The sequence below is a fragment of the Podarcis liolepis genome (genome assembly GCF_965112155.1).
Source record: "Podarcis liolepis genome assembly, chromosome: 16".
NCBI classification, from domain to species: domain Eukaryota; kingdom Metazoa; phylum Chordata; class Lepidosauria; order Squamata; family Lacertidae; genus Podarcis; species Podarcis liolepis.
Window position 1 is genome coordinate 3,889,925 of NC_139567.1, and position 515,571 is coordinate 4,405,495.

At 43.4% G+C, this 515,571-nt stretch overlaps 4 protein-coding genes across 11 annotated transcripts; 2 read left to right on the forward strand and 2 right to left on the reverse strand.

The window, feature by feature from the left end:
• Positions 1-106,827: 106,827 nt before the first annotated feature.
• LOC310695891 (claudin-34-like) lies at positions 106,828-108,745 on the reverse strand. Of its 2 annotated transcripts, none has more exons than XM_083480829.1 (2): positions 108,617-108,745; positions 106,828-107,968 (listed from the first exon to the last, which is right to left on the reverse strand). In XM_083480829.1, exon 2 carries the CDS (start codon positions 107,965-107,967, stop codon positions 107,035-107,037), a length of 933 nt encoding a protein of 310 aa, XP_083336955.1. In that variant the 5' UTR covers position 107,968; positions 108,617-108,745; the 3' UTR covers positions 106,828-107,034. The 2 variants fall into 2 exon arrangements, with proteins under 2 accessions (XP_083336955.1, XP_083336954.1); XM_083480828.1 differs by having other exon boundaries at positions 108,613-108,736.
• An 8,221-nt stretch (positions 108,746-116,966) lies between these two features.
• Positions 116,967-369,058, reverse strand: EBF2 (EBF transcription factor 2). Of its 2 annotated transcripts, XM_083480544.1 has the most exons (17): positions 368,338-369,058; positions 362,057-362,213; positions 360,554-360,617; positions 358,414-358,469; positions 358,023-358,096; positions 348,572-348,640; positions 195,038-195,119; positions 175,458-175,575; positions 170,285-170,415; positions 168,050-168,176; positions 156,025-156,113; positions 154,859-154,924; positions 152,335-152,509; positions 146,069-146,254; positions 133,707-133,874; positions 129,095-129,158; positions 116,967-118,983 (listed from the first exon to the last, which is right to left on the reverse strand). In XM_083480544.1, exons 1-16 carry the CDS (start codon positions 368,466-368,468, stop codon positions 129,127-129,129), a joined length of 1,725 nt encoding a protein of 574 aa, XP_083336670.1. In that variant the 5' UTR covers positions 368,469-369,058; the 3' UTR covers positions 116,967-118,983; positions 129,095-129,126. The 2 variants fall into 2 exon arrangements, with proteins under 2 accessions (XP_083336670.1, XP_083336669.1); XM_083480543.1 differs by lacking the exon at positions 129,095-129,158.
• A 37,637-nt stretch (positions 369,059-406,695) lies between these two features.
• On the forward strand, positions 406,696-470,699 carry PPP2R2A (protein phosphatase 2 regulatory subunit Balpha). Of its 5 annotated transcripts, none has more exons than XM_083480572.1 (10): positions 406,696-406,952; positions 409,551-409,628; positions 448,533-448,630; positions 455,957-456,122; positions 457,842-457,954; positions 459,292-459,469; positions 460,011-460,175; positions 461,195-461,364; positions 461,684-461,775; positions 469,768-470,699. In XM_083480572.1, the coding sequence occupies exons 1-10, from the start codon at positions 406,946-406,948 to the stop codon at positions 470,045-470,047; spliced, it is 1,347 nt and encodes a 448-aa protein (XP_083336698.1). In that variant the 5' UTR covers positions 406,696-406,945; the 3' UTR covers positions 470,048-470,699. The 5 variants fall into 5 exon arrangements, with proteins under 5 accessions (XP_083336698.1, XP_083336699.1, XP_083336696.1 ...); XM_083480573.1 differs by having other exon boundaries at positions 406,725-406,952; positions 448,536-448,630; XM_083480570.1 differs by lacking the exon at positions 406,696-406,952 and adding an exon at positions 408,786-408,837.
• A 3,131-nt stretch (positions 470,700-473,830) lies between these two features.
• Positions 473,831-488,514, forward strand: BNIP3L (BCL2 interacting protein 3 like). Of its 2 annotated transcripts, none has more exons than XM_083480736.1 (6): positions 473,831-474,156; positions 479,407-479,587; positions 482,236-482,308; positions 483,956-484,059; positions 485,002-485,151; positions 485,921-488,514. In XM_083480736.1, the coding sequence occupies exons 1-6, from the start codon at positions 473,919-473,921 to the stop codon at positions 485,967-485,969; spliced, it is 795 nt and encodes a 264-aa protein (XP_083336862.1). In that variant the 5' UTR covers positions 473,831-473,918; the 3' UTR covers positions 485,970-488,514. The 2 variants fall into 2 exon arrangements, with proteins under 2 accessions (XP_083336862.1, XP_083336863.1); XM_083480737.1 differs by lacking the exon at positions 473,831-474,156 and adding an exon at positions 476,462-476,652.
• The last annotated feature ends 27,057 nt before the right edge of the window (positions 488,515-515,571 follow it).

Here is a 515,571-nt window from a genome sequence, read left to right on the forward strand (position 1 = left end):
GACAGGTGGTTCTCGTAAAGAGGCGATCTTTTACAGCAAAGTCTTGCAATGTCAAAGCTGTATGTCTCAGCGGAAATATAGCTATAATGCAGGTGATTGCGCCATTTCTTCTGTTCTTTCTCATAGACTTTCAAAATCTCCAGTCCAAGCCTAGGACTTTAGGAGGAGCAAAGGATTAAGGGGGGTTCTCCACCCTTGATTTCTGCAAGACACAGGTTTGTTTTTTTGCAGAGCCAAAACAGAATTTGCAAAGTAATTCAGGTTTGTAAATTTGCACTTTTGATATTAAAATAAAAGAGGGAAATGCAGTTTTGGAATGGCACTTGAACAATTGATCTTTTCTTCACCATTCTATTTTAGTTTTAATTTTTTACTAACTGTGGCAAGTATTCAAACGAAAATCCAGAAACTTGAATTGCAATATGCAAAACAAGTTTTTTGTCAGTCACATGCAATAAGTGATGTACATGAGTGATTAATTATCCAGAGACTGATGTGTGTTTAATATGCCCGCAACTTTATTGTTTACAGTTAGTGATGGACAAATTTGCCAATTTCAGTTTCTCCCAGCTTCTCATTTTTCCAATCTGAAGTTCAGTTTGCCACATTTCTGCAGGAAATTGCAGTAAACATAACTATGCATGAGTGCTAGTTAGTGCATGGAGGTGTTAAGACCACAGAGCTGTGTTCCTGGACTCAGTTATGTCATGCCCCCTCACCTCCAGTGATGGAGGAAGTGAAACTTCTTTCCTTTCTTTTCCTTTCCTCACCATCTCAATCTAAAACCAGTCTGCATGTTTGAAACCATCTTTCTTCATTTTGTATCTAAGAGTATTCTACCTGAGTTTTCCTGGCTGCTGCATTGAATAACAGATGAATCAGACCTTTGGATTTTGTAAGCAAAGCATTCTAAACTTAACAGTGTGTGGTTTGTTCATTGCCAGGGGTTAGAGAGAGGGACAAGAGCTGTAAGTGGATTAAATGGATAGGAAACTATGAAAAGGGTTCTAACAATTTATATTCCTATGCTGTACTGCAGCTTAACTCTGTGACTGTTTTAAACTTTGCTGGGGGCTCTCTCCTGCTGCGTTTAAAGCCATGAGTTTTGAATCTGGGTGTCCCGCTGGTTCTTTTGCTAATTAATCCACATGTGGGTTCAGATTTATCCCCCCACAACTTCTGCATCCATTTTTTAAAATCCACACTTCTCTCTCTCTCTCTCTCCGTGTGTGTGTGTGTGTGTGTGTATCTATATAATCCATATCTATATCTAAATCTATCTAGCAATTTCTCCTAATATAATGCATTTTTGTATATTATTTAGACTAATGCACTCTTTCTGACACAATATGAACAACTGAAACACAGTCATCTTTTGTAGTGAGGTAAAGTGTGCATTAAAATGCATCTATTCATGAAAATAATGTACTGTTCCAGCGGAAATTAGTTTGCAAAGAATGTGTATATGAGCCAAAATTGCATAACCACATGTGTATATTGGGATAAATTTGTTGATGAATTTGCATGGGAACGTCAATCCGCCCCCCATTCATGTGGAAATGTGGCAGTCTGAACTTAAGACTGAAAAGGTAAGAAAATGAAATGGACAGATCTTGCTATCCTTGGCTGGAAGTAAGTCTCATTGAAATCAATAGAATTTACTTCTGAGTAGACTTGGTTAGGATGGTGCTGTAAGTTTCATTTTAAGCTGATATTTGATTTTTATTTCAGTTTCTACTCTGACCATTGGATTCTACTCTGACCAAACATTTGAACTCCCATATGATTTACTGTAGCCCTTTTAATGTTTTTCTGTCTTTTTGAGGCTGCATTTATTTTATTCTATCTGATATCTTATTGTATTATTTGATTTGTGTTTTCACTTTGTGGCTAAATTGTTGTTCATTGACTAGACAACTAGGCCAATGGCCCCATAAATGTAAAAATAAGTTTAAAACCAGTTTTATGATTCTATGATTGTGGTTACATTGTCCTATCTCCTGCTAGCTGCAGCACCCGCCCCCTTTTCATGCGTTGGGATTGTGGCATTTCACTCAGGAATGGGTGAATCTATCAATTTCAGGTTCTCTCAGGTTCTCCTTTCTTGAGCCTTAAATAAATTCATTTCTCCACATTTTCCAAGTTTTTCCAAGTTTCTGAATTTCTTTTTTTAAGTCCTCATGAAGATTCACCACCATTTTGTGTGCAGGTGTCTCCCACTGCACATCTTTGCATGCAATTTTACTTATATACATAGTTTTGCAGATCTATTTTCCATGAGATAATACATTTTTGTATGTTATTGTATGCTAACATATGCACATTTTACCTCAGTATATGCAATTTTCTACACCAGGGGTCAGCAAACTTTTTCAGCAGGGGGCCGGTCCACTGTCCCACAGAACTTGTGGGGGGCCGGATTATATTTTGGGGGAAAAAATAATGAATGAATTCCTATGCCCCACAAATAACCCAGAGATGCATTTTAAATAAAAGCACACATTCTACTCATGTAAAAACACACTGATTCCTGGACCATCCGCGGGCCGGATTTAGAAGGCAATTGGGCCAGATCCGGCCCCCGGGCATGAATTTGCCTACCCATGTTCTACACCTTACCTCACTGAATTTAAAAGGATGGCTGTGTTTCAGTTTGCATAGTGTTTTGGAAAGTGTGAATTACCAAGTTCAGCTTTAAATGTGAACTGAAATCAAAGTTCTCTCCCGTCTCTAGTTGGGCATGCAGGCCTGGTCCACAGAGGCATCAAACTGTTGCTGTCGCTAGCTGAGTTGACAGTAGCTCTTCTGAGACCTCCATGGGTGCACAGAATGCCTGGAGAAGAGGAGGAGCAGGATCATGGTGTTGCTTCCACTCCTGTCATGTGACATACACTGCTGGCCTGGCCCTTGGATGTACATGTACACGCATGCATTGTGGCATCTGCAAAGAGGTGCCGCATTGGCCCGAATACAAGCCGCACCTTTAAAAGTGGAGGGGGCTGTAGAAAAAATACCCAAATATGAACTGCTCCCTTCCTCGCTCTCTCCCTTCCCAGCCTTGGGGAAGAGGACGGGGAACTACGCACGGGGCGGGCACCACTATCCTGCGCTCCTGGCGCTGTTTGCCCCACGCTCCTGGCTGCATACCATAAGGTTGCGACTATAAGCTGCACTTTTCACAGTCAGAATTTGGGGGGAACGTCAGGCTTATATTCAGGCCAATACAGTACTTTTGCACACACCTGTACATGGTTCAGTGCACCTTTGCAGATCTCCTGCTAAATAATCAACAGATGCAGGGCCAGTGTGGCACAGTTCCACTTTCACTCGTTCATATGTTTAGGAGGGATGCAATCAGATGCGGGGAAGATTGCGTACGTTTTTCTTATTATAATGCTAGTGCTTTTGTCCCATTTGCTAACATTACTTCCACACTGCAGCAAAGTTTAAAAGTCACAGTTATGGAACTGTGACTTTTTGACCGATATTCTGGCACTTTGTGCTAAATTTCCTTCACAGCAGTGGGCGTGTCGTGTCACAATAAACATAATTGAACAATGTTGCTGCCCCCCCATACATGCATGCTTCTGTTCCCTCATGATTCACCCATGAAAATGGCAGGAAATAACTATATGCTTGTATACCACCTCAAATGTTGTTACTTTACTTACACGATTTTTGGGGTTAATGGGGCTGAAACATATTTTTTCCCTGGAAGCAATGGAAATGGAAATGAGAGCTAAACTTCCGCTATCTTTCACTAGATTTCTGGAAAGCTAAAATATAATGTGGCAATTAACCAGTTGGGGCAGGGAAAGGGAATAACCTGCCATTTCAGTTCTGCCTAGGGATGGAGAAGAAATTCAGTTCACGTGTCCCAAAATAACCTGCAGATCGAAATGGAGCTTTCCTCTGAATTTCCAGGTTCTCCAGATTTGATTAAACAGTTCACAAACCAAATATGATTTGCTGCTCACAACTGCAATATGAAGATCTGCAACTTGAAGAACTCCACCTTGAGCTTCTTCCCCCCCCCCTTCTCTTTTCCTCATTTGTAACGTCTTGTTATGATTTTAGCAAGACACTCTGAGATCCCTTTTGGCTAAAGGGTGGGATATAAATGAATGAATGAGTTTATGAATGAATGAATGAATGAATGAATGATAAGGTTGTTTAGGGTAGCCAAAGTCCCAGGAAATATGTTTCGTAAACACTTTCAAATAGGATGCTGGCAGCTGATTCCGATGGTGTCAATTCTAGCCAGAGCTAAAACCTTGAACATTTGTCTCTTCATTGTGATTGCTTGAGTGGGGGATAATCATAAGGGGTTTTTCCTTCCCAACAAGTTTTTGTGCTACTCCCAAACCCAATTCAAATTTCTCCTGGTGGTGGTGTTTGCAAAACTTTTATATGTTTTTGCCTTCCCATACCAAAGACATGCATACCAGCCAAACTTTAAATCATGGTCATCCAAATATAAAATAGATGCATTTTCCAATACAATCCATTATTTTAACCAACAGAAGCAAGCTGCCTCATAAGTCTGGCAGAGCAAAGCCTCCTCTTTATTTTTTTAATCAATCAAAATTTTATATTTAATCCTTGGCTTTCCCCCCTGCCAGATAAATTTAGAAATATATTTTTTTCAATTCTCTGAGGCAGCTTAAGTTGTTGACAAATCAGATTGATTGGAATAAAAACATCTTAGATAATACATTCATTTTAATGGCTGAAATTCTGCCTAATAGGGAAGGCTTCATTCTTCCCCATATCTCCATCTCTTTTAAAATCTCTTTTTACAGTTTAATATAATTATCTTGAAATATGTTGAGATTTCTCATTGTCAGCTAAATTCTCAAATGTTTCACTTTTTTTCTATTTTTATGCTAGACAACCTTTCTAATATCTCTTTTGACTGCTCATCCATGTTTTTAACCAACATTTTAGTTTTTTCTACATTTCTTTTAAAACCTGCCACTTCTCCAAACTCTTTAATTTCCTCTAAAACCTTGGGAACACTTACTTTAGGTTGTTCCACTGTTAGAACCACATCATCCGCAAAAGCCTTTAATTTATAAGTTCTTTACCCTACTTCTATACCTTTCCTATCCTTGTTTTCCCTTATATTCTGCAATAGTATTTCCAACGTCGTAAGAAAACAATAATGGGGATAGAGGGCAACCTTGTCTAGTTCCCTTTCTTATTTGTCATTGGTCTGAGAGATTATTATTTACTAATATTCATGCAAACTGCTCGGTATATATTGCTTTAATTCCTGCTAAGAAAGCAGTACCTATCTCCATCTTTTCTAATACCTTGATCATAAATGACCAAGAAATATTATCAAAAGCTTTCTCAATAGCCAGAAAAATTAGAACTGCTTGTTTCTCATTTCTTACTTCTAGATATTCAATCAAATTAATTATATTCCTTATATTATCTTTCATTTGTTGACCTGGTAGAAACCTCACTTGGTCCCTATGAGTAGACTCACACAAAACTTTTTTCAATCTGTTAGCTAAAATTGCGGCAAATAGTTTATAATCACAATTAAGTAATGAAATTGGCCTGTAATTCTTAAATCACAGTCTTGTTTAGGAATCAGGGTAATAAATGTGTCTTTCCATGAACCTGGAACCATTCTGGCCTTCAAAATACTGTTCATAATGTCCTTGAGTAGTTCAATCAGTGCATTTTGAAACTTTTTATAATATATTGCAGTATTTCCATCTGGTCCTGGTGCCTTACCCATCTTCATCTGGTTTATCGCCAACTGAATCTCCAACAAAGACATAGGTGTATTTAAGGTCTTCTGTTTTTCTTCAGGTACTTTAAATATAGTAGAGTCCTTTAGATAGGATTCCATTTTCTCATGGAATAGACAATGGCTACATACAGAGATCTGTTGGAATTTACAGGGAGTGAACCTAGACTGAAACCAATGGAAGAAGTAAGGAGCCAAACTCTGAATGGGTTACAGGATCATCAAATATTTGATATGTTTAAATTAGATTTAAAAAATGGGTTTCCAGATCAAAGCTCACAGTTTGAAAGAGAATTATTATGGAATAGGGATAAATTATTGTCAAAAATGTATAACTTATTATTAGAATGGGAAACGAAAGACGAGTTAGTCAAAGCTTCAGTGATACACTGGGCAATGGATATAGGGCATAACATAGACCTAAACCTCCGGGAGAAACTCTGGGAGAATGATTTGAAATTTACCACATGTTATACTTTGAAAGAGAATTATATGAAAATGATACATAGATGGTATTTAACCCTGAGTAGGTTGGTCAAGATGTACAAAGTTGGATCAGATCTGTGTAGGAAATGCAGAGAAACAGAAGGAATATTTTTTTCACACATGATGGACATGTAAAAAGATTAAAGGCTATTGGGAAATGATCTACAATGAGTTTTTAAAAATGTTTAAAACAACATTCCCCCCAAAACCTGAGGCCTTTTTGTTAGGAATACTTCAGTCTGAAGTTTCCAGTTGTCAGAAAACAATATTTATGTATGCAACCACGGCGGCTCGAATTTTGCTAGCCCAAAGATGGAAATTGAACAAGCTCGAACATTGTCAACTTAAGATGACAGAATTTGCAGAAGCAGCAAGTTTAACTTACTGAATAAGTGAGCAAGAAGAATCTTTATTCAAAGTGGAGTGGAAGATTTTTGCTGAATATTTAGAAAATAATTGTGTACAATTGAAAATGCTGGTAGTATTGAGATAAATTCAACAGTATGGTAAATATTTGAAGGATGTAAAATGGAGAAACAATTAGATTGGCTATAGTAAAATATGCAGGAATGATAGATAAGTAAAATGAACTATGAAAGGGGAAGGAGGGAAGTCAATTGTTACATGGTATTAAGTAAAAAGTTTATTTTGATATGTATAAATGGAAAAAATAAATTATTTTTTTTAAAAAAAACACATAGAACATTTGTTGTACTCTCCTAAACTTTTGATTCTGGCTCGCAGGCATTTGCAAAGTTTTCTCAGCCTTAGTGGATGGGAGCTGCACAGGACATATGCCATTTCCTACTTTCATTGTGACTCTGTTGCTAAACAGATAAGTCTATGAAAACATTTGGTGTGAATTAGCCCTAATCTGCCATTGATTTGTGCTGAGTCTTGTCTTACAATTGGCCTTTGGAAGGTGATTTCAGGCTCCACCTCCCCACAGCCTCTTGCATGATTACTGTCTTATGATGCCTTTGCAAATAAAAATCACTGACAAATGGATTTTAAAAAATCTTTTCTACCGGCTTACATCTTTTTCTTCCTAATTGTAATCTTATTGTTTTCAGAACAAATTTTAGCTCCGTTTCACAATTAAAGAAACCTTCAATCAATCAATTATTTTTATGAATTTTGATTTGATCTGCATCTGAATGGAAGAACTGTTCTGAAGGGAACAAGTGTGCAATTTGTAACAGAACCTTTTAAGTGCTTGAGATGCTTTCGTTCAGCCTTCCACAATGTGGTGCCCTTCCGATGCTTTGGACTCCAACTGCTATCAACCCCATAGCCAAAGGGCAGGGATGATGGGAGTTGTAGTTCAATGACATATCAAGGATACTAGGTTGGTAAAGGCTGGTCCAAGGGCACTGAAACAGACAAAAGGAATTAGACCTTCGCACTATGCAAAATAAACTCTGCAGTTCCCAGTTACGAGATGGCCACTAACTTAGGTCACAACCACACCAAGCATTTTGGACACTCACATACCCTCAGGCAGAAGATGCTCATGGACAATGGATCAGTTTTTTGGATATTTCTCCCGAGCCCTCAGCCATTCCCTCTCCTGGGTCCCCTAATCTGGCTTGCTGTCTCGTGTGTGCTCATATTGAAATAAGACATTTGCTGGCAGCCAGGTCGGGTTCTGCATGTTGGTCTGGGAGGGGGTGGTCTTCTTGCCCTTCACATTAGGTGGCAAAGGGTTTTGGGCAGATCCTGGGCACACGGACTCACTCTGGACATGCTGGCCTTACACAGATGCATGCTGTGTTGTGATGGAAGATGTAGATGCCATGTGCCAGATGTTTTCTAATTTCAGGGGTCCTTAAGCATCCTCTATGACTTACATTTGTCGCAGATGTGGGACGAACTCAGTTATTTTGACCACAGTAGAACTTTGGGAACATTTTGGCAGAGCCCGTTTGGTCTCAGGATATGATGTGAAGGACCGTGAAGCTAAGCAGGTCTAAGTCTGGTCAGTGCTTGGATGAGAGACTGCCTGGGAACCGTGGTTGAGATAAAAGTATGATGTATGTGAATGAAAGAAAATAGAACAGAAAAATAAGAAAAGAACAGAAAACGAGAGAGAGAGAGAGAGAGAGAGAGAGAGAGAGGTTCATGTTATGGAACAAAGGTGAGAGACCTGCCCATATGGTTTGGATTTCTAAGATCGAAAGTGTAGCTTTGGCATTCCTTTCCTCCAAGCCCAGACATGTGGAGTGCTCTGCTCAGAGTCGTCCAACGCTGACCCAGGGGCTGAAAAAGACCAGTGTGGGAGTGGCATGGTCTGTGTGGTCGGGACAGCTGGCTTCCATCAGTGAGTGCGATAGTGTTCCAGGGTCAATGTTCCTGCCTCTCTGGGGACACGGCCCACACTCCCAAGTAATACGCTGGAGCTCAACTATGCATGCAGGAAGAACATGTGACACAGCTGTCCTGGGTCTGCTCCACTGTTCAAATTACACGGGGAGCGGGAGGAGGGCAGAATGAGCCCCACCTTTGTCAATGGCCTCTTTAACTACTGTTTATAGGCTGTCTAGGAGAAGTACACAGGACACCGCCTTCTTCTGAGTCAGACCATTGGGCCATCTATGACCCAGCTCAGCATTGCTTACACTGGCTGACAGGGGCTCTCCAGTGTTTCAGGCAAGGGAGATTCCCTGTCTTACCTGCAGGTGACAGAGATGGAATCTGGGGTCTTACGTAAAAAGGAGGTGCTCAGCCACTGTGACCCACCCTCAGTTTCTCCAAAAGGGGGGAAACAGGGTTTTGCTGATTTCACAAAAGACCCCTTTTCCCCCACCTCAGGCTACACATTACGAAACACACACCAAACACTTGTGTGCCATGAACTAGCATCTTAGGAGGAAAGCTTGGCAATAGCTGTTTATTTTATAGAGAAAAAGATTTGTGCAAAGGCAGCTATTGCATATGCAGTCCCTCACCTGCATTCTGAATTGGTCCTGTCTTCTTCTTCCTATACTTATTTATATCCTGCCTTTTTCCCTGACTGGGACTCAAAGGGGCTTACAGCTAAAATAGAAGCATAGGAAGTTCTAGAAACCTATTTGGCACTAACCTGAAGTCCTGTTTTCCAATCGCTCATGTTTTGGCCAGTATTTATTGTGGTTTGTGACGTTTCAGTTGGCAACATAGAACAGGTAGTGCATTGCAACCATGAGGACTAGAAACTTGGAAATGGAAATTGTCATTAAATTCACGCTGCAATGCACAGGAAAAAGAGCCAGATGCAACCCCAGTCCAGTTTCTGCTTGTATCAAAAGTGGCTTTCCTATGCATCTTTTTAAAAAATAGTGATGCACCCTACCCAAAGAAATATGAAGGATCCTCATAATGTAGGCTATCTCTCTCAGTTACTCCCCCTTTGTTTTGGCTTTACATGGGGGCCTGGGGAGCAAAAGGAACAGTGTGCCTTTGAAATGTTGTTTGCCGAAGACAGTATATAGAGTCTCGGTTATTAACAGCCTCTCACAAGACAGTTATTTTTGGAGTGGCCTCCAAGGAGCCAACCTCTTGGAATCGAACTCATTTATTCTGCGTTTCACTGTCCTGCCATTTCCTGCAGAGAGAGGGGAAAAGTGAAACCACATGTTTTGAAGAGCGAGCGTAGGAAACCCCACCGAAGACAAATGACTGCTCCTCTCCCCTGGCAATTAGTCAAAGCTGGGCTGCGTGCCAGGCCAGGTGTTCCTGACGGTGTATAAATTTGCCAAGGAACAATGAAAATAGCAGTTGATCGTGCTGACAGACTCTGTGGGTCATTTCCTGTTGCTTTGGCATCTTCAGAGACTTTCCCACAATTACCGCTGCTGATGAAGTCCGGGGCCCTCCAAACTGGACAGCTTGACCTGGACGTAAAGCCCATGATGTGCCTGCGCGCACAAGTGTCCGTGTGCACATGGAAGCCTTTGTGTTCCCACCCCCAAACCCAGATTCCCAGATGTTTGACTTGAATCCCCTTTTGCAAAATTCATATTTTAATGAGCCAGAATTGGAAAACTATTTGCACCTGCATCAGCTAAAGTTTCTTGGCAGCACACAGAAAGGGCTTTTTCTGCCAGGATGCATGGCTCATACATACTTGCGCTCTCTGTATCCTGGAACTTAGAGACTTCTCTTTGCATCTCTTACAGTATCTTCTCATGTGGCAGCAGCCAACTGGCAGCTCATGGACAGCAGCTGGAGCCTGCCCTCACTTTCGTATGGTTCTTCCCAGCCCTTCCCTGTGAGAAGTCAGAGCTTGCCCAGAGTTGCAGTCACAAACACTTAATTTCATACATGGGAGATGCTAGGAGGTGGAGCCAGGCCAGCAGCCAGTGGTTGGAGCATAGAAGAAACAAGGTATGGTTACATATGAAATGTAAGAAACTACCTTATACCTGGTCAGGCCATTGGTCCATGTAGCTCAGTATCATCTACAATGAAAGTCGATAACCTCAGGTCTAGAGGCGAAAGGCAGCCCTCCAGGACTCTCTAATTGACCCTTGGAATTTTTCCCAGGCCTCACCTCTCACTCACCTTTCATACTAGACTGGAAAGTGTTCTTGAACTCTGAGAGTGCTTCTTGCTTGTCCAGATGGAGGGTAGAGGAGAATGTGTGAGTGTGAGTGAGGCTACTGTGCAAAAATAACATTCACATTTGTTGCCTGACCCACTTTTGCCTCTGTCCCACCCACCGCTGATATGCTGCCCATGGAAGATGGCACAAAATGGAATGTGTTCCTCATACTAAGCAAGTTCCCCACCCTGACTCTAGGACATTGGGCATGAAAAGTGAAACCAAGTCCAAGGGTCTGTGAAGCCTCTTGCACAAGGGGAAGTATGAGAACAGCTATAGATCCTGCCCATGCTATGCTGAAATCTGCTCTCCAGTTTCTCAAATGTTTCTTCTCCTACAAAAGAAGCTTTTGTTTTCTTCCTTGAAATTTTAGTGGGTGTGGAGCTTACTTTGTTCTTACAGGGTGGCTGTGAGTAGTATATGTGTTTTCCTCCAGTAGACAGTTTATCACTACCCTGCAGCCTCGCCAGCTGCCTGCACTTCTTGGTCGGGAAAAGCCCCATTGGGAGGAGTTATTTCATATTCCCCATGGCTCTTAACTGAAGAAAGGGAAGCCAGGAAGGCTGCAAAATGCAGAGTACAGACCACCAGTGAAATGATTTGTTGGATAAAATAAGGGCACTAAAAAGTGCTCCCCAAGACACCCCTGAGAATTTCACCAACATTTTCACTCTTTGTCTGTTTTTGAATGCAATTTCTCTCCCCATAATTATTTATTCAATTCCATTTATGAACCACTTCCTATCAGATATCTCAAAGTAATTTAACAGTAAAAACACCAACATTAAAAACAATTAGAAAAACATTATATACGAAAACAATACTAAAAAAAGTCATATGTAAAAATAAATCGAATACACAACTAGCATTTTTTTTAAAAAAAATCCCACCTTGTCTTTGCTAGGTGCTGAAAAGACAAGTGAGATGGCACTTGCCTGATATGTAATGGAAGGGAGTTCCAAAGGGCAGATGCCTTTGTCCTACACAGTATAGAACCAGGGTTGCCATACATCCGGTTTCTCCCAGACAAGTCCTCTTTTTCAGGGATGAAATTTCAGTCCAAGCAGATTTTTTGAATTTGCCAAAATGTCCAGGTTTTTGCAAACAGAGCCAGGAAGTGTGCATGTGAGTATCACTATTTACTTTTTCCTATCTTTATGGGTGTGCCTGCTTTCTGTACAAAGACTTGCGTTGCAAGCAGAGCCAGGATGTGTTCATGCGAGGATCACTCTTAACCTTTTCCTATATGGTGTGCTCACATGGTGGAAGTTCGGATAAGGCTCATCATTGAATGGCAGATTGAACAACTGCTACCTCTCTGAGCCATGCTGGTGCCCAGTAAGCAGGAAAGACTCCCTGAGGGGGTCTCTGCTGGCACTTCCCTTAGCAGATCTCTCTCTGTGTCTCCCCTTCCTTGCTTTAAGGTCTCCCGTATAATCTATGTACCTCAATGCCAGGATCCCCACCTCACCCTAGTACATTTTCCATTGATTGGAATTAAGCTGACTCTACAGTGGTGCCCCGCAAGACGAATGCCTCGCAAGACGGAAAACCCGCTAGACGAAAGGGTTTTCCGTTTTTGAGCTGCTTCGCAAGACGAATTTCCCTATGGGCTTGCTTCGCAGGATGAAAACGTCTTGCGAGTGTTCCGATTCCCCCCCTTTTTCTAAGATGCTAAGCCGCTAATAGCCTTTTAGCCGCTAAGCCTTTAATAGCCGCTAATCCGCTAAGCCGCTAATAGTGCTAATCCGCTAAGCCGCTAATAGGGTTGCTTCGCAAGACGAAAAAACCGCTAGACAAAGAGACTCGCAGAACGGATTATTTTCTTTTTTAAAAAAATAAATATTTTATTAAGTTTTCACAATAAAAGACAAAGAAAATACAAAATCACAAAAAAACAATACAATACAAAAATACAGACATTAAACACGTCAAAAGAAAAAGAAAAAAGAGATAAAAACACATATAATAACAAAAAACAAAAATTCCCTCTTTCTTAGTTTTTCATCTTCAATTAGCTTATTTTCCGGACTTCCTCACATCTCCTGTTCTTGTATCCCTTTTTTAAAAATTAATTCAGCAAATTCATATCCTATTTATTTATCTGTTGTTAATCCAATCTTACATTTTACTTTGTTGCTAAAACCCCTGCGATTCATTTCAATGTCCTTAACATTCATAAATTTTGCAATATTTCTGCAAATAAATTTTAAATTTCTTCCAATTTTCCTCCACCGTCTCCTCTCCCTGGTCTCGGATTCTGCCAGTCATTTCCGCCATTTCCATGTAGTCCATTAGTTGCATCTGCCAATCTTCCAAGGTGGGTAGATCTTGTGTCTTCCAATGCTTTGCGATGAGAATTCTTGCTGCTGCTGTAGCATACGCAGAACGGATTATTTTCGTCTTGCAAGGCACCACTGTATTTTATAATATTAGTAACATCTAAGAAAAGAAAGAGAGAGCTTGCTAGTAAAGCGGAGCCACCACCCCCCAGCTCTCTCAGTTCTAATTACAAGTTCTTTTTTAAAGGCCAATGGGCATTTGGATAGCCAGTGTGGAGATTAACCAAATCACAAGCCTGGTAAGCAGTTCTTCGGCATGGGAGCAGCAGCTTGGAGAACAGCGCTGGCATGGGAGCAGATCAGTTGGAGAACAGCGCTGGGCAGATATAATGCAAGTTCTTTCACAAGTATTTGCAAATTGAGGCTAATAACTGACTACTTTCCATTGGTTATAGGTTGTTGCTTTTTTTAAAAAAATCAAACAGGATTCCTGTCTCATACTGAGTCAGGCCGTTGGTCTATCCATCTCAATATTGTCTATGCTGACTGGCTGTGACTCTCCCTGTATGCAGTCAATGATCTTACCTGGAGCTGCCTAGGAATGAGCCAGGAATCTTCTGCATGACAAGCTGACGCTCTACCGCTGAGAAATGGCCCTTCTCCATCTTGGCTACATGTTGATGGGATGATTTCAGTGTGGCTACGATGGGGTGGGATTAGCAGCAATGCAAATACCCTTTTGAACACTTTCTCATTTTGCATTGGGAGCTTGGGCAGTGCCCTTCTCTGGAAGACTCCGCTTGGAAAACGCAGCACTGGTGGAGTGTCCCCCAGAGAGCTCAGTGAGATGGTGCCAGGTCAGAAGCGACAGTTCATGTGCTGGTTTTGAGGGCAGCATCCTTGTCCCACTGACCAAGGTCACCCAAGGAATGACCCACAGCTAAAAGAACTGCCAGGCCATCTGCTTTCAATCTGATTTGGTGGGCAAAAAGGAGGGGTCGGGCCAATCAGCACCAGGGCAGGATCCAGCTGTAGTCCATGGGCTGCAAATGGGCATCCCTGGAGAAAGATATAAATCTCAAATGCAAGAAAATAATCTTCAGATGTATTTCTTTGGCTGGCAGAAGATCAGATTTCCTGCTGCAAGTCTCTCCAGCATCCAGCTATGTTGCCAAGCATATAAGAGGGATAGACCGATCAGCCTGTTTCTGTTCTGTGTCAGTTTTGCATGTGTTCATTCATAAGACTGTTTTGCCCAACTTTCACATCAAGCTGTGACTTAAAAAAAGAAACACTGGCTGGGAATTCACACAATTTTAACTTGTTTCTCCCCCCCGACCACAAAATATGCATTTTGTATACTTTTCACCCTGAAATGCTCACTTTTGAATACATTTTACCTTACAACCAAGATTTGTATTACAAAATTCAGAGAGGTGCAGAAACTGAAAGATAATTTATATATTATTCCAGGAAATGTGAATCAGGTCAGTTGGCTTAAAAGTGCAGGAAAACAGAGGGAACCCTCCAGCATCCCTAGCATATGCCGTGGCCTGGGGTCAGATTCAGGAGACCTAAATTTAAATCCCCACTCGGCTGTGAAGCTCACTTGGTAGTTCCTGGCCCGCCCCCTCCTGAACCCCTGCCTCACAGGTGGAGGATGATAACAACAACAACAACAACAACAACAACAACAATTTATTTGTACCTTGCCCATCATCATAACAACAACAACAACAAAACAACAACAACAACAATACCCCACCACTCTGGGTGGCTTCCAACAGAGATTAAAAATACATTAAAGAATAAAGTGAAAATAAAGTGTGCATGTTTGTGTGTGTGTGTGTGCTTGTGACAAATCCAGCTCTAAGGAGGTAGTGATTTCCATCCCGTTCTGGCTTCATCACAATCAGTGTTGGTTCAATTCCATTACCTTTCAGCCTCTGCTAAAAGCTAAGCTACTTGTCTCATCACCCACTATGGCTGAAACTTATGTAATTTGTTATTGTAATGCATTTCAATGGGAAGGAAATGTCAAAAATGATATAAAAAATAACTTAATTATTTCCATAACATTGGCAGAGTAAAAAACAAAAACAAAGGTAGTGAATACTGCTTGCACTCCTGAGCTCCTACGAATATGCAAATTGTATGAATTTCTGCTTCCATTTCCATTTCTGATGAAATTCTCTGACATTCTAGTGAAGACTCATGAATACTGCCTTGAGATCCTTAATGTAAAAATATATTTTGGGAGGAGAGAGCTATTGTTAGTGACCTTCGGTTTTAAAAATAAAACAGGTGAAAGTGGGGGTCGCAATGTTTAAAATTTATTTTTTACTACTGCTGCTAACTCTACTACTACTAATATGAACACAATCCAATATATTTTTTAGAAAGCGTATTTCCAAATACTTTAGGGCTGCTACACTATGTTAATTAATCCATGACAGGCATTTTATATGTGCTGGAGGCTGCCCCAGAGTGGCGGGGAATTGCTGTTGTTGCTGTTGTTTGTTGTTGTTGTTGTTATGACTAATAGATACCCTGATTAATCAATTGCAAAGTTTTAATATTATTAAAAATATATATTATGAATATAAGTACTTATAAGTCAAATACTGGGAAAATTATGCCCTCTAGATATTCTTAGTCTACAGCTTCCACCATCCCTGACCATCAGCCATACTGGCTGGGTCTAATGAGAGCTGGAGTCAAACAATATCTAGAGATAACAGTTTTCCCATCCTTGAATTATTCACTGAAAACATATACAGTGACTAAGATGATCTTAATTAGGTGACAGGCTAACTTTAACCCAGTTTTGTTTAAACAACCTGTGTTTATCTCAATGGCAATTTCAAGGCTCCATGGATGTGATATCTTTTTGGGCTGTGCACAGGCCCCAAGAGTCACCTTATACTGTATCTCCATCAGTGCATTTTTAAAATTCTGATCTGTTTCCAAATCATTCAGTGCTTTCTCTATGCCAGTTTGTGTTTTGGGTGTTTGAAGTATTGTGTGTCCCCATTTACTATATGGGGAGTATGAAAATGGGTTTAACTCTTTCCCCTTTAGGCCAAAGTGTATGAAAATTACAGATAGAACAGATAATTAAGCCTGCCAGATGGTAAACATATAGGTCCAGGGGCTTTCTGTGGGGCAAGGAAAAAGTATTCACTTTTGCCTATAATCCCTTATTGCGGAGCTTGAAGTTTTTAATTTTACACACACAACCCTCTGATGTTGTGTTTTCACAAAGAAGAATCCAGAGCACTTTAGTGCTTTACAGGTAACATTTTCGACAGCCCCATGGACCCAGCGAACATAGCCTGTTGAGTTTCAAGAAAGCCACAACATTGAACTGGGCTACCTGAGAAGTTCTTAATTCTGTTTGGGATCAACCTGATTCAAGCTTTTCTTTCAAAGTGTCATGTCTTTTGCAGTGACTACAGCTGGCAAATGCTATGTGATGCATAGTCTGTTGCGTTCAGAACAAGCCACGCTATTGGGACAGGGCACCTGAGATGCTCCTCTTGAGCCCCTGAACTTGCCTGTTCCTTACATTATCCCTACAAAAGGGGAGGACAGAAAGTGTGTGAGTCTTTTCTGTAAGATGCCTCCTACGCACATCTGCTTCTAGTTAAGGGAGGCAAGAATTGCTTGCGAGAACACACATTTCAGTGACAAATCTGTTCATTTTTTAATTGAAAACTTTCCATAGCTCATCCATTTATGTATGCAATAGAACAATGCCTCTCTTCCAGTTCTTCCCTCCTATCACTTCCCACCATCTTTCCTCTTTTTCTATCTGTAAAGAGGAGGGGAAAGAATAAGGGAAGGATGAGGGAAGGAAGCCTGCAGAAAGCTGACTATTGTCTTATAAAAGTTCTAGGGCTCCAAGTTGGACAAAAATTTGGAGACTTTATAAATACCCTGCAACATCTGTTCTTGATTTATTTTCACTTTTAAAAAAATATCCCACCCTTCCTCCAAGGAGCTGAGGGACTGCATTTGATTCATCTCCACAACAACCCCAGAAGGTAGGTTAGCTTGAAGAAAGTGATTGGTCCAGAGCTTTATGGCTGAATGGAGTCTGAACCTGTCCCCTGGACTGGCACTTTTGCCACTACCATATATCACGTTGCAACATCATATACCTGTTTTTCAGTACCTGGTGTGTGTGAATATATGAACTTTCCCTTCCATTTAGATGTAGGAGAGAAAATCAATTTTGTTTGCACTTTTATGAAAATTATTTAATGAACCAATACCCAAACCGAAACAGAGATATCCTTCAAAATTTGCCATGCTCTGAATTTTGTTATTCAGTTCTCCAACCAAATAATATGTACAAAAGTGCAAACATTATCGAAAAGTATGCATAAAAATGTATGTATTCCTGAAAATAACAAAACATGACTTATATTTGTCATGTTAAAAATGCTTATTAGTAAAAATTAACATCAAGACGCTCCTGAATTTTCAGGATATTTTTTTTTCTAATGCAAATTGCTGCAGAAATAGGGAGACCTGAATTTAAGGTTGGGAAAATTAGAAACTAAGAACAACTGAAACTGACAGATTTGTTCATCTCTACTTCCATGGTTATAAAAGCTCATCATTCTGGACTGTGTTTATAGAAACAGGTTATAACTCTGTGGTAGAACACATGGCCAATTGGGGGCCCTAGGAAAGCTTACTTTCCCAGGATCCCTGATGCCTTCTCATTCCAAGTCTTCCCAGTGCCTCCACCACTGCAGCCACCTGAGGTTTGGCTGGCTTGGGGAAGAGATGGAGGCTCTTAGGAGGGGGTGCATGAAGAACATATGGGGACTTACGGGGGATTGTAGGAGGGATTCCTGTCCATTGTGTTGACTCAAAGCATGACAAAGTCCAATAATTGGACTTGGAAAGAACTGAGCTGTTCTTTTTATTTTTAATGAAAACAACCCAGTTAGCCAAAAACCAGTTCTAACTCACACGTTGTATGCTTCTTACTAAGTTCTAGCTGTTTCCTTTAATTATTGAGGTCTTAGTAGCTTCTCCACAAGAAATGTTTCAAAGGTGGAAGGTATTAGAATGGGCTTTCTAAAAGCTCTAACGATAACTAGAAATTTTCATTTCAAAACAGAAAAAACCCTGAACTGGGTTTCAAAAGTGGGGTTCCATCAGCAAGAATGTGTCTATGACCTTCCTTTTGGCATCACCAAAAATATTAGCGCGGCTTGTTTCTCATTTCTAACCTTCAGGTATTCAATTATATCAATTATATTTTTTACATTGTCCTTCATTTGACTATCTGGAAGAAAACCAGCTTGGTCCTCATGAATTAAATCCTTCAAAATATTTTAAAGCCGATTCACTAATATTGATGCATAGAGTTAACAGTCATTATTTAAGAGGGAGATTAGGGACGCGGGTGGCGCTGTGGTCTAAACCACTGAGCCTAGGGCTTGCTGATCGGAAGGTCGGCGGTTCAAATCCCCGTGACGGGGTGAGCTCCTGTTGCTCAGTCCCAGCTCCTGCCAACCTAGCAGTTTGAAAGCACATCAAAGTGCAAGTAGATAAATAGGTACTGCTCCGGCAGGAAGGTAAACAGCATTTCCATGTGCTTCTCTGGTTTGCCAGAAGTTGCTTAGTCATGCTAACCACATGACCTGGAAAAACTGTCTGTGGACAAACATCGGCTCCCTTGGCCAGTAAAGCGAGATGAGCGCCGCAACCCCAGAGTCATCCGCGACTGGAACTAATGATCAGGGGTCCTTTACCTTTACCTTAAGAGGGAGATTGGCTTATAATTTTTCACTAAAGTCAAATCACTCAGTGTTATATATGCATTCTTCCATGTATCTGGTATGTTTCCAGTTTTTAATATCCTACTCATGGTATCTTTTAACGGTTGTATTAAACAGTCCTGATACTTTGCTGGTAATCCATCCTGACCTTGTGTTTTACCTAATTTCATCTGGTTGATCACTTGTTGTAATTCCATCATTGTTACAGGTCTATTTAGGCTGAATTCCACCCCCCCCCTTGGAATCTTAAATAAAGTTACTTCCTTTAAATATTTTTTCCATTTCTTCTATATTTCCTTGTTTTGATCAATGCAGTTCTGTATAAAAGCTTACAAATTGGTCTCTTATTTCTTTTGAATTATCTGTCATCTTTCTGTCAATATTCATTTGTTTATTATACTCGTCTCTTGCTGTTTCTTTAGTTGCACAGTTAGTAATTTTCTAGCTTTATTTGCAAATTTTAATTGTTTTTGCTTCAAGATTTTAATTTTCCATTCTCTTTCCTGATTTCTGTTTTACTGATTCTTACTTTGGACTCTTCACTAATCCTCACTCATTTTTAACCAGTTCAGTCATTATTTCTAATTTTTTTTGCTCTCTTCTCTTCTTCTGATAAGCATTTTGCTGAATAAAGAAACCTCTCATTACTGATTTACTTGCACCGCATATACCATTTAAGTCTGTTTCTTGATTTAATTTTATATCAAAACAATCCTTTAATACTTCTGCACCTTTATTTAATATTTCTTGGTCGTCTAGCAAACATTCATTCAGTCTCCATCTGAAAGAGAACATTTTTCCTCCTCTAATTTCCAGCAATATTGAGTTATGATCCTAGATAGTTCTCAGCTGAATTTCTATTTTTTAAACTTTTACAGACAGTTCTTTTGACATGCACTTCAGCTTGCTGAGTCGTTAGTGTTTGAATAAAGGAAAATTCTATGTCCAGTGGGTGCTTGGCCCTCCATATATCAATCAAATCTATTTTTTCCACCATTTGAAATAGTAACTATTCGAAGGTACCCTTTGAACTGACTCTGAGGTAAAGATAAAGAACCTTAATAAGGACAAAGCCCATCAATAGCAACTGGATTACAGACTGAGCAGGCACAGGACAGCTGGTCAGTCTTTTCTACAATGGAGGGATGCTTTGCAGGTTCATTTAAATGATGACTATTATGCCTAATTAGCACATGTAAGACTTATGCAAATCTGACTCCTTTCTTTTCCCAAGGCATTTCCTCATTTTGGGAAAGGGTTCAGGTGGACATAGAATTTGGAGGAGGAAGACAGGATGTAGGATGGTTGAAGTCTTGCAAAGAACCTCTGGAAAAGTATGGGCAAAAGTTCAGCTTCTGAGCATGCCTTCCAGCCCTTGATCAGAGTTTAGAACACTCTCTGTATCCTTTATACTCATTTATACTGTCTAATCATTTGACTACATATTATTTGTAATAAATAACACATATTATCTTTGTTAAGATCATTGTTATCATATTGCCAGACAGTTCCAAGGCATCATCGACCTGGTAGGCATTACTGAAACTGGTGGGATAAGACTCATGACTGGAATGTAGGAATTGAAGGGTATAACCTGTTCAAAAGGAATAGACCAAACAGGAAAGGAGGAGGAGTGTGTGTGTGTGTGTGTGTGTGTGTCTATCAATTCAATAAATAAAATAATAAAAATAATAAAATGTGTACACTTGTGAAGAAATCCATGACCTGGAGCATGGAAAGCAGATTGAGAGTATATGGGTAAAAAATGTAGGAGAGGGAAACAACAGTGACCTTACTGTGTTGTTGTTGTTTAGTCGTTTAGTCGTGTCTGACTCTTCGTGACCCCACGGACCAGAGCATGCCAGGCACTCCTGTCTTCCACTGTTTCCCCCAGTTTGGTGAAACTCACCTTACTGTAGGTGTCTGCTATAGACTGCCAAGCCAGACTGAAGACTTGGATGATGCCTTACTAGAGCAGATTACCAAACATTCAAAGAGGAGAGAAATAGTAATCATGGTAAGTTCAATGGACCTTACTCCCAGGGAACTATGGAGAGGTGGTTATGCTGATAATAATAAATTTGGTATTATGCTATGCGTTGTGTATGTGTATAACAATGTATCAACACACCACACTGTATATTGGGGCCTCTACTAGGGGGCATGGCTGGGGGGGGGTGTATTTTGAAGAGCTCTTGCACATCAAAGTTTCCCACTACATCACTGCTTGTTAAAATTGCATTGATGAAACTGTGGATGGGATTGTACTTACAGCTGTATCAATTTCCTTTCTTGTGTAGTGTTTTACTAATATGAATTTGCAAGCCTACATGGTGGTAAAACACCATACAAAAAGAATCGAGATGCAACCATATACACAAGCACATTACCTTTTTAGAAATGTGTTTTATCATTGCGCATGAAGGACACATGCACATCAGTAAATACTGTGAGCAAGCTTGATACTGTCATGTGTACAATTACATCAGGATTGCTGCTTTTTGCACTGATTTATCAATACACATTGGTAATACTGAATGAAGGAACTAAACCACTCTCCATGCTGCTCTGTCCCATCTGGAGCAGCCGGGGAATTATGTGAGGCTGCTGTTTGTGGATTTTAGCTCTGCTTTTAACACTATCCTCCCCCATAGACTGGTGTCCAAGCTAGAGACGATTGGACTCCCCAACTCCACCTGTCTCTGGGTTTTGGATTTTTTGTCAGAACGTTCTCAGAGGGTTAGAGTAGGGTCACATGTGTCCACAGCCCTTAGCCTTAACACCGGCTCACCACAGGGTTGCGTGTTGAGTCCCCTGCTCTATGCTCTCTATACGTATGACTGTACAGCCAGCTACTCCAGCAACAAAATCATCAAGTTTGCTGATGATACTACGGTGGTGGGGCTCATTTCAGGAGGGGAGGAGTCCGCCTATCGGGACGAGGTGGAGCGGCTCTGTGTTTGGTGTGGAGAGAACAATCTGGCTCTTAATACGGCTAAGACCAAGGAATTGGTGGTGGATTACAGGGGAAAAAAGGCGGACATTCAGCCCTTGTATATCAACAGGGAATGGGTGGAAAGGGTGGCGGAATTCAGGTTTTTGGGAGTGACTATGGATCAGGGCATGACTTGGAGCGCAAATACCACTGCTCTGGTGAAGAAGGCCCAGCAGAGAATTTATTTCCTCAGACTTTTAAAAAAGAACAATCTGAGTGAGAGACTGCTGGTGTCCTTCTACCGAGGCTCCATAGAGAGCATACTTACATACTGTATTTGTGCTTGGTTCTCCAGTTGTACAGCTAGGGAGAGGAAGGTGCTCCAGAAGGTCATAACCACAGCCCAAAGGATTATTGGTCACCCTCTCCCACCTTTGGAAGAACTGTACGGTTCCCGTTGCCTTAGGAAAGCAAACAACATCCTGCAGGATCCATCTCACCCGGGATACAGTCTGTTTGCACTACTGCCTTCTGGCAGGAGGTATAGAAACATCAAGTCAAGGACAAATAGACTGAAAAACAGTTTCTATCCAAGAGCTGTGGCCTTTTTGAATGCTGTAACTCGATAGTGAGACCTGGGAGTTTGATGGGTGTGGGTGTGGGTGTGGTTGGAAGGTGGTTTGTTTGGTTGTTGCTGTTGTTTTGCTTTTGTTGTTTTTAAGGGATGGTATCCAATTTCGTTGCACTTGTGCAATGTTGCACTAGTGTAATGACAATAAAGAATCTATCTATCTATCTAAACGAATTCCATGTTTCACTCTCCCCAGAATATAAGGTTAAGGGGAATGGAACTGTGGAAATTCTGAATGCATCAACTCCACTTTGGAAGCAAGGCCAGATAATTCAGAATTCCAAAATCTGTTTGGGAAATACAAATAAGGAGAATCATGAAAGTATCTCTAATTACAATGACACTATAGAAAAGTGTGTAGTGGAAACTTCGCTAGCCTGATGCCCTCTGAAGGTTGATGGACTCCAACTCCCATCATCCCTGATCACTGGCCGTGGGTTGCTGGGAGTTGGAGTCTGAACTATCTGGAGCAGGGTGGTCCAACACATGGTCCAAGGGCCACATGCAACCCTCAGGTTTTTTGGATGGCCCTTGGCAACATTTGACATGCCCCTCCCCAGCTCTCATGCTGCCTTCCCAAAGCCAGGTGCTCAGCTTTGGGAAGGAGGTGTGGGGGCTCTAACAGGGTCCTAGAGTCCTCCTTTCTCCTTCCAAAAGCCTAGCTAGAGCATTCCCGGTTTGGGCAAGGAGGAAGGAGCGCTTTAGCACCCTGCCAGAGCCTTGTGTCTCCTTCCCAAAGCCCGGTGCCTCACTCGGCCATCTCTGGGAAGGCCGTGTGAGGGCTTTGTGCATCTTGGTGCACCTTGCCCTGTGTGACAAGGCAGTGTGGGGCCTGCAGGTTCCATGGTGCGGCCCACTCTTGTGGCCCACTTGGTATGAAAAGTTGAACTGCCGTGGTCTGGGAAAGGCTGATATAGCGGCATAACCCGAAGTGCAGGAGCTCAGCTTGATGGCCGTACTCCCAAGTGGGCAGCAATATTGATCTATTATATGTAACATACACATGCACAGCACCCACCTAAAGAGCAGCATTATATAGTACCACTGCACCAATCGCTATTTAAAATAGTCCTGACATTTTGTGAGTTTCTTTTCAGCTCTGCTATTTTGCAGTCTTAGTTTTTGATGCTATCTGGTGGGTGGTGCAGTCAAGGAGTTATTGCTGTCTGATTTAAATAGCTTTTGTACTTCATTATGCTTTGAAAGTGATGCTGTTTCATTGGTGGATGCGGTGACAACATGGCACCCAGAGACTGTGAGAACAATCTGTTTTCCCTGGTGGAATCAACGCTCTTGTGTTAACGTGATATTTTTATTCTCTCTTCTTTTTCTTCAGCCACCATTTTTCAGTGACTCCTGATGGATTTGATCTAGAGAATTAGCAACACTTTCCCAGATGCTTCTATGCTGGGAGTTTTGCACTCATTCAGCACACCCAAACCTCATATGCCACACAACAGCCAGGTACAGCTTGCATAAATCCAACCCAAATGGCAGGGAAGGGGAGATCTAAGTTGGGATGGTGGTGGAGTTTGCCCAAGTCAGGGTCAGAAGTGAAGTTCAGGGGCCCACCTAAAAATGAGGTCATCTTTTAAACTCCCCAAACTCTTCATTGGCTCAGATTAAAATTTGACCTGGAGAAGAATTCCTGCCCCCCTCCATCTTTGTCAGCCTTCACCTCCCGCAAAGCTCCCAGCCTTCAATTCACCCCTACCATTGCATTTTCTGCCCTTTCAAGCAGCAGGGCTGGCTGGACCAACAACAATAGCCTATCAGGATATGGCAGGAGGAAGGTTCCTTCTGCATCACCTTAATGTACTGATTAACATAAACCAGGGGGGCATGGGAAATGTAGTTTTACCATGGGCCTCCTGGGAATTTAGTGCCCTGGCATGCTGTTAGTCAGGGCAACAGAGACAGGTGTGTAAGTGTGTGTGTGTTTCTGAATCCTTGAAAATTTGGGGAAATTATCTGAGATCTTTTAAGGGTCAGCACAGTGTAGTGTTGGGGCACAGTTATGGAGTGGTTCCGCTCCTTCCTCCTGGACCGTGTCCAGAAAGTACTGTTGGGGGATGAGTGTTCAGGCCCCTGGGCTCTCACTTGTGGGGTGCCTCATAGCTCTGTCCTCTCTCCCATGCTTTTCAACATCTATATGAAGCTGCTGGGAGAGATCATCAGGGGGTTTGGGTGGATGATACCCAGCTCTACCTCACTTAAATCGGAACCAGTGAAGGCAGTGAAAGCCCTGTGTGAGTGTCTGGGGGCGGTTGGCGGATGGATGGCGACTAACAGATTGAGACTGAATCCTCACAAGACAGAAACACTGTTTTGGGGGGATGGGGCGAGCGGGTGTGGGGGACTTCCTGGTCCTGAATGGGGTAACCGTGCCCCTGAAGGACCAGGTGGGCAGCCTGGGAATCATTTTGGACTCCCAGCTGTCCATGGAGGTGCAGTTCAATTCTGTGTCCAGGGCAGCTGTCTACCAGCTCCACCTGGCACACTGGCTGAGACCCTACCTGCCCATAGACTATCTTGCTCCAATTATCTCCCACTTGGACTACTGCAATGAGCTCTATGTGGGGCTACATCGGGCTATGTGGGACTCAGAAACTACAACTAATCCAGAATGCAGCAGCTAGACTGATGACTAGGAGCAGCCGCTGGGACCATATAACACTGGTCCTACAGGATCATCACTGGCTCCCAGTACATTTCTGAGCACAATTCAAAGTGTTGGTGCTGACCTTTAAAGCTCTAAATGGCCTCAACCCAATATACCTGAAAGAGTATCTCTACTCCTATCGTTCAGCCCGGACACTGAGGTCCTCCTCCGAGGGCCTTCTGGCAGTTCCCTCACTGCAAGAAGCGAAGTTACAGGGAACCAGGCAGAGGGCCTTCTCGGTAGTGGTGCCCGTCCTGTGAAACATCCTTTCATTAGATGTCAAGGAGATAAAGAACTACACAACTTTTAGAAGACATTTAAAAGGCAATTCTGCAGCATGGGGAAGTTTTTAATGTTTGTTGTTTCATTATGGAAAGCTCTTTGACCTTTTACAGACTTCTTTAATGGAAGCAGGGAAAGGCTACTTTTGTTGATTCCCCATTTTCTTAGAAACCCCCCTCTCCCCAAAAGCTGAGAGACCCTCTGCAACAGGGTGGAAGGTGGTGTGTTTGTTGGCTGCAGGGGAAAGGAGGAATTTACAAAAAACTGCATCCCTCCCACTTCTGTTTACAGAAACTTCTGCTGAAAAGAAGAGGCTTCTAAAAAGGAGTCACTATACTGAATATAAGCTACAATTGTTCTGTACCTGGTTTAATGAAATGTTCCATCACTAGTTTTATGGATTACTCATACTTTCAAAGCAAGCTGATGGGTGAAATTATGCATTCAGTTAAAGGCATGATTGCATTTAAGGCATTTGGCATGTTTGTGTGCTTTTTTAATATATCAGCTACTAGAGAAGGCCTTCAGAACTGGAGCTATGGTATGCTGGGAAGTAGTTCTAACAGCTTACAGCAACTTGGAGTTGGTGGTGGGGTTAGCTGGGACTGCATGCTGCTGTGAACCCAATCCTGATCCTCCCTACAACTGCTATTTAACAACACACACACACACACACTATATACTATATACTATATACTATATAAAGGTAAAGGTACCCCTGCCCGAACGGGCCAGTCTTGACAGACTCTGGGGTTTGTGCGCCCATCTCACATCTATAGGCCGGGGGCCAGCGCTGTCCGCAGACACTTCCGGGTCACGTGGCCAGCGTGACAAAGCTGCATCTGGCGAGCCAGCGCAGCACACGGAACGCCGTTTACCTTCCCGCTGGTAAGCGGTACCTATTTATCTACTTGCACCCGGGGGTGCTTTCGAACTGCTAGGTTGGCAGGCGCTGGGACCGAGCAGCGGATATACTATATATACTATATACTATATACTATATACTATATACTATATACTATATATATATATGTATATATATGACCTAACATTTAATATAACATACAGGTTGGCCCAGCTGATGGTATGTGAAGGAGTTACTGCAAAAAAATTATATCCCCCCCCCCCACTTTTTGTTTGGTCTTGAAGCCAGCAAATGTTTTGGCATAGCCGGTCTCTTAGAAACAAATAAAAGATCAGATATTTTCCATGTTTTGAGGGGTAGTTAAAAATTGGCCAGGCCTTCCAGCAAGAATTTCTGGATTTTAGTTATGAAAAACAGCTTTGGTTACTTAGGAAATGTTTAAACACACACACATCTTTTAACTTTATCTTTAATTCATTTCTCTCCCGTTAAGTTCTCCTCCATCTTGCTTTGGCCAGCTGGTTTTAATCATCCCAGGGAGAAATGCTATTTATTATGTGTGTGTCTGGGTCAGTGTCAAAACCTTCAGCTCCTAACCATTCTCTATGGCACAAAGGTACATAGAAACCCAGGTGGGCTTTGAATTGCTCCAGAAAGTAGGTAAGCGAGAATCTATTTCTTACTTACTTGTAGTTCGTCACAGAGGAGATCATCAATTAATATTGGAAACTGACAATATTTGGCAACTTTCACCAACTGCAAGATTAGGAAAGCCGTAATAAGGAGGGATGGGTGGGGGCAGAATTCAAGTGAAGTAACCAAGGTTAGGCTACTTTTTGTAAAATATAAATGTCTGGAATAAGTTATAGAGCACAAGCTGCTATACTGCGCTCTCCCTTTGCTCTTCCTCTTTCTCTCGCTGCCCCCATCTAACTTATTTAAAATCTGGGTAAAAGGAGTGTCTTCTTTCGGCTGTGTACAATGCAGGTGCTTTGACATCGGGGTAGTCAATGTGATGCTTTCCACATGTTGTTGGACTACATCCTCTGTTAGCCACAGCCATCATCGCCAATGATCAGGAATGATGGGAGTTGTACTCTCACATTATCTGGAAGGTCCCATGCTGGCTACCTTTGACTACCAGTAATTGAGTCTTAGTCCCCCCCTTGACCCCTCTAATGGATCCTGCAAACCTGAGGAAGAAACATCATTATGGTCACCATTCAAGTGATGGAGTTCCCATTGCCAAGGGTGGTAATGGATTCCCCCCCCCCCTTTTCCCAAGCAGTTTAGCTACAATGGTATATTCAGGGAGGGGATGCTCCTTGCATCTGCAGCTGCTGCAGCCGCTGCCTTCATTGCTTGGGACGAGTGCTGGCTCATCCTCCCTGAGTTTGGCGTTGGTGCACTAATGGGGGAAATCGCAACACTCCAGGATCAAATTGGGAGCCAGGATGGCTTTCATCATTTTCTGGAAAACAGGGACACACTTGGAGGGTGTGCTGGTCCTGATTCAGAGCTCTTCCTCCCACACTCCCATGGCTGCTCTTTCTAAACAAAAAGCAAGCATGTGATTCACATATCTTCTAAGAACATAAGAAAAGCCAGTATTCTGTTTGCATGGCACCATATTCCTTACTTACCACACAGTATGTGTGCAGCAACCTCTAGTGTTGTGAGGTCACTGGTACCACACTGCCCAATGACTGCATCATCTTCCGGGGGGTGACTCTTACTACGCATAGGCCAACCAAATGCCTACAGGATGCCTTAAAGCAGCTTCAGCACTCTCTACAACTGCACTTCCCATCAACTGGTATTCAGAGGCTTACTGAATCCTACAGTGGAAGTTCCATACAGCCATCATGGCTAATAGCCACTAATGGCTTTACCCTCCATGAATTAGTTTAATCCTCAAAAGCAGCAGTTCTCAACCTGTGGGTCCCCAGATGTTGTTGGACTACAACTCCCATCATCCCTGAGCTCTGGCCTTGCTAGCTAGGGGTGATGGGAGTTGTAGTTCAACAAGGCTGCTCAAAAGCTATCCAAGTTGGTGGTTATCACTACTTCTTGTGTGAGTGAGTTTAACCATGAACAGTATGAAGAATCACCTCCTTTTGACTATCCCAAATCTTCCAACCTTCAACTTCATTGGATGTCCTTGTGTTCTAGTGCTATTATGAGAGAAGATGTTTTCTCTATGGAATTCTCTCCCACAATATGTAGTTATGGCCACCAACTTGGGTAGCTTTGAAAAGAGGATTAGATAAATCCACGGAGGGAAAGCTGTTAAACACTAGGTTCTCTCTTCACTGTTAGTTTGAAGCATGCATATGAATACCAGTCACTGGGAATTGTAAGTGGGGAGAGCATTGATGCTCTCAGGCAGCGGCAGAGCATGAGTTCCTGATGCCCAGGGTGGGCAGACATGAGTGTGCATGCCAGGGGAGGGTGGGCACACACACCGGGAGGTGCGGTGCAGAGGGTGAAGGAGCCTGCCACGGCACCCCAACCCTCGCCATCCGCACTGCTGGAGTGAGCGCCCACACCAGAACCAAGAAGGCCATGCTGCAATGCTTGCTCACCCAAACGCACAGAGGGGAGCCGAACTAGATGAATCTTTGGCCTGTGCTATGCCCTGCTGGATGAGGCCAAAGATTTATCTAGTCCAGCATCCTGTTCTCACAGTGGCCAACAAGATGCCCATGGGACACAGATAAAATTATTCCAAACGTGCATAGTTTGCAAAGTGGCATAACAAACAATATACAGTACATCTATAGGTGACTAGTGGCTATTACGAACCATGTGCTCTCACATCCCTGCCTTATTAATCACACGTGGTCTGAAAACCACCCTAGAAGCAGAGGCACAACTCCATCTTCTGAACTGGGGCTCCTGCCAAACTGTTTGTTTGGAGGTTTAAGGTCTGTCACATTTCATGTTTTCTGTTCTCTCCTCATCCTGCAACATTGCTTTCTGCTTTGTGTCATTTTCCTACTCTGTACTTCAGTGGAATCCCCGGGAGAGACTTTGGATTGCACCAGTTTTCCAATCTGGTGTGTGTTGTGTGTGGGTGGGGGAGAGTGTGTGGTCCAGAAAACAACTTCAAAATGGTCAAGAAGGCACAGAAGATGGTATTGTTCACATTTCTAGGAACTTGTTTTTCACACAACAGGAGGTATTCAATGCTAATCCTACTCAGGGTAGAGAAGGGTGACAGACCACCAGCTCTCCATGCAGAAGGTCCCAGAAGGAACCGCCAGTGTCTCCTACAATGTTTTGACTCACTATGAGGGAGCTTCCTTTGTTCCCCGTGTATTGATATATATATAATTATTGATAAATAATATCTGAGTGGTTTCCAGCAATTGTACATAACATACATAATTACATAATTTTATTTGTATGCTGCCTTTCCTCAGTTCAAGTCCTGCTCAATGCAGCTTCCAACATGAAAAACACATAACTACAACATAACAAACGTAGGCATAAGCAAAACATTAAAAAACACACCACCAAACTGAACAATTTCCACACAAGTCACATCAAGATCTAAAATAAAGAGTACAAAAAACATCACAGACTGGATGGTTAGAGCTTGGTGAAGCTGATAAGGCCAAGGTTGCAGGTTCGATCCCCGTAAGGGACAGTTGCGTATCCCTGCATTGCAGGGGGCTGGACTAGATGACTCTCAGGGTCCCTTCACTGTCCTTTGAAAGAAACAGCAGCGACACCCCTCAGCATAAAATATATAATAATAGCAATAAAAAGTTAAAATCAGCTAGAAGGATGTACCAGTTGCTTGCATAAGCATGGTGGAACAGAAAGGTTTTCAGCAGGTGTTCAAAAGTCAAATCTATCTGCCAAGTGTTGGGACTGCAAAGTGGGCAACTCTTTCCACATGGGGTGAGAAAGAGCTCAGTCAACCAAGTGTTATGGGAAAGAAAACTCCAGGATGTCTCCACTGTAGTGCAATGACTTATTCCTTTGGGCCCTGGGTTGGCTTTGATGTCCATATCCCCTGTTGTATAAAGATCTAATCTTGTTCTTACTTAGCATTAGAGGGACCACATACATTTTACTCTACATGGGAGGTGGACAGAATCTGGCCATTAGCTGTGGCAGAGAAGGTGACAGGCACAACAGACAGCCTAGAGCAGTGTTTCCCAACCTTTTTTGGGCAAAGGCACACTTGTTTGATGAAAAAAATCTCGTGGCACACCACCATTACAGCCCCGTGACGTCAGCGCGCAGCATCACGCCGGGAGGGACGCACGAAAGTGAAAGTTTTCAAATTTTTTCCCTCCCCCTTGCCGGGGAACCTCCAAGCTTTGGGGGTGGGGGGGGGGAGGCAGCAGAGCGAGGGACTGAGGGACGGCGGCAGCTGAGGCGGCGGCGGCTGTTGTGGTGGTGGCGGCGATAGCGGGCGGAGGAGGGGGCGGCGGCGGGGCCGAGGTGGCCGGCGGCGGCGGGGGAGGCGGCGGCGGGTGGAGCAGGAGGGCGGCCGAGGCCGGTGAGGGAGTAGGGTTGCCCGGGGCTTGAGGAGCCGTCGCCGGGAGTTGCTGCTGCTGTTGTTGCTGCTGCTGCCCGGACATGCCGGCCTCCTCCTCGTCCGCTGTCTCGCGCTCCTCCCTTTTGCACGCGCTGCCCCGCCGCCGCCCCATTGGCTGGGTCCTGTCAGCTGATCCTGTGTTATTTCCTGTGTGTGTGTGTGTGAGGGGAGAATGGAGAGAGAAACCTCGGCACCACCACCGCGGAGCCGCCCCCGGCTCGACGCGGATCCTCGCCGCCGCCGCCTCTCACCGCCCGACTCGCCCGCCTCCCTCCCACGGCACACCAGCCAACGTCTCACGGCACACTAGTGTGCCGCGGAACACCGGTTGGGAAACAGTGGCCTAGAGGAGCTAAAATGCAGAAATCTTTCTCCATTACCTGATACTCCTTTCATTGTTTATATTAACAAACAAGATGGTAAATTGCTTCCTCTGATTCTCCAGTCAGATGCAATTCCTAAGCATTTCTGATCATGGGTTGGATAAGAACACAACCCATGCCTGCTTTATTTTACCTTGCATTGCACATTCTGTCTCAGCTGTGAGAGTTTATGATATTGGATGTCATATCTGTACCAAGTATTGAAAATAATAATTAAAAGGGATTGTGAAGAAAAAGTTGAAACAGAAGGCGCCTGCTGAATCCTCTTTTATTTCTGGCAGGGTGTTCCAGAGGACATGGAAGGCTCAGTTTCTTGTTGTTGTCAGATGAGAATCAGCAACTCGGGGAATGACACCAGTCACGTTCCTGCAGATGATCTCCGTGCGATATAAGGTGGCCCCTCAGGTATGCTAGAGCGAAGGTGCTCAGGGCTTTGTAAATTAACAAATGGCACCTGACTCAGTCATAGAGTAAACCCACTGAAGTGAATAGACATAACTAAGTTAGGTTCATTAATTTCTATGGGTTTGCTCAGAGCAGGACTTAGCTGAATACACTTTTTTCACACTACAAGTATTTCCCCTTCCCAGTTTCACCAATTTATCATTAATCCATTTAAACATGCAGCTCTCTCTCTCCCTCTCTAAAGGAAACAGACAGAAAACATCTGCATATTGAGTAATATTAGGTAGAGTTTGGGTCTCAAGTGAGACTAACTGACAACCCTCATTTATTACAAATGTGTCAGCATAATTGGTTTGACGTATGATTTGGACTTTGGAGGGGGAGGAGTAGCTTTGGGAACTTCACGAGTGAGTGAGGGGACTATAAAAAGAAGGAGCAGAAATAGAGGGAGGCACAAATATTGATGTTAAAGGAACACGGAAGACCTGTTTTAATAGAGTAGCTTAAATTGAGTATTAGCTATTAAGCCATATGGTTTATATTACAGTCCTCATCTTTTGTTTCGTGCTTATGCTGTCAAGCCTTAATGTGATTGTTTTGATTCTTAATGCCTTAATGCAGCCCTCCTCTCTGTGCATTAGGCTAATAACTTGGGCCTTCTTAAGGGCAGAGTCATCATCCATTACTCTTCATGATTTGCTTGACCAGAAATAATGAAATATATGATGCTTTTAAAAAAAAAATATATTCACACAATCCCCTGATTATGAGGCCCAAACACTGAAGTTACAAATATCTCTGGAATGTGAAAATGATGCCCCTGTTTCACATTCAGGAGTAAAGAAGAATGGCGTGCAATCTTAGAATGGTGCGCATTTTGGTCCATCTACTATTGGATGGTATTCCCTGTTTTGCCCTTCCCCAACCTGGTGCCCCCCATATGTGAGCATGCCCCCATCCAGACTTAAGTACCCTTACCTGATACGGCATGTGCAAGCAACCTGCAACATCTTCTAAATGGAAGTTGCAGCTGTGCCTGCCTCTTTGAGCCCCTCCGGGTCCTTGGAAACAGTGGGGAAGGTTATGTTGGGGACTCTGTTGGCCCACCCCTCTCAGAAACAGTCTCTTCCTCTTCTTCTGACACATTGTGGACTTCCCTCCCTTCTCCAACTGCTTGGACTCTTCCCCTTCCTCCAGCCTTGACTCCTGACTAGTGGGTTTCACAAAATCCCATAAATGCTGATCCCTTCCCCTGGATTAACTTCTGCCTGCCCCCCCCCCGGTCACACACTCCCCAAAGCCCTGTCAGTCCCCGGCATAAGCAGTGGCGTAGCGTGGGTTGTCAGCACCCGGGGCAAGGCAAGTAATTTGTGCCCCCTAACTGAGAGAGAGTGAGTGAGCCAGGTAGGGGCAGAGAGCTGTGAGTGCGAGCGCACCCCCCCAGATGTTGCGCCCGGTGCGGCCGGCCCCCCCTGCACCCCCCACGCTACGCCACTGGGCATAAGCCCTGGTAGTTGGTCATGATGAGAAGGACTGATGGGAATTTTAATCCATAGCAACTGATGAGCATCAAGCTAGGAAAGGCTGATCTTCTTTTATTGATAGACAATATTGCAAGAGGTAGATAGATGAGCTGTCTGTATCATAATGTTATATCTAGATATAACAAAGCTGTTCTGAATACAAACTTAGATATGGGCATCATGGAATCCTGAGGATAGCAAATGGAGAGTCTAGCAGTACTTGACTTTGCTGCAGTCAGAATGCTGAGTTGAGCTAGGCTTTTGAAGTTTACTGTGTTGGTTCTACATGACATTATTATTATTTATTGCATCTATTCACTGCATACTACAAACATGTCTCAAAGCAACTTACAATTATAGAAACATACATGAAACAACATTTAATATAGATTAAAAATTCAAAAAGCTTTCTCCTGATCTGATCTATGATCTTGATCTGGAACCCCCTTATCAGGCCAGCCTGGAGACAACCCACCTGTCCCAAATGCAGTCCTGAATTAGGTCGAGGCAGGGCTAATGTTGTCATGGACTGGCTGGACGCAGAAGAGTGGTGGGAGGCACCAGCTAGGGAACTCCCAAGGGAAGAAGACTCAGAGCCAGGGAATTGGTGGTGGAGCAAAGATGACTGGTCAGAGGAAGAAGACGAAGAAGACTGGGAGGTGGAGGTGTCAGAAGCTGAGGAGGTAACAAGGTTTAGTGAGCAGGAAGAATCTGTGACAGAGAGCAGTCCAGAATTAGAGTCAGAAGCGGAGGCTGGAGAGGAAGGGGACCAAGAGGCAGTGATGAGTCAGACTGGTGAGGAAGCCAGGCTGTCTCTGCCTCCTGCACTGACCAGCTTCCTTCCTCCCTGGTCTCCCAGAAGCCAAAAAGTTATGCAGAATGCAGAGCAAAGACAGGCAAGATGAAGGAGCCTCAAATTGCTTGGGAACCAGGGGAGGAGAGGACTTGGAGAGCAGTGGGAAGGTGGGAACCATCAGTCCTCGCAAATGCCTCATTGGGGCAAGAGCTACCAGGAAGACTTGTTGTGCTCACTAGGACTGGTGTCCTGAGCTATTTATTTCTTTGAATAAGAATTAGCACTATTGACGAAGTGTGAGTTACTTTCCTGCTCCTGGCTCCCACCCCTGACAAATATTTAATTAGGGCATTTTAAAAAATGTATAGTGGTGTAGAGTAACAAAAAGACACAACAGATAAAAACAGACAAAATGATCTCCAAAGAGAAATCTAATATTGCCCGAGAGTCAATATAACCACCATTCTTTGCAAACAGAGTTATTAGCAGGGTGGTGTTCTGGATATAACAGTACATCAGAGCAGAGATGGGCAAATATCTCGATATTGGTTTTCTTTCCGTTTCTCCCAGTTTTAAGTTCAGTTCCCCACATTTTCACATCAGTTTACAATTTCCTTTTCCTTTCTTTTTTTTTAAAAAAGTCCCCATGAAAATTTGTCAACATTTTTGTGCAAAGTTCTCCTGAGAATACACTTTTTTCCTATGCAATATTTAATAATATAATGCATTTTTGTACGTTATTTTCAGCAATATGTATACATTTCTATGCACAATTTGCACAATGTATACATTTCTATGCACAATTTATGTGCATTTTTGTATGTATTACTTGGATGGAGAACAACATTGCAAGATTACTGTGTTTTTGTTTATACGCTGTTGGACAGATTTATGTAAACAGCTGCACCAACAGGAGATATTGAGTCCTGCTAGGGCAACAGGACTGTCCCCCTTCCCTTTCCTTCCCCTTTGCCCCAAAATTGGCCTTGAAGCATTAGCAGAGGTCCCAGAACAGTGCACAGGGGAAGAAGAGGGGAGATTGTTCTGTCTGGCAAGCAGAAATGTTTGCACTGACAGAATGATCATAATAACATGACACTGAATTCCTCCACGTTTCAGGAAGTGCAAATTACTTAGGTTCACCTTTAAATAGGAATTGAATCATATTTTCCTTCAGTCTGTATGCCAGAGGTAACATTTACAAGGTTTGTCATTCTTTGCACCAAGAAAACCAGAAAGTATTGATCTCTGATTTTTTTTTCCAGCAGGGGAACACACACGCACAAACGAACTATCTGGTTGGAATAACATCTGCAAATTTGCATACATCTGGTTAATTTGCAACACTGGTTTTGATGGCATTATTGATTATCCTATTTGGAATATTTTGACAGGGAAAGAGGAGGTAGTTCTGTGCTACAATGGAAACAGTAGTATGGAACTCAGGGTGGAGAGATGAACTGAAACATCACTTCCAAAATGTCCAGAAGTCCAGCACAGAGCCCATCTCTATAGCCCATCTCCAATGCCAGGTTGTTTTGTGTGCTAGGCGAGGCTAACTACATGCACCCCCCAATTTCAATTTTTATTTTTTGCTAACTTATAAAAACAGGTGTCTTGTAGAAAAAAATGAAAAGCACAAAATTTTAACTGCTAAATTTATTTTAAATTGCAATTATAAGTAATACAAGAATCTTTGATTGTCTTTCTCAAATACAAAAGAAAACGCTTTAGCACACAAATAATTTTGAATAATCGTGTGAATTGTGATGTTAAAATGTAAGTCTCTTAAAAATTCCAGTTTCAGGCACATCAACATCTCATTGGCTGAGTTTGCATGTGCTAAAATTTTCTGCATTATAGCACTTGCTAGAAGCTGCGTAAATTCATTTTGGCTATCTTTCCTAGGTAGTCATGAATATTGTTTTTCTTGCCTAATTTTCTGCTGGTTAACATCATCAATTGATTTTCATGTTCTTCCCAGGTCTGATAGTTTTCTAAGTGGTCAACACCCCCCCATGTGAAGTCAGAATTGCTCCAGTGTTCTCCCAATCTTTTGAATCTGTTTCTTGTTGGGTTGATTCACTATTCTTTTTGCTGAACAATTTACAGCAAAAATAAAAATGCATCTTTTGAGGCTGAATATATCAACCATTGATGGCACACTCCATCATTTGCTTGTCTCCTCTTGTACTGTGCAGGAGAAGATCTTCTGGTTTTTGGAATCTTTGAGAAAATCATATGATACAAACTGCTGTGGTCCATGTTGTGTTATAAGATGTTGCAAATTATCGCTGCAATAGTTCGGCTAGTTTGCAGGGTCACTGCAATCAGGCACAATACCACCATCTTTTGCAGACTTTGGAGTACTCTCACTTTTCTTGACATCCTTTTTTTACCTCTGTGTGTTTTCTAGAAATATCTCAAGACTGTTAGGACTCTATGGAGCAGTGGGGCCACCACTGCGACTTGCAACCCTAGGCATCTGGTGGCCAGAGTCAAACATGGAGGTGAAGAGGCAGCTTGGAGCTTTCCACTGCCTGCCACTGGTGAGTATCCTTCCAGCATCACTTCTGCCTGCTTTCACCAGTGGTGGGCAGAAGGGGCAGCTCTGTGCCCCAGGAGGGATGTTGGCATTATTCCACAGGCAAGCAGCCAGCAGGACACCAATGGAAGCCAGCAAGGCTGGGTGGAGGCATATGTCCACCCAATGCAAACTCCAGCTTGCCTTTAGATTGCTCTGTTAGTCTTCTGTGGGATTCAAAATGCAAAAATGACACATGTTGGCTTAGAACAGCCAGATTTAGCTTAGGGCTGTCTGGCTGTAGTTTCTCTTGCTGTTTGAATGTGTCTCCAAGTGCTTGGAGGGCCAGGTGTTCCCTTTGTAGCAGCAAGACAAAAGGAGCACAACATTTTGCAGGCTGCTTGGGATGCAAAGTAGGATGTGAATTCAAGATGATTGTTACTCTCTGGTCACTTCAGTTTTATACAGTTGGAAATAACAACAAGAAGAACATCGGCAGCCTGGTGGCAGGCAGCTGAAAGGTGTGACGAGTCGTTCTCAACATTAAAATGACCAACGGCCACCAGGGAGTAGGAGATGAGATTGCATTTGAGAAAGTGTCAATATCTACTGTGAGAAAATGACTTCAGAATATAATTTATCCTGAAACATTTGTTATGAAGGCTGGGCCTGAAAATGTCTCTGATGCTTCCTATGGAAAAGTCTAATCCTGCACTCTTGAGCATTCTTGCAAAGGAGTCAATCAATGGAGTTTATGGGATCTAAGACTGAGATCCTAACCATGTTTACCTGGAAGCACATCCCACTGAAATTGATGGCATTTATGGGATGTAAGGCCCCCCCTTCTAAATAGGGAGGTGACTCCAACACTGCCAAAAAGAGTCACAGTTCAGAATAGTATTTGCATATGCTAATTTTTATGGCTAGATGCAACTTGAGAAATAATTACTCTAAACAGAAATACAATACTTCTAGCCATGGGTCATATATCATGACCAGTTAATCTGTTCTCTCAGGTGCAAGCTGTTCACAAAAGTCACATATTTATTGTCAGCAAGCCCTGGCTGAAACAGTAATAACAGAATGATTCTTTCTTGTATGTTCACATGGACATATCTGATTTTGTAATGGGATTATCTAATTGTGACTCTCAAGTACTGCTGAAGGAAGCACATTCAGTCATGCACTCAAGAAGTCTCTTCTACCTAAACAATGCGAGAGACACAGATGACTTGACTGAAATTTGGTATCCTCTTAGAAAATATTGAAATGATAATACTGAAGAATGGGATCCATCAGAATCACCAACTAGACTTTGGCAAAAATTTAATAGGCTGAACTTCCTAGGGGAGGAAGAGGAGCATGTTGGAATGGGGGGGGGGGACTCTGTAATTGTGATTCTACACTGGAAATCAATAAAACTTCTATATTTTGGGTATGACAAATGATAATGCTTATAAACCTATTTATGATAGGAGAAGGGAGACAACCTACTAATTGGTTTATTGAAAAAATGAAGGCCCTTTATTGGTACTACTGTTACCAAATACAAGATAATGCTGAACTATATATTCTGTTAGGAACTTTGTAGCTATATTTTAGGGTTATAATAAGTCTGAAAATTATTAGTTACAGCTCACTGTTTATTGCACCATGCTCATTACTGTTACCATTATTACCATTATATAGGTGTATTTTTATATTCTATTCTAACTGTATATTCATTCTTATACAGTTGTACCTTGGATCCCAAACGCCCTGAACTTGGACGTTTTGGATCCCGAAAGCTGCAAACTCGGAAGTGGTGGTTCTGGTTTGTGAAGGTTCTTTTTGAACCCCAACATCTGATGGAGCTTCCTGCAGCCCATCAGAAACCATGATTTGGTTTTCGGACATTTTGGAAGTCGAACGGACTTTTGGAACGGATTCTGTTCAACTTCCAAGGTACGACTGTATAGGGGTTGGAGTAGATGACCTTTTGGTTCCTTTCCAACATTAAAATACTTCTCACTAGGGATGGAAAGGTCTGTAAGTTTTGGTTCTTCTATTTTCTCATTTTCCCAGATTTAAATTCAATTCAGTTAACCCAGGGGGATGATATTTTCTATTAAAACATGAAAGCTGATATACCAAATTCTGCATAGAATACCAAATTCCTAAGGCTGCATGCCTAAGGCTGCACACACTCTTATGCAACCTTGTTAGGGAAATAAATCTCATGAAAATTACTGGCACTCACATCCATGCCAATTTATTGTGCAAATCTACTTTTGGAAGCTTTGTTTTTAAAATGAGTATTGTTTGATTGGATATTAAAACATGCTCTGTGACAGTAACAACAACTTAATGGCAACTAGTCATTGAAGTATGTTGCACCAATTTGGGACAGGAAGCACTAAATTAAAGCTGCAGAAAATAGCTCGCTATTCTCCCCTGCCACCAATGTTTTAAAACAGACTGGAACCTTTCACTGTGTTCCTGTGTAATATTTTATGCATTTGCAAATTATCTGATTTGTTGATTAGCGAGCACAGAACTAAGTTCTTATGAAAAACAGAATTTATCAGATCCTTTTTCAGCATTGGACATGCTTCAGATATTGTCCCATCCTCATTATGCCCTTTCCTGGGAGCTGATGTAGTAGAATGACTAATAGCCTAAGCCTGATTGCATTGAACACATCCTTAGGTATCACAGGGAGCACCTTCGCATACAGCATTGCTCCAAGGTGGTCAGGTGACAGATGTATATTTTATTTTACTTTATTACTAGCTGCACCCCTCACTACTGAAAAGGATCTGACTATTGTTATACACGCTTTGGTTACATTTGAGGGGGAAACAATGTGGTGGGACTAGGGAGGAGAAAGACATTTCATGCAATTTACATTAAAAGGTAAAGAAACCTAATTCACACTAGCCAAAAAAACAGGTAAACTGAAACACAGACATCATTAGAATTCACACGTCACCAGATTTTGTAGTGCAGTTCTCCAGCCAAACACTTTGCACAAGAGACATATGTTGGGGTAAAGTATATAGTAAAATGCACGTTTTAGTGAAAATAACATACAGAATGCATTATATTGGGGGCAATTGCTCTGCTGAATATTTTAGGTAAAACTGTATAAAAAATAAGTATATTAGGTTAAATTTACACTAAAATGCTGGTGAATTTCCATGTGCATTTAAAATAAATAAATTTGAAAACTTAATTTAAGATTTCAAAAATGAGAAACTGACAGATACCCAAACTGACAGATTCGCCTGTCCCTAGCTGGGACCTTACAATCTAAGCTTGTCATGAAACTCTTCCTGTTCTTGTCACTTGTCTATTTTCCTTTTTTACTTCCAGTTACAAATATCCTTAGTGCATCATGGGCAAATGATACAACATGGTTTGTCTTTATACAACATCTCTTTAAATTCACGCTAATGCACACACACACACACACAGAGAGAGAGAGAGAGAGAGAGAGAGAGAGAGAGAGAGAGAGAGGGAGTCTCCAACAGAATTATCCATTCCTCTCCAAGTTTTCTTCCATTTACATCAAGTAATGCTTGAACGCTTTCCCTATAGCAATTCAAAGTGAGGACAATCCCCCTTGGAGCCCAATACACAAAACCTATTAATAAGAAAATGGAAAGAGCTGGCGTATGTTCCTCGTTGTTTAATTCCTCAGTCACCAGAGGACTGTTTCCCTTCAGGGTCCCATCTACACGTGTGGCCTCAAAGTATGGGAGATTACTTAACGCTAGGCGCTTTTAGTGTCTGAGCAGGAAGCGAAAATTCATGCCCTGTGAGGAGTGACAGAACAAGGGCAGGAAAGGAACATCGGGGCCTTGATGTGATAAGATACAAGCTTGCATATCGCGCAGGATCAGGGATGAGGGACTTGCTCACCACCCAGGGCCAGAGCGCAGGCCTAGCAGAAGCCGGGAGGCGGCTGCCTCATTTGCATCTCTCCGTTAATGTAATTGGGAAAGTGTGACAATTATCATGCTGGGAAATGTGACAACTCTCCCGCCGCCAGCTGAGTCTTCTAGCTCAGGTAACTGAGCAGCTTTCAGTGGCTAACTTCAACTTGTCAGAAATTGTATGTGCAGCTCCAGGGGATCGTGACTAGGGGGGTCAAACCCCAAAGGAACTCTTTCAGATTTCAGTGTGGGTTGGGGGGGGGGGAAGAAGAATAAGGGTTGGTAGGTCCAGAGGCCCATGCTAGGATATAATTCAAGGTTATGCTGTAAAAAAAGAGCAGTGTGTTATATTAAAAAAATAATAAGGGACCTTAATTTACGTAAGTTCACATAAATATTATTATACTGTTGTAAAACTAGAGAAGAGGCAGGGAACCTTTTTCAGCACAAAGCACCACATGTCCTTCTATGCAACATTCTGAGGGCCACATGTTATTAGTGGGCGGGGCCAGAAGCAAAAGTGGGAGGAGCAGCAAATATAAATTTTACCTTTGTGCAGTAGATTAGTTTCTACACAGACTCACACACCCCTCTCTATCCTCCTTCCAGGTAAGCCAGAGGCATTCTCACAGTTCAAGGCCACATTTCAGTCAGGCAAAACAACAACAACAACAACAAACTCGAGGGTGTAGAGACCTGGAGGGGTGCATTTGGCCCCCAGGCCTGAGGGTCCTCATTCCTGATCTAGAGTAACAACAATCACCATCTAAATTAGTATTACTAGTATTTATTAAAAGAATGCATAAACTATTTTATTTCAAGAAGAAATGTCAAGATGATTCACAAACAAATAAAAGCCAGCAGCAAAACAGTGAGAAAAAGACCAACTGTAATAACCTGTAGTTAAAATACAAAGGAAAATAACTACATTAAAACATCCTTCGCTAAAGCTAATTAAAACAGCATCAAATTTTAAACCACAAAGCAGGAGAGCCAAGTCAGGAGTTTAGGGAAATGCTTGTATGCCATCAAGACCCATTGGAGTGCCAATACCAAGCCCCCGCCCCCCATATTTCAGCAGGGAGACCATTCCACAATGCAGGTGCCAACAGTGAAAAAGCCTACCTCTGAGCTACCAGAAGCTGGTGTTCAGCTGGCTGGGAATCATAACAGTCACACACTTGTATATATACTTTCCCTTGCCTTTACATAGAGATTTGTGCCTTTGATATGCATGCCAATTTACAAGGCTTAGAATTCTTGAGCATGTGTGAACCTGCCTGGCTGCATTTGCCCACTGGTCCATTTCCAGTCAAACACTGCGACTGGCAGTGACTCTCCTATGACTGCATGCATGCATGCAAAATGACTGCATTTATACTATGCACTATGGCCCCACAGAAGCTCTCCAAGCTCCAAAGCAGAAGAGTTTCCCAGTCCAGCTACCTGAGATGCTTTAGTAGGAGGCAACAGGCACTAAACCTGGAACCATCTACACACAAAGTGTATGTTCCATCATTGTGTTTCAGCCTCTCCTTGAGGGCAAGCAGGGTTCACTTTGCTGGGGGTGGAGAGAGATGTCTTATGAGACTAAATATTTATTCAGTTCATTAAATTCATTAAATGTTGGCCCTCTTTAAGGGAAATAGGTTGTTTTGACCAGGATCAAGAATTGTTGTTAGGGGCAACATTGTTAGGGGGTGCAAAATTTCAACACCCAGTACTCAATACAGCTGTGCGCTTCCGTTGCTGGGCTCCACTGAAAACAGCTTCTCCATGCAAACCAGGAAGTGGCCTCACCAGACAACGGAATGCCTCTTCTTTTCTTATCCCTGAAGCTGGGATCTCCTGGGTGATGTGGATGACATTAGAATGTTGAATGTCCTCCATTTGTTTCCCTCCCTTCCGCACACCCCTCTGTGTAGCTCCGAGTGGTGGCAACTCATGCTACACCATTGCTACCCAGACATTTTACTCATGAATTAATCCAGTGCCAGAGCAGTACTGCACTGACCAGTCATGCCCTCAATGTAATGTGCACTGACTGTCCTAACCCTACTACCTGCTGTTGCACAACCAGCATGCACATTCATTGCACACACAAAGCCTTCCAGGCAATCTGGAACCCTGACCACACAGAAGAATGGAAGCCTTTATGCATGTGCCCAGTTGTACATATGAAAATTCAATTCTTGCAGACATTTTTGCACATGTACATGCAATAAGGTGTGTCTAGCCCATGTGGGTGCTTCCCAGACAGAGGTTGATGGGCCACAGCATCTCAAAACATGGTAATATTGGAGGGGTCTCTCTGATATGATATATGTCATAGGGGCAGTCCTTACCTATTAAGGGCAGTTAACCCTGCCAATTAATCAACCAGGAAGGGGTGGTTGATTCAGGATACACACCCGATTCCTATGCTGAAACCTGCTGACATCTGTAGCCAATAAAGCTGTGCTCTGCTTAAATCCCAGTTGGTTGGCCTTTGTTTCTTGCAGCTATATCATGCCTTGACCCTTCTGCCTGAGGCTCCACTGTGCCTGGGTCCGCAAGTGTGGATTTTGAAGAATTGCTGTGTTTTGGTTTGCATGTTGTTTTGGGAAGTGGGACTTAGATAGTGGGACTTTAAAGTGTGAACTGCCCACACTGAAAAGCATTGGCATTCCAGAGTTTCAGCTAAGGTTCTTTTTTTAAAAAAAATATTTTCTATTAAGAATTTAAACAAAACATATTGTCTTAATACATATCATCCTTGATTCCCCCCCCCATTCCTCCCCCCATAAAATAACCCACCCTCCCCTCCCCCCTGACTTCCCTCAGCTCCAATCTCTGGTTTTCTACAGATGCTGTTCTCTGCATTTATCTGACTGGTTATTGTCAATAAAAAAATTGTGACTGTTTATTCAAAACCTGCCAAGGAGTCCAGTTCACTTTGTTGTTTCTTTAAATACTTTGTAAAAGGTTCCCATTCATCTTTAAAGTCACAGTTATCCTTGTCCCGTAGTTTATGAGTCAATTTTGCCAATTCTGCGTCGTCCATCAGTTTCTCTTGCCATAGTTCTTTAGTCGGGGTTTCTTCCGTCTTCCATCCTTGTGCTATTAAAACTCTCGCCGCCGTTGTCACAGACATGAAGATATTTTTCCGCTTCCTACACCTTAGTTTCAGGTAAGGTTCTATCCCAGTTCAAACCTGAGTCCTTCTGCATGTCAAGCAGGTGCTCTGCCCCTGAGTTGGGTCCCTTCCCCTTTGCAGTACATTAGCAGTCCTCTGGCCATTAAGATCAGTGACCTTCAATGACTTCTTTGCATCCACCCTCCCTGTTTGTTGTGTGCTCACCCACTCTCAGCTCTTCATGGCTGTGTTTTCCTTGAGGGCTGCAGTGGGCCTTCCGGGGGCTTCCCAAATGTATGCTGGCCACATGGTGTCTTATTGTTTTCACCGAGTCCTTTTCACCAAAGCAGCCCCATGCAACAAAGCAGAGGAAAACCCAATGAGTTAATTAAGGGTGAATTGTCTATGATTTCCTTTTACCTTGCATGCCTTCCCTCTCTCCCACATCAGTCTATGCAGCGCAGCTGCCTCTTGCCCTCTTGTGCCAAAATGATTAATGGGGGGACCACAATGAGGTCAATTAGCTGGGGTCGGCTGGAAGCTGAAAGGTGGAGTGTGTTGCTTTATTGAACACTGCGTTTGCACTCCAAACCATGACCTGGGCTATGGTGATTTATTACCAAGACGGCGGTCTGATCACTCTACCTTCAGCCCTTTACCTTGGTTTCAGCAATCAGACTCTCGCTGTCAATTAAAGTCTAGGGAGAGGAAGGAGGGGAAACACCCTGGAATGTATGGCCAGCCGCAAGCTGATGGGGAGGGGGAGTGGCTGACATTATTATTATTATTATTATTATTATTATTATTATTATTATTATTACAAAGGGACTCTCTCTCTCTCTCTCTCTCATGTGCATCTTAGCTGCCAACATATTGCAATATTTTATCAGAGGGAAACAAAGATCATTACATAAATTGGGAAGTCATAGGGTTAAAGGAAGGACATAGTGTCTGATGTAAACAGCCCTGTGATCCTTGGAGGAAAGCTGGTATATAAATTTAATTTAATAATAATAATAATAATAATAATAATAATAATAATATCTGTTTCAGAAAGAAAAGGGGCAAAGGAATTACTATAAATTTTAACTTGTGCATAGCTCATGCATTGCACACTTCAAAACGACCTTGACAGATTGGAGAACTGGGCCAAAACAAACAAGATGAATTTTAACAGGGAGAAATGTAAAGTATTGCACTTGGGCAAAAAAAATGAGAGGCACAAATACAAGATGGGTGACACCTGGCTTGAGAGCAGTACATGTGAAAAGGATCTAGGAGTCTTGGTTGACCACAAACTTGACATGAGCCAACAGTGTGATGCGGCAGCTAAAAAAGCCAATGCAATTCTGGGCTGGATCAATAGGAGCATAGCATCTAGATCAAGGGAAGTAATAGTGCCACTGTATTCTGCTCTGGTCAGACCTCACCTGGAGTACTGTGTCCAGTTCTGGGCACCACAGTTCGAGAAGGACACTGACAAACTGGAACGTGTCCAGAGGAGGGCAACCAAAATGGTCAAAGGCCTGGAAACGATGCCTGATGAGGAACGGCTAAGGGAGCTGGGCATGTTTAGCCTGGAGAAGAGGAGGTTAAGGGGTGATATGATAGCCATGTTCAAATATATAAAAGGATGTCATATAGAGGAGGGAGAAAGGTTGTTTTCTGCTGCTCCAGAGAAGCGGACATGGAGCAATGGATCTAAACTACAAGAAAGAAGATTCCAGCTAAACATTAGGAAGAACTTCCTGACAGTAAGAGCTGTTCGACAGTGGAATTTGCTGCCAAGGAGTGTGGTGGAGTCTCCTTGTTTGGAGGTCTTTAAGCAGAGGCGTGACAACCATATGTCAGGAGTGCTCTGATGGTGTTTCCTGCTTGGCAGGGGGTTGGACTCGATGGCCCTTGTGGTCTCTTCCAACTCTATGATTCTATGATTCTATGAGCTCTAATGGTTTTGGGGGGCTTGAATTTCAATAGAGACAAATCTAAGGTTCTGCACTTAGGCAGGAAAAACCAGATGCACAAATATAGGATGAGGGACACCTGGCTTACCAGCAGGAAGTTGAATGGATCTGGAATCTGAATGGATTCCATTCAACTTCTGAGGTACATCTGTATAGTGTCCAGATCAAGGGAAGCAATAGCACCACTCTATTCTGCCTTATTGAGACCACACTTGGAATACTGTGTTCAATTTTGGGCACCACAATTTAAGAAGGATGTTGACAAGCTGGAAGGTGTGCGGAGGACGGCAACCAAGATGATCAAGGATCTGGAAACTAACCTTACAAGGAACGCTTGAAGGAGCTGGGTATGTTTAGCCTGGAAAAGAAGAGACTGAGAGGAGATATGATAGCCCTCTTCAAATATCTGAAGGGCTGTCACATGGAAGAGGAAGCAAGCTTGTTTTCTCCTGCTCTGGAGGGTAAGACTTGAACTGATGGCTTCAACTTGCAAGAAAGGAGATTCCGACTAAACATCAGGAAGATCTTTCTGCCAGTAAGAGCTGTTCTGCAGTGGAACAGATTCCCACGAGAGGTGGTGGGCTCTCCTTCCTTGGATGTTCTCAAGCAGAGGCTGGATGGCCACCTGTGATGGATGCTTTGGCTGAGATTTCTGCATTGCAGGGGGCTGGACTAGATGACCCTCAGGTCCCTTCCAACTCTAAGATTCTATTCTATGATTCTTTGTATTTTTGTTTTGTATTACTGATGATGCAGTAGCTATAGTGAGATATTAAAAGTGCACATTAACAAATGCTTTTTGAAAACCACTATTTCTTTGCAATTTAATCTTGAATGTATCCAAGCACGGGCCTTGCCAGGAATCTTTCCCCATGCTACTGGAATCCCTTTGTCACCCTGCCCTCACTGAAATGCTGTCTCCACTACTAATTTCTAAACTGTTTTTCTATTCTTTAGTTTACACCAGTAGACACTGGAACTGGGGGTGGAAAATACCTATTAGCGCAGCCAAATCGGTCCCCTGCCATTGTGGGATTATTCCCACTAGAATATTCTCCAGTGCTTCTGTCCAGGGTTTTTTTTTATTCCTTTTGTGTAACAGCTGAAATGGTGGGCTTTTTCCTCCTTCCCTGGGGAAGCTACTCCTCCAAATGCTAATAACGCTCTCCATTTGAGTGGCACATGGGTGTATTCCTACCACATGGAAAAGGCTCTCCATAGCTGGATGTTTATTGCAATGCAGAACCTGTCAATATCAGCATGGCTCATTATGAGAACAATAAATTTCTCACTGGAAAAGGGAACATGACTTGATTCTCAGACACCTCAACCTTACTGCTGCATAATCACTTCCTATTTTATTAGGAGACTTTTTATCTATCTATCTATCATCTATCTATCTATCTATCTATCTATCTATCTATCTATCTATCTATCATCTATCTATCTATCTATCTATCTATCTATCATCTATCTATCTATCTATCTATCATCTATCTGTCTATCATCTATCTATCTATCTATCTATCTATCTATCTATCTATCTATCTATCTATCATCTACCTCTACTGCCATTTCATATAAAATATCACAATGCAGTATACGAAAATCTTTTTAAAAACATCAGAAAAATTAAATAAATTAAAAATAAAAATGTCAGGCATATAACTAAAAGCTGCTTTGCAAAGAATCCCAGGTTCAGAAGATATCTAAAATGAGCAGTGGTGACTCCTAGTGAACCTCTGCTGGCAATGAGTTCCACAGGGCAGGGCCTGCTACCCTAAAATCCCAGCTCCCAATAAAGGCCAGAGCATGTGCCCATCAGAAGAGCTCAGCAACCGAGGCAGAACATAAGGAATCAGGAGGTCCTTAAGATACTTTGGACCCAACGTGTTTGGGGCTTTGTGAATTAACACATTAAACTTCAAACCTGTCCTGGTAGCAGGTTGGCAACAGAGTCTTATTAGGGCATGCTCATGCTACTGCTCTCATTCATTGCTGAGATTTCACGCTGCCTATTTCTGGTATGTATAACCTGCCTATAATACAGCTGAAGCTAACAAACACTGATAAACCATGCTCTACAATAAAAATGGGAAATCTTAACAGGACAACCAGTAGATGCTACACTGACATGCTCCAGCACTCCAGGTTTTCAAGCGGGGCTTCTTCAAAAGCTCCACCTGGAGATGCTGGGGACTGAACCTGGGACCCTCTGGAAGCAAAGCAAGTGTTCTATCACTGAGCCACAGCCAACTATCACCATTATCTTTAGCATAGGCTATTTCCATTCATTTACCCTGCAGTAGCGAGGGACGTGGGTGGCGCTGTGGGTCGGCTGTATGGTCGGCGGTTCGAATCCCTGCAGCGGGGTGAGCTCCCGTCATTCAGTCCCAGCTCCTGCCCACCTAGCAGTTCAAAAGCACCCCTAAGTGCAAGTAGATAAATAGGTACCGCTTTATAGCGGGAAGGTAATCTGCGTTTCCATGTGCTGCGCTGGTGCTGGCTCGCCAGAGCAGCTTCATCACGCTGGCCATGTGACCTGGAAGTGTCTGCAGACAGCGCTGGCCCCCGGCCTCTTAAGCGAGATGGGCGCGCAACCCCAGAGTCGGTCATGACTGGCCCATATGGGCAGGGGTACCTTTACCTTTACCTTTACCCTGCAGTAGCAGGTTCTCCACTGACTTTTAGTTCTTTTGGTTAGAGATATACCTGGAAAACACCACTGCCCTACAATTTTGTTATTAAAATAAAATGAGATATAACAATATTAACTATAAACTTCTAACCAGCCTTTCAAACAACACTGATCTCATGAGACAATTACCAAAAGCTAAAACACACAGCAACAAAAAACACAGCAGCAATTAAGTGCTTTTAAACAACATATTGCATTAAAATGGATTAGACACAGACTAGATTGGAATATCTTTTAGGGCACTCTTCAACCCTGGCAATTATATACCTATAAATGTTGTTGCATTTTATTTTGCTTTATCTCATTGCTTGTATTTTTAATGAATGTTTATCACTTTGGGAGCCTTTTGGATGGAAGGTGGTATACAAATAAGCAGTGGCAGTGTTAGCCGTTCAATATACAGTGGTGCCCCGCAAGACGAATGCCTCGCAAGACGGAAAACTCGCTAGACGAAAGAGTTTTCCGTTTTGGAGGTGCTTCGCAAAACGAATCTCCTATGAGCTTGCTTCGCAAGACGACAATGTCTTGCGAGTTCCTGCTGGTTTTTCCCCCCCTCCCCCCTTTTTCTAAGCTGTTAAGCCACTTATCAGCTGATCCGATCAGCAGATAAGTCGCTAAAAGCCGCTAATAGCGCTAATAGCGCTAAGCCGCTTATCAGCTGATCCGATCAGCAGATAAGCCGCTAAAAGCCTCTAAAAACCGCTAATAGCGCTAATAGCGCTAATCCGCTAATCCTTCAATGGGCTTGCTTCGCAAGACGAAAAAAACCGCTAGACGAAGAGAATCACAGAACGGATTCTTTTCGTCTTGCGAGGCACCACTGTATTTTTCAGCAGCAGCTGTGTAGAGAAATGGCAGTATGCATGCTCCAATCCTATTCAAACTTTATGTGGCCCTCAGACTAATTTCATGCATGCACATGTTGTGTTTCAAGGCCCTGGGACCACCCTGTTCCCCAAGGTGCAAATAACAAGACAACACACACAGCATATTGGTTTGGGATCAAATATGGCCACAACTTTATTGGTTACAGATGTAAGGTTTGGCTAATTGTGCATGTCATTCCCACCCATATGCTGGGAGTGTTTCTAAGGGTGAATTTGGCAGTGGGGTGCCCTATGATCTACGTCAAATTGGGGCATCCCCCAAGCGGTCCATGTTGGAGGAGTGGTATGGCCCTAGCCTCTGTCATTGGACAGGAGCCACTCCTCCCAGATCCTTTTAACAGGATACCCATGGAGGGGCAGTCAGAGGCTACAGCCTCCCCTCCAACCAAGAGTAGGCTTACCCACTGGCGCAGTGAGACAGAGGCCGAAAGGCCCCGTAGTCCAGACATTTAAACTTTCCCTGGGTGTGGCGCCAAGGGTCGCAATTGGTCGGTTGGCCCCGCACCCAGGAGAATGCCAGCTAATTCTTGCCGCCATTGACCCATTTGGTGGCAAGAAGATGATCTGGCCTGAGATAGGCGAGTTTGCTAGGGAGGCCTGGAGCCCACCCGCAAAACTGCCCACCCGATAAGGGGGCGAACGGAGCTCTGAAGAGCATATGCCATCTACCCTCTACTCACAAATGTAACTTCTAGAGACCCCATGGAGGGAACTGGACTTGAGAAGGTGCTGCTACTGGCTCCACCGCTGATGAGAACCTGACTTCTCAAGTTTCACCTTCCTGAAGAGAGATTGCAGCTCAGTCCTCAATTAACCTGAATGGAAACACCCACATTTTCCTGTTGCATGCAAACCTCTCTTTGCAAATCCAAACCTTTATATAAGTTTCTTTTTAACTTAAATAAGCGTAACATTTTATGCATCTTAACCTTATATCTTGAACACCTTTTTAGCTGTGGTGATCAGCTTGTGAAGCTCCCTGACCCAGGTGACCTGAGTGGCCCATTTTTCTTGGCATTTCAGTATGCTGTTGGTTTCACCTTTCACTACTGGATTTAGTTTGCTTCTTTTGTCTAATTGTACTATTATGATCTTACAAAGCTCCTATAATTTTCAAAGTGCTGTCTTATTAAAAGATAACATGGTCCTAACCGATGAACTCACAATCCAATAGATGTGTTACAAAAGGAAAAGGAAATGTAAGTTTTAAGGTTTTTTATGGTAAGATAAGGTTAAACTAGATCAAGGTAATTTAATGACAGAATATTGTGAAAGATGGAAAGGATTTGCTGAGATAATTAATAACTAGAATACAAAAAAGGGAGGTGTGAGGAGGCCGATGAAATAAGTTAATGAAAGTTAAGGATTTGGGAATATTGGATTTGGTTTTAAATTTGTTGTATATTTTTGTTTTTTGATTGTGTTGCATTGTGTGTTTTGTTTTTTGTTTTTGATTTTGGTTTGTATTGATTTGTATTGTTTAATTGTTATTTTTATCTATTCTTTTCTTTCTTTTTCTCTCTTTCATATTTTTTCTTTCTTTTTTCTTTGTAACTTTAAAATGCTCAATAAATATCTTTTAAAAAAAACAAAAGAAAAAGGAAATGGAGGTGGAAGAGGAAAGTGAGTACTGGCCTGACCACTTCTTCTCTGGCTGGGAACAGGTTCATCTCCCCATTGCTATGATGCTCTTCCTGGGAGGTGGGGCTGTCGCTTCTGAGTGGCCTTAGGTTTCCTTACAAGTGGCAGAGGCATTGTATGCCTCACTTATTCACTTCCACCCCATATTGTATATTGTCTTAAATGATGTTTCTGAGCTGCTTTGGAGTTCTGTAATGGCTATAAATTGTTAAGCAAACAGGCAGATAATCCCATGTGCATTTACTTGCACGGAGACCCCACTGAGTGCAATAGGCCTTACCTCTGAATAAATGTGCATAGTTTTACACTTGCAGGTGTTTATACTGTTGACTCAAGGAAGTGCGCAACTCCCGCTATGTTGCATGAGCAGGAGCAACAAAATGGCTACCAGACATGGTGGCTATGTTCCACCCCCAGAGGGGATCAGAAGTGGGCAGAGGGTTTTTGCCCTCAGATCCTCCTTGTGGGCTTCCCTTAGGCATCTGGTTGGCCACTGTGAGAACAGGATGATGGACTAGATGGGCCTGTGGCATCCAGGGGACTCTTCTGAAATGGAGTGTATACTCCACAGCACCCCTAAGCCACAGAGCAGCCTTCTTGTTATTTTCCAGCTCTTAGAGATCATGCACACTTTCACTTGGCCCATATTTTGATTATATCATGCACCAATTAATTCCCCTGAGTCAAGAACTTTTCTTGTTGTTCCATGGCTGTTCCATGCCTCGCAAAAACCTGATCTTACTGTATGTACTGAATTGGATCTTATCAGATGAGTGGAACAACAATTCTCTCTTCCTGAAATTCTGCAAATTGTGGACAAATGCAATTATTAAAATGATATATATATATATTGCTTCCTTTCTTCTCCTTTTTTCTTTTTGGTTTTCCTTTCCATCTGCCAACGATGAGGAGGGGTGGGGTGGAATCTGCTTCTTATTAGCATGTGGAAGCCTCTTGGTTTTTTTCTCTCCACTCATTATAATTCCGCACTGAAAGTGATAACATTATCACATCTTTTATGTGGGTGACTTTCATGCAAGTGTAAACATATTCACGCTGCAAATATGTTTTGTGATATATGAATATCACTTGGCAGGGAAGCAAGCTGTGATGGGAGACAGCTCTCCAGAGCAGACAGGAATATGCCTGTGTGTGTGTGTGTGTGTGTGTGTGTGTGTGTGTATACATGTGTGCATATACGCTTCACAGACCTACATAGCGATTAGCACCCTAGCACTCCAATCCTAGCACTCCAAATTGCTTCGGTGGGAAACTGTATAAGCAGCAACACACCCCTTTTCTTTTTTCAGGAGATATGTGATCATTCTTCAAGAACACCACATCTCTGGTTCATTACTAAGTGCTCTATAATATGATTTGTTATAAAAAGAAATCACAACAAAAGGCAATTCCATTTTTCATGTCTTCTTCTATGTGTTTTGCAGGTAAGTTGAAGGGCCGAGCTCCAGGTTTGAGAGACCCCTTCTCAAACTTGCCCCCTTGCCAGCGATAGGCTGGACTATGAGGAGTGGTGGCAGGTGCCAGCTGGGGAACCCCCAAGGGAAATCCCAGAGGAGGAAGGCTCAGAGCCTGGGGATTGGTGGTGGGCCACTGAGGAGAGGTCAGAGGGGGGAGTTTGGGAGGATGTACTTGATGTTGAAGGGACAACAGGGTTTAGTGAGCAGGAGGAGCCTGTGACAGGGAGCAGTTCAGACTCCAAAGCTGAAGCAAAGGAGGAAGGTCAAGACACTGCTGAGGAATCCCAGGAGTCTCCCTTTCCTGCTGAGACAAGCTCCCCTCCCCCTGGTCTACAATACTTTTTTTCAGGGGGTGCTCAGGGGTATGCAGTACTGGCACCTCTCTTTTGTTGTTAAAAAGTGTGGCACTTACTGTAACAACTTCATGGTGAGTACTGGCACTGCTCAGAGTAATGAGGAGAGAGGAACAGAGGTCAGAAGTGGGCAGACACAGTTTGAGGCTGCTTGGGAAACATCTGGGAGAGGAGGAGCCTTAGAAAGGGTAGAAGGCAGGGATCTTCAGTCTTGGCAACTGTTCTAGGGGCAAGACCTGCTGGGAAGTGTTGCTGAGTTGTGTGCCATTTCCTTGAATAAAGAGTTAACTTCAGTTTCTCACAATGCCCCCAGAATAATGCTCAATTGGGGGAACTGAGGGAAATTAAAACAGCAGCTACAAAACCCAATTTAGTTTTTTGTGTGTATCTCATTATTCCAAAGTAGGACTTCTCTGAAGCAACTGTAGTTCTGAGGAAGAAATGGATCCACACCCTAGTCCAGGGGTCAGCAAACTTTTTCAGCAGGGGACTGGTCTACTGTCCCTCAGACCTTGTGGGGGGCCGGACTATTTTTTTTTGGGGGGGGGAATGAATAAATTCCTATGCCCCACAAATAACCCAGAGATGCATTTTAAATAAAAGGACACATTCTACTCATGTAAAAACATGCTGATTGCCAGACTGCGCGCTGGATTTAGAAGGTGATCAGGCCGGATCTGGCCCCCTGGCCTTAGTTTGCCTACCCATGCCCTAGTCCATCTTGTGTGGGACCACAAGCACTGAACCCCAACTCCCCTCCTCTGAATCCTGAAGCCACACATCTACCCCCACACCCTTGGAGTCTGGTGGTCCTTGGAGAATCAAGATAGCCCCAAGGTGAGAACCCCATAGCTGAAAACTCCATTACCTCAAAGGAATCAATGGCTGCAGAAGGCAGTGGTCTTTAACTGGTCAAGAGGCATCATGAAGGGCCAGTGACTGCCTAAACTAAGCCAGGTTCTCCAGAACCTTGCTGAGATGTTTGTCCTCAGTTGCAATTCAGGGTATGGAAGCCACCCTTTGCTCTCTGTCCAAGGTGCTGACTTTGGGCAAACAGGCCAAGCCATGACCTGTTTGGTGCCCCGGACAGAGCTCAGGCTGGAGGGCTTCTCAAGAGCTGCTGCAACTAGAACTTGGGGTCTTTGGTTCAGTGTGCAGCTTTCAAATGGGGGCAGCCCATGAGCTTGGGACATCATCCTGGTGGGGGCAGCTGGTGTTGAGTGGTGGCATGATGCATCTGGCCTTCTGTCAGCTGCATTGCTGTGCTTGCCAAGAAGGGGAAGCAGGGGTGGGTGGCACATTGCAGGTGCAGTGGCAGGACTGAATTGACATTACCACTGTGGGCACAGGGTGCTGACTTCATCTCCTTCTAGCTCAGTGCAGTGATGCGGCTGCTGGGAGACCAGGTCTGTCCCTCTCTGCCAGCAACTCCCCTTCCCAAGTTTCCTAGCAGTGGAATTGTCTATGAAGTGAACTTGCCCATCCAAGATGGGCACTGCGCCCTTCTGTGCAGGAACACGTTTAACAATGCCTGAGCATTTCTTGTCTCTGTTGCCCCAGTGAGGAAGACCAGTGTTAAAATGGCAAGGAAGCAGATTTCAGCAGAACATTGGGGAGAGATTCCTAAAGGTTGTTGGCATTTGTCTGTGAAACGACAAATGCTTTGGGAGGTGGTGGGCTCTCCTTCACCAGTGGCACTGAAGCAGCGGCTGAGCAGGTGATATTGGGGGTGCTGCAGTTGCATCTTGAATTCTAGAGCCTGTCTTAAGTGGGGGCATGGTGGACTAAATGACCTCCAAGCTCCTAGAGGAATGACTGTATCGTTCCTGGCTTATCCATAATCGTTGGTGGTGGTCACATCCACACCACCCACCAAGCACATGGCTTCCCTCAAGGACTCATGGGAACTGTATTTTGTTCAGGATGCTGGGAATTATAGCTCTGTGCGTGGTCAACTATGGTTCTCATGATTCTTTGAGGGAATTCATGTGTTTTAAATTGGTGATGTGGATGTAGCCCCAGTCTCATCAGAGTTCAATTCCCCTTACTTGTGTCATTAAAACAAGAAGAAGCTAGCTCCAGCCCCTGTGTTAGGTATGAACAGGGCAGACACATGAATAAATATGGCTTTTTTTGTTTGTCACCTAATAAGTCTCTCAGTGCCTTGCAGTCAAGTTCTGAACCTTTTCAAATGCCTGGGCAAAGAGAACAATCTTAATCTGGTGCTAAAAACATCTCAGTGTAGGTGCCACGTAGAGACGGGAGGTTTCTGTCAGTTTCAGCTTTCTATTTCTCATTTTCCCATCTTAAATCTAGTTCTTCACATTTCTGCAGCAATTTGAATTTAAAAACCGAAAAACTCAAAAAGCATCTTTCATCATTTTAGTGAAAATTTCTCCCCATAAACACTTTTAGTATGCAATTTTAACTTCCGTACACATTTTCGCAATCAATTTCTCATAATGTAATGCATGTTTGTGTATTATTTTCAATAGTCTATTCATCTTTATGCTCTAATATATGCATCTGTCTTGGAAACATTGATTGGTTGGAGACCTGCATCACAAAATCTGGATAAGTGAGGATTTTAAAGGATGGCTATGGTTTGGTTCTCATATTGATTCGGAAAGAACAGATTTAATGAATTTTGCTTTAAATGTGATCTGAACCTAATTTCCCTCCTATCTCTAGTATCAGATGGGACTCTATTGGATGAACATTCCCCATGTCGAGGGACCACAGTGGAAATGGCCATAATCCTTTTTACCATCCTCCAAGTCTCTCTCAGAGGGGGCACACAGAGAAGGGCCTCAAATGATGCTTAGAATATCCAGGTATATTCTTTTCAGAAGAGGTAGTGAAACAGCACGCAGACCTAGTGGTGGGAGGAAAAAATCCTTAAATAAGAGACATGGGGGAATGATTAATGGACTTCAATGTCTGTACACTAATGCGCAAAGCATGGGAAATAAACAAGATGAGCTTGAGCTCTTGGTACAGCAAACTAAATATGACATAATAGGCATCACTGAAACCTGGTGGGATAAGTCCCACGATTGGAATGTAATAATGGGGGGATACAATCTATTTCGGAGAAACAGACCAGACAAGAAAGGAGGAGGAGTGGTGTTATATGTCAGGGATGTGTATACCTGTGAAGAGATCCAAGATTTAGAACCTCAAAGCCAAAGTGAGAGCATTTGGGTCAAAATTAAGGGAGAGAAGAATAACAGAGACCTCATTGTGGGAGTTTACTATAAATCCCCAAGCCAAACGGAGGACATAGATGATGCCTTCCTGGAACAGATGGCCAAGCATGAAAAAGGAAGGGAGATAGTAGTAATGGGGGACTTCAATTACCCGGATATTTGTTGGATGTCAAACTCAGCCAAGAGCATAAGGTCAAACAGATTCCTCACTGGCCTTGCAGACAACTTCATTGTCCAGAAAGTGGGAGAAGCAACAAGAGGAACAGCCATTTTAGATCTGGTCCTAACCAATGTTGATGAGCTGGTTAGTGGAGTAGAAGTGGAAGGATCATTAGGCGCGAGTGATCATGCTCTTCTGAAGTTTACTATACAGCGGAAAGGAGCAGCCAAGCATACTAGGACTCAATTTCTTGACTTTAAGAAAGCCGACTTCATAAAACTTAGGGAAGTGCTGGGTGAGATCCCATGGACAGTAATACTAAAAGGAAAGGGAGTTCATGATGGCTGGGAGTTTGTTAAGAGGGAGATAGTAAAAGCACAACGTCAGGCAATACCAATGAGACGGAAACATGGAAGGTGCCTAAAGAAGCCAGGGTGGCTATCTAAAGAACTTTTAACTGAGTTAAGATTAAAAAAGGATGTGTACAAAAAATGGAAAAGGGGGGAAACCACCAAAGAGGAATTCAAACAAATAGCCAGCACGTGTAGACACAAAGTCAGAAAAGCTAAAGCACAGAATGAACTCAGGCTTGCTAGAGACGTTAAAAGCAACAAAAAAGGCTTTTATGGGTATGTTCGTAGCAAAAGGAAGAACAAAGAAACAGTGGGGTCACTCAGAGGAGAAGATGGTGAAATGCAAACAGGGGACACAGAAAGGGCTGAACTCCTCAATGCCTTCTTTGCCTCAGTCTTCTCCGATAAAGAAAACAATGCCCGACCTGAAGAATTTGGAGCAAATGATTCAGCAAAGGAAACACAGCCCAGAATAACTAAGGAGATAGTACAAGAATACTTGGCTAGTTTAGATGTATTCAAGTCTCCAGGGCCAGATGAACTGCATCCAAGAGTATTAAAAGAACTGGCAGATGTGATCTCAGAACCACTGGCAGTCATCTTTGAGAATTCCTGGAGAACAGGCGAAGTCCCGGCAGACTGGAGGAGGGCAAATGTTGTCCCTATTTTCAAAAAGGGGAAAAGAGAGGACCCAAATAATTACCGCCCAGTCAGTCTGACATCAATACCAGGGAAGATTCTGGAGCAGATCATTAAGCAAACAGTCTGTGAGCACCTAGAAAGGAATGCTGTGATCACCAATAGTCAGCATGGATTTCTGAAAAATAAGTCATGTCAGACTAACCTGATCTCGTTTTTTGACAGAATTACAAGCCTGGTAGATGACGGGAACGCAGTGGATATAGCCTACCTTGATTTCAGTAAGGCATTTGACAAGGTGCCCCATGATATTCTTGTAAAGAAGCTGGTAAAATGTGGTCTTGACTATGCTACCACTCAGTGGATTTGTAACTGGCTGACTGACCGAACCCAAAGGGTGCTCATCAATGGTTCCTCTTCATCCTGGAGAAGAGTGACTAGTGGGGTGCCACAGGGTTCTGTCTTGGGCCCGGTCTTATTCAACATCTTTATCAACGACTTGGATGATGGACTCAAGGGCATCCTGATCAAATTTGCAGATGACACCAAACTGGGAGGGGTGGCTAACACCCCAGAGGACAGGATCACACTTCAAAACGACCTTGACAGATTAGAGAACTGGGCAAAAACAAACAAGATGAATTTTAACAGGGAGAAATGTAAAGTATTGCACTTGGGCAAAAAAAATGAGAGGCACAAATACAAGATGGGGGACACCTGGCTTGAGAGCAGTACATGTGAAAAGGATCTAGGAGTCTTGGTTGACCACAAACTTGACATGAGCCAACAGTGTGACGCGGCAGCTAAAAAAGCCAATGCAATCCTGGGCTGCATCAATAGGAGTATAGCATCTAGATCAAGGGAAGTAATAGTGCCACTGTATTCTGCTCTGGTCAGACCTCACCTGGAGTACTGTGTCCAGTTCTGGGCACCACAATTCAAGAAGGACACTGACAAACTGGAACGTGTCCAGAGGAGGGCAACCAAAATGGTCAAAGGCCTGGAAACGATGCCTTATGAGGAACGGCTAAGGGAGCTGGGCATGTTTAGCCTGGAGAAGAGGAGGTTAAGGGGTGATATGATAGCCATGTTCAAATATATAAAAGGATGTCACATAGAGGAGGGAGAAAGGTTGTTTTCTGCTGCTCCAGAGAAGCGGACACGGAGCAATGGATCCAAACTACAAGAAAGAAGATTCCACCTAAACATTAGGAAGAACTTCCTGACAGTAAGAGCTGTTTGACAGTGGAATTTGCTGCCAAGGAGTGTGGTGGAGTCTCCTCCTTTGGAGGTCTTTAAGCAGAGGCTTGACAACCATATGTCAGGAGTGCTCTGATGGTGTTTCCTGCTTTGGCAGGGGGTTGGACTCGATGGCCCTTGTGGTCTCTTCCAACTCTATGATTCTATGATTCTATGATTCTATGAATCAGAAATTGAGGCCCTGAGCCATATAGGTTTTAAAAAACCAGCATCTTGAAATGCATAGGCAGTTGTGCTAATACTGGTGTTTTATTTTCAGACTGCCTAGCCTCCATCCGAAGACTTGCTTCTGCACATGGTACCAGCTACAGTTTCTAAACTGTATTCTCAGCTAGTATGGTCCAGCTCTCAGCCTTAAATTATCTCAGAGTTTTGCTGAGCACTGGTGTGGTCTTCTGGTTAGAGTATTCGACTAGATTCTGGGTTCAAATCCCCACTCAGTCATGCAGTGAAGTTCGCTCTCAGCCTGCCCTACCTTACAGAGTTGTTGTGAGCATAAAGTGGGGAGGATGAGTCCTAGGTACACCACCTTGAGCTCCTTAGAAGAAAGGTGGGGTATAAATATAATCAATCAATCAATCAATCAATCAATCAATCAATAATAAAATTGAAGTATTCTTCATGTGCTGCTAGCGTCCTACTTTACAAAGGACAGTCCTACGTTTGAAGGTATGATTTAAAGATAAAGAACCTTACCTGGCAAGGTTAACAACTGGATAGCGGACTGAGAAGGCACCGAGGTTATCTCAGGGCCAACCCAGGATATTTTGCTGCTTGAGATGGACATTAGCAAAGTCAACTGGATTGGAGGTAGGCTGAATTGAGCCAGATTCAGCCAAATGTCAAACCGAAGTGGGTCAATTTAGGGGGATTTGGGTTTAGTCTGAGCTAGGTCACGGCAGCCCCAAATCACCTTGAGTTGTGTATTGCAAAGAATACCAGTTTGCTAGTTTTCTCTAGGTGTTTGATTTTGCAAAACAAAACATAGAATCATAGAGTTGGAATAGACCACAAGGGCCATCGAGTCCAACCCCCTGCCAAGCAGGAAACACCATCAGAGCACTCCTGACATATGGTTGTCAAGCCTCTGCTTAAAGACCTCCAAAGAAGGAGACTCCACCACACTCCTTGGCAGCAAATTCCACTGTCGAACAGCTCTTACTATCAGGAAGTTCTTCCTAATGTTTAGGTGGAATCTTCTTTCTTGTAGTTTGGATTCATTGCTCCGTGTCCGCTTCTCTGGAGCAGCAGAAAACAACCTTTCTCCCTCCTCTATGTGACATCCTTTTATATATTTGAACATGGCTATCATATCACCCCTTAACCTCCTCTTCTCCAGGCTAAACATGTTTTTTAGTTTTTTAAAAAGTATTTTAAATAACTATATTTGGTGTGATGTATCTATTTACCATACTGCACTGAAAAAAGAAAGTTTTCCTTGGAAAAAAATCTGCTATTGAAAACAAAGTGTCGTCAGCTATTTCCTCTCTTTTCTGCTTTTGCAAGTGTGTGTTGCTGATAGCTGATAGCCACATCAGTTGTGAAGAGTATCTGCTTTTAAACAAAGTGATTAAAACAAGCAGAGCACACAGATTGTTTCCAATACACATTGTAATCACGTCAGATCTGACTGGGAACCACAAAATTAATGAAGCTAGTTGAGCCGAATTGTAAGCTTAAGCACAGAGATCAGACCAGTGATGAGAATTTCAAGATGGAAAGGGTATCTTGAGATCCGTATCAGACTGCTTAAGAACTCCTGTGTGTGAGGTTGGAGACCAGTTTGTGGGTGATCTTGTGAGCTTTGCAAGCTCTGTTGCTCTCTCTTAATGAACTTGGTCTTATCCTTAGTCCTCAGCTCTTTGGATTAGGGGGGGGCAGAGAAGAGGTCTGGAGAGGAAGCTCTTTTGAGTTTGACCAGCACTGAATTCAGTGAATTTCCAACACTGCATTTTGGATGAATATAAAAATCTCCTGCAGAAAGGCTTTTTATGCCTTATTAAATGTGTTAGGCACACACAATAACTTCAATAGATCCCTGATGGTTTGTTCCCTCTTAAAATTCTATAGCACAATCTCAAAGGGCTATGCAAACACCTTTATTTAAAAGCAGCAAGAGCATTTAGGGCAAGATCACATGTGGCAAGGTATTGCATTTCAGTCTATTCATTATCCGGGGAACAAGCCCTCATCTGGTGGAAAGTAACAGGACATATGATGGAAACAGGGATGGTGGTTCTACTGGTCTCCAACCACACGCCTCTTTCCTTACCTATAGTTAAATTAATGAAATTTTAAAAAACCAAAGAAGAGCAGCATATATGTAAATGTGTAAAGTGTTGCTATGATTTCTGGAAGGTCATTTCAAAAGCCTTAAATTCTGCTCATGTATATCATCAAAACAATGACAAATGGAAGTTGGAACAACATGAATTTTAAATAACAGCAAGGCAAGATGGCTCTGTTTTAAGGCCGTGTATACATTTAGCCTTTGAAATGCACAGGGCTCATTCTTTCACAGTGTGCTTTTGTACATATCAAGGTGCAATTGTACAAAACTTTGCATGATGCCATCATCTAAAGTGGTAGCTACTCTCTGTGTTGTCTACACTCACAGGTGGACAGAGAAGTTGCCAAGTCTTATAAAGCCCGCTGACCACTACCACTTCCTTCTGATTTATGTGGGTGCAAATAATACTGCCACACACATGAGACACTGGGCAGGGAGCTGAAGAGACTTGGGGCACAGGTAGTCTTTTCATCTCTCCTTCCTATTGATGGTCATGGACCAAGAAGAGAGAGGAAAATACTTGAGGTAAACCACTGGCTGCACAGATGTCAGGAAGGATTTGGCTTCTTGGATTATGGTCTCCGCTTCCTTAAGGTAGGACTTCAGCAGTTGGCAAGAATGTGTTTGCCAAGAGTCTTGAGAATCTCATCAGGAGAGCTTTAAACTAGATCTTGAGGGGGAGGGAGACACATTACAAACGACAGAAGAGCACCTGGCACTGGGGATAATAGCTTCATTGAGGCACAGGAAACTGAGCTCGTGTTCCAGAAACCTGCTAAAGGGCAAGAAACTACAGGAAGGAAGCAGCTGGAGGGAACGACCCATGGTTTCAGTTGTCTCTACACAAATGCACAGAGTATGGGAAACGAGCAAGATGAATTGAAGCTTTTAATACAGGGTGGCAAATACGACCTGGTAGGCATTACTGAAACCTGGTGGGATGAGACTCATGACTGGAATGTAGGAATTGAGGGATATAACCAGTTCAAAAGGAATAAACCAAACAGGAAGGGAGGAGGAGTAGCATTATATGTAAAGGATGTGTACACTTGTGAAGAAATCCATGAAAAGCAGATCGAGAGTATATGGGTAAAAACTGTAGGCGCGAGAAACAACAGTGACCTTATTGTGGGTGTCTGCTACAGACTGCCAAGCCAGACTGAAGACTTGGATGATGCCTTACTAGAGCAGATTACTAAACATTCGAAAAGGAGAGAAATAGTAATCATGGGGGACTTCTCCAATATCTGTTGGGACTCAAACCCTGCCAAGAATGTAAGGTCAGACAAATTCTTCCTTTGCCTCACTGACAATTTCATTTCCCAGAAGGTAGAAGAACCAACAAGAGGATCATTTATCTTGGACCCGGTCCTCACCAATAAGGAACAACTGATCAATAAAGTGGATGTACTCGGAAGCTTGGGAGGAAGTGATCGTGTTCTCCTGAGTTTCAGGATACGAGGCACAGCTGAGTGTAGTCAGACACACACACTCAACTTTAAGAAGGCCAATTTCAAAAAGCTGAAGGAGCTACTGGGTGTGATCTCCTGGTCAGAAATACTCAAAGAGAAGGGAGTCCAAGAAGGATGGGAGTTTCTAATAGGAGAAATATTGAAGGCCCAAATGCAGACAATACCAACAAGGAAGAAAAATGGGAGGCATCTAAGGAAACCACTGTGGCTGCATAAGGAACTTACAGATGAGGTGAGACTTAAGAAGGGCATATATAAGAAATGGAAGAAAGGAGAAATCACAAAGGAGGAGAGCACACAAGCAGCCAACAGTTGCAGGGTTGAAGGTCAGGCCGGCTAAAACTCAGATGAGCTCAGGCTTCCAAGAGAGGTTAAAAATAATTTTTAAAAAGGTTTCTGTTATGTACTGAGTTGAATAGGATCCAAATTGCAGCAGTCTGATTGGCCCTAGAACAATAGGATCCAAAATGCAGCAGTCTGATTGGTCCTAGAACAATAGGATTCAGAATGCAGCAGTCTGATTGGTCCTAGAACAATGCAGCAGTATGATTGGTCTGCAGGAGCCACCCAGTCCGGCTCCAGATGGAAGTGAATCCACAACCTGATTGGCCTACAGGAGAATTCTGGAATTAGCCAATCACATGCAGCCCATTGTGTAAATAATGTATATAAAGCAGATACTTTGAGGGGACATTCATTCCTCCTCACCACTATGAGCTGAATAAAGAGCATGAAATCCACTCTCGACTCTGAGTATATTTCAGTTTCTTTTGCTATGTCCAAAGTAGGAGAAAGAATAAGCAAGTGGTAGGTCCTTTGCATGAAGAAGATGGAGCAATGCTATTGGGTGACAGAGAGAAGGCGGAACTGCTCAACACCTACTTTGCCTCTTGTGTTCACCCAAAAGGAAAGCGATGCCTGACCTGGTGATAACAGAATAAATGATTCTGGAGGGAGCTGCAGCTCAATATAGGAAAAGAGGTAGTAAGGGAACACCTAGCAACTTTAAATGAATTCGAATCTCCAGAGCCTGATGAGATTCATCCAAGGGTAATAAAGGAGCTTGCAGATTTAATTTCAGAGCCTTTGTCTATTACCTTTGACAATTTTGGAGAACAGGTGAGGTCCCCACAGCAGCATAGCTAGGTGCTCGGGATCCCGGGGTGGCGCAGTGTGCAGGGTGTGCTGTATGGATCCTCCCTCCAAGAAGCCACCCATCTCCCCACCCCCCTCAGCTTTTGGTCGGCTGAGGGGGAGACGGCAGGCAGATGTGCCGCAAGCCCCACACTGCTCTTTTGGGCAATGAGGAGCCTTCAGGCGCCCGAGCCACTGTGCAGGCCCTGTGGTAAGCGCAACCCCCTGTGGTGTGGCACCCAGTGCCCCCCGCCCTTGCTCTAGCTATGCCTCTGGGTCCCTACAGACTGAGGGTGGGCAAATATTGTCCCCTTCTTCAAAAAGGGGGGAAAGGAAGACTATATGCAGGAAGACTACATGCAGGACTTGAAGCAACATAGCAGTCTTCAGAGGTTACATTCCACAAGCATAGAAGGTGTGTTCCAATATGTATACAAAAAGCTTGTTTACACATTACAATTAATAAAGGTACAAGCTATCTCCACATCCTACAACTTTTTATGTCAAAGAGTATACACTTGTTAATATGCACAATTCAGATCTTGCAAACACAAGTAGTTTTGCTTTTACTTTTCTTCATTAAAAAAAGATAACATGTTCCTTTGCCTATGATTCCTCCCCCCCCTTTTTTCTTTTTCACATATTGTGCTATTAGTTTCCAACTCTATAGTTTCTGTATATTTTCTCTATCTTTGAATATTCTTGTTAGTTTTATTATACTTAGTTGTCCCCAAAGTTTTCTCAATAGATCTATTTTATTAGGCTTCCAGATATTTTTCCAACATCTTGCATATAAAATTCTAGCCATTGTTATAATCTACAATATTTGGGTCTGGTGGTGTAGTCTGATCTGCTCTTTTGCATAATTCAGCAAGAAGAAGAGATGATTTGGTGGAATTTCAAAGAGAGGGGCTTTGCAGGGCACAGGCCTGCCATGGTGGAGTCTCAGGTTTTATACAGGTGGGGGTCAGAGAGGGAGAGAGGCTTGCAGAGGCCTGCTCCAGTTGGGGAGAGGTATTTTTTGCATGGGCAGAGGGGGTGGGATTGGGTCGGACTTGGAAAGCGAGAGAGGGGGTTTGCACTGGCCTGGCCTGCCTGTAATCTGTCTCATATTTTGCCTGTGCAAAGAAGGCAACCCTAGTCAACATCAAATTTTTCACTCCTTTAGAGAACAACCAGCCGTATGTGGTTATTGCCTTAGGAGGCTGGACTGGCCCCTCCCTGCTTTCCTTTAGCTGTCAGGCACTGGCTGTGGTAGCAGGCTCTTCTTGGGGGGGGGGCATGTTCTTAGCGCATGTGGGTGGGTGTGCATGCTTTTAAATGGTTTTAAGTGTTTTCAGATATTTTTTCAATAGGGTGACTTTTTTAAAAATAATAATACTTGTGTCCTAAACATTTGTATACATATGTCATATGTTTGCTACAGGAGTGGAAAACCCAATTATAAGAAATTGTATTAAATTAAAGTATTTTGGTTTGATTTGTAATAACTTGGAAAATTAAAAAACATAATTTGTAAATCAATCAATCAATCAATCAATCAATCAATCAATCAAACAATCTATCTTGGGTGCTTCCCTGGGAGAAAGGCAAGATCTAAATAGATAAGTAATAGATAGACAGATGGCAGATAGATAGATGATAGATAGATAGATAGATAGATAGATAGATAGATAGATAGATGATAAATATCTGTGCTGTGGGTGGATGGTTAGGTGTGCATCTTAGACAGCCATCTTCAGATGTCTCAAGGGCTGTCACACAGAAGAGGGAACAAGCTTGGAGGGTAGGACTCAAACCAATGGCTTCAAGTTACAAGAAAGGAGATTCCAACTAAACATATGGAAGAACTTTCTGACAGTAAGAGCTGTTCAGCAGTGGAACAGACGCCCACAAGAGGCGATGGACTCTCCATCCTTGGAGGTTTTGAAGCAGAATTTGGATGGCCATCTGTCATGGACACTTCAGCTGAGATTCCTGCATTGCAGGGGGTTAGAATCATAGAATCATAGAGTTGGAAGAGACCACAAGGGCCATCGAGTCCAACCCCCTGCCAAGCAGGAAACACCATCAGAGCACTCCTGACATATGGTTGTCAAGCCTCTGCTTAAAGACCTCCAAAGTAGGAGACTCCACCACACTCCTTGGCAGCAAATTCCACTGTCGAACAGCTCTTACTGTCAGGAAGTTCTTCCTAACATTTAGGTGGAATCTTCTTTCTTGTAGTTTGGATCCATTGCTCCGTGTCCGCTTCTCTGGAGCAGCAGAAAACAACCTTTCTCCCTCCTCTATATGACATCCTTTTATATATTTGAACATGGCTATCATATCACCCCTTAACCTCCTCTTCTCCAGGCTAAACATGCCCAACTCCCTTAGCCGTTCCTCATAAGGCATTGTTTCCAGGCCTTTGACCATTTTGGTTGCCCTCCTCTGGACACGTTCCAGTTTGTCAGTGTCCTTCTTGAACTGTGGTGCCCAGAACTGGACACAGTACTCCAGGTGAGGTCTGACCAGAGCACAGTACTCCAGGTGAGGTCTGACCAGGTTGGATTAGATGACCCTCGGGGTCCCTTCCAACTCTACAATGCTATGATTCTATGTGTGGATTGGGCTGCCTGACTGTCTTGACCAATAATCAAACTAAGCCTTTGTATCAGTGCTGGGGAACTTCTCCATTTGGCCCGCCATGCCCTTTGCAGCAAACCACTCCCACTTGTCCTCTGACATCACCCAGACTCATGTGCTCTTCCCGTGGTAAAGTTAGAGCACTTTTGAGCATTTGGAAGACTGTGGTGTGTGCATGCAATTCTGTGCCATAGAACTTGAATCTGGTTAAAATGGAGGCACTGTTTGATTTTGGCATCTTTTCCCATCCCCGCTGCTCTTGGCGGGAGTGGGCTTCACTCGGTGTATGAATGCTGCAGCATCCATTTTCTGCCACTAGATGCCAGAGTTTGTGGTTGCTGGTGGCTCTCTGCTTGCTTGAGCAGGTTTGCTCCCCGCTGCTGCTTCTAGAGATGCAAATGATTGCTCACAAGGGAATCTGTTTGCTCTGCTTCTGATGCTCTGTTTGCTTACACCTTGCATGTAGCACCACTCACCTTTGCCTTTCTAGCACTCCAGAGCTAGGAGCCAACGCATTCCTGGGTCCTTTTAAAGCTGGCTACTTTCTGAATTGTGAAATAGGGTGAACCAATCCACTCTGCCATGGCTGAAGAGGCAGCAGTTCTTGGAGGAGAGGACTGATTCCACTCTAAATCAACTTTGTACATTTTCCTCATTTGTTACAGTGGTACCTCGGGTTACATACGCTTCAGGTTACATACGCTTGAGGTTACAGATGGCGCTAACTCAGAAATAGTACCTCGGGTTAAGAACTTTGCTTCAGGATGAGAACAGAAATCGTGCTCCGGCGGCCCGGCGGCAGCAAGAGGCCCCATTATCCAAAGTGGTGCTTCAGGTTAAGAACAGTTTCAGGTTAAGAACGGACCTCCGGAATGAATTAAGTACTTAACCCGAGGTACCACTGTACCTATTTTATTTTTTCTTCTTATCCAGCCCACTTCTGCTTTTGGCCACACCCTACAGGTTGGCTGTGTTCAGTGCTATTTTTCTAGAAAAAGATGTGCCAGAACTCACCTGCCTCGTTCTCTTAGAATGGCAGTGGCACCCACCTGAAAAGTGCAGGAACTGAGTTCCTGTGAGTGCCCCCTGAAAAAATCCCCTGACTTACCCTTATGCACCCAGTAGATTGCTGTGGCCTATGGGAAACTTCCTCCTGCAGCATCTCAGAAACCCACTCTGCAGGAACTTAAAGCAGCACTTTTAGTGTGGCTGCCTCCGTTCTGTGGAATAAGAGCAATCAGGGCAAGATACAACAGGGGGCCACTATCTGCACCTTCCGGAAACAACTGAAGATATTTTGTTCTGTTAGGCTACATAAACGAGTCTTTTCCAAGAGTGTCTTTTTTTGAAAAAATATAATCAAATATTGGTGTTTTTACTGTGTTACAGATCATAGTCAGTTCTTGTTAGGAAGTGTATAAATGCATGGCTTTTGGCTTTGTGCTGAAAAATCAAGATGTACCTGACTTTAATATAGAAGCAACCATTGGACAATGGACCTTTTTGTGACATATGGTTCATAATTAGTGGTCAGTGATCCCTGGATTGGTTTAAAGAAAAACAAAAATAAGGGGGAACAAAACAGAGTTAACAGATAACATTCAGCATCGCCTAGCCAAATGCCTAATCAGGAACCTTTGTGGTTTTGCTTAGGTTAAGTATGAGTAATAGTCCCGTTTCCTCTTATGCTACCACTGAAACAATATTAGGTGTTGGTACATTGATGATGGTGGGAGGTGGGTTCAAAGTGAAGATAATAAATTATGTTTAAATTTAAATTTTGATCAACTATACTGAGCCAAATGCTGATGGGGAGATTGCTTGTTTTTTTCCTATGAGTGTCTATTTTGTATTATTTTAGTTTAGTTTTAAATGCACCTGCTCTTGTTTGTGTGTTTAACTGTTTACATTGCCTTGAGATGCTTGTGTAGAAGGTGATTTATAATATATTATAAATTATTATTATTATTATTATTATTATTATTATTATTAGCCCAGGCAAGACTGTCCATTCTGGCTGGGAGCAGTTCTCAAAGGTCTCAGGCAGAGGTATTTCTTTCACCTGCTCCCTGATCCTTTTAAGTGGAGAGACTGGGGGATGAACCTGAGACTTTATCCATGCAGAGCAGGTCCTGGAGCGCTGAGCTGCAGACAGTTCTTCTCTACTGCTCTTAACATCTGTATTTAGAGAGCAAGGCACGGTCGGAAGGTGCTGGACCAGAGTAGTCTGAACCCCAGGATCACTTTGTTTATTGCTTTTCTCATCAGAAAAAACAACAACATGTTGTTGGTATTAGAGTAAGCATTCCATGTGTGAAAGTGACTCCATTCTTAACCCCAGTTGATGCTCTTTCATTCATACTCTCCTGCTATTTCTCTTGAATGTGACCCCCCCCAGTTCATTCTTTCTCCATTTTTCTCCCTCTCTTCTTAGCTTTCCATTCAAGCATGAAAGTAGTATCTTTTGTATTTAATATCTCTTAATAAATATATATATATAGAGAGAGAGAGAGAGAAAAGGAAACACACACACACAAATACAGGAGTCCCCCTTTGCTAATCTTTCTTTGCAAAAGGAAAAGGATTCAATCCATTTTGATTTAAGGGGGGGATGGAGTGGTGTGGAGGTAACGAGGAGGGGGGGGGAATGGGCAGAATTTGACATTATGGTTATAATTCAAAATTGCACAGCCCACAGCCCAGAAAAACAGAGCATGTAATTACACACTTACTAGAGGTAACAGCAGTGCTGATAATTATTCTTTACACAGGAGGATCTCTCTGATATCCCAGAGTCAGGAAGTGGGAGCTACAATATCTTTAATACCATCCTTGGAGAGGCATGGGAAAGCACACAGGGTCCAGAGCAATAACTTCATTGCACCAGAATGTCAGGGGCTTTAGTGCAGCAGAAATCAATAGTTTCAAGTACATTTTTTTTAAAGGTACAATATTTTTTATGACCCGAACCACAGAAAGTACAGCGCAGCCAGGGGTATGTGTGTGTAGGGGGGGGGATATATGCCATTTCCTCATTCCCCCCCCCACCTCCTCTGCTCCAGACAGGCAGCCTTGTCAATTTCAAAGTGGGTTTTGATGAGAGATGTGTTCTCTGGCCAGGATGTGTTAACTGTATCAGAGCTGTGAAATTCTTAGCATTTATTCAGAGATAAATTTATAGAGTATCACCGTGAATAGAAAATGGGAGGGATGGAAAATATAGGAGAGGAGAGGCAGTAGGGTTATTATACTATGACTGAATATATAGATCTAAATTGGGATGTACACATATACCTATATAAAACAAAGACTACCATCCTGGAAACATTTTAACTAGGCTTGTCATGTTTTGTCAATTAATGGGATAGATTAATTGATTAAAAACCTTTTGGGGTATTGGTATCTCCAATTAATTGGGAATCTGTCTATCTAACACCATCATTTTTTATAAGAGCAGCCCTGCTGAACCAGACCAAAGACCCATCTAGTCTAGCATCTTTGTTCCCACACTGGCCAGTCAGATGCCTGTGGGAAACCAATAAGCAGGACGTGGGGGCAATGGTGTTCTCCCCACTTGTGATTCCCAGCCACTGGCTGTAATGGTTGGGTCTCTCTCACAGAAGCGAGACAACTCCAGCAGCAATTAACTCAGGTTTATTGCTCAAAACACACAAATCACACTTTCAATATTTTAAATTTTTATTGGAATTTTATTTGCAACATAACACAAACCTCCCACCACCCAATACACAAGTCCATCCTCATTAAACGTGAACATAACATACAGTGAGCATAATATACAACAATACAAGCAACCAAATAAAAGACTTCCTTTATCCTGTACAGTGGTACCTCAGGTTAAGTACTTAATTCATTCCGGAGGTCCGTACTTAACCTGAAACTGTTCTTAACCTGAAGCACCACTTTAGCTAATGGGGCCTCCCGCTGCTGCTGCTGCGCCATCGGAGCACGATTTCTGTTCCCATCCTGAAGCAAAGTTCTTAACCTGAAGCACTATTTTTGGGTTAGTGGAGTCTGTAACCTGAAGCGTATGTAACCTGGAGCGTATGTAACCCGAGGTACCACTGTAATAGAAAACAGAAAAGATAACTTCTAGAATGCTTAAGTTATTGTTAGAATGAGAAACAAAAGATGAGTCTACTCAACAAAAGATAAGTCTACTATGATACACTGGGCTGGAGATGTGGGGCGCAATACAGAATTCTCTCTGTGGGAGAAACTGCAGAAAGCAGACTAAAATTTACAGCACATTATACTTTGAAAGAAAGTTATATGAAAATGAAATATAGGGACGCGGGCGGCGCTGTGGGTAAAACCTCAGTGCCTAGGACTTGCCGATCGTATGGTCGCCGGTTCGAATCCCCACGGCGGGGTGAGCTCCCGTCCTTCGGTCCCAGCTCCTGCCCACTTAGTAGTTTGAAAGCACCCTTAAGTGCAAGTAGATAAATAGGTACCGCTTTATAGTGGGAAGGTAAACAGCGTTTCCGTGTGCTGTGCTGGTGCTGGCTCGTTAGAGCAGCTTCGTCACGCTGGCCACGTGACCTGGAAGTGTCTGCAGACAGCGCTGGCCCCCGGCCTCTTAAGTGAGATGGGCGCACAACCCTAGAGTCGGTCACGACTGGCCCCTACGGGCAGGGGTACCTTTACCTTTTAACACTGAATAAGTTAGCAATGATGTAGAAATTTGAATCAGGTACATTCTGCCAAGAAACAGAAGGGATGTTTTATCATATGTGGTGGTTATGCAAAGTAGCCACTGTAAAGAATTTTGGGAGATGATTTATAATGAAATGAAAAAAAATGCTTAAAAGTTCAGTCCCCAAAAGACCAGAGGCATTTCTCCTAGGAATAACTGAGTCGTCATGTTCCTAAGAACTATAAGAACTTATTTCTCTATGCAACAACTGCAGCTTGAATTTTATACCCCCAAAAGTAGATGGGGGGAGCAGTCCCAACAAGGGAGGAATGGCAGCTGAAGATGATGCAGAGTTGGCAAAGTTAGAGAGCAAGATAAAAGAGGATTTAAAGAGAACTGGAATATTTTTTTGTAGAATATATAGAAAACTACTGTAAACAGGTCGAAACATTAGCAGGTTTAGAATAAATTAAGCAGCATGAAATATGTGGAAACAAAAAGTGAAAAGAGAAAATATGGAGTGACTAGAATATGTAGTGATAAAAGATAAGCCAAGGAAGCTATGAAAAGGTGGAAGGGAAGTCAGTGTTTTTAATTTTTGATTGTAATGCTATACTGTAATGATGAAAATATAAATAAAACTATGGGGGGGAATAAAATATAAAAAATATATTTCTGCAAATTTTATTGACTTCCAGAAGCAGATTTTGAGATTTCTTGGAGCAGCAAAATCTAGCATTTCAATATCATATCTAGCCTGTTGAGGGATGCCATCCCATCCCAATTAATTAATTAATTATAACAAATATTTGCATATTTCAGCTTCATAAAAATATCAAAAGAGTTTACAACAATTAAAATACAGTTAGAAAAGATCACAAACTGACTATTATGGAGCATGTTTTTCTCCTCTGCATAAGTCTGGCAAACAAAAGTCTTCAAAAAATGTTTAAAAGTCTATGGAGAAGGTGTCTGCTGGATCTCTATTGGAAGAGCATTCTGCTGCAGGGGACCAATAACATTGAAGGTTCCATTTTGTGTTGATGTCAGATGAGCTTCGCCAACTGAGGGGACGGCCAGCAATGCTTCTACAGATGATCCCAGTGATCAGGTGGTCCCTGAGATATCCTGGACTTAAGCTGTTCAGTAAATTAACACAGAAAAATTGAACTTGGTTTGGTAGCCAGTATAAAGGTTTTAACAACAATGTCACTTATGGGCCAGGGCTGGGGAACATCTGGCCCTCTAGAAGTTGTTTGAATTAAACTCCTATCAGCCCCAGCCAGCAGGGCCAATGGCCAGGGATAATAGGAGTTATAGTCCAGAAATAACATTTGGAGGGCCACAGATTCCCAGCCCCTGCTGTAGTCCAGTGGAAACCATGGAAAAATGCCCTTTGTGCCAACGAAGCCACTTGAGCAGGTTAGAGGTCAAATTGCTAATGAACCACTCCTCGGTCACTTCTGAAATTGGCCTTTTAGGAAAAATAGTTGCCGACTGTCACTCTTCTCAGATGTTCGCCCTTATATACAACATTGTGCCAGGATACTGTGGGCATGAAGAGACATAATAACTTGTCCCCTGTGGCATTTAGCCACTTGTTTGAATGTCAGCCTTCCAGATCTAATCCAAGGCATAGTTCTGAAAAAAGAGAAGCCAGTGAATACCAGGCATGTTATTGGGCTGGGGGTGGAGGAGGGAGGGAGAACAGCAAGGGAGAGGAAGTTAATTAAAAAAGATTGTCTCCTCCTTAATGCACACCAATATCATCCTTCTAATGACACCAGGATCTGTGCAATTACTTTGATAGAAGAGAACCAATATCCCTTCTAATATGGAAAGAGCTCCAACCCTCCAGTAATATTGTTCACAAAGCAAGGCCGTTCAACTAAGCCAGCTTTGCTTTTTCTTAGAATCCCACTACATCTCCCACTTTTACCCTGTGTCTCCTGTTTTAGACTCTCACATTTACTGGGTCCCTCCCTTTTGCAATGCTAGTCATACCTCACCACCAGCAGCCTCCAGTGGGATGCTTTGGCACCAGATGGTGTCACTGTGGAGCAATCCATGGGGGATAGGAAGTTTTGCACTTGCCTGTAACTATGCAGCTAGTCCAGTGCTTGGCAGATTCAAGGTGCTACTGCAGTGTTAGTCCATAAAGCTCAAGAGCGTGGGACCAATGTACTTGAAGGAGCACCTTACCCCACATGCGACCACTCAACTGCTTTGATTTGAGGAACAGGTAATTTTGCAAATGGCACATGATGTTCATTCTGATGTTGCAATGAATTAATTGATCCTTTAGTGCAGCAGTGCTCTGTAGGACTCTCTCATTATTAATATGAGGCAGGCACCTTCATTGCATCCTGTTTTTGACGCCTGGAAAAAACCTACTGTTTAGGCAAACTACACAGGCACGTAATTTTATTCTTTACATTTTAAAAAAACTGTTGATTGTGTCTATATTTTGATCATTTTGTGATGTCTGCGGTTTTTTATGTCTGTTTTTGTTTCTATTGTAAAACTGATATTTTATGTCATTTTAAGTTAACCACCCAAATATTTTTTATTAAAGTGTTATATACATGATATACATAATATAGGGGGACACAGGTGGCACAGTGGTCTAAACCACTGAGCCTCTTGGGCTTGCTGATCGGAAGGTTGGTGGTTTGAATCCCAGCGATAGGGTGAGCTCCTGTTGCTCTGTCCCAGCTCCTGCCAACCTACTGGTCTGAAACCACACCAGCACAAGTAGATAAACAGGTACTGCTGCATCGGGAAGGTAAACAGCATTTCTGTGTGCTCTGGCTTCCATCACGTTGTCCTGTTGCACCAGAAGTGGTTTAGTCATGCTGGCCACATGACCTGGAAAATTGTGCAGATGAAGACCGGCTCCATTGGCGGAGGTGAGCGCCGCACCCCATACTCAATTTTGACTGGACTTAACCATCCAGGGGTCCTTTACGTTTACCCTTTACCATACATATTATTATAACATAATATCCTATCCTCATGAAGCTATGTGGAAGTCACTTTGAAGTCTAATATAATTGGAATAAAAGAAACCTGAATGGTTTTAAAAAACCACAGGAATTTCTCTGATGACAAAATGCAGATGTGGTGGGAGTGCAACAAAATCAATAATTTTGCAAGGAAGTGGATATCATAACAAGGAGAATATTATTGATAACTGTCAGAGCTGCTCCCAGATCCTAGCTCACAGAGGATCACGCTAGCCAGCGTTCACTTTATAAAAGTCTTTATTGAGTTACAGTTTCCATTTCCAAGCTGCCGCGTGCAGCTCTACGTCTTATAAGCTAGACCGGCGAAGCTCCGTCTGAGTCTCCGCCCCCTGTACACCAACTTAATACCCTAGCCTTACTCCACCTTTTCCGCCTGACCGTTCTTCTCTGGGTCCCTCTGCCCCCCGTGGTCTCTTCCTTCCTGGACTCTTCTGACGCTGACCCCCCGGACCCTTCTGTCTCCTTGCGTCGGGCTTTAGGACCTGGCTCCCTTTCCGGGCTGCTTACTGCGCCGCCTTCCTGTGCATTTGAACTTGGCGCGCGCGCCCAACCTTCCACTTTCCGCTTGACCGTTTCTTCGCTCCCCGATGGAGGTGTGGCCACTCCTGACTCATGCCCTCCCCCCTGCGGCGAGCTGCCGGAGCTCGATACCTGGCGCCCTTCCTCTCCACTGCGCTCTGTTGGGGACGCTGGCCCCGATTTCCAACTGCTGCCCTCTGAACCCCCTCTGGACCCTTCTTCCTGGGGTGTCCCCCTTGGCTCCCCCCTTGCTCTGGCCGCTGGCGCTCCTTTCTGTGAATCTTCTGATTCACTGGAAAGACTCGGAGATCTCGGGTCGTCGTCATCACTCATCTTTTCTTCGGACTCCTCCCCCTCGCTCTCTGTTTCCTCCCTTGCCCTCGCCTCTGCTCCTGAACCCCTGACAATAACAATTCTACTAAACTCAAAGTTTGTTTTTGTTACTGATAAAAGATGCTGGTTGTGCAGAGTTCTGCTCATATAATGGGACTTTCCCTTCCTCTCTTCATATGACAGGATTGCCAGATTTATGGTCTGACCTAGAGTTTCCAGGTTTGCCTGGCCCCCTCCAGGTAGCAGGTGGAGGGTCTGAATTTCCAGATGGGAAAAGGGAAGCAGGGTGTTTAAGAAAAATAGAGAAGTTTTCCAACTTGAAATCTTGGCATCTTGACGAAGGAGCTAAAGTGTATTCTGCTAGCCCATTTTTGGCTCCTGCCCCAACTGGGTCTTGAACACAAAACTTGAAAATTAAATTCTATCTGTGTGTAAATCAGAAGCTTGGAAAGGTCTGTTCTTGGTGTCAAAAGAGGATCACTACCATTTTGTCCTTTGGTGTACCACAAATCCCAACACATCCTGTGTCTTAAACACAGCCCTAAAGTAAGTGACATCATCCCTTAGATATCTAACCAATCAGTGCAGTAGTGGGAGAGGGCATCCTACAGATATCACCTTATCAATAAATTCATGTTTTATTTTATATTTGTGCAAACTGCTTCAAGCTCTTCTTACAATCAAGTGGGATATAAATTTTAAATAAATAAAGTAAATCAAGAAGTCCACCGTGTACAATGTCAGAATGGGGCCTTTAGTGTGGCACTGGCAGTCCCCACCCTTTGGGACTCCCTCCTGTGACCTACCAGGCAGGCCCCATGTCCACTGCCTTTTCAGCACCTATTGAAAAACTTCCTTTTCCAGGATGCCTTCTGAGTGGAGATTCTTAAAATCTCAGTCTTTATCTCTATTGGACGTGTGTGAGTGTGAATGTATAAAATTGTTGATGTTTGTATTGTTAAATTGCGTAAAGGTAAAGGTAAAGGGACCCCTGACCAGTCATGGCTGACTCTGGAGTTGCGGCGCTCATCTGGCTTTATTGGCCGAGGGAGCCAGCGTACAGCTTCCGGGTCATGTGGCCAGCATGACTAAGCAGCTTCTGGCGAACCAGAGGAGCGCACAGAAATGCCGTTTACCTTCCCACTGGAGTGGTACCTATTTATCTACTTGCACTTTGACGTGCTTTCGAACTGCTAGGTTGGCAGGAACTGGGACCAAGCAACGGGAGCTCACCCCGTCGCATAGGGATGTTTCATTGGGAAGTTATTCTGAAATGAAGTAGATAAATAAAATACGCACATCTGTCCATATGTATTTGACTTTGCAATGACTATTCCTTTGCATTTAACCTCATAGTGCTGAAGACTTGAAAAGTTTGATACTGTTTGGCCCAGTCTAGATTTTTGGTCTCCAACATCCACACCTATTAAGGAAACATTATTTGGAATGACTCTGAAACCTTTCCTGGCTTGCTGGTTGGTAACACTAGGTTTCTCTCTGTCTTTCTTTCCTTTTTGGCAGGTTATTATAAAATATTGACTTTGTTACATATTGGGATCGGGGTTCTATTTCTCCCCCTTTCCCCTTTCTTTTGTGCAAATCTGTTTGCACCACAGGAGCGCCCGCTGTCTCTCCTGGCTACAACTCTACTTACTAATTCATCGATTCATCTTTAATGAGGCCCCCTGCCAATGTTTAAATAGCATTCCGAACAAAGAAAAAGGCAGCGTTTCCAACACAGCTGCTGCTCTGACATCCCTGCTTTTCTGTAACATCGAGTAAAATCTATTTCTTTTTCTTTCCCCCTAAAGTTACTAATTTATAATTTAGGAGCAGCTTGATAATTAATTGTTTGCAGGGGGTGGGGAATAATGAAGGCTGAAGGGGAGAAAGTATAAGTCCCCCCCCCCCCCCCCCGTCTGATAGACGTAAAGCCAACAGGGTTGTGCTGAGCGCGTGTGTGACAGTGGGGAATTTTGAAGTGCATTAGGGCTCTTTGCTGATGGTTGAGAGAACCTCTTCTGTCTGGGGGATTACTCACAGAGTAAAGCACGGCACTATCCGCATCATACTGGCGCTCTTGGGGTCATTCAACAAAACTGATTGGCAGGAGATTCAGGGACAGCTAAAGGGAGTCCATCATTAATTTATGGAACTCACTGCAACAAGAAATGGTGATAGTTACGACTAAAGGGGTATCTGAAGTGTATCTGAGGTATTGTGTGTATCTGAAGAAGTGTGCATGCACACGAAAGCTCATACCAAGAACTAACTTAGTTGGTCTTTAAGGTGCTCTGGAAGGAATTTTTTTACTTTGACTATGGCAGACCAACACGGCTACCTATCTACGACTAAAGGGGGATTTCACAAACTCATGGAGGAATGGCTCCTAGTTATCAATGGCTCCTAGTTATCAGATCCATGTCCTTCCTGCCCAATAAAAGCTCCCAAACAGGGACTGGTCATATGGGTGGTAGAGGGTCCAATTAAGTTCTACTCAGAGTTGAAAAATGAAATTATTGGAACTAAGTTTATCATTTTGGTTAATTCCAATGAGTCTGCTCTGAGTATGACTAACATTGGATATAACCCAGAGGTTATAAATGCTCCTTCAAAGGAGCATTTCTATTTTGTGGTATTAATGTAAGCAGTAGTGAGACCTTTACTTAAAGAGTCCACATTTCATTCCTCCCATCCGGGATATTTATCAACCAACATCTATTTTTCTGAGTAAGCAATAGATGGCTACTCAGCCCCAGGTTTTCTTGCATTATGTAGACCCTTCCCATCTTGTCCAGACTGGTATCTAGGACTGAAATGGCCTTGAGTGTCTTGGCGGATGCCCTTTACCTGGAGCTAGGCAAAGTGAGTTTTTCTTGTTGGTTCTGCTGGACCTCACAGTGTCTTTTGATACCACCAGCAATAGGTTCATTGTGGGATGGCTGGTTGGTATGGGGCTGTGGGGATAGGCACAATACAACAACAACAACAACAACAACAACATTTCTACCTCACCTATCCGGCTGGGTTTCCCCAGCCACATATAAAAACATAATAAAACACCAAACATTAAAAACTTCCCAATACTGTGGGGCTGTTTTGTTGTATGGTTGGCTGTACCCAGAAGCTGATGCTAGGAGATTAATTCTCAGCCTTTGAGGTTGCTTAGGGTTCCAGTTTTTTCCCCATGCTACTAAATATCTACATGAAGTTTCCAGAAGAAATCATCCAGGATTATGCAGATGACGCCTAACTAATTAACACTTAATTAAACCTACTGTTGGGAGGGGGCAGGGGGAAAAGGCTATGCTGACTTCTCCCTCCTCCTTGACTGCTGATCTGATGTCCCAGATTGGGCCCCCAATCAGATTGGGAGGCTACTTATTATTGTGTACCACCCTTCATCCATAGATCACAAGGCAGTTCACAACATAAAAATACAAAACAAGAGCCTAAGATCAAGAGCCCGTGCACAGCCTTGTGCATAGTTTCCTAGGAGTAACTCCATTGAACTTAGTAGTGCTTCTTTCTGACTTCAGAGATCTGCAAAATATATTGAGCTTTTAATCAGGCAATCTTGAACAGAAATGTTATCATTTCATCTGCTAACATGAAGAAGAAATCCCATCAAGGGGTGGGGGGTGTTAAGCGCCTGCTTCATTATTTTCTCCATTCTCTGGCAGGTTCTATGCTAACCTGCCAAAAAGAAACCTGAAAGCCTTATTATCACCTCAATGACTTTCTGGAGGAAGGCGGTTCCTTTGTTCCGCTCCCCCCCAGCCCCTCAGCAGATAACACCATTGGGGGGAGGACATGACCTGAAGTTTTTCTCCCCTGCCTCTCCCCCACCCCAATCCACTCCTGGCCAGGAGCCACAAGGCTTAAAAAAATGGCCCTCTTTACAGCTACACCTTGTGGACAAGCTTCCTTGTAGTTCAGTTCTCTCATTGCTCTGAGTTAGTCTGACTGGCCATTGGATCTTCCTGGGCAGGAAGGACAATACCTGCTTCCTGCTTTGCTATGGCACCTTGCTTGAGCAACCAGATCCTCCTGACTTTGTTCCTCAGCTCTGATTTGACTCCTGGCTCACCTCAAGGCTGACTGGGTGTTTGTGTTGACACATCACTGTGGAATCCTAATGAACACAACCACAAGCGGCATGCTGCAAACCTGCATAGGCTTCAGATACAACAGGGCTTATTTCTGAGTAAACATGCATAGGACTGCAGTTACTCCACAATAGATGTTGGTTGCAAACACAGTCTATAAACTCCAACACACACACACACACACACACACACACACACACACACACACACAGCAACAGCAATACCATGAAAGAAACAGAGATACGTTTTTCAGGGGAAGCTTTCCTGAGATTCTGTTTCCATGGAAGCACCGGCAGATCCCAAGGGGCTTTAAGAGCTGGCCAAGGACTCTGTGAAAGTTGCAGGGCTTTCCTCGTGTTTCTATGGCTGTGTGTGAGGCAAGAGAGTTTCAAAGAAGACAAAATAGAAGTGTTGGGCAAGTTTGTGTGCTGCGTTTCCAAGATGCAGACAGGGCCAGACTAAACAGGGCTGGTGCCAGGAGTCAGCAGGCACCTATTGAGGGCCACATCCTGGCATGGATCTGTTGCTGACTTCTTGGGCACCCTGGCTCTATTCTTACTGCTCCTTCTGTTGCTATCTGCTTATTTCTCCATGTATCCAAGCAGTGACAAGAGTAAGGAGAGGGAGCAAGAGCTTTCACATCTTGCCCTCTCCTTCTGCCCAGCAGTACAAGCAGATGAGCAGCAGTGACCATAGCAAGGAGATGAACCCATGCAGGGATTGGGGCTCAGTAGGTGCACATTGTCCAATGGACTCCTAATCTTCTGGCTAATCCAAACAGCTCTGTCTCATAAATTGAGAAGTGAATCCAAGAGAATTTTCAGGCAGCTGGTTTATTGAAAATTACCGTATTTTTCGCTCTATAACACGCACCTGACCATAACACACACATAGTTTTTAGAGGAGGAAAATCCGTAGGCATGCCACCCGTAGGCATTCCCTCCATAACACGCACAGACATTTCCCCTTACTTTTTAGGAGGAAAAAAGTGAGTGTTATGGTGCAAAAAATACGGTACTCCGTTTTGTTATGTTATGGGGTTGTTAGACAACATTGTGTCAACCAAGGGTTATCGCACACTATCCAGTGCATTTTCTCATGTTCATGAGATGATGATGATAGCAATATTTGCAAAATGATCTATGGTCTTAGCCCCTTCATGCATTGATTAGACTTAAGCATGTTGATAACTGGTTATCCCACAAAACTGAGCTAGGTGTGAATAAACTTTTCCTTCCCTAGTGGGAAGGAAACCACATCTGTGGCCTGTCCAACCTGGTTTCTGGCATGGAGACATTTTTGGTATGGTGTGGGGTGTAGTCAGTAACCCAAGAACAGACACGAAGATTGCTATGGATTTCTTTCCTCCGACTCATTATGTGTCCAGAGGAATCACAGAGTCACTGCTCACCAGCAGCAAACAGGGAGTAGGGGGGCAGCGCATCAAGTGGACGACCGGGGGGGGGGGCTCCCTGCACTTTATAATAAGAATTGCTACACTCACGGTTTTAATATCGCTTTACTTCAAAGCAAGGAGTTGATTTGATCTTTCATCATCTCAGCTGTTGTTTACCAGCTTCCTACAGATGCTGTTTGAACTAACAAACCTCACATTTCCTGGTCTGAGTGAGCGAGGGAATTCCCTCAGCGCTCACATCTCCACTCTCTCCGAGGCTTAGCGGCCGTGATTGAATGATGCCACTAACAAGGAAGGGATAACCATTTAAACACACAGTATCACCTTTCAATCAAATAATAACTGGTCAAATTAGCCCAGCTTAGCTTCCCAGCTGCGTGTTTACCACTCGGAGGGCAAACCTACCAAGAAAAAGTATGGTTGGATTTGGGTTCAATTGGCATCGCATAGCAGAAACAAACAGCTGTGTTTCTGTGTTTATGGGGGCGGCTTTCCTCTGGCTCTAGTTTGTAAATAACGACTGGTTTTCTAGCAGGGGTTTTTAAATCGTAAACATGAGAGAAACTGCAAACGAAGAAAGAGTTCTATTAGCTTGCAATTGTTCTGTTCTATAGAGGTTCTGCTGCCACTCATGAAGCAATATTAGTCGGCCTCTTACTTTCTTCGTACGTGGGAGGCTATGTGCTATCATGTCATTTGTGTGCACTGAAAATGTAAGCCTTCTTTCTCTGCTGTAAAAACTGAAGGGCCTCAGAAATTCGATGAAGTTTGCTTTCCAAGGCAAACCTACCCAATTTTCACTTTCTGAAGCAATATGCAAACTGAAACACACCCGACCTTTGAAATTTGCACTCCTCTGCACTTGCAATGCAGTTCTCCAGCCACATAAGCTGTATATGAAAATGCACATAGCAGTGAAAATAACATACAAAAATGCACTAAACTGGGGGGGGGGGTAGCTTTGCAAAAATGTGTATGTTAAGCAAAATTGCATGCAGAAATGTGTTTCTTTGAAACAATTCCCACTACAATACTGAAATGTTCATGAGAATTTTTTTAACTGCTGCAGAAATGTGGAAAACTGGATTTAAGTTGAGAAACTGAAAAAAAAAAATCAAAATTGGCAAACCCATTCATAGCCTCAGGTGTCCCCATGTTACATAGTACTGGAAACAATCTGAAGTATAAATCGGAAGTGATGCTCAGTACTCAAGAACTTGCTTGGACTGATATACCTTCATATAATTACGATATGCAGCTGCCTTATAATAATTCAGATGATGGATCCCTCTAACTGAACTCTAACTCTTTTGAACTGACAGTGGCCGGAGTCTGTTTTGAATGGAGATGTGTGGAATTAGATCAAGGAACTTGTGCATCCAGACCAAGCACTCTGCTACTGAGTTCAATCCATCAGTGAGCATGGTACTTCTTCTTTACTCTTTTATCAGCTCAGGCTGCCAGTCCCACCCCCTCAGTCTTAAGGCTATTTTACACATTAGAAAGAGCCAAACTAGATGTGTAACATATGAATCTGCCTTATACCAAGTTAGACCATTGGTCTCTCTAACTCAGTATCGCCTACGCCATCTTGGGTTACTGGAGTCATTCATTTAGAACACTAACATACCACTTTAAACAGTCATGGCTCCCCCCCCCCCAAAAAAAAATACTGAGAACTGTAGTTTATTAAGAGTGCTATGAGTTGTTAAGAGACCCCTATTCCCATCTCAGAACTGCAATTCCAACAGTTCCCTGGGAAGAGAAATGGATTAAGTCTCTATGAAAATGCATATTTGGAGAAAATTGTATACATATGCATGTTAGGAAAAATTTGTGGGTCAGTTTTCACGATAACTTCTTAAAATCAGTAATCACAAACCAGGGCTACCCCAAGACATTTTGGCACCCTCTCCCTAATGAGGGAAGAACGAGTCAGTGAACAAGAGGTGAAGAAAGCTTGACATCTGCTGCCTCTGAGGATCCTGCCATCTAAGGTGGTAACCTCTGCTGGCCTCATGGGTGGGCAGGTCCTGGCATGACCAATGTGGAGAGCTGAAGACTGGAAAGATTAGAAATCATAATTGACAGATTCACCCATCCCTGCTTGAAGCTCAAGATGGCACACAGAGGGTTCCATGGTGGTTGCCCATCCAGGCACTAACCAGATCCAGACCTGCTTAGTTTCACCAGGGCCCTACATTATGTGTCTTTAGCCATTCAGTTCCAGCTTTGAGGGGCTCTGTGTAAGCATGTCTTCTGACAGGATCCTTTCCCTGTCAGTGGGCCTGGGGTGGCAGTCCTCCAAGTAGCACTGGGCAGCTGGGTCTATCCACCCATTTAATTTCTCACAATGCCCCAAAGTAATGCTAGGTTTGGGGCATTGTGGGAAACTAATGGGTGGCTTCATCTAGATACTTGATGTTTGTACCAGACCATAAAAAATAAATGAGGTGGGAGAGTATGAGAAGCATCAACAGGAGGTCCTGGCAGGATGAGGGTGCCTTGGCCTAAGAATGCCAGATGTTGACACTGGCCCTGTTGTTTCAGACATGTCCTGGGATACCCTCCACCTCATGTAGGCTGTGACATCTCTCTTGACCACACAACTGGTTTTTCAGCAGTAAATCTCCTCCATCACCGGAAAACTCTTCACACTTGCAGAGCGCCTGTGTGGGAAATTGCCCGTCTGATATCACTTACCTGTGTTAGGCTGCAAAGATCCTGTACAGCATGTGCGAGGTTCACAATCAATACCTCATGTTCCCGGAGTCTTGGCTCCAGAGCAATTTCACTGAACAAAAGTTTAATTGACCTGAAAGAGAAACTTGCTGATTTTCAAAGCTGTCAGCCCAGCAAGGAAAATAAACATTCTTTAGGTCAACTTCCATGTTATTTCTGCACTAAAGGTTTTTCTTTTTGGCCCTCACAGCCATTTACTTCTTATAGTGCATTAAAAATAACAGCTCCTTACTGTTTTGGAATTCACTGTGTTCTGAGTATTTTCTAATAAAACATTATTTAAAAATGGGGGAGAAAATGTGATAGGTAGCCATATTGGTAAGGAGTGTTTATGGGAGAAACTATGGAGGGTCTTGTTTCATCAAGATGCTAGAATAATTTCTCTGCTGTCTATATTTAGTCTACATTTTTGGCATGTGACCTTTGACCAATCAAAAAGCCACTCTTGTCAAAAGATTGGAGTCTGTTGAGCTGTGCACACATTGTTTATGTGTTAAGTCTATTTTTTATAAAAGAATCAAGAGCCCAGTGGTTATTTACCCAAGGAACCTCTTTTATATATTGTCCCACTGCCCCCAACAACTTCAAGTTTGTATTAATTCTGTATATCATATATTGCTAAGGAACTGTCCCTGTTTACTGGGGATGCTCCTTATTTTCTATTTACTGTCCCTGGCAAAGCATTGTCCCAGGATGGATCAAATGACAGGGTGGCCAACATCATAAAAAGAGGGCAAAGGGGAGCAGAGATTTGCATAAAATCTGCATATGCTAATTTATTGTACAGAAGAAAAATTAGAAATAATTGCTCTCTTTTAAAATATTAGAATCATAGACTTGTAGAGTTGGAAAGGACCCAAAGGATCATCTAGTTCAAGCCCCTACAATGCAAGAATCACCGTTAAATAGAACTACAGTGCCTTTCACCATGGCAGAGAGCCCCGTGTATCTGCTCATTCTGCTCTCCAAAAAGAAGACCATTGGTGGGCAACTCCACATTCCCCACCACTTTTGCCTGGGAGAAACTGCTCTTTAGCGCTCATTTGGAGCAAACAGCAATTTGAGTTTTCTCTGGATTGATGTTTGCTCCGCCTCAGAGCTACAAAGAGCATTTTCCCTGAGAAAGGAGCGGGGCAAGTGGGAAACTGCTCAGACTTGTACCTAGAAAGTACTGCTCAAGCAGAAAACTGCTCAGACCCATGGTTTCTAGGCATGGAATAAGTGAAAGTTGGGGTGAGCCCCTACTCTCCCTTCTGAAGTTTGTTTATTTTTAATCTGGACTTGGAGAAGCTAGCCCTTCCAAGAGAGGATCTTATCAAATACAGGCTATCTCTGTAAAGTACCCTATCAGATGATACAACTCTCCTGATCTAGCAGTGTGAGTGTGCACAACTCCTCCCTGCCCATCCAGCACATACGATCCATGTGTGCCAGCCCCACATGTATTTGGAATAAAAGAGTGTCTGAAAGCTGACAGCCCAGTTCATCATCATCATCATCATCATCATCATCATCATCATCATCATTTTAGCTAAATAGCTAAAGTTATTTTTGGTCATCTGCATACTATCCCTTGCTTTTTCCTGTAGGACTAATTGCGGTCATCAACAGTTGTCAACAGGTTTACCATACCCATTGAGTCAATCACCCATCTCCTACTACCCTTCTGAGAAAACCCCCACCCCACCCTCCCTCTGTATATAAGGGTCTGGTGACTTCTGTTTCAGTGTACAGTCATACCTCAGGTTACAGACGCTTCAGGTTGCGCGTTTTTGGGTTATGGAAACCTGGAAGTACCAGAACAGGTTACTTCTGGGTTTCGGTGCTCATGCATGCGCAGAAGCGCTAAATCGCGCTTTGCACATATGCAGATTAGAGGCGATGTATCATTAGATGTAGTGCCCTCTGCTTTCAGTTTGGGGAGACTCTCTTAAAATGTAGGCAGTGCATGACGTTAGAGTTGTCTTTCCTCAGGACTGGGCTCTCTCTCAGGGTCTCTGAAAGTTAAAAGTTTGAATGGGAATAAATAGGAACGTAGGAACCTTCTAGCAAAGTATTGCCCACAATGAGTGGCAGCAGCTCCATTGGGCTTCAGGCAGGAGCCATTCACTAGCCCTACCTAGAGATGGCAGGTATTAAAATGGGGACCATCAGCATGCAAAGCAGGTGCTCTGTCACTCAATTTCATTCTGGGGATGAACTTTGTCTCTAATGCAGATGCATGTAAATGCATGCACATGATAAGGTGACACACAGCTAAGATGCCAGCCCTATGTTTTGTACGATTTTAACAATTATATTTGAAATTTGAATAGGGAAAAGCCCCTTCCCCCACGCTCATAACACAAAACTCAGGGTATCCAATGAAACTGAATAGTGGAAGATTTAGGACAAATAAAAGAAAGTACTTTGTGCAATTCATGGCCAGACTATGGAACTCAATCCCCCAGGAGGCGGTGATGGCCAGCAACTTGGATGGCTTTAAAATAGGATTAGAAAAATTCATGGAGGAGAGGACTATTGATGGCTAGTAGCCACAATGGCTATGCTCTACTCTCCACAGCTGAAGGCAGCAATGCTTCTGAATATCAGTTGCTGGAGACCAAAGGAAGGGAGAGAGCACTTGTGTTCATGTTCTGCTCCCTGGTTTCCCATAGGAATCTAGTTGGCCACTGGGAGAACATGAAGCTTGTCTAGATGGGTCATTGGCCTTATTCATCAAACTATTCTTAAGTTCTTAACCCAAGTCAAAAACATCTTCTTGGGTTTTTAAAACACTGGAATAAGTGTTGTTGCCGAATAAATGAACGTAGCATACAGCAAGTCTTTGAACCTTGCAGAACACCTTGCCCACCCCTTCTACTGACAAGTGAAACGGTACTTCCTGCTTGGTGGTGGGCTGCTGCCTCCTGGTCCTGGCAAAGTGGAACACAAGGAGGCCAACCCTAGGCACAGCCAGAGTCAAAGACAGGCAGAACCAATTAATTCTAGTTTTGTCCCCATCGTCCTCCCCACTGGAGGGCAAAAGAAGGAGGAAGGTGATAATAATCTTCCGGGCAGGATGTAAGAAAGCAGGCAGGTGGTGTCTGCTTAAGAGTAGATTGTGGTTGGTAGTGCAGTGTCTCATTTGCTCTAGTGGGACAGCTTCCTCTGTCCTGTTAAAGAGAAGTCACTGAATGATAATGAAATGAGCTTAAATGCCACTATATAATCTAGTCTAATAAATCAGTATTAACAGTATTAAACCAGTGACACTTTGGGTTACAGACTCCGCTAACCTGGAAGTAGTACCTCGAGTTAAGAACTTTACCTCAGGATGACAACAGAAATCGTGTGGCCGCAGCAGGAGTCCCCATTAGCTAAAATGGTAGGTTTAGAACAGTTCAGGTTAAAGTGTTCAGGTTAAGAACAGTTTCAGGTTAAGAACGGACCTCTGGAACGAATTAAGTTTGTAACCAGAGGTACCACTGTATATTTCCCTTCTTGAACAGGGAATACGTCACACACATCAAAGATATTATCTTTAGAACCTCATAGATCCTCCAAAATGAATGTAGTTTTCCAAATCCTCAGACTTCCTGATTTAAGAAGGAAGAACCAAATATGTGTATTTAAGGGTATAAGAGGGCATTGTTTTCTGTTCCACCCTTTCTTTATTGCAGTGCCCATTTTTATGCAGTTTGTCTTCTGCCCAAGCCTATGTTCATCTCACTGTCTGCTCTTGTGAATTTATGTAACTTACATAAATTACATGTTACATTGCCATAATGTTAGTCTACCCCATTCACTTCAGTGCAAAGAAAACAGAATGCCAATTGGAGAAAATGTACAGGCAGTGAGCATCTAAGGCATGTCCAATATTTGTGTGACCATGCAAGCATGTATTGCACCAAATCCGGAAGTGACCCAAAAATGTCACTAATAGGGATGGAATGGGCCTGGGAGGGGTGGAAGGTGGAACAGAATGTTTGCAGGCTTTTTTAAAATGGTGTTTCAAATATACATGATTTCACTTAAATGTGCCTTGGAACGTTACCCACATGTAAATGGGGAGTTGCCTGTAATCCATTAGGTATCATTTGTTGACTAAAAGCAACAACAGTAGTGAATTGTATTCATTGGATCAATCCCAGACATGGGATGAATAAGCGAACAGCAGCAATTTCTGATCTGAATTCTGCGGCAACCCTTCTTGTCTTTCAGAGCTTTCTTTCTCAGTGCAAACACCTGGAGATTGCTGGATGCTGGAAGTTGCCTTGGAAGTCCTTGGCTGCTTTTGTGGCTTTGAGAAACTCCTCCTCTGACAGGCTGCATTTACACTGGGACTCTGAGACAGATGGTCCTGTAACAGAAGATGGTGATAAGAGGAAGCTTCATCTGACATCTTCTGCCTCTGTGTCCCTGTCTCTGTGAGAATGGCTTTTTTCCATTTTCTTTTCTGAGGGCCTTCTTTATAGTTGTCTAGTGGTAACTTTGGTTCTCCAGTAAAAGGTTTCAGATCCCCCCATTCTCAAACTGCTTTATAGGCATCTCTTTGGTTTGACCTGACATTGCAATGGTATCATTTCCCCATGTTGCCCATAAATATACAAGCTGCTGTCAACTATTTTTTCTAGCCTGGAACTTCTGATGCCAGCTAAAATGGCTGGGGGAAAGTATACATTGTGTGTGTGTGTGTGTGTGTGTGTGTGTGTGTGTGTGTGTGTGTGTACACATACATATTACAGGCAATTAATTAGATTTGGGAGTACCATAAAATCCATTGTGGGGCATTGGAACAAGATACTGATACTTGTCTGTATTCTCATGGAAGATGATTACTCCTTTTCCATTTCAACCCATGACTGGAATCTGTTTTCTGCATCTGTACTCTCTTCCTATTTTCCTTGGAATATCTCCACATCCTTCAGATTGAAGAACATAGTGAGGTTGTTTTTGTTGGCTATTGTTTCTGATATTGCTTTCTGTGATAATGTTCCTCTGAGCAAAGCTTATATGTTTTTTTCTAGAACTGGAAAGGCTGAATGTGCCTTTTTAATACTGATACCACATTATTATTATTATTGGGTAAAAATACCTTCCATGTCTGCAGTTATGCAAATACAATATACAGAGAAATGCATGAAGCTAGCGGCAGGCCCAGCAAAAGCATCACTGCATCCCTGGGTGTGAATTCCATAGTTTAAATGTGTGGGGAAAAATACTTTCTTTTGAGCTTCATTGATTGTCCCAGGATTACATAACATTTATATTATGTTGACATAGTTTATATTTTTAAATAGAATAATCTAGAAATTAGTCTGTATAATAGTGACTATTGGATTGCAAAATAAAAAAATTCCTTCCAGTAGCACCTTAAAGACCAACTAAGTTAGTTCTTGGTATGAGCTTTCATGTGCATGCACACTTCTTCAGATTGGATTGCAGTTTGCAACATGTTCAGTGAAAACTGTGTTTGTATTTTAAAAGTTCAACATCATTTTCGGTTGGATACCAAACAGCCAGTCTTGACCATCTCTGTATTCTTGATTTCATCACAGCATGGTTAAGAGGCTACTGGTAAGCGGGGCACTTTCTGTAATCAAATGCATGTGTAGGGCCTGATATGAAAATATTTCTAAGTTAATTGAGGAAAGCTGATTTTAAAAGGTCTGGAAAAAAAGCCCAACTGGTCCACTGGGTCCCATACTAAGGAATATAACTGAAACAAATCCTGTATATGCTTATAATAAGAATTCAGTCACATTTTGGATGGTGTGAAAAGGAATGCAGGCCCCAAGGGTCTTTTTAAGGAGGGTGTGTCAACATGGTTTAAATTAATGCATAGGGACTGGTGTAACTGAATGGGTTTGACATGCACCAAGATTGTCAGGGCATGTCAAGTTGAAATATGCCAATTGTACACAAATCACTTACATTTTGTTATCAGCTGCTCCTGTTCCTTGTTGTCTTCTATGACCATCTCTTTCTTCCCACATCCCACCCCTGCTCTCTTTTTATTGGCAATGATGCAAACCATGTTAGGCACAAGACACTTTAGGTCTCAGCTTAACCACTAGTTGAAGACCAATGAATCTGGTCTACATATTACAGGAAAAAAGTTTAGTGGTGTGTGGTTTGGAGGGTATCCCCAAAAGGATAGCATCAGAGGACTACAAGGCCAGGTAAATGTAGCTTAGTCAGCTGCACCAGTGACATATGGATATAGGTGGGATGGTGCAGCCCATGATGTAACTCCTGCCATGCACCAGAAGGCAGAGGAGGAAGCGCAGTAGGCTTCATATCTGATGCAGCTGCCATGGCTCCTTCACCAAGGTGACAGACATGCAGCTCCTCTATAGGATAGCCAAGGATGTGTTATGTGTGGTCAGAAAACCCCAGGTAGCATGAAAGATCTGTAAAGTAATAAGAAGTATAGCTCAGTGGCAGAACACATGCATTGCTTGCAGGAGGTCTCACATTCCATCCAACAGGAGATGGGGAAAGGCTTCTTCCAGTCCTTGGAGAACTGCTGACAGAATAGACAACTCTGCATTGAATGGATAACTACTCTGACCTGGTGTAAGACAGCTTCTTGTTTAAAGCAACTGCCGGAACAGGGAAGGCAAGTTTGTCCACAGCTTGGGGAGAGATGAGGCAAGCAACCATGGGGAGCAGGAGAAGGACCAGGGGTGATGCTGAACCTAACTGGAAAGGGCTGGGAGTAGAAACAGAATTGATTCCTTTGCAGATCTGTGTGGCTTTTTGGAGTGCTGAGTAGGGCTGTGCATTGGGCCTTGGATGGGTCACATACACACAGCCACAGTTCACTACGCTCACCCAGAGCAAACAAACACCCACGCCACAGCCACTGACAGTGGAAGGCTTTTGTAACATTCTCACCGTGGATTCTTGTTCTCCACCATGAGCTACTAACATTCGGCATTACAGCTACACTGTGCTTCACATGTTTTGTATTTTTCTACCTAGATATAAATACTTAGATCCAGAACAGAACTGAAAAGTGACTTGTGAGAGGCAGGCTGGAGCCAAATGGTTTTCAGGGAAAGGGAAAGGCAGGCTGGAGGAAAGGGGGGTAACACTCTGCAGCATCTTGTTTATATCACCTCAGAGAGTTGATAACATGCTTATCACTGTGCCCCAAACTCAGCAGTCTAGACACTTCATCTAATTGTCTCCGCCTGGTAAGCAGCAGCCCCAGTGACATTCCAGGCTTTGACCTCTGCCCTGCCAGCACCAAAACAAGGGCCGTCAGGAATCCCATAATGTTATGTATTAAAGATTTTTCTTAAAAAGGAGGCCATGGGGTCAACATACTGCCAGAGCTTCAGTAATGATCTTCATTCTGGTGCACACTAGACGCTCTGAGCTTTCAATCCATTATTTTGCCATCATCGCTAGCAAAACCAGCCCCGCAAAGAGTTACGTTCAATATTGCTATACACTCCCTTTCCCACCACCCAAATAAAGCCCTTGCAACAACGTAGAAAATGGAAAGCCTCCAAAAGCCTTAATTCTTGGAAATCGGCAGGCATGATTTCGTCTATTTCTTTGTTTGCCACTGTGTTGTAGTGTGATTCATTCATCCCAACCTAGTGTCCCTTGCAGGGCCAAATGCACCACCAGAGATCCTGGATGTGCTGGCTGGCCCATTCACATTGATGGAGGGAGCATCCCCTCAATGGTGAAGTAATGGCGGAAGCATTCTTAGGGAATCTTTCTATTGTGCTAATCACTGCAAACTCAAATCACCAGCATTATTGTGGAATAAACTGCCCAACTGCATAGACCTGGGAAGGGGCGCCTTCAATGCCTGGCGTACTCTGGTCCATGGGGTCACAAAGAGTCAGACACGACTAAACAACTAAACAACAACTTCCATCACCCCTGATTAAGTGGCTGGGGCCAATGGCAGATATGTATGAACTAGTTCATCTTTCAAAAGGAGCTGAGGCTGGATTTGCCTTCTCCCATTGGGATGGACCATAATGAGAGGGAATTCAATCATGGGCGCAGCCAGGATTTTTTGGGGGGGAGGGCAGGCCTTATGTTAGGGGGCATAACCAAGTTATCTGGTCAGTTAGTCAAGTAGTTTTATTTCTTTACTTGACTTTTGTCTGTTTAAACAAAAACCAAGCCAGTGCTAATCAAAGTGATGTTTTTATTGGATTTTGTGCATTCATTATATTGTAGAAAGTGTTTCAGCATTAATAATAATACCCATGGGACCGCCTCTCCTGGTATGTCCCACGGAGGACCCTATGGTCTGCTAATAACAACATCCTGAAGATCCCGGGCCCCAGGGAGGTCAGACTGGCCTCAACCAGAGCCAGGGCCTTTTTGGTCTTGGCCCCGGCCTGGTGGAACGCTCTCTCACAAGAGACCAGGGCATTGTGAGATTTGACATCTTCTCACAGGGCCTGCAAGATGGAGCTCTTCCACCAGGCCTTTGGCCAGGGTTCAGTCTGACTCATTTTCTCCTTGTATAAGAACAAGCATGAAAGAGGTTTCCCAGCCCGCTCACAGGTCCTTATAGTATCAGTGCAAACAGTTAGTCCTGGTGAGTACCACTTTCAATGTAACCTGAGGACTGCCATTTGTTTAGTTTAATCTTATTTTTTTTGAATTAATTTTAATCAATTGATTGCTTGTTTTTATGTATATTGTGTTACAGTGGTACCTCTGGTTAAGTACTTAATTCGTTCCAGAGGTCCTTTCTTAACCTGAAACTGTTCTTAACCTGAAGCACCACTTTAGCTAATGGGGCCTCCTGCTGCTGCCGTGCCGCCGCCGCCACCGCACGATTTCTGTTCTCATCCTGAAGCAAAGTTCTTAACCCGAGGTACTAGTTCTGTGTTAGCGGAATCTGTAACCTGAAGCGTCTGTAACCCGAGGTACCACTGTATTAATATGATGTTAGCCGCTTTGAGCCCAGCTCCGGCAGGGGAGGGCAGGATACAATTATTATTATTATTATTATTATTATTATTATTATTATTACAGTGGTACCTCTAGTTACAAACTTAATTCATTCCGGAGGTCCGTTCTTAACCTGAAACTGTTTTTAACTAGAGGCGTGCTTTCACTAATGGGGCCTCTTAATGCTGCTGCGCCGCTGGCACACGATTTCCGTTCTCATCCTGGGGCAAAGTTCTCAACTTGAGGTAACTCTTCCAGGTTAGCGGAGTTTATAACCTGAAGCGTTTGTAACCTGAGGCGCTTGTAACTCGAGGTACCACTGTAATAGTAAACATGGGATAGTTTCCCCTAGCATTTTTGTAACAAACCTCCCCCACCCCATAGTGAGTAGTTCTTTTTTGAGGGATGAAGCGTTACATCTAAGTGAAGCTTCTTTAGGGAACAGAAATGTATTAACAAATTGGACAGATAGAAAAAATTAATGGAACTTCACCTGGTGTAATTTAGCATATATTTACGGCCAACTCAACAGAGTGATGTCAGTTTCCTCCTGCTGGAAATCTTGTCCCTCTATTTTCATACTTGCTAAAGGTGTTAAGAGTGAAAATCACAAACAATGATTGCCGAAGAGAGAGATGATGCTCAGAGGCAACTCACAAGGGTTTTGGCAACAGAAAGGGGGGGGGGTACTTGAATTTTTGGGAAAGGAAAAACAAAATCACAATGTGTCAACTGAATTTTTCAGAAGTTTTATAATGACAGGTCATACTCTCAAGGATTCTAAAAGTGGAAAATGTAACACCCATTATTCAAAGGGGGCAAAAGATGTAGCAAGCAATTACTATTTGACGCTGGTTGTGGGAAAACTATTAGGCGGCATTTTTATGGGATTTGGGAAAGTGAACAGCTTGAAAAGTGTAATTTGATTAGAGGATGGCAACCTGGGTGCCTTTTTTTTAAAAAAAAGAAAACGAAAAGAAAAAGAGGGATTTTAACATAATGGCAAAAACTCAGAGAAGTACGACTGCTCTGGGAGGTGATGGATCTGAGCTGATTTGCACTTGGAGGACATTTTGAACTTGCAGGAGGAGGATGTTTTTGCTCTCGAAGAATCTTTTGGAAGACATTTTTGCCCATGGCATGGAGGTCATTTTTGGAATTCATTTTTGCCAGGCATTTTTACCCTTGGAAAATATTTATTCAGGAGGAGGCAAGCTGGACATCTTTTTTAAAAAATAGAAGAGCCATGCATAAAACAGTTGTTTATTGTAATCTTGTTTGTTTTAATTCCTTGGCCCGTGCACTAGCAGACAGAGAATGCCAGATGATTCTAGTAATGCAGAAGGCCCAATGCAGTGATGCATTGATAACCATAGAAAAAACCCAGTAAGGATAGTGCTATAAAAGCTATACTTGGAAGAGCTTTCTGTAAATTCTGCACACAAGCAAACAAAATACTTGACATTGCATCAAGATGCTTATGTGTGGTGTTTTTCCAAGGGGAAGAGCACATATGTACATCAATGAAGAATTGCACATGCATACAAAAGAATCTTGATGCAAAATCTAGGATCACATCAAAACATATGGTCACATCATTGCTTGGGGGAGGCAATGTTTAGTCTATGGACATGCACACATCAACATAAAAATGAAGCAAAGTGCTAGTGTTTCAAGAGTTGTAGGAATGTGACCTAACCCTACCAATGAAACCTTGCTCAGGGAGCTGCAAACAACTTTGCAGAAAGAGGTAAGGTAAAGGTAAAGGGACCCCTGACCATTAGGTCCAGTCGTGACCGACTCTGGGGTTGCGGCGCTCATCTCGCTTTATTGGCCGAGGGAACCGGCGTACAGCTTCTGGGTCATGTGGCCAGCATGGCTAAGCCACTTCTGGCAAACCAGAGCAGCGCACAGAAACGCTGTTTACCTTCCCGCCGGAGCGGTACCTATTTATCTACTTGCACTTTGATGTGTTTTTGAACTGCTAAGTTGGCAGGAGCAGGGACCGAGCAACGGGAGCTCACCCTGTCGCAGGGATTCGAACCGCCGATCTTCTGATCGGCAAGCCCTAGGCTCTGTGGTTTAACCCACAGCGGTAATTTGGGGGTAATTAGCACACTATTTGCATGTTCATTGAAACTTAGCAGCACACCAGAGAGACTATCCACACTACAAGTGTAACATCCACATTATACATACCAAGCACATGGCTTCCCTCCAAGAATTCTGGGAAGTGTAGTTTACCCAGCCCAGAGTTGCAATCCACAGCACTCTTAACAAATCCATAAGAAAGGCTTCTTCAGCGTTTTAGTACGTATTTTTCCCAATATGCCATTTTTTGCAAGAATTTTTTCCATAATATGATATAGTTTTGTATGTTATTTTCATTAATATGTGAATTAATGTTTTATTATAAAATTAGGCAAACAAATAAAAATATAGCTTGTTAAAACAATTAAAACTACATAGACTTCTTCATCTCCCAAGAAACCAGCAAAAAAATTCTCCTGACTGGCATTAAGCTTAGATAATTATTATTCTTTTGCAACCCTCTCAGTAAAATAGGAGGAAACATCCCCTAAGCTGTACAATACAATCTAATATGTACATTTTTAGACATGCTTTCTACTAATACACAAATTTTGTTAACATGTTTTGGTTGGAGAACTGTATCACAAAATTCAGAGAAATATGATTTTTGAAGGTTAGCTGTGTTTCAGTTTGCATATTGTCTCAAAAAGTAGAATTAGGTAGTTTGCATTAAAATTAGAATATAAGCCAAACCACATTTATCTCCCATTCCTATCTCAAACTATGTTACCCTATATAACATCTGAGAAAAGGTCTGTAGTGGGAAGTCTCTTCTACTCATGTATTTGGAACTCTGGAAAATTGTGGTTTTCAATCACAAAGGGACCCTCCAAGAGTACACAAGGCTCCCCATGGTAGATTTTTACCCTGAAAGACATGAAATGCTAAAAATAGAATAAAGATGTCCAGATCAAGCAAAGTAATAGCACCACTCTATTCTGTCTTGGTCAGACCACGCCTGGAGTGCTGTGTCCAATTCTGGGCACCACAATTTGAGAAGGATATTGACAGGCTGCAACATGGGCAGAGGTGGGCAACCAAGATGATCAAGGGTTTAGAAACCATGCCTTGTGAGGAACGGCTGAAGGAGCTGTGTATGTTTAGCTTGGAAAAGAGGAGACTGAGAAGAGGTATGACAGCCATCTTCAAATATCTGAAGGGTTGCCACATGGAAGGGATGCAGCAAGATTGTTTTTGCCTGCTCTGGAAAGTAAGGCTCATACCAATGGCTTCAAATTACAAGAAATTAGATTCTGACTAAACACCAGGAAGGACTTTCTGACAGTAAGAGCTGTTTGACAGTGGAATGGTCTCCCTCTGGAGGTTGTGGAATGTCCTACCTTGGAGACTTTTAAGCAGAGCTTGGATGGCCATCTGTCATGGGTGCTTTAGCTGAATTTCCTGCATTGCAGGGGGTTGGACTAGATCAGTATTTCTCAGCCTTTGGTCTCCAGCTGTTTTCAGACTACAATTCCCATAATCCCTGACCACTGGTCTTGCGAGCTAGGGATGATGGAAGTTGTAGTCCAAAAACAACTGGAGACCCAAGGTTGGGAAAGACTGGACTAGCTGAACCTTGGGCTTCCTTCCAACTCTACAATTCTATGGCAAACCAGAGGTGGTGGAGCCTGGCGGTGTGCCACTGCTCCTCATGTGATTGCTTACATGCCAATGCTATGAATCATTGAACAGGACAAAGGCCCAAATGAAATCAGAGTGAGGGTAAAATTCTTCCTGTCCTCACTCTCAATGGGCAAACATGTTAATCCCAAACTATAACTTAAATGGGGGGAGGGACATTTCCAGAGAAGTTTTCTTGCACCAATTCTGGCTCAGCCCTAGATTAATCAAATGAGCCAAATGTGCTTTTGTACCAGTTATATTTGTATCCATGTTTTTTGTTTTGTTTGGATCTCACTACTTATCTAGCATTCTGTTTAAAAATATATATAGAAGAATTCTGTTCCATCAGACCAATGGTTTTTCTAAGTCTTTAGCCAAACTGCTGCAATTCAGATGATACTGGATCCCAGCTCCCATCAACCCCACCTGAAAGAGACAATTATCAGAGTTCTCTGGGAAGAGGGATTTTGTTCACTTTTTGAGGGGACCTAATGTTTCTCAGTAGTCTTAACTAACTACAGTTCCCAGGATGCTTTGGGGGAAGCCATGAATGTTTAAAATAGTATAAATACATAGTGAAGTCTATCTATTTTCAACTATGGTGATATGTGCCCACCCTTCTAATTTATGAAAGTTCAAATTATGACATTCCCTAGATATTTATCTCTATGGAGGTGAAACAGGCTGAGTCCAGAAACAATTCCACAAGTAATGAGAAACTCCAATACTAACGACCAAAATTTCAACAGATCTTTGCATGTATTTTATGGGAGATTAAAAACAACAACCTGGTTATGCTAAACATCACCACTTTATCCATTAAAATGCTGCAAGGAATTAAGTGGAAAGCTGCAACAGCTTCGTTTTCTGATGTATATATTATGTAGGACTCATATTTGAGTCAGGGAGGGAGAAAAGTAACCACACCAACCTGTAAATCTGAATAATAGTACATATAAATACATATAGTTAAATATATTTCCCTTCCCATATGGAAAGGATTAATGTCCTCTAGAGAGCAGAAAATTTCTTGATCTATTTTGGTGTCCATTCCAAGCCACCTCTTTAACATGGCTCAAAGGAGATATTGAAGGGGAGTTGCATCCACTGTTTAATGAATGGCTTTTTGGAATGATGAACTTGAGGGCCTCAGGGATGTGTGGGAGAAGCATAAAGCTGGGGGCACATGCGGGTGGGAGTGAAGGTTGCTTAGGAAAGTGGAATCTAAGGACCTGATTGCTGTTCAGTTACACTGACTTCTCTTTCTGACCTTAAGTGGGCCCGATGGGATGCTGCTGTCCACCTTAGCAGGACTTAATGCTTCGTCATAAATCTAGAGAGAAAGAGGGAAGGAGGAGGAGGAGGAGGAGAAGGAGAAAGAGGAAGAGGAGAAAGATGTGTCTTGTAAATGCTGAAGTGTCAGCAAAAGCTCTTTAACTCTAGCTTCATAACTTGAGAAATATTTTATCACCTTTGTGAGCCAAACCTCTGAAAATCAATAGAGCTTGAGAGTCGACAGTATTGATCTGTAAGACGGAGTTGTATTGAAATATTCATGGCTGCATGTGTGTGTGTGTGTGTGTGAGAGAGAGAGAGAGAGAGAGAGAGAGAGAGGCAGGGAGAGACGCAATTTTTTGTGAGTGTGTGTTTGTGTGTTTTTGTTTTGCTTTCTGAAATGGCAAAAGCATTAAGAGCGGGGGCGGGGGGAGTAGAAAAGTCTGGGAGATCTGATAAAATTAGCACCACAGTCTCTTGGGGCCTTGTGGTGCTGCTTTGTTTGCAAAGCCAATTTGGAGACCCGCCTCTTTGATCTTCACTTTCAGTATTTGAGCCGGCACGTTAGTATCACTCATTTCACATGAGATTTGGGATTCAAGTTTCTTCAACAATCTAAAAAGCAGTACATTAGAAGGGGAATTGTCTGCTGGCTGACTTAGAATCTCAATACCCTTGATACTAATTTGATGTGATGCATTTCAGCAGATGTGTCTACCTGAACAATGTTTGATGCCCAGGAGAATCGTCTTGCTGCTGTGCAGTATTAAACTTGGCTACTTCTCTCCTCCTCGCCCCTACTACCATTTCCTTCTCTCCTTCTTCCAAAAGTGATTGAATGAAAGAGATCTATAATACCTTTTCTGCATAGAGATGTGAAAACTTAACAACTGTCTGAGGAGAGAATCTGGGCATAGAGTCAAACAGCAATGACAAAAGCATCATGCACTAACAAAGATGCTAAGCTGAATCTTAATACCTTTTAACTGGTCCGTCATCTGTGTGCACTAATTGTGTCCAGATAAAATCACACAAGTCTTTGATCTGGCAACAGTACCTTACTCAGGGTCAGGTGCAGATGGGAGAAATTGGACTTGGGAGTGGGGAAAGGAGTGGAAGCAATGGAAAAGTAGTTCTCGTCATTAGGCAACACAAAGATGAGCAATCGTTGACAGGAATAGCACTGCTGTCCCTGTGGACATGATTATTGCTACCTTAACTCCTGTGTTTGGTGCTCAGCTACAATGTAGAGATTGGTGCTTTTGAAATAGATATCTAAGGCACTTTCAGCCGACACCTTGGAAACAAGTGTGTGAAGCCCAACCATAGTTCTTTAGGCACGATAATAGGGTCTTTTGTGCTAGCCGTTGGTAGTGTTCTAGGGATTAGCATATGGGGAAACTAGTTTCTACAATATCAAATCTGGAAATGGCGGCAGCTCAGTGGCAGCAGCGCATCTGCTTTGCTTGTGGGAACATTCCCTGTCTGAAACCCCAGAGAGCCACTGCCAGTCAGTGCGAGATGAACCAATGGTCTGACTTGGTATAAAGCTACTTCCTGTGTTTCAGCTTCTGTGACTCATTCCCAGTGGCACCAGCTTGAATAAAATATTGGGGGGGAGGGGCTGCCCCCTGCCAGGTGGTCGTCAGAAGGACAGAGGGAGGGAGTCTGGAGTCAAGCAAGGGCAGCCAGCCCAGAGAGAGCTGTAGAAACACATCTGCAGGATGGCCAGATGGCTCAGCTGGTGCATTTGTACCACGCTGCTCTCCCTGATACCCCACCCCTCCTGCTAAGCATCAGTGAGGTCAGGCATGTGCTTCCACCCCACTCCACCCTCCACTACTGCTTGGAGAGTCACCTTTGGCCTCTGAACCTGAGGCTCCCCAGGACCACTGAGTCGTTTCCCCCCAACCTTGGCTTGCAAACTAATTATAACCATCTTTCTTCTGTCCCAGATGCCATTGATTGATTGATTTATACCCTGCTTTTCTTCAAGTTCGGCTTCAAGGCAGTATTTAAAAACATCAGTTATAAAATGCATAATAATAAAAAGTTAAAAGCAGTACATCGTATCTCATCTAAAACAAGCAGCTGTGATACAGCTTGCCCTGACAACAGCCCAGTGATCAGCATCTTCTGCACCTTAGTTTCTAAAGGTCTGCCTTGAACAGGAAGGGCTTGGCCTGCCAGTGAAAAGATAACAAAGGAGGAGCCAATCTAACCTCCCTTGGGAGGGAGCTCCACTATATGAGAGCAGCCACAGAAACAGCCCTCTCTCGTGTCAGCACCAGTTGTGCATTGGATGTTGATCAGACCAATAGGAATTGCTCACTCAAGATCCTGGCACCCGGGCAAGTTCCTATAAGGATCATCCAGGTAGCTTGGGCCCAAGCCATATAGGGATCTATAGGTTACAACCAACACTTTGAATTTTGCTGGGAAATGGACTGGTAGCTTGGTATTGTGGCTAAGATCTCAGTTCAACTAGTCCTATACCTAGTTGATCCAGCTAGACATGTATCATCTATCATTATAAAGTTATTATTTATCTGGATTTATTAAATCATGCTTACATCTTGTGAACAAGAAGTTATGAATAATCTAATCCACCACAGCCAGGGATGGGGGGGGGGGGTGGGGGGTGGAATCTCATAAATGTGAACTACTAAAAATAGTATGTGTTAAATACAAACAAATAAGCACAGTTCACCCCAACACTTCTTAACTGTGGTGCTGAATCTTATTAGTCAGAGTTAGTCACTGCCAAACTGTCTTATATAAATTAAGCAGCTAACATATGGCATAAAATGCACCACACCATGCAAATGAAAGAGTTGTGTGTAAATAACAACTGTAGTTGGTATAGCAGTGGCATTTCTGCAACTGTATCATCATTGGGCAAACATGTTTTTGGTCTTGGGTGCTGTTGCCGCTACTGAAAAATCAGCAGAGACGCCCACCTCAGGATCACAGCGATGCTTTTTCATCTCTCATGTTTCCTAGAATAGCAACAGGTGGCCTGGGATGATGTTGTGCAGCCACTTGAAAGGTCACTGCAGGCAGACTGTCAGCCACTAGACATGACACAAGTGTTTGGAAATCAATGGAAGTATGGTTAGAGGGACCTTTACTCTCCCACAAGAGGCATGGATGGCTACCATGTTGGTTGGCTTTAGTGGAGGGTTATTTATTTATTTAGAGCATTTGTGCTACACTATTTAGCAAAACAAGCTCCCAGAGTGGCTGACATACAATCAGTTAAAACAAGAACCAGCTGCACAAATATAAGAAGGGGAACACCTGGCTTGCCAATAATACATGTGAAAATGATCTAGGGCAGGCATAGGCAAACTCGACCCTCCAGATATTTTGGAACTACAATTCCCAACATCCCTGACCACTGGTCCTGTTAGCTTGGGATGATGGGAGTAGGAGTCCCAATACATCTGGAGGGCCGAGTTTGCCTATGCCTGATCTAGGGAACTTAGTGAACCACAAGCTTAACATGAGTCAACAGCATGATGCAAATAAAGCTAATACGATTCTAGGCTGCATCAACAGAAGTCTAGTGTCCAGATCAAGGGAAGTAATAGTACCACTCTATTCTGCCTTGGTCAGACCACACCTGGAATACTGTGTCCTGTTCTGGGCACCCCAATTTAAGAAAGATGTTGACAAGTTGGAACGTGTGCAAAGGAGGGCAACCAGGATGATCAAGGGTCTGGAAACTATGAGGGAGTGCTTGAAGGAGCTGGGTATTTGGCCTAGCATAGAAGAGACTGAGAGAAGGTATGATAGCCATCTTCAAATATCTCAAGGGCTGTCACACGGAAGGGATGGAGCAAGCATATTTTCTCCTGCTCCGGAGGGTAGGGCTCAAGGAAATGACTTCTAGTTGCAAGAAAGGAGGTTCTGACTAAACATCAGGAAGAACTTTCTGACAGTAAGAGCTGTTCAGCAGTGGAACAGATGCCTATGAGAGGTGGTGGACTCTCCTTCCCTGAAGGTTTATAAGTAGAGGTTGGACGGCCATCTGTCATGGATGCTTTAGTTGAGATTCCTGCACTGCAGGGGGTTGGACTAGATGACCCTCGGGGTCCCTTCCAACTCTGCAGCTCTACAATTCTATTATTCTAAGACAGTCTCTGCCTATAGGGAGGAAAGGAAAAAATCAAAATCAAACTCTGGCATCAATTTCTAAGTAGTCGTTCCTAGAAAGCCCAGCATTCAGGGGCAGGAGATGCATGACCGAGCTGCGTCTCCAGCGAAGCTGATGCTTCCTATCTCTTCCTGCTGAGGCAACCTAATGGAATGGCTGCCCCCATATTATTTATTTTATTTATTTCATAGCATTTACAGTATACACCACTTGATTGTAAGAAACCTGAAAAGATACTACAAAATATAATGCAGTGAAATCAAGAAGAAGAAGAAATTCAACCCTACTTTAAAACATACAAATGTTAAAATACTAAACCAGATTAAAACCACCTCAACTTTCTGAGCTTCTGGGCAGGCTTGTTTTTAGCAGGTGCTGAAAAGAGGACAGCGAAGGCACCTGCTTGATCTCTATAGGCAGGGAATTGCAGGAGGGGAGAGGAGGCTGGGTGGGGCTGGCCTGTCCCAGGAGAGCCAATGGACGGAGCTCTGCTTCTCTGCTGCCCCCAGGCTAGACAAATGTAGGGAGGAGAAGGCCACCCTTGGCTACTAATCCCCATGGCTATGATCTGCCTGCACTGTCAGAAGTAGTACTTCTTATGAGTACTGGTTTCTGGAAAGGGCAGGAGGGGAAAGTGCTGCTGCCCTCGGCACCTCCTTGTGGGCTTCCCATAGTTGGACCCAGTGAGAACAGAACGCTGGACTAGGGGAGCTGCTGTCCTGAACCAGGAGGCTCTTGTTAGGTTCTGTTGTTACCCTGCAGCTATGAAAATCCTTGATGGTGTTTAGGTCGACCATTATTTTTTGGTACTTTTATTCGCCTTTTTCTTCTGTCATGAAACTTATGGCATGCCTACACACACACTCCTGTGTCCATTTCCTGAGAATTTTGGCTTGCCAATCAGAAGGTCAGCGGTTCGAATCCCCACGACGGGGTGAGCTCCCACTGCTCGGTCCCAGCTCTTGCCCACCTAGCAGTTTGAAAGCACGTCAGAGTGCAAGTAGATAAATAGGTACCACTCCGGCGGGAAGGTAAACAGCATTTCCGTGCGGTGCTCTGGTTCGCCAGTAGCGGCTTAGTCATGCTGGCCACATGACCCAGAAGCTGTCTGCAGACAAACGCCGGCTCCCTCGGCCAGTAAAGCGAGATGAGCGTGCAACCCCAGAGTTGTCCATGACTGGACTTAATGGTCAGGGGTACCTTTACCTTTACCTAAGGATGGGCAAAACTGTCAGTTATGGTTTCCATAACTTTCTCATTTCTCCACTTTTAAGTTCAGCTCTCCACATTTCCACATCAGTTCATGTATTTTACTTTAAAAGTCTTCGTGAATTGGAAACTATCTTATACAGGCAACTCCCCGTTTACGTGGGGGTTACATTCTGAGGCACCATGTGCTTAAGTGAAATCATGTGTATTGGGAACACCATTGAAAATGTCTGCTGACATGACAATTGCTTCCTCCTCCTTGCTCAAATGTCAACCCTCAAAAGTAACGCTAGGGCTCCTAGAATTGCAAAGGCTCATGGGATTGCTAGCTGCTGTTCTCATGTCATTTCTGCCAAATTTTGTGCTCTTTTAGGGCTGTTTTTGCCCCCTTGTGCCACTTTCAGGATCGTGGCGATGCGTGCTTTCATGGTTGCACATGCCTTGACTGTGTGTAAATGGGGAGTTGCCTGTACTGTAAAACAATATGTTTAGTATTTTACCCCCAGTGTCCCTTTTACCCCCCATGACAGTGTCATGTCATGTTTTATTATTTTATGTGTGTAGAATTTTTTAACAGAAAAAAATGTGTGTTGGGGGGGGGGAGAGAATGAAAGGCTCAGTTTTTATTCAATGGTCTCACATAAAAAACCTAATTAGCTCTATTTAACAACTATATGAATATGTAATGCTATCCAGAGATCCTGAAATAACATCTTTGAGGATATCACTGAGAAGAAGAAAAATGCAACGTGTATAAAACAGTGCAGGATCTTATGCCAAGTGGCCCTATCCTGATGGTTCTAGGAAACATTAGGAACTTGACAGAAATATACCAGCAGGGTATCTCTGATGCTGCAATTGCTGCAGTCATTTCTTTGTCTTTAAAATGCCATATAATTGCTAATGTAATTAGTGATTTGTACAGAGGGGGCCCGTGCAATTACCAAGTCCTAAGATCGAGTAATTAATGTTCTGTCAACAAAACAGCAACTGTTTCATTAGCAACTGCTTGAATCTGAGCAGCAAATATAATCAAAGACAAACCCAACAGTCCAGGACATTAGCCAGACTGTTAATTGTTGCCCCTGAATATTCACAGCAAATTTAAACCAGCAAGAATGAAGGCCATTCAGGCTAATGCTAGTATTGCAGAACACAAGGCTTGCTCTAAGGATGAAGGAACTGGAACTAGTTTTCCCAGTTGCTTAGCCCCTGACTCAATATTCATGGGGCTGTGGGTAATGTTTCCCTCTGAAAAGCATCTTTTTGCTTCCTTTAGAGCTATTATGCCATTTCTCAGATGCTAAATACTGGCAGAGGGGATGCGGGTGGCGCTGTGGGTAAAAGCCTCAGCGCCTAGGGCTTGCCGATCGAAAGGTCAGCGGTTTGAATCCCCATGGCGGGGTGCACTCCCGTTGCTCGGTCCCAGCGCCTGCCAACCTAGCAGTTCGAAAGCACCCCCGGGTGCAAGTAGATAAATAGGGACCGCTTGCTGGTGGGAAGGTAAACGGCATTTCCGTGTGCTGTGCTGGCTCGCCAGATGCAGCTTTGTCACGCTGGCCACGTGACCCGGAAGTGTCTCCAGACAGCGCTGGCCCCCGGCCTCTTGAGTGAGATGGGCGCACAACCCTAGAGTCTGTCAAGACTGGCCCGTACGGGCAGGGGTACCTTTACCTTTTACCTTTAAATACTGGCACACTCAACCCAAACAATTAGAAAGTTTGTGGAGATTCTGTAGCATTTCAGCAGCTTGCAGAGGCATAGGTCACAAATGCACTTTCAAATCTCACACGCTGATTCATAAGTGACCAAGGTTAGCATGTGGCTTCCAAATCCAGACAGCTGCATTCTGTTACAGGCTGCTGAAGGCCTCGTCTCCTGCTCCCTAGGTGAGTCAAAAACTCTCAGAGAAGCAAGCACAATCCATCCCCTAGAATCTTTCCTTCCAGATTATACATACACAAACATTGGGATTTGTAGGCCAAAACTGAACAAAAATAGTCTCCCAAAGGACTTTGCAGCAAGCTTAATGATCTCTAGCTACCTATTCCTGATCTTTTATTCCAATTTCATGGTCAATATACCTACTGCTGTCTCACCTTCCATTACCCCACAAGTTATTACTACACAAATGGAACAAAATATTTTCTGCAAGGCTATGAGACTGATGCCTGGGTGTCTAGTCATTATAGTCAACCACCTCTTTAAAAATTCTTACTTTGTTGCACTCCTTGTGAACATGCACAAGCTGTCCATGAACATTTGGGGCAAAATCCAATACATTCATTTTGTTACCACAAGGATTTACATTTGCACAATGAAGCCTCTGCCCTCTGACTCATGTGCACCTCGCAGCCTCCACAAATCTGCCCTGGAGGACCCCCAGAACAGATTTATGGGCAGGCAGGGGGAGAAGAGGGGGTAAACTCCAGGGTGCACACATAAATCCTTGCACTACTGGAATGAGATGCCTGGTGCTACATTGGATACAATCCTCTTAGTTTCAGTTTTGCACCACTCCCTCCCACAATATCACACCTGTATTATGTGCTAGCCTGCTGCCCATGGGTGCAGTGGAGGATATTGTTCCCCTTGCCTGAATTAATAGATCTGATCAATTTCTGTATATAGAACAAGAGAGGAGGTGCCTTCATCACTTTGGGCAGTACCTCTATCTTTAATTCATCCTGCTTTTGGTAAAGTGTCACCCTAGCCTTGGGTGGAGAAAAAATTGTGGCTATGTAGCTGAATCCAGTGAAGCTGGACTAGATCCCTTTCAAGCTCTGTGATTTAATGTTTGTTAATTACAGCAAACTATAAAACCAGTGACTAGGGACATGGGTGGCGCTGTGGTCTAAACCACTGAGCCTAGGGCTTGCCGATTGGAAGGTCGGCGGTTCAAATCCCCACAACGGGGTGAGCGCCCGTTGCTCGGTCCCTGCTCCTGCCAACCTACCAGTTCGAAGTGCATGGTACCGCATAAATAGGTACCGCTCCGACGGGAAGGTAAATGGTGTTTACATGCTCTGCTCTGGTTCGCCATAAGTGGCTTAGTCCTGCTGGCCACATGCCCTGGAAGCTGTCTGCAGACAAACGCCGGCTCCCTCGGCCTGAAAGTGAGATGAACGCGAGACCCCAGAGACTTCCGCGACTAGACCTAACGGTTCACACTTTTGACAACCAGTCTGAAGCTTTTGCAGAAAAATATTCCCAGACACAAGACTTTTATTTTTTATATTTTAAGCCCTTTCAGTCTTCCATCTCGAGGCTAAGTACAGCAAACTGTACATTCCCACCCCTCTCCCCAGGGCCGGATTATTGGCTTCTGTGTGCTTGTGTATCTGCGTCTCCCTTGTATCTATTAGGGACTATTCTCTTGCTCCATCCCTTCCGTAGGACAGCCCTTGAGATATTTGAAGATGGCTATCATACCTTCATGTGGGGAAACCTGTGTGGGGTTCCTCTCTGTGTAAGGTCTTCAAGCTTTTCCTGCGCATGCCTGACAAATCTGCCCCATTGTCAAAATTTACCTTTCCCCCCACCTCCGGTCTCCATTGTTGGGTGTCCTGGCTGAGGGGGGAAACAGAAGACAGATGGCCATCGGTCAGGGATGGTCTAGTTGAGATTCCTGCATTGCCCCAGGGGTTTGGCTAGATGACCCTCAGGGGTCCCTTCCAACTCTACAATTCTCTGGCGCAGGCTTGTGCAGAGTTTTAGGTACAAGTTGGATGCGAGGGGTGCAAATGATTGCAGCCCATCTTATGCACCGTCGGCTCAGGAATGAGTCCCGCTGATCATGATGAGACTAGATTGCTGCTGTACAGTCCTGCTTTTTAAATAAATATTTTCCTTTTCAGATAATAGAGAGCATGGTGAAATCACAATAAATAAAACCTCCCCTTCAGTAGTTTCAATATCTGCATTGCCTTGTTTACTGCGACAGCACCTGCACTTTGGAACTCCCCGCCTATTGCAACAAAGTACGTGCCTTTGCTAGAGGCTTTTCGGGTACCTGCTAAAAGCATTCTTCTTTAGGCAAGCATACCTAGATGCTTGGGAAGTTGTAGTAATTTTAATCTTAATATTTTAGCTTTTGTATGTTTTAAAGTAGGATTGTTAATTTTTATTTATTTTACTGCTGTGGGTTTTTTTGTTTTTTGTTTTGGTAAACCACTTTTTGGAAAACCAGGTTTTTAAAAATAAATAAACAATAAATATGAATAAAATATCACAAGCCAAAACACAATCCATCCTGTAGATTTAAGTATCTGTCCATAGTTGCCTACTTGTCATCAGAGGCCCAGAATCCACATTTCTTTGTAAGAAAATGTGAAATAAAGTAAAACCATTTTTGCAGACAAAAATAAAAATAAATAAATAAATGTGGGGGGGGGGGTGAGAAGAAATTTTCCGCACCAGGCACCACCTGACCTTCCTTAGGGCCCGCTCCACTGTCATGTTTGGTGTTCAGCAGCAGGAGTTTGTGAAGGAATCCTGTAAGCAGGGCCAGTTGGGGGGAGGGGTTGCAGGGGGGCATTTGGCCTGGGGCAAAACCTCAAAGGGGGCCTCAGATTTAGTCACTTCTTAATATTTTTGGTATTTGATTCTTCTCTCAACTTGTTTCTACCTGCAGCAGACCAAAATGTGACTCCCGCTCTCAGCTTAGAGCTGCAAACGTAAGCAAATGAGAGATGTGATTTGGTAAAAGACATGGTTCTTTTTTGTTCACAGATATTTCATCAGATTTAATTACATCTCACTTCTTTGGTGTGTGGCGCTATTTTGTTTTGTGTTCCATCATTTAAATTTTTTTACTCTGCCTAAAGCTGGAAGTGGCCTAGGTCTCTCTGGACCCCTGAAACCGGTGTCCCTGATCATTGTTCTTGCTGGCCAGGGCTGGGAGCAGCACACAGGCACTCAAAGGCTTGGCCAGTATTCTCTGTAAAACAGACTGCAAACACACACACAGAGGAACCATGCCCCAGAACCTTTTGCGATTTGCAGTGTTTCCGAAGAAAATTCAAAAAGCACCATAGACAGTAGAGTCTGCAGCAAAATAAGCACTCCAGCATAAGTTTGCAATGAGATAACATTTTTTTTATTGTTAAAAGAGATATAGCATAAATATCTACAGGCAAATATAACAGTTTTCTACTTTTAATTTATTCCCCCCATTTATAGTTAACCCTATGTTGTAAGCATCCCAGAAGCATTCAGTTTAAAAAACCCCCAGCAGAATATGCATAAGAAAATAAATATACACAACGTCCCCTGCTTCCAGTTAAAAAAAGCCAGTCACAGGACGGGAACCATTCCTTAGCCATATTGCTAGTGAGCCTGGCATGGTTTCCGTTTTAATATGACTTTGACATCTCCGCCAGATAGTGGGTTTTTCTTCTTCACATTCCAGTGTCACAGAAGAGAAGTACTGTCTGTATTTCATCCTCAGCTTTGGGTTTTCGGTGTCTGTAACACTTTCTGGGTCATTTACAAATTTTGGCTTGGAAGTGTTTATTCCACTCATTTTCCAAAAATATTTTTCACCCAGAACCAGAGTTCCGCTTAAAAGCTGCGAAGCTGCAGCAAGAAACCCAATATAGATGGCCATTCCAGCACGTTGTTCTGTGGGAATCGGAGGCACTCCCAAAACCTCCGGAAGCGGAATTCCTTCGTTTGTTAATACAGAGTGAAGATTCCATGCAATGGGAATCAGTACACAAGTACCCGCTGCCAACTCTATCCTTCCTCCAGTTGAAAAGAAGGTATCAATGAAATTCTCGTCTTTTCCCGGCTCAAAGATGTTGCATAGAGCAAAGGCCATCCAAAGAACGGTCACCGCAGTGGCCACTGAGGCCATTGGCATCAAGTCCTGGGCCACCATGATTTCAGCTGGCAGGGACTCCTCATTGTTGAATGGTACGCATATCATGTTGGTTTTCTTCATAGTAACTCTTCTTACAGAACAGGCACCCCAGATGCCAATGCCGACAATGCCCTGCTGGTTGCTGCCCATGATTTTGTCCACTTGCCACACTCTCCAGTCAAGGTTGGCAGATGTGGAGCAGATGCTCATTAGGCAGCCCAGGACAGCCAGGAGAAAGGCAGCGAGTTGCACGCAGGACACCCTGCACAGCAGGCGGACTGGGAAGGACCCATCATGCGCCTGGGGTGGAAGTTCCGCTTTAGTGCTCGGAAGGCTGGCGATAGAAGGCATGCTGGAGAAAAAGACAGACAAAAGAGAACCGTTAGATACTTCGGCACAGTATCATATGAACATCTCCTAAAGTTTGAGCAAATAGTGATGTGCAGCTAAAACAATGCCATCATTCTAGGGCAAATTCTGCATTTCCCACCTTGAGACGTAGGAATGGAAAAGTCTGCTGTACCTGCGATCATAAGTGTCAGGAATCAGACTTCCCCAGGGGTGAAGAAATTGCACAACCGCACAACCCCTTTTGTTCTAGGGACCCCCTCCATGCAGATAATTGGGCTCTTGTCTAGTCCACTCCTCCTCTGCATTCCTATGCTCCCCTCCCTTCCCTCTCCATTGGTAAAATGTCAGGCATGATCCCACCAAAGTTATGCAATCTACCCTTGAAAGAAAGTTTGGTGCAACAGACCAATACAGCTACTGTTCAGGAAAGAATCCTTTCTGGCTTTAGTCCTCCTTCTCTCTCTCTCTCTCTCTCTCTCTCTCTCTCTCTCTCTCACACACACACACACACACACACACACACTGTGAAAAGCCTTCCAAGTGGCTCTCAGACAGGACAAAAGGAAATACAAAAAGTCAATTTGTTCCTATCTGAGAAAACTCTGCTATGTTGGTGGGGAACTGAGGAGCGCTGCATATATGCACCTGCGTGAATCAGTTCTTCAACCAGTCTTTTTCCAGAGCGACGGCTTTTTCCAGGTCTTTCTCTTCCAGTGTCTGATCTAGGAGAGGACCTGGAAAGAGTGGAGCTGGTCTGAGCACCGTAGCAACTGCTCCTTGGAGTTCTGAGGCAGTTAGAATGCAGCTTCCTTTGAACGCTCGGAAGAACACAAATCATAACTCCAGGGTACTGGTCATTTGGAACATTTGGCAACTGCTTGGAGGCAGTTTGCATTTGAATAGCAGTGTGATTCTGCAACTTTTAAAAGACACCTTTTTGTTAGATGTAAGCTTATGCAAAGATCGAATGCAAAAGGTGGAACTAAACACCCCAGCTGCCAGTTCCAAAGGAATGAGCAAGCAAGATTTGAAATAAACAAATACACAAATGGTTTTGAACACCACTTTGAATTACAGCAACTTTATTCAATAGTACTGGTGGATCTGATTGTCCAGTATCCCTTTTCTAAAAATGAAAAGTTTTATAAAAACTCTATGGGGACAGACAAGTATTATCTCCATATTCGTCTGGCAGAGGTGTGGAGATGTCTGGTACTGTGAAATAATTTCTTGCTTAAGTTAGGGCCACTTTGTAAATTCATGATGAGGGGGGTCTTTGAGTTTCCCAGCTCATTGGTTGCTTTCCTGGTCACTTGAATATCCATTCTCCCTACAGTCACTGTGTTGGTCCCCAGGTAGATGACTCCTTTGAGATTCAGTGATGTTCATGTGCTATGGACTCAAAATATTTCTTTGTAGATTTACAGGTCTTCTACAGAGACTTTTTCTGAACATGCTCATGGGGATTCCTTCCCTTATAAAACATGGGACTGAAAATATCCAGCAATCCCAATCTGAACCCCTGAATGGGAGACCACCCTCAGTGGCGGAGCAAGCTGAGGTAAATGGCGTTTCCGTGCGCTGCTGTGGTTTTGCCAGAAGCGGCTCAGTCATGCTGGCCACATGACCCGGAAAAACTGTCTGCAGACAAATGCCGGTTCCCTCGGCCAATAAAGCAAGATGAGCCCCAGAGTCGTTCGCGACTGGACTTAACTGTCAGGGGTCCTTTACCTTTTTTTTATAAAACCAGCAGTGGATGGTGGGGCAGCAGAGGTGGGGTAACACTGCTCTCCTGGTTTCCAAACACAGCATTTCACTGGTTCTTATTGGAGGGTGGGGGAGGCATGACACACTGGCCCCACCATGCTGCACTGCATGGCACTGCACCTGCACCTCCCCTTCCCCTCTCCACTGGTGAGCCTGGAGGGGAAGGGCCATCTTTCCCTCAGTGGTAGATCATTGCAGAAGGTCCCAGACTCATCACTAGGTCAGACTGGGGAAAGCTGCCTGAAACCTTGGAGAGTTGCTCCCAGTCTCTGTAGACCATACTAAGCTAGATGGGCCTATAATCTGACTCAGTATGAGCCAGCTTCCTGTGTTCCTATGCTGTGTGAATAAGCCCTACATGGTTGCAGATCCACTGCAATTTGGTGCAGTGAAAAGTAGTTCAGGATCAGCCCCTCCCCCGCCCCCCAACAATTTTTAAATGCTTAGCCCAGTTAAATAATAAACAATGCCCAAAGGGGAGTGAAATGGAGATCCAAAAGCAAAGAGGGGCCACAGTGGAATATCTGATGAGATCTGAAACACAAATAAATACAAAGAACTCCAAAAAGTGTCTGTTTCCCCCCCCTCCCTTTGGAGTGTGTCATTATATCAGAAGGTTATTAAAGAGCAGTTTTAAACTGCGATTAATAGGCTCTTTAACTTCAGAGAGGGAGAATCTTTGATGTCAGCTGCTTAAGGATTTGTTTGCTTTGCCACAGGGGCCTACAAATAAATAAAGAGTTGATTTTCCCCACCCTTTCTCCTTCCTGTTGCTTGTGAGGCTAAAATGCTTCTAAAAGCTCTGAAATCTTCCAGCAGAGATAGACCTATTTAGAGTTCAGAGGTCAATGAACTTCGGGAAAATTGAGAAGTTTGTTTTGCAGTCTACAACCACACAATACGAAGCCTTGATATGCAGCCTGGTCCCCAAAGCCCATTGCCAAGGGTATCAAATGACTGATTGTGTCACAACCACACCATGCTTTTGAAATATATTTTAAACACGTGGCCTCCTCTAAACAAATCCTGGGAACTGAAATTTGTTAAGGGTGCTGGGAATTATAGCTCTGTGTGGAGTAAATTTCACTTCCCAGGATTCTTTGGGGGAGTCATGTGCTTGAAATGTACTGTGACCATGTACTTAATGTTGCCAGTGGTGGCAAGTGCGCTATATAAGCTAAGTGCAAAGTCAGAGAGGGAGAGAGAGAGAGACAGGACCCAGGACCTGGTGCAAGATTTAAGTGCACAACAAGTGTGCCTTCATCAGCCCCTGTTTCAATAAAACAGGTCTCTCCTGTATCAATCTCTACAGCTACAGTCTGACTTCACCCCCAAAGGCGCACTATTCCATTGACTCCCTAGGCAGGCAGATGCCAACAACTTGAACCAGTTAGAAACAGTGATCACAGTGCTATCAGATTCAACATATAGGTAAGTGAACTATTGCCAAAAAAAGTTCAATCCTGTCAGAGCTGACTTCAAAAGAGGAGATTTCCCAAAAACGAGGGGATTAGTTAAAAAAAAAAGTTCAGAGAAAAAGTTAAGATGGTTAAATTTCTCCAGAACTCTTGAAGGTGGTTGTTGTTAGAAATCATTTGGAAAAATAAAAGTGAAGCTAAAATGATAGTTTAAAATCCCATTTTAAGCAATATTAAAACTAATATTTCCCATGGAAGAAATGGGAAATGTTGGAAATAAAGGTCTCAGGTCTATAAACATGACACAACTTGGCACTCTAATTAAAAAGTAAAGACTGCTTTGGATGCACCCCACAAATAATCCACAAGAACCAAAATGACCCCAGAATAGAAAATTTTGTGTTTAATTCTGATCTCCTCACTGACCAGTCAACTAAAGTTTTGATTGATTAAGCCAAGTCAAGCTTGCAGCCCTGGTTGAACACATGAAGCTGGCCACCTGGCACTGTGCTATCTGTACTTCTTCGGGGTCTCAGGCAGAGATGGGTCCTTCAGGACACCATGAATCTGGGTTCCATTAACCTCTGGTGAAATGTTTTGCTCCAGTAGAAATCTATTGCAAGGAGAATGCATAAGTAGGTTGCTGGTAAATTTGCTGCACAACAGATTGCACAATATGTTGCAAAACAAGTTTCCACTAGTGCAGCTGTTGCATTTATTCCTCTGTGGTGCAACATTGAAGTTCACCCATCGACTAGCACAAGAGCCCTTCCACTAGTCAACAGAGAATATTGGATAAAATCCAGGGGACCCTTTCAGCTTATGTTATAGCTCAAAAACAGCATTTTATTTGCCCCATGCCTGGGTTCAGATATCATAACTGCTTCATCGCAGCTATTTCCTTTCTTCCCCTCCCACTTATTTATTCTGTTTAGACAGAGAAGTAACAAAGGGTTGAAATTATGAATATATCAAGGACAGGACTCAGTGTCATATGGTGCTATTTTATCATTAATTTTGTTATTCCAGAAGTTAACTCATAAGTGTCTACCTTTATGTACAGTGGTACCTTGAGTTACAGACACTTCAGATTACAGACACTTCAGGTTACAGACTCCGCTAACCCAGAAATAGTACCTCGGGTTAAGAACTTTGCTTCAGGATGAGAACAGAAATCACATGGCGACAGCGTGGTGGCAGTGGGAGGCCCCATTAGCTAAAGTGGTACCTCAGGTTAAAAACAGCTTCAGGTTAAGAACGGACCTCCAGAATGAATTACCGTATTTTTTGCACCATAACACTCACTTTTTTCCTCCTAGAAAGTAAGGGGAAATGTCTGTGCATGTTATGGAGGGAATGCCTACGGGTGGCATGCCTACGGATTTTCCTCCTCTAAAAACTACGTGCGTGTTATGGTCGGGTGTGTGTTATAGAGCGAAAAATACGGTAAGTTCTTAACCCGAGGTACCACTGTACATCTATCTTCTTCTTGTTTATTTGATGTTGTTCTTTGATATATCAGTTTCCCACATCTTCTGAAACCATTCTTTTAATGTTTGAATTATTTCCTTTTTTCTAACTGTGCAATGTAAAACTTTACTCCTGTTAGCAGACTGAGAGTCAATTGTACATCTGTATTTCTTTTGTTTTTAATATACACAGAATGGTAGTTTTAGGACTTCTTGTGATATATTTGACTCCTGAGCCTCCTCTCTGGGGTTCTGGAGCCCAAGTGGCTTATTAGGATTTTGGGAGCTTCGGGCTAGAGCAGAGGTGGCAGAAATCTTGTTCTGAAGCTGACTCTGGTTAGTGCACATAATGGTGCCTACCATGGGGTTACAGAGAAGACTCGTTTTTGCAGCTTGTATTGCATCCTCTAGTAGTTGGCTGGTGAAGTTACTCTCACTGTAGATTGTCTGAAGGTTACTGACTTCCACTGTGGGAGTGGGGCCTCTGGAACATTTAGTGACCCACTGTGACCTACTGGCCACACACTTTGAGGATGAAGTCACTTGACTTTGGAGTGCCCTGGAATCTCCAGTTGTTGGCTGTTCCAGATGAAGTGTCCATTGCCAGATGTGTTGTGTGAGCAATGACAGCTCCAGCAACCAGATGATGTGGACAAGGTGTTGGTGGTTATGGGTTTACCTACGTGCCCTTTGACCACTGTCCCTCCCGGCTTATTAAATGTAGCAGAAGGGGTTTGGCTGATTGGGTCCAGAGTGTGCTTAATGGTTCATTGCATGAGGGGATGGTTCCTGCTGCTTTGAAAAAAGCAGTGGTGCATTCACTCCTTAAGAAACCAGCAATGGACCCATCAGACTGGAATAACTATTGACCATTCACAAATACCACCCCCTGGGGGGGGAGGTGGTGGAGAGAGTTGTGGTAGGACATTCATGGATGACATTTATTATTTAGATCCATTCCTATCTGAAGTCAGGCCTGGCCATGGGACTGCAATGCCTTGGTCACCCCAATGGATGACCTTTACAGACAGCAGGATAGGGCAAGTGTGACCTTTCTCTTGCTTATTGACTTCTCTGTGGATTTTATACAATTGACCATGGTATCGTCCTGGGCTGGCTGCATGGAATGGGTATTGCCATAATGTGGGACAGTCAGGAGGGCTTCTGGAGATGACTGCAGTGGTCTGGCAAGGTGGTCCTTCAGATAACCTGCTCTTAGGGCATTTAGGGGTTTCTATATTAAGAGTACAGGTAATGCTTCCAGGATTTGTGTAATATGCTGTTGTGAATTAGGTACACTGGTCAAATACTGAGCCATGTAGGGAGATGGGATGTTCAGATATGAAGAAACCCCTCTCATCCAAATAGTTAAATAATCTGTCAGCTGAGCCCACTTTCTAGCTTCAACTGTTCATTTCTCTTTGGGGCAGCATTTTGCTTTCCCCTCTGTTGCATAGTCAGAATGATTTCCCCCCTGTTCCATGGTTCAGATGGAAGCTGCCCATTCCACGTTTGCCACGCCTCCTGCTCACCATGTATTGCCTCCCATATCACAGCCCTTCTGCCTGCCCCTGCTTCTTGCACAGCCCCCCAGCTGTCAGTTTAATCTAGTCCTGCAAGCAGAGTTAATGAGACACTTCCATGTCCATAGCTTGGCGTGATTAGAACTCCTCAGATCCTCTCTCTTGCAGCAGCTGTGCCTTGTCAATGACTTAAATGGTTTAACTGTTCCGTCAATTCCCTAGCTGTCCCCCATAAGTGGCTGAAAGAGAGGCTACTGTTTCCCTGCTGATTAATGTGGAATGCAAGTTTGACCCAAACAAACTCTTGGAACAGTGTGTGTGTGCATAAAGAGAGAGAAAGAGAAAAGGAAATATTTGGTTTTCACAAGTATTGGAAAGAGGGAGTCTTGTGAGCTCCCCACTTGCCCTCTGTTATGAATTTAAGAAAGAGATCAGAAACTTTGTTTTTTTGTTTTTAACTAACTGTATGTCCAAATTTGTGCAAACTCTTATTAGTCTTAACTATGGGTTATTGAAACAAGGCAATTCTGAACAATAAATTATGAAAGTGGCTTCTTTTAATAAGCCACCATTAAGATTAACCACAGTGTAGAATTTGAACATTGCAACTAGAACACGAAGCAATACTCCTTAGGAGCTGCTGGATTGTGGGCGTCACTGTCAGTGGTCTCAGATCCACTAGGAGCTCAGATCCACTAGGAGCTGGGCATTCAGGATTGTGGGTCCAATTCTGGGACATTCCCTTCCCATTGTTGTCAGACAGGACCCCTCCCTGTTGAACTTCAAGAGCTCACTGAAGTCTTCTTCAGTTCCCAGCATACATTTTAACTAAATTCTTATTTAAACAGTTTAATTCTTTTTAGTATGGAGTCTTCTGTCCACTGCTTAGAGATGACTATAATCAAACATAAATTGTTGACATAAATAAATAATAAAAAATGAATAGCTGATGCATGGACACAAGGCAGCCTGGATGGCGTCAGTAGAGATATGAAGTTGGAGTTGTTCCACAGATGGCTAGGTAAAGGTAAAGGTAAAGGGACCGCTGACCATTAGGTCCAGTCGGAGACGACTCTGGACTCTGGGGTTGCGGCGCTCATCTCACTTTACTGGCTGAGGGAGCTGGCGTACAGCTTCTGGGCCAGCATGACTAAGCTGCTTCTGGCAAGCCAGAGCAACTCACAGAAATGTCGTTTACCTTCCCGCCAGAGTGGTACCTATTTATCTACTTGCACTTTGACGTGCTTTCGAACTGCTAGGTTGGCAGGAGCAGGGACTGAGCAACGGGAGCTCACCCCGTCACAGGGATTCGAACCGCCAACCTTCTGATCGGCAAGCCTTAGGCTCAGTGGTTTAGACCACAGTGCCACCCCCATGGCTACTACTTTCCAACAAAAGAGTTGATGATGCAGAGGTGATGCTGAGATTTTTTATTTTTTGCCACTCACTTCACCTATCTTCCTCGATGCCTGATGTTTCTGCATCCATGTGGGGGCTCCATGGATTCTTCCAAATGAGGTTTTTTTTTTTGGGGGGGGGGTATCTGTTATCAGTGTAGTGCCTTTGTAAGCTACTTTCTTAGTCCTGTCTATAGATAGGATTTTCATGATATACAGATCTCAAAATCAGATTCCTGTGGAATGCATTGAATGCTTGTTCTACACCCTTTGAGATTAGGTCCATTCATTTCAATGGTTCTACTCTGAGTAGAAGTTAGTTCACTATGACCTTGTCTGCAACCTTCCCCCTCAAAAGCAGGGGTGGAGGAGGCCAAGCCAAGACATTTTGCTTCCACAGATCCTAAAAGCCTCTTCACATGTTACAAATTTCATGGGGTAATCAGCATGTAGATTGTAACATGTAATGTTCCTACATGTGTGAATGTCATGCTGTGTGCTTATGCTGGGATGTTGTGGTCAGCTGCAGCTCTCTGGTGATACAGCACTGATTTATGTACTGGTCCATAAAAACATAAGAATGAATGAGATCAAATGTCCTTTGAGTTCAGCAATCTGGTTCCCACAATGGCCAACATGAATAATGGCCACTGACACCCCCCTTTTGATGTGTCTAATCCTTTTTTTTAAAGGCCTCTAGCCGAGTGGCCCTTTCGTCTCCTGTGGCAGTGAATTTCATAATTTAATAATTGACTGGGTGAAATACATTCTTTTCTCTGTTCTGACAATCAGTTGATTAGGTGACCCAGTTTCTAGTATTATAAAATAGAAGGGGGAGACATCTCTTGAACTCAGATCCATCAAAGCTGAATTGAAATGGATGTCTACTGTTCAAAGCTTTAGGGAAGGGGTGGGAAACTGGATCTGGCACGCAGGCCATTTTGACAAGTGGGCAGGGCAGCGTGGGTGCAATCTGCTGTTCCCACCAGTGCCTCCACTCAGCCCAAATCTTGCCTGTCCATGTCAACTCCAGTCCTGTCCAGGTGAATTGCAATTATGTCTGGAGGGCAACTCTTGATTCCACTGTACTTCATGGTCCATTACTGTTGAACTGGTTCTTTGCATTAAGCAAATTAATGTGGATATGAAGATCATCATTGACTAGCTTGCTGTCTTGTGGCTATTATTATTTAGTTAGATGTAATAAATGATACCTTTATCTTGCTGGTTGTGTTCAGCATAATAAAAGTGAATGCACTGTGATTGCTGATCCATGAGAGTAGTTTCATTTGTTTAACATAACCGAGAGTTGCAGGTGTATAAAAGAGAGAGAGAAAAGAATGCAGTTGCCCTAATGAAGAAAACAGGAATTAAGTAAACATTTCCTATATACTTTTTGTCATGAACTTTCACAAACAATCATCATGGGAAAACACTAATGTTTTTATTCCCCTGAAAAACACAGTTACCCTCATTGGGTGCACAGAAGTTTGGGTTTCACCTTAAAATACAGGTACATATATAAATAGTATATTGTAAAAAGCCAATAAGTGATCAATAGATTTTATAGGCATATTATCGACATATGGGACTCCAGTGGAGATGATTACAATGACAGAAGCAGAAGGGGGTTTAGAAAGTCTTAGGGACTCTACCAATTCATTAGAACAGCTCTTACCAGCAATCAGCACATGAATAGGAGAGGTATGGATCAGCTTATTCATGGCAGTCCTCATGAATTTCCAGGGATGGTTGCCCTGAATCATGGATCCGTTTACATTTAAAGCACATATGAATCTCTTGTGCAGCCATGCTTTCCCATTCATTTCAATGGAGGGCCCCATTGTTTGCATGTGCAGAACCTGTCCCTCCAGCCACTTTTTCTTTTTCTTTAAAAAAAAGAAGAAGGAAGGAAGGAGAGCGTTGTACAAACCCATGCAAATCAGTGGCCTGCCAGGGAGCCAAATGTATATTCGAATCCAAATTCCTGATTTTTTGCTGCATTGTCACTCCTGCGTTACATAAAAACTCTACAGGTTTCTTATAATGTACATGTTACATCAAATAACTGAAATTTGATTGAAATGTGTCAGTATTCAGATATGAACATTGACAATTCTGGACAAATTTCACAATTTTCCCCAAACTTAGGAATGTTGGTGACTATCGACTGGCATCCGAGACAGAATTTGGGCAAAATCCCTCATACATGAGTTTCAACATTCTCCGAAACACACACAGAATTTTGCCTTTGCTACACAAAAAGCAACCAATGGGAGAAACCTTTTTCTGTTCCCTCTTGCTCAAATTGAAACCTGACAGTTCTGCACAAAAACCTGATAAAAAGCCCATACATGCCACATAGTTACTGGTTAGGATGTATGAAACTAGACAGCTTACGTCAGTACCTGAAACCTTAATTGAATCAAAAGGTGAAAAAGGTGTATAATATTCATACATTAACTACTGTCCTATATTTATATATATGTATATATACCATTATGCGTATAAAAGCTTGTGGATGAGTCCTTCGTGAAGAATTTAAGGAATTCTTGTACATTGGTTCAATCAGAAGCAGGAGAGAAGGTGAAGACAGATTGTACTATAAAGATGCACGCTTGGAGCTGCTTGCTGCTCTTTTTTTGCATTATTTTTGTTCATCGTACAACAGGAGACAGAAAAAGTTCCCCTCCCCACCAAAGTCTTCAATTTCTACCTCTACATACAATAACTTACAAGTTTATTTATTTAAATAATTGTAAAACATCTTACATTTTCCATTTTAAAAGAGATTAAACTATAAGCAAATACACACATACGTCCACATTCCACCATTCATATCAGTTTTATAGGAAAGTCTTCCATGCTGGTACCCTGTTTTGTGGTTATTATTATTTTCTGCACAAACTAAATTGGTATCTGAAAGGCTCCATAGAAAATAGAAACTTCAACATTTTTATTTTTATTTTCCTACAAAGTAAAACAAAAGAGTATCCAAAATATCAAGCTTGAATGGTTGGCCAATTTGTTCCTCCTTTTAATATTTTACAAACATTAGGAAGGCTTTGTGTCCATAAGAAAAAGAATTCTTGTACTCCGGACTCAATCCCATAAACAGTGTGCATTTGGATCATGGCCAATTCCTCATTTTAATGTTCTTGTGAGAGGGGGGTGGGTTGATGTAAGCGTATATGAAACCTGGAACAGATGAGAGCAGCCTCCTGGTGTGTCTGATTCATTATTATTTTGTTTTAAAAGTGCCCTTGCGTTCTGCACATGGCTTCCCCCAGCAAAAGAGCTTGTAGTGCTCCCCCCCCCCCTTTTTAGTGCTCCATAACAATAAGTAGTTTTGTGCTGTAAAAAAAAGGGGGGAAATGTCGGCGGGGACTCCAGCAACTCCTCCTCTTCTTTCACATTGGAGGAACAACAAGACCTGTCATAGCTGAAAATGAAAAGGGACAACATTAACATTTCAGCTGCTTGTCAAAATAGAAATATAGCAGACAAAGATGGTTCAATTATTAGTTATTCATTAACATTGGCATTTCCAATGCTCGTTAAAATAGAAATATATAGAAATGAAGCTGGATCTATCCCTAGTCGCTTCCAGGCTGAACACTCCATATGTTTGTGTGTACTGCTAAAATAAATAAATATTCATCCCTATTTCCTCTATCCAAGGTCAGTAAGAAGCAATAAAATAGGCAGGATTTAAAACCATAATATGTACTTTGCCTTTCCAAACTGGACAGATGTTACCCTTCCAACTCTACAATTCTATGATAATTTGTTAACTCACTTTTACAGAGAATTGCGGTGGTATCCTTGACAAATCATTGCACTCCAGGGTTGTCTTTCCACAGATCCTTCTTCTAGTAACCCTGATTTATGAGGATTATTTTTATTTATTTAATTTTGCAAAAACAACAACAATAGAAAACCACACCACAACCACAAGGGGTTGTGGGGAGGCATCCCTGCAATGCAACAATACCATCTGAATTCTCTGTGAATGAGTGAACAGATGATTAGAAAAGGGCAAGTGGAGTACAGTGGTACCTCAGGTTACAAACACTTCAGGTTACAAACACTTTGGGTTACAGACTTCGCTAACCCAGAAGTAGTACCTCGGGTTAAGAACTTCGCCCCAGGATGAGAACAGAAATCGTGTGCTGGTGGCAGCAGGAGACCCCATTAGCTAAAGTGGTACCTCAGGTTAAGAATGGTTTCAGGTTAAGAACGGACCTCCAGAACGAATTAAGTTCATAACCAGAGGTACCACTGTATCAACTTGTCCTAGACTAGAAACAATTGTTTTTCAGAATGCTGAATGTGGAAGTCACAGTTTTGCACATGGATTTCTACTATCTAACTCCTGAACCTGGTCAAACAAATACTTTTGTAGACATTGAAGTTTTTGGAACAGTTTGCAGATTTGCTTAGAGATGAGAGCCAAAACAAAAAACTGAAAGTGTACAAAATGTGCGCAATAATAGCTGTATCGTATTGCCTTTAATTCTCTGGGGTGGGATGAGGTAGGGTGGCCTCAGCTGCCATCCAGCCATGATTAGTGCCCATTGGAGTTGATAGGGTAGGCAACAGGGAGACCAACAGGAATTGGGGCCAAAGTCAATGACAGGCAGAACCAACCAATTCTAGTTTTGTCCCCAGCCTCTTCTCTGCTGAGCTCTACGAGGGCAACACTTGAGAATAAGGAAGAAGAAACCAACAGACAATGCCAGGCTGGTTGTAAGTAAGAAGCAAGGCAAGTGAAGCCTGGCTGGGGGCAGACTGGGGCTGGAGAGGCAGTGCCCTGTTTGCTCCAATGGGCCAACTTCCATCTCTTTTCAACCTTAATCTTACCCTTTCTTAGTTAAAGGTAAAGGGACCCCTGACCATTAGGTCCATTCGTGGCCGACTCTGTGGTTGTGGCGCTCATCTCGCTTTATTGGCTGAGGGAGCCGGTGTACAGCTTCCGGGTCATGTGGCCAGCATGATTAAGCCGCTTCTGGCGAACCAGAGCAGTGCACGGAAACGCCGTTTACCTTCCCACCAGAGCGGTACCTATTTATCTACTTGCACTTTGATGTGCTTTCGAACTGCTAGGTTGGCAGGAGCAGGGACCAAGCAATGGGAGCTCGCCCTGTCGTGGGGATTCAAACCGCCGACCTTCTGATTGGCAAGTCCTAGGCTCTGTGGTTTAACCCACAGCGCCACCCGCGTCCCCCTAACAGCAAACTCTCTCAGTGAGGAGAGAACTGGGGGGGGGGGGGGTTTGCCAAGAAAGGCAGCAACTACTGTGGGGCCAAGTGAATGCTTTCCCCATTGTTGAGATGATGTGGCATAAGCTTCCTCTGGTTTTATTGCTGCTTTCAGTGATAAAATCCAAGGGTATTAATTGCTTTCTAAAATGTCCAATCCTCTATTTGACCTATTTCTGTGAGATGACTTAATGGCAGCTTGTAGCCTACCTTTTGTTCTTGGAAGCTGCTCAATGCTTCTCCCCTTCCTCCCCTTTGGGGCTGTGCTGTCAAAAGCCTATTTCCCAGTCTGCACTACTTTTTATTGAATGTTTGTGAGCTTCGGATTAAGGTCTTACACTGCTCGCAAAGCTGTAATTATTTTTGCCTGTATTACTATATATTGAATCGATGTAACTTTTCAATAAAGGTGGTTCATGGCAGGACATACCATGATGAGGGGGGGATATAGGAACCATTGTGATTATTCCACAGGGATTGTGCTCTCTCTCTCTCTCTCTCTTTATTGGAGAGAAATGGAAAGGAAGAATTAGAGACATGCTGCATTGTATTAACCTCAAAAGACTGCCGTGATCAGATGAGGCGCATGATTAAGCTTGTCAAAAATCACCCAGATGCTAGGGTGACATGCACACCTTAGGTATGTGTTATTAATACTACTAATAAACATAAGGAACTTTTGTTCCTTTCCTACTTGCAAAGAAAAAACAAACAAAATGCAAGCAGGGCCATCTTTCCCATGAAGCGACATTAAGCAGGTTGCTTTGGACAGAGGACAGGAACATATACCTTATAGCAGGACAGATTATGGGTGACTTGAGGTTCAAGGGGACCTCTAGCTAAGAAGCATCTGCCAGGCCCCTGACACCTGCTGCCCCCCCCATTCTGACACCCCTGCACTTGTATTGGGTTCAGTGGCTGTGGTGCAAGGAAGCAACCATGCTGCAATTCCACTGGAGGAGTTTGTAAGATGCCTACCATTTAGATTTCCAAAAATTCAATAGGAACCTAGCTATATAGAAAGCTGACTTATATCAAGTTGAGCCACTGACCCATGTAGCTCAGTATTATCTACACTGAGGGCTCATCAAGACTTGCACTAGAAAGTGGTTTTCTGCTTTTCCTGCGCTTTCAAGGCACAGGCCTGAGTGATCTTGCCCTTGTGCCACCACTTTCCCCGCTCTTTGGTGATAATTTGGAGCAATCCAGGAAAAAACCCAATTGACATTTGCTCCAATTCAGCAGTAAAGATCAAGTTTCCTCTGCGGAAAGTGGAGGGAGAAGGGCCAGTCTGGATGAGCCTTGGCTGGCAGGGGCTCTCCAGGTTTTCAGGCAGGGGACATTCTCCTACCTTGGAAATGCCAAGATGCTCTTCTGCTGAGCTATGACCAGTGAAGGGCATTGCAGGGAGTTCAAAACCATGGAATGCAGGGCAAAAAGTGAGCCAGGTGGAATGGGCAGGTGGGTGGACTTGGCCTGTATGTGTCAGCACTCATGTACTGCCTGAGAATGATGCATAGAGACAACGGAAAGGTTCACCTACAATTTAAAGCAAATTCTGGATATCTGCATGTAATCATTATGGAATGGCCTTGCAATGGATGGAAGGACCCATTAGAATCTGGTCCATCCCAGTTTTACATGAGCCAGGACCAAGTCCATCCCATTTCTGTGTGGGGTTTAAAGGGAAACCCTTTCAAAATCTGCACAGGAATATGAAGTTATATGAAGTGTTGACGCTGTCTGGATAATAGGCATTTTTCTTGCCTTCAAAGAAAGCTCCCAAACAGGGATCCTTGCTGCCATACATGATTTGAATACAATAGAGCAAGTTTATTACACGGGACAGCCTTGTGTTCCCACCCCCTGTACAATTCCCTCTGAGAGTGACAGAATGTTGTTAAGTCCCATTATTCCCGGGGGGGGGGGGGCTTGCTCTATTGTATTCAAAGTGTGTGATGACAAGGAGCCTTGCATGCTACCCACTCCAGGTTGTGTCTGGATGACCTGTTTTGGAGCTTTCCAAAATGGAAACGGGGAGAACCTGTTGCCCACTCCCCTGCTCTTTTCAGGCACAGTTCCATACCTAAATGCTCTAAGTCCTAGCAAATGTTTGTTGGTTTGTTCTGCCCTGGTGCTTTCCTCACGAAAACCCCACTTTCTAGCGCTCAAAATTGGAGCAAACACCAATCCAGGGATTCTGTGGTTTGACTTTTGCTCCAATTGAGATTTAAAGAGCAGGTTTTTGTGGGGAAAGTGCCAGGGCAAAACACGGAGCTCTAAAGCATGGACTGTGCCTGGAAAGAGCTGGGCAAAAGCTAAGTAACTCTTGGGCTCCTCATAAAGGGATCCACAGGACTGTGGATTCTGGACTCATAATATAAGCCAATCCCGGTCATGATCCAACCAGGTCAAATCAAGGCAGCCCACTTGGGTATCTGTGTTCTGCAGATTCCTCTCTCATCCCTGCTTTGATTGAGCTCAGTGAAAACTATAGGTTCAAATACCTACATGCACAGATATTTTATTCAACCCATCAAAAGCAGTTTGAAGCTAGAGAGCATATGTTATACAGATTTTCCCGATAACCTCTTGAAGGAAGGTGCTTTTTCCTCCCTTGTTTATTCTGGCTTTGGGAAACATGCATTCTTGCTTCTGTGTTACAGGGAATGCCTGTGCATGGTGAATGTTCACACGTGAATGCTGACAATCACAGGTGAATTTGTGAATGCCTCCAAACTAATATTTCTCACCTTCTCTGACATACACTAATGAATGGTGAACAGTCAAATTTAGACAACTTTCTGCATTCACTGCTGCATATGTTGGTTTCCAGACATTCACAAAATTTGTTGAGGCTTGTCAACTTCACACAACATTTCAAGCATTTAGGATCACACACACATATAGCAAACCACTGCTGTAATCAATCACATTTCACAAGAGCTGAACTCATAATCTCAGTAATGATAAGAGGCGAGATCTGGGCTGAGAACCTCAGAAAAAAATCAGGCCTCGTTATTTAAGGAGGAAAATGCTGTGGCATGTAACTATTCCTCTCCCCCATTAGCTTCTTCTGCGATGGCCTCTGAGGGTTATTTCAGTAACTTGTTGGAAAAAGCAGCCTCAGGTTTGTAACAAGATACACAATTGCTTGGACATGTGCTGCCCAAGGTCTAGAGGCTCTCAAATTTCTCTCATTACTAACACCATCACGTCTTGAATGTTTGTTTCCTCCTGGTGAAGGCCTCCCCTTTTGTTTGAGATCACTGGAAGCTATAGTTTCAAATGCATAGATATACTATACTATCATAAGCAGTCTAAAACTGAGAGAGTAATTAGCTATGATGTTATTTAAACACGTACTATCTAAATCAGCCAGGTATAGCACGGAGAAAGTGAGGTGCAATTGGGTTTCATTTCATTTCATTCATTTGTTTTAGATCTCATTTTCTACCCCACAGTGCCCAGAATGATGCTTTGTCAGGAGCACTGCGGAGGATGCAAAATTGTGCCCAGACAACAACAACAGCATCAACCCTTATATAAAAAAAAGTTGTGCTACTGCCTGCTCATGAGAAGTCCAGTCCTTGATAAACTGTTTGAGAATTTCTCTTCCTCCTGGATAAATTATGTGAGGTTTGCCTCCTAAATTTATCTGCCTGTGAATAGGGGGGTGAACTTCATGGCACTGTTTCAACACAGCTCTAGTGTCTTGCTCCTAATCGTTCTACAACAGCAATAGCCGAGGATGTGACCCTATGAATGCTGACTCAGAAATAAGCCCTGTCTTCATTGCAACTCAATTCCCACTGCACATAGGATTGCAACCTAAAATTCTCCCCCCTTTCAAAATGAGAGTCCTCTGGCCCCACAAAAAAGTGTAGGGAAAATCAGGAATGGACTATTCTATAATATGACTGTGAATTTAGCTCTGTTAAGAAAACCAAATTGCTGCACTGAGCGTGTACTCAGACACAGGCTCCTTAATTCTATGTCCATCTCTCTGAGCCATTATTTTTGCACCTGGTTCTGCTTGGCTATGCTTGAGGTTCTAATAAAAAATAAAGTAGATCCCACAAGCCTGAACTTTGTGTGTGTGTGAGAGAGAGAGAGAGAGAGGGAGGGAGGGAGGGAGGGAGGGAGGAAGACTCTTAAACAAGAAAACTGAAACTGAATAGAGCCCGACATGGGAGTTCTCCAGACTACACCTTGAGACTCCACCAATTTCACAAGGAATCAAGTCTCAAGGCAAAGTCAGGAGAAAAAAGCTTCTTGACAGTTTCAGCTCCCCTGGACTTACTGCAGAGGTGAAACTGACAAAAGGCTTCTCCAGATTGTGCCTCAAGGCTTTTCATCAGTTTTCACCTCCTGCTGGGTATTCTACAGGGCAGAGGAACTCGGGTCCAAAATAATTTTATTTGGAGGTGTGGAGCATGAACTCTCCAAATGTGATTTCCCTGCTTCTGCTGCCACCGCCAAGTGCCCTTTCCTCTTTTGGTTACTAGGCAGTGGTGGCAGCAAGGCAGCAAAATCAGTTATCTCCCACTAGGGATGGACAAATCTGCTCGTTTCTGTTTCTCTTGGTTTCTCATTTCCCCAGGCTTAACTTCAGTTCACTCCATCAATTTGCAAATTTTTCTTTAAAAAAGTTTGCACATAAATCAATATCCACCTCCATGCACATTTTCCCTAATACAGTGGTGCCTCGCAAGACGAAATTAATTGGTTCCGCAAGTTTTTTCTTCTTGCGAGTTTTTCATCTTGCGAAGCACGGTTTCCCATAGGAATGCATTGAAAATCAATTAATGCGTTCCTAGGGAAACCGCTTCCCAGGCTGGCGGTGCAGAGAAGGGCTTTTCTCCCCACCGCAAGCCTTCAGGACAGGTACGGGAACAGAGGGGAAGGCGCGCAGCGCTTTCCCTCTGTTCCCGGGGCTTGCGTGGGAGGAGGGTTTTTCCTCCCCACCGCCAACATTCAGAACAGCATTCTGAATGTTGGCGGTGGGAAGGAAAACCCTCCTCCCACCCCAAGTCTTCAGGAAAGCCATCCGAAGCTGGGCGGCGGGAGGAGGCGTTTCCCCCCCCCCTGCCCGGCATCGGAGCTTCGTTCCGATGCCGGGCGGGGGGAGGAGGTCCGAGGACAGTGGGGAAGATGCGCTGCTCTTGCCCGCTGTTCCGGAGATTTCCCTATGGGCTGTCGTCTTGCGAAGCAAGCCCATAGGAAAATTTGTTTTGCGAAGCGCCTCCAAAACGGAAAACCCTTTCGTCTAGCGGGTTTTCCGTCTTGCGAGGCGTTCGTCTTGCGGGGTACCACTGTATCTGCATCCTTGCCTAAGATGTAAACTCCCCCCCCCCAAGCAATTTCCACTAATATGTTGTAGCATCGTATGTTGTTTTTGTGGACACTTTTTGGTTAGAGAACTGCAGTACCAAATTCAGAGAAGTGTAAATTTTGAATGACAGCTGTATCATCCCCTTATCATTTCAAAAAGTGTGATCTGGGCAAGTTCTCATTAAAATTCAAACTGAATAAATTTCTCCATTGTCAAGACTTCCCACGTACCACTGCTGCAACCAAGATATGAAGTGACAGTTACACAGTAAACACACAACTTACACTCACTTAATTTATATGACTGCAACCTTACGTGGGTGATGGGGGAAATAAATGAATAACAGGGGAGTGGGGGAAACCTACCATTCCCTGCTCTCCATTTATTAAGATGCTCAAGGGTCTGAAAACCAAGCCTTATGAGGAATGGTTGAGGAGTTGGGTATGTTTAGTCTGGGAAAGAGGAGATGAGATAGGATACCAATCTTCAGATATCTGAAGGGCTGTCACATGGAAGAGGAAGCATGCTTGTTTTCTCCTGCTCTGGAGGGTAGGACTCAAACCAATGGATTCAAGTTACTAGGGGTTCCAATTAAACACCAGGAAAAACTTTCTGACACTATCTTACTGTTAGACAGTGAGACATTCTCCCTTGGGAGATGGAGAACTCTCCTTCACAGGAGGTTTTAAAGCAGAGGTTGGATGGCTGTGTATCATGGATGCTTTAGCTGAAATTCCTGCATTGCAGGGGGTTGGACTAGATGACCCTCTGGTGCCCTTCAAACTCTACAATTCTATGATTCCCTACACACCTGTGTACCCAATAGGTTTTTCTTGCTTACGGGCTCTAGAAAGTTGCAGGAGGGCCATGGGAATTTCCCAGAGCCCTCAGGCCTCCTTTCCAAAGCAAGAAGTGAGATGCCTCACTTTCCAGGCAGTGGGAAAGAGGTGTGAGGGCTCTGGGATGCTGCAGAAGCCCTTGCGCCACCTTCTCAGAGCCTGTAGCCTTAAGAGGTGCAGTTCATTCTACAGTGTCATCATTTAATTTCTGCCTCATTCCTCTGCATATGCAGATAATGATTTGCAGCGTGGCTCTTAGCATACAGAAATGGGGCCTGCAACAAAACGTTGCAGTGCAGAGTATTCATGTTCCAGTCATTAATCCATACCTTTATCCATGACTCTCCATTTTCTCCCTTCTCCTAGCTACTTTTCCATTCCTTTCCACACACACACACAAGCCAGTTAGCATTCTGTGGCAAGTGAGCATGCTCAGTCCTCACTGGGCTATTTTGGTTGTTTTCCCCGCTCTGAGGAGTCTCCCCACGAAAGACTGTTGTGTACTTGTGTGAACCTTAGGGTTCCCCTGTAAGCCTGCTGATCCCTCCCTGATGCCATTTTGGCTGCATAACCAATGACATGCACACCCAAACATTTCTCCATTCAGATATTCCGATCTAGGCAAAGGCATAGGTGGCCAACAGTTCCTTTGTACTGCTCCAGCAGTTTCCAATTTGCTGCCTTGCATCTGTGATGAGATGATTAGACACCAGGGTACTCATCACTTCACGTTGCGTCACGTCACATTACATCTCTGCCACGCTGTTTTTAAGCAGCCTTGACGTCCGACACAATATAAATGCCGGGCTTTTCCTGATCAAGACACCTGCTATCAATTTGGGGGAGCAGCCAAGAAATGGGGGTGTTGTCAGGCCTGCTGCTTTCCCCCTGCCTACCATGTCTGGCTACATAAGAGGAATGTCTAGCAGATGGCACACAGGGAGCGGAAAGCAGGAACACATGGCACAAGGCGGGTTATCTGAGGGTATCCGTGTGTCATTCCTAACACCATTGTGGAAGCCAAGAATCATGTGGGTTTCCTCCCTTGTGTAACCTTAATGAGAACCATAGAGCAACTTAGAATAACAACCAGTTGCTTGAAACGTTGCAAGCTTTCAAACAACATGTTCTTTATCAGAAATAGGTGGTAAGGGCACACCAGTGAAATAGAGAGCATATGGGGATAAGAAAAGAAAAACCTTTTTGGCCCATCCAGTCCAGCGTCTTACTTACCACAATGACAAACCAGATGCAGGCAGAGCGCAAGCTCTACCATTGAGCTCTTTCTTACATTGCCTCTGAGCATGGAGGCTTTATATAGCTATCATGGCCATTAATAGGACAATCATCCATGTGTTGTTTGGTTCCCAGGACTCCACCATTTCATTTAACATGCTTGCCCTGGTAGAGCGCTCAGCTCCCTCTGGTGAGCATGATGCACTTCAGCATTGGAGCTTCGGGGTGGAAGGCTCTCTGTCCTCTCCTCAGCCCCAAGGTTCTGGTTTATTTTGGCTTTGCACTGATTGGTTATTTATAGAACTCAAAAAGCAAGGAGACAAATCAAACTTCTGCACACCATTCCAGGTCTGAGCTGGAGGAAGGGCAGAATCCTCAGCCACTTCTTAGCTCCATGAAGCTGATCATCCTTGACCTGACACTGTGTTTCTAAGGTGCAATGCAAGGTCAGGGAATTGATTGTACACTTTGGGAAATGAATGTAGTCCTGCTGCTCACAAATATACTGGATTCCCATCCAGGCCAGCAAATAACCATGGACACCTACAACTTGGCTTATGAGCTCATCTAAGCTGGTGGGCAAACAAGAGGACTACCTTCATTTCCCAAAGTGTACAGTCATTTCCCTGACCTTACATTGCACCTTAGAAACACAGTGTCAGGTCAGGGACAATCAGCTCATAATGGATTTGGAGTTAGGGGAGAGATTACCAAGTATGCTGAAAATGAAAATAAAGGGGAGCTTCAAAAGGAGCTCTCCAAAATGGATGAATGGGCAAATGAGGTTCAGTTTGAACAAGTGTAAAGTGATGCACATTGGGGCAACCACCCCACCCTTAACAAACATATACATTTATGGGGTCTGAACTGGTGGTGACTGACCAGGAAAGAGTTCTTGGAGTTGTGGTGGATAGCTAGATGAAAATGTCGACCCAGTGTGCGGCAGCTGTGAAAAAGGCAAATTCCATGTTAGGGATCATTAGGAAAGGGATTCAGAATAAAACTGCCAATATCATAATGCTGTAATATACCACATGTAGAACATAGTGTACTGTTCCGGTTGATGCACATGGTGAAGGGCAATGCAAGTGATCTGAGGGATGGAGCAACTCCCTTTGGGGGCTTTCTAGTTTAGACAAAAAGGGGGGGTAGGAAGAGACCTAATAGAGGCATATAAAATTATGTATGCCAGGGAGAAAATGGACTGAGAGAAGTTTTTCTTCCTGTCTCATAATACTGGAATCAGGGTAATCTAATGAAACTGACATTAGACAGACAAAAGGGAGGACTTATTTAAGCTATGGGATTTTTTACCACAAGATGCAGTGATGGCCACCAACTTGGATGACTTAAAAATGGATTTACACAAATTTTGGGAGGATAAGGCAATGGCTACTACCCACTGCTGGCTATGTACTATTTACAGTTGCTGAGAATCACAAGTGCAGACAATGCCTGGCTGAGCTCATGTCCTGCTTGCAGGTTCCCCATAGGCATCTGGTTGGCCACTGTGATAACAGGATGATGGACTAGATAGGACTTTGCTGAGATCCAGCAGAACTCTTTTAATGCTCCTAGGCCATTTCCTGCTCAGGTAGATGGTCACACTTCAAAACATCTGTAAGGAACACTTCACACATGACATTTTCTGTACATGAAAATGGTCTGGTTTAGGATGGGGTGGGGGACATTTTTAGACTATGTGATAATTTGGCAGACTGACGGGTTCCACGTGCTGTGCAACTACAGTTGTAAACAAACAAGGGGAGAATGGAACCCTGATGAAGTGGGATACCTGACTGTGGGGAGACTTCTAAACGCATTTGCCTGAACGTGTTTACAATAACCCTGCAGACCTTATTGCTCCGTGTAGGAGGTCAAAGGTGGGTGGATCAAGGATATTGGGGGCAGTGGTGGTGACTGGGTCCTCTACACAATTTCAAAAACCTCTTCAGGTGTTGAACTAGCTATGGAACTAGATAGCTAGAGATATGTATAAGTATGTATGAGGTATGTATTATACATGTATATATGGAAGTGCATATTCACTCACAAAAAGCAAGGAAGGGAGATTTTATGGGGCATTTATACAAGTTACTTTTAAAGAGATTGTGTTGTATGTTTCCATTTTGGGAAAATAAATTCCTTTTATTCAACCCCCTGGTGGTTCAAGAAGAGATTTCACATATACTTTGGAGCCCTGTCTGTGCTCTTTTAGGATAGGGGATCACTGCTGAGACCAGGAAGGCCCTGGAACCACTCAGTTTCCCTATAATAAAATCATTTTGCTCTATGGAGAGCTGAAATTTATTCAAGCCCATCCATTCTATGTCTTTGGCTGTACAAAAATAACTTACATGGCTAGAACTGTCCATTCTCATTCACCTCCCTTTACAAATTGATCAGTCTCACTGAGGTTCACAGAGGGATGATTTCTTTGGTGAGGTTCCTAAGCAACATTAGGAGAAGATAGAGACGCTCTGCAAGAGCATCCCAGGGTGGTGTCGTCAAATGCTTACCAAGGCCTATGCTCTAGCAGGGAATCCCACAAATGGCTCCAAGAGCCTCTGCCTCCTGAGTTAGACCAGTGGTCGGCCAAGCTGGCTGGTAGCAGCACGTGAAAGAAGAACTATTTGGAAGAACTATTGCATCAAGGTTGTTGTGCACATTGCAAAACAAACAAACAAACAAAACACCATTGAGATTGTACATCCCATTGATGGAAGAAAGACTGGTGGATATAAACATACTAAATAAGTAAAATAAACAAATGGGAATTCATGGGGAATGGAATGCCAGAGAGAGGGAACACATAGAACAATAATCATAGAAAGTTGCCTTATACTGATTCAGACACTTGGTCTATCTAGCTCAGCAGGCACATGGTCTTGCCCCTGCAATTGAGGGGGCCGGCGCCACATGACGTGATCACATCATGTGCGCACGCTGCATGACAAGCTCATGTCACTCGTGTGTGCAGTACATCAGCACATTGCAGGTGTTCACGCCCCGATGGTGCTCCTGTAGCTCAGCATTGTCTACACAGCAGCTCTGCAGGGTTTCAGGCAGCTGACATTCCCAGCTCCACCTGGAGATGCCGGGGATCACACCTGGGACCTTTGCATGTAGAGCAGAAGCCCTCAGTGGAGCCTCAACCCTTCCCCGCCAGGCCTGCTCCTCTAGCCTGATCCCTCTGCCCACTTGTCTCTCAGGGCTTATCCACACTTCTACTTGTCCCATTCCTAGAAAGCAAGAGCCAAGCACTTTTCCATGTGTCCCACACTTTCCAGGCATGGGTCCAAGTGGGTTTGCCTTTGCCACACCACCCAATTGCCACTTGGTCTGATTTAATGCTAAACCATGGGTTTTCCTGGAGGAAAGCTGTGGGGCAAACGGAGGCATGCATGAGCCCCAAGGGAACCTTTGCTTTGCTTTCTTGGGGCAGTGTGGGAAATTAAACTGGTTGCTACTGCTAAGAGTAGAGTGTCCAGGGCAGGTGATAGGACCAGTCAGCTGCCAAAAGTGCCAGGATGTGAATATCATTTGCTGGAAAAGAGGGATGGGACAGAGTTATTGCATCCAAGTCTCCTTCCCTTTCTACCCTCTCAGGTGCTAAGTTCAGCAGAGACACCCCTCTTGGTAGTTCCTCCATCTTCAGAAGCTCAGGGGGTGGGGTGGCTCGGAAGAGGGCATTCTCATTGGCCATCCCCAAGTGCACCCGGTACCTTTATTATATAGCTTCCAGCAATTGCTGAAGATGCACCTCTTTGCCCTGGCTTTAGACACTTTGTCGTTGTTGTTTAGTCGTTTAGTCGTGTCCGACTCTTCGTGACTCCATGGACCAGAGCACACCAGGCACTCCTGTCTTCCACTGCCTTCCACTTAAAAGGTCTATATTTTCTGGACCTACCTTACTTCTGTAATTTTACGTTGTCATGTAAAACTGTTTTTAATATTGCATTATAATGTTGTGTTTTAATGTTATAACCCACTCTGGGACTTTAGGGTGAAGGGTGAATAATAATAATAATAATAATAATAATAATAATAATAATAATAATAATAATAGCAGCAGGTATTTGGTTGACCACTGGTTTAATCTGGTGGCACTTTCAGAATGATTTCCCCCCTTTTCCATTTGCAAATTACCTAGCAATATGTGTGAGCCAGTAGGTTTTACGTGGAAACTTATTAGCTTGCTATTAAGGAGATTCACAAACACACTCCACACTAAAAAAATAAATAAAAGCCACTTCAAGGCAACTGGGAGAGTGGAACGAACTCTTCAGCTGTCTGTGGGAGGGCTTGCCATGGGTGGCAACAATTCATCATCCTTTCTTTAACTTTTTATAACACAGTCTCTTCAGGTGCTGGCAATACAGCTCTTCTTGGTCATTACCAGCCGGCAGCCACCCTCCCATCCCCAGAATGAAACATTGCTTCACAGGGATGGGAATGGCAGTCACTGTCCTCTGAGAGGAACTCCAACAGTTCCCATCAAAAACTGAAAATACAACAGGGACCAAATGCCCGTTGTTGCAGCCACCATAAATGATGGGCCTCCTCACTCCACCCCAGAGTCTTTAAAAGAATGTTGCTTCCCCCAACACACACACTCACAAATCTATGTGTGTGTGTATCTTCCATCTTAAAAACTCACTACTCCATTTGCAGATGTCAGTTTTCGGTGGGGACATATTTTCCAAACATACTTTTCTCCATACTCTTTTGGGTAGGGTGCAGGGACAACAGCACAACATTCAGAGAAGTCTGCATTCTGAAAGGTAACTGTTGTTCTCAGACATCCCTAGACCAGCTGATTTAAGCTCATGGACCACAGTTTGGGAACACATCTCCTAGATGAAGGTGGGCTCCAGTAGGCTCACTCCAAAAATACAGCCCTACCTACTACACTTCACTTTAACGTTAAGATTCCTGAAACCTTTCTGCCTGCCGATATCATGAACTAGATGGCACCCAGCTTACATTCAGCCCGGATTCACAAACATTACTTGTACATCATGTTGTAAGTGCAACAGCAAAGATCATTCAGAGTGTAACTTAAGGTGTTCTCTCAGTGTTAAAGCAAGCCAACCAAGAGGCTGCTGGTGATGTAGCTTAGCAACCAGTTACAGTGTCATGATCTTTGCTGAGGTTGGCTGTCTTCTGATTGGCTGTGCAGTTCTGATGGAGTTTCCCCTTATATGTGTTAGTTATATATCCCTCCACTATGAACAAGGCCTGACTAAAGAAAAGTCAAAACCTTTCTCTCCAGGTTGTACATTGTTTTTGTTCAGTTTCTCTCCATTGATGCATTATCAGGATTCCTGTTGTCTCTGGACTCCATCTGTGTTGTTTAAGTGATATTGCTAATGCATCAAGATCCTCCAAGCTTTCAGCTTCTTTGTTGTTTCTGTATCTGCCTTTTAAACAAAACACGTTGCATGCACGGAGGCTCCAGGGGGCAGGGAGTGGAAAATAGAGTTTTACGTACCTCTGAACCCATTTCCATTGCCAGTGGAGCAAGCCGGGGAAGGAGACCCCTGGGGTCGGATGACGGGAGCAAAGGCACTCTTTTGTTTGACAGCAGGAAAGACAGAGGAGGAGAATGGGAGGATGGAGGAAGTGCTTGAGGAACCAACTGTTGGACTTGAAGACATCACTGAAGAGGAGGGGAAGGGAGAAACAGAAATTCCATTAGAAGAAATAGGAATTTTCGGGACTGGAAAATCCCCCTCCCTCTTTCCCTCCCACTTCACACCACTTTACAATCCAAAGAGCATCTTTAAGGGGTGACTGATGAGAACTTAGTTATTTGGTTTCAAAGCCCAGTTCAGGTGTTCAGCCTGGAAATGTTCTGACACAAAGGCCACATCCACAACTTGCATTTAAGGCATTCTTATACCACTGTAACCATCATAGCTTCCCCCGAAGAATCCTGGGAAGTGTAGTTTGTTAAGGGTGCTGAAAGTTCTTAGGAGACCCCTACTGCCCTCCCAAAATGACAATTCAATCCTTCCAGCCAGGGAGCTCTGGGAATTATAGGAATGGAGTCTCCTAACAATTCTCAGCACCCTTAACAAACCATAGTTCCCAGGATTCTTTGGGAGAAACCATGACTTTTAAAGTGACCCAGTGTGGTGTAGTAGTTAGGGTGTCAGAATCAGGCCTAGGAGATCAGGGTTCAAATTCCCACTTGGCAATGAGGATCACTGGGTGACTTTGGGCCAGTCCCTGTCTCTCAGCTTCACCCACCTCACAAGGTTTTGGGGGGATAAGATGAGAAGAAGAAGAAACATGTACACCACCTTAATAGCACTTTAAATACAGTGGAACCTCGGCCTTCAAGCATTTCGGAAGCTGAACAATTCAGAAGCTGAACGTCGAAAACCCAGAAGTGAATGCTTACGTTTTCGAACGCGTCTCGGAAGAATTCAATTCCATTGAAATTGCCGACCGGCAATTGCGCCTCTGTTGTCGAACGTTTCGAAAGTCGAATGGTCTTACGTTCGACAGCCGAGGTTCCACTGTATATGGACAGGTGTGGCCAGAGTGTAAGGCACCAGGGAGGTGTGTGCTGGCTCCGCCTGTGATGTCCCTGCACACACCCTTCTTTATCAAGGTTCCTTGCAAGAATCTTCCAAGTACGTATGTTCAGTCCAACAGGCTCAGAAACCTTCTCCCCAGTCAAGACAGGAAGATTAGGGGGTGGAGCAAAAAGATGTCCAGGAGGGAACATGGCCCTTAGAGTTAAAAAGGCATTATTTGACCCCATTCTATTGTAACAGAGCGAACAATGGCTACTTTACAAGTAGGTCTTTCAAAAGACAGGTTTTATTTGTAATGTTAAACAACAGGAAATAATAGATCTAAGAAGAAACAGAAAAAGGAAGGCACATTGTCCTTGTTTTGCAACTTTTACAAAGATCTCCTGAAAGACTTGATTAATTCAGTGGCCATTATTTGTAGCCTGGAAGATACATGGCTTTCTTTTCTTGGATACAAATGAGATTATTGCAGAAACTGTAAGTAAATTCCTGTTGAGAGCAATGGATTTAAACAAAAAACAAAAAACCACCTTGTCCTTATAAACATAACCGCTTTTCACTACCTCTCAAAAGAGTCATTTAATATTGTATCTCATTTTTCAAGTGTTAATAGATGTACTGTATATTCCATTATGAGATAGGTTGACTGGTTCAATAAACTCTTTGATATAAAACAAATAAATAAGACCTTCTGAAGCTATTATAGTATAATAGGGTAATATTCCATCACATACTCCTTTTCCTGCATTATAAATTTATCTTTCCCTTTCTTTTTATATCTATTAGCTAGTTTTCTTTTTATGTATGATTGTAAATGTTTGTGTGAGTACATCTCTGGAAGTGCTGTTGTTGGAGCAATGCATTTTATTGATGTGTTGGTTTAACAAGATTTATATACCACATAATAATCAATAAAAATCTCTAAGCAGTTTTATCCACACAAATGGATAAAATCAAACTTTAAAAACAAGTAGACATGAAATGTAGCAAAGTATAGAGCAGTTTTTCAACAAATCTGGATAATAAAGTTTTATGTCTGTGTAGGTTTCTCTAAACGAAAAAACTTTTAGTTACCATTTAGTTATATCGATACCAGGAAAGGTCCTAGAGCAGAAAATTCCACAGTCGGTCTGTGAACCCTTACAAAAGGATGCGGTGACCCTGCATGGGTTTCGCAAAAACCAGTCATGCCAGACATCATTTCTTTTCTTTTTTCCCCAATGGAGTAACAAGCTTGGTGGGTCAGGGGAATGCTGTGGACATAGTGTATCTTGAAAAAGTTAATGGGGTGGTGCTGTGGTCTAAACCACTGAGCCTCTAGGGCTTGCCGATCGCAAGGTTGGCAGTTGGGGTCTGCATGATGGGGTGCGCTCCCGTTGCTCTGTCCCAGCTCCTGCCAACCTAGCAGTTCAAAAGCATATCAGTGCAAGTAGATAAATAGGTACCGCTCTGGCGGGAAGGTAAACTGCTCTGGCTTCCATCATGGTGTTCCATTGCGTCAGAAGCGCTTTAGTCATGCTGGTCACATGACCAGGCTCCCCCAGCCAGAAAAGCGAGATGAGCACTGCACCTCATAGTCACCTTTGACTGAATTAAGCCGACCAGGGGTCCTTTACCTTTACCTAGTGTATCTTGATTTCAGTAAGATTTTGACAAAGTCTCCCATAATATTCTTGTGAGGAAGTGGTAAAATGTGGATTGAACAAGGTAACTTGGGGTCCCTTCCAACTGTAGAATTCTGTTATTCCATTATTTTAGCAGGCACGGAAAGCAATACAGAGAAGGCAACTGCCAAATATTAATAGGCAGGAAGTTCCAGAGATTAGGTGTTGCCGCACTAGAAGACTGGTTGGAATGAATATTATGTGGTCTTGTAAAGTGGCCAGTGGTTCAGAGGGCACATCTGGGGCAAGGCAATCTTTCAAATAAACTGACACAAACATGATTTCTCCCTCTCTCATAACACTCATAGACATGCAGTGACATTGAAATTCACTAAAGACTCAGGATGGACAAAAGAAAGCATTTTTTTCCCATGCAGTGCACAGATAAACTATGGAACTTGGTCCCACAGGAGGTTGTGATGGCCACCAAACTGAATGGCTTTAAAACAGGGTTAGGCAAATTCATGGAGGATAAGGCTATCACTGGCTACTAAGCCTGATGGCTATTGTTGTACCCGCAGAGTCAAAGGCGGTGCACTTCTGACTACAAGTTGCCAGGAACCTCAGGAGGTCCTGCTTTTGACAGACATCTGATTGGCCACGGTGAGAAGAGGATGGTGCACTAGGCTTCTCTTATGTTCTTCTTATGATTGGATTTTAAGTATAGAACAATATCAAAGGTGTCCCTATCTTCATCTGTCAAATGTCGCAGGACACAGAAGCTAAAGACCAATATTTTAGATGGTGATTATTATTATGATGATTGAAGCAAACTTTAGACACTAGGAGAGAGATGGTTGAAACTGGAAGGAACTAAGCTTTGCAATCCATTTTGGGATCCAATTGGCAAAAACACTCATTTTGTTGCTCAAATCCACAGCATGCCCACACAATCACAGCTGGATTTTACTCTGCACATTTTCTTCTCAGAGCCTGAACATTTCCTTTTTTAATTTTTTAAAGGGTCTGTCAGCATCTCATTGTAAACCCTTATTGTCAGGGGTTTATAACTCAGCTGTAAAAATTTCTCTCTTTTTCCCTGGAGCTAAAACTTGGCACACATAACTCAGTCAGGAAGTGGAGTTTGTAAGGGTTTTCTTTTTTACAAAAAAGCGGAAAAAAATCTACCAAACATCTGTTTGGCCATTTTTAAACTCTCTGTGCAAAAATCAATAGACATTCAAATTTCTTTCTTGAAGGGTGACTCTTTCAAAAAGGCAACTGATTATTATTAATATTTTCTTTTAAAAAATACCTCAATATGTTCTCATCCTATAATGTGGTCTGGATTTATTTTTTGAAAACAATTCAGTATTGTCAGTAGATAATGAATGGCTATCTTAATCGAAATGACTTTGACAAGGACTTGGAACAATCACCTTTAATCCCAGCTCCACTATGGACACTCATAACTGGGCAGATGGAATAGTTATTAAAGAAAACAAGAGGGACCAGCAACAAACTATTATGCATACTTGCTTTTTAATAAGTCATCTCCTGTTCAGGGTTCCAGCCAGCCGCCATAACACACAACATTCCATGGTTGATGAACATCCTCAGTCTTTACTAGGCTGTGGAGGGTTTTTTTGTGTGTGTGTATGTTCCTCCCTCAGTTCAGTAGTTGTTGTTGTTGTTGTTGTTGTTGTTGTTGTTGTTGTTGTTGTTATTATTATTATTATTATTATTATTATACCTCTGCAGTACAATGATAGTTTCCTTTTGTTACTTAGTGGCTTGCTTGGTCTCCAGTCCTGCCAGGACTCACCACCTGAGTTTCTTATTAAAAGGAGTGATGACCAGGCCTGTGTGAATCTCTCAATTTCAGCTTCTCTCTGTTTCTCATTTTTCCAATCTCAAGTTCAGTTCTCCACATTATTTCCACATCAGTTTGCATGGTTTTTTAATAGCCCTCATGAAAATTCAGCAGCATTTTATTTTATTTTGCCCAATACACACATTTTTGCAGTGCAACTTTCCCTGTTTTAATGCATTTTTATATGTCACTTTCACTAATATGTGCACTTTTATGCATAATTTACCTCAATACATGCATTTTTCTTGCACTTTACTTGGCTTGAAAACTGCATTTCAAAGTTCGGAAGAATGCAAATTTTGAAGGATGGCTATGTTTCGGTCCAATCTTGTTCTGGGAAGTGCAAATTAAGTAGGCTTGCCTTTAAATGTGAACTGAATCAAATTTCTCCCCCATCTCTCATGATGGCTGCTACTTTAGCTTTTTGTGCTAGTGGATGTGGCTAATGGTATAGACTATAGACTAAAACCAAACGGTACCATCCAGCTGCTTATTCCGCAGAATCAGGCAGCACAGTGTGGAGCCAGTACTCAGTTGACCTCCAGTTGCTTCCCTGCTGCTCACCAGGGGATAGACAGGGAGGGGCAAGGCAGTGGTGAGGCTGGCATGGTGCATAACTGTTGATGCTCTACTGTACTGCTCACTACCGGTATAGCCTCCAACTTGATAAAAGAATTGGGTTGTTAAAAGCCTGTCCCTACTTGTGTTTGGAGAGAAGGGCTGTAGCTCAATAAGAGAACATCTACCTTGCATTCAGAAGGTCCCAGATTCAATCCTTGGCATCTCCATGTGGGCCTGGAATGGCACCTGTCCAAAAATCTGGGAAGCCACTGCCAGCCAGTACAAACAATGCTGAGCTGGATGGACCAGGGATCTGGCAACTTCCTATGGTAACACTGCGTGGGTTGCAAGGCTTAGCATCAGCATGTGGAACCCTCAAGAACTTCCTTGGCCCCAGCATCCTGGTTAGAGCTGTCATTTGAATGCTCCACAATGCCACACAACAACAATATGTAGGAGCATTGTGGAAAATCAATAAGATTCTGCAAACTTCTCATGCTGTCGCCACCACCAGGTAAGCCCACTGGGACCCATCAACATAAGAGAAGACCATTTTGCTGGAGTAAGGCTACAGACCGGCTGCTGAACAGTAGTTCCTAGATATGAGTGGCTGGTAAAGGAGAAGTACAAATCTTTGCAATGGCCAGGAGTGTGTGTTAAGTTTCATAAAACCAGAGGAGCAGAGAACGTATTTCTCTCTCTGGTGTACTTACACATATTGCATTTCTGAAGTGACAGCAGAGAAAGCGTCTGCATTTAAAAACGGAGGAACTATAATGCTGCAACATGCAATACCCTGGATGGGTGCAATGAAACATGGAAAAAACTAAATTTGGGTTAATTTTCCAAATTTACATTCATTGTGTGTGAGCATCTATCCAAATCAAGCTGCAAAGTCCATTTCTAGGGATGGATGAATCACCTTTCAGTTTCTAATTTTCACCCCACTCTAATTTTCATCTCCACATCAGTCTGCATTTTTTTACATAAAAAAGTAAGTTCCTATTCTTCAGCATTTAACTATGAATTTCTCCTAATACGAACATTTCTGCATGCAATTTTGATTAATATACAGATTTCGCAAAACAATTTCCCCTAATCTACTGCATTTTTACCCCCGTACCTGCAATTTTATATATGTTACTTGGGTGGAGAACTGCAGTACAAGTTTCAAAGGATGGCTGTGTTTAGGTTTGTGTATTGCATTGGAAAGCGCAGATTAGGTAGATTTGCTTTTAAAGCTGAACTAAATTTCTCCCTCAACCTTGGTGGATAAAGTCAAACGGCCTACTTTTCTCCCGTGAAAACTGAATGAGGAACCTGGAATTTAGGTTTGATTTCTAATATTAGCACAAACCTTTTCATAAGTTATGACTTGCAGCACATGGTCTGATGGTTCAGCATCTTAATGGTGTGGTCTGACCAAGGCAGAATAGAGTGGTACTATTACTTCCCTTGATCTGGACACTAGACTTCTGTTGATGCAGCCTAGAATAGCATTAGCTTATTTTGCTGCTGCATCACAATGTTGACTCAGGTTCAGCGTGTGGTCCACTAAGGCTCCTAGATCCTTTTCACATGTATTGCTAGTAAGGCAGGTGTCCCCCATCCTGTATTTGTGCATCTGGTTCTTCCTGTCTAAATGCAGAACCTTGCATTTGTCCCTATTGAAATTCATTTTGTTAGCTTGTGCCCAGTTCTCCAATCCGTTAAGAGCATTTTGAATTCTGATTGTGTCTTCTGCGGCATTAGCTACCCCTCCCAGTTTGGTGTCATCTGTGAATTTGATGAGCATCCCTCAATTCCTTCATCCAAGTCATTTATAAAGTTGCTGAACAACAACGGGCCCAGGACAGAACCCTGCAGTACCCGACTTCTCACTTTTTCCCAGTATGACAGGGAACCATTAATGAGTACTCTTTGGTTTGGTCAGTTAACCTGCTACAATTCCACCTAACAGTTACGTCATTCAACCCACATTTTATCAGCTTCCTCCCAAGAATATCATGAGGGACTTTGTTAAAAGCCTTACTGAAATCAAGATACAATATGCCCACAGCATTTCCCTGATCCACCAAGTCTGTAATTCTATCAAAAAAAGAAATCAGGTTGGTATGACATGACTTATTTTTGAGAAACCCATGCTGGGTCTTAGAAATCACAGCATCCTTTTCTAAATGCTCACAGACAGACTGTTGAATTATCTGTTCTAGGACCTTCCCTGTCAAGCTCACCGGTTAGTAGCTACCTGGGTAGCTATCTCCCCGCCCCCTTTTGAAGATGGGGACAACATCTGCCCACCTCCAGTCTGTAGGGACCGCATCTGTTCTCCATGAATTCTCAAAGATAATAGATAAAGTTTCTGAAATTGCATCCACAAGCTCCTTTAGTACCCTTGGATGCAGCTTATCAGGCTCTGGAGATTTGAATTCATTTAAAGTAGCTAGGTGTTCCCTTACTACCTCTTTTCATATCTTGGGCTGCAGCTCCCCTCAGATGTTGTTACGCTCCAACTCCCATCAACTCTGGCTGGCAGGGGTGTTGGGAGTTGTAGTCTAATGACATTTGGAGGCCACTAAGTTCCCTATTTCTGCTTTATACACAGAAGGTCCCAGTTTCAATAAGAACCCTGCAGGATCAGGCCAAAGGCCCACCTAGTCTAGCATCCTCTCTCCACCTGGGATTCCCAGGAACTAGTATTCAGTGCTCACTGCCTCAAACAGTGGAGGTAGATCATAGCTATAATGACTAGCAGCCATTGATGACCTTAACTTCTAATCCCTGCCCTCCATTAGAAAGGATTTCAGATAGTAAGAAAGAGATCTGGCTCAGATCTTGGAGACCTGCTGGTCAGCCAGAGCAGACAATACTGGGATTGATGGAGCAAAGATCTAATATAGTATAAGGTCCAGTAGGACTGTCACTTCCCCACCACAGTGCACAGGTGGGAGATAGGAGACAGGCCACCCAAATGGGTTGCTGTGCTAATTGCCACTCACTATGGCTAAAGCATAAGGCCATGGTTTTTCAGTAAATGAATAAAGAAGAAGATGACGATGTTGAATGTTTGACCACCTTGTTTAAAATTAAGGTATGCCAAATACATCCAGTCCTCAGTATTTCTCAGAATTGCTCCAATGCCCTAAAAGCAGCTGAAAATTCCTCCACTTTCGCAGGGGAACAAGGCCCCCTCTGAAAGCAAAGGAAGATTTTTGGTACACCTTTATGTTAAAGGTGTATCCATGGCGGTTGTGAATCTCCCCCCACAAAAAAATAATAATCACGCCCCTCTAATCTTACACAGACAGATCATTTTCTCTTCCCGATATAATCTCTCTTCAATCACCAACACCACCATCTATTTTAATGGCTTCTTGTAATAATTAATGAGATAATGTGTGTTAAATGCTGGGAACACTCTAAAGCTGTGTTACTATTATGCAAGGCAGGGGGAGGGGGGCTTTTTCAGCCTGAAAGCCACATTCCTTCATGGGCAACTTTCTGGGGTCTGCATCCCAGCGAGGGATGGTGCCAGAAGCAAAAGTGAGTGGAGCAACAGAAGTGACCTTTGTATAGCAGCCACATAAAAGTCAAGAGGGTTTTTTGAAAATACACACATAGATCTTTCCATCCAGTATCCTGGCAAGCAAGAGGCATGATCATAGGTCAGGCACACATTCCCGCCAAACAAAAACCAAGCAAGATACAGTGATACCTCGCAAGACGAATGCCTCGCAAGATGAAAAACTCGCAAGGCGAAAGAGTTTTTCGTTTTGAGTTGCTTCGCAAGACGAATTTCCCTATGGGCTTGCTTTGCAAGATGAAAACGTCTTGCAAGTTTGTTTCCTTTTTCTTAAAACCGTTAATACCCAGGGTGCATTGCTTGAAGAGGTGCAGTTGCGACTTGACTTCGAGGAGCAACTCATAGCACGCGGTGTGGTAGCCTTTTTTGAGGTTTTTGAAGACTTTGGTGATTTGAAGACAGTGGTGCTTCGCAAGACGAAAAATTCACAAGACGAAAAATTCGCAAGACGAAAAAACTCGCAGAATGAATTAAATTCGTCTTGCGAGGCACCACTGTAGTCACAAGCACTGAATCCATCTCTGAGGGGCCTGGACACCCACAAAATTTTGACTGTGTGTGCCCGGCCTTCACCAGCCGCTTGTGGCAGCTGCCTTACTGCTCTCTGGTGCTGCCACAGTGACTGGGCCGGGGCCTCCGCCTCTGCTGTGGGGCCTCTGTTGGGGCCTTCCTGAGGCTGCAATGGGCCTACCCGCAGCCATGGCAGGCCTTGTGGGAAGCATCTGCAGCCATGGTGGGCCCGCTGCAGCCCCATTGGGTCTTCCCATGGCCTCGTTGGGCCTTCTGGAGGCCACACTGGGCTTCGTCAGGTCTCCTCCTGCCATGTAAGGTCACACACGCGCTGCAGGCATGACATCACAGGACCACAGCTGGGCACTGACAAAGTGGATAATAATAATAATAATAATAATAATAATAATAATAATAATAATAATAATAATAATAATAAATAAATAAATAAATAAATAAATAAATAAAATAAAATAAAATAAAATAAAATAAAATAAAATAAAAAAATAAATTTTATTTATATCCCGCCCGCCCCCCAGCCGAAGCCGGGCTCAGGGCGGCTAGCAACAATAAAATAATACAACATTCTAAAATCATTTCATAAGAAGTTAAACCACTGGAGAATCATAGCGCTTGCTGTGGCTGCAGAGACTAGTAACACATAACTGCTGCCTGCCACATTGGTCCTGGGCTGTCCAGAAAACACGTTTTGCACCAGCTGAGCTGCAGGAGCTGCCAGAAAGAGGCATACAAGATGCCATTGAACCGACTTAGGGACCCCTATATTATATCACATCTTCCAATATATACTGGTACCTTTTAACAGCCTTTTTCAACCTTGGGTCCCCAGATGTTGTTGGACTACAACTCCCATCATCCCTGAGCGCTGGCCTTGCTAGCTAGGGGTGATGGGAGTTGTAGTTCAACAACATCTGGGGACCCAAGGTTGAGCACCTTGAGATCATCAGCAGAGACCCGCCTCCAGATTCTGCCCCCTAATGAGGTACAGTAGGTGACTACTATATATCCTAACCATGCATCCAAAGAAGCACAGGATTAGTAAGCAGAGGGCCTTTTCCGTGGTGGCACCATGGTTATGGAATGCTCTCCCCAGAGAGGCTCACTTGGAACACAGGTTAGTAATTTCTTGTTAAATGTTTCTCCGTGCCAGGCTTTTCTTTTCTCCCAGGTGTTTTATTTCCTACCTGTTTTTAATTCTTGGAAGTGATAAAACTGAGTTTAAAAGTGCCATTTATTGGTTCTACACTTCTTTATAGTTTGCATGACTTTCTGTTAATTTTGTGATGATGTTTGTTTTTTATTGATCAATTGTTTTAGATCTGTGGATTGTTTTTGTATTTCATTGATTCAAAATTATGAACTGCAGTTGGGCAGGGACTTTTTGAAAAACAATGCAGGACGTGCTCCCACGGTATAACATATTCAGGATCTGGGCCAGGGCCCCACAACGACTTCTTTTTCAGAGAAAGAAAGAAAGTGGCTAATCCTAAGCGCACTATTTTAAATGTCTACTTAACATAGCATGTAGTTTGACCCAGTCCTGCAGGATGGAACAGGCCATGACCACTCTAGCAACTACCATAGCCACAGTGGGCCAATAGCAAAAAATGCTTTGCAGAGAGAAAGAACATGGTGCTGAGGAAGAATGCTATATATTCTTGAGTGGTGTGGGAGAGCAGGGGGGGGGGGGAGAGGGAGAGGGAGAGCTCCATATTTATGAAGTTTTGCCTTTGGCTATAAGTCAGCTTTCAGTTTACATTTTATATCTGACTGCAGGTTTCCACATACAAAATAACAGCATATGCTTCTCTTTGAGGAAAATGTGTGAAAACCTCACTATTCCACATGCCTCCATGCTTCAGATTTGACAAAGTATCTTGTGCTTGGCTATTGAAACCTGAGCACAAATATAGGCATCATATGCACTATACATTTAAAGCAGATTCATTTCATTTTAAATAGTCGTGCCTTCCCCCAAAGAATCCTAAGACCTGAGACCCCTCACAGAGCTACAATTCCTAGAGATGATTAACAGTCAATCCCTTTCCTCAGGGAACTCTGGGAATTGTAGTTCCGTGAGAGGAATAGGAGGTCTCCTACCAACTCTCAGCACCCTTAACAAACTACACTTCCCAGGATTCTTTGGGGGAGGCGACATCTGCTTAAAGTGCTAGGATGCTGCGTTAAATGTGTAGTGCAGATGGAGCCACAATGTGAAAATTGCCCTCCAGTTTTGTCCTTTTACATTCAGTGCATCTATTTGCTGACTTAGGGCCAGATATTTATATGCTTAGTTTTAATGCAAAGAGAAACTACAGGTACCCTGATCTGAATCAGGGTTGTATACAGGGTTGTTGTTTTTTATTTTTTAAAAAACAAACACCTTCATTTCTGCCAGTGTTCCAACCTAGAAAACCCCCCTCTTCAACAGTCAATTATTTAGCCCACTGGAGACAAGCACACAATGGAAACTTCCTTAACAGGAAAGCAGGCCAATGTTATTACCCTTTTTTTGTAGAGGGCCGGCTGAGTCTAGGAGGGCTGCGGCTTGTCTAAGGCAATCTGGTGAGTTAATGACATAGGCAAGAGTTTGGGTCAGCCCAGAACTGGAGCCTCTGCTGCTCCTCCATCCAAGATTAATTCACCCCTTTCCCCTATGTTAATTTACCTAGTGGTGTCAAAAACAGAAAGAGGCTGCAACAGCAATGGAGCTACCATTAAATTTCCCACAGTGCCCCATCACAATGCTATTTCAGGGGTATTGCAAAAATTAAGACATCAGCTCCCACACCTAGCGTTCATTGGATCAGAGCACCAGTTAAAAGGGGCCCCTAGGAAGGCATCATTGCCGGGTCCTGGGATCCTGACAGCTTCTCAAGGATGGCAAATGCTGACACTGGGTGGTCTGCACAATTTAGCCATTACGCTACACAACTGGCAGGTTCAGGCAAGAAGGCAGAAGCAGCGGTGCACCCTGTCAGGCTCCTTCTGCAGCAGCTTTGCATTCAATTTCCCATTGTATAGTCGGGGAATCTTCTGGTGCACTTCCCCAGAAAGCTGGCGGCGGAGGGGAGAGAAGTATTTTCTGGCAGATTGCCTCTTGGCTTAAGTCAAACCAAAGGTCAGCTGAAAGGAAGAGAAGGGACGACTACTCACAGCCATAGGGAGATCCTGTGGGAGAGCCATTAATGAATCCAGGCGAGCCAGGAACACCCAGGTTCGACATGGGGACGTTGCTGTAGCCGTTCATGCTGTTACTGGAGGTGCTGTAATTAGACTGCTGAGGGGTCGAGCTGGAAGAGTAACCTCGGGGGGAGATGCTGCTTGTGTTGCGGATGTAACCTACAAGAAATAAACATTCTCTGAGTGCCCAGAGATGAGGACAGCGGGATGATCTCTCTCAGCCGTCCATTTCTCCACTAATTTGGATTTCATTGGAACAAATGTTACCATAGATGAGGAAACTAGTCCTGGCCCTAGATGAATCTCCGTGGTTCAGAGGGCACTGGAGTCATCTGGGGAGGGTGGGAGAGAGAATTTTGCCATTTTAAAAATCCTACCTTTAATGGCTGAGGATTCTTCTCTTGGCAAGAGTGTGCATGTAGTGATCCCACCCCCACAGTTTCTCTCTCTTTTTCCTCCATCTTTTTTCTTATAACAGCCCCCTTCACCAAATGTTGCCACCATGTAGCCCATGTAGCTCAGAGTAGCCCAGCCATGGTCCTGGATGTGAATCCATTTGATGATAGCATGCTGTCATCAGCCAGTGGCTTTTCATCAAGGGGGAGGAGAAGGCAATAAAGACCACAGTGGGCACAGCCACCCCCTGCCCAGTGCCCTGAGAATTACGTTACTTCATGCACAGGATCATTGTCAGGCACACTCTGTTCTATCCAGCGCTGGTCATACTCAGAGTGGACCAAATGAAATAATAAAAATGACTAATTGAGGCCCATCCGTTTCAATGGTTCATTGGGGTAGGTTGACAAATCTGCTGATCTCAGTTTCTCATTCCCACCCCCATTCTTAAATTCACTTCTCCACATTTCGATATCAGTTTAGAAAAAAAAAGTCAAGTTCTCATCAGCATTTTGACACCCCCCCCCCCCGCTGTCTCCATCTCTTCTTCCTTGCCTCAACTTGAGAAAGGGCTGAAGGAGTCCTTCTTCAGAGCCAGGCATTCTGGGCAAGATGGCCAGAAGAATGCCTCTGCTACTGTGGTGGTATGCCACAGTGTCTAGAAATGCTGCTTAAACTGGTGCTTGTCGTCTTCTGGCTCTGAAGAAGGACCCCCTCAACCATTTATTAGAGTAAGGTATAATGAGGTGGGGGGGGGTGGCAGAGAAGCTGTCAGCACTGACACTGTAAATGTAGTGGGGCTATAGTTTTTTAAATAGAAAGAAAGAGAGGGGGCCGAAGGTGGAAAGGGAGAGAGCAATGGGGCTGGGGTAGGAGAGAAGATAAGAATGGTGGTAGTGGTGCTGCCACAAAGAAGACAATGGGGCAGTGGTGGAAGGAGGTGACAGCGCCTCAGGCAACACAATCCCTTGTACCAGGATTGCCTCCAGGTCTGCTGGTGTCTCCCTGATCTGCCCAGGTTTGGGCTACACTAGTGAATAGGTTTGCACATATAAAATGTAGGTTAATACCCTGAGGACCTTTTCAACAAGTCAGAATGTCAGTCCCCCCCCCCCCATAAATTGGGGGAAAGAATGATATTGGCATTCTGCAGATGGAGGCAGTGCACTTCAGAAATAGAGAGCCCTGCCCTCTGATTATGTGTTTTTCAACTGTGATACTTCCTTTACAGGATGGAGGATGGAGAAATTTGTGCATCTGTAGAAACCTCTGACTTTTGTGTGGCTGGAGTGTAACCTACTGTACAGATACAAGAGTTGCGAACCTGTTGTTTCATCCACTTTTACCTCTAGCCCTATCCATCCCTAGCATTTGGCCAGAGAGTCTGTTTGTGTGGAAATGTGGTTCTTGGTCTAAAACAGATTCCCTACCTCTGATCTAAAGGCTTACTGAAGCTAAGCAGTTCTTCTATTATTATTATTTTGCAGTAATCTTTTCGCTTTTTTTAAAAAAACCTCATGAAAACCCATGAGCTTTTTAGTGCTAACTTATCCCAATAAACACATTTTTGTATGCAGTTTTGACTAACATTTTTGCAAGCAATTTCCTCTATAATGCTATTTTATATGCTGTTTCAACTCATACATGTATCCATATGTACATATTACTTGGCTGGAGAAATTCATTGTGAAATTTGGAGAAATGTAAATTGTGGCGGTTAGCTGTGATTTGGTCTGTGCATTGTTTCAGAAAGTGAAAATTAGGCAAGTTCATCTTTAAATGGGAACTAAATCAAATTACACACACACCACCACCAAATCCCTGCTCAGGCTTTGGTTAGAATAAAGGCCTGCTCTTACAGGGCACATCACTAGCGAGTGTGCTAATGCTGGCACAAACCCCAAACCCAGAGTGCCGGACGAAGAGCTGCCTGCAGGCTCAAGGATCGCTGTGCATGATTTCTTTCCATTTCTCACCCCTTAAGCATGTTTCTCTGGCTGAGGAGAGCACGCCTTTGTTTGACAACATGTGTACATTTGCTGATCACATCTGATTGTTGAAAGAATGTGAAAGGGTGTTTCTGGATCTGGAAAAAATTAGTGCACTTATGTTTTTAATGTTCATAACATTAACATGGGATTTGCTGCAAACTGTGGTCAAGGCTGTATCTTCTCAAGGATTTCAAGCGATTCAGGGGGTGCTTCTCCACTGCAGAGGGCGTTTCTTTCTTTCTTTGTTTGTTTGTTTGTTTGTTTGTTTGTTTTAAAACAGGTTTTGCAATGTTTTCACACAACAGATGCTTATGGAGTAATAATGATGGCTTAGATAAGTGGTCACTGGTGCAGTGTCCTGCAGACACCACTGGATTATAATACCGATAATTCAAAGCCAAGATGACTAGTGGTCAAGAATGGCGAGAGCTGAAGCACAACAATATTCACATTGGCTACTCTTCCTCTAAGCCAGTGGCTCCCAATTTTCTAAGTACTGCTATGTCATTTTTTTTTTTTTAAAAATAAATTTTATATTTTATATTCATTTCTAATGTACCACTTCTCCTAATGTACAAACCTTTTTTACCGCACTGTGGCTTTCTGGCTAAACAGGTTTGGCAGGTTTCTGAATGGATAAAATCCTGCAAAAGCTGTTACAGGATGTTTATGTTTTTAGTTTTGTTAGTCCTTACACTTTCATTATTAAAAGTTGAATTCATTTTGTTATTCATTCATTAATGTAGCATTCATGGCATTGCCAATTTCAACACATTCATTAGTTTCCGCCACTCCCATTTCTTTTTTATTGCAGTTGGTTTCAATGAGAGACCCAGACAATCATCTACTTTTGGCACCTTTGTTGTTTTCCACCTTATAGGTCTGACGTTTTCAGGCATATTCTGTAAAGGTATCAGATCTGCCAGATATCAAATGATTTGGGCAAAGCACCAGAGTGTCAGTTGCTACTAAAAATATGAACATCTTATAAACCTTGCTGTCAATGGAAGATCCTGCTGATCTCTGCATGCTTGCAATGTCTGTTTTCTGTTCTTTGCTATGAGATTTTAAGACATCAATTTCCTCCTCCAAAGAATCATTTCGGACAGAAAGGACAATGGTTCCCAATTTTATAAGTGATTTATAAAGGCAGGCCAACTTTCACTCTCCTTCCCCTCCTGGTAACCTCTTTGTGACCTGTAAAGATTATTCCAGCAGGGCTCCAATTTACACAAAAAGAGAGTTGAATGGATTTTCCTTTGGAACTCATTTGCTTAATTTTTAAAATGAATGGTGGCACATAAACCTGTTTAAAAGAGGTGAAAGTGGGGAACAAGTACACACCACAGGGGTGGGGAACTGCAGTCCCCTGTGGACAAACTTCTGGGGCCTTCATACCAGTGGCCTTCATGCCAGAGCCAAAAAGCAAGTGGAAGAGCAGGTGTGATTTTTTACCTTTCTACATTAGGCTACATTCCATGAGTTATTGACCTGCAACAGGTCGGTGGGCAAGCCAGGTTACATAGTCCTGATGTTCCAGCTTGCTAGGCACAAGAGTGTTAGTTTTATTTCTTTTTTTACTTGGTGCAGAAGTTCAGTCTGCTTCTCAAGTGATACTCTGGGCTCCAAGCCCCCACTGAAGCAGGCAGACAGTGGCAGGTCAGCACTTTATTGAGCAGGGGCTGCCCAGCTTAAAGCTGACCAGTGAGACACAATGATCCCTCCCACCAACCAAGGCAACCCATAGTGCTGGTACCTTACACCAAACAGGTTGAGCTTATAACTAGTAACTGCTTCCTCTTGCATTGTTTTTGCCATGTTTGCAGCACTGAAGTGACCCCCGCAGGGCGCAAGGCCTGGACTGTCCAGATTACAAGACCTCCCTCTCAACTTTGCTGATGTGGTCCCAGGGAAAGCAGATCAATACATTTGGCACCAGCTTGGCTGCAGGAGTTGCCGGAAGGAGGTGTACATGGCGCCATCCAACTGTCTTAGGGATTTGTGTAGGGATTTGTTCTCCCAAAGATGTCCCACAAGGCAGCGGGTACAGATTGTTCCTCGAGGTTTACTCCTGAAACCTCTCTCATGAATGAGCAAAGGCTCAAGGCAGCAGAGATAGGCTACATTCAAGTCACACAAATGTTTTCACATGTATTATCTCCATCCAGGCAAGCAAGAGGCATTATCAGAGTTCAAGGGCACAAAGCTTGTCAAAGCACTTGAGAGCACAGAGCAGGGGTTGTGAGGCCTGGGCCTGAGGTTCTCCATCACCGAACTGTAGTCTTCCTCCAGCCTTGGGTGCTTTGCAGGCTGTTGACCTATCTTTCTTTGAGCTTCCCTGTCAGCTTCTTGCTCCCTTGCCTGGAGTCTGTTTTGGGCAGGGCTAACAGAGCCTAGGACTTGCCAATCAGAAGGTTGGCGGTTCGAATCCCCATGATGGGGTGAGCTCCCGTTGCTCGGTCCCTGCTCCTGCCAACCTAGCAGTTCGAAAGCACGTCAAAGTGCAAGTAGATAAATAGGTACCGCTCCGGCAGGAAGGTAAACAGCGTTTCCATGCGCTGCTCTGGTTCGCCAGAAGCGGCTTAGTCATGCTGGCCACATGACCCGGAAGCTGTACGCCGGCTCCCTCCGCCAGTAAAGCGAGATGAGCTCCGTAACCCCAGAGTCGGCCACGACTGGACCTAATGGTCAGGGGTCCCTTTACCCTTTACCCTTAACTGACCAGAGCTATAATCAATGTGCTGATAGGGCAGGAAGAATAAAACAGAGACCCAATCAAATAAAAGAGTAGCTGAAGATTGGAGGCAATGATTGCCTTGCCTAAAGACATTCGAAACAAGGATCAGAAATGAATGTGGAAGGGCACCCACCAGCTTTGAATCTTTTGAGCCCACAGGATGGTATTGTGTATATACAGCAATGTACCTGCATTGACCAGAGCTCACTGGGATTTCCACATAGGAGTTCCAGGTTTATTCTCTGGCATCCCCAGTCACAAATATAATTTAGTAGGGGATGAAAAAAATGTCTATGCTTGTGACTTTAAAGAGCTGCATCCAGAGTAGACAATTCTAGGTTAAATAGACAAATAATCTGAAACAAGGCAGCTTCCTAAGTTACCGTACTTAACATGCACAGACCACCCCTGGGTAGCCAGAATGAGAAGGCCAAGTATGGGTGGAAGGCTAAAAATTCCTCCTTGCATTCCTGTGGATGAAGCCAATCATGAGAGCAAACAATTCCAAATCATAGAAATGGAAAGCCAACTTTCTCGGAAGACTAGTACCCATGTGATCGAAGAGGGTGGTCAGCCAGGGACTATATAATCAGTGAATCAAAGAGGTGCACAGCATTCAACCCCCTACACACCATAGATCAACTGGACCAGGGCAAGTCAGTGCATTCACAGGGGCAAAGTATGTCACTGGCTAGTGTAGCATAAGAAATAAGGAGTTGGAATCCATTATGTTTAAAAATAAATCAATCTCAGAAAAAGGAATAGATTATTTGTTTCTAGAGGAAGAAAAAACAGAACAGAATGCAAAAGTAGTCTCTCTTGATTGGAATAAAGATTGGATTATAATTTAACACAAATAATATTTCATATTTATTAATAATTTATGGCAGTGACCAAGTAAATAATATGTAAGATGCATGTGTGTGTGTGTGTGTGTGTATGAAGACTTAATGATGTATTTATTAGATTGTATATTTTTACTGTGTAATTTATAGTTTTTTAAAACAGAAGGCTCCTTCAATCATTTGATAAGTGCAATGTGCTAATTATGTAAATAAAACTAGGGTAAAAACAGCTAAACAGCATTTCCATATTTCTAATATTGGGATCCTTACCTTGATTGTTTCCTTGTGTTGATTCTGAGATGCTGACTCCCAACTGGCTACTGTAGGAGTTGATGCCCATCATGCTACTGTGAGCTGGAGAGCTGGACAAAGGGATCTGGCCTGGATTCCTGGGGACACTGTAGAGAGCTTCTGCGATATCAGCAGCTCGCTTCAGAATAATGTCCTGCGTGCAATAAAGAATGGACAAATCTGTCAGTTTCAGTTTCTCCCAGTTTCAATTTTTTGTATCTACTTTTCCCCAATATGCAGATTTTTGCAAAGCAATTTATCCCAATATAATTCATTTTATATGTTATTTTCACCAATACAGTGGTACCTCGGTTTTCGAATGTTTCCATTGATGAATGTTTCAGTTTCCAAACGCCATAAACCTGGAAGTAAATGCTTCCGTTTTCGAACGCACCTTGGAAGTTGAATGGCTTCCACTGAGTGTATATGTTATTTTTCTCAGTTTTCTCTATTAAATTTGCAGACCGCCTTTTCCACCTCAGTTTTAGAACATTTCAGAACTCGAACGGTCTTCCAGAATGGATTACGTTCGAAAACTGAGATACCATTGTATATGCATTCTATGCATCCTTTGCTTTAGTATTTGCATTTTTGTACACATTGCTTGATTGGAAAACTGCGCTGCAAAATTTGGAGAAGTGCAGATTTCAAAGGATGGCAGCATTTCAATTCGGACCCCTGTTCTGCACTTCAGAAAACATCCTGCCTGATGAAGCATAAACTGATGAACACTGAAGCAACCAAACAAAGAAACCTAGTTTCATGTATGTGCTAATGGGGTCTCCACAGGTCTTTACTCTGATACAGCATGGCCCTCTTCATGCAATGCCATGTTTCTAGACAAAGAGGCACCAGAACTCACCATGAGCACCTCCCTCCTTCTCTTAGAATGACAATGGCACCCATCTGAAAGCTGCTGGAACTGAGGCCCAGCGAGTTCCGCCTGAAAAAACGTCCTGTTCTTATGTTCTTAAGCAGACAGCCCAGCTCAGCTAAGGGTTCCCCTCATTCTTATTCACTATTGGAAAGACCTCTTTTCACAAGAGTGGATGCCATTTGCAGCCCTCTGAAGTAGTTAAAGCCTGTCATATTATAGGCAAATATTTCCAGAGGCTTTTGTGCTGGATGCCTTTAAATTTGATTTTTTTTTTAAAGGAAATGTCTATAACTTCTTAATTTGGAGGCAGAAGGCATGAATCCTGCCAAATTTCAGAAGGATGATCAGAACAGTTTTCACATAAGGGCAACCGCTATAGTTTTCGGGTTTGTAAAAAGCAATCACTTATTCTCCCCTAGTGTTTTGTGGGCAACTGGTCTGAAAACTGCAGACATGAGTGAGGTGTCCTGGAGTAAAAACCTGCCAAACCGGACCAAGTGTTTTTTGTGCTAGATACCTTTAAAGTTTATTTGGTGGGGCAGTGGAGGTGAGAGAACAAAAAGGGATTCAGTCCCTCTGATTACAAGCTTGATGAATCAGTCGCAATGGAGCTCTTCCTTCAAGCTCTTTCTACCCCAGTCTTTGCTCTTGCTTCCCCTGGTGTTATTCCAGCTTAGAGACTTTATTTTTGTTTAGCCGACACTTGTTTGCACGACCTTTTTTAATGTCTGGAATGCACTGGCACCACAAAGTGCTTCATGGGTCCGCACTTTGACATATGACACCTTGTACAAGTCCTGCTTTGCCTCTGACAAATATCCCTCTGAGGCAGCAACCTCAGGTTGAGATTTGGGATTCATTTGAATCTGATGCACACCCCTAAAAATTAGGGTCAGGCCTGTTGTCCCTGCTCAAAACCTCCACATATTTATTTAAAAACACAGGTGGACAATTTGCATCTCCAGGGCTCCATGTGGCCCTCAGTCCATTTTCATGCAGCCCATGGCTCTTGTCATGTATGGATGGATAAATCAGGGACAGAGAGAGAGAGAGAGAGAGAGAGAGAGAGAGAGAGAGAGAGAGAGAGAGCATAGCTGTCAACATTTCCCTTTTTTAAAGGGGAAATTCCCTTATTCCGAATAGGATTCCTCACAAGAAAAAGGAAAGGTTGACAGCTATGGGGAGGGGGGAGAGAGAGAGAGAGAGAGAGAGAGAGAGAGAGAGAGAGAGAGAGAGGAAGACAGAAGGGCTGGCATAAAGAGAGCATCAGAAAAGTGAGTGAAAGACTCATTTTTGACTCCAGCCCCACACAATGCTGGTATGTGACTCCCAACAAATTGCCCCAAAGAGAATGCAGCTGAAAAAGGTTGCTGACTTGATCTAAAAAAATCTGAAGATGTGCATGCAATTTCATGTGCAATTAGAAATAAATATAATCTGTGTATGTGCCACTGGGGCCTTGCAGGGCCTCGATTCTGCAGCAGGAGCTCATTGGTTTGGTTCAGACAAATGTGCAGAGATGTAGAGAGAGGGCAGCTAGCTCAATCCTGATGTCTCCCCCCCCCCCCCATTCAATGAATGTCTGCAGAGAGAGAAGTGGGAAGAGAAAGGGGTGTGTGTTCAAACCTGATTATTGTGTGGCGTTCCATACAGTGCTTCAACTAGGTCAGCTGCTCTTTTCAATAGCATCTCCTGCAAAGAAGAAAGAAGGACAACCAATGGTTATAAAGAAGGGCTAGGCAGCAAGTCTCTGGCAAACAGGATCCCATGTTAGAATGACTTAGATTTGCTTTGATGTTATATGTAGCCATAATGATGCTATGTATCACATCATTTGCACTCTCACACTGCTAGGTCTCTCAGTATCATCCTAAATCATACTATAACAAATCTAACTCTTCCTTGGGGTTATCCCTTAAAAATAAGTTGGTTGCAGTGGACAACCAACAAGTTTCTCATTTGGAAGGACTGCCACATTTTGGGGAGTAGGTCCAGTGTCAAAGAAATGAACAGAAAATCAGCCAGGCTATATCGTAGCTGGGTGGCAGACTGGAGCGAAGACTTGTACTTCCCTCTGGTCTGTCACCCAAGCACTGCCCTCTCTGGCCAATGATTGGCCAATTTGAATTCCAGTGGATGGCAAGCTATACCGCCCTCCTTTGCAGCCAGCCAGGGGAATTCTCCAACAGGCCAGCTGATGAGGGAGAGGCTGTAGCTGTGAAACGTGTGGAAAGCAGGTTTGTGGACAATTAAATTCCCCAGGAATCTCTCTCCTTTTTGGTCACTGTCTCATTCAATGGATTCCATCACAGAATTTTTGAATGGCATGGGGAAGTAACAATGATGAGATTACACAAGTTACCATGGTTATTGCTGTGCCATTTACTAAATATGATAGAAAACAGATGTTGCAAGTAAGCCCATCCTTTGACCACTCACATTTGTTTGGAGATTATATGTGTCAATTTGACCTCCAGTGCTTACTCTGACCCTTCATTTATGAATGTTTAATGTGGGAATTATTTATTAAGAAATCTCCATTGATAGATTTTATCAGACTAATGCATGAGTAGAAAACATGGTGTCCTCCAGATATTGTGGATTCCAGCTACCATCAGCACCAGCCAAGTTTAGTCAATGGTCAGGGACAATGGCAGTTATAGTCCATATTATCTAGATAGTATCACCCTGGTTTAACCAGTCAATTAAACTGGCATACTTTTAGATACACATAGAATATTTATTCTTTCAATGTTTCAAAAATATGTTAAGTAACATAGAAAACTTTTTACCTTGGCTAGTCGTTCCGGGTCACCAGGATGTCTTGGTATAACTTTCTGGAGTCTTTGGAAACCATAGTCTATGGTAGGCTCATTTAAAGCTAAAATAGGGAATGGGAAAAAAAGAAATAAAGATCACATATGTGCAACAACTGGCTTAAAGACGTGTCTTCCTTTGGGAAAGCAAAATGCTATTTTGCAATTAAAAGGGGGGAGAAACAATGAAATCAGTAACTGAAGGCAAACATGCGCACACACGCGCACACATACACATGAGTGGAGAACAGAAGCTGGCTATTTAAGGGGCAGTTAAGGGGCAATTCGTTAAAGATGTAGAACTTTTATGGAAAAAAGTTTTAACAGTGCAAGGTACTGTTACTGAACAGGCCTTACTTGTAAGTATTACAGAAGGATATGGGCTATTGAAAAGGGCATTGCTAAATAGTAAAGTACTTTGAGTGTTTTGTGGAACCTCTGTTTTAACTCTATTTGCAGTTGATTTGGGGGGAGTAATATCTTTGCAGCGCTGGAAAAGCAACCAACTTTACATAGCAATCATCCAATGATGCAACAGCTGCTAGTTTTGTCAGGCTGGCAGATGCCTTTAATTATCTTTTAAGAGGCATATTGTCTGTTTATTCTTGGCCATATTAAGAGGGGGGAAAGAACTTGTCAAAGTGCTTTGGAAATGGGGGCTTATGACATCACAGCTGCCAGCCAATAGGCATCCCCAGCAGGCAGGTGTTCTGCCTCAAAACATAACAAAACAAAGAGGAAGAGACAAACATCTATTAACAAAACAGCAAAGGTACCTCTGTCACACCTGTAATAGAACTCTGATTCTAAGAGAACAATTTCTACTGAATGTGCAAAGGCTACTCTCCTAGGGATTAGAACAGGGTGGGGTGGGGAAAACTTTTGGCTTGGGGACCAAATGCATCTCTCTAAACCTCTCTAACTGGTCCACAAAACTTTCCCCATACTATACCCCCCCCAGCCACACCTGATCTCCCCAGGCCATGCCTATCACCAGTCCTACTTCGCACACCTCAACTGCTTTGCCTGACTTGAGAATGCATCTTGCTTGCTTGGATGGAGGATAGAGATGGATGTGCATAAAAACTAGCCCACTGTACAAAGATAAAATCTTCATTTGTTGCTCTGCCCATTTTTGCATTTAATCACTGACGTCTGACCTCTGCAAGGTTGCCCAGAAGAGATTGATTGATTGATTGATTGACTGATTGATTATTTATTTATTTATTTATTTAGTTGTTAATCACTTTTCTCACAGAGGGGCCCAAAGTGACTTACATTACAACCAATTCAGAACATTCAATAAAAATAAAAAAATGCAACTAAAGAGATAAAACAGTGCTACCCTTCAATATAAGGACCAAAAGCCTGAGTAAAGGGGAAAAAACCACCTTTATTTTACACCTAAAATATAGAGGAAGGTGGGGAGAGTATTCCACAAGTGTGTGAGGGCACCACTGAAATGGTCCAGTCTCGTATTCCCACCCTCCAAGCCTCCTATGGAGTGGGTAAGCAAAGAAGGGTCTCCGATGATGATTGCAGGGTCTGGGTCAGTTTATGTAAGGAGAGGCAGTCTTTGGGGTACTGGGTCCTGAACCTCATAAGGCTTTATAGGTCAAAAACATGTCTTTGAATTGATCCCAGAAACAAAGTGGTAACCAGTGCAGTCATGCCAGAATGGGTGTTAATTGTTCAGACCCTCTTGCCCCGATCAGCAACCTTGCCGCCAAATGCTGCACCAGCTGCGGTTTCTGAACTTTCTTCAAATGAAACCCATCATGTAAAACACTAAGGTTGTCCACCCCTGGACCAGATCAGTGATAAAGGGATATCTTTCAAGGTGGATTGTAGGAGGTCACAGTGGATTCAGCTCTGGATAGACTCCTACTTTTACCCATATCAACAAGCAAGCTTGCTAGGATTGCCCCTTGGGAGAGCTCACTAGTGTTTATGCGGGAAGCAGAGTTCGGGCCCACCTGTTCCTTTGATACTAGTGTTTAACTTAATGGCAGATCGTTCACCACCTTAAAATGCCCACAATATCCAAATAGAGCAAAGCTGCACCAGAGCCTTGTGGGAAATTTTAAATGGTGGATGGTTCACAAACCCTTGCTGCAGTCTGCTCCACTGCTTCTCCACACCACGGCAGCCCACCCTCACCACTGGCCAGACCACTTGAAGGGCACTCATTCTGAGAATAGTACAGAGCTACACTTTGCCTGGGGGACACGCCTGGGCTTGATAGCTGATTGGCAGCAATAAATTAAACTGGAAATCATAGCGCTGTCCCCTATGCTCTCATCTGCCTCTACTTAGCAACATAGAAGCAAGAAATCATAATATGTCCTGGTGACATACATTTTGATTTATTTTAATGAAACAATGATGGTGAGTTTAAATATTATGGGACTGAATCAAATGGGAGTTGAGCAGGAAAGCCTTAGACCTGAGAATTTAGATTTTGCTATACTTAGAATGTTTTTTCCCTGCCTACTGGGAACCATTCTGGATCACTTAAGGAGTTTAATAATACACATTTCAACTGCCACAGAATCTATTTCCCATTTGGGAGCAGGGCAGGAAAGTTATGCCAATAATCGTAAGAATTTGTCAGAATCCTCCTGAGATCTTATATATCACAATGTGCCATTTCTCTTCTTTCTTGTGAGTCTAATAGTTTAAGGGAATTACATGTCTTATTTCAAGCAAAAGTGGTTATGAACTTTTGAAATAAAAATAATAAATGAAATAATATCTAAATGTGTGTATTTAAATAAAAATATCTAATGAGAATATCCAGATTTGATGATCAAGAAAACAATCAGGCTACTGCTTAGTATTAATTGTTTTAAAAAATCAACAAAAATATGCTTTCAGTTTGTCATGATAAGTTGCAACAGTTGCTCTATAGCTTCTAGTGAATCTCAGTTCTTATTTATTTGATTTGATTTTGCTGTTCACAATTCTAGTCCTCTGGGTTGTTGATGAAATTTTATTAGGCCCATAATGCATTGCCAAAAAAGAGTGTTTGCATCACCAAAATAAGATGGTAAAAGAGATACCAAATTTGCATAAAAGTTGCATATGATGATTTCTATGTCTACATGCAAATGTAAAAATTATTACCATAAATTAAAATATAACACATCTCGCCACAGTACAGAAGCCCTGCTTTATGTCCCTGTGCCATCTGAAATATAGCAGGTAGAAACATGCCTTTTTCAGGTGTGACACACAAGATGTGAAACATCGTACCACAGAGGCCTTCTTGGTTCCACTGCTTGCCACCAATGAATAGCAAAGTGTTGTCTTTACGGGGGGGGGGGGGACTGGCTTAGTGCCTTTGCTCAGATAGGTACATAGATATACAAGAGAGTCAAGCCATTCCTTTTTTAAATTCAGTTCAGGTTTGGCTGCATCTGATGCTGTTCTGGATTGGTTCTGGTTCTGGTCAAGCAAGATTCAGCAATCAGTTCTGCACACACAGCCAACCAATTCAGTTCCAGTTTACACAAGAAAATTTAAATGTAAGGCACATTATCGATACTGATCATCTGCACAGTGCAATAGCGCAAGCTAATATGTCTAAAACTGTTGCAACCAAAGCCCTATGCAGAAATTATAGTTACACAGGAACAAAACGCCTGATGGTGCAGAAAAGCCCCCACCCCTAGTTGCATGCTCAGTCCAGACTGGCTGATATTTGTTCCAGATCTCATGGAAGTTTTCATGTGTAAAACTAGATTCACAACAGCCCCTCACACTGCATATGTTCAGGCTGTACACACAGTCTGAGGCCTGGAGCAAAAGGTGGCTCTCCAGGCTGGTCCTTGGAAGATGCTCATGGCCACAGCCTCTTCCCAGACACATTGTCTCTCCCCAGGCCACAATCTTCACTGGCCTTGCTTTGCACTCTCCTTGAGTGCTTTCTGACAGGTTGGAATGTGTCCTTGATCTCTGTTAATGGCTCTTCCTTGTCTGGATGTGTGTGCAAGAAGTGTGTGTGTAAAAGCTAGCCTACTCTGCAAGCGTAAAAATTATATTCACTGCTCCATCCTTTTTTGCCTCTTGCCCCACCCATATGGCCTCTGGAAGGTTGCCTAGAAGGGAATGTGGCTCCAGAGCTAAAATGAGGCTTCCCATCCCTGGGTCATAGATCGTATGTGATACATCAGGGACAGGCTTACTTGACATGGCCCCATTCATGCTTCTGTGTTGCTGCACATGGAAGCTAATAACGCCTGCACAAGGCTTAAGTGTCAGCAACATGTACTATTAAGCATGCACAACTACTTGAGATTTCTTTCCTTTCTGTGGCTATCATTATATTGTTGAAATTGGATTGAATCCAGACTAAGCTAGTTGAATTTAGGCCTCTCTGAAATCAGTGGGACAAGTTAGTTTTGGCTTAATTTAACTCCCAGTGGAAACTATGTTCAACTGAATTCAAATAACTTACCGCCCAACTCCAACCATGTCTACTCAGACATGTGGGGCCTACTCTCAGATAGTAGTAGTAGTAGTAGTAATAATAATAATAATAATAATAATAATAATAATAATAATAATAATTTTATTTATACCCCGCCCATCTGGTTGGGTTGCCCCAGCCACTCTGGGCGGCTTCCAACACATAGCACCATAATAAAACATCAAACATGTTTTATTGAATCAAATCTGATTCAATACAAAAAGTCACAATATCTTTAAAATGAACAATTTATATCAAATAAAGCAATATTCAATAATCCATCAATAATAGTAAACAGGTAGGATGTAAGAAGGCATGGTTTTGCATTCCATACTGTATTACTTGCATGCAACACTGTTTCCATTCCTCTGCAGTCTGCCTCCACAAAAAAGTGTCTTCTCACTGTCCACTGTGGTGTAATTATGTAAGTTACGTAAATTACATTGCCATTATGTTATTCCACACCATTAATTTCAATGCAAAGGAAACATAATGCAAATGGTGGAGGAAATGTCATCAATTTCAAATTATTTAGTGGACTGAAAGCAACAGCAGCTGCAACAACTGACCGTATTCACTGGACTGATTTCCATTCTGGACATGGAACAAATAAGTGTACAGTGGCAACTTCCACTCCTATTTCTGCCTTCATCAGAATTCTCCAGCATCCTGACCCCCAGATAAGTGGGATTAGGACTGCAGCTGTTGACTGGATCCATCCCACTGTTGTGTGCCTTTAGTGTTTTCAGGCCCAAAGCAGGGTGCCAAAAATCAGCCCATTTCCGCAAACCTCCATGGATAGGTTTCTAAACCTTTTCAGCTACTGGGGGACTTCTCCCCCCCACCCCTTTATAGAGTGGGTAGAGGGAAGCGGGGAGAAGCTCAAAACAATAAACACAGCCTTGGCACCACAATCAGCTGGGTGATTGCTTTGCAGCAGCATTGTGAGTGATAACACTCAGAGAGGAACTGCTGACAGATTCTTAACTACAGCATTGCTAGTATGACATACTTTGCCGTAACCTATTATAAATACCCATTATGGGGAACATATGCATGCCGATAACAGCTCCCACTGTGACATTTAGATTTACCCTTGGAATTTATCTTTAATTTTTATGGTTGTCTTTTTAACAGTTTATGGCTCTCTCCTCTTCAAACAAGCTGTCTCAGTGCTGTTCTTGTTCAGCTAATGCCTAATCAGTTTGAACATGGAATGAATATTGGATTTTGTATTAAATATTGAAGACTTCTCCTCAGATCTTTAGCAGTTGCAACCTGAGCTCCGAAAATCCCTGCTTTATCATCTCTCCACCTGCTTACTAATAGGAACACCGGATTCAGTCTCTGCCTTCACGGCCAGTTCCCTTGGGAGGGATCTTGATAGGAACCTGATTCTGACATCAAAACTGCTATTGACTTATTGACTCCCCTTCCACTCTGGTGCTGATCACGGTACAAATCCAATCAAAGACTTGGATCCATCTTATTCCTAATAAGGAAGAATGGCTCAAAGTATAACACAATTAGAAGCAGTTTCTAAGAGATGAGAACAAATTTAATATTTGAGTTTGATTTCTAACCATGATTACTCAGACATATCATTGGGTTTAATTGGACTTGAGTCCTAGTACCTTGTAGGGGATTAAATGGAAACTGAGCATCAATTAGACAATTATTCTGAGATCTGAATTATTACCTGATCCTGTTTCCAAATTTGAACTATTCCGTACCCCCATCCTCCTCAAATGTGGTACAGAGCACTTAGTATGTGGAATTTGTCACAGTTTTGTACACATTGAAGAAATGCTGTTTTGGATGCAAGGTTGCATCAAGATTCTTTATTTGTGTTGTTTTACTGGTTCAGTTGTGCACAGTGATAAAACACCACAAAAAAGAAAAGAAAACTTGAGAATAGTACCTATCACTGCTGGAAGAAAGACTGGTGGATTAAATAAATAAATTCAGGAGGAGCTGGATGCCAGACAGAGGGAATCCACAGAACAATAAACATAGAAGGTGCCTTTTATTGAGTCAGTCCATTGGTCCACCTGGCTCAGCCATTGTCTACGCTGAATGGTATCAGCTTTCCAGGATTTCATGTAGGGGTTATCCAGTCCTACCTGGAGATGCCCAGTATTGAACAAGGGACCTGTTACATGCAAAGCAAATGCTCTTCCCCTGAGCTATGGCCACCCCAAAAAGAAATGAACTGGTGAAGTTGGCTTATACCTAATTCACACGTACGTACACACACACACACACACGGATTTCCTGCTCAGAATGCAAAAATTATAACATCACATTTTGAATGCTGACCCTTCAGTCTTGGCATGAATTAAATATGTGCAAGACAACTGCTGTACCTATAGCTTATTGATGGCAGGGTTAGACCCCAAGGGAACCATTTTAAATTTCAAATGTTACTTTTTAAAGAAATTATTCCCACTTCCCTACCCCAATTTGATTTTTACTTCAGCCATTGTTTTGACTTAAATTGTCAATTTCATATAGAAAGTATTGCATATTATCCAGGACTATGTATAGATTCACCAGTGAAAGCTGAGAAAAAGGAACGATCTGTACCATGAGCAAAACAGACTTTGAACACCACTAATATAGTAATTGGAGGCAAGAAAAACAACAACACCCTGGGTTAATTGTGCAGCTTGGAAGTTCTTATTTTATTGTTCTGTGTTTTTCTTTCAACAATTCTACTACCAGCCAAAATGAGCTGGGGGAATTGCTTACACCAGGTGCAGCTGTACTTAATAGTTGTGTTTATCGCTTTGCTTGTCATGATCTACTTAGATAGAGAGACTGAGAAATTGCTTGATTCTCCCTCCTCCCATCACTAATTTTATGGAGCATCTTCTAGCATAAAGCAGCAAAACAACCTTTCCCTTCTGGATGGATCTGAAAATCATCTTTCACTATTTCCTTGGGTATCTATGTTCTTCTGTATGGTCAAACAGTAGCAGTGGGACTGGCTCACTGTTTGGATAGATGGATTATCCGTTCCTGGCAGCAGCCTCATTTGGGGCACTGGCTGAAGCCACACTTCAAACAGAAAGTGGGGAGCCCATAGTGCAGGGGAGGGAACCAAAAGGTACAAGGAAGGTTTGTGTGGGAAGAAGAGTTGAGGCACCCACAAGACACAGCTATGAATTTGCTCCCACAACAGGCAGTCATGTCCACCAATTTAGGATGGTTTTAAAAGAGGATTAGTGTAAGATTATCATGTGTATGGAAGTGAAAGCTGGACCATAAAGAAGGCTGATCGCTAAAGAATGGATGCTTTTGAATTATGGTGCTGGAGGAGACTCTTGAGAGTCCCATGGACTGCAGGAAGATCAAACCTCTCCATTCTGAAGGAAATCAGCCCTGAGTGCTCACTGGAAGGACAGATCCTGAAGCTGAGGCTCCAGGACTTTGGCCACATCATGAGAAGAGAAGACTCCCTGGAAAAGACCCTGATGTTGGGAAAGATCGGTCCTGGAGGTTTTGCTAAATATGATTAGAAGGGACCAATTGGTAAAAGGCATACAAGTGGGAGCCAAACAGTACAAATTGAAAGCATTTGCTGACAATTTGGTATTAACTTTACAGGAGCCAGAATCTAGCACCAAAAGAGTATTAGAACTGATCCAAGAATTTGGCCAGGTAGCAGGTTTCAAGTTGAATAAGACAAAAACTAAGGTTTTAGAGAAAAATCTAACTGAGATTGAGAGAGATAAGTTTCAGAAGGAGACAGGATTGACACTGGTTAAGAAAGTGAAATATTTAGGGGTTAACATGACTGCTAAGAATGTGAATTTATTTAAGGATAATTATGAAAAATGTTGGATTGAAGTGAAAAAGGATTTAGAAATATGGTCAAATTTGAAGTTATCGTTGTTAGGCCGAATTGCTGTGATAAAAATGAATGTATTGCCAAGAATGCTGTTTTTGTTTCAAACATTGCAAATTTTGGATAAAATGGACTGTTTCAAGAAGTGGCAGAGAGATATCTCTAGATTTGTCTGGCAGGGCAAGAAACCTCGAATAAAATTTAAGATATTAACAGATGCTAAAGAAAGAGGTAGATTTGCCCTGCCAGACCTTAAACTTTATTATGAATCAGCCGCATTTTGTTGGCTGAGAGAATGGATGCTTCTTGAAAACACGGATGTGTTGGATTTGGAAGGTTTCAACAACGTATTTGGTTGGCATGCATACCTGTGGTATGATAAGGTTAAAGCACACAAAGCATTTAAAAACCATATTGTCAGAAAAGCACTGTATAATGTTTGGATAAGATATAAGGACTTGTTAGAAAATAAAACCCCAAGATGTTTGTCACCAATGGAAGCAAAGGCTCAGAAAAAACTCAATATGGAGGCCAAATGGCCGAAGTATTGGGAAATCTTGGAACAAGAGGGAGACAGATTAAAATTGCAGAGCTTTGAAAAATTAAAAAACAGAATATGAGATTGGCTCCATTATTATCAAATAATGGAGGCATATAATTTGGACAAAAAATTAGGCTTCCAGGTGGAAAAATCAAAATTGGAAACCGAATTGTTAGACCCTAAAGTTAATAATTAGTCAAGAATGTATAACTTGCTGTTGAAATGGAATACTCAAGATGAAACGGTGAAATCTGCTATGATTAAATGGGCACAAGATGTTGGACATAATATTATGATGGCTGACTGGGAACAGTTATGGACCACTGGTATGAAGTTTACGGCATGTAATGCCTTAAAAGAGAATTTAAAGAAAATGATTTACAGGTGGTACATAACACCAGTCAAGCTTGCAAAAATTTACCATTTGCCCGATAATAAATGTTGGAAATGTAATGAAACTGAAGGTACATTCTTTCACCTTTGGTAGACATGCCCAAAGATTAAGGCATTCTGGGAGATGATCTATAATGAAATGAAAAAGGTATTTAAATATACCTTTCTGAATAACCAGAGGCCTTTCTCCTGGGCATGGTCGGCCAATTGGTGCGAAAGACAGAACTTTTTTCATGTATGCCACAACAGCAGCAAGAATACTTATCGCAAAGCACTGGAAGACACAAGATCTACCCACCAGGGAAGAATGGCAGATGAAGCTGATGGACTACATGGAACTGGTGGAAATGACTGGCAGAATCCAAGACCAGAGAGAAGAGTCGGTGGAAGAAGATTGGAAAAAAATTAAAGTATATTTACAGAAATATTGCAAAATTAATGAATGTTAGAAGGATGCTGGAACGAAGTTATATGGCTTTAGCAGAAATGTTATAAAGAATTAAGTAAAAATAGATTGTTAATGGACCGAAGTGGAAAATTTAAGGTTAGAGTGTCTTAAGTTAAATTTTAGAATGAAAATTGAGAAAGATGGAAAGGACTTGCTGAAATAGCTAATTGAACTAGAATACAAAAAAGGGAGGTGTGAGGAGGTCGATGAAACAAGTATATGAAAGGTAAAGACATGGAAAGGCTGGATGTGTTTTTAAATGTTTTTGTTCTGTTTTTTTGTTGTTTTTTGTATTGTTTTTTGTTTTTTCTTTTTTGGTTTTTTTATGTATTGTAAGGTATTGTTTTGTTTTGTTTAATTTTCTATTGTTCTTTTTCTCTTTCTGTAATTTGCAAATTCCTAATAAATATCTTTTTTTAAAAAAGAGTGCCTTTTATCAATTTCATCTGGTTCACCTGCTATGGCAGTTCCCAGTTGTTAACTTTGATTTAATTTACAAAGTTCTCAACAACTTAGGTCCAGGCTTACAGGGTTCTACTTGAACCCTTATATCCCAGCACAATCACTGAGACCATGGGTAGGCAAACTAAGGCCTGGGGGCCCAATCTCATTCTAATTTGGGCCCACGGATGGTCCGGGAATCAGCGTGTTTTTACATGAGTAGAATGTGTCCTTTTATTTAAAATGCTTCTCTGGGTTATTTGTGGGGCATAGGAATTCGTTCTTTTTCCCCCTTCAAAATAGAGTCCGGCCCCCCACAAGGTCTGAGGGACAGTGGACCGGTCCCCTGCTGAAAAAAATTGCTGACCCCTGACTGAGACCATCCGCAGAAATGTCATTGGTTGCGCTGCAAGTTGGTGAGGCTCATCTGACAGAAACAAGAATCCGAGCTTTTAGTATCATTGGGCCTGTCCTGTGGAATGCTCTGTCAATAGAGATCTAGCAGGCACCTTCTGCTTTAAGGTTTAAATAATTGCCGAAAACTTTTCTGTGCCACCAAGTTCATGCAGGCAATTAAGAAAACGCATTTCCTTAATAGTTGGTAATCTCTGGTTTTATTTTTTTTACATGTTTTTAAATATTTTATATAAGTATGGTTGGTGTAAAGCACTTATATATGTGTGTGTTTATGACATAGCTGTACAGTAGATGCTCGGGTTGCGAACGTGATCCGTGCGGGATGCACGTTCGCAACCTGCAGCGTTTGCAGCCCGCAGCAGCACATCTGTGCATGCGCAGGTTGCAATTCTGTGCTTCTGCACATGCGTGACCGCCAAAATCCGGAAGTAACCCGTTCCGGTACTTCTGGGTTTTGGCAGTCCGTAACCCGAAAAAATGCAACCTGAAGCATCTATAACCCGAGGTATGACTATATAAATGGTGTGTTTGTATATAATGTGTGTGTGTGTGTGTGTGTGTGTGTGTGTGTGTGTGTATGTATATAAAAAAATTGGAGTATACCTAGAGCCAATACACGCCCGAGAGTATACTACTGGATCAGTGCGCTCTGAAATGGTTCAAACTCAGTAGTGCTGGCACAATCCATTCTACCACAAAACTCTACTGTTACTGAAAGAAATGCAGAAAGGTACAAGCGGGGGATCCCACAGCTGCAGTCCAAAATGATACAGCCCAGGCAAAGGTGGACCACCCTAGGCAAAATAAATTAGGCCTACATTTAGTTTGTATCATTATTACTCATGAGAAATACAAAAAACTCTTGTGACAGCTCCAACTCCAGCTATGTGGGGTTCAAGGGAAAATGGCAGCAGCAGCAGCAGCAGCTCTACCAAGAGCTGTGCTCCAAGCGGAGATTTGTGGCTGCATCTAGTCACCATTTACATTTCCCCACAATGCCCCTGAGCTAAGTTACATTGGGATGGCAACGCGATACCCCTACGCAGTGTTAGTCATAGTGTTGGGCTGGAAAATGATGCAGGGGGTGTGAAGGACAGGTGGACAGGTGTCACAGGCCCTGCTCTGGTGCTGGGGCCTCAACAACTGTCCCAGGACATTGGTGCATTCCTCATGGTCTGTTGCTTATTCTGATACTTCAATGTGAAATCTCAGGACAACTAAATATAACCAGTGGGTGGGGTGGGGGGCAACCAGTGCAAATGTTGGGAAAGAGCCAAAAAAGCAGGAGAAAAGAAAAGTGTCAATTTTGAAACAAAAAGCTACATTTTGCTGCTGCCCCCCCAAAAAAAGATCCATTTTCAACACAACTTTACACTTTAGTAATTTAGAATAAATAGGTCACCTGGACTTAGTCCTTTGTGATACACAGTTTTCACATACCTGTATAAATAAATCTACCAGGGGCTCCTTTGCAAAACTGCTTGGATTTATATGATAATGTTACTTCAACGACACCAGGGATGTGACGAGGGGGCGTCTGGACACGGATGGCGTGAGGGGTGATCAGCTGGGGAGATTCAAGGAGAGAAAAGAAGTAACAGTGGTGAAGCATTTGCACAGGACCCTTCACCATTCTCAGTTTGTGCTGCTAGAACAGGGCTGGAGATCTGCTGACCCTCCAAGCTCTGTGGGACTCCAGATCCCATCATCTCCAGCCACCTTGGCCAATAGTCAGAGATGATGGGAGTTGTAGTCCAACAACATCTAGAGAGCCAGAGGTTCCCCAGGCCTTTTCTACATAAAAATGGACATTAAAATTCAGCAGAAATAAACTTCTCCAGGTCAGCGGGCAAAACACACACCTTTATCTACTCAGGTTAATGATGAAGGTGGGATGCACAAATCTGTCCATTTCAGTTTATCATTTTATCCAATCTTAAGATGAGCTTGCCCCATTTCCACATAAATTTGCTTTTTTTAAAAAAAAAAAGTCTGAACAATTTGTATGAATTTTCACATTTCTCCTAGTATACATTTTTGCATGGATTTTGTCTAATATATGCATTCTAAAACAATTTCCCCATATATAATACATTTTCTTAAATTATTTTTTCTAGGATGCATATTTCACTAATATATGCTTTTTGTGTGCAAGTGTTCTTTAATATATGCTATTTGGTGTGTATTTTTGCATAAGGAACTGGACTACAAATTTCAGAGAAGTGACTTGGGAAGCTCAGCTGTGTTTCAGTTTACATCTTAGTTCAGGAAGGTAAGTAGGTCTGCATTAAAACGTGAACTGAACTAATTTTACTCCATCTCTAGTACTTTTTGTTTTAAGTACTGAATAATTTGGGTCAACTTTTTATATATGTGAAGCCTGATCAAAAAAGTTCTGAATTACCTGGTTTTGTTTCATAAGAGGAACCAATCCACTAAATGTCCTCACTAGTTCTATTTTTCATTTCCAAATTTAGTATATACAATTTGTGACAGTTTTCAACACCTTTGTGCCTCCCCCTTGCACCTCTTCTATGGAGCTAATGCACAAGTGTGGCCATGTTGACAAAACACTGCCCAAAAAAGCTACTGTTGGTGGGATTTGTGTAGGACTGTTTGAATTTCCCTGGGGGTAGGCAAATTGTTCTGCCATTTCAGGCATGGCATAGAGGGTGGGGGGTGGGAGGCAACTTGTCTTGGTGCCCACGATGTCTACATCAACAGCTCCTCCTTTTCTGCCCATTGCTGCCTATGAGTTTCGTCTTCTCTTTTCCCGCAAGCCCCCCTCCACCATCTACTATATATTTCAGAAAGTTGTTTGATCAAAATGCTTTTTTCAAAGTGTAAAGTGGCACACTCGGCCACCTTGTATAAAAACTGAAGTTAAGCCAACCCTCCACTGAAAACCTTGGCTTGTCTGTCCCACCCCCATAGCTGTATTAAGTCTCTCCACTTCCATGGGGGGCGTGAGTGGTCTGAAACCAATGCCTCCACTTGAAGTAGGTCTTTAGAGGAACATGAAAACTACAGCAAACTGCAGACATGGATTGGCGTGTGAGAGAGAGCGCAGAGGCAGTTGTGTCCCCTGGCAGTGGCAGCGCACTTGTAGGGATGGAGGCAAGACAGAAGTGAGGTTAAAGGAGCTCTGGGTTGATGGCAATGGTCTATGGCGCTCCCCTCTCCTTGCAGCAACCTTACACAACCTCATCACCACTGCCACACTCCCCAGTGGGACATTCCCATCATGAAACACTGGGGGTGCACTGTACAAAATCGTACAAAAAAATGGATATTCTCTCTCTGTTAGCAACCCGTTGATTATGCCATTTGAATTTTACCACCTGAGAAATGATAAATATCGTATGGGCCTGAATATAAGCCACATCTTTAAAATTCGAGGGGGGGGGGAGACAATATCCAAATATAAGCTGCTCCCTTAAAATTCCGCAGGCACTCACACTCTGTTTTAGAGTATGTCTGTTTCAGCAGCGATATTGCAAAAGCCAATTTTTGTAAGGTCATGAATTTAAGCCACACTTTAACTTTTCATGGTCAGAATTTGGAAGAAAAAGTGCAGCTTATATTCAGGCCAATGCGGTAGAACCAATGCAAGCTACCTTAGCTCTTTGAGAAGGATAGCTTGGCAAGCAATAACCAGAAAGCATGCTGACCTACCTCACTCCATACCAGCATGGTCCCAAATACGACCTGTAGCCCATCAAAGAAGTTGTCTCCTATAATGATAACCATTGCTCCCCCTGTGGTCCAGCCTTCACTTGGGCTAATTGCTTTGATGCAGGGAGTGGCTACAGGATAGGAGAAAGGGGAAGGGAAGGCAAAAAGAGACATCAGAGTCACTTTTCTAGCAAAGATTACTAGCTTTATTGTACCCTGCAGGGAAGATTCCAGCCATCTCCATTTTGTTACAATATAAACATACCAATTTGACATACCGATTGCAGCCAGTATTGTTTACTCCAGGGGTTAAAACCTTTGGAACTTCCAGGTGTTATTGGACTCCATTTCCCATCATCCCCATCCATCATGGGTCAGTGGGAGTCAGGGATGATGGGACTGATAGTCCAGCAACATTCAGAGGGCCAGATGTTCCCCTGGCTACTAGCCATGTTGGCTATGATTGATGGGAGATAGAGTCCTACAACATCTGGAGAACAGCAAAGTAAATATTAGCAGTGAAAGTTGGGTTAGATAACAATCGTTCTATTGCCAGAAACTTCAGAAAAGTTAACATTTTCTCCCCTGGGCTTTTATAGCATAGATATAAACTCTGTGGATTCTGGAGAACTTCTATATTCTTCTTTGCCATCCTAAAAAGTTCACTTGCTATCATTCAATTGAAGCAGATCCAGACTACAAAAATATATTGGTTCTACACCAGTTTAACTCTTATGGCATCCCTAATGAATTCTGGGAATTGAAGTCTGGTGTGGGTGCTGAGAATTATCCCTTAGACATCCCTAGCCTATGAAAAAGATGAATCTCATGTAAGGCATCAGTAAAAAAAGAAGTGGAAATAAAATTGCAATGCTTTCATACAAATCTAGGGTACAAATTCACCATGGGGAAGAAAAGGGCAACACAAAATATTAAGGAGCTGGAGAAAAACTCCCCTATGAAAACATTTGGGCTTCTGGATTTAGGGGGGGGGGGGGAGGCAAGGGTGTGTATACATAAATTGATGCATCATTGAGAAAGTGAATGAAGAGACATTTTTTCTGCCTCTATCTTAATTAATAATCGAACCTGGAGTCTGGGTCAGCCCCACCACTAGGGCAGTGGATGAGCAGGGGTGTGTGTTGTGCCACACATGTGGCCCTATGCTTCCAAGCTGCCCTGCCTTGTGCTCTCTAATCCAGCAAGCCATCTCAGGTGTGATGGAGGATGCTCTTTCATCACCATTCAACGGACAGTCCGCTCAGCTTCCGCATATGGGATGGGGAGAAGGGTACAACCTTCTCCTTTGCCTCAGGCAGCAAAATGTCCTGGGCCAGCCTTGCCAGGGGTCACACAATGTGGTGGGAAATTCTGGACACACAAAACAAAGCCTTTTCTTCACAGGGCACATAGTTTAACTATGGATTTCATTTCATGAATGCATCTGGTTGACCACTCTAGAAAATGGGATACTGAACTGCATAGTTTGCCCCAGCAAAACTCTTCTTGTGTTTTTATGCTCTTACTAGGGATGGCCAACTCTGTTTCTCTCAGCTTCTAGCCCCCCCCCCCCCCGCCAGTCTTGCATTCAGTTTACTAGATTCCCACATCAGTTTGCATTGTTATTATTGTTCTTAAGAAAAACAGTCCTTGCAAAAGTTCGGTTTTAGAATGCATTTTTTGGTTGGAGAACAGTACTGCAAACTTTGGAGGAGGATGCATTTTGAAGGAGAGCTGTATTTACATATGTATACTGTTTCAGGAAGTGTGGATGAGGTAGATTCATGTCAAAATGAGAAGCAAAGTGGATTCTGACCCCCATCCCTCGTTCAGATATGCCCTTCTAGTGAGTGTGTAGGATATTCATTGCAGAGTAACTTCGTACATTCCCTGCTGGAAGTTAAACTTCTGGTGCTGGTAAGGTGACAGCTGGGGAATCATGTTGCCTCGCACCAGTCCACAAAATGTTAATATCTGTCCGACTGGAGGGGCAACAGAGCCAGCTCCAGTGAAGTATGAATTAGCTCAGCGGTAGGTCACATGTTTTGCATGTGGGATGTCCCAGGCTCCTTCATGGCATCTTGAGTTAAAAGAGCTCAGGTAGCAGGATGGTGAGAAACCCCTGCCTGAGAGCCCTGAGAGTCAGCTGCCAGTCAAAACTGATAGTAACTGATTAGATGCATCAGTGGTCTTGAACCAGCATAAGGCAGCACCAAGCAGAAATATAAGCATCCGTGTCGACAGGCTAATAACAATACACAACATTTATATTAAGCATTTTCACTGTAGTCCTGTACATTTTTGCTTGGAAGCAAGTCCTGCTATAAGTGTGACTTCCTAGTAAGTGTGCTTAGGATTACATTCTTAAGCATGCAAGAGTGCAATCCTATCCGTGTCTACTCAGAAGCAAGTTCAACTCTGTGACGCCCCAGGGAATTTGATGGTGCAATATAATTTAAAAAATAAATAAAAACAAGCAAGTATCAATAGGCTGGGTTTATTAATGGTTTGCATAAGTAAAAAAAATAAAAATAAATCTCCTGCATTCATCCCAGTATTACTGCAAGAGATATCTACATTTTACATCTTGTGTTTTGTCCCTGGTGTATATACATTTTAATGACTGTGTTAACCCCCCCTCCCCCCAAGCCATCCAGGGGAATATAAACTGAAGAGCTGTATACAAATGTAATAAATAGATCATAGGTAATAAAATTCATTTTACGAATTTCTGGCTTTCATAGGATAGGGTATTTCCCTCTACACACACACACACACACACACACACACACACACACACACTCCCCCTCCCTCCAACCTCTTTCATACGTTCAGGGCCTCTGGACTATACATCCCATCAAGATCCCAATATGGTTTTCCAGTCCATAACCAAAGTCAATCCATCACTCCATTCCCAATGTTGACAAGGTCAGAGGTGGAAGGGAGCTTTGGCAGGGCTCCAAAAATACGAGACTCCTTTGAACAGCCAGTCAATCACATTCAATCAGTCAAGGAAAAACTGGAAGGCTTCCTAGCTTTGGAATCTTGGGAGTTTCCTTCTACCATTTCACTGCCCGCTGGGGGAGAATTAACACTGCTCCGAATTCTTTACTGATTCAATCATTTTCTTCCAGTTCATTAATTCTCCTTTAGGTTGATGCAGGGCACATTTTAAAAGGGAGGGACGCAACAAAACACCCTAATGAAATAATAGACTAACTTGTCTCTTCTCGTAACGTCACAAAGTCTTCTCACTTTCACTAGCTGCAAGGAGAGGGCCAAGAGGGGCTTCTCTAGTTATTTTTAACTGGTGCCAGAATGGGGCTGGCAAGAGTGTAGGCGATTATCCAATTTGAAGCTTAGCAGATCCAGTGATTTGTAATTGCTTGAAAATACAGCCTGCAGACGATGGTGATTCCTCGCTTAGCCAAACAAACGAAAATCAATTAGTGTCAGTTCCCTTCTGCGCATTGTTACGTTTCCCGCAGTTTGTTTAAGGGAACGGCTGACACTTTTTCATACACATCTTGTGCTGTTACATTTCTGTTTAACTAAGATGTCATGTTGCTTGATTCGCTCAAAATCAAGTCAAGCCCAGCTGAGCAACGAAGTCTGAAATTCTTTTGTGGAATATTTAGCACATTGCCTCTCAGCTGCTCTGTCCTGAAGAAGCAACTAGAATGCAGAGTGAGACCGCCAGATTTTAATGATACAAAAGTGTTGGTCAACTTTAGATGTTATGCAGGTTGCTGGTCTCACTCACAAGGGTTGCCTCCTTATGAAAGCAAGGTAATCCATAAGCTGATGGGAACATGGGGAACTGTCACAATACACTGATTGGTCCATCCAGAGCAGCACACTGACTGGCAGAGGCTTTCCAGGATATCAGATCAGGCTTTCTCCCAACCATATGAGGAGATAGCAGGGATTGAAGTTGGAATTTTCCGTATTCAAGTTATGGTCTTTCCCTTATATTTAATCAGACCATTGGTCCACCTAGCTCAGTATTGTCTATACTGACTGTCAGTGGCTGTCCAGGATTTCAGACTAGGATCTCTTCCATCCCTACCTGGCGATGCCAGGGCCTAGACCTGGGATCTTCTGCATGGAAAGCAGACGCTTTTCCCTTCGGATCTTAGCAACATTAGTAAATTAGCCAAACTAATTGCTCAACTACACACTACAGAGGAGGGCCAAGCTAACATGTGATATTAATGGAATAGATTTCCTTGGAATGCAAGCTATTCCTTGCCTTAATTTGCTCATCTGGATGGAGGATACCAAGGAGTGTGTGAGTTTGTGTAGAAACCAGCCTACTGTCCAAAAATAACTTTTACATTTGTTGCTCTGCCCTCTTTTGCTTTTTGCCCCACTCACCACCAGTGGCGTAGCGTGGGGGGTGCAGGGGGGGGCCGGCCGCACCGGGCGCAACATCTGGGGGTTAGGGTTAGGGGGCGCAAATCCACAGGTTAGGGGGCGCAAATCCATGGGTTAGGGGGCGCAAATTACTTGCCTTGCCCCGGGTGCTGACAACCCACGCTACGCCACTGCTCACCACTGGGAAGTGGCCCTTGGGTGGTTGTCCAGAAGGGAATGCAACCCTCTGGCTGAAAAGGGTTTCTTGCCCCAACATAGGAGAAATATATATTTGCAAGCAACAATTCAAAAATGACCATTCCAGTTGGGATGAGTGAGACCTAGTGCTTATGTGTGCACGTTTAGATTTTCACTAAAGATAGGGTGCAGCCACCATGCCTCCAATCTGGGATTTAAAACACAACCCTGTGCAGGTTTTCTTGGAATTAAGAACTATTGAGGTGCCCGAGAGTAAGTAAAAAGGCTATGCTTGCTCTGTATAGGATTGCATTGTTAATGTTTGAAGACACAGAGGGGGGTGAGGAAGGGTTGGTGATTGGTAACTCCAGCTGCCCATGGCAACACAATTTTTAAAAGAGACCTTTAAACACTTTCAAAAGGAAAAGAGGGGTAAAATAGCTATAGGGAGTTACTTGGGACAATTACCAGAAAATCAGGTGTCTCCCTGGTAAATAGCATTTGCATTCCTTCTTCATCTTGCACACACTGCTGTTTTCTCTCCACTTTGATTATGTGACATATTTTGGACAATACTTCCCTTTCCTTCCCCATCCCCACCCCAGATAAAGGGCCATACCTTCAGACGGATCAAGCCTTCTCGCCCTCCGTCCGTGTTTTGAGTTGTTGTGAACAAACATGTTGTCAGATACCGCCAGTACGTGCCCATCGACATTCACCGTTGTTGATAACACAACCTGCGTATTAAAAAGGCAGGGGAAGACAAGGCAGACAAATTACTTTCAGAGATCCATGTTTGATGCATTAATTAATCAGCTGAGTTTAAAATTCTATTCTATTTTGGCAAAATGAAATTGTGTCCTGCGGGGCTTATTCCTTCATTGAGGGACAAGATCTTTCTGCCTTGCATTAATTTCATTTAGCAAAGCATCCTAAGAACCGGAAGACTCCTTGGGTCTTGGCATCGTAATATGCCAGCAAACTGCAAATGGCCTTAAATTTCATTTCCTATATCAGAAAGTATCACAAACTCTTTTCAGATGTCCTAAAAGGCCCTATTTTGAATACATATGAATATAAAAAGAAGCCTTGTCAGTCAGAGCACTGGTCCATCTCGTTCAGTTCTGTCTACATTGACTGGCAATGGCTCTCTGGGGTTTCAGAACCACTCTAACCAACTGAGCTATTCAGATACGAGTCCCTCCCTCTCCTGCCTGGAGATGCCAGCTATTGAACCTGGGACCTTCTGCACACAGAGCTTATGCACATACAAGCTCTATGCACTACTGAGTATTCAGGAAAAAGCAAGGTCCCTAATCCAGGATGAGAGGTACCACAGCTCCAGATATCAGTTACTGGGGGAAGTCAGTGGGGAAAGTCCTGCTTGGGTGCACTGCCTCTTTTACTTCTGATAGGGTGGCCATGTATCCTACTTTACATGCAAGTTGCAATATACAGAGCCTGTTAACATGTAGTCATTGGTGATGTGGGTGGGGTGAACAATAAGCATTCTTTTCAGTGCCAGGTAAAAACATTATTGTTTAGACAAACCTACCCAGATGCTTAGAAAGTTGTTTTTAATTTTAATCTGTTTTAGTATTTTTTGCATGTTTTAAAGTATTGTTTTCTTAAAGTATTGTTGTAATTTTTTTCATTATTTCATTTTTTTGCAAACTGCTTGGATGCTTCGTTTGTTTTTTTTACACTGAAGCAGTGTAGAAATTTTATGGAATAAATAGTAAGTAAATAATAAACCCACTGCCCCTCCATGCATTTTTGAACAGTCTAAAGAACTACTATGCAAAGCAAGTCCATTTCTCAATGCACACCTGGGTAGTGCAGCCATCGGCAATACTGCACCTGTAAGCATTATGGAACATCATATTTAAAAGGCATTTGCCTATGAAGTCAAGGACTCTGTGTACATTTTCCCAAATCACCTAAGCATGGAATACCAATCAAGCTTCGAAAATCAATAGAACAGACAAGCTAGCCCTTACAAAGGCAGCACTGGCAAAAAGTCAGGCTCCAGCAAACAGAGAACTCCCACAGCTGTAGTAAACATAACCAAAGGAATGGAAACTCACAGCAGAGGCAGAGGGACTTACCTACGTGGAGGTTAGCCTTCAGTAAGAGGAGGTTGTAGATAATTAGATTAGAACCCAGAATAGGTAAAGGTAAAGGGGTAAAGGGACCCCTGACCGTTAGGTCCAGTCACAGAGAACTCTGGGGTTGTGGCGCTAATCTTGCTTTACTGGCCGAGGGAGCCAGCATTTATCCGCACACAGCTTCTGGGTCATGTGGCCAGCATGACTAAGCCGATTTTGGCAAAACCAGAGCAGTGCATATAAATGCCATTTACCTTCCCGCCGGAGCGATACCTATTTATCTACTCGCACTCTGACGTGCTTCTGAACTGCTAAGTTGGCAGGAGCAGTGACCGAGGTATGGGAGCTCACCCCATCGTGGGGATTCGAACCGCCAACCTTCTGATTGACAAGCCCTAGGCTCTGTGGTTTAGACCACAGCGCCACCCGAGTCCTAGTAGAACCTGGAATACCTGCATTCAAACCCCTATTTAGCTATGCTGCACACTGGGTGATATTGGTGATATTTTTTCTCTACCTAGCCCATCTCACAGGGCTGTTTTGAGGACAGAAATAGTACCAGTAGTACCAGGGGCATATTCAAAGGTGAACTTTCTGAAACAATAACCACTGTTAGAATACGTGCCCCACACTGGGCAAAGGATTGCTCCATTGTAGGGGGCAGTGGACTAGATGGTGCTCATGGTCCCTTCCAGCTCTATGATTCTATGAGTCTATGATCCTTCAAAACTCACACCTATCCAAAGTTTGCAAAGCAGTCGTCTGCCAAAGCAACATGCACAAATATGCACATGCTAAAAGCATGTGTATACAGTACATGTGCATATTACTGTAAATAACATACAGAAATGTATTACGTTAGTAGAAATTTCTTTGCAGAAATGTAAGTATTTGCAGATATCAACTGTATAGGAGAAAGTCAGACAAAAATACTGGCAGTTTTCCAGAGGACTTTTAAAAAATTTAAATTGCAAACTGACGTGGAAATGTGGAGGACTAAATTTAAAACTGGGACAATAAGAAATTGAAGCACTTGCTCTGAGCAATGAGAGCATCACTGAGGGAAATGAGGGGAAGCCCCATTGATGTTAGCTAGCATGAGAGTCAGCACATGCCAAGCCCTTAAACAGCAGGGGGAGGGTATCGCCTTTGTGCCCTGCTGAGGAGCTTGCTGGAAGATGCTAGCAGCTAGCCACTGTGGAGAAAAAGATTGCTGGACTAGAAGGACCTTTGATCTGATCCAGCAGAGCTTTTGTAATGCTCTTAAGACTTTTGGCTACTCCTGTATTTATTAAAGAACACCCAGTGCATTAAAGATCTTAAATGTGCAAGCAAGGGGCACATAACAGCTCACCTTGCAATTCAGCAGGATGAAGTCATCAAGTTACATAAAGTACACCCTTTCTAAAGGGTGTCTGGTAAGCTTGTTTTGGTCAAGAATCAGAACATAATTCTCGGGGTGTTTTTGTAAGCTGGAATTTATTCCAAAGCACAAATCATATGATGACAGTATTCATATATGAATGATGCATGCATGTATCAAACATGTACTAGTTTTGCTGCTTTTTTGTTGAGTGTTATTGGTTATAGCATGGCTAAATTGAAATGCTAGTAGTAGCAGTAGTAACAACAACAACAGTGAATATCTGAAAGCTCCTGAACGTCAACATTTGCAAATAAATGCTGCAAATCCCACACCAAAAATTTATGAATAACCAAAAATGAAATGCACCAGTGAACTTGACTGTGACCTAAATAATCACGCAGTGAGCTTGATGGCTGAGTGGAGATTTGAGCCCCAGTCTCTTGGGCCTTAGTCCAACACTCTAACCCACTACACCCCATCTGGGATTCAGTCACAAACAGTTAGACATTTTCTGTAATATCCGTCTTGCCAGTTTTGCTGGCAAACAATGTATGAACAAGGGCTTATATTGCCCCTGCTCACTGACTTGCTGCAATTTGTACATGAGTGCAACCATTAATATATTATTCTACTGACATGCATTCTATTACACAGCAGGTATCTTATTGCTAAAGAACAACCGGATGCCTCTGGGAAGCCCACAACCAGAGGACAGGAGCAAAAGTCCTCTTCCACTAAGTTCCCCAACTTTCAGAGCCTCTGACCTGGAAGGGAGCTGTATATCCATTGTTATCCTCCATGAATTTATCAAATCTCTTTTTAAAGCCATCTAAGTTAGTGGTTGTCACTATGGTCACATCCACACCAGATAATTAAAGCAAATTTAAATAACATGTCTTTCCCAAAGGAATCCTGGAAATTGTTGTGTACCCCTCACAGAGCTACAATTCTCAACAGCCTCAAAAAAAATACAGCTCCTACGATTTTTGATTATTTTTTTTTAGGGGAAGCCAAATGCTTTACATTGCTTTAAATATTTGGTGAAGATGTGAACTACATCTTCTGGCAGTGAATTCCATAGTACTGTGTGAAGAAGTACTTCAGCTTCTCTATTCTGAATCGCCTTCTGGTCAGTTTCATTGGATGACCCTGAATCAGTGGTGGAGAGCAGGCGAGGGCGGGGCTGGTGCACGTCTCGGGGCGGAGCACGCTGCCCAGGGGCGCGCCACCTGCGGGGGGTGTGGTGCCCAGCACGGGGGGGGGGGCATAATGGCACCCTGGGGATCACGCTGCCGGGGGCGGTACGCTCCCCCCACACTCCTCTTCTTCCGCCAGTGCCCTGAATTCTAATATTATGAGAGAAAGCTCTCTCAATTCACTTTCTCTCCACTGTGCATAAAGTTAAGGACCTCAATCAAGCCCCCTCCTGTCACTATAATTGTGGTTGTCTTATCTGGCACATTTTCCAGTTCTACACCTCCATTTTGAGATGCAGAACCATACAATGAATAGATTCTCCCAGAGTGGCTGGGGAAACCCAGTCAGATGGGCAGGGTATTATTATTATTATTATTATTATTATTATTATTATTATTATTATTATTATTTTCCTTAGTTCCTTAGTTCAATTCCACCATTGTTCCTCCTGGCTCACACTGCCTGCACACTCCCAACCAGCCGAAGATGATGAGCTCTTCCAGGGTCTTGATCTGTCGTCTTCCGAGGGCTGAATGAGGCGCGGAGGCTGCCACAGCCGCTTGAATGCAGCTAAGCCCCTCCCCCAGACCAGCCCTACTGGCTGGCCAGCCAAGGGGGCAGCGCGGCAGCTGGGAGATGACGCAGGGGACCAAACATGCCCCCCTGCTGCCGCGGGAACGGGTCCCGCTCACAATACCTCCCCTCTGTGAGGAGGAGGAGGAGAGGCTTTGTTTGATCAACGTGCAGAGGGGAGGCAGAAGAAATGGAAAGAAATTACTCCTGTGGCAAACTCTGCAGGTGCAACAGTCTCCACAGTGTGCAGAAATCAAAGCAGAACAACTGCATGTTCCAGAGGGTTTTGTTGTGTGTCAAGAACCCATGTCCCCACATCATGTTGAATAATAACACATGGACACTATATTTTAGGTTAATGGGCAAAATTTAGGCCACAACTTTATTGGTTATAGAATGTGAGTGGTATTGGCTTAGGCACTGGAATTGAACTGACTATATCTGACTCCTGCCCACCTGCAGGAAGTCCCACAAGGGTTTACCACCAGTAGGGGGAGCCCTGCTGATGCACACCAACTAGGATCTCCCCCAGGGTCACTGATAGGGGTCATGCCATGGCCCTAGCCACTGTCTGGGCTTCGGACAGAGACTATGCCCCTCAGATTCCTTTAACAGAATACCCTTTAGCATGGAGGGGCAGGTGATGGCCACACCTCCCCTCCCCTGAACAAGGTTTTACCAATGCCTAACCATCAAACATTACAAAGTTGTGGCATTTGTTACGAGGCAGGCGAAAACTAAATGGCCAGTGCCAATTTGCCAAGTGGAAAAGTTCCTACCAGGCCCCTCAACGGCGACCAACCAAGGTCCATAGCAAGGCCAATATAGTCAATGCATGAAAAGAGGGCGGGAGGGCAGGAGATCTGTGGAAGCTGGAACAAGAGGGAGGTCCCCTTGCCGCGCTGCGGTTTAAAAGGGGGGTAAGCCCCCCCCGGCCAGCTGGGTTTGGAGGGCCGGGGGCCATATCGCGGGGCTTCGCCGGCCCCCGATGTGTGTGGAGGCCACGTGATCCAGCCGCAACACCATCCCACTCGGAAGTGGAATGGCTTTCTAAAGCTAATCCTGAATGCTGAGTTGAGGTGATGTTGGGTTTGTCCAAAGCAAGGCAGGGATGGTGAAGCCCTTCATGGTGCCTTGGTGGACCAGATTTTGTTTTTTTTAAAAAAAAACAAACCCTGCAGAAAAGCATCTGCTAAAAGTGAAACTATATCTCTAAGCTTCCCATAGAAGGAAGAGGCTAAAGTGGAGAAGAGGAGTAGAGGAAAGGGAACAGCTTTGCAAAACTGAAACGTACACCTCTATCTAATGTAAAAAATCCAGGATCAGCAGGGGGAATGGGGAGCTCCTTTGCAAATTACAGGTCTACACTGTAATGACAGGAAATGGTTTTACCAGCATTCTCCTATCCCAATGTTTTGAGGAAGGGAGCAGATTTTCAGGAGTGAAACCTAAGTCAACAACAACACCAAAACTAATTGGACAGTTACGATGAGAGTGCATGTCGGACCTCGTCTTCAGTTTTCCTTTTTCTGTGATCCGTCCCTTGGAGCTCTCCGGGCCCCTAGCTGTTATTTGGCTCTGCTCATTGACCCACCCTTGCATCGTGGTGTTCACCCTCTGGTGTCGAATATATCGGTCCTTATGCCTCTGTGCTTTTATGTTTGTACATATTTTATGGGCTAATAGCCGTAAATAAACAAATAAACAAATAAAAACCTAAGTCTTTAAGCTTACAGAAGACAACAAGATGGGATTAAGGATGGGGCAGCGGGGAAAGCTCCTTTGCAATTGACTGGGCTACTGTTGCTTATAATCAGACAGAATTATTTTACCTGAAAAGCAGACATCTTTTATTTCCTCCCACCTCAAAATCAAATTTTCTTTACTTTTTTTTTTAGGTTTTACCCCTTATGGTTGTGAAAAGGGGGCTCTTTAATGTTGCCTCTAGCTGCATGGGAGCCGTAACTGCCATATAGCTAAAGTAATATCAAAGGCTGCAATCCTATACACATGAAAGAAGAATCTCCTGGTGTGTTAAGTTGTGGGTGAACATATCATACGGCACAGCGATTCTTCAAACAGGCCAGAACAGAACAGAACTGAAGGGTTCAGTCAGCCTGCTTATATAGAGCTCCAGTACAACGTAACTGTAACAATTTTCTAAAACTATCCAATCACTGAACGTCACTTTTGATCCCTTATTTGCATAACTATCTACAGTATCCCCCTGCTGGCCGAGGGTGAGAACTTCAGTACATAACATGGTGGATCAGACCAAAGGCTCATTTAGTTCAGCACTCCGTTCTCACTAGATGCTTATGGGAATCCTGGAAGCAAGACATTAGCACAACAGTGCTTTCCCACTTGTGCTCCTCAGCATACTACTTCTGTTGCTGAAGGAGGAGCATAGTCACTGGGGCTACAAGGCATTGATAGCCTTGTTTTCCATGTATTTGTCCAAACCTCTTTTAAGGTGGTGGGCATCACTACATCTTGTGGCATAAAACAGGAGTTATGTCTACCCCAGGATCATGTTGGTTGCCCTTTCCTGAACCATTTCCACCTCTACAATATCTTTTTGGGGATGCGGTGGCTACCACTGCACACAGTATCCCTAATGTGGTCACACCATAGATTGCTAGAATGCTATCGTGCTATTGGCAGCCTTGTTTTCAAATCCTTTTGTAACATGGACTTGACCTTTTTCACAGCTGCCACACTCTGGGTCAACATTTTTACTGAATTATCATGACTTCTCTTTCCTGGTCAGTCACCACTAGTTCAGGCACCATCAGTGTGAGTGTGAAATTAGAATTTTTTGCCTCACTTGTTTAGATTGGAATCATATTTCTCATTTTAATTCAATTCACTCAGTTTTGAGAGGTTCTTTGGGGTTCCTCTCAATCCCAGCTCACCATTCAGCCCAATTATTTATGAACAAATTAAAACACAGAGATCCCAATGACAGTCTTGGACAGATTCCACTACATCCCTCCACTGTCAAAACTCTCCATTTATTTCTGCTCTCTTCTTCCTGTTACTGATCCTATGAGAACCAATTCTCATGCCCCATGACTGTTCATCTTACTTAGGGACATTTTCAGAAATCCAAGTACACAATGTCTATCCATTTGCTTACTTACCCACTCAGAACACTAAAGGTTAGTTAGATGAGAGTTGAGGAAGCTATGCTGGCAAGACTTATTCTTCTATATGTTTGGTAATTCTATCTTTGACAAAGCTTTTCACCAGTTTTATCAGAAAGATATTAAACTAACTGACCTGTAATGTCTCACCTCAATTCCTAATAATAATAATAATAATAATAATAATAATAATAATAATAATGTGTTATTGGTCAGGTATGGGTATTAATCTTAAGGTATGGATATTTATCTTACTTTTTTTTGTAAGAAAATCACCAATTTCACATTTGGGTTAAGAACTTCTTTAATGCCATCTGGACCTGGTGGTTTGTTCATTTTTTATTTGTCAGTACAGCCTAGAGCTTTTTTTGCAAATCAAGAAAATATTTAATAATAATAATAATAATAATAATAATAATAATAATAATAATAATAATAATTTATGAAAAAAGAAAGGGGGAGAAGGAAGACAAGATACTCCAGACCTCAAAAATCCACGGAGAAATTCAGAGGAGAATTTTGGAAGCACCCATATTCCATAGGCCAATATGCATTCATTAAAGAATAAAAAGCTAACCCTGTGTGGGAATATTCTCAAACCTGTGTGTCCCACTTTCAGAAAGAGAATTTCTGGCTTTAACAGCTGACAAAACTGTTCTTGGCCCACAGAAGGGAAACCTGCTCTCTGGGAGAATCTTATGCTGACTGAAAGAATGCTTTGTCTTCTCAAGATGAACTTAATTCATTCCAAAAGGTGCCTGTCATACTGCGCATTAATGCTGTACTCGCATTCCCGCCACAAAATGTGTTGCTTTCATGTGCCAATAGATTTCATCATTGTGCATTTGGGTGGAGCTGGGACTCTGCTCCAAAGTGAACATTTCCCCTGTGACATAAGAGAGCCCAGTCAGATGCACTTCATTATTTTCTCTTAAACAATGGAAATAAATTTTAATCTCTTGCTGGCCAGCCCAGACCACACTTCAGTGGCAAGGGAATAAGGCTGAATTATTCCAGTGTCTGAAATATTTACGAGAAGATTTTAAATTGTAACCAAATGTAAATCAAAACGTATATTATTGCACATACATAACACACACACACACAATTCGAACCATGCACAAGCAGAGACTATATATTATACACACCCAATGGGATAGAGGTATAAACTTATATATACACCGGAAGCATACAGTCGACCACAGATCATTCTAGCATATTTTTACATATATGTGTGTGTGTGTGCTTAATTTAATATGACTGGAGGTAGCAGTGGCAGAAGGTATCAAAAACAATCATGTAGTGGGAGATTTGGGGCCAGAGAAGATGTGATGTGGCAGCCATGTTTGTTTTCTCATGGTTCTGCCTCATTTTTCATATAAAGTAAGGTGAGGAAATATATTATTTTTTACAACAAAAACTGCATGTGGAGGAGGAAACCTGACTGCCCCACTGCCTTATTGCAGGCTTGGATCCTTTGAGCTCTTCCCTCCCCAGCTTGGTTCTCACCCAGTATCTCAGTGCCAAACTAGGAATGGTCCATTTTTTTTGATCTTCTGTGGGTGTGCTTCCCACCACCATGACAAAAAAAAAGAAACATCTCTCAGCAGTTTCCATAAATTAGCATAAAATAGTCACAAAAAATACAGATAAAATCCACAAAATTCAAAAACAAGTATAAATAATAAAATGGTAAATAATACTAAGCATCATCTCCCTGACGTTAATAGATCTATTCATTTACTACGCATTATAATTTATTTCAACATTATCCCAATTGTCTTGGATTTAGGGGGCTGGGGAGTTTCTCTTACCCCACACCTACACAGAATAATCTAGATAACGTTGAAATAAATAATTAGTAAATTAATTCACATTTTTGCAGTCTCTTACATACTATGGACGGTGTCCAAAGAACTCTTCTACTAGCACAAGTTATGCTTGTGCAGCAGAAATTTATCCGCTTCTCCTCCTCCCCATGAAACCCAGGACCCTTCCCAAATCTGCTCCAGAGGGTGTGGAGGAGCTCCAGAAGAGATCTGGGGTAGCGTGGGGGAGGGGAGAAGTGTGCTACCATGATGGGTTCCTTAGCAATATACTGGATACAACCCTATGCACTAGGCCCAAATATACATATATGTGAACAGCCCAGGTACACCTAACTGTGTATATTCCATATCTGCACTCTCAAACCTTGGCAGTAGTACTCTAGGACAGCAAGGGAAATGTTTAACAAACATACCTTTCAAACTGCCAAATCAGCAGTCCCTGGCATATGTTGGTTCTAACATGTTTGTTACCGTTACAGCCATCATTACCATATGACATTCACAGCTCATAGTATGTGTGTCCACCAGAACAGTACACAAATATGGTGTGTATTGCAACAAAAATAACAAAACAGATTCCAGCCTTTGCTTCTTGTAGTTTGGGCAACTAGAAGAAAATGGAGTATTCTGTAACATGGCATGGCTGATTGGAATCTTGAAAAACAACACTCCACATTGCAATATTTTGTTGCATATCCCAAGTGATCACTAAGTATGGAACATCCACACCCAGAGCTAGTATGCCTCTGATTAGAGGAACTGTACCTAGGGCTGACCCAAGGCATTTTGGCACCTGAGGTGAACCACAAAATGGCAACATGCCCCCCCTGGACCAGGGAAGAAGGGTGAGTGAAGAACAAAAGGGGAATAAAGATCTACATCAGGAAAAAGGGTGGGAGGAGACCAGCAGCACCTCCTAGTCACCAAGAATGCTGGCAAGGAGTAGGCAGATGCAGCCTCCAACAGCCTTAGCTGTTGCTGCCACCGCAGCCGCAGCAGTGGGCAATGTATTCCTTGGAGGCCAGATCTGCTGGCCCTGTGGATCCTGCCGCTTGAGGTGGTCCCTCACCTTGTTTCATGGATGGGTCAACTCTGAGTGTACCTCTAATTGTTGGATACTAGGGGCAAACTAGTGCTGTGCCAAGATCTGTCTTCTGGTTTCTCAAAAGTTTTCTTCCTCTGTGCAAGAGGCTTCCATTTATGTACCTCATGGGCACTTTGGAACTTCATTGGAAATTTGGTTGGTCTTTAGTGTGGCATGAATTTGTTCTCTGACAGGTGGCCAAGGGTAGTGTATGTGTTTTTCTTTCCATCAGAAATTTCTCCAGCACTCTACAGCCTTTTTGGTTGCCCTCACTTTCCATTCTACCCCATGGAATAAGTTACATCATGATGCCTTCCCTGGGTTTGGTTGAAGTGCAGACTCCCATGAAGGCTGCAGAGTGTAGACCACTGGTGGGATGCTTTACAGAATGAAAGACGAGACACTCACAATGACCCCTTGGCCACTTGCATCCCATGAGAATTTCACCAACTTTTTATCTCCCCTTTGATAATTTTCAGGTGAAATTTCTTTTTTCCATTAGTTAATGGAGAATGGTCAGGGGGGAAATGCAGAAGACATTTTCTGGCACAGGGCTAGAGAGAGTACAAGATGAATCTTCATCATGTTCCACCCAAGCTTTTCCTTCACCATGAATCATTCACCTACTTTAAAATATACCTACTGTAGCTTTCAGTGACTCCTGATACCAGCTGAATGATTCCCGACTACTTTAATAATGATACATTGGTTTTATTGTATATTGAATTCGTTTTGAATTGCTGTTTTGTATTGAGTTGTTTTATTGTATTCTACCTTGGGATTATTGGAACCACCACAACAACATATTTTACCAACGAAAAGCTGCTTAGCATTATGGATAAGAAATTGTTCTTTAATCGAGACATAGATCCACTCAAATCTCATGCCGAAAATAGACCACTGCCAAGCATGTTTTATACTGAAGAGTTAAAAGTCCATGATTTTTGTGTTTTGTTTTGTTTTTTTTAAAAAAAAGGAAGCGGACATTCCTCTCTCGTCTCCAGCTCCCAGGCCCTCCCCCTTTCACCAGCCAACAGCTTTCCCCCAGTGAGCGTTTCCTGGGTCATGGAGGGTGACCCTTTCCATCTGGAATCAATCAGTCAACTCCTGACAACTTCCTGAAACACCTCACTCCATTTCCTGTTCTCTCCCCCTTCTCCTTTCCCCCTCGTTCGCTTCACTCTTCAAAACTGCGGGCCGCAGCAACTTAATGTTAGAGGGTCAGGCACAGTTAGACTCCAAAACACTACACAAGAAAACCTTTGACCTTCAGAAATCTTTACATCTTAGCTAAACAAATCAAGGTCAATATTTCTTACCATTATCTTGTTAACCATTTAGGTGCTTTGCCCCTCCCTTCTTTTGCCAATGCCCTCCTGATGGCATATCCATCAATACCACTTGTTCACCCATTATCATAAAACATGACATGCTTTTGTTTTCTTTAAGGGTATTTAAGGCTGGTGAAAGGCATTGGGCTGACATCCCTGGAGATCTAGGTCTGTTAGTATAACTGTTGAGCACCATAGGCAAGTATCGCTTGTATAGCTAAGCAAGAAGTCAGGCTAAGGCCTTCCTGAAAGACACTTTTCTAGTTTGGGTTCGCTTTTGCCAGCCAAGATTAAACACTGGTGGCATGAATTTCATTCTTATGTTGTAAATATGCACTTAATACAGTGGCTGAGTGGATATACACTTAATACAGTTGCATCCAAGAGTGCATATCTCATTACAACTTATCTGTTCACACTTACCTGTTCATTACTTGCTGGTTTTAAGATTAAAATAAGTCTATGCATGCAGCAGAATGAGGTTGTAATCAGGTGATCAGGGTCTAAGAGGGTATAGTTGCTTGTCTCTCTCTAGAGTAATTGCCAACATTATTCTCTAAATAATGGGACCTCACAGGTGTCTGTTTTGGTCCTTAAAATTTCTTCTTCTTTCTGCAAAGCATGTAGGAATCATTTATTTGCTCTCAGACTGATTGCCACACAGGCACCTGAGTTTGCTATTAGTGAGGGCCACTGTGAGAACCAGCACTAATTGAAATATAATGGTGTCATGAATGTACTCCAAGGATATTCTTCTGCTAGAATTGTTCTGAGGTTTGTGTTCCCAATGAGTGTCCAGAATTTGTGCAGCCTATCTCATCCCTCAGTGAAATGGTGGGGGTGGAATCCTGTTATGGTTCCAAGAGAGGGGTGGGGATCCTTTATAGCACCGGACATCTGGAAATAATACGAAATTCATGATGTACTTTCCCTTATAACTGCTCAGTTACACTAACATATTTTTCTAGTTTGGCAAAAGTTGCTATGCTATTAAATTTTTAATATTTATTATTGTTATTTTCATCATGGGAAGAAGAAAAACAAGTCACAGCAGCCTTCCATTCTGCTCTCTCTTTCCATTCAGACAAGCTTCCCGGAAAGTTATCCATTGGGGTTCCAGTGTGAAAGGAAGAGATAAATTGACTAATGAATTTGTCTTTGTGAGTGTGCACCAATTTAGTTAACAGGGATTAACTCATTGTTAATCCTGCCTAATCACTGAAAGTGATATTTCTCCTTGCTTCTGTCACTGCTCTCTCTTGACAAAGAAAAGTGGCAGGAGCAGGAGGCTTAGGAGGTTAGCAGTGAGTCCCCTTTCTGGGGTGTGGACCTCAGCAAAAGCCTGATGGTGCCAACCTTGCCGGTGAAGAGTGTAAGATTGAACCAGAAAAGGACAGACAGTTTGATAAACATAGAAAAGTTTTACATGCATAAAATGATATGGTTTGAATGCATTGCATTTAAAATGCTATGAAATAATTTATGACTCATCACTGGAATCCTAGAGATCTTTAACAGGAGGAGATGAATCCTGAAAAGTCAGTTGCAGCAGTAGCAGAAGCAAAAGCTCTGTGATGATGATACAAGTATGTTACTCAGGATCTCTCTCTGGGAACAGAGAGAGAAAAGTTTATTGAACTTTATTAAGGACTAAAAAGAATATGGAATGACATTGCTTAAGAGCAATGTGTGACTTTGTATTATGTAACATTTATTTGTAACTGTTTTTCAGTAAATCTTTGAAACTCATCCTTGTGGCGAAGAGCAAATTCATTTCTACTCTACCCAAGGTCCAGATCAGAGATTCCACTTGCAACGACTCTAACACAGTTCTAGCTCATTCCTTGTTTCTGCCTTCTGGTTTCCCTATGAGCTAGACCTTTAGCTTGCTTCCTCAGCCTTGTCATCTGGCTTGTCCTAGTATCCCACAGTTCTTGATTCGGAGCTCCTGGCTAAACTCATGCTGCTGCCCATGGCATAGCTGTGTCAGTCACAGTTTCTCAGACTAACTTACCTCAGAGGAAGACATCAGGTGTGCCATAGTGAGCTCCTTGCTAGAATAATATATGCATAAACTACAGTGTGGGTGTTGTGAAAGCACTATGTGTTTCGAAAGTGACCGTGCAGGAAAGAATGGGAAGATTCTGTCTCTTCAGCCAATTTGTGTGAATAAATGGGTGAAGGAAACTTTTTAATATATGTATCTATAATGTTGAATCAAGTGACAGTGAGAACACTCTAAAGGGTTTGTGATATTCATTCCAGATTATTAAGTCTGTAGTAAGAGAATACAGTCGTACCTTGGTTGACGAATGCCTTGGGAGTCGAACGTTTTGGCTCCCAAACACCGCAAACCCGGAAGTGAGTGTTCCAGTTTGCAAACGTTCTTTGGAACCCAAACATCCAACGTGGCTTCCTGCAGCCAATCGGAAGCTGCTCCTTGGTTTCTGAATGTTTTGGAAGTCGAACAGACTTCCAGAACGGATTCCATTCGACTTCTGAGGTACAATAGTATAACAGAATGTAATTTTTGCTGCTGTGAAACGTGACTAGAGAGGAGCTGAATACACTGAGAAAATGTATTCAGTCTTAAAAATCTCAGAAAAATCTATCTCCACAGAGCTTTCAAATATGCCTAAGCAGTTTAGAGGATCAGAACTAGATTAATTTAACAACTTGCAGGAAATGTATTTTGCCCCTCACCCCTCCCGAATTAGAACCATGAAGGAGGAAAAAATAAATGATTTGGGATATCTACAAGATTTGCTCCTGGGCCATATATGTGTGTTGCTGTACATACAGACCTCTGGAGTGGGCAGACTGTCCCATTCTGTTCCAGCCATCCCACATATGCAAGGAAGTGTCCATTCAGATAAGCCAGATCCATCTGGAGGAGCTACTCGTGCATAATATTGTAATAAATCAATGAATTCGGGGAACCATTCATCCCAGTGTGCCTCAATCTACAAATGCTTGTGTAATTACAGTGAGTGTGAATAGTTAAGATTCATTAAGGGGACACGAGTCATTCAAGTATAGGTCATGTCCATAGATTTCAGTGGATCTACTTTGTGTAGAACTTTGTTGGATACAACCAGGAAATTATACATCCTATTCTCAAAGAAGCGTCCTAGAAATAGTCGACTAGTCTTTTTATCATTCAGTCTCAATGCATTTGTGATATTTCCAATTAATTTGATGAAACAATGCCTTGTTAGAAAAAGGGGAGGGGGTTTCCACAAAACAATGTCACATCACTGATCACATCTCATGGTAAAGCTACAACACAGAAGGTCTCTGGCTGGAGAACCGCATTGCAAAGTTCCAAGATGGGTGAGTTTAGAAGGACGGCCGTGCTCCAGTTCATGTACTGTTTGGGAAAGTGCAAATGAGGTAGGTTTACCTTTAAATGTGAACTGATTTTCTCCCTGGACATGCACTGGCACCTAAAAAGCCTTGTGCCATATCTACATCAGTTACCTTCAAATAGAGGGTTCCCTTCTGACAGCGTTTCTAATACTATACAAGGTTACATGAGCACCCTACTACATATATATGACCCTTCTATAACCTGTACATGATCTAGCATAGAGATAAAATTCACTCAGATCTTTTTGTTCCCCTCACCTACTTTTCTGTTTCTAAAACTTAATTAAATCAAGAGTTTGAAGAAACACCCCCCTTTATTCCTTCATTCTGTATGTACAATGCCTGTATCTTGTTTTAACAAATCTGAAATGGTCTTACATTTTTAGGATTGACAAGTGTCCGTTGTAACCTAAATCGTAATCTCTGGCACTTTAATTATCTTTTGCTGATATAGGGCATATGGAAGAAGTTGGATGAAAGATAAAAGAGCATGCATTTTGGGGGCTGCAAAAACTTTACTGATATTTTGAGATGATCTTCACACTAAAAACACTTGAATAGAACTCTTATCGGCATCTGTGTGAAACCCTTCAGAAGAGAATAAGTTTTAGTATTTTTTTGCATTCTTTAATAGACCATATAGAGTTTTAATGTGGGATCCAGGAATCTCTGGGCATCTACAGTGCATAATGAGTAGCAGTGGAAGGAGCTCAGAAAAAAATACTGAAAGAGTACAGGAAAAAATGCAGAAAGAAAAAATACCATATTCACCATCACATTTTTAAAATTCTCTCACAAGGAGAGAATTAAACAAGAAGCACTTAAAGATCGATTTCCCCTTGCAATCTGAAATGGTACCAGTTATGTTGTGAGGAAGGGTTTTGAAGCTATAGTCAAGAGCCCCACCCAGAAGAAGAAGCAAGCAGATCCTCAATGTAGCAGAAATGATTTAACACATTTTGAAGTAAAGTAACACACATTTAAACTGAAAGTGGTGGCCTCATAAGACTATTAAGTCCAATGCAGCTGTGCTGAGGAATTGTACAATCTATTCTACCACCTCCAGATTTTACCACCTCATTTCACTCCATGTGTACACAAAACCTTAACTAATTCCTCTTCAGATTTCAATCCAAGTTCTGAGCCTCAAACTTTAATAAATCAAAGGTACCCATACTATGCATGCAACTTTACTGGGGGCTGGGGGTGACAAAATGTTACAACAGATGCAACATTCAAGGTTAAAAGTGAATTTTTTCAAGTCAGTAGAACATTGTATTTTCAGTGCTTGGCACACATGGGCTGCAACTGAAGTGTCTGCAGCTATAGTGGTAAATAAGAAGGCAAGACACAAGGCTGGGTGATCTGGGTCATATTTATTCATTTTCACACAAAAGATCTGCAGTTGGGAACCCAGTAAGAGACTCTAACTGCTCACAACCAGTGGTGGTTGAGCCAATGCTGCCAGGGCTGAGGGGTAGTATTTCACCTACCCCCTCACTGAAGCCTCATCTTTTCAGGTGAGTAGGGAAACCTTCATGTCTTCCCCTCTTCCAAGGCCCCATAACTCTAGGAGTATGCTACAGGTTGGCCCCCAAAAGGCCCCTGACAACAAGCACCACAGCTCTGAAGGCCAGTTGTGAAATTATACTCTTAAAGGTATCTGAGGGTCAGGGACAACATTTTCCATTCATCCTTGTATTTGTCACATGCAGCACTGTTTCCATTCCGCTGCTTGAGAGGACACAGCCCTGGTTGGAAATTGCATAGCATCCATAGTAAAGGTAAAGGTAAAGGTACCCCTGCCCGTACGGGCCAGTCTTGACAGACTCTAGGGTTGTGCACTCATCTCACTCTAGAGGCCAGGAGCCAGCGCTGTCCGCAGACACTTCCGGGTCACGTGGCCAGCGTGATGAAGCTGCTCTGGCGAGCCAGCACCAGCACAGCACACGGAAATGCTGTTTACCTTCCCGTCGGAGCGGCACCTATTTATCTACTTGCACTTAAGAGTGCTTTCGAACTGCTAGGTTGGCAGGCACTGGGACCGAGCAATGGGAGTGCACCCCGCCACGGGGATTCGAACCGCTGACCATGCGATTGGCAAGTCCTAGGCGCTGAGGTTTTTTCCCTAGCATCCATAGTAGCGTCTGCCATAAAGGCTTGTGCCTGAGGAAGTTTAGAAGTAGTTTGACACTGAAGTATTGCATCTGGGGGAAGGGAGTGCCAGAGGTCCTCAAGCCACACAACGCATGCGCGTGCAGAAGAAGATGCTGCTGCACAAGATGCTTTTATAGATAAGGCAGCCGTATCGTGGATCTTACGGAATGCAAATTTCCTGTCTGTCCAAAACTACATTATCCATCTTGTTATTTGCTGTGGTGAAATTAAGTAACTTATAAAAATTAAGTTGTTATTCCACCCCATTCATTTCAGTGCAAAGGAAACACAATGCAAATAGCAGGAAGATGTAAATCAGTTATGTACATATCATTTGTGGGCAAAAAGCAAAAACAACAGTGAATATATATTTGTGGTTTGATTTCTGTCTCGGCATGAAACAAATACAGTCGTACCTTGGAAGTCAAGCAGAATCTGTTCGGGAAGTCCGTTCAACTTCCAAAATGTTTGGAAACCAAGAAGCGGCTTCTGATTGGCTGCAGGAAGCTCCTGCAGCCAATCCGAAGCTATGTAAGCCACGTTGGATGTTTGGGTTCCAAAGAACATTTGCAAACCAGAAAACTCACTTCCGGATTTGTGGCGTTCGGGAGCCAAAATGTTCGATTCTCAAGGCGTTCAGGATCCAAGGTACGACTGTAAGTGAACATTGGCCATATCCACTCTGAGTTTCGAAACTGAAGAGGCCAAAGGAGGGGTAGAACAGGCTTAAATAGCTTTATGCCCTCCTCCACTCTGGTTGATGCAGAGACTTCCCTTTCTCAAAGTGATTACAAAGGCCATTTCCTGCTGAGAACCAGGAGTGGAATTCCGGAAGGGAAGACATCAGGAATCAAAGCAGCAACAGAGAAATGTTTATGCAATAGTTGTGGCCCCCCCCCCAAAAAAAATCTGGGAATACTATATGATAGACCCTCTTTATTGCACTATAGATAATGTGCCAAATTTAAGTGTCAAAGGGAATAAGGAAAGGTACATAGATTACTGTAATATGGGGGCTGCCCTTGAAGATAGCCTGGGAACGCCACCATCTGTACAGAATGTGGCGGCCACAGATTTGTCTAAACCATACCATGATGGTTTGGTACCAGATTCGATGTACAGAATAAATCCTCTCTCCCCAGGTTGAAAGCTAACCTGCTGGGTTGTTTTTCTTTAAGAAGCAACCCTGTTTCCTACCCCCAGCACCCTTAAAACCACCTGCAGCAAGGCTGTGTGTTTACTCTTTCATTATGTTTGCTCAGTTATCAAGCTACAGTAGCAGAATCAAATGGAGAGCGGTTAGGCTCGAGGCATTATAGTGGTATGTGGAGAACTGCTGTGAATGTGTTATGTCTGCACACAGCCTTAAACAATTACAGCGTGGAAAGGAGAGAGAAAGAGAGATGAGATTTAGTGCCTGTGTCTCCTCAGCCCCCTCCTCCCCCCCATGTTTCCAACTTGACACACTTCACCTCCTTCTGTGTTTTTATTAGCTGGTATTCTCAATACATCAGCGACAGCTATGATGAAACCAGTGGCAGATTTTCCTGCAAAGCAGCTGGGTCATTGTCCCATGGGCCTTGTTGCCTTTACCATGCAAGATCTTTAAAGTGACCATGCCTGGATCAGCCGCCGTTTTGAAAGCACTTGAATGGACAATTCTGAGCATGTTAAAGTGTGTGCGTGTTGGACTTGCGCATGGCTCACAGACAGAGCTACTTTGAAAAATTCAGAGACAGCTACCGATCATGAACACAGTCCCTGCTATGGGCAGTTGTACATGCAAGTGCCTTGCTTTGGGGTGTCAAATCAAATATACATCACTGGTTGGCAGGGTACATCACCTCCCCTCCTGGGCATTCAGAAGGGGGAAGCGGGGGAAGCATGGATTAAATACGACAAATGCAGGGAAAACTTTAACCATATATGATGGGGTTTATCATTTACTGTCATCTCATTTATTACCCACGGTGTCAGTGACGAGGAACGGAAGCGAAAAGACAGACAACTTACTTAACAGAGAATCCCATAACACTTACCTGGAACCGCCGCATATCTCGAGGGTTCCCGGCTGTTTTCAAACAATTCTGATTGCACTTGAGGAAAAATTTTAAGAAGAATCTGTAGGGGGAAAGAGAGAGCGTGTGTGACATCTTCCACTTTAAAAAATTGTGTCTGTTATTATTTACTTGCTTTGTGCGGATATGATTGTGCCTTGTGGCAGAATCCACCGGGAGAGATCAACAGAGTGTTTTAAAAGCATGCTGTCAATTAAAACAGATTAAAATGACATTTCTTGTGGAATTTATTTGCCCTGCAAAGAAATACCTATTGCTATTAGAAACCAGAGATCTTTAAAAAAAAAAACAAAAAACTTTTAGCTCACAGACAAGCAAGGCAAAATACAATAGGTGAAGCTTCCAACGTGAGGACAGAGGCAAGAACAGTTGCATTGGGAATTTGAAGCAATAAAACAAAAAGAAAGAATAAAGATAATAGACATAGAATCCCCCCCCCCATAAAAAACCCTGAAAGTATTTGTGTACTCATGAATGCAGCTCTGCAATTTATATCTCTTTATCTGGGTCTAAGTGACATTCGCACATTATGTAGATGCGAAACTGGGATTTGCATGAAATTCAGAGGAGCTGAAGCCAATCCTGGTATTTTCATAAGTGTATGCAGGGCGGGCTTTTTTATATATATAGAAAAAGTTGAGTTGAAGCCTCAACATCTCAACAAGAGGGTCTCAGTACCAGTGCTGGAAAAGACCTCTTTCTGAGATCAACTGTTGGTCATGATAGACCAAGGCTGGAGAACCTTTGGCCTTCCAGGTGCTGATGGTCAGGGATGATAGGTGTTGTAGTCCAACAACATTGGGGGGGGGTGTCACAGGCTCTCCCCATCCCTGTGGCAGACAATACTGAGACAAAGGACTAAAGGTCTGTTTAAGTGTCAGACAATTTTATGTGGTGATCTCATCCATACACTACATTTTAAGGTATATACTTTAAAAAGTGAAGAAGCCATAATGAGGTCAAACATGGTGAAGTGGACAGAATTTTGAGTTTTGGTGTGGAGGGACACGGGGCCACATCCCTCCTCAGCTCATCAACCTTACTGAATAGCCTTGGGCAAGTCTCTCTCAGTTTAGATTATTTTATAAAATTGCTGGGAGCTTACATAAAATATGAAATTCATGTAAGAGCTGTTCACAGAGCACCCCCCCCCTCACTAAAGCATGGAGGAGGGAGGGGGACAGCCTGATATACAGGCATTAAATAGAACATCAGCACACAACACTTGAATGCACAGAGACCTTCCACACTGATGTTCCAATCAGCACATGAATATTAAGCGTCAGACTGGGATGTTTGCAGACATTCTGATGAGGCCAGTGAGTGTGGTCCAACACAAAGGCCAATGTGACCTTCTTGTTTAAAATCCTCATCTGCTGTAATGCTCGCACAGGTTGACCATGGGGAAGTCTCTACCTGTCAGCCTAATTTATCTTCCAGGGGTGCTGGGGTAAAATGATGAGGGAGTGAAGAACAATGTGTAGTATGCTCAGATCTCCAGGGGAACAGAAATTTATAAATATGAATGGGGAAACATTCCACATCACATATTTTTCCATCACACTGGAAAGTATTAGAGAAAGTAATATTTGCAGGACATAACAATAAATAGATTATTTATTTATTTTGAATACTTGCATCCTGCTTTATAACCCTGAGGGGCTTACAAAAGACTCCCACAAAAAAAATCCAAACACAAGTCTGTTATCCAGAACAAAAACATGGCATCCCTTCAATATCCTATAGGTGGCATTTAATTTACTTCTGTGTTTTACCAACAGGTAAGCAGTGAGTTTGTTTGTTTGTTTGTTTGTTTACCACACTGTAATCTTTATATCTATATACTGTATATGGACTGTAAGTTGAGTGATTAATGTGCATAACAACTGGCCATTGTGCACATTCACCAGGCTACATGGAGAATGTGCACACAATCCTTCCACAAGGAGGGAATTGTGTACATTTCTGGGTCAATAAGCATAATCTCCAAGGGCCCTTGAGATTTGTGCATATAGTGACTGAATTTGGTACAGGGCTGTGGGACTTGCCAGTAGGGGGGCAGCCTGTAACGTATTCCCAGAGTTATGGTGCACTGGGAGGGAGCAGCGCAGGAAGGCTGAAAGGCTGAAGGACTTAGTATCCCAAACAGATCTCTTAAGTGAAAATAAATAATTGTAGCCCAGCTCACTCAACCTTGTTCTTTGCCTCTCTATTTACCACCATGGTTACAGATTCTTCTATTGCAGTCCATGTGTTCCCAGCACTGAAAATGCAATGTTTTACTGCCTTCAATAAATTAGTTTTACCCTTGAATATTGCATCTGTTGTGACATGTTGTGCCTTCCTCCAACCACCCACCAAACCTGAATGAATAGCATGGGTACCTTTAATTTATTAAAGTTTGAGACATAGAACTTGATTTGAAATCTGAAAAGGGATTGGTTAAGGCCTGGTCTACACGTGGAGTGAAACGAGTTAGTAAAATGTGGAAGTGGTAGAATAGACTGTACAATTCAACAGAGCAGTTAGGTAATGCCAGTCAGGACAAAGGTGGGGAGAGGCGAAAGGCAAATTGCTTCGAGAGCAGGGCTAAGCTGGCCTCTTAACAACACACCTGAGAGCCCTGCTGCTACGGCCCCTAGCATGGCAGCATGCAAATCTACCTAATTCTCCCTTCCCCAAAACAATATATGAACTAAAACACAATTAACCTTCACAATTCACACTGCTTCATGTTTTAGTGGATGTAGTGCTCCAACCCCCAAAAAGGGGATTTAAAATGTTTATATTGAAGACACATAGTATTAAAGACAAAAAACAAAAACACAAAACCATATATTTGTGAAAGTAACATGGAAATGTGGATGTTGCCTGAAAAAATGTCTCTATTAAGAGAAATGCACATTTAAATGCCAAGAAACATTCATGAGGGTTTTTTAAAAAAAGAATAAAATAAAGTAAATCACCAGTTCTTAGGGAAATGTAGGAAACTAAATTTAAGACTGGAAAAAACAGAAACTGAAATTAGAATCGACCTATTTGCCCATCTGCAGTCGTGGCCACTGAAACAGTGCAGCAAGAATGGCTTCCTATCCAGCAGGACGACAGTTTGTCCCAGGACCAAGCAACCTACAATAGGTTATTCACAGTGGATCATTTTAGCCTGTGGAATTAATATTTTCAGGAGTGGGCTTTTTTAGTTGCAAATGTGCATTATTTCACTTGCTTCAAAATGGTGTGAGCCAGCTCTGTTTTGTTTCTGCTGAGTGGGACCCTGGACTCCTGCCCCCATAGTCCTCCCTCAACAGCATCAACAGTTATACAATTTGGCCTGCTCTATATATGTGCTATGGAAAAATCACGAAACTGGCACCACATCTGGATATGCTCAAGCAGATGTAAATGTCACCCAAAAATCGGGGCGGGGGGGTTGGAACAGAGAAAATTAATTACAGATTTTGGGATGTAACTATCCATTTTTCAAACTTGCCCAACTGATACAGTCATAAATATATTAGGTCCACACTCAAAATACTCAAAAAGAAGAGAAAATTTTAAACATGCTCAGGAAACACATGGATGTTTCCATATTTTGGGACTCGGGGGCACCAGATGTACAAATCAAAATGAAACACTGGGCAGGTGAGATGTACAACGAGGTTACAGAATAAATAGCAGATCTCTTTGTGACCTATTATCCTATGCTACATTAGATATTTTGTGTGCAACTGCTAGAGAATGGAAAAACAAAAGGTTCCTAAACATATTTTCAGCGTTTACACCATCCAAACACAAAAATGAGAATGGCTCTGTTCATGGATAGATGAATCTGTCAGTTTCAGCTTCTCCTATTTCTGGTCTCAAATTTAGTTCTGCAGCAATTTGCAATAATAATAAAAACTCATGAAAAGTATCCATCATGTGACTTTCTAATATACACATGTTTGGCATGCCATTTTGACTAGCATGTAAGTTTCTCAAAACCATTTCTTCTAACACAATGCATTTTTGTATGTGACTTTCACTAACATTCACATTTTTGTTAACTAGTTGGTTAAAGATCTGCATCGCAAAATTCAGAGAAATGTGAATTTCGAGGGATAATTGTGTTTCAGTTTGTGATGTGTGAATTAAGTAATTTCTGATTATATTGCAAACAAAACTGAATTTCTCCACCATCACTAGGTCTGTCTGTGATCTATCTAGCTTTGTTTCAGCTGGAAACATTTTCTGTTCTCGTTGTGTGTGTGTGTGTGTGTGTGTGTGTGTGTGTTTGCCCTGGTATCCTAGTAGTACATCTAAATTGCAGTGGTGAGGGAGGAACCCACAGATTTAACTGGGACACGGAAAATTCATGAAGGCTGCAGGACAAAATAAAATGCATTCATATAAGGGTTGAATAGTTGCGGAGGGGGGCGGGAGTTGAAAGTCAGCTGGGAACACAATGAGCAATTTATTTATTTATTTCCCTTGCTGAGTGCTTGTCTAAAAAAAAAAAAACCCAGCTTTTGCAGTAAGTTAAAGTCCCAGGTGAGCTAGGCCTAGTTCCCTTTCTGTTACTATGACAACGAATTTTTACCGCAGTCCCAAAGTCCCTCCAGAACTCACACATTCATGCCTTGAATTAGAACTTTAAAGAAGAAAGATGTATATTTTTCCCAAGGTTTACCAACAAGAAAAACAAGCAATAGAAATATAAGGCAAAAAACATATCGCCCCCCCCCCTCCAAAACATACACACCAGTGTTACATCTCCAATAAAACCGTAGTTTTGCCAACTTCAAAAATTGTGGGTTCTTTTTACCAACAGACAAAGGAAATATTTAGAGATCCAATTCATTTCCAACAGCAAATAATAAACAACAAAAGAATGGGGAGTGTGGGGAAATCATTAAACTGATGAGATATTAATATCACCTAAAATGTTCTTGAAAATACCAATGATTTTTTTTTAACTTTATTAACAGATTTTGTATTTTGTATTTTATTTTTTTTAAGTTGGTGACTTTCTCAATGGGATTACTAAAAAGCAAGGTCATTTTCCCCTTCCTGCCATGTCTGTACTAACTTCCCTTTGTGGCTAATGCAGAGGATCCAAACCTCTTTGTGTGATGGATATTGAAGTATACACACACAAACTCCTGGCTACTGTCAATTAACTCCATTGTTAAATTTAAGTTGGCCCCAAACAGGGCAGCTTTTGTGAACAAATAGATCAGCTTTTGTGACGTGGTGCCCTCTAGCTGTTCTTGGACTACAACTTCCATAATCCCTAACCAGCATGGCTGATGATCAGGGTTGATGGGAGTTATAGCCCAATGCTATCTGGAGGGCATCTCATTGGCTAGCTCAGAAACAGACTGCACTGAAATCCATACAGATGCCCACACTTTAGGGCGAGTAGATAATGGCAAATGTTGGCCCTTGGCAAATATATAGCTATCCACATTATGTACTAAAAGAGATGCAAAAATTGCAATTCACCCCGTGGCAGAGTTAAAAACTCTGAGGGTTTATAAACCCCAAATTTCATAAAAATTTCATTTTTTATGTTTGATCCCAAATCTCACATTGTGCAAGAGAATGAGTAAAATCTTAAAGAACTAATCATCCCTCCTGGACAAAATTTTCCCTAAGATTGCCTGATGGAGAAAAGCCTGCATCCCAGGATGGCCTTGTGGCTTGTGGGTCTTCTGCTGTTGTAGCCTAGATTAAAAGAGGGTGTGTGTGTGTGCAAATCTAGAACCCAGCAACTAATGGCAGCATTTTGCTTTCTCTGAGTTGGAGGCTGAGCTCCAGTGTATGAAGAGAGAGAGGATGGAGCTGAGGGTGGGGGGAAGAGGCTTCTTCCACTGATCCATATTGTTCATGAACAAATGCAATCTTTTTTTGAAAACAGTTTTTAATACAATATTGGACCTTTGAGCATGCCTCACACTCATTTGGATGAATGGTTTAGCTAATAAAGTATTCATTCAGTCTTAAATTGATATGCCTCTCAAAATGATGTCAGGCGGCTTCCAGAGTGACTCACTCTGGAACAATTCAAAACAACAAAATCCAAACAACAAAAACAACACATTTTGAAAGAACAGCCATAGCCAACAAGATTCAGAGAGCAGGTCAATTTGCAGCATAAATTCTAATAAACAGAGGAACAAAGAAACAAACCAGTTCATCAAATAAGATCCAGTGACCTTTGAAGTATTTTTTTTTAAGTCTTTCCCCATTTTCCTAAGGACTGTGAAGGACCAAATTTCATGAGTCAGCCTAGAAAGCAATTTCTAGAGTAGGTGCCACCACTGATAAAGCCCTATACTTTTTCGGTCTGAACAAAGTATTTAGAGCAGGCCTTTCCCTGTGCACATGGGGGAAGAGGAGGAACATATGGGAGAAGTCAGTCCCTAAGGTTTCGCGGGCAGGACTGTTTATGTCGGCCTTCACCAACCTGGTGCCCTCCAGACATTGCTGCACAGCTTCCACCAACCCTGATTATTGGCCATGCTGGCTGAAGCAGATAAGAATTGTATCCCAAAACATCTGGAAAGCTGGTAGAGGAACATTTTGAGGTGGCAGCTTCCTTCTGACATCCTCCTCCAATTGTTTGCTAAATAGATGCACAGACCCGCAAGTTTGTCTGCATGATACAACTGTGACATCTCAGTCTCGGCCCTGAAGTCCATAACAAGAATGTGTGCTATTGATACAAGAATGCGTTGAGATACAAAAATTATGAGATATTAAATGAGATATATTTTTGTTGGAACCATAGTATAGGGAAGGAAAGAGTGCAATCTGTCCTCATGTCTATGGGCATCTAGTTGCTGAGGCTTTCCCATGGCTACTTACATCATTAGAAATGTGCACATCAATTGCATGATGTCACATCTAGTTTGGTCCCATCTCCCATGGAAAACAACACAACAAATTAATTGCATAGAGAGATGAAACACTGTGGGTGGGGTAGACAGGGTCTGATCACATATCGGCTGCCCTGAAAGCAAGGCAGTGAGTGTGGATTCTGCCATACAAAAGATGTTACAGCTGTCTTCCATCTGTTTTCAGTTGAACCAGTCTCTAACTAACTGCATGACCAGAGACCTCTCAGCATCACACTCTAACCAACTGAGCAGTTTCTTTCAATCTGACTGTACCCTAGTCATTTGGAGAGTGGTGTCTGATATTTGGAGCAAATGGGTAGTGGTTGGGTGGCTAAACGCTAAACCCTTACTCATCTATATATCACCATCCCATGGATGGGCGGATCCAGAATTGGCCTCCACAGTCACATATGTTAAAACCATATTATTGGAAGACAATCTTGCTCAGCTACGAGTGATCGCCAAAGAAAGTCCATCCCACCCTCCAGTTCCAACATGATTTGGGCAAAACCAGGTCACCAAAGGGCAGCTCCACATCATACATTTAAAGCACTTCCCCAAAAGAATCTTGGGAACTGTAGTTTTTCCCTTACAGAGCTACAATTCCCACTTCCCTTAAGACATGAATCTGCTCAATGGCAGAGCACATGGCTGGTGCCAGCAGGGAGACGAACAGGAGGTGGAACCAGATCCATGGGAAGACATGCCCAACTAATATGAACTTTGTCCTGGCCTCCTTGCTATTAGGTTGCCCAAGGGCAACACTGAGACTATGAGGGAGAAAGCTTAGAGCCAGTGTCAGCCCCTGGACAAGTTGTAGGTGAGAAGAGGGTCGACTGAGGTCAAGCTGAGGCAGCGCAGGGCCCCTATTACCCAAGTAGATCAGCCTCAGTTGCACACTGTGCATTCAGAAAGTTCCAGGTTCAGTCCCTGGTGTCTCAAGCTATGGCTAGGAAAGATCCCTGTGTGGAAACTTGCAGAGGTGGACTAGATCACCTCCTAAGTAAGGCAGCTTCCTGAGTTCTTGTGTATATTTCCGTGGGAAGGTGCCAAAGCTGTGTAAATAGACACAGTTCAAATGAAGTTCATGACTAGCTGGAGCTCCTTATGGAGCAAGGGAGCTGCTCTAGCATATGCAGCCCTTATGGTAACAAAGACAATAACAGCACCACACACACTTATATCAAGATGCCGCCCCATAAGCGTGTTGAGTGTGCTTTCTTAGAAACATCTTCAAAGTCCTGAATTGCAAGCGATGGTTCCCCACCATTTCATCATCAGCCTCTCAACCTCTTCACAAACAAATACTGCACCCTAAATCACAAGGAATGTTTAGCATTTCAGCTTCAATGGGTCATTGCCTACACTCAGCCTTATTATGGCTGCTTTATTTGCTTTAAACCCCAGTAGAAACATTAAAGTGCCTAATTTTCTTCCTCTGGCTTTAAACTTCTTTAAATACTCACATATGCTCAAGATTCTGTGTGTGTGTGTGTGTGTGTGTGTGTGTGTGTGTCCCCTTTAGTTGAACCATGTCACTCATTCCTTCCCCTCCTTTCAGATATTTTCTAGCCAGTCTCTAATGATAACTAAGCAGCCATATAAAAGAGTTCTGTGCTGTCTTTTATATATACCCAGATATTTTACATGCTTGCATCTGCTAAAGGCATTAATATTTATGGAGGTATTACAATAAAAATGACTTCGGGAGAGAGGAAGCAAAAAGGAGGCAGAGCTTAACACCACAGAAGTATGATTTAGGGGCAATGGGAGAGCCACAGAATGGGTTTTCCTGGTTTTTATATAATTAGAAAGCGGCTTTCACAACTTTTCCTGGACAAAATTCACACAGGCATTAAACAGGGACTCCAATGGCTACTTGGCCCATGCTTGGCTTCACATAAGGATATTTTCAGCCATGACTCAAACTCTTGCTGCCACATGTGGAAAGATACAGCTTGTTTCATGACATATTTCAATCATTCAAGTACTTGAGGCAAACCTGGCCTAATTTGAAATGCATGGCTATTTTGGAGAAGTATTCCAGGCCTACTAGAACCATAGGCATCTAAAGGCAACCAAACACAAAATTTAGTGAAATCATTTTTTTCGACCCCTCCAGTCTGTCTAAAGCTAAGAGGCCAGCATATTGTAGTACAGGAGTAAGGAACTTGTGAACCTCCTTGTGACTACCGTTCCCATCATTCCCCTGACCATAATGCTGGCTGGGGCAGATGGTCAGATGGAGTTCACTAACATCTGGAAAACCACGGGTTCCCCTCCCCATGCTGTAGTAGACAGCAATGCAACCAAAGGATCTCTCTCTCCACCCTTTCTTTTTCAGGCCATAAACCTGTTTTGGGCTGTTCCACTTTAGACCACAAGTCTAAATGCCACATGGGGTGGAAGGATTCACCATGAGCAGGCCCTCCACATGCCCCAATTGTCCAGGGACAAACCCAGATTTTCAGAAGCTGTCCCAATTTCTGCTTTGTCCCTATTTCCATCAGATAAATGTTGTGAGGGTATGGAGTTATGCAACCCCCCAAGCCAAGGAGATAAGGAGCTATACAAACTTTAGAAGACATCTGAAGGCAGCCCTGTGTAATTTTATTATGTTTTTATATATGTTGGAAGCTGCCCAGAGTGACTGAGGCAACCCAGTCAGATGGGTGAAATAATAATAATAATAATAATAATAATAATAATAATAATAATAATGATGATGATGATGATGATGATGGAATAGGACATCCCTATTTTCATTGGAGAAATAGTGGATAGTATGCATGAGGACTGGACTCAATGATTTCTGTGCTCTTTTTTCTCTTTTTCTTAATTTATGGATGTGGTTGGGGGAATACCAAAAGGGGAAAGCTTCACTTTCAGAGGGTAGGGCAAAACTCTTGTACTTTTCACCAGGATGGAGAACTGACTATTAATATGCAGTAGCAAAGTGTTTAATATTTCTTCCCCCCCCTCCTCCCAAGAGCTCTTCAAAGTAATTCAAGCCCTTTGGCAGCCTACATTGTTGTTGTTGTTGTTGTTGCTGCTGCTGCTGCTGTTATTATTTGCAAATTTAACAACAACAAACCCCAATAAAAACCCATAATCAGTTCACAATCTGAATGCAATAGCCCTAAGTGCATACATCTTAAGTTAAACATATAATATAAACCTTCCAAATATCCAGTATGTTCAAAGGCTTCAAGGGCTATCAGGTCCTCAGACCCTTGTGTAACAGAGCAGCATTCTGCCTTTGCCTCCTAAATAGTTATTAAGTCACTAAGAATATATTCAAGGGACAGAGAGAAAATCAACAGCACATTATGAATCAACTCATTTCCATATAGCTATTTTAATTGCCCTGGAAACAACATCAGAAAAAATAGTAGTCTTGCTTCCAGAAGGAAAATCTGAGCATTGGCATTGCCAACTGGGAGGTCAGCAAGATAGAGAGCCTTATTCCAATAGCATCATGCAAAGGATGGAGACAACAAATTGGGGTGTTTTGATGCAAACTTCCTCAGTCTTTAAGCATTCCAGAATCTAGACACAGCCCCCCCCCCCCTTCAACTTGGACAATTATGTTTGTTTGTTTTCCTGTCTTTTTTCTCCTCTCACCATCAGCATGTATTATTATCAGGACACAGTCGCAAGGTTACCAAAGCTATTTTTCAGGTGCCGCAGTCCATACCTTCTAACACTTGACAGATGAAAATAGTTTACCCTTGGCATTACATTATGTGAGCCAGCAGCTCAGATGGCCCTCAGTGAGTGAGGAATAAAGCCGCTTTCAGAGGGGTCCAGCAACATGATCCCATCTGGCTTGTGAGATCTGATAGAGCAGACCTCAAATATAAGAATAATCTCCGACACAAATACTTCCATGGTGTTTTATTTCATGTGCATCTCTCACCACTCCTCAAAAAAGCAAAAAACAAACAAACAAAAGGCTCAGAGGAAAATATGGGGATTCACACAATGAGAGTTGTGTGAAATGGGACAATTCTACTCTGTAATCATTTTGAGATTCCAGCACCGAGTGGTTCCACTGTGGCTAAATCTGGATAGAAACTAGGGATTAAAAAAGAGGAAAGAACAAATACTAGGAATATGCTATTCCTCCCCCCTCAACCCCCCAAACATTCAGTTGCATTCAATCCTAATCCTACTCAGAGTAGGCCCACTAAAATAAATGGCCCTCACTAAGTAATGTACATTAATTTCAACCCGTCTACTCAGGGTAAATCTTGGTTGGATACAACCCTTCTTCTTTTTTGGGGGGGGGGGCTGCATTTTTTCTATTCCACCAGTTCATATTGATTTCAATAGGGAAACTGAAAGAGGTTAAAGTCCAGAAAATGCCTGGCTGGGGGGCAAACAGCAATCTACCTCTGCTGATACTTGGGGAAAGTAATCTTTAGTGGTGAGTTGCTGTCTGCTGTACCATCAATCATTTTGGAAGCTGAAATCCTATATATCAGGGTAGCCAATGTGGCACTCTCCAGATGTGGTTGATCTGCACCTCCCCTCATCCCTGACCATAGGCCATGATGGCTGGGGCTGATGGGAGATGAAGTCTTGCAGAACAGGTGAGGTCCCTACAGACTGGAGGTGGGCAAATTTTGTTCCCATCTTCAAAGGGGGGGCGGAGAGAAGACCCAGGTAACTACTGACCAGTGAACATGACATCGATACCAGGGAAGGTTCTAGAATGATTCAGATAATTGTGTGTGTGTGTGTGTATGTGTACGCGCTCGCTGTTTCAGGTTTGTGCGAGCATGTGCACAGTTGGGCAGTGTTAGAAACTGATATATGAAAGCTAGGAGCTAAAGGGCACCTTAATCCTAGGTTATGGGCGCAACAACGGAATGTCTAGGCGCTTTTTCTATATAACAAGAATACAAAGCTGAAAATGAATGAACTGAAGCTAAAATATTATGCACCTAGAATAATAAATGTTTCGAACACTGCAGTTGGGTGGGTATGTACATGAGCAGGATATTTTACACATGTATACAGTCTGTGTTTGTGTGTGTGTTTTCAAGGTGGTGTGAGTGATGCCAACAACAGCTTATCAGGTTTACAAATGTGACTGTGGGTCTAAAATATTTAGTAACCTCTGGTCTAATTGCTGCACCACACTGTCATATTCCATAATTATAGGCATTGTGCATAGCATCCAGCAGATGGCTCTTTCTGAAAATACTGGAGTACTAGCAAAATTCTCACTTCAAACTTGAAAGCACACCATATTATTTTGCCAGTAGATGCTGCCATATATTTTAATTAGACAGGAAAACCTTTGTAACTGCTCAAAACTTCATCAAACCAATGAAAGTGTATCTTTCCTGACAAGTCCGAATAAAATACAACAGTAGTTTTTGACAAAACGGGAAAGAAATATATGAAAAAACTGAGTAAAACTATTAATATGTCGCATTTCAGTTGTACCTGTGGCAATTTTTATCAGATTGGTTTTCAGTTTGGGACATTCATCAATTAGATGAATCAGGTTTTTGGTGTCATTTCTATAAGTTTCAGAAAAATGATTCTTATAATTGTGGAACATCATCAATATTATTATTTTCATTATTTGCCTTAATTCTTATGCCCCTTTAATACCTTGAAATGAATGTGAGTTCAACAACAGGCTCTGTTATAATTGCTCCAGTGGATCAACACCTTTCTTATTATAGCATTTATCATATCTAGAAGGGAGTAGGGAGTTGTGGCCCTCCAGGTGTTATTGGACTACAACTCCCATCAGCCCAAGCAGCATGTTAATCTGGAGGCTTCCCTAGTTCTAACTTAAAGTTTGAAATAAATATTCACATTCAACCTACCTAGTTTAGATTAGAACTGAAATGTTGGCTGTTCAAATGCTTAATCCAGGGATCCTCCAGATGTTATTGGACTTCACTAACATCATCCCTGACCATTGGTCATGCTGGCTGGGGCTAATGGGAATTGGAGTCTAACATCTGGAGCACTGCAGGTTCCTCATCCCTGGAGCACTGCAGGTTCCTCATTTCATTAATGAAGTTTGACCAAAGTACTTACATAAACTGCTAATGAAAAGAACCATCTCAAGAGAAGCATTCCTGTTTACCTTTCTCACACGGGAGGGGATGCCTCTTTTAATGGTTTAATCAATTTTGCCTTCTGCATTCCTGTGTGTGAGAGAACCAGTCTCAGCCCTAGTATCAGCCTTTGCATTCCATCAATGACTAGAAATATACAAACAAAGCATTTAAAAAAATATTGCAGGGATTATTTTTTTTAATGTGGGAGAACATTCAATATGTAATGCTCTTCTTCCCCTTTTTCCTTTCATCCACCATTTATTTTCTAACATAGCAATTATACAAAACTACAACTGCTTACTGCTTACATCTCAGCTCCAAAGACAGTCATTTGCTACTCTCACACTCACTAGGAACCAAATGATCTCCAAGGAAAGCCACCTTGTTTTGTACTCCAATGAAAATCTGGCCCCATTAATAAAAATAATAATTGAACTCTACGGGCTGGGATTGAAAATAAAACACTATCCTAACAGTGCAATTGTAATTGCAGTTGTTATTCCAAAAGTCTTCAGAGAGATCTTTGCAAATTGCAATAGGAGCAGCTTCCCTTTCTCCTCAGTTTCCCCTCCCCTTTTTCTCTCCTTCTCCCCTTCCCACCCACAAAAAAGCCAGCATGAAAAAAATGGATGAGAATTATAGCCGGGGTAGCCTATGTGGTGGTGTCCGGCTGTTATAGACACTGGGTCATATCCAACTAGCTTCTCTTCAGAGTTGACCAGTTGAAATTAATTTCAGCAGGGTTGCTCTGTTTAGGACTAGCATAGGCAACAACCCTACAATTCCCATATGCTTGACCACTGACCAGACCAGCCACAGTTAATGGGAGTAGAGGTTCACAACATCTGGAACACACCCCATTGGTTATCCCTGATCTATGAATACCCAAAGATTCTAACACAATTTTGTCACAATGTCCTATAAGTAACGGAAGGCCTCACGTATGCATGCTCAGGTAGGAATAAAATGGCAGAGTCTCGAGGTGGTAGAAGTATGAAGGAACCCAGATGCAGACAGGAAAAACTGAGAGGTGAAAAGTTGGGGAGAGGGGATCCAGCCACTTACCGTAAATTTCGCTCCATAACACGCAGATTTTTCCTCCTAGAAAGTAAGGGGAAATGTCTGTGCGTGTTATGGAGCGAATGCCTACGGATGGCAGGGGAATCCGCTGCAGTCGTGAGCAGTCCATGGCTCGCTTTGAAACAGCAAAGCGGGTGTAAGCGGCTCCTGTCAGCTAGCGGAGCCGGGAAGGAGGGAGAGAAGCAGAGCGGGAGTTGGCTGCTTTAAAACAACCCCTGCTCTCTGTCCCTGCCTGCAGTTTTTTGCTGTCCAATTTTGGATTAGCCACTGTAGGGGCTGTGTGTGTGTGTGCTTGAGCTATCGTTCTCCTCCTGCTGCTTCCCCTTCACTCTCCCTGCGCCCCTGCGACTTTAGAATCGACACTCTGTGTGTCTGTGTGTGAGAGAGATCGTTCTCCTTCTCCTTCTCCTTCTCTGCTTCCCCTTCACTCTCCCTGCGACTTTAGAATCCACACTCTGTGTCTCTGTGTGTGTGAGAGAGATCGTTCTCCTTCTCCTTCTCTGCTTCCCCTTCACTCTCCCTGCGACTTTAGAATCCACACTCTGTGTCTCTGTGTGTGAGAGAGAGATCGTTCTCCTTCTCTGCTTCCCCTTCACTCTCCCTGCGCCCCTGCGACTTTAGAATCCACACTCTGTGTGTCTGTGTGTGTGAGAGAGAGATCGTTCTCCTTCTCTGCTTCCCCTTCACTCTCCCTGCGCCCCTGCGACTTTAGAATCCACACTCTGTGTCTCTGTGTGTGAGAGAGAGATCGTTCTCCTTCTCTGCTTCCCCTTCACTCTCCCTGCGCCCCTGCGACTTTAGAATCCACACTCTGTGTCTCTGTGTGTGTGTGAGAAAGATCGTTCTCCTTCTCTGCTTCCCCTTCACTCTCCCTGCGCCCCTGCGACTTTAGAATCCACACTCTGTGTCTCTGTGTGTGTGAGAGAGAGATCGTTCTCCTTCTCTGCTTCCCCTTCACTCTCCCTGCGCCCCTGCGACTTTAGAATCCACACTCTGTGTGTCTGTGTGTGAGAGAGAGATCGTTCTCCTTCTCTGCTTCCCCTTCACTCTCCCTGTGACTTTAGAATTGACACTCTGTGTGTGTGTGTGTGTGTGTGTGTGTGTGTGTGTGTGAGGAATCGTTCTCCTTCTCTGGCTTCCCATTCACTCCCCCAGCGCCCCTGCGACTTCCAGCGCCCTGCAACTTTAGGGCCAGTTCTCTCTGTGTGTGTGTGTGTTTTGACCTCACTGTGCTTGTTGGGGGAGAGTGTTGGTCGCACTTTTTCTTGATTTGTCTCAGAGTGGTTACTATCGTGGTTTCCTTGCTGGGGAGGAGGGAGAGACGCAGAGCCTGCTTGTTCTAAAGGAGCAAAGCCGGAGAGGAGCCTCTCCTGCATTATTAGCAGCATCCTTCTCCACACCCCCTCCCCACGTGTGCTCCTTGTCCCTTGAGTGCTTTTCCTTCCCTCCCCACTTAAAACGTGGTTACAAAGCACGGATCCACATGGATCCTCAGGATTTTTGCACTCGGTCACCCCAAATTCACCATCAGATCACATAGCATGTCCATGGCTACAGCCTGCACAAAAAAACACACACGCACCCACTGTTTCATGGGGCCGCAATGGTGCAAAAACGTGGTTACAAAGCATGGGCCCACATGGATCCTCAGGATTTTTGCATTGGGCTACCCCAAACTCACCGTCAGATCACATGTCTGTGGCCACAGCATGAACCACAAAAATCATACATCCACTGTTTTGTTTAGAATATTTTTTTCTTGTTTTCCTCCTCTAAAAACTACGTGCGTGTTATGGTCAGGTGCGTGTTATAGAGCGAAAAATACGGTATAATGTTCTGAGTGCTATTATCCCAAGGCCATTTTCTTTGTGAATTAAGTAAGGAATTCAGGGTTAAGGCACAAGCTCACATCCTCTCTTTGTCTTATAGAAAAATGTATAATCAGATACCTTCCCACATGCTGCAAAGGTAGAATGAAATGTTTGGATTTAGAAAGAAATTCTGCTTGTTAGTTAATACCTTGATATCTTCATTCAGTGCTGACATGCCTGAATTGAATGTAGGACATTCTGTATGTGCAAAGCAGAATTCTACACTTCAATAGTAAATGGCAAATCTACCAATACTCCTGTTTTCAAGGTGGAAAAGTAAGGTGCAAAATACATTGTAGTACAATACCTGCTTTGAATGCTGAGATATCATAGTAATGTACAGAAAGCTTTGGTATGCACAATTCTACACTCCAAGTTCAAACACTAGTACAACCTGCATGTGCATTCCCAAATGACTCAGGAAAGATGTAAAACAAACCATAATGCAACGCATCCATAGGCGCCGACTCCATGGGGCCTGAGGGGGCCCGAGCCCCCTCAAAAATTCGTTGGGGGGGCTCTGCCCCCCCAATAATCTCGGGCGCCCCTCCAGCAGAGCGCCACCGCTGCCCCTCCCCCAGCCCAAAATGCACAGGGTCGGGCTACATGCCTCCTGCCCTCCCTCCCGAGAAAAAGCTCCACCCAATTTCCTTCGGAGCTGATTAATAGGCGCAGCACGCTCTCCCCTATTCGCTCACGAGGAGGCGGCGCCACTTTATCTGCATATTCATGAGCTTATTTATTATTCATGAGCTTTCGCGGGCTTCCCCAATGTTTTTTATAAGTCGGCGCCCCTGAATGCATCCTTGATCACAATGAAACTCAGTATGTTTTGACCTGAACACAATTGGTCTCATAAAACTGTATACCTTATTTGTTGGGGTGGGGGCTATTTCATTGTATTCTACTGCAAGTGGCAGCAGCATCAGTATTGGAAGCCTGGCCACCATTTCTCAACCTCTGTGATGTTCTCAACTGAATATCATTCCATTGCAGGGGGCGGGCACAGATTTGGCCACCATTAGATCCTGGAGAATTCCAACAAAAATGGGAGCAGAAATTGCTGGTGTCCACACATTTGTCCTACATCTGGAATGGAACTCAATCCAGCGGATACAACCATGTTTGCTGTTGTTGTTTTCAGTCTGCAAAGGATATGTTGTTGATGACATTCATCACATTTGCATTGTGTTTCCTTTGCACTGAAATGAATGGTGTGAAATAACATCACTACAGTGGACAGTGAGATGAATAGTTTTTGTCAGAAGCTAAACTGCAGCAGAACAGAAACAGCACTGCATGCAGGGAACACAAGCTGCAATGAAAATCGATGCCTTACATCCCATAACACACACACACACACACACACACACACAGTGGCAAATATTTGGAGAAATTCTAGCAGGTGAGAAAAATAAAAAATCTCAGGAGGAAAAATGTATTCTGAGGAACTTTGGCACAGTTCCCATGTATATGTCTATTCCATCCTCTATATCAGTTAAAGGATCAGGTTAGCAGCTGATGGGAGACATATTTGCTTAAGATCTTGCAGAATGGCTCTGTGTGTGTGTGTGTGTGTGTGTGTGTGTGTGTGTGTGTGTGTGTGTCAGAGAGAGAGAGAGAGAGAGAGAGAGAGAGAGAGAGAGAGAGAGAACACTGGGCTGGATGGATCAAAAATAACACAGTTTCATATGTTCCTATATTCCCTGTCCTATATTCAAACTTTAATTTCTGTGTTTATTTCAAATGTGGGGAAGCAGGATACGAAAACCCATTGTTATGAGATACCTGAAATGAAGCCTCGTGAATCCTACAATTTCCTAATGCAAAGCCTTATTTTAGACTCAAGATTATTGGGGCAATTATTACTCCTTTGCATCCCCCATTCCCAAGGCAGGACCAATTACCAACAGACACATTCATCCTCAACAGAGCCCAGTTATTCCTGTGCCTTTGGAGCAAATCCCCCTTTTTCCCCCACATCTCTGTGGAAGGCTGCGCACTGAACACCAATGACACCACTAGCCTTTTCCTTTCCTTTGCATCCTTTTTTTTGCTGTTGACTGGTCCACTGGTTTTTACTATTGCTGCCAGATGGTAGAGGCCAACCCGATTAAAAAAAACAAACACCCTCTGCTATTTAATTCCAAACTTGGTAATAACTTTCCTGTAACTCTCAGAGAGGAGAAGGAGGAGGCAGCAGTGGCATGAACATTCAAGAGACAGAATCAAGGTTAGGAACCTATTTTACACCTGCCAGAGCAGATAACACTCAGATAAGGGCTTTCACTCCTACACAAGCCAGGAGCCCTACTAGTCCCTAAACTGCAGTTGCGTGAAAGGAAACGTACATTAATTTGCTAAGAGAGCCAATTTACAATCAAGCACCTTGGGTCCACATACCTTTTCCCCTTCATCTCAAAGGTCTGTTCAGTTGGTGTTTTTACACCTATTGCACTGGCGTGTCTTAGTCGCTGACGATGACCTTGAGTTTGAACACTGATGTAACATTAGACTCCAATGACAGATTTATAGAGTGGCAGATATGGGTGCCTACCTCTTCCCTAAGACAGGACGGCATCCCATGTTTGTTAGCATCATTAAACTAAAACTGACTTTTCACCTGCTCCCATACCATATGCAGCTGCAAATTTTTAAATTAAAACTATGAAGCCATGCATAAATTTACATATATTACAGACTAGCCTCTCCATTTAACATGCAAATGTACGCCAATGTTTCAGAACACCTTCTGTCGCTAATTAATTTGCTGAATTATAATTAGACTAATCCTGCATAATTAATAAGCACAGATTTTTTTTTAATTTGTAAGCATCTTGATGAGATCATTCACTTCCTTCTATAAACTGCTAAGTAAGTGTTAAAAAAAAAATCAACCCCGGTAAGAACATATGTGAGAAAAGCATGTTTGATGCTGCATACAAATTCAAACAAGCGGGAAAGATAGAGGTAAATCAAGATCAATTTAGGAATCGTACTTCAGGAAATAAGAGACCGCCAGTGAATTATTTGCAAGGACAGGGATAAATGTTCTATTTGTTACCAAGAAGTTCCTCCTTGGTACTTTCAGCCCGCTGGATTTTTCCTCAAGCATGCACTGAGGCAGGAACGGATTACAAAACGGTCTGTGGCGTTAAGAAGTGACATGATATTAACACACCCTTGTATATCAAACGTTTGCCTTGTACACGCTGTGTGTTGATAAGCACTTTTGATGGTATTTGGAACTGTTTTCATTCCATCTGCCAAAAACAACAGCAATCGTTCTAGTGGAACAATTAAGTGCCATTAGTATTGGAGGCATTCGGTAATAATTAGAATGAAGGGGATCACTTTAATGTTGGAGAACTTAGGCTTCAAGAAGCATGTGTGCCAATGAGCAGAGGAGCTTTTAAAATGTAATTTGACAGCCTCGTAGCAAGTGCATCACTTACCCAAACTGAGATTTCAAGGCTACATTTTGTTATGAGCCAATCACTGTGGATCCAATAAAAATGGATCTCTGTAGTGGATTTAATGAGAGGTCACACAATCTAGATCTGTCTTTCCCAAACTTTGATACCACTTTCCCACCCCACTTCTGAATTTAAATTGCAGGGATATTTACACACACACACACTTTTACACACATTTTTTAGATGAAATGAAGAAGTCAATGCGGAGTATCCTCTGAGCAAAGGCTATTCTGCAACATCTTTCTGAATCAGGACGAATGACTGAACCCAAGGCAAGTAAAGGGCAAGATAACCCAGCTCCGGCAAGGATTGATTTGAAAGAGGCAAGAACAATTCAGTTCATCACACTGGAAGGCAATGGGAAGCTTCATCAGAGCGCAGGCCACTCTGGGGCATGTCTGCATCAGTAAGAAATTATCAAGGGCATGGGCCCAGCTGTGTTCGCTCAGCGCCTGGATAGGAGACCACCTTGTAACCTCATTTCAACTTGAGTTCAATGATGTAAAAAAAGTGTGAAATAAAAGAAAGAATAGATGAGAAAAATATGAATATGGCAGAATAAATCCCATCCGTGCTGGATTAAACAACACAGTGAATCCTAAAGATATATGGTGTATATCATCTGTAATGAATTTTCCAGACTAATATGAGATTTTTATGTAGAACTGAGTCAAAATTTCTCTCTTCCTTCTTCTGTTTTAGATTTCTGAGAAATTTCCGTGACACACTTTATGTAGGACTGCCTCTGAAGACGATTCAGAAACTAGTGCAGAATTCGGTGGCCAGGATGCTTACCCAGGCGAGATGGTTTCAGCATACCAATCTTGGTCTGACTGCACTAGCTCCCAATTAGCGTCTGGGCCCAATTCAAAGTGCTTGTTTTAAAGCCTTAAGTGGCTCAGGAACCCAAGACCTCAAGGACCACCTCGCCCTATTTACACCGCCCCGAACTCTGTGCTCATCCTCCAAGGCCCTTCTTCCTTTGCCTCCTCCACAACAGGTCCAAAAGGTGGCAACGTGAGAACAAGCCTTTTCTGCAGTGGCCCCCCATTTGTGGAATGCACTCCCAAGGAGGTTCAGCTGGCACCTTCATTATACACCTTTAGGCGCCAGGCGAAAACATTCCTCTTCAACCAGGCCTTTGGCTGATTAATATTCTATGGCCTTTTAAATGTGTTTGTGGAAGGGGAAGTCATTCTTTTGTTTTAACTATTTATTTGGTGCATCTGTCCTGTATTTTTATCCTGTGAAGCGCCCTGAGATCTTTGGGTGGTGTATAAATTTAATAAATAACAAATAGAAATCCCTAACACAAGAAGGAGCCCTTTTTGCCCAGTACTTCTGGTCACTAACAAGAGTGAAAATTTGAGGAGGGAACTGAAGGGGCAACCCCCCCCCACACTTCATTGCAACATGTGCCTGTATTGCCAGCTGAGGGGCCGCCTGGCATTCATCAGAGGTATGGGCTCGGCCTTGCAATCTCAACTTCTGGTGTGGTGCCTCAGGCCCAGGGGATAAATGCAACGATCCAGGCCTCTCCAACTCCCCCTCAGGACCCTTCCCAGTCCATGCCCTTCACCAGCCTTGAGTAGTATGGCCAGTCTGGAAGGTGCTATTGATTCTCTGCTCTTACTTTAGTTGTTGATTCCTTCTCTGCATGATGTAACTTAGCGCTCTCCATAAATTTTGGACCAGAACTCCCATCAGTACTGACCATTGGCCATATGGACCAAGGCTGATGGGAGATGGGTCTGAAAACATCTCAGGAAGAGTGGACCAGGCTTACAGAATCCAGTTCTTCATATGTTGATGACAAGCCATGTGGTTCTTCAAAGAGATGGTTTCAGTTTTGTAATACACTTTCTTTGTTTTCCTGCCAATCAAGTATTATTACTACTACTGCTGCTACTTCTTCTTCTTCTTCTTCTTCTTCTTCTTATTATTATTATTATTATTATTATTATTATTATTATTATTTACAACTACAGCTCAGTCTTGATTCTAAAAAAACCCCTCAAAGCAGCTTACAAACCGAATAAAACAATAAAAAACAGTTAAAACATTTAATATTTAAAACATTTTTAATTGAAAAACCAACAGTTAACCAAAAACAGATTAAAGCATGCATCAACATTCAACATGTCTGCATAGTTTTTAATTAAATTGAAATTTATTGACCTAAGGTCCCATCTGCACTACACCTTTAAAACAGTTATGGCTTCCCCAAAAGAACCATGGGAACTGTAGATTGCTAAAACTGTTCAGAATTGCTAGTCCCATATCCCTTTTGAAGAACTATAAAACATGGAGTTCCCCGGTAAAAGGGTTTGATTGATTGTTAAACCCCTCTGGGAACTGTGGCATCTGGGAATAGGGGCCTCCTAACAACTCCCACTACCCTTAACAAACAATAGTGCCCAGTATTGGCAGGGGGGGGATATAATACTGCTTTGAATGTAAAGTGCCGATGGGGCTTTAGTCATGTCCATCAATTTCAGTGGTGTTTGTCTGAGTAGAACACAAGACACAACCCAATAGTTCTAAAATAAGAAGACCACATCTTCTTATGATGCAGACCACATTCACTCTAAGGGACTGCTTCTTTTAAGATGGCAAACAGGGAATGTCTACAGTTTTCATTATGTACTATTAAAAGCAATGCAAAGGGACGGTGCAAGAATTGCTGGCTCACAAAGCCACAAAATTTGCAAGGAGATGCTGGAGACCATCAATGTAGGATCTGCAGTGCAGTCTGTGCCCAAAGCAAACCTAATAGATGGCTATCCAGCTTCTTCCAGGGAAGAAGAGCTCACTATCTCCTGAGGCAGCTCTGACAGTTCTCTTACAGTTTTAGCTGAAATCTGCTCCCTCTCCTGCAATTTCTGCCCATTGGTTCTAGTCCTGTCCTCTGGAGCAACAGAGATCATGTCTGCTCCATTTTCTGTGTGACTTCCCTTCAGATATTTAAAGACTCTAATCTTCTATTCTTCAAGCAAAACATACCCAGCTCTTTCAGCCATTCCTCGTAGGACTTGTGGTTTCCATATATAATTTGCTGACTGATTAAATGGGGGGGGGGGTATTTTTTAAGTTAATCAAAATGTTTTGACCTGATTAATCTAATTGACTCAGTGTTGCAGCCCAACATTTTGCATAATTATTTTACTGGTCACAGAACTCCAGTTTTCTGGATTTGGATGATATCAGCAGAGATTTCTGTTCTTTTATTAATGTAGAAAAGCATTGCTTTCTTGGCCTTGAAACTATTTTTTGCATCGTTTATCTAGAATGGGAAATGGGCAACCATTTTAATCAGATATCCATTTTTTATGCACCTTTCATAACAGTATAGATTATGCATACACATCCATCCATTTAGAAGGAGAAAACAGCTGGAGCATCTGCTTTGCTTTTAGAAGGTCCTTGGCATCTCCCTCTGGGAAGATAACTGGCAGACAGTGTAGACAACACTAGATGGACTCCGTCTAAGACACCTTCCTATGTTGCAAAGTAGTTTTTTGTCCTCTTAACAACTCTTCAGTGTGTCTTGTCTGAATGTGTTCTATTCCCTACCAGCAAAAGTTTCTTCCTTTTCCTCAGTCTTGTCACTAGGAGCGTTGGACATTCGCTGGATGCTGCAATTTGGAAACTATTCCTAGTTAAGCTTCACCCTGCTCCCCAGGTCACCATAAATCTAAAGGTTTTTTTTTTAAAAAAATGGAACCAAGCTTTGGATCACATGCAAAGCTTGCAGGATGTTTCCTTGGTTTATTTCATCCAGATGTTTGCATTTTCAATAATTGAGAAGCTGCTGGAAGAGCTAGACATCAAGACTAGCAAATGGAACCAACAAGGGAGTAGCATTGTCATTAGCATGATCTTGTTGGATGAGAGATTAGATTAAGGAGTCAATGCCTTCTTTGTCAGAGCAAGTTATGGCATGAACCCATTACTCATCAACTTCAGAGCCACCCAAAGGTATCTAAATGGGGAGAGGTGAAATTCCCCCCTTCTCTTCCTTTATTGTTGCTTTGGCCTCCTCCTTACCAGGGATCAACATATCTTTCAATTTCCATTTTTCCCTGTTTCTAATTTTTCCAAACTCAAGTTCAGTTCTCTGCATTGCCACATTTTGGCATTTTTCTTAAAGTCCTCCTGAAAATTCTCCAGCATTTTAGTGCACATTTTAATGCAATTTTGTCCAATATAGACATTTTTTGCAAAACATTTCCCCCTAATATAATACATTTTTGTATGTTGCTTTCACAAATATGTGCATTCATAGGCAAACTTTACTCTAGTATAGACATTTTGTACACGTCAGTTGGCTGGAGAACTGCTTTGCAAAATATAGAGAGGTGTAAATTTCAAAGGATGGTTGTGTTTCAGTTTGCCCATTTTTTCAGAAAGTGTGAATTAGGTATCCTGAAATTTCTCCCCCATCCTTACTGTACAATGCAGTATTCTAATACTCCTGCATTCCAAGTTAACCAGGACAATTTCTAAAATTCATTTCATATTTGGAGAACACATAGTTTTCCTTCAGCATTGAGTTTGCCCAGGTCATTTGCATCTCCTTCACCCTCCTTCCACATTAGTGATGTCACTTTTTTTACAGTGTTTTGATTCTATGTGCAATTGCATCTGGGGTCTTTTTATGCATTTCTAACTTTTTGATATTGGAAGCTGCAAATAGATCGGACCTGAGCTTTCTGGCAGATTGCCTATGCCTGCACCATCCTGCCTGCATTCTGAGATCTTTTAGCTGACTGAGTTTAGGGAGGGGGAGAGAGTGCAGTGCAGTTCACATTTATAGGTGAACCTACCTAATGCACACTTTCTGAACCAATACATGAATAGAAACTCAGACATCCTTAGAAATTTGCACATCTCTAAATTTAGCAGTGCAGTTCTCTAGCCAAGTGATGTGTACAAAATGTCTATACGGTTTAATGTGTGCATTAAATGCTTATATTAGTGAAAAGCATGCAAACATGTATTGCCTTAAATAAAATTGCTTTGCAAAAAAGTTTATATTAGGAGAAATTCACATAAAAATGATGGTGGGTTTTCATGGGAGCTTTAAAACAATAAATCATAAACTGATTGAGGAATGTGGAGAACTGAACTTAACGCTGGACAAAAGAGAAACTGAGAGAAACAGATTTATTTATCCCTTACTGAAGCTATAATCATTTGTATTTCATATTTTATGGTATTTTATTTTTATTGTACACAGCTTCAGTACAAGGCTCTTTGGGGAGGATGGGAAGAATAGAAATTTAATGAATAAATAAATAACTTGCGCTTGGAAAGTAATTTATAAATCTGCAACTAAAATAACATAAAATAAGCCTCAGTCGGGGGCCCTGTGGGTCTTTCTACTTCCATGGCCAGGAGAGACAGAACACATCCTGTGGTGATTCCACATCTTCCCATGGTGTGTGGCTCACACTTCAGCCCTTTCAGAATGCTTGAAAGCCTGTGCTTCAGCTGACCTTCCCTGGTTAAGTATTCTCCTGCCTGCAAGTATTGTAATGCTGCTGGAAATTCTTTTGAATCTGTTTTCTTCTTGGCTTTAGTAATAAATGATATAGACATAAATATATAGATATATCCATAATTGTATATATAGTTGCAGTTTTAATTATAATAGCCTACTTCAAACAGAGCTTATTCAGAAAAGCAGCATATAAATATTTTAAAGCAAAATTCTATGCACAATAAAATGAATATTGATACAACTAAATGTTTAGTTACATCAAGACTTCCGCTTTTAAAAAAGTTTCACCAACACATCCATGTTTACTGGTAGGACAGAGAGCAGTAAAGGCACATGGATGAACATTGGAATAAAGTGGTTACCTATTAGCAAGTCAGAGTTTTGGTCCTTCTAGCTCTCCCCAACCGGGTGCTCTCCAGATGCTTTATTATTAAATCATTATCAAATAAAGGCATATACTGCCATTCATTTCAAGAACAAATACTCAACTAAAGCAGATGTTTTCGACCATGATGATTGGCCCTCTACCGGCTAAACTATCAGGAAGGACTGCTCAGTTCTATCTGTTAAATATTGGCTGGGAGAGAAAAGCCTGTGGGTCTCATTGATAATGACCAAATTTCTATCAGTGGCACTAAGAATATGGAGGTAATTAATCATCTGAAATTGGAAGGGATTATTTCCAGAGGCTTGTCTCAGGTTATTTGTTTTGCATATAACTCAACTGTTACATCTTACTTTTCTTTTTATTTGTCCCGTACACCCTCTTGGTGTACTATATGGTTTTTTATGGTCAGTTCCATGAACATGTGCATTCCTTCTTTAAAAGCCATCTAAAGATGCAGTCTGGTCAGTGGAAGCTGGTCCATTAGGGCAAATGGAGCACTGCTCCACTGTCATGGACTGCCTGGAGGTAGAGGAGTGGTGGGAGGCACTATCTGGGGAACCCCCATGGGAAGAAGGCATAGAACCAGGAGGTTGGTGGTAGGAGGAGGAGGAGTGGTCAGAGGGAGAAGAGGGGGGAAGCCTGGGAGGAGATGCTGGAAGCTCAAGAGGCAACAGGGTTTAGTGAGCAGGAAGAAGCTATGGCAGAAAGCAGTGCAGAATCAGAGGCAAAAGTGGAGGCTGGAGAGGAGAGGGGCCAAGAGGCAGAGATAAGGCAGGCTGCTGAAGAAGCCAGGGGGTCTCCCGCTCCTGCTGCAGCTAGCTCCCCTCTTCCCAGTGTCCCAGGACCACAAGAGGTATGAAGAGGACAGTGGACTAATCAATAGAGTCTCATATTGCTTAGGAAGGAGCAGGGGGTGGAGGAGGCTTAGGTAACTGTGGGGAGGTGGGAACCTTCAGTCCTCACAACTACCTCATTGGGGCAAGATCAACTGGGAAGAGTTGCTGTGCTCACTAGACCTTGCCTCCTGAGCTGCTTGTTTCTTTGAATAAAGAGTTAGCTTCACTGATGATGTGTGAGTTATTACACCTGCCCCTGACACTGACCAACCTCAGTCTGCCTTCAGCCAGTTCTTATCTGCCTTCTTTCTTAGTCTGAGTTGTGCCCTTGCAGAATTGAGCAGGGAGGAGGATGGGGGCAGGACTAGAATTAGTTGGCTCTGCCTGACATTGGCTCTGTCCTGCAGACAATTTAAGTGAGATGAAGCCCAACAGCATGCCACTTCTGAGTGGAGATGCTTAAGAACGGATGACTCTGTTAATTTTTCAGTATCCATTTCCCCCCAGATTTGAATTCAGTTCACATTCCCCCATCAGTTAGCATTTTTCAAAAATTAAAATTCACAATTCATGAAAATTCATCTGCTTTTCAGTGCAAATTCCTCCCAATAAACACATTTTTGTGTACAATTTTGCCTATGTGCATTTTTCCTAATATAATACATTTTATGCATTATTTACACAAATATGTGGATATTTATACACACTTCCCCCTAATATACACATTTTGTATACATGATTTGGTTGGAGAACTGTATCACAAATTCCAGAGAATTTTGAAGGGTACTGTGACTAACATATTGTTTTGGAATGTGCCATTAGAAAGGTTTACATTAAAACTGAAACAGAACTGGATTCCTCCTCCATCGCTAGAGAAATTTGAATTCTCTGTGAGCTAACTTGGTCTGAGCCTTCCAAACTAACATGCAGAATGGAAGTTATTGTTCAGAGTTCACACTTCTCCAAATTTTGCAATATAGCTCTTGGCTCAAAAACATATACCAAAATGTATATTTTGCATAGCATACTTTTAGAATTGTTTATATGTTTTTATACATTTTTGTGACAAAATATAAATTGCATATTTAAAGAGGCATTTAGTTCTGAATTTAAATATGAATCTTTTCTATGAAATTTTCTAAATAAAAAAAATCAGATTAATAAAGAAACTGTGTGGAAAGGATTTATGAATGAACACATGTGACACTGAAATGGATCAGTAATCCACTTTTCAAAAAGATTAACTATTGTCACTTTCTTAAATTGTCTCAACCTACATAAGAGATGCATTAAAGGGGTATTCAGATTAATTAATGGTAGCAAATGTGGGTAGCAGAAACCAAATGTTTTGGACTACATATCCCATTATCCCTGCCTGGCACTGATGGGAGCTGCAGTCCACAGCATCTGGAGAGCATCACGTTGCCCATGCTAGATTAAATAAACAATGTTTAAAATCCACCCAGATTCTAAATCTCCTTTATCCCATAGTTTAGGACAGATTTGTGTTTTTTTTTTAAAGGAGTTCTTTTTATTACTAAAGAATTCTTAATAAATACGTTGTTTTCTATTCGAAAAAAATGATCCTTGGATGCATAGGACATAAATCACTCCAAATTGCTACTTTGATAAATGTGGACAAAATAATAAAATTTGTCACCAACCTAATATTACCATCAATGTTTTGTCTAGCTACATTCCTTCCAATTTAAAAACAGTTCAATACCTCTTTTACCTTCAAGTAGCAGCACTTAATAAACAGTGATGGATGCTTTTTATTTCCAGCCCCCGCTATCCCTCCCCTTCTCCCACCTCCCTGTGTTTCAGACTTCCCTATCTCTGTTACAAGGGGATTGTTTAGCTTGGGGAAAATGTAGATCTTCCATCCTTCTTCCATTGACATGCATCCCTCAAGGAATGACGGCCATATTTAATTCATAATCCCCGTTGGCTACACAAACATACAACTTCCCATCAATTAGGCAACACAGAGATGCTGTTAAAAATCAATGAGCTTATTATTAAATATATTTTCTTTTCATGTAACAATCAGAGTTATCGGTGTGGCTGCAATGTCAGTGCTTTAAATGCTTTTAAAAGGCAGCAGATTTGCTGTATAATAGGAAAACATTTGAAAAACAAAACAAAACAACAAAATGAAAACTCAACATTACATTTGCTGAACTACCCAAACCATTTAGGGAAGAACTTGGCTGATACATTGCTTTTAACATTTATTGTAAATGTTGGAAGTAAGGGATTGCTGATTGTATATTTTATCTCCATACTGTAAATTAGCAATGATCTATATAAACCGGTTAAGAAGAGCTGTTGCTGATTAGATCTATTTAAAAATATGGTCTGTGCATATTTGTGTTTTCATTGTGGCATGTTTATTGGAAATTATTTGGATATTTTGACACATGCCACTGGAGTGGTTTTTCCATTCCTACAAACAGAGGCGTTAAATCAGTTCCAACTCATTCAAAGGTTCCCCCACCCCCACCCCCACCCCACCCCCCAAACCACACATGCAGACACTCCAAAGATTTTGGCACGGGTCTCTTCTGCTGTCTGGCCACAGCTGATCTGAAGTGAGTCCCCTGTAATTATAGAAGAAGGAGGAACAGGTTTCCTGCTAATTGGAAAATTCTGCAAATGGCACCACTGAAGTAAATTGACAGTCGTTAGAATATTAGCAAAATGAGAAAACTGATTAGGAAAAGCTCAGATGTTAACTCTCTTTTTAAAATATACCCACACCAAACAGCTTGATTTTAACCAAGCAAATTGAGAATAAAAGTTTAGTGTAATAGAAGTTGTGATTTAACCGGGTAAGATATATGATGTATTCAGTAAACAGAAACCCTTTCAGTTGAACATGTGTTAAGGGCTTTCCATGCTCACTCAAGCTCCAAAATGCCAGGTAAGAACATCTGCTAATGGACACACCCTTACCATGCGCTATGTAGGCAATATTGTGGTCCTTGTGTCTGAGAATTAGGTGCACGGCTTGTTCTGGGAGGGGCTGCCCTCCCTCCAAAGGAGCATGTTTGCAGATCATAGAATCACAGTTGAAAGGGACCCTGAGGGTCATCTAGTCCAACCCCCTGCAATGTCGGAATATGCAGCTGTCTCATACAGGGATCAAACCTGAAACCTTGGCATTATCAGAAACATGCTCTCACCAACTACTGAGCTAGTACTCCTGGATTCCAATGTGTCACTGGAGTTACAAGTGACTTGTGTGTCTAAGAGCACTTATTTGCAGCTGGAGCTGATTTACCAGTAAGGTCATTCCTAGATAGTGATAGCCTGGCCTCAGTCGTGGGGGAGCTACCACTGGGGGCTGTCAAGTTGGTGGTGACCCATGAGAAGGTCTTTTCAATGACAGTTCCCCATTTTTGGAATGCTCTCCCTAGTGAACTGCGTCTTCCTTCTTCGTGACGGACTTTCAGGAGAAATTTCAAAACCAGTGGCTGAGAATATAATATTTTAAACTGTGTTTATAATGTTTGAAAACTACTTTTAAAATTGTTTTATCATTGCTGTGTCTGCTGCCCTGGGTTCCTTTGGGAGGAAGGGTGGGGCATAAATCAAACCAATAAATAAGAAATAATTGCCATGATATGGTATCCTCTGTTGTCCTGCAGTTAGTTGCAGCTTTCCCCACTGCCTTGAGCTGGTGGGGTAGTCCAAGATTGGTCTGTTCCAATGGAGTCTATGTAACTGAAGCTTTTATGCAACTGGAGCTCCCATTCCACATTCCGCAACTGGGAATCTATATCATCCACCCAGACTGAACAATGCTAACTTCTGGCTGAGTTGGGATACAACATGATGGCCAGACTGCACTTACAGCAAGCAAACACACTGCTTATGTAAAAGGAAGAATCTGCTACTGCCACTGCTGTTTGTGAGCCCCACTTCGGTTCTCCTCTCCCTGGAGAAAACAGTTGCTCCCCTCCCCATATACTCTGGCCATGAGTAGAGTAGAGAGTTGCAGGAGGCCATTTGCACACAGCAATAATCCAGTCCCTGGCATTTGCAGTTAAAAGGATTGGGTGACAGGGGACATTAATGACCCATCCCCTTTGCCCCGAATGGCGGCTGCCAGTCAGAGTAGACAGGAAAGGGGGAAAACTGATGAGATAATTGGTGACTTCCATTATCCTAACTTTGACTGAGTAAATGCACATGCAGGTCATGACAGAGAGCTTCAGAATAGTAAAGTCATGGAACTGTCAAGAGGGGAGTTGGCCTTTGATTTAATACTGAGTGGTGCCTAGGATCTGATAAGAGATGTAAGTGTTGCTGAACCAATTGGGAATAGCAGCCCAAACACTACCAAATTCAGTGTGTGCGTGCGTGTGTCACTGGAAAATTGCCCAGAAAAATCTAATACAGTTGCATTTAATTTTAGAAGAGGGAATATCTCCAAAATGAGGGGATTACTTAAAAGGAAGCTGAGGGGCAAAGTCGGGAGGTTTAAAAATCCCTTCAGGAAGCAGGCAGGTTATTTAAAACCACTATAAGAAAGTTTCAGATAAAACACATGCTGCAAACTAGAAGGAGCACAAATAAGTCCATGAAGATGCCAACATGGTTAGATAGCAGTGTCAAGGAAATGCTAGAAAGCTTCCTTTGAAAAGAGCACATTCTGATAAGGAAGAGAAAACAAGCTAAGTAAATTGTAGAGCTTTTGAACTATAAGAGAGTAAAAGGGGGAAAGGGAAATTGCAGAGAGGGTCAACAAACTCTTTGCATCAGTCTTTATTCTAAATTATAACCACACTGAATTATAACCACTTCCTGAAACACAACCACATTGAAACCATGGTTACCACAGAGGGTGTCTGAAAAGTATATCAAGCAGAGAATGAAGTTTTACAGGTAAATGACAAATTGCAAATTGATAACTCCACTAGACCAGGTAGCATTCAGTTGAAAGTCCTTAAAGAATCTGCATGTAAAATGTCTGGTCTTTAAGCAACTCATCATTAAATTGTAGAGGATAGGCAATATAGCCAATGTATCACCCATTTTCAAAACAAGTTCCAGGGGGAATTCAGGAAACAATAGACCTGTCAGCCTAAGTTCAGTCCTAGATAAATTGATGGAAGAATTAATGAATCTAAAATTGTGAAATACATACAGTAGAAGAACAAGCTTTGCTGAGGATGAATCAGTATGACTTTTGCAAAGTGTGCTACTGCCTTATCACCTTTGCAGAAATTTTTGAGAGTACCAAGACTGTAACAGGCAATGTGGAAAACGTTATAATACTTGTACTCACAAAAAGCCTTTGCCATCCTAACCATAAAGAATATTTGAGATGCAACATGGGAAAAGTTATATTTTTTAAATACTGTATAAGAAATTACAGGATCTGCACAAGCCAATCAACCAGATCAGCCAAATCAAAGCAGCCCAAGCAGCCCAAGCTTCCCTCTCATCTCCTGGGCCCATGCACAGCCATCACCTGTGGCCATGCAGCAAAAGATTGGAGGAAATTCTCCTTCCTTCCTACATGAACCTTGGGTATGGGAACCTCACCTGCGCACTGTGGTCCTGCTCTCCAGCATTCCAAGCCTTAAGGGCATCTCCCCCTGCCAGACCAACAGCAGTGAAAGGTGAATAAACCCAATAATGCCTCAGGTGTTTAACCAAACACTTCTTAAATTCTCTCACTTAAATGCCAATTAAACAAAATACACAAACTGTCACTCCAACAGCAAGGAAAAGCACCTAGCTGTGTGAAGAGTGTATACAAGAGGAGTTGCAATCAGGCCAATCAATGCTAGGAATTGGCCTGGCATGTGCAATGGAGACTTGGGCCTGTTCTTGCCACTGCTTGCCCACTAGGTTTCTCTTATGCACAGCAATCCTATCATATGGGCAGGGAGCGGGAGTTGCAGTGATTTTTAGGAAGTCATTAGCCTGTACCAGGCATCCTATTAGGGAGAACCAGTTTTCTGAGTGCATGTTCTGGAAGTTGGACAATAGGGGCAGTACAGGATTCCTATTGGTGTACCGACCTTCCCGCTGTACCAAGGATTCCCTGCCCAAACTGCTTCAGTTTGTGGCGGATGTTCTCCTGGAGACACCTAGTTTGGTTGTGCTAAGGGATTTTAACATCCATGCCAACACAACCTTACAAGGGGCCGCTCGGGACTTCGTGGAAAGCATGGCTTCCATGATGTTGTCCTGTGTAAGTGTCTGGAGGTTGTTGGCAGATGGATGGCAGCTAACAGATTGAGGTTGAATCCTAACAAGACAGAAGTACTGTTCTTGGGGGGAAGGGGGTGGGTGGGTATGGGGGACTCCCTGAATGAGGTAACCGTGTCCCTGAAAGACCAGGTGCACAGCCTGGCAGTCATTCTGGACTCACAGCTGTCCATGGAGGCACAGATCAATTATGTGTCCAGGACAGCTGTTTACCAGCTCCTTCTGATATGCAGGCTGAGACCCTACATGCCCACAGACTGTCTCACTAAACTGGCGCATGCCCTGGTTATCTCCCACTTGGACTACTGCTATGTGCTCTCTGTGGAGCTACCTTTGAAAGTGACCTGAAAACTACAATTAATCCAGAATGTGGCAGCTAGACTGGTGACTGGGAGTGGCCACCGGAACAATATAACACCTATCCTATATGATCTTCTTCACTGGCTCCCAGTATGTTTCCGGGCACAATTCAAAGTGTTGGAGCTGACCTTTAAAGCTCTAAACGGCCTTAGCCCAGTATACCTGAAGGAGCATCTCTATCCCCACCACTCAGCCCAGACACTGAGGTCCTCCTCCAAGGGTCTTCTGCTGGTTCCCACACTGCAAGAAGCGAAGTTACAGGGAACCAGGCAGGGGGCCTTCTTGGTAGTGGTGACCTCCCTGTGGAACACCCTCCCCTCAGATGTCAAGGAAATAAACAACTACAGTATCAGACTTTTAGAAGACATCTGAAGGCAGCCCTGTTTAGGGAAGATTTTAAGGATTGATGTTTTTATTATGTTTTAAGATATGTTGTAAGCAGCCCAGCCAGGGAAACACAGGCAGATGGGTGGGATATAAATAATAATTTTTTTATTATGAATCAGGGTCTCCCCCCCCAAAAAAAAATTTTTTTACTCAGCCTCACAAAATGAGTGACTGGCGAAGCCCACACAGCAATGGGAGCAGCAATGAAGGAGGGGGCAGAATGTGGGGTGGAGCCAACTGAGGAAGCTGGGCCACTGCCCCTTTCTGACTGAGCCAAAGAGCCCGAGTTCTGACCCCCAATCCTCCCCTGGGGGAGGCTTCTTGGCAGAGGTTGTGGGGTGTGACAAGCTTGCCCCTACTTGGGGGTGGGAGGGCATTGACCAACTTCTCCACCAATTATTTCTAAGTAAAAGTTTACTAAGTAAACAATCACAGGTCAGGGGAATAGATCCTCTTCAGAATCCATATATGGGTAAATATGGGAAAGCAAATTGTAAGGGGAGAGGAGAGAGAAGTTCTTCCTCCTTGCTCCTAATATTAGTATTGAGATCAGCCAGTGAATAGACCAATGAAAGTACTATGGCACACAACACACAGGATCCATTCAACTGCTATGCCTGAATTGGGCACGTAAAGCCAAGTAACAAGCCCAAACAAACCAACGTTGTATTTGTGAAGTGCCATAGCTCACCTGTGTTGTAATTTAAGCATTAACACCACTGGTGAAGAATTTCATAATCATCAGGGTGTTTCCCATTCTTGACTTCTAACAGTTAGGAAGTTGCCATGTACTGAGTTGGACCACTGGTTAGTCCATCCTCAGGAGTGAAGAACCTGTGCCCTCTAGTTGTTTCAGGACTACAACTCCCAGCATTCCTGTCAATTGGCCATGCTAGCTTCCAGAGTTTCTGCAAGAGATCTTTCTCAGTTGTACTCTGCCACTGAGCTATGGCCCCTTTGCTTCACCAGCACAAAGTGGACACTCCACAGGCCCAGAACTTTTTAAAAAAATGAAAGTAATTTCTTAAGCAGTGAACGTCTTACAGATAGGAGAGAGGAACAGATGGTTGCATATATAGGCAGAGAGAGCTCCCTCTGGCTGCATTTTGGGTTTTGTGTCCCCCTCCCCTCGCTCTTTATACCCTCTTCCTGAAGGGGTGGAGAGTTACTGGGCAACTCCATGTATAATTTTCAACACAGTGCTTTCTGTTCTGAAGACTTTCCCCTAAATAGCTCCTCAGAAATTTGTATTGCACATAAGCTTTTGATCTGGAGCATAATAACATCAAGATTACTTTAGTCATCTAATTGAAAAAAAAATCTAATCAAACAGAGTGTGTGTGTGTGTGTGTGTGTGTGTGTGTGTGTTTAGGGGTGGGGGACAGCAGCTGGGGTGAAAGGTGGTTCAGATCAAGGAAATGGCAGATGGTAACAGGGTAAAGCTCCTCTTCCCTGCCCCCAGCTGGCACTTCTACAATCCTGAGGGCCTCTCAGAAACTGTTTTCTTGTCTTAAAAAAGTCGGCTAATGTTACACCCTTCTGTGTGTAACCCACCAGTTTGAACCGAACTCTACATGCTATCAAGATATACATCTCTCTCTAACTGAAATCAAATAGATTTTTGAAAACCCTTGTCTTTGATTTGGTTATATGCAGTGTTTTTAGCTTTTTATTGCTCAGGGAGTATCTATACTGCAGATATCAGTTTTATTACCATTTAATTCACACAGCTGTTCTCCCCTCCCCCCAAAAAAAATTCTAAATATGATGATCTGGTGAGTTTGACTGTGAATTATCCCTAGGACTACAGTTTGTAATTTTTCCTGGGGAGAAAGAATTTTAGATTTAAATCACCTTATATCTTCGCTGTAGTGGGATGCGGGTGGCGCTGTGGTCTAAACCACAGAGCTTAGGGCTTGCTGATGAAAAGGTCGGCGGTTCGAATCCCCGTGATGGGGTGAGCTCCCATTGCTCAGTTCCAGCTCCTGCCCACCTAGCAGTTCAAAAGCACGTCAAAGTGCAAGTAGATAAATAAGTACCACTCCGGCGGGAAGGTAAACGGCATTTCCGTGCACTGCTCTGGTTCGCCAGAAGTGGCTTAGTCATGCTGGCCACATGACCCGGAAAAACTGTCTGTGGACAAACGCTGGCTTCCTTGGCCTATAGAGCGAGATGAGCGCGCAACGCCAGAGTCGTCCATGACTGGACCTAACAGTCAGGGGTACCTTTGCCTTTATATCTTTGCTGTAGAATCTATTAATTAATTTGTCAGGCAACTTACAATCAAGTTTAAAATCTTTTCAAATACCATAAATTGCCCATGTGAAGATGAGAGTCAATGGGCTTTATTCGGGGGGGGGGGACAACTGAAAAGACCCTCCCCCTTGTTGCCACTCTTTGCACCTCTCTCGTAGGAGACACAAGGAGAAGGGCCTCGAATAACGCTTGTTGGGTGCATTCGAACATAAATTCAGGATCAAACTAGATTAGCCACATAAATTGCTCTCCCATAGATTTTTTTAAAAAAACTAAATAGCTGGCAGGAGGTGATTGTGAGTACAATGGCACGGGGAGGGTGTTAGCTCTATGCCTCTGCCGTGTCATGATCTGAACCCCACACACCTGTTGTTCACAGTTGGAGAAAAGCTCACATTGGCTGCAGGGGGAGCTTTCCTCCCATTGACCACCAAGGGAGCTTTCCTCCCATTGCAAATAATGGATACTGTGAGTTGATTTCTATTAGGATCATGATGAAGGCAAGGATTAAAAATCTCCCTCTGCACCACAGTCTTGATATCTCTCCCCCACCCCATGCCAGCTTTTTTTTTTAAAAAAAAAAACTGCTTTCAGTGGGAAAGGATGACAAAATAGAATTATCAATCCAAATGAAATTTGAAGCGTTAGTAGTCCGTAACATTCTAATTCTGTATTGCAGCTACACCTGTCTGATTATAATCTTGGGGATTTAACTGGCAAAATTGAAGTAACTAGATTTTGATATTTCAGAGAAATCATAGAATCATAGAATGGTAGAGTTGAAGATTGGACTATATCAGCACAATGTCCCCTTCCTCTATTCTCCCTCTGTAGCCCCCAAATCTACTCTGCATTTTCCCCCAGATTTTGGGAGGTGCAGATTTTGGGAGGTGCAGGGGGAAGGAGGGGGTGGGGAAGTTCATTGTGCTAGTGGAAGACTTTGGATTCAACTCAAAGTGTGGTATTAACCTTCTGTGCATGCATATATAAAAAGCACCCAATAATTTAATGTATTTATTACATAGAATTATATTTGAAAAGTACGCAATCATATTTACACTTAAAATCCAAAGATTGCTAAAATCTCTTCCAAAGTCACAACTCTAGAATGCCACAAAGCTAAAGATTCAGATGATTTCGTAAGGAACTCTTTTCAGCAAAGATGTCTGTTTCCCAATGAGCTTGCACATCTCTTGTCACCATACTTTCCCAGGGCCCTGCAGTGTCTGGGGTGTCAGGCAGGGCTACTGGTCTCCCACTCCCTCCTTTCATCGCAAAAAAGGAAGTCCAGGTTAAAACCTTAGTGTGCTTCTAGTTAATGGATCTCAGGCAGCAATACTTGACAATCAGAGCTTCAAGGGTAGTCTCTTCACACATTGCCAAGAAAGAGGGCAAAGGAGGACAGAAATCTGCATAAAATTTGCATATCACAATAGATGCAAATTTAGAAATATTTGCTATCATTTAAATAGAAATACAATATATTTCACCAAGGAAGACTGTGACCAGGTAGTCTATATACCTGCTTAGTCTGCTGCAGAGATGCTGAGCCAATGATACTTGTACTCAGAATAGACCCATTAAAAATGACAGACATGGTAAACTTAGCTCCATTGATTTTAATTGGTCTACTGTGAGTAGATGTGATTTAGATACACACCTAACTGGGGAAACCCAGCCAGATGGGTGGGTTATAAATAAAAAAAATATTACAGTATGGGCAAATCCAAGACACCACTTCCCACTTTTCATTCTTTTTTTCTTTTCTTTTTTGCTTTTCTGTTCTATCTTATCATCAACACATTCTATGTTACACAGGATAATAAGAAAGAAAAATAACACACACACGAGAATATTAATGGTAACATAACTTTTTCCTCCAGTTTATTTGTCTCTTATAAACCTTAACTTTAGCTTCCACTCTTTCCCTTGTTTCCTATCTGCTTTCTTTTCAACTGTGTTTTCTTACTCAGCTAAGTTGTTTTCATTATCTTACCACGTTGTAACATCTACTGCTAAATATTTTTTTCAGCCTGTTATGATTATTTTCTTTTTATAATATTTTTCTATATGATCTATATACAATCCCCACTCCTCTTTTAAATCCTTATCATCTTTATATCTAAATCTATTTGTCATGCTGGCAAGTTCTATATATTCTAATATTCTAAGGTGCCACTCTTCTCTCCACTTTTGTGCTACCAGAATTCGGGCAGCTGTGGTCACATGCACCCATAGAGTAATTTGATGGGGGGGGTTCTTTTGTTATTATTCCCAGAATAAAGCTTCTGGGGTTTTAGGAAATGTTCTTCTAAACACTTTCTTAAGTTCATTATACACCATCTCCCAAAATTCTTTTATTATTCCACAAGACCACCATGAATGATAAAATGTGCCAGTTGTTTCTTTGCACTTCCAACATAGGTCTCTTTTTGATCTAAACATTTTGGCTAGTTCACTTGGTGTCAAATACTACCTATGGATAATTTTTAAGAAGTTCTCTTTTAACGCGTAACTAGCAGTAAATTTTAGATTTGTTTTCCACAATTGTTCCCACAAATTCAAATCAATATTATGACCCACAACTTGTGCCCCTTTGATCGTAGATGATTTCACAAGTTCTTCATTCGTTTCCCAGTTGAGTAATATCCTATACATTTTAGATAAATTTTTAACTCTAGATCATAATATTGCATTTTCGAATTGTTATGGTTTTTCTGCAAATCCCAGTTTCTTATCTGCCTTAAATTTTGAGTTGATTTGGTGATAGTTAGCCAATCCAACACATATTCTTTAATCATATATATATATATATATATATATATATATATATATATATTCATTATAGGTTCCCCAGTTGCCATTTTTTTCTTTGTCTCTATTTCTTGGTGTTTTGCTCTCTAATTTTTTAAAATATTTTTCCCATACCCTATTTTTTCTCTCTCTAAATAACATGCTTGGCGAAGCCTTTATGTATTCCAACTTTGCTGTACCAAATACAAGCACGCCAGCCATATTTGACATCATGACCCTCCAAATCTAGCAGCTGCGTATTTTCTAGCAATAGCCAGTCTTTTATCCAACAAAGGCAGGCAGCTTCAAAATACAGTTCTAAGTCTGGGATTGCAAAACCTCCTCTATCTTTTCATTCTTATGGACCTTTATGCTAGACTTAAGACGGGGCAGCCCTTAAAGCAGAGGATGCCTTCAAATACAGGAATGGCCTCTGTAGAGTAGGACACACCACAACCATAAGAGTTTCTGGCAATTATAGTAAATCAAGGGTCGGGGACTTTTGTATGTTCCTGAACTACAACTCCCATGTACCCCTGCAAGCATGGCCAATGGCCAGGGATGGATGGGAGTTGTAGTCCCACAAAATCTGAAGGACCAAAGGTTCCCACCCCTGCAGTAAATAGTACCAGGTGGCATAGACAACTGCTTTGATACTGCTATGTACTGTAGGCATGTTCATAAGTTGGCCTGAACTCACAAAGGTTCACAAAGTATGGATGGGGGCTGGGGATAAGGGGCACATCATCATGCATGTTCTGCCCCCCATATTCCATTACTTTCCTCACATTATGCATAGAAGGAGTTGTAACCAATGCTAGTCTCACTCAGAGTAGGTCCACTGAAATTAATGACCACAACTAACTTAGCTTCATTAATTTCAAAGGGTCTCCTGTGAAAAGAACTCAGTTACATGCAACCCAAGGTGACTTCCACATGCAATCACTTGAACCTGAGAAGAACCGTCTACCCTCTGGTACAGCAAGGTCCCCAGTCATGCAAAGCAGTCATCACAAATAAAAGACCACTGCAGACCTTCTTTCCTCAATCGTGTGTGTGTGTGTGTGTGTGTGTGTGTGTAGATTTTAGTATCCTATATATACAATGTGTGCTTCAGCATTAAATAGATAAATAATCCATCTAGGGCAGAATCATGATAAAGTTAGAATAAATGTAAGCCTCTGCACCGCCACCGCCACCCCACCCCCGCAAGAACAAGGACATGTTGAGTTGAACAATACCTGCCCACAACATCCCGTGTGTACAAAGATGTTCAACTAGTATTCTTCCAATTAAATAAGTTTTGTTTCATCAAAGGGCCTAGTGTCACTTCATAAGCGCAGGCTAAATCATAAGGAAATCAGACCCAGTGATTTCTTATTAGGTACATTTTGGAGCACCTTTTATCATTCCTGCAGCTAAGCTTCATGTGAGTTCACAGTTCACATTCTTCATTCATTTCAGCATGAAAAAGAGAAAATGTGCAGCTGAATGAAAGACGTGAATTGGCTCTCCAGCAGCGATAGCATCAGCTTAAGCCACTTGTAGATCACAATGAAGCCAGAACTACTTTTTTTGCTTGGTACTGCCTCTTGGTTTTTTGCTTTCCTAAGCAAACATTTTGCAGCACCTGAAAGCATCCATGTACAAACACGGTGGTATCTGTGTGAAAGAGACCTGTGAAGATCACACTTGCTGTCTCAAGCACCTTGGAAGGGGTAACAATCCACCCTATCATAGTCAACCGCCCCCAAGTGAAAAATGTGTTTGCTTGCCTGCTTGCTTTTTTTATTATTTAAGGAGGAAATGGCAAGAACGCGGACAAGATATGAGCAAAAAAGGAATCAGGGATGTTGCACTAAATATAGCTAAAGCATGGGGAGGGGGAGGTTTTTTTAAAAAAAAAATCCAGTCACTTTCAATCAAGTGTCACACCTTTAAATAGTGGTTAAATCTTTGCATTATGCAGCTCATCCCTTTTACAACATAGGGTTCCCGTAGAGAATTCCCTGTTTACACTGGGAATCCCTCCAGGAGCGCATCAATAAAGCTGAACAGATGTCAGGGTGGAATGCCAGCGGCAGTGGCTGTTGTCAGGGGTGTTGGGAAGGGAAAAGCGGCAACAATAAGACATGGCATCTGCTACACAAAGCCCTTACGCGTGGGTCAGAGTTTGCCAGTGCGTCAAGATCCCACCCTCCCCTTTGTCTAGGCACACTGCCTCGCTTGTTCCTGGATGACAGGGGTTGACACACATCACCCAACCCTATCAGAATTTAGAAATGTTATTTGTTTCGTTCTCGCATATTCACCCGCATGTTTTGACCTTCCCCCCTCCATCTCTTCCCCTCCTCGAAATATATTGAACAACACACGGTAGGGGGAGGGGGGAGGAGGCCTCCCCTCCCCACAGGACCTCCCTACTACACAATTTCATTATGTGCTTTGTGTCTAACGTGAGGGTGCTGATGTCCGTCTTTTTAATTAAAAGTGTGATTGATGAGACTTAACTGCTACGCTGATTTAAATACATCTTTGGGAAGGAATTGGTCCTTACGGTTCCAAGTGGATTTTTTTGTGGGGGGGGGTGTTGTTTTTTAAAACAACTTTGTGTGAAAGTTCTGCCAAATGATCTTGGCCAGATCTGCACCTGCAGAGAGGACCATCCATAAGCAGAAATAAACAGGAAGGACAACAAAGCAAAACAAAGTGATGCGATGCAGATTTTTCCTACTCTTCAGAGTCAGCGAGTGAAGCACGGCAGTGAACGGAACATCCCTATGAATATACAGGTCTGCTCAAAACCGACTGACTAAATAACAGGAATTAGCAACAATTGGAAACTACTTATTTGCCAAGTGAAGCATCTTTATTGCAAACATCATGTTTCATGAGAAAGGGCCAGGCTGAAGCACCCTCCCACACACACACAAAATTAGATCACACAAACACAGAAAGAGATAACACACGCACATGCGTAACAAGCATCACACACATACATTTGTGCATATATTAAAAAACCTACTTTTCTATACAAACAATAATCGTTTTAAAATTATCCTTTCATCTTCCGGAGTTCATGGGTGTGTTTACTTTAATAAGGTTGCCATTGTGACATTCCCGGACTGTGTATAAAATGTGTTTTGCTTTTGGAACAAAACCAAATATATTAACTACGGGGTGTGTGTTTTTGAATAAAAGCTTTGTATTCTTGCATCCACCAGTTTGGAAAAAATAATGGTCTTAAAAAACTAAAACTTTTCATAATTAAAATAAAAGGTTTTCTTTTTCTTGCCCTTTAAAAAAAAAAACACAACTCAGCTATTTCCCAATAAATTTCTGCTGGTTAACAGTGCAATCCTATACATGTTTACTTAGAGGTAAGTCTCATTCTGTTCAATAGGGCTTACTCCCAGGTAAGTATATTTAGCATTGCAGGCTAGGTCTTGTCCCCACTGGATGTAGGATGCTTTGAAAAACAAAACAGATAAATATCACAATTTTGACAATTTAAGCGCACCACTCTTAAAATCTGACAAATGTTAAGAACCCATCAACAAATTGTAGCTTATTTTGCACTCCGGACTTCAAAAGAATATGACATAAAATCAGATTAGAATCCTAAACATCAGCTGTTAAAAAGTGCCTGAAAGCATTTTTCATCTGAACCTTAAAGCATGTGGAGCCCAATCACAAGTGTGTTTACTCAGAAGTAAGTCCACCGACTTCAGTGAAACTTACTCCCAATTAATTGTGAAGCCTTAAATCAAAATTGACAGTGACTTCACTGAGATCAAGATTTTCAACAGACTGATAAATAGGTGAATTCAGGTCAAAGATTAAGTGGAAAATGTATGCATTTTTCTTTTTACACACACACACACACACACACGGGGGGGGGGGGAGAGGGGGAGAGAGAATGAGAACATGCAAAATGATGTGATCTTAAGTTCTCAGGCTGACTCACTTCATATCTGACTGGTTGTCCTCAGCATAAAAGTTATATTTTTTGCAAATTGGGGGTATTAAATTGCAAGGTGAGAGTGGAGTACACCTCTGTTTTGTCCAAAGGGATTTCAAAGTCAGTGCTGTTTCATTCTGCTGCTGAATCAAGACTAAAACCTTTGAGCTGTTTGCATGTATTCACATTTCACTGATCGCTTTAGAGTCCAGAAAGTGAAACACACAAGCTTCCATTGAAACATTCCTTTCTGATAGAAATCTTTTAAAACAAACACAGGTAAAATTTCTTTTTTAGGGGGTGGGGAGTGGAAGAGCGGGGGAAGAGTAGAAACCCCCTATCGGGCAGGGGTTGTTTTTCCATTTGACAATTAGAAATTATTTTTGGCTGCTCCGAAAAAAAGAAGAGGGGAAAGCTAATTGGCCTTGCTGCTGTTAAATACTCTATTCTGATGGTTGATTAATGAGGTGTCAGAAACCACAAGTAACAGACTCTATGTTTCTTTTGGAGTGGGGCAAGGGGAAAACAGAATGGGGGAAACACACACACAGAAAACGAAGTTGCAAAGGTTGTTTCTGTCTGCACACACTTTCTGTCTCCCAAGCTGAAAGAGGGGACCTAAATGACAGCTAATGACATTTAGCTACCAATATGATGGGGTGGGTGGGTGGAATTCCAAACCCTGGAATGCCTTATAAGCAAGAGAGAGGAGAGTAATTATTATACATTGACCTCCATCCTAATATGAACCCTTTTCCAACCAGCAAGAATATGGGTGGTGGTGTTTGAATATATACAACCAGCTTAATTATTTCCTGTTTTTGTCCAGAGTTTCCTTTCTTGCAATGCATGTGTTGGGTGGGTGGGTGACACCTCCAGTTGTTTGCTTTGGGCATTTAAAAAGACTGTGTCATTTTTGCGAACATGTGTTTCATGTATATTTATCTTAAGCTTTGTAAGAAAAGGAAAGGAAAACTGCAGTAAATAATCTGTTTCCTTTCAATGCCGCTCACGAGGCCAACCCAGCCATCCCTATTTGCCACTTAGATGCATTTGTCACAATAAACCACCGTATATTATGTTTATATCCATCCTTCAGGCATGTCACAGCATCTTGGCATTCCAACTCACTCTACCACTGTGTACATTAAATAGTCATGTAGTTACATTAAACAGTGGGGAGTTCACACTTCACAACCACTCAGAGTTTTAAAACAGATGTGGGCTCTCTGTTGTTGTGCTAGAATGGGGGGTGAAAGAGAGAGAGAGAGAGAGAGAGTGGGGGGGGACAACGACCTTAAAATGGTCTGGTAGGAATTTAATCTCTGCATGATTGAATGCTTCTTCCTGCTCCCTTCTAATTTCAAATCCTGCCTAGCACCCCAGTATTGGAAATGGCAAAAAAGGAAAGGAAAACCACAACAAGTTGTGTGTGTGTGTTTATTGTCAGTTGCAGAGATGTGGAGGGGGCGCAGAGGCAAGATTCTGAATTCTTTGTGGCTTGGAATATTTTTGAGCGGGGTGGGCCAGAAGGGGTATCCTGGGATTTACTGACAGGAGAATTTTTGACAGTTGATGGACAGATGAATTCCGTCATGGAAGCGTTAGTCGAAAGCGCCTGGGCCAGATGGAAAATCGCAGCACTCACAGCTTGTCTTTAATATTAATTTTCTCTCTCTTTTTCTTTTTGCAGGAGATCAGTATTCCCTAATTCCCTAAAATGTTTCAATGCATCTTGAGGTATTATTTTTTTTATGCCTTTCACCGCCTACTCTTAGTAAGAAGTGCTCCTTTGTGTTAATGTAATTTTTCCACTCTTCTCAGCTGTAAAAAAAGAGAAAGAAAAATCACAAATAAAAACCCAGTGCAGCTACACAGCTGTTGAAAATTCTGCCTGTCTCTAACCGCACCTAGATGAGTAATATCTTAACCTTGTACTTGATTTTAAAGATATGCATCAAGAAGTTATTGCCATCAAGCTTTCCCTGGCAGGAGCAGCACTTAATAAAGAGCTCATGGTGGGTTGTTTTTTTATGCATTTGACTCTTCTTATAGGTGCCCCTTCTCCTTTTCCTCCAGGAACAGCATGATCCCCTGCCCACTGCTACTCCTCCCCTTCAAAGACCAGGATATTTTCACCCCCTTCCCATCAATAGTTGGTTACTCAGAACCCCATCAAAACATGGGGATTCTCCACCAGAAAGGTTCATTAAGCGTCATTAAAACAAAGTACTCTGCTTAGGGCACAAAAAGGCAGTATGGAAAACAGTGTAATTTTTTTTTAGGGGAGAAAAGAAATATTCTTATTGCCAGGAAAATGCAGGAGGTAGGGATGAATGATATTAAGGAAGGTCCCATGGCATGGTCAGAAGGTATATGAGGCTACCACCTGGTAGAAGCTAAGCTGGCCAGTGCCTCAACGGGTGACTGCCTGGGAACCACATCTACACCACCTTTGGTTCCATGATGGAAATGTGCTAAAAATGTGTATATCGGTGAAAATAATGTACACACATGCCTAATATTAGGGGAAACAGATTGGAAGGTGTTATTGCTTAGAAAGGATATACACACAAGAAGGGGTTTTGTTTTTTTTAAGGGTGAACTGAAAGAAATATTAGAAAAATAAGAAACTGATAAAAACCAATATTAACAGGTCCATCCACCACTAAATGGACAGTGCACTCTGGGGGAGGACACCAACTGTGTGTATTGTCTTAGAAGAGGCATTGTCTTCTGTGGGAGGTCAGGGAGGGAATACCTTTTTAAAGGTTAAACTCTTTCACATGTTCTGTGAATGTTCACGGAAGAGAGAGCAGAATCACACACGCTGCCTCCCCTGCCTTGCCCAAAATTTGAGTCTAGCCCTGCAAATGTGAGTCTAGCCCATCCCCATTGAGAGATGGGGAGAAATTTGATTCTACTTGCATTTAAAGGTTGAAATGACCTAATTCACATTTTTCAAAATAGCTTGCAAACTGAAACACAGTCATCCTTGGAAATTCACACTTTTCTGAATTTTGCAATCCAGTTCTCCAGCCAAATAATGTGTACAAAAAAGGCCTATAGTAGTGAACAATGTGCATTAAAATGCATAAAGTATATTAGTGAAAATAACATGTGAAAATAACTGATATGTCAATTGGGAGGTAATAATAACAATAATAACAACAGCAATGATGATGATAATTTGTACACCACCCTGTACAAGTAGATCTCAGGGCAGTTTACAACATAAGGTTAGAAAAATGGGTAGAACATTTTAAAAAGAGAAAATTAGAGACAATAACATATGTGCCCATTCCTAAAGCATATGCAGCTTTCTAGTCATATGACTGGGACTCTTGAAAAAGCAAAGTTCTCTCTGCACACAGAGAGTAGAACAGGGAGATGTATACTATTCCGTCAATAAAATGAGCATACGTATGTTAAGGGGGGGCTTTCAGCCAGTATCTCTATCCTCACCTTCCCCAATACATGTGTTAATTCCACCTGGGCAGTTTACACACCATATATTTAAAGCACATTTGAAGCACAGGGCTTCCCCCCAAAGAAATCCGGAAACTGTAGTTGACTCACCACAGAGCTACAATTCCCAGTCCCCTTAACAAACTACAATTCACAGAGTCCCCGGGGGGGGGGGATGTGCTTTAAATGTGTGGTGTGTGCAATTTTATGAATTAATCATCTTCCAAGAGTTAGACTGCTTGTCATCTACAGCTTTTGTAAGTATAATAAAAACAAAAATAATTTTAAATGCCACACCTTTTTCATTTATCAAAAGTTTTAAAACCAATTGATTAAGCCAATTTATCAAGTACACTTTGCAGCCCTGATTAAAACCAAGCCTTTTGAATATGTCCAGACCACTTGGCTGAGGTCTGGGTCTGGTCATTTGGTTGTGGGAACCAGTGGCGTAGCGTGCGGGGGTGCACCGGGCGCAACATCTGGGGGGCGCGCTCGCACTCGCAGCTCTCTGCCCCTACCTGGCTCACTCACTCTCTCTCACTGCAGTGCTGGCTGTGCGAATCCGATCCGAGCCTCTGGGTCGCCGCCCACTGTGGAGGGGGTGGGTGCCAGGCGTGCGGTGCGGAGAGAGAGCGAGGGACTATCTGGGGGAGGGACAGTGCAGCGGCCGCCCAGCGCAGCGCTGAGCGCGGGAGAGAACCACACCAGACCAGACCAGGCAGCAGCAAGAAGAAGCTGGCAGCGGCGGCAGGTTAGGGGTTAGGGGGCGCAAATTACTTGCCTTGCCCCGGGTGCTGACAACCCATGCTACGCCACTGGTGGGACCACCTGGAAACAACACAGCCAACCAATTTTGGCTCTATCATGGAAGAAAGGTGGAATATGAATGTAAGAAAATGAATAAAATAATATAATATTGAAATTAGGTATACTAAGGTTGTAAGCTCAACTCTGTATGTCTGAAGAGGAGGGCAACCCCAGCTGGCTCTCTGCCGATTCTCAATAAACATTTATTCTTCCCTCGTGAACAGAAACAGCTCATGCAAACACATCATCAATGGGCAAAAAAGGCACATGAGGTTTTGTGAAAATGGCTGGCTCTGGAATGATGGAAAGCCTTGGCACGGCCAAAGTGAAAAATTTAACCCAACGTTTACTTCTAGCAAATTCCTACAGAGCAGCGTCACTATCCAAGAAATGATTTAAATGATTAAAGTTTTGTGCAAGTTGCTCTGGCCGTTTACAGAGAACGAGATCCTGCCTATCAACTTTTCATCAACCCATTTGGAAAGCTGAGCAGCTCCATGCTGTAGAGTTAGAGACAAAAGACCTCTAAAGGGGGTGGGGTGTGTCTTCATTCATTTTCACTGCAACTGTGAGGCACTTTGAAGAGGAAGTCTGCTACAGCACCATCAGTATAGATCATCCAGCCACCAGCCTCAACAATGGCCAAGTGCTATGAGGGTTGAAAGGGGTTACATTTAGGGTTGAGCCAAAATGCCTCCCCCACATATTCCCTCCCCATTTGTAGGAGACAGCATGAGAGAACCATTTTAGCTGATTTGGAGTGCCTTCTGGTGGCCACCAGCTATCATTTCCTCTCTCTCCCCAAATCCTTCAGAAGTGATGTTCTTTGGATGGGAAGGGGGGGCTTGTCCCCATTTCCTGCCAGAAGCCCCCGTCAGTGTAGCACTACATTATCAACAGTGTTGCTCCTGAAGGCTTTTGGGAAGCGGAAAAAAAATGTTATCTGACAGCCAGAAAGAGTTCTGGTGATGGGCCATGAATGGAGCTGGTAAGAAGCACCAGAAGATAGTTGATAGGAAATTTGTGATCAATGGGATACAGCTTAATGACATGGCTATACACACACACACACACACACACACACACACACACTTGTTGCTTACCTGGATGGGGCCGGGATAGCAAAGAGCAGTAGCAGGTTTCGGGCCATGCAATTGTATTTATTTGTTATTTATAAAGGTGTTCATGTAATCACCCTCTTGCAGAACATCAGGGTGCTGTACAACAACATAAAAGCATTTAAAAACAAGGCAAAGCAAGGGGTGTTTTAGATAATGGCATAGCCCTGTTGGCATAAGACTCTGAAAGAGATGCCTGAAAGTGAAAAGGTGGGAGGGGGGGCTGCTGATTCTCTGCTGGGAGAATGTTCTACAGCAGGGGACCAAGGGCACTAAGCAAAAGCCAGTCCACCCACTTTAGATTCTGGCCTGGCCACTACTGGCACATGTCCCTCAGAAGGTTGTCCAGAAGAGAAGGTAGCCCTTGGGCTGAAAGTTCCCCTGCTGTATTCATGCCTCTTCAGATGAACATGCAGAAATTATGATGATGGTGATTTATTTATAGCCCATCCATCTGACTGGGTTGCCTCAGCCATTCTGAGCAGTTTCCAATGTAATATAAAAATACAACTATGCATCACACATTAAAGATCCAGGAGGAATATCTGGAGGCCTCCAGATCTGTGGTCCTGATTCCTGCCCTTTTCTCCTCCTCCACTGCCCCTAGTGCAGAAGTCCCAATATATTTGTTGAGTGACAGAGAATTGAGGGTTATACCAGGGATGCCATATCTGATTTCTTTTCAATGAAGGAATGCTAACTATTTCTTAGGGTTGTGTTGGTTTCCTTTTTGTACTTTTCTGTTTATTATATTTTGTAAGACATACATAGCTATCTAAGAATGCACACAACTAAGCACAACAGATAAAGCATAAGCAACAAAAAGAAAATCAGAAAGTTCCCACATGAGTAGGTAATCTCAATCAGCTGTGAGTGATACAAGCAACCTAAGACTATAGCTAGAACTCTTTTATTTTAACATGTCCTCCCAAGCCCAAGAGCAGTTAAAGAACCATGTTATACAGTTATATAGAGCTCCTGACCTGGTGCTGCCTTCAAAAAAAAAAAAAAAAAAAAAGCTCAAAAACTTCAGTGGGTATAAAAACAACAACAACTTCTCTAATTTCTTTGTTTACTTCCCCTAAGTATCATAGCATGTTTCAAAACATCAGAATAGGTCTATGTTTGAAACATTTTCACTTTCCATTATACAAAACTGACCATAACAGCTTATTTCTTTGAAGATCTGAAGAAGGTTTCATAGAAGGGTTCATCTCTAACTTAACAGTCATAAGCATAAACTATCTCAGCAGGCAGTCTCAGTGATTTGTGGGATGCCATCAGTTATCTACTTGAGGCACTTCTTGGAAATATTCCTTCCTTCCTTCTTTTTATCCCACATTTCCTGACACCCGCCTCCAAAGGCCAGACTTTGTAACTCTATATTTCCATACTTTCTCAGTGTTGCATTTTATTGTTTATATTCTTATGATGCTTTTAGTGATTGTATGCTTTTTTATCGTATATTTGTGTATCACTTAGTTTTTTTCTGACCTTCTAGACAATACCTCAAGGAGGGTCTCTCCTTGTATGAACCAGCTTGGAGCCTGTGGTCATCATCCCTTCTTTGTGTGCCTCCTCTGCGAGAGATCCAGAGGACAGCAACATGAGAATGGGTGTTTTCCGCAGTGGCTCCCCGCTTGTGGAATGCTCTCCCCAGGAAGACTTGCTTGGCACCTTCATTGCATATCCCTAGGCAGCAGGCAAAAACATTACTCTATAACCAGGCCTTTGGCTAATTAAAGAATCTATAACTGATTAAACTTGTGGAGGGTATTGTTTTTGTTTGTTACTATGGTATATATTTTTGTGTTTTTATATTGCAAACTGCCCTGTGATCCTTAGATGAAGGGCAATATAGAAATATAATAAATATAATAAAATAAATATGCTGTCTAGACATCTTACATTAAATAGTCTGGACATTTTCAGAGTGCCAATGTAAAAGCCTTTTCTGTTCACAAAAATGCAGGCACCTAGACTCAGGATGCATTCATGCTCCACTCATAGATTTAACTATCCAGTTTAGATGCAGGGGTGAAATCTGAAGGAATATGCATGTGTGTGCATGCTAAACAGCATTTTTACAAAACCATCACAAAATCTCTCCCCCCCCCCTCCCCGATGGGGCATTAATTTGCCCATGACAGATTAAAACAAACAGGGAGTGTCCCTTATTAAGGAGGAACACAATTTTCTCCTATGTCCCACGACAAAACTTGTATGTTATCCATTGTATGTTAAGAACAGATTTGGTTGTCATGCATATCTATGGTATGAAAAAGTTAAAGTACACAGAGGTTTCCTGAACCATTTAATAAGAAAGTCATTACATTCGATTTAGGACAAATACAAAGATTTGCTAAAACAAAAAACACCATGAAGGACCACCAGCTAAAATTGGGGGAGGGGAATGAGGATATAAGAGGCCTTTTAACGGATTGGTTACAGTATCACCAGCTGAATAATGTTTTTAAAATGGATAAAAGAAAGGGTTTTGCCACTGAACTATTGAGGTTTGAGAAAGAATTGTTACAAAATAATGTAAAACTACTTTCTAAAATGTATAAATTTTTGTTGGAATAGTTTACTAAAGATGAAGAAGTCCAACTGGTCATGATTCAATGGGCAAGAGATTTTGGGTATAATATACAGTTTGCAGCATGGGGAAAACTATGGAGAGAGGATTTGAAACTTACAGCGTCTTATATATTGAAAAAAAATTATTTGAAAATGATATACAGCTGGAATTTAACCCCTAGTAAATTAATGAAAATGTATAGAACAAGTTCAAATATTTGTTGGAAATGTAAGAAGGAAGGCACCCGTTACCATATGTGGTGGAATTGTAAAGTGATAAGGGAATTTTGGGAAATGATATATAATGAGTTGAAAAAAATGTTTAAAATAACCTTTGTTAAAAAACCAGAAGCCTTTTTGTTAGGGATTGTAGGTGCAGAAATATCGAAAGAACTGAAAAGACTGTTTATGTACACTACAACAGCTGCAAGGATGTTGCTTGCTCAGAATTGGAAAGACGGTAAGATACCTACAAGGGCGAACTGGCAAATGAAACTATTGGACTGTGCAGAGATGGCAAGTTTAACTGGGGAAATCAGAAATCAGGAGGATCAAAACTTCAACAGAGAATGGGGCAAATATAGATTGTATTTGAAAGACCACTGTAAACAGTTGAAAGTGTTTGCCAGGCTTTTAATAACTCTTGCAGTGATACATAGACTTTGGATATAATGGAGGACTGTAAACTGGATGGACTTATAATATACAGTTGGAAAAGTTTTTTAATGAACCCACAGGGGGTAGGAGGAAAGTCCTAGGATTCGAACGAATTTTAATATTTGCAATAATATTTTTCTGTGAATGAACTTGTAAAACCAAATAAAAACAAATTAAAAAGAAAGAACATAATATCATTTTTTAAAAACCTCATACGTATGTTCTGCTTATATGAACAGCATTTTACTAAAGGGGCTGAAAAGGCACATCAATATGGGATAGAACTTTTTATATCAATAAATGAAATAAAAATGACTACTGCTTGTTGGTTAAGAGCAGTGGACTTGTAATCTGGTGAACCGGGTTCGCATCTCCGCTCCTCCACATTTAGCTGCTGGGGTGACCTTGGGCCAGTCACACTTCTCTGAAGTCTCTCAGCCTCACTCACCTCACAGAGTGTTTGTTGCGGGGGAGGAAGGGAAAGGAGAATGTTAGCCGCTTTGAGACTCCTTTGGGTAGTGATAAAGCAGGATATCAAATCCAAACTCTTCTTCTCTTCTTCTTCTAAGCAGTGTCTACTACATCACACTACCCACATGTGTTCTTAGGAAGGTGCCTTATACAGTCATACCTCATGTTACGTCTGCTTCATGTTACGTTCTTTCAGGTTACGTCCCGTGGCACCCCGGAATTACCGGAAAGGGTTACTTCTGGGTTTCGCTGCTTGCGCATGCGCAGAAGCGGCGAATCGCAACCTGCGCATACACAGACGTGTCGTTGTGGGTTGCACTCTTTTCATGTTGCAAACGGGCCTCCAGAACGGATCCCGTTTGCAACCAGAGGTACCACTGTATTAAGTCAAACCACTGATCCACCTAGCTCAGTATTGTCTACAGTGATTGGCATAAGTAGTACAGGATTTCAGGCAGGGTTATCTCCCAGCCTTACTTGGAGAACCCAGGGGTTGAACCTTGACCTTTTGCATGCAATGCACTTGCTCTAACTCTAATCCGAGTGTACTACAGGATCTTGTGGGTGTAATCACAAAGCCTTTGTCTATCATCTGGAATAATTCTTGGAGAACAGGTGAGGTCCCTGCAGACTGGAGGTGGTCAAATGTTGTCCCAATCTTCAAAAGTATGGGGGGGGGGGAGAAGACCCAGGTATCGACTGGTGAGCTTGACATCAATACCAGGAAAGGTCCTAGAATTAAACAGTTGGTCTGTGAGCACTTAGAAAAGGATGATGTGATTTCTAAGAACCAGTGTGGGTTTCTCAAAAATAAGTCATGCCAGATTAATATCATTTCTTTTTTGATGGAGTTACAAGCTTGGTGGATCAGAGGAATGCTGTGAACATAGTGTATCTTGAGTTCAGTAATGCTTTTGACAGTCTCCTATGATTTCTTGTAAGGAATACCCACATGTATTCTGGGCAAGCAACATCCTTGCAGCTGTTGTAGCATACATAAACAGTGGGGTGCCGCAGTGGGGTGTCTCGGGCCCATTGTTGTTCAACATCTTTATAAACGACTTGGATGAAGGAATTGAGGGGATACTCATCAATGAATTTCAGTAGGGACAAATGCACTTAGGCAGGAAGAACCAGAAACATATGGTGAACACCCAGATATTTGCTCCAGGAAACTGAAGGACAAAAGTAAGGAATCACCTGCACTAAATCTGTAGCTCTCCAGAAGCTGTTGGAACCCCAACTCCAATCAGCCCAAGCCAGCATGGCCAATAGTCAGTGATGATGGAGGCTGCAGCCCACAAGTTTCTCATCACTCACCTAATCTGAGGGAAGTTGATTTTGCATGAAATGCATACATATGAATATATTCAGAGCCAGGCAGGGGCTGCAAGCAGTTGTACCCAAGTCTTATTTTCCAGAATGCTCATGGTCAGGAAGTGGATCTGGAGGATAAAGGAAGTGGAAGCTGAAATATTACAAGCAAGGGTGTGTGTGTGGTAAGAGTCAATGGCAGGTCTTAGCATCTAGCTCAGGAGTGGGGAATCTGGAGTCCTCCAGTTATAATTGGACTACAAATCCCATAATCCCTAATCATTGGCTATGTTGACAGAGACTGATAGGAATGGGAGTTCCATCAACATCTGGAGGTCACAGCCCCCCTCCATTCCTTGTGTGTGTGTGTGTGCGCGCCTTATCCAGAGGTTCTTTCCTGCTTCCCAGTGGTGGGGAGCTGCCCTTTGTGCTTTGAGTGGGTACAGAGGCCTGAGCACACAGAGACCTGCCTCAGACTCTGAGATCTTCCCTTAAAAAGCAACAACCAAGGCTGTGCATATGTGTAATAAACAGCAAAACATGATAGAAAGCTGAGCTTGTCATTTCCACCCAGGATCATGGACAGAGCAGTTTCCAGAAAAGCACCTCCACTTGACGTGATTCCCCCCCTTGATTCTTTTTTGTTCAATTCTCTCCCCCCCCCGCACCCCCTGCTTTTTTGCTCTCTACATCTGTACTTTATTCAATGAACACATCTGCATTCTTTCTTTCTGTTTTCAGCCAGAAACTCTATCCAGCCCTTATCACTGACACCTCTCTGCAGTTTCAAATTCCGACCTTGTGCCAAATCCCCATTTCCTGCTGCTTAATTTCCATTCATTTACTCTTGTTTTTGCTTCTACTGCCATTCCCAGCATGGGCCAGCTCCAGCCCAGCTTCTTCTAATTTTTTAAGGAAGGCTCCCTATTGAGTGCTATTGGAATCCGATCCTCTCTTCTGTGCCAATGGCAGCCCATTGTTTATACTACCTAACAACAGTTGCCAATATTACAGCTTTTTTCCTTCTCTTTGTTTCACTCTTTAAGTGTATATGCTAAGGCCCAAGAGGATGGCTCTCCACATATGGTGACCCACTAGGTCCAGCTTTATTATTACTTCTGCAGAATCTGAAGTAGCAGAAAGAGAGAGAGAGAGAGAGAGAGAGAGAGAGAGAGAGAGAGAGAGAGACTGAGACGTCTTATTTACACAGCTCTTGTAGATCTGGCCTCTATCCCTTCTCCTGGAATCAACAAAAAAAACCCTTAAAAGTCTTTTTAGTGGCCCAATTAAAAAATCCACTGCATAAATAGGATTCCCACCCCCACCCCACAAAACAACACACACCAAGGCACATTAGAACTTACGTTATGTTGGTGCATATTGATGGCTGAAGCAAGGATATTTCACCATTTCTAAGACAATGTTCAAACAATTTGCACTGTTGTAAATATTTTCCACCCCTCCCAGTTGATACCTTGCCAGATCTATCCCATTAAATCAGGCTGTGATTCTTTACATATTTATCTGAGAGTAGGGGTGGGAAGAAATTCAATTTTCTTAGAATTTAATGAGAATTACTTGACTAACACTTCTCAAACCAAATGCAGTCATACCTCTTGTTATGTTAGCTTCAGGTTATGTCTTTTTAGGTTGTATCCCGCGGGGTACCAGAAAGGGTTACTTCTGGGTTTCGCCACTCGCACATGCGCAGCCGCGCAAAATGACGTCACGCGCAAGCACAGAAGTGGTGAATTGAAACTGGCACATGCGCACATGCGCAGATGCAGGTTGCGCTCCTTTCAGGTTGCGAATAGGGCTCCAGAACAGATCCCGTTCGCAACCAGAGGTACCACTGTATGCAAACTGAAACACAATCTGCACATCTCTGAATTTTGCAAGGCAGTTCTCCAACAATATATGTCCAAAAATCCATGTAGTAGGAGAACGTGTATCTAGCAAAATGTCCATTAATAAACATAGCATACAAAAATGCATTCCATTGATGAACATTCGTTGCAAAAATGTGTGTATCAGTAAAAAATGCATCTACCAAAATGCGTATTTTAGTAGAATGGTGCATGAGAATGCTTCAAAAATGTGGAGAACTAAATTGAAAACTGGCAAAAAAGAGAAACTGACACTAAAACTGACAGATTCATCCATCTCCCTACTGGAGAGTAACACTCATTGGACATGGTTGAACATGTTGCGAAGTATGCATGCAGACAACTGGGTTGCACGAGACATAGGACAATAAATACAGTGGCACCTCGAGTTACAGACACTTCAGGTTACAGACACTTCAGGTTACAGACTCCGTTAACCCAGAAATAGTACCTCAGGTTTAAAAAATTGCTTCAGTATGAGAACAGAAATCACACGGCGGCGGCACGGCAGCAGCAGGAGGCCCCATTAGCTAAAGTGGTACCTCAGGTTAAGAACAGTTTCAGGTTAAGAACGGACCTCCGGAACAAATTAAGTTCTTAACCCGAGGTACCACTGTATGTCTCCTTCAAGAGCAGGGGAAAGAAGACACTGTCCAACCAAAGGTTTTTCTCTAGACAGAGTTTAACCTGGTTGATCCCTGGAACTGGAAGTAACATTAAATCCTAAATTAACCATTTAACTGGGCAACTCACACCTTGGCCAAGCTGTGGCAGGTTGTGATGGAGTGGCAGAATCATTGCTGCATTGACAGCCCTGAGATTCATGCCGGCCAGGGTGGAAGGAGGAGTGCAAGCAAATCTGCTGTCAAGTGATAGCAGATAGGGAAACAGCAGATACCAGGCCATTTTAGCCCAAGACCCCTCATTTGGGGGCTTTCCAAAAGTATATTTCCACCCACCTAATCTCTCGGTGAGTGGAACAGGGAACTCCGCGCCAGTGTAGTGATGTTGGTGTCACTGTGCATGTGGGGGACAAAACCTTGTGCAGTTGGGCAGGGGGACATCTCTGCCCAGTTCAACCTCCCTACCTCAGTCTGATGCAAAAGAGGTTTGGATTTCAAGTACAAGTCACAAACCATTAAAACACAAAAAAATGACAAGCAAAGAATACACCAAATCAGCAGCTTAAAACTTATACAATAGAACAGTTGTCTACAAAGCAAACATCTTTAAGAGGAAGGTTTTGACTAGTTTCTGGAAGACTGTTAAAGATGGGTCAAGGCATACCCTGGGAGGGACTTTCAGAGCCTGGGTGAGAACAAGGACAAGCCAGTTCCTTGGTCCCAACCAAGTGCATTTCAGGGGAATGCTACCACACATGGTTTCAGGTTTAAGTGGAAGAAGACAGCCTTCAAATATGCCCATCCTAAACCATCTAGGACTTCTTCACCAGAACTTTGCATTGTGCCTAGAAATTTGCCTACTCTGAAGCAAGATCCACCAAGTTAAGCATATTTAGCATATTTAGTGGGAAACCTCTGGCCAACAGGCCTAATGAAACCCATCAGGCCTCCTAATTTGGCCCATGAGGTTGTTTTCCCCTGGCCATAACCATCTGCTACTCACATGACATTGTAGAAAATCACCTGTGGGCAGGTAGATCCATGGATGCAAAGGAACAACCAGGAGCCTTAGAGTGTGCTCCGAATTGTTCTTTTGGAACACTGCTCACATTACATAACATCACAAAACATACTGTTTTAATTTGGCACCAAATAAAAACACACTGCCGAGATTCAGTCTAGCTAGGAACCTCTGATCAGAGTTCACAAGTGGATCTGTTGTCTGTTGAAAGCATTGTAAGATGTGCAGTTTCACTGGAATTTCAAATCCATCTAGGTTTCTCAGGTAAGATGCACAAATACAGGATAATTTGCTGGTTCTCAAATTGTTCTCATATATAGAGAGGGGGGATGGGGGTTTCATATCTCCCTCCATCCCACCCAACCCCGTGCTGCAACTCTTCCATGCTCCCATAATTTTATGGGGATTTGGTGGCAGACCTGAATCGGTCCATGGGTCTGCTGCTGTCATGTCTAGTTTGGCCCTGTCATAGTGTTTTCTATCCATAATCCTCTATGGGAATCCTTTTCAATGCACTCCCAATGTTATGTTGGAAGTAGCCCAATATCAATATTCAATTTTAACCCCAGTTCTCTGGCCTACACTATTTTCTCACTCACTCTCCCTCCCCTCCTCCCCCGGCTGCAAATTCCACCCTCCTCCCTCTCCATGCAAAGTCCAAGAGGAAATTTCATCCCACAAAGTCCAAGTGATTTTTCCAGTGCGCTGAAGCAAATTCTCTCGTTCCTGGCTTACATAGCAATGATGTAACATTTCAATGTATCAAAAGGAAATGTACTTGCTTGTAAGATTTTATGACCCACTTGTGTTGTACGTTCTCCTGATAGTCTATTTTATGGGTTTTTTATTTGCATTTGAAGATAATAATAATAGATAAGAGTAATAATAATGTGTTATGCACCTTTCCCTTCACAGCTTTTGTCTGTTTCTCAGTTTCTTATGGTCTTCCTGCATTCCTCATGGGCTACATCACTGCAGTCCTAAGCTTTTTCCTACAACCAGCCCAATAACATCACCAAACTGCTATTGAACGCAGCAACTTATTTCACCTGCTGCTACAGTCCAAAGAGCAGTATTGACTAGGCCACAGATAGCTGACACAGTGGCCTTCAGATATTGTCTCCAGCGTTCGAAACTCCCATTGTTCTAGGAGCATTTTGCGACAGGGAATTTCATTACAGCGAGCAGTTGTAAGTGGAAGGAGAGGAGGACCTTTTTCTGCCTCTCCACTTTTAGCTACTCTCTGAAGACTGGAGAAGAGACCCTCTTAAGAATATTAGAGGGGTGGGCAGGGGAAGGACTAGACCATGTGAAAAATGAACATAATATTTTAGTTGCAGTTCATTCTATTTTAGCTTTGTATTCTTGTTATAAAAAAGCACACCTAGACATTCCATTGCTGCGCCCATTACCTAGGTTTAAGGTGCCCTTTAGCTCCTAGCTTTCACATCTCAGTTTCTAACACTGATTGCCTCCCATCATCCTTGATTACCGGCAATGCCAGATGGGTCTGTTGGGCATTGTTGTCCAGAACATCTGGAGCTCCACCACATTCACTACCTCTGGGCTAGGCAATGACATTGCTTTTCAGTGGTTTTGTACTGTTTTGCAGTTCTATACAATAGGCACCCTGGGCAGTTTCAGAGAGAAAGGAGGGGCATAAATGTGAATAAATGTGAATAAATGCACAGCTGTGAACTGGGACACCAAATTCAGAGTATGGGATGCTCCCTGGTAGACATACCTTGAGGCCTCAGGTTGCTGAGATAGCAACCTTTCACCAACCCACCCAGCTGCCTTCAATCTTATCAGACCCAGGGCCCAGTTTAATCCTGATTGAACCATGAATACCATTTCAATTGTTTTCTCCATATGTCTGCCTTTCTCTCTCTCTCGTTTTTGTTTTTTAAAAGAACACACACACCCAAAGATAGTTGTGATGCTGATGCTGCTAGTGTAATCCATTTTAGACTGGGTGGTAGCCCAATTTTATGTGCTTAAGCCACCAATACATAAAATAGGTGCATGGAAACTTCAGCCCTATGTCAGGTGTGGGGAGACTTTGGGTCTTCCAGATGTTGCTGAGCTACAACTTTCTATTCTCCTGGCAGCCAAAATATAAATGGCACAGACAGAAGAACAAGACTAATGATGGATGTCAAACCAGAACAATAGTTTGACGGTGTTATTTTAAAAAAAAAATTCTACAAGATCCACGTTAAATTGATTTAAAGGCACAAATCAACATCAGATGTGAGTTGGTGTCTTACTGGAGACAAGCCAGCATCATTCAGCAGAAATTCACTGCAACAAGTTTCTGTCATTAACCAGAATCTGTATATCACCAAGACACTTCTCTCCTCTTCCTCCTCCATTTGAGTGATGTTAATGCATTCCATAGCCAAATGGAGGGCGGGGGGGAGCACGCCATTAAAGAGTAGCTGCACATGTCTGCTTGAAGCTCCTGTGACAAGGGGCCACATTCAAAGGTCCACATTCCTTTCTGGGTAATTTTCCAAGGGCCACATAACAGTGGTGGACAGAGCCTGGGCAAAAGTGGACAGTGCAATGAATATAACTTTTGGCTAATTTCCCCCAAACGCTCACTCTTCTCTACCCTCCCGCTTAGCAAGTTTTTCATGCCACACGGATGAGCATCATTGTTTGCTCATAGCTGCAGCTCAAAGCGCTCTTAAAGGCACAGCAGCATGGGCCGGGGGGTGGGGGGTGGGAGCAGCTAGCAGCCTTCTTTTCTCTGGATAAGTCACAACTAGTATGCATGTCTGCCTTGTAGCATTCAGAGGAACAGAAGGGAATATGGGAGGAAGTGATAAAATAGAGAACAATTGTGACAGAGTAGCAATAGTTAAACTGCATAAGGGTGAAACACTCCTAGAGTGGTTTAATGACAAAGTTGCCTATTAGATTTGTCACTCTGATAACTTCTGGGATTTGGTAGGCCTTTCAGATCTATGTGTCCAGAGGCCAAACAAGATTAGAAGTTGGAGCACTGGAGATGTCTGATCAGATAACCTTTCCTTTTATCTATCTATTTATTTATGTTTAAAGCAGCATCGTGGGGCTTGTAATAAAAAAAATCTGGATATAAAATGATGCAACTTCTGTAGATAAAGCCAGAATTTTTTTCCCATTAATGGACAAATAATTGCTTGTGGGTAGGGATAGACAGGTGAATTCATTTCCATTTGTTTCAGTTTTGGATGTATTTTGGATTAATTTGTCGGCAGAGATAGAGAAATCTGTCAATTTCAGTTTCTCACTATTCCAATTTAAACCAACTTCTCTATATTTGTGCAGCAATGTGCAATTTCTTTTTAAATCCTCAGAAAAATTCATCAGCATTTTTGTCCACAATTTTGACTAATAAATGCACTTTTGCAAGCAATTTTCCCTTAAAATAATGCAATTTTGTACGCTGTTTTCACTAATATATGCATTTTTACACACCCGTTTCCCCATGTACAATTTTGTACACCTTGTTTGGTGCAAAATGCAGAGATCTGTAACTTGTGAAAGATGGCTGCATTTCAGTTCATATATTGGGGGTCATTTAACTGGCCCACAAACCACCCCTGAACTGAGCCACCCTCTTGGTGAGTCCCCACGCACTGTGCTAAACCGGTGCTGTGAGGCGCAGGGACTCGCTTCTGCACCACCGGAAATTGTGTCTGCACAGACACAGACGCTGGAAATGGTGGATACACGTGCGTGCAATCCGGCCCACGAAGGGATCTCCGCTGGAGTGAACAGGCCCAGGTGAGGTAAATCTTGCCGACCCTTGCCTTACACTGAGTCAGACCTGGGGTCCATCTAGCTCTGTACCGTCTACACGGACTGGCAGCTTATTTCAGAGTTTCAGGCAGAGGTCTCTGCCAACCTTACCTGGAGATGCCAGGGATTGAACATGGGACATTCTGCATGCAAAACAGGTGTGCTACTACTGAGCTACATAGAAGGGTGTTTCTGAAAAATATTTGATCAACAGATAGACCTATGTTTTACGTAATATAATGCCTTCAAAAGCTTCTACCTTTGAATGTTATTTTTTGTCAAGGAGCTTCCATGCAAGCTCTAGTGAAATAGTTGTGTAAAAACACCACCACATTTTCGTGCTGCTCTTGAACATGTCAACGGTGGTTGGGCAGGAGAACTGAGAGATAATGCCCCTGGATTCATATTTCCTTGTGATATCATGCTGTCTGCTATTTTGCCATCCCCCTGCCTCATGAGTGCCTCTGGTGCTGTGCACCAATAGCAACCTGTACATTTCATATGGGCTTCTGATCTGCACCCCAAGACAAGGGAGGGGAGCTTCCCCTCTCCTCTGCCTCCTGTATATCTCCTCTACTGAAGCCTCAGGGAAGAAAACTGCTTTCAGTTCACTATAGCGTGCGCAAATGAAACACAAGCTACTTTTCCAGCTCACTGATATTTCATAAATACCATTTGTTGTCGTGTGGTTAAATTAAAAACTCAAGCTATCAAACATCAAACGGTATGTTAATGTCAAGTATGCTTGAATAAATACTAAAGAGTTCAACCAACTGAAGTGTGTGGACTACTTGCTAATTAGCAAGAGGCAGGTGTGGAAAAAACTCTTAATTTAAGCAATTTTTATAATTAATAATGTTTACTTCTAGTATCCCTTATAATAAGGCTGCGGTTTTAACCTCTTGTGAATTGTTCGCTGTAATCCAGCATTTAAAAAAATAATAATCCAACAGGGGCATTAAAAAAAAATGAGATCAGTTTTCAGACCAAAATAATCTGCCATGTGTATATTCAGAAGAACTACTATTTTGTAGCAGTTGGTTCAGTCACCCTTTGTTTAGTTCATCAATTAAAAACAAAGAGCAATCAACTTTAGCAGCCGTAATCTGCATTCCTTCTAACAGTCAGGAAGTAACAAATTATTATGACAAAGGCATTTGGCATAACAACTTCAGAATTGAGCTTGATAAGTACTGTAGGTTTCTTAAAGTTCTCAAAGTGATATTGCATATGTCACACTACAATAGAACAGTTTCATAAGTGATCAAGACTGTTCCAAGATTGCTGCTTCCCCTGCACTTTCATCCCAAACTATAGGTAGAAATAACACTATTTTCTTTAGCTGCAGAATGATATCCAACATTGCTAGAAAGATCCACAACTTATTCGCCTGAGTTTTTTGTCCACCCTCTTTTTGTTCACCCTGTTCACTGTCAATTCAGTTTACTGGCCAACCAAAAAGGTTTTAGCCACTTACATTAAAACAGTGTGACACACAACATAACATAAGATGACAAGAAAATATAAAACAAATCAAGTATCAGTATATTATTAGAAACATTGGTATTACCATTACCAGCAGCACTCCTAATCTGAATAAAGAACTCACCAAGCAGTTTCTTCCATAGGAAGTCATAGGTAGAACAGTGAAATAATGAATGGTGGGTGTATTTAAAAAAATATTTTATTTGCATAAACGTGTATTTTAACCTGCTTTAAAGTTATCTTGAGGGCTGCTGGCTGACAAGCAGCTTTTAAATAACAGGAACAGAACACCTACAATTTCAGTCATACAGTTTTTTCCAATGTGGCCCTCCTAAAAAACCTGAGTGGACACAATTTGAAACTATTGCCATAAATGCCCAACAGAAAAATGTCACTTGCAGCCAATTTTGACATTCAAATAACTGACCAGCCATTGCAGTAGTGGGACGACGACCTCTGCACTTAGAGCAATGCGTTGTGCATACAACTTCTCTTGGAGATTCCTTCTAGTTGAACAGTTGTCCAAACTAGTTAAATCTTAGGATTGTATCCAATGCTATTCCTACTCAAGAATAGATGATTCACTGAAACCAATGAACTTGAGTCAAGCACGCACATTTACTCAAATGGGTCTACTCTGAGTAGGACTAGCAAGGTATGATTGATGTCATTGCCACGGCCGGCCCACCCATGAATAGGGCTGCCATACTTTGGGCTTGTCTGAAAAAAGCTCAACAATTTCGGTGGTTTCCTGGTTTTGAAATATGGGAACCCCACCCATGAAGCAAGGTGAGATGACTGCTTCGGGTGGCAGGGTCCACCAGAGCAGCAGGTCCTGCTATGGATCTGTCGTCATCCTTTGCTCCTGATGTAGATCATCCCTCACACCTTCTTCCTTGGTGGTGGTGGGGAAGACAGCATTTTGTGGTCTGTCTCCTGTACCAAAATGTCTTGGGCTTGCCCTAGTCATTGCTAATTACTCCCTTTACTTCTTCTCAATTACTTATTTGTCATTTGAACAGCACCTAGCCCATTGTTGATGGTAAATTAATATTATATACAGGCAAATGTTATGAAGTACATGCAAGTTTCTCAGACCTGTGGTTGTCTCATAACACCGATGTTGAGTGAGGGTGAAATTTATGGAGGAGAACTGACAGGTGGCAAGTGGTGCTGAACCTGCACGGCACATGTCATTTCTTCCCTGAAATGCTCCTCTGCTCATTTCTTTCCTTCTTAGGTATATACATGGGACCACTGGCAATGGCAGTATAGTACAGTGGTACCTCAGGTTACATACGCTTCAGGTTACATACGCTTCAGGTTACAGACTCCGCTAACCCAGAAATAGTGCTTCAGGTTAAGAACTTTGCTTCAGGATGAGAACAGAAATCGTGCTCTGGCGGCGCGGTGGCAGCAGGAGGCCCCATTAGCTAAAGTGGTGCTTCAGGTTAAGAACGGACCTCCGGAACGAATTAAGTACTTAACCCGAGGTACCACTGTATTTACATGTGAGAAATGGTGGCAACAGTGTGGCATTGTCAGTGTGGCATTTACCTGAGAGAATGGGCAATAAGGTGTTTACATGGAAGGGTTGATGGCAGCTGAAAGGATCAAGCACACACCTGGTAGTGTAGTAAGTGTTTACACTGGAGAAATGGCAGTGGCAGGAAGGGTTTAAGTACACAACAGAAATTACAGAGGAAATTTGGCAGCAGAAGGGAGAGTTAAAAATACATTTGCCAGAGTAGCAGTTGCAAGGGAAAACTGATGCTTGCAGGAAGGGTTAAGCACATTTTTATTTTTATTTTTTATTTTTGCAGTATAACATATAGTAGCTCCATCTTACACAGCAGTAGTATCATTTAGTTTTGCACTGATGCAAGCCAAGTCTGCATCCTTCATTCTCTGGGAACCAAAACAGCCAATGCACCCTTTACAAACTTCCTTTTATATGGGGGTGGGGACCAAACAAACACATGCACACACAAAACCCAAATCCCCAACATTAAGATTTTGATTTGAGCTGTTTTGGCAGCACATCCAGAGCCAATCATCTAATCCAAGGCTGCACTGAATGTCGAACTTTCTTTCCAAGAAGCCAAATGGAAGGAGAGGAGAAGAAAATGGCTACAGATGTAAAAACAGACCTGGAATATTTCACTGACATGACATATCTACTGCATTTAATTAAATGAAGAATGTATGGGAACAATGCATCCTACTCAATCCAGGTCGAAGGAACAAAATAGGCCTGGATTAGATAGGACAAGTCAACCTCCCCCGAGAGAATTCCAAATTTAATGGGAGCTCCACATGTTTGATATGGAGGGAATAAAGTGGGTGTTCCTGGACACCGTCCACTATTCATCATAATACCACAGCCTTGTTCATTCCCAGTGAGGAAGCTTAAAACCATGAAACCATATGTGAAATATTAAAAATCATTTAACGTTAAAATGAACATTATGAAACCATGTGCCCCAGCTGAGGCTCAGGGCCAAAAGCCTTCAGTGCTCTCTCCATTCATGGCTATCCTCACGGTGGGAAGACTAAACAAGATGATACACAAATCTCAACACGCACACAAATACAGCACTGTTTTGGTGGTTATTTATGATATAATGCAGACGATACTGAATGCAGAAAAATAAGAGAGAGAGCCTCTGGGGGCACAGAAGTATGTACACAGAGTCCAACGTGTTTTGCAGGTGAAATTCTTTTTTCAGGTTATAACCTGATTCATTTTTCTTAAAGCACAACCAGCTTGAGTCTTAGAGGTGCAAAAGGTGTTGGGTTAGAGATCAAAGACACAAGTTATTTGCCCTGAAGAAGGATTAATATTCAAAACCCATAATATGAGAACTGTGGGAGACCCAGTGAAGCTGAATGCTGGGAAATTCAGGAAAGACAAAAGAAAAGTACTTCTTTGCACAACACATAGCCAAGCTATGGAATTAGCTCCCATAACAGGTCATGGTGGCCACCAAGGTGAATGGCTTTGAAAGAGGATTAGAGAAATTCATGGACGATAAGGCTGTCAGTGGCTACTAGCCATGGTGACTCTGTTCCACCTCCATGGTGGGCGGCTGTATGCCTTTGAATATCAGTTGCTGGGAACTGCAAGCGGGGAGAGTGCTGCTGTGCTCTGGTCCTGCTTTTAGGCTTTCCATTAGCATCTGGTTGGCAACCGTGAGAACCAACTGTTGGATCTTTGGTCTGGTCCAGCAGGGTCTTCCTGTGCTCTTATGTGAAAACATCTTGAGCGCAGTAAGCATACCTGGAGGCTTCTTCTATTGTTATTTCCCTGATGCATCCAACTGATAAGGTTAACATTTTTGCTAGTCCACGAGTCCCTAATGCAATAGCCACATGTCACACTGGTATGGGAAGTCACTGGCTAGAGTACCAGACCAAGACCATTAAGATCTGGCTCCAGATGTAGCCACTAAGCTCCCTGGGAAACCTTGGGTCAGTCACCATCTCTCAGCCTAACCTCCCACACAGATTTTCTGTGAGGCCCAAAGAGAGGGAGGAAGAACTATATACAACATATTGCAATACTTCGAGTTTGGGTGTGATACAAAAGAACTGGAGATGGATGACAGCATCAAGAGAATCCTAGCTGGCCTTTCGACCTTTATAGCAGGAATCAGAAACCTTTTCCTTTGGCCTGAGGTCTGCATTCTCTCATGTGCAAATTTCCAGCGACTGTGAGCCACAGTGGCTGGGGCCAGAGGTTTAAGTGGGCAGGGTCACAGATAATAGTGGGTGGAGCAACATGTTTGTGCCAAATCTCAACTGATTCTGATGCCCGGCCACATTTCTCCATCCAGGTAAACAAGTTTTGCTTACAAAGGCACTTGAGGAAGACTAATAGAGCAGTGCTAGTGAGTTGCGCTGCTGGTGAGAGGTGTGGCTTGGGGGGAGCTTCTGTGTGCAAAGCACATGTTCTGCCATTGATCTATGGCTCTTCCCCATAAAGTCCAGCATCTAAAATTTTCTAACTGCACCACTACCAAGAGCAGCTTAAATTGTTTAATTATAGCCACATTTGCTGCGTGGTTCATGTGAATTTCTTTGCTGAGGGCAGAATAAGCATTACTTCAGGAAAGCGAAATTTAGGAGGCAAAATTAGAAAAATAGAAGTCAAACTTTGATTATTTCTTTCCTACATCTATGAGGACTGGAAACTTAGAGAGAGAGAAGCTGCAAATATCAGGATACTGTCAAGCAAACCATTTAATTTATTGGACAAAAGTTTCAATTGTCCAAAGTTCCTTTGAATTCCATGACACCAAAACTATCAGTGACCCCAAGCCTGTCATTTCCCACAATTTCATTATTTAGAGCATTTTTTCTTTCTTTCTGGCTATCAAATTGTTTCTCAGATGCAATGGATGCATTTACTCTGTTTCCATTGTCGCTGAATTAATCATAGTCCTGCCCTAACCACATGGAATTTAATTTCCCATAAGAGAAATGTTTGCTTTGGTTTAACTTTGTTGGAACTCAGTGTACTCATACAGTCTATAAAGATTTACTGTAACATATTTCACTAAGCAACATTAAAGCCAGTGATGACAGATCGTGTCTTACATTACTTTCCTTCAACACAGGGCCATAATGCCTCTGCTAGAGACAGTCGCTCCAATCAAGCTCTGCAGACTGCACACGCCTTTATGCCACAATAGCTTATGAGCTGAGGCAACTCTAGATCCTGCAGTATGTCACAAATTACACACAGTTAAGGAATGAAAACCAATTGGTTTTGCATGGGCCACTGACTTGGAGGATCTGGGTTCAAATTCCTGCCCAGCCATGAAGGCAGCATGTCACATTTGACAAGGCAACTGCAATGCATTATATGTGGGGCTGCCTTTGGCAGTGGTCTAGAAGCTTCAGAATATGACTGCTATAATGTAACCCAGGACTGGATGTTGTTGGTGGTGTTACTGTTGTTAATATTTATCAGGCATATTTTTTTGTGCTCAATGGCCTCAACATGACTAAAACAGTAAAAGAAATAAAACAACAAAGACATTAAAAGCAGAAAAAACATCAACAACAAAAACTAAAATACTCACCCAACAATATATCCTACCCACTCCATTTAAAAGAAGAGCACAATGAAGGTCACTGGTGTAAAAACCAGTTAAAAACCAGAAGCCTGGATAAATAAAAATGTTTTTGCCTGACAACTAAAAAGAGACAGTGATGGGAACTGGCGTGCTTCTCCGGGGAAAGCATTCTACAAATGGAGAGCCACCACTGAGAAGTCTCATTCTGGTGTCACAACCCTCGACAGCTCCCTCAGAGAAGTCACATAAAGAAGGGCATCAAATGATCAGTGCAGTGTCTGGATTGCTTCATGTGGAGAGAGACGGTCCTTGAGGTATTGTGGTCCTGAGCTGCATAAGGCTTTATTGCAGCACACCATGCTAGTTCTTTACCATCTTTGCTGACTCCATGTCCATTTCTGGACCCAGTACAAGGTACTGGTTTTGATTTTTATAAGGCCCTTTGTGGCCTTAACAGAGAAGCTGAAGGACTAACTCTTTCCGTATGTACCTGAATCTAGAGCTCTTCTTTGAAGACTCTTCTCCAAGTGTGCCCACCGCCAAGCTAAGTGTTGCTATAGGAAAGAAAGTCTTTTCGGTGGTGGCATCCTGGCTCACCCAGCCCCTACTTTGGTATGATTTCAGGATCTATTTCTCAAGGCTTTTTAAGCTGCCTTAGCTTTAAACTGTTTTTACTGTCTGCGGTATTTTTTATTAATACTTTACTATGCTACACCATTTATCGTTGTTATTTTTACTCATGCACCTCCTAGAAAACTCTGTTTTAAAATACTGCAAAAGAAGCAGGTAAATAAATAAATAGCACATGATTCTTTCTCCTCAGGAAATGGCCTTATTCTATGTTGAACCAATGTTCAGCTAGATCAGTAATGTTTATACTGCCTGGCAATGTCTCCCCGGAGGTTTGCATGTACACAGTTTTTCAAAACAAATCTCCTTAACACAACGCAGGTTTGTATCTTACCTTCATTAATAAATGCATTTCAATGGACAGTATGAATGCTCTATTATGTGCATTTCGGTACATGTTATTTGGCTGGAGAACATCATTGCAAAATTTGGAAAAGAACGCATCTCAAAGGATAGTTGTGTTTGGTTCCTGTATTGATTCAGAAAATGCAAATTTTGGAGATTCACCTTTAAATATGAACTTAACTATCTCCCCATATTTTACTGTTCCTCTTCCCAACAATTGTTCCTGCTTGCTTGATTACTAGCTGAGAGACAATGTGCAAGCAGGAAGTGGCCCCTGTCTACAGGCCCTCCTTCCCATCACCTCTATTATCTGGCCAGAGTGAGCATGCCTCCAGACTGTCACTATTTTCCAAGAGGGACTGGGGCAGATCCTGGTGTTTATAGCTGTACTATTGAAGTGGATTAAAGTACTCTGTCTCCCAGCAAGACAGATCCTCATTTTTTAAAACAGAAATGGATGTTTTGAAGTTAGGAAAGTGGCCAAGAAATGCACTGAAAAAATGTAGGATGAATGAATGAATGAGTAATATGAGTATGTGTAAATACCCTACAAGCAAACCAAGATCAATGCAGGGTCACCATGCAACTGCCTCATGAACAAATAAAAATGATATAATCTGGGCAGGATTTGTAAAAGCAAGTCAGGAAGAAGGCTCAACAAACAGGTCACCTGGATGTACACTGAGAGGGTGAACAAGTAAGGTGAAATGGTGGGCATGGAGGAGCAGTTCCAGGAGTCTTCTCAATGGACCCCTTGCTGGGCATCAGCAGATACTCAACCAAGCCTGTTTTAATTCTCAGAACCTACAGTTCTCCAGATCCCCTTAAATCATTGGTTTTCAACCAGTGTGGTGTGGCACCCTGGGATAACTTGAGGAACGTTCAGGGTTGCCCAGGCAGACTGTCCTTCCATTAATTTGCAGGCCATAACTTCCTGCATTCTCATTCTCTCTCTCTCTCTCTCTCTCTCAGGAACATTCAGGGGAGCCAGCAGCTTTAACTTGCATTATCTTCCCGAAATAAAACAGCAGCAAAAAGTGGGGAAACACTTTTGCCTAACTGTTTATCTTCTTAAAATCTCTTCCCACCCTCCAACAAAAATCATTCCCAGCTTCAGTAACTAACAGTTCCTTAGTTTTATACAGAGGGATTGAAAAATGCAAAAAATGGCAAAGTAGTTTGATGGTGTGTGTGCCTGGATGTGTGTGTGCTCTATAAGAACGGATTTAAAAATAACCTTGAAAGTGGGGGGGGGTGTCTTCAGTGTTTCTCTCTCCTTCTATCCCCAACATCCCTCTCCCCTCTACTTCTCCCTCCAAGCAACCCCCCTCCTCCTTAACAGTCACCCAGCTTTATGGGGATAGGGAGAATGTTGCAGGAAAGGACCATGTCTGCAACTTTGTCCTGTGCTGAGTGTTTCTTGCTTTCCTTCCCTGCAATAACAAAATATTTCTGTTTCTCATCTTAATCTGGTTTTGCCCTCTCCAACCCACCCACCCCCATGTGCACATTAATTTCAGGAAAGGCAGGCTGGGGCTGCCATGCTGAGTGGTGCCAAAAAGGGGTGGGTCAGAATGGGAGCAGGGGTGGAACAGAGAAATCCCCACTTCCTGTAATGGAATCCCTGCGTAAGTGGCTTCCACAGCGAAGCTGCAGAAATAATGTGGTTGGTCAAGCGAGCCGTGAACTCCAAAAGGTTGAAAGCCACTGCCTTAAATGAAAGGTGTGGCTATGATAATTATTTCATATTGTTTTAGGAACACCCCTTCGAGAATTATTTTACAGTGGTGCCCCGCAAGACGAATGCCTCGCAAGACGAAAAACCCGCTAGACAAAAGGGTTTTCCGTTTTTCGATGCGCTTCGCAAGACGAATTTCCCTATGGGCTTGCTTCACAAGATGAAAACGTCTTGTGAGTCTTGCGATTTTTTTCGCTTCCCCCCCCTTTTCTAAGCCGCTAAGCCTTTAATAGCTGCTAAACCGCTAAACTGCTAATAGCGCTAATCCGCTAAGCCACTAATAGGGTTGCTTCGCAAGACGAAAAAAAACGCTAGACGAAGAGACTCGCGGAACGGATTATTTTCGTCTTGGGAGGCACCACTGTATTTAAGAAAAAAGTTTGTATACGTTTTTCTAAGGAAATAAAACAAATGCCAGCCCTGTCTCAATATGCTGAATGGATTAGCTGCCAATATACTTCATATGGCTCTGTAAGTTTCTTTTTAGAGTTTTGTGTATTTTTTTAAAAAAAGTTACAATATAAAATGGAGTAAGCTGATGATAAAGGACCCCTGGATGGTTAAGTCCAGTTGAATTTAACTATGGGGTGCAGTGCTTATCTCCACTTTCAGGCTGAGAGAGCCATCGTTTGTCCGCAGACAGCTTTTCCGGGTCACGTGGCCAGCATGACTAAACCGCTTCTGATTCATGGAACTCTGTGATGAGTGCCAGAGCACATGGAAATGCCATTTACCTTCCCACCACAGTGGCACCTATTTATGTACTTGCAGTGGTATGCTTTTGAACTGCTAGGTTGTCAGGAGCTGGGACAGAGAAATAGGAGCTCACCAAGCAAGCTATCATTTGACTGTTGAATGCCTGAAAGGAGTTTACTATTCCTCCCAGTGTCTGAAGAAGATCAAGTGGGTCTATATCATTTGTGGACAGCACAGCTTCCTCTACACCCACATGCCCATTTTCCTCTGGGGAAAGACTGCCTTGCGTCTTCAATGCATAAGAAACAAAATGATGACATCACTTTCCAGCTGCATAGCCCTCCACTCTGATTCCATACAGTAACCACAATCCAACACAGCATCTAAATCAGCTGGCTTAAATGCATAGGCTTTGGGGCATTTCAGTTGGTCTTGGATTGTAGCCATTCAATGTATTAGACCAATACATCTCATGGTTGCACACGATCTAGATTTCTTTCCTCAAAGGCACAAACACTTTTGCCGCAGGAATTGTAACTTCCCAACACTCAAACATCATATCGTTTCATTACCCCTTTGGATAGCCATCAATTGTGTTTGTTAATGTGGTGTGAAATGTGGTTGCATTTCTATTAGGGGGGAATCTATTGGACAGGGCCTGTTAATTCTCCAGGGGCAAGAGATTCAATGCTTCTCCAAGCACATACCTTTTGAAATACCGTATTTTTCGCTCCATAGGGCGCACCGGACCATAGGGCGCACCTAGTTTTTAGGGGGGGGATAAAGGGGGCTGTCTGTCTTGGCTTCCTCTTTAGCCGCACGCAACCTCTCCAGCTGGGAGAGGCTGCGCACGGCTTTGGCAGAAGCCAAGACACTGAGCAGAATGGATCCCGCTCGCTGTCTTGGCTTCATTGGGGGGACCCCAGCCTCTAAAACAGGTCCAGGAGCGGTGGCAAGATTGCACGCAACCTCGCTGCCACTCCTGGAGCTTGCGGATAGCTGCCTGAAGCCTGGAGAACGAGAGGGGTCGGTGCACACTGACCCCTCTCGCTCTCCAGGCTTCAGCGAAAGCCTGCATTCACTCCTTAGGACTCACACACATTTCCTCTTCATTTTTGGAGGGGAAAAATTGCGTCCTATAGAGCGAAAAATGCGGTAGATGGCGATGATGACGATGATGTCCTTTTTCTTCATTTTGCAGTTGGATATACTATATACTGTCTACAATGGTCTTACTTTCTATAGCTTCTTATCTTCCTAACTTCCTTCCTTTTCTCTGGATCCAAGCCCATAGCAACACTAGCATGGAACATCGCCTCTACAAATGCCAACAACTTGGAGCTCACAGCCTTGGAATATGCTGTCAGGCTCCTAATCCACATGAACTGCCCGGATCTGGGAGGTGAAAGAAAGAGAAGACTAAGTAAATGATATCCTGCATGGCTCCAGCATAAGGATTTGTTGCTCATAAGCCACTAATATTCTTAGGCACCCCGTGCCAAAATTGTAACTGTTATCCAAGGATAAGTTGCCTCCAACTACAAGGAAGTAATGAAAAGGCTGACAGTGTGGGAGTTAATGAGAAAAAGGCATGACGTCTTTCCGCTGATCGCAGCGACCACAGCATCTGTAGGAGAGAACAGTGCATACACACACACACCAGGCATGGGAGCCTGAAGCTGGGTGGAGAACAGCTGGGAGGGCAGGGATTTTTTACACATATTTATTGAATGATTCTTCAGGGTAGAATAGGAATGCGCCTGAGAAAGTGTGCGGCTGAAAACAGGGGCAGGGTGGAAGGAAGCGGACAATGTCCTACTAATTGAAAAGGGATGGAATTGTCATTTAGAATAGCCTAAGCCCTCAGATTCTTGCCAGTCGTCTGGCTGAAGGTGTAGGTGCCACAAAACAAGCAGCCTGGATCCCATTATTGCTTGCTATGGAATCCAGACGTTAAGCATGGGGATGAAATCTCTTTTTTTCCTGCTCTCTGGGAAAACTTGTGAAATTACAACTGTGCCACGCATTCTCTGATTTCATGGCCTGCCTCAAAAGTTCCATATGCTCTCTTCCTCTGTTTTTTAAATATTTTTATTATTATTATTATTATTATTATTATTATTATTATTATTATTACTACTACTACTACTATACCCCACTCTTCTTGATTGGTTTCTCCAACTACTCTGGGTGGCTTACAGTGCATATAAAAACACAGTAAAACTTCAAACATTAAAAACTTCAGGTGTCTTCTAAAAGTTGTGTAGTTCTTTATCTCCTTGACATCCTCTGGGAGGGTTTTCCACAGGGAGGGCACCACTGCCAAGAAGGCCTTCTGCCTGGTTCTCTGTAACTTCACTTCTCGCAGTGAGGGAACCACCAGAAGACCCTCAGAGGAGGCCCTCAGTTTGAATTATGTCTGAATTACCTGACATATCATATCACATAACCCACCCAGAGGTAGAGAAGCCCATGCACTTGATGTCTATATTCATTGGGTCCTGGGATCCACACTGCACAAGATTCTATGACCCAGGGAAATCTATGTGTGCAGGCTTTTATACTTCAGATGTCCATGCTGCACCTGGACAACAGCAGCCTGCTGGAGGAGGCAGTAGCTTAGGTCCATGTCCTCTTTGAAAGCTTTTAATAGGTTGGAATGTGTCCTTGGATTGTAATGGTGCCTCTTGTTCAACTGGATGGAGGGGTATATGTCTAACCTCTAGCTTCTATGTGGCTGAAATGTAGCCTACTGTACAGCATAAGACTCGCATCCATTGTTTTGCCTGCATTTGAATCTGGCCCTGACCATCATTGGTATTCAACACCTAAAAGGAATGTGGCTCTCAGGCTGAAAATGGTTCCCAACTTCTGTTGTAAGATATAAAGAAGAAAATTATCAGTCTTAGCTCCTTGGGAAAAAAGGATGGGATAACAATGTAACCCAAAGCTGGGGAAGCTTTTTCAGCCTGAGGGCCATATTTCATTCTGGGGGCCACATGGCAGAGGTGAGTGTGGCCAGAGGCAATAGGAGGTGGAGCAGTTAATTTTAATTTAACCTTTGTGTAGTAGGTGTGCTTCAATACACACTCACACATCCTCCATCCACAGCTCCTCATTTAGATTGAAAATGGCAACATGTATTTGACTGAAGTCACACCGAGCATAAACTGAAGAGTTCAAAATAATCAATTACTTCTGTTCTTCTTGGCTTGCAAGGCTCTCCTAATTCTAAAGACTACTCCCTCTGCTGATCAATTTCAATGGAACGTGCCAACCCATGCAGTGTTTATTTTTTAAAAACCTTTCCATCCTGCCTTTCCTCAAAAGAGCTCAAGGCAGCTAGTGATAAGAAATGAAACTGGCACAAATGAACCATTAAAAAAATCACTTACAATCTAACACAAAAATACTAAATCACTAAAAACAGAGGGAGGAAATGACACAGCAGAGCAGCTTGCTTTTTTTTTTTTTACATGAGTATTCGAAAAGACAGATAAAAACTGACATCATAAAACAGTCATTTAGCTAACGACTTCCTAAAAAGGATGGTTTTCCCAACTTGTGAAGGCCATTAAAGAGAGGGCAATAGATGCCACCATCAGGAGAGTTTCAAGGTCAAGGATAAGAAAACTGTGACCCTTCAGATGTTGTTGAACTACAACAGTCAGTGCCCATTAGCACTGGCCATGCTTGCTGGGGCTGCTGGGAGCACAATCCTAACCATGCCTACTCAGCAATAAATGCCTGTTAAATTTAATAGGACTTGCTCCCAGGTAAGGCTTGGGATTGAGGCTTATGGATCTATGGACCTCTAAGGGAGATTTGGATCTGTGCTTCTCCAGTACCAATCTCAGTGTAGTTGGGATTTTAGTCTTCTTCTTGGGGTCTCTGCAGGAAGAAGTGCATTTGGGAGGACTATACAGTAGCTCAATGGCAGAGCATGTGCTTTGCATGCAGAAGATCCCAGGCTCAATCCCTTGTAGTTCCAGAGGGGAAATATTCAGATAACAGGTGATATGGAATATCTGTACCCAACAGCTGCTTGCAGAGGTACCTAACAGAATAGATTAGACCTCATGTCTACCCCAGCTGGCATAGCAATGGTCAGTGATGGTAGATGTTGTGGTCAAAAACATCTGGAGGACACCAAGTTGGGAAAGGTTAAAACAGACAATAGATGGGAAAATAGTATTCTGTGTAAGTTCGCAAGGTGTTGGTCCAGAATTAAGAAGGGGGCTATTTTGTGAAGGCTTAAGTACATCTGCTGTTTGATGCATCTCTTAATGTCATCATGTCCCACAGCCAGTTCTTCTACAGACCCACCAAGCACCAATGGGCTCCATTCCATCCTATGAGACTTCACCATTTGGGGTGTTAGGAATCATCCCCATCATTTTAGGATCTGGTCCCAAAGACACCTGACAATTGCAACATGGCTGTTCTGATGCTAGGGCATTTAGCTGGTGTGAAACACTCTGTCCTGTTTCTTCTTAGCATTGCATTAAGATAGATGGGATGCAAAGTCAATTTTACAAAAAAGACATTTGATCAGTCCTTAGAACTGAGCTCATTACTCAATTAACAAGATCAGCATGATTAATTGGTTAATCCTTGTAAATTGGATTTTAGTTGGATTATAATCAGAGTTGTCGCCTGTCAGAGGGTTTTTGGTGTTGGTGGGTTTGGTGTAAATAACAGCCGGATCCACATACCCATGTAATTTCCAATGGCACTCATGAATACTGAACAAAGTAGATATAGACACACAACAGACAAAAAGTATGAACAAATCACAGTAAATAAACTAAAATCTCTAAATAAAAATGAAAATGAATATTGTGAAAGAGCTGCCCCGGGTATTTCAACTGAGATAGCAGATGCAGACAAGGAAATGAAAACACCCCTGGATCAGTTGCCTCCATTGAAACAAATGGGAAAATATTTGCCAGTCAGGAACACAACCTACTTCTCCACATATTTAAAATTCATTGTAGTGAAAGCTATACTGATATTTCATTTGCTTCTGTATTTGTCTGAATTGGATTGGACTGCTTTGTGTTTTTAGGCCCTGGGATTATTCATTGATGGTGGGTGCATTACAAAGTTGAATTAGCAAATAAATACTTAACTCCAGAAGTGCTTTGCCAGGTGGGGTGAAGCCTCCACACTAGAACCCCAGCAGGTGGGTTGCTTGCTGGGATGGAGAGGGGATGGGGAGACATGTGCAGTGCAAATACTCCAGCAGGAGCACCAGATTGATCCTCCCAGTGCATTTGCACCATGCCGACCTCCCATCTTCCTCCTAGTAAGCAACAGTGACCCACCTGCTAGGAAGCTAACATGCTGGCTGCGCTCCACCCAGTGAACCACTTCTGCTTATCTTGACCCACATTATGTGAAGATACCTATGGGCACAATCTTCTAAGCAAGCCCCATTGTAACCTGTTACCTCTGAGGATGTGGACAGGCTGCTTGAATGAGTGAAGCTGTCCACCTGCCTTCTTGATCCTTGCCTATCCTGGCTCAAAAAAGTGAGCTGGGTAACGCACTCTGTGGGGTGGTGAATGCTTCCCTCTGTTAGGGTGTCTTCCCAGACCCACTTAAAGAAGCCGTTATTAAACCACTTCTTTAAAAACCATCTTTGGATCTAGCCATTATGGCCAATTATCGTTTAGTCTCAAATCTTCCATTCCTGAGCAAGGTGATTGAGCAGGTGGTTGCTGAACAACTCTGGGCATGTCTGGAGTATGTGGACCACTTGAATCCCTTCCAATCAGGATTCAGGCCTCATCATGGACGCAAAACTGACTTGGTTGCATTGGTTGATGATCTCCAGTGGGCTAAGACAGAGGTGAAATATATTTCCTGGTTCTGTTGGATCTCTCAAAAGCTTTTGACACCAATGACTGTGACCGTCTGGACCGTCTGGACCGTCTAGAGGAGTTGGGAGCTGGGGACACAGTTATGCAGTTGTTCCGCTCCTTCCTCCTGGGCTGTGTCCAGAAAGTGGTGTTGGGGTGAGGCTTTGTACTCTCCCACATGCTTTTTAACATCTATACTAAGCTGATGGGAGAGATCATCAGGGGGTTGGGGCTGGGTGCTCACCAGTATGCAGATAATATGCAGCTCTACCTCTCTTTTAAATCAGAACCAGTGATGACAGTGGGTGTCCTGTGTGAGTGTTTGAGGGTGGTTGGAAGATGGTTGGTGGTTAATGGGTTGATGTTGAATCAGTGGCGTAGCGTGGGTTGTCAGCACCCGGGGCAAGGCAAGTAATTTGCGCCCCCTAACCCGTGGATTTGCGCCCCCTAACCCAAACCCCCAGATGTTGCGCCCAGTGCGGCCGTGCCCCCCTGCACCCCCCACGCTACGCCACTGTGTTGAATCCCAACAAGACGTACTGTTTCTGGGTGACAGGGATGGGCAGGTGTGAGGGACTCCCTGGTCCTGAATGGGGCAACTGTGCCTCTGAAGGTATGCAGCCTAGGAGTCATTTTAGAATCCTGTCCATGGAGGTCAATTCTGTGTCCAGCGCAGCTCCATCTGGCACACTGGCTGAGACCCTACCTGCCTGTGCACTGTCTCATCAGAGTGGTACATGTTCTGGTTATCTCCCACTTGGACTACTGCAATGCTCAATACTGTATGTGGGACTACCTTTGAAGGTGCCTCGGAAACTACAACTAATCCAGAAAGTGGCAGCTAGAATGGTGACTGGGAGTGGCTGCCAGATCCTAAAGGATCTACACTGGCTCCCGGTACATTTTCAAGCACAATTCCAAGTGTTGGTGGTGACCTTTAAAGCTTTAAATGACCTCGGCCCAGTATACCTGAAAGAGCATCTCTTCCCCCATTGTTCAGCCTGGACACTGAGGTCTAGCTCTGAGGGCCTTCTGGCAGTTCCCTCACTGTGAGAAGTTAAGCTACAGGGAACCAGGCAGAGGGCCTTCTTGGCAGTGGCGCTTTCCCTGTGGAATGTCCTCCCATCAGATGCCATGGAGATAAATAGCTATATAACTTTTAGAAGGCATCTGAAAGCAGGCCTGCATTAGAAAGTTTTTAATGTTTGATGTTTTATTATGCTTTTAAATGTGCTTGAAGCCACCCAGAGTGGCTGGGACAACCCATCCAGATGGGTGTGGTATAAATAATAAAATTATTATTAGTAGTAGTATTTTTAGTGTTATTAGCTTTATTATTATTCACATGTTATTAAAACTAATGACCATCAATTGACTAAAAAACCTATTGCTGCCCTTAATGTTATTCACACAGAAATTATCATTTAAATGTGGGTTTTAATGCCACATTATTTTGAGCTTCTCAAGGGGTAGGGGTGTGGGGAGGATAGTATAAAATTGATTAAGGAAAAGAAGAAAGGGAAGAGGGGGGAAATAAAATGAAAAAATCTACAGTTAACTTAAGGTTGGCTACAGAACACCTGAAATAGGATGCAGTTCACAACCTGTAGATCAGATGGAACAAAACAGTTGTGTTGCCCTGCTAATTCCTCCCTGTATTTCTGATCTTATGGGAGCAGGAGTCTCTCAAAGTCCCACAGAAGCAGGTGTGGGTATATTTTAAGTCACAGCAATTCAGTTTAATTAAGTATTCCTCCAACTTGCAAAGCTTCCCATTTAAGTAATAAAATAAAAACACAACAAATGGTGCTGCACTTGGGGAACTAGATAAACAAATGCCACAGAATGGCATGGAAAACTGAATTTGCTTTGGAGAGGGGGGGGGAATTGCTCTTCGTTTACTCATATAGTCCAAATAATATAGAGACATTTGGCAGCCTTGTGGACTGCTGAATATTGGAAATAGCAGAAGTGTCACTGGTCCTTGCAGTTTCCTTTATCTTTTAGGTGAGGAATGTGGAACCTATGACCCTCCAGACCTAACTGGACTCCAACTCCTGTCAGCCCCAGTTAGCATGGACAAAAGTTGTGGATGATGGGAGCTGTAATCCAGCAGCCTGTGGTTGTCCAACAGATTCTCCAACCCTGTTTAAAGTGAGGATGTGGGATGAAGTCCATGGAAGTTTATGCCACAATAAATGTGATGGTCATTGTGAATCTACAGGAATCTTGTTACACTAGAAACTAATGTGACTTCCTCTCGCAAAACTGTACTGGGTTCTTCAATGCTTTATTCGGCTGTTCCTAATGGCCATGCTCAACTCAAGCACCGCTAATACTACTCTTTGGACAACACAACTAGAAGAAGCCAAGCATTCCCTGTCAACTGTCCAAATGCCATTGCTTCACAACAATGTGGTGGGGAGAGATACAGCAGACTCTTCAGCAGGACACCGTTGGGGTGGGAAACCTTTTCAGCTCATAAGTCATATTCTCATATTCTCAGACCAACTTTGCATTATAAAGATGTCTGCAAACATGATATGAAAGCTGGCAGCATTAACCCCGCCATATGAGAATCCCTTGCAGACGACTGCAGTGCGCAGAGACAGACAGCCAGGTTGTGTATCCACACCAGTGACCAGAGGAGAAATGACCACTGGGAGGAGCACAGAAAGAAGAAACACCATGGTACACCTATAGCAGCAAAACCCGACACCTTCATCTGCCCCACCTGCAATAAAACATGTCTCTCCCGTATTGATCTATGCAGCCACAGCAGACACTGTAACACTCCAATGGTTTAACTTTACCCCCAAAGGTAGACTCTTCCATTTTCTCCTGAAACAGATGCCAACAATGGTAAACTAGTTTCTATCCATACCCCTCTCTATCTTCCATTCCATTGTAGGCATTATCAGAGTTCAAGGGCATATTCCAGCCACGTAAAAATGCTCAAAGAGGGTATGAAGTAGGGCTGTTAAAGCATTTGGCCTGGAGACAGAGCGTGTGGCTCAGAATGTGTGTGGCCTGGGCTAGGGGTAGATTTTGGTAATCTTTTGTAACATGGTGTCTGTGTGAAGCCAAATTTTGGCACCCCCAAACGGATATTCTAACTTATGGATCTTCTCAATTTTGCTCCCCTTTGGCTCAGCAACCTGTGTAGGGTAGGGTTGCCATACGTCTGCAATTTCCCAGACACAGCCAAGATTCGGCCATTGGAAGCAGTGTCTGGACGGAAATCACTGGAATATCCGGGGTTGGAAGTGTAGATTTTGGCAAATTCCCTTTAAAAAAAAAAGCTCAAGTTTTGCGTCCAAATTTTCACTGTTTGAAATATGGCAAGCCTAGTGTAGAGGAACCACCCCACCAACCTAAAACCAGTGCTGCCTGGGCACAGTCCAGATGCAGAGTCGTGAAGGGTCACATTTGGCTCCTGGAGCTAAGATTTCTCAACTTTATTCACAAGTGTGAAGACAAAGTCGCCACACAGTACATAGCCTGCCATTTCACCCACAGCAGAGGCTGCAATGCATTTTGAAATGTTAACATCCTGTGGAACAATTACAATGACATTTCCAAGTATAGTTTTATGCACCTGGTGGCAGCATGACTGTGGGAACTCTGGGGCTTGTAGAAGGACCAAGAAATATTTAGGGGGGGGGATTGGGTTTGGAGTGTGAATTGCATGGTTATTCTCAATAAGGATGCTATAAACATGTCCCTATGCCCACTGATCTGTTGGGCTTCACAGCTCCCCATCCAGAGCCAATGTAAGTGTAGCAGTGTGAATTTTGGATTACCACCGGGGTTGAAATCCCCACTCAGCTGCTGACTGACCTTGAATCACTCACTAACCCTAACCCTGGTCTGCCTGATAAGGTAGTTGTGAAGATAATGGGGGATGTATGAGCAAATGGAAAAGACAACAAGCCACACTGTCAGAAAACGCTGGATAAGCACGTAGTAAAATGAGCAAGTTCCAGCTTGCAATGTGAAGTTGTGCATTCCAACAACTCCTTAACTCTGCTTCGAGGGATTGAGGTTAAATCTGTTCCACAATGGTTTGGCCTGGGATCAAAATATGTTGGGAATGGTGAGTTTCTCTCTGGACACCTTGCTGTTCTGAGATCGATTTTTATACTTTTGCCTTTTAAATTGTTGCCACTGATCTGGAACATCTAGGATTGGGTGGGATTGCAGACACAAATAATTGAAAGGCTATTACCTGCATAGCAAAGTTATTCTAGAGACCTAGCAACAGGAATTTAATAGCAAAGAGATCCTTGCTATCATTTGTTCTCTCGATCTATCCATCTAACACCATCTCAAATGAAGAGGGTGGAAAGACACTGGAAGACTGCAACTCTAATAAATTCAAGAAAAGTCTGAAGCACAACAGAAGCAGCACACTTGTGATCTCTGAATTATATGGGTGGGATGAGCCAGGCAAAGCAGTTTATAACAAACAAATGTCAGCTGAGATTTTAAATCATTTTCCAATAGCTTAACATACAACACTCTTTCTCTCACAGACATACAAAACACCTACACATTCTATTTATTACTGGGTTTTCCTGCTAATGGTGCATACTTCCTTCCACTCCTTTCAGAGGGACAAACTGTAATTTTTACAGTCCTTTGATTCAGCATCTTTTTTTAGTAGTAGTAGAAGAAGAAGAAGAAGAAGAAGAAGAAGAAGAAGAAGAAGAAGAAGAAGAAGGAGGAGGAGGAGGAGGAGGAGGAGAACAACAACAACAACAACAACAACAACAGCAGCAGCAGCAGCAGCAACTTTTGCTTTTCTCCCATTTTTTGGTGGGGGTAGTTTCTTTCCAATGTGTTTGAAGATGTTTACAACACAATCTTATGGTTATTCCAAAGAAAGTTCCACTACATTCAAGAGACTTGAATTGGCAATCCTAACGCCACTTCCTTTCAAGCAAGTCCCACTGAATTCAATAAAATTACTTCTGAGTAGATATAGTTGGGCTTGTGCTGTTACTCCCATGTAAGTGTGCAGATGATTATGGACTTTACAGAGATTTCTTTGAACACATTGTCAGATTTATTGGGTCATATTATACTACTTTCCATTCCAAAAAGTAAAGTGGAGGGAAATATATTTAAAATAATGGTCATATGAGATCTATGGTCCCATTGGAAGATAGGTAAATTATTATTCACATGATTATACATGGTTTGCATTTTTAAAAAGTTTTATTCTCCCATTAGGCATCCAAGGTGGCTAATAAAATACTAAGCTGCATGATAAAGTATTAAAAATAGTACTCAAACTGCAAAAACATCAAAATAAATTGAGCAGTAGGAATGATTGACAGAGAAACCAGAAAAATCCACTGCAATATTAAAAGAGAATGCTTAAAACAGAGCCAGAGCTGGGGGGGGGGGGGGTTTGTCCTGTGTGAATCACCCAGAGGGGCACCACTGATGCTTCTAGCTTGTGTGTGTGTGTGTGTGTGTCTGTGCGCGTGCGCAAATGCTCATGGGGTGCCAAACTGGGTCTTTGACCCAGGTGAAATAAAGCCTAAAAGCTTAAAAGGGAGTTTCTTTGCTATGTATTAGAAAACCAGCAAAGTCAGAGGGGAGTGGATCATCTCCATTTTTTAATTTATTAAACCAATTTATAGACCACTTCACAGCATAAAGCCATTGAAGTGGTATGGTAAAACCAGAATAAAACACAAAAACATCAGCTCTAAGAACAATAAAATCAAACCAAAAAACTCTAAAACAGTAAAACCATCTATACAAACTTTTTTTAAAAAATGAAACAAATTTGTCTGATATAATAGGACTACACCTCAGGGAAAGCCTTTTTTTAAGGCTTCAGTGAGTGCCTCAACATCATCATACTAGGTACCTGTCTTATTTCAGCTGGTAACGCAGGTGGCACTGTGGGTTAAACCACTGAGCCTCTTGGGCTTGCGGATCAGAAGGTTGGCAGTTCGAATCCCCGCGATGGGGTGAGCTCCCGTTGCTCGGTTCCAGCTCCTGCCAAACTAGCAGTTCGAAAGCATGTCAAAGTGCAAGCAGATAAATAGGTACCGTTCTGGCGGGAAGGTAAACGGCATTTCCGTGCCCTGCTCTGGTTCGCCAGAAGCAGCTTAGACATGCTGGCCACATGACCCAGAAGCTGTCTGCGGACAAACGCTGGCTCCCTCTGCCAGTAAAGCCAGATGAGCGCCGCAACCCCAGAGTCGTCTGTGACTAGACCTAACAGTCATGGGTCCCTTTACCTTTACCTTTACCTTTACCTTTAATCAATTCCAGAGAGCTGGAGCTGCAACACTAAAAGTCTATTTTCTAGTATAGGCTAAGCACATTACTGGGCCATATGGTACCATCAGCAGTGCACAATCTGAGGAGCACAGCTGCTTATAGTGAACAAGGTGGTCCATCAGATATCCTGGTCCCATAACCTTGGGACCACTGTAGAAAAGGTCCCATCTTGGGTATCTAGCTAGTGGAGAACATCCCTGGGTCCCACAACCTCTGAGGAAGATTAGGAGCCTATTTTGGCATTCAACGCTGTATTAATAATAATTCCATCTTTATAAAAATGTGCAATTCTTCAGACACATGTACTAAAATGTTTGAAACTAGACATTACATATGAGGGCATTTAGCAAGCAATTTCCTTTTTCTTTACTTTTCATTTTAAAATGAAATCAGCTGTGGGAGGGGGGGTGAGAGACAACCACTGATCATTAGGATGAAGGCAGACATGGAGAGGGAATTTTACCCTTTCCTTGCTGCAGTCCCACAGTAAATCCCTCCTCTGAAGCAATGAATTACAATGAACAGTAATTCCCTATTGACACCAATGGGGGGGGCGGAATTCCCTTCCCCCAAGCAAATACCATCTTCAGAAGTAGGCTTTGATTGCAGCAGGGTTGCATTCCCTGTTCTGACATAATTACAAGTGCCACCCCAGCTGATAACGTGCATTTTGCCCATTAAATACAATAATGCATTTATGAAATTTGGACTGAGGAGGAAGGACCCAAGCACAAATGAAGGCGTATACGTGTGCATGTGCACAAGATACCACTGTATAGCCTTTTCTTTTGATCAACCTATAAGTGTTTATCCGGACAACCAGTTATCCTAATTCAGAACCATTTCTGGACTGGCTACTGCAGAGTCAAGGAACTGCGAACAGTTGTCTCTATTTTAGCTCTGAACAATATTAGAAGATCATGGTGCACATGAAAAAACGCTTTGCCCCACATGAAGAAAGAATGCAGGTGGAGGGGAGGCAAAAGGAGGAAAGATGTTCAACTGATAATTAAAATAAAAAGTGTATGAAACCTATAACGTTAGCACATTGATGCAGCCTGGTTTTTAAGGTAGTTTCCCAAGAAATGCATTTTCACCCTGACATTGTGCGCCTACCGAGGTCTGCAGAGATTTTATGTTTGCCACACTCAGCAATTTGAAGGTCAAAGGGGTCAAGGTACCAGTATTCCCGATGGATGTCTGATAGTTCATCCAGAACAATCAAGCTACTGGTGGCCCCTCCCTGCTCGTTATCAGGCTGACACTGAGGTAAGAGAATTAGCCCTTGTGTCTTTAAAGGAGAGATCCAAAGGCAGAAAGATTAATTAGGGAGATTAGGCTGCTCTAATAATTTGGTGTTCTAAATCTTTTAAACTGTGGCCTTCTCCTCTTTGAATGAAGGAGTGGGAGGAAAAGACGCCAAAAGTGTGCATCAATTTTCAATTAGGGCCCTTCTACACTATGTAGGTTTAGCTGGCTCATGTAATAAATTAATCTTCTCTATAGTGCGGCTTTCTTTCTTTCTTTCTTTCTTTCTTTCTTTCTTTCTTTCTTTCTTTCTTCTTAGCATGCTCCATTATCCTTAGCTACATCATCTCGCAAGGCAGATCAGTTTATAGGTGAGCTACAATGGCTTTAGGATAAAGGTAAAGGTACCCCTGCCCGTAGGGGCCAGTCTTGCCAGACTCTAGGGTTGTGCGCTCATCTCACTCTAGAGGCCAGGAGCCAGCACTGTCTGCAGACACTTCCGGGTCACGTGGCCAGCGTGACAAGCTGCATCTGGCAAGCCAGCGCAGCACACGGAACGCCGTTTACCTTCCCGCTGGTAAGCGGTCCCTATTTATCTACTTGCACCTGGGGGTGCTTTCGAACTGCTAGGTTGGCAGGCACTGGGACCGAACGATGGGAGCGCACCCCGCCACGGGGATTCGAACCGCCAACCATGCGGTAGAGTGCTTTAGGATAGCAACATCCTATAGGCCAGCCATTGACTTACCGGCTCAGCAACAAATTTGATCCCTAAAAGGGTCTAAGATGTGGGTTGCCACATCTCCTAAATGAATCTAAATCCTTAATGAATCTAAAAATAGGAAATGCATTAGCCAAAAAGTGGAGATATGTTTTCACAAAAATGCATCTTATTCAAGGAAATTGCTTTACAAAAATTCACACTAAAATGCTGGTAGTTTTTCATTAGGACTTTGGGTTTGTTTTTTATAAAAATCACAAACTGGAATGAAAATATAAGAAACTGAATTTGAGATTAGAAAAATGTGAAAGCAAAGATGGCAGATTCACCCATGGCTATGGTGGGCTAAGCACTCTACCTTCCTCCAACCAGACATGGCCCAATGGCCTGCAGTTGCTGATTCCTTATTATATTATGACTGTATTTATGGGCTATTAATCTAGTGTCCAGATCACCCACAAATATTAACATGGAAAGTGTGAATGCTTGGCCCAACATTACCATATGCTGTTGGAGCCTTTCCAAAAAGAAATCATCCTAATTGAATATAAAACAAAACAAAAAACAAAATAGCTTCTAGAAAGGAAGAACACCAAGAACAAGTTGCATAAAGTATCATTGTCAATGTTGATAAATTGTACCAAAAGGAACTGTACTGTGAAAATAAGAAATGGGGGGGGGGGAGGATTTTGTCCTTGCTCAGGGCACCATATTACCAAAGACAGCTGATTGACCACTAGGAGAGAAGGATAGTGCTTGATTGGAAGTGGTTTATAAAATATAAAAGAAAACATTCATATTATCAATTTTTAAAAAAATAGAAAGAGGCATTTAAAAATATTCAAAAGGTGATTAAAATCAACAGTACTTTTTTTAAAAAAAAATGCATGTAACTTCTACATTTCTGAGTAGGCTTGCGTGAACAAAAATGTTTCTGATGTCAATAGGCAGGGAGTTCCCAAGTGAAGATGCAGCCATGACTATTATGTTGAATTTGTAACCGTGCAAGTGCTGCTGACTGAAGCAGTGGAGTGCACATGCATGGGGCAAGACAATTGCACAAGTCATTGACTTCTACAGAAATGCGTAATCTCTGGAATTTCCCAGTGTAGCGGGAATGGGGAGCCATCCATCATCAAATCTGACACACGCACAACACCTAAAAGAGGCATATTTAAATGTTTGCTATCTCCTCCCCACCTTTTGCCTTAAGATGCTTATCAGAGGCAGCCAAGTGGCATGTGTGAAATTGGTCATGCCTTAGACGAAGCACTCTCTGGACTCAGCTACATTAGAAAAATAAAACATTATAAATGCATTATAGCACTATGACACCAGATGGCGCTGTAGAGCTGAAATCAGAACTCTACAAAAATTTCCTTTGTGAGCTTTAAAACTTTTTTCCCAGAGCGTTTTTTTAATAGCTGTGTAGATGCAGCCTCTCTTACTCTCACTCCCCATTTGCAACAATGGGACATCCAACTTCTGGTTAAGATGGCGACAGGCCAGGCAGCCAGCTCCAGAACTTCACAGATCTTAATTGAGTTTTAATTGATTTTAACTTGTTTTAAACCAAGTATTTTATCCACTATCACCTGTTCTTTTAACCTGGAAGCTGGAGAGCAGAAGAATGCAGAGCTGTGAGATAAACAGTAATTAACAAGCCTGGAGCTTATCTGTCTTGTCAGCATCCCTTTTATTGAGTGGAAGCGCGGAAGGCGGCTGAAACCGACACTGTAACTATTGAGATTTTAACTTGGTTTTAACACAGTTGTTAATTAGACTTAACATGGACTTGTTTTATCAACTCCCCATTATTTTGGAGACCTGAGAACTTGGGAAATGTGTGGTTCACCAGTCTAGGTGGCCTGTTCCCTTCAAATAAGTTCACTGCGTAGTTAACAAAGAAACGTTTTAAGTTGCTACATATAAATCACCTGGGAGATGAGGCTGTGAATCAACCTCTATGAGAAACTGACCGGCCCACCTGGAAGGAAGCTGGCCACAAGAAGAACTCTTATATCTCTATATACTGTAAGGAATTGCAATTATGTTCTTTATCTTCTTGGTTTACAAAAGGCTTACAATTGGGGATGATGTCGAATCTACTAGGGTTCCCTCTCCCCAAGGAAAGCTGAAGGACATGCGCAGCAACAGAAAACCATCCTGGACTTTTACAGGACAGACAGCAACATACTAATGGGGACTAATATTACAAATAGAAGGAGCACAGATGCAATTCAGCCTCTTCAGAATCATGAAAGCATCTCACCACAGAAGGTAGACCTGGCATTGTCACTGCTGAAGAGACACTTAACTGGCTCATTGACCCAGGATTCTATGATGACGTCTTTGGTGAACCTGGGCAACACCAAGCCTCACAGGTTAAAACTACACAGCCAACAGGCAAAGATGTCTCCACCATAGAAACACAGCGACCAGGTGAGAGTGGGGTTCCTGAACAGTGGGAGATCCTATGGGACCACTGCCTTCTATCCCACCACACTGTGGAAGGAAAAAACCCAAAGACTCCACTCCCCACTTGAGGCCCCAAACCAGCCCACAAGTGATCATCCACAAGTGGCTACTAAGGAATCCCAATGGAGTCCTACTATATGAGGCAGAAATCCAGGCAGACATTCAAGACACCTTGGGGGCGTCCCTGATGCTTGGGGAGAGTTTTCACTGTGAATGCATGGGCACACAGAGCCCATGTGGTGGCACTGAACTGAACTTCTCAGACTCACTGACCCGAGATATGTTCTGGTCACTGATTCACCTCTTCACCAACAGAGAGGTGCTCCTTGAGCTAAAAGGCTGCCAAAATTACACAGGCAGCCACTTACCCAGAAGAAGACCAGGAACAAACGGCACAGGCATGGACGAGTGGACTTGGGTTTAAATAATCAGACTTGGGAGGATGCTGGTTAAATTTGGAGAGCCGGATTTTGGGTCTTTCCTGCAGGATACCAGCAGCCTCCCCTTGCTAGCAGCCAGAATTGATCTAGCCTGTTTAAGATACTGGCACAGGCTAAATGCCTTCAAGAATCATACCCTTACTAAGCTCAGCTGATTAGAGCAACTAGGTACAGGGGGCTGGGCACAAAAGTGCCAAGATAATCTTAGGTCTTATAATCTTCAAATGGAGAACTATTTAGCCCTTAGCCCACATGACCTTAAAAACTGGATTTTTGATCAGGGTGCCAACCAAGACAGAACATCCATCATTGTCACCCATTACTCTACTTAGCACCCCCAAATTAAGACCAATCACTCAAGGTCCCATTACCTTGAGACCCTGACCTTCCCACATCTATGCAGGACCTTCCCACATCTATGCAGAACTGAGATTCCAACAGATGTTCTCAGCATATTTAGGGGGGAGATATCGGGGAATTCTCTATTTGGATCACAAATGTATATGGATGCCATCAGGTAGAGGACATCACACACACTCTGGTGATTTGCCCCTGTAGACAATGGCCAGAGAGAAATTTATATTGCCAATTCTTAATTGGCTTCCAGGTTGATCCGCACAGGAAGTGACAGTTGAATTCCTAGCAGATAAGCATCTATATACAGTGGTGCCCCGCAAGACGAATGCCTCGCAAGACGGAAAACTCGCTAGACGAAAGAGTTTTCTGTTTGGAGGTGCTTCGCAAAACGAATCTCCTATGGGCTTGCTTCGCAAGACGAAAATGTCTTGCGAGTTCCTGCGGGGTTTTTTTCCTCCCCCCTTTTTCTAAGCCGCTAAGCCGCTTATCAGCTGATCCGATAAGCCGCTAAAAGCCACTAAAAGCCGCTAATAGCGCTAATAGCGCTAATCCGTCAATGGGCTTGCTTCGCAAGACGAAAAAACCGCTAGACGAAGAGAATCACAGAACGGATTCTTTTCGTCTTGCGAGGCACCACTGTATTACACACCAGGTAACCCACACACTAGGTAACCCTCTGAGCTCCCCGCCTTGCAGCAGCCAGAACCCCCACTGGCACTCCGGATCCTCTCCGCTCCTCTGTTCTTCTCCTCCCCGGATCCAGACACATGGAACTGCTGTGCGTGGAGCAGGTCATCTGGGCCAAGTGGGATCTGCAGCTGCTAAGGGACTGCCAGGTCCTGCAGAACCTCCTGAGTCAGCAAGAGCACTCTAGCCCCCGGGTCTCCTATTTCCAGTGCGTGCAGAAGGAGATCCAGCCCTACATGTGGAAGATGTTGGCTTTTTGAATGTTGGGGGTCTGTGCCGGGATCCCGTTCCTCCCCCTTCCCCCTCATACCCTGTGTCGACCCTGCTGCTCACGGGATCAGATCCCGGCTTGCACGACACCCCGCCTCTTCTTGCTCTTTTTCCCACCACCTGAGAGCCCCTCCTTATTTTTCCATCCCAAGTTTCTTCTCTCTTCTCCTCCTTCCTCTCCCTTCCTTTGCTTATTCAGGTCTGCTTTCTGTCTTGGGCTTTTCCCTCCTGTTGCTGATGCTGTTCATGCAAGAACCCTGATTTACTTTTGTCAGATAAAGCTTGGAATATGACTTAAATATGAACGGCAACATAGGCTTTAGTTTGGGGAAGTTGTTAACAGGCGCAGCACTTTCCAGGATCACCTCCCACAAACACACATTAAAGTAACCTCCAAAGCATACACTAGCCTGCTCTTTTTTATGTACATTACAAATAATATTTTGTAAACATATTTTTTTCTACACACACACATACACACAGAATGTTTGTGCATATGTATGTGTCATAAACTGTAGATTATGACACATACATATACACATACATATGTCTGTGTATGTCTGTGTGTGTAGAAAAAAAAATATTTTTACAAAATATTATTTGTAATGTACATAAAAAGGAGCTTACAAGTTTATGTTGATTGAAATCATTCTACATTTTAAATATTGTATTGTGTTTCCTGTTTTTGTGTGCACTACAATTAAAATATGTGCAGTGTGCATAGGAATTTGTTCATATTTTTTTTTCAAACTATATAGTCTGGCCCCCAACAGTGTCTGAGGAATAGTGAACCGGCCCCCTGTTTAAAAAGTTTGAGGACCCTTGCTTTAGGAGCACATTCCAAAACACAGCTTTAGCTGTACTCATTTATAAATTGTCAATTCTCACATTTAAACAAACAAAAGAAAGCCTTCTGGCCTTGTTATGTAGACTTTGCCAGATGCCACCAGGCACAATCCCAGTTCATAATCTCCATCCCATGGTTGGGGAACGGAGGCCAGCGGCAGAAATGTTCAGGTCGAAACCTAACATCTGGGAAGCCTGCTGGTAATGTTGTGCATTCTCAAAACAACTGAAAAACTTCAAAAGGCCGGGGATGGCGACTCCGTGATAGCCCCGCTGCATGCCCTCAAACGAAGGCACCCAGAGTCAACCGCTCCCCCTCTCCTCATTCTCGGTTCCTTTCACTGTCACTTTAGAAGCATGAAAAAATGACCCTTTGTCACTTTGAAGAGGAAAAGTGAAGCACCATGAACCCCGTCTGTCCAGCAGAAAAGTCGCTCGTCACAGACTGGTGGGCAAGTTGGCCTCAGCCCCTGAGCCCATCAGAAGTGTCTGTCAGGGAGGTCTTGTCACTTTGTGCAAATGGGAAGGGACCATTACACATGCACGGGTTATCCTTCAAACCCCATCGCTCGCTGAGGAAGGAAAGAAGACCAAAAGGGGGAAGGACACATTTATACACACACAGAGAGAGAACATAAAATTAAGAACCTTGCTTGCTTGCTTTGTCCCTCTCTCAAATAACGTGTTTTGTGTTTTCTTTAAACCAAGCCTTGAGCTTACTGCAGAAGTTCTCTCTCTTTGTTGTTGTTTTTTTAATTCAAGGCTTCGCTTCAGCTTCCTAAAAACAACCACAACCACCCTTTAGGATTCCACCCTCCCACTTAATATATATTCCTCTCTCCCCTTCCACTGCCAGAAGTACAAAACAAAACCCAGCCATTGTTTCACTCAGCAACAGTCAGCTCTTCCTCCCCCCTGCCCAGTACATGCTACATGACTGGCTGTGTCCCTTAAGCAATTTGCAAAGCAGCCACACATCAAGATGGCTGGCGGTTAAAACGGCGAGGCGCCAAGTTCCTCAAATTAGATCAGGGACTCCATTGGCAGATGCCTGCGGAATTTGCTTGGGTCATAATTCCCTTGTAATATAGCAGGCAAGGAGGCTGCTTCTGAGTATATAAATATAGAGACAAGTTCCTCTTGACAAGGTCTGTGGAAAAATAAGTAGGGCAATTTTATGCATACCTAGAAACATAGTTTCTGTGTGCGCACATGTCCTTATTGCTACCACTGCCACTCTGCACCAGAGGGAGAAAGTACAGGGAGAGCAAGTCAGCAGTGGCAATAATCAACAGCAGGCCTGCTTCAAGATATGAGCCTCAGCAGGTGTGACTAATGAGATCAGCCGCTGATGCTCTGGAGATCTGAATCAGAAACGCCATTCACTCCTTAAGTGGCCTTAGGAAAGAGTGTGGTGTAGCAGAGAGAGGACTGGATGAGTACTATGGGGCTTGATCCAGTTTACATTTCCAGGAGAAACTACTTAGTTCATACTTCCTGAAATAATGCACAAATAATGCATACACTTCTCCAGATTTTGCAACATGCAATGTGTACAAACGATGCACACCTTCAAATGTTAAAAAGTCCTCCATAATGGCAGTGCCTGTTTCTCAGGCCAGAGGCTCATCTGACACCAGCGCTTCTAGGAGTGGCCCTGCAAGGTTTTCTTCTCCTGGCTTGGAGTCCTCAGCTCCATCGCCTGAAGAAGAGGAACCCGACTCTTGGTCCTTGACAACACCCAGTAGGGAGCCAAGCTCTCCCTCATCCTGCTATTGCTGCCTGCTCTCTTGTTGTCTACAAGTGAGCAAGCAGTGAGAGGAGCAACAAAGAGTAGTAAATATATTCACACTTTGTGCTTTCTCTGGGAAATGGTGCCAAGTGGAGCAAAAGGGGGAGGATGAATAAATGGGCCTCAGCAGCAAAGAGGAGATTCCACTCAGGTTAGGGGTCCCACTGAGAGCATCATGCCCATAGCTTTCCCCAAACCAGGAACCAGCCCTGCCTCTTGCCAAGCTATAAAAACAGTTGGCAATTGACAAATAGGAGGTGAGTGGGGGAAATACAGAAGGGGTAAATGCCGGCATAGGCAAACTCAGCCCTCCAGCTGTTTTGGGACTACAACTCCCATCATCCCTAGCTAACAGGACCAGTGTTCAGGGATGATGGGAGTTGTAGTCCCAAAACAGCTGGAGGGCCGAGTTTGCCCGTGCCTAGTTAAATGCCTCACTAAGGACGAGGGATGAAATTGATGGATGCGCCCATTTTGGTTGCTCTCAGTCTCTCATTCTTTCCAATCTTAATTTCAGCTCTTCACATAATTTATGCATTTCTGCAAGCCAGTGCCCCAATACAATGCATTTATATATGTCATTTTCATTCATATGTATATTTCTATGCAAACCTTCCCCTAATATATGCATTTTCATCCACTTTTTTTGGAGGGGGGGGATGCTGAGTGACTGCCTTGCAAAATTCATAGATGTGTGAATTTTTAAGGATAACTATTTCACTTTTGCATATTGTTCGCTTTTGCATGTTGCATATTGCAAAATAAAAGGTTCATAATGAAATGTGATCAAAACTGAATTTCTCACCCCTCCCCTCCAAAATTTATGCTGCTGCTAAGTGGCGCACCTCTCAACAGCCAGGCTCAATGTTCTACCAGCACCTTATCTCATCTTTCCACTTCCGAAAGTCAGAATTCCCAAAAGTCACCTTCTTAGCCTGCAAGGTTCTTCTCACTTTCTGACAGATGAAAGCTCAGGTAGACATATTGTCCCTTTCAACCCCTGACTGATGCTCTCCGCTGGGCAAATTAAAGCACAATGGTTCATCTTGTTTTATGATACGTATGATGAACCATATGTTGCCAAAAATAAACTGTCAGAGCGTGGAGGGGAAGAACAATAACACCAAACGCAACAGGAGATGAGATTTTCTACAGAGAGGCCACCGTCAAAGTCAATTTAGGAGCAGGCAGAAAAATCTCCAGAAAGAAAAAGCCATCACCATAATCACTTGGGGCCACACTCCAGCCAAATTTAAGCACCTTTAAATCTCTCTGTTCAGAACTCATCACTGACAACCACCCAAAAAGTGGGTCTTTGCTGTTATCCTCATATCTCCTTACACAGCTTCACGGGAGTAGGAGAAGCTGATCAGGACTTTGATGTCAAGGGAGAGGACACCTCACTGTGCCATATTCCTGATGTAAATTTCCAAAGCTGATATTTATACTATACTATACTATACTATACTATACTATACTATACTATACTATACTATACTATACTATACTATACTATACTATACTATCAGAAAGCTGAACTCAAAAGGATGTACAAAAGCAAACTTTAAAAACAAGTATAAATAAGAGTAAAACAATCTAAAATGCACCAATATGACATAGGTAAAAGAGTAGATCCAACTTGACCCTAACTCACTAAAAGATAAGTAGAAAATAAGTCCAAAGGCCTCAATGAATAAGAATGTTTTTGCCTGGGGTCAAAAAATAGTGACAGTGAAAGGTGTGCGTCCCTGGGGAGAGTATTCCATAAACAGGGAGCCACAACTGAAAAGGCCTATTCTTGTGTTGCACCTCTCTCAGAACAGGCACATGTGGAAAGACTTTGGATGATAAATACAGGGTCCAGGTTAGTTCATCTGGGGGAAAGTGGTCCTTAAGGGATTCTGAACCCCATTAAGAATAAAAGAATCAAACTTCTGATTAGGGATTTTTTGTTTCTTTCCAAGTGTTATTTATTAATTTAGAAAATAACATGAAACAACCTTAACGCGAAAAGTATCAATTAATATTATATAAATCCTTAAACTGAGCAGCCTCCAAACTGGGACTATTAGAATAATTCTATATTTTTCTTCTTCACTTACCACCAAATTAATTCCGACTCTAACTGAATAGGATCCTAAAAATATCCTGTGTGTTTTTATACCACAAATGTTGTGGTTTTGTTTTGTTCCACTTTTATTGTGCTATCGGCTCCTCTTGACGGCAATAATCTGGTAGCTTCCGGGAAGCATTGCAAAACACATCAATACACAATAAATACAATAAATACATTGCTAACACACTCTTATTGTGTCAAGGACATATGATGAATCAACACTCTGGAGGGGCCCAAAGACTCTGGCATTCTTGGGCTGGGTTCTGATTGGAGCTAGTGAGAAACAGTAGTTCAACCCAAATTTCATGAAAATGACTCAGAAATTCAAGGAGAAGCCCTTGTGTGAAACATTCACCCCTTTATTTTGCTGATTCGTTTTCCTGATTCTTCAGTGTGCCTCTTCAGCAACCAGCCATGTGATCAGCTACCATTATGTAAGTAAACCTGCCTGGCCTGGGTCTCTTTAAAATCTTTGGGTCTATCTGCTTTAAAAATAAGTATCTACAGGGTTCTTAAAGACATCCTTTTTTATTTGCCCATTGCACTCAAAAATTGAAATAACCCATTTTGATGTGAACGGAACAGCTTCAAAATGATTTTTCTCATTTTAACCTCAGCCTAGTTCTAATGTGACCTTGCAGAAAGTGAAATCTTAAGAATAGCATCTATGAGACTGAATGGTGTGTAATGGAAAGCAAGTATGGCCTATGTCAGTGAAGGGGAAACCTCCGGCCCTGAGAGCCAAAAGTGGCCCCCTGTAGGTTGCCTCCCTTACTGGTTCTGCTTTGCATCCTCCTTGGGTCTTTTTGCAGGCCTGCAGGGTAAATATAGAGGGTTGTGCCCATGTGCATATAAACTAGTCTACTGTACAAAGGTAATTGCACACTCATTGTTCCACCCATTTTGGCATGTGGTCCCCAGAAGGTTGTCCAGAAGGGGATGCAGCCCCCAAGCTGGGGGGGGGGGGGAATCTTAGCCCTAACATATTCCATTTGTTCCTTACTGGAAAAAAGATCAATAATGAAATCTGAATATGCTCTGTTGCATTGGGCTTTAGCTAGTGAGTTGCCCCGTGTTGCAGGTTTGGAGCTAATAATGGGTCATCCCGAGTCTTTAAAAAGCTGGAGACTTGAGCTCAAATGCATTCCTCAGGCATGACTTGTTCTTCCTGTACACAAGCTTTGCACAGACGAAGCCATGATAGAGCGACTTTATCATGGAAAGGGCCTCCAGTGATGTCGCCAAAACTAAAAGGGGAGCTGAGTAACTTTTTACAGGCAGCCCGTTGTGGATCATGACGCTCCTCCTCTGACATCAAAAATTCATAAGGGGAATCGGCATTCTTTGCCAAATGGGTCCCGGAGGTGTCATAGACCTTGTCAGAAAAAGAGGCTATAAATATCAAATTATACACCTCCTGGGAAGAAAGGATTGGAGCCTCCGCTTCAAACCCACACTACAGTCCCTTGGGGTCATCACTACAGATCGCAGTCCAGTGCAGCAAGGAAATGGGTCAAGTGTGTCAATTTCTAGACTGCTGACCTTTGACCCCTGTAATGATGGTGGGACTCCACCTCCATGGCACTCAGACTGCCCTGCCTGGCAAAAAACTTCCCAAGTCTTTTAGAAGAAAGAGGGGGGAAATGGAACCTGGGTGAACTGTGACCCTGCTGTCAGAGCTAGTTGAGAAAGGTGTTTGGTTGCAATGCCTTTAGATTACTGTTACCCCAATATATACTGAGTTAAACATGGTGTAAGACCCTTCTTCCCTTCCCCATCATTTCCACAGCCAGCACTTCACTATATCCTCATTACAATGTCATTCTTAAAACCAACCATTCAACAAGATAGCTGACAATATCCTAGCTGAGAAAAGAGTTTACTTAGACAAATTACAGAGATATGTACACAGTGTTGTAATTCTGAGTCAACAACCTCTTTTGTGTGTGTGTGAAACACAGGGTGCTGTAAGCACTAGGGCTGGGCAATATCTGCTTATTAACATCATGATATATCACCACCTAGACACCACGATATCTCAATAAATCACAATACATATCTACAGCAGCGGAGGGCCTTGCTGGGTCCCGCCCCACCTCCCCGCATTGGCGGAGGGTGCACCACACTTCCCTGCAGCAGCCGAGGGCCTTGACAAGGCTCCCTGCAGCGTTGGAGGACCTTAACATCACAGCTGTCAACTTTTCCCTTTTCTTGTGAGGAATCCTATTCAGAATAAGGGAATTTCCCTTTAAAAACGGGAAACATTGACAGCTATGCTTAACATGTAAGGAAGTAGTCAATTTAATAAAATTATTAAATCAACTTCCATATAATATATTTAATATATTTTCAACTAAGAGTAGTTTAAGTGCTTTACTAGTCAAGTTGCATCTGCTTCCCCACTCAGAGGCCTAAGTGGAATCTGTGCATGCATAAGCTCCACTGAGTTCAGCTAAACTTATTTCTACTTTTCTGGGAGTAAGCCTCATTGAATTCAGTAGGGCTTGTTTGTGAGTAGACACGCATCTGCTTGCACTGCTTACCAAAAAACACCCTCCCCATCATTCTCACATGGTACCCAACCTCCCATTTCAGAATAAGGCAGCCAGCTAAATCTTCTCCCCTCCATTCCCCCCCACACAAAAGGATCCCCCCCAAAAAGCCCTCATCCCACCAATCTCTCTCAGGAAGGGAGGGCAAGCAAGCAAGCAAAAAAGCAGTCTCCTGTAAATAATGGGGAACCAATAACATAAACACCACCAGAAAACAAAAACAAAAACTCATTCCCCTCTTTTTCTATTGGTGAGGGTGTGAGGGATGAAAGAAGTACTTTCCAGTTCTTTGTTTACTTCTTTGTTTACTGAATCTTTGATTGTCTAGCCATGGGGGGGGGGGGTCCCTCCTGGATTGTTAGCATGCTCTGCATAATTAGCTCACCTCTAAGTGGAAAGATGCCCGTGAAGCTGAAAGTGTTTGCTGGTTTGTGTGAGCACTTCTGCTCATTTCTTAGGTTAGGAGGGAGGAGGGAGACAGCAAACCAAGCAGGAGGCAGGGTGCCTGCAAATTATCTGTAAAGTATCGGTTCAGCTGAGCTACCTCCTGGGAAGCTGCTAAGTCTCCCCCTTTTGTTTTGCTGGTATATTGCCTTGTTGAAACACTTGTCATAATGTTATTTCAATACCAGTATTCAAGATATGGCAATTTATCACACAGCCCTAGTAAACACAATCCCTTATTCCACAGCAGTGTGCACTTAAAAAGAGCTCTGAAATCTGGCCACCTTTCCATACCCAGATGAAGTACTGGGGAAACCCAGCCATAAGGGCAGGGTATAAATGATGATGATTCGTTCCGGAGGTCCGTTCTTAACCTTAAACTGTTCTTAACCTGAAGCACCACTTTAGCTAATGGGGCCTCCCGCTGCTGCCGCTGCGCCACCAAAGCATGATTTCTGTTCTCATCCTGAAGCAAAATTCTTAACCCAAGGTACTATTTCTAGGTTAGTGGAGTCTGTAACCTGAAGCGTATGTAACCTGAAGCGTATGTAACCTGAGGTACCACTGTAGTTAAACTGAGATGAATCCAAGGCAAGTCAAGAGCTCCTGGTTAATAAAGGGCTCTTTGCCTCACTTCTTTCTCAAGCGAGCAACAAGACCCTGAAGTGAGTGATGTGGGAAGGGCGGTATTCCAGCTTACTGTGTAAATCAGCCACCACTGCCTGTTGGTTGTCAGGTTCACTGAGCAGCATGCCCTATATAGTTTTATACAAATAATAACAAAAACAACTGCTATTTATAAAGGGATTCTGTATTTTGAAAAATGTACATTGGTTCAATCTCACGTACCCCATCATTTCTGTCCCTCCTTCCTTTTGTACACTGAGGTCAATCTCCATTTCCTGCTATGTACTTGACCATTGGTGGCACACGGGTGGCGCTATGGGTAAAACCTTAGCGCCTAGGACTTGCCGATCGCATGGTCGGCGGTTCAAATCCCCGCGGCGGGGTGCGCTCCCGTTGCTCGGTCCCAGCGCCTGCCAACCTAGCAGTTCGAAACCACCCCTGGGTGCAAGTAGATAAATAGGGACCGCTTTCTAGCGGGAAGGTAAACGGCATTTCCGTGTGCTGCGCGGGCTCGCCAGATGCAGCTTGTCACGCTGGCCACGTGACCCGGAAGTGTCTGCGGACAGCGCTGGCTCCCGGCCTCTAGAGTGAGATGAGCGCACAACCCTAGAGTCTGTCAAGACTGGCCCGTACGGGCAGGGGTACCTTTACCTTTACCTTTACTTGACCATTGTTTAAAACAACATCATCATTGCTTTCCCTTCCTCCTCATTCCAGGATGAGAACAGGAGAGTGAGCTGCTACCTGTGACAGAGACCAGATTGCATGGCAGACCTTTAGGTGTGTGTTGTTGTTTTCAAACTTTAGAATATAATGTTGATGATGGGTTTGGTCTTGAATTCAGGTTGAATCAGGAAGTTTCTGCTGACTCCCTTGCAACCAATGCATTAAAAGCTAGTTCCATGCCTTTTTTCCGCTAGGTTCTGCTTATTATAAGTTAGTGCTGCTGGCTTGTTGGCTGAAGTGAGGGAGAGAGGAAGTTTATGTCCCAAGGTGACAGCCTGTTAATGAAACCTGCGCGCGCGCGCGCGCGCGCACACACACACACACACACACACACACAGTGAGAGATGGGACTCTGTACACCCTAAGTGAGAGATTGGGGTGGCTTGATTGATAATTTTTTTGTTTATTTGCTGAAGGGGGAATTGGCGTTCCTATCCAGTGTGACTTAAAGGTATTTTGTGATTTTTCTATTTTCTATTGTTTTGATTGATTTATAAATATCTTCGGTGCTTTTATTGTATATTTTTTTTGTATCAATATGCTGTTGGCTCCTTTGGAAAGCTTTAGGCCAATTGATATTGGTTTCTCTTAGCTTCTCCTTTTTGCCAAATGTAAGTTCATTTCTCCACCTATTAGTTTGCAATTTTTTTATTAAAGGCCTTATGAAAATTCACCCGCATATTAGATCAGATTTATCCTAATACTGTACACTCATCTTCATATATAATTTTGCCTAATATACACAAATACAGAGTTCAGTTTCCACTTACAGCCAGAGTCTGCTTTATATGTATAGTATGAATATGACCTCCTTTTTCTTTTTGGTGATACATCAGTGACTACCCAATCCTGTATCACGCCAGGCAGCGTGTATGGGTTCACCGGGGCTGCGTGGAGGGTGTGGCTGACCAACATGGATGGAACAGTTGCACAGTCCACAGAAATCATCCTCAGTGCAACCCATTGGTTTTTGAATATTACAGAGGAATTGGCTCTAACAGAATTGCTACATAATGACCCAGTTTGTATGTCACATTAAACTGTAGTTTGAAGCAGACCACAGTTTGGTGTGAAGGAGCAGTGTGCTGGTGCAGGCTGCTCAAAACCTCCTTCAGTGCTGCATCCCTGCACTTGCTGGGATGAAGCAACCCAGTGACTGCTTAGCTGTGTTGTCCAAACCCAGGCATCTGGTTTGTTTTCCCCCCCCCCTGCAAAAAAGGGGGGTGGGAAGAATGCTAAGTCAAGAACAAACCTTGATTGCTAGCCAAGGTTTGTTGGTTGGTTTGTTTTTGCAATGCAGGAGGAGGAGGAGTGCTGAAGGAAACACCGCACAGACTTTTGAGCAGCATGCACTAGACCATCTAACTCAGAGTTGTCTACACTGACTAGAAGCCGCTCTCCAAGGTTTCAAGCCCTCCCTAGAGTTGCTTGGGATTGGACCTGGCACCTTCTGAAGTCGAAGAAGATGCTCCAACACGGAGCTATGGCCATTCCCTGGCTTGCATCTTTGGAGAGGGTGTGAATAGTAAGCAATTGCACAGGGAAGGGAGGGCAGAATCAGGGGTCATATGTGGACCCCTTAAAGGAATGTGGGCCTCAGGAGGTACCTGATGATGCCAACCTCTGGCACCAGCCCTGATCAGAAATCATGCCAAATTTTGAAGTTACAATTGTGTGATCATAGGAGCCAACACCTGGGGGCTGAGGCCCCTCATCCCCTATAAAATATTTGAGGGGGCTGCCCCCAAGTTGCCATTTAAATGGGGGGTGCTTACCTGAGCTCCCCCCCCCCATTTTAGTCAAGTTGGAACTCCTGTGTGTGATCATTTGCATTGTCTGCATATACAAAGAGCTACAAACAGGGGGAAAGAAAAGAGCCTGACTGTTTTCCCCCAAACAAAGAGATGGCAGTTATCACAAATTAAAGAAAAACCAGAGGCGTCAAGACACCAGCAGTGAAAGTGGCGTTTTCCAAATGCATGACTGATACTGGGAACGCTCACCCCAGTCAGCTGTGTTTGATAAAGGTTAGCAAATACGGTTTACCAAACAGAACTAAAACAGCATCAGACTCCAGGAGAAGCTGCTCCTTAAGTCGCTCCCCCATGGAGGGATTGATGCTACAAGACAGCTTCGAAGCCAAGAGCTCTTCATATAAACACACGTGTTTTCTTGGCTGTTTCCATGGGTAATGGAAAAATGCCACTCAAATTAGCACTTCCTGACTCAAAGGGAATGCCAAATCTGGGATCATACACTGAGTGGAGGGAAAATGACACCAGAATTAACTAAACAGAAAAGAGCTGGGCGTGATCCAAATGCCCCAGAAACATTCATTTTTGGTTTAAACCTCCGTGCCTCAAAGCTGTCCCATCTTGGAAAGATATTGACAATGAGAACATTTCTGATAGGAAAGTAATGTTTAGCATGCTTTGTAATGTAAGCATGATGGTGGCAGGCAGGGACTGCATGTCAATGCGGCACAGGAGCTTTGAAAACTGCAGGGCCTCTGGCAGCAGTAGAAGGGAAGGAGGGTCATGTCTATACTAGGGACTGGGAATCTATTTTTGGCCCAAGGGCCACCTTCCCTTCTAGGCAAACCTATGAGGTTGCATGCCAATGGTGGAAGGATCAGCGGCAAAAGTGAGTGGATCAAGGAGAGGGTGATGGGGGGCCTGGGGAGAGTTCTGACAACACTGAGCTCCTAATATACACACCTTGGCAGCTGAAGGGGATGAGAAGCTCTTTCACTCTTACACACAGTAATAGAATAAAATATTTTAAAGGTGTCTAAAAGGTCGTCTAGTCTAACCCCCTGCCATTTCAAGGAATCTGCTGCTGCAGCATTCTTGAGAGGTGTCCAGCCTCTGCTGAAAAGCCTCTAATGAAGGAAAGTCCATCACCCTCTGGGGGAGTCTATTCTACTGTCAAAGAGCCCTTAGCTGAGATCCGCTTTCTTGTCATTTTAACCCATTGCCTCAGGTCTCGCCTCCTGGAGCAACAACAACAAAATTGTTCCATCATCTATGTGGCAGTCCTTCAAACATATTAGAAGACAGCTATCATAATGTCTCTTTGTTGCGGCTGCCATATTTTGAAGAGGAAAAGGGAAAATTTGCCAACTTCCACCATACCTGCTGAAATTCCCCTTTCCATGCACACATCTCCTGCTAAAGGTGCAGAAGCTCCTCTCTGCCTTCTCATCTCCCCGCCCCACTAGGCAAGGACCCCTTCTCACTCCTGCCTGCATGCCACCACCACATGTCCCCTCAATCCTCCCAGCCACTTGCCTGCCCACCGTCCCCTCAATCAGTTACTGATACCCCTCCACACGCCACATTCTCCTCCTCCTCCTGACCGCGATCCAGGCAGCCGTCACTGCCTGCTGCCACTGCCCCTTCCTCCTGCAGAGCTATTTCTGGTTCTGCTCCCTCTCTCTCAGCCCCCCCTATTTTCCCTCCCACCACCACTGTTGTTACCCTCCTGCCATCCACCTCCAGCCCTTACCACCACCGTTCCCTGCCTGCCTGCCTGCCTGCCTGCCTGCCCCCCCCCCTTGCCGCCGCCACCTCCAACACCAGGCCAGCCTACAAAAAACCCCAGACATTTTACCAAATCTTAAAAATCTGCCCAGAAAAAACTTTTATCCATGAAAAGGACAATGTATTCATGAAAATCCAGATGTCTGGCAACCCTATCTTAGTCATCTCTTCTCCACGCTAAAAGTAGGCACCTCCTTCAACCTTTCCTTATAAGAGTTGCTCTCCTAAATCAATTGACTTGATGACCAGCAGCAGAACTGGTGAACTGTCTCAATGGAAAACACTGGGGAGTATCCAGTTCATGTGTTGTGTCAGCACAAGGATTTCTGCTTGCACAACACACAGCTCCTGCTCTCCTCACTTGCCCCCTGCACCTCTCCAAATCTGCTCCATAAGTTTGGGGGAAACCCCAGAACAGATTTATGGGATTTGTAGTGGCAGAAGTGGAAATCCTTGCGCTGATGAAATGCATTCATTAGCATTATATTGGGTACAACCCGTTGTGTTTGAGCTAACATGGAAACTATCTAACTGTCGTCCTGGTTGCTGGCTTTAGATCATTTACACGTGGAGATCATCGCTTGATTTATAGACTATTAGACAACTTAGGGTCAGTCACTATCTTTCTGCCTAAGCTAATTTGCCAGATGGTAATGAGGGGGAAATGAAGTAAACCCACCTCATTGGAGGAAGCAATGTGCATATTAAAATGACATATAAATGATTGATAATAAAGTTTTACCTAAGGCATGATGGCTAGAATAGCAGTATAAAATTAGTCTCTCTGTGAAAATAAATCTTCTGCTAACTGTGACCCAAGATTTAAATATTCAAGTGGATAGAATCCAGGAAAATGAACCACCTCTGACTAACCCATTAGAGCAAACCCCAGTAGTATATATTGTGCTGTGTATTTAAGTTTTTCTGCCAGAAAAATATGGGGGGGGGGATTGGATGGTGGCCAATACCAGTTTGTGAGTTAGTGATCAGTTCCCAAGATTAGCGTTTAGGTTTCTGTGCTGAAACCAGCTGCAAATATCAAATGTCTGATATCCAAGGCTGATTGGACATACAGAATGTGTTTCAATGCTAGTGGATGAGGAAGAGTAAAACCTTTAGAAAGATGAATGATAAGTACTATGTAATATAACCTCTGTACAAATATTTTCACTTTGCCTGCAAACTTCCGATTGATGAAGGATCTCATACCTTGCAAAACAGTGTTTTATCAATCATTGGCCTCCGCGTTCCCTTAGGGCTGCTTCACACGGCCAGATTCCTACACACAGTCTTGGATGTGGATATGGAACTGTATGAAGAAAGTGCTGGAAGTGCAGCAGCAGAGATCACACCGTGAGCAACTTAAGGGTGGAGTCTGTTAGTGTCGGAGTGAAACAGTCAAGAGGGGGATGGGTGGAGGTGTTCCTTAGCAACCAGGCTGGGTGGCCGGATGTTTACTGAGGAAGCACATGCTTTGATTGGCTTTGTAGTTCTGATGAAGCTTTTCCTCTGTAAATTTACTTTGAATATCTCCCTGCTCTGTACAAGCCCTGGACTAAGAGAAAATGTCTCTGTTCCTTTCTTCTCAAATTATAGACTGAGTGTGTTCACTTCATGGTGAAAGGTGGGTAATAAAATGAAAATAAAAAATCAGTTGAATAATCCATTGCTGCAGAGCAACAGTGGGAAATAATTGCTCCTCTTAGTTTCTCATTTTAAGATCAGTTCTCTATATTACCATGGTATATTACTTTTTTTAATGAAACTTCTCATGAAAATTCAACATTTTAGTGTATATTTCTCAGAATACATCCATTTTTGCAAAGCAGGTTTACAAATTCAATGCATTGTCTGTTAGTTTCATTTCTATGCAGACTTACCCCAGTATATGCATTTTTATAGGAAAAGGTAAAGGTACCCCTGACCATTAGGTCCAGTCGTGACCAACTCTGGGGTTGCGGCGCTCATCTCGCTCTATGGGCCGAGGGAGCCGGCGTTTGTCTGCAGACAGCTTCCGGGTCATGTGGCCAGCATGACTAAGCCGCTTCTGGTGAACCAGAGCAGCGCACGGAAACGCCGTTTACCTTCCCGCTAGAGCGGTTCCTATTTATCTACTTGCACTTTGACGTGCTTTCGAACTGCTAGGTTGGCAGGAGCAGGGACCGAGCAACGGGAGCTCACCCCGTTGCGGGGATTCGAACCGCCGACCTTCTGATCAGCAAGTCCTAGGCTCTGTGGTTTAACCCACAGCGCCACCTGCGTCCCATGCATTTTTATACACATTACGTAATGTGTATAATGGAGAACTGCATTGCACAATTCGGAGAAGTGTGAATTTCAAAGTATTTCAGTTTGCATCTTGTTTTAGAAAATGCAAATTAAGAAAGTTCACCTTTCAGTGTAAACTGAAGTGAATTTCTCCTCCATCCCTAATTCCAGTCCAGCCCTGTCTATAGAGGACCACAGGCCAAAATCTACCTGACAAGGTTACTGGGGACATAAAATGAGTTTGGAGAGAAAACCATGCACAACATCTTAAGTGGTTTAGAGAATGGGTTTGTTCATAAAGATGTACATTGAAACTGAAATTATGACCCTGCTGCATTTATGCTTATGAATTAATATTCTAATACATCTTTCCTCTGAGGAACTCAAGGTGATGTACGTAACTGTCATCCCCATTTAATCCTGGGTCAGGCTGAGAGCTAGAAACTGGTCCAAGATGATCCAATGAATTTTATGGCTTAGTGAGGATTAAAACCTGGATCTCCCCAGTCCTAGTCTGGTACTCTAATCAGTATGACTGTGGAGGCACTGGCCAGTTCACTGCAAGTACAGCTCAGCTCACACTAACCTTTTGCCTTGCAGTTGTATAGAATACACACACAACTGCATCAGATTTAGTCATGGGAACCTGTAATTAGAAATGAAAGTGGAAAGTATTGTGTAATCAAGCATCGCTGCAATAACTGGCCCATTTTCCCGAGGTTTGTTCACAGAGGTTTCTGAGTTGTCTTTCAGTGCCATTAAATAGCGTTTTATTGCTCCCTTGTTGTAAGTGCCCAAGTATTACCAGGTCCCGGAAGATTTACAACCAGTTTTAAACCCAGGTAATGATGTTTAATTTGTTATTGGCTGTGTAAAGGTTAACAAAGAAATAACTCAAATGATTAGTTCAGGGATAACATGTTACAATGGGGCAATTAAGGGCTGCACTTGGTGCTGCGAAGAGAGATTGATCTCTTATTACAAGAGGAGCATGGAAAAATTCCTACTTCACATCAGATTAAGCTCAAGCACAACAGTCAAGTCTGCCTCTTCCTTTGCAAATGTAGGCGCAAGTCTGCAATACATTAAACGCTATAGATGTCAAAATATTATATAATTTCAAACGTTTTGTATACCGCTTAATCACAGCTATCCCTAAGCAGTGTATATGTATGGTGGGGTAGTTCTGAGAGAGTTCAAACTACTGACAGTTACTTCCTTGCCTCAGTGATCCACAGGAATTATATTTTATTCTGTCAACCGCCCTGAAAACTAACAATGAAGGACAGCAGAGAAACATTCTAGGCCACATTTAGAGTCATATATCATGGCCGCATACACGCCATACATTTAAAGGACATCCCCCAATTCCACCCCAAGAATCATGGGGTTGTATTTAACCAAGTCCTACTCAGGGCAGTTCCATTCAAATTAATGAACTCCAGTTAATTATGTCCACTAACTTCAATGGGTCTACTCTGAGTAGGGCTAGTGTTGCTTACCACCCCTGGGAACTGCAGTTTACCCCTCATGGAGCTACATTTCCAGCAGCCTTAACAAACCAACAGTTCCCAGAATTCTTGGGGTGGTGTGTGCTTTTACATGTACAGTGGTGCCTCGCAAGACAAAATTAATCCGTTCTGCGAGTGTCTTCGTCTAGCGGATTTTTCGTCTTGCAAAGCAACCCTATTAGCGGCTTAGCAGATTAGCGCTATTAGCGGTTTAGCGGCTATTAAAGGCTTAGCGGATTAGCTGCTAAAAGGCTATTAGCAGCTTAGCGGCTTAGAAAAAGGGGGGGGAGCGGAAAAAAATCGCAAGACTCGCAAGACGTTTTCATCTTGCGAAGCAAGCCCATAGGGAAATTCGTCCTGCGAAGCAACTCAAAAACGGAAAATCCTTTCGTCTAGCGGGTTTTCCGTCTTGCGAGGCATTCGTCTTGCGGGGCACCACTGTATGGCAGTGGTTTTCAACCAGTGTGCTGTGACACCCTGGGATGCCTTGAATGATGGACAGGCCTGCCACAGGCAAAACTGGCCTCTGTCCCTCTTTCCTCCCTCCCTCTGAAGCTCTCTTGCATCTCTGCCTCCCAACGACTTACACGGTTGTTTGCTGCAGCAGCCCTGGCAGGTGAATGGTGCCTCTGGGGCTGGCCGGGGGGGGGGGGCCTGGCTGCCAGGAGCTGAGGTGGCCAGGGAGTTCAGCCAGCCAGTCCACCAGCTCTTGCTGTTGGGAATGGACAGACATGTTCCAGGCCCCTGTGGGGCAGTGTGAGGAGGCACCCCTTTTGGGGGCAGGCTGGGGGGCAGCTCAGAGACCAGGGGTGGCAGCAGCAGCTGCCTGGATGGTGTTTGAAAAAGGGTGAGGGGCTGCCAGCTCTGCAGGCAAGCGGGGACATAACTGAGCTCCTGAGCCCCACAGGGGTGCCGCAGAAAGAATGTAGTTGGTTAAGGAAGCCGTGGACTCAAAAAGGTTGAACCCTCTGGTGTATGGTATATAGGCAGCCTTAGTCTGGAAAGTATAAATCAGGTTGACTCACTTAAAAATATTAACTGACCAAAATTCCCATGCATCCCTAACACACATTAGCACTGGTAGACGTATATATGCCTTTTTCAAGAAAAGAGGGTGGAGGACACAATTGACAGTTTCACCAGAGAGGAAGCAAATGGGGACAGTGAGCGAGTAATGCAGAGGAGGAAGTTACATACCCATCTGGTTTGAGATATGAACAAGCTTTTTGCATGAGCGTGCAGACTCATGGCTTCTCCCTTTGTGCAAGGCAGTATTAAACCAGGAAGAACCACAATTAACAATAGTGCTGCATGTCACCCCAACCTCTGAGTGATGCCATCAGCCACATGCATTGTCAGTGGGCATGGGATGATGAGAGCTGTCATTCAGCAACTTCTGGAGGTCCAAATGTTCCCCATGCCAGGACCTAAAAGAAAACGATACAGCCATTTTGGCTGCCGCAGTCTTGTCCCAGGAAAGTGTGGCCACAACCTGGTGTGGGTCCTATGACTTGTGTGGGATTGCAGCCCCGGAAGGTGGCATCCCAGTTTTCCATCATGATGTGGTTCAGGGTATCATAGGCACCAACTCCTAGGGGCTGAGGCACGTAGCCCCCCCCCATGTTTGTTTGTTTGTTTTTGAAGGAGCTGTTCTCCCCTCCCAATGTTCAGAGGGTGAAGGAGGAAGAACACAGAGCTGGGTGTGGCACAGCTTCAGTAGCCAGCAGCTCCTGCTGCTGCTGCATAGGGGAGGAATGGGGAAAGCAGGATGTCACGTCAGGCCCCCACAGTCTTTTTCAGAGGTTTGCACCTCTGGAGGGTATACATTAAACAGTAGTGATTGAGAAAGTAATTATGTGGCAATGCTCCACCACACCAGCTAAAAAGGTAAAGGTACCCCTGCCCATACGGGCCAGTCGTGTCCGACTCTAGGGTTGCGCGCTCATCTCGCTCAAGAGGCCGTGAGCCAACACAGTCCAAAGACACTTCTGGGTCACGTGGCCAGCGTGACGAAGCTGCAGCTGGCGAGCCAGCACCAGTGCAGCACACAGAAACGCTGTTTACCTCCCCGCTATAAAGCGGTACCTATTTATCTACTTGCACTTATGGGTGCTTTCGAACTGCTAGGTGGGCAGGAGCTGGGACCGAACGGCGGGAGCTCACCCCGCCGCGGAGATTCGAACCACCGACCATACGATCAGCAAGTCCTAGGCACTGAGGTTTTACCCACAGCACCACCCGCGTCCCACCACACCAGCCACTCTTGGCCAAAAGAATTGCTTTTAGCTCTGCTGCCCTAGTCACCTGCCAGGGCCTTGACTCATCATCTTTTGTCCTTGGAGGCTGGGTCCTCTGCTGCCCTCTCCATCCTGGCAGCTCTCTTTTCTGATTTCTTTTACACCTGCTTGCCAGCTTCACTTAAAAAGACTATTTTAAACTTCCCTCCTAGTCTCTTAGCCAATCAGTAGGACAGTAGAGTTGGTTAAGTTTCTAGTTCCCATAATAACCAGGTTTCTTTCCTCCTCCTTTACATTTCATGTTTTGGAACCCAAGAAAAAACTGCCTCAAAACATAAAACAGCCATTTTACCATTAATAACAAAAATAAAGCAAAATAGCTGAATAATTTCATGTTTCCACATCATCACTGTCCATGCACTTCAATTACACATTCTGTTTAGGTTTGGCCAGATATCCACTGCTGACCTGTGTACATTACCATGCTCAAATTAAAGAAGATGGCAGAAGATGGGTCCAGCCTCCTTAGCTGCTGTTTATAGAGTCCCCTGGAAGTGTAAACGTATCGGAAACTGGATAGAGTTAAAGGATTGCTATCCCAAGAGTAACAGAAAAATTCAAGCAGAATAATCCATGCTAGCACTAGCTCTTTAAAATTTTGAGAACTGAATACATTTTAGAGTATTTTAAGTGTATCACATTGAGTATCTTACAGTGACGCCTCAGCATTATTATCCCTACATTGTAAGTAAAGACATGGCTGTGTTGATGTGTGGCAACCAACTAACACCTGCTAGCCCTCAGCATCCCCCTGAAGGACTGAGTTATGGCAGCCACAACTGAGCTGGAGTCTGCCATTTTGTTTTGTTTTTCTAGAAACTCCAAAATGGTGGGTGCTACAAAAGCATGAACTGCCATTTTGTTTATCTCACACTGACCCCTAATGATGCAGAAGCTGGGGTATCATGGGAATAACAAAATGGTGGACGCCAGATGGCTCTCCCTCCTTAATGTGAAAAAGCAAAAGCCTGCTGCTTTGCCACAGTACAAGAGGGCCTATCAAAGGCACTTTGTTGAAGTTATCTTCAAAGCTGATAAGGAAGTTTGGTTGTCATCTGTCTGTCTTAAGTGGCAAAAAAGTGTGTCTCCAGGGATGAAGTCAAACTGCTGCACAAAGAGCACCAAGGTTACCTCCCCAGGGTACAAACCTGGGCAGCATAGGCACGAGCTTGTGCCCACAACTGAGGGCTCATCCCATGACATCCCACCCACAACAGCACACAACAATGGTTATTGAGGGGGCTCAGTCCCCTCCTTAAAAACTTCAAGGGTGGGGTTAAAGTGCCTCTATACCAGGAGCTAGCACCCCTGCTGGGCAGTGTATATGGAGGTCTTGGGATGCCCAGATGACACAGCCTACCTCTCAGCCTTGCTGATGTGGTCCAAAGGAAAGCAGAGCATTACTTTTGGCACCAGCTGAGCTGCAGGAGTTGCTAGAAGGAGGTATACAAGGTGCCACCCAACTGTTTTAGGTGCTCCACAAGGAAGTGAGGGTGCACTTATTTCATTTTTGTTCCTGTTTTCTTCTCTTTAACTAAAACAAACAAACCACACTTACATTCAACTAGTGTACAATAAGCAACCTGTGTGAACAATTGTTGAGCTGTGTTGTTATTCACAGGCAACATTCAGTGACTGTGCTGTTAATGGAGCTGTGCCCTGCAATGGATGAGCTAAGCAAATACGTACAACACAAATACTTGTACGTGTCTTCAGTGTAACCTGTGAATAAGACTATGAGGGTCCCAGAAAGCCTCCCCTCCAGGCACTGATTAAATCTAGACCTCCTTAGCTTTGCCATGGTTGCTGCATCTTGAGCCCGCAGACCCTGACTTCATAGGGTGACCTACAGAACAACTTGCCCTGAGGCCTACAAAGCCTTCTTTTCCACAGCTGAATCTGTCTGACCAGGGGCAAAGGAACAGCACATAAAATTTTTGCTGCTTGTAGGATATTGGAGATGGGAAAGGAATACACACACACACACACACACACACACACACACACACACACACACTACTCTGTCATTGTTAACGGTGTTGCTGACAAACTCTCAGCAGGCCCACTGGGAGGTAGACAGCAACGTGCCTCTGGAAGGCCTGTTTGAACTGAGCCATGTGCTCTGAATTAGGCAAGGTGGGTAAAATTATGACAGCCAGAATTCTTGTAGACAACACAGAGAGGCCTGAAAGATACGGCTCCGCGGTTTTATTGTTGCGGCTGCTGCTTCTCCCCAAAGCACTTGTCTCCAAAGGAACCGGGCTCCTTGGGGGGAATGGCTCCTGAAATGTCATCAGATATAAGTAGAACTGGAATGCTAAAAGGAGCTACAATTTCCCTGCGTGTATGCTTTTATTCTCACTATCCTCAGTGGAACAACAACGGAATTGCTAGCGCGGAGTGGAAATAGGTTCTCTATAATAATAATAATAAAGGAAGAGGGAGATGCATGTGAACTATACAGCTCAGTGAAGCTTTTCAGCCTATGATGAAAAGGTTGCAGGAAGTTAACAAGGCACAGCTATTCATGCTTAGGCTGCTTCCCCACAGATCCAATCCCACCTCCAAAAAATAAGGATGCTTATGAGAATCTAACAGCTCTCCTAAATTTTTAATTATTTTATTTATTAAATTTATATACCACCCTATACCCACAGAACTCAGGGTGGTTCACAAATACCTGCATTGGTCTTCTGTGGTTAAATAGCAGTCGATAGCATCTTTATACTAGTACAGTGATTAGTAGGAGCCATTGTGGATTTGTCAAATTTTGCCAGATTAATTTTAGATCTCTTTTTAATCAGACTAAAATCAGTTGATTGTGGGAATGTGGTGGACCTAGTTTATCTTGATTTGATAAGCAAATGTGGTTAAATGTGGGCTGGATAATAGTGTCATATGTAACAAGAGCCACTTCAGTTAGAGAAATGTAGTACTGGGAAGAGGTGATTAGGAATACAGCCATCGTGGGGAGTGACGCCAGCTGCTTTTCCAGGTGTGCATTCACAAAGGCAAATGCTAACACACCTTTGGAATCTCATTGGAGGGGCAGGCATGTGGTGGTAATTTGTAGGAGAGCAGCTCCAGGAGAACCCAATCCCTGGCCCTTTCTTTGCTCTAAATTCCTACCTCCCCAAAGCTGCTCTCTCTTTTTTAACAAAAGTCATCAAGGCTCCAAAACATGCATGTGTGTGAAAGCTGTACTTAGGGCCATTGCTGCAGAGACACCTGCTTCCCCTTTTGAAAGCATCACTTTAGACAGGTTAATCGTTTAATAATCAGCATTTTGTCTTTTTTAACAGTGTGAAAATGCAAAAATGTCAACCCTTGATATTTCAGACAGTATCAAAATGATCTGTTTCATTACTGGGAAATTTCACGTTGTGCCAACGTGCACACACTGGGCACCCAAGGTGTGGGGCCCAAGTTGGCATGCCTGCTCCTAATCTAAAGGAACAACACCTTTGAGGACTGCCTGAGGACTCCTTATGCTCCCCACCTCAATCACTGAGTTTGGTCAGCTTTTACACGGGACCAAAGCTATAGCGTGGAACTCCTTGCCAAGTTTGCAGGAACCATTCCTGCTTTCTTTCATTTTCAATATGGTGCCCTCCAGATGTTGTACTACAACTTCCATCATCCCTGAGCATTGTGGTCCTGAAGGGCACCACATTGGCAACCAATGTTTTCGAAACTTTTTTATGAACCAGTTTTTATCCATATCATTAATGTTTTTTACCGTTGGAAGCGCAGTTTATACATATTTAAACAGGCAAAAGAAATATGACTTAGTGTTTGTACAGTGTTCAAAGCATTTCACCTGCATTATCTAGTTGAAATATTTACAACCCTGTAAAATAAGTATTATAACCAGACAATGCAGACATAAGGCAACACAGAAATAGCAGGAGGAGGTTGCATCTTCCTAAATGTAGGGCTCAGCCAAAATTCTGGTGAGTAGGGTTGGAGAATAAATTCAATTCACTTCGCATTTGTACCTTCAAAAATACTTTCCGAAACAACCGTGAACTGAATCACAACCTTCAAAATTCTCACTTCTCTAAATTTTGCAATGCAGTTCTCCAACCAAGTAATGTGTAAAAGTTAAAGGACCCCTGACAGTTAAGTCCAGTCCAGTTAAGTCCAGGGGTTGCGGTGCTCGTCTCACTTTACTGGCCGAGGGAGCCAACGTTTGTCCACAGTTTTTCTGGGTCATGTGGTCAGCATGACTAAGCCGCTTCTGGCGAACCAGAGCAGTGCACGGAAACGCAGTTTACCTTCCCACTGGAGTTGTACCTATTTATCTACTTGCACTTTGATGTGCTTTCGAACTGCTAGGTTGGCAGGAGCAGGGACTTAGCAATGGGAGCTCACCCCATCGTGGGGATTCAAACCGCCAACCTTCTGATGGCAAGCCCTAGGCTCAGTGGTTTAGACCACAGTGCCACCCACGTCCCTAATGTGTACAAACATGCATATACTGCAGTAAAGTGTGCATAAAAATAAACATATTCATTAAAAAAATACAAAAATGCATTACATTAGGTGAAATATTCGGCAGAATTGCACACAAAACGTCTCTATTTTAGGATAAATTCACACTAAAAGGCTGGTGAATTTTCATGAGAACTTTAAAAATAAATTTGGAAAGCTGAATTTAAGACTTGAAAAATGAGAAACTGAGAGTCACCAAAACTGATAGATTCACTCCTCCTCATCCTTGATGGGGAAACCTTTCAGCTGGATTCACCTGGAAAGGTAGATAAAGGAGGGCAGACTGAGCTAAAGAAACAGGGGGATAAAGAAATGGACAGTTCCGTGCACCTCCAGGGAAGTTCCTTGCCTTAGTGCCATGAGTCCAAACAAGCATCATCTGGGCACACCAACAGAGGGGAGAGGCAGTCAGGGTGACACAATCACACGTGCACACACCACACAAGCAGTACAGTTTTAACAAGGGGTGGGCTGCCGCTTACAGAAAACCAAGTGTGATGTGTAGGCCAGGTAAATAAAAAACCCAGTGCTTTTTGCCGGCTGGTGGCTGGCTGCTGCTGGTGCATAATAACAAATGCACTCCACACCCCACCAACAGGAGGGGGGGAGGGAGACACACTTGCACACCCACAAACAGTACAAACAAGCAGATGGAGGGGGGAATAACAGAAGAGGGTCAAAGGAAGGTGCCTGTTTGCTTTTTATTAACTCCAGTTTATGTTTTTACGGGGGGAAAGGGGCTCTAGAAGTCTGAACCTGCGGCTTTCCCTAAGCCAACTCCCAGCCTGGCGCCTTGAGGTAAGAAGTCCCTGCTTGCCGGCTGGATGGCCAGGGAGACAGTGAGCTAACCCTTTCTCAAAGCTCTGCTGGGCGATATTTGAATCAGCCTGCTGTGGTGAGTTGTAGTGTTTTGCTGCTGCTACAGGAGGCAGGGAAGATTGAGACTCAGAGTGACTGCTAACCGGTTCTCACAGCTCTGTTTGGCGATATCTGCTGGGCGATTTTTGAGTCAGTCTGCTGCAATGATCTGTAGCTATTTGCTGCTACAACAAGCAGGGAAGAGTGACTGAGGTGGACTTAGCAAGGCACAGGAAGAAGCATCTGCTTCCTGGTTTCCCCCCCAATATTGTGAGTTTTAAATACCACACACACAGTATGTGGTAAATTGCAAACTCATCTTTTAAAAACAGTTATCACGATTTGATCTAAAACCCGATATCAGACAATATATTGATTTATGGCACAGCCCTAACAGCAGCCATCATGCCTTGAAAACAATGCCATCGTCATCCTGGAGCATCGTTCCTGGATGGCATTTGGGGGGGAGGGGGAGACAAACATCAGCTGTTAGGGAAAGGCTGCTACTGATAAGCTCCCTATATCACCGTAATATTGCCCATCCTCCCCATCTTCCTGAAATCCCCCCTCCCATGAATGGGGCAGGGGGCAAGTCATGGGTGAATGACAGAGCCACATCAAGGTCATCTCTGTTGCTGCTCCTGTGGGAGTCACTTTGGGTCAGCTAACTTGGACTGTTTGCACCTCTCCCTTTTCTCTCCCTGATTTATTTTGTTAGTTTGTTTATGCGAAGGTATGTTGACAAACTAGTAAACAACAAACAAATGAAAGGAAACAAGTTTGCCCATCAGGAAGAAAACAACAACAACCCTCCAAACCCCCAATGGGTGCGCCCAGACTTTCCCACTACATTTATTCCAAGAAACTGTGCCTCTGAAAAGTACTGCAGGGCTTAACGGTATGTCTCTTTCATCCCCCTGCCACTGCCAGCTGAGCATCAGTCCCTGTCCCAAAGCTCAAGACATTGTCTCAGGATGTCCCATCACAAACTCCACTCCTCTGTCAAGTCATTCAAGCACTGTCATGATCAACTGCCACACTAGGGGTGCTGTTTGCACCAGTCTGAACACAGACCCAGTGCAGCAGTGATGTACTGCAGACTGAAGCTGCACCTCTGTGTCTGAAGCTGGGACACAGCTGTACCAGGAAAAAGCACCCATGAGGCCCTCTCCTTGGGCACAGATTTTTGCTCCAGCTGTTAAGTCCTATTACATTACACTTCTATTACCCACAAAGGCAGTCCTGTGATATTCCTTTCTATGGCACTTGAGGGCTTATCGTTAACATCCATGGCTGTCGCAATTGCTGTCGCTGCAATTCTATGCTACCAGGATGTTCAGAAATGATCTCGTTCATTTGGAGAAAATGAGCCAAATGAAACTTTATCAGCTGTTTAATTAATACTTGGGTTGCCAGCTCGACTTGCCAGGCTTCGCAGAGTGACAATCCTTTCCTCTTATGTGATGGCAAGAGAGAGCAGAATCCATCTGCCAACTCACCCAATAGAATCCAGAACTATTCAACTTAGTCAAGAGCACATTTGCTAAAATAGTAGCAGGCTCCCAAAGTAAAGCAGAAAAGTTAGAAGTGAAACAAGAAAAGAAGGAAAATGTTTTGGTTTTTTCTGGCAAGAGAAGTAAGGGTCACAGCATCCATTCAAGTAGTTCTGGGTTGGGGAACCTGTGGTCTTCCAACTCCCATCAGCCCCAGGTAGCATGAGCAATGGTCTGGAACAATGGGAGCTGTTGTCCAGCAACATCTAAAGGGTGATCTGAAGGCAACTCAGACCAACTCACCAAAATCTCAAGCAGACATCTTTCATGTCATCTGCAACTCTATCATTTTGGCAGGTGGCAGTATTGCTTGGGCTCATGATGCCCAGAGCGGTCGCACACACGCTGGAGGGATGCGTGCACGGGGGGAGGAGGGAGATGAAGAAGCCTGCAGCAGCAACCCAACCCTGCCGGCCGACAACAGAGTGACTCCACCCCACCCCAGAGCTAAGCAGGGTTGTGCGACACCTCCTGACCACCCACACGGGGGGAGCCACGGTCCAAACGCCCCCACAGCACCACTCCCAGCGTGGCCCGACCCAGTGCTCCTCTCCACGAGCGTTGGTTCCTCCAGTGCCAGTAGAGGAGTACCAAGCAGAGTCCCACTGGGGGCACCTGCATTGGGGCACCTGCTTTAGGCCCCCTCAAAAATCCACACCTGGGGCCACAGCCCCTCTGGCACCCCCCATGCTATGCCCCTGTTAGCAGGAGATGCTGAGGATTGAAGCTGGGACTTCTTGCATGCAAAGCTTGGGCTCTTTCTTTGTCCCCTCCCAAAGGGCCAACCAAGGCATGTAATCCCACCCATATTGCCAGATTCTTCTGCAAGAGAGAACTGTTTCACTTTGCCTAGTGGTAGAACCAGCTCTGATTGAAATGCATTTTTGAAGACATCAGAAAAATCAGTTGATCCAAAGTATTGTGATTAGGTCATTGATTGGAATCAGTCATATGTAACACAACTCTCCAGTGGTTAAACAGCAGCAGTGGCTGCCAGACCAGTTCTGAATACATTTTTTTATTATTACACTGTTGTTGACTACCCATGACCTCAATATCCTGGGACCTGGGTGTCTGGAGAGCCTTCTTCTTTCGCATGAAGCTGCCTGTGTGTTAAGATCATCCTTGTGCTGTGCCGGAAATTTCTCGTACGTTTCCCCCCACCCCCCACCCCCCAAACCATCCTCCTTCAATTAATGAGAAAAGAAACTGCATTTGAAAAATATCAAAGGGAAGAGACCATTTCCATGAAATTCTCATGGGCGGCTATCAGGGCTTTTGATGCACGTGCTTTATTTTTGAGGGGAGTTTTTGACGCACCCTTCCTTTCATTCTAAAAATCATCACACCAGTGGTCTGCACTCTGCAGCTTGACCGAGTGTCCTTGGTTCAATTAAAGTCCAGGGGGAGATATCATGTGGCAACTCCTCCCTTAGGCCCTTTTTCTGATTAAGAAGTGTAGGGAGCTTGAGAAGTGACGGAATACTGGATAAATATTTGCTGTGCTGTGAGAATGAGGTAGAAAAATAGAAGCCTTGTTTGCAGGGGAAGAAAACTTTCAAGAAGCTGGAGGACAGATTACAGCTCAGTACTAGATCGTCTTGCTCCACACTCCCCTGCCGACAGAAGTTCCACATGTAGAGGATGAGAGGAGGCATTTTTGGATATGGTGCCTTGATTTTTGGAATACTCCTCCTTAGTGAAGTCACATGCCGCTTACTCTGATGGCCTTTTGGCAACAGATAGTAACCTATTTATTTCTTTAGGCTTTTTAATCATTTGGATTTTGTTTTAACCAATGCTGCTATTTGGTCTATTTTCTTGCTCTTCTGCTTTAATTGCTTTTTAATTTAATTAAACAGATTTATTTCTCATCCCACCCACACCCACCCCACATGTTGTGTCTGCTGTTGTTTATTCATTTATTTTGTAAGCATCTCTGGAAAATGGAAACATTGAAGTGGAAGAAACAAATCATTTAAATTTAAATAATTTAAATAAATAATACACAGATTTGTATATCATTGTCATCAAGGCTGTCACCCAATTAAACAAATCTTCGGTCAATTAAGGCCACAAACTTACACAAACTTACTCCCAGGGAAATCCTGTTGCATGCAGTGGGAATTCTGAATTAATACGCATGAGATTGCACTGTGATTGTATGAATTTTAGCTGATCTGTACTGCAATCCTGAAAACACTTAATAGACAGAAAGCTACATTTAACACAATGGTACTTTCAAATAAACATGTGGCTGTGCTAAGGAACTTGATCTTTGTAAAATCTGATACCAACTGATTCAATCTGCAACTCTGACCCTAACTATACACCAGATTTTGAAATTCTCCACATGTGGAAATACAAATTGGCAGTTTAAATGCATCAAAATATGTTTTTTAAAATGCATCTTTTGAGATAAAAAAAAATGGATGGGTGGGTGTGAAATGAAGATAAATACAGAAGACAGAATTGACTTATAGGTGAACATATGTAAAAGTGATAGAGACCAGAAACAGTCTGATTCCTCCGTCTGTACTGTTAGGTTGTGTGTGTGTGTGTGTGTGTGTGTGTGTGTGTGTGTGTGTGTAATACTGATCTAATTAATTAAATATTGTGACCCATTTTATAGAATATATTATATAAATATAATAATATATAGAGCTACAGTAACAATATATTACACTATACAAAGTACAAAACAACAACACAGACTGCAACTTTGCAAGTAAGGTTTGAAGTGAGCGACCACTGATATTGGGCTAATGAGCTAACTCTGAAATATGAGCTAAAGACAGCTCCCTAGTGGCTGCTGACTGTTCCACAGATCGGAGACGAAACTCCTTTCAGGAGTCCATCAGTGCAAACCGTTGCTGACAGCTTGGAACTACACAACACACAGATTTATTTCACAGACAGACACAGACAAGAATTTAGCACCCTAAGCTGGCCTCCTGCTTAGCAGAGAAGGTGTTAAAATGCGACCAAGCAGAGCTGGAATTCTCTCTCTCTCTCTCTCTCTCTCTCTCTCTCCTTTTCCCTTCCACAAAACATAGTAGCAACTAATCAAGCAGTCACCTGTTCCAAGTGACAAAATGCCCACAGGAAGGGGGGGGGGTTGGGAATCATCTATGTATGTGAACAAGTATCTATCACATCCAAGACCTGGCAAGGAAAATAAAGGCAATTCTGGCAGCGGCTCTGACTTCAGCTCCAACACTTCCAAACTTTCCAAATATTTTGCATGACCTTTTCATCTTACAAATTAATTTATTTCCAAACAGTGTCAAACACTGCCTATACCTGTTGGCTCAAGATCAGCTTCATTCTCCAGGGATGAATGAAAGAACGAACACGGGTGATGTCTTTTTGAAGAAAGAACATTGTGCAACTTAAAACAACCACCACCACCCACCTCAATTGCACTTAGAGCAAGATTTCTTTCTTTCTTTGTCCCCCTTCATCACTAAATAGCCAAAACTGTTTTTTAAAGGATTAAACCTAGATTTGCACCATTGTGACTGCACACAAATAAACTGTGCATTTTGAAGGTTTGTGGCAAAATCGTGTTGATTCACTTTGGCTTGTGTAGCTGAGAAACCTTCCCTCATATAGAAAGTCAAGGGAAATTAACACAGTTGGTGCCCAATATTAATGACTTAGAGGTTTGCAAGAGTCCTGGGGAAAGAACCCTCTGGTGGAAGCTTGCCTGGACAGCATTGGTGGAAGGCTGAGCAGTACTCTAAGCAGAACTTGGTGGCTAGGAGCTGCCATTTTAATTTCTCACTGCGTCCAGAGTGATGCTACATTGAAAGCTCTGAAGGGAATTAAAATGGCAGCTACTATCAGAGCGCTGAGCAGGGCAAGGATCAGTAGTGGGTCCTGTCAAGACATTCAGGCCCTGGCAGCTGCCAAAAGATGCCAGTTGCTGACCGTGGTCCTGACAATTAGATTCACAGTTGCCTATTCTCTCTTGGCAAGTCCAGCTTTATTAGTCAGTCATAGGATATCGTATCCCTACGCTAATAGCAATATTCTCACAGTAGTTTATGAAGGACCCCAACCATTCTGAATGTTTTTCTTGGATATTCATACTGCAGTGATTACAGGCTTCTTCACACAATAGACAGAAAAGAGGTACAAGCTCTAGGTACAAGGGTTTGTGTGAAAGAGTGTACACTTGTTGATTTGTACAGCTCATTTGTACAACAGTGCAGAGACTGTACACTCGCTGAACACTGCATGTGAATATTTACAAGTGTACAGCTCAACAATCTGTGTACACATATTGTACACTTGTATAATGTAATGTGTGAACACCCTTATATAACACTTCCAACCAATGAGCAGAGCTGTTCATATCCTTAGGGTCTGCCTGCCAGTATCATTGTACTATTATTCAAATCTTTGGTGTGATCTCATATGGAATACAGCACGCAGTTCTGGATGCCTCACCTCAAAAAGGATATTGTAGAATTGGAAAAGATTCAGAAAAGAGTAACCAAAATGATCAAGGAGATGGAGCAGTTCTCCTAAGAAGAAAGGTTGCAGCATTTGGGGCTTTTTAGTTTACAGGAAAGGCCAGTGAGTGGTAACAGGATAGAAATGTATAAAATCACGCATGGCATAGAGAAAGTGGATACAGAAAAGTTTTTCCCCCTTCCCTCATAACGCTAGAACTCACACAGTGGCAGTGAAGGTCACCAACCTGGATGGCTTTCAAAGAGAATTAGAGAAATTCATGGAAGGCAAGGCTACCAATGACTGCTGGTCATGAGGGCTATATTGTGCCTCCACAGCTAGAGGCAGCAATGTTTCTGAATATCAGTTGCTGGAAACTGCAGGGGGAGAGTGCGCTCTTGTGCTCAAATTACAGGCTTGACTACTGTAATTCGCTCTACGCGGGGCTGCCCTTGAAACTATCCCACAAACTCCATCAGGTGCAGAATGCAGAATGCTGCAGCGAGACTCCTCACAGGGTCCCTACCATAGGAGCATATTCATCCAGTGCTTTGCCAGTTGCACTGGCTCCCGGCGGAGTATAGGGTCAGGTTTAAGGTGCTTTAAAGCCCTTTGTGGCTTAGGGCCCTCGCATTTACGGGACCACCTCTCCTGGTCTGCCCCACAGAGGATCTTAAGGTCCATGAATAGCCATAGTTTAGAGGTCCCAGGCCCTAAGGAAGTCAGACTATCCTCCACCAGGGCCAGGGCCTTTTCAGTGATGGCTCCAACCTGGTGGAATGCTCTGTCCCAGGAGACTAGGGCCCTTCAGGATTTAACCTGCTTTTGTCGGGCCTGTAGGACAGAGCTATTCCACCTGGCCTTTAATTTGAATTCAGCCTGATCTTTTATTTCCCTTCTCTTCCCTCCCCCTCCCCTTTTATGAAGATTACCCGCTCTGAGACCCCAGAGCTAATTCTTCCCTGGCCTCCTCACTGGCCCAAGTAAGACCAATTCAGCCAGCTAGCCCTGGGGATTATCTAATGCTTATTTCCCCTAAATTGATTTCTGAACTTTGAATTTTATTGTTATTCATGTTTTATACTGTATTTTAAGCTGCTTTTACAATTAAGTGTTTTAAATTTGTTGTTAGCCGCCCTGAGCTCAGTTTTTGAACCAGGACGGGCAGGGTATACATAAAAATTTATTATTATTATTATTATTATTATTATTATTATTATTATTATTAGTTTCTGGTCAGCCACTGCAGAATGAAACAATGGAGGATTGCAGGAGGTGTGATGGTTGAGATTCCATGGAACAGGCAGATTCAAATAAATGCCCAAAGGACAGAGAGGGTTGGGAAGAAATTTAGTTTGGTTTGTACCTTAATGAGAACCTACCTAATTCACACTTCCTGAAATAAATCATGAATTTTGCTATGCAGTTCTCCAACTGAAAAATGTGAATATAGAAGAGAAGTGTGCATAAAAATTTCACAATATAGTGAAAAGAACATACAAAAATGCATTGTATTAGGCTAAACTATGTTAGGCATGCAAAAATGTGCACATCAGGCAAAAATGCATTCTGAATTGTGTATATTAGGGGGGCTGATACATTGCATTGCTGTTGAATTTTCACAATGACCTTTTTTTAAAATCACAAATTATATGGAAAACTAAAGATTGGGAAAATGTGAAGTTGAGAGAAACCAAAATTGACAGATTCGGGTTGATTACATTAATCTCACACCATAAAACATTCACCTTATTATTTCACAATGCTATAAACAATATTCTCAAAACCTTATGTAAAAAACCATGCCTACCAAAAAAAAACCACAACTCACCTTGTTCAGTTCTGTATTGTTATATACATTTATACCTACTGACTTCAGTGGCAAAAGTGCCTGATTGCAACCCAAGAGAATCAGGATAGGATGGTGGGTTAGTTAGAGGAGATAGGGTGAAATTTCAATCAAACCATGGGGAGGGGGGAGATGTACAAAACCCATATGTAGCTCTCCATAAGGCACCTCCCACTGCTCATCCATGCCTATAAATTTTCCAGATATGACAATGTAGGTGAACTAGAAAGGACAGCACTTCCACTTAAGCTACATCATGGACTGCTTCTAGTGGTACTCTCCCAAACAGCCTGGCTCCTTGATTGTGATCAGACAGTCCCATTGCACACACAAAATACATTTCTCAAAGAACATGTCATCTCTGTTTATGCAGAATAATTCTGCAAATTGTGCAGAATATATTGCAGAATATATCACAGTGGATCAGCTGGGAGACTGATGTTTCCAAATTCTCTGTAGAAGCTTCTCTGTGGTTTTTTTTAATAAGAGTAATTAAGGAATCACCATGGATTTTGCTAACAGTGTATAGTGCTAGTTTCTTCTGGTGGATCAGTGCAGCAAAGGTAGTGATAAATAATCACAATAAAACAATAATAGTACCATTAGAAATGCAGGGTGCTTTACGGAATGACATTCGTAAAAGAGAGGGAGCTTACAATCTGCTCTTCTTGCTCTTCCCAAAGTTGTTTCCATTCATTTTCCCACACACAGGGTGCTACTTTTCAAAAGATTTCGCTATATTTTCTCCCATGCAAAAGCCATATAAAGGGATGTCAGAGCACCACCATTCGCACTAACCCTGCCAAAATTCACCCTAGCATTCACGAGCAACATAATATTCATGCTTTTAGGTTGATATATTTCCCCTGCTCTTTCACGAGCCACATGGGGAAACAGTTTTCTCCTGATCTGAATGAAGAAGAAAAACAGTGATCCTAATCAACCATTTACCCTCCGTGGCATCCCTAAACAAATCTGGGGAAGAGCTTAAAAGACTTGGGAATAGCCTCGACCCTGTTAGATGCACTGTAATAACCCTACCTAATTATACTGATATAAAAACTAATTGGAAAGATAGCAAATGTCAGGGTAAGATGCAAATTGTAGGGTGTTAATTGCTGAACAGGTGCTGGAATAGAATTAAATGAGCATCCTGATTAGGAGAGTGGAAAAAACAAATGTGGACTCAGAAATCAAGTTGGCCATGTGAATTATTTAGCAACCTCCTTGTACCAGCAAAAGGTCGTGTTGATGTGACCTCTGCTTTGTGACAGGAGGGCTGAGAAAACAATAGTGAACTCAAAGAGAAAACATGGCTTAATAAGAGGGACAACTCCCCCCCCCCCCGAAAAAGAGGGGGGCTGCATTTGCAATATTAAGGTAACAGAGTGTTTCTTTAAAACAAAGAAAAAGTAGTAAGGTGAACTGGATATAGGAGAAAAATTATGGGTGGATCACACAGGAGGCTGATGTTTTCAGATTTAGAAAATGGAGAGCGGGGGGAGGAGGGAGGGAAGGAGAGAGAGAGAGAGAGAGAGAGAGAGAGAGAGAGAGAGAGCGCTGTGGTCAACAATGTTATCACAGAAGGAATCATCAAAAGAATAAGGGTGATCATTCAGTTTTCCATGTACAGACTATTCCCAGCACTTCACAGCCGGTAATAGAGTATGTTTCGCATCATCTTGGTGCCTTAGGGAAGTCATTATCCCTTGCATGGAGGGGGAAAGGGAAAGGGCAAGTATCGCATGGGGGCTGTGATTTTTATTTTTTAAGAAATGGCTAGGAGAGCCCACATTATCAGGAGGTAACACTGACTTGGGCCTAGAGGATGTTCAAGGAGCATTAAATGCTGAAACCTCATATGAGCCAAGGACAAAACTAGATGCCGTGTGGAAGACACTATGGGTGTTATTCAACTGTTTTACTCAGAGCAGACCCTTTGAAATTAATGAAGATGACTAAGGCCCCATTTGAACCATCCCACTTTACACAGTCATTGCTTCCCCCAAGAATCCTGGGAACTGTAGTGTTGTTAAGGGTGCTGACAGTTGATGGAAGAACTCGTACCCCTCAGAGAGCTACAATTACCAGAGTGGTTTAACAGTTCATTCCATTTCCCAGGGAACTCTAAGAATTATAGTTCTGTAAGAGGAATAGAGCTCTCTTAGACAGCTCTCAGCACCCTTAACAAATTACAGTTCCCAGGGTTGTTGGGAGATGCCATGACTGTTTAAGGTGGTATCGTGATTTTATAGTGCAGATAGGGCCAAAATTAGATCCATACATTTCAGTAGGTCTGCTCTGAGTAAAAAGGTTTCATCATCATTATAATTATTATTGCGTGTAGCTGTGAGTGCTACAGAACAACATAAAAGGAGCCCTGCTGGATGCCCAATCTAGTCTAGCAACCAGTGCTCACAGTGGCCAGCCAACTGCCTGTGGGAAACCCAAAAGCAGGGCATAAGAACATGAGTGCTTTCTCCACCTTCAATTCCCTTCACCTTCCAAGGTGTGCTGCCTTTGCCAGTAGAGGTGAAACACAGCCATGGTGGCTACTAACTTCTCCATGAATTTATCTAATCCTCTTTTAGAGCTGTTCAACTTGGCAGCAATCACTACATCTTTGTGGGAGCAAATTCTGAATCAAGCAACACAGGGAGAAGTGCTGCACACCCATGATTCTTTTTATTATCTCTTATCAAGGCTGTTTCTCCACCCATAAGGAAAAATGTTTTTATATAATACATTTATATCCCAGCTTTGTTTCATTATGGAAAACAAGACAGCACCTTTGGGTTCCTAGGTGGTCTCCCATTCAAGCATTCACCAATGGCTGACTTGCTTAGTTTCATCAAGGTGGCTACATCAACAGCCATCAGACCAGGTACATCTGTATGCTCATAGACCCCTTTGACATTGATGATAATCATGTGGCTGATGAAGGGGTGTAGCCAGGAGGCGTACTAGTATGCCACAGCTTGCAGGTGAACTTGCAAATGAGGGTGTTTGTCTGAACAGTGATATCGTTACATTAATTAGGGACAATAGAGTTGGTCCATGCATGCATCTTCATGTACTGAAGGGGTTTAATATGATGCTTCAGGCATCAACAAGCCTAGGATTTGCATATGCAAAAAAGCTCTGATTGTTTGTTACTTGAGAGGTATGTTTAGTATTACAGCACTAAGTGTTGTATCCAACTAAGTTCTACTCAGAATACACCCATAAACCAAATTACAGGTAGGTAGCCGTGTTGGTCTGCTGTAGTCGGAACAAAATTAAAAAAAATTCCTTCCAGTAGCACCTTAGAAACCAACTAAGTTTGTTATTGGTATGAGCTTGAAGATCTCAAGAAGTGTGCATGCACACGAAAGCAATAACAAACTTAGTTGGTCTCTAAGGTGCTACTGGTGGAAGGAATTTTTTTCTTTCCATAAACCTAAGTTAGCCATGTTTCAATGGGTCTACTCTGAGTAGAACTAGCATTGGCTGCAACCCTAAGTCTATTTCCCTCAGTCAGGATTTACTTGGAGGGCTTCTCGGAATCTTTTTGCAATAGCAGCTGGGGTACCTCAGTTGGCAGAGCATGAGACTCTTAATCTCAAGGTCATGGGTTTGAGCTCCTACACTGCAGGGGATTGGACTAGATGACCCTTGTGTTCCCTTCCAGCTCTACAGTTCTATGAGTCTATGAGCAGGGCAGGCTCAGACCAGAAACATACAATGTAAAACAAGCCAAAAGCTTTTCCCTCACTACCCCTACCCATCTGTGTTTAAGACAAGGGTGGATAGACTTCCAGTTTGACAGGTCTAACTTGTTTTTTTCCCCAAAACCTGAATCAATCAGAGCCAGATTGGGGGGGGGATGGGTTAGAATTAAAGAACAGGGTTCCACTGACCACATTATCAGCCTAGGTGGGATTTGTTTTCAGTGCCAGAAATGAGGTGAGTTCACAGTCCTTTCACACAGAAGTCCACTACTGGTTAGCTCCTCTCATTTCAAAAGGCTAATTTAGGTGGGGAAAGTAGTTTTGTTGTTGTTGCCATTGTTCAATGACTGGGAGTTGGAAATGTACTGCAAAATACCCAGCAATCTACCTTCTGCCCACCTTATTTAGGGGGCAGAGTTGTAGGTCAGAGGACAGGGCTTGCCTTGAGCGCTCCAGCACCATGCTAGCTGGAAATTGACTGTTCTGAGTAGCATCCCTCTCTGATCATTAAAGAGCTGTTTTCCTGCAGTCCTATAAGCTCCATGGTCAAGCACTTGCATTGCGTGCAGAATGTCCCAAGCCCAATCCACAGGCTCTCATCTCCAGTTAAAAGGCTCACCAACAAAAGAGTTGGAAAAGACCTCCATCTAAGGCCACAGGTCACTTCCAGTTGAGAGTGGCCACAGCTGATCTGATGGAATGATAGATTCTGTAGAAGGAAAGTCTGTCGTTCCAAAGCTGTATAATGTGGTAGCCTTTGACCAGAACTTTAAGTGACCAAGCAACTTGCAAAAAATGTGCTGTTCTTCATTGGGAAACTTAAAATACGTATGTTGGAATTGCAATATCCTCTCAATATAAACTTACTCTCCAACCAATGGCAACAAGCTACTGGTTAGCCACAGTAATGCACACAATGAGAGCCCTACCAGCAAAATCAAATTTCCTTCTTATGGGTTTGGATGTTGAAACCAAAATCTTCTGGATACCAGCCTTAACAGTGCAGTCTTTACAGTACTGAGAAGTAATTCTGAGATGTAATTCTAACAAAATTCAGTAAGGCTCACTTCCAAGTAAGTGTGGAAAGGACTGCAGTCTAGTACTTCCCAAAACTAAATTAATTCTTAATTTTATACCAATCACCAGTAGGTTATTAGTGGCTTTTAAAGAGTTTGTCCCAGGCACTGAACACATGGGGCTGTATCCAACATTCTCCGTCCGCTAGCACATGTGCTCATGCGCTAACGGGTGGGTGAGTTTAATGCTGTGCAACCGAGGACTCCAGCACAACACTTGCACTAGCACAAACACATTGCACAACAGATTGTACAATCATTTGTGCAACAAAGTTACCAGCAACCTGCTTATGCATTCTCATGCTCAACGATGTTCCTCTGGTGCAAAACATCTCACCGGTGGAACAAGTATACCACCAAGCAGCTTTAATTTTCATTTCTTGCCAGCATGACAAACAGATTAAGAAATAAAGATTATAAGAAACTAAAAGAAGACTGGACATTATATATATATATATATATAGATTACAGTATATGGAAAAATATTATAACAAGAAAATAAGTGTAACAAACTGAAAAAATACTCAGCAGTAGACGTGACAAAGTGGAATAGTGTATGGTAATGAAAACAATTTAGTAAAGTTAGAAAACGCAGTTTGAAAAGATATCAGATAGGAAACCAGGGAAAGAGTGGAAGGGGAGCTAAAGTCAAGGTATGTAAGACTGGAGGAATAAGTTATGTTATGATTATTATTAAGGTTTTTTTTCTTATTAGCTTGTGCTTGACTGTAACACAGTATGAATTGATGATATGATTAAACAGAAAAGCAAATAAATAAATAAATAAATAAATAGTTCATTTCTCTGTAAATGTGATGCCATGTTTCTTTATTATGTTTATATTTCACCTTTCTTCTTCCACCATGGAACTGACAATGGTGTATACAAAGGGTTTCCTGAGAGAGAACTCATAGTCAAGCCATGTCCTAGGACAGGGCTGGAGAACCTGCTGGACTCCAACTCCATCATGCCCACCTGTCATGGTGGCTGGGGTTGATGGGACCTGGAGTCCACCAACACCTGGAGAGCAACAGGATTGTCATCCTTGCCCTAGAACCCATCACCCCACCCTTCCATTTACTAATAGGGCACTTAGGCTGCATTGACACAGCAGTTTATTCCATTTCCCTACATATTTCCATTTCCCCATTATATCTGAGCTTTCACATGACGTAAAATCCACTTCTAGAAATCTAACAGAATATAGTGGAGTTTAGTGTTCATTTCCATGTTAATTGCATCCAGAAAACAAAACATATGCAGACCCATTAACCCAGAAAATCACAAGAATAAAATGGAGCACTGTATTGGCATACAGTAAACTGAAGCGATATATCCCCATACAATTCTTTCCTGCCATTTTTATGGGTGAATCATTGGGAGTGGAGAGGCAAAAGCATACATGTGTGGAAGCATGGGGAATAGTGGCATCGCCCAATGATGTTTGTTGTTGCATCACACCATGGACAAAACTTAACGAGACATGCCAGTATATTGGTAAATAAGCCACAGTTCAATGACACAACAGATACTGCAGCATGAAAAGAATTTCTAACATTATAATCTGGAAAACTAACACAATATTATCTATGTCTGAATGCACCATGAGTGCCAGTTCTTAGGCAGCTAATCAGCACTTCCCATGCTCAAGGTTTTCCTTGCTAAGCGGGGGGGGGGGGGGGGACATGACCCAAAAAGCCCAGTGAAGACTCAGCATGCTTGGGCAGAGGGGGATACAAAGCAGTGTGAGGAGAAATGGAAGGGAATATCCTGGAACCACAAATAGGAGCAGTCAATTTTGTAACATTTTGCTGCAGGTCCTCCTTGTATATACCAATAACATTCTCAGTTCTCCTAATACCAGTCACAGTACTATCCATACACAAGATGAAGGAACTGAACAGGTCTCAATGAATCCTAGGGCTGAATCCAATGAAAGCCCTACTCAGAAATCAATGGCCTTAAGTGACTCCTGTCCTTTCATTTCAATGGATCTGTTCTTATTAGAACAGCCTTTGCCAACCTTGCACCCTCCAGATGTTGTTGAACTACAACTCCCACCAGCCCTGGTTCACACAGTGTGCTGACTGGATTAAGCTTGCTGCTGGATATAACATCATCTTTAGATAATGTTGCTGTCCTGTGCCTGTTTAAGAAAAACAATAAAGTTATTGTCTAACGTTTTGGTTGGTGTGTTCCAAGAGAACCCTACACTCTGTTCAACTCACTACTATTTGAATAGGTCTGATAGTGGAGCCCAGAGTAAAAGCTGCCTTTATTCACTGAAGGAACATGGTTTTGTTTTGGTTTTGTTTATTAAGTAAGAGCAAATTGAAAATACAGTGGTACCTTGGTTTAAGAACAGTCCGGTTTAAGAATGATTTGGTTTACAGACTCTGCAAAACTGGAAGTAGTGTCCCAGTTTAAGAATTTTACCTTAGTCTAAGAATGGAATCCAAACGGTGGAAGGGCACTGGCAGCAGGAGGCCTCATTAGGGAAAGCACACCTCGATTTAAGAATAGTTTTGGTTTAAGACCGGACTTCCGGAATGGATTAAGTTCATAAACCAAGGTACCACTGTAGTCTTGTTTTATGGTTTTCTATTAACATGGAGCATTGGGGGGGGGCAGGAAGGGAGAACAACAAGGGCATTTTGTCTGGTCAGTCAACAATCATCTGTATACTAGGATTTGCTTTTTTTAGGTTGCAGTGCACATTTTAAAGTTCCAGGAGATCTCTTCTGCTATAGGGATGTACATTTTCTCACAACAAAAGAAAAATTGAACCAAGTCTGAAACTGAATGTTAGGAGATTCGGGGAAGACCAAAGGAAGTACTTCTTCACATACTTAAAATGATGGAATTCACTTCCACAAGACGGCCACCAACTCAGATGGCTTTAAAACAGGATTAGACAAATTCATGGAGAATAAGGCTACCAAGGACTACTCACCACAATGCCTATGTTCTGCCTTCAGTGTTGGAGGCAGTATGTCTCTGAATACAAGCTGCTGTCCACTGTGAGACCAGGATGATGGACTAGATGGGACTTTGGCTAGATGCAGCAGAGCTCTTTTTATGGTCATATATATTTGACTCATTATTCACAATTTATGGAGCACATGGAAGGAGTAGCCAAATATCACGAATAGGGTATATTTTAATGCCCCATTTGTCACTCACTTGGGAGTCAGAAGCAAGAGCAAAGGCTCTCTTGGCAGGCTCTCTTGGCAGCTGCCATTTTATTTTTCCAGAATGGCTCAAATGTTTAGTCATTCTGGCTTATATGTTGGTGGGGGAGGGGAATGATAACCACCAAACAAAAAACACTGTTCAACACTGCCAAAAGTTGAACAGAAATTAAAAGGAAATGACAATGAACCAATGCTAATGCAGGTTTGGGGAACCTTTGGCCCTCCAGAGTTGGATTTTTGAACTACAAATGTCATAATCCCTGGCCATTGGCCATGCTTGCCAGATTGCCAGTGTGGTGTAATCATCGGAGCACTAGGACCTGGGAGACCAGGGTTCAAAGCCCCACCAGCCGTGAAACTCACTGGATACTCTTGTTGGACTGCCTCTCAGTCTAAGATACCTCAAATGGCTGTTGTGGGGATTAATTGAGAAGGAGAACCATGAGCAACTTGGGAGGAAAGGGGGGGGGTATTAATGCAATAAACCACCACAGAAATAAAATGATAGGAGTCTTGGTTTGACAAAATCTGGAGGGCCAAATTTGCCCCACCTCCATGCTATGCAGCAAAAAAAGAGTAGCCTGCCATTTTAACAGATTGATAACAAAATGAATGCATTACTGAACAACGAAAACAAAAGAAATTGCAAAATCAAATGATATAAGTATAGGTTTTATCTAACATTCATCATGGAGCATACTAAGAAATTAACAGGTATGGCTAGTTTAGGGTGCATTAATTTCAGTGACTCAGAATAAGTTTGTTGGATACAACCTAGATGTGTGTGTGGTTGTGTATGTGTGTTGTACACACTCACTCAATCATGTTCCAGTCCTGTGCCCACTGACTAGAGAGTAAGACGCACCGAACTTGACAAAATTCCCTTTTGAGAAAACATACATAGGCTGGGGCTACTAAGTGTCATATGTGAAAAGCCCTCCACAAATGATCTGTAAGCGCCAAGCCTTGAGGAGGACACTCAGCTGGGTCGGTGCTCAAGCGAACACACCCAGAGGAGGGGGCCTGGGTTCTTGGCACTGGCTTCCCTCCTGTCACCATCAGGAACACGATCACTAATCCAGTACAAATACCTCTCAAGGAAATGGATTCTGTTTCAAAGGAAGAGGGAACATTTCAGATATTTCTTTGGGGAGAAGAGAAAGTCTGCTAAGATTTATAGCTCTGCAAACTGAAGCCTCTTTTGTAGCCAAGGGGGTCTGGAAGAGTGGAGGTGACAGCAGAATGGAGTGGGACTCCACAGAAAAATACCTCCCCTCCCCACACTCTCTAGGGATCAAGGCAGCAATTCATTATCCCTTACTCTTTCCACCTTGGGGCCTCCTCAACTGGAGGAGGTGACTGCCAATCACCCCCCAACCTGCAGATTTCAGTTTTGGTCTTAGCCATGTGTGGATTCAAAGCAGGAGCTGAGAAGGCAATGTTAATTTCTCAAGTTCAGATCTATGCCTCCAAAGGTGAAAGGTCGTCCCTCATCCAACTCATCTCACCAGCGTCTTTTGGTTTCACCTCCCTGAACGATCTCAGTTACTAATATGAGTCACATTCAAAAAGCATCTTGAGAAAACAGCTGTAATCATCACAGCAAAAGGAAATCTGAAAAAATGGAGGGGGGATGCTTTTTAAAAGAAAAACAAAAATGTATCCTGTTACAAGCCATGTGTGTGGAAATCAAACTTTTGTCACTTCGGAATTAAATAAATCCTGTAGATCTCAGTCAAATTACGTTGCCACACACAGATGAATCATTTCAATTTAGGAGTTAAGTGTACCTTACATGTGACTAGCACAATCCCACCAAATTTATTTAAACTGTTCCATTTTTATTTTTATATTTTTATATTTGTATTATTGTATTATTTTTATATTTTCTATTTTAAAGCATGTATGAACCACTTAATATTTGGGGGAATGGACTCTGAGCACTATACAACATAAAGACAAGGAAAAATATTGTTGAAACAAAAGAACAACATAAAACCAGTAAAGTAGCATAAAAGCACATAAAACAAACAAATAAAAACAGGAATTTGGTGAATTCAAAGAAATAAAAGTAAGGGCTGATCTTATGGGTCAAGAAAGCCTGGGCAGAGAGACATGCATTTACAAGGCTTCTGAAGCAACTGGCAGAGGGAAGGGGAATCCATAAAACAGAGCAATAGCAGAAAACGCCCATATTTGAGTCACTTCCCAATGATATTCTACAGGGTGTTGCACCACAGGTAAAATTTCCCCAGGTTATCTAAGTGAGCTTACTGGGCTACTACACAAGTGTAAAGCATATATACCGTACCTTCCCTGCAGCAAGCACAATCAACTAATAATATCACATTAGAATTATCTCATTTGATGACAGAGCAGTGAAGCACCAATAAGTAAACTCCAGTTCTAAGCATGTTTTCCTCAGAAGTAGGGACCAAGAAATCTCAATTTGGTTTCTCTTAGTTTTGGCATTTTTCCAAATTTCATTTTAGCCCCTTTCTGTATCAGGTTGCAAGCTGTTCTTTTAAAAAAAAATCGGGATTAAAATGCATTTTGGACTGCATTTCTCCCGATATATGCATTTTTATAAACAACATTCCATAATAATTTTTGTATAATGTTTTTACTAATATACATAGTATATTAGTAATATATGTTGCTGGTTTGGGACGTAGTTTGGGGAAGTGTTATTTTGAAGGATCACTGCTTTTTGGCTCACATTTTGCTTCAGGAAGTATGACCTGTGTAGATTCACATTCTAATGCAAATTGAATATACTTCTCTTCCCAGCCTGCCCCCCAGAAGGAAGCCCCATTTCATTCAACAGAGCTTTTTCCCAAGTGGGCATGTTTAGGACCACAGCCTAAAACAGCAGAGGGAGGGAAAAGATTTAAAATATGAAGTATTACAAATAATTTAACCACTGCCACTAAAAACAACTTTAAAAAGGGAGCAACTATTTATAGCCCAAAAGTCTTCCAAAAATGGGGATTTTGGCCATCCTACAAAGGACCATCAGAGAGGGGTTGAGACAAGCTTCCCTTGGGAAAGAGTTCCAGAGCCTGTGCAGAGATCGGTGGAAACTAGTAAAGAAGCTGTTCGGGGAGTGATTTGGAGCGGAGAAACAGAGGGTTAAGCATAGGCTAAGCAATCCCATAGGTTAAGAAATCTCAACTCCCCACTACTACGTCTCCACTTGAAACTTCCCTCTACCAAAGCTGCCTTCTTCTGTAGCACACATTTTGCATTTTACTTTTATTGCACTACGTAATCACATCATAAATTAAAAGTAATAAAGTAATAAATAGAATGTAGTTAGCCCCTGAAAGACTTAAAATTTATATTTTAAAATAATTTGTATTTAATCATTTCAGTTCATTATCTCATCCAACGATCTCAGGGTTGCCACAAACAGTGTCTTTCAGCCTTCAAATGTGAATTTCTGTTAGGAATTTTACCCTAGCTGTTATTAAATTCATTTGTTTAAAAAGCACACCAGATTTTTAATTGACATAATGGCATTCCTAGAGTTTGAATAGTTTTTTTAAAAAAAATCAAAAGACAGATTTTCTCATACAAGTAAAAAATGCCACCCAATATGTTAAACCTGATGATGCAAGCATGTAATACAGAACTTTAACTTAACAAGGTTGAGCTGTAATTCAGAGGGGAGGAGGCTGGAGAGAGAGAGAGAGGAGAGATGAAAGAACACAAAATCATGTCAAAACTGGAGCTGGCAAAACGGTTAAGGTCACTGCCTCTGAAGGACAGCCATGTCTCAAGCAAGTTATCATGCAGGACCACCGCTCTGTTATGTTGCTTGGCTAAATAGTAAAAAAAACGAAAAAATCTGACAGTGATATTTTTGAAAGCACAGAAGTCAAGAGAGAGAAAATGAGAGAACCAGATGTCTTGAAGGGACAGTGGGAAATGCTTAAAGATAAAGGACTTCCCTCCCTCCCTCCTCCTCCTTAAACAAAAATGTCCCAAAGGATCCTTTCCAGGCACTCTTGTCAACAAGTGATGCTGACACTGCATTGTACATTTGCCTGACTTCTTGTTTAATGGAAGGCTTTTGACGGACCAAATAAGCAGGGCTCTTCTCCGACTTCCTTGGGTGTTTTATGGTGCAGGAATATTTTAATGTGGGGGGGGGGAGAGAGAGAGCATGCTGCCTGCAATCCAGAGTGTGTAACAAAACAAGGGAACAGCATAAGCATTCATATTTTTTTAAAGCAATTTTATAGGTTCACTTTACAGGTCATGTTTGCTCCATGGGAGGCAATTTTCCAAAAGATTCATCATCCCATAGTGCTGCTCTAACGTCTAAGAAGCAGAGGTGCCTAATCTATAACCCCCAAGATGTTTTTGGACTCCAACTGCCATCAGCCCCAACCAGGAAGGCCAATGGTCAGGGGTGATGGAAATTGTAGTCTTGCAACGTCTTGCTGGGGGGTGGGGAGTGGCACAGACTTCCCACCCATGGCCTAAGGACCTTCAATCATGTGAGTGAAACCAATCACATGGACCTTAAACTCACATGATTTATTATTATTTATTGGGGGATTTTTGAAACTGCTTTCCAGCAAGCACTTTCACAGCTGAGTATGATAAAATGAAAAGCACGAAAATTAAACCAAAACATATATGTAATATATATTAATAAGCAAACCAGAAATATGATAAATCAGCAGATAACTAACAGCAGGGGGTTATCTCCAAAAGAAATCTCAAGAGGGCAAGTTTTGGACCCATCTCAAAAAGGATCAGAAGAAGGTTGCAAAGCACTTGAGCAGCCGCTGAAAAGATCTTCCTTGTATGGACTGATCTGCAGGGGTGTTGCAAGGGGTGGCAGCTACAGACATATTACACTCCAGATTCTCCACTCCTTCGCTGCTTTTTAAAACCAGCATTTTTACTTTGCTAACACCAGGGGTAGCTAAGAAGGATGTTATTAAGCTATCACTCCCATCATCTCAGACCATTGACCATGTTGGCTGGTACTGATGGGCATCCAAACATATCACATCCCATGATGACATCCAAACATATCAGAAGGTCCACAGGTTCCCCACCTGTGGGGGGCCTGGGAACCCACCCACCACCTTAATTATTCCAGAGGCAAATCTGTTTCTAGACGCAAAGTCTTATAAAGCTCCTAGCACCACCCCTGCAGGCTGACCTCTCTGTACCTCTGGACTTGAAGCAGGCCATCCCTGGCTTCTTGTAAATTGCAGGGAGGTCCAAGGGCATGGTGACTCATCCCCCCCCTCCATAGATAAAAGGTAAAGGACCCCTGGACAGTTAAATCCAGTCAAAGACGACTCTGGGGTTGTGGTGCTCATCTCACTTTCAGGCCGAGGGAGCCGGCGTTTGTCCACAGACAGCTTTCTGGGTCATGTGGCCAGCATGGCTTTACTGCTTCTGGTGCAACGGAACACTGTGACAGAAACCAGAGTGCACAGAAATGCCGTTTACCTTCCTACCACAGTGGTACCTACTTATCTACTTGCACTGGTGTGCTTTTGAACTGCTAGGCTGGCAAGAGCTGGGACAGAGCAATGGGAGCTCACCTTGTCGCAGGGATTCAAACCGCTGACCTTCCGATCAGCAAGCCCAAGAGGCTCAGTGGTTTAGACCACAGCGCCACCCACGTCCCCCCTCCACAGACCCTATATAAACATCACGGATTACCTTGTGGGTCTTATGTGAGGCAAAACGTCAACCCTTGGAGACTCAGGCAGAAGGTGAACTAATAAGAAAAGGTTTATTTTACAGAACAAAGTTTGCAAAACTTTGTGTCAGGAAAATAAGTTATTTTAGGACACACTTAACTAATTAATAAATATACTAAAACTAGTGGATGTTACACAGAGAGAAGCAACTCTTTCTGCTCTCTTAAACAATCTCCATATTTGAGGATTCTCTCAAAAACAGCTCCTTTTATTTTCCCTCCCAAAATGCTGGCTCCACCCCCTCTGGCTAGCTGTCGGTAGCCAATCAGAGAGAGGCTTCAGCCGTCTGGTGGACTCCTTAGGCATCTCTGGACTCTGGTCTCGCTCAGCTGTCCATCACACATGATCTGAAGGTACAAGATAATATAGGAGCCCTGATAAAGTTCCAAAAGGTTTGATCTGGTCGATAACTGGACAGGAAATAACCTGTCTGTGGTTCATTATGAAAAGCAGCCATGATAATCAAGGTAATCAATGCAGGTGTAAGGCTGGTTCCATGCATTCAGTTGCAAGCCTTTCAAAAATATAAGAGACTGCTGGGAAATGAGAAGAGGACCTCCTGAGTTGCTTCTGTAACTGTTTGAAGGGCACAGCATACACTAAAGAGAAGGAAACATTATTTTGCGCACACACCTCAATTTGCAGGTTATAATAATATGGATAGACTAAAATCACACACACATATGCTGTGATCACTTCCTTCCCAGGAATGGCTGAGTGATTAAGTGATGAAAAAAGATGAATGAGATGTTAATTTCCTCTAACCTATGTCGCTTACATGCCCTCTAGGCTGACATTATCAGTTACACCATCTATGGGTGTAGCTATGGTGTGATAATCCATACCATGCCAAGGTACTGCACCCTGTTTTCTTCTTCCCTTTTTAAACATGTGTGCAGTGTTAGAAACTGAGATCTGAAAGCTAGGGGCTAAAAGGCACCTTAAACCTGAGTTGTGGGTGCAACAACGGAATGTCTAGGCGTGCTTTATTATAACAAGAATACAAAGCTGAAAATGAATGAACTGCAGCTAAAATATTATGTTTATTTTTCACATGGTCTAGTCCTTCCCCTGCCCACCCCCTAATATTCTTAAGAGGGTCTCTTCTCCAGTCTTCAGAGATTATCTAGAAGTAGGGAGGCAGAACACTCTGCAGTTTTAATCTGAAATCTTAGGCACAGTACCGCACCCCTCTAGAGCTCAGAAACTCCTTGCTCTAATCAAATTCCCTGTTGCAAAATGCACGTAGAACAATGGGAGTTTTGAACACTGCGTGTGTGCCTTGCAAAGATCCTCCGTTTGCTGAAGGCCTCCCTCGCCCCATGTCCTTCCGTTTAAAATAGGAAGAATGTTACAAGAGTGTTGTATAATGGTTAAAACGTTTGACTAGACCAATGGTTCCCAACCTTTTTTTGGCCATGCCCCACTTAAGCATCTCTAAAATCCTGATGCCCCCACCCCTTGTGACATATAACTCTTATCATTCAAAAAGTGAACTCTTATTCATGTGGAGGAAGCCTAAAAGGTCATTCACTGTTAACAACTCATTCTCAAATTGCCCCTTAAAAATCAAATTGCCCCCCTGTGGGACACGTGCCTCATGTTGGGAACCATGGGACTGGACCAAGGTTCAAATCCCACTCAGCTAGGAAGCTCAGTGCATGATGCTAGTCACTACCTCTCAGGCTGGTTTATCTCACAAAGTTGTTGTGAGGACAAAAGGTTGCATGAGGGAGAGAGAGAGAATTAGGTGTGCTCTCTGCTATCTTAAACTATTCAAGCTCAGTCACTGAGAACAGCCACAGGGACAGTGTGAGCTTCCCTCTGTGTTGCAGAAGCTCATCTGGCCTCAACTGGAAGCCAAGCATTGAGTGTTGCTGGGCCAGCCTAATACTGTGGAGCACTTGTCCAGCAGACATTCAGCAAGCATCTTCACTTTTGATGTTCAGGTGTTTCTGAAGACTTTTTATGTCAACAGAACTTTGTTGCTGTTTAATTTTTGTTTTTGGTTAACCAGTCATCTTAATGGTGTGTGTGTGTGTGTGTGTGTGTGTGCGCGCGCGCGCGCAGAGTACATCTGAGCATGTGTAGACTTCTTTCTCTCAAACTTTTAAGGGTCAACTGCAGCCTATCTGCTAAACCTTCTACTTTATCATTTCTAGAAACCATCACCCAATTAAAATTAGCCATTTACCCAGATAACATATGTCACCAACTATTGCTGCACAAGTCTGGAAGGAAAGCAACCTTTTTTGAACATGCTCTCTTTATGCAAGTAATTGAACATTTTAAAGAAACTTACTTTAAACAACACTTAACATTTTTATCTGGGTTCCTTAATTGTCTCCCTCTGAAAATAATTAAACATCTTCTCTGCTTCAAACCTACACACTGAAGCCATGCCTGATGTCTTTAGACAGCATTAGCCAAATCTTATTTACCACTCTTTGAGCTCCAAGAAATTAACTCTTCCTATGCCACCTCTTACACACAGAGAGAGGGGGGTGGGACTTGATTTTCTTCCAACAGCAATATTCTTTAAAATGATGAATGAAAATAGCTTCTGTTTAGCGCAAGCACACTTTACTCTGTGGCAGTGCTTTTTTTCTAGAAAAAAAAAATTTCTAGGTGCCGGTACCCAACATGAAGTTGTTCCAGTAAGTGCCACACTTTTTAACAACAACAAAAAGAGGCGCTGGTACTGCATACCCCTGAGTACTCCCTAAAAAAAGCCCTGCTCAGTGGTGCCTTTGCAATGCTGACCTCTAGCACAGCACCAGAAGAGCAAAGCAATTATTTCTTTCCTTTCTCATATGAACTTCTCATGAAGAGCATCAGAGATCAAGGCAGAACCCAAAGGAAGTCTGTGCGACTGAGGTGGAGGCGTGTCTGTCTTTCAAGCAACAGAAAGGCCACATCCACACGGCGGTTTGTTCTGTTTTCCCAGTTTCCCTAACTGTTCATTTCTGCATTACATTTGGGCTTTCACATGACATAAAAGCCTGGAGGGTCACATTTTATCCCTAAGCCTGACTCCACCCTTTAGGTGATCTTACAGTTCTACACAGTGGCAGGCAGTCCTTCAGGTGTATCCATAGTTGTGCTTCAAGGCCCCAAGCTCCCCCATTTGTTGAATAATAAGACACTTGGACACCAGTATTTTAGGTTAGTGGGCGAATTAAGGCCACAACTGTATTGATTACAGAATGTGAGCAGTATCGGCTTAGGCATTGGAACTGAACCGACTATATCTGACTCCTGCCCACCATGCAGGGAGTCCAGTGAGGGTCAACCACCAGTAGGGGGAGCCCTGTTGATGTACATCAACTGAGAGCTCCCCCAGGGTCCCGGATGGGGTTGTGGCATGGCCCTAGCCCAGGCATAGGCAAACTCAGCCCTCCAGATGTTTTGGGACCACAACTCCCATCATTCCTAGCTAACAGGACCAGTGGTCAGGGATGATGGGAGCTGTAGTCTCAAAACTGGAGGGCTGAGTTTGCCTATGCCTGCCCTAGCCCCTACCCAGGCTTAGGACGAGATCCACACCCCCGGATCCCTTTAATGGAATACCCTTAAAATGGAGGGGCAGGTGATGGCCACACCTCCCCTCCCCGGAACCAGGTTTTACCAATGCCTAACCACTAAACCTTACAAAGTTGTGACGATTGCTACGAGGTAGGCGAAAACCAAGTGTCTGGTGCCAATTTGCCAAGTGGAAAAAATCCTGCCAGGCCCCCTATAGCCGAGGTCTATAGGAAGGCCAATATAGTGAACACATGAAAAGAGGGTGGGAGATCCACGAAGCAGGAACTGAGAGGGCGATTCCCGGCCATGCGGCTGTTTAAATGCAGCAAGCCATGCCCCCCGGCCAACTAGATTGGTCAGCCAGGTGCGTGACCCGGCCAGAAATCCCCTCTAATGCAGGGGCATTGCTACGCCCCCCGCTGTGCATGGGGAGAGCCCGTGGCCAGCGTGCAACACCGCCCCGCCTGGAAGCGGAGCAGCTTTATTATATGTGCAACCTGAAAAGGCAAAATATCACTCCCGGTTAATGTCGTTGCCAAAATGTATAATTAAAAAAAGTAAAGGACCCCTGACAGTTAAGTCCAGTCACAGACGACTCTGGGGTTGCGGCGCTCATCTTGTTTACAGGCCAAGGGAGCCGGCGTTTGTCTGCAGACAGTTTTTCCGGGTCATGTGGCCAGCATGACTAAGCCATTTCTGGCGAAACAGAGCAGCGCACGGAAATGCCGTTTACCTTCCTGCCGGAGCGGTACCTATTTATCTACTTGCACTTTGACGTGCTTTTGAACTGCTAGGTTGGCAGGAGCAGGGACCGAGCAATGGGAGCTCACCCCGTCGCGGGGATTTGAACCGCCGACCTTCTGATCAGCAAGCTCAGAGGTTTAGACCACAGTGCCACCCGTATAATTACCTGGTTTAGAATACAGATTTGTCCAGTTATAATGCTCTGAGGTGTTACAAATCGAGAGTCATTGATCTTAGACAGAAGGGCCTACAAAGATACGCATGTAAAAGAGCTGCTGCCTAAATGCAGCTCATTCAGATCAGGAAACGTCCCCAAGCTTTTCTTCCAAGGCTCAGGATCATCCCTGATCTAACTCCTGTCTCAGCAGCTCAGGAAATGCACAGTTCTCAGGAGTCTTTTTAAAAATAGCCATTTTCCAGTGGTTTGCACAGCTCTAAGACTGTGTACACACTATGCCTGTAAAGTACACTTTTCCCCCTAAACAAATTCTGGGCACTTTAGTTTACCCCTGACAAAGTTAATATTCCAAGCAACCATTAACAAACTACAGTGCCCAGAATTCTGTGAGGGAAATAATGTGCTTTGAATAAGCTTTAAAGGTATAGTGTGTACACAGCCTGAGATTTGAATTAGGGATGGGAGGAGAAAATTGTACCTGATTTGTACTTCCCAAACCAAAGAGTGAATTGAAACAGCTACTCTTTGAACTTCACCTTTCCCCAAATTTTGTGGTGCAGTTTTGTAAACAAAACAAGTGCACAAAATTTAATGAAAATTAAGTACAAAATGACATTAGGTAAAACTGTGTAAAAATGCATATATGAGGAGAAACACACAAAAAAAATGCATACAAATTTCCATGCTGGCTTTCTTTAAATAGGGAGAGGGATTAAAGTAAATTGAGGCAGAAATAAATTGAACATAAGGCTGGAAAAAATAAGAAACTGAGAACACCAAAACTGACCAATTAATTCATCTCTAGCAGTGATTAATGTGAAGAACTTATATGAAATTATATATGAAATTTTGAGGGAGCAACTGAAAGCTTATGGAAAATGGAGGGCTTTTGACAATAATAAAAATGAAGGCAAAACTAAAATCTTGACATTGTAAGCAGAGAGAAAAAGAGAGCATAGAAACCAAACAAACTTTTTTCCAAATGCTTACTGAGAAATCCCATAAATACTGGGTCAATTCCAAATTAAGGTGAAGGGAATTTAGCCATCGCTACTCCCCATCTGCCTCTTGAGGGGCTTTTTCAGGAAATACATTCATTCCTTAACACACAAACATGACACCATCCTTGGGTGGGCAATTTTGGTTTCTCATTTCACCAGTCTTAATCCAAACCAAGGGTCCCTGGGATTAAGGAAGGGGTGTAGCTCATTTGAAACCTGCTATTTTAAACAAAGCAGTTAATGCAACATGTAGTTTAGACCTCAGAGGCTTCACTTCCAGAGAGACCTGGGAAAGGATTTGAAACCTGAAGAAAGAAGACTCTTTGCATCTCATTGGAAGATAGGAAGTTGCCTTGTACTGAACCAAACCTGTATCAGAAAGTCAGTATTGCCAGGAACTGGACTTGGACTCTTCGGTGCAAAACACCCTCACCCTAGCTGAAAATTAGCAAGGCATGCCCAATATCCATTAAAAGGGACAAAATAGGGACAGTAAATTTACCAAGGACAGGGAACATACATGCGCGCAAACACACACACATGCAGTCGGCTTTCATTTACTGGGGCAGTTGCAGCATATGCATTTCAGAAAGAGGCGCTCTGCTGCATGAGAAACAGCAGCGACTCTCCTCATTTTACTCTTCGCCTAATTGGTTCACAGTCACCGAGACTCAAATAAGCCAAGTGTTTAAATAACAACTCCAAAGCCACAGTAAAGATAGAAAAAATTATTGCTTCCTGTCATGGCCAAATATTAAACACAGCACACACCTAATGACTCTATTACTCTCTGGGGAAGGCGCTTTATGAACAATAAAGTCCCAACAGACGTGCACTGTTTGGACTCGGAAGCCTCATTATGAGCTCACTGATCCAATACAATTTACAAGCTCGGTGGAGTCCTCTTGAAATTTAAACACACACATACAAAACACAAAAATACAACAACCAAATGGAGTTCTAAACAGAATTCCGAGAAAGAAATTAGCTACAGGACTCTCTATCTGGAAACAAAATAAACAGAGAGGGGAAAGGAGATGGGGCGGGTGATACAAGCACTAAAGGGTTGGGGGTTGAAAGGAAAGGCAGCAGGAGAGAAAGAGAATGAATGAATGAACCCTGTTCATATGCTTAGGATTTAATTTGTGTTGTGAGCAAGGAGGCATGATGAGCCAGTAAGAGAGTTTCTGCACTGCAAGGGCACAGCACTCTGCTATTCATGCCTACCCAAAAGTCAGTTCCATTAAAGCCAGTGGGCCATACACCCAGATAACTCTGCACTGACTGAACCTTAAAACCTGTTTTAGACTGCAGGGCGGATCTCATGCCAGGTGGCATTTTTGCAGCAGGCTGGCTACTTGTGCATCATCAAAAAGAAGTAGACAAGAGGGTGGCACAAATAATATTTGCATCCGTTAAACTATAGGTCCTTATGCTGATTTACATTTCTTTCTGCAAATTTGGAAGTCATGCTTTAATTTAAATAGAAATGCAATATATCTTGCCATAGTGGGGAAGGTCGTTCAGTCGGCTGCCCAGATGCTAAGAAACTAAGAAAAGCCCTGCTGGATCAGGCGAGTGGCCCATAAGTCCAGCATCCTGTTCTCACAGTGGCCAACCAGATGTCTATGAGAAGCCGAAAGCAGGACCTCAACTTAACAGCACTCTCGCCTCCTGTGGTTTCCAGCAACTGGTATTCAGAAGCATAGTGCCTAGGACTGTGGCGGTATGCTGGTGATGATGGACAACTTCAAGACTCCTCCCGCTCTCTATTTTTACAGTTCTTCATCTTAAATTGTACAGTCCTTCAAATAGAAGTGTCCACTAATTTAAAAGCAAGGGGTGGGTGTATTCCACCACCATGCCCTTAATTCTTCTAGTTAAGCTTGAGGTTTTATGCAGGGGGTGGGTGAGTTTCACATTGTGCGTTCAGGTTTTTAGCCCTAGTTGTGTGAAATAAACGACTGGTGAGAGCATTATTTAATCTTCTACCTTCTGAAGGCTTTTATCTCACATTTGTTATGAATTCTGTTGGAGTTAGCAGCTCAGAATAGAAGAAAACAAAGTGTCAGAATCCTATCTTCAACTCACTGAATTCTCTAAGTTTCTGTAAACTATCCCTAAACACTTCAAGTTAAAAAGTATCTCTCTAAGCTGAAAGGTTAAGTGCAGGATATCAATACATGATGTAAGTTCTATATACTTCTCTTCAATTTATTAATCTTTATGCCCATGTTTCTAATGTTACCAACAATCTTCATAAAACATATACATATAAATATATTTGTTTCTGCTGTTCATATTTTAGTAACAAACTAATTAGCCCAACTAATTCTCTCAGCCAGTGCATCCCCTCCATGCAAATAATTTCCTTAATAAACGTATCAGTTTTGCTCATTTTATAAACTTGTCTCTAATGGTAGTGTTTATCGCATGTCTATTCTTCAAGAACAAAGCTGCTAGGCTTCGGTAAGTTACATTGGTTTATTTTGGCAACAGAGTTTAAAGGTGGTATAGTGAAGACAGAATTCTCTAAGGGTGAGCAGGGGTGAGAGGGAAATTGACTCAATTTGCATATGCATGTGCACTTCCCCTAATCACAATTCCCAAACCAATAAGCAAACTGAAACACAAAACTATCCTTCAAAATTTGCACCTCTCTGAATTTTGTGATGCAATTCTCCAACTTTAAAACATGACCCCAAAATGCATATATTAGTGGGGGAAATGTACAGAATGACATATGATGGACAATTCATTGCAAAAATGCATATATGTTTTAAGGTGTTTTATCCCTTGTTATGTAATAGAATAACAGTAATAATAAGAAGAAACAAATAATTTAAAAACATAAAATAATAATTAAAACAATAGACAACATCGCATACAAAAATTGCATGATGTTAGGATAAATGTGCATAAAAATGCATATATATTTTCCTGCAGACTTTTCATAAAAGAAAACATCACAAACTGATATAGAAACGGGGTGAAGGGAATTTAAGATTGTCAAAATGAGAAGCCAGGACAACCTGGAACTGACAGATTTCTCCATCCAAAACTATCTGAGAACTTTTGTAAACACCAGCTGACATCACACTGTGATGTTCTGCTTCTTCAAATGACTTGTGCAAGTGAGACTTACTCTTCCCATCTGCAGCCCCCTACATACTCCCCAAATTTGCTCCAGAGGTTTGGAAGATCACATGGAGCAGAGTGAGGTGGGGCTGCAAGGAAAGGAGAGGAAAGGATAAGTCCTGTTGGATCCTGTAGCACAATGGCAGGTCTTGCCCATACCTCATGGACCCATACCTCAAAAGGTTTTTAAAACAGGGAAAGAGAGTACATATCCATATTGGGATATCCATACAGTGGTATCTTGGTTGTCAAACTTAATCTGTTCTGGGAGTCCGTTCAACTCCCAGAACCATTTGAAAACTAAAGCACAGCTTCCGATTGGCTGCAGGAGCTTCCTGCACTCAACTGGAAGCCACATCGGACGTTCGGCTTCCAAAAAATGTTCGCAAACCAGAACACATATTTCCAGGTTTGAGGCGTTTGGGAGCTGATTTGTTTGGGAGCCAAGCCGTTCAACAACCAAGGTACCACTGTATTGTTTCATCCCCAAGCCCCTGAAAGAATAAAACTATTCCTGGAGGGAAAAGATCTCTCTCTCTCTCTTTCTCTCTCTCAACCCCCAGGGACTTCTGAGGAATCATATTGCCTTGAGGGGAAGGGAGGAGAGACAGCCTCCAGCCTCTTCAAGATAAGCAGTTGCTTGTCTTTTCTGTTTCATTGTATAATTCATACTGGTACTTACAATTGTGTTCAGCTAATTTACAGTAGGCACACTGAAGTTAATGGATCTAGGTGAGTCATGTTCATTCTTTCCAGTGGGTCTATTCTGAACAGGAATGACATTTTAATTTAATTTAAATATATATTTTTATGGAAACAACTTTGTGATATTCTCACACACAGAAAATAGAAAAGTTTTTCTTCTCACAGACTCCTGTTCTTCTTATTTGTCCTCCCTTTTTACTACGTGTTCTTTTCCCTATTTGCGAGCACCCTGGGAAATACTGTAAGAAACAGACCATACTCACAAGGGACAAATATCCAGCACACAAGGGAATCAACTGTATGTATTAAGATTTGACAATGTCCTTTGTAATATGTTCTTGACAGCAGCTGCTCAAGAAGGAAGAATGTCTGTCCGCGTGGAGACTGGTCCATTACAGTGAAGGAGATACTGCCTTTCTTCTGCCTTGCAACCAGCCCAGGGTGTGGCTCTGCCTGCCAGCTTAGACTCAATGTTGCCCCTTGTAGAACTGAGCAGGGAGGAGGGTAGGAACAAAACTAGAAACAATTGGCTCTGCTTGTTACTGGCTCTAGCTCAAACTTATTCTTGGTCTCTCTGCCTTCCATCCTGTCAATTCAGAAGGCCAACTACCATCGCTTGCCGGTCTCCTGTAGATGTGCCAGACTTAAAGCAACTAGCAGGCTCATTGTTAACCTGGATTTCAGGCCTGACATTTGATGCCTGAGGTTAAGCTGTTGCTGAGAGAGGCATCTAGTCCAATCCCATGCAATGCAGTAATCCTGCCCACAGCTGTTCCTGGGCAGGTTTGAACCACCAACCTTCTGGTTAACAGCAAGACACATTGTTCCATTGTGCCATACTTGATCAGATGCATTAGCATTTGGGATGTGGCTTCATGCTTCTAGCTTTCTGTTTCCCAGGACCTACCTTTAGTCTTCCTAATAAGAGAGGACATCTTCCAAAATAAATCATCGGAAGTCTCGGAACCTGCTTGGCTGCAGCAGAGAAGTCCAAGGTGACCGTTTCAGCTCCAAATTACCCTGCTAGTCATCTAGAAGGCCTCCGAGTCAAGGCACAGTTGCTTCAGTTGCTTTTAAGAAAGCTCTTCTCTGACCCAGTTCTGCCTCTCCCCTCCTGAGTCACCAACTTCCCAGCAGGACTGACCACGTGAAAAGCTTTCTCCTTCAGCAAGATGCTGGGAAAAGAAGCGACCAGCTTGCTGCATGCAGAAGTGGACTTCTCCCCCACCTGCTATGGCCATTGCTGACAGTTTTTTGCTTTCAGTGTTATCTGGTTAGAACTCAGAGTGCTTTCGCTTCAGGACGGAGGCAGTGTGGTGAGGAGAGAAGAAATCCAGTGTTCTTTAAAAGGAACCAAGGCAGCCATTTGTCAAGTGACAGGGCAAAAGCACACCAAGTTACTGATTCCTCACAAACATCCCCAGCTACTAAAAAATTAATCAGCAGCAGATGGCACAACAGCAGTTCGTCGCAGGAGAGCCAGGCTAGAGCAGCAAACAAAAGCATTTGGACTCGGCAGGACAAGTGGGGAGATCACTGCAAGCTCAGGAGGGGAGAGGCGTGTGTGCAGAGGGGCTTTTGGCCGGCTCCTGTGTAGAGGCATGGGAAGAGAGAGATGTGTCTGCTTTGACTGTCCTGCACCACAGTAGGTAACAAGCAGCCTGGCCTTGACAACCATGCAGCCAACAGGGAAAAGAAGACTTGGAAACAGTTCCAAAACATGCCATGGCTGGGTCAACTTCCTTGGTTCGCATGGGGACATGCAAGGTGTCTGCTTGCTCCCATTTATATAGCATAGGAGTGGTATCCACATTTTTACTCTTCAGGCTGTGTTTCTCAAACTTGAGACTTCAGCTGCTGGTTGGACTACAACTCTTGCCATCCCTAACCACTGGCCCTGCTAGCTAGGGATGATGGGAGTTGTAGTCCAACAACACTTGGGGACCAAAGTCTGAGAAACATTGCTCCTAGGGGGTTTCTGGGTTGTGGTGAGATCTCACAAGAGCCCTGTGGAATCTTGCAGGAGCCCCACAAGATCTAGCAGAGGCCTCCAGAGGCCTTGAATGACCTTCCTGAGATGCCTTGCTTACTTGGTTCCCAGGAAGATTGTGTGAGGCCTCTGGGCAATATTGCAAGGTTCTTGCCAGAAGTCATAGCTATGTCACACTGGTAAGAAAGACTTAGATGGGCAGTAAGAGGGGTGGTGGGTGGCACAAATGCAGGGTGGCACCTTCCCATTTTGCCTTAAGTGGCAAAGCAGGATGAACCACCCCTGGAAGTAGGCAGGCAGGTGGGGGCTGGCTGAGGGCAAACTGAGGTTGGTGGGCCAGTGCCCTATTTGCCCTGATGAACTAACCTGATGGACTGTAACTTCCTGACTTCCTGGGTAGAGTTCTAGGGCATGGGCAGGCCAAAAGCAGATTGGGATCTAGTGGTACGTCTGAGGGCAATTTGAAGTCTCTCAGCAAAGTTTCATATTCCCTATAGTTTGACAGCAAGTGGAGTTGGCAACAAAGTGTTGCAGAGTCAAGTGCTCCCTGCTCAGAATTCCAGCTAATCAAGTCTACATATACACATAATTTTCCATCCAGAGAGATGAGAGCCAGTGTGGTGTAGTGATTAAGAGCGGTAGTCTCGTAATCTGGTGAACCGGGTTCACATCTCCGCTCCTCCACATGCAGCTGCTGGGTGACCTTGGGCCAGTCACACTTCTGTGAAGTCTCTCAGCCTCACTCACCTCACAGAGTGTTTGTTGTGGGGGAGGAAGGGAAAGGAGAATGTTAGCCGCTTTGAGACTCCTTAAAGGGAGTGAAAGGCGGGATATCAAATCCAAACTCTTCTTCTTCTTCTTCTTCTTCTTCTTCTTCTTCTTCTTCATCATCATCATCATCATCATCATCCCGCACCACACTCCAGTAGCCATGTCCACTGAATATGCTCAGTCTCTATTGGACAATTTGGGGGAGGTCTCTCCTTAGGTTTTTTCCTTAACGGGGTGCCAACTATAAGGGGTGAAAGGGGCTTCGGCCCCCTCAATATTTGTGGACAGGGAGCCCCCAAAGAGATTGGCCTCCTGCCTGCAAACACGCCCTCTGCGCTCCCCATCCCCCACCACCAACACTGGCAGGAAGATCTCTGCGGGGGTGTCTGGTTCTCCCCCCAAAAAAAATTGCGCATGACGTGCATATGATGTTACACAATGCCAGGCCCCCTCAATGCGGGGGGCAAGTGGGCACCCCTGTTCCTTAAGAATTATTTCTGCATTTCTTCAAACCTCAAGGTCCCTGCCCAACCCCCTAATTTGCTAATACTTGTGCGAGACTGATGCTATCTTGATCACATAAACAATGGCCCTGGCAGCCTAAACATTACAAATGAATTGAACAGTTATAGCAAGTGAAAATTCTCAGCCACAGTGGGCTTTTTGCTAATTGCTCCTTTCTCAGACTCAGTGTTCCTCACCTGTAAAACAGGAGCATTCATTAGTTGATTTGAGAAGATTCATTGGTTGATTTGAGAAGAGACATTTGCAATTCAGCTGGTCTTTTTCACAGGTTGCCATCCACATGTACTAGTCTCACCCCTCTGGCATCATGTGCCCAGGCCCTAATGTCCACATGTCAAGTGAGAGGTCAGGAAAGGAATACCAATATGTGTACTGTTGTACATGGGGAGGTGCTACTGCATGTGCTCAGGGCTCCTATGTGTTCAGCTACATGTGCTCAGGTGCCCTTTGCAAATGGCCAAATCACTGTGTGGACTTTCAGGCCACATGGCCAGCTGGCCACATGCATGCTCCAGATCCCACTCCCGGTCCTTGAATTTTCAGCTTTCATTCATGATAAAAAAATAAGTCTCTAGTTCTCTTACTTGTCGAGATGTTCCAGGTTCTCTAGTTTTCTTACATTTTATTTTATTACTATTTAATACAATCAAATATATTTAAGCTTTTTGAGCTACTGGTAATTATGATCTGGCTGTTCCAGAAAGAATCCTTCTACTACATCCACTCACTGTGAAATTTCTAGCTATGAGCCTACCCTTGTAGACTTTCCAAGGGTTATTTTATCCTATGGGGTACTTTAGCCTGGGAAACAAGGACCTGAAACCTGGTGTTCCCGAGTCCAACAATCCACTTGTGACTGGGGGCTTGTTGCTGTCAAGGCCTTTTCATCCTTGCTCTACAACAACAATAATTCTCAGATTCCTAAAAACCAAAACTTTCACATTCTTTAAAAAAAGAAAGCAACCCAAGTTTCTAGCCCTCATTTATGCTCCACAGCAATGAGGGCTGGAAAACCTCATGTCTTTATTTTTAAAGATCTAAAACTCTTAAAAATCCAAGCTTTTCACAAACATAGTAGATACAATGACAATTTCTGGACCTACCAAACCATTTGGAGATATTGGAAATGAAAAGTTGTGTTGAAAAATGAATGAAACATTAACAGAGATGTAGTTATGTTCACTTTTGAATTATAAAGGGAGGGCTGTATGCTAAGACTTTTGATTTGGCTTGGGAAACTCAATTTTCTCACATATTTTATTTCAAAGTGTATTAAAGCTACAATCCTATGCACTCCTATCTGGGAGCAACCATCTCATAAGTATGCAGTAGACATACTTAGGCCTTTGCTATAAACCTGGAAATTTTGCTTGATAAATCAGAGGCAAACAGCATAGAATGCACACTAGGGTTATATTTGTTATGGCCTTGGCTTTTACAATAATAACTCTTACCAATGAAAATTAAGAGGGAGATAAAGCAAATGTGTGTTTGCATCATTGGACGAATGAAGGCTGCAGCAGAAACATCTTGTGCTGTGAAGAAATTTTTGGAGAGTATTCAAGGTTAAAAAATGTTGACAAGAGGAGTTTATGTTCTCCAACCACAGATTCCCACTCCCCTTCTTCCAACTCATTTATAAAGCTGAAGAAGAAAGATACTATCCATTCTGGAAGCTGTTGTCACTGCTTTACAGAACTGGACAGCTCTCTGTAGTGGGATTTGGCAAGTGCCGTGGGGGCAAACTAGAAGAAGCAGTAGATATGTCACTCCTTCTTTTTAAAAAGAGAGATTCTGGAAAGAAGCTCTGTTCAGTACAAGAGATGTAGGAAGCAGCCTTATACAAAGTCAGATCATTTAAAGCACATGACTCCCCCAAAGACTCCTGGGAACTGTAGTTTACCCCTCATAGGCCTAGAATTCCTAGTGCCCTTAAAAAACTACAATTCCCAGAGTTCTTTGGGGAAAGTCATGTGCTTTAAATGTATGGAATGGGTGTGACCAAAGACTAGAGAGAACATTTCTCCAGTCTTGAAACAGTCTGACCTACCTCACAGGAACATTGTGAGAAACTTATTCCTGTGAACTCTTTGGAGGAAGGACTGGAACAAACTGATAGGTTTTAAGAACCATATTGACAGGATACCTCATCACTATCTTGGTACCCATTCATTTCCCCCCGTTTCCTTTACTTCATTTAAATCAAACAAACATACAAATACTTAATGAACAAGAACTGACAGAATTGAGATCTCTCACTCAGAGAGAGCACAGAGGGAGAGGGAGAGTTTAGAGTTTCTTTCAAAGTCTTCCATTGATTTATAAGTATAAATTCTTATAACAAAGTTAACCATGCCATTTCTTCTAGTTTAGTTCTGTTCCATCGCATAAGAAAGGCTTCCCAAACTCAATTTTGCTTCTTTCATCACACCCAAGTACATTTCCTTAAAAGCCATTACCTTACACATCAACTCAGTGTGGACCTTTCTACAACGATCTCACACAAATGGCTTTTTGTTATTTTCCCCAATATTTTTAAAGCAATAATCACCCCACGCCCTGTTAGCAAAGTTTTACCTCCAACAAAACTTTTCATGTCAGTTAATAAAATAACTTGTGCTGGCATTTTGTTTACCAACATCCATTCAGTATCCTTTTATATCTGCAGCCCTGACCTACGCAAATTAACTCAGAGGTGAGCCTTGCTGAGTTCAAAGGGACTTGCTTCCAAGTAAATATGGGTAAGATTGCAGCCTTGATCAGTAGTGCAATGGCTACTCAAAAATAAGTCTGATTGTTTTAAATGGAGCTGGTTGTTGATTCCACGTGCACTGGATTGCAGACTTAAAATAAAAATTTTAAAGCGCACACTGATTGGAACGCTCCGGTTAATTTAAGGAGCATGTGGTTTTTAATACAGGAGTCACGTTAAAAGAGGCAAGCACCCTTGAAATTAGGTGGAATGCCTCTTCTCTGTAAATAAATACATACTGTTAAGTAATGGTGTCAAGTAGCAACTCCTGGATGCATCATCTAAATACAAAGGCTGTGTGCACACTATACCTGAGCTGGAAAAGGGATCTTTTTGTAGGAAGGGGGGCAGCTCAAAGAAAATGTGGAAAGGGCAGATGCCACATGCGAGGGATCATTAGGAAAGGGGCTGAATATAAATGTGCCAGCAGCACAGTGCTGAACCACAACGCCCTAAATTGTTGGAACAGCTGAAAGCTGGGAAGGAGGCACATCACACCCACCCAGCACTTCCTGCATCTGTCACCACAGCCAGGACTATGAGACACATCAGGAGCAGCCACTCAGGGAGGGCATCCTGGCCTGTGTGGGACTAACATCTAGCCTCTGCAACAGCCAGGAAACTCAGCTGCAGAAGGGCATTTGCTGGATGCTGAAGAACAAAAGGAGTGAGGACTTACCTACATTGTTGCTCGGCTGCAGTGACTATTGCATCACCATTTATTTTAACTGTTATCTGATTATATACTATAAGCTGCCTCGAGAACTTTGGTTGGTAGGTGGGTATAAATAAATTTAGAGCACATGGCTTCCCCCAGAGAATCCTGGGAACTGTAGTTGGGAATTGTAGCTCTGTGAGGGGTATACTACAGTTCCCATGATTCTTTGGGGAAATCTGTGTATTTTAAATGTATGGTGTGTTTGCAGCCAAGGTAAGAGTCTTTTTTTCTTTAGAACTATGCAAATGTATGCGTGATTAGTCCATCACTGAAACGTCATATGTTGAATAGATAGCAGTTTATTTTAATAAATTCTTAATAATTTTATATTTCTATAATTTTTGTAAAAATTGCCGTTTTGCCCCCAAAGCACAGTTTGGCATACATATGACTGGTGAGATGAGCTGCATTGGAAGGGATGTTTAGGGAGGTGATTTGCTTATGTCTCTGGCAGAACTATGTCAAAATGCAACAATTTGGGGGGAATTGCATGAGACCAGTTTGTACAAATTGCAAAATTTGAGCTATATATTAAAATCTTAACTATCCTACTGGAATGGTGGAGACTTAGGCTGTTTCTGTAAGAAATTAACCCATAAACCCCTTGACACTTAGATGTAATAGATGTGGGCTGATGAACTGATGGAAAGAGATTGGATACAAACATGTGAGATCTGCTGATTACACAACAAATCTGGACTGTGCAAGAGAGAGATGAAAACTGGATCACTTCAGAAAAGACTGGTGGAAAGCAGACCACTGCATGGAAGACAGGTGGCCAGATCAGGACTGTTGTGTGTGGGAAGAATAGGACTGACCCTTTTCTTTTACGTATCATCTTCCCAGTGCAACTCATACTCCACCCCTCTCATTTCTGTTGTCATTGGAAGGTGCTGATTAATGAAAATCTGACATCTTCAGGGACAAACAGATGCTGGAGGAAGAAGCAGTTTCTGGCAGGAAAAAGGCACAGAGAGGAAATTATTAACCCCTTCCTCCACACGTGCCACACTTTCAATCTGCAGGAGCTCTGCGTAGTTGCTTTTTGCAGAATAATAATAATAATAAATAGTAATAATAATTCTGCATTAAACATGCTTTAGAGAAACCTCTGGAAGTAGCATGAAGCATTGCCCCAAATGCTATCATTTCACAGAATTCCTGAAGCAATTCCAGATACGATTTTCACATTCTGTTGATCAAACCTCTTGACTGATTTTTTTTTTACTAAAACGCACCTCCCAAAATAATAATAATAACCAGGCACCATAAAGTTAATTTTTTTTTATTTTACTTTTTAAAAGTAGCAGATGAAAAGCACTATCCTTAACTCTCTCACAGGAGGAAATGCTTCTAAGACAGTTCCTAATGCAACTAACATTTATCGTCCAGAAACAAATCAAACAAATTTTATTTTTCCCCTTCAAAATTATTTCCTTATTAATGAGCAAAATTCATGCCAACTTAAACAATTAATAAATCTCATACAATTAATAGACGAGGGCTGCAATTCTATAGCCAGCTACCTGGGAGTAAGGTCCGTTGAGTTCAGTGGGACTTACTTATGAATAGACTTGTATAGGGCTGTGCTATACGATTTATTTAAAAGTCTTAAGTCATGGCCAACCATTCCCTTCACTGAGGCCCATGAGGTGGAGAGAAGGAGCCTGCCTCAGGTGGCAGAATCTTGCAGGAAGTGCCTCTGCAGGCATGCTGCTCACCCCTGCTGCCGCCAGGTTTGTGCAGTGGCAATGGCTTCCAGTGAGAGCGCATGAGACTTCCACAAGTTCTTTCAAGAGATCCATGAGATCTCGCCATAAGCTGCAGCCATGTGACTGTGGTAAGACACTGAAACAGAACAGGCCACCCTTGCCCTCCACCTTGCAGAACAGAACTTTGCAATCATGTAATTTTGCTCACCAGTATGTCTGAAGGAAATGGAACTGTATCCTTTTAACTTATCACATACATACATACTGCACATGTAAAACACACACATACCTGCTTCCAACTCTTGTATTGTTTCAGAGGAGAAAGAAAAGTAATAGAGAAGTAATAGAGATGTTCCAGATCACATTGTGAACCATCAGTCTACTCACAACAACAAACAAATAATAATAATAATAATAATAATAATAATAATAATAATAATAATAATAATACATGACATTTGCTTTACTTAAGTAGCCCAACAACAGATGGGAACTTGAAGGTCATAGGGCACGCCCTGCACAGGGCAGGACTCTTACTTTCGCAGCATGCTTCACAGGTAGCTAACCTCTGCTTAACCTCTGCTTAAATTCCAGAACAGGTCCAATACATTGTTCTGCCTGAGGCGGAGGACAAGATGGCAGCCCCTTCCTATTTCATGCACAGAAGCCAACCGGACTAGCAGCTGAATCTAACTTCAGCACTAGTAACAGAGGACAGTGATGAGCATCATCCATTGCATCTGAGGCAGCAGATTAGTTTACACAGAGGCAGGTGACTGGCGGCGTGAGGTTTATGAGGAACAGCCAGGATGCTGCCACTGCTGCCCTCCAGCAACTGCCGCCTGATGCAGTTGCCTCACTTTGTCTAATGGCAGGGCTAGCTGCATTACATACCTTCAGAAAAGGAGAAGCCACCACCTCCTGAGGCAGTCTGTTTTATTGCCAAATAGCCCTTAACTCAACATGTAGCTGAATTCTGCTTCCTTGCAATTTCCAAACATTGTCCTCTGGAGCAACATGAGTAATTTCAGGGAAATTGCAATAAATGCATTCATGTGGGTGATTGTCTGTGTTGTGTTGAGGGGTTCAGTCCACAACACACACATACACTTCTAACAGCTTCCACCTACAGCTTTCATATTCAACTTAATGATCTATATTGATGCACAGAGTGTCTCTTTCAACCATATACAAGACCTCCAAAGCAACAGGCACCACCAGACACACACACACAAAAGCTTATCAAACTTCGTGAGCTCATTCTCTTCCCAAAAAGTGACTGTTAATTTCACCACCAATATATCAGCCAACTTCAAACCCTGTTTGCTACCAATTTTTCATTAGAGGCCCCAAATTGCAATCAGGATACAAAAGGGAACACTTTTTGACTCTGGCTCAGAAAGAAACAACTCTTGAGACAAAGCAAATGTGGAAATACAATGATCTGCAGAAAAGTTTATAGTAATTCCAATGCCAGGCATTTCAAACTTGGCTAATGCTTTTTCCACAAGAATGTGCCTGCAACATCATTATTTTATAAAGGAATGTTAATGAAGCAGCAAGCGGGACCTGAAATGCTATCTCTGTTCTACGTATCCAGCAGGAGCCCATCCCTCACCAAACAGACAACATCAAGCATGCTGCCACACAGTGAAGACTTAGCCAAGCTTAGATAAGCAAACAGAAGACATTCTATTTTTTTAAGAACAGACATTCCATCAAAGAAGGCCAAGAAATTTTGAGTCTTCCCCCCCCAAAAAAAAATAGTACAGCACTAACATCAACTGTTAAGCAGATACTTGCATCAAGATTCTCCACCTCATCCAGTTGCACATGATAAAAAAACCTTGCTCTTTGTTTTTGTTGCTTTTTTAAAACTTAACTTTTATTTCCTACCTGTCGATGATCACAGGGTCTGAAGGAGTCTCATTGCGGTTTCCACAGCTTTTCTTTTCACAACAACGGCTGGAGATCGAAGGAAACAAACAAAAAAGGATGATAATTCACTAAGTATAACCAAGGTGGGCACCAGAGGCAGGTATCATTGGGCCCCACCTTCTGTTGGGGGCCCCACTGCCATGCTCCTGCCTCCCCTTGCTCCTTCTCCTCCTTCTCCTTGTCTTCATCATACACTGCCCTGCCTTCTCCAAACATCTGAGCCCAGAGTGGGAAACTTTTCACGGCATGATGGTTACATTCCTTTTGGGACAACGTTCTGGGAGTCACATGCCAATGGCAGACAGGACCAAAAGCAAATGTGGGTGGAATAACAAATGCCAAATTTACCTCTGCACAGGAGGCTAGTTTCTACATTCCCTCACATGTCTTGCTTTGTCCTCCTTCCAGGAAAGCAAGAGGCATTATCAGAGTTCAAAGACACATTCCAGTCAGGCAGAAGTAACCACTGTTTCTAGGTCATTGTGGGAAATAGCTGCCCACCGTCTCCAGTCCACACCAGAGCCCCTCTCAAACCCGGGGCCACCCTTGCAATTGCACCTTCCCAACTTTTTAATAATGTTATGATAAATACACAACAGCCCAGGCCTTCAAGTAATTTTTAATGCCACTGAGTGGCTGGCTCATTTCCCACTGGTAAAATATTATAACTTTATATGTCTGCTGAATGTGCAATAAAATTTTGATCCACTTTCAAGGATATAAATAGTTAGGTTGCATGTATATTTTTAGAGTCTCAGATGAAATCAAGCACAATGTAACTAAATTGCAGCCACAAAGTGGCGTGCAAGGTGTGCCCCACAGGGCAGCTTGCACAAGTGTAGCCCAGCAAGCTGGACACAACTGCGAAGCATGAATGGTGGCCTAACTGAAGCTTGAAGATCCTTTTTGTTTTCTGCCTGAAACTGCAAAAAACGGGATGGGAATATCAAGAACCCGGCACAGAAGCTTTAAGAAGATTTGAGTGTTTTTGACTGGCTGGAATATATCACTGAATTCTAACAAAGCCTCTTGCTCATCTGGGCTTAAGACAGAGAAGAGAATGTGTGCGAACAAACCTACTGTAAAAAGGTAAAATTTATTTAGTTATTGCCATCTGCCACCTTTCCTCCAAGGAGCTCAAGGTGGAGTGATATAGTTCTCTCCTCCCCATTTTATCCTCACAACAACTTTGTGACATGGGTTAAGCTAAGAGTGGGTGACTGGCCTAAGGTCATGGCTGAGTGGGGATTTGAACCCTGGTCTGCCAAATCCTAGTCTAATGCTCTAACCACTACACCACACTGGCTCTCATGAATTGAATTGCCCCAGCCACTGCTACCTTTGGCCCTGCTCATCCCTGGCCCCTCAAAGCTTCCCCAGAACAGAATGCAGCCCTCAGGCTGTAGGGAGTGCTGAAATACTGAATGATCTCAATTGATATGACAGCTTTCTGTGTTCCTGTGCTAACATAAGACATACTTTAATATTTTGGGGTCCGCAGTCAATAGGATCAGTTGGGGCTAGAAGCGGGTGAAGGTGTATGTAAGTTCCTGGTCTATGATCCTCTGCCCCTTGTGGTAAACCACATGATCAAGCAAAGCACACTAAGAGAATCCAGATGCAAAGTGAAAGCCATCTGTCTCATTTGCTTGCAATGGGAAATTTTGGAAGAAAGAAAGTTTGCTGGCATCAGTGCACCGTACTCAGAAGGAATATTCTGAAAAGCAAAAATGCCTCTCATTCCAATAAGCCTGAGAAAGGGTTACTGCAAGCTGAAACTCAGTGCTGGGGAAGTTTCACCAACTCTTTTCTTGAACAAGCAAAACAACTGGGGGTAGAGCAGGGCAGTAGGAGAGTCCTGCCCCTGCTTCTCCACTCTAAATGGCTCCCCCACCACACACTGTAGGTTTCCATATGCATAGTGGTAAAGCAGTGGAGGCTAGTCCATTGGGGCAAGTGGGACACTGCCTTCCCAACTCAGGGTGTCCTCAGCCAGGCCCCACCACCTCATTCTTCACAACGAGTTTAGCAAGTAGCAATGTCCATCAGTTTCCTCTTTCTCCTCAATCTTGACATTGCCATTCTAGAATGCAGTAGGAAAGTGGGTGGGGACAAAACCAGAATTTGTTGGCTCCACCTATCATTGGCTTGATATTCATGAACCCTTTGCTCTGACCCCCTACTGTTGGCCTCCTTGCTTTCTGCCCCACCTATTCCAATGAGCTGCCACTGTGTATGTGACAAGAAAGAACTGTAATGACCTCAAAATGCAGGGGTGGAATGAGAATTGAAACCTTTCTGCAGCATGGAATGCTGACCTACGATTGTTGGGTGGGGTGGACAGAAGCAGGAAGTTAGGAGGAAGAGGAATGGAATTGTAAAAGGTAAAGGGACCCCTGACCATTAGGTCCAGTCGTGACCGACTCTGGGGTTGCGGCGCTCATCTCGCTTTATTGGCCGAGGGAGCCGGAGTACAGCTTCTGGATCATGTGGCCAGCAGGACTAAGCCACTTCTGGTGAATCAGAGTAGCGCACGGAAATGCCGTTTACCTTCCCGCCAGAGTGGTACCTATTTATCTACTTGCACTTTGACATGCTTTCGAACTGCTAGGTTGGCAGGAGCAGGGACCAAGCAACGGGAGCTCACCCCGTCACAGGGATTCGAACCTCTGACCTTCTGATCGGCAAGTCCTAGGCTCTGTGGATTAACCCACAGCATCACCCACGTCCCTAATGGAATTGCAGAATCGTAGAATTGGAAGGGACCACAAACACCATTTGGTCCAACCCCCTGCAATGCAAGAATCGTTTGCCCAAGTTGGGGCTTGAACCCACAACCCTGAGATTACTGTAGGAGTCTTATGCTCAACCAACTGAGCTATCCACACATGAATGACAACAAGCAGGTGTGGGGAACTTTGGCCCTCCAGATGTTTCTGAACTGCAACTCTCATCATCTATTGCTTGCTGGGGCTCATGGGAGTTATATTTGAAGGGTCAAAGGTTCCCCACACCTTGCAAAGAGCAGAACTGGCTGGTTGGAACCCTGAACAGTAGCTCTCTTTCACACTGCAACATTTTGTTCCACGTCCTACTTGGAGACTCATATTTCTAAGCCAAGAAATGGGAAACTGGGCAGCATAACTGTTGATTTTTAAAAGGCATTAACATCACTTGTGGAACTTCCACTCGCAAAATCAGGCAAAATAAATTTGGGGTAGCAAGTAGCCATATGTTGTTTGGGGTGCAAGAGTCCCCATATTGCAAAATACCTCCTGTTTTAAAAAGATGAGTGGTTCCAATGGGAGCTTTCCTGTCAATGCAACGGGGGGGGGGTGTCCTACTTTACAGTGGACAGTCCTCTCTTTGGAGGAGTCTTTTATTTGAAAGCATGTCGGGCCCAATCCCAGTTGAGAGATAAGGAACAGTAAGAGAGCAGAATCTGAGCATGAAAGTTGTCGGTCCATAGTTAGCACCCAGAAAACACACTAGGTCACTGTCTGAGGTGTATTGCGTTTTGGTTTTAAATTGCAGAAAGCTTTCTAAATGCATGCCTATACATATAAATCAATACATGGATGTCTGTTTCCCTGTTGCCTCCTTTTTGGGGTATGTGGGTTGATGCATTTTTCCTTTTATAGTGATGCACATGCAGCCACCCTAATGCAAACAGCTGGCATGGGAGGGCTGCTTGCAACTGGTACTGAGGCAAAGGAAAAATAGTCCTATTCCACCAGGGTCCCAATCCAGATGAGACACTCTCATTCTCTCACACACACACAAAACACCTTCTATTTACTTCTAAAATATATATTCTTCTTAACTATAGGACTAGTGTGACATCTAGTTTAGCACATCAATAGCGAGGATAGTTGCATGCTGGGGATATACACACAAATAGCGCTCTAGGTGAAACATAGCCTTGGAAGAAACTGGATGGCCCAGAAAGCTGCCCATTTCAAAGAAGGGCTTATGTCTTTCCCCTCCCCCTTCCAAAATGGTTTTAAAATTCAGCCCTCAACTTTCACCAAAAAGAAAAAAAAAATCTGTCTCTAATTTCAAACTCAAATAAGCACCCAGCATGGTGGCCTTTGTTTTGTTTTCTTCTCCCCAACTCCTCCCTGGCATTGCATAACAAAAGTGTCTAAATTCACACCATCTGGCCGATAAAGACCTAGGCTCACTGGCCGCCTGGCTCAGCTGATTATGTCTGCTGCTGTCTAGTCTGGGCCTTGTGGCGAAAGTCACAGCTGTGGGTCTCGCTTGCACTCAATGCAACTCTGTTATTAGCCAGCTGTAGGCCCCGAGACTACTTCTGTTCACATTATAATACCTTTTCACCCCCCTGAGCATCAAGGGCACTGGGGCTTTCTGGCAACAGCAAAACAAAACAGTTTTCCTCTTAGTGAATAGTTGGCAAGACTGGGGAGTGGGGAGGCAGGATTATTCCAGGAGGGGAAATGCCTTATTTTTATCCATCATATGAGCAAAGATTTTGCATACGTTTGTATTCAGCTAAGAGGATCGATGGCTTATGTTTCTAACTTCTCCCATCGGAACTATATTCTGTAGAAGTTTCATTTAAATCAATGAAGCTTCACAGAGCACACTTTAAAGATTTTAAGGTGTCAACACCAACAGCTTGACTCCACCCTCCAAGTACTAAACAAGTACACTAATTATTGTGAAACAGAGATTTCCCCTTCTTCTACCAGTGACACATCATTGCATCTGCATAAATATTTAGACAACATCCCTGCTAAGCTCGCATCTGTCACTCGGAGAAAGATGTAGGGGCTGCTGGATACACTTGTCTGCATTTGAGCTGAATAGTCGTGCAGTTCCATATGACAAACCAGAAAGATGTTTATCTTCTGACTGAGGCTGAAAAGCAAGGCCTGTCACTCAAAGACAATGGGCATCCACTTGAACGGCAAGGCTAGTACAGTACATTAAATTTTGATATACTGTTACTAATGCAGGCTAAACTAGGAGCTTTAAAAATTGATGCTGCTTCTTAAGCAGCTCACAGTGAGATCTGATTATTGGGCTTAAAATAAAAGTGTCAAAATTAACTAAGCTTCAATAGGTTATATCAAACCTTATTCCACATGAAATACATCCTTATGCTCATTTTGTTGTTTTCTGTTTTAAAAAATCCAATTTATAAAAGTTATGTCTACATAAAGACTTCTGCTCAAATTACCCGATTAAGGTTTTTATAGAGAGCTCTTGATTTGGTTCACTAATCCACGCATTACATTGAAAAGACATCAGAGAATTCTCATTCTTCCTCAGTTAATCTATCAAGCAAGGTGGTTACATGTTAACAAATAATTATTTTATAACCAGAGAGCCTTTTTTGCCATCACAATTAATACAAAGCATTTGATGTATAAGCCAAGGCATAAGAGCCCAAGAGTTCTGCCTGCATATTCATGTAATATATGAGCAGTGATATGGCAATGTGGGGAAAACGCTAGCCTCCATTTATGATATGTTATAACCCTTGCGAGAAGGATCTATAAAATGTCAGATTACCCCCTTTTTCTTACGTAATCATGCTTGTGTTAAAGCATTTCACAGGAAATGCTTTCCTATTTGTAAAACTTCTTTTGAAGTCCAAAAGTAAAGTACACACTGAACATCTCATTCCTAACTGATGACCAGAATACAGTGTTATTCTCTGATAAGGAAAAAGATTTCACACAAAAAGATGCTATGTTTACCCGCACAGTCACACAAATTAAGCATGAGTTTTGTCCCACAAAATGGAACACTGTGCTTGAGATAATGAACAATTAATTATAACATCATATTAATGTCAAGTTGTACTCTGTCACTAAATTTTGTATAAAATTACCTCCCCCTCCCATATTTGTGAGGACCAAGCATATTTAGCTAATGAAACTTGGCTTCCTTTTACTTGGTATGACCTAGCAAAAGTTAATTGCCTTTAAATCCAATTTATTTCAGTAGAAGGGATTTAAACACATGCTTAACTCTTCCCTTAAAATCAATGTGAGTTAAATGTGCTCCATTGTGGCTGGATTGTGTCAACTGTATTTAGCACATATAAATTTGATGCACTTTGGGTTGTACTCAATGTAGCACTAAAGTGAACATTTTGTCAGTGCGAGGATTTCTCCTTGCACAAAGGAACATTCTTGTACTGCTATCCTAAGAATTTTATGTGCACTGATCATGCTCAGATATTAATACCATGCCATGAACACAATCCTGGCACAGTTTTAAACCTCAAAACCAAAGTTAGGAAATACTTTCATTAGGATCAACCAAAGTGACACAAGACTGTGGCAAGCTTTTAAAGTTTCCAAAGTCTTTGCCAAGCAAGATAGTACACAATGTGGTGTGTGTGTGTGTGTGAGAGAGAGAGAGAGAGAGAGAGAGAGAGAACACAAGAACAATTACATCTGTCTTCTGCTTGGAGGATTTTAGATTGTAAACTTCTTTCAGTTAAGATCCGCCCTTCTGTACTTTGTAAAACATTTATCAATGGCATAAGACTGACAAAAATACAGCCTTCATATTCAGACTTGCTTACAGCCACATGGTCTGATAAAGAGCACACAGACTTAGAGACATAAGAGTTAGACCATTTGCCTATGTATCTCTAAACCGCCTACTGTTTACTGACTAACTGGCTTTCCAGGGTTTCAGACAGGGGACTTGCCTAACCCTACCTGGAGATGCCAGGAACTGAACCTGGGATTTTCTGCTTGCAAAATAATGTTCCACCACTGAGCTATGGCACTTTCCAAAATAAACATGCTTGTGCATATCCATAATGAAAAATATTTGAAGACCAACATGGAGAAAACGCATGCAACAATTCCTATTGTTTTCACACATACAAAGCCATTGTTATCCTTTTGGATGCATTCTTTCCACAATTTCACTGATATACCAGCTTTCTGATTATGAAGAACATGAACACAACTTTCAACAGAATTCATGTGATTTGGGGGGGGGGGCTTAAATAGAAAGAAAAAGCATGTCAGCATTTGAAATAACATATACGTATTGAGATCAATTGTGATCTCTTTAGAATCTAGAGAAAAATTGTAAGGGCCCTCTTTAATTTTAATTTTTGCACAACACCTAGCAGTTTTAAGTACTAGAGAAAACACATATGGTCAAGCACTGCTAGACTAAAAAAACCCTGAAACCCTTGGACAATGGAGTCAGACTAAGATCAAGATTGGTCTCATGTTTCTCAGCTGAAGAAAATACCATCGACCAACTTCACTCAAAGAATATGCATTTTTACTCAGAAGTAAGTTTCATTGGGATGTATCCAGCTAAGTTCCACTCGGAATAAACTGACTTAATTTGATGAACCCAAGTTAGCTAGGTCCATCAATTACATCAGGTCTTCTCTGAGCAAGACTAACCCTGGGTACAGCCATTGTACTTTTACAAACAGGGAAGTGTGCATAGGATTGCAGCTTTAACATAAAGATCACTGCCAATTTGCACTGCCATGTGCCAACTAGGACTTTCACCCAGTTAAAAAAATAATATGCTGCCATCTTAAATGCACATAGTATGGAATAAGCCCCACTGAACACAGCGAGTTTAATGTCCAAGTATGTACAGATAAGATTATGCCATGAATCAGTTCATCATATTTGCTGTATTAAAGCTGCGTACATTTGCATATGAATAAACAAACTCATGCTTGAAGAGGAAATTGATTTTAGATCATGCATACCTGTGTTACAGTGTAAACCTGCTTAGAAGATGCAATCTCCCTACCCCACCCCAAGTGTGTAGCAGAAGGATGGAATGCTTCTTCTGGTATGGTGCCTGCAACCCTCAGATTTCATTAAGTAATTGTATTGCAGAATTTTTATAAAAAAATTAAATACCTACTACCCAGTTAATCTGCTGGCGCACACACATTTTCAATTTAATTTAATCAAAGCTAATTGATGAATTACTTAAAAGTTGCAGCAAAAATGAAAAGGGGGACCAGAAAGCAGGTTAAAAGTTACCAGATAGGTAAGATATACATTTGTCTGCAAGTGTGCATCCAGGAATATCCACACTTTTAATGCATGAAGTGGAGCATGCTAACCATGGGCATAGCCAAGGGGGCAGGGGGCAGTTACCCCCCCCCCCCAGATCAAGTAAACAATAGAAATACTTAACTACCTGACCAATCACATTGGTCCTGCCCCCCCCAAGTCCTGCCCACCACAAAAATCCTGGTTACGTCTGTGATGCTAACCTATACACAGGAGCAAGGGGCAAGGGAGAGGGAAGCTCAGGGAGAACATTTCAGTCCAATCCTAAATGTAAGTCCCATTGAGCTCAATGGGGCTTAGTCCCAGGTAAGTGGGTATAGGATTGCAACCTTTAGGGGCTGAATTCAGTGTTCTCTGCTTGCTAACAAGAGGGCAAGTTTTAATGTGGTATAACAGGAATCCAGTGCAACAGCAGCACTAGCAGAAGCATGTCGCACCACAGATTGCACAATCCATCGTGCAACTAAGTTACTAGCAACCTGCTTATGCATTTACTTGTGCAACAACGTTCTGCTGGCATGAGCCATTTCACCAGCAGAACCAATATACAGTACCACTAAATGTCATTAACACAGCACTACATTGGAAACAGCCCACTCTGTGTGTGTGTGTGTGTGTGTGTGTGTGTGTGTGTGTGTGTGTGTGTGTGTGTACACCCATGCAGAACTTTGCAGCAGTAATCTGACAGATTTTCCAGGAAAAATAACAAAAAGTGTCAACTAAAGGAATCTATCGATCGAATTTTCCACTCAGCAAGCCTGAAACTGGTTGTGTCTAATAGATGCACAGCTGGATGCTAAAGCACACTTCCACAACTTTCCTACGTAAGTTTATTTCCATAGAGTCCACAGCACAGTCCATGGATGCTGAATGGTAAAGAACACGTTTTCATGGAAAAGATTCTACATTCAGATCCCACTATCTTCAGATAAGGCTGAGTGGGCTGGAGCTGGAGAACCTGCCTGAAGCCCAGGAAGAGGGAACCTGAGGTCTCCCAGGTGGACTACAGCTCCTATCATCCCATCAGCCCCAGCCAGCAGGGCCAAGAAGTCGGGGTGATAGGAGCTGTTGTTCTATAGCAACTGGAAGATCACAGGTTTAAAATTTATTTTGGACTTATATGATCAGTATCTTTTCACAAATAATGCAAACTTTTCACCCCTTTCATTGTGCAAATCACACATCGCACCAATGAAAAGGGGTTGCTTTATTTTAATACATTGATATTCTGCCTTTCTTCCATTATAGAGTTTAAATTAGAATACATGGGGTTCATGGGTTCTGTCACTGAGCAGACCCAGACCTGCTTAGATTCTGCAAGGTGGCTGCAGACACAGAAATAACAGAAGCTGTCTTACCTGCACATAACTTCATGGGTGAGTAAAACTCTGCACATTTCTGGATTCTTGTTTTGTCCTTCATAGGCGATAGGCTATAGAAATGTGAACAAGCATTGAGAGATGGGAATTAGCAGTAGTAGTAGTAGCAGCAGCATGTATTAGTAGTAGTATTATGTTAATTGGTTTTTTTAAAAAAGAAAGGGAGAAAAGCAGGTCTGATTATTGAAAGTATTATTTTTTTTTCACATAGCAGGCAATCTATGCATTAAAAAAATCTCACTAGAAATAGTTTGGATATGAGAAACACCAACACTTGATTAGAATGCTACAGACATAGCTTTGATTAGGAAGAAATTCAAGTAGGTAGGGAAATTAAAGGGCAGGAGACAGACAATTTGCTTGATCTTACCTGTTTTGTGACTGAGTCAATGAGCCGAACGAAGAGATCTTGTTCAGTTCTGACACCTACAGGGAACATTGAAGAACATGATAGAATAAAAATAAGACAATTCCAAATGATCAGTTCCCAAGTCATTAAATCAGGCATGGGGAACCTGTGGCCCTCACCATGATGGCGGCCTACAATGCCCAGCATCCCTGGCCATTGGCCATGCTAGCAAATGAGAGTTCAAGTCCCCAACAACATCTGGAGAGCCACCAATTCCCCACTCCTGCTCTAAAGTCATTCCTGCTCCATCCTCACTTGATCCCTCTTCTGATCCAAACAGATCCAGATCGATATATTCATTGGTGCCGAGTTGAAAATTGCTCTTACATTTTCCTCCACCCCCTGGCCATTCCCCTTCTATTAATGAGAAATGAAATTTCATTTGAAAATTATCCAAGGGGAGAGAAAATTTCAGTGACATTCTAATGAGTGGAATGCCTACTTCCCTTTTTAAGTGTCCAAGGTGTGCTTGCATTCTTAAAACCGTGTTTAGGGAAGACAATCTTACTCGGCTACGAGTGATCGCCGAAGAAGAAGAAGCAGCAGCAAGAGTACTGTATCTTTTCTTTCACACTACAAATCATCTCACCAGTGGTCTATACCCTGTAGCCTTCCTATGCTTCAATTAAAGGCCAGAGCGAGACATCATGTGGCAACTCCTCCCATGAGCCTGCAAGTCTGCAAACTGCTGGGGGCGGGGGGGGAGGTTTAGTGGAAAGGAATATATGTGAGGGTTGCCATATTTCAAACAAATTTGCAAAACAACAAAAAAACCGAAGTTTTGGAGGTATTTTTAAGGAAAATCACCCCGAACAACACTGCCAACTTGGGTTGCCATACGTCCAGATTTTCCCAGATATTTTAGAGATTTCTGCCCAGACACCACTTCCAACTGCAGTATTCTGCATATGTCTGGGAAATTCCAGACGTATGGGTGTGCCACCTCTGCCCACCTCACAACAATAAGGTAACATAAAAATGCTGACCCAACCAAAATTTGAATGTTCCCTGAAAATGAGGCAAAAAATAAAAAATGGAAGCCATTTTTGCAAAGGAAGAAAACTTTCAAGAAACTGAAGGTACAGCACTAGTATTCATTCTCTTCTCTCTTATCTAGTAAAGCTGCCGAAATGAGTGGTGCGACGGGGGCTGCTGGTGCCCAGGAACAGGCAAGTGTTGCGCGCGCGCGCACACACACACACACACACACACACACACACACACCAGTGGACTGGGCAACCTATGCTGTGAACGGAGTGGTGGCCTAACATGAACATTTCTTTGCAACCTCAAAAGGAGTTAATTGAACAGAACAGCTTATCACACTTATTCACAACACCAGCCCAATGTACTTTATGCAACGGCCAGTCTTTTAAAGAATTGTGGAGTTGGAAGGGACCCCTGAGGGTCATCTAGTCCACCCCCTGCTGTGCAGGAATTCTCAACACTCAGTCCCCCACCCAATTTGAAACCATACCAGACCCTGCTTAGTTTTACAAATGTGCTATCCGTTTTATTTCACTATCTATTGAGAGCCAGTGTGGTCTAGTGGCTGGAGTGCTGGACACTCCCCCACCTCGGCCATGAAGAATTCTGGGGATTTGTTTTGGTGAAGGGAGCTTCAAAACTGGATTGAAATAGGCACTAGTCTCAATGAGGACGTGCATCTCTATTTCGCCCTGCTGCTACTCCAGATTAAACAGGCTTCAGTAGTTTAAAAAAAGAAATGAAATGAAATGAGACCTACCAAACCTATTTACTGGAGGTGAATTTTTTTTTCCAATTTTTTAACAAATGAATTAAAAGAAGCAGTTTCCCATTGAATACGTGCATCGGGTTTTGGTCCCTTGTTGCCTTTTCTGGTCATATGAGTTTGTGAGGTTTTTGAAACCATTACTGACCTGTCAATCGTATTTACCTGTGGCAGAACTGGGACCAGCATCCATACCAGTGTCAGTTATTTCTCTTTCGGACTGACTTCAACATGGAGGTGGGGGTAAAATTTCTGATTTTAGCTTTAATCAAGACATTATCCCTTTAGAACACGAGCTCCCCAAATACTCTCATCGCTCTTTCTGAACCCCAGAGGGAGGGGACTCACCGTTACTGTAAAGAAGCTGCAATTTGTAGTGGGTCCCGTTATTGGTTTTTTCGTTGCCTTGTTCCTGCCGAGAAGGGAAAGAGAGAACTGATTCAAACAGGGTTGCCGGCGCAATATCCCATTTATTTTTATTCAGGAGCAAGTCCCACGTAGTTCAAGTAAGTGTGCATAGGGGTCTGGGCTAGCAGGAAAGTGTTTTACTGGCACAAATGAGCCTTTTCTTGAGCTGGTCGAGCTGATCCGTGGTTTACTCGGAAGTCAGTCCCATTGTCCTTCCAAGTAAGAGTTACCCAAGATTTGCCCACCCCACCCCACCCCTTCTCCTTAAGTGCTACAAAAAAAGAGAATTTGATGCGGAGGACTTTTGCACTCCGGAGAGCTGCTCGGACCTTTCCGGCTTGCCTTGACCCGGGACGGAATTTTTGCCTCTAAAATCTGACGCCGATAGCCTGTGTAGTTTAGTTTCGCTAAAATAAGTGTGTTTGTGTGTTTTAAACCGCGACTGATGGAGACGTGATGTTGCCTCCTGGACCGGCGATCCGGGATGATGGGGCTTTGGAGACAGAAATTTCAGCCGAGGGTTCATTTCAGTCTTTCCAGCACTTGACCTGGAAATTCCCTGGAAAAAGACGGGAGGGGGAGAAGGGCCCAGAGAGAAGTGCTGGGAAGGAAGGGAGGAGGAGGACTTAACATCTTATTTTAAAATTACGTCAGCAGTCACCTACTGCACCAGAGAAGATCCCATCGGTTAATGATATGCAGTATAACTCGACAAACGAAACGCAGGGCGCTAGTTTTAAACGTATATGCCCAGTAGCCGCGGGGAGCATCAGCTTCGCCAAAGTTAAGGACTTCTAAGTCCTGTTGGGAATCGCGCAAAGAGTGCAGTTCTTAAGCAAGCTTACGAGAGAGTAAACCCAACGGCGCACTTTTGAACGAACAAGGTTAGGCGCCTGCTGCAGAAGTGCTTAACTCTGGCAGAATCGCGGGCCGCTTTGCAGGAAGGCTTCCAAGACTTGCAGGAAGCGAAACTGACAAGCCTCTGAGCCCAGATGAAACCAACCAGCAAGGCCAGCTCAGAGGAAGTTCTCTTGAGCTGGTAGTAATGAACGGGAGCTGCACTGGCGGGGCTCAGGTGTATTTCGATCGGCGCTTTGCGCAGGAGAACCTCCTGGCAGTGGGTTGCGCCTTTTTAACTCCAGGGAGAAACTGATAAATCAATCCTTGCCAAGAAGATTCAGTTCCTAGAAATTAGCAGGAGCTGCTTTTGCTGCTGATTTTTAAAGGGCAATCCGAGGGTGCTTGAGTGCTATTTCATAAGCCCCAATTCTAGCGATCGTTTTCTTAGAAGTCTGTAGCATCTCAGCTTGATTTATCTCTTTAAAAAATTGCGCTAACACTAAGGAGCGAGACACAAGTTGGGTGACGTGGAGGGGTTTTTGGGATGGGGTGGGGTGGGGTGAGGGGCTCAGAGAGAGCGATCAAACCTAATAAAGGCCTTACTTTGTCGTTTTCCACGAAGTCCACAAACGCCGTCCGCTCGATCTCCACGGGCTGCCCTTGCCGGTCGTAAAGCGCCAAGACGAAGTGGAAAAAATTTGACTTTCTCAAGTTGGAGGGCGGCTGCTTTTCGAAGTGGGCTCGCGACAAAGCCACGCCGCTGTGGAAGAAAGGAAAGGGGGGGGGGGAAAGGAGGGAGAGAAGTGGAATGAATGAGCAAATGTGAACGGACGTAAAATAGGCGCCGCGGCTGAGCGCGATCCTATGCCTGCGCCCGGTGGGCCTCCCAACGCAGCGCGCATCCGAGTTCAACGTTGGTTTGCAGTCCTCCATACACGCTTCCTGGGAGCAAGTCTCGCTAAATTCAGTGGGACTTCCTTCCAACAGTAAGCAGGCACAGGATTGCCACTGAGAGTTTCAGAGTCAAACACAGATAGGATCCGGCCGTTACTTTCATTTCCGCATGCTATACTTAGTCACACACAGAGAGAGAGAGACGGACGAGTTTTGCGACACTTTAAAAACCAACAGGTTTCTTCGGCCAGAAAGCTAAAGTTATTTTCATCAAATGCAAGAACTCTTTCCTCCTCCTCCTCTTCTATTTCCAAATTATTTTAGCCCGGTTGCTAACCGTTAATATGTGCCCGACAGAAAGAAAGCAAACACTGCAGGCGTCTGACGGATCGGGGACTCTAAGGTTTCTGCCTCAAGAGATATTTGACAGGGCCTTTAAGGTGTCACAATGTGGTTGTTTTTATTTATTTACTTTTGGTAGTGGGCATGGGGGGGACCGGGGGCGGGGAGCAGCACAGGGGAAAGAGCCCCAATAGACGATTCACCTGCAAGAAGCCCGCCTCAGATTCTAGCACGGTTGGCTTGAGGTGGCCCCACCAATATTCCGCTTCCCGGGCCTGGGAGACAGAATATCCTCCACATTTTATCATTGCAATATATGTAAGACAAAATTAAAATAAATCAGAATTAAAATAAAGCAAGCTGTTTTCCTTTTGCTAATCTTTAACGCTGCAACCCCCCCCCCAAAAAAAACCCCACCTCAAAACAACTCTTGCGAGGACCGGGCCGCCTCCCCCTGTCTAACAGTAAGGCCGGCTCCGCCTGGTGACTTTTATTCTCATCTTCTTCGCCAACATTTTCTATCATTAATTCCGGGAAAGCTGAAGGATAATGATTCTTGGGGTACTTGGGGGGGGGGGAGTTGTGGTGTTTGTGTTTTTAAAAGATATCCTTTTGATTTACCAGAACTAAACAGAAGCTCCGGAGCTGGAGGTCAGAGAAGAACCGGGAAATCTCCGAATCCGTTTCGTTTCTTGGGTGCCAGCAGCCTTCAAACATACGCAAATCCGTTCATTTCTCCTTCTCAACAGCCTGGTCTTGTTAGGAAGCAAGTCCATTGAGAAATAGCCCAGGGCAAAAGAGCTGGGTCTAAGCATTCCCAACCACCAAAGGTCCTTGTTCGCTTTAGACCCGATCCAGCTCGCCAACCCGCGACGCCTGAGGCTCCGTGGACTACTTTCAAGTTGCTGGTCCCGGGAGGAGGTGAGGAAAGGGTCTGTCTTGTTAAACAACAGCGAAGCGACTTCTGTGCGCTTCCCGTTAAGAACCCAATTCGGATCAATGGATGGTGATCAATGCGAGAGGGTTCCCCTCCCCTTCTATATGGCTGCCCCGTTTCGAAACGCGTCGCTTAGGGGCGCTGCGGCGGGAGGAGGACTGTGTAGCGCTGAACCGGGAAAGTTCATCGATTTCGGAGAAACTGCGAAAGGAAGTGCTCGCTTAAGCCCGGGGCGTCGATCGTGTCAATGGCACGATTTGCAATTTCCTAATTGCCAATGCAATCCGGCGCAGGGTCATTCGGAAATTTAGTCCTGCTGTTTTCATGGAGGCTTGCAAGCCAGGTAAGCGCTTTGCTGTCTAAAACTGCCCTCTTGGCAGCCCCAATCCTCTCAACGAATTCAGTGAAAAGCAAGTCGCAAAGCTTTCAGCGGACTCTGAACTCTTTCAGGTAGAGTCGCGCGGCGGTGAGAGCAGGAAGTGGATTGTATCTGAGACAAGGCGCCTACCTGTCGCCTTCCCAACCTCCCCGCTTTCGGAGGAGGGACCGCTGAACAGGACGAAACTTCCAAGACAAGGCAGGCCCATCCAGCTGGCTCCAAAGTCAAGGCGTGTAGGATTGGTGGCTCACTGACCAGTGAACAAGCGAAGATACCGTAAATACTACCGGGCCCTGCGCGTGTTCGGCACATGTAGGCTAGGCGCCTTCACTGGAATAGATTCTCATTTGATCCAATCCGTTTCTTCGCTTACATGTAAGTTCCTCGGAGTTAAGTTTGCATAGGATCGTATATTTGACTCCCCCTCCTCCCTCCAAATCCCCTTCTTCTTGCACGGATTTTATGCATATCTTCCAGAGTAAACCCTACCGCTTTAAACAGCCCCCGCTGCCGTTGTTAACTGTGCAAAGCAATAGGAGTTGAGCACGGACTTTTGACTACGGCCTGCTGCCTGCTTCGCTCTCCTGCCCTGTTTTATGAAGGTTTACTCTAAATCTCACGGATCCCACTGGGACTTCCTCCCATGTTAACTTCGCAATCCTAGACATGCCTGCTCAGAAGTAAGTCCCATTGGTTTAATGGGATTCGCTCACAGGTAAATGTATTGCAGTCCGAGGGTGCAGGCAGTCTTACCGGGTCATGATTACCTGTTCTAGGCCCGTTTATGTTGGGGAGAAGCCCCATTAGATTCCGTGGGGCTTATTTCCCAGTAAATATGCAAAAGGTCGGGTCTGAAGAACGGTCAACGCTACAGCGTTTTAAAAACATAATTCTGATAATTCCCACTAAAAGCAAAAGGATTTATTTCCAGGAAAAATTGCTCAGGCAACACCCTTTGACCTAGGAAGTTTGTTCAGGATTGGGGCAGCCTGTTTATTCATTGGCAGGAAATGGCGGGACATAACTTTCCAAGCATGTATTGAAGACCAATAATTAATTTTGGTTTACCCCGCTTTAAATCCCCGAATTAACCCCGGATTGCTCTATCACAACACTGAGGAAAATGGGGAGACACTTGCGACTATTTGAAGATCCAAAAATCCTACTTTATTTTCTAGGCAAGTCTAGTTGCCTAACCTCACTTCCTCGAATAAATCCCAGAAAGTTTAATGGGACTTCCTGTTAATTTAAACATGCGTCTAAGAGCATTGGAAAGGCATTTAAAATTCTATTTCCCTTTAAAAAAAACAATTTCCATTGAATTTAGTTTACTCCGTATGGACAAGAAGAGTTTTATTTCCTCATTTCATTACGGCAGAGTTTTATTTCCTCAACGGAGTTTGAAAAGTTTGGGACGGTTGTTTGTTTTTGCGCCTCCAGGTGGGAAGACCTGTTAGAACAATCAGAGGGGGGAAACCTCCCCCAGCGAAAGCCGATCTTCACAGGAGGAGGGAGGCGACGGCCCTGGAGAGAAGATGGATGTTTATTTTCGCTCTCTTGCAGGGTAGACTTAATTCTCCCTGCCTTCCAGTTCAGCCCGGAAAATCCTGGCATCTGCCTAGGAACAGAAACTTTTCCTACTCCTAGAGCCCAGCACCGTTCTGACCCGTCTCCGGTTTTCTCCTCTGCAGATTCCAGATCTATTGGGAAATTGATTTAGGAAGGAAATCCACTTAGCAAAGCTGTGATCCTGCAGACTGGCGCTGATGCGCGTTAGGTAAAAAGTCCCGTCAAACTCCAGAGGCGGCCGCCCTGCGAAGAAGCGCGTTAAAAAGTCTTCGGAACACACGCGCAAGTTCTACCTAGGTGGATCTAAACGGATCGGTGTCAGTGGAAGCTGCTCCCGGCAATCACCTTTTGCATGAGAGTCTTGTCAGGCCACGACTTCAACCTCACGAAAAATCCTCAATGCGAACAAAAAAGTCTCGGCTTACTTCAAGCCTGTGCCTTCCTTGTCGGGCAGGTGTTGCTGGAATCGCTGGAACTTATTTGCAAGGACCTGTTTCCAGGATCGTCGCGCTGGTTTTCATCCTCTCCCGCTTTTCTTAGAAAGCAAACCTATCGGAAGGAGTTAGCAGCTGGTGGTGTCTCGGTTCCTAACGCCAAGAGCCGCCAGAAGGAGACACGGGGTGGATCTCGTTCTTTGGAGAGGAGTTTTAGACCTTCCTCGGGCTGCGATCCTCCTCCAGCACTCTTTTCGAGAAGTCTGAGTTCAACAGAAATTACTTCTGTGTAAGCACCCGTTAGGTTTGGGCTAGGATATTTGCCTGGCGCAGCTGGCCGATTAAAGCGCGGCGGAGCCTGGGCGCCGATGGAGTTTGCTCCTGCGCCGGTGACTTTCCTTTTCGGAAACGGAGCTTTAAAGCCTCCGGATTCTCTCGGCTTTAGTCAGCTTCCCTTCCTGAAGGCCGTGGCTTAAAGCCACGAAAGATCCGCGGCTCTTTTAAAGCCTGGGATCCATAGTGATCTCTCTCCTGTCACCCTTCCTCCACGTTTCCTTCTGTGGATCTTCTTTTCGGGTCAAGAGCATTTGGGACCGCTCGGTCTTAAAACCCATTTGTTACATGACTCGGAATTAAAAGTTGGTCGGCCTTGCACAGAGTGTGCGGGTTGCTAAGTGAGATCAATGGTCCGTTTTAGGACACAGATTTCTTTGAAACTCCCGTCGGTATATATGCACTGTTATTATTTAGCGGAGTTTACTTTCAGTAGAGCTTCAGCCGACTTCAGATCTTTACACCCCCATCACAATTCCATTGTCGCTCCATTGACCGGAATGTCATTTCCTGCCTAGTTATATATTATATATTTATGGCGCCTCATCTTAAGCTTGCTGCTCCAAAGTAAATCCCATCGACTTCAATTAGATTTACAGCGCAACCCTAACTCTACCTACTCAGAAGTTAAGTACTAGTGAATTCAAAGAGGGTTTACTCTCGGGTAAATGGAGTTAGGATTGCACACTTTAAAATGTGTGTTTAGGATCGCAGCCCCGCTCGCTTTAAATCCGCTTCACTTTGGCTCAACTACACTGTAGCTATCAGATTGTTAGTTTTTTCCAGATTGGGTCATTAGATTTGCTTGCAACCCTGTCGCCCGCCCCCGACATTTTAAGACTGCAATCCTGCCCCAAATTACTTCAGAGCAAGCCCCACTGAAATCTGCTTTTGAGTAGACATGGTTAAAATTGCGCATAGTGCCCCTCTCCCCCACGCCCGTAACATTTTAGCATCCGGGCTTTGAAGTGTGGCATACATTTAAAAGGCGGTGTTGTTGTTTTTTACTTAAACTGAGTCATGCAGCTCCAGGCTGGGAGAACCTGGAGAAGATACTCTGTATTAACATCTGCAAGTTCCTCCATCCTTCAGGGGCTTATGCTGAAAGGTGGTTTCAGACGAACCTCCTGAGTGTATGAACTGCGATGGCGACAGGGCAAGGTTTTGGGGTCAGAGGTCTAGGGCCCCCACTCCGCCGATTAAGCGTGGGGCTAGCTCACCTCACTGAAGTAAAGGAAGCAATGCACATTCTCACCTAAAGTTGGGGTGGTGCATAATGAGCGCCCTAAGTCCAGCAGCGCTATCTGAATTGGGGCCAGGGAAGATCAGAACGGTGGATTCACCGCCTGCATCAATGGTCCTCCTGTCTGCTGGCGGAAAAGCATCCTGGTTGTGGCGGTGGCAGGATTGCAGCCTAAAATCACCTAACAGCATTTAAACTGCAGAAGAGCAGAACAGCATCCCTATAAGTGTCCACAAACATGTCCCATGGTGCCTGTTCCTTAAGCGGGGGTGGGGGTGGGGGCTAACAGCACGATCCTTGGGATGTAAGTAAGCCGCTAAAGTACTCGGAAGTAAACCCCTGAAGCTCAGTTCATCTTCCTTTCGGAGGAGCCGAAGACTTCCTTGGAACAAAGTCCCCAAAACTCAATGGCACTTGCTTTCCGGTAAAACATCGCTGGGATTTCACAGTTAAAGCGACTCCCACCCTCGCAAAAAAAAAGGTATTACACTGATTCTGCCCCCACCAGGGGAAAGGCCGTGGCATTGGAGCATGCGGGATCTCCCCAGCTGGTCCTGGTTATCACGAGTGCATTAAAACGTAAATAAATAAAGTGGAATCGCCGGGATCACAGCAAGAGCCTCCCGCGGTTCCCGAGTCACTGCGGATCGTTAACGGGTTATTTGGAGAGAACTACGATGAGCAAAGGAAATAATCGTCGCGATCATCATCACTTTTTTTTCTTTTTCAAGACTCAGGGTTTGGTCCACTTACCTTTGAGCGGCGACGTTCGCGTCCACCACGCCGACATTCCTGACCCAGGACCGGACAGGATCCATCTCCGAGCCCAGCACCTTGTCTTTCAGGATGGGTCCTCTTCCTAAAGTATCTTGGATCCCAAACATTGGAGAAGTTTATTCCAAAACACAAACCAAAACAACGGTGTCCCCCACCCCCGCAACGCGCGCTCCCCTTTCCGGACGAAGCTGAAACTTCAAAACAAGGAGACGCAGAAATCCCAAGAAGTTGGCCTGAGCGGCTCCTTCCGTCTTTAAGGAGGACCGGGGCTGCTGCTGCTGCTCGGACACTTTAAGAGGAGAAAGGGGATAAAGGAGTGATGGCGGGGGTGCTGCGCGAGTTTTCCGTCCCTCTCTCGCTTCTGGCAGATCGAAGTTGTTGCTGCTGCGCTGATCAGCCCCTTCCGAGGCTGGCGATCATCTTCCGAAGAACGCGGGACAGCGCGGTCCTTGCTCAGCCTCAGGGATCACCTGCTCGGCGGAGACACCCGGGTCGCCTTGACGGCTCCCTAATCCACGAGGAAAAAGAGGAAGGGGAAGGAAAGTGGGCGGGGAGGGAGGAAAAAAAGAAAAGAAAAGCAGCCGGGGATCAATGGGGAAAGAAAAGGAGAGTCTGATTACAGCCTCTGAACCCGCAAAGCGCGGCTGGTTTTCGGTGCCCAGTTCCCCATGAATGGGTTACGGCGCCGGGAGAGAACGTCCTAGGAAAAGGGGCGGAGCGCGCTGCCAAATAAGGCGCCGCCATTTGCATAGTGTCACCCCATTGGACGAGAAGGGGAGACTCGGTCTCCAAACTGATACACGCGGCGGCGGACAAGGAGCGCGGAATTAAAACAACAACAACTGGTGGGCGGGGCGCGGGAAGAGGGCGGGGCGCCTCTCCGAGTTGCTTACCAAATACTTTGTATGCGGCTTGTTAACCTCTGGTTCTGGAAGAAGAGGACCGAGTCAGCTTCCTTCGCGGCTGCGGCCGAAAATGTTACTCTTCCTCCACCGAGCGTCGTCCCATTTTTTCCCCGTGTTCCAATAAATTAATTAATTAATTAAGAATGTGTTGCTGTTGCTGTGTCATATAGATCGTTTCACGCGTCTGGTGGGAAACAGGAATGACTTTGAAGAGGGAAAGAGATCCCAGCAATGTGCTATCTGTGAGTAGGGGTAGGACTCCCAGTCTGACACGCTTACTCGGTAGCAAGTCCCTTTGAAAGCAGCGGCTTATTTCTGAGTAGATATGCAGAGGATGGGGCAGCGAAATACTTCTTTTAAATTCTCAGTTTGTTGGGATGAAGAGGCGATCCAGCCATACATCTCGATCCATCTTCCAAACGTTTCACAGCTCGCGGGATCTGGATATAGGCACCCCCCGCTTCTTCACACACATCGGGCTCCCGCTTCTCAGAAAAAACCCGAGGTTGGTTGTTTTTCTTTAGCCCTTTGCAGTCCGATCCTATGCATATGTACTCAGAAATAAGCCACAGCTTCCAGAAGAACTTACTCTCAAGTAAGCGTGCAGAGGATTGTAGTCCTCTTGTCATATATGTCGTAGGTGTGTGTGTCCCCACACATGGAGACACAAAACTTCTTTGTAATGAATCATGCAAAACATACTGACCCAACGTTGCAGCCTCGCCATCCACCCACGCTCATTTTACTGGAAATAATAGCATCTCTATATAAATTAAGCTGGCTTGGTGTCATTTACCTCCCACCCACCCCCCTGTTCCTTTTGTACTGCGATCTGGGGTATAGATCTGCCCCTGAAATCTATATAACACCAACGCGAAAACAGATTTCAAGACAATGAATGCAAATCTGGACTCAGAGACCATCTGCCAGATGAGGGAATCAGATGTCCCCCAGTTAAAGCGACAGAGCCCGGGCTGCCTTGCCTCATTATGCACAGCTCCCCTCTTAAACTCCTCTCGCTCTTAAAGGTAACGTGGAACTCCGCTTTCAAACCAAATCCTGGGGTTAGCCTAGACTTTTAAAACTTACGTTTATATTTCTGTCGCAAGAGTGGTTTTTTTAATCAACCCTTTACAATACATAAAGGTTTACAATTCTTTTTAAGGAATAGACTTGAGAAGTATGTATTTGTGTGATGGGGTGTTTTTTTCTCAGGATTAGGAGGGGTTGGGAAAAGAAAGGGTGATTTCTAAATTATTCTGTCCATATTCATGACAGCTCTGGCGTTAGATGACCTAATAAATCTAAAGCCACCGCGGTGCACAAATACTTAGCATTTACCTCCCTCTCTCCATCCACCAATGGATATCATCCTAGGAATTGAGATATCCCAATATAAGGCTTTGCTTCTATTTTTAAAGGAATTTCGAAAGGTTGTTGTTGTTTTTTAAGCAAATTTTAAAATAAAATCCTAGCACAATTTGTCCTTTCTGTGATGCTAGAGACAATCCTGGGGGAAATCCCAGCGGGATTTTCTCCTGCGCAAAGTCGCCTGAATTAATGCGAGCAGGATGTGGCTGTTGCGCGGCTCTCTTGCTTTTCGTTGGAGCTTCCGCAGGAGAACTTCCCTGGTCTGTCAGGCAAGGAACAGGAAAAATCTCCAAGCCGTTGGTCCTCTATAAATGTTCTTAAGCAATACCTTAAATCCCTGAAAGGATTTGCCTGCATTGAGCAGTCCTTACTTTCTAACGCAATGACACTAATTTCGTTTTCAACGCGGCGCGATCCTGTATCACGTTTGAATGGTACCCATCATATTTATTGCGCCCTAAAGTTGCACTGAAATGAATGGGGTTTTTGAGTAAATCGCACATGGGAGGATAACGCGCTCTCCGCCAACCCGTGGATAACAAAGCCGTTTACTCCAACTCAGCAGGTCTACTCTGGAGCAAATGGAGGCTGGTGAGTAAATTACGGTGGCCTCAGTGGCTGCACTATTACCATCGCTTCTTCCGCGGATTTCAACGAAGCTACTTCTAGAATAAGCAGTTAAAGGGCTGCAACTTCCATCGCACGAAGACAGTTTTCAGCTTTATTTCCAAAATCTTGGCTCTGTGGTCAAGCACAAGAAGGGGTTAATGAAACATCACTGATACTCTCTATGTATTGTGTCTGTGTACAAACACACACTTCCTCCCTAAATGGAACTGCACACGTACACACGCTTACCTAGGAGTAATTCCCAGTGAACGCAACCGGACTTACTTCTGAGTAGACATGCCTAGGATTGAGCTGTAAAGGATGCGATCCTAGAACTGATATAGGTACATTTAAAGCGCATTTCACACGGCCTCTTCCAAAGAACTCTGAGAACTGTAGCTTGTGAAGGATGCTTGGGACTGTGGCTCTGTGGAGGGAACGACAGTTTCCGGGAGACCTTTGGGGGGACCACGTGCTTTAAATGCAGGGCGTGGAGGTCAGTCAGACTTGCGGAGGGTCGTTTTACAAGCTTGTAGTCCTGTGCATGCTTCAAAGGAATCCGGTTGAACTCAGCGGGATTACTTCTGCGCTAACACGTTGAGGATTGCCGTCACAGAAAAGCGAAGTGACTGGCTTTGCTCACGCAGATTTGTGCCGGGGTGTAAACGCGCTCTCTTCCCGGGCAAGGGAAAACAGGAACACGCACACAGCCAGTGTCCTGTGTGTCCCGAAGCTCCTGAGGGATTCTGGCTTTTAGGGAAGGGGGAGAGAAGGTCAGGGGGCGCGGTCAGGAACTGGGCTGCCTTCTCGCCTCTAACAGCTGCCACCAAAATTTTGCACTTCAGGGAAAACGAGCGAAGCCTGCCTGCCTGCCTCCCCATCTTTCTCCCCCATAGCCCCAACTCAAGTTGAACCTTCCCCGGGTCCAAGGCCAAGTTAAAGGCCCGCCGCGGATGCCGCGCAGCGCATTGGAAACTGCGCAAACTAATCCAAACCTGGGACTTCAGTTCCGACTGCAACGCCTTTCTCGAGCACACCCGAAAGTGGCGCAAAAGAGGAGCGGGAAGAGGAGCGCGACCCTCCTAGTTCATCTCCGGAAACCTTTCCCTCCATGGGTGTAGCCAGGATTTTTTTGGAGGGCAGGCTTTTGTTAGAGGGGCAGAACATCAGATTTGTATTGATTTGTATTGATGGGGGCAGCTGCCCCCCTTGGCCACGCCCATGTTTCCCTCTCTTGCCTCAGTTTACCACCTCGCTCTTGTTGTTTTTAAAGCCTCAAGCCCTCCTTCTTCTGGGAGGATTTCAGAACCAGGTACCGGAACTGGGATGTTTTCATTGTAGCAAGTGCAACCTGGGCTTTGTACACATCATGAATTTAAGCAGACAGGCACGTAGCTCCACCGCCATCACTACACACACAGGCACACAACCTTGGTTTACTCCTCACCGAGCCACAGTTCCCAGCACCCTTAATAAACTACAGTTCCCGGGAGCCTTTGTGGGGGCAAGGGAGCAGAAGAATGCTTTTTGATTTAAACGTTATCTGAGTCACCCAAAAGGTCCAACAAGTCAATTTCCGTGCAGTTAGTAGTAGTAGCAATAGTAATAGCAGCAGCCTATGCAGATTTAATTAGAGTGCTGTACTAGAACCTGGGAGACGAGGGTTCAAATCCTCTCTCAGCTGTGAATTCAGCATGCACTACCTCATAGGGTTGTTGTGCAGATATGTAGGTCACATTGAGTTCATTGGAGGAACTGTGGGGTATTATAAATTATAAATGTTAATAATGCTGATGATGATGATGATGAAAAGGACGAAGACCATCCACTTTAGCATTATAATTGCTATTAATTCTATTGTCAAGGGAAACTACCCCCTCCCACCAGAAGAAAACACCCCTTTGTTACATATTCTAGGATACAGCCATTGCTTCGACGAAAAGAAAGCAAACGTCAGACAATCGCTTTGGCTTAGTAGGTTTGGTGGTTCGGAAGTCTTTTTAAACCACAGACGTATAAGAATGTCAGAAGCTCTGTGCTGGGTGAGATCAGGAGTCCTCTAAGCCGGCATCCTGTTCCCTGCAAAGGCCAATCCGCTGCTCTGGGGAATCCCGCAAGCAAAGCCCAGTCCTCCCCTCTCCGAAACTGATACTGACTCTGAAGCTGGAGGTCCCGTTTAGCCCTGGATAAAAGCGTTGACAGACCTTTCCTCCTCCACGAATGGGAGGAATCCCCTTTCAAAGCCGTGTAAACCAAGGATCCTGTGGCGGAGGGTTCCACAAATTAACGACGCCGGAAGGGAGCGTTTCTTGCTCAGAGTTACCAGCAGCCGAAAGAAAAGAGCTTGCCGGCTGCCACCTCTTGGCCATGAACCCATCTCCCTACCCGCTACGCAATTCGGCTTAAGCAACCCACACCGGCTCCACTTTATCTCCAAGTATTACTCCACTCCTGCGCGGCCTTTGGGGCGCTTTAAGGCGCCATCCTATCCAAACACAAGTCGTGCTGAGCTTGTGCATCGCCTCCCTTAGGAGTTGTTTCCTTACCGTTTTTTGGAGCAAAAGAAATCAGTAAATGATGTAGAAAGTTTCGTTTCGCTTTGTTTTGTTTTCGGACTTCTTGGTTCAGCACTGCAATTGCGAAGGCGCTGCGCGCGCCACACATCCGTACAGCTGGGCGACTCTTAGGAGTAAGCGCCTTGGGGGCGGGTTCCCAAGCGGGGCTCATTGTATACAATGCTAGTCCAATTCAGAGTAGACCCGCTGAAATGAATAGAGAGGCTATCATGATGTCAGTGGGTCTGCAGGATTTGAGGTGGTGCCCAACTAACGTCTACTCAGAGTAGACGCGCTGAACGGAACAGGCTTAAGTTAGTAAGGTCTATTGACTGCAAGGGGTCGAACTCTGAGTATGACTAGTGCTGCTTACAACCCTCCATTAGTTGAACTTCCTTCCCACTCTGAAAGCAACAGGACTCCAGTAAAGTCAGAACCAAGGATGCAGTAATAAATTCTTAAGGTCAGGGGCAACAACAGCGAATTTTTGACCAATGCAAACATTACGGTTTCGATACCAAGGCAGTTTTCTCTCTTTCCTTTCCTTAACATCCAGCCTGACTGATGAAGAACTCTGACTGGTGGATCTGAAAGCTTGCTCCCTCTTCTGTTACTCCCTCCTTTTGTTGGTCATAATAAGGGACTTTCGTATTCTTCAGATTAAAAATGGCAGCTTGACCCTTAGACATGTGTGCTAATGGGACAACCACTCTTTAGCTTATTTTAAAGATTTCTCTCGGAGAAAACTTACAGTACTTCTTTGGCTTGCAGGAAACATCATCATCCCTGCTGTGAAATAAGTGCTGGTGCTTCTCCCAGCTTCACTGCATCACTGGTCATCATCACTACCTTGTTCTCTTAATTTCAGAGGGATCTGTGCTCAACTAACTTCAGCTACAACCGAGCTACACATATCTGGGAGCAAGCCCCCAACGAAGTCTGTAGGATTTACTTTTGAGTAGACATGTTTAGGTGTACGCTGCTGGTCTGGATCCAACCTCTAGTGGTTAGCTTTGCCAGTTGGTCTTTTCTGGGAATATCTCTGGCCAAGGATGATAGATTTAATTTTACATTTTAAAGCTCCTTTGCTAGGGGAGGGGCTTCTGATGGTCCCAGATTGAATCCCCAGCATCTCCAGGGAGGGCTGGGAGAGACCTTGGACTGCCTCTGCCTGTCAGTGAGTAAATGGACCAATGGTCTGGCTCAATACATGTTCCTGTGTTCAGGTGTTGCCTCTTAGGGAATGAGGGCACCACACTTCACATGACCATATCCTATCCTGGAATGATGTGCTCCTTCCTCCTGGAGCTCCAGGCTCCAGCCCACCCACATTTAGAGAAGCACAATTTTCATTATGATCCTTGTTTCTGAAATCATGTAGGCACCTAAGGATGAGATGCAGCCTGATTCACAAACCACCTATATCTGAGCCTTTTAATTAAATTGGGGAAACTGTCGCCTTCTGGCTCATTTAAGCCAGCTTACATTGACACCCAGCCCCCTTGGCTTGAAGCTGGCAGAAGAGTCACCAGGGACAGTCAGGTGACAAGAAGCATTTTTGGAAATACAAAGCATTAGTTATACTCAGAATATTCCCATTGAAACCAAAATACATGACTAACCTAGGGCCCAATAATCTCAGTAGGTTTACTCTGAGTAGAATTTAGTTGGATGCAATGCATTCACCCAGGAGTCAATCCCAGGGAACTCAACTGGGCTTACTTCCATAAGGAAAATCCTGCTGTATCTGATCAAAGACACATCTTCCTTTGCGGAAGCAGAGGGGGAGCTAGCTGCTCTGTGCACTAGCCGCCTGGGGGGCAGGGCGAGCGTTCCAGGGGGGTGGCACAGTGATGTCACTCCCTCAAGGATGAAACCCGGGGCGGATCACCCCCACCTCACCCCCCTTCCTCTGCCAGTGTGTGGAAGAGTCATAGTTCAGTGGCAAAGTCCCCTGTCTGAAACCCTGGAGAGGTGTTTCCAGTGACGACAAGACTGTTATAGAGCTAAGGTACCAGAATCTGTTAGTGAATGGTAAAAATTAATAAACTGTAGTATATAGATAATATTTGGGATATGAAGAGAAAATACAAGCTGCAGAACTGTGACAGACAATAAATTCCTGGGTTAGGTAGCTAAATGCAGCTACTTGCAAAGCCAGCTAAATACTGCTCAAAAAAGATAGTGGATAATGTTTTGGAGGATTTGGATGGGTCTCCATCTTTCGGTATTTTGTAAAGTCGATATTTACACTGTAGCTGTTATTGTTGTAAGCTGCTTAGGACAAGCATTTGTCCAGAAAAATGGCAAAGAAAATCATTATTGTCATCATCATGAAGTCTTTTGCCACCTTGAGTATTTTTAAAGGCCTATTTGAAACAAAAAAAAGAGATATCTTTTCAGCCTGATTGGTGGTGATGTTTTGACTGCTGCTGCTTAAAAAAAGAATTCACCTTCATTTATAGCTCTGACTTCATATTTTATTATTAGTCTGCTTTATCATGGGCAGAGAAAAGTGGCACATGGGTAAATAATTAAAGAAATATGTGTGAACAATTGCATTCATTTTGGTTAATTTGTACACTGTTACAGGGTGGTCTGTAAATAGTATTAATCAGTGTATTAAAACATTTTAATGCTGATTTCCAACCCCATAAAGGGAGCCTTATATTACCTCAGGAACATAGTAATAGGGCAACTCTATGGGGTGAGCTCCCGTTGCTCGGTCTCTGCTCCTGCCAACCTAGCAGTTCGAAAGCACGTCAAAGTGCAAGTAGATAAATAGGTACTGCTCTGACGCAGTGATGTAGCGTGGGGGGTGCAGGGGGGCCCGGCCGCACCGGGCGCAACATCTGGGGGTTAGGGTTAGGGGGCGCAAATCCATGGGTTAGGGGGCGCAAATTACTTGCCTTGCCCCGGGTGCTGACAACCCACGCTATGCCACTGCTCTGGCGGGAAGTTAAATGGCATTTCCGTGCGCTGCTCTGGTTCGTCAGAAGTGGCTTGGTCATGCTGGCCACATGACCCGGAAGCTGTACGCCGGCTCCCTCAGCCAGTAAAGTGAGATGAGCGCCGCAGCCCCAGAATCATCCACGACTGGACTTAACGGTCGGGGTCCCTATACCTTTATCTTTATGCATTTAAATCCAATTGGGTTCAGTGGAATTTACTGCACCTTAGTGGCCATGGAATTACAGCAGGGAATCTCAGGCCCCGGGGCCAAATCTGGTGCTTTAGCCCTCTCCCTCTAGCCCTCAGAACTCTTACTCTCACCACATCCCAAACTGATCCTGATCTGCAGCCTTCTGTCAGGAACACACTGAGTATGTGAAGTTAACTCTTTATGAGAAGAACCAAGGTCTGCTCAGGAGGGCCAGGACTAATGAGCACAGCAACCCCTCTCACTAGGTCCTGCCCCTATGAGGCAGTTGTGGAGACTGAAGGTCCCCACCTTCCCACAGCTGCTTAAGTCTCCTCCTCTCCCAGATCATTCCCAAGCAATCTGAGACTATGCCTCACCTGGTTCTGGAAGACCAGGTGGGAGGGGAACTTGTCACAGCAGGAGGGAGAGACACCCACGACTCTTCACCAGCCTGACTCATATCTGCCTCTTAGCCTCCCTCCTCTCCTGCTTCTGCTTCTGGACTTTTCTCTGCCACAGACTCCCCCCGTTCACTAAGCCCCATTACCTCTTCAGCTTCCGACATCGCCTCCTCCAAGTCTCCTCCCTCTGACCACTCATTGTTGTCCCACCAGCAATCCCTGGGCTCTCAGCCTTCTTCCCTTGGGTGTTCCTCAGCTGGTGCCTCCCACCATTCCTCTGTTTCCAGTCCATGACACCTACATGGGTGTTTCTGCCTGGCTGGAATTTGTCCTTGAACTCTCTGACAATGCCTCTTGCTTGACCAGATGGAGGACAGTGAGGAGTTAGGATAGAGGATACAGAATTGTTGTTGTTGTTTAGTCGATTAGTCATGTCCGACTCTTTGTGACCCCCTGGACCAGAGCACGCCAGGCACTTCTGTCTTCTACTGCCTCCCGCAGTTTGGTCAAACTCATGCTGGTAGCTTCGAGAACACCATCCAACCATCTCGTCCTCTGTCGTCCCCTTCTCCTTATGCCCTCCATCTTTCCCAACACCAGGGTCTTTTCCAGGGAGTCTTCTCTTCTCATGAGTTGGCCAAAGTATTGGAGCCTCAGCTTCACGATCTGTCCTTCCAGTGAACACTCAGGGCTGATTTCCTTCAGAATGGAGAGGTTTGATCTTCTTGCAGTCCATGGGACTCTCAAGAGTCTCCTCCAGCACCATAATTCAAAAGCATCAATTCTTCGGCGATCAGCCTTCTTTATGGTCCATGGACAAAACTCCATGGACAAAGACAACAGAATAGAGAGGTTGTATAGAAACTAGCCTACTGTACAAAGGTAAGATTTGCATTTGATGCCTGCCCACTTTCATCTCTGATCCTACCCGCCTATGGCCCCTGCAAGGGTCCCCAGAGGGTAATATGGCTCTCAGGTTGAAAGAGCTTAGCCATTCCTGCATCACAATCTAAAATAATAACTTCATCAATCCTATTCTCTCACTGGGAGTTACTTCTAGGTAGACATATAGAGGACCCAACTGTTAACATGACTAAAAAGGCTACAAAACCCAGCCACATCATAAACAATGTTTGGGGGGATCAGACCGCCAAAGAAGTACATCTAAACAGGCCCATCCTGACAGTCTTAACACACATCCTGAAGGAGGGAATTCCAGAGCCATAGGCATTAGACCCTGTTGCTCAAATCCACCCCAAGACAGTGTGTCTTATAGTGATTAAAGTGTAGGACCTGGGAGATCTTGGCCAAGTCATTGCCTCTCAGCTGAACCTCCCTCCCAGGATAAAATGAAGGGGCAAGAGAGAACAGTTTATGTCACACCTTGAGCCCCTTGGAGGAAAGGTAGAGTAGAAATGCAGAAATAAATAAATAAACCACATTGGTAGTTCTTTTTCTTTTCTTTTCTTTTTGTGAACAAAATGCAGGAGGGAAATCTTTTAATAAATTGAAAGCCGCAAAGAATGATGACACAAAACAGAAGGACGAGATGGGTTTCTGCAGCAAACATGCAGGAGTTCCTTAGCAGACATGGAAAGAATTTCCCCAAGGTAGAAAGTTTGAAAACGACCAGTCTAATTATAAGATCTCAATGGATTTGTACGTCTAGTCTTCCAGACCAGGACACACCACTGAGAGTCAGCCTTGTGGGAAACATGGGCTTACTTATGGCTGCAAAGAACAGGTGAGCCCAATATTTCAAGTGAAGAAGGAATGCAGTCATTTGGAGGATGAACTCGCATATGGTCACCTACTACCAGGGGGGAAAGCCATCTAATTTTAGACACACGTTCACAAGGAACCACAATTTTGTAAAGCAATTTCCCCATACATAATGCATTTTTGTATGTTATAATATTTTGTATGTTTTGTATATAACATACACATTTTAATGCACACTTCAGTAAATGCATTTTTGCACACATTACTCAGCTGAAGAACTGCATCATAAAATTTGGAGAAGTGCAAATTTCAAAGAATGGCTATGTTCACAGGTTGTTTCAGAAAGTGAGAATTAGCTAGATTTGCTTTTAAATGTGAGCTGAATGTATTTCTCCTCCATTCCTACTTAAAGGTTACATGTACGTATCTGGAATTCCTCCCTACAGAACAAACAGTAATCTTGTGAGGACGAGGAGCTAAGTTAGGCCCCCTACCACCAGCACTGCGATCCCTATTCATTCATTTATATATAAGTTTATATCCTACTTTAAATATCAAAATCTAATCCGATGGTGGCTATTAAGTTTAAAAAGAAAAACACAAAGGGGAGGAAAGGAACCATTGCTAAATTAAAGAGCAGATCCTTTGAAGAATAGAATCACAGAACTGTAGAGCTGGAAGGGAGGGATCCCTGAGGATTATCTTGACTCTGCTGTCGTAGCTGATAGATCTCATGGGGTGTCCAGAGCGCAGTCTAGTCCTCTTGTGTTGGATGAGTTTCAGTTGCTAAGGCTAGAGGATGTGGACAAGGTGCTCGGATCAGTCAAGGCGACCACTTGCGCTCTAGACCCCTGCCCCTCTTGGCTGATGAAAACCAGCAGGGAGAGAGCAGCTGGCTGGGCCAGGGAAGGGATCAATGCCTCTTTACGAGAGGGGGTGGTCCCTGCCTGTTTGAAGGAGGCAGTGCTAAAACCACCCTTAAGAAACCTTCCCTGGATCTGGAAAATCTAACTAACTATTGACCAGTTGCTAATCTCCATTTCCTGAGCAAGGTTCTGGAGTGAGTGGTCGCAGACCAGATCCAGTTGCTTTTGGAAGGAACAAATTTTCTAGATCCATTTCAATAAGGGTTTAGGCCCAGTTTTGGCACAGAAACTGCTTTGGTCGCCCTCTGTCAAGAGAGAGACAAGAGAAACATATCCCTGTTAATTCTCCTTGACCTGTCTGTCAATTAAAAATAATAAGTGAGGAATTATTGTTTTTAATAATAATGATAAAAATAGTAATAATTAAAAATTAACTGATATATGTGTATAGAAGTGGAGAAAAAAGAAAAAGAAAAGGGGGTAGGGTGTGTGTGTGTAAAAATTACTTTTGATTTTTAACATAGATTTGACCCAACATATATGTTAAACCTATGTTAAAAGTCAAAAGTTGTTTTTTGTTATCAAGAATTATACAATACAATAGAATTAATGTTAAAGATCAAAGGTAAAGAAAATATGTATTTCAAAAAATAGGCATAAAATTTAAAGCTGAGGGGGGTTCAAGTTGCAACCGCAGGCTCATGGGGCTCAGCCGTGTGGGGTTGGGCTTCTTCCCTGGGGGCCGTGATTTTCTGTCTCATCCTCTGCTCTTGCGCAAACAGCCACCAGGGCGCTCACTTCCTTCACAGCTCTTCTCCATGCTCCCTGGGAGGCCTGTTCTCCCCACAAGCGGCTGGCGAGCGAAGCGGGGCGAGGAGGGAAGGCCTCTCCAGCCCCTCCACATGTTGCTCAGAGGCCACAGCTATGTGGAGGCCTCCCTTTCAGCATCGCCCCACTCCCCAATGCTCACCCCGGCTGAGAAAGTTGCCAGGCTCCCTCTTGTCAAATCCATGCTTGTGAATGGTGCCTGGGAGCGGCCCTTGCCCACCCATGCAGGGGCAGTGATAGGGCCTGTGGGGGCTCCGGCCAGACCTGGCCCCAAAGGCCACTGGGGGAGGAGGAAGAGGGGGGCTTGCGAGGCAGGCTTCTTGTCCCAGCGGCCTCCTTCTCCAGTGAGTGGCTCCATGGCGGGGTTTGTGTTTGTGTGGTCTTTTTAAAGAAACAACTTGGGCATGACAGGGATCAGAAGGGAGACCTTTCCATTTGCAAAGCAGGTGTTCTGCCACAGAGCTATGGCCTCTTTCTACCTTGTTTAGCCCTTGGACACTCTACTGCACAGCCTTGCCATGTGCCTTTGAGTTAATATTCATGCGTTGTGGTTCCTGCACAACTTTGTTCCATGTTATTTTCTCCAGATCTGTTTCTCATTATCCTGCTTTCACCTTCAAATCAGAAACAGGGGAAGTATTCAACAGACAGGAGCTTTGGAGAGAGAAAGAAAATCTTCACGCCAGGGCTAGAGCTGCCAGACCGGAGGGGATTCTATGTGCTGCAACCCTATATCCCTTGTATAGGAAGAGCCTGGCTGCAGGATCAGGCCAAAGGGGGCCCACCAGATCCCTATGGGAAGCCTGTAAGCAGCAGTGGAGGAAGCTGCTCGGGCATCTTGGGCGGTGCGCCCAGGGGCAGGGCGAGCTGCCCATTGGGGCAGGGTGCACTGCGGGGCCTCTGGAGTCTGCCTGTCTCCTCCCACTCAGCTGCCCTACAGCTGGGGTAGAGGAGGCGGGTGGACCGTTTGGGCAGCGTGGAGCCTGTTTGCGCCCAAGCCACCACGTCACTCCCAGGAGACACGCGTGGCTGGGCATGCTGCAGGCCCCACGGTGAGTGCCACCCGGCATTTTGTCACCCCCCTCAGTGGTGACACCCAGGGTGGCCTGCACCCACCACACCCCCTTCCTCCACCCCTGCCCATAAGCAGGACCTGAGAGCGCCAGCAACTGGTACCTGGAGGTATACTACTTCCAATAGTGAAGGAAGAAAATAGCCATTTGGGCTCATTGCTAGCCTTATTCCCCACGAATTTCTCTGATCCTGAAAGCCATCCAAGTTGGTCCACCTCTGAATGCCAATTGCCACAGAAAGGGAAGTAGGAGGTGGAGACTATCCTATATCTAGCCTTCTTTTGAGTTCCCAGGAGGCATCTGGCTGACCTGGTAGAATCAGGATGGACCTTTGAACTGATCCAGAAAGATGCGGAAGAAGGACAGCTGCGCAGATGCTCCTATGAAAATTTAAATGCCAGTTCTTGTACTATCTTGGAGAGAACTGGGCAAGAACATTGCAAAGGACTGATCGCCACCCAACTGTTTGCCAGCATCTTAAGAAGCCAGCCTAATAAAAAAGCATCCTGTGGCCTTAACAAAGATGTTGAAATCTGCCGCAAATGAATTTGCACTGTCAGCCTTCCAAGACAGTAGGCTGCAATTCCTTGGTTTATACCAACATAACAAAGCACATTGTTGCCTCCTTTTGCAAACATTAATTAAAACCATATTTGAGGCTTGTTGTTGGAGATTTTAATGATTTTCATTGCTGTTTCATCTTCTGTCATGCTACCCAGCCTTGTGGAATGGATGAATATATTTGCTAATATTCACCAGAAAGAAAATCTAGTAGCCCACAACAACCAGATGCTATTGGACTCCATGAACAGGACAGTGCTCAAATACTGCCCCCCTCCTACTTCTGTGTTGGGGGCCAAGCATTCCCACCCACAAGCTCCCCAAGTCACATCCACACCATACATTTAAAGCACATTTAACCCAGATAGCTCCTCCCAAAGAATCCTGAGGAAATGAATCAAGGGTACTGGGAATTATAGCTCTGTTGGGGTAAACTACAGTTCCCAGGATTCTTTGGCCTTTCCCCAGGGCTACAACAGTTTAACACAAAGGTACAGCAAGTTGGGCTGCCAATGGAACTTCTGCGTTCAATGCCCCTATCATCTGCCAAGGCTATAATCAAAACTAGGTTGTGGGACACTGAACGCCAGGAACTAACAGTAGCAGCAGAAAAAACATGCTCCCCTCTTTACTTTCAACTTTCTTGGGCACATGAAACTAACCACAACTATCTCAAGAAAAAAGGGCATTTTCGCTGGCCAGGTTGAGCTCCAACCCATCAAACCTCCTTTGGGGAAGGTTCTTGGGCATGGTGGAGGGAGAAGAAGAAGAAGAAGTTTGGATTTGATATCCCGCTTTATCAATACCTGAAGGAGTCTCAAAGCGGCTAACATTCTCCTTTCCCTCCCCCCCCCCAACAAACACTGTGAGGTGAGTGGGGCTGAGAGACTTCAGAGAAGTTTGACTAGCCCAAGGTCACCCAGCAGCTGCATGTGGAAGAGCGGAGAAGCGAACCCGGTTCACCAGATTACGAGTCTACCACTCTTAACCACTACACCACACTGGCTCCGGGAGGTAGAATCTGCCCATGTGATGACCACCTGGTGGAAACTCTTACTCATATGGTTCTTAAATGTAGACAATATGCTGATCTCCACCAGCAATTCCTAGAGCAACTCTGTATCCCCAAATGGAAACTAGAGTCGGAGGTCATACATTTTCTACTATTGGGGAATGACCAGGAGCTCATCAAGTTAGTGGCCAAATATCTTTATCTGGTATTCTGTCGTCAAAACACATTGCAGACAACTGATCTCCCTGGAGACCTAGAGATGTGACAATAGTCTGCACTGCCTCTCCTTTTTTTTAGTAAATGTTTTGTGCCACGGGGGAAGCGGTAACTCTGTATTGTTATGTTATGGATGTTTGTATGTGATTCCAATAAAATGATGATGATGATGATGATGATTCTTTGGCAGAAGTCACTTTCTGTAATGTAATTTTGTAATTTATTATCTGGAGGTGGCCCCACTCCTTTGAAATCCACCAAGCTATGTAATCTTCCCAGGCTTTTACTCAGGGCTCACATCAGAGGTAAGCAAGGTCAGGAACCTACCGAGACCTTGCAGCAGGTGACCAACTGTTAACCCCACAGCGCCCTTGCTGTCATTCCCTGTCCTCGCAAAGCATGCAAGCAGTAACAGGCATGGGGGTGTTGTCTGAAGGATGGCCACCTCCCTCCCTTTTGGCAGTTAGGTGGATTGGGCCCAGAGGGAGAGGGTCAGTAGGGATGGGGGAGAAAATTGATTTTTTTTTATTTTTGCATTTGAATGAGAAACTACCTAATCCACACTTCTCAAACCAATAAACAATCGGAAACACAGCTATCCTTTGAAATCCACACTTTCCCGAATTTTGCTATGCAGCTCTCCAACCAAACATACATTAAAAATGCATATTACTTGAAATTACTTGAAAAAAATGTATATTGGTCAAAACTGCATACAAAAATTAGGAAAATTTTGCATTAAAAGGCTGACCAATTTTCTAATTTTCATGAAGATTAAAAAATTACTTGAAAAAAAAATGTATATTGGTCAAAACTGCATACAAAAATTAGGAAATTTTTGCATTAAAAGGCTGACCAATTTTCTAATTTTCATGAAGATTTAAAAAATTACTTGAAAAAAAATGTATATTGGTCAAAACTGCATACAAAAATTAGGAAAATTTTGCATTAAAAGGCTGACCAATTTTCTAATTTTCATGAAGATTAAAAAAATAATCTGGAGGAGGTACTCAGGAGAAATGCAACCCAATTCTCTTAACCCCACATGAGGAAAAAATGAAGCCCATCTATCATTCTGCTTGATCCCAGGACAAGGAGGAACTGTAGGTGAGAATTCTCACATATAGTACATGCATGCAATATTTTTTACATGTGGCCCCCAGCCTTGTGGCCTGTGGCCCTTCAAAGCTGACCAGAAGAGGTCAGCCGGGGCACTACTTAGCCTAGGGCCGGCCTGCTTACAGCTGTGGTGGGCAATTGTGCTCTCTGGTCTTTCAAGGACTAATCTGGAGTAGGGGGAATGCATGCAATTGATGGTCAGGGCTGAAGGCAGTGGTGGGAGAGGCCAGGGTCAGTGGGCTACCAAGGGAAATACATTGTCATTGGTCTGAATTGGTGGCTTGCAGAGAACATTTATTACTAGACAATGGATCACATTTACCCTAGCCTTTGAAATCTGAGATGTTTCCAGGACCCACCATATTCCCATGACTGATTTGTTTGAACTACTGAATTTTAAATTGCTGTCACTCATCCTGGGACCTGGTGGTGAAGCGTAGGTAATAAATTGAAATAATAATAATGGTTGGCATCTGTCTGTCTTGGGAGACAATGGAGGAGTGCACCTTTGGGGTCAAGCTGTTGGAAGATTGCAGCGCCTGCTGTGGCTGTAGAGTGGGAGAGACATGTTTTGTTGCAGCTGGGGCAGATGAAGGCATCCAGCTGTGCTGCTGCAGATGCACCAGGGTGTTTCTTTTCCTGCGCTCTTCCCAGCGGTTATTTTTCCTCTGGTCACTGCTATTGAACACCTCCACAGCCTCCTCTTGCAGTGCTGGGAACAAGGATCGGTGCCACAAGACAACAACAAAAAATTATGAATAATTTGGGTGTTTCCCACTCATGGTTTACACAGCAATGTTTACAAAGGCTCATCTCAGAGGCTGGGTTAAGTGACTTTCAAGTTCTTTCAATTTCTATGCATCTATAACATGTCTGGCTTTTATAGGGCATGTAAAGTTAGAACCGTATTACATGAACATTTTACATACACACTACTTTTTGTTTAATATATAAGCTATGGCTTTGTTCACCACCATAATGTGACTTAATTTCAAAACCTGTTCTATTAAATATAATTTTTAAAGATTCCAGCTGTTAAACGAACATTTGCATGCTTTAAAAATTGAGATAGCACGTCTTAAAACTGAGCCAATTCACACCTGGCTGGCCTTGTAAATAGGAACCAAATCAGTAGGGTTTCCACTGTTGAGCACAACCCTTTCACCTAACCTAGAAGAGGTGGGATATACAAGTTAGGAATCATCTCAAGCTGCATCTAAGCCTCTCGGATAGCACTGCATAAAGTGGAAATTATGCTTTTCAAACTGATGGGACTGGTCTTACATAGGGTTTGAAGTCCCAGGAGGAAGGGTCACACCATTCCAAAGTGGGATAGGATTGTGGGAAACATGGTTCCTTCATTACCCAAGAATCAGCATCTGAGCATAGGAACGTATAGAGCCAGACCAGTGGCCCATCTACTGTCTAAAATCCCCAATGCTATTTGGGGAGTTCCAAAAAGAGCTGCTGATTTGTTATTTCCCAGTGCATGACAGATTCACCCATCCCTGGTAGAAATGTGTATCTTGTGTGTGTGTTTTTAAAATTAACATATGGATGCTGAAATTTTATGAATGAAATTACAAATGACTGTATGCTACCGAAAACAGCCACCAGCCAGAAGCAGACCCCTTTTAGGGTGGTGTACATGGCGCTCCCTTCCCCCTTCCATCTTACCCTCACACCAACCCTATGAAGTAGGCTGAGAGAAGGCAACTAACTGGCCCCAAACCATCCAGAAAATGACATGGATGCATTTGGTTTGAAAAAGAGCCTTCTCAGCCCTAGGCTGGTGCAGTAACCACTCGATGGGGTTTTTCATATTCATTTGAGGGCATTTCCAGACCCTCACTTTCGGGGGCGGGAGGGAGTCAATCTCATAGCAGCAAATTTGTGTCGTGCAATTAAAGTAGAGTGGGTGGTCTTGCACAACAAACCTGATTCTTCAAAAGATAAAAACTTTTTGCAGTAAAGAAAGTGACTGGAAAATGCATCAAGCAGTGTCAGTCAGTCAGTTTTATTGCACATAGCCAAAGGCTGCCGCAATGTACACAGAATCATTCAACAATTAAAAGAAACTATGCTGGATTAATACAAAAAAAACTTAAAACATTTATATTATCAAGACATTACCCACTCTGAACAGTGATATAAAAGTACCTTGATGTACAGGTTAAGACATTAAACAATAAAATTTATAGGCTAAAATCATCACATGGCCACTAATATATTAAAAAATAATGTTAACTAATACAATGTACAATTATATTCAGAGTTTGGTGATAAAGATAGAATATAGCTTGATGTAGATAGGGTCAAATAAATTCATCTCCTTTACAGATGGTGGCTATCTTGGCTATATAATTTGCTCTAATTTTCCTAGCGGCGGCTGCAAAGAGTGCTACACGCCAGGGCCAAGCAATGTGGGATAACACTTGCTTTGATGCATCATCATCTAACCTCCCTGCAAACAAATCAGAATGAATGCTTAATAAACAGGTAATCTGGTCTCGCTTTATTTAAAAAGGATTAAAACCCACCATTTCCCACTTTTTCTCTGTGCTCAGTAAATATGTACCTGATGAAATGAAACCACGCACACAAAAGCTTTTGCCAGAGTCCATCTGTTAGTCCTTAAGTGGCCATGAGGTTGTTTTGGTGTTGCTCCTCTCACCAGGCACCCATCGTACTTCTCAACAGTGCACCATAGAGAGCAGAGGGAAGGAACTGGCAAAGTATCGGAGGTGCCTGCGCAACAGGAAGCAAGCAAAATAAATCCAGATGGTGGAAGCAACTAAGGTGTACAACATACTATGTGTGTCCTAGGAAAGAATTTCCTTCCCTGGGTCTAGCAGAGAAGGATCTGCAGGTGGCTGCAGAAAACTGCAGGCATCCCACAGTGGCTATGAAAAAATTATATATATATATCTTTAAAAGAGTATAGAAAATAAGCTGCTTCCTTTGGAATAAAGCATCACACAGCTCACCAACTTTCCATGCCCCCCCCCCCCAGTGCCTCCAGAGTTCAGGTATTTTGCAGGAGTGATTCAACTGCATCCCCGAACTTGAAGTTTGCACATTTAACGTGGATTGAAGTGTCCTGTGGCCCCAGCACAACAAGTCCATTTGAAAATTGACTTTTTGTGATGTCAGCGCTCATGCACGGGGGAGTGCGGATCTGAGCTCCACCCTTGGCCTCCTTCTGCCCATACAGCTTTGGAAGGGGGGAGCAGAACCACAGGATTTGGGGGGCAGCTGCCTCCTTGAAAAATTTTGGAGGGCTGAAAGCATATCAGCCCCCACTACCCAGCGTGCCTGGCAACAGTGTTGAACTGCCCCAAAACTAATGGAAAACATTGAATGAGTAGATAAGAACGGTCAAAATAGCAATATATATTTCCAGCCTTGCTTACAAATGTTGCTAGTATAACTTCTCACAGAAAACTTTTTATGATTTAAAAAAGCAAACAAACAACCCCGCCCTTCCAAAAAAAGATAGCTTGTATCTGTTTTAGGAGTTCTTCGTGTACTTCACTTGAAGGCAACACATCATAATAACACATAATTGCAATAACTCCAAAGAGCTGAAAGGGAAGAGTAGCATGCAGAGGCTGCCTTTTAAAATAACCCAATTTTTGCATTAGAAAAGTCAATTTCCCCCTGCCTGCATAACAAAGGAGTCATTTCAGCAGATTTGGCAACAGTCAAGCAAAGCTATTCCACTCGAGTCTCAAACTACCCCCCACGGCCAAGGCCACCTCCATGGCCTTCTGTGATGTCGCCAGGAAACACCTTTGTTGTCTTGCAGATTAGGAGATGACACGGAGACTGGGGACTTTGGGGCACACAGACTTCGTTTACCTGTGTCATAGCACCACCTACTGGTCACTTCATTTACAAGCAACTCAAAACTAAAACAGACTAAACTGTGTGTATTTAATAGACATATCCTCTTTTTTTGGCAAGTAATAGGTGTGCCATTCCTCTGAATACTGGTGACTTCACAAGCCTAATCATGTCTCTGTCGTGGGGTGGCTGTTCAGAAAAGAAACAGAGAGTGTAACTTCACTTTTGGCTAAGATAACTGCTCCTGCAACAGCTTCTTCACTCCTCTCTGGCTCATTTCTTTTTCTTTTCTTTTTTTAAAAAGCAAAACCGAACAATAATGATCAAAATGAACAAGATACAAGTATGGAGAAAAGAGGTTGCCCCACCCACGATTTCTAATTTCTGTTTTGTTGTGTGTGAACTAATAAATATATAAATAAATTTCATAGTATTTTGGGTGGTGGGTGTTTCTTAGCATACAGAATAGGAAAATAAGAAAGGACATGGTGTGAAGAAAGTGGATGAAGTAAGTTCTCTGTTTCTTTCTGAAAGTATTAGAACTCTGAGTTAGCTCAGCCGATGAGACTCAGGGCCCCTTCCAACCCTACGATTCCATGTAGCTGAATGGTGGGAGATTCAGGGTTAGCAGGCAAAAGGAAGGACTTCTTTACACAGGTCACAGTTCAGGTATGGGATTCACACCCACAAGGTGTGGTGAGGGCCACCAACCTTGATGGTTTCAAAAGGGGATTTGACAGATTCATGGAGAACAAGTCTGTCAGTGGCTGCTAGTCCTTCCACTGTTGGAGGCAGTAGGCCTTTGAATACCAGTTGCTGGAAGTCCCAAGTGGAGAGTGCGCTCTCGCACTCAGGTCCCACGTGGGGACTTCCCAGAGTCATCTGGTTGGGCAGCACTATGAGGACAGAATGGTGGAGTGAATGGGTCATTGGCTCAGTCCTGCCTAGTTCTTATATTCTTACCTTTTAAAGAAGCAGAAATCACAGAACCAAAGAGTTGCAAGATATCCCAAAGGGCATCTAGTCCAATGCCCCATTGTAGAAAATCTGCTGCTACAGCATCCCTGACAAGCAGGCATCCAGCCTCTGCTTAAAAAGGTCTAACAAGGCAGCCTGTTCCACTCTTATACAGCTCCAACCACCAGGAAGTCTTTCTTAATATTTCTACAAATCACCTTCTTTTGTAATTTGGTCTTTAATTTGCTCATTTTAATTGCTGCTTTTCCAACAATAACCCTGGGCTCACAAATGATAACAAAACAATTAAAATTTGTATTGAACATATGCATGCACTTGTGTATCAGCAAACTATTCGGAAAAAAATGTCATTCAGTACAAATGCATAATAATTCAATAATAAAATTTATCACAAATGGCTGCAGAGCAGTAGCCCAGTGCCAGTCTGAATTAGGTCAGATCCTGTCCCCTGAAAAGCGTCTTTGAAACTTACATACCCAGGTCTTTGCTGGCACTTGGCTCCAATATATGATCTATTGCATTCTTGTCTATTTTCATTTGCAATTATTGTATTTGTATTGTATATTGTATTGATGTAGTACAGTATTTTAATATTTGTTTTGGAAGCCGCCCAGAGTGGCTGGGGAAGGCCAGCCAGATGGGCGGGGTATAAATAATAAGTTGTTGTTGTTGTTGTGTTTTTATCCATATATTATAGTTTAAATTTTGCACATCACCTCAAAAGAGTTGTGGTAAGTGGTATAAAAGTATCTCAATAAAATAAAGAAGCTTCAGCTTCTATGGGACAGTCCTTCTGTTAAGTTGTGGGTGAACATATCAGACGACACAGCGATTCTTCAAACAGCTCTTGTTTATTCACAGGCCAGAACAGAACTGAACTGAAGGGTTCAGCCAGCCTGCTTATATAGAGCTCCACTAGAACGCAACAGTAACAATTTTCTGTAACTATCCAATCACTGAACATCACTTTCAATCCCTTATTTGCATATGTGGACCTGAGTGAAAACTATCTACAGTATCCCCCTGCTGGCCCAGGGTGAGAACTTCAGTACATAACACCTTCATATAATTGAAGGTGGCTGTTAGATTGCTTCATAGACATCTCTTTACCTGGGCTACCTACCTGAATCTAGAATCATGCTCAGTTGTGTATGCATGGTTTTGTGCAAGGAGATTTGGGAAGGAATGAGTTACTGGACGGCTGCATGCAGGGTTGGCTGAGCTATATAGTTGGCGGGTGGACCTGAGTGAAGCCTGCTTCCCTCAGGTCCGCCTGTCAAGCCCTGCCCCCCCCCCCCCGGACCACCGTGGATTGGCCCATTTGAACTGCTGGGTTTGGCAGGAACCTGTGAGTCTCCGCAGTGGCCGAGGGGATGAAGCAAAGATGTCGCGGTGCAGTGGGGCCAAGCCATGGGAGGCACTGTGTCAGGCCGCAACCGCCACTCGCTGGGATGGAGGAGATAGTTGATTTCAAGGTGAACCTAGCAAAATTTGGCAATGCAGTTCTCTAGCCCATTATGCTAAATAGCGAGTACCAAAAAAACATATACCAGGGTAAAGTGTGCATAAAAATACATCTCCATAATGTCTACACTGACTGACCGTGGCTCTCCAGGATTTTAGAGCGGGGGCATTCCCAGCCCCACCAGGGATTAAATTGGCAACTGTGTGCAAGGGAAATGCTGACCCACTGCCCTATGACCCGTCATCCATAGTTGGGTCAGTGTTAGGAATGGAAAAGAAATTTGATTCCCTTCACATTCAAAGGCAAGTTTTTAATTCACACTTTCTGAAACAGCATGCAAATAGATACAAAGCCATCCTTCAAAATTTGCCCTTCTTTGAATTTGACAGTTTCTTCAGCTAAGTAACATGCACAATAATGCATGTATTTGGAAGAATAGCATGCAAAATTAAATGTATTAGGTAAAATTGCTTTTCATAAATGTGTTTCATAGGCAAAATTGCCTACAAGAATGAAATGCTGATGAATTTTCAAGATGACATTTATTTTTTAAAAAAGCAAATTAATATGGGAACATGGAGATCTGAATTTATGATTAGAAAAGTGAGAAACTTAAAGAAACCAAAACTGATGGATCCTTCCATCTCTAGTCCTTCCTCTTTGGTAAGATCACTGGCACCAGCCAATAGCTGCCAGTGGCAGTTTGATGGAAGTGCTAGCCAAAGGTGGTCATATATATATATGTGTGTGTGTGTGTGTGTGTTTTCATGTTATGCAACAGAAATTATATGCTGCTTAATTGCAAATGCCTCTAAACAGTTTACATAAAATCTACATTACAATTACCCATAGCAGTTGGAAAATAAAAACAAGCTGACCTAAGAAAAACATTCAGAATATAAATAAAATCATCAGTTAAAAATATACATTATAAAATAAAGTTACGTATTAAAATATGCATCAACTTGACATATATTGGCCCAGTATTGGAATTTAATTTGCTGCATTGGGTTGAGTGCTGGGTTCCCACCACCACCACTTTTGAGGGAAAACATCTGCATCCCCCACAATAAAATGGCTCCATAAAACAACATCTGTGCAGACTCAAAAAGAGTCCTATGGCTCCTATTTGTTGTGCCAGAAGAACTTTCATAGGAAAGGACACATTCCATTCAAATGCATAAAAGTGGTCTCAGGTGGCCAGCCCAACCGCACAGATTAGGCAGCTGCTGAGGAGAACCACAATTCAGAGGGAGGTGGCTGTGCCGAAACCCTGCTGGAGGCAAACTGGCCAGTAAGGCTGTCAATGGCCCCTGGCCCCAATGGCTGACTGCTGTCTCCAGGGTCACTGGGGAGCAGGAGGGGCTACTGCACTCATGCACAGCACCTGGGCTTCCCTTGGTCAGTCACAGTGGGAGCAGGATGCTGGGCTAGGAGAGATGAGGGAGAAATCTAAGTCGGTTTGCATTCAAAGCTAAACTTACCTGATGCACATTTTCCAAGGCAACATGCAACTGAAACACAGCCACCCTTTGAAATTCCACACTTCTCTGAATTTTTCAGTGCAGCTCTCCATCTGAGTGTGGGGCATCAGGTAGAGTGTTGGGAAAGGACCCTGGGAGACCAGAGTTTAAATCCCCACTTGGCCATGAAGCTCACTGGGTGACGTTGGGCCAGTTCAGGGGTAGGCAACCTAAGGCCCAGGGGCCAGATCCAGCCCAATCACCTTCTAAATCCAGCCCACAGACGGTCCAGGAATCAGCGTGTTTTTACATGAGTAGAGTGTGTCCTTTTATTTAAAAAGCATCTCTGGGTTATTTGTGGGGCATAGGAATTCATTCATTTCCCCCCTCCCCCCCCAAAAAAAAATATAGTCCGGACCACCACATGGTCTGATGGACAATGGACTGGCCCACGGCTGAAAAAGGTTGCTGACCCCTGGGCCAGTCACTCGCTCTCAAGCCAACCCACCTCACAGAGTTCTTGTGGGGATTAAATGAGGAGGGTGAGTTTTTGGGAAGAAAAGTAATGTGTCCCTGTACATTAGTGAAAATAGCATATGGAAATGTCTTATATTAGGGGAAATGCTTTGCAGAAATGTATTTATCAAGACAAAAGCATATTAAAAATGTGTATATTAGGAAAAATGTGTTGTAAAATACTGGTGACTTTTAATATATGGATTTTTTTTATTTTTATTTTTAAAAGGCGTTACAAAAGTTTCTGCCAAAATATAGTGTTATCAAACAGGAACTAATGACCATATACAGAGTCCATATATACAATTATAGATAACTGTTGAACAAATACAGACATAAATAAAACCAAAATAAATAAACCACAGGTATGTGAATGTGTGGAAGGTAGTGGCTATAAGTATTTATAACATAAAAGGTAAAGGGACCCCTGACAGTTAAGCCCAGTCGCGAATGACTCTGGGGTTGCAGTGCTCATCTCGCTTTACAGGCTGAGGAAGCCGGCGTTTGTCCACAGACAGTTTTTCTGGGTCATGGGGCCAGCATGACTAAGCCACTTCTGGCGAAACCAGAGCAGCGCACAGAAATGCCGTTTACCTTCCCGCTGGAGCGATACCTATTTATCTACTTGCACTTTGACGTGCTTTTGAACTGCTAGCTTGGCAGGAGAAGGGACTGAGCAACGGGAGCTCACCCCGTTGCGGGGATTCAAACTACTGACCTTTTGATAGGCAAGCCCAAGGCTCAGTGGTTTAGACCACAGCGCCACCTGCATCATTTATAACATACACAATGGTTAAACAACACAAGGCTGCAAAACATAAACCCTGTTACACCAAGGAAAAATAGTTAATGTTTTCAAATGTCCCGAGTCACTGTTTCAGCCACATTCATTCGCTTATTAGTCTTTTCAGCAGGGCAATATCCCACACTTTCGTGTACCAAGTAGCAAGACTGGCGTCATCTAATTTTTTTCCAAAACTGTGCAAGGCTGGTGTGTCTGGGGACGTATGAACTTCTCCAAGTGGTATGTGTCTGCTGTCATCTTTGGAGAGAATGCTGAGATATTGGTGACAGGACATGGCTCCTTCCTCTTGCTCCTCCTCCTCCTCCTTGAGCTGTCTAGCCTCCCCTTCCAGCTGGTTGGCACATTCCCCCATTGAAGACCCGGGCCCAGCTTGGCTTGCCTCCTCGTGGCTCTGGCCTTCATGAGGGAGCCTGTCATGGGGGTGCCTGGTTATGCCCCCTCGTGTCCCTTAAAAAAGCTGCGCATGGGACTTTGGCTCCCCTCCCCCCCATGCTACGCCCCTAAATATTTATTTGTGTATTTGTTTATTTCAAATCTTGCTCCCTCGTTCCTTTGGAACTGGCAGCTGGGGTGTTTATTTCCACCTTTTGCATTCGATCTTTGCATAAGCTTACATCTAACAAAAAAGTGTCTTTTAAAAGTTGCAGAATCACACTGGTATTCAAATGCAAACTGCCTCCATGCAGTTGCCAAATGTTCCAAACGTCCAGTACCCTGGAGTTATGATTTGTGTTCTTCTGAGCGTTCAAAGCAAGCTGCATTCTAACTGCCCCAGAACTCCATAGAGTTGGCAGCGGGTACTTGTGTACTGATTCCCATTTCATGGAATCTTCACTCTATATTAACAAACGAAGGAATTCCGCTTCCGGAGGTTTTGGGAGTGCCTCCGATTCCCACAGAACAACGTGCTGGAATGGCCATCTATATTGGGTTTCTTGCTACAGCTTCGCAGCTTTTAAGTGGAACTCTGGTTCTGGGTGAAAAATATTTTTGAAAAATGAGTAGAATAAACATTTCCAAGCCAAATTTTTTAAACAACCCAGAAAGTGTTACAGACACTGAAAACCCAAGCTGAGGATGAAATACAGACAGGACTACTCTTCTGTGACACTTGAATATGAAGAAGAAAAACCCACTATCTGGCGGAGATGTCAAAGTCATATTAAAACGGAAACCATGCCAAGCTCACTAGCAATATGGCTAAGGAATGGTTCCCGTCCTGTGACTGGCTTTTTTTTAATTGTTGCAGGGGACGTCGTGTATATTTATTTTCTTATGCATATTCTGTTGTTGTTGTTTTTAACTGAATGCTTCTGGGATGCTTACAACATAGGGTTAACTATAAATAGCGGGAATAAATGGAAAGTATAAAACTGTTATAGCATAAAATAAATATCTACAGGTAAATATATCTCTTTTAGTAATAAAAAGAATGATATCTCATCGCAAACTTATGCTGGAGTGCTTATTTTGCTGCAGACTCTACTGTCTATGGTGCTTTCCGAATTTTCTGCATTTCAGAAACACTGCATTTCTGCAGAGGACACTGGATTCAGACAAACTTCTCATACTCTGCCTTAGCAAGCTTTTATCACTGGAAAGGTCTGGCAACCTCCAAGTATTACCAAGAATATAACCAATTAATTTCTGCCTCACATCATGTGTGGGTGGTGATGACACAAATATACCGGCCACTTGCCTTGAATATTGGGGAAGCTTTCTGGCTTCCGATAGGTGGCAGCAAAGCAGAGCCTTCTTGTAAAAATAGATTGCATTCCCAAGAATCAGAGCAGGAAGCAGCTTAGAATACCTGTTTATATGCTTTTTGAGGCAATCCAAAAGTATGCAAAACCCTTAATGGAAACTAAGGATTGTAGCTGCCAAAACTGCGCAAGTGGGTGACCTTGGGCTAGTCACACTTCTGTGAAGTCTCTCAGCCTCACTCACCTCACAGAGTGTTTGCTGTGGGGGAGGAAGGGAAAGGAGAATGTTAGCCGCTTTGAGACTCCTTCGGGTAGTGATAAAGCAGGATGTCAATCCAAACTCTTCTTCTCCTCTTCATCTTCTAGAGCAGAGTTTGGGAGCAGGAATGGAGTGGAAGGGCCCTCTGTGTGAATGGAACACCCAGCAGCTGCTTGTGGAGGAGCAGAGACACGAACCCGGTTCACCAGATTACGAGTCTACCGCTCTTAACCACTACACCACACTGGCTCTCTAGAGGGTTCCCAGTGCTCTGGAGCAATTGTGAGGTTGCATAGTATGCTGGAGAGTGCTGGGAAGTTTTGCTGTGTAAGTAGAAGTCTGTTGTGCGAATTGAAAGGCCGTATTGGATACACTCCTAAATTACTTGGCAGCATCCAATTTGTGGCCAGAATGAATGCAGTTCAGATCTGTAAAATCATTCCAAGATTTGCACTTCAAAGGCATCCCATTAAACTGTGTTCCATTGCTAGAGGAAGTCCGATATGAGGCCATGAGGGGGCCTTTTCTGTGGCCGTGTCCCATTTATGGAATGGCCTCCAGCAAAGGGGTACAATTGGCACCAACACTGCAATAATTTGAGTGCCAGCCAGGCTAAAACTTATTTGCCATGGGCATTATAAGATTTTGAGTTGACACCCATTCTGTCTGTTCCACTCATTTTGACCTATACCTGTTTGCTCTATGGCTGATGATAATGGTGGTGGTGGTGTTAATTTATTGTTTCAGCAGGATTATTGTTTATCTCATGCTTTTCATACCAGTCTGATTATCTGTATCAATCAGATGTGGGAAAGCTTAGATGCCCAATGTGGCCTTCCTGACCTTCTCTCTGGCCCTTGGGATGCTCCCCAAGCCACGCTCTGGTACCTGAAGGCAACAACAGAACATGTAAACGGTTCCCAAGCTGTCTAGGGCTTTATATATCAATAGATGCAGCATGAATTTGGTCTGGTAGTAAATAGGCAACCAGTGCCTATTTATGCTGAAAGGGTCCCACTCCCATCAGCAACCGTGATGCAGCATTCTGTGCTAAGTGTAGCCTCCAGGTTAGACACCAGGGAAGCCTCAAATAGAATTCATTTGCTCTTGCATGACAAGGTGCATCCTTGCAACTAGGGTTGGGTGGTATCTGGTTTTCAGCATCACAATATACCACCAGCTAAACATCAATATATCACGACATCTGAAATAAGTAAGGAACTACACAGAGGCGAACAGGACAACGTCCTGGCAACTGCTACTACTTAAGGGACTAAAACTGATATTATCAATGGTCACTTTCATCAGCAGACAAGCCAACATACATCCAAACATTCAAGACAATCCGAAGTATGACGTTGAATCATAGTGAATACAAATAATCTGGGACTGCCAGACTGCCAGCAGGCTTGCTAGGCAGCAGAATCAGCAACAGCCTGGGGGCTGAAGTGGCGGCAGCCTAATATCAGTGGAACAATCATTAGCAGCTTGCGAGGCCTCACCATAGCAGTAGAAGGCATCAGCAGAAGCGGAGGTGGCCTGCAAGGCCTTGCTGAGGCCACCACCAATTCTCACTGTCGCAGTGAAGCCTTACAAGCCCCACTGCCAACAGCTCCTGGCTCACCAACCAGGAAATCAAGGATGCAGAAAAAGGGAGAGCTTTTCAGTTCTTTTATTTCAAAAGGATCAAGAAATGCAGGCAAACGCAGCTTACTCTCAGACCAACATTGCCCAGAGTAAAGCTCCTTCCCCTTTGCCTTCACTTCCTATCAATCAGACTCCTCCTGCTGCCGACGGCGAGTGCGAAGGGCAGATTCCCTCTGGGATCTTTGCTCAGTGATTCGCATCGAATGCCTACATCTCAGAGAAGGTGGGTTTTCTGTCAAACTTTCCAGAGACAGCGAGTAACTTGGCTGCTGCACAGATTCTAACAGCTGACTCCTGCCTTGGTTCAATGTTACTTCGCTCCTGTCACCTCTGGTCACTGCTACGAGGCCTCGCAGGTGGCTGCTGATTGTGCCACTCTTGCGAAGCCTTCTAGGCTGCCATCACTACTGCCATGTCCTGTGGTTGTGGCAAGGCCAGTGAGGTCGCCGCTGTTTCTGCCACTGCCACTTCTGCCACCCAACAGGCCTGCTGGCAGACCCATTACTATGACTCATTGCCCTACATTGGTAGCCAAGTCCCAAACCAAAAGTCCTGTTTGGATGCATTCTGGCTAGCCTGCTGATGAAACTGACTGTATAGTGATTGAAATATCGTCATTTATCTGTTATAGAGCCTTAAGTAGTAGCTGTTGCCAGGACATTTGCCTGTTTGCCTCTGCATAGTTCCATCCTTATTTCAGACATTGTGGTAGATTGCAATGTTTAACTGGAGATAACATTGTGATGTTTAGCTCAGAGGTTTTCAACCTTTTTGAATCCACGGTTCACTTGAACAACTACATTCTTTCTGTGGCACCCCTGTGGGGCTCAGGAACCCAGTTATGTCACCCCTTGCCTGCAGAACTGATAGGCTCTCACCCTTTTTCGAACACCCTCCCTTGTGGAGTGTTCCCTCAACCTCCTCTCCTCTCCCCTCTCCTTGGGAGTCCTCTGGGCAGCTGCTGCCACCGCCCCATGTCTCTCAGCTGCCCCCCACTCAACCCAAAGAGAGATGCCTCCTCACAGACTTCCGGGTTGGCGCCTCTGGCAATGGCAGATTTCCTCCGATCGGGAGGAACCCGCTCCGTGGAAAACAGGGTCTGAACCGCCACGGCGAGGCGGAGACCCATCAAAAACCACAGGCGGGAGAAGCCTGTGGACGTGGGATTCGGCTGCCACCTTTGCACCCCCTCCACTCGTGGGGAAACCCGGTTTTGGGGATCCGGAGCGACGTGGGGTGAGTGGCGTGGTGCTTTGAATCGACTGCTTCTTTCACGGAGTGAAGCCGCATTGCTGTTGCCAGAGAGCGCTGACTTTTTCCTGTGGACAATTGGATTTCAAACAACTGCCCGTGAGTAGAACGGAAAATTGGACTGTGGAATTTCTTAATTAGGCACCGAAAGCGGGAAGGTCTAAACAGGAAGTCCGCCTTCCGCATTTTGCAGATAGATTGAAGCAAAGACACGGCAAGCTAGCGTTCAGAAAGTTGTTTGTAAAGGACTAAATTTTCATCATTTAAAACTACTGAACCCCCCTTGGAAGCAGGAGAAGAGGGGGGAATCTTTTTTAGACTGTTTAAACCTGCAGAAGAGAGAGTAAAGAAAGGTAATTTTCCACCGTCTTGAACCTGGGAGCGGGGTGTCAAGACAGACGTTTTGGAGAAGCCCATTGACTATGGACAAACGTCTTTGACAGATAGTTAAAAGAATAGAAACATTGATTCCATTGTCCCCTTTCGCTTTTAAAAGGAACAAAATATTGACAAAATATCCGAAAAAGGAAAACTTTGTTGCTAAATCTGCCTTTAAAAAGGGGGGGGGGGAGATGGATACAATAGAAATTGTTTCCCCTAGAGGGAGCTTGTGAAACTGTTATTAAAGTCGAACTGGGGAGTTTTTGCAGCTGTAAAAGATTAAGATCGTGGGACCAGACTTCGACCTTGAACAAGAATGTGCTCAGAGGCTCTGGTGCTTGCCTTTTGCAAGACAAGTGCTTTATTGGAACAGTTACATGAGAAAATGGATTTAATGACAGTTGCGATAGGAAATTTTGGACAGGCAGTGGGTACCTACATAGAACCCACTCAGGAATGTGCTTTGACAGATGAGATGAGGGAGGAGGCTGTTGCTGGACCTCGGGTGGCAGAGATGGAGGGAGCTGTGGCCCAGCAGGAACGTGAGTCGTTGGATTTGATGAATGAACCTGGAAAAAGTCAGATTTGGAGAGACGGAGATCTGCTTGGTTTGGAGATGGGGGGCTGGATGGACCCCCCTATGCAGAGATGTTTTGATTTTTCAAGCCTGGCTTTAGGCCGGGAGGAGCTCGGAGTTGTGGGGGCCCCTAATTTTGGAGGGGCCTTGAAACATGCTTTTAAATACCACATGGATTTCAGTGTTGACTATGGAAAAGGGGCTCACTTGTCGAGAAGGGACAAAAATATTGTCAAGTTGGAGTCTCCCAGAGTGAAAGGAGCAGAAGACAAAGTAAAGTACAGGTATAAACATGAAGAAGACCTGCGGAAGGGGCATGGAAAAGACTTAAGATCCTCGGATATAAGGTCACCAGGTTGATGGACTAGATGGATGGGATAGAAAGGACTGACAAAACCCGAGACCAGGAGAAGAGACGATGGATGAAGATTGGATGAAAGTTTTAAAAATTTATTTAGAAAAGTATTTCAAAATTAATGAGTATCAGAAAAATGTTGGAATGAAATTAATTGGCTTTAGCAGAAATGTTAAAAGAATTATGTAAGAATATGTTATGGTTAAAAGAATTCGGTATAAATAAGATTTAAGTTTTAAGTTTTAAGGTTTTTTATGGTAAGATAAGGTTAAAATAGATCAAGGTAATTTAATGACAGAATATTGTGAAAGATGGAAAGGATTTGCTGAGATAATTAACAACTAGAATACAAAAAAGGGAGGTGTGAGGAGGCCGATGAAATAAGTTAATGAAAGTTAAGGATTTGGGAATATTGGATTTGTTTTTAAATTTGTTGTATATTTTTGTTTTTTGATTGTGTTGCATTGTGTGTTTTGTTTTTCCTTTTTGATTTTGGTTTGTATTGATTTGTATTGTTTAATTGTTATTTTTATCCATTCTTTTCTTTCTTTTTCTCTCTTTCTTATTTTTTCCTTCTTTTTTCTTTGTAACTTCAAAATTCTCAATAAATATCTTTAAAAAGAAAAGGGGGGGGGGGGAGAGAGAGATGCCTCCTCACACTGCCCCACAGGGGCCTGGGACTTGTCTGTCCATTCCCAACAGCAAGAGCTGGTGGACTGGCTGGCTGAACTCCCTGACCCACTTGCTTGCTTACCCCGAGGCCACCTCAGTTCCTGGCAACCAGCACCCCCTGGCCAGCCCCAGAGGCACCATTCACCTGCAGAGCTTGTAGCCAGGGCTGCTGCAACAAACAGCTGTGCAAGCCTTTGGGAGGCAGAGACGCAAGAGGGCATCAGAGGACGGAAAGAAAGAAAGAAAGAAAGAAAGAAAGAAAGAAAGAAAGAAAGAAAGAAAGAAAGAAAGAGGTTTAGAGGCCAGTGTTGCCTGCAGCAACCTTGACCATCACTCAAGGCACCCCAGGGGGCCACAGCACACTGGCTGAAAACCACAGGTTTAGCTGGTGATCTATTGTGATGCTGAAAACCAGATACTGCCTAGCCCTCACACACATTGCCGGCTCAAATATTATGAAACAGTTATCATAATGGGAACTTAAAACTGGTTTTGGATGATATATCGATATATCGCTCAGCCCTACTTGCAACCACTGAAATATTCTTCTTCACAATTCTTAAGTGCTCCGTAGGTGCATCTGCAGTGCACAGCGTTTTCCACTGCCTCCCCCCTTCCCATTAAAAGGCAGCAACGCTGCATCCAGGAGGACTCCATTCCCCCAGCTGAGCAGTTCCTGGGTTCAGGTGTCTCTGGTTCAGTGATCGTCCTTGGGCCTGATGCATGCTCTGTTAGTGCCACTGGTCCCTCCGCATCTGTCCAGGTAACTGCTGGGCTCTGGAACATGATGGAAGCCCTGTTCTCCCTTTCATCAGGCCAACCTGTAGTTCTAACCAGTATCCTTGTCTTCCATTAATTATGGGCTACACAGTAACAAAAACATAAAAAGTTCTACAATCAAGGTATACCTTTGCTGCTCCTCATAAGAATGCAAAAACAAAGAAGAGCAGCCAAGATTGATTATTTATTATTTACGTGCTGCCCACCTGACTAGGTTGGCCCTGTCTCTTTGGGCAGTTCCCAACAAGTGAAAAACATTAAACACAGTAAAACATCAAACATTAAAGACTTCCCTATATAGGGCTGCCTTCAGATGTCTTCTAAAAGTCTGATGGGAGGGTGTTTCACAGGGCATGGCTCCAGTGAAGGCCCTCTGCCTTGTTCCCTGCAACCTCACTTCTGACAGTGAGTTAACCACCAGAAGGCGCTTGGAGCTGAATCTCTGTGTCCAGGATGAACAATGTGGGTGGAGATGCTCCTTCAGGTATACAGGGCCAAAGCCATTTAGAGCTTTAAAAGTCAGCACCAACACTTTGAATTGTGATTGAAAACGTACTGGGAGCCAATGTAGATCTTTCAAGACCGGTGTTATATGGTCTCTGCGGCCACCCCCAGTCACCAGTCTATCAGCTGCATTCTAGAGTAACTGTAGTTTCCGAGTCACCTTCAAAGGTAGCCCCACATAGAACGCATTGCAGTAGTCCAAGCGGGAGATAACCAGAGCCCACAGCACTCTGGTAAGATAGTGCAGAAGCAGGTAGTATCTCAGCCGGCATACTAGAAGGAGCTGGTAGACAGCTGTCCTGGACACAGATCTGCGCCTCCATGGACAGCTGTGTGCCCAGAATGGCTCCCAGGCCGCACACCTGGTCCTTCAGGGGCACAGTTGCCCCATTCAGGACCAGGGAGCCCCCCCCCCCGTTTCTCCCCTGACCCCCCCAAATGGTACTTCTGTCTTGTCAGGATTCAACCTCAATCCATTGACCGCCATCCACTCCCCAACTGCCATCATATCGTAAAATATCAGGGCTGGGCAATATTTTTATTTATTTATTACTTTATTTTTTTATTAAAGATTTTCTTATTTTACAGAAGTATGTGTAATGTCTCTGGTATTTTTTCCATGTAACATTTTTACAGATCAGTTTCATTTGTTGAGACATTAGGAAGAAAAGGGGGGGTGGAGATGGGTGGGGGGTGGCGATCCATTTCTAAAAAGTACAGAAGAATCATTAAAATGGCTGGGTACCCAATAAAATTTTACAGAGCTACAAAGGCCTGTTGTCATTTAAAAACAGTCCTAAAGAGAAGCCTAAAAGTCAAAAGCGAGGGTGCCTGTCGTATCTCTGCTGGATGTGTGCTTCACAGCATGGCACTGGTGACTCTAAATGCCCAATTTCTGGCTGAGGCCATCCTTGCAACGTGAGGGATAACAAATAGTATTGGTCCAAATGATCTCAGTGATCAGGCTGGGATATAAGGGCTCAGGTTATCCTTAAAGTACCCTGGGATCAAATTGTTCAGGGCTTTGTACTTCAACTTAAGGTACTTGAACCTGACCCAGTAGCATTCTGGCAGCCAGGGCAGATGATTTAATTAATTATTTAATTATCACTATCATTACTATTAATAAAGGAATTGCCTTCCACACATGTGACTCAAGGCAATTTACAATGTCCAGTAAAAATAGATGAAAGACAACAGAAAATAACAGAACTTTTTTGTTTTTAAAAAAATACAAAATAGACTCTTGTGGCAGCAGCCTATTCATCCAGCTGGGAAAACTTGTCATATCAAAAATGTATTCAATTGTTTGCAGACAGGTGGTAAGTAGGTGCCTGTCAAATCTCGAGGGGAATGCCGATCCACAGAAGAGGGGCAGCCACACTATAAACTCTACTCTGAGTTACTGTGCAGAGGGTTTCTGATGGCTTTGGTTTGACATTGTTGTTTCATTGTTGTTCTCCACCCTGTAATCTTTGGATTAAGGGCAGAACACATTTCAAATAAATAAATGTTGTTTGACATCCACTGTGCACCCCTATCTAGGCTACACTCAGGTTAAGGTGCTCCTGTTGACCCTCCACTCCAAGGTCACTTCTGACCTCAGAAAAGACGATGAGGCCTTTTTAAAGGATTCCATCTAAAATGCAATGGGTAGCTAGCCTGAACAATGAAGTCCATGCACTGATGTCCTCCAGAAGGAATCCCGGAAATTGTAGCTCGTGCAAAATGTGGCTGCTCAACAGCTGGCTGGGGCAGAATATCGCCATCATATCACACCACTGATGAAATAATTTCCAGAGTAACCAGACTAAGTTCAAGGTGGTGCTGGTGGTGGTAGTATACAATGCCCCATACAGTTTGGGACTAAGATACCTGAAATATTAGCATCTCCCTTAGCTAATTTTAGCTTCCAGCGGTTCCAACTTGAATAAAATGTTGTGGGGGCCTAGGCAATCCTGGTCCTGCATAACTAATCACATGACACGATGCACACACACCATTTGAATGGCAGTGCTCATCAACTTTGGGCATTGCCATTCTAATATTTTATTGGGGGGGGAGCCCAATGGCCCCTAGGAGTTGGCTCCTACGTTAGTTCCTAACTGATCACTGCACTCTTCAGGAGAAGAGGGCCTCCTGCAGACACCAACTCATTTGGTTTTCTTTAAGCACCTGCCAAAGACTCTCCTCTTCCAGCAAGCTTTATAAGTAGAGTTGTTTTAAATCCACAGCCAGTATTTGTATTGGATGTGGAACTGTTTTTATATATGCAATTTTTAAATATATGTTTTATAGTATTGTGGAATTGTTTTGAGATGCTTCACAAATGATCAATTAATAATAAATCTGAACACACACCATTTGGACACTGCAAGGGCTGGACGTGATGACCCTTGGGGTCCCTTTCAACCCTACAATTCTATGAATTGTGATTCATATGGCTCCACTGCCCATTCTGCAACTGTTTAAGTACAAGACCCCTCCAGAGAGCTTTCCCCTTTCCAACCCAGCAGAAGACTTTTCCAATTGCCCTCTGCTGGAAGCCTTTCTCTGTAGATGGTACGGTCAAGGCTGTTAGTGCAAAAGGTGCTAGCAGCCAAAGATGGCTCAGGAGCATGGCTGGTTGTGTGCTTGGACTAGCAAAGAGACTAGCAAAGATGCACGGGTTGGGAGAACATTCAACTAAATAAAATAAAAGACAGCCTTCACTGCTCCGGGCACTAAGGATCCATATGAGGGCTTGTGTTATTCTATCACAAACAAGCTTGAAAGCCTCTCTATCACCTCACTCACTTGCCAGAGGTGGAGGGCCTGCCAATCACCTTGGTGCTCCAGTAGATGGCATCGTTGCTCCTACTGTACAGCTGTGGAGCTGTACTTCCTTCTCATCTGCATCACTGCAGCCTACTCTCAGGTAATACCACAGTCAGTATGACGGAGTGATTAGAGTGCTGGACTGAGACTGGGAGACTCTAGTTCAAATCCCCGCACAGCCTAACTGGGTGACTTGGCCTAACCTATCCCATAAGGTTGTTGTCAGGATAGAATTGTGGTAGCAGTGGAGTGAAGAACCATTGTAATGCTGCCTTGAGCTCTTTGGAGGATGAGGTCTGAATGCAATAAAGAAATATGTCACACTGTGGTCAGTGGTATTTATTCTCAGGCAAGTGTGCACAATAATGAAGCCTTGGGGCCAAACTGTCATATAATTTTCCCTGGCCTGCTTGATTAAAATTTTTTAAATATTTATTATTATTATTATTATTATTATTATTATTATTATTATTATTATTATTATTTTAATAGCCAGTGGCATTGGAAGGAGAGGGGATCAAGATTTGCACTGCAGCATGTGGGGAGTGGTCATTAACTCTGTTCTCACCGCCATCCCAGTCCGAATCCTGCCTCCTGTTCCCAAGTGCCAGCTCATTGCAATGCAAGAAAAGCTCCCATTGGCACAGCACGGGAGTTTTTCTCCCAGTGAATGAGGTGGCAATTTGATCAGGATCATAGTCTTACGCGTGACAGAACTTATGGCAGTTTCTAACCTCTCTTTGCCTAAGGCTGTTGTTCAGTGTGCAATGATTTGGGAGTTAGCACCATCGAATTCAATGGCTGACCTCTGAGTCAACATGGACAAGACTGTACTGTGTAGCTGCAATACAATATGCACTTAGTCAGCAGTAAGCACAGTGAGGCTTACTCCTGAGTAAATATGAAAATAACCTAAGAAGAGCCTTGTAGGATTTAGATCCAAAGTTTTTCCCAGTCCAGAATCCTGTAGTGGCCAAACAGATGCTTCTGGGAAGCCAAAAAAGCAAGCACAGTAATTTTGTCCCACTGTTGCTCCAAAGCAACTGGTTGTCAGAGGCACTCTGCCCCCGCCCCCAAATCTGGAATGGGGGAGGGGGTAATAAAATCAACCTTACCTGATAGCTGAGGTGGGAATCCAGGCCATCATGGGGGGGGAGGGGGGTCACTTTGAAATATGCTGGGCAGGTACAGAGCCCGGGGGATCCCAGAGGGCAGCCCCTGCTGCCCTTTCCTCACTAGGGGTGGCAGGGGACCACCAGTGCCCCCTATTTGCCGAGAGACTGCTCTAGAGGCAGCAAAGGAGGTGGCAGATCCAGTCTCCAAGGGGCTCCAAGGTTTCTGCCACAGCAGCAGCAGCCCCTGCGGATCCTGCACCCAAGGGAGCCGCCTCACTTTGCCCGGCCAGCAAGCTCACGTTCTTAATTCAGCCGCAGCATGCTGGGGCTTCCTAAGTTTCCTTTAGGCTGATCCCAGCAGTTGGGATTCTCAGGTAACATCAGAACCGGAGTCCCCAGTCAGAGACGAGCGCTCTGTCCCACCGCATCACTTTTCGGAATTTATTTTAAATTCAGAAGAAAACGAAGCCACCCGGTCAGGATGAGAGGTCCCTCTATGGACCGGCCCCGTGCACAGCGGTCAACGTTTCCCTTTTTTTAAGGGAAATTCCCTTATTCCGAATAGGATTCCTCGCAAGAAAAGGGAAAGGTTGACAGCTATGGCCCCGTGGGACTCCTTTTGCGTCCTTTCTCCGCGCAGCGGACAGGATCGCAAGCGGCGAGCGCGCCCCCCGCCACATCCGACGGGGCGGCTTCGACCCACTGTCCACCCCGCGCCCACAGCGCAGCGGAGCCACCCAATGGGCGCGCCTCCTTCCCCCGCAGGCCCCGCCCCCGCCGCCCCTCCTCTTTCCCCACCCTCCCTCCCTCCCTCGCCTCCGCCGGTGACGTCACGCTCGGCTCCGCCGGCGCCATTTTGAAAGTGGAACCCGAGCGGGGGGAGGGGCTGGGTCAGGAGAGGAAGCCGGGCGCGGGGGAAGCCCTGGGAGCCAAGCCGCCTTGCCCGCTCCCGCCCCCGGACGCCATCCGCCGCCATCCTCCCTCCGCGCCCCGCTTCAGCCCGGGACGGGGAGAGCACCGGGAAGCTGAGAGGCCGCTTCAGCCCGGCCGGCCACCCTTGGGAGCCCAACATGGCAGGTAAGGGCACGGCAGACCCTCGCGCTTCCCGGGGACGGGCGCCTGCTCCTCGCAAGCCCAGGGGCGGCCGAGGCAGGTGAGGGAGCTGGACCGGCCTCGCCTCTGGCGGAGCTTGCAGAGCTGACTTGCAGGCTGACCGGGGGGAAGGCGCGGGGCTGCTTCCTCTTCCTCGCTCCCCTCGTCCTTTGCAATGCATTTCCCTCTGCAAATCTGCTCCGCTGCTCCATTCTTATGGTTATTCTTGCATCCTCATTTTCCTTGCTGTCCTCCGCCAATAGCTCAAGCGCCGAAGCACAAATGCCTGCTCTTGGTCTTCGTTCCCCAGCTCTTCTCCTCGCCTTCCCTCCTTCGACCATGCGCCTTCGTCCATTTATCCTTTTATTTCTAACAAGAGAGAAAGTCTCCCCTCCTTGCGAAGTTGGGGGAGAAATCTCCAGGGATGGGCGTGCAGAGATGGATTTTCTTCTTCCCCCAGGCAGAGGTGGGGGTGATGCCGGGGTCTCATCCATTGCCTTCTGATCTCGCTTTCCCAAGTGTGTGTTTCTGCAAGCTTTGGAGTCCAGGCTTTTGCAGCCTTGCTTATGTCTGAAATGATGGGCTTGGTGCGAGTGGAGCTGCAGCTTGGCACTAATTGCGTGCAGAACGAGGGATAGAGCAGCCTGGGGTGTTGGGTCTGGCAGGCAGATAGAGAAGCCTGGGCTTCCTCCATGTGGGGCGGTGCGAGGCGTGTTCTCTTTGAGCGGAGAAGCCCCATGTTGCAGCGTGCTGGAGCTTGTGCTGGAGCTTGCACCGTGTAAGGGCTGCAAATCTGTCTCATTGCATTGTCCCATTTGTGTTCCTTTTTCTGGAATCCGTTCACCCACATCCCACACATTTAATTGCTTTGTGTTGGGAAGAGTCGCATGGGCGGCTGTATTTAGATTTGTGCCTTGCAGTCTCGCAACACTAGCCACACGCCTCCGTTTTGCCCTTCTTTTTTCATCAATGGGAGGAAAGCCATGAATGTAGCAGATTATAAATGTGATGTTGGGGAATGATGCACCAGTCGTGTCCCCCCCCCCCCCCGATAAAAGTGGAGTTTTCTGTCCTTTCATGAAAAGCCCTCGCCCCACCCAAATATCTATAGCCAGGAAAGAGTAAACTGGGGGTGAGCACCGGATGTGGGCCTTAGGGTAGGGGTCGCCAATGTGCTGCTTTCCAGGTGGCGTCTGATTCCATCAGCCCCTCAGCGTGGCTCATGGTCAGGGCTGATGGGAGTTGGAGTCCGGCAGGATCCGGAGGCGGCTGCTGGCTCCCGCTGCCTTAGGAGCTCTTGCAGACAGATGCACTTTTAAAATACATCTATATAACATGTAGCTAAACATCCTCTCACATTTCCAGGGTGCCTAAATATGGTAGAATGTGTCAGCACAAAGTAACAAAGAATGGTGGGAATAGAATATTTGTAGATTGTTTCCATTTTCCTGTGCTCTGATGGTTGTTTATGCTTCTGGCACGCTCATTCTTCTCCCGGCTTGAACTTTTTTCTTAAAGTTGCTCAGCCTTGTGTGGAGAGGGAAACCCGCCCTCAGTCCCCCCCTTGCCAAGAGGCAACTGTTGCTCAGCTCTTCCAGAGAGACGACTTCTTCTTTGGGAAATGTCTTTCCCTATGTCTTAGGGAAAGCTCCATTTTGACATCTTTCAGGAATTGAGGACGGCTCGCTCTTTCTTCATTCTCTCTCTTCCTGCCTGTATGAACCCAGCCCAAATGACTTGGTCTGAATGACATGCAGAAGAAATGGGTGGTGTCTTTTCTACATGTTTTGGTGGCAAGGTTCAAATGATTCACCGTCTTCCGCTGAGGCAGTAATGTTCCTGAAATTTTCTCTCCGGTCCATCTTTTACGGTAGTTTAAAGCTTATTCATAACAAAACGAAACAAAGCTCCTCAAACCCAACCTCTGCAGGTTTGAGGGCTGGAGGTCCTCCTGTTTTTCTTTTAAATAAATACTTTGAATGTTAACATACTTGTCTATGTGCATAAAAGACTCTGTGTTAATTCTTTAGAGCCTTTTACTCAGAGGGTGAAGCGTGGTTCCTAAAATAAGTACATGGGCTTGTTTTAAGTGATAAATTACATGATTTCATTCTAGATCCTAGCAGATTAATTGCAGTGTAGGAAAAATGAATGCAGAAAGTTAATTTCTTTGGTAAGAAGAGTAAAGTGTTTTGCTTCCTGCGTGAAATTCTAGCAGACATCAGTGGCATGCTTGTATTCAAAACTTGTATGGTTTCTGGATTTACTAGTTACATGATTCTGAGAGATGTCAACAGTTTGTAGAGAAACTTATGTTTACTCTGTGCTTGATTTTTGAAATCTGGACTGATCCTCATCGACAAAAGTGTGTCACTGTGTGTGGATGTGGGGTGGTGAAAGTGGAACAGTTTGATTGGGTTCCTAGGTTCTTCCATCTGCTTTGAAAATACTTGATTTCTGTGCTGTCTTCTCAGCACCACTGACTCCCCATGCCAGCAGTCCCTGCTTACTCGAGTGGAATGCTGGCAGAGTTTAATGGGCAGGGTGTGGATTACTTTTGTTTAACTTTTGTTTTGTTTCTAGGAGCCGGAGGTGGCGGGAATGACATTCAGTGGTGTTTTTCTCAGGTGAAAGGGGCTGTGGATGACGATGTAGCTGAAGGTAAGAGCAATTAACCCTTGATATATATATATATTTAATTTCAAACCTTCATAACTCACAAATGGGATGAGATAAATAATTAAAATTTTAGATTTAAACATTGTTTTGTACATTCAACAAGTGTACACAATATTAACAAAACTGGATGACATGAGGTAAAAAAAGTTGGATCACTTGATATGGAATGACCCTTCTCCAAGTATTGGTTCACCTCTATAATGCAACATTAAAGCACCATTAAACTTTGTTCACATACACCAAGTAATGTACCTTTCTCATCCGATGCTATACTGTATGTTCTGTCCTACCAATCAGCACTATGGATACTTAGTTATCCAGTATTTTGGTTAGCCTGTATCACAGTGGCTTTGGAAATTCATGTGTGAAGTTTTCTGTCTGGGCTAACTGTAGTTATTGGAATCCAAAACCTGAAGGGCTGCCATAATTTTCTGCATGCTTGATTTTGCTGAGGTTATAGTACAGCATTAGGAATTCCCATTAGTTCTGAAGTATTCAAATGGAAAATGTGATAGAAGGTAGCATGCAAGTATTATACTTCATAGGCAGGCCTGCGCGATGTATTGATATGTCGCCCAGGACAAGTATGAGGGGCAGACTGGGATGGCGGCTTCACTCGGCGATATATTGTGAGTGACACCATCATCGCTCCTGAGTCCCTCTGCTACCAGTGCCCAGCGCACCCAGGGAGAAAAAAGCCGCAGCTGACAGTGGAGGCAGAGGGACTCAGGAACAGCAGAGATTTCACCAGTGATTTACTACTCTGCCCTCATAACCGTTGCAGAGGGAGAAACAAGTTGCATTGGCGAGGTGCGATACAGCTTGTTCTCCCCTCCACTTCTTTAAACTGCTTGGCTGAGGAGCCTGACAGGCCACTGCAGCTTTACGGAGCCCCCGGCCCGCCACCTGCTTGCACGAGGCAGCGGTGGGGTCGGGGCTCCATTAAAGTGCTCCCGCTCCCCGGCTGAGGGAGCCCCGATTCTTCTCCATGCATGCAAGCAGGAGAAGGATCAGGGCTGCTCAGCTGGGGAGCAGGAGGCTTTGCACCCCTCAGCTGAAGAAGTCGAATGGAGCCCCCACCTGGCCTCCGGCTTGCGTAAGCCAGAGAAAAGGCAATTATTTAAAAAACCATTAAACATGAATAAAATTAAAACTATATATACACATACACACATATAAAACTTGTTTAAAACATACAAATAATTACAGTAAAAATAGCTTGGCACCAGCCCTTTCATTAAAAGCAGTCAGTTCCCAAAAGTCTGTCGGAACAAGGAGGTTTTCACCTGTTGGCGGAAGGACAGCAAGGAGGGAGCCAGTCTAGCTTCTCCAGGGATCCCTCCAGAGTTCCAGTCTGGGAGCAGCCACCATTAGTATACAAGATATTAATCAGAGCATCATGCAAATTTGACATTTAGCGAATGTCACCACGGAGTCCGATCCATTGCATAGTTCTGCCACTTAAGAAGGCAGTCTTATAGCATTGAGGAGGACTTATTCCCAAGCAAGCATGCATGCCAAGGTTTGCAGTCTTAACCTGAAATAATCTAGTTTCATTTTTCCTGAGGCTGGGACCATAGCTCTCTGATAGAGCACTGTGTTTGTGTGCAGGAGGTCCCAGGTTCAGTTCTTGTCATCTCCAGTTAAAAAGCATTACAGGTAGTCGGGATGGGGAAGCCCCTTGGCCTGGAGCTTTGGAGAACTGCTGCAGTCTGGGTAGGCCAGTGATGGGGAACTGGATCTTACCCACCTTCCATAGGTCGAGATTGGCAGGTGGGTGGGGCCACTCACTTATCAGTCGCGTAACATTGCACGGCCCATGAAATGCCAACAAGCAGCTGGCTTTGAGTCTTGTGAAGCCCTTAACCACAGCACTTTGTAGATGCCACCAATCAGCTGATCCGTGGTATCCACAGACTTCACTCTGGGCTTGGGCCATGTTGGTCAGAATGGCCTCACAGGCCAAATGGGGAGGCCTGGTAAGCCTGTTCTGGCCCACAGGCAGGAGGTTCCCAACCCCTGGGTTAGACAAATCACAGCTTACTTTGTCTTCTTCTTGATAGTATAATTGGCGTATAGTACCAGGCTATCCATCTAGCCTAGTATTGTCTGCTCAGACTGGCAGTGGCTCTCCTGGGTTTCAGAACAGAGGTCTTTGCCATAACTTGGTACCTGATTCTTTTTTAAAGAACAAAAGCAGAGACATGCCAGGTGTGAAACCTGGAACCTTCTTCAGGCAAAGCAAGTTCTCTGCCGCTGAAATATGGTCCTCTGCAAGCAGCCTCTGCTTACTACATCTAGATTGTCATTCAAGGAACATACCCCATGCCACTGCTGCCACTCTGTGAGGCAGGTCAGACAGAGAGAGACAGTGACTGACCCTTGGTCATCCATTGAGCTTCATAGTTGAGAAGGGCTTGAAGCTGAGTATCCCAGGTCCTAGTTTGACACGCGGTCTAACCACTACACCACACTGTATATTTATACATGATATATGATCTAAAATTAATAAATTTCAGGAGCCACAAGACTCTTACTTTTGCAGCAGCAGACTAAACACAGCTACCCTTCTGGGAACCTTTATATCTTATTTCCTCAGAGCAAACGAGACGCTTCATTGAGCTAAAAATTTGCATCCTTACTTCTGAAGGCAAGCTTTTAAAGTCCACTTCTGAAGCATAAGGATTCAGCAGTTTCTACGGGGTGCTACTGTATCAGCTGTATCTACTGTATACTGTTGCCGTGCGTAACGTAGCAACCTAGCAGAGTGGTTGTAAAAGGGGCTGGGAAAGTGCCATGTGCAGGCTCTCCACTGCAATCTTACCAGCCAAGAGTGAAAGTTGAGGCAGGGATTTCCCGTTGCACCACCAGCTCCTAGCTGGCATGGTGGAGGGAGCCAAATTGGGCCCCTCTTCAAGGAGAGGACGGTAGGCTGGGACAATGTATTGATACATCACCCAGGACCGATATGAGGGACGGCCCACAATGGTGGCTTCACTTGGCGGTACATTGAGAGTGAAACTGCCGCCACTTCTGAGTCCCTCTGCCACCAGTGCGCCAAGGGAGAGGCAAGCTGCAGCTGGAGGCAGGGGGACTCAGAATTACAATTCCCACCATCCCTGGTTGCTGGCCATGGTGGCTGGAGCTAATAACATCCAGTAACATCTGGGGAGACAGGTTCCCCATTCGCATTCTAGACAATAGCTTGATGGCCACAAGAGATTCAGTGTCCCAGTAAATGACTATCTACAGCCCTCCAATGGATTTTGCTGTATTGATCTCAGCTGTATTGGCTGTTTCAGAAGTAATGCTTGCAGCCTGTGAACAGCAGCTGAGATTGAGAGGCAGCTGCAGGAACATCTGCTTCATCATCTCCCTTCCCTCCCCCAACACCAGCTGATAACCATGATTAAGGGAAATATTTACCAGTAGGATCTGGAACCAACATTTGAGCATGGTTTCAAAAAGCTAAAAAACAGGTGCCTTGGTTAACATTAAGGCTAACCCTGTTGTTTTGCTTTACAGTGTGCATGATTCGGGAGGTGTTTCTAAAAGGCCTGGAAGGAGGGAGGCTGTATTCTATGGAAAAAGAAAAAATGGATAGCTGTATGCAGTGGCGTAGCGTGGGGGCTGCAGGGGGGGCCGGCCGCATCGGGCGCAACATCTGGGGGTTAGGGTTAGGGGGCGCAAATCCACGGGTTAGGGGGCGCAAATTACTTGCCTTGCCCCGGGTGCTGACAACCCACGCTACGCCACTGGCTGTATGCACAAGTCTAACCACTAGAGAGGGTTTAATTTTGCAGTCACAGGAAATACCACGTTCAGATAAACACAATATCTCCTGGTTCCAACACATTGCAGGAGCAGGAGGATTTGAACATGCTCTTGATCCCTCCCTTCCAAGAGGCCAATAATGGCTCAATAATGGCCTTCAGGAAAAGGATTGTAGCTTAGTGGTAGAGCAGCTGCTTTGCATGCAGAAGGTCTCAGGCTCAATCCCCAGCAAATTCCAACAGTGGGAGATGTTATTGCCTTCATGCCCATGCCTGAGACCTTGGAGAGCTGCTGCCAATCGGTGTTGACAGTACTGAACTAGATGTGGCAGTAGTCTGACTGTATGTCTTCCTATAAATGCGTCTTTCTATGTTGGTGAACTTGAATGGTTAAAAGTAACCTAAATGAAGTTCAGAGTTTCTTACTCTGCATTATCATATCTCTAGAGAACAACACCCAAACCTGTTCCTAGTAGCAGGTTTATTTACACAATTTAAGGAAACATGTTGGTTTGCTTTACTATTAATCATGAGGCTGTCTAGCATGCAGATACTTTTCTTCTACCTTGGTGGAGCATGCAATAACATCAGAGTTGCACAGTTTTCTGAGAGGGGCTTCTGTTAATCCAAGACTGACAGATGGATAGATTCCTTGTTCAGGAGCATTTGGTAGTAGATGCAGAATGATGATCTAGGAACTTCTTTCTCTTGATGGTCTCATCAAGCCTTGGTCAAGGAGGAAAAGTCAAAGGTGTCCAACTTTCTCAGAATTGGGAAACCATCTTGAAAATGCAAGTTGGGGCAATCAAGGTCGTCTGTGTGACTTTGTAATTCATTTGTAATTGTAATTTAAGGGTTGTACCCAATTCTAGTTTTATTTGGAGCTGATTTACTGAAGTTAATGAATATGATTAACTCAGGTTTATTAATTTCAGAGGGTTCATTCTGAGTAGAGCTTAGTTGAATACAACCCTAAGTTTAGTTGTAATTAATTTTATTTATTGACAGTGATAATAAGTTGCTCTTCCAAATTATTCAAGGTAGTATTTGTTTTAAAATACTAAACAAAGCAAATGTTAAAGCAGTGTTCTCTTTAGGGGCACATGGCCTTCGCTGTTTCTCTTCCGCTTTCCCTTGGAGCACTTAGGTCTTTAAATTTGGGGGTTGCTGTTTTGACAGTGGGGAAGGAGCATTCCCTATTATACATATTGAGCTATTTGTCCATCTTTTGTTTTGAGATGCTGTCTGCCTGGCCTCAAAAATTTTGTAGCCATCAAGATTTGGGATTTTGGGTCATTTTGAATGGTCTTCTTTCAAAGCTTCCCTCTTCGACCCTTGGCCAAGTTATTCAAGTTCCCAGATCCTGCATTCCCCCTTCTGGGAATCAGGCTGTTGACTTCTGACGTAAGTGGAGGTCAACATTAAATGATGGCACTAATTTGGTACAGCTTGTCATGTTTCTGATTCTGTTACTTTTTCAGTCTGAGCATTCTTTAAGGATGAATGTTGCAGATGAAGTTTCCTCAGGTTCCTCACCTCTTAATTTCAGGAAATGAAGATGGCAGTGCGACAGAATTAAAAAGCCTTTTTTTTGTTGTTGTTGTTTTGTCTAGCTATTTTTTGTATTTTGAAACAAGTGCATGCAAACATTGCAAGTTTGCTTCAAATTTGCAAAGTGGCTGTGGAACTCAGACATTTTAAACCCCAAGTTCATTGTGTGAGAGTGCAAAACTAAGGTTGAATTGAAGGGCACCAGCTGCATTTCAGCTTTTAGCTGCAATTGAATCTTTTAGTACAGGGTTTAGCAATAGAACATCTGTCCAGCATGCATTTCATTGGAGATACTGTATTTGACAGCTCTAAAATGTTCAGTTGGTTGTCAAGTAGATCATCTGATACTGCAATAAAGGGGAGCTGATGGTCTGTTGAGGAAGGAAGGTTGAGGTGTGGAGTCTATTGCTATGTGATTGGGAGTCCTAAATTCTGTGCTAGAATACCCCAGCTGCTATAACAACAAAACCAAAATGTATTCAGTAAATTGAATAAATTAAGACAGCTATCTTAATTTAACATTCAAAAGGCTGGCAATGTTTTCTGATTTCTAATCATTAGGGTGAAAAAAACCACATCAATAAAAACCCCCTCAATTTTTACAGGACTTGGTGAAGTAAATACCATATTTTTTGCTCTATAAGACTCACTTTTTCCCTCCTAAAAAGTAAGGGGAAATGTGTGTGCGTCTTATGGAGCGAATGCAGGCTGCGCAGCTATCTCAGAAGCCAGAACAGCAAGAGGGGTTGCTGCTTTCGCTGCGCAGCGATCCCTCTTGCTATTCTGGCTTCTGAGATTCAGAATATTTTTTTTCTTGTTTTCCTCCTCCAAAAACTGGGTGCGTCTTGTGGTCTGGTGCGTCTTATAGAGCGAAAAATACGGTATATCAGGTATACTTCTATCCAGGCAAAGCAGTATCTGTCTCAATGCTAGCTGTGGGCAAGATGATACTTTCAAGATGCCAAGGTGCCCCAGAAGCCTAGAATCCCAGAACTTTGCACAGGGTACCCAGGAAATAAACACCTGTGCTTCACAGAGATTTGAGTTTTAGAGTGATTTAGATTCAGTCACCAGGATGAAGCTGGCTTTTCTAAGCAATCATCAAAGGAGTCCCTATTTCATCTGTCCAGACTCAAAACTACAAAGGTATTGATAACCACCATCCAGGTCATAGTCCCAATGAATTGGTGCAGGCTACTTTTAGGATGGAGTCAATGAAGTTAGGGCAAAGAATTCTCTAAGGCTTCCTTCATTCCTCAGATTATATGAAAGATGTGGAGAAATTCTGACCCTGCAGCCATCCTGGACATTCCCAGAGGTCTTTGCAATAGGTTGTATGAGGTGCCAGCCAAGTGGGGGGGGGAATGCCCTCTTGGACTGATGTTAACACATGGAGTAGCATTGCTTTGAACTTGACTGGCACTCTGGGAAAAGTGGGTACCTCTGCAGAAGAGACTGGAGCAGAGCACTGAATGTTGGCCATTCCACGTTTAGAGGACTTGGGTCCAGCGTTAGAAACCCAGATATATAATCTAGGCTCCAAATGGCTCCTTAAACCAGGGTTGCAGACGCCAAAATGGAATTGTCTAGTTGCCATTTATTGGGAAAGATGGTCCCAAAGTCTGATTTTTCAAATGATGACTGACTGTAGTTGATTCTCAGTTAAACATCTGGCTAATTCAAATGACAACCTTGAGCTAGGTTAAGAGCTTTGAAAACTTAAAGAAGAAAAGCCACCTGGTCCAGGGACTGTTCACATATATATTGGCTTATTCCAACCTCTTTTTCTTAATGGTGACTGCTTCTGGTCAGGCTGCACAGAAAAAGCAACTTGGTCCCAGAAATTCATTCTGACGGGGCAGATAAAATATAACTGATAGAATTCTACAGGATGTGGTATTAAAATAGTCCAGATCAAGTGATTCTCAGATGGTGGAGATGTCAGGCGCCATATTGGTGCCTAGGAATCTTCACTTGGTCGCAAGTGGTTGAACACCAGGTGCAAAATGCTAATTTCAAACATTGCTTGGGTCCAGCAGATTACCAGCTTATAGTGACAAAATGCTGTGAGTACATTGCACCAGTTCCTGCTGTAATACCTTGTTCTTCAAGGAGGGGAACATTCAATTTCTGAATGGTTTGAAGACATACGCCAAATAATTTCTTAATTACCATCCTCCCACAAACTGCAGAAACGTGTGATGCATGCAAAAACTATTCTGTTTTCAGACAAAAGTTGGCAAATGGGAAAGAGTGAAACTGCTACAGTGCAAGATTTATTGTGTGTAGCAAAGTCTGAAGAAGGGATACTGAGGCCTTATAAAGCCATTTTCTTGCACTGGAGCTAAAACCACAGAACCTTAGGGTCAGTGGTGCTGCTTTGTGGGGGAATTCTTAACAAAAGTACTTTACTACTAGTGATTAGCAGTTGAACAGTTGCAGTATGGGTAGGATTAAAGAAGAAAAATAGTTCCCTGCAATTTATTTAGGCTTGTCGGTAAGCAATGCAAGCAAATTCATGTCTACTCACAAGCAAACCCTACTGAATTCAATGAGGCTTACTCCCAGGAAAGTAGAAGTAAGTTTAGTTGAATTCAGTGGGGCTTAAGATTCCGCTTAATCCTCTGAGTGAGGAAGCAGATGCAACTTGACTAGAAATCACTCAAACTATTCTTAAATTGCTTGAAAATATATTAAATATGGAAATTTATTTAATAGTTTTGTTAAATCTACTCCTTCCTTACATTTTAAAGCCCTCCATTGCCATGGGGAGGTGCGGCGAAGCCCTTTGCTGCCCCAGGGTCTGCCGCAGGGATGCCCGACGAGGCCCTTTGCCACCAGGGATAGTTGTGGCAAGGTCCTCCTCCGCTGTGGGGATGCCCGGCGAGGCCTACTGCCACTGCGTGTATATATATTGTGATATATTGAGATACTGTGATGTTTAGCTGGGGATACATCACAATGTTGAAAACCAGATGTTGCCCAGCCCTACTCTTATGCGCTTGTTTCCTTTGCTTTGACTACAGTTTTTAAACTAACTTTTTAAAAGAGAACTGACTCCCTGGAGGGGTTTAGACCGGAGTGAACTACTGTAGCAAGCATAGGCAAACGTGGCCCTCCAGATGTTTTGGGACTACAACTCCTATCATCCCTAGCTAACAGGACCAGTGGTCAGGGATGATGGGAGTTGTACTCCTAAAACATCTGGAGGGCCGAGTTTGCCTATGCCTGTACTGTACCATCCCCTGAATTCCCATGAATGCCTGAATAATTACTTTCAAGAGGAGAAATGGTCCAGTGGCTGTTTGCTCTCATGGGCAACAGTTTGCAAGATGTGTGTTCCTGTTGCGGTGGTGACCACTTCATCTGCACAATGTGTCACTTTTCCTCCAATTGTGTTTTTCCTTTTTAAAAGTGTCGAGGCCATTTGATAGATTGATTTGACCTATTTCCTCCTCCTCATCCCCCTCCTCCTGGAAAGGTCCTGGAACGTGGGTACCAGCACAGCTGAAAATGAAAGAGTCAAATCACACTTTGTAAAATGTGTTCTGAGAGGTCCATAGAGCATGGTGAGCCTTCTGAATGATATATATACTGCAAATAGAGCAGATATCATGGGTTTACTAAATCTGCCCTAGAAAATCTAAAGGAGGAGAAATTGTCAATCAGTGTGTAACTTTTTCTGATTGCAAATTGGTGGTACTGCTTAATTATTAGTGGTCTAAATGAAACCACAGTTTTACGCTTTCACCTAACCGCCCAAATGCAATATGTCTCCTCAGAGTGAGGAGAACCTGCGTGCTCAGAAGTGTTCAAAGGGCCAATGGAAGCTCCCCAAGCCTTTTCAGATGGGCGGATGTTCAGATGTACCAAGATGCATTCTCCCTTGCCACTTGTTTTCCTACTGGGTATATAAATTGCCCCCGAGTTTCAGCAAAAGCCTTACTAGTGTTGAAGTGCTTGGTAGGGCTGTGCAATAAATCGCCATATCGTTGAATACCGCTATTGAAATAACATTGTGATAAGTGTTTCAACAAGGCAATATACCAGTGAACAAACGGTGGAGACTTGACAGCTTCCCAGGAGGTAGCTTTGCAGATAATTTGCAGGTACACCATCCGCCACTGTCAGGAGGTATGGCGGGACCCTCTGCCACCATGGGGAGGCATGGTAAGGCCCTCGGCTGCTGCGAGGGACCGCGGTGCACCCTCAGCTGCTGCAGGGAGGTATGGTGGGACCCTTTGCTGCCACGAGGAGGCCCAGCAAGGCCCTCCACCACCACCAATATATATCATGATGTTGTGATATTTAGCTGGTGATATATCGTGATGTTGAAAACCTGATATTTCCCAGCCCTAGTGCCTGGCATTACTTGGATCTATAGAGAAAGAGCAATACAATCCCTTTAAATCTGCTTCCACTGAGGCTTTGGGTTTCTCCCAGCTGTTGTTCCCTTCTTTTGAGTCCCTTTCTCCCCCCTCCTCTTGCTAGCATTTCTTTATGTACTGCATTGCATTGGTGCAAGAGCAAGTCTCCTGAAGGTGACTAAAGAGTTGCTTGTGTAGGCAGGTGTGTGTATGTGCATACGTGTATGTTAGTATGTGTTCATGCCAGAACACATGAACGGAAACGTGTACACAGAAGGTAGAACATGAGAGTCAAGCTTGAAGGAGGGTGCAGATAGGCCTTCAACCCTGAAACTCGTCACCTAGAGACTTGCCCAAAACTGGGCTGCTTCCAGAAAAAAGAACACTTTTCTATCCATATTGAATTATGCTGGTCAGGTATAGGATGCAATAACATTTTTCTACCTGAGGTGGTCTTAACTATTAATACAGGGGTAAATGGTAAATAAAATTGAAGCATGATTGACAGCTTGCACATTAAGAAATTGACTCTGGGGCGGGGGAGGGGGTGGGATGGGTGGGAATAATGCAGGGCCCGCTGAAGGGCACCACATTGTGAAACATAAGGTGTGAGAATCCGAAGCACATTGAAGCTGCCTACATGTATTGTACCACATGGCTCAGATTCTTAGGCAAATGGGCATGGGGGGGGAGAGAGTTCTTTTCATTATCTTGAAAGTGCTACAAGCTTTTTAATGTATTTTTCTGATTTATGGTACACAAAAGAAGCTACCAAAATGATCAGGGTATTAGGACATAAGAAAGGTAAAGGGACCCCTGACCATTAGGTCCAGTCGTGACCGACTCTGGGGTTGCGGCGCTCATCTCGCTTTATTGGCTGAGGGAGCCCGCATACAGCTACCAGGTCATGTGGCCAGCATGACTAAGCCGCTTCTGGCGAACCAGAGCAGCGCACGGAAATGCCGTTTACCTTCCCGCTGGAGCGGTACCTATTTATCTACTTGCACTTTGACGTGCTTTCGAACTGCTAGGTTGGCAGGAGCTGGGACCGAGCAACGAGAGCTCACCCCGTCGCGGGGATTCAAACCACCAACCTTCTGATCGGCAAGTCCTAGGCTCTGTGGTTTAACCCACAGCGCCACCCACGTCCCTAGACATAATAGAGACTTATAAAATGCATGGAGAAGGTGTACAGCAGGAAGTGTTTCTCCCTTACTTTAATACTAGAATTTGGGGACATCCAGTGGAATTGACTGGCCAGTGGATTCAAGACGGACGCATGAAACTAGCTTCCATAATATGCAGCAATGGCCAGTGGCTTTAGATGACACAATCCCATTCTAAAAATGGTACTTGCTGCACTGTGTCTCTGCAAGTTCTTGGCTTGCTAGGTAGCCCTACTTATTCAATTATATTCTCAGTGAGGTCCAGTTGTGCTGTTCTCAACAGGAAGGTATGCAAAATGGTAAAGCTCCATTCCCTTGCTTTACTGTACTGTGGGTTTTTGATAGTCAGCCCCTCTCAATTTATATGGCTTTCATCTTTGCAGCTAAGAGGACTAGAAACCTTTGTGTGTCATTTAAATTGATTCAGATCATTGGATAACTGAGTGTTTACAGTGTGATTGCTGATGAAACTGGCTAAGCCAAACTGTGGCTTAGTATGAACGTGCAGGTTTCCAAAGAGGAAACTGGCAATTTCGTCCCTTCTTTGCTGCTGCTATGAGCCATGCCTTGGTTTGGCTAGGCATGTTGTGCAAACCTAAGCTCTGATTTGCCTTGTCTTGCTTTACTCAAACAATGAGCCCAGGTTTGATTGATACAGTGTTAGAAACTGGGATAGGAATGGCTAGGAGCCATGTGGCTCCTGGGACCTCGGTTGTGGGCGCCAAACAAAATGCCCAGGTGCCTTTTCTTTTCTTTTGTACTACCCCACTACGAGACCAGGCAGCCCCACAGATAAATAAAATAAAATAAAATGCTGCTGGTCAAATCAGTTTGTCTCCATATGAAGCAGGTGATGAGGTGATTATGGGCTGCATTTGTAACACTGAAATGACATCCCAACAAAATAGAGGTGCTGTGGGTTGGAAGCCCCAGATCCAGGAATTGAGTGGTTGGAGTGTATTGAATGGGGTCACACTCCCCTTGAAAGAGCAGGTGGATAGATAGCTTGCATGTGCCCCTTGATCTAGCATTGCTGCTGGAAGCCCAAGTAGTGCTGGTGGTGAGGAGTCCTTGTGGCCAGCTCTCTAGCCTTGCCACAGTCTGGGCTACCCTTGTTCTAGTCACCACTAGAAAATATATACAGTGGTACCTCGGGTTAAGTACTTAATTCGTTCCGGAGGTCCGTTCTTAACCTGAAACTGTTCTTAACCTGAAGCACCACGTTAGCTAATGGGGCCTCCCGCTGCTGCTGCGCGATTTCTGTTCTCATCCTGAAGCAAAGTTCTTAACCCGAGGTACAGTTTCTGGGTTAGCAGAGTCTGTAATCTGAAGCGTATGTAACCTCAAGCGTATGTAACCCGAGGTACCACTGTATATGTAGTTTTGCAAACTGCTGTTCAATATAACTGAGATCAATAGTTCAATAATTCAACTATGGAGTAAATCTTCTAGATAAGACTGTGTACATGAAGGACTCTTATCGATGAGATGCCCAGGTATAGTCTTCGTTTCAGATATTTTCTTCAGGACAGTTCAGATATATTGATAAATGTAAAGATTGTGCTGCTTATTGGGTCAGCACGCATCAAAAGTTGACCCAATAATGAGCACAAAGAAGAAGACATCCGAAACGAAGACCATTCCCAGGTGCCTGCATGTATTTTTTCCCCCAAGTTCTTTGTGACTGTACATATATACCTTGTGTGGATATTATTTTGAGTCATAATACCAATTGCATTGGAACATTCAGTGCAGAATGTTTACATTATTTTATAGGATTTGAACATTATAAACCATTGAGCTTTAAAATCTCAATTTTCACAGCAAAAACAGTGATTTTATTATACTGTAATAGGGTGGTTATACTGTTGCAGCAACAACATAGTGATTCTCTTCCCTGCTCCCCTCAACCCTCATCCTCCCAGAGATGAGTATAGTAATTCAGCTGGAGTGCTGGGAACTGCTGTGATCTTTCTCCCAGTCCACTGTTCTTTTGTTGTACACTGAAGGAGAAATAATTACCTTACTGAGGCATACATGTGAATGTGCTTTTCCATTTTGAGACTCACAAATGGTAGGTTGGTTTGCCTTAAAAACCTTGCTATTTGGGTTACTTGCCAACCCCCTGAGGCAGGCAGGCAAGCTTCTGTCCTAATTTTATAATTGCAGAATTGTGATAGGGTTTGAAGAGCTGAATTCAGTGTATTTTTATTCCAGGTTTATAAAAGAAATACCTTGCAAAGTGTACTGTTTGAATATTTTTGGTGCTGAAGAGTTCTAATTTATCTTTGTGATAACTAGGCTTTTAATCTATATTTAAAAAGGGCCCACCAGATCATAATAGTAACCATGTCTGGCCCACAGTCTTTTCTTCTTCTTTTAGCCCCCGGTGACTGTACTAAATTTTAGGGAGAGTATAAACAAGTATGGGACGCAGGTGGCGCTGTGGGTTAAACCACTGAGCCTAGGACTTGCCAATCAGATGGTCGGCGGTTCGGATCCCCGCGACGGGGTGAGCTCCCGTTGCTTGGTCCCAGCTCCTGCCAACCTAGCAGTTCAAAAGCACGTCAAAGTGCAAGTAGATAAATAGGTACCGCTCCAGCGGGAAGGTAAACGGCGTTTCCGTGCGCTGCTCTGGTTTGCCAGAAGCGGCTTAGTCATGCTGGCCCCATGACCCAGAAGCTGTACGCCGGCTCCCTCGGCCAGTAAAGCGAGATGAGTGCCGCAACCCCAGAGTCGGTCACAACTGGACCTAATGGTCCAGCCTTTACCTTTACCTATAAACAAGTTTGGCCATCACTTCACTTGTAAGAAGAAATTAATGGTCTTCAAATTGCATGTATTTTATTTTTATTTAACAAATTGCATATACCCCCTGATTGTAATAGCACCTCTAAGCAGTTTTACAAGGAATATTATCAGTAAATAACTGAAAACAAGTAATTAAAGTGTTTTAAAGACAATTAAACATAGCAGGCTAAAAAGAGATTAAAACTTGTATATTGAACTCTGCAATTTAATATGTCTCTCCTTTTGTATTCAATACTTCAGCTATTTGTGGGGGTTGTGTTCTGGGTCATTGCGTACTTGCATGAAATTGCGTGTAATCGAACATTCATTGGAAAAGCCAGCAATCACCCTGTTCTGCCCCAGCTCTGTTCTTTTGGCGACATTTAGTGACATCTTTATGACATTTTTTGGTCACTTCTGGGTTTGGCGCTGTACACAGTTGTGCACATATCAAATGCTCAGAAACTGGGAGTTGCTTGTACAGAAGCTGAAGCAAGTAATGCTGAGAAACTTCAACTGTTTCTGGATTGCAACCTGTTTTACAGTGAAATTCACATTTCATTTCCTTAGCTTATTTATTTTCAGTTCTGTCACCTGTGGCTTGGATCAAGATAAGGTGTTCTTACTGCAGGTGATAAGGTACTTATCAATGCCTGCAAATTTGTGTTATAATCAACACAATTAGCACTGTCGTCTTCTTTTTTTGCATTTCTTTCACCCTCTCTGGTGTCTCTGATGAAGTGGTCTCTAGACCATGAAAGCATGTGTGTGTGTATGTGTATGTGTACATAACCTTAAAACACACATAAGTAAGTACTGTATATATCCAACTGATATCACTGGCTGCTGACATTCAGCAGTCTACATTCCTTGAGGAGTTTGCAATCTCAATTAGGTGTGGGCAAGCCACCATGAAATCTTCTGCCCATTGCCTTTCTCTGAGCCTGCTGCACAGAGTAACAGGGCAGTCTTGGTATTGTAAGAGACTGGGCTGGAGGAGCAGCGATGGCCTTGGGAGGTAGGCAGGGAATTTGTATTCTCTCTCCCCCCCCCCCCATTGGAAACAGAGTGTTAAAACTGCTCTTTTTAAAACCCCTCAGTTTGATTCTGCTGTATAGCAAATAGCATTTCAGGGAACATTTATTCATCTTCAGAAGAGGGATTTGTGCTTGTTGTTATTATTTTTCAAGCCATAATGGTAAGAATGGGATTCAGATTTATAGTGTGGCCTACACACTACTAATGTGTGGATATCTGTGTGCACAGTGCAGAGAAATTGGTTTTCCAGAATAATGCACTTTGCATTTTGAAAGCAAATTACCTTATTTCACATGACTATCAGTTTGGCTGTAGCTTCATCTGGAGACCTTGCATGTTGAGAGATTGCAAGATCAGATTAATTTCCATCTGTGTATTTCCCCAACACCTCTGTGTGGCTCCCAGTTTCCATCTTATCATTGAAATAATGTAACTGATATATGGCTTCAAATTAACCTGAGGGATTGCATGGGTCCTGCTTTTATCAGATCACTGAAAGGACATAACCAGTATTTTAGTTCAAATATTTCGGTTTCCTCATTCCCTTACTAATACAAACTATTCACATATTAACTATTGATAAAATGAGGAAGAAACAAGGGCTGGGGAATCGGTAGATTAGAGCCTGGTGGTGATAAAGCCAAGGTTGCAGGTTCCATCCCCTTGTGGGACAGCTGCATATTCATGCATTGCTGGGGGTCGGACTGGGTGAACCTCAGCGTCCCTTCCAACTCTATAATTCTATAAATCTATAAAAGCTGCAGGGTGTCAAAACTTTTTTGCTCTCTCATGATGATGAGGTTATACGTTTTCAATTTAACCGTTTAAAACTTTCAGCATTAAGTACTGTGCTACATACGAAGAGTTAGACTGAGCAGACCACAGCCACTTACTTAGCCTGGTGCTTTTTTGTTACTTGGGTAGATGGCCAAATATTTCATTCTTTGGGATCTTTGCACATGAAAATATAGGATATTGGACCTTTTAAATATGCCCTTGTGAGTCTTCCTTTCCCCCCTACCATGGAAAAAGACCACACATTTGGTAAGTTATAAATGGTCAGGTGCTTTTTCATTACAGAATTCAGGAAAAGTTGCACAGGCAGTAAAACTTGGCTTAGTTACAGTGGTGAAAGTTCCTAAATTATTGGCATAGGAACTCAAGAGTGACTTGTGAGAGCCATGTGGCTGAGCTGGAGTAACCAGCTCAGATCTCCTCACATGCTGAACTTCTCAGGAGGTTGAACAATAGGCTTGATTTCTCATTTCCTCCCAAGGTAAGGGAAAGTGACTTCACTAAGCCTGGCAGGTATTGACCTCTTCATTCATTCATTGGATTCATATGTTGGTTATATAAGGCTGTTTACACACACAGGTTAGAAACAGCCAGAATCCCTTACAGTTCTCAACCTGTGGGTCCCCAGTTGTTGTTGGACTACAACTCCCATCATCCCTGAGCTCTGGCCTTGCTAGCTAGGGATGATGGGAGTTGTAGTCCAACAACAACTGGGGGCCCACAGGTTGAGAAAGGCTGCTTTAACAGTAAGAAGGGACTTCTACTTATTCATACCCTGCAGAAAGAAGACCCTGCCATCTCTCTCAGCAGCGGGGAGGGATTTCATGATGGTGATAAATAACAGTTGGCCAGTAAGTGAAGCCTCTACTCCATTGAAACACACACACCAGAAATGTTTCAGTGGAGTGAGGGGGAGTGCATACCAGTCCCTACATCTCTGAAGGATGCACAAGCAGTCTTGATGGGTCACAGCAAATGCCTATTTTGTCCAGGATCCTTTTGTCAACAGTGGCTGGCCAGATGCCCTGGGGAGCTTAAGAAGAACTTCCAAATGTTCTAGGAATAGCAAATCAACAGCAGCAACAAAACCCTGCAAAAATTAAATAGTTGAAAGGGGTGAAAATGAAAATGTAAATCTGGAAATGCTTCCTCTGTGATCACTTTGACCGATCTCTTATCACCTTGATTAGACATTTCAGTTTGGTGGGCTGGGAGAGCTGAAAATAATGCTAATGTACAGTGGTACCTCAGGTTACAGCAGCTTCGGGTTACAGACTCCGCTAACCCAGAAATAGTACCTCAGCTTAAGAACTTTGCTTCAGGATGAGAACAGAAATCGTGCAGCAGCAGCGGGAGGCCCCATTAGCTAAAGTGGTACCGCAGGTTTCAGAACAGTTTCAGGTTAAGAACGGACCTCCAGAAAGAATTAAGCTCTTAACCCGAGGTACCACTGTATTTCACATCTGGCAACCAATGCACCACTTTGGTTTCAGCTGGTACATGGGTAGATGAGTCTGGGGCACAAATTTTCATGGCCCTCTAGCCGTTAGGGGGGCTCATTTACCAGAAGCAATGTATTTTGAATTAAAGCATTATTTAGAAAGCAGATATTGTGAAGGATACAAGTAGCACTTCCAATCCAGCAGCCTCCCCTCACAAGCCATAAGGACATGAGAAGAGCTTGCAGGATCAGGCCAGTGGTCTATCTAGTGCAGCATCCAGGCCAGCCAGATGCCTCTGGGAAGCTCACAAGCAGGACGTGAGCATCACAGCACCCTCCCCTCCCCTCCCCGTTTCCAGCAACTGGTTTCAGAAGCCTCTAACAGGAGTGGCATCACATGGCTGTTGGGGGTAGCAGCCATATTCTTGATGGATTTGTTTCAACCTCTTAAAGCCATTCAAGTTGCTGGCCATCATTGCCTCATGCGGGAGCAAATATGCACTGTGTGAAGAAGTAGTTTATACAGTGGACGCTCGGATTGCAAACGTGATCCGTGCGGGAAGCTCGTTTGCAACCTGCAGCGCCGCGTGTGCACACGCGTGGGTTGCGATTCGCATGCACGACTGCCGAAACCCAGAAGTAACCTGTTCCGGTACTTCTGGGTTTTGGTGCGTCCGTAACCCAAAAAATTGCAACCTGAAGCGTCTGTAACCCGAGGTATGACTGTATAGTCTTCTACAGCCTTGATCCAGAGCAGCGTTGTGTTCTGGGCTACTGACACAGTGCTGGTAGTGCAGGACCACCGTCCACCAGACTCTCATGGAACAGAACATTACCTCTATCAAAGCTTTCTATATTGACTAAGCTGTCTAGCAGCAGGACAGCCTTTCTCCCATGTTTGCAATATTTTTAGTGCTGGGTGGTGGTTGTTTGAAATGTTTGCTGAAAAGCATTTTTGATATACTGTATGCAGGTACTGATCTAGCAAGTTGTGCCTTAGCTGGCACTAGCTGTTGGCTTCTGTGTGCTGTGTAGCCTATTGATATTCTGCTGTGTTTACAGTGGGGGTTTTGCCCACCCCTTCAGAAATAGCCCTATACTACTTTCACTTGGCAACTTACCCCTTGAAAGGAGGCAAAAGGCCTCTCAAGGATTATTATTTTTATCCCAGGTCATAGAATCCTGGCTCTTGGTATGTTGAGTCATGTTTGCTTTGTTTCAGTTTGCTTTGTTTAATCAGCCATTTAAAAAAAGAGCAAGGTGCCATTCTAAGGTTGGAGCTGATTTATTTGGTGGAGCATAGAATTGCTGCTGCATAGTTCTTTTTCAGGTTGACCAGAAGAAAATTCATGAAACGGAGATTGAAATTTGGGTACCTCGTTGTCGGAGTTCCATCGGGATCGCACCAGCACAAGTATACACATAGAGAGCCATTCTCATGGACTTATTTCAGGAATATTCGGACTGTTTGGCTTTGAGATATTAGGTTGCATATGTCATTATTTTGGCATTGTAGATATTATTTCAGATTCCATGTATTAGAAGGTGTTGAAATGTTGTACATTATTGTTAATGATTTTTTGTAAACCACATACAGAGTTGTTTAGTTTGTTTCAGCTAACAGCAGAGGTTAGAAATGGGAGAATTTGTATGTTGATTCGGTAATGGTTGTTGGATTGAGGTACCACCATGAAATGTTAAGCACCTTGATTGGAAAGATTAAAAAAAAAAGCAATATCCTATAAACTAGTCAAATTTTGTATTTCCACCATTTTTGATGTGTTCATTTTAATTATACACCATCTAAGCAGGGCAACGTATTTTGCAATTATTCATTGGAACCAATCAAGCAATTTGCTACTGGGGGTAGAATTCATGATCCTTATTATCTCAGCACCCATTAATTAATTTTAAACATGAGGAAAATTGGTGTTCCCTAAGACTGAAGATGTACAGCCAATGCTAGTGAAAGTTGGAAGGGGGGTTGACAAAGATCCTATTTGAGCGGAGCTTCAGTGCTTTGCACTGTCCATGGAATATTTCAGCAAAATAGTGCAGGCAATTCCTCATATGCGCAGGGGTTTCATTCTAGGTCACTGTGCGCTTGTGTGAAATTGTGTGTAATCCGAACACCCATTGAAAACACTCCCCCACCAACACATTCTGCCCCTTTTGGTGATGTCTTTATGATATTTTCATGTCACTGCCAGGTTTGGCGTGGTGTATGTATGTGTGGTTGCACACGTATCAGATGTAGCTAAAGCAGTTGCTGCCTGTACTATGCAGAATAAGCTAAGACTTTGCAGGTCAGCTGGGACTTGCCAAAAGTTTCATGGAAGAGGCGGGGTTGAGGGAAAGGTGGTGGTGGCAACCTAACACAGATTATGGAAGGCAATTTCAAGACTAGGAGGTAGCAAAGGAGAAAAGGTACAGGTGAGAAATGTGGGTGTCCTAGGGCCAGAGTTGGAGAAGCAAAGATTAGGGATGAATCAGGATACCAGAATAAAAAGCAAAGAAGGGGGCAAACCATAAGTGGGTTTGAAGGCAAGTTTGAAAAACATACTTTGTGTTAATGAGCTGGGAAATGGCTTTGTGTCTTCAGGGGTATATACACATGGTTTACTGTGTAGTAAAGAGGTTCAGAGGATCACTCCCTTATTGGTTCTCTGTGCCTGCTCTGCATTTTAAGAGGAGGAACAACATCACCTCCCTTCCCAAACCTTAAATATAGAAAGCAATTAATTGAAGTGACAAGGGTCAATGGTTTTTGTTCAGAAATGCAACACCTTGCATTTGTTTCTAAGCTGCTTTGTAAAATTGTTATAGCAATTTCCCTAATCACAAACTACTTTTGCAACCTAGTAGCAAAATGTGAATTGTTTTATTCTTTTAGCCGTCTGAACATAGCAAAGAAAATACCTACAAAAGCAGGGGAGCTCATGTTCAGAGTTAAATATTCATGGTTTGTAATAAAGTGGCCCCAATGCATGTTTGTATATTGGTATAAACTGGGTTGGGGAACCCCAGGCTTTGGGGTAAAACAGACTCCTTTTGAGATTCTCCCCTGACTGCTCCCACTTCCCAGGCCACTCTCCCTTTCACCAGCCATGCTGTACACCTTCCTGGAGTGTTTTTGCCATGCTGGAATGTGCTGTTAAAGTGGAGACAATGCCTGTTGCTTGCCTGGATGGAGAGCAGTAGTTAGAGCATATGTGTGTAGAATCCACTGACTTCTATGTAACAGGAATGCAGCCTCCTGTACAAAACAAAGACTCACGTGTGTTTCTCTGCTACATTTGCCTCTGTTCGTGCTGACTTTTTCTTGTCTCTGGTCACAACTCCTCTTTGAACCTCTGGCTCCATCTCCCACTAGCCTGGTACCCTCAGCAGGTTTCCCACATAAGAATGAAACTCTCTGACTGAAAAAGGTCAGAAATATCCAATGTTTTTATAAAAATGTGTAATAGCATGCTTGTTCAGTTTTGTGTGTTTATATACATTTCTCCCTCTGGGTTGGAGGAATATAGTCATGACATACAAAATTGTGGATGTCAGACTGACTGGCTTTACCTGTGCAGTTTCCACTTTTATAGCAGTTTATTACATTTGGTGCTGTGCTCTTCCTCCACCAAGCTCCAACAGCATACATGGGACTCCATGGGGAATATACCATCCACACTCTGATTGTGCTTCAGATATGAAATTATATTAGATGCCTTCAGGCCATTCACTGGCCACTTTGCATGACTGCATCCAACATGAAACCCACAGTTCTGGGGTGAAAGTAGAGATGTGATTAGAGCTGCCAATGGAAGTAGAGCCTAGTGCTTGCTGTCACCCAAAATGGTTCATAAAAGGAAGCAGGAATCTTGTCTGTCCCACCACCCTCACCGGAGTGGTTCAACAGCTCTTGTACATCAGTCACTGCAGGGTCGTGCATGTGTACGCATGCAGCTTGGCTCCAGCATAGGAGAAGAATGAATGCTTAAGAGTTCCTCTGCCTGGAGGTGGAGTGACGCTGTGTAGAACTGTGTTGTAAACTCCTTGAGAATGGAGCCTCCATCCAATTTCTGCCCAAGGACATTTGCTGAAGTTGTGCATTTTGTCTCTAATCACTGGCTAGCAGAGAGACCACCTGGGAGGCCATGCTGGGCAGAAGCCAGTTGAGTTAAAGGCTTCCATAGAAAATTACACAGTTTGGCCAAGCTTACCATCCATTTCTTTGTTTCTAGTAGCTGTTGAGGTTTCAGTTTCTTGCTTCTTGCTTCCCAGGTATTTTGGCCCAGTTTGGACAAAACAGTGAAGCATAATTCAGCAGTGCATGGAAGAACCAGTTTGGGCATTGAGGTTAAGCATTCCCCTTCTGGCACATGCCACAGGAGGTGACTGGAAACACCTGCCTGAGTTAACCCCAGTTCAGATGAGACAACCCTAAACTACAGTTTGACAACTCTAAACTACAGTTTGGGCAGATCCACACTACATTTAGAAAACGTACAATGTATATTTAAAGAACATTTCTTCCTCCAAAGAGCCCTAGGAAATGTAGTTCTCTCCCACCCCACAGAGGCACAATTACCAGCACTCTTAACAGACTACAGTTCCCAGGATTCCTTGTGAAGGGGGAGGAATCATGTGCATTGGGTGTGCATTGAATATATGATGTAGATCTGTCAGGGGTGGGGAACTTGTGGCTCTCCTGATGTTGCTGGACTCCAACTGCCATCAGGCCCAGCAACCATGGCCCAAGGTGGGGAATCAGCATCTTGACTTAAGTCACTGCTTAAATCAGCTGTAAAATGCCCTTGTTGGATGTGATGGCACCATGGCAATGAAGCTTGTGTTAAACCTGGAAGTGGGTGTTTCCAGTCTCTTCCTTCTCATGGTCATGAATGAGGAAACAAAGCATGGAAGCTCAGGGCTCCCCTAGACTTATAACCCAAAACTATGACATGGTGCACAGGTTCCCCACCACTGGTTCAGCACTAAATCTGAACTGGCCCAATGTCAGATTTTTGAACAGGATCAGAGCAACAGATTGTGTGCAAATATGAGTGTGGCAACCACTTCCCTCCAGCCCATGACATCGATGGTGTATCCCAGCCATCCTGTTGATGACTTTTCAAAAAAGGTTACATATTTCTAATAGTGTACAAGGGGGGGGGGTTAAACTACGTGCTGGTCAGCAGAATTAAATCAGATAACAGTGGTGATCCTTTTTCAAGTGACCAAATAGCACTATTAAAATTATCAAGATTTGTGTTTATAATATTTTATTTAATTGTGTTCATATGCTTAAAATAATCTAGCAGATATTAACTGCAGTTTTGAGTAAACTATTGAACAAATTCAGTTCAGTTTTGCAAACATGAGCAATATGAATGTCAGCAAAACCACACTCAACAGGTTTTGCACATTTTACATTCAGCAGTAAAAGGTGTTCGGGAGCTAGTAACAATACAGATGGATTTGGAAGAGCTTGTGGTGTTCAGTACAGGGAGTGGGGAACCTCCAACTCTGAATGCTCCTCCCCATGCTTCTCTATTCCTTTCTGCCTCTGTAGATGACCATAGTGATGGTTTGTTAATTTAGGTATCATGCCAGTGGACCTGCCCCCCCTTTCTGTGTGCTGCTTCTCACCCCTGTGCAGATTTGAGGAGGGCGCCGGAGCATATAGGGAGAGCAGAGGGAGGGGCGGTTTTGTTGTGTAAGTGCAAATCCTTGCAGAAGCAGAAAGACTTCATTGGATACTGTCTGCGGTTTCTGATAGTTGTTTGCTGCCTGATAAGAAACCACGGTTTTGTAATTCAGAAACCACCACAAATTAGTTAAACTTCCTTAACCTTGGTTTGGCATAAACTGAACCATAATAACTAAGGAGCTTTGAATCACATGGTCGGCGGTTCGAATCCCTGAGGCGGGGTGAGCTCCCGTCTTTCGGTCCCAGCTCCTGCCCACCTAGCAGTTCGAAAGCACCCTGAAGTGCAAGTAGATAAATAGGTACCGCTTTATAGCGGGAAGGTAGATGGCGTTTCCGTGTGCTGCGCTGGTGCTGGCTCGCCAGAGCAGCTTCGTCACGCTGGCCACGTGACCCGGAAGTGTCTGCGGACGGTGCCAGCTCCCGGCCTCTTAAGTGAGATGAGCACACAACCCTAGAGTCGGATACGATTGGCCCGTACGGGCGGGGGTACCTTTACCTTTACCAGTAAGAAAATCACTCTCAACCTCAAGGCTGTAATATGGAGATTAGGATGGTATTGGCATACTTTACAGGGTGGTTGTAAGAATTACTGAAATGATGTGTTTGAAGTTTTCTGAACACTTGAAAGCACTTCAGTGATTGCTAAGCACTATTTAATTATGAATTACCCACAGTCATTTTCTCTTGCAAAGTTACACCCACTTCATGTAGCCAGACTGTAAAGATCAGAATAACTAAGATGATTTCTTTTTGCAGTTTCAAACCTGTTACGATTTCAATATCAGTCAGCTTCTTTGGTATAACTTGTTACGAGTCACTCCAGGAAGCCTCAGGCACATCTTATTTCTGTGGAAGGGAATGCTGTTTGGTATTTATTGGCTAGATGACCAACCAGTCTATATTTTGAGTAAATAATAGAATATCCTCTTATTGCAGGAAAGTTGTTTAGGATTTCCACAAATACCTGATTTGAGTTCAGAATTACAACGAAATGAAGTCTTGGCTGTCTTGAAATTAAAACAAACAGATGAATCAGTTAAGTGAACTCTCCTTAAATTGAAGGCCCTTGGGAAATACTTTGAGGGGAGGATGTTTACAAGTGCCAGCATCCTCAAGCATCCAAGATGCCATGTCATGAAAACATGCAGCTCTGTCAAGACAAATGTTTGGTTTTATATAAGCTAATGGTGGTGCTCTGAATTTTACAACTGTGGCACCAGATCATTTCATAAGACCGTACATAATTAAAGGGTAACTGCGGTTATGCATTTATCTTCTCTGAACCTTAAAGGCATAAGAATCCCCTTGAGCAAAACTCTGGATGCATGTCAGAAGTGGAGAGCATTTTTGGTTGCGTGAGCCATATCTTCATCAAGATTGTTTGACATGTGGGCAGAGACACCTGCCTATCTGTTGCCTGACATCACAATGACTTGGCACTTTGAAGACTCAGAATTGAAACTGATTCAGGATCAAGACCCTTAATTCAGGAAGGGGCTTGCATTGAATTCTGCTGTACTAAGCAGAATTTGACCCTTCTCATCAGCTGATGAATGGGGGATAAATCCTGCTGTCATGGGTGCTTGTTTACTTTATTTTAATTGGTGCCTGTTTATCTCAGTGCATCCATGAGCCCAAATACTGGGCTGCAGACATCTTGCAGTCACTGGTCTTGCTGAAGTTGCAGAAGCAGAGCAAGCGGCTCTGCATTCACAGCGCTGGCGGGGCTCCCGGTGGCAGCCACAAATGGCTCTGCAGCAGCAGCGACAGCGATACCTCTTGCTGCAGCTGCCAGCACCCCGCTTTGGCCTTCTTTGCCATCCTCTGCCACTGCCGCCACCAAGGCACAAAATATGATGCCTGGACATCGCCACATTCTCGCAAAAGCCCAGCTGCCTGTTGCAAAAGGCGACTGACGCCGGACTAATTTTGAACACTGCTTCTGAGTAGGCATGGTTAGGATGAGAAAGCAGAATTGTGTATACTTTTATGTGTGTGCAGAATAACTGATGCAACTTCTGCAAATAGTATTTGTGTATTTGCTTTTCAGTATGCAAATGTGGCCTTTCTATTAATCAAGGAACAATATTAATGTCTGGAGCACCCGACGAGTGCCACATCTCCCGCATTCTACTGCTGGAGTAAATTGGGCAGATGAAGCTGGGCATAACATTTATTTCATTAGTGCACCGTACTTTGGCATTCTCAAAATGAAGGTTTGAGAAGGGCAGCTGCTGTATGGGAGGCAACCTGGCATGTGTGGGTCCTAAAGAATTAGACATGTTGGGGTGCTAAAGGGCCATAGTGCTTTGTTCAGCTGATATTCCTGGGTTGATTGGGAGTATGATGACTTCACAGGGAGGTATTCCTATTTCTTGGCAATTAGAAGCCTAACCAAGATCAGTTTGGGTCTCTGAGCAGATAGTAGCATCTCCTCTCCCCACAGACAAGCTTACATCTGCCATACTGTCTCATCCTGTTCAGATCTGATGCAGACATTAATGTAAAATGGTTTTAAAACTGGCTCAGTTACTTTGAACTTATTCAGCTACATATTGTGCAGATTGATGTCATCAATTATTATTCTTGTGGAATAAGTCTGATGAGAGTGAATATAATCATGAATAGTTAACTAGATAACTTCTTTATTTTTAAAACATGGTGACAGATCTAAAGGACCATGCTTCTTCCTCCATGTCACTCCAGCTGGTCCCCAGAACATAATTTGTTGAAGCCTGAGAACTTCCTGTTGGAAGGGGAAATGGTAGGAGCCCACAGAATTGCTTAGGTACATGCCTGGGAATCATTGGATTTTGACTGCTTTCACACACTAATACCACATCTTGTAGAATTCTGTCAGTTATATTTTATCGGCACAATCAGAATAAATTTTCTGTGCAGCCTGAGCAGGAGCAGTTATAGTTACCGTAACTGTTGTCGCTTGTCTTCACTTACCCCTCCCCACTGCCCTGCTCACTGTTGTGAAGACTATCCCTATGTTATAAATGGTCCTTGCCACGATTAAGAAAATGAGGTAGGAATAGGTGAATATATACATGGACTGTCCCTGGATCAAGTGACTTTTCTTCCTTAAGTTCTCAAAGTTCTTAACCTAGCTCAAGGTAGTCATCTGAGCTAGCCAGGTGTTCAACTGATAATCAATCGTACACATAAAAAAGGATATAAAAATATCTTGAAGAAATGATTGTTTCTCACTAACTGTGGAAAATAGCTGTGTAGCTGTAGTACCTGTTTGGAAGTGTTGGGTTAGGGTTCAGATGGACAATCAAAACCCTGTGCTTAGATCCCATTGCAGTGGGGGGGGGGAGATAAACAGTGAGCCCATCCTTTTGCAGTACGGAGGGCTAAGATCTGCGAGGTGCACCCCCCACCCATTTCTTCGCAGCAGAACATGTTGATTGACACAGGCCGGGCAGCCCCAGCAGACAGCTGTTTTCAAATAGTGTACCATCCACACTCAGCAAAAAGCTTTGTGGGTCCTGAGTGGTCCTGAAGCAGGATCCAGTTAGTATGGCCCCATTAAAAAAAGAGAGAGAGAGAGAGAGAGAGAGAGAGAGAGAGAGAGAGAGAAAACAAAAGCCAGAAATTTCTGCCCTTCACTGTTACCTAATGCTAAAAAGCCAGGGAGCTGCCTTAGGCCAATTCTGACAAGAACAGCCTTCCAGGTCTTACTGGACTACAACTGCCCATCATCCCTGACCACTGGCTGTACTGGCAGGGGCTGATGGGAGTTGTAGTCAAAAAGCATTTGTTTGCAAAGGCTGGTCTCCACTGACTGGCTCTCCAGGGCTTCAGACAGAGGCTTCCCCTAGCCTTGCCTGGAGATCCTGGGAACTGGATGCGGGGTTATTTGCAATGCATTCTGCTACAGACCCCACCCTGACATAGAACAAGGTATCTGGAAGGAACACAGTGATAATCAATCACAATTGGCCCATCATTTGAAAAGTAAGACTTTAGAGCCATCTCACCCCAAAATGGCAACTAGACATTCTGTTTTGGTGACTGTAACCTTGATTTAAGGAACCATTTGGTGCCTTGCTCATATATCAGAGTTTCTAACACTGCTTTAAAATACTGGGGAAAGTGCGTGGACCCATCTGGGTTTGTCATTCACCACCACTGGAAACCATCCTCTCTTATAGCCCAAAGGTTTGTTGTTTTCTGGGAAGGATACTGCCCTGATTCTTGCTGTGTATCAAGCATATGTGGCTAAGAGAGCAGGGTCTGCTCTGTTTTCAATGGTTTGGCTTTTCAGGTGGCAGCCATAAGATACTCCTTTGCTGCCTTTAAGACTTGAAATGGAGAGCTATTCACTTGAGGTTCCTTAGCCTTGTTGTACTCAGACACACCCATCTGTTTGCTGTCCAAGAACAGGTCACAAGTTTATCTGTAATTCAATTCTAACACGGCACACACTTTTCATTATGCTAGTCTTTGATCAAGGCTCCCTCCCCCTCTCTCTTATGTTCCTCCTTCCCCTTAAAAATGACTGCATTAAAAGCTTTGTGCTGAAGCCTGCCGGACAATGGCTCACTCTTGCCCTGGCTTCTCTGTGGGCCTCCTCATTCTCCACAAGCCTCCTGCATCCGTTTAAAGATTGCCATTTATGGCATTCATGTTTTTTCTTATCGCTTCCCTCCTCCAGTTAAGGCAGATTGTCCTTTTACACAAAGCTCTGTGGAGCAGAGACTGGGCGTAGCCAGGCCTTTTGTTAGGGGGGACATAAACTCAGTTTGCTATGTATTTTTATTGGGGGAGGGCAATTGCCTCACCCAATTTTTGGGGGGAGGGCAGCTGCCTCACCCAGCGCCCCTTGGCTACGCCCATGGCAGAAAGGTTGCCAAATTCTGCTCTATGTTTTCCAAATGTTCTTCTTCTAATAGCAAGGGTCATATCCAGAGTAGCAGTATGCAAACGCTCCCTCAAGTGCAAGGATTTTTGCTTCTTCAACAGAGCATTCCACCCTCTCTGCTCCCCTTGCACCCCTTAAATCTGGGGATGGGGTTGTATGTGAACACACACTCACACACATGCACACAAATGAGGTACTGGAGTCAAGATTGGGGTGTGGGGTTAGGAGTTCACAGCTAAGAATTAAAAATTAAAGGCTAGCAGGATTGTATTCTGGTGATTCAAGTTATACTATAAAAGAGCAAAGAGATAAAAATAAACAAAAAACAAAAAAGTACTGTTGAAAATGGATGGGGAAATATATGTATATGGGTATATAACATTTTATTTATTTGGGGGGGAGGAGCATGGAAAGAGTAGAGACTTTAAAAGTTAAAACGAGGTGTTGAAATAAAAAAACACCCATAAAAAATAAAAAAGTGATGATGATAATAATAGTGAGAAAGCAAGGGGGGAAATGAAAAAATTAAGAATAAAGGATTTTTTAAAGAACAAAATAATAATAACAACAACAACAACAGTAGTTTGGCTCACAGGCGGTTTTGGCTCCACTGCAGGGCGCATGAAGCCTGGACTGAGGCTGCAGTCTGAGGAAGTGGCCTCTGCTGTTCAGGCCTCCTTAATGGGCGCTGCCATTTTAATTTTTTAAAAAGTTATTTAGATTTAGTTGTGCTCTTCCTCGCATCCTCCCTGGCTCTCCTGGTCTCCTCTTTCCTTTTTCCTTGGTGGCTGCAGTGGTAGTGGCTGTGGCAGCAGCGGTTGGTGAGTGATCGGGGCTCTGCTGTGGGTTTTTTGTTCAGCTCCAGAGGCCTCTGGGCCTCTGAGCTTTGTTGGGTTGTTGATGGGACGATCTCAGTCCTGGCGGGGCCGAGATCATTGGGGGGGACGACACCCTCCACATGGCCTCCTCGGTTTTTGCGTTGGGCACCCCTGGCTCCCCCTTGTTTGTGGCAGTGGTGTTGGTGGCGTGGGGACCAGCCAGACAGCACAGTTGATGAATCCCTAGGAGCTCAGTGCAGCCATGGCTCTTGCCATCTTCACTACAGGAATATAATTTAAAAGTCCACGGGCACTTAGCAAATATTGAGGATTTTCACAATACAAAATTTATAGGGGCATCAAATTCAGACCAAAAAGAGTGTATTGCCGGACATGCCCGTTATCAGATGCCTTCCAGCAATGTTGCTGACCCAGCAAAAGTTTGACACACGGGACTGAAAATATCCAAAGTTAACAAAGGTCAGAGTCTCTATGTAAGGAATACATATGTACTTGGATGTTAACATGTATTCATTTCAATTCTTGTTCTCTGAACATTTTTTGGGTTATATGTTGAGATAATCATTACATGTTTGCCACACTTAGTACCATGATATTTATTAAACTACCAAGGTTTGGTGATATTGCATTAATATGTACCACCCAGAGGAGCCAGTCATAGGAACCAGGGGGTGGGGGAAAAGTTCCACCTTCTGGGCACACATGCATGTGGCACATGCTCTTGCAAATACACTGTGCTTTTATGCACATCTTTTGCTTACACTAATATTTCATGGGTCCACCTTAAAAATGTAATGAAGCAGTCTTCATATTGTTAGTAAGATCGTTGTTCAAAAGAGTGACATTTAGATGAAGATGTCAGTACCTGCCAAATATACTATAGTATCAAGAATAGCTATGTCTGCAAAGGCATCAGTGGCACTTTCTCAGATGCTGTGTATGGAAAGTCAGGTGTTACAAGTTGCCCTTTCTAGGCGAGTCCCACTTACCAGCTTATGATTTGGCAGTTATGAAGTTTGGACAGGTGTGGGAACTGGACTGGATTTTGAAATAATTCTCAGTGCACAAGAGTTTCTATATAAAGGATTTAACTGCCAGGCAGATAGTTCTAAATACATCAGTGTCTGCATTCAAACATATCAAACTGAGGCAGACGTGGGTGTCCCAAAACAAAGTCCATCAAACTGCTGCTTGTATGCAAACCTCGCTGAAATGCAGAACTGCTGCACTCTTAAACATGCGAAATGTTTGATCATCTGATACCTAGTTTTATTCTGTAAGGCAGGCTTCCTCAACCTCAGCCCTCCAGATGTTGTGAGACTACAATTCCCAGCATCCCTGACCACTAGGCCTGCTAGCTAGGGATCATGGGAATTGTAGGCCAAAAATATCTGGAGGGCCGAGGTTGAGGAAGCCTGCTGTAAGATATAGCGAGTCATGTGACTTGTCTGATTTGAGCCAATTTTGGAAACATTTTCCACCTCTCTCTACCTCTCCACACCCTCCCAAGTATTATACTACATTGTTCCTATACATCTGGCGTGCTGAACCTTTGGCCATTCAGATGCTGCGAAACTACAACTCCCATCAGCCCCAGCAAGCACAGGGATAGTGGGAGTTTTGGAGCAGAAACATCTCGAGGGCCAGGGGTTACCCTCAACAGCTGTACACCTTGCATTCATAGCTGTGCTGATTGTGCTCTGATTCCCAACCAATTGCAAGGTGTTTTGCTTTCACTCCTCAGTTTTGTGTCCTGAAATCAACCTCTGTGTTCTCTCCCCCATGCCAATTCAGTCTTCTGGTGGTATGGATACATTAAATGCTCCATGGAGAAATATGGTCAAAAGCAAGCCCCGATTTGTTTATTTATTTATTTCCTTAAAATTATATACTGCTTGATTGTAGAAAAAAACTTCAAAACGATTTACAAAATAGATAAAACAATAAAATTATCTATTGACGTCTTAAACGTTGGAGACCTCCTGATGATCGTAATTTCCCAACTTGGTCAATCTTTAGAGTACACATATATTTCACCTTAAATTGGTTGGACAGTATTAAGATAAAAATATTTGAAAGTTCAAATGACTCTTGAAACAGTTAGAAAGATGTGCAATATATTAGCTAATAAAAAACAAATTTTATCCATTTTCACATACAAAACTTACTCGGGGGGGATCATAGAATCACAGAATCTTAGAGTTGGAAGGGAGCAAGGAAGGGAGCAAGGGGTCATCTAGTCCAACCCCCTGCAATGCAGGGATCTCAGCTAAATCCATCCATGACAGACGGTCATCCAACCTCTGCTTAAAAACCTCCAAGGAAGGAGAGTCCACCACCTCTTGTGGGAGTCTGTTCCACTGCCAAACAGCTCTTACTGGCAGAAAGTTTTTCCAAATGTTTAGTCAGAATCTCCTTTCTTGTAACTTGAAGCCGTTGAAGTCCTACCCTCCAGAACAGGAGAAAACAAGCATGCTCCATGTGACAGCCCTTCAGAAACCCGGCACAGTTTCAGCTAGCGGGCTGGATTTATGAGCCTGCGGGCCGTAGTTGGGGGACCCCTGATATACCACATATCGGGAACCCTTGTTTTATTTGTTACAAACTATGAGTCCCATCAGCCGCTGTTTGAGGATGATGGAAGCTGTAGTCCACAATATCTGGCAAGCACCATGTTGCCTAGAACTGCTTTAGATATCATGGGCCTTGAAATGTTTGTTAAAGCTGGGTCTTCATTCCTTGAAATGGGGAGGAGGGCACCTCAGGCTCTAGGGGCCAAACACAGTGCTCTGGTTCTCTATCTGGCCCTTGGGACTGTTTCTTTAAACCACACCCTTCTTCTGCACACACACGGCCTTTTTCATAGAATTGCAGATTTGGAAGGGACCCCAAGGATCATCTAGTCCAACCCCCTGCAACGCAAGAGTCTAGGGAATCTGGCACCTGGCTGGTTTCTAGCACTGCTCAGAACATAGCCTGGAGTACAGTAAAATGTGGCCTTTGGACTGAAAAAGGTCTCCCCATTCCTGCTTCAAAACATGTGTGTTATATTTTCTGAGACTTCCATAAGAAAGGTCTGATTGGGGCGGGTGAGATTTATGGCTCCTTAGGGGTGGAGTTTTACACAAGAAGACCTGACTCTGATTCTGCAGACTTCCATAGAATGGCTTCATCCACATGCTTCCGATTACACTGCACTTTGGCAGGGAGTGATAAAATGCGAGAGGAAAGATAACGAGGCACAACTGATGGGCGGAGTGGGGTGGGAGTCCATGGGGTCATGAAGGACAGGTAATGGTTCAGGGCTCAGGAGCAGCCCCCAATTGCTGGTTCTATTCAGGGCTGTCTTGGACTCCTGAGGCACCTGCTGTTAAGAAAAAAATGTCCAACGTCGGCTTATTTAAAGGGAAGATGGATCATGTGCTTTACTGGTGTGACTTCTGGTGGATCTGTCAGCAGGTTGTCTTCATTGATTTGACCTTCGCTTTCAAGGTATATCAGCTGGTGTGCAGCGCTAGATGGCTGTTGCCTCTCTCAGTGATTTATTTTGTTTGTGTTGGATGTGGAGCACAAGGAAGAGCGTGCTCCACAGTATATCGGATGCTGTGCAGTATATTTGAGTGCTGTGACACACTTCAGGGACATTGGCTTCTCTGCTGTTCGTCCTTTGCCTTTACGTCCTCCTTGTGGCAGGGTTTCTGGGCAGTGGTGTGAGCAGCCCTGTGCGCTTGCAAGGCCCCCACCTAGAGACTGTAGCAAAAAATAGCATGCCCAGGGGGGAGGAGACTCCAGGAAGTGGCACGTTCTCCAGATTCTCTGTTGCCCGTTGCAGCACTGAAGGACGAAAATAACCTCCCCCGTAATTATCACTGAGATACCAGTTACCATTTCAAAGAAAAGAGTCGCATTCATTTTGTTTGGCAGCAAGGGTGTTAACACAGATGAAAATACACAAGCAAATCGGTGTGCTGCGGAAGATGAAATGCTTCCCTTGTCAGTTCTCAAACACAATTAAATCCGTCCAGTCCAACACCAGTGCCTTGATGTCTGCTTGTTTCTTTGACCAAGGTATGGGAATGCACTATTTTTAACGGTGAGTTTCTTTGCTTCCAAATGCTTGCCTAGTTACTGCTCTAGTGGCTTATTTATGTGCAGAGTAGTTTGGTACTGTGTGTTGTAGTTATTAACAGAGCATCATTCTGTTTAGCCTTGCAACTTCATGTTCCCCCACCCCTTTGAGATAAAGTAGTTTGAAGGCTTGTCCACAAAGGAAAAGCAAGTTGCCTTTTGGATTAATTTTAATTGAAAAGCTAAGATCTACTGATATGTTAACTTTCAGTTGTAGCACTGCAGTAAATTTTCTTTTTTAAAATTGGTCCAATTCATTTTAGGGGTAAAAAGCCCTGTCCGTTTCACCTACATCAGGAAGGGAAATCGTGTAGTGGACCAATCAGAGATATTCCTGTTGTGTTTAACTGGAGAACGTGGGGATGGGAATGTGAGGGAATGCTGATTTTTATAGATGGATTTGGGAATTGCACCTGCTTGGAAGCCGGCAAGCTGATGCCCGAAGGGACCATTGACAACAAGCCCCCCCCCCCCCCGATTGATTTGTTGCTTAAAGTGAAGCTTTTGAGAGAAGGTTCCACACCCCATGAATTACAAAATCTGTACTGAACAATAGGCAGCTGGAGAAAATCATGAGAAGCTCCTGCAATATGTTAATGACCAGTTTCAATATCAGAAAAGTTTTAAGCTAACAAGCCTTAGGGTGTTGTCCTCCAGGTTCACTTGAGAGGTTCCTGGGTCTTATTTCTTGGTGAGACCATAATAATGTTTTGATATTCTGTTGGTAGTCGTCCCCGTCCCCCCAACTTTCCCTTCAAGATGCTTTATAAAATAGGCACTCGGTGGTTTTACTGACTCATCTTAACTGCCTGCACAAAGTACGCATTTTGATTAATTAGGTGATTTAGCTCTTTTCGGAGCATTTTTTTCCTGTCAATACATTGGCTTTATAGCATTGTGCCATCCTGCACTAGTTTCCAAAGCCAATTTTGAGCTGTGTACTGTTGGAGGCACATTGGCAGCCCTCCTTTCTCTCTTTCCCCCTCCCCTCCCCCTTGCAAGGTTGGCTCAGTTCTTCCAATGCAGACAATTTTACTGTTCTTGGTTGCCCTGCCAGTAGTAGTATAGCAGCATTTCCAGGCAGAATTGTAAAAGCATGCTCAGTTGCATCACTATCTTAGCAGTTAAGTAGTGCTGTACCAAACAAGACCAAAGACCCACCCAGCATCTTGTTTCCCAAAGTGACAAACTAGATGCCTATGGAAAGTCCACAAGCAGGACATCAGGGCAATAGCCTTTCCTGCTATTATTCCCAAGCAGCTGTTATTCAGAGCCATGCTGCCTTTGACCTTGGAGGTAATACACAGCCATCACGATTAGTAGCCATTGATAGTCCTACCTTCCATTGAATTTGCCCAATCCCTTTTTAAAGCCAATGATCCACACTAATGAGGCAGGCTGTACTTCAAACCAGGGATGCAGGTGGCACTGTGGTCTTAACCACTGAGCCTCTTGGGCTTGCTGTTGGGTTAGCAGTTCGAATCTGCATGAAGGGGTGAGTTCCCGTTGCTCTGTCCCAGCTTCTGCCAACCTAGCAGTTCTAAAGCATACCAGTGCAAGTAGATAAATAGGTACCGCTGCGGCAGGAAGATGAATGGTGTTTGCGTGCACTCTGGCTTCCGTCACAGTGTTCCATTGCACCAGAGGCAGTTTAGTCATGCTGGCCGCATGACCCTGGAAAGCTATCTGTGGACAAACGCCCCCTCCCTCAGCCTGAAAGTCAGATGAGCGCCACACCCCATAGTCAAGTTTGACTGGACTTTACTGTCCAGCGGTACTTTACCTTTACCTTTTTACTACTTCAAACCAATATATATGCTTGATGCTTCAAATGAAGAATATCCTCAAATCAAGAAACTGTCTGGTGTAAATGTTTTGGACTTAAGTATGTTGCCTCAGCTTAGACCATGACTTGTTCTAATTTGAGTTTAGAATTGAAACATGATTTTAGTCTCTGAGCATACAGACATGCCATGGTTCAAAGGTGCTTGCACGTCTGGTCTCATTTTCTGTCTGTTTAGCACTCCAAACTCTGTGTGTTCATGGGTTGTCAATTCAGACATCCTTCCAAACCATAGTTAGCACACACCATATTTGGTAACCTGCTTCCAGCCACAATTTCTTCTTTTGGGTTGCTGTTGGATCACAGATACACAATTTCATACCAAAGGCACAGTTAAGATTCCTTATTTATATGCTGGCATGATTTCTGAACCAGGTCACTGTTTGCAAAGGACCCTTGAAAACAAATAGAGAAACATGAACTGGAGCCAAGTAGCAGTCAGAGATAATTAAGAGTTTAAAGAGATCCTTCTGCAAATAAATTGGAAAATATAAAATAGTTTAAATGGTAAGCTGAGATGATATTAAAGGGGTAGTCAACAGTTTCATTATTACATGCTCAGCAGTTCACAGGACACAGAAGAGTGTATTTTCAGGTTAAAACTTAGCTTCTGACGTTATATATCAGAGGTTGAGGATTTTGGAGTGTAAAAGTGGTTTTCTACATGGGCTCTGCCAAGGAGACAAATAAGGAATTATTTCCAGTCCCTGAGGAATGTTTGGAGTTCTTTGAAAATGAGCCTGTGTCACCAGGGCTTCTGTGATCCAGTGGATGGAGCCCAGAACTGAGGCTCCTGCCTGGCAGGTCAGGAAACTTTGTGTAATGGAGAAGGGCGCTGGTGGGAGTAGGATGTGGGCTTTGGTGGGAACAGAAGGCAGCACGTGAGTTTACTAGACAGTGTGTGGCTGGGGGTGCAGAAGGAACTGAAGACAATTTCAAGCCAAGTGGAAAACAGTCTGCCTCTTTGAGCCTGTCTCTGCACTCTTTGGAGACACCAAGACTAGTACAGTGGTACCTCGGGTTACAGACACTTCAGGTTACAGACTCAGCTAACCCAGAAATAGTACCTCGGGTTAAGAACTTTGCTTCAGGATGAGAACAGAAATCGCGTGGCGGCAGCAGCAGGAGGCCCCATTAGCTAAAGTGGTACCTCAGGTTAAGAACAGTTTCAGGTTAAGAACAGACCTCCAGAACAAATTAAGTTCTTAACCCGAGGTACCACTGTAATGCTAAGATCATTAAAACCTCAGATCATACCTCTAGACCTGGCAAACCTGTTTTTATCTCATTCATCTGTGCATACCAGTGCCGGATTTAGGGGCCCCACTCTCTTGCCCCCCCAAATATACTTCTTCTTAATTGTATTTCACTATAAATATACTTCTTCTTAATTGTATTTCAGTTCAACAACTACTTTGATAAAATACATATTTTGTTATGTGCAAATGGCTTTAGATACCTATTAGGTCCATAAATAACCATACAGTAATACCTCTGGTTACATACCATCCTCATTGCAAACGCTTTGGGTAACGAACTTCGTTAACCCAGAAGTTAACCTGGAAGCAAACTTTGTCCCAGGATGCGAACGGAAGGTCCCATTAGCGAAAGTGCACCTCATGTTAGGAACTGTTTTATGGTAAGAACGGACCTCCAGAACGAATTAAGTTCGTAACTGGAGGTTCCACTCTATAGCATATATTCAACACAAAAAACAGTGACAATTTGTTGTTGACAAAGGACAGCTGGACATATAAAGGGCCCCATTACCTTCAGTCGCTTAGGGCCTCATCAAACCTAAATCCAGCCCTGGTGCATATACACGCAAAAACACACATGCCACATATTGTACTGTATATATATATTTTCCAGCTCAGCTTTACTCTCTAGACTTTGAGCTTTCAAATCATTGCACTGCTACAAGATCGCAAAATCGTTTTGTTTGGCTGTTTGCAAGAAAAGGGCAAATTGGTAATGGTAGCAAAGGCCAACTGCCAGCTCTTAGCAACAAGCAACGTAATGCATTCTTATCTTCCTCTCTGATCCTCCTTCCCCTGGCCTCATATTGCAGGACCATTGAGGCTGAGGCAGTGTGTGGTGGTGGGGAGACCGAATACAACAGTCTTGTTTTGTTCTTGGCAACCTGCCTTGTGCCACAAGGTTCCCATGGTTCCCATGTGTGAGGTGGGTACCCTTCAGGGGTGCTTGAGCAGTTGCTAGGGGCTGCTCAGCTTCTTCCTTTGTCTCTGCCCATCTCTGTCCTTCATTTCCTTCTCCCTTGGAAGTGGGTGACTAAACCTCACGCATCCACAGAATGCCAGTAGCCAGGTCTTTTGGATGCTCCCAGACAAAAGCCTCAGCACAGTGTATGTCTGTGTGCATGTGAGGGAGCGAGTGAGGGGACCACTTCTGCTTCTCTCCCCAATTTGGGGTTTACAGGTGGAATAGCAGTACTTGGAGGGAAAGCTGAAGTTTTGGAACATCTGCCTTTGCACATGGAAGGTCCCTGGTTCATCTCTCCCCGCCCCCCATCTCCAGGTAGGGCTGGGAGAGGCCCTAGTTTGAAACCCTGGAGTGCTGCTGCCAGTCAGTGCAGATAGTATTGAACTGGCTGAACCAGTGGACCACTTCCTACACTGTGGTAGTGGCTGCCTTGTGAACATCATGCCACTGCAGGTGGCTGTGGTCATCATTGGAAGTTAAGGCTGCAGGAGGGGGCGGGGTTAAGGTGAGTGACAGACTGCCGCCTCCTCAGCCCTGCCATTGCTAGACTACTGAATGTGGTGAGATCTTGAGATGAGCAAAGGCCCCTTTCTCCACTGATGAATCTGCATTGGTGCAGAAAAATCCTGAAACAAGCAAAGCTCCTTTGAGCGTGTATTTGCCTTTGCAGCCTTTACTGTTATATCCCGCCTTTCCTCCAGAAACCTCAAGGTGCCATTTTATCCTCTCAACAACCCTGTGGAGTGGCTCTTCATGCCGGTGCAGAGGTTTCTCAGTAGGCTGCTTCTTCCAAATGGGTAGCTTGCTGCTGGGAAGCAGCTGCCACTTCCCCTTTGCCCAATCAACAACTGAGCGAGTGGGAGGGCTGGGCTCTGCCATTGTGTCCCCTATCTTGAGCACACACCTCAAAAAGAACATTCTTGTATTGCATTAAAAAAGTTTCCCTATTGCAGACATTTCTCCAGCCCACGGACTGCAGAAGATTCACGGGTGGGCCCAGTTTCACCCTCAGACAGCAGTTTTGTCACATGAGGAGAAATGCCTGAAGTCAGATGATGATGATGATGATAAAAAATAATTTTATTTATACCCTGCCCTCCCCAGCCAGAGCCGGGCTCAGGGCAGCTAACACCAATAAAATCACAGTAAAAACATAATGGGGGGACGACCCAATTTAAAATACAGGTTAAAATGCAATTTAAAATGCAGCCTCATTTTAAAAGTAGCCGATAGATCAAGACCATAAGAGGAGGGAAACATAAGGGTCAGACTGACTCCAAACCAGAGGCCAGGTGGAACTGCTGTGTCTTGCAGGCCCTGCGGAAAGATGTCAAGTCCCGCAGGGCCCTGGTCTCTTGTGACAGAGCATTCCACCACGTCGGGGCCAGTACTGAAAAGGCCCTGGCCCTAGTTGAGACAAATCTAACCACCTTGCAACCTGGGACCTCCAAAATGTTGCCATTTGTGGACCTTAAGGTCCTCCGCGGGGCATACCAGGAGAGGCAGTCCCGTAGGTACGTCAAAACCAGCACCTTAAACCTGACCCTGTACTCCACCGGGAGCCAGCGAATTTGGTAAAGCACTGGATGAATGTGATCCCGCGGCAAGAACCCTGTAAGGAGCCTCGCCGCCGCATTCTGCACCCGCTGGAGTTTCTGGATCAGCTTCAAGGGCAGCTCCGCGTAGAGCAAGTTACAATAATCAAGCCTGGAGGTGACTGTCACATGGATCACTGTGGCCAGATCAGGGCGAGAAAGGCAAGGGACCAACTGCTTAATACGGCAGAGATGGAAAAATGCCCCCTTTGCTGTGGCTGCAACCTGCGCCTCCATGGAAAGGCTTATGTGGTGGCTATTTATGTGTGTTGCCTTTGACACAAAAATGAATGAAATGTGAGCTTGCTAAATAATGATGCCTTTAGGCAAGTTCCTTGAGCCCCCCCCCCCTTTTTAGGGTCATGGTGTACCAGTTGTCAAGTGTCCTTTTTTTGTTTCAAATTAATGTGCATCCCATCTTTTCTCCCCGCCTTCCCAATTTTATCCTTGTGACAACCTTGCTAGGTTGGTGCAGCTGACAATTTAGAAATGCTTGTTTATTCTTCCAAAGAGATCAGGGCAACATACATGCTGATTCTTCTTGCCTTATATTCTCACAACAAACCTGTGAAATAGGTTGTGCTAAGAAATTGTGACTGCCCAAGGTGAGCTTTGTAGATAAGAAGGAACTTGAATCCAAATCGCAGGAGGAAGTTTGCCTCATCATAGTGCAAGTTTTTCTGATTGCTGTGTAAATGTATTTCATGAAAATGTGCGCAGAAAATATATTAACATACATTTTTCTCTCTTTATTATACAGCAGATATAATTTCTACAGTAGAGTTTAATCATTCTGGAGAATTGCTAGCAACAGGAGACAAAGGCGGTAGAGTTGTTATCTTTCAACAAGAGCAGGAGGTGAGTTCTGTGTCAGTGTGGTCTGTTCATACCCACAACCCAATTTCCTCTAGAGCAAGGCAGTCCAATTTTTCATATCAAGTGGGTTGCAAGAGTACTTCACTACGGAACCCATGGGCCACACAGAGCCTCGTCACATGGGGTGGGGAGTGAGGCCAAAATTTGACGCCCCAAGACCTCATGACCCAGCTAAATGAGGCACTGGGCTTTGGGAGGGAGGCACAAGGCTCTGGCAGGGTGCTAGAGCCCGCCCACCTCCTTCCCAAAGCTGAGCAAGTGCTAAGTAGGCTTTGGGAAGGAGACAGGAGGACTCTAGGACCCTGCCAGAGCCCTCATGCCTCCTTCCTAAATCCCAGTGCTTCGCCTATGCCAGGCATGTCCAAAGTTCGTTTTGGGGGCCTAATCCGGCCTGCCGGTCGGTTTAATCTGGCCCCTGTGGCAGCCCAACAACTTCAATCCTAAAAAAAAGGTTAATAACTTTGGTTGACCCGTTAGTCGGCCCTCACAGCCCTTCACTTCATCAAATCTGGCCCTCTTTGAAAAAAGTTTGGACACCACTGGCTTACGCTGTGGGGTGAGGACTGCGGGGTAAAAGGTTACTTGAGGGCCGCCAAAAAAGGCCTCCAGGGCTACATGTAGCCCACGGGTTGCGTCCACCCTGCTCTATGGATTTCAAGAGGGAATTGCATCTTTTACCTGAAAATTATGGCCAGTTGATGGTTCTCTGAGAATAAGTTGAAAACAAGAACTGCGCCAAAAAGTACCAGCATGATATTCTACTGTTGTAACCCAGTGTGGACATGTTACATAGGAAAATTATAATCTATGGTACCCATGACTGATTGTAAGGAAATACTGGTTAAAGATTAGGAATGCAGTTAAAAAATGTGCAAACCTGTGTGACTTTCTGCAGAAGTAAGTCCTATTTCATTCACTGGAACTTATTCCCATGTGCATAACTATAGGGTTGTAAGAGCAACAAGCTTAATTACAAAACTACATGTTCAGTTTCTTTGGGCTGTTGTTTCTTTCCCACCAAACTGTTGTAAAAATAATCATACTAAGAAGTGGTTCCTTTACTATCTTATATGCTGAGTATTACAGAACAGATAATGCCGACCATTATCTAGAATATTCCAGTGCCTGTGTATTCCAAATCACTGTTGTATAAAACCTACAGAAGATTGATGATGCAACCAATTTATTGAAAACAGGTGGCCATTTATTAATTATCGGAAAAGTAAATCGGTTGGTATAAGATTTCTCCATTGATGTTGAATATATTTTGAAAAACAATTTAAAATCAGCACGGGGTCAATGCTTTTTGGTGGAACACAAGCTTTTCATGCAGGAGATTCTAGGAAGCCAATGCCCCCTATCTATCTATTAGCAGGATTTGGAAATATATCTTTCTGCCTGATACGTGGAGAGTTGCTGCCAGCCAGTGTAGGTGAGGGGTTGTAAATGTTTTCTTCCGCTGGCACCTGTACAGCCTAGATGAGCCAGAGATCTAGCTAGGTTTAAGCATCTTCATAGGTGCTTCATAGTTCTGCAAGAATTCTTCTGATTGTTCTTGCTCAGGAGTCCAGGGAGCAGCACTAATGCATCTTTCCCTTCTCCTTGTGTTTTTTTTAATCCAATCCATTGTGTGTAACTTACTGAAGCAATGCTTTTCCTACAGTCATTGAGTTTCAAGTAGCATTCTTCTTTTGTCCTATTAAAATCCTCCTCAAGTAGCCTACATTTGTGCCTGTAATAGATTGCCCTACATAGATTTTCTCTTGCAGTAAATATAACTGATATTGTGCCTTTGAACAGGCACTGTACATTTATGAGCACTGGAAATACCATGTCATATGAATAGCAAATGTTTTGTCTGTTTTCATTAAAATGGCTTTGAAACCACTCAACCAGTTTGTGCTCATAAGGTGTCCATCAGACAACCATGGTTCTTAGAAAGTACTGCACATCTGTTTTATGCATTTCATAGGTAAAGGGACCCCTGACCGTAAGGTCCAGTCGTGGCTGACTCTGGGGTTGCGACGCTCATCTCGCTTTATTGGCCGAGGGAGCCGTCGTACAGCTTCCGGGTCATGTGGCCAGCATGACTAAGCCGCTTCTGGCGAAACCAGAGCAGCGCACGGAAACGCCATTTACCTTCCCGCCAGAGCAGTACCTATTTATCTACTTGCACTTTGACGTGCTTTCGAACTGCTAGGTTGGCAGGAGCAGGGACCGAGCAACGAGAGCTCACCCCATCGCGGGGATTCGAACCGCCGACCTTCTGATCGGCAAGTACTAGGCTCTGTGGTTTAACCCACAGCGCCACCCACATTCTTTCATTTCATTTCATAGAATCATACAAATCAGAGTTGGAAGGGACTGTGAGGGACATCTAGCCCCACCCTTCAATTCAGGAAATTTTATGCCTAATGTGGGACTTGAACCCACGACCCTGAAATTAAGAGTCTCTCTTTTGTGGCCTAAAAAGACAGGAGAGCCATCACTTTGGGCCTTTTTTAGTTAAGAAAAAAAGACACAAGAGTTGACATGATAGGAATGCATAAAATTATACATGGTGCAATCAAGTAGATAGAGAAAGGATTTTCTCCCTTTCTTGTAACTAGATCTCGTTCTGGAGGATTCAGAGCACACAAAAGAAAGGACTTCTTCACTTAGCACATTGTTAAACTATGGAATTGGCTTCCACAAAAGGCAGTGAGCGCCACCCACTTGGATGGCTTTAAAAGGAGATGAGACAGATTCATGGAGGCAAAGGCTATATCAATTAACCGTGATGGCTGTGCTCTAACCTCCACTGAGTACCAGGTGCTGGGAGTTGCAGGTGGGCAGGGTGCTGTTGCGCTCATGTCCTGCTTGTGTGCTTCCCACAGGCATCTGGTTGGCCACTGTGAGCACAGGGCACTCGGCTAGATGGGCCACTGGGCTGGTCTAGCCAGAGAGTCTTACGTTCCTCTGATTGCCTAGGATGTTTTGCATCGGTACGTATAAAGGTAAAGGTAAAGGGATCCCTGACAGTTAAGTCCAGTCGTGACCGACTCTGGGGTTGTGGTGCTCATCTTGCTTTATTGGCCGAGGGAGCCGGCGTACAGCTTCTGGGTCATGTGGCCAGCATGACTAAGCCGCTTCTGGCGAACCAGAGCAGCGCACGGAAACACTGTTTACCTTCCCGCCGGAGCAGTACCTATTTATCTACTTGCACTTTGACGTGCTTTCAAACTGCTAGGTTGGGAGGAGCAGGGACCGAGCAACGGGAGCTCACCCCGTCGCGGGGATTCGAACCGCCGACCTTCTGATCGGCAAGTCCTAGGCTCTGTGGTTTAACCCACAGCGCCACGTATACTGTATCGTACATATACTGTATGTATATCGGTACATATACTGGGCGGTTTTTACATAAAAAGCTCTTGGAGGTTCTTACGGTTTATAAGTCATCTTTGCAACTCCTCTAGCCTTTGTACCTTTCTCTTCTTACACAATCACTCTCTCTTTCTGTACTCTTTTCTTTCGGGTAAGGATTTTTCCTTACCAAGTTACTTTGATCTGTTAGCACCATCTAGTGGGGACAATGATATCTATTTATTTATTACATTTATATCCTGCCCTTCTGGTTCAACTGGACAACCGAGACAGCGAACAAAAGGTGGCTAACAGGTTTTTTTAAGTTGATTTTTTAGTACATTAAAATTAAAACTTTAAAACAGGTTTCACATATTAGGTTCCAAATTTGGGAAATGAGTTTATGGAAATAGGAAACATCAGTTTCGTGGTATGGTGTTTTTAAATCAACTAAGATTATAACCTCCTTAAGGAGCTCAGGAGGCTAATGCTTAAAATAACATATATTGTAGAAAGGTTAGCAAGAACTCTATAAAACAGATGGTAGCCAATTCTTGGCTTGTCCACAGCAAAATATAATCAAAACTGCATATATTGAATAAATTGTATTTTATGGTTGGTGTTATCTGCTGGTTTGGTCTGTTCTCATTATTAAACTGCCCTTACTGTTTTGTGGTGGTTTATGGTTGAGATAAGGGGACGTGGGTGGCGCTGTGAGTAAAACTTCAGTGCCTAGGACTTGCCGATTGCATGGTCACGGTTCGAATCCCCGCGGCGGGGTGAGCTCCCGTTGTTCGGTCCCAGCTCCTGCCCACCTAGCAGTTCGAAAGCACCCTTAAGTGCAAGTAGATAAATAGGTACCGCTTTATAGCGGGAGGGTAAACGGCGTTTCCGTGTGCTGCTCTGGTGCCGGTTCGCCAGAGCAGCTTCGTCACGCTGGCCACGGGACCCGGACGTTTCTCCGGACAGCGCTGGCTCCCGGCCTCTAGAGTGAGATGGGCGCACAACCCTAGAGTCGGACATGACTGGCCCGTACGGGCAAGGGTACCTTTGCCTTTACCTTTACTGCTTGCTTTTAGAAGGATTGTCAGAACTTGTTTATCAAACCCTGCAGTGAATGCAGTTCAGCCAAAGGAGCCAGGTAAATTCATGGCTGCAATGTGATGATCCCTGCCAAGGGGATGGGGAACTTTGCCCTCCAGAGGATGTGGGACTTGAATTACCATCAGCCCCAGCCAGCACTGTCAGTTGTCTGGGATGATGGGAGGTGTAGTTTAGGAGTAACTGAAAGGTCACAGGCTGCCCATCCCTGCCGTAGCAGTCTGCTGTTATTAGGAAACAGTGAATGTTCTTCAACCCCACATACAAAAATGCAGCCATTCCAACCTTTACCTATGGTTGAGATAAATGAAATTGAAAAGAATCTAATATATAAAATCTATTTCTTAGGGGAATCAGAAAAGGTATTTTGAGACAGGGATGGGTAACCTGTGGCCCTCCAGCTTCTACTGGACTACAACTCCTATCATTCTTGAACCCTAGTTATGCTGTCTGGGGCTGATGGGAGATGCAGCCCAGCCACAGCTGGAGGGCCAAATGTTTCCCTATCTCTGTTTAAAAGGCTTATCAAACTTCTGGAAATGTGTATGTTTCTTCAGAGGAAATGTCCGTTCCAGAATTCATGCCAAAACCCTCACTGGGAGCAGACCGTGGTCTCTGTTCATGCAGGAGCCACTCTCTTCCCACCTGTGTTGATGAAATGCTCCCTGTGCAACGGTGGGATACACTATTCCACACCTGCGTGATTGTGGTGGATTGTCTTGTTCATTACGCGTTTCATGAGCAAGACCGTGGGAGAAGGACATACCATATTTTTCGCCCCATAGGACGCACCGGCCCATAGGACGCATCAAGTTTTTTGGGGGGGAAATAAAGGAAAACATTTTTATTTCCCCCCCAGGCGCTTGTGGGGCCGGCAGCGGGGAGAAGCGCTCTTCTCCCCGCAGCCCATCTTCAGATCAGGTCCAGGGACAGCGGGGAGACGTGCTGCGCCTCCCAGCTGTCCCCGGAGCTTGCGAGGCCGGCAGTGGGGAAGAGCGCTCTTCTCCCCGCCGCCCGCCTTCAGATCAGGTCCGGGGACAGCGGGAAGACGCGCTGTGCCTCCCAGCTGTCCCCGGAGCTTACGGGGCTGGTGGCGGGGTCTCCCCGCCGTCAGCCTCCAAACCACTTCGGGAGACAGCGGGATGGCGGCGTTCCGCCTCCCTCTGTCCCCCAACCTTGTGGGGCTCGTGCTGGGGCTCTCCTGAAGCCTGGAGAGCGAGAGGGGTCGGTGCGCACTGACCCCTCTCGCTCTCCAGGCTTCAGCGAAAGCCTGCATTCGCCCCATAGGACGCACACACATTTCCCCTTCATTTTTGGAGGGGAAAAAGTGCGTCCTATAGAGTGAAAAATACGGTAAGTTCAGTGGTGAGAAATGTCTGTTTTCATAAAATCTTCCTAAAATCCCAGAGCAGTTCATTATCTGTTGATTGGAAGGTGGGACTCGCCTGTAGTCAGTATTGCTTACCTGTCCATCTTAATGTCGCAATAAAATCCTGTCCATTCCTTTTTGCATGGATGCTGTCCAGATTATGTTTGTCTGCTGTTTAAAAAACCTCAGCAATCAGTTCAAAACAATCTTAACTACAGGGTGAGATAAAATAACACCGGCCTGGTGTTTAAAATGCCACTTGCTTCATTCTTTACAATTTATTAAAATGCCTGTGAGAATAAAAAAAATGCATTGGCCTGCCATCTATATGATAACAAAGTGGGTGTTGGGTGAGCTTTCCTAGGGAGGGAATTCCATAATACTCTTAGAATCATAGAATGTCAGAGTTGGAAGGGACCCTAAGAGTCATCTACCCCCCCCCCCCTGCAATGCAGGAATTCTTCCGACAGCCGTGGGGAAGTGGGCTCAAACCACCAAACTTCTGGTTATCAGCCAGGCGCATGGACCCACTTCGCCACAGGAGGGCTCAATGCTATCTGCTTGACCTCAGTTGGTGGCAGCACCCTGAGAAGGGTCTCTGTAGAAGAACTTTATTCCTGAGCAGGTTGTTATGGGCAAAGGTGTCCTTAAGGTGTCCAGTAATAGCAGTGGAGTAGAAAGACAATTTGTCTGACCTCATATAAGGCAGCTTCCTGTGTATCAGCCAGGCACCACCCATCAGAACAGGTGATTCCCAGTCGCTATCCACAGAGCAGTATCGGTTGAAACAGGATCTCTTCGTAGAATTCACCTGACATGAAAGCTGTCGTCATGCCTGGGCTGGAATGAGGTGGCAGTGCAACCGTGCAAAGCATTGTGGAACAGCTTAGGAGGCAGGAAATGAATACTGCCCCATAGTTGTTAATAAGGCGGGATTCATGCCAGTGCAATGTTAATTACCTTGGGCTGGAATTTGGCTTCAAACCTGCCTCCTGCTTGAAAAGGTGCCTGGGATTTTTTAAATGGCATTGGCATCCTCACGCCCTTGAGTGTGGTTCATCACCCTCTTGGAATTGCAGATGTTGGCTAAACAAGTGCTAAGAGGTTTAGCTTTAGATAGCACTTTGGAGGGAAGAGCATCTGTGAGTCATAACTAGGGTGTCCTACAGCACAATAGTTGTTTATTACACATTTGAAATCAGGCAGGGATGGAGGACCACAGATTTGCTTTCCTTGATCTAAAGAATGCTTTTTCATTGCTTCAGAATGTTTGTGTTCATTAATGCAAATTGATCAGTAAGCTCATATAATTGATCAATTAAGAGTTTGTTGCTTAAATGACAGCCTCAGAAATAATTCATGTCTGTGAAGTGGCTCTAATTTCTTTGTATCGCACTAATTGTAATCTGTAGGTGGCCTACATTAACTACACTGGTTATTCACTGAATTCCATGCAATTTCTCTCCTCTCTCCCCCTGCTCCCCTTCCCCTTTCAGAACAAAACGCAATCTCACAGCAGAGGAGAATACAATGTTTACAGTACCTTTCAAAGCCATGAACCAGAGTTTGACTACTTGAAAAGTTTAGAAATTGAAGAGAAGATCAACAAAATTAGGTGGTTACCCCAGAAAAATGCTGCTCAGTTTTTATTGTCTACAAATGGTAAGGCTCATTCAGTGTTTGATTTATGACAGGTCTTCCTATAGACCTATTTGTGCAGCCGTCCTTTTTCTTCATTCTCTTAATTTAGGCATGAGCTGCAGTTGATGGCTAAAGTGAAAGGTGTGCCCTCCCCACTTCTTTTTAGACTATTTGCTTCTTCAGGACTCTTGTTATCTTCATATCCCCATCTAATGTTGGTGGATGGTGGGTGCTGGAGGAGGAGTTGCTTAGGAAGAGGCAGAAGGTGCACACAGCGACCAGCAACTGCCTTCTTCCTTGCCACTTCCTTTCTGACATTATGATATACCGCCGTACCACAATGTTTAGCAGGTGGTATATTACAATGTTGGAAAGCAGTTATTGCCCAGCCCTGCTTCCCATCTCCCATCTCAAATCCAACTCTCTCAGAAACTGCTCCTTTTATTCACCCTCCCAAAGTGCTGCTCCTCCTTCCTCCTTGGCTAGCTGATGTTATCAATCAGAGAGAAGCTCCAACACTTTGGTGAAATTTCTGCAGGACTGTATCACTAGACTCTAGTCTGGCTCTGCTGTCTGTCCCATCAGGATTCTTTTCTGGCTCGTTGACCAGCTGTGCACTTTTGAGTTCCTACTTCAAAAAGAGGGCTTCTTTGTTGTCTTTAGTTCTGTGCCATAAGGCATGAAATTAGACTTGAAAACATCTTTTCATGGTTCTGCAAGCTGCTCTGGGTAACCTGCACAGTAGTCAGAACCATTGTTTATACTGTCCTTTGTCCCCATACCCCACTGCTGCTAAATCTAAAATATGTGTACAGTGGTACCTCAGGTTAAGTACTTAATTCCGGAGGTCCGTTTTTAACCTGAAAGTGTCTTAACCTGAAGCGCCACTTTAGCTAATGGTGCCGCCGTAGCACGATTTCTGTTCTCATCCTGAAGCAAAGTTCTTAACCCGAGGTACTATTTCTGGGTTAGCGGCGTCTGTAACCTGAAGCGAATGTAACCCGAGGTACACTGTAACAGAAATAAATACATAGGCAACCCCCAGTTTAGCCGTACCCACATTTCCACTCTTTCTCTTGTCCCTTTAGCATTAGAATTTGGATTGTAATTTCCTCAGGAATGGGACCTGTACTTTGTAATGTATCATTCAGGTTGACCAGCTAGTAAAAAGCGTTCTACTAAGCAGACTGGCACTGGGTGACACAGCTGAGTGACAGTAAATTTAAAAGCAATACAAAGTAGACACCAGTGGCAGAGACCTGTTCATCCAGCTGGGAATTATTGTTGGAGCAAAAATGTCTTGATTTGTTTCTGGATAGCGGCCATAAGGATGCTGTTCCACAGATTAGGGCAGCCGCACGAAAAGCCTTGGTCTGAGGCTGTTACACCCTTTCCTATAGGATAGGGGTAATTAACCTGTGGCCCTCCAGATATTGCTGGACAACAACTCCCATCATCCCTTGACTATCTGCTATGCTGGCTGGGGCTGATGGGAGTTGGAGACCGGCAGTATCCCGAAGACTACAGATTAGCCACCTCTGCTATTGGAAATTAATCAAAGCCAGGGCACTATCAGCCCACTGTTCAGCATCAGTGGAAGAAAGGTTTATTTAAAAATAAAAACCATGAACAAGTTTTAACTAGCTGGAATTGTCTTCCCTTGTGCAATCAGTACGTTTTATTGGTCATGGTTTCGGTACTCTTAACGCTGCTCACTGCAACCACTGTAATGTATTTCAGATAAAACAATAAAACTATGGAAAATCAGTGAACGGGATAAAAGACCAGAGGGCTATAACTTGAAAGAAGAAGATGGGCGGTATAGGGACCCTACTACAGTCACAACATTACGGGTGAGTAGCACTTTCATTTGTCACGTGTGGCAAGCACTTAATGTCAAGGGTGCAACGTGAATAGTCTTGATTTCCCCACAGTGGCTCACAGTTTGAAAACAGGCTTCAGATCAGATGCTGGCTAACTGTGGTTTGGCATGATGTCCAAATCAACAGATAATCACTACAGCTATTTCTCCATCTCCGAAGGCCCAGTGCCATGTTGAGCAGATCAAAACAACCACCACCACTCCTATGAGCCCTGATCTTCCCATGCCAAGAGATGTTGGCTTTCTGCCTCTCATGCTGATAGCATTTGGTGGTGCACTTCCCTGTTAGAGTAAGTGAGAAAGAGCCATTCATTTCCAAAAACTGTGAGAAGATTCTTGAAGATTCTTGAAGCATTGAGGTGCAAAATTGTTCAGTCTACCTCAGCTATAAATAGATGTGGAGCATCTAGCTGTGGACTTGCGTGATTCCTACAGGGGAGAGACTGCTGAGCTGTGTGCAGGCAGCATGTAGGATTGAAGTGTGCCTTACTATCTGTGTGGTAGTAAAGTTGTAAATAGTCTTCTACCAACAAGATTGATACTGCCTTTCAAGTAAACAATGCTTGACTGAGCTTTACTGCTTCCATGAGAGTTTAATTGCCATTGGCCATGTACAACTTGATCCTTTCAGCACTTAAGCTGTGCCATCGTCACTCTCCTGTGCAAGGGATCTAGCATACATGCAAGGAATTGATGCTGGACCACCCTCAAGATTTACAGTTGGAGATTGTAAAATCTTCTTGATTCCCCAATGATACAGTGGAAGGGAAACACAGGGGAGGTCAGCTCCAGGGCACTTTTTGCATAACAGGAGTGAATGTGACATCTGATGAAGCACTGGGTGAATTGATGGGTCCTCCTTGCTCTGGCAAGTGAACAAGGTGATATCGTGTTTTCTTATTGTTTGTGATAGATTAGCATAGAGGAAGTCAACTAATCAAACAGAGAGGTCGGACACTTTCTTCCTTTTCTTTGGTGGGGTTCGTACTCCATGCTTGCATTTTAAATGGTAATACTTTCTTGCATAATCATTTGCCAGATCTCTTCTACAAGCTGAATTTATTTTAGAAACATCTATTCCATCACTGTCAACTGATCCTAATAAATTGGGTATTGTACTGTGCACTGTTGTTGTTTTGTGGGGTGGATATATATATGTGCATATCTAGCTCAACATAGCTGCCTGCATTTTTTAGCTCTTCGTGGAGGGACAGGGCATTGGGGTGTGTTATGATGTGTTCCTGCAGTTCAGAATTTGCTACTACTTCACTGCTGCTGAAGATGTCTCTGTTCCCTTGTACTTTGCAGGTGCCAGTATTCAGGCCCATGGATCTCATGGTGGAAGCCAGTCCACGAAGAATATTTGCCAATGCACATACATACCACATTAACTCTATCTCCATCAATAGTGACTATGAAACATACCTGTCTGCTGATGACCTACGGATTAACTTGTGGCACCTGGAAATTACAGACAGAAGTTTTAGTATCTTTTCCTCCAAAATGTATTTATATTGAATTTATATTCAATTCATTGGAAGATCATTTGATTTATCTTAGAGTAGTATTGCCTTCCTTCCTTCCTTCCTTCCTTTTCTGCTGTGAAAAAGATGAATTCCATGTCAGGGAACATTAGGACCATATCAAAAACAAAACTGCCAGTATTATATAAATCTGTGGTACAACCCGTCTTAGAGCATTCTGCACAGTTGACTGGACGAAAAGAATATTGTGGAACTGGAAAAGTGTGAAATTGGGCAAAGAAAATGACATAGGCTGCTGGAGCAACTCTCTTACGAGGCAAGGTTCTATTTATTGGGGAGGGGAGCATGGGGAAATGTGATGGAAATTTACAAAATGTATGTATGGTTTGGATAACATAGGTAGAAAGGTTTTTCTCCCCCATAGTACTGGAATCTAAAGAGCAGCATTCTCCAGAAATCTCTTTCCCCTGATGGTTGGTTACAGTGCAGAAAGGGGCTGTGAAACTTGCTAAAAGGAGAGTCCTTAACGTAATAAATCTCTAGATATTGTAGATATTAAGCCTGCCAACATGGAAGAGCTGACAGAGGTGATAACGGCAGCAGAATTCCATCCAAACAGCTGTAACACATTTGTATACAGCAGTAGCAAAGGAACAATCCGTCTTTGTGACATGAGGGCATCTGCACTCTGCGACAGGCATTCAAAATGTAAGTAGTTTCTTTCAGTACTAATCAACTTCTTGTTGCTGTTTTTTCTCTCGAGAAAATCACAAGTCAAGCAAGAAAATGTTGAAGGTGTTTAAGCTTCCCAACCCCAAGGGGTGCCATAACCTTGTAGAAACAGTACAGTTAAAAACATCATTGCTTCTATCCACTGCCACTCAACAGAGCAGAGCAACACACAAGCCATAATAATGAGACTATGGTAGAGGCGAACAGCTGGTCTGTACTGTTCCTCCAAGTCCATTCAAGGCAGTAGAAGTTCATTCAAGGCCTAGAAAGATGTAGATCGGTTTCAGAACTTGGCACTTTGAGGATTTCAGATTCCACGTTGCTGTTTTGAAAACAAGCTTCTGTCCACCAGTGGCTGCAGGGATGGTCTGGAAAGTTTGTGGGCAGTGCTTGTTGAGATCTTAATAGCCAGACTTGGAGTGGGTGAATTATTTCCAGTGGCTGACAATTAGGCTTCAGATTGCTCCATACTTCCCTCCATGTTTATTAGCAAATTGCTTTCATTTTTTAAAAAAAGGTATTCTACAAAGTTCAGTTTGCATGGTCTTTGCAAAAGTTGAATGCCCATCTGTCATGGATGCTTGAATTGAGATTCCTGTGTTTGTGGGCAGTTGGACTAGATGACCCTTGGGGTCCTCTCCAACTCTACAATTCTATGATCCTATGTAGGCTGGTAGATTTGGATATTTTTGGCACAAAACATAGTTTGCCTGGCTGGAGACCTTGAACCGCTTACACCTCTCCTGGGAAATGTATGCATCTGTGTAAGGAGGTCTGTCTCACTTTGTGAGGATTCTGGTTTAAAATAACAACATTGCCTCAGGGTTTGTTTGTTTTTCAATCAGGCAACTAATGTGTAAAATTTCTCTTCACATCCATTTGGGATCCCCAGTAGTGATATTACTCTTTTTTGCTTCAATGTGCATGAGAAACGAATGTTTATCTTCATGAAATGTGATGATAGAACAACCACTGTGCTGGTCTTCTGCTTGCAGTGTTTGAAGAGCCAGAAGACCCTAGCAACCGATCGTTTTTCTCCGAAATCATCTCCTCCATATCTGATGTCAAATTCAGCCATAGTGGTCGGTATATGATGACTAGGGATTATCTGTCCGTGAAAATTTGGGATTTAAATATGGAAAACAGACCTGTGGAAACATACCAGGTATGCTATGAAGATATTGGGTCTCAGATTTGACTTCGGAAATCACAGTGTACGTGTCTAAGTAATACGTATGTCCTTGAATCTGCATGGATGAGACCTTTTTTAATATATATATTTCACTGATTTTTCTTAAGAACAATTTAATTGAACAAAGTAAGATAAAAATAAAAGTGGAAAATAAAATATGTACTATATCAATTTTAATGATTAAAATTCCATATTTGACTTCATAATAGATACTGATGTTTTTAAAAACTCAAAATATTGAACAATTCATTTATTGTCGTCATGCCCAACCACTGTGTCTCCTCCTCCTTAGGTACATGAATACCTCAGAAGTAAACTTTGTTCACTTTATGAAAATGACTGCATTTTTGACAAGTTTGAGTGCTGCTGGAACGGATCAGACAGGCAAGTCTCGACTTACTTCGTTTTCTTTTATTTCTGAGCACTTGAATGCAAGCCGGTGATTTGAAGTACTGTTTCCTTAGTTGAGCAATACCTGAATGAAATGTGCTTCCCTCTCCTCCCTTATCTCAGGCTCACATTTTTGCCTTAAACCAGATGTTTAGGAGACTATTTTGGGGGCAGGGAGAGTACAAATAGTGAGGTGAAAAGAACTTCTTGTTGACTTGTCATTTTCGTTCATTCAGCTGTCATGGTTTTACTGTTCTCGTCTCCTGCCATGTGGCTTTGTCTCAGGATGCTTTGTGGATTCCAGATGAACTGTATTAACAATCCCCCAACCTCCCGCTTCAAGGGAGACTTGTGCAAATGCATGCCATTAATTTTTTTTTACTATGTAATCCCGCTGTAAAACCGTGTGTGTGTGTGTGTGTGTGTGTGTGTGTGTGTTTCCAAGTCATTCACAAATTTATTTTTCAGTTTTTCAATTTTTGTTGTTGTTGTTTAGTCATTCAGTCGTGTCTGACTCTTCGTGACCCCCTGGACCAGAGCACGCCATGTCTTCCACTGCCTCCTGCAGTTTGGTCAAACTCATGCTGGTAGCTTCGAGAACACTGTCCAACCATCTCATCCTCTGTTGTCCCCTTCTCCTTGTGCCCTCCATCTTTCCCAACATCAGGGTCTTTTCCAGGGAGTCTTCTCTTCTCATGAGGTGGTCAAAGTACTGGAGCCTCAGCTTCAGGATCTGTCCTTCCAGTGAGCACTTAGGGCTGATTTCCTTAAGAATGGAGAGGTTTGATCTTCTTGCAGTCCATGGGACTCTCAAGAGTCTCCTCCAGCACCATAATTCAAAAGCATCAATTCTTCGGCGATCAGCCTTCTTTATGGTCCAGCTCTCACTTCCATACATCACTACTGGGAAAACCATAGCTTTAACTACCGTATTTTTCGTCCCATAGGACGCTCCGTCCCATAGGAGGCACCTAGTTTTTTTTTGGGGGGGGGGGGAATAAAGGATTTTTTTTTCCTTTATCCCCCCCCCAAAAAAAAAACCAGGTCGGGGAAACCAAACCAGGTCGAGGAACAGCGGGATGGTGGCGCTGCGCCTCCTTGCTGTTCCCTGAGCTTGTGGGGCTGGCCGATGTCTGAGGTACCAGTGTATTGGCTCTATTAGAGAGAGCCTCCACAACGTTTTTTGTTCTTTTCTTTTGTATTTATTACATACTTTCTACACCGTCTTCCTTATAACATGATTCAAAAAGCCCTTATGGGCTTTAACATTGTCATACCACAAATATGTGTGCCTATTATCATGTCCTTCCAGATCCAAAAATAAGTATTTTCTAATGATATCCATTCTTTTAACCAGCAAAGATAGGATGCCTCATAATATGAGATTTGGCAGGGAGAATCCAACTCTCTCTTTAGCATCTATCAACAATTTGTATTTTATTCTTGGTTTCTTCCCCTGCCAGAGAAATCTAGTAATATCCTTTTGCCATTGTATAAAACATCCTGTATTGCTGATCGTTAGCACTGTTTGAAGTAGCACATTAATTTTTATCACTGGTATCTTCCCCAATAAGGACAGATTCATTCTTCCCCACATCTCTATTTTTTTCTTAATTTCCCCCCGAACTTTAGCATAATTGTCTTTTAAAATATTTATATTCTTTGCTGTCAGCCACACTCCTAGATATTTAAGTTTCTTTTCAATTATTAGTCCAGTCGACTGTAGATCTTTCTTCATTTGATCATTCACATTTTTAACCAAAATTTTCATCTTGCTTTTGTTTTAAACCTTCTACTTCTCCAAATTCATTGATTTCTTCTAAAGCCTTTGGTATACTAACCAATGGCTCCTCTACTGATAATGTCACATCATTGGCAAATACCTTCAGTTTATACGCTCTCTGACCCACTGTTACCCATTTAATTGATACATCAGATCTTATGCTTCCAGCTAAGACTTCTAAAGCCAATATAAACAACAACAGTGACAGAGCACCTGTCTTGTCCCTTTGGTTATTTTACATTTTTCTGTTAGCTCATTATTTGCTATCAGCATTGCATATTGATTTGAATATATTGCTTCTATTCCTTTCCAAAAGGTCTCTCTGAAATTAATCATTTCCATCATTTTCTTCATAAAAGTCCACAAAATATTATCAAAGACCTTTTCTGCATCTTTAAACATCAATGCTGCTTGCTTCCAATTTCTTACCTCCAAGTATTCTATCAGTTATATTCCTTACATTATCTTTCATCTGTCAACCAGGCAAAAACCTGGTCTGATCTTGGTGAATTATGTCTTTTAGTACCATTTTTATCTGGTTTGCCAATATAGTTGCAAACAGCTTACAGTCATCATTTAATAGAGAAATTAGCCTATAGTTTGTTACTAACAATAAGTCTGTTTCTTGTTTAAGAATGAGTGTAATATAAGAATTTCTCCAAGAGTCCGGAGTCTTCCCTGTTTTTAGTATCTTATTCATTACATCTTTCAATGGCTGGACAATGTTATCTTACAATTTCTTATAAAACTTTGCTGACAGTTCATCTGGTCCTGGTGTTTTGCCCATTTTGGCTTGATTAATTGCCTGCTGTAGTTCCATCATCATTATGGGTGCATCGTTCTGTGTGCCATGAGGTTTTCAGGCTTAAAAGCAGCCTTGCCTGTGGACAGTTTGGTGCTTGGCCTCCTTTTCTCATTTCAGGGCCATAACTGCTAGGTCAGATTATTTATCCCTCCAGCCTGGTATTGTAGGAAGTCTTCCTACCCACCTGCTACCTGAGGCTTTTTCTTTACAATGGTGATGCTGGGGATTGAACCTGGAACCTTCAGCATACAAGCCATGTGCTCTCGGTGAGCTGTGGTCCCTGCTCTAGAAAGAAAAGCTGCATTAAAAGCTAATGTGCACAAGCAGTTATTTAAAAGTGCGGTGCATCTTTATTCCACTTACTGCTTTCTTCTACAAACTTGCCTCCTACAGCCTGAATAATAAGAATGTCCCTGTCAGTTCAATTGCTGGAGGCCAACAGGGAACAATATTTAATTTTCATACTCCATATGGATGGATTTTTTTCTTTAAAGAAATACATTTAAATAAAGAATTTAAATATAAAGAAAGGGGTGATGATGCAGTTCTTCCTGGACAATGCAGTCCAGAGTGCCTGATTAATTAAAATGCAAAACATCCTTCCTGAAAGTTGAAACATTGCGTAGGAGAATGATAGGCTATCTTCCTGCATACTGGAGGCTTCTCCACCTACACCTTGAAGAGCTGCAATCCAGGCAAGCAATCTAATTCAATGTCTGATCAGACTACAGGTTTATTCGTCTACTACACAGGAGTGATGTGACCCTTTTCTGGCTCTTAGGAGTGTGAAAGTCAGGCATACCTAAGAGGCACACAATTGTAATTATATCATAATTATTTTCTTAGCAACTGCGTCATAATTTTGTCATGATTACAGGGCTTGTCACTATTCCCAGTATAGCACGAACTGCTTCCTGGAAATAAAATATTAAGTCAGTCATAGGAATGGCAGTCTGTAAGAGACTGTGGGCATAGTAGTTAAGAGTGTCAAATTTTCACTAGGACGTGGAGCTCCCTGGGTTACCTTGCGCTAGTCGCCATCTCACAGGCTGTCCTAACGCCATCAAGTTGTTGGCAAAATGAAGAGGAACCACATTTGCTGCCCTGATTGCCTGGGACAGGGGTCTGCAACCCGCGGCTCCGGAGCAGCATGTGGCTCTTTTACACCTTTGCTGCGGCTCCGGGGCGGATACTAGCGAGGGGAGGAGGCGCATTGTGCGCCCCGACACTCCCCACTGTGGCGGGCGCTGTACTGGCTGTGACGTCGCATGGGGGCGGTGCGTGCGTTAGTCACGCACCGTCCCAACGTCACCTTCCCACCCGCTGTCAGATCACGGCTCCGGAGATATATTTGTTTTAAATGTCGCAATGATTTTGCGGCTCCCAGGCTTTTTTTCCCTTCGGAAACTGGTCCAAGTGGCTCTTTTTGTCTTAAAGGTTGCAGACCCCTGGCCTGGGATTTAAAATGCCCTAAACAAATTAACAGATTTCTTTTTTCTTTTTGGAATAAATTTGTATTAGTTTTCATTTACACTCCAATAATAGCCTATTATAACAATACCAATTTATAATACAATTATTAATACCAATCATTCAAGTACCAAATTATATAATTTAGTTAAAGTGCCCCCTCCCCACATACTAGATTTTATCATTTGATTATTTCCTTTATTTCTGCGTTCCAAAATCTTACTACTGTAATTTTCGCTCCAAAACACGCACTTTTTTGCTCCTAGAAAGTAAGGGAAAATGCCTGTGCGTGTTACTGAGTGAATGCACGGATCGGAGCCATGTCTGAAGTCAGTCAAGCAAAGCGGGAACCGCTTACACGCTCTATGGGGCTCTCGCTTTGCTTGCTTTAAAGCGACCTGGAGCCGGGGAGGAGGGAGACAAGGAGAGCCATGGCAGCAAAGCGGACACGGAGGAGGGAGAGACGCTAGCAAAGGTCTGCGCGCTCTCTAAACAGAGCAATGAGGCTGCAGAGGGACAGCAGGAAAGATAAAATTTAAGCAACCAGCAGCAAAATAAAACCAACCTTGAGCTCTGAGCCACGAGCGCAGTGAAAACCAGGAAGTAAAAAAAAAAAAAGGCTGGGGATGAGGGAGAGGGAGAGGGGAAAACTTCGCAAATCCCCGCATCGGAGCAGCTTGTTTTCAGGCAGGATAGATTCAAGCATTGTCTGGGTCCTAGTGCCCCTATCTCTTTTTTGTGCTCCATTCTATTGCTGCTGGTGGCTGCTTATCACTCAGGCTGCAAGGAGGAGCGCTTTTACACAGCTAATGGCGAATCCCCTGCAATCCAAGTCCTCCTCACTTGCTCAAATCTATTCTGCCTCAAAACAAGGAGCGGAAGGAAAAGGCTGCAAACTGTTAAATGGAAAAAAACCCAGGTACAGGGCTAATACCTTAAGTATACCTTTAAATCAACGGTGCTCTTTCCCTCCCTCCTCCCCGCTCAGCTCACCAAAAAGCTCCTTCTCCACACACCCCACGCTGCTCCTTGTCCCTTGAGTGCTTTTCCTTCCCTCCCCACTTAAAACGTGGTTACAAAGCACGGATCCACATGGATCCTCAGGATTTTTGCACTGGGTCACCCCAAATTCACCATCAGATCACATGTCTGTGGCCACAGCATGAACCATAAAAATCATACACCCACTGTTTCGTTTTGAATATTTTTTTCTTGTTTTCCTCCTCTAAAAACTACGTGTGTGTTATGGTTGGGAGCGTGTTATAGAGCGAAAAATACGGTAGTTTAAATTATATTCTGGTCATAATAATAATCCCTTATACAACAACTTCAATATTAATAACTTCTATCCATTTGATACATTAAATGATTCATAAAACTTCAAGTGAGGAACTCACACTAGATCCTTGTTCTTCCTGTGTGTGGCAATTATTCTGTCCGTGGTGTTTCGTCCTGTCCTTGTAAGATGTTATGTCTTTCTTTCCCCCAATTATTGCTGTTATCCGCCATGCCTTGGGCGGAGCAGGTATCCCATTGTTATTCCAGAAATATCTCCATCGCTTCGTCTCGTGCTTCATTGTTTTGCACCAAGAACTTTAACAACAGCTGCAAAGGTCTCTCTGTCCCAGTAAATAAACTGTTGTCACCATTTCCCCCCTCAGCCTAGGAAAAAGAGTGGTCTGTCAGACTGCAGATGACTCAATAAAGAACCTTACCAGTTCCTTGGCAACTCACAGATTCCTTTCATCCTTCTTTCCATCTGATTATCCTTCCAATGAAATTAAATTCCAAGTCCTCTTAGTGTTATTCAGTTCACTTTGTATATAATAAAGGATGGGGAAGAGTCAATTCTAAGTTTCCATCGTAAACCTTATAAAAATAGAGCTTCCCTCCCATCCTTTTTTTGTTTACACACACAGTTCCTTTGATGTTATATGCCATATTTATAATCCAAGTTCTTCCATCCACACTTGTACAAATATAATTTGAACTAACATTCAGAGGAGGGTTGCCAAATCATAAATGTAGAGAATAAAGCTTTAAATAAAGAAACTGTAGGCCCCCCCGTCTTTTTCACCAAAGAAGTCTTATCTCAAATTCAAACCTTAAAGTCCTTGCAGTTTGTTTTTTCCACAGTTTGTGATCTCATCTCTTCCAGCACACACCTGTACTTTAATCCAATTAAGTTCTAATTAACAGGAGAACCTCTGCTTCTTAATGACGGCATTGGAGGGCTTTTGCCAGGCTCAGTGCCTCCCTGCCCCCCTCATTCCATGCCGGAGCGAGAGCTAGGTACCGAGACGAACTACAATTGAAGCTCGTTCCCCCGACCCTGGGTGGAATTTGCAGTGATGATTTGCTCTCAATCATCCTTGTTTTTCCTTCACCTACGATCTCCCGCTGTCGTGGGCTGCCTCCATTAAGGCAGAGCGGAACTGGAAGCCCAAATGAACAGATTCTTAACACAGTTTTCAAACTCCTCCAGATATTCTCAGTTCTTGGAGCTCTGAGAGAAGCCATTTCAGTGTTGCCATCTTAATTCTTTTGATAGTTGCAATGAGGTGGTGTTTGTTTGTTTTGTATTATGGAATGGCTGTATGTGGGGTTGAAGGACATTCACTGTTTCCCAGTAACAGTAGACTGCTATGGCAGGGATGGGCAGCCTGTGGCCTTTCAGTTACTCCTAAACTACAGCTCCCATCATCCCAGACAACTGACAGTGCTGGCTGGGGCTGATGGTAATTCAAGTCCCCCATCCTCTGGAGGGCAAAGTTCCCCATCCCCTTGGCAGGGATCATCACATTGCAGCCATGAATTTACCTGGCTCCTTTGGCTGAACTGCATTCACTGCAGGGTTTGATAAACAAGTTTTGACAATCCTTCTAAAAGCAAGCAGTAAAGGTAAAGGTACCCTTGCCCGTACGGGCCAGTCGTGTCCGACTCTAGGGTTGTGCGCCCATCTCACTCTAGAGGCCGGGAGCCAGCGCTGTCCGGAGACACTTCCGGGTCCCGTGGCCAGCGTGACAAAGCTGCTCTGGCGAGCCAGCACCAGCACAGCACACGGAAACGGCGTTTACCTTCCCGCTATAAAGCGGTACCTATTTATCTACTTGCACTTAGGGGTGCTTTCGAACTGCTAGGTGGGCAGGAGCTGGGACCGAACGACGGGAGCTCACCCCGCCGCAGGGATTCGAACCGCCGACCATGCAATCGGCAAGCCCTAGGCGCTGAGGTTTTACCCACAGCGCCACCTGCGACCCTCAAAAGCAAGCAGTGCAGAGGTGTTACTGGGTACTTAGCAGTTTGAAAGCTGTTTAACAGAGCAGGCATCCCAGTTCCCTTTCATTTTATGTGCAAGGAGATTTAGTGTAAGAACTGTACATGTTGGTGTTCCAGTTTCCGTTTTGTATTGGTAAAACTGGAAATTTCTGTTCAAAAATCCATTCCCTAAAGCACGCATGATTCAGTACCATGAAAATAGTTAATCATTAAACCGTCTGAGCACTGAGAAGGCTTAGTGTTAGAACATCTATCTTGCATGCAGAAGGTCCCGGGTTCAATTTCTGCCATCTCCAGTGTTTCTCTAACTTCCCATCATCCCTAGCAGCCAGGACCAGTGGTCAGGGATGATGGGAGTTGTAATCCAACAAGAGTTGGGGACCAAAGTTAGAGACACACTGGTGCAGACAGTGCTGATCCTAGATAAGTATACTGAAATCGATCAGCATTGATACTTAGCTGGATCAGAATATGGCAGCTTCCTGTGCTCATGTATTAAGTGCCCATGCTGTTGAAATGCAATTGTATTTTTGATAGGATACTTTCCCCGTGAATATTTATTCAGCTCCCTGCATAAAAAGAACTGCAGTAAAAGCTTCTAGCAAGGAAACACACCTGGAAACTCTCTTTTGTCTTCTCCATCTTTCAGTGTCGTCATGACTGGCTCCTACAACAACTTCTTCAGAATGTTTGATAGGAACACAAAGCGGGATATCACTTTAGAAGCATCTCGAGAAAACAATAAGCCCCGCACCGTCTTAAAGCCCCGCAAAGTCTGCGCAAGCGGCAAACGGAAGAAGGACGAGATCAGTGTCGACAGCCTAGACTTCAACAAGAAAATCCTCCACACAGCCTGGCATCCCAAGGAAAATATCATTGCCGTAGCCACTACAAACAACTTGTATATATTTCAAGACAAAGTGAATTAGAGCTAGTGTTCCTAGCAGAGGAGTCCACTTCCTGCATAGTTCAGATAGATGAATCTAGCATTTGTACCCGTAAACAATAGAGGGGAGAAAACAGAGTGCGGGAGAGCAAGAGAGAGAGAGAGAGAAGTCCATTGTGGCACATCTTTCCCAGTATTTAAAAATGTGCCATATTTGACAACACACTCTTCTAGATAGCTATGTGGATGGTTTCTCTCTGTTGAGGAGTTCTCCATGTCTGCTAGCCATTTAGGTGAGGCTAGGGCACTTTTTAATACAACGACTACTTGCACCATCTTGCCTAATGGACTAGCGGTTGGACTATTATCAACATTTGGTTCCTCCAGTTTTTTATGCCTTCCATTGTGATGACGTCTGCCACAGGGAAAAGCCTTCAAGTCATGCTGTGGGATTTAATTGTGTAACCTCATTACTGTATTATTTGTGGCCCTTTTTTATTATTAAACAACAGCTCATTCTTGCTGTGGCTTGTAGCATTCCTCCTATGCCTCCTGGACTCCTTTCCCTTTAAAAAAACCCCGTTCCCCTCCCCTCCGCCCCATGGTGGTGGTGCATAGAGAAAAAACAGTGAAAAGCACATAAAATGGGTCAAAGGGGTCTGTGTTGCAAAGAATAAAATGTTTTTAATAAACAATTGGCTGTAATCACTCTTTGCCATTTCTGGCATAAAAAATAAAATCCTAAAGGGTGGGGGTGGGGATTCTACTGAATAAAAGTGACAAAGAATGGTGAATCTGTTCTTTTTCCCCCTTTTTAATCTACCTCTTTATATATGAATTTCTTTTTTTATTATTAAAAATAACTTGACGCATGATAAAATGTTTTGGCATTGATTTTAACCAGTATTATTTTTCATTAGGAAATGGAGAAAGGGTTGTTCTTTTTATTCCTATATGAAAATGTTAAAATGTCACTTTAGTATTTAAGAGCAGTTTGCATTTTTTTTTTAAAAAAAACAACCTCTTGGATTCTATTGAACAGTCATTCATTCATTCATTCATTCATTTCATATATTGGTAAATGCTTCCCTTTCCCCCTCTTTCCCCTGTTAACAGAGCTCTTTGTCTGAATTGGGGAGGGGGGGTTGAACTTTTGTAGACTACAATTAAGGTTTTATGGGACTAACCTTTTTCTTGTGTTAACCCCTTTGTCCTAATTTTATTGAATGCCTTGTTTAGGATCCAGACTCACATGACAGTGCTTTCTTTTCTTTTTAAAAAAGATGTCATTAAAATTTCTTGTTTTTTAAGCAGTACGTCGTGCAAAATTTAATATAAAGTGATTTAAATAGATTTTAAAAATTATACTGCATTCTTGAGTATCCCTATATTTTATGTATTTCTGTTGCTACTGGTAACTTGAATGGAAATGTAGTTTTACCTTATGAGTGTTCCTTTTTTCATTTGACTTTTCAAAACTCCTGCCATTAAAGACAAACTTGAAAAGTCACGGTGATCAGAAAATGCTTCAAGTCCACAAATAAATGACAGTAGCTGTCTGCATGTCATTCAGAATCTAAGCACTAAAGGTGGATCTAAACACAGGAAAAAATGCTATAAATAAGTCAGAAATTAAATTGTTAACAAAAGGGGGGAAACAGCTATGCAAAAATCACATAGCTTTTTTGCTCTCTGGCGCCATCTGGTGTTGTATGTTTATAATGCATTCAAAGTGTTGTTTTTACTAATGTAGCTGAGTGCAAGGTGCTTATGTGCCACGTTTACTATGCTTATACTGTTTGCGTTTAAGAACACATCTTAAACATTATGCAAGCAGTGTGGTTTCTGTTGGGAATCCAAACCTTCAGGATTTCTTTTCTAAAGTGATGTTAAGGGACCAAGGAGAACTGCCAGACTGCCTTCAGACATGCAAAAGTTTTTTTTTTTTTAATTTGGTTGGGCAATTTTGATCTGAAGTCTCTATTTAGAAGATGGTGGGTGTTTCCACTAGCTGCTTAATGCTTGGGTGTATTGTTAATTTTAATGCTTTTAGTTTTGTTATATATTACTTTGAGTGTCTTGAAAAAGGAAGGCCATTTTACAAATACATGTAAGATTGATGGGAAAACATCTTGGAATGAAAGGTTTTCTTTTACTGTTACTGATTTCAGGATAATTCCAGTACCCAAGTGCTACCCTTGGGAATCTCCATGACTGCTTTTCAAGAATGGGTGCAGGGTGTCCTTATGGAGGGTGGCAGGGGAAGTCGCTAATCACTTCCTAAGGTTTTCCTAAAAAATTTTTGCTGCACTGACACAATCCCCCATTTTCTAGGGATGCAATCTCTTGCATGCTTATTTTAGAACAAGTTCTGTGGGACTTTCAACTGTTAGGATTGAAAGTAGCCTCCTAGAATCTTTCTGCTATTTAATATTCAGACAACTGACCCAAAACATTTTATGAGAAAATGAGACATGGTGCAGTCTTCAGAACATTGGATCCCTTGACAGTTGGGTCTACTCTGATCATGAACCTATCATAATCTATTTGCATGTGGAAAGCTAGTATTTTTGATCAGAATTTGACAATACTTCAGTAAATTGTACCCAGTGGATCAGCAGTGCTGTTATTTGGAAACTGGGGCAGAAACTACAAATGAGGTTGGATGAGTGTGCTTTCTGCAACAATTGTAAATTTGACGCAAATAAAGACCTGATAGTGATTAGGAGCAGAGAATGGACACGAAGTCACTTGACCTGAAAAGGGTCTCTGATCATGCGAGTGGTGCTGATAGTCTCAGGGACCATCTAGTAGTAACCTGTGACATAACCATACAATCAGTATGCTTTTATCACAAAAGGTGGTTTGAATACTTTTCCCGTAGGAAAAAAAATACTTGAGTGACTATAGCTGGATGCCAGTGGCACATTTATAAAGCGATCCGCTGCAAACACCTCAAGATTATTATTGGTCTTGTCACAGAGGGATCCTGTGTGAAGGAAATAATCTGCTAACCAGTGACATCCAATTTTGCCCTATGTTGACATTCACATAATCTACGCACAACTTTAAAACTGTGTGTTTAAGTTTGCGCATATAGAAAGCACATTCTGGTATCTGTGACTCAAAACACTCCTGAGCCGTATTTTGTGATAATAAATAGTCACACGGAACAAAGATTTGGAACCCGGTCCTATCCATGTCCAGGGGGTGGGAAAAGTAAATACTACATCTGAGCCGGCAGATTTCTTTGTCTCCCCAAATGATGTTATTTCACAGAAAATCTTGAGCGAGGAGGAAGATTAGACTCTTTTGTTTGTTGGTTTTTGCCATCTATTTTCCCCACGGCTATATACTAAATTCCTGGATCTAGTTTTCCTATGGACAGCTAGCTTTCCCCCCACGTCATGTGCCGAGGCGAGGAAAAGAGGGCGAAGGCAGCGCGGACGGGGATCCCGCGCCCACACCGCTCATGCTGCTGGACTACAACTCCCGCCATCCCTCACTCTACGCTGCGATGGCTGATGGGAGATGGAGTCCAGCAACAACAGCTGGAAGCCCGCAGCTCCCCTTTCCCTGGGGGGCTACAAGAGCCCCCAAGTCCTGTTAAGACAAATAAGTGCCAGGAGTCATTCAGTGTTTCTCAAACTTCGGTCGCCAGCAGCTACTGGACTCCCTTGATGTCAAGCGGGCAGGACCAGCGGGCAGGAATGATGGGAGTTGTAGTCCAACAACAGCCCAAGTTTGAGAAACACAAAATGGGCCTGAAGGAGGCGGCACCAGTCGAAGCTCCGGCGCGTGCGCAGTGTAAGAGGGGGCGGGGCAAGAGGGATGTGAGCGCGTGCGAGAGCGCACGCGCGGCGCCGCCGGAGCGACCGCACCCCCCGCGCGGACGTGAGGCGCGTCAGGGAGGAATGGGGCCGCGTGGGCGTGGCGGGCGTGGCGCGTGCGCAGTGAAGCCGGGGCGGCTGGGCTTGCTGCTGCTGCTGCTCCGCCTGCCCAGCATACAAACAGAGCCCCACAAGCAGAGGCCTCGCCGTGCCGCGTCTGTCGCCGCCGCCGCCATGTCCTCCCCTCAGGACTCGCTTCACCAGCACAACAACAACAACAACCCTCCGCCTGACGGGACGCCCGCCGAAGCAGGCCTCAACAGTGAGTGGGGGCGGGAAGGGGGGGGGGCTCTCGTCAGGCTCCTCGGCCTGGAAGCGACTTCGCATCCCCTCAGGTGGCGGAGGGACCACCTCAGCAGCCCCCCCCCCACCATGCCCTCCTGGATTGGTCGGCAGCTGGGCCGCGCGAGAGGTGGTTGGCCAATGGGGGGGGACTGGCGGGGCTCAGAGGGGGCGGGGCTTGCAATGGAACGCTGGTGGGGAGAGGGCGGGGCGGAGGAGGGGGCAGGAATTTGGGGGGGGGGAGGATTGGAGCCTAGGAAGAGCACCTGGGGGGGACGGGGGGGGCAAAGCTTATTTGCCTATTTAATTAAAGTTCGCATCCCTCAAGGCGGCCCAAAAGCCTCGCCAGTTCCAAAACACCAGCATGTGCTTTTGTTTACGTGGACCTACACATTTTCTGCCTCGGAGCTTCCTAGCCTGATTAACTCCTGCTGAAAAAATAACCACCACAAAATATGTAAAACAACGGTCTTAAAATATATACATATGTATTCTTCGTTTTCTACTTATTAGCTGCTGCTTCGTTTTTGTTTCTTTAATAATTAAGTTTTCTTACGTTAAGAGACGCTATTTCACAGCAGTTTTGCTGCCAGTGCTAAGATAAACGTTATTTCTTTTTTGATAAAGTGTGAAAGGGATTGTGGGGGCCTTTCTTGGTGTCTGCGCCCCACTTCCCTGCCCCCCCAGCTATGAATGAGTATTGGTACTTCGCTCCAGACTCCAGTAAAGTGATGGATGCCTGGTTGTCTGTCTGAGGTACAGTACTTGGATCCCTAGCCTCCTTGGAAATGAAAGGAACTGGGTGTGTGCAACAGCAGTGGGACAGTGATCAGGAATAAAGAGGCCGGCTTTTTGAAAGAAGGAAGTTTAGGTGGTCACAGGTAGGAGAAAAATAATGGGCTGGAGATGACTATGGATGGAGCTGATGAGTTCAATTTTGGAAATTAAAGGGGGAAGTGGAAAGGATTGGAGTGTGGGAAGAATGGAATAGATCTTTGTGAGAGAAGGACTTACTGAATGGTCTGTTCTTGTTTATTTACTGTTCTAGACAGAAAGAATTGGGAGGTTGATGTTGCATTCCTAAACATACCTTGGAAGTATGGCTCATTGAAGGCAAATTGCCTAAACTTGGTTTCAGTAAGGTTTATAAGTAAGTTTCAATCGCTGCAGGCAGATAGGAGTGTGGCAGACGAGTCAGATGGTATGCTGTGAGAGATCTGTGAATTGGCATGTTTTGACAGGGTGAGCTAATTTAGTTGCTGGCTATCTCAAATAATTGGGATGCTGGGGAACTAGCTAGAGTGTGAGAATGAGTTTATTCAGTGGCTGAGTCAATATTACTGACGTGTGCTGTTTTTCTCTTATATCCGGGGCCTGTCAGCTGGTCCGGTGTAACCTTTTGTTTGTGGATCAGGATGGAGGAACATCCAAATAGCTTTGGCTTGGATTTCATAATACAGTAGTGAAATTATTCTTGATCGTCTCACATGCGTGGCGATTTCATATATATGAACTAATGATTTAAAAGATGGCTAGCCTGAAAGCAGCATTCTTCTTCCCTGCCGTCTCCCAGTCCCCAGTATACCTGACAAGTTAATCTGAAAGGCAGTTAATCTGCTCTTCTTAAAACATATGCCTATTGAATGAGTCCACTATCATGCATACAATTATTCCTTAATAAGGTTTCTGAGGATTGTAGTTGAAATTCTTTGAGACCATGCATTATCAAAGTTCATTTTAACTTGGACATGTACATGTTGTATTTTGAACTTCACACAAATAAAAGGTATTCTCCCATTTGCTTAGTATTGTAAACTATTTTTAAAATTCTATTAAAAATCATTAAGGCAAAATTGCATGTATTCATGTGAAACATTTTTAATCTGCCCTTTATCAACTAGTGATGCCAGTGAGGAAAATATGAAAACCACAGTGAACAATTTCATCAGAATCAAGCCACAGGGCAGATAAAGAGACCATCTGGATCACTGTTCTTCTTACGACTTGTGCCTGGGTCTAGAAGGAAGGCCACACTGACAGTTAAAAACATAAACTCAGAATTGGTCTCCCCACCCAGAAAAACAGTTTGCCACTCTTTGTTTCATACATAGCCATGATTCAGCTTTCTCGTTTAAACAACCTGTATTTTCTAAGATGTTTCCAAGACATGAAATTCATCTCATGCTACAATCTTACTTCTTCAACTGTTATCCGAACTCCTGGAATTCAGCCTGAAACTCTTACAGTGCTTTACAAAAGTTCTGTCTGGTTATTTTTCAGGAAAGTCTTCTGATGTGGAACACCCATCCTGCTGCCCCTTATATTGTGTTCTAGAGTGTATTTATGGTATAAGCAAGAGAGATTAGTCTAATTTGAACTTTGAAAATCACAAGAAGACATAGGAGACAAGGTTGTGTCTCAATATATTTTGCTTCAAGCATCTTCAACACTTGGAATTATGCCTCAAAACTTAGGGGTAACTATTGCAAATATAGTGTATTTGTAGTGGAATTCAAGAAGCTTGGGCTCTGTTCAGACTTAATGACCTCAATCAAAAAAGCGCAGTTTTTTAAAGAGGATAACTGATGTGTGCCTATCTGCCTTGCACCTCATGCTCAAATTCTGGTTTGTAGTCTGAGATTAAACTACAAATTCTCAGTTTGGATGTAATGGGAAACTTTGATTTAACAAATCCTAAAGCTCTTCACTTGTGTGAGGGATGAGGGAGTGCATGGACATGGAACAATGCTTGTTATAATAAACCATGATTTATTAGACTGAGATTTTTGGTCTGAACTGCACCTTAATTTTTAGCTTAATCAAACACCTGTTGTAGTAACACACTTTTGGCCAACTCTCTGACAGTCCTCATTACTGTCTGTAACATAGTCAGTGGACAAAAGTGTTTTACAATCTGTAATCCCTTCATCCTCACTGTGATAGATCACTGTTGTTCCCATTTTATAGTAAGGTAAGGAAATAATGCTGTGAGTGTTGTTTTGTTCACTGACGGTGATGCTGAAATTCTACAGGTTTCAGAAAGCAGCTAGAAAAAGTTATACAGTTTGTGTCTTTTTAAAAATTAGCTCCACAGTTCATGTGTTTGATACATGGTGGCTGTTCCTTTATGATAAAGATGCACATCTGCACTACTTTTGTGTCCCCATCATTTGAAAACACATTAAGGGGGAAATGAACAATGGAAATTGCACAGGAATTGAACCCGGATCTCCCAGATTCAAGTTTGACTCATGTTAGGCCACAGTGACTACTGGTTAAGACGGTATCGTTAAGTTTTGCTTCAAAATACCATTTATGTTATGATCCTTGGTTTTCTGATGATCAGAGCTGAGAAAGTCCTAGGAGATTTTATAAATATTTTTGATTATTTTTTCTGTAAGTATGTACAATGGTACCTCGGGTTAAGAACTTAATTCGTTCTGGAGATCTGTTCTTAACCTAAAACTGTTCTTAACCTGAAGCACCACTTTAGCTAATGGGGCCTCCTGCTGCCGCCGCACCGCTGGAGCACAGTTTCTGTTCTCATCCTGAAGCAAAGTTCTTAACCTGAGGTAATATTTCTGGGTTAGCGGAGTCTGTAACCTGAAGCGTATGTAACCCGAGGTACCACTGTAATACAAGCCTTGCTGGATTGAACCAAATGTCCATCTGTTCCAGCATTCTGATTCCCAGTGTAGTTAGACAGATTCTTCTGGGAAAGTTACAAGCAAGGCATATACAGTGGTGCCTCGCAAGACGAAATTAATTCGTTCCGCGAGTTTTGTCATCTTGCGGTTTTTTTCGTCTTGCGAAGCACGGTGTCGGGAAAGTTTTGGAAAAGCTTCAAAAATCACCAAAGTCTTTAAAAACCTCAAAAAAGGCTACCACACCGCGTTCTATGAGTTGCTCCTTGAAGTCAAGTCGCAACTGTATTAACGGTGTTAAGAAAAAGGAAACAAACTTGCAAGACGTTTCCGTCTTGCGAAGCAAGCCCATAGGGAAAATCGTCTTGCGAAGCAGCTCAAAAAACAAAAAACCTTTTCGTCTTGCAAGTTTTTTGTCTTGCGAGGCATTCGTCTTGCGAGGTACCACTGTATGCAAAAATATTTACTGGCTCTAGCACCTGATATTTAGAAGTATCCTATATGCTGGGTAGCTCCATGTTACGATCATGTCTTGCCCACCTGCTTCCAGAGCAGGGTTTCCTTGGGGTGGCACTGGCAGCAGCAGGTGCCTCCGGAGGGCTTGGGGAGCAGCAGCGGTTGCACAATGTGAGCGCTGACAGTTGGCAGCTTTTTGGTGCCTTTTGCTGCAGTGCAAGGGGGAGTGTGGCTCTTGCATGCACTCGCAGCAGTGAGCATACTCAGTCTGTTGCTGGGAGGGGAGGCAATTGTCCTCCTGTGCCCAGTGATGTCAGTGCCAGCAGCGGGCAGCCTTGAGTCTCAGGCCAAGAATGGCAGCCAGACGTTTGGAGCTGTTTGCAAAAAGAGAATCTTCAGGCACAAAATGCACCTGGTGGCCAGCTAATTTCAAGACCAGACTTCAGTGTCAAATGCACTTGCTTAGTGTTAGCTACACAGTTGATACCTGAACACTGCAGTGGTTATCTGTTCAAAAAGTACAGGTTGAACATTTTGTCCTTGCTCTACACTTGAGGCAGCAAAATATATTCTTTCTTGAAAGAGTCAGGATGTGTGTGCTTGTTTTAAAGTCCTGTCAATCCAGACTGCGTCAAATTTTCCCAGATGTAGAAGTCCTTTTGAACAAGATTCATCTGATCATAGGGAAGGAACAGGATACTGATAAAATTGTGCAGAAGGACTTCAAAAGCAAATGATGCATACATCTGTTCCATCAGCTCCAAGCGTAGACATAGAAGATACAGTGGCAATTTCTGTCAGCAGGAGTTCCTTGCATTTCCAGTGCACACTGCTCATAGACACACTCATTGAAGACACAGCATCAACATCTCCAACGTGACTGATCACACAAGTAAACAAATATTAGCAGTTATTTACATGTGGCTGGTTCATAATGTGTGAATTTACTTTTAAGAAATAGTTCATAATGTTGCTCTGCTGATAAATGGAGAAATATTATTTGGTGTCTGTGGATGTCTTCTTTCTGGTTATCTAAATTTGGCATGACTGCATATTTCTGCAAGTGAGTGATAAACCTTATGCTGTGTTTTAGTTTCATGGTTTCTGATGAAACATCTGCTGTTCAACAGGCTCCTGGGTAGAGTTACAGATGAATGGCAATGGCAACGATAATGGAAATGCGAAAAATGGTGGTCTGGAACACGTTCCTTCTTCATCTTCCATCCACAATGGAGACATGGAAAAGATACTTCTAGATGCTCAGCATGAGTCTGGACAGAGCAGTTCAAGAGGTAGTTCTCACTGTGACAGGTAGGAATTCAAGCTCTATCAACTTCACTGGAATAGATACATTTTTCTTGAACCAAGTGCTGCCAGTTCAGTTCCTAGCCTGAATATAAACTGAATGTTTTTTATTCTTCTTTACCTCCTATACACATTTATTTTTGAACAAATAGTCTTTCACTACTATGAATCTATGGGCTGCAATTCAAATACTGTTAAATAATCCTATTGACTTCTGGAGGCTTCAGTCTTCAATTACTTAGATTTATTTCTGAATGACTGGAAAAGTTGTGTGTACCTGGGTGCTGTCCTTGTACATCCACATTTGAATATCAACTTAAAGTTTTTGAGGGTTTTTTATAAAAAAGTAGAATATTTTTCAATCTTCTTAACTAGAAACTGGCTGTAAGCCATGTTGGTCATCTTGAGGCAGGTTCTTTGTGTTCAGCCACCTCTATGCCCCAAGTCACCCTCATCCCCTTGTGCAAATCTACAGGTACGAGTAAATAGGCTAACCCAAGTTAAAGATGACTGTCTTTGTACAGTGGTGCCCCGCAAGATGAAATTAATTCGTTCTGCAATTTTTGTCGTCTAGCGAATTTTTCGTCTTGCGAAGCACGAAATCCCATAGGAATGCATTGAAAATCAATTAATGCGTTCCTATGGTCAAAAAAAGTCCAAACAAAGCCAAATTTGGTACAACAACAGTTTATTAACTGCTCTTTAAAGTCACACATACTGTAAAGAGCAGTTCAAAAATTGAAGGGAAAATAAATTAACTTTATAAACAAAACATGTCTTTGTTTTTAGACAAAGAAAACAAAGTCGCGAGACGTTTTCGTCTTGCGAAGCAAGCCCATAGGGGAAATTCGTCTTGCGAGGCAAATCGAAAACGGAAAAACCTTTCGTCTAGCGAGTTTTTTGTCTTGCGAGGCATTCGTCTTGCGAGGTACCACTGTAGTTTCAAGGAGTGTTTAAAGCCTACTAAGTAACAGGTAATAGGGAATGGCAACCCCGCCCCCAAAATTATTTGTCAATCTGACCTAGAGGAACATTTTCTTGTTTCCAAATATGGTGCAAAACACAACTCACCCATCAAATCTCTCAAATAGTCTTGGCAATCTAGCAGAAGTCTATGCCATGCAGTATCTCTTCATGGCATCTTTGTAATTATTATTGTAAATAAAAATGTCCTGTTGTAATTGCTTTCTCTGTCCTTTTTCCTGTTAACTCTTGGACATGGGTTTACTTTTTCTGATAATGTTAAAACACCCTTCTATTTTATAGTACAGTGGTTCCTCGGGTTAAGTACTTAATTCATTCTGGAGATCTGTTCTTAACCTGAAACTGTTCTTAACCTGAAGCACCACTTTAGCTAATGGGGCCTCCCTCTGCCGCCGGGCCACTGGAGCATGATTTCTGTTCTCATCCTGAAGCAAAGTTCTTACCCCGAGGTACTATTTCTGGGTTAGCGGAGTCTGTAACCTGAAGTGTATGTAACCCGAGTTACCACTGTAATAAATTTTTAGAAAAAAATAGAAGTGTGTTCTGAAGAAGTCATAGGTCCTACTATTATCATCCTTAGGTCTTACTATTGGTCCTAAATGGTCCTACGATTGTATTTAATATACTACTAGTTGATTACATTAATCAATTTAAAGATGACCAAAGAAATTCTTCTAATTGAGTCTGTGTCAGTGTGATATGCTTCCTTGGAGGTTTTTAAGCAGAGGTTGGATGGCCATCTGCCAAGGACGCTTTAGCTGGGATTCCTGCATTGCAGGGGGTTGGACTAGATGACCTTTGGGTCCCTTCCAACTCTGTGATTCTGTGATACAACAGAGTAGTTGTTCTTTTGCTAGGGAGACGAGCTGATCTCTTGCTAGGGAGACGAGCTGACTGGCTTCTGAATTTCAGAAATGGGCATGGCCCTACTTTCTCACTGGAAGCAGGTGATTAGGGGGACAGGCACCAACTACTCTAATAAAAGGAAGAGAGGATATGAACAGAGCTAGGTGGTTTCTGGGCAGCAATGTAAACTGTTTTGCTTTTGCTTTGCTGTTACCAGCCTTCAACATATGCATAGAGTTTTGAGTTTTTGCCACTGAGGAAGCACAAGAAATCAAGTTCTTTGAATTTTTAATTTCTGAGTTAGAATCCAGCATACATGCAAGTGATTATTTACAGTCATTTGTCTTAATTTCAAATGTACTAACATTTTCTTAATGAGATTTGCAGTACAGAAATAAATCTAATGGTGTTCAGCATTAATTATATAGTATTGCACCCTTCAATTGCAGTAGTCTGATACATGCATTGGAAGCCAGCAGACACACTGGCAACCATGTTCTTTCTGCATTTTAGTTAATATGTGTCTGTCTTAAGTGAGTTTTTTGTTTATCCAAGTACCTCAGGGTTGTAAAATCTTGTAGGCCCAAGCTAGTAAGATCTTGTGCTACTTTATCCAAGACCTACATGGTTGTTTTACGCTGTTCCAGAAATGGGGCTGCTCTCAGCAGCTTTTTCTGCCCTGTCCTCAATCTACATGTTCCCTGGATCTCCTGATGTTACCTGGCCCTACACAGTACTACGCAGGTTACATTCAGTACTTCTAAGTGCAGATAATTATTATAATTACGTTCCATAACAGTAGTAATTGTACCCTTTTATTCTAGCCCTTCTCCTCAAGAAGATGGACAGATAATGTTTGATGTGGAGATGCACACTAGTAAAGACAATAGTTCTCAGGTACGTTTTCTATCCATATGATACTGTTTGAGGTGAAGATGTTAAGTCTACCTGAAAGAGCAATTTAAGTTAAAACATGTAACCATATTTTCTACTGAGAACTGAAGTAAGAGCAGCATGCGTTTAAGTGGATTAGTAAGCAGAATTTTAAATTGTTTTCTAGCAATGAATCTTCATTTGCTTTAACCTTTAAAAATGGCATAATATGCATTTCTCGGTTTTGAGTTGTTGAAAACACACTTCTGTTATGCATTCAGTGTGTAGTTTATAAATAAATCCTTAGGCTTAATGTTTTTTGTCCTGTCAGTGGCCTTGACCTTGTCAGTGGTTCAGCACCTGAGATACTGCATCATATAATTTAAAGCATTGAGTAAAACAGTGGCATGGAACCTTTGGCCCATAGACTTAATTAGGCCTGGAAAGAGTTCTAATTTGGCCCATGAGGCTGTTTTCTCCAATCCACATTCACTAGCATCGTTTATGATGTCAGGTGTGGGCTCCGACAAAGGAAAGTACTTCACTTAACATCTGGCAATTGGCAGGTTGATACTCCCTCTCTTGGTCAAAAGAGCCTGCAAGGGGATGGGGGCAGAATGTGACCTCCAGTTGAATCCCATTCCCCACACCTGCTGTAAATAAAAATGTTTATTTTGAAACCTTGATTGCCATTAGGATTTTAGAAAACGAATTTTGATCTCACCTGAAAGTTTCAAGTGTTGGAGAGTTTGTTGTGGCAAGTTGCCAGAAGGCTTTTATGTATGTAATTATACACTCAGGGAGACCTAGTCATTAAATTTCATTGAAGTGATAGCTAGGATTTCAGGGTATTTATCAATAGTAAGGTTGCCTGTAATTTCAGACAGTGCTCAGTCTTCAAGCCTATTATAAATATTACAATATATCATAGTTATTCTTCCTTAAATCCCTCCTTTTATAAACATCTTTAGATAAATGCTGGCCTTGAGCATTGTGAGAAAGCTTTGTTTTTAATATTGTTGTTATTTTACTTATACACCTTTCACCAAAAGTTTCCAGGGTGGGTAACAACAATATAAAAATCAGTTTAAACAGTTTATAATTGGAAGAATTGGTGAGTCCATATATATATATATATATATATATATATATATATATATATATATATGCTATCAAAGGCAGTAGTGTGTGTGTGTGTGTGTGTGTACACACACACACACACACACAGAGAGAGAGAGAGAGAGAGAGAGAGAGAGAGAGAGCATATGATGGAAGCTAAACAATGAAGGTGCCATGCCAGATACAGGCCTGTGAGAAAGGAGTTCCCCAACTTAAGTGCTGCTAGAGAGGATACCCTCTAAATAAGTGACAAGAACTGATGCAAATTAAATCAGTTTTAGTTGTTCTCACTTAAGTACATGGGTTGGATAAGAGGGTCGGAACTACTAATCTTTTGCACATCTCCCGATCAGTGCTGGGCAGTAACTACCACAAGGAGTAGTTGAGTTAGTAAGTTGCAAATAACACAAAATGCCTATCGACATAAACATAAGCAAATACATTTTCTATTTAAGATAAAACCAAAGAGAAAATAAATCCTTGAAACATCATGGAATTACACTTAATTTTACCTTACTTAAATTTGTGAAGTTGCTCCCTGTTTATTTTCAGTCTGAAGAGGAAACATTAGAAGGGGAGAAGGAGGTGGACATTTTGAAGAAAAGTGTTGATTGGGTATCGGACTGGTCGAGTAGACCTGAAAATATTCCTCCCAAGTGAGTTGAAATCTTTACTAATCAATGGTCCTTTGCTTGGAAGGAAATATTGTTGTATCAGAATATAAAGCTTTGTGGTGGTGCTGTTTTTAAGGGATTGCTGTAAGAAGCGCTCTCAAGGCTTTTAGCAAAAATAGTTAAATTCTGTACCTTGTATTTTTTTCTGGAAAATATGGAAAACAATCCTGCTTGCTCCCCACCCCCCTGGTGTACTTGTGCTGCAGCACTCTCCATAGGATGCAGACGTAACATATGAAAAGGATCTAGGGGCCTTAGTAGACCACACCTAGAGTTCTGTTTCCAGTTCTGGGCAACACAGTTTAAGAAGGATATTGACAAGCTGGAATATGTACAGAGGAGGGTGACCAAGAGGCTCAAGGGTCTGGAAACCAAGCCTTATGAGGAATGGTCGAGGGAGTGGTGCCCTTTCTGTGGAACACCCTCCCATCAGATGTCAAGGAGAGAGAGAACCACACAACTTTTAGAAGACAGATGAAGGCAGCCCTGCATTGGGTAGTTTAGTTTTTAATGTGTGACTTTTATTATGTTTTTATATGTACTGGAAGCCATCCAGAGTGGTTGGGGAAACCCAGCCAGATGGGTGGGGTAATAATAATAATAATCTTATCTGTAATGGTAAAATAATGCTGATTTGTGTCTCATGAATGGTAGGCTGCATGGGGATTTTAAATGCGGTATCCCTACTGCATATATTAAAAGTAGGAGAATAGATAACAGTATCTCTCTATCTGAAAAAGGAATGTTATTTCGGGCCTCCCCATCTCTTCAGCTACTGCTCCCATGTCTTCTGAATCAGAGTGAGATGTCTTTCCCAGAAGCTTCCCAACTCTTAGATTTTGAGATTGTTGTCTGTTGTGCTTTTTAAAATGTGGCCAGTTCAGTGCATTCTATGAGATGCCATCCATTTCTTCTTTTTTGAAGGGAATTTCACTTCAGACATCCTAAACGAGCTGTTTCGTTAAGCATGAGGAAGAGTGGAGCCATGAAGAAAGGGGGCATTTTCTCAGCTGAGTTTCTTAAGGTTTTCATTCCATCTCTGTTCATATCTCATGTTTTGGCTTTGGGACTAGGGTAAGTACTAGCACGTATATTTAGCTTTTATCCGCATTGGATTAGAAAGTATATTTATATGGGGGAATTTACTCATCAATTGCTTTGGGATGTTTTAAGGGAAGTGATGTATATAATTTACTACAACTATTTAAATTTATATCTTACCCTTCCTCCCAAAGGAGCCCAGGGTGACAAACACACAAACAATAAAACAAAACGCCTCAGAACAATTCCAATGCAGATGCAAACTGAGTGAATAAACTCTTGGAGATTTGTACACTTTAATTACTTTCAGCAGTTTTGAGGGTAACCCATTGTATTTGGAGAAAGAATAAAAATAATTTTACATACCAAGGAGAACCCTGTGAAGCAATACAAGGTGTTCATTTGATCAGCCAGATCAGAAGAGAAGAATGTTATAGAAGTAAACTCAGTGACTGGAAAGCAGGGGGAACCTTGCAGATACTTCACATAACATTCTGTTGTGTGTGTAGCTGCTATCTTTTTGTAAACTGCTTTGAGGTTTTTTTACATTCAAGTGGTGCACAAATTTTATGAAATAAATAAATAACTTTAATCCTGGGAAAAATCAACTATAGATGATAACAATATGCTTTCTTTACAAGATGTGTTCATTCCAGTCTGATGAGTTGTGTGAATTAGTATTAAACTACATTAATGTATTTGTATGATTGGTGGGTGTTAGTCTTACTACTTTAGCTGAACAAAACCTTAAGCATAATGAGAATTTCTAAGGCAACATACTTTGCTTTGTGCTTCCTTTCAGCATCTACATTGGAAAACGACTGACCACACCTTCAGCTAGCACTTATTGAAAGAAGTGGTGCACAAACCCTGGAAATCCTTGTAATCTGTGAAGGTGTTATTGTCACATTTGTACATCTTGAACTTGAGACAACTTTAAGCATGATCCCTTCCCAGCCTCCACCTTGTTTTTACATATCCAGGTTCCAGTAACTCTTGAAATTCAGTATTGTATTGGAACTCTGTGGAGGTGTCTCAATAGTCTCTTCCCTTTCCCTAGCCTTCCTCCACATCCTGCAAGACACATCAGAGTTGCCTAACAGAGTTTACAATTGCCTATACGTTGCAAGGGCTTCTTTCAGTGCAAAATGCCACCAGCAAATTATAATTTTATCAGTGATGGTGTTGCCTCCTCTACTACAGCAAGAAATAATCTGCACAGTGCATGCATGATTAAATTGTTGGGTATAAGAACCTCCAGTCTGTAAAAGACTCATAATTAACTGAAGTTGGTTGTAAAAGCAAACAAAATCATTGGCAGTTTTGTTCTAAAGTGTATCTTATTTTACAATTCTCTTGCCTAATGTTTTTAGCTTTTGGGAGGCAAAAGCTCACAAAAATCAAAGCAGGATAAAAATTGATTAATCAGCAAGTTTTAATACTGAGTAATACTTGTCTTTTCTATGAATAGTGAATTAATTTCTGGTAGGAAAAAACTTGTCCAGCATCTAGAAATCGTTTTTAGAAAGAACTGCATTATTTGCATGTGAAGAAGCTTTTAGTATTCCTTAGCATTTTACTTAACAAAAGGTTTCCTTTTAAAAGTAGTTTAACTTGAAGTATTTTTGAAGTATTTAGACTCCATGTAAAAGGAGATTTTACTTGTTTTGGAACCACTTGCAAATTTACAAATAGATGATTGTTTCAGTAGCTACTTGAGGCATACTTTCTGGAAATAGTCTTGCAGTTGTGTAAAACACAATTTATGAAGCTCTGAGCTGTCTTCTGTGGTTGAGTTTCATTACTCCCATTTTCCATGGTTTATTGTTGAATGTCCCTTGGCAATACCTGAAATCCTAAGGTCCTTAGTGATATCTTGTATAGCTAGATGGGAATCTTGCTCGTGGGAACACTCAGCCTTTTCCTCCTTCAGATACACTTTTTTTTCCAAAATGTGAAGCTTAGTTCCAAATGGTTTCAACACATGTGGGCAGACGAATGCCCCTAAGTAGATTTGTATTGGATTTTGGAACATGTAGCATGATTCTGAAGGATAGAATGCTTTGTTTTATATCTATATAATATGATATGAATGATGAACTTTAATACTGCATATTTAGGGAACCATTACTAATTTTAAAACTAGTGAAATTCCATTGAAATAGAATGTATTAGATTGACAGCAAAAACGCCCAAAATATAAGTTGGTGAACCTTTGGAAACAGGTTTTTCTCTTTGCATCAGATCTCCAAGCAGGCAGTGTAAGCATGGTGGCCAATGCCAGTGAAAATAGGTGAACGTCATGAAGCAGAGTGAATAAGCATGAAATCCATTTCTAAGGTATATTTGTTTCAGTCTGTCTTTCTGTAACACAACATGCTTATTTTATTTTTATTTTTTACTATTCTGTGGTAACATCTGGGTTTCCCTTTGCCCCCTTAGGCTTTGAATGATAGCACTTGTATTACTTGCAACCGTGTATTTATTTCCTGTGTGGATATGGGGATATTTTTGAAGTGATGAAAACATAGTAAGGAGTTTAAAACAATAACATCAAACTGACAAACCTAGCTAGGGTTAAAAGTCTGACAGTACTTTCAACATTGATTATTGTACCCTGTTTTGTAACACAATTGCAACATGGCATAATGTATATTAAATTGGGACCATGTTTGTTTTAAAACAAAATAAAGCTTTGCTCCTTTCCAGATTACATGATAATTAATTTGCAGAATGCTGTGTGATAAATTAGCATATCTATATTTTGGGACTTCTGTACTATTACTCAAGCAGCTATGAGATTGAAATTGCTGGTGGAGAAATACCATTGGCGTTTTAATACCTGATCACTGTTGGGCTGTTGTCATGTAATGATACAAAGCAGTATTTATTGATATGCAACTACAAGCCTGAAAGACCATGACTTTTTGTTGTTCTATGGAATGGACCAGATTATTATTAGTTTGAAAAGGGGTAGTAACTATAAAGCTTTGTTAATTTAAATATTGTTAAATAGCTTTATGCCTGTTTACAGTTGGGGGGAACTGCAGGCCTTGTTATTCAAATGATCAGTGAGAAAACCAGGCTTGAAATATTTGTACATAGGATCAAGCAGAAATGCATAAACTCGCACATTAAAGAAAATGCAGTGGGCTGAACTGCAGCACTAATAAAACAATACACCAATTTACTGTTCCTTTTTTAAAGTGAAAACTTAAACTTTGGAAATAACTTTTTAAAAAAAGACACATCACTGAAATAATTGGAGTTAACTGAGCCAAAGTAATGCATTCTTCATATTTAGTTAGCACTTTGTAACATTATTATACAGTTTACAGTACATGTATAAGTTGTAGCTATAAGCATTTTGTGCCATTAAAGCTGTCACAAAACTGAGTTTCTGCTGATTCCTTTTTACCAATTATTTCCACCCCCCATAAGAATTTTTGGATAACTGATCATTGTGCATGTTGGACGCATTCTTGGGACCATGTTATACTATATATTTTTAGGTGTGCATCCACTTTAGGTACATCTAAACATGTAAAGGATTAATGTGACAAGAACATGACGGTAAACATGTATTATGTAACTATGCTAGGTGATGAGCTGGAATTGGCTCCATCACTTAGAGCATGCATGTTTGGTTTGCTTGTCCGTATTGTGTAAAACTGCCCCAGTGCGTATTCTGACTTTTACCATGAACTGCTTGTTTCAGAACAAATACTCTCTTATTGCTTCATTTTATATTCACCTGACAAAGAGCTCCCAGAACTTCTCAAAACCAACTTTCACATGTGGTTGAAGTGACTTTGCATCCTCATTCAAAGTTTTTCTCAGTGCTTAGAGCTTGCATGCCTATCAATTTCAATCCAAAGTGTTCACAAAATCCTTTAATTATGCTGATAAAAGCAAAGTGAAATGGTTTGCACACACACACAAAAATACTGGTAATGTTTAAATCTCCTTTATTTTCCCCTGTGATTATTTCCTCATATATTGACTTGAAAGTGACATTTTTCAGATTTCTGATTATTTTCATCATTGCAATGATTTGCTAAAATTTCATCTAGGAGAAGTATGGAAACTGGACTGATCACTCTGAGACTGAATTAGTGGTGTTGCTAAGGTATGGCAGAATAAAGGTAAAGGTACACCTGACCATTAGGTCCAGTCGTGGACGACACTCGGGTTGTATCCACCTAATTCGTTGCACATGTAGAATGACTTTTACAACAGTGAAGGAACTTGCTCCACCCCCACCCCACCCCTGGTGCTTTTACCACCAAATCTGCTCCAGAATGGAACCACCTGGAGCAGATTTAGGGAGTCCTATGGCTCCCTCGGCCAGTTAAGCGAGATGAGCGCCGCAACCCCAGAGTCATCTGTGACTGGACTTAATTGTCAGGGGTCCTTTACCTTTACCTTTTTACAGTTATCAATGGTTAAAATCACTGTTTGTTCAGGAGAGGAATAATTTATTCTGGTCTGGCTTTACATGATACATGGAGACCTCACCAAGAAATATGCTTGGTATGGAGGAAAGATTGCTCAGTTCAACATGAACATACGAAACTGAGCACTGGAGTTTTTGGTATTATCTTTGTATAAGCAGTGCTTGAGCAGAAACACTTCCCATCACCTGCAATCCTTAACATTAGATACCTAAAACCATGTTACTTCACATGGTTGGAGTTATAATGTTGGCACTTGCCTAAGATGTTTCCTTGACTCAAATGCAACTGGAGAAGGCACTTGTTCCCCATCTTCAGTATTAATCAGCAGCTTCCAATGTATACCAGTAAACTGCTCGAGGTGTCTCACAAAGCAGTCAGCTAAAGCACAAACCCTTTCCACAAGTGTAGAAGGAGCTACTGTACTGCTGGTGTCCACAGCCCTGTAATTCCTTATATGCTGATCTGCAGGTTTATCTGCTTCCATTTACAAGTTCCTGGCACACAGTTCTATGTCCTGCAAGATTAGAGCTAAAAATACACTAACCAGGAAGGTCCCATGAAAAGTGTTCCTAGCACCCTATTAGTTCTTGATTAGTCAGCCATGGGACATGTAAAGGATGCTGAGTAATTTCCTCTTGGACTATCTAACTTCCTTATTGACATCAGAGTGAGTGACGTGAGATGTTAGGTGACACTTTTAATACTACAAAACTAGAATATGATTGGGATTGTGAAAAAGCATATCCTTCCTTTTAGGAGATACTATTTCCAGGCTTTGTAGAGGCAGCTCTTGTTCCTGCAGATTGATGCTGGGGCTCCTTAATTCGTTGCAAGATGCTGCAGCCCATAGAACCCAATTCTGTGAAAGGAAGTAGTTATGGCCGCTTGTTTTGCTGAGCCAAATGTGACTTGCTTGGTTCACTGTTTTTGAGAAAGTCAATGCATGAGCTACAGTTCACTTTCTGTAGGTGTTTTGTGACAATTTATCAGACATGGGAAGGATTTGCCTTTTTCTCCGCTTGCAACAACTGATTTTTGTCAGCCTCTTTTATTTCACAGAAAACACAAAATGCTGCAGTGACCACCAATGGCAGCTGCCAGTATTTCCCCTAGATCAGATGTGGGGGGAACCTTTGCCCCCCCCCCCGCTGGATATTTCCTGAACTACAATTCCCATCAGCCTTAGCAAGCATGGCCAATGGCAGGGGTGATGGTAGTTCTAGTTTAGCAACATCTGGAGGGCTAAAGGTTCCCCACACCTGTGCTAGAATGGAACATTCTGGGAAAATAAAATTACTGTTGCCAACTCACTCTGTGTATTTTATTGATTGGGGGGGCAATCTGTGTATGATATTTATTTCATTTCTATCCCGTTTAATATATAAAAATATTTCTTAGTGTGCAGAAAATGGAAAAACAACAAAAGTTACAAAATTCACAATAAAACCTATAAGGATAACACTATTCTTCCAAAGCAGCTCCTCACTCTGCCCCCCTGAAGCTCCTAGCGCTCACCCAAAATGCCACCCATCTTGATCTCACCCAGCTCACAGATAACCCCCAAACACTCACAAGCAAAGAAGATTCCCGGAACATGCTGACATCAGCCTAGTCTCTGGCTCTAGGCTTGCTTTGATGGGCAGCCACCAAGGTCAATGGATGGGTGTAGCCAAGTGGAGGCAGGGAGGGGCAGCTGCCCCCCAATCAATAAAAATAAAAATGCATAGCAAATTGAGATTCTGCCCCTCCCCCCCAAAAAAAAATCCTGACTGTGCCCGTGGAGCTGACCAGAGCTGTCTCCCACTCAGCACTCACCTAGCGGCACTGCATGCACCCAGTTTCAGGCTCAGCTGGTTTGGTGAGTTTCCCACGGGTGCCAAGGTGGGCAGATAGGCCACCCTTCCACTCAGGGCATTCTCGTGGTTTTTGGATCTGTTTCCTCCAAGAGAAACAGAAACAAATATAATGAAGGGCTATAAATGGTGGGGCACATACCAGGTTCAGTCTCTGGCATATTGAGCTAGGGCTGTGGAAAAGACCTGTCTGAAACAACAAAGAGCAGCTGCCAGCCAGTGTTGGCAATACTGCGCTAGAGAGCGCCATGGTCACACTTGGAACATCAAAAGCAGCCTTATACCAAAGTTGCTACAAAACATGTGAACTGAAGAATGAAACAAATTAAGAGATTAAATAATGGGGGGGGGAGTAATAATGAAAATAATTGAAATCTCTTCACCTTTTGCAGAGCTCTAATTTTTTTTGGGGGGGGGGGGAGATTGGATGTAGGTTGATATATTACAGCTTGTAAAATAAACTGCTGACATGTTAATTCATAGTTTTATCACCTGCAGCGCGGTTCCTAGGTAGAAAGGTTTATAAAATCTGGTTCTCCTTGTTCCAGTGGGTTGGACAAGCAGGAAATGCTCGTCATGCTCCTTTTAATTTCGTGCAATGTGGATGAGCCTGCCCTTGTGTCCGCCAGGATCTTCCGCACAAATGGCTGCTGGCACTGAGGGTGGGGTGGGCAGGGAGAGGAAACGGCTTAGTAGAACTGAGAGGTTTCCGCTTCCCTGTGGAATTTCTTGCTGGATTTCCTGGCGTGAGGCTTGGTAGGCACAAAAGCTTTCGCCATTGGGTGGGATTGCAGTGGGCTGACTAGCGATGTCACTCAGGAGGCCTTGCTTGTTCCTGAGCTTTTCCAGGCTGGGATCTGACATCCTTTGATTGAAAGAGACAAGAAGGGCTTGGTGCTCAAAGGTAATCAGCCCCCTTCCCAACGCTAATCTTGCAGAGAACAGGACCACTTCAGAGCTTAAGCCAGAACACAGCAGGAATAAAATTAAGAATGACTGGCTGGGAAACCCAGGGGGGAGATCTGGTTGCAGGATTTCCTGACTTGACAGCACAGCTGCTCCCCGCGGAATTTTTCCTTGCAGTTTGTGTCTGGTTTGAACAAAGGTTTCCACATTGTTCAGGCTATACAACTATGTTCTCTGCTGCCCATTCTCTAGATCCTCATTCCTCTTTGTCTTCCCTGATCAGCGGATACTATCTTGGTCACGTGCAGAATATCCCGTCCAAAATGAGGACAAAGATTTGCATAAAATTCACATATGCTAATTTATATTTATATATGCATATTTAGAAATAATCACTACAATTTAAATAAAAGCATAATGCTATAGAGGTGAAGACTGTGACCAACTGACACATGTGCATGCTAAGTTTGCTAGCCAGGTGCTTTGTTGTTGTTTAGTTGTGTCCGACTCTTTGTGACCCCATGGACCAGAGCACGCCAGGTGCTAACAATGAAATAAATAATGTCAAATCCAAGGTCTCTGTTCTTCCTTATGGTTCTTTATCTTTAAACTAGACTTGGACCACAAAGCCCTTGCAAACACAGGACTGCCCTCTGAAAGCTCCTGAAATACCAGGCTGCCCTTTGTAAAATAGGACACATAACCATCCTAGTGTGCGGAACTTTATACAGTCAAATAGCACCAGTAACATGCAAGAAGGGTTGTTGTTTTTTTGCAGAAGTGCCAGAACCCAAAAGCAAACCCCCCCTAAAGTGGGGAATCTAAAAGGGGGAGTAGCAACAGCTGAATGAGAACTGCCCCTGTGGTCACAAAGAAAAGCAGAAAATGAGTGTCATGGGAAGAGGATGTAAGATGGTGTGGCTGGCTGACTAGCTGGAATGCTGAACAGAAGCACCCCATACTGCAACATTTTGTTGCAGAGCCCACTTCTGATTGAATATTTTCAGTTCTGAAAAAATAAATATGCACATTGTAAACAGGCATGTTAGGGAGAAGGGTTCTAAATTAGTTTTCTAACTGCCTAGGACTTTTGGGGATGGGTGGATAATGTAATCACGTGAGCTCCCCCTGCAGCCTGGAATCGTGTGGTTCAATCACAGGTTTACTGTGTCACAGATAATTAGGCCTAAGTCTCAGCACATTCACTAGAACTTAGTTCCCAATAAGTATGTTCAGAACTATGTTCTAAGGAGTGCTACTTACACACTTGTTTCTAGGCAGCATCCTAATGTGGAAATAAATACCCATCAGAAATACTGGATAGCACTGATCCTGGAACTGGGTGTAGAGTAGTTTCTCACACTGGAAGTAATCTCTCCCAAGCAAAGAGGGATTATTTTTTTCAAAGAATGACACAGAGGAGCATAATGCAGGGATCCCTAATCTTAAAACAAGGAAATCTCTGGCGATTATTGACAGCATCCTGTGACCTTCTATGGTAAAGGTAAAGGTACCCCTGCCCGAACGGGCCAGTCTTGACAGACTCTGGGGTTTGTGCGCCCATCTCACATCTATAGGCCGGGGGCCAGCGCTGTCCGGAGACACTTCCGGGTCACGTGGCCAGCGCAGCACACGGAAATGCCGTTTACCTTCCCGCTGGTAAGCGGTACCTATTTATCTACTTGCACCCGGGGGTGCTTTCGAACTGCTAGGTTGGCAGGCGCTGGGACCGAGCAGCGGGAGCGCACCCCGCCGCGGGGATTCGAACCGCCGACCTTTCGATCGGCAAGCCCTAGGCGCTGAGGCTTTTACCCACAGCGCCACCCGCGTCCCTGTGACCTTCTATGGCAAGTGATGAAAACACGGTTGGTAGGTCACACATGACTGATATTTAATGTAGGCAGGCAGTGAGCCAAGAAACTGTAATGATGGTCTCTGGAGGCCATGCTGTGAAATCAGAATGCTGTGCAGACAAATAATGCATGATTCTAACTGGGGCCTCTCTTAAGAGCTTCCAGAGGTTTCAGGCTGCACCACAGTCTGGCATCAGCATTAACATCCTCTCCCAAGGATCAAGTTGCCACAGGACAGAACTAGTGCCAAATGGCTTAAATGGTAAATTGGTAGATTTTGATTGAACACTAGGAGAGCAATTTGACAATGGAACCAGTTACCAAGAGGGGTGGCAAGTTCTCCTTCACTGGAGATCTTGCCTAGCACCTCAAGTGTGTGGTCACCAGTGCTGATGCATAGAGTGCTGGTGACATCCTGAGCCAAGGTGTTGGCCTTGATTAGGCTGATGGTAAGGCCAAACTCCTCACAGGTACGGGCAAAATGATTGATGAGTCTCTGTGGAGTTTCCTGGGAGTGTGTTGTCAAGGCTGTGGTTTGTTTAAACTATAGTTAATGAAGAAAGGTCAGGTTCATCATAAACAGTATATAAACTATCGTGTAAAAAAATCCACAGTTCAGATGCTGTGTGGAACCGCGGTTTGCTTTAAAGTGAAAATGGAAGCTCTCGGTTTGAAAGAGAGGGAGAGGAGTGGGACACTGCACAAGTTCAAGGCTTGTTGCAGCTCACTTTCATAAAAAGAAGTCTTGGTTTCTCATTACTCCTCAAGTGGGCCTGTTACTTCAGATGCAACTACAGCAGGACACAGGCAGAAAACGAAGGTGAGCCAATCAGTAAAGAACTAGAAGGAACACAAGGAATGGGAAGTGATCAGTTAGTAAGAAGCATGCAAGCTCAGGCAAAAGAATCCAGGTTGCTGTGGAACCAGGGTACCTAACCTGTGACCCTTCAGTTATTATTGGCCTTCTGTTCCCATCAGCCCCAGTACACATGGCTAATGGGCAAGGACAAATGGGAGCTGGAGTCCATGTCCTCTTTTGGGGGGTCAACATGCCCATCTGGGCGGATTTTTACATTTTAAAGGAAATGTCTGGGTTTGGGGGTTCTTGTGGGCTCAGGCTGCTCTGCACACTGCAGCCGCTGCCAGCCTAAGCTGGAGATAGCTGCATGGTGGCAGACCCCTGCACCTGTGTCTGCAGGCCTCTTTTCCTGGCTTGGGCCGGCAGTAGCTCAGGCTGTCCTCTTTTTTGTTCTTCAAGATAAGATATGGCAACCCTACTCAGGAATCAAGAAGACAAGACATTCATAAATATTGGGAAATGTTTCTTATGTATATACAAAAGCACTGTAAACAGGTCAAAACATTAGCAGGATTTTAAATACACTTGTATTGTAACAGAAAGTACAGATAATCTAGAAATATGAAAAATTGGAGTATTAATATGCAGTTGAAAATAGAATTAAAAGGACCCATGGTTGGGATGGGAGGGAAGTCATGAGATTCAGAGTAATCTCAACATGTGGAATTTTTATGATATTATGATGTAACTATTTTTTTTTCTCCTTTGTTTTTTTTTAAAAAAAATCTTTTATTTTCATTTTTGAAAATCAACAAAAATCATATTTTTAAAAAACAAAGATATGGCAACCCTAGGTGGTCAGTTACCTTCCTCACAGGTGGTGCTCTGCAAAGTGATCAAAGCCCCCTGTTGGATCAAAGATGTTTCCTTACTGTAAAGGTCCAAGCCTTAGTAGGTACTAAACAAGTGCTTATAGGGTTGCCATATTTTGAAGGGCAAAAAAGAGGACACACAGAATTGCAAAGTTATAAGGGACTCCAAGGGTCATCTAGTCCAACCCGTCTGCAATGCAGGAATCTCAACTAAAGCAGCCCAAATGCCGTGTTCGCTTGGCCCACATGCCTCGGAGGAGGCTGTGCAGCTGCAAACTCCGTCTGCCCCCCTCGCCCAAGCGCAACGGGGGGGGGGGCGGATTTGCGCCCGTGGGAACTCCAGACCTCCTCGCATGGGCGCCGGGCTTAGGCTGCTGCTGCTGCTGCTGCCAATCTTCCTAATTTTATTGGCTCGAATATAGGGGGGGGGGGAGAAGAACTCCCATGACCAACCCCCCAATACCAACCCCCCAAAGACCACCCCTAAAAATGAACACCCCAAGATCACCCCCATCACAACTCCCATGACCAACCTCCCCAAAGACGCATCACCCCACAGAACGACTCCCTCCGAGACCCCCCCAACGCCTCCTCCCTCCCCCCCCCGGAGCCCCTCTTAAGTGGGGGGCCTCCTTCCTCTGTCTTTGCCCCCCCCCGCCCCATGAGAAGCAACCTATGTACCCCAGGGTGCAGGAGGAGGGAGGCCCCGCAGCCCTAAGTGACCCCCCCCACTCCCTCTCTCTCTCTCTCTCTCTCTCTCTCTCTCTCCCTCCCCCCCCCCAACTTGTGGCCCCCTCCCTTCCAGCAGAGAGGGGGAAAGAGGAGGCACCCTAGAGGTAAGGTAAAATACTTTCACAACCACTTCCGGATTCCACTCGAAGCAAAGCGGGGCCGGGGAGGCTGGAGAAGGGACGGGGTGGGGGGAGGCCAAGCAGGCAGCTGGCCGGGCAACAAGGCGGTGTTCGCTTGGGAACCGGAAGCGCCCGCTTGTAGCAACTGTGCTGGCCGCAGGGAGGAAAGTTTAACAGGACGGAGGGGAGCGGGAGGAAGACAAAAAAAAAAAACAACCCCAGACATTTTGTCATATTTTAAAAATCCCCCCCCCCGACAGAAATTTTCACCATGAAAAAGAGGGCGTGTCTGGGAAAATCCGGATGCATGGCAACCTTAGCTTTTTGCTTTTTAATAAAAAAACCCCTTCCTTATTGAAACCTTTTGAAATAGAAAAAGAATAGATTAAACGGTAGTGATTAGACGTGCATGAAAAACAAGCCTAGCGGTAAGAATGTGCACTTAACTTGGCTGGCAAAAGTAATAAATGTGCCATGTGAGGGAGCAAGCATGAAGAGGGACAGATAATTTTCCAGACAATAATAATTTTAGATAATTTTAGAGAATAGTGGATCACTGGAAGTAAATGACACCCTTGTTTGAAACGAAATAATAGAGAAGCTGGCTTGAAATGGTGTTCTGCTGGTGATGTTGTTAATCACAGGGTGCTGGCACCGTGGGGCACTGGTTAAGGTGGCTTCTCTAGAGCCAAGGGAGAGATTAGCCAAATGCGATAGGTTAGAATGAGGAAAAAGGGAACAAAATGGACTCCATTTAGCAAAAGCAGTACTGTATGTATGAAATTGGCCAACTATACCCTCCAGGGTAATTGATTAATTACTCTCATTGTATTAACTAGCGTATTAAGTAAGGTTCGGTGCACTAAAAACCCATTAAGCAAAGGCAACTGAGGACAAGTACAGTGTCCCAATTCAACTGGTCTTCATCAAGGATGCCAGCAAAGGTGCCTTGATGGACGGTCCCACGTCACCTGGCCTGCACTGCAGTTGGATCTACAAGAAGTGGCCTCCCGTGAGCCATTGTGCTTCTTGTTGAAGTGCCCTGACCCTAACCCAGCTGAAACTAAGGCCCCATTGTTCTGCTGTATTCAGCGTAGGGGAGAATCCTGCCCTGACATCATTAGTGCATTGTTCAAGCCATTAATAAATAACAAGAGGCTGTTGAGTTAGTTGTCCCAATGTCCCTTTGGCTTGGCTGCCTTACTGGCTCGCAGACCCATGGCTTCCACAGCAGATCTTGAGCCAAACGTTTTCCCCATTTTATGTTATGGTGGATTTAAGCAAAATGTTGACACTGAAACCAGCTAATAGAGATTGAAACATATATGTCCCCTGGAAGAAGAATTATAGCTAAGTGGTAGGACATCTGGTTTGCTTACAGGTCCCATTTTCAACTTCTCCAAGTAAGGCTGGGGATGTCCCAGTCTAAAATGGTGAAGAGCTGCTGCTGATCACTGTATTCTGTCTGAGCTAGATGTATTAAATGTATGTACTGTAAGCAAGATCACTTAAGTAATGCAGATGGAATCGAGAGAGAGAGCTTCTGATCATGCTTTACTGAACAAAAGCAGTGTATAATTTGAGGAGAAAGGAACAGAGAGGTCTTGGTTTTCTCACTTCAGGCCTTGTACAGAGCAGAAAGACAATCAACCAGACATACAAATGAAAACTCCTGAACTACTCGGCCAATCAGAGCACATGCTACCTCAGTAAACATCATGCCACTCTGCCTAGTTGCTAAGCAACACCTCTACTCACAGAGTGATCTCTGCTGCTGCACTTCCAACAGATATAAGCGTCCAATGTTAGTCATACAGTTCTACAGAATGACATTTCTAGAAACCTTTCAGGGCTGGTGTCAGGTCCTTGTCAGGGGCACACATCCCAGCAGGGTCCCACTGCTGACCCTGAAAACTAGAGAGACCATGAAATTGAAAGGGAGGAGGAAGAAATGGAGCTTCTGAGAGTGGGGCTTACCTTGATGACAAGAAGCCCAATGCCCCCACCTAAAAACCCAGAGCCAGATGAAATATTAAGAAGGCATCTGGAAGGGACAAAATAGAGATGGAGATTTACCAGATGCAGCTCATAGTAAACTGAGTATTAGAGCATAGATAAGAGGTTTGAACACTTTTGTTTGATGGTTTGATTCCATATACTGTACATATTGTGAGTATTGGGATGTGATGGCCCCATTCTGGGTCACCTATCAGAAGTCTTGTTGTTGTTTCCCACCCAGGACTACTTGGATGAAATTCAAAGCCAGGCAGGGCATTTCAAATTGACATTAATTACACATAATTAATTTCTAATGCTGGGAGCATAATCCATAATGAATTATGCATGCAAGATCTGTAGTTACTCTTATGTTTGGGAACTGATCCTCTCTCTGTGTATTTGCCTGTGTATTCTCAAGTTAACTCCTAGTTCCTAACCTGCTTTAGAAGCCTGTGATTTGTGCAGAGGGACTGTTGCTTTCTTGCTATTTTTTTTAACTGGGAGGAGGTTGCATCTCAGTCGTAGTGCGCCTGCTTTTTAAAAGTTGAAATAGAAGGCACAGCTGCTTTATATGTTAGCCTTCCTTGATAAAATCTGGCATGATCAGAAAGACCAGAATGCAAGTCTACCTTCTTTGCAAGTGGTGGAATGAGGTTGGTTCTTTGTGTCCCTGTGCATAAGTACACAGGAAAAGCCTGGCTTCTGGATCCGGCTAAAGGTCCATCTCATTCATCATCATGTTCTCTTTGTGGCCAATCAGAAGCCTGCAAGGAGCCTACAAGCTGGACTTGACCATAACTGCACTTTCCACACTTGTGATTCCCAACCACTGACATTCAGAAGTCTACTGCCTCCAACAGTGGAGGTAGAACATAGGCATTGAAGCACAATGGCATAATTTTCAATATTTGCAAGATGAATAAAGAGATATGTGTATGTATATTCTACATTATTTGAAGGCAGAAACTCCTCATAGTGGAGTAAACATGCAAGTGACGGAATCAACCATGTTTCTATGGAAACAGCTTGTGAGTATTCAGTAAATCTTAACTTGCATATCTATTTGGAAGTAAATTCCATTGATTTTGGAGGGGTTGCTTTTAAATAAGAATGCATAGTGTTTCCTAGAGATTCCTACCGTTCTCATACCAAAGAGAATGTGTTTCTTTGTTTCCCCAAGGAAAGGGAATTATTATCATATAAAGACACACTCCCAATGTGTCGAATTCCGCCTCCCATTTTTTCCAGCCGCACATTATCTGCTTTCCAACTACACCAAACTTTCCCCAAAACAACTGGTCCTTATTTCCATATTAGCAAAGGAACAGGGTCCTCTAAGGGCAGCACGGTAGCTGTGAGGGTGCAGGATAGTCAGATGGTACATACAGCTATTCTCCTGAGAAGGGTAGAGCCAAGGGGCTCAGGAGGAATAGCTGGGGGCAGGCGCTGCTATCACTGCTGGAGGCAGTTGCCCACTTTGCTGAATGCTAAAGCCGGCTCTGGCAGGAGACCCACTCGAGGAGGAGCCCCCACTGTGGGAAACTTGCCTGCAAAACCAGGTGTGGTACAGATGTCAATCCCCATCCTGGTGACATTTTAAGGGGCCTTTCCCTATATCTCAGAGCTGTGCGACGCCTGTCAGGCCTTCTGAACTACTCACATCTGAAAGAGCTTCTTCATTTCTTCACCAAACTGGCTGTCTGCCTGGGAGGCAAGACCCTTTCGCTACGGAGAAGAAGAGGACAAAAATGAGAGGAAGGCTCAGCTTGACAGATACTGCAAAGGCCTTGGCTTGATGTCTGGTTACCAAGGCAACCAGGCTTTCCTTGGAATAATTGCTTGCTACGCAGACAACACCTGCCCCTCCCCCCCATTTTGTGTAGAAAGCTCCCTGTTTCATTAGAAGATGCATAATATGCCACATATAAAAATCTCTGCACCACACGTACACAAGGCTACACGACTGGTCCTCTTAGCAAAGCATTAGGTGGTGCAAAGCATTAGGTGGTGGTACCTCTACTTACGTTCACCTCCAGTTATGTATCCTTCAGGATATGTACGCAGCAAACCTGGAAGTATTTTCCCGGGTTTCGCCGCACACACATGCACAGAAGCGGCACCTCCATTTGCGAATTCCTCAGGATCCGACCAGAGCTCTGGAACAGATCCCGTTCGCAACTGGAGGTACCACCGTACATTCATGACACCTAGTTCAAGATTGTCCCATAGATCTGGATAGATTTTTTTTTTTTTTGTTCTTACTAGTGCAAAACATGTATGACAATTTCCTGCCCTATATGAGCCCCGTACAAAAGACCTCAAGCGGCCCACCATCATATCAAAACATAATAAAATGTAAGAAAGTAGAAAATGGTACAGTGGCAAAATTAAACTTGATAGGCTATGTGTGAGGTTCTGAAATTAGCGGGTGGAGTGTCCCTATTTTCCAGGGACAGTTCCGGATTTACAGATGCTGTCAAGGTTTCTGATCTGATCCCGGAATGTCCTGCTTTTCCTTAGGACATCCCTATTTTCAACTGAGAAATTTTGGAGCGTATGGAGTTATCAGACCCCAAGCCTTCTGAAGGCAGCCCTGTATAGGGAAGTTTTTTTTAATGTTTAATATTTAATTATGTTATTATAGATGTTGGCAGCTGCCCAGAGTGGCTGGGGCAACCCAGGTTATAAACAGTAAAAAATTTATTATGGAATACAGTAGGATGTTGGAGGCTATGTGGGGTCTTTCTATTTGTGCAACTGGACTTCTGGTTTCTAATTCTTCCTCTCCAGACCCCACAAAGCACCCAAAATCTGTTTCCTTCAGAGCGGACCTAGGTGTTATGAAAGCGGTTGTAGCTGGGGGGGGGGGGAGACGGGACAGGAAGGAGAAGCCCCTTTGCCTCAGAGGATACCCACTTGCACTATGCTGCCTGTCACCCATAGCATACTTACTGCATTAAAATAAAAACCCTTTGACATCTATTTTGCAATTTATTTATTTTTAGAAGAAAAGGAAATGATAGTAGTAAAACTGCAATTATCTGTGGAGGATTTTGGTCCAAGAGAGGCTATCGAGGACGCCTCTCCCCCCTTCCCAACAACACTTTAAAAAGCTGCCACTATATCTAATATAGGTCTTGGATGAGTATTTCGTTGGACATTCTCTTATAAAGGAATTCCAATTCCTACCGTTATGTATTGAAGTTCTCACCCTGGCCACCAGGAGTATTGTGTATGTAGTTTTCACTCAGGTCCACGTCAGTTATTTTATTTTTATTTTTTAAAAATAATATTTATTAAAAGTTTAAGAATTACAGAGAGAAGTAAAAAAGAAAGAGAAAAAGTAAACAATACAAATCAATACATTACAGGTGGCACCAACGGCAATGGCGGACTCCCTCTGAACTGGAGGGACTGGCTCCGCGGTAAACAGGGTCTTCTCCGCTACGGAGAAGCGGGGACCCTTTTAAAATCACAGGCGGATGAAGCCTGTGATCGTGGGACTCGGCGGGCACCTCTAGCGCCCTCCCCAATCCGCTAAGGAACCCACCAACGGGCTCCGAAGTGAGGAGGGGGAAGCGGTGTGGTGCTGTGAGTTAATCGCTATTTCCGTGGAGCGAAGCCGCATAGCTGTTGCCGGAGAGCGCTGCCTTTTTCCTGGGACAATGTGGACTCTAAAATAAGCACCTGTGAGTACCCGGAATTTGAACAATTGGATATCAAACAAAGATTTGTGAGTAGGACAGAACCGGACTTTAAAAAATTTAACTTGAATTTGGTACGGAACGGAAAGGGCTAAACAGGAAGTCACCCTTCCGTTCTTTTGTAAATAGAATAAAGCAAAGGGAATTTAAACTAGAGCTTAGAAAATCATCTTTAAAAGACTGGATTTCAACATTTTAAATTGTGAATCTTTTTTTGGACTGTTTGAAGTGACTTTAAAGGGAAGTAACTTTCCTCCGTCCTGATCCTGGAGCGGGGTGTCAGGACTGACGTGGAAGTTCATTGACCAAAGACAACTGATTTTTGACAGATAGCTAAAAGAAGAGAAACTTTGTGATTCCACTGCTCCCTTTCGCATTTTAAAGGAATATATACGGACAAAGTATCTCAAAAAAGGAAATTCTGTAGCAAGAATAAATATAAGTCTTCCCCCTAGGGGAAGTTTGCGAAATTGTAACTAACTCCAGGGAACCGACAGCTGTTACAGAATAACCGTCGAAACAAGTATTTGACCTTGCAGGACAATGTATTCAGAAGCTTTGTTGTGTGCTTTTTACAAAACAAATGCTCTACTGGAAGAATTACATGAAAAGGTGAACTGGATGGTGACTTCGACTAGAAATCTTCAACAGGCAGTGGAATATTCTGACCAGACAGGGGGGAAATATGTGGAGCCCACTCAGGATTCAAACCAGGAGTGTGTCTTGACAGAACAGGAGGTTGTGGCATTAAATCAGGAGTGTGTTTTGACAGAACAGACCCAACAGGAATATGATCCTTTGGATTGGACAAATGAATTTGGAAAAAGCCAGATCTGGAAAGGAAAAGCTTGGTGTGGTGTGGAAATGGGGGGCTGGATTGACCTCCCTATGTTGGGATGTCTGGACTTTTAAAATATGGTAATGGGCTGCGAAATGTTTGGGACTACGGGGGCTCTCAATTTTGGAGGGCCCTTGAAACATGCTTTTAAAGTCTACATGGAATGCAGCGACGAATACGGAAAAGGGTCTGATCTGTCAAGAAGGGTTAAAAACATTGTCAAGTTGGAGCTAACACGAGCAAGAGACATTGTCAAGCTGGAGTCACCACGAGCAGGAGATAAGGGAAATTACAGCTACAAATATGAAGAAGAGCCGCGGAAGGGCCATGGAAGTGACTTGAGGGCCTCGGACATAAGGTCACCAGGTTAATGGGCTGGACTGATGGGAATAAGGACTGACAAAACCCGGAACCAGGAGGAAAGGACATTGGATAAAAATTGGATTTGTTTGTACCTTTCTTTTTTTTTCATTACTAGAATGTTTCATAAAGTTGATGAATGATAGAAAAATGTTGGGAGAAATTACCTGGCTTTAGCAAAGATGCTTAAAGAATTATGAAAGAATATTATGATTATAAGAAGCTGGTAAGGTTAAGACTTAAATTTTAAATTTTAAGGTTTATTCTATTATAGAAAGATAAGATCAAAATAGTCTAGGGTAATGTAATGATAGAATTTTATGAAAAATGGAAAGGAAAGGATTTGCTGGGATAATTAATAACTAGGATACAAAGGAAGGGAGGAGGAGGAGGTCCAAGAAAGAAGGCTATGACAGTTAAGGGTCTGGAAATAATGAATTTGTTTTTAAATGTTTTTAAAGGTTAGGGATTTTTGCATTTTTGTTACTTTTTTGTTTTCTTATTTTGAAAACTTTCCCCCCTCCTTTTTTCTTCTTTTTTACACGGGGGGAAGGGGTTTGCTTTTTTCTTTTTCTTTTTACTCTGTTAACTATTTTTATTCTTTGTATTCTCTTCTGTTTTTACTTTGTTTGTTTTTTCTTTTTGTAACATTTTGAAAACTTTAATAAATATCTTATTAAAAAAACAAATCAATACATTACAGTACATATAAAAAAACAAAAGACACAATACATCAAAACAAAAACAAAAGCAAAAACAATTAAAAACACACTCAATATTTCCATATCTTTATCTTTCATTAACTTGTTTCATCGACCTCCTCACACCTCCCTTTTTTGTGTTCTAGTTATTAATTATTTCAGCAAATCCTTTCCATCTTTCACTGTTTTCTGTCATTTAATTGTCTTAATTTATTTTAACCTTATCTTACCATTAAAACACTAAAACTTATTTATACTTAACTCCTTATAACATTTCTACTAAAGCCGTATAATTTCATTCCAACATTTTTCTAACACTCATTAATTTTACAATAATTATCTAAATAAATTTTTAAACTTTTTTCCAATCTTCTTCCACCGTCTCTTCTCCCTGGTCTCGGATTCTGTCAGTCCTTTCTATCAATTCCATATGGTCCATCAACCTGGTGATCTTCTGTCCGACACGTCAGTTATTTTAGGCGGGAAACCCTGGGTTGTTGTTGCTACAATGTTGACAGCCGGCTGCCTATAAAAGCAGGCCGGCTGAGCTGTTTGCTGTTCAGTTCTGTTCCAGCTTACAAAATAAAGAGCTGCTTTGGAGAAATCGCTGCGTCGTCTGATATGTTCACCCACAACTTAACACTGGTTACGAGGATGGGATCGATGGACAACAGAGCACAGCCAGATGTGGCCACCCTCTGAGATGAGCTGAATCACGGAGCTGAAACACTGAGCGAAATCACGGAGCAGAACCAATTCAGAGCTGACCGTTCTGGCTAGAGCACAGTGTTCCATCCATCGCCTCCATGTCGGCATCGGAACCATGGCTTCACTCGTGCCTCTACCACCGTTTGCCCCAGCCTCTGAATCATGGGACTCCTACCTCGCTCGGTTTGACTGCTACCTCCAAGCAAATGAGCTGACAAGAGGGTTTGTAGAGCAGAAGCAGGGCCTCTCCTCAGTCTTTGTGGCCCCAAAGTGTTCGCGATGGCCCAAGCATTGGTTGCGCCTCTAGCAGTCCAGGCAGCACATTGGGACACGATTCAAGAGAAGCTCCGCAACCACTACGCCCCAAAGCCGTCCAAGATTGCTGCCCGCCATGCGTTCTACCACCGGAACCAGGCAGAGGGGGAGTCAATCAACAACTACACCACCGCCCTCCGACAGGCTACAATGCACTGTGAGTTCCGAGACTTAGATGATGCCCTGATGGATCAAATCGTCTGCGGGGTCCGGGACATCCGTTTGCAAAGGCATCTCCTCGCCAAGCCAGACCTCACACTGCAGAAAGCCACTGAGGAGGCCGTGGCCTCAGAAGTTGTTGAACTCTCCGCCCAGGAAATCCACAAGGCCAGTAGACCGTATTTAAAGGACTATGTTGTTGGACATGTAACACTGTTGGTCTAATGGAAGTATGTGAAATGTAACCAATATGCTTTGTGCCTAATTGGACCATTACGTGTAGTGCTGTTTATAAGGAAACCATTACAATCGTAACTAACGCCTTATCTCGGTGAGGAGGGGTGTTATGTATTGAAGTTCTCATCCTGGCCACCAGGAGTATTGTGTATGTAGTTTTCACTCAGGTCCACGTCAGTTATTTTAGGCGGGAAACCCTGGGTTGTTGTTGCTACAATGTTGACAGCCGGCTGCCTATAAAATCAGGCCGGCTGAGCTGTTTGCTGTTCAGTTCTGTTCCAGCTTACAAATAAAGAGCTGCTTTGGAGAAATCGCTGTGTCGTCTGCTATGTCTATCCACTATTTAACACCTACGGGGTGTCCCAGATGCCTGTGAAAGAACCTTCATCTCAAGGGCAATTTAAAATTTATTGGCTGCATTTACCTGAGAGTAAGCACCCTCGAACATAATGGGGCTTTTCTTAATAGATATGTATAGGATTACACACAGTGGCAGTTAGGGTTGTTATGTGTTTTGGGAAACTTCCAGACTGTTTCTATTTTTGGATAGGATTCCATCGCATCCTGGCAAATTCAGACTGTGCAGTTATAGTTGGTTGGGAGGCTTCATGCAACAAGCCCCCCTCCCACAAAGATCAGAATTTTTGAAATAAGGAAAGTAATGGGAAAATGCACTGGGAAATCACTTGCTTTAAGGGTGTCCAAATTCAGACTTCAGAGTAAAGCTCCTCCGAATGTTTCCTTTAAGAAGAAGGGAATTTCATTTCCTCCCAGGCACATTCTGCAGCTATTGCTATAGTAACTTCTTACACTCCTGGGTTCATTATGAATGGCAGTGGGGGAAGCGCCCCCCCCTCCCTGCACAGAAGCTCTATTCACACCCCACTGGCTGAAACATGCTTGGAGGGCTGTTTTTCTTTTTAACCATGGAAAGAACATTGCTTTGTGGCTGGGGGCCTCGCTGTGGGAACTCCCTCCCGGGGGCTCATGCATGTTATCAGGAGAAAGGGCAATCTTGGATCCGTTTCTGCAGTACAGCGGATGCCTCAATGCCCTGTGTTCTGTGGAGTTTTACAGGGCTGAAGAAACCAGTTACATAGGATTGATTCTCCTTGACTCTCATTTTATTAGACTTATTATCTGATATTTGTGACTGGAAAAATCACTGTCTTTTGGGGACCCCTTGACAAATTTTGTGGGAAAGCATCCCTACCAATATATGGCAAGCACCCACTATTTGTAGTTTGCAGAAACTATTGAAGACAAGCTTCTCTAGCTGGGTGAGGGGAGGTGGAAATTAGGTCTGTGCCTTGGGTGTTTATTTGTATTGTTTTAAGGCCATATTTAGTCATTTTGATGAATGATTGTACATTACATTGAAATTATATATGAAAAGGCCTTTAGCTGACTGATCCTTTTTCTGGCTTAGTTTAGTCCAGGTTCAACCCCCAAGCCGTCTGAAGGCAATTCTATATAGGGAAGGGTTTTGTTTTTTAATGTTTAATGCTTTATTATTTTTGTTTATATGTTGGAAGCTACCCAGAGTGCTGGGGCAACCCAATAAGATGTGTGGGGTATAAGTAGTAAAACTATCGTCATGGAATGGGACGTCCCTATTTTCATCGGAGAAATGTTGGAGGGTATGGGAATCTCAGACCAGTGGGGGAAATGTCTCTTCTCAGCCACAACCCCTCTCAGCAGGACAGAGGCACCTCAGGATGTCAAGCTGGGGTGGAACTGAACATGGTGGCTGTAGGGCTTCAATGCCCAGCAGCTCCTCCTCTGCCTCCTCCTGACACCACCAATGGTGGGAGGCTGCTTCCACCCACCTTCCCCTCCTTGGCAGCAGGAGGAGGAGAAGGAGCTGGCCACTGGAGCTGTGCTGTGTTTGTTCTGCTCTGCGCTCAGCTCTGAAAAAAAAGAGTTTGGATTTGATATCCTGCTTTATCACCACCCTAAGGAGTCTCAGAGCTGCTAACATTCTCCTTTCCCTTCCTCCCCCACAACAAACACTCTGTGAGGTGAGTGGGGCTGAGAGACTTAGAGAAGTGTGACTGGCCCAAGGTCACCCAGCAGCTGCAGGTGGAAGAGCAGGGACGCAAACCCAGTTCACTAGATTACAAGTCCACTGCTCTTAACCACTATACCACACTGGCTCTCACTGGCCCTGTGCTCAGCCTCCTCAACATTTGGGGGGTGGTCCCCTGCCAAAAGATATTGAAAGGGCCCCAAATAGCTCAGCCCCCAGGAACTGGTGTCCCTGCCCCAAGACACACTCCTCACTGGCCCTGCTATGCTTCCTCTTTGCCTGGATAGAGGGTAAAGTGTGCATGAGTGTGTAGAAATGGGCCCACTGTACAAAGGTGCAGTGGCCCCTACAAAAGATGCCCCCATAGAAATGTGGCCCTCTATCTGAAAAAGTCTCCCCACCCATATACCAGGCAGTTGTGGAAAGCAATACAGAATTGGAGGTGCAAAGGTATGCTCTCTGCTGTAGCTTCCAGCAGAGCTGAATGCAGTCAATGTGTTCCTTGAAACATTGGTTGAATTAAAGTCACAGCAGCAGCAGAAAGCAGACTGGACTGCAAGTGGATGCAGTCAAATCATTTAAGCATTCTGCTACATGCAGAAACCCATGTTTTTCATAGTGCCAGGTTACATCAAAAGCTAGGTGTGCTTCAAATGGATTTTTTAAAGAATAAATATTTGAGCCACGGTGATCATCAGCTTGTTTGCTCCCTGAACTTTTCTTCAAAACTCTTTGATTTTTCATTCTGGTCTTGCTTGGTAGTGAGTACAGTATGGGATTTGGTGGGACAGGATGATAACATCATTTGAAAATTAGCCTTTAAAGTTTTATACAACAGCCTTTTCTTTTGTTTGCGCTGCTAAACTGCCATCCTTGGATTTCTCTCTTTGACATTGATGACTTTTTATATGCAAAGGAATTCAGTCCTGCATCTGACCAGATTGCATGTTTACTCATTAGCAGAGCAAATAAGAAAATTGCAGAACATATGTTTGACATTAATCCAACTCATCTGCTTCTGAGACAAAAATGGCAAACAATTTAGTCCTTTTTTCCTCTCACCCCCATCTCTTACTTACAAGCTGTTGGTTGGAAACTATGAAATGTTATACAGTGCTCCTTTTTTAAGATAAAATGGTAGTTGAGATTTCTGAGCTAAAACCCCACCTTGTGTTCATTCATTTCCATGTGGAGAAACCTTCTAAACCTGTTAAGAATGAGAAAATTTCTCAATTTCTGGTGTGTGTGTGTGTGTGTGTGTGTGTGTGTGTGTGTTTGTGTGTGTATGTGTGTCTTCAGGCCTTTCTATATGGCCCAAAAGATTTTGCATTCTGACATTCCTTGAAGAACACCAAAGTGAACTGAAGAGCAGTATGCTATTATTTGCTTGGATATCAGAAGGGGCTGCTACTGATTTATTTCCATAGCCACAAGATGTGATTTGGGTAGCATAACCACCATAAACCTCATGTAGTCTTTGCCAGCTGCTGAAGCAATTAAGACCCTATAGTTAATTCAGCTACAATGGCAGGCCTTTGCATTGGATAGCTGTAATGTTTGCTCAAATAACCACCTTGGTCAGGGGTGGTCACTATGCAAGGAAAAAGAGCTTCTTTGGATCTTAGTGGATGGAGGTCTGGCAGACCATTAGGAGAAGGAAGCCCTGTTTAGGGAAGTTTTTAATGTTTGAAGTTTTATTCTGTTTTCATTGTTCTGTTGAGAGCTGCCCAGAGTGGCTGGGGGAACCCCCCAGATGGGTGGGGTATAAATAATACAATTATTATTATTATTATTATTATTATTATTATTATTATTATTATTATGCAAATGTTAGCAAAGAGACATATTAACATTATAGAATAGAATCTAATAACTAACATAAACTATAAAGCCAATAATAACTAATATGAAATATAAAACTAATAACATAGGCAATAAGCAAAGCAATAACAGAGATATAATCACAGAATAGTTTCAGCTGCATGTCTTCCCTAGCCATTGGAGATCCCTGGTGCTTCAGGTGGGCAGACAATTTTTCACTTGGGCTCACAGTCTATGTTTACATTACGGAATTCATATCAATATCTCAATGTCTTATCAAACTGCTGTCTCTTATATAGTTTATAGAGGGGGTCCTGTGCCAAGCCGATAGCAGGTGGTTTATGCTGTAATCATTTCCCCATACTTTGAGGTCGGCACCTGAGTGGGCACAGGGCAAGGTCAGCCTTTGCTTGCCTTCCTTCTTTATCTCTGCAGCTGGTCCAGAGCAAGGTCACTTCCTGCTTTCTAATACGGACAGGTGTTTGATAGCTGGCCAAGCCAGGATGTTGCAGCAGATGTAAATACTGTAATAAAAGCTGCAGTTACATTGAAAACACAAGCACCACCTACTGGCTGTTTCCCTGGCAACACAATAGCTCAGTTGGCTACAGCGTGGTTCTGATAACGCCAAGGCTGCAGGTTCGATCCCCGTATGGGACAGCTGCATATTCCTGCATTGCAGGGGGCTGGACTAGATGACCCCCAGGGTCCCTTCCACCTCTCCAATTCTATGATTCTATGTTCTTCTTTGGAACTGAAACAAAGATCAATTGCTAAAGTGTCATTTCAGAATCAGCAGAACATCAGTGCGCACCATAAAGCACATTTGAAGAACACTCCCCCCCCCCCAGGAATGCTGTGAACTGTTGTTTGTTAAGGGTGCTGGGAATTGCAGTTCTGTGAGGGGTAAGATGCAGTTCCCAGGATTCTTTGGGGAGGGGATTGTGCTTTAAATGCATGTTGTGTACAGAGGCGTACCTGGGGATGGCGAAACCAGCACCCAACATAGCTGTACGACGTAGATGTATGTGGCGATGTGACACTGCTGATGCGGTGAGATAAAACATGGGAGAAGCTTGCCATCCTTCTCACACTGCGGCACAAAGGTGTGTGATCTTTTTTCACCCTTCCTACCCCCTCCCCCCCGGATGCTTCAAGTACTTTGGTCACGTTAAATATAGTAATTTCCAATGTGGCTATTGTAATAAAGTGATTTTTCTTTGGGTTGCCTATGTGCACGAGCTGATACAGCTCCTTTCCAAGGGTGCAACAGATAGCTATATACACGGCAGCACTGATATTTGCTGCTTGGGGGGGAAACCTGTATAGAATTGATCCAGTCTCTATCACAAGTTTGACTAAAATAAGCATGAATGATACCACTAAATACTTTTATCTGAAAATTATAGTGATAAACATTCCATACAAAGGCCACTGATTCTTTCCCCCTTTTTCAAGCAGTGAATTGCTAGTAAATCTTTGTTCTGCTTACAGCCAATGGAATCCTAGAGGGGTGGTACCATCTTTTTATTATTATTATAAAAAACCCCTTCTTTTCTCCACTAATAAGATGCAGTTTTGTTCTCAGCACGGCATGCAACTCCTTTAGAGAAGAATGAATGTCAGGCATGTAAGAATGTGTCAGAGAAGCTGGGATTGCTAAAACAACAGGGCTAATGAGGATTTAACTACTCCTGACACCTTCTTTCTTGGAGCAAGGGTAGACAATAGAGCAAGCTACAGGGTGAACAAAGGGTTTCATCCAACATGGATCCAAGTTAGGCTGCATGCACATATGACTTCTCCCAAAGAATCCTGGGAACTGTGGTTTGTTAAGGGTGCTGTAACTCTGTGAGGGGGAAACTACAGTTGCCAGCATCCTTTGGGGGAAATAAACGTTTTTGTTTAGGCAAGCGTCTCCAGATAAGTAGAATGTTGGCATGTGTTTTAATCCAGTTTTTAGGTGATCATTGATGATAAATGTTTTTGAATGTTTTAAATGGTTGCTTTTAACCGATTGACTGTTAATTTTATTGTTCTATTCTTTTTGTAAACTGCTTTTGGGTATATAAATATTGTAAAATAAATACAGTGGTGCCTCGCAAGACGAAAATAATCTGTTCCGCGAGTCTCTTCGTCTAGCGGTTTTTTCGTCTTGCAAAGCAACCCTATTAGCGGCTTAGCGGATTAGCGCTATTAGCGGTTTAGCGGCTATTAAAGGCTTAGCGGCTTAGAAAAAGGGGGGGAGCGAAAAAAATCGCAAGACTTGCAAGAAGTTTTTGTCTTGCGAAGCGCATCGAAAAACAGAAAACCCTTTCGTCTAGCGGGTTTTCGTCTTGCGAGGCATTCGTCTTGCGATGCACCACTGTAAATGGTGTGTACACAGCCTGAGTCATTTCCATTAGGAAGCTACTTTGTACTGAGTCAGACCGTTTGGTCCATCTAGCTCACTAGCTCTACAGGATTTCAGACAGGTGTCTCTCCCAGAACTAACCTTGAGGTGGAGGGAATGGATTCCAGGACCTTTCACTTGCAACGTGGCTGCTCTGCTACCCCCGAACTACTGTCCTCTCCTGTTGATTTCAATGGACCTACCCTGAATGGGAACTGAAAATCTCAGGCTGTGCAACGGCCTTAGTTTAAGTCAAGCCATTGGCCCTTCTTTAATACTGTCTACTGTCTCTCCTTGATTGGCAACAACTCTTTAGCAACGTTTTCTTTCAAAATGCATAATATTTTGTTGTTGTTGTTATCTTTGCTGCACCAAATGCGTATTCTGTAGCTGACCTCCTTTGCAATGTTTTCTTTTGAAATCTTTACGAGAATATTTTAGTTTCTGGTTAATTATGTTGCTTTGAATGTATACTTTATATTGGAATTTCTTCAGTAATGTTTTGTTCTGGATTGTTTCACTGGGTGTTTTAACGTAGGTTGTAAATCACTGGATTTTTTCCCCTTAAAAATATAAAACGCTATAGTAATGAAAGTAATAATAATAATAATAATCCCACAAGAATGAATTCAGAAGATTGATGAAATGGCAAGTTATATATTGGAATAACACCCCAAGCGGAAAGTGCAATCCAAACCTTCTTTGTGTGTGTGCTGGATAGCAGTGTCCCACTGCTTGGACCCACTGCCCTTTGCCCAAGCAGTGACAATTACCCATTGTTCACAATAACGATAATTTCTTTTAAAAAGAGAGAGGAAAAGAAAGAAGCATTCCAGAGGGTATCTGGTGTGGTGCTCCCTGTACCTCCTCCCGGGGCAGGATCCTTGCTAGCCATAGCCCATGGCAAGCCCCCAAATGAGACATTACAGGGACAGTGAGTGTCCAAGTTGTCCTGGGATCTACCAGGTCTTAAGCTGGTTCCGCTGCCATTGATGGCATTGGACCTAACTGTTGCATCAGTTCCAGGCTGGCACAGCATTCATTCATTCATTCATTTATTTATTTACAGCTATTAGCCCATAAAATATGTACAAACATAAAAAAGCACAAATGCTTAAAAACCGAAATATCTGACAACAGAAGGTGAGCACTGCGATGCAAGGGTGGGTCATTGGGCAGAGCCAAGTAACAGGATGTGGCCCGGAGAGCTCCAAGGGACGGTTCACAGAAAAGGAAAACTGAAGACGAGATCCAACATGCACTCTCATCATAACTGTCTGATTCGATTTTGATGTTGTTGTTGTTTTTTGGTGGTTTTTGCGTGTGAGATAACCGCATTCAGGAATCTCGCCACCTGCAGAGTAACAGAAGGATCTGTATCCTGCAAAAGCAGTGCGGCGTGTGACTCAACAGGCCTGCTAACCAAGCGCAGTAAAGCAGGGCCCAGGAATTTAGTCCTGGCTATGCTATGTAGGGGACAGTTGAACATTATATGTGGAAGAGATTCAACAGTTTTCCCATCACACACGCATAGCGGAGACACCAAACCCTTGGAAAATCTGTGGCTCAGCAGGTTCGATGGAAGGACATTGAACCTTGCACGAATAAATGCAAGTCGGTGTGGTACTGATGAAAGAGATGACATGTATGATGGAAGGTCAAGTGGTGGGGTTATTCCGTGATACCTGGAGGAGCAGACACCCCCACCTCTGGCAAGGTTGTGTTGATTTTCAATGTCTGCTAATCTTTGCTCAATGAGGCTTTTAGCTGAGCGTAAGTTCATCTTTAGGGAGTCCGCTGGGGAAATTCCGATGCTCAGAAGTTTGGCATGGATTTTTCCTACCCACGGATTAACAAATTCGTCCCGCCAGAGGCACTGAAAAAGGTAATGGTCGGGAAGCCTATGCCAGCTGGACAGCCAATAGCCAAAGACTCGCTTCCAGATGACAGTCTCCAATGTTGCAATCCTTAACTCCAGACGTATGGCTGCGTTGCTCACACACATGGGGAGTTTCAGGAGGCGACGGAGAAACTGATTCTGCAATGTCTCCAGCGATGTTAAATTGGACCCAGGGGCCCAGAGCGGGGCAGCATAGCAGAGGGTGGAAACCACTTTTGCGTGGTATACCTTCAATGCAGAGGGGATGTGGGAGGCTCCGTCAGCCGCAAAAAATTGGAGTAGAGCATAAAGTATTGTTTTCCCTTTGTTTAGTAAATACTGTATCTGTGGCTTCCAGCTTAGGTTGTAGTGAAAAAAGACTCCCAGGTATTTAAATTTGAAAACCTGTTCTAATTGGACTCCATCTAACTTCCAGCTGTAAGTTTTCCGAGACCTGGTAAAGACCAGGACTTTAGATTTCCCATGATTAATTGTCAGATGGTTGAGTTTGCAATAAGCCGCAAAAATCTTTAGAGCTCTGCATAAACCGACTCTAGAGTAGGAAAGGATCGCTGCATCATCGGCGTATAGGAGCAAAGGGCAGCGAAAATCGGCTAGGAACAGCAACATGCCAGCCCCTGCAGCTTCTGACCCAGCTGCCATACGCAATGGGGCTGAAGATACGGTGGTGCCTCTGATGGTGGGGTTTCAATTGTCCAGCCCTTGTATTGCTATTTTGGCATGAATGTTGCTGGAAGCACAACAGAACGGATCATTCCATTTATAACTTCAGGGATATTCTGTTCTCAGTAAGTCAGCTAACAAGAGGGCAGAGGAAGTGCTTCTCAACAACCAGGCCGAGTGGCATGCTCTCTGCTGAGGTGTCATGTGCCTGGACTGACTCCGTTTCCTCCATAAAGTATTACCTCCCCGCCCCACCCTCCGAACTCCATCTACATTTCTTAAGTGACTTTGCTAACAAATGTAACTTTGACTTGTTTTATATCTGAAGGCAGCCCTGTTTAGGGAAGCTTTTAATGTTTAACAGACCACTGTATTTTAATATTTTGTTGGAAGCTGCACAGATTGGCTGGGGAAACCTGGCCAGATGGGTGGGGTATTAATAATAATAATAATAATAATAATAATAATAATAATAATAATAATTATATATGATGTTTTGTACTGATCATTCTGATATTTTGTGTTAATTGAGTTGTTTTCAATTTTCAGTTATCTGCTTTGGGCTTCACCCAGGAAAGAAAAGCAAAATGTAAGCAATAAATGAAATGAAAAATGAAATCCAATCTACAACCTTGAGGAATCATTTAACCAAACTGACCCAATATGATTATCACGAGGCTAAACTGGGAAGCCATTGAGGAACTCTCCCACTCTACAAAAGAAGCTTACTGTAATTTGTGGTGACTTACCATGTAGGCACCATGTAAAAATACTTTTTAAAAAATTATCCTGAGGCTTTTACTCTTTCTAGATAAGGCTTTCTTATAAGTTCCTTGCTTTCTGGGCCATCTCCAAACTTTTCCTCAGTGTATTTATCACAACTGCACTAAAACAACTGCTTAAAAAATGCATTTCAGTTGTTTGAGCAGATGCATGGTCTTTGGTATTCCTCATTCATTGCTGTATTATGAATGATATCTTATACTATAAGACATTCAGTATGAAAAAAAGTTTAAAGGAAAATGGAATCTCTCTTT

What these genes read in the sequence shown, in the direction of transcription:
- LOC310695891 (XM_083480829.1), bottom strand. Translation starts at nt 107,967, where the DNA reads ATGCCTTCTATCGCCAGCCTTCCGAGCACTAAAGCGGAACTTCCACCC.
- EBF2 (XM_083480543.1), bottom strand. Translation starts at nt 368,468, where the DNA reads ATGTTTGGGATCCAAGATACTTTAGGAAGAGGACCCATCCTGAAAGAC. An exon ending in GCGAACGTCGCCGCTCAAAG is followed by an intron (nt 362,214 to 368,337) that starts GTAAGTGGACCA and finishes TTTCTTCCACAG; the next exon opens with CGGCGTGGCTTTGTCGCGAG. An exon ending in TTGACTCAGTCACAAAACAG is followed by an intron (nt 358,097 to 358,413) that starts GTAAGATCAAGC and finishes ACATTTCTATAG; the next exon opens with CCTATCGCCTATGAAGGACA.
- PPP2R2A (XM_083480570.1), top strand. Translation starts at nt 408,801, where the DNA reads ATGTTCCTGAAATTTTCTCTCCGGTCCATCTTTTACG. An exon ending in GTTTTTATTGTCTACAAATG is followed by an intron (nt 456,123 to 457,841) that starts GTAAGGCTCATT and finishes AATGTATTTCAG; the next exon opens with ATAAAACAATAAAACTATGG. An exon ending in TGCTGGAACGGATCAGACAG is followed by an intron (nt 461,776 to 469,767) that starts GCAAGTCTCGAC and finishes TCCATCTTTCAG; the next exon opens with TGTCGTCATGACTGGCTCCT.
- BNIP3L (XM_083480736.1), top strand. Translation starts at nt 473,919, where the DNA reads ATGGGGCCGCGTGGGCGTGGCGGGCGTGGCGCGTGCGCAGTGAAGCCG. An exon ending in CCTGAAAATATTCCTCCCAA is followed by an intron (nt 484,060 to 485,001) that starts GTGAGTTGAAAT and finishes TCTTTTTTGAAG; the next exon opens with GGAATTTCACTTCAGACATC. An exon ending in GTTTTGGCTTTGGGACTAGG is followed by an intron (nt 485,152 to 485,920) that starts GTAAGTACTAGC and finishes GCTTCCTTTCAG; the next exon opens with CATCTACATTGGAAAACGAC.